Here is a 551,275-nt window from a genome sequence, read left to right on the forward strand (position 1 = left end):
TAACCAATGTGTTTGGCCTCTCTTTTTACAGTCATTTTCTAATTTAAATGCCTGCACACTTGTCATGATCTAATTGGGTTGCTTTCCCTTTGGGTTTCTCCCTGGGCTGGAGGCCTGCTGTTCTTGCCTTCCAGGAGGTCAGAGGTGAGCCTGGGACTTACAGAGCTCTCTTCCAGCTGTGAGTTCTACGGTTTTCCTTCTGAATCAACATCCTCTGCCCCAGAGGTGCCAGTGGAAAAGTCCAAGGGTTTCTGGGACTCTCTCCCAAGCGCATCAGGGACTCCCAGGTGGCTCAGTGGTAAAGAACCCACCTGCCAATGCAGGAGACACAAGAGATGTGGGTTCGATCCCTGGGTTGGGAAGATCCCCTGGTGTAGGAAATGGCAACCTGCTCCAGTATTCTTGCCTGGAATATTCCATGGACGGAGGAGCCTGGTGCACATGGGGTCGCAAAGAGTCAGACATGATTGAGTGACTGAGCATGCACACACACACCCAAGCGCACAGGGACCCATTCCTTCTACTGCCCATTCACTTGCATGGACCCCAGCCTTGCTGCCTTGAACAGCCCACGCCCTGGGTCTGCTGTGATGTTTCACCTCCTCTCCCCACCATCCCCCCAACACACCCACTGTCTGTGATGGACCCCGTGCCCACTTCCACTGTTGAACCAGCCCGTCATGCTGTGGATGCCGGTGTAACAGTGAGACCCAGATGGTAGGTGAGGGCTGTATTCGTTTGCTGACACACAGGTACCACAGGCAGCGGCAGAGGGGTGGAGGGGGGTGATTAAACAACAACATACACTTATTTCCTCACATTTCTAGAGGCTGAAGGTCCAAGTTCAAGGTGCCAGTGGGGTTGTTTCTTCTGAGGTCTCTCTCCACGTCTTGCAGATGGCCATCTTCTCCCTGTTTCTCCACATGGTCTTCCTTCTATATACATCTGGGTCCAAACTTCCTCTTCTTATAAGAAGTCCAGCCACACTGGATTCAGGCCCACCCCGCTGACCCTGTTCTACCTTAATTACCTCCCCAAAGAACAGGCACACTACATTTGAGGTTAGGAGTTCAGCAAAGGAATTTGGGGGAATACAATTCAGCCCATAGAGGGCCAAGGGGATATTTTAGAGGGGTCTCCAAAGTCAGAATCCTGTACCAGTGAGGGCGGGGGTAGCAGGGAGGAAGGGGGACAGGAAGGGTCCCTGACATCCTGCCACGTCTGTCGTGCCTCACTCTGGTGGTCACTGGTGCTTCAGCTCTTTCTCTCCTCATAGAAAGGTGGGCCTGGAACACTCCCAAGGGCCCCAGAGGAGCTGGACTCTGCTTTTGGTAAGAATGTGTTTGGGGAGAGCAAAGATCCTAGGAGTCACTCAGCTGCCTGCTGTCACAATCTAATGCTGTGTCTCTCTTCTGTGTCCCTTCTGTCCCCACCGTGGTCTCCCTGGCTGGTCATTTGTCCCCATCTCTGTGGCAGGATTAAGAACCATCCCCCGCTTCATGCCTGCAAAGTCCCCTCAACTTGAGTCAGGGGAGTTTCTCCGCTTACCATCTCTGGGCTTCCGTTTCCTTGGCTGTGGAATGGGGAGGCTGGGAGGGACTCCAGGGAGAGAGCCCTGTGGGGCCCCAGGCCCATACGAGTCCTCAAAACAGGACTGTCCATCCTGTCCTGATCTGTCAGACTCCAAGAGGGAAAGAGAGGTGCTTGGTTACCACTAACCCCTTGGGTTAGTGGGTGCAAACCCGTCGTCAGTCCCTGTAGCTGCTCCACTTTCCTCCAACATTGGAGTTTGGTGTGCCATGATCTTGGTCCCAGGGACCATCTGTTAGCGTATATGGCTTGCTGATCACCACATCTGTATACCAGACCATCTCCTCACTGTCATTCGTATATTAATGTGCCTGGTAAGTTTTAGTTGAATTGTGCTTTTCTATACTCAGTCTACCAGGTTTGTAGTTTACAGAGTATCTTTTTCTATTCAACTTTTAAAATTTTGTAAAAAATTACTGGTTCAGTTGCAGCACAGAAAGGAACCAGGGGTAGACTGATGGTGGGCAGAGCCTGGTGGTGCTCACATGGGAGGGCAAGCAAGGGGTGAAGGCGTCACCCCTCAGCTAGGCCACGCCTCTTCCTTCAGATTGTAAGCAGCCTGGCTTTAGATGTAGATTGTGAACAGATGGGTGCATGTAAGGCTCCTTAGAGAATTTGAAAGTCCAGGGTGGTCCTGGGAAGCCAGCCCCCTCTCCCCCACGATACCTCCATCCCACCTTCTCCCCCAGGAGCCCTAAGAGTGACTGACAATGGCCTGGGGTCAACAGGCTCCCCTGGGAGAGGAAGAGGTGCTCTGAGAGGGGCTTTGTCTGGAAATTCTCTTTCCTCCATGATTTACTAGCAAGACCAAATTTAAATAGCCTCCAAGCCAAGGAGCTGGAGTCTGATCTAATTGTCATGACGGTCAGTCCAGTGGTGACTTTGAACTGTCACAAGACTGCCGTCTTGCAGGAAAGCCTGTCACACTAGGGAGGAGTGAGGTACGACCTATATGGGCCCCAGGAGGGGGACTGGGAAATAGTAGGAGGAAATTACTGACTTTTCTGGAGTCAGAGGTATCAGGGTGTGGAATAAGCTGCCTAGGGAATTGATGAGCTCCTCGTCAGTAGAGAAGTCCAAAGAGACAACAGGGAGGTGAGGGGAGGTGGCTGTTGGAGAGGAGATTCAGGCATGGATATGTGTGTGTAAGTTCAGTTCAGTTCAGTCACTCAGTTGTGTCCAACTCTGAGACCCCATGGACTACAGCATGCCAGGCCTCCCTGTCCATCACCAACTCCCGGAGTCCACCCAAACTCATGTCCATCCAGTCGGTGATGCCATCCAACCATCTCATCCTCTGTCATCCCCTTCTCCTGCCTTCAATCTTTCCCAGCGTCAGGGCTTTTCCAGTGAGTCAGTTCTTCGCATCAGGTGGCCAAAGTATTGGAGTTTCAGCTTCAGCATCAGTCCTTCCAATGAATATTCAGGACTGATTTCCTTTAGAATGGACTGGTTGGATCTCCTTGCAGTCCAAGGGACTCTCAAGAGTCTTCTCCAACACCGCAGTTCAAAAGCATCAATTCTTCAGTGCTCAGCTTTCTTTATAGTCAAACTCTCACATCCATACATGACTACTGGGAAAAACCATAGCTTTGACTAGATGGACCTTTGTTGGCAAAGTAATGTCTCTGCTTTTCAATATGCTGTCTAGGTTGGTCATAACTTTTCTTCCAAGGAGCAAGTGTCTTTTAATTTCATGGCTGCAGTCACTTTTGATTTTGGAGCCCCCTAAAAATAAAGTCTGTGATTTTGGAGCCCCCAAAAACAAAGTCTGCCACTGTTTCTACTGTTTGCCCATCTATTTGCCATGAAGTGATGGGACCAGATGCCATGATCTTAGTTTTCTGAATGTTGAGTTTTAAGGCAACTTTTTCACTCTCCTCTTTCACTTTCAAAACTGGCTGGTTATTGCCATTACTCCCAAACCTGTAAGTCTTGATTCCATGAAAGGGCTTGAAAAAAACTCATTTTATCTCAAGTGTGCTAACTATGCTGTCTCTTAAGCCTTGGGGTGGCGTCTGGGTCCAATCTGATGGCTGTCTCCTGTTCTTTGCTGCTGTTTCTATCAAAAAGTTGCAGGTAAGTCATGCTATTATTAATAGCAGAGTTGGGGTTTCAATTCTCTAGGTGTATGAGTGAGATCTGATGAAAGGGAGGAGAGTGAGTTCTGACTCTGTGTGTGAACTGTAAACCGGGGAAACGTCAAAGTAACAAGGCTTGGAGAGACATGTGTTAGGCAAAGGGGTTTAGTATTATTTGGACTGAATGTCAATCCTTTCTCTCTACAGTCTTCATTGGCATCTGGTATCTGACCCTCTGCCTTCTACCCTGAGGACCCTGCTTCCATTGAAGTTGATAGACCAGAGAGGGTATCCAGAATGACTCACATGGCTGGGGTGGAGTGGGGACCGATCAGAACTTAGCAAATGCCCAGGGAGAGACACTCTGCCAATTCTCTACAGGTCACTCAGAGACTCTGAAATTCACATCTGTTTCTGTCCTGGATCAAGCTACATTTAATTTTCTCTGGGAGCCATTTCCTGGAATCTTCTACAGGTTGGGGATTTGGAACTGACTCTATATATTCATCAAACAGTTTAGCCAATAATGAAAAGAGCTATTATCAGCTGGGATATAAACATTGAGGATGAAGTCCAATTTTTTCCCCCACTGGGAAAACATATTACAAAATTTGAGAAAATATTTTATTGAGTATTTAGAATTACAAAACTAACATTCTTGTTGGAACATATTCCTCTATTCAAGTCCTTTTCTCATTTGTGAATCAAGTTTTTGTTGTTTAGTTCTCTATATATTCTGGTATTAATCTCTTTATCAGATATGATCTACAAATATTTTTCTCAATCTGTGTTGTCTCATTATCTCATTATATATATATATATATATATATATATATATATATATATACCCAGTCCAGTATTCTTTCCTGGAGAATCTCATGGATAGGAGCCTGGTGAGCTATAGTCCATAGTCAAGGAGAGTCGGACACAACTGAAGAGACTTAGCATATATGTAACAAATACTTGCTCCTTCTGCCTTTTCACTATTGATTGCACAAAAATCCTTAATTTTCATAATCAAATATGTTCATTTTTTTCTTTTGCCTGTACCTTTGGTGTCATATCCAAGAAATTATTGCCAAATCCAATGTTGTGAAGTATTTGCCCTATTTTTTTTTCTTTCTTAATGTTTTTTGTCTTAAAAAAAACCTTTTTTCCCCTGTTTTCTTCTGAGAGTTTTGTAATTGACATTCTTATATTTAAGCTTTTGGCCCATTTTGAGTCAACTTTTCTGTATGGTGGTGGGTAAGGTTTCAACTTCATTCTTTGCATGGGGATATCCAGTTTTTCCAGAAACATTTGTTGGAAAACCTCTTTTCCCCATTTAATGGCTTTGGCACCCTTGTCAAAAATCATTTGACCATATATTCAAGGGTTTACTTATAGGCCCCCCATCCTATTCCGTTGGTCTATCTGGTCTTTATGCCAGTAGTCATTTTGGACCACTCTCCTACTGAAGACAAAGAAAAAGTTGGACAAATATATTTTTGCTCTTAAAAGCATTAAACTGCTAACAAGGTAGATTATTAGAAACTATTGATCCAAGATCGAAGAGAGGATGGAAATCTAGAGATGCGTTTAATAGCAGATTAGGCCTAACATTTTCCCGTGGGGATGTAGCTGAGGAATCAGCTATGCTTTTGGTAACCTTGTGGAGCTAGGGAGACAAGGCTGAAGTACAGGCCTGCTAAGGTAAGAGTGATAAATTGACTTTGGAGGGCTGCCTGTACCTTGGGAATAAAGTGAATGAGAAGCAATTTTTTTAAAATTAATTTCACTTGGCAGATAAATACTTTAATAGAGTATTGTAATGTTTTTTCATACATCAACATGAATCAGTCACAGGTATACATGTGTCCCCCCCATCCTGAATCCCACCTGCTACCACCCGAGAAGCGATTTCTACACAGCTCCTTGGCTTTGAATCATCTGGGTGGTTCAGAAAATCTTGGGCTCTAAATCTGAACTGAAGGTGGTTCTGAATGTTTACTGCCTCTAGGCACCTGTAGAAAAAAAAAATATCCAATCCTCTCTAGAGGAAGATACCATTCTAGGCCTCAAATTATTTCCCCATATAGATGTGTCAGGCATACAATCGTGTGTAATCAACACCAAAGAGAAAAAAAAATGAGCAAGAATCAACAGAAGCCATAAATAGAAACAGATTCATAGGGAGTCTATGAGAGTTACAGACATAGTCTGCAAAGCAACTTACTTTCTGTGTTAAAGGATATAAAAGCCAAGCTTGACATTTTCGACAAGGAGCTAGAAATTATAAAAAGGGACATAACAATTTTGAGAAGAATCAAAAATTCTAGAACTAGGATTTCCCTGGTGGTACAGTGGATAAGAATTCGCCTGCCAATGCAGGCGACATGGGTTCAGTCTCTCCTCTGGGGAGATCCCATCCCACATGCCACAGAGCAACTAAGCCTGTGCGTCACAATTACTGAAGCCCGTGGGCCTAAAGCCTGTGCTCTGCAACAAGAGAAGCCACCGAAATAAGCCTGAGCACGGCAATGAAGAGAGTTCTTGGATATTAAAAAATGTGAAAGCATAAATAAAAACCTCACTGGAAAGGTTAGAAAATGATGTTGGTGAAATCACCCAGAAAGTAGGGAAAACAAAAACAAAACTCCAACATCAGCTATGTAAGAGCTCAAAGTTGGTAGTAAATTGTAACATCAGATTCTCAGGTTATTGTATGGTTACTATACATGTTACTCTGTGGTGCTGAGCACATCCTGCCTGGCATTTGAATGCGACATGTGACCATGTGTTGCAGTGGGGTCCTGGTTAGTACAATTTTAGGAGAGCAGAGAAGTGTTAATTTTAAGAAAATTAGAGGAAGAGTATAATCCTGATGGAGAAGGAAATGGCAACCCACTCCAGTATTCTTGCCTAGAGAATCCTGTGGACAGCAGAGCCTGGTGGGCTGCTGTCTATGGGGTCGCACAGAGTTGGACATGACTGAAGTGACTTTGCATGCATGCATGCATAATCTTCTGATTAATAACACCCTGACAAGAACTTTAAATGTATTCATAGATAAGCTTTATTCCAATGTTTACATAAAAATGAGTTGATGTCGAACAGGAAAAGGTTTTTACAAAGGGTTAAAATTTATCAAACAACAGAACTTGGTCCTTCCCTTTAGTTTGAATTCAGTTGGCTGATGCATTGTTATTAGTATGCACCCTCACTAATCATTTTCATCACACACAGTATCTAAATGTCTTTGTCTTCGGATGGCACTTCCTATTTCCCTGGAAGTCTCTTAAACTGCTTTCAGTTACAAGAGAAGGGCAAGGATTTTATCAGCTCATACTCTACTCCACTGGAGGCAAAGATACATCCCTCAGTTCTCTTGTTTAAATTGTGGTTGTTGGCAAAGTGTCCAAATGAAGAATTTAATGCTAACACACAAAGAACCTAGTATAATCTATGTATAACAGTAACTTTGCTTCAAATTTTTTTCATTAAGAATTATTTTTATTCTCTTTCCACAAAGAAGTTATAAAAATACCTGTAAAAACATTGAAAAGGCTCTTTAAAATCCTGGAATGAAAAATTCTGAAGTATAAATTATGATACATTGTCTATGATTTGCAAATAAAGAATAAAATAAATTCTACAAGTTGGAGTTTCTGAATGATTTTGGCAGGAATTTACCAGAAGGAGCCAGAACATCAAACCTTAACAATTTTCTATTTTCATCCCAATTGAGTTTTTGAAAAGCTATATAATCTGTTGACAGGTACAGTCCACATACAAACTTGCTTCCACCATTAATGATGAAGTCAATCTGAAGACAGAGATTTGTACGCTGGATGTACCAGGCTCTTCCATGCAACTGACTGGTTTTCTCTTATTTTTTTCCATCATGTTTTAAATAAAAGTAAATATATATATATATGGTAAAAAAAATTTAAATGGTACAAGAAGATTTAAAATAATCAGTAAATATCCTTTTTGCCCATAACCTAGAAAATCTGATGTCTTCCAAATCATCAGTCACATGAATAATTTGCAAAGTGAAGTCAACCTTAGAGTCTCTTCATCTGAAAATTATTCTCAGGATTTCTGGAATGTGTTGATTCTCTCATATATTGCCTCTGTTACAGAGGAAAGCCATGCAGTCTTCTTCTAAAAAACAACTAACGACGAAAGCAACTCGCACGCTCTGCTTCAAGAGAGCAAGTCCAGGCAACACCTTGTACTCCGTGGATCTGGTCCTGGCTACAGGCAGAAGCTCTGGTAACAACCCTGAAATTTAGGAATCATATTAACTAACAAGGCATTTTCAAAAATAAGAACTTTCTTTCAATCAAAACAAGGTCATCATATATACACTATCATGTGTGAATGATAACTAGCTAGGGAGAAGCTGCTATATAACATTCGGAGTCCAGCCTGGCGCTCTCTGATGACCTAGAGGAGAGGAAGGCTCAAGAGGGAGGGGATACATATATATATATATATATATATATATATATATATATATATATATAATTATGGCTGATTCGTGTTGTTATACCAGAGAAACCAACACAACACTGTAAAGCCATTACTTTCCAATTAAAAAAATCAAACCCAAAAGAATCCCACAAGGTCATCTGGTCCTTGAAAAACAGAGAGGATGAACTCTGTCAGATTCAGTTTATCTGGTCATTATTTAATTCAAAAATAAGTGTGTGTTAGTTGCTCAGTCGTGTCTGACTCCTTGTGACCCCATGAATTGTAGACCTCCAGGCTTCTCTGTCTATGGAGTTCTCCAAGCAAGAATACTGGAGTGGATTGCCATTCCTTTCTCCAGAGGATCTTCCTGACCCAGGGATTGAACTCAGAACTCCTGTATGGCTGGCAGAGTCTTTGCCATTTGAGCTACAGGGAAGTCAAACTTAAAACTGAAAAATAAATTTGTACAAAAGGACACGAGCCGCATAATCCCAAACATTCAAGTTAAAACTAGGTCAAAGCTTTCCTAGAGAACAAAAGGGAGGCGAGGCAGCAAAGGAGTCAGGATGGAGAAGGAAGCTTCTTTCAGAGAAATTCCCGCCCCGGCGGTGGGAAGTTGAGTGCTCTCCCCACAAGGTCTGCTCACTCTCTGGTGAACAGGACACGCTTACAGAGACTTGGGCGGGTGGCCAGAGCTCAGCCAAGCCCTTCCTGAATGCCTCGGATCCTCCGGGCCAGCTGCACATCCTTCGGGAAGAGCGTGACGCGGCCGGCGTGTAAGGAGAGGAGATAGGCATCCTCGAAGAGATGAACTAGAAATGCTTCTGCCGCCTGCGGACACAAAGAGAAGCAGAAAGACTGACAATGACCAGGGGATGTGGGCTGCTTTTTGTTGAGAGACCTGCTAAAAACTCAGCCTCTAAGGGCTCAAAGGACTACAGGAAAGATTGTTTACAGCACAAGACTGAACTTTGCCAGGGAATTCCACTACTACCAGACCAGAATCCAGCCTCCAGACTTGGGGTGTTCCATCGCTCTTTTCAAGGAGGTGATATTCAGCCTCATCCTTCTCCCATTCTTACCCCTCACCCAACTGGCCCCCGCCCCTTTCTTACCTCTTGTAGGGCCAACAGGGCCTGGGCTTGCCAATTGAAGTCCACACCACGAGTGAACTGAACACATATTTCTCTTGCCTGTGAAAGAGCGGGGATGGGGAGCAAGGGGAAGAGTAGAGAGGAAAAGGAGACTCAAAGAAGACAGACTCTCTCTGTGAGCCTCCATGAATCTTCACTTCTGTTCTTCCTTCCTGGTGCTTAACCTTGGGACCTAACTAGTAGCTAACACCTAACTAGGTGTCAACTCCAGGGAGGTTAGAGATGGGCACATCTCTCCTGGTCATGGTTGGGGGGAGAGGAGGAGACAATCTATTAGGGCAGGAGAAGGGATGAGAGGGTGGTTGGATGAGAGAGTTCCTTTTACAAAATCAAAGAGCACAGTTTCAAAGGTGGTGGAGGTTAGAAACGAACTCTATAAAGAATGAGAAGTTGCCCTCGGCAGGCTCAAGTTTTCAGGAGCTGAAGTGTCCCTGATCAGATTATAGAAGAGGTCCCTTGCCATTTGGGCAAGAGATGACAGGGCCCCAACACCCGGGAAATTTAAAGAAAGGAGGCTGCACAGGGGTTGGCGGGAGGCTCCCTGGAGCTCACCAGGCGGCAGAAGGGGTTCTTCCTTAACAGCAGGTGTGTGGTCTTCTGAAGAGTTCGGATCTCCTTCAGGATTCCAGGTCTCCGGCGAGCAGGTGGACGGGAGGATGTGCCTGAGAAAAAGAGTAGAGTCATAGAGTAAAAGGCAGTGGAAAATAGGTGGTGTGCTGCAATCTGGCCATCAAACTGCCAAACGTGCATGCTCGGTCGTGTCTGACAGTGCAACCCCCTGGACTGTAGCCCATCAGGCTCCTCTGTCCATGGGATTCTCCAGGCAAGAATACAGCAGTGGGTTGCCACGCCCTCCTCCAGGGGGATTTTCCCAACCCAGGGATCGAACCCCTGTCTCTGGCGTCTCCTGCATTAGCAGGCAGATTCTTTACCACTAGCGCTACCCAGGAAGCCAAATAGTAGACTGTAGATAACAGGCTCTCCAAAGCAGGGATTTTTGTCTATTGTAGTCATTGCGGTAATCTTCAGCAACTGGAGAACAGTGGATCAGTGCTACATAAATACTTGTTAAATGAATGAATAAACGATCCTTTCAGGGTCCTACTGACCCTCAGTGATGATCCTTTGAGGGTCTTAATTTAAATGCTAACTCTTTCACGCATTACCTTAATCCTAACGTAATGGGAAGCCATGGAAGAGCTTTAAGCAGGACAGAGAGACGATACTTGTATTTAAAGATCACTCCTGCTCCTATGTAAGGAAAGTACTGAAAAGGGACAAGAGTGGAAGTGATGTCATAGCCGGCTTAGGGTGGGGGCTTCGATGAGGCTTGTGGGAGTAGAAAAGGCAACAAGTGGTATAATTAGGACACGATGTGGTGGTAGAAGTACCTGAACTTACATTTGGATTGGATGGACATGGGGCACAGGATGAAAAATCTCTTCCAGGTTTTTGGCTGTGGGAGGTTGTGCCATTTACTGAAGTGGGGGAAACTGAGGATGAAGAGGCAGGAGGAGAGTAACCAAAAGTTTGCTTTAAGATGTGTTTGGGGAAGAACTGACTCGTTGGAAAAAACCCTGATGCTGGGGAAGATTGAAGGCCAGAGGAGAAGGGGATGACAGAGGATGAGATGGTTGGATGGCATCACCAACTCTATAGACATGAGTTTAAGCAAGCTCCAGGAGTTGGTGATGGACAGGGAAGCCTGGTGTGCTGCAGTCCATGGGGTTGCAAAGCGTCGGACACAACTGAGCTACTGAACTGAACTAGTGTGACATACCCCAAAGTCACACTAGTTGGACATAGGTATGTGGAGTCAGAGGTGAGACCCAGGCTGGAGATAAACATGTGAGAGCTGTCAGAGTGGAGTCCTACTGGAGTCAAAAGGAGGGATGAGCCCCCTGGGGAAGGGAAAGAAAGAAAAAGGAGACCACGGAAGTCCAACATCAACTTGCTCAAGAGATGGCATAGGCACTAACCACTGAGCAGAAATTACAGAGTGTATGTACCACGGAGTCAGGGGGATGGAGGGTTTGAGGAAGAAATGGCCCACTGTGTCGAATGCTTCTGAAAGACAGGGTAAGAGAAGGACACAGGCATGTCTAATAAAGTTGGCAACACAAAAGTAGTTGGTGACCTTGACAGGAGTAGTTCAAAGGCACTAGACACAGGGGTAATGGTTTTGAGGAGTCGGATTGGAATGAGTTGAAGGGTCACTGGGAAGAGGGGAAAACACCCATGGCAACACTAGTCTCAGGGCCTCCGTAACAATAAAATAAGAAAGAAAATGTATAAAAATGAAAAAACGATTCAAAAGTCATTATTTGCACATAATATAATAGCTCACTTGAAAATTTCAATTAAAGCAACTGAAAGACTATTAGGATTCACAAGAGAATTCAGCAAGTTCACTAGCTGCAAAGGTTATTTATGTTTGCTGCTGCTAAGTCGCTTCAGTCGTGTCCGACTCTGTGCGACCCCATAGACGGCAGCCCACCAGGCTCCCCCATCCCTGGGATTCTCCAGGCAAGAATACTGGAGTGGGTTGCCATTTCCTTCTCCAATGTATGAAAGTGAAAAGGGAAAGGGAAGTCGCTCAGTTGTGTCCGACTCTTAGCGACCCCATGGACTGCAGCCTACCAGGCTCCTCCATCCATGGGATTTTCCAGGCAAGAGTACTGGAGTGGGGTGCCATTCATTGCCTTCTTAGGAAAGAAAAAAATTCTATGCACTATAGCAACATCTACAAAAAACCGATAATACTTTCTTCTCCCTGCTCTTAGCTATGGAGCAGGAGACAAGTAAAGAGGTTGCTGATGGTTAGGTCTCCCATCCACCAGACCACAGCACAGAAACTGAGGACCACAGACCAGTCTTCTTTCCAGACACATACCTCTGGAAGAGGACAAGGTGAGAGAACAGGTTGAGTTACAGCACTCTGGTTAAGGCCCAACACAGCCACTCACTGAAGGAAAAAAAAAAATCAAATCCCCCCCTCCCCCCCGGAATACCTAAACAGGCACCTTCTAAAAGTAGAACTCTTGTTGTCACAAAACTTTTGTGAAGTTGTCACCAAAAGTAGCCAATAATTTTTGCGACTGAAAAAAGCACAAACACCGATTTAAAAAAATCCCTGTGGGATTTTTCACCCAGTCCGTCCCGCAGACTGGGTGAACAGACTGGGTGACCTTGCTCAAGTTTGTAGGTCTGTCTGAGCCTCAGTTGTCCCATTTGTAAAATGGGCACAATATAAAGTTGAGTAACTTCGTATAAAGAGTTTAACATAATGCCTAGTTAATGGTAAGCAGTCAATTCACGCTGTTAGTATCATCAAGAATGTCTAAGCCAGTCCTTTCTCCTCCTCGAAACTGCTTTCCTCAGTTCCCTCCGGGTTTTGGACCTTGCTTCCGTACAGATGCTGGACAGAACTGCTTTGCCCCCTGTAGAGGAAGGCCAATGGACCGGGATTGGGAGAATGGGCTCGATCCCAGATCAGCAAGAAGCCTCAGGTTTTCGTCTGTGAAATGAGCACGCGGACTGGGTCCGTACCCACCTCACAGACAGGCTGCAGGCAGACCGGCTCGGAGGAAAAGGGATCGTGGCGGGTTACCTAAGGACGGGGCCGGCCGGCGGGCGGCGGGAACCGGGCTCGCGGGGCGCCTCCTTGGTGTTTCGGGCTTGCGTTTCCGGCGGCGGGGGCCCATGGCGGGCGCGCAGGGCTGGAGCCCTGCGGCTCCTTCTAGATCTTCTGGGTCCGGGGGCAGAGGCTGGGAGAGCCGGGCGGCTGGGTGCTATTGGAAATGCCCGCACCGCCGCCAATTCAGAGGCGGCGTTTTTTAAAAACCGAATCCAGCGACTCCCAGTGGCTGTCTCGGAACGCTCCTGGCATAGAGCGACTGCGGGGAGGACCAATGAGAGCACAGGCCCGAGGGGCTAACAGCGGCGGTGATAGGAGGAGACTGCAGGGACGAGGCAGATTGACGGTAGGAACCAGCCAATAGAGACTTGAAGAAGAAAAAGGAGGCGGGAACTACTCCGGCCCTCCACTCGCTTGGAGAGGCCCGCATGCTTGATGGATTAGACCCAGGTAGTCCCGTGGCTTTTGGTCGGAAAAAGAAAGCTCCATTCTGACCATGTAGACGGTTACCTGTGTGGAACGCGTTTCTCTAGACGAGTCACTTTGCGCAAATATTTTACGTTTTGCTCTATTAATCCTAAATTGGCTTTTAAAGATTCGGAGACAGGCCCAAGGAGAATGTGACTATTCTGTGCCTCGCCTGAGACTAGGATCACCCTGAACACCCCACGAACGCGACTCAGAAATGAGCGTTAAAAAAAAAAAAGAAGAAAGAAAGAAATGAGCGTTAACTCAGTTCAGTTGCTCAGTCATGTCCGACTCTCTGCGACCCCATGGACTGCAGCACGCCAGTCTTCCCTGTCCATCACCAACTCCCGAACCTTGCTCAAACTCATGTCCATTAAGTCGGTGATGCCATCCAACTATCTCATCCTGAACGCTATTAATGATTAGGGTCGTGGGATAGCCAGGATGGGGACTCTGACAATGAGATCAAGCAGGGCAGGCCTCAGCTCTTTTCTTGGATCACATGCTCCAGCATTTCAATAGAATCATCCCAAGGGAAACGATCCGATCCCTTCCCTTTCTGTTGGGAGATAATATGCTTGAGGGCAAATGTAGAAGTAGATCTTTAGAATAAAGGGGGTTTTATGCTTTTTTTGTTTATTTTACATTTTCTAGATGTTCTATAGTAACCTGTACTGTAATCAGGAAGAATGTTACAAAATCAGTGATTTTAGAGAACCCTTATTCACTGCTGGTTGGTGGGGATGCACATTGGTGCCGTCACAGTTGAAAACAGTATGGCGGTGGATCAAAAAATTAAACATAGAATGACCATATGACCTGGCAATTCCACTTCTGCATATATATTCCAAAAAAGAGCAGAGGCTTGAACAGGTATTTGTACAATAAGGCTCATAGCAGTGTTATTCACAATAGCCAAAAATGTCTAAGTGAATGAATAAATAAAATGTGGTATACACATACAATGGAATATTATTCAGCCTTACCAAAGCAAGGAAATTTGTATACATATTACAACATGGATGAATCTTGAAGGCACTATGTTAAACGAAATAAACCAAACACAAAAGGACCAATATTGTATGATGCCACATATATGAGAAGCCTAGAATAGTCAAATTCATAGAGACAGAAAGGTAGGATGGTGGTTGCTAGGGGCTGGGGGAAGGGAGGAAAGGAGAATTATTGTTTAATGGGCACAGAGTTGTCGTTTGGTAAAATGAAAAAGTTCTGCAGATGAATGATGGGTGAGGGCTGCACAGCAAATGTAAGTGTACTTAATGCCACTGAACTCCACTCTTAACTAATGGCCAATGTGGTAAGTTTTATGTTGTGTATATTTTACCACAATAAGAAAGAAAGGAAGGAGAGAAAGAAAGGAAGGATATGGGAGGAGGGGAAGGAAAGGGTAGGGGAGGTGGGGAAGGAAAGAAATGTTTGGTTGAACCCACTGAGATATAGTCAAATGACAGAAGGCTGGTTGTTATTCAGTGACACAGAGGCAAGAAGTCCTACTATACTAGTCCTCAAGACCTGTTAGTCAGACAAAGCAAATCTTCACTCATTTTGCTTTAGACCTCGAGTGCCTTCTTTGCCTTATTAGAAGTAGAAAATAAGGTGGGTTTCCAGGTGGCTCAGTGGTAAAGAAACTGCCTGCCAATGCAGAAGATGCAGGAGACACGGATTTGATCTCTGGGTCTGGAAGATCTCCTGGAGTAGGAAATGTCAACCCCCTCCAGTATTCTTACCTGGAAAATACCATGGACTGAGGAGCTGAGCGGGCTGCTGTCCATAGGGTTGCAAAGAGTTGAATACAGTTGAGCGACTGAGCACAAATGTTAGCACAACATTGCATCCCTAGTAGTTACTGAGCGACTGAGTAACAACAGAAAATAAGGTAGAAAATAGGTAAGTAAGTAGTTAATCACACTAGGGGATTTTAAGTAGAATATGGGAGACCCCTGTAAGTTAATGATTACTCAAGAGAGCAGGTTAACTTAACCACAAGACCAAGCAGTGCTTTCTTAGCAACAAACCCCCAAACAATTAAGCAGGGGTGGCAGGAGACCCACATACTGGTCAGTGAGCTCAGCAAGTTAATGACCCCTAGGATATGCTCTCTGCACACATGAAAAACAATAATTTGTAAACTGCACTTGACCATAGAGAGACATGAAAAGTATGAAAGACAAACAAGTTACCTAATTGTGAAGGGACCCATCTAGCATCAAAGTCAGGATCAGAATGGACACCAGGACCATCATCCTCAGAGTAGGATTTGGCACTTCTGGGAGAATGGGAGGCTGGCCCAAGGACAAGAATTCTGATTTCTGGAGAGGTCAGGGCCAGTCCTTGTATATATGTGGGTCTGGGGCTGGCATCTGGCCAGGCATCACCCTTTTTGAATGGCAGTGGGTGACTGAATTATGAGTGAACTCCATGCCCAAATGGGCTCCTTTTCTTTGGGTATTAAGATAGACCATGAGCCCCAGGTAGTGGGTAAAGCCCCAAGTGGGTAAGGAACCCACCTGCCACTGTGGGTTAGACTCAAGAGACATGGGTTTGATCCCAGGGTCGGCAAGATCCCCTGAAGGAGGGCATGGCAATCTACTAAAGTATTCTTGCCTGGCAAAACCCATGGACAGAGGAGCTTGGTGGGCTACAGTCCATGGGGTCAGAGAGTCAGACATGACTGAAGCAACTTAGCATGTATGCATGAGCCCCAACCACAGGCCCTGGTGCCTCTTGCTGGTCAGCACGGAAGAATCTCTGGATCATCAGTAGGAACAAAGACCATAGATTCCTAGAGACGCCTGTGAATATATCTGGTTCACTTCCTTTATCTGTGGGACAAGGAGGCTGATGCCTGGAGAGGAAGGGGCTTCTCAGGCCACTAATTAGAGCCAGATCTGCAACTCTGGATTCACAGTCAAGAACTCTACTCACTGCATCAAGAGGCAATGGAACCCAAGTCTTTACCTTAGAATGAGGAACAGAACCTGAGAATAATATTCTGCATCGAATTTTGGTGGCCCTTTCCTCCTCTGACATTTATTTTGTAAATAAAAGCAGACCAACACTATTTTGTACTGATGACTTCTGATTTTGTGATGCCCATGGTGATGTCTCCCTTGGCTGTTCCAGAATTTGGGTGAGAGTTCCTGCCTACCTTGAAACAGTAACAACTAACTCTCAACAATAGGCAGACTAGGTTGATGTGGGTCTATGGACCTTTAAGGCAGTATCTCCTTGAGTTGGCTGGCTGGAGCTGTGCTTGGGGATGCTCAGTGGGTCCACTGGTGATGGGGGGTGGGCTGAAGCCTGGTCCAGGAGACCCAGTCTTTGGTGACAGCTTACACAATAGACCATCCAACAGCCAAGGGCTCGAAAATGTAAGTCTACTCTTTGAATGTCTCCGATCTTCATCCTCTCCACCATTCCTCTAGTTTGAAAGTGTTGCCACTCACTTGTGTCCTACTCTTTGAGATCCCATGGACTGTAGCCCGCCAGGCTCCTCTGTCTGTGGGATTCTCCAGGCAAGAATACTGGAGTGGGTCGCCATGCCCTCCTCCAGAGGATCTTCCTGATCCAGGTATCAAACTCAGGTCTCCTGCATTGCAGGCCGATTTTTCACTGAGTTACCAGGGAAGCCCTTCTATAGTTTAGACCCTAATTAACCAGTGTTTTTTGTTGTCATTGTTTAATTTTTTGGCTGAACCACATGGCATGTGGGACACTTGTTCCCTGGTTAGGGATTGGATTCGATATCCCCTGCATTGGAAGCATGGCATCTGGACCACCAGGGAAGTCCCCAATGGGCGTTTTACCAGTCTCTGCCTTTAGTACCTCCTGATGCTAGTCAAACCTGTCTCCATATAACAACCAGGTGATCTTTCCAAACCCTTTCCAAAGGGTTTCATCACTCCTTTGGCACCCTGCTATCCTAGGATGGAGTTCTAGTGGCTCAGCAAAGCCTAAAGGTACAGCACTACCCAGGGGCCTGTGCCCCTCTCTGGCCTTGTCTCTTACCACTCTCTGTGTTGTACTCATGGCCGGCAAACCAATCTACTCACCTGCAGCTCTTGAATTCATCATCTGGTTATACACTTAACACATTTCTGTGCTTTCACCAGCTGTTCCTTGCTCCTAGAATGACTTTCCTCTTCCTTTCCTCCCAGCCTGGGAGACACCTGCTCATTCTGCGACACGGGTTCCAAAGGAGCTGACAGCTCTGAGCGCTGAGCCGCTCTCCCTGGCCCCACCGCCCCCGCCCTCAAAGGCTTTTCACTAGGAAACATTGTGCTGGGCTCCAGCTCCTTCCTTACACACCTGACTCTCTGGTTTTCTCTGATGGATCCTGTTCTTGGAGCACATCAGTTCTCAATGAAAGTTTGAATCACGGGATAGAAATCCTATATATATATATATATATATAGAGAGAGAGAGAGAGAGAGAGAGAGAGACAAGACAGATGTAGAAAACAAACTTATGGTTACTAGGGGGAATAGGGAAGGGAGGGATAAATTGGGAGGCTGGGATTGACATATACACACTACCATATATAAAACAGATAACTAATAAGGACCTACTGTACGGCACAGTGAACTCTACTCAATACTCTGTAGTGACCTATAAGAAAAGGCCATTACAGAGGCCTTTAACCTGTCTATCTAAACAGGAGTGGATATATGTATAGCTGATTCCCTTTGCTATACAGCAAAAACAAAACACTTTTTTATTTTTATTTTTTGTTGCACAATGTGCCATGCAGGATCTTAGTGTCCTGACCAGGGATTGAACCCATGCCTCCTGCAGTGCTGCAGTGGAAACATGAAGTCTTAACCACGGGACCACCAGAGAAGTCCCTAATACAACACTTTACATCAACTATACTCCAATAAAAATTCTTTAAAACATGAAAAAAAAATTTTTTTTTTGGACAGAGTTCTTACTGAAGAAGGGCAATCTATAAACTTTTATGGCTATAGGAGAAACCCCCTGATGACCTCAGATTTTCAAAGGATGTAGTCAACATAAGGCCAGGTGGGCTCTTAACCAAGGGAAACATGAAAGAACAAAATCAATCTGCAAGCACATAAGGGAGGTGAACACACTTAGGAAGCAAAGAACCTCCCTCTTGTAGGCAGCCAGAGTCTGGAGAGGTAACATCACTTGTCTAAAGCCACAGTCAAGGAGGGGTGGGCTGAGGGCACAGGTCTCTGACTCCCTTTCTGCTTCTTCCCTCCAACACCATGTGCCCATTCGGTCCAATCCTCCTACCATCCTCATCAGGGGACTCTGACCGCCTTGAGTGCCGTTCGCTTGTTAAGAGACCTTTGGACGAGTGAAGGCAAATGCAACCGCCTGGCACGGTCCTAAGTCTCTCTTGTGGGCAGTGAGCCCAAGGGCTCCTCAAGGGCCTGGATGGCAGCCCTGGAGGATGCTCCAGCCCCAGGGTTTTCCAGGACCACTATGAATCGGGCAGGGACTGGTAAGTTCACAACAATGCAGATGGCCTGAATAACACTGTATCTTAACTGATTAGTCTGTTATCAGTCAATTCTAATTTTGGGGTCCAGGGCCCCCTTACCTTGCTCAGAGCAGTAGGCCACAGCTGCAGACATCCCCCACAACCCTCGAGGCTCAGTGGGAGAGTAGGGATGCTATCCTCTCCACCCCCATGACCAGAACCACACAGCACAGCCTCCCACACTCATCCTTTGAAGCCCCCCAGACACCAGGACAGAGAGGACACGCCTCCACGGTCCGGAGGGGTACTTAGGTTCAACATAAAAATTTCATGAGGCATCCTGTTTTATCTTATAATCGACATGAGGTTTACACTCTACTCCACAATAGTGTAACAAAAGATCTCCCCAACCCCAAGCAAAACCGATGCTCTGCGCCAGGGCTCTGCTGGGACCTAAGCACCTGACAGCCACCCTGGTGGGCAGAGCAGCCTAACAGGACACTGCACTGTAAGCATTTACAGGTACCTCCCATTTATTATCTTAGGTTAATGCCCACAGCCATCCTGTGAGACATGGCCTCCCCATTTTAGAGATGTGAAGACCTAAAGCAAGGTGCCTGCGTGGGTGGCAGGCCTGACTATGATTCCCCCTCCCCATGCTCTGCTGCCCCTCACTCCAAAACCCTTTGATGCTAAAATCCACATGGTCCATGATTTGTTTACTTTAGCCAGTCCTGGACTCCCAGCCCTGCTCCGATGGGAGAACGGGACGGGAAAGGACTGAGAACCAGCAAATCTGGCTTTGCCAGTCCCTGGCTCTGTGCATTCTTGAGAAGCGTCTTCCTCTCTGGGCTTCAACTTCTTCACGTGAACAATGGGGGTTGGGCCTGGATGATTCCTCTGGTGCATTAGAGTTTTTCCACTCTGACATTCTAGACATCACCTCCAGGAATGTCCTAACCCTTGTGTTTCTTCCTTCTCACTGAAGAGAAAAGTCCGTATTGCCAATTTCCCTTTGTTTTTTAAAAATAAAACCCCTGAAACACTGTAAGCCCCCCAAGCAGCTGTAGTCGCCACCTCCTCACTCTCCATCTCCTTCCTCCTGTGATACACACCATGGCCCAGAGGAGCTCAGGGCCCCCTGAAACTCAGAGCTGGGGGTACAGGATGGTAAGAACCTGCTGGATCCCCACAGCCTGAGGGCTTTGCTGGTCAGAGATTCCTTCCCCATGACCTATTTTAAGGAAGGCATTTGGTGTTTTGTTTTCATGACAGAGCTGCCCAGGGAGTGAACTGAGGCTCCAGAAACTACCACAGAGTGAGGACCACTGGAAAGAAGGGTTGCTCAGCTTCCTGGGGTCCCTGCTACCAGTTCCCTCTCTTCAGGGGTGGGTTACCTGGAGGACAAGAGCACAGGATGTACTCCCGCCCAAAGATCCCAGAGACACTCGTATCGTAGGTGGGGCCACAGGTTTGGAATCAGGCAATCCGCACTTGGAATGCTGGCTCCATGAGGACATCACCTGACCTTCTCTGAGCCACAGTTTTCTCATCCACATCTGCCTGTGCAGGCTGTTATGCACTATCATGTTAGTTATCTAACTAACTAGAGAGCAGTGATAGCAGCATCACTCTGAATGGTAGACTCCTGGGAGACCCATCACCCTGGAGGGCTCTCCATGGAGTGGAGGTGCTGGGGGTGGAGCTGAGGCCCAAATGCCCTCGACACCCCAGCCTGCCACCCGATCATGTAGCTGCATGGCCAGAGCCCTGGGCAGGAGAGCCCTTTGGGCCAAACAGCTTAAAACTCTGGTACTCAGCTTCCTCAGCTTTAAAATGGAAGTTGAATCAGAGTTCATAAAAACTGTTATCAAGGGCTGCCTGGAAACTCCCTGTAATCTCTCCCAGGTGGGCAGGCCTGGGGGTGTGAGCGAGGAGGAGCACCGTGGGCAGGAGGCATTTCCAATAAACGGGCTGTTCCTCCTTCCCCAGGTTGGTCCTACACCGTGGACACCTTGTACAGAGCAGGAGCCAAGGCCCAGAAGAACCTGGCACAGGGCTGGGGAGCACACAGCGTCTGCATCAAGACCCCAGCTGAAACTTCAGTCTCCAGTTAGGCAATATCTTACAAGTTGTAGAAAATGGGGTACTTAGTTCTGTTAGAATTTGCTCACTGACCTCTCTTCCTGGGAGAACCACATTTAGCTTATGACTTAAGAGAAAGCCCTAGGGCTGCTTCAATTCTACCCCATGATTTAGCTCTAGTATTCCAGGGGGTCTGGGGGGCTGGGGAAGCCTGGCAGGGGTTGGGCTCGGCACTCAGGCCTCAGAGGGGGCTGGGTAACACCTCTCTGCATGGGATGGTGACAAAGGAAGACCTGGATGTTGTGGCAGTGGCTGCCCTGGGTGGGGGTCAGTGGGGAGGGGGGCGGGGTGAGGCCTGGGGGACAGAGCACTTGAGGTTCACCAGCCCACGTGGCCTCAGCCTCAGGGAGAACAAGGAGCGTCCAGGTGGTGGCAGAGGCCCCACAGGAGGCTCAGCTGGCACTGTTGATGGCAGTCCGGGAGCCCCCTAGCAGCCTCTCATGCTCGCCTTCCTCGGCCGGCGGCCGGCCCCTGGACAGGCGGGCCAGCAGTGGGCGGTGCAGCCCATTGTAGAGGGCGGTGCCCGCCAGGAGGATGAGGAAGCCGAGGATCTGCAGCGGGTGGAAGGCCTCCCAGCCCAGCGCCAGGCTCAGTGCCCAGATAACAACGGTGCGCAGGCTGTCCAGCACCATGCGGGTGGTGGCACTCAGCTCCTTGGTGACGCTGATGCCCGCGAAGTTGAAGAAGGCGATGCTGCTGATATTGCCCAGCAGTGCCAGCGCAATGAGTGGCTGTTGGCCCACCTGGCAGAAGGCGTCCAGCGCGTCCTCCAGGGTACCGCGAGGGTTTCCACTAAAGGAGCCGGCGGGGATGTAGTACATGGGTACCAGCAGCAAGGAGAGGATCACGAAGCCAAAGAGGCCTGCGGGAGTGGAGGGAACACGTCAGGTTCTCTGCTGGAGCCCTGGTCCCGCCATGCCAGGGCTCCGCTGACCTCTGGTGACCCCTGCCAAGCCGCCCTCAAACCAGCTTCTTCCTTTCAGGTCCTGGAGGTGTCCTGCTCGTTAGAAACTCAAAACTGCCTACTGAATGGGCTCTGGCTGCCCCTTCTCCACTTTTAACCTGTGTTTTCTGACTGGACCAAGAACAGGAAATACACTTTATATTGTGACCAGTGCACAGTCAGATACACACTGCCACAAAACAGCTATCCTTACAACATACAATGCCGTCTGACGTTTCTTAAAATTCGGTTCTATTCACTGACAGAAGGATTGGCTGGCTCCAAGCACTACATTGCTCTCCCAAGTGTGGAGAAACACAGCTCTCTAATTCAGTGCCGTTGGTCTGTGACAAGAAGCTGGACTGGAATGTAAATCAAGGCACTGCTTCACTCAGAAGTAGCTTCCCTGGTGACTCAGATGGTAAAGAATCCACTTGCAATGCAGGAGACCTGGGTTCAACACCGGGGTGGGGCAGATCCCCTGGAGGAGGAAATGGCTACCCACTCCAGTACTCTTGCCTGGAGAATCCTCATGGACAGAGGAGCCTGGCGGGCTACAGTCTGTGGGGTCGCAAAGAGTCTGACACGACTGAGTGACTGACGCTTTCAATTTCACTCTGAAAGTCATGCTAGAAAAAAAATAAGTGGAAGCGATCAGTGTGCTTCATGACATAGTCGATTTAGGTGGTTCATGTTCTATCATAAGCCCTCGGCTCAACCAAGTGCGCCAGGCACAGCCAGCTCCCTGAGGAGACCAAGGGTCACACCTTGATTGCATTGCTCTAATTCACCCTGTTAGTTTTGTATTTTTAAAGCACTGATTTTGATTTACTTTCCTGCTCAAAAACCTTTGGTAGTTTTTCCCTGCCTGTCATTTAAGATCTAAATCCGCTTGCCTGATGTACAAGGTTCTCTACAATGTGGCCCTGACATATTCAATTCCTGGTTATTTCCCCAACATCAAACGTGTACCCCTGCCCAAACTATTCCTCACTGGTTTCCAAACACATGTCCAGCTCCCCACATCTCCTCTGCGTCTGCAGTTCCCTCCTTCCCACTCTTGCCTGCTGAAACCTGCAGCTCGAATGCCACCTTCCCTGGGCCATGACACTCAGATATGCTTGGCAAGTAAACTCTCACTTGAGTAAAGGTGGACTGCCTGCTCCTTTCTTGAAGCAGCCCCACTGCTCTAGGAAGTGGTCGGCTTCCCTAAAGTGCGGCTTGCATCTTATTCATCTTCGCCTCTGTCCTCCTTTAGCTCCTGGCTGAGTGCACGGCACGTGTCAGAGTATTTGTCAACATGTACGTGGTAAAGGGAAGGATGGGAGGCGGCAGGCTCAGCCCTCCCAGAGGTCCCCAGCACCCACCGGGCCCTCACCACGTTCTCTCCACGTGCCACCCTGCAGGGCTCACCCCACCCAGTGCCCTCCCGCCAGCCCGTGTTCACACGCACCCTCTGTGCCGACCGCCCGCAGTGGGTGCACGTTGTGCTTGTACACGAACTTCTCCTCCAGCACCATCTGGATGGAGACGATGATCTGGGCCATGATGATCAACAGGTCCCCTGTGGGAAAAAGGAGGGGCCCAGGGTGAGGCCAGGGATCAGGGAGACAGCTCCCTCAGGGACGGAACAGCCCCCCACGGCCCCTGACTCTGCAGGGCATCCCTGAGCCTGATCTCCTGGCCCCCGAGGGGTGGGGCAGGCACTGTCACCCCTCCCCTCTTGGGTGAGGCTCCAGAAGGCCCGGGGGTCTGAGGGCTGCACAACTGGGGTAAGTGGGTCTTTTGAGAAGCAATGGGGTTTGAGATGGACATTTCTGGCTTAATTCTGCCTCTGAGGGACCAGGGTGGCACTTCACAGTGAAACTGCTGCAGGCCTTCCTTTCCGGGACCGTAAGACTACAGTGATGACGAGCACAGTGCAGAGTGCCGGATGATCACTGGGTAAGTACTCAGTAAACGTTCATGCGTTTCCTCTCCTGGATCCTGTAGGTTGTGTGGCTGTAAGTAAATGTAGCCCTCTCCCTCTCCCTCTCCGACCTTCCCATTCCTTACCCACTCTTCTCTCATGCTGCTTGGCCCTGCTTGCTCCCATCACCTCGAGAGCAGGTGCAGGCCGACAGCTGGTACCCCACACACCCTCCCCCGAGGCTTGGCAGGCAGTAGAGCCTATCAGATGCTTTCTCCCCTGACTCTGTGTGGGGCAACCCCTGGATGCCTGTCCCCAGCCACACCTGTGATCACTTCGCTGAGCTTGTGCTGGCTGTCGTGCTTGCTCAGGAGGTCGGCCAGGCCCACCACCACCAGCCCGGCAATGGTCGCAAGGATGCCCAGCCACTGGCTCAGTGCCAGCCTCCGTCCCAGGAAGGCCACCGAGAACAGGCCTGTGAAGATGATCACGGCTCCCCGCAGCATCTGGAAGCTGGAGGCACTGGTCATGTTCAGGGCTGGGAGAGGACAGATGTGTGATGTGAGCTCCTGAGGGCCCGGTTGCTCTGTTCACTGAGGTGTCTTCAAAGCTGAAGGCAGGCCTGACACGTGCTAAGTACTCAGTGAATTCTGGTGGTATGTGTGTGTGTGTAAAGGGGGAACTGAAGATGAGCTCTCTGTGTGTGTGTGTGTGTGTGTGTGTGTGTGTGTGTAAAGGGGGTGCTGAAGATGAGTTGATGAGGATGAGACAGAGGATGAGATGGTTGGATGGCATCACTGACTCAATGGACATGAGTTTGAGAAAACTCCAGGAGTTGGTGATGGACAGGGAGGTCTGGCATGCTGCAGTCCATGCAAAGAGTCAGACACGACTGAGCTACTGAACTGAACTGAAGATGAGCTGGGGGTGGGGGAAGCTCTTTCACCAGCATCCCCCTGGGGCCACAGTTTGAGACCTTGGCAGCCTGGCCTGGCGACTCACCCACATACATGATGCTGGTCCCTGTCATGTCGCAGAGGGCTGGGGGCAGGAAAAGGAGAGGGTTGAAGGGCTGTTGGGGATCTGCGCTGGTGTCTGGGTGTCGTGCAGCTCTGCACCGGAGTAGGTAGAAGGCGGCCAGGCAGGAGAACTCTCCCAGGAACATGCCCACTGCCTGCAGGGATGGAACCAGGCCAGTTCACAGCTGGAAAGAGGTTCACCTGCAACTATTTTTTTTTTCTTTTGGCCATGCCACATGGTTTTGGGTTTCCCTGGTGGCTCAGATGGTAAAGAATCTGTCTGCAATGTGGGAGACCCAGGTTTGATCCCTGAGTTGGGAAGATCCCTTGAAGAATGGAATGGCTACCCACTCCAGTATTCTTGCCTGGAGAATCCCATGGACAGAGGAGCCTGGCGGGCTACGGTCCACAGGGTGGCAAAAAGTCAGACATGACTAAGCAACTAACAGTTTACATGGTTTTGGGATCTTAGTTCCCTGACCAGAGATAAAACCCATGCCTTCGGCAGTGAAAACACAGAGTCCTAACAACTGGACCATCAGGGAAGTCCCATAACAAAAATTAAAAAAAATCATCTTTCTTCAAGTAAGAGTTTACCTGTAAACCCAACATGTAAAACAGATAAATGCAGAGCTCCTGTGTGGGAGCTGCCTACGTCTACTCCTTAGCACCTCAGACACCTCGATGGAAACCCTAAGGCTATAGAGCCTGGCCGGAAAACCCACCAGGCTAGGCCACTTCCTGGTCAAGTTCCGGATGGAGAAACTGAGACCCTGAGAGGCTCAAGAACTTATTTCAGGTCACAGAGCAAGTTGCTGGCAGAACTGAGGCTGAAATTTGTCCCATGCACTTCCTAGTCCAGCAATAGGTACCTTGCATTGAAGGTGCCTGCCCTGTCCTAGTGGGTCTGGGCTCCGTATGGTTGGAGAGCAGGTTTTACTAGGGGCTGATTTTTCCAAATGGGTCCTGACTTTGTCGTGGTGAGGGCTGGCCTCACAGTGTCCAGGACAGGACCACGCACCAGGACTTGCGCAGGCCTCCTACGGGAACAGGGCCTTTGGCCCCTTCCAGGGGCACCCCACACCTTGGCCTGTGTTCTGGGGAGGGAGACAGAGAAGTAGGGAGCAAGAGGGGACTCCACTCCTAGGACAGGAGACAGCAAGGCCTCACGGGGGGACCTGCCCTGAGCGCTGGGAGACAGAGCTGGGAGAGGAGAGGCACAGATACCTGGAGGAAGGGATGCTGAAAGCTGTGTTCCTGGCTCCCTCCACAGCCCGGGGCCACGAAGTTGTCCGCCCACCTGCAGCAGACAGAGAGAAAGTCAAACCCTGCGGTGCACGGGTTCTCCCACCTGGTCCCAGGCCTGCAGAGAGCTCACGCCTCCTGATGCCAAGAGGCCAGACTTAGGGGACTCGGCCCAGAGTGGGGTTCCCCCTTGAAGGGGCTAGTTTTCACAGTAAGCGGTCTTCATCTGGGAGTTGGGACAGAAAGTGGGGGCCTGGGCACCTTTAGCTGAAATCTCATGAACCGCTAGCAGAAAGTTAGCATTTCTTCAAATTATAAATATACTATTGCAGGACCTACAACTCTGTCACACATGGAAATCACAGCTATTCTCATTTTCACATTCGAGTCACTGTAGATACTGTGAAGTATCACTTACACTCATCACTAGTCAAAAATTACAGTAATCAGACCCACTGCTTATAATTTTATGTGTTAAGAAGTGCATGCACACACCTGTTACTATATTACAAACTGGCATTTTTAATGTCTGGATAATCTTATTTCAATGCAATTAGGTTTTTCTGTAATCCTTGGTGTTTTATTTGCACACTTCAAAACACTACTCTAGGCTTCATCAGACTATCAAAGGACCCATGCTCAAAAAATATAGAGTCCCTGGTCTGCAGGTCACATGGGCCCTGGGAAACGGCCACCTGACACGGACCGCCCGGTCACCTTCACATAATCTGAAGGGTCTGGCAGGGTTTTCTAGCAGAGGCTTACAAGCAGGTGGCAAGGACATGGCGCTGTGGAGTGGCCCGCCAGCCAGCGCCCAGCAGATGGGCTGACTCTGGCATGTGGCCCCACTGAGTCCAGAACCTGTCACGCACAGTGCTCTGGGCAGCTGCTACCAACCATTCTGCACTGACCAACGTCTGTCACTAAAGCTTTTGCCCCTGAATTTCATTTTCACTGGGCTGTGTTATGTCCCTGGGATTGAATCTCTCCTTCATCTGAAAGCCCTTCATGTATTTGGAGATGTTTCTACATTCTGAATCTTCTGGTTAAGCAGCCCCAGCCCTTGCTAACCTTTCCTTCCCTGGCTGCTGACTTCTGGAAGTGCTCCGGTGGGGCCAAGCCCAGACCCAAGGCATGTGATCTGGCCTGGATGGAGTTGGGCAACAGGGAGGCCCCTCTCACGTGTTGGACATCCTGGCTAGTTGACCTGGCTTGGACTGTATCTGCCATATCACACTGCTGACTCAGGTCAACACAGGCCTAGGGCTACTTTCTATGGGTCACTGACCTGCCTATGCTTCCCCTACTCCTGACCATAGCACCCCACGCATAGGCAGTGGCTATCTTTAAAGTATAAGGCTTAGGTGTGTGTGTGTGTGTTAAGTCACTTTCATCGTGTCTGACTCTGCAACTCTATCAGCCATAGGGTCACCAGGCTCCTCTGTCCACGGGATTCTCCAGGCAAGAATACTGGAGTGGATTGCCATTTCCTATATGAGGGGATCTTCCTGACCTAGGGATCGAACCCACGTCTCTTGCATCTCCTGTGCTGGCAGGCAGGTTCTTTACCACTAGCGCCACCTGGGACTTCTGAAATGTCTTTCCTAACAATATCTGTCAAGAGCAGCTACACTGTGATCCCCACCTATCTTCCAGCTCTGTACAAGCCTCAGCTCCCAGAGGGCAGGGAAGCCTTCTGCCTCCTGTGCCCCGAGCAGGGGCCACTCCGCTCGCAGGTCTGGGTTTGACAAAGATCCTGAACCAGGGAGACCTGGGTTTGGTCCCTGGGTTGTGAAGATGCCCTAGAGAAGGAAATGGCAACCCACTCTAGTATTCTTGTCTGGAGAATCTCCATGGACAGAGGAGCCTGGCGGGCTATAGTCCATGGGGTCGTAAAGAGTCAGACATGGCTCAGCTAGGAACACACACAAGGCAGGGCTTCTCTGGGAGCTCTTTCCCACAGCTTGGGGCAAGGGCATGATGCCCAGATGCAGGCAGCAGGCAGGGCGGGCTGAGCGGTGATGGCAGCACGAAGCGGGAGGGAGAGACCACATCTACAAAGAAACCTGAACACATCCTAGGGCGAGTGAACAAAACAGGGCTATGGCAGACTTATCTCAAGGTGAGAGACCCCATCCACTCCCAAAGATGTGAGGAGGGACGTTAGGAACAGTGCTTGCTTGGAAACAGTGGAGGTCAAAGGGGAGTTGATGGGCCCTTAAGGAGAAGTGCTGATGTTCCTGGTTGGGAACGTAGAGGAAATCTGGGTTGGGGGATCAGGATGTAACCAGACCCAGTACCAAAGGGGCGAAGAAAGCCCCCACTAAGGACAGAAACTGCCTGTTCTCCAAGGGGTCTCATTTCTGCCTGATCTGCAGTAGATTCTGGCTCGGGGATCCTTCCCCGTGCAGGACAGGACCCAGAACGCGGGCCAGCCGCCACCTGCATGGCCTACCCAGGTAGCCCACTCTCCAGCCAGACTCATTGTCACAGACAGAGCCCTGGCGGAGGGCCTGGGTGAGGCAGCTGAGCGAAACAGAGAGAAGCAGGGCGAGTGAAGAGGTCAAGCTTTACCAAGGGCACAGAGACAATGGCCCTGGAGCAAGTGAGCAGGTCAGAGACAGAGTTCCCAGGGCTCCTCCAGGAGGAACAGGGGAGGTCTTGCCAAGTTCATGGTCAACCAGAAGCCTAGGACAAGGGCTGGTATGAAAGCCCCTTCTCCTGGGGCCACACCCAGAACACAGACTGGCAGGCTCAAGAAGACCCCGATCTGGCAGTGGGGGCCCCTCCTGGAACTCCCGCTGGGCTACTGCCTGCACACCTGACAGTCACAACTCACATCTGTGTGACTCTCTGGTCCCATAGTCACTGTCACTAGACAGGATATGAGCTCAGCATCCAGTATCTTCCACAGCTTTCTTTGCTCCTAGAACCTTATTATACACAAGTTTAAACTGTTTGGGTTGCATGAATGGACTTCTAGACCCCACTAGACAAATGGGTAGGTGGTGACTACAGTCCACATGCACAGTGCTAATCTGCCACCTGGTTTGAGTTGCCCCCTGCTGGTGGGACCAGCCAGGCCTGCCCTTCCCTAGGGATGGGCACCTCGAGGAGCGCTGGAGGGCTGGTGCAAAGCCTCCTCCCCTCCCCTGGTGCTGTCTCCTTTCTCCAAGGGTTGGGTCTGCCTGAACAGGCTGGACTGGGCAGATTCCCAGCAGGGGAAATGGAATCTTTTTGTATCTGAGGGACTGGGGCAGGCTTACAGCCCCAGGGATTAGGTGTCAGGACAGGCTGCCCCGCCCAGCCTCTTGGGGCCAGGGAGGAGTTTAGGCCTGCAGTCACTTTGGGAAGGAGTCAGGCTTCCCAACTTGGCCCTGGGAAAGGTTTGGCTCACTGCGCAGTTACAGAAGCCCTCAGGTAGCACAGAACAACGGCCAAAAGCCAGCCCTGGCTCATCTGGGGGTGACATCAGTGACTCCCCAATGGGATAGCATTTGTCTCCTTGAAAAACGCTTCCCTAACGTGTATTTATAAATTCACAGTTCATTGTGTACTAACTTTGTACCAGACCTGTATTTCTCCTTGAACTGGCTGACCACTTCACGTGGGCTGTGTGGTTTAAGTCTCATAACAAGGACCCTTGTTTTAGAGACGGGGACTTGGGCAAGAGAGAGCTGTTTCAGCCTCAGTTAATGGGTGGATCTAGGCCCAAACCCACCTGCTTGAACTTATTTTCAGAAAAGGTAGCAGGATATATGGAAAGGTCAGACTTCAGACTTTTGAATGTCACAGGTTGGATGAGTTATAGATTTCTCACCTATAAAATGGGGATAATGATGCCAACACTGATGAACTCACAAAAGTAATAAATGAGCCATAAAAGACCTGGCAGATGGCAGGGAGTCAATAAAAGTTCTTATCTGTCTCTTCTCCCTTTCTCCTCTGCTGTTGTAATGCCAAAGAAGATGAAGCTTAACAGTTCTATGAAGACCTACAAGACCTTTTAGAACTAACACCAAAAAAAAAAAAAAAAAGATGTCTTTTTCATCACAAGGGACTGGAATACAAAAGGAGGAAGTCAGGAGATATCTGGAGTAACAGGCAAGTTTGGCCTTGGAATACAAAATGAAGCAGGACAAAAGGCTAAGAGTTTTGCCAAGAAAATGCACTGGTCATAGCAAATACTCTCTTCCAACAACACAACAGACAACTCTACACGTAGATATCACTATATGATCAATACTGAAATCAGATTGATTATATTCATTGTAGCCAAAGATGGAGAAGCTCTATACCGTCAGCAAAAACAAGACAGGGAGCTGACGGTGGCTCAGATCATGAACTCCTAATTGCAAAATTTTCCTCTGGGCTGGGTGGGTGTGGCCCCAGCTCCGCTCCACCTGAAGGCTTCCAGGGAGTGTCCCTCCTCTGCGACCCATCCTGCAGGACAGATGGAGGGCCAGAGTGCCAAAAAGAGGAGGACAAACTCGGCCATCATCTCGGGAAGCTCCCAGTTTCACAGACGAGAAACCCAGGGGCCAGAGAGGGCTTGGGCACACAGGGAAGTTCTAGTGCCCGTGAGCCTCCACCCCCTGCTCTGTGCTCCTTCCTCAACACCGAGCACCTTCTTCCTCCTGATCCTTCCCACTTCCCTGGCTGAGGTGGGGCAAAGGTCAGCCCTGCAGGTGGGCCCTCCACTCTCTGGACACTCTTTTCTGGGGATAGCCATGGTCCCTAGGGCAGGAGGCCTGTGGGGACCCAGGAGGCTTAGGCTGAGGCCACATGAGGAAGTGCCTCCCACTGGCAGAAGCGGGTTTCCTTGAGTTCCCTGGGCCTCAGAGGGCTGCGGAGTGGGCTCGCCTTCCTGGGGGATGAGTCATTCTGGCGTGGCCTGGCCCAGTCAAAACTCCAAGCTCAGCATTCCCAGAGGGGTGTGTGTGTGTGTCTGCGTGGGGCTGGGGGTTGCGGTCAGAGGCTGAGGAAGCGGCTGGTGTGGCTGCCTCGGATCCATCAGTTGTGTATCCCCTTCCTGCAGAATCCGGGCCATTTCTGCTCACATGCTGGTGAGTCAGCCTCTTTCTCCTGCTCCGGACCTTAAGAAGGGCCCCAGGGCTTCTCCACCCTCTGGGGTGTCATAGCAGGTGGCTCACGTGGTAAGAAATGATGATAGCCCTTCCATCTCTTAAGGATAAGAAGACTCTCCTCAGGAGCTCTTACAGCACGTTTAAGAGGTAGGGCAGGGATTTTGTACCCATTTTATAGATGAAACTGAAGCTTGGAGAGGCCCAGTGACTCATCTAATCCCACAGCTGCCAAACCACATGCTCTCTCCTCTCCTATACTGCCCTCCCCATTGCAGGCTTTCTCCAGATTTCAGGCTTTCTCCAGATTTCAGGCTTTCTCCAGTCGGCATTAACCCCTTGGAAGCAATTATCCTGTGCTGCTCACAGGGTGCGGGGGAGGAGCAGTTGCCAAGGTGAGAAAGTCAGAGCACCAACAGAAAGGAGATTGACAGCCCTTCCCCAACTGAGGCCCATGATCCCAGGCCCCCTGCCCCCTTCCTGCAGGGTCCCAGGACCCAGCGGGTCTGGCGGCTGGAGAACATGGCCCCGTGGCCCTTCATGGGGGGGGCGGTGGTGGGCTTCACAGCCTGCAGAAGTTTAGGAGAGGAGCTGAGCCTTCCTGAGTGAGCATCTACTTGACCCTGGCTCTTTACGTGCAGAACCCCAGCTGGATTCAGGAGGATGCAGTTCCAGAAGGCACACTGGTTCAGGCAGACAGCCCCACGCAGTGCCAGGGGAGGCCGAAGTGTCTGTTGTCTAGGAGGCGAGCCAGCAGAAGGCCTGGTAGTGGGGGAGAAGCAGCCACAGAAAGGAGACGGGAGGGGACCTCTGCCTACACCCAGGGGCCTACCTGATCCATCACTTTCCCTTCTGCACGCAGGTGACCCCCAGCCCAGCCCAGCCCAGGCAGGCTGGCTCCTTGCAGGGCACCCAACCCTCCTTAGTGGGCAGTGACCTCCTCCAGCAGACAGCTGACCTATGGTTGCAGCACAGCAGCAGCACGTGCTCACGCCCACTTCCTCACCCGCTATCTTCAGTTCCCAAGAAGCCGGGGAGGGAAACATGCTCACTCGACAGCCCAGACACTGCAGAAGGCTACTAGAGGCCCTAAACCTGAACCCTGAGTAAGCGTTGGGACAGAGGCTTCAGATGCTTGCCACCCGAGCCCAGAGCGAAGGCACTCCGATGGCAGGGAGGGGAGATACCACTGATAGGGTTACAGCGTCCACAGGCACATGCTTGTCTGTTTTTGTCCAGGGAGGTGTAAGAGGAAGCCCCAAGGAAGAGGAAGTTTGAGGGACTGGACCAAAATGCTGAGACCTAGGTTCTAGACACCAACCAGCTGAATCACATACACAAAAACTTTCCTTGGGACCTCGACTGTAAATTGTGGGGATTAGAATGGATACTTTCTATGTGCCTAACAACTCTAAATGCCCCTGAGAATGATTAGAGAAGTCCCCAGCTTCATTCATACTGGAGGTTAAGAGCATGGATTCTAGAACCAGACTACTTAGGCTCAAATACAAACTCTGCCACTTTATAGCTCAGTTGAACTTGGGCAAGCAAGTTACTCTTTCCAGAATCTCACTTTCCTTATCCAGGGACAAGAAATGTATCTACCTCATAGGGTGATTATGAGAATTCATTAACTCACGAAAGGCAGCCGGGGCAGGACCTGGTACATGCTATTCTGTCTGGGTACTAGCTGGTTAGCACTTACTTGCCGTGGTCACATTCCCGTCTGTCTGTCCCTGCTGGAAACTGGAGGTCAGAGTGTGATTTCAAATCGATAATCCCCATCAGGATGTACACCGCTGCTTTCCCATGTTCTTTCTCTGAGAGCATTCTTCTCACAGTCTGGCCTCAGAACACTGCTGAGGGTCCAATACTAGGGCCTGTCACAGGTAGGGAGGCTCCTGAAAAGCCCCACATCAGGTCACAGGCAAAGGCTGGGTCCCCACCTGAAAGTCTCTTTCTGGCCTCTCAGGTAGCCTCCAGGGGCAAAGCCTCCTGGGGCTGAGGATCCTCTGGTTTCTCACCAGACTGGTTTGGACCTCTTTAAGGAAGGAGCTGAGTCAACACAGGTAACCTCAGTAGTAACTCAGCTCTCCTTCGGGACAGTGGCCATGGCAGATCACAGCCACCCTATAAGCACCAGACTGAGGCCTGGACTTGTGGGACTGATGGACAGTGACTTGTTCTGCGGCCTTCAGATCCTAACAGAGATGGAAGACCTCCGGTGGAGTTTCCTTTACAGCTAAGCGCTCAGCAAGAGGAGCACCCTTCAGGAGGCCTCAGGGCCCAGGAGCCCAGCACAAGACACAGACATGGCTGGCCAGAGCCCAACGGGAGAGAAAGCTGGGCCCCACCCAGAGGTCCACTTTCCTGGGGAGAAGGGAGGACACTGTGCTTGTCAAGCATGTACGCATCTGTCTCATCCACTGCAGATTCTAAGCATCTCAAAGGCCAGGACCTTCTCTTGGTCACTTCTGTCTTCTTCCTTGAGTCTAGGCAGTGGCTCCCATACTGTAAGTACCTTATACATGTCTGAAGAATTGAACAGAAGACCTCTCTCCCAGACCCCTCTTCTGGGGCATTTCTCACATCACTGATGGGGTGCGCTGGGGAAAAACACTCTAGAAAATGAGTAAGATATAACCATCCCCACCACCCCCACGGGCCTGGGGCACAGCCCTCAGGGTGACTGGGGTGACTCCCCTTTGCTTCGAGCCTGGCAAGACCCAGGTGGAAGTGAAGTCTGACTAGGAGAGGGTCACTGTCTACTGTCCTCCACATGCACCTTGGACCTGGCTCAGAGAAAGGCTGGGCTCTGGGTATTGGGGTTCTTGGTGGGCAGAGGGGCAGGAAGGCCCAGTGCCGAGCTAGGGACAGAGAAAGAGCCAAAGGGCCATCAAGAGAAGGGGCTGTCTCTCGGGGCCTCCTGTTTGTTACAAAGAGGAGACTGTGCTTGGTCCCTCAGCCTCATGACAGCCCCAGGTCATCAACCCCCAACCTTCTGAGAACTGTCCTTATGGGCCCATGAGCACCACACCCTCTGACATCAGAGCAGAACCCTCCCCCCCCCACCCCAAGCCCTGTCTGGATTAACACTCCTGTTCTCCCAGGCAGAAGCCCAGGAGTGACTATTTGATCCTGTGGGTCAGGCCTTGTGGGTTCACTCTGCACCTGGTCTCTCCCACCTGGCCCTTCCCTTCCCACCTCACCTCTACCTCCAAGGTCCCCTCATCTGCTCTGCAGCAGCCCTGGAGTGGTTTTCCCTCCAGCAAATTACTTTTCACCTTGACCACCAGGTTCACTGAATCACTTTCTCAAAAGCCCCTCTTTGATTGTGGGATAAAATCTAGCCTGGCCACTTGAAGTGAGTTACAATCCCCTTAGATCTTGCTGTTCCTGCTTCGAGGTTCCCACCACAGCAGAAATTCCACCCAAGCTTCAAGGCCTAGCTGAAACCAGTTCTCCAGGAGGGGCCTATGGAGCACACCCTACTCTGTCATCGCAGCCCTCCATGCTCACGGGTCATTCGGCTAACGTGGCATCTATCGTAGCCCTCCCCGGCCTACAGCTCCTGGAGGGCCGCTCCCCTGATGCCACCTTGGAATGGGCAGCAGAGAGGAACGCCCTCCCATTAAAGATGTTGAGTTGGAAAGTGACTGGCTGGGATTAAAGCAGGGGCTCGGATCTCCAGCCAGGACACTGCTTGCTCCTCCTCGCATTCCCCAGTGCCTTGCACCTCTTGGGTGGTCTATGAACCGCGTGAATCGATCAGAGAAACTGAGCTGTCTGGTGAGGCCAGGAAATGACAGCCGCGAAGGGGGAGGACGCAGGAGGAGGGCGGGGGTCGTCAGCGCCCCTGCGGGCGGCTGCAGACCCTACCGAGCCCCAACCCCTCCCGGCCAGGCCCGGACTCACTTTGCCGAGAGCGTGTTGATGGAGCCGGTGACGAGCATGAGCCCGGCCAGGAACAGCTGGTACTTGGTCCAGGCCATGGCGGCGGATGCGGGGAGCGCGATACTAGAGGGTCCCCCCGCAATCTCCGTGCCCGCTCGAGATGGTAGCTCGCTACCCGGTCACCCGGGGGTCTCGGGCGCGAGCGCTTCCGGGCCGGGAGTCACGTGACCCGAAAAGGCCCCGCCCCGCGCCGGCTCGCTCCGCCCCAGGGAGGGCTCCGGGCCTGGGCATCTACGCCCCGGGTCTCGGGGCGGGTGCTCTGCCGGGCGGGATTTGCGAGCGCTGGTCCCCACAGAGGGACTGGCAAGTCACGGCCCCAGGTGCAAAAGAGGCCCTTCTGCAAAAGAGGCTGATGGGACGATGCAGTGACATTGCATCCGTGGATGTTAGAGCGCTCGGTAAACCCTTTAGAGAAATTGAGCTGAACAATGTCAGAGGCAAACCACAAAGTAGAAACGCCCCGCGTGGGAATCTCGTCTCTGCAGGGTACCCAGGGAACTCCCAGGTGGCCTGAGACTAGTGCCTAGAGATCCCAACTCGTGGTGTGGCTCACATCTTCCAGAAAAGTGGTGTAAGAGTAGTTCCTGCTCCCTGGGAGACCATTTTATAGCAAAGGAAGCTAAATTGAGAGGAGCCAAGTGGTTTGCTTTTGATCACACTACTGAGTACTGGAGGAGGGTTTGCACGCAGATTCTTCAGTGTCCCCCAGATCTGTGCCTTCTAAGCTCCTCCACCAGTCTCAATCCACTGCTTCTCCCTGGATTCCTGGGATCCTGCTCAGGGGTTTATGTGCAAAGGCATCTCAGCTTTTGAAGTCCTACTCCTGGTTCTCAGCTCCCAGCCACCCTCTGTCCTCACCTCTGGGCCTCTGTCTGCAGCCCATGCTCGTGTCATACCACAGGCTGGAGCTCAAGGCCTTGGAGGACCTGCTTCAGACCCAGTGAGCACATTGCTTCATCACTGCAGATCTTGTTGCTAGAGCTGCGGAGATGGGGCCTGCCTGCCCACTCCTCCTGCCTGCCCTAAGACTGCCTTGACCTTGTGAAGATGACCAGTGTTGAATCAGGAAAAACTCTCAAGGGGCTGGACCAGGAAGACCTGATAGAGAAGGTGTATAAGTGGGGTTTGGGACAATAGTAGGAGGTCACAGGATAGAGGGGAAGGGCTGTCCCACAGGGGGGAATGGCAGTGCCTTTGCCCAGAGGTATATGTGGGCATGGAGTGTGTCTGGGACCCACAGATGATCCAGGAACTTTCCTACAATGTGGGCTGTTCTTTTCAGTCAGTGGGGAAGTCGAGAGATGCAGAAAGAGGTTTCTTCTGCGCTTATCTTCAACACCACCACCAGTTTCAGGTAAAGGGATTACTTCAGTTTTCCAGAAATACTGAGTGAGATGCTGAGGTGTGTAGAGATGAATGAATTTCTGTCCCAAGGAGTAGATCAGCTCGGTCCACACCAGCTGCATAGCCCATCCCTGTGAGCTATGACACACTACAGAGCTGTGACACACTTGGGGGCTCTGGACTGTTCTCCTCATGTATATCAAGCCAAGGACACCGTCTTGAAACAAAAATTGTTAATGATTAGTGGCGTCATCAGCCCGACATGATGTCACTAGTAGCCCAGTCTTTGTCTCCACAGTCACATCATAAAATGAATTTTAATTTATCACGATGTTCTGATCAGTCATCAAATTACTGTTTCTCGAGTCAGGAGACAAAAGGATTTATGGGCAAATACACTTGGAATCCTCTAAGTGCCAGGCCCAAAGCTAGGGAAGGGACCCCAAAGACGAGCAGGAGACAAGCAGGAAATCCCAAGGAGTTGGGATTTCATAGGGGAGAGCAGTGGGTTTACCAGTCCCTATGCAGCAACGTGAGGATGTGTAAGAGGCAGTGTCAGTCACTCAGTCGGGTCCAGCTCTTTGCAACCCTGTGGACTGTGGCCCCCCAGGTTCCTCTGTCCATGGAATTCTCCAGGCAAGAATACTGGAGTGGGTAGCCATTCTCTTCTCCACAGGATCTTCCCGACCTAGGAATCGAATCTGGGTCTTCCACATTGCAGGCAGATTCTTTACCATCTGAGCTATCAGGGAAGCCTGTAAAAGGCAGACAGGATTGTGGAAGGGAGGGATCCCCCCGAGAGGGGTGGGAGTAAGGGCATGACAGTGACAATCAGAGCTGTCCTGGAACAGCCACCCAGTCTGTGCCAAGAGTTTGACCTCTGTGACCTCAGTTTTCACAGTAACCCCATGTGCTAGAATTCAGGGGAGCTTTGAGCAGGGGCTTGAAGAATGAGCAGAATTGCTCCAGGTGCAGAAAAGGGTCGTTCCAGACAGAGGCAACCACGTGGACACCCGAGGGGTTGGCAGCCAGTGACCTACAATGAGGTTCTGAGTGTCTGCAGGTCTGGCTAGACTACACTTTCCACAGTAGAAAGTAAGGTTGACATTAGTGACCCCAGGTAGCAGCAAGGCTTGGGGCCTCAGAAGATTGGAATTCTGAGAAAAGTAGAGAGGAATCAGGGTGGATATTGTGGACAAAGGATATAACCTGCCATTTCAGGAAATGGTGGCCATAAAGGCACCCCATCCCCCCACCCCTGCACCCTGAGGGGATTCAGTTTGGAGAAAAACAGGATGCTGGCCCTCCGTGGTTAAGGTGCATATCAAAGGAATAATTTCAATAAGCCCACACGCCTGCATTGCCCCTTACAAAGTAAAGCACTAAAATCATTAACTTGAGGTGTCTGTTTTTTTGTGTGTGTATGTGTGATTAGGAGGATTAATGTTAACTTTAGGATTAATGTTCAACCACAGGTTTTTTGTTTTCCCCAGCAAAAACTACATATTCTGGCTCCTCCCTTACCTTTAAGGAACAGTTCCTCAGAGCTATCCAAGAATCTGATTCCCAGGCTACAGTCATCAGTAAGTTCATCAAATAAAAGTTCTCAGTTTTTAGGTTTTGTATGTGTGTGCGCGCATGCATTCTTTTTTCAATTGACAATATGTTCATACACTGGCTTTGCAAAATCCTTCAGATTGTTATTTGATGAAATTCAGGGGTAGAGCTTCAGGTGTATTTTTGTTGCAGTGAAAAGGTAAAAGAGGTAAAATGGTAAAATGAATTTTTCTTTCTTTCCCTTTCCTGAGAACAAAGAAGATAAAGAGAATAGTGAGCGGGCCTGATCATTCCTAGATTTTACTTTAATAACTGTTCCTAATCTGTAGTCTAGAACTAAGCTTGCTTTTCTCAAAACTAACTTGACACTACGTAACTTACATCCTGCACCTAACTCCCCCAGACTGCAGGAGCTGCATTCTGCACCTGTTATCTTTTAACTCCATGCTAATTACATCCTGTACCTGGCGCTTACCTTTACCCCAGACCACCCTTTGTGGTCAGAAAGAAGGCTGAAGTACAATAAACCAGAGACAAAGGGACCCAGTTACCGGGGTTACCTGACACCAGCTCTGACTGTTTTGAGACAAAGCTAGAAGAAGAATGCAAGACCTTCACAACTTCAGGCCTCTTCATTTACCCTAAAACCACAAGACCCAGGCTGTACAAAGTCTCTCCATTCCCCTAGGAGGTGGGACACAGTTCCTGAGGTACTGGTCTGCTGTGTTCCCCCCTCAGCTGGCTGAGAACTAAAGCCATCTTTCTGTTTCCTCCATACTCTGCCTCCGTACTTTTCGTTCGACTTCAGTGGGCAGAGAAAGCCAAGATTATGGCAGTAACCTTTTGGATGCAAATTTGCCTCATGATTTTGTAAGTCCTGATTTCCTGGGTTTAGTAACGTTCTCAAACGAGCCACAGGTGTTATTAATACTGGGTACTTGGCCTGGATCTCTGCCCTCCTAAATTTCTGGGGAGATCTGGTGCCTTGAGGATGCTGCTTAGGGAAGCCAGTGAGGACTTTGGTGGCTGGGGACAGTGGCGATGGATGGCTAAGGTGAGGTGGGCCAGGGAGATTAGGGGCCCTCCGGGGCCTCCTCTCTTCCATTCTGAACCTTTACAAAGTCAAAGGTGGGTCAACCTTCTTTGGGTGATGATCTTGCCCATCAGAGGAGCAGTTGTCTTCTACTTGTCCAGTTTTTATTGTCTTGATTAAATTTAGTTTGCCTTTAGGTGATCTTTAGGTTGCCCAAAGATCACCTAGAGTTACCTGAAAGGGGGCAAATGTAGCAAATTTCAGCAAAGGGAGGAAATTTACTGAGCATTAGGGCTTCCAAGGTGGTGCTAGTGGTAAAGAACCCTCCTGTCAGTGCAGGAGACCTAAAAGACTTGGGTTCAGTCCCTGGGTTGGGAAAATCCCCTGGAGGAGGACATAGCAACCCACTCCAGTATTCTTCCCTGGATAATCCTATGGACAGAAGAGCCTGGTGGGCTGCAGTCCATGGGGTTGCAAGGAGTCAGACATGACTGAAGTGACTTAGCATGCATAGCATTCACGCATAGGGGTGCCAGAGCCCCAGAATTCTCCTGTATAGATGCGGTGGTGGGTGGAGATAGGAATTTTTTCATGTATGCCTAAGAATGCAGAATCTTCAGGAGTGCAATGACATCTGTGCAGGTTGTCTTAGGTTGGGGAAGAGAGAGAGGCTAGGTCAGCCACTTAGAGCAAAGTGACCGGGTTCAGTCACTTAATCATACAGAGCCCTTCTTTGCTATCTGTAAAATGGGAACACAGCATCCTCAGCTTGTTGTACCGAGAGAGAGAGAGACAGAGAGAGAGACAGAGAGAGACAGAGAGACAGAGAGAAAGAGACAGAGAGAGAAAGAGAGAGAGAGAAGGCAGGCAGATGCGGAAGTGCAGGGGGAGGTGTGGGGAGAGTTAGTGTACCTCCTGTGAGGTCAGGGCTGGTCTAGCCCAGTGGTGCCAAGGCAGATCTCAGGCTGCACATTAGGAAGCACTTCTCCTGATTTGCATAAGAGTGTGATCCAGGCTTTGGGCCTTTTCTCTCAAAGTCTAGGACATTTTGAACAAATTTGCATGCTACCTTCAAAGAGCCTATAATTTCCAGAGTAAAGTGAAACACATCACTGCAAACTCCTGCATTTGTATTCAAAGCTTGTGAACGCCTGCCTGTGGCTTGTCTGAAAGATTGACCATTTCCCCAATCAATTTAATCACATTTTGGATTAAGGAAGTATAGCAACGCGTGGGCAGACAGGCCAGGTCAGACCTGTTTTGACTTGAACAAGTTTTTGCTGTACGTCCTTGGAGCATTTTCCTGCTGTGCAGACTGTTCCCCGGCTAGAAGGTGCCCTCCTGATGGGCAGGCGACCAGACCTGAGTCAGGCTCCTTAACCTTCTAGGACCATCTGTGCACTTTCTTATAAAATACAGTTTTATCTAGAGCCCTGCTAAGTTAGTTTAATTGGCACCTCCCCCACCCTCCATATCCGAGGGGACCATCTTTGTTATCTGATCAACCTACCCCCCAGGGGATGTCTGATTACCCCAGCCTGTCTTCAGCAAGAATCCGGTTAAGTTGGTTCAGCCAAAATTCCCCTCACTCCTGATATTTCCTCTTGGCAATTTTCCATCCATTGACCCCTTCCCCAGCCCCGACCCTATATAGATCCTGACTAAGCTATAAATTCCCCATGTTATGTTTGGAACTGAGCCTTGTTCTATACTGAGGTCTCCTTCCCTCTCTTGGAATCGTCCTGAATAATATTCTGTTTCTGTTTAACTAGTGTCCAGCTCTGTTTTGTCTTAGATGCTGGACTGTGTATCCAGTTGCCCATCTCTTCCAACAAGGTGGGCATTGCAGGGCAGCCATCTGAGGCTGTGGCTGGAAGGAGGAGAGAGAGGTCTGGGAAGAGTGGAGCCAGGATCAAGTCTTAGCTCTCTTCTAGGGGAGAGCCAGGAGACAATGGAACCAGGCCTGCCAGGACCTCGAACGAAGGGAATGTAGATGCTCTGAACTGGTGCAGATGGGGTAGCTGTTGTTCACAAGCTCTTCCGGACTGACTTTGGTTTCTATGGAGACCAGAGATGATTAGATTAGGTGGCACCTGCTGCCTCCAGTTTCAGGATCTCATAAGGTCATTTTCAAATCTTTCCTTTTTGCCTTTCTTCTGTAACATCTTCTTTGACCTTAAGTATTTAAGCTCTCATTATATTGAGTTTGCTGGTATATGAGACCAAAATGAATCACAACTGATAATTCCAGCAATTCCACTTCCAGGAATTTATTCTAAAGGGTTTTCCATATGTGTTTGTTAAAGCAGCAGAGGATTGGAAACCACGTAAATGTCCATCAACAGTAAAGTAGTTAAGTGGCACCTCCATGTACCCCTGACAGGCTACATGGATCCTGTATCCATGTATGGCTTTACAAAGGGTGGTTTTACAAAGTAGGGCTTTACAAAGGGACAAGCAGTGTGACTTTATAAATGGACAAAAAGACTCTTTATTTGCTGATGTTCAGTGACTTCAAAGATACCTTACTAAGTGCCCTGTGTAGGAAATGCTACCATTTGTTTAAGAAAAAAATTGTAAATTACAAAGTTTGCTCTGGACAGACATGTAGAAATTGATAACCCAGGACTTGGATGGTGGAGGGCTAAAAGACTCACTTTTCACCACATACCCTATTGCTACCTTTTGGATTTTACATCATATGTATCTTTATCTATTCAAATATAGGTAATAAACAGAATAAAGGATTCAGTACCAGGACAATGGGGCACTGTGAACAGGACGGTTTGATTTTACAGCTACTAGAATTGAGATCTGCTTCCAGACACATAGCTTCCCTGAAACTGTGTGTGAAGTCCACAGTCTTGCTACCATGAACTGGGTTATGGTCCTGGAGACTGAATACTAACTTGCTGTGTGCCTGTAGGCTGGTCACTTCACCTCTCTGAGCTTCAGCTGGATCACCTGACAACCTAAGGGCCTCCCAGATCCTGCCGGTAGCCCAATACGAGGTTCACCACACAGCCACTAGATGGCGTGCTGCACCTGCAGCTAAAGGAGAGACGCTATGGCTGGGGCCCATCCAGCTTAGAAAAAGGTCTGTGAGTCACCTGAGAAAGCTTAACATCAAAAAGCAACCCCCAGGAGTATCTTGGGCACCGTAAGGTGAGTGATTCAGAGAGACGCGGAATAACAAAAAGAAGCTGAGGGCTCAGCTTCTCTTGGTGCCAAGGGTAGAGGATGCAGTTAAGTGGGGGTGGCAGGGTGACCTACTTTAGAGGTTGCCAGGACCCCAGGTTTGGCACTCAAGGTTTCAGACTCCCTGTCAGTTTAGCGATTCCTTGGCCTGGGAACAGATCCTTGAAGGATATGACCTATGGAATCAATGATGGGCATGTCTGTTGACTTCTCTGAGCCTCTGTTTCCCATTTGCAAAAAAGACATAATAGTCATATTATACCCTATAGGCTTGATCTGGCAAATAAACTTAAAAAAATTTTTTTTTTGGAGTACAGTCGATTTACAATGTTGTGATAGTTTCAGGTGTACAGAAAAAGTAAATCAGTTATACATATGTGCTCGTGTGTGCTCAATCACTTCAGTCGTGTCTGACTCTTTGTGACCCCCATGGACTGTAGCCCGCCAGGCTCCTCCATCCATGGGAGTTTTCCAGGCAAGAGTACTGGAGTGGGGTGCCATTGCCTTCTCCAGTCTAACTCTTTGTGACCCCCATGGACTGTAGCCCACCAGGTCCCTCTGTCCATGAGATTCTCCAGGCAGGAATACTGGAGTGGGTTGCCATGCCCTCCTCCAGGGGATCTTCCTGACTCAGGGATCGAACCCATGTCTCCTGTGTCTGCTGCATCTCCTGCATTGCAGGCGGATTCTTTACTGCTGAGCTACCGGGGAGGCTCCACATATACATATACTCACCCTTTTTTAGATTATTTTCCCATGTAAGCCCTTCCAGAGCACTGATGACAAATAAGCTATTATATGTAGTTCCCTTAGTAGTGTCTACCCCTGACAGAGAAGAGCTCCGTAAATGTAGCTGGTATGCATGTAAAGAGTGGAGACTCAGCTGCCTCCACAGAGAACTCCTTTTCCTGGGAACTGATATCCAGGACTGAGCCCAGATGGGAGGCAGAAGGTCTTCTCCAAGAAGGAGATTCCCCAATTGAGACAGCAGTTTTCTGAACTATTGTGCAGATGGAGCTAATCATCGCAGGGCTCACAAGGCATTCCCTAACCACTAGTGTAGACGTTTCTCAGATTTTACTTTTTATGGGGACATTCGAGGAAAGTACTGCCTATCTTTGCTTGAAAGCAGTTCTGTTTAAATGTTATAAAATGTAAACGCTATGGAATCAGAAGGGAGCCTGGCCTTTTAAAGAAGTTTTTGGCCAAAGCTAGCATTTGAAACTGCTGGAAATCAGTAAGGCTGTTAACATGTAATTTTTAGTGACTCCAGGCAAATGGCCTTTTCTCCACAGTGGAGATGGGTTTTAGCCAGGAGGGAGCAGGCAGGGCAAGCGTGTCAGAGGAGGACGTCTGTCTCCTCCTGAGTGAGACGTGACCATGTGGGCAGGGCATTGGCACCTTGGAGCTCTCTTTCCCGCTGAGTGGCTCCCTCAGCTGTGGAGGTGCCTTGAGGAAGGGGCGTCCTTCCCGACCACCCCGCTCAGCCCCGGCACAATGGGGATGTTTTTCACTACAGGAGGTTGTGCCTTCTGGGAAGGGGCTCCTTTTCCATTCCAAGGGGAATCAAAACCAGCTTGCTTCAGGCCTAAGAGTCAAGTAGAAATAAGTTTTCCTTTCTCTAGCATAGACAGACCTGTGGGAGACCTTTACTGAACGCATAGATCCCATTCTTCTTCACTTTCTTTCTCCAAAGCAGTGGTTCCAGCAGGTTCCTGTAAAAGGGAAAAAATGCAGATTCCCAAGTCAATTACCTGGAGATTATCCAAGGTCTTGTGAGCTGGTCTTTGCTGGCAGGGCTGACTCTGTACTATCTGATGGAGGGACTCCTGCGTAAGGGGTCTTGGGTTAGCACTGAATGATCCCAGAAGCAGGGGCTGCAGAAGGGCAGCAGAAGGACCACAGAGACCCCATCTCAGGGCTGTTGGCTGAGCCGATAAGCTGGGGCAATTCCCCCCGGGGGGGAAAGAGCAGCAGCGGGGCCCAGACTGAGCGCAGTGAGCTGCTGGTGGGAAGGACATTGCATTTTCAGGCCAGGCTCTGCTCCTTCCCGCTCGTGTGACCTGGGCAGGTCATTCAACCTCCCTGAGTCTTGGCTAATCAGTAAAAAGGGGAGAGTAATTCCTGGCTCATATGGCTCCGGCATCTGGTAGGTGTTCAGCATTGGTGGCTGTTCTCTTCCCTGTGGTAGAGAAATTTAACTTGGCCCCGGGACCCTGGGGGACAGGCTTCAGGGTGTCTGCCTGTGCTGTGGGAACAGGGGAGAGGGTGAGCCTGTGCCCATCATAACTCTGCCCATACATACCCTGCCCCCTGCCAGGGACCCCGCGGCCAGCCTATCCAGGCATCTCCCTGATTCTTACTCTCCCAGTTCAGAGTGTGACTGCCTCCTCGGTCCTTCTCAGACTTCAGGTTTTTGTTGGGTGATATGAGGCAGATCGAGATGCCTTTGGGGGGTTCCTTCTAACTCTTTAAATCCTGCACAACGATGAGTTCTGTCCTGTGCAGACTGAGGCAGGGAAAGGTGAGCCCCACTTGAGGCTTCACGGCCCTGCTGAAGACGGGATCTGGGCCCACACTGACTCCCTGGCAGCTCCCGGTGTCCCCATATGAGGGTCAGATTTTTCCCTGTGAATCAACAGGAAGGAAGAGAGACGTGCTCTCCACAAGTGTTAAATCCAGAGAGGCCTTTCAGCCCAATCCTGGCTCTGCCACTTTCCTTGTATGACTATGGACACATTATTTTAGCACTGAGTCTCATTTACAAAAGAGGGACAGGATAAAGTGGTCCCTTGGGGGCCTTTCAGTAACAGCAGATCTACGAGGCTGGGATAGCTTGGTCCTACCCTGAGCTATCTCTAAATTTCCTTGTGAAGATCCATCCTGTCCTCATGTTTTCTGGGCCTTTCTTGAGGTTGGCTTGGAAGCTAAAGCTCCCTCCTCTTAAGCGTTTTAGCTGTGGGACTTTAGATGAGTCCACAGGCTGAGCTGAAGCATGCAACCCTTACTTGTAGGGTTTGACTGCTTCACAGGTTCAGAGAGGAGACAAAGGGATCAACTGTGAAGTGCTGCGCTGGGTATGGCAGATTACAAGGTTCATCTTAACACCCCAGGCAGCTGCTGTTCAGTTTTCATGCCTGAATTGAAAACAGGATGACAGCAGTCTGGTCTCAGGCAGACAGCTGGCTCAACATCCGGGAGCCCATTCAATTTGCACAGGGCTGGTCCTGGGGGAGGTGGTGTCCTGGGGGACCCACTTGGGTCTTCTGAGTTTCCTTAGCTGTTGGCTGGTAGAGGAGCTTAGTGGACATGTGGTACCTGCCCCTCCTGGCCTCAGCACACCCCTGCAGACCTGTGTTCCTCCTTCCTGCCCTGGAGTCTGGGCTTCTGGGGCTGCTGCCGCTGCTAGAAGAGCTGAGCTGTGGGTTAGCAGCACATGTGACACATCAGGCTAAGGAGAGCCAGGGAGATCCCAGCACAGAGTTTTGAAAATCTTTTCCCTTTCCGGCTATGCCGCAGGCCCTCCTTGGCCTCCCTGGCAGGCAAGGGGTGGAGCTTATTCTCAGGTCTGGAAGAGCAGCTGGGGATTTGGGGCCCTTCCAGCTCTTGGAGAAGGGCCTGCTGTGTGCCCCAACCACCCCCATCAGGCTGGTACAGAGATGGAGCAGTCCTTCCGAGAGCAGGTGTATCTGTTAGGGTGGAGTGGGGGAAGGTCCCTGCACTTTGCTTCCAGGTATATTTTTGGAAACTCTAAATTATGTGCATTGTTCCTTTGCTCTGAAACTCCCCCTGGCTCCCTGCTGCCTATGGGATAATACAGCCACACGCTGCAGCTTGGTGAACTTGTCCAGGGTCTCTCTTTCACTCACCTCCTCTTTTCTCTCTTTTCTCCTCCCGGTCACAAGTCCACAACTGTCTTTTGATGCCTGCTAACTGTAAGTACTTGTGAGGCTCCAGAGATCTAACCATGAAGGAGACAGACCCAGAGTTCCCCTCCTCAACCCCATACCCTCCCCTTCCTAAGGCAGCTCTGAGCTCTTTCCGGTGTTCTGGAATTTTCTGAGAGCGTTGCCTTGTCTGAGCCTTCATTCAAGCTCCTGCCCCTGCAGTGCTTTTGCCATTGGCTACATCCCAGCCTTCCTTCCAGGCTCAGTCAGGGTCAGCTCTGCTTTGTGTCCATCCCCTCCCTGGCCAGCTCTCCCCGCGTCTGCCCTTTCCTCCCCCTGGAAGGTGCATGTACCTGGAAAACCATTGGCATAAAACAATCAAGACAGTGAATATCCATCACCCCGGATCTTTGCTGGGCTCCCTTTTAGTGCCCCTTCTGGCACTGTAAACCGTCAATCTGCTGACCGTCGATCAGCTTACACTTGCCAGAGCTTTATATGGATGGAATTCTACAGTATGTCCTTTCTACCTGACTTTTGTCACTCAGCATGATTGTGATGCATCCATGTTGCAGGTAACATGGGCTCATCCCTTCATGTTGCTGAGTGGTCACTAGTTCTTGGCAGGGAAATACCCGGTTGGTTTATCCATTCACCTGCTGATGAACCTTTGGCTTGTTCCCGTGTTTTGCTATTAGAAATAAAGCTCAGCAGCTTGTGTTGATATGGAGGCAGCACTACTCAGGGAGCTGGCAGCCCCCTGGCTCTGTCACCCACTCCCTGCGTGCAGGTCCCCCCCTCCCCGCTGAGCCTCAGTGTTCCCTTCTGAAACATAATGAGGACCTGTGGGTCTTAGGGTGCCTCCGGCTCCCACAGCTGTTGTGTTTCTGTGTCTGCACTGTCCTGGTCCCCCAGGGCCTGTCCCACCCTGCTGTGCTCACGGTGATGGGAACTCTGGGCACCTCGCAGCGCTCGCCTTGTTCTAGAGCTCTGAGGAGGAAACTCCCATTCCTCATCAGCTCCTGTGGGCTCAGGCTAAGGAGCTTGCAAAGGCCCGCCTGACTTGTGCACGAATCCCCTGCAGTGCTCATCCCTGTTCTCCAACTGGGACTGGCGTCTATGACTTGTGTGAAGCACCCCCCACCACTGGCAGCAGAGAGCTGGCCCTCAGAGAGCTGGGTCTTCCTGCCTTGGAAGGTGGGGGGCTCGGGCTGGGGAGGTGCAGCTGGGTCTGCCCCTGCTCTCCCTCCCGGCCTCCCAGCAGCCTCTGCAGTGCCCTACTTAGACCCAGGGAGGGGTCTGTCCATCTGTTCACAGCAGTGGGCTGGAGGGGGTGGGGCGGCCACAGACTCAGGATGCATCTGCGGCGCCAGATCTGGAGGATTAATCCCCAATCATTTGGGTCTTGGGAACACTGAGCTCGCTCACGTCCCTGCAGCCTGATGTCACCCCTCCCCCTCCTCTCTCCCCCTCTCCCCTCAACCTGCTGCTCCCTCCTGGGGGCTCCGGAAGGGCGGTGCTCAGGCCCTGTCTTCCAGAGATTGCTGGAGCAGCCACCGGTGCCTAACTGCCTGGGAGGGGAGCTGGGAAGGTGAGAAAACAGAGTGGGCACAGCTACCCAGAGGGTGTGGTAGCTGGTGTGGAAGGTGGGAGCCCTAACCCAGGGTCAGAACCCAGTTCTACCACTTGCTGGTTGGCTAGGTGACTTTAGGCAAATTATGTGACCTCCCTCACCTCCTCTCCTCACCTAGGAGGTGGAGACAATTGATGTGATTAGGGATGTGATAAGGATCCGGTAACACATCTAGGCCAGCTCCTGGCATTTGCTTAATAAATATTCTGTGTTCCACCTGCCCCAGCCCCAGCTGACCTAAGGGACCTGGATATCAGTGGCTTCCTGTAGCAGATCCCAGCTCCTAGGTCATCTAAATACTCCAGTGATTGCCCCCTGCCTCTCCCCTCAAGGGTAGACCAGTTGCCTGAGAGAGGAGCTGATTTGAGCCAAGAAGTGAGAAGTGGATGAGATGAGTGTGCTCAGGCCTGGAGCTGGGGCTGAGATGTGGCTGGGCAGAGCTGAGCTAAATGAACATGCCCAGATGAAGTAGTGGGGGAAGGGGGTGAAGGCTGAGCTAGCAAAGAGGCACCTGCTATTTTCAGCAAGTCCAAATCCTCAGCTCAGGTCACTGACATCCCAGGAGACTAGAGAGCTATGGACTAGAGAGCCCAATCACCTGTGAGCAATGATCAAACAGACAATTTTAGGGCACAGATAAAAGGAAGCATTAAGTAGCCGGAGTCAGTAACAGTTCATGAAGAACATGCTGGAATAAATGTCACCCCCAATGAGGGGTCTTCGATTTGGTTTTGTTCTCTTCTGATATTTTCATCAAAGTCTTGAATAATAGCACAGGAAGCTGGATTATTGAATCTGGGCAATATGGAGCTGGGAGAGAGCGGGAGTAGATTTAATAGTGGAACCAGGCTTCAACATCCAGAACATCATCAAAAGCCTGACACCAACCAGATGAGATTCTAGTAGTGCTAAGTCAGCGAGATCTTACACCAACGTTAAGCAAAGCAACTGCTTCGCTACAGTGCAGGAGAGACCCGGCTTGAAAGGGACATAGCAGGCATTAACTGTTTCTTTTACCCTGGCATTTGCTATCTGGAATATGCATGGTCAAGGACAAAGAGATGTTCTCAGTCCTCCCCAGCCTGGATAAGTAAGCAGGAGATCAGAGTCAGGAGGGAGGCTCACTTTAGTTATGAGTTGTCAGCCTGGGGGAGAATGCTGTGGTTCCCTCTTCCCCAGCCTGGCCAGGTTGGAGCCGCAGAAACTACCAGAAGGAGAGATGGCATCTTCTTCCCAGGTTAAATGTCTACTTAGCCAGGAACTTGCTCTTCCATCTTCCGCTTATTTGAACAAGTCTGATAAACACTGAGGACAGGTGGCAGGAGTTCCTCAGGGCCATTCGCACTCCCTCTGTCTGGCATGGTGGGTGTTCAGTGAGCCAAGGGGACACTGGAAGATGGTTGGGCCACCTTTGGATTTTTACAGATTCCCCCAAGAAGGCAGGCTGCAGGGCCAGAGGAGGCTGGCCTTTCTGTGCAGGGGGACCCCCTCAGGCTGGAGCCTGAGGGCACACTGGGTTGGCCTTCTGTGGGAGGGGGCACTGAAGAGGCTCCTGTGTGGGTTCTGGAAGCCCCCAAAGGGTCCCTCAAGAGCCAGCACTGGGAGCCAGGCCACACGCTGGGCTTCCCTTGTCTTTCTAAGTCTTCACTCCAGCCAGAGGCTGTGGAAGGGCCAGAAATAGAAGGAGGGTGTGGGGAAAAGGAGCATGCCTCCATCCCTTTCTAAGTCCTTTCAATTGAAGGATGGTCTATTCTGGGAACAGGGAGAATACAAGCATTAGAATGGATTTGAGATTAAAGTTTTAAACTAGACTAGACTGGGACTTCCTTAAACCCAAGAGTGACCACAAAGCTCTGCGATTGGCCCCAGCTGTTATTTAAGAGGCAGGAATGGGAGAAGCAGGCTACCGTTGCTAAAGGCTATGAAGGCAGGAAAAACAAGTCCACCAGGTTCAGACAGTGCAATAACCCTGCAGGCTGTGGGGCTTTCAGCTGCCAGGAATGGAAATCCATCTGGGACTTATACTTTCTGTCTCCTGTGACAAGATGGCCTGAGGTCAGGGGTTCCAGAGGCTGCTCACTGTCACAGTGATGGATGAGTTCTGCATCTGCTCCTTCTGCCAGCCTCTCTGTGCCCACAAGGTCTTCTCTCATGGCTGCCAGGACTCCAGGCATCACACGCAGACCTGGCAGGGTCCAGTCAAAGTAGAGCAGCAGTTCCTCTTCTGGGATTTCCTTTAGGAAAGCCTCTCCCAGTAGCCCCCAGCAGACTCCTCTGAAGAACCCATTAATCAGAATGGAACACACACATACTAACCCAATCTTTGGAAAGATGCTTGAGGTCACTGAGACTGGCTTGTTTCCTGGAACTGGGGTTGGGGAAGGGTGAGCACCCGAGGAATGTCTCCCTCTGCCTTCAAGGCAGAAGGGCGCAGGGATGGCTCGATTAGGTAATAAGTACTGTCTGCCACTGGGCTTCCCCAGCGGCTCAGCGGTAAAGAATCCGCCAGCAATGCAGGCAAAGTGGATTTGATCCCTGGGTCAGGAAGATTCCCCTGGAGAAAGAAATGGTAACCCACTCCAGTATTCTTGCCTGGAGAATCTCATGGACAGAGGAGCCTGGCAGGGGGTTAAACCCCATGGACAGAGGAGCCTGGCGGGGCTTACAGTCCATGGGGTTTCAAAAGAGTTGGACATGACTGGGGGACTAAACAGCAACAATAGTGTCTGCCACAGTGGTTCACACGACAAGCTCCAGGAGAGTTTTGGCGGGCTGCAAGCTCGGCGTGAAGTGGCGCCCATGTGTTAGATGTGCTGTTAAGTTGCATTAATAGGAGCATCCAGAGCAAGGGAGGGGAGGGTCATCACCTCTGTGTGGCTGGACCACCCAAGGCAGATCAAGCTCCTGGGGAAGAAGTAACCCAAAGCTCTTCCAGAGAAGGGCTGATGAGAGGTCTAGATGCACTCTTTATGGAGGTGTGGATGAAAGAATAGGATGTTTAACCTGGAGAAGATTGGGAGGTACCTGTCCATGTGGGGAGCTGTTCTTGAATAGGAAGAATTCAATAGAAAGAATATGGCCAATGTCTCCATATGGTCATAAGAGATGCTTTTCAGTGAATGAAGGGGCTGCCTCAGAGGGCAAGGGTCCTGTAAATGAGGCTGGATGGCCTGGTAGGTAAGATGCTGAGGGGATTTTTGTTTTGTGGGGGAGGCTGGACTAGAGGCTTTCCAGGCAGGGATGTGCACTGAGTATTTGTCAGAGATTCCTGGGTGGGGCTTTGCCACTTAACTAGCCGTGTGACCTTAGGCAAGTCACTTAACATCTCTGAGTCTTACCTTTCCTATCTACCAGAAAGAGGGTAACAGCATTTGCCTGCCAGAGTGGTTGTGAGATCTGTCAATTCGGGGGTACACAGTAGACATTCAATAATGAATAAACCCTTGATTCTTGAGCATGTCCTTTACCTTTGGAGAAGAGTTGGCACAGTACCTTCTGGAAGCCAAAATTCTCCTTGGAACTTCTTGTAGCCTGGAATGAGGGAAGAATGAGAGTTTTTACGACAAAGGTGAGAACAGAGCACAGCACAGCCCAGGCCAGGCTCCCTGCCCCAGCGGCAGCCTCGGTCTCTCTCCCTGGTTAAACCTGTGCAGTCGGAAGGACAGGACCACTCAGACCCCGACACTGGGTCCAGAACAAGCCCAGGGACCTAGGCCTTCTTCCTACCACTCCAATCTGGTAGTCAGACCAGAATATTCTGTGGTCAGGGATGACCTGTTCACATGCTCCCTCTTCAGTAAATGAGAACTGTGGAAGCATGTTGACTTGGGGACATGGCTTGGGTCAAAGGTATGACCATTTCCCAGGGAACCCCTGGCCCTTCCAGGTGAAGGGCAGGGGCTGTTTTTAAGGGTGTTCTGCTGGCCTTAATCCAAAGTCCAGGGCTCTGGGTAGAGTTTGCTCAAGTGAGGTGGGTAAAATGTTTAGGACTCCTTGTCTCCTTCTGTTAACGAGTTCTGTGAGCCACCTCCATCTGGGGCTCTCCAGCCCAGGGGAACCAGCCTGGCATGCTGTGGGGGACAACTGGGGCCCAGAAGTACCGGGGCCGAGCAGGAGCCCTCACCCAGCACATCCATCATCAATATGGAAGTGAATATGGAACGGTCTGGGCTCTCAGGACCTTGTATCTTTCTTTAGTTTTATCATCTGTGAGATGGAAGTGTTAATACTCACAGAAATCATAGAGTTGTCCAATGAGCCAATAAGACAAGGAAGTGAGAGGGCTTTGTAAATGGAAAATGCCCCTTGTGTGGATTTTGGGGAGTTCATGGCCAGAGGAAATTATGGAGAAGATCAGGTCAATTCCATCATAGCCCCCATCCTTGTTGGGGCGGGGGGGCACCACCTACAAGGCCCTCCCCTGCAGCTGGGCGACGAGGGGCAGGAGTGTGAGTCTCCTGGTGTTTGTCCAGATGTAGATGTGGGAAACTGCCAGCATTGAAGTGACTCAATCTCGGAGATTAGCAGCTTTCATCTGAAATCAGAGTCAGGGAAGGCTGGGCGCTTACTCTGTATGGGTGTGTGGGAGGGGGCGTGGAAAATGAGACTATATCTGGATACCAGTCCTGGCTATCTTGCCTCATGACCTTGAGTGTCTCACTTCCTCTCTCTGAACCAAAATCACTTCCTCCCTTCCTCTGAAAAAGAGGAGCTGGACCAAAAATCTAGAGGGAATGTTCATGTATGTACGTGATTCTTTGCAATCTTTGATCAAGGCGATGGCAGTGCCTGAGGCTGTTGTTCTAGTATCACTGGGCGAGAGCCGGGGACCGAGCTCACTATACACTGGGCAGTTCAAGGGCCCCTCAGGAAACAGAGTCTCAGTCTTCTAGCCTGAACTGAACTTCGGGACTGAGAGGGGGCTTCAGCTTCCTGCTACTCAGTGCAGATGGCGAGGTGTGCCCTGGGGTGGGGCTGTTGCCTTTTGCTCTGACAATATATCTGTTCTGAAGTCCTTCCTTGGCCCTAGACACCCCTTCCCTGCCCCTGGCTTCCTGAGATAAGTTGTGGTAAAGCTGTCGGCCTTGTGGGGGCAGTGCTGAGCCTGAAAAAAGAGCTAAATGGTTCTGCCTGTGGGCGTGTGAGGACCTGAGGTGGAACAGAACTTCTTGGCTCCATCAGGATCTGTCATCTTTGAAGGGAGACATTTTTAAGTTATGGCCTCCCCTCACCAAGGTTCCAAATAAGAAACCACATGTCCTAAACAGCTCAATGGGCTTCTCAGGTGGCACTAGTGGTAAAGAACATGCCTGCCAATGCAGGCCACGAAAGAGATGCGGATTCGATCCCTGGGTGGGGAACATGCCCTGGAGGAGGGCATGGCAACCCACTCCAGTATTCTTGCCTGGAAAATTCCATGGACAGAGCAGCCTGGCGAGCTACAGTCTATGAGGTCGCAAAGAGTCCGACATGACTGAAGCGCTTTGGACACATGCAAACAGCTCTACAACTTCTGCCAAACCTTTGCTGAAGACGTGGCCCACCCTGGGGACAGGATGCAGTGAGCTGGCTGAGACCGTGACCTTCCTAGCCAAGAGGCCAGGGCTCAAATCCCGACTCTGCCACCAACCCACTGCCTGATCTTGGCAAATGAGTTGCTCCAAGCCTTGGTTCGAGCTGATGCATAATCAGGAATAAAATATGTATTTCACAATGCCATGGCCTTCAGTTAGAGAAGGAGTTATAAGCTAAGCTCCTTTTAGAATTTATTGAGGGGGAGAGGTCAACCTTCTCCCTTCATCAGACAGAGATTTCAGTAGGTCAGCTTTCCCAAAGTGCGCTCTGTGGGACTCAGGGTATGAGGAGATGCCGTGCAAACAGAAGAGCTGGTGCTGGGAGTACATTTGGGCAGCACTGGGTGGAGCCCAGGTGAACAGCTGTGTCTGGGGCCAGGCTTCTCAGAACCTTCACTGAGCTAAGATGTCTTGGGATGCTTCACGTGTGAGCAATGTTTTTCCCCGCCCCACCCCTAGGGTTCATCTGACCAAGAAACTCTTTCCACAAGGCACACCACGGGACACATTTTGGGAAGTTTCCGTTGCAGGCCCTTTTCTCTCTTAGCTCCCAGGAAGCTTCAGTTTCCGTCTGAGGCCAGCGCTGAGGCACCATATCAGGCGAAATCGTGGTATTTTTATACCCCTCCCTGCGCTATGGTGCTGGTTTGCTATTTTTGTTTTGCTGTACATATACTTTTTAGTGCAGGATGCCTCAGAGGCTGGGTGGAAGTGAGGAGGGTGAGGGAGGCATCATCTGGAGATAAAAGAGCCCGCGCAAGGACCACAGGCTGTTCCAAGCCCTTAGGAGCTATGGGCAGGGGCTGGGATGCTGTTTCAGCACTGCCGCCTTTCAGATCACCCCTCGGAAGACTAGGACGAATGCAGCTCCTGGGGCATTGCTTCCAACTCTGATGATTTTGCTCTAGGCAATGAAGAAAGGAAGGCAAGGGTCAGCAAGTTTATGTTCTGTAGGAACTGCTTAGGAAAGTCGAAGCAATCTTGGACCGGTCACTGCTGACCTCAAGAATGACACTCTTTCTTAACTTAGCTGTTCTAAGAAAGATAGAGGCAGACAGGCTGTGGGCAGGAAGCCCTGGCTTTTGATGAGGTGTCTTAGGTACAGGTGAGCCAACAGGAGCTCGAGTTCTGCAGTGGCCAATCCAAGGGCTGAGGCCAAGCAGTGTGGTCCAGGGGCCTTCCCTCAGCTACAGGGAGCAGCCAGGAGTGCCTCAAAGGCTGGCTGTATCCTGCTTCCTATAGGTGCCACCACTTCTTTCTCTGATTCCTGAATCCCCAGTAAATAGGTCTTTCTCTGTATCTTTCAAGTGACCTATGTGGGTAGGTGGGAGGACTGGGATAAGGTGCTCCTGCCCCTACCCCTTTTATTTCTCCAGTGTTTCGATCTGCAGGGAGCAAACCATTAGTAGCGAGAGAAATCAATTTAGTGGGCTGTGACCAGCACTTTATAACATGAACTAGAACAGAAAGCATTAGAGTGCACTGGCTGTAGTACAGGTTTCATGAAAGATAGACAGACAGGTACATAGATAGGCATGGGTTGTGGTGTCAAAAGCCACTGTGGCTCGCACTCAGTGACATATGGAAGCCAGTGGCTAGCTGACTCCAGGCACTGGCACTAGCTGGGCAGGGCCCGTCTGCTCCCGGGTCTGTCCTGGGCTCTGGGGCCCACTTCCAGGCTGAGCTGTCCCTCCACACCCAGAGAAAAATGAACCCCGAAGAGAACCTCTATGTATCTCCCCCTGAGCTGCGTTTGCTGTGTGTGTCCGCAAACCCCAGCGGGGGAGTGGTTGCTCCCCAGTAGCGACAAGGGTACATGATAACAGAGGCAGCTGAGCCTGAGCCTGGTCTCCATGGACAGTATTTATTAGGCGCCATTCTCAGTGTGAAGACAGATACACAGGAGGGGCTGAGGGCAGGCCGTGGCAGCTGCGGCCTTTGGGGTCCAGGGGCTGCCCGGGGTGAGGGTGTGGGCGCAGGGGCGTGTCACCCACACGTATTGCATATTCTGTGGCAGTGTGCCCAGGCATAAGGCATTGGGGAAGCAGAGAGGCTGCCTGCAGTGGGAGGGGTGAGGGAAGCAATGCTGGCCTTCCAGTTCGCTAAGAAAGACCCGGCTGGAGACGGAGCAGCCCACTCTGTGAGCGCCATTCGGCCTCCTTCCCCACCATCTCCCTGCAACTTTGGTTGTGGCTCCCTCGGGACTGACGGGACGGGACCCCTCGAGGGCAGGGTCACACACAGGACAGAAGCAGCCGGCACCGCCCCGCTCCCCAACGAAGACACAGAGGGCACCCCTGGGTCCTGGGCCCTGCTCTCTATGGCACCTGGGCAGCCAGGTCCTCCCCACTGAGACAGGGCTCACACACAGACTTGCTCCCTCCCAGAGGAGCCCAGAGGCTGAGCATATGGTAGGGGTGGGTCTGGGGCTGAGCACCCTGGGGGCCCCCACTCTAGCTTCCCTGAATGCCAGGGCCGGCCCTGCTCAGCAGTGTTAAGGAGCTGACACGGGAGCAGCGAGAGAGGGTAGTCTGGAGGGGGAGAGTCCCCTCACCCACCCCTCGATGCTGTCCTGAGTCACGGTGCCAGTTCCCGTTCTGGGTGCCAATGGTGAAGAGCCTAGGGTCTCACCTCCATCTGCTGCCCTCCACCTGGGCTTCCGGGTCGCAGGTGAGGCAGGCAGTGGGTACAACAGGGAGGGCCGTTCCTTGCTGCAGCTGTGGTTTCTCTCTAGCTCCTTGGGACACAGGTACCATCGCTGTCTGTGGGGCCAGAGATCATGTCCCAGGAGGACACGCCTGTGGCTCTCTAGGCCACTCTGCCGGATTCCCAGACTCCTAGAGCCCAGCTCCTGGCCTTTCTTTTGTGAGTCTCAGCTTTGCTTACCTGGCCCTGAGGATTCCCCTCTTTATGAGGAGGAAGTTCAGAGACTGCGTGGGGGTGGAGGTGGGGGTGAGCATCCTGGCCTGTGTCAGCAGCCCACTCAGAGCCCTGCCTCGTGGCCAAGTGGAGGATTGGCTGAGCCCAGCACGGGCTCAGTCCTGAGCTCTGGTCCTGGTCTAAGGCCCAGCTGCCCACCCAATGCCGGGGTGTGCAGGCCAGGAACTTTGCTTGCAAAGAGCAGGCAGAGGAGTCAAAAGGCAAGAGCACTGGGGACAAACAGCCTGTGTTCTTGCTCCCCTTTGCCTTTTGTTACCCGTGTCACCTTGGGCAAGTCATGTCACACGTCTGGGTTTCAGTGCCATCTGTAAAATCGGGGTGAGAACTCCTGCCCTGGTGACCTAACTGGGGGGCGGGGCAGGGGGGAGGTTGAGAATCAAAGGAATCGGTAGAGAGGACAGGGTTTTCCAACTCACTCCACAGATCTAAGAGTCAGTGATTAGTAGCAGCAGCCAGGGACCACAAGGAGGAAGTTTTCTGTCTGATTCCAAGGGTGGTGTCTGATCTGGAAGGCTGGGTCTGCCTGCGAGGATGTGCCTGCAGGCCAGTTAGCTCTCATCTACCAGGGGACCATCCAGCAGACTGTTGGGCCCCTACCTGCCCCTTCCCTTTTCCACCCCTCCTGCAGCCTGCCTGCCCCTGCTTCCATCTGCCTGCCCTCTGGGGACTAGCTTTAGGGACTGCTGGGTTTCCATTTCCTCCAAAACTGCAAAGCCATGCAAAACAACACCAAAGGGAGTGGGAGACTGGGAGACACAGCTGGGGATGAGCAAGGGGAGTGGGACTGAGTGGGGGTGACCTCGACAAAGACACCCTGACTTCTGGAGCCAAGGGAAGGTAGGAGACCTGGAAGGACAGAGGTATAAATAGAGATGCACACTTACACGGAACACTAATTTCCCTCCGGAAGGAGGAGGGGGAGGGGTTGGGGGGTTCTGGATACCAGCAGGGGCCTCTGCGAACTGGCGAGCTCCTTATTTTTCCAAAGCGATGGGAGGCTCCCAGCTTCTGCCTTCCCTCCTCCACTCCCCTCCCCCCAAGTTTCACATTTCTCGGAATTTGCAGGGCGCAGATGGGGACTCCGGGGTTCCTCAGAGCCCCAGCTCCTGCCGGCTGGTGCAAGCAGGCACAGTCGGAGATGGGGGGCAGGGGGAGGGTGGTGAGGGGTGTAGGGGCGCCCCCACGGGGCCGAAGGCGGCTGGGGCGGTCCCTTCGCAGACCCCTGCTGCTCCTGGGGCAGAAGCCCCCTTCTCCCGCACCCCGCCCCACCCCGCCCGTGCTCCTAGGTGCTCCAGGCCCCGGAGGGGGGCGTTCACACGGAGCTCCTGCGCTTCATGAGGCTGCGGAAAGTGGACAGGCTGTGTAGGCCCGTGGACACGGAGCTAATGGCGGAGCGCTGCGCCCCGCTGCAGAGACAGCGGTGCGAGGGCGTGTCGCTGTAGCGGCCGCCCCCTCCCGGCGATGAGTGGCTCTGCTCGACGCACGTGTCCGACGTGGAGAGGTCCCGCGGGATGATCATGGGGATGGAGTACTGCAGCTTCTCGCGGCTCTTGTACCAGAGGCACGAGCACATGGACTGGAAGTGCAGCACTTCGGCGTAGACATTCCGGAAGCCGCCGCCGCCGCCGCCCGCCGCGGTGGACGAGGCGGTGTCGGTGGTGTGAGCGCTGCCGCCCCCGCCGCCCGCGCCGCCCGCGCCGCCCCCGCCTCCCGCCTGCCCGTTGCGCGTGAGCAGCGCGCGGTGCTCGGCGTCGCGCTTCTCGTCCTCCGCGTTCATGGTCATGAAGCGCAGCACCACGAGGTTGAGGAAGGCGCCGATGACCGTGAGGCCCGTGAGGATGTAGACGAAGCTGAAGGCCACGTACTGAGGCTGCGTCTGCAGCGCCTGGTCCTTCTGCAACGCCACGTAGTCGCCGAAGCCAATGGTGGTGAGCGTGATGAAGCAGTAGTAGTAGGCCTGGAAGAAGGTCCAGTGCTCGTAGTAGGAGAAGGCAGCGGCGCCGATGCACAGCGTGCTGATGCACGAGAAGAAACCGATGAGCACCATGTTGGCCATGGACACGTCTGCACGCCGCATGCCCAGCCCCCGCTTGGCTCGGTGCAGCAGGTACTTCACGAAGGTGTTGATGCGCTCGCCCAGGCTCTGGAACATGACCAGCGTGAGCGGGATGCCCAGAAGCGCGTAGAACATGCAGAACACCTTGCCGCCATCGGTGCTGGGTGCCGCGTGGCCGTAGCCTAGGGGAAAACGGGGCAAGAGGAGAGAAAGCACATGCTGATGGGGCTGCCCTTCCAGAAACCTGCCTCCCTTCCCCCTGCTCTCTCCTCATCTTCTGCCACGGTGGTGTGGACTCTGGCCTCTTTTACCCGACAGGGAAGCCTGGCCTACTGCAGCCCACGAGGTCGCAAAGAGTCGGACACGACTGAGCGACTGAACTGAGGAAAAGACAACACACAGTTATGGGCGCATCCTTGTCCCCAGGCACGGTGCTAGTTCCTCACTGATGAATTTTCGTTTATTCTTCTGATCACTCCCTGGGGGTCGGTAGAGAGGAAGAGGAAGCAGGGAGGGTTAAGTGCCTTTCCAAAGTCACGCTGTTTGGAAGCAGAGCAACCTGCCTTCAAATTAGAGTCTGTTTGATCAAAGACCCGACCTTTTTCTATACCCAGAAGAGGAGCTGACTGATGCTGCTGTTGGGAACTTAGTCATGGATAGCATGAAGAGCACTGGCGAATCAGTTGGGAGACCTGGCTTCTAGTTCACTGCCTGTGGGCATTGGACCTGTTCCTAGTCCTCTCCAGGCCTCGGTTTCCTTGACTATAAGGGAGGAGGTTGGACTTACTGAGTTCTGACATCCTGGGATTCGATGTGAAGGGAGGGAAACTGGGTTCCTTCATGAGTTCCTTGCTGCCAGCTAAAGCTTGGGGGGTAGTTCCCCACTGGGGCTCCCAGAGGCAGCCGGCCCACTCGTGTCACAGAAGGAGAAAGGAGACAGTCCCCTCCCGCCATGAATTAGTGCTCCACAGTCCTTATCAGACTCTGTCTGGGGCCCTGTGGTCATCCTCTGTGCCTGCCCCCGAAGTACCGTCTGTCCTTATGGGGAGGTGGTGTTGCCTTTGTCAAAGCAAGAGCCTTCCAGGTGTTACTATCACCAGGCAGGCAATCTCAACCCATACCATGCCCACCCTGCCCTTCAGTCCTTACCCAGCCAGGAGCCAGGCAGAGGCAAAGCCTCCCTGTGAGCCAGTTATCACATGGCCTCAGTCGAGAGTTCTGCCTGGAGGACTTCCCTGATGGTCCAGTGGACAAGAATCTGCCTGTCAATGCAGGGGGCACAGTTTCGATCCTTGGTCCGGGAGGATTCTACATGTGTTGGAGCAACTAAGCCTGTGTGCCACAACTACCGAGCTGGTGTTCTAGAGCCTGCAGGCTGCAACTCCTGAGCCTATGTGTTGCAACTACTGAAGCCCGTGCACCTAGAGCCTGTGCTCTGCAACAAGAAGAAGCCCCTGCAGTGAGAAACTTGATCAACACAGCAAAGCGTAGCCCCTGCTCACCACGACTAGAGAAGTCCCGTGCACAGTAGCAAAGAACCAGTGCAGTCAAAAAAAAAAAAAGTTCTGCCTGGAGACACGGAGCGGAAAGGACCCTGGATGGAAACTCTGAAGCCATTGGCACAAGTTCTGGCCCTGTCATTAGTGGCTGTGTGACCTTGGGCAAATTACTCCCACTCTCTGAGCTTGTTTGCTCATTTGTAAAATGATGCCTACTGGTCCTGGCCCTGCTTCCTTCACTGGGTTATTAAGATACTTATTACTTTTATCAATAGATTATTATAATAAAGTAATGCTTTCTATTTTCCCCTCCCTTCTCAGCCTTACCAAACTTAACCAAATGCCTCTTATTCCCTGCAGCCATCCTGGATTGCTCACAGCTGGAAGTGATTCCTGCCTTGAGTGGCACTGAGAATGTTCAGCTTTGAAGTCCAGGCCCTGCTCTGTTACTCAGGTCCCCCAACTACATATGAACAGCTAATATTGGCTTGGGGTCTGTGGGAGTGGACATTGCTGGACCTTGTCATATTCCTCCCTGCCTGCTCCCCCACCCCCACACACATTGCCAGCCATGCCTGTGGGGTATGCCCCAAATTCATTTGGTGAGTTGATGGCAAAGCGGGATGCCATCTCCCCTGGTGTCGGATCTGCATTCAAATCCCTACTCTGCTATGGACTGTGTGTGTGTTTCGTTTGTTTGTTTGTTTTAAAACTGTCTGAGGAGGACCTCCCTGGTGGTCCATTGGTTAGGACTCCTTCCACTGCAAGGGGCATGGGTTCAATCCCTGATTGGGGAACTAGGATCCTGCATGCCACTTGAGGTGGCCCAAAAATAAAAATAAAAAAACCTCCCTAGCCTTAGTTTCCAACATCTGTTAAATGGGGCTAATAACTAGCACCTGCATCACAGGGCTTTAGGGGAAAAATAAGTGAGAGAATGTGTATAAGGCACTTAACATAGAGTCTGGTACATATCAAGTGCTCGATAAGAGCTCACTGTGATTAATAATGAATGAAGCGCCAGGTTTCCTCCACATTTCCAAGAGATCACCTGGGCTGGTGGACAGCTCAGTTCCAGTAAAGTCGGCATCGCTGTGAATCTTAAAGCTTAGGGAGGTCTGGGGTGTGTGAGGTTGCGGGCTGCTCTTAGATTGGGTTCCCCTGCTCCCCAACTATGGTAGCTGGTGACAGTGTCATCCCTTGCCAGGAGCCTAGATAGCTGAGCTCTGGAGTCGCTGGGCCTGGCCCATCTGGGCCCCAGCAGGGTGAGAACAGATTGTGCCCGCCAGCTTGGCCACGGCAGCCAGACCACAACTCACCTAGACAGCTGGGTGGGCCCCGAGCCAGAGCAGCTCCTCATCCTGTCCTTCCCTGTCCCCCAGCGGAGGGTGTGGGGGAGAGCCTGGCACTGTGGCTGGGGCTGAACACAGTTTGGGAGGCATGGACCAGCCTTGGCTTGACCACATGCTGGCTGTGTAACCCTGGGCAAATCCATTCCCCTCTCTGGACCCCTCTGGTCTGCTCTGCACTGTGGGGGTTTGAGCTTCAGCTGTTAATTCCTACCCTGGCCATCACCACTACAGCTGCCGTCAGGAGTAAAAGAGAGAATTCCCTAGTGCTCCAGGGATTAAGACTCCATGCGTCTGTGGCCAGGGGCCCGGGTTTGATCCCTGGCCAAGGAACTAAGACCCCAAAAGCTGTGTGGAGCTGCCAAAAAAAAAGTATAGCAGAGACTGGACATGAAAGTACTTTGGAATTTGTGGAGTTCTTGAAGGAAGGAGCAGTGAGCGGATCTCACAGGGGAAAGCCAGCCTGAGAGTGTAGTCCTGAGGATCAGGAAGTTCCCGTGGGCTCAGGCAACTGTATCCCACCATTTGAAACATATGCCACCGTCACCACCACTGCCACATCGTCTTGTGTTTGTTCATAAGCTGGGACTGCTCCTGATCCTCCGTCCTTTAGGAAAACCCAGTGCCTGCTGCCTGGCAGCCTCAACGCCCACTGTGGCTGCCCGCAGAGCCCCCCACCCCCACCGCAGAGCCTCTTGCCCCTGCTACAGCCACTGTCCTGTCCAGGGTGGCCCCTGCCTAGACATGCCTCACATTCTCAGTCAGATGCCCTCCAGGGCCCACTCTCCCTTCCTACCACACGCTGAGGCTTCAGATCTTATCCTTCAGATACATTTTAAACTTTAAAGCTCAAAAACTTCCTACAAGGTCGTTATTATGACTATCTCCATTTTTTATGGTTGGAATAATGAAGGCTGGAGAAGCCTCGTGAGTTGGCCAAGGCCTCTAGACACTCTGACTCATCGCTCATTCCAATGCCTCAGAGCCAATTTATCACCCAGAAAGGCAACCAGGATGGGAAACTGAGGCCGCAGAGAATAGCATCCCACTAGGAGCCCCGTCCCTGGACACTGCCCTGAGCTGGACGTGGCAGAAATGGCAACAGGGGTGCGATGCCAAGGCATTCGGACGCTTCTCCGAGCATCGGGCCTAGGCTCAGTGTGCCCCCGCCCCTTCGCCCGTTCTATTGTCACTGGGGGAAAGAGCGAGGGAGCTGGGAGGACCTGCTGACGTGGGCACCCAGCTTGTAGGGGTGCCAGCTGGGGTGGAGCCTCTCCCTGGGGGCCCTGGAACTTCTGGGAAGTAACTGGGCGTTTGGCAAGGCCTGTCTGCCTGCCAGCAGGCCAGCTGCCTGCCGCAGTGCTTGCCCCCATCAGGCTTGGGTTTATGAGGGAGAGAGGGATGAAGGGAGTCCCCATTTTCTCCTTCCTGTCCAGCCCCGCGCATCTCAGGGTGAGGGGCTCCCTCTGTCCTTGTGTGACCCTGACACACACAGAGGCTGTGCTCTGGGGCTGATTCTCTGAGGGTCCTCCCTCACAGTACCTGATGACCCGCCAGCCAAAACTCTCATCCTGACCAGGAAGCTCAAGCCCCTGCCTCTCAGAGTGCTGACTGGGGCTGCGCCAGTCCCCTCTTCTCCCAGCCACCTTTTCTGAATCCACCATAGACTTAACGATCCTCAGAGCCAGAAAGGTCCTTACTGATCATATGGCCTAGTCTTTATATTGTACAGATGAGGTAATGGAGGCCCAGAGAGGGAGAGTGACCTGCTCAAGGTCACACAGCTAGCGAATGGCAGAGCCAGGACTATAACCTGGGATATTCCATCCCAAACTCAATGCTCTGGCCTCTGGCCTCTGTCTCAGTATAACCAACGTTGACCTGTTCATTCAACCAGAACCCAGCAGCCCCTGCTTGGGAGCAACCCAGCTAAGAGATGCCTAGAAACCTGGCTGGAGCATAGAATTTACCTGAGGAAGTCAGGTGGCTGGGTGTAAATAGTCATTATGAATATTTTGAGACAACAGGAAAAATTAGGTGGGATGGGAACCTCGGGGCCTCAGTTCTTCTCTTTTCTTCCCAACATCACCAAGGGGCTCAGAAATTTGCTGAAGCTCTGTCTTCCAGGGAGACGCAGAGGGTTGGGGTCCAGCCCTCCCTCTTACTGAACTTTTTCTCCCTGTGGCCTGTTTCCTTCTAGTCAAAACACAAATAACCAGCGTGAGCCCTTGGTAATGGCCTTGGCTGGGTTGGACTCAGCAGTGTGGTCCCATTGACCTCACATGCCCGCAAGCTTGAGTGCCTGACCTCTCACTCTTGGCCTAGCTGGCAACACGGTTAGAATGCCGGCCACAGCCTTGGGTGGAAGTACAGTATGGGACTCGGAGACTGGAGATCAGGGGCTCTGACCCGGCTCTGACCATAACCAGCTTGTGCCTTGGGCAAGTCCTTTTTCTTCTCAGGGGTTCAGTCTTCCTCATTTGTGACATGGAGAAATAGGATAAGATAAAAGGTCCTCACCTTTCCACCGTGGCTATGGATGCCTTTCTTTTTCGGTTTACCCACTCATTCATATAGTCTAAATTTTGAAGGATTTTACATACGAAATATAATATGTTGATCAGTACAGTGTAGCTACTTCCTAGAATAGGCACTGAATAGATAATTGTGAAAAAATGAATTATTTTCCCATCAAAATTAATTAGAAACACATTTGCCAATCAGAATTTCTGATTAACATGGGATAACTAATTTTAAGAGACTGAATTAGGTTATTGTTATGCTTTTTAAATAATGAAAATGGATATTTCTGTTTTCTACAGGAATCTCTGCAGTTTCGTGGTATAGGTAAGAGTAGCCTCTGGAGTCAACGAGATTTCAACTGTGACCAGGTTATTTAATCTTCTAGGTGCCTCAGTTTCCTCATCTGTAAAAATGGAATAATGATGCACTGAATTCATAGAGTGGCTATGGGGATAAGTTAAGTGACTTAAAATGCTCAGGATGTTGTCTGTTTAGTCACTCAGTCATGTCCAACTCTTTGCGACCCCATGGACTATAGCCTGCCAGGCTTCTCTGTTCATGGGAATTCTCCAGGTAAGAGTATTGGAGTGAGTTGCCATGCTCTCCTATAGGGGATCTTCCCAACCCAGGGATCAAATCCAGGTCTTCTGCATTGCAGGCCAATTCTTTATTGTCTGAGCCATCAAAGAAGCCCAAGGATGTTGGAATCAATAAATATTAATCATTATTATGAATATGTGGGGAAACATCAAGATTAGGTGGTCGTTAAAGTTCCTTTCAGCATCCACATTCTGAGATCAGTGTTGCCCAAAGGTAGATTTCCTAGAATACTAATTTCATGGACTATTAATAACTGTTGGGTAAGAAAAGGGTTGCTTAGTTAAATTAAATTGCAGGGAATGCTGAATTCAACTGGATTCTTTGTCATTTAAGCGGAGGCTATATCAGAGCCCTACACGTGTTTGTGAGCAAGGTCATACAAAGTTGGGAGAATGTGCTTACGTTTTCCTGCTTATGTAACCTTGGAATGCTTCTCTTACAGTGCTTATTGCTGGACAAATGTTCCTTGGAGCAAAAGTTTGGGAAACATTCTTCTGTAGCATCAAGAACTCTATGGTTCCTTATTCCAGGTCCCTGACTTTGAGATTCTCTGGTGTCCCGCCTCTGGTTGGGCCAGCCCCTCTGTAGATTAGAAACACACAGCCCTTGGCAATGCCTACTGCAACCTGTTTCTGGGTTCCCTGCAGACTTAGTTATCTAATGTAAATACGGCCCTGGCCAGGCTGATGTTTGCCCTAAGAGAAGGTGGATGAGGTGACCTGTGGCCAGAGATGCCCACAGGCTGTGCGCTCTGGGCCAAGCTGGGCTGATGCAAAGCTGCACGTGGGGAGGAGGTGTGACCTCAGGGTGGTGTCTGGGCCTGGTAGGACACCCAGAGAGGACTGGGGGCTCGAGAGAGACAGGGCAGTTCCCAGGGACTGGCTGTGAGACCCTAGGTGCCCCCAGAGTGGGTGGGGCTCTCCTGCTGGGCCTGTGGAGGGCACCTCAGAAAGGCCCACGGAGGACTCGCAGGCACAGACAGGGAGCTGCCCCTTGGTACAGAGGTGGCAGCAGTGTGAAGCCAGGAAGTAGGAATGGAGGCGCTGCTGGTGCCTTTGGTGTGTTAAAGGAGATGTGGCAGAAGGAAGCTGCCAAGATTGCCCAGGCCTTCGGGAGGGAGGCAGGAGAGAGGCTGCCCAGCTTGGTGGAGGTGGGGCAAGGAGGCAGGCCTCCTCCTTCCATCCTCCAGAATCCGGCTCAGACCTCGCCTTTTCCAAGAACCTTCATAGCACCTTCCCAGGGCTGGAGGCGCCTCTCCCTCTGCCTGGCTCCCAGGCCTAGATTTGTGCGGAGGAGCTCTGCAGGACTCTGAGCTTCTGGAGGGCCTGCAAGTCCCCTCGGTGTCTGGCACAAGGCCTGGTGGGTGCAGCTGCTCAGATAACGCTGTTCAGCCCAGACAGCTGAGAAGTATGAGATGTGGATGAGAGAAACCTTCTTTAGACACCCAGGGTTGGGGGAGGGTGGGGAGGAGAGGCCATTGTGACTCACAGCTCCTGCTCTCCCGGTGGCCCTCAGGACCCTGCGAAGTGAAATCAGCTTCAGGGCCCAGAAGGAATCCCCTCTGTCCCAGGCCTGGCTAAGGCCTGAGGTAGGCCTGGGAAACCACTCACTCCTCAAGGATCTTGCCTGGGAGGAGGGACCAGTGCGCAGAACCGGGTCTGGAGTTTGTCCCCCTCCAGGCCAGAGCGCCAGGAAAGGACAGTTCTCAGGCACAGCCCCCCTCCCTCGGCCCTGCCCCTCTCGAGGGCCTCTCTTCCCATCTTCCTGGCTCCTCTTCCAGCTTTTGTCTCTACTGCCCACCATGGTCCTCCCCCTTCTCCACCTTCCTCCCCAACTTTCCCCTGTGGGGGCCTTCTGCCCTCTCCTCTTTCTCTTTTTAAGCTTGCTCCCATCCACAGGTGCCCCATGACTCTGGCTCAGGGTCTTCTGATGTAGGACAGTCCCCCTCTTCCCCCCTCCCCAGGCCCACATGGGATTAGGGGGAGTTGAGGAGGGGGGGCGGTGCTGGTGTCATGGAAAATCGCCGCGGCAGCCAAGGTCAGTGTTTGCAGACACAGCCTGGCCTGAAGCCAGGCCTGCCTCCCTGGCCAACTCCCTCTGGCCTATCCCAGAGGCCAGCTTTGCACAGGGGCCCTCGGAGGCACCCCAGGGCTGTTCTGGGTCCCAGGGGCCAGGGAGCCATCCATCCTGGAGTATGGGAGACTATGTATTTCAACTTGTTCATTTTACAGATGGGTAAACTGAGGCCCAGAGAGGGGCAAGGACAGAGCCAGGACTGAAATCCAGGGCACTCTGATCTTGCTCAGTCCTCACTGCAGAGGGGAGCCCTCAAAAATCTGTTCTGGTAGGACAACAAAGAGTGAAGTTTGTTGTAAGTGTCCATTAAGTCAAAGGCTAGCTTGAAGTGGGTGATGGGGCCAAGAGAAGCAGACCCAGATGATGAAACCACGGTCTTTGATCTCAAAACACCTTCTGTTTGAAAGCAAATCAGATGCAACATCTCAGGAGAAGCACTTTGAAACCTTCAATGTCCCATCCAAAGAGAAGGTTGTTTTTACACAAATTATTAAGATGCAAGGCAAAAGTGGGAAATGGTTCAGGAAGAGTTTAAGATGGGACCTCAGGGAGAGCTAATGGTGGAGAACTCCAGTTCAGGTATCAGGAAGGGCTTCACGGAGGTCATAGTATTTGTCCCGAGCCCTGAAGGATGGGTGGGAAATACAGGGCTCTGATGGAAGGGAGCTGCTAAAACAGACACAATGCTGGGAAGACACGTGGCATGTTAGGGGCAGAGAAAATTAACCCAAGGCTGAGTGGCATTCTCACTAATGGAGGGTGAAGGGGACATGACCAGACTCTCTCAAGAAGGCAGCTACATTATACATCTCAAGAACCCTGGAAATGTATCTGCCTGTGACCCTGCAATGCCACTTCTAGGAATCTCTCCTGGCAAAAGAACCAGAGATCGGAACTAAGATTTATGAACAAGGATGTTTATAGCAGCATTTTCATTGTGAAAAATTGCAAACAGTCTGAATGTTCACCAATAGGGTCTGGCTAGACATATTAAGGTATATCTATGTGGTGGAATATTGTGCTGCCATTAAAGTGCTGTTCTTAGGAGTCTCTTAATTACATAGAAAGACTACTATTGAATATGACATACAGAGGGTAGGATACAACTCTTTCTGTAATGGGTTCCCACAGTAAACATACAAATATGAAAAAAGTAACTACACACACACACATACACACACAGAAATAGAAGCTAAAAAGCTCCTGAGAGTTTATCTTTGTATCATGAAGTGAAGTGACAATCCCTCAGTCGTGTCTGACTCTGCAATCCCATGGACTGTAACCCTCCAGGCTCCTCTGTTCATGGAATTCTCCAGGCAAGAATACTGGAGTGGGTTGCTAGTCCCTTCTCCAGGCGATCTTCCTGACCCAGGGATTGAACCTGGGTCTCCCTCACTACAGGCAGATTATTTATATCTGAGCCACAGGGGAAGAAGCCCCTTTGTATCATAGGCTCATGATTAATTTTAATTTTCTTATATATATATTTTCTACAGAAATCTATTACTAAGTAGAAAGCAATGAATATTATAACAACAGCAAAAACTGGGGGTTATTTGGAGCAGAAAGTTCACTTGAATAGAGAAAGTTGGTATGGGAGCAAAGCTAAAATGTGAAGAACTTTGAAGGGGAGGGGCAGGAATTTAATCTTAACTTGAAGGCATTGAGGAGCAATTGACAGCTCCTGAGTATGGGAGGCACGTGCCAAGGAGGTAAGGAGATGGATTTTCCTGGCACCCCTGTGCATATTGGTGGGGATGGCAGTGAGAAATGGCAGGAAGGATGCAACAGGAGACTTCTGCATGGTTCCATTGTCAAGGGCTCAGGCTTAAACTAGGCTCAGGAGGGGAGAGGGGAGGGGAAGAAGGGAGGAGAGAGGAGGAAAGGAAAGGAGAGGGGAGAAGGGAAAAAAGTAGGTACACCATGTGTGAGATGCTCTCATATTTACTTGTGGATTTAAACTATAAGGCCCATGTGTTAGTCGCTCAGTCATGTCTGAGTCTTTGCGACCCCATGAACTATAGCCTACCAGGCTCCTCTGTCCATGGGATTCTCCAGGCAAGAGTACCAGAATAGGTTGCCATTCTTTTCTCTGGGGATCTTCCCTACCCAGAGATCGAACCTGGGCCTCCTGAATTGCAGGCAGTTTCTTTACCATCTGAACCACCAGGGAAGCCATTTAAGGCCCATGAGGGCAGAGATTTTTGTCTCTTTTGTTACTACCAGTTTCCCCATACTTAGAAGAGTGCTCAGCACATAACTGGCACTTAATAAATCTCTGTAGAATGAGTGAATCAAGGAAAGGAGACCTCAAAGATGAGCCTAAAGGTTGAATGTGGTGGAACCAGGGAGGATGGACAGAGCATGAGGCCCAGAGTGGGCCGTGTTTCGAGCAGCAACCCTGGATGTCCCAGGAATGGTACTGACCTGGGGACTGTCAGGGCTGTTCTATGCCAGCCACTGCATCAGGCAGCCATGGCCCAGGCCTGTGGCCTCTCTGTATCCTATGACCATCTGGACAGAACATGTGTGAACTTATAACTTCTAACAGATTGGATCTGGTGGAGTTTTAATTAAATGAATCCACCAGGGACAGTCTGGCATTGAGAAAGGAATTCTACAGCACAATTTAAAGTGGACTTGGCCACCTCAGCAGATGGCTGGAGATGCCAGTCCCCCCCACACCCCCCGCCCTTGTGCTTCTTGAAAGGCTGTGTCTGTAAGTCTGGCATCTGGCTGGCCTGAGTCCTACACTTACACACTCTCCGTCTCTTCCTGCTTTGCCCATGGAAGACAAGCAGGCTCGTGTTGGCATCTCTTTGTCAGACTCCCCCAAAAGGGGCTGAACTTTTCCCAACAGGAAGTCTTGCTGGGTCATGGGGGCAACAGTGGCCAGCCTGGGTGTTCCCAGTTGACTGCACCACATGTTCTGGAGCTGAACCTGCTGGGAGCCTGGCCACCTGAAATTGCATCCTGCAGGCAGTGTTGTGTGGGGTGCAGCAGGGCCCAGAGGGTACAGTAAGCAGGCATGGAGTTAAAGAACACCCAACCAGGAGTCAGAAGTCTGGCTCTCACCCTAGTTCTGTCACTACCTTGCTGTAGGAGAGGAGATGGTGAACTTTTTCCTATAAATGGCCAGATAGTAATATCTTTGGCTTCACAGGCCTTTTGATCTCTTGCAACCACTCACCTGTGCCATCATACCAAGAAAGCAGCCATAGACAATATCTAAATGAATCGGCATGGCTGTGTTCCAATAAAATTTATTTACAGAAACTGGAAGTGGACCCTATTCAGTCCATAGGCCCTAGATGGCTGAGCCTGCTATAGGGTCTTTGTTAAGGCATGTCAGCTCCCAAGCCTCAGTTTTCTTACCTATTACATGGGATGTTCAATTAGAAGATTATTTCTTCTCTGACAAGCTATATTTTAGGATTTAATAAATTTCTAGCTCCCTCTGTTCCACATACCATACATAGGCCCTGAAGAGAGGAATGGGTTTTGAGCAGGGTCTGGAGCCCAAGCCTGCATATGAAACTGGTATTCACAGCTCTTTGGAGGCAATGGCTGCATTTCCCGATTTCTGAACACTGTTCATGCTCTTTTTTCCTCCCTAATAGGCTTCTACTCCTCCATCAAAGCCCATCCCGCAAGTCACTCCCTTTGTGAAGCCTTCCTTGATCCCACCCACCTAAACAAATCAGCACTCCTGGAGCCTTTTGTTCATCATTTTCCATTCCACAAACATTCCTCCATTCAGCCAGCAGACACGTTTTGAGCCCTTAATCTAGGCAGTGCTCTAAGTTCTAGAATAATAGCTATGTCTGTGTTGTACTTAAGCAGCACTCTGTCATTTACAAAGTAATTTCTCTACATTCTATTGTTTAAGCTGGCACAGCAATCCTATAGAGGAGGTGTTTACATTATTACTATTATTTTCTATTTTACAGATGTGGAAATTGAGGCTCAGAGAGATAAAATGTTGTATCTTAGGCCATATATGCCAGAATCAAACTTGAAATTCAAAGGCCGTTCTCTCACCATTGTACTTGGCCACCTGGGGACCCTCCAGGGTGGGATGAAGTCAGAAGACCTGGGTCTGCTTCCAGCTGTACCGCTGTGATCACAGGATCACAGGCAAGACCCCGCCCTTCTCTGGGCATGGGGTTCCTCCTCTGGGAAACCAAGAGCTGGAGGAGATGCTCTTGAGACCTGTGACATTCTAGGATCCTGGGCTTACAGAGGGGCCATGTTCCCTCCCCTACGAACAGTGGAGAAAGAGGTGTTCTCAGGGGGACTATTGAGTCTTCAAAGCCATAGCCCTGAGCCTCCATGTTATGCGTGTTAGACCCATAGTTGCTGGGGCACTTTGCAGAGCTGTCCCCGCCAGCGCTGAGCAGAGGCTGGGCACAGGGTGAGAACCCTTGGACTGTCCTGGGGAATGGAAGGCTGGAGCCGGGCTGGCCCCGCTGAAGCAGAGGGGCAGCCAGAACTGACTCCAGAGACAAAATTGAGTCTTCACACAGCCTCCCAGCGCAGGAGGCTGCAGAGAATCAGGGAGGATACTGAAGCACGTCCCTGCCCGTCTCCCTCGGGAAGTCCTGCTGGTCCCCAGATTCTCCCTTCTAAATGCTGAGCCCTCAGGGGCTCCTAGCCCCACCCACAACTAGCTGGAGGGACCAGTCTAGGGCCTAGAGCGTCTCATTTTCACTTCTTTTTAAAAAATATTTATTTGTTCCCTGGTGGCTCAGACTGTAAAGAATCTGCAGTGCAAAGGACCCAGGTTTGATCCCTGGGTCAGAGAGATCCCTTGGAGAAGGGAATGACTGACTCCAGTATTCTTGCCTGGAGAATTCCATGGACAGAAGAGCCTAATGGGGTTGAAAAGAGTTGGAAATGACTGAGCCCCTAGCACTTTCACTTTCATATTTTTATTTGGCTGCGCTAGGTTGTAGTTGCCGCATGCACGCTTAGTTGCCGCATGGCATATGGGATCTTAGTTCTCTGACCAGGGATTGAAACCACGTCCCCTGCATTGGAAGGCAGATTCTTAACTACTGGACCACCAGGGAAGTCCTCTTTTTACTTCTTTAGTTGCTTCCTTCTTCCTTCTTCTTCTTTCCCTCTTCCTTCCTCCTCTTCCTGTTCCTTTTCCTCCTCCTCTTTTTTGTCTCATTTTCTCCTCTCAGTCTCTTTCTGGATGCGGAGGATGGGGATGGGGTCTTGAACTTCTAAGGAACTCTGTGCCTGGCGCCCAGTAGAGCTAATGGTAAAGGTTATGGTAGCAGTGATGTAGAAGCAGACATAGTAATGGTAGTAAAAAGAGTAGCAGCAATAGTAATAGTAGTAAGTCATAAAGCTTACATCTATGGAGCATCTGTGTGCCCAGCACCGTACTAGGTGCTTTACATACATCATTTCATGTAATCGTCACAAAAACTTTATGGGATAGATATTATCTCCACTTTCTCTATAAGAAAACAGAGGCACCTAAAGTTTCTGCAACTCATTCAAGACCACACAGCCCGTGAGTGACTGAGTCAGGGTTTACAAATTCAGGCCTATCGCCTCATGCAGCCTAACCAGTGTTAGTTCATTAAATGCTCCATCTGGAAAGCAGGTTCCCTGGTTTTGAGCAGAGGAGACTAAGCTGAGCAGCTGGGTGACCAGGTGTGTGGTGTGTGGCAGAGCCAGGCTGAGTCCGGTTGTCTTTCTCGCACATCCCAGTGGCCTCTGCAGTCTCTGGACTGGGTTCAGGGATCTGGGTCCATGGCCCATCTGAATTCTGAGATAGTCATGGCAGCTTGTTCCCTGTCTGTCAAAGCAGGTGCCTTCCCCGGTTCTTTCCAGGCCCTTCTCCCAAGAAGCCAGGTCCAAGCGTTTGCTGGGTCTCCACAGAAGACACTCTCCACTGGCCCAGGCCAGGCCAGGGGTGGAGGAGCTCAGAGCCAGCCCTGGAAACAGGACTGAGTGGGCATCAATGGGGGCCACAGGGAGGCCGCAGCACTTTGCTGGTCTCAAAAAATCAGCTGGAAAATCAACAAGGCAAAAGGGCTTTATTCCCTCTTTGCTGGTCTTAATTAATTGAACAAATATTTTTTAAGCACCTACTGCTTCATGCCAGGACCAGGCTGAGTGTGGGGAAGGGTCACGGGGCCAAGGATGGCTCGGTCTTGCCCTCCAGTGGGCAGGTGGGAGAAGACTGTCCTTTAAGTGAAGAGTTACGCTGGATATGGTGAGTCTATGCAGAGGGGCCCTTCTGTGATGGTGGAACTGCGGACACCCAGGAACTAGAAGGGAGTCAGAAGGCATGCAATGTTGCCAGTGATCCTGTGGCTGGGAACATGGTCTCTGAAGATGTCCCTGGACACCTGGAAGCATTGTTCAGGGTGGATGTGAACACCTGGCTGGTGCACCAAGCTGCTTGGTCCTGCTTGTCACTAGAGATTGGATCAAGGTTTGTCTGAGGCCGTACTCTCTCTCTCTCTCTCTCCTTCTCCTCTTTCATCTTTTCCTTCTTCTTCCTCCTCCTCCTTCTTCATCCTCTACCATTTACTCTATTTTAAAGTACACTTTTAATTTCAGACCAATGTTAGGTTTGCAGCATTATTGTTAAGAACTGCCTTCCTTTTTTAAACACTCAGAACCTCCGGTGAGGCGTTGCTGGCTGCTATGTTTCCATCCCATCCCCATTGCCTTCTCCCAAAAAGGCTTCCTCCTGTTCTGGGCTGCAAGCGTCCCCTTCTCTCAGCTCTGCACACAGCATCCATCTCTACCACTCCTTGGCCTCTTGGCAGACGCTGCCTACGTATTTAGCCATCTCCTTAATGCACAGCAATGCCTCTGGGAGCAAAGCTCCTTTCAGACAAGTCTGCCTGTGCAGAGTGGAAGTTTGGCAGGGCAGCTGGCCTGGGGTGGTGCTGGACACTGGACAAGGCTTTTGAGAGGCAGTCAGGGCCTAGGTCTGGTCCCCCAGGTGGGGACTTGTCTCCTGACCTCCCCACCCTTGTGGCTGGGTCTGGAGTGGCAGGAGGGAACCAGGAGTGGGTGGAGTGTAAGAAGGAAGGGGAGAGAGTGGGGGGCAGCCATAGGCCAGAACAGAGCCTGTGTTCTCTCTGCTCTTAGTGCCTCTACTAACAACGGCAACAGTATCAGGAACCCAGGCACCCTTGCAGCAACCTTCTCTAATTTTCCCCAGGACCTTCAACGTGGGCATTATTAACTCCATTTTGGTGAGGAAACCAAGGCTCAAGTTAAATGCTACTATTCCCAAGGCCATGCAGGTAAAAGTTGGAGAAGCTAGGATTCAACCAATATCTTTGGCTTTCAAAGTCCAGGCACTTTCAGATGTCCCTGGGACCATACACTTTGTGAATAGAGCATGCAAAATATGTCCCACAGGTCATCATTCTAAGGCCATCGGAAGCCCCTCAGGGTAGGATCTGGGTCTTAGTCTTAGCTCTCTGCATTGATCCTGGTGGCATCCTGCCAAAGACCATCTGTTCTCCCCTTGCCTGCCTTCTGCCAGTCTGATGAATCCAGAAGTTGAATGGCCAGTCCTTTCTGTCCCAGGAAACAGCCCCCTAGAGGTTCTCTTTGGAGAGTCCTGGGATGTTCCAGTAAAGGCCTGGGGTCAGACAGAGCAGGAGGTGAGGAGAGGGGAGCTGGAGGGCAGGGGGCTGGGGCCTCCAGGGAAGCTCTGGGGAAGAAATGTCTGGGGTGGCCGCCCTCTTCCCACGTCTTTGGAGTTGTCCTTCCTGCCACACCCTAGTTAAGGATGGACCCAGGTAGCACTTTTGCACCAAGTGGCCCTGGCCCAGGCCACAGCAGATTGGGCCAGGGCTGCACACCTGGTCTAAGAGGACCCACATTACTGGCTGGATAGACTAATCAGGTTGTCTCTCCCAGGGATTGGGCTGAGGGTTGAAAGCTTGCACAGCTTTGGGGAGCTAAGCTGCCAGGCTACCAACAGCTGGGTCCTAACTGAGACCAGAGGGAGCCAAAGCCACATGTAAGTCAGAGTTACAGGGGAAGAGAAGCCAGAGTGAGCAGAAACAGCAGAGACAGGGATGATGTGGCCCGATAGAAATGGAGAGAGAGGCCTGGGCTTCTGACTGGTGACCTTTGACACTGGCTAGGTGGTGCTGTTTCCTTTCAGAAGTCCCCTTTAACTCATCCTGGTCCAAGGAGACACTATGCCCTGGCTAAGCTCCAGTCGCTACAGATGGAGAAGCCATGCTCCCGAGCACCGGGTCCCAGGTGTGTCTGGCAAAACGAGCAGCACAGCAGAAGGGCCCTGGCTGGGTTCAGGGAGATCCACATGGGCACAGTGCTCTATAGTGTTTAGTAAAGTGAAAAGTGAAGTGAAAGTTTTCGTTACTCAGTAGTGTCTGACTCTGCAACCCCATGAACTGTCCATGGAATTCTCCAGGAAAGAATACTGGAGTGGGTTGCCATTCCCTCCTCCAGGGGATCTTTCCAAGCCAGGATCGATCCCAGGTGTCCTGCATTACACACAGATTCTTTACCGTCTGAGTCACCTGGGAAGCCCATAGTGTTTAGTAACATTCCTGTGAAATCCTACAGCAGCCCTGTGTCATCCAATGGGCAGGAGTGGTTTCCATTAGATGTCTGGGGACATGCAAACCTGATAAGATTGGCATCTCACCCAGAGCTGAACATGGGACCCAGGCCTTCTGATTCAGGCCTGCTGTTCTTCCATAACCCACAATGCCTTTCTGAGCCCTTCTTATTAGGTAGCTGGGTCACTTTGGGGTTAATGTGTGTGCGTGTGCTAAGTCACTTCGGTCATGTCCAATTCTTTGTGACCCCATGGACTGTAACCCTCCAGGCTCCTCTGTCCATGGGATTCTCCAGCCAAGAATGCTGGAGTGGGTTGCCATGCCCTCCTCCAGGGGATCTTTCCAACCCAGGGATTGAACCCGTGTCTCCTACATCTCCTGCATTGGCAGGCGGGTTCTTTACCTCTAGTGCCACCTGTGGTACAAGGCCAGGCATGTGGAGGGTCTCAGAAAGTAGAAACTGTTGTCAGTATTATTTTTTAAAGTCGGAAGCTTTCCTTAGTTCCCCAGATGCACACAGCACAGTCTAGGGATTTCTGGGCCCAGCATGTAGGCTGTGCACAACCCGATGCATTCCCTACCTGGTCTACTCAGTCCCGAGTCCCCCAACACTTCCGGTCCCCTCTGCACTTCCTCATGTTGTCAGGCTGTCCTGAGTTGCTTCCCTCATCTCTTCTGTCCTCCAAGGAAGGACAGCTCCAGGGCAGCCCCCTCTGGCACACCTTCCAAAACCCCCTGTTGGAAGAACGGCCCCTTTTTCTGCCCCTGCCACTCTCTACCAGGTGTTGGGTTTTGCCTGGAGGTGGGTGCTTCTCCCACCTTTTTCAGTGTCCATGGTGGATCCCCAGCAGATGCATGAAGTCAACCTGGATGGATGGGTTGGGTTCGGCAGGGAGGCCTTGGAGCGAGCATGGCCCCCGTGGTCTCTGTCTCTGTCACCTGCTTCCCACTCTCCTTTCTGGTCATGGCTAGTGGCCCAGACAGCTCTGGGCTGGCAGGGAATTGGGGAGCAGATGCCAGGAGATGTGAAGGAGGTTTTTCTTAGGCTCAGCACCCTCCCCAGGGCTCAGGAGCTCAGATGGTATAGGTTGGCACAGGGCCTGGAGGAGAGGGACTCCCGGCAACAGGGACTTCAGTCTGGAGGCAGCTGCCAGGACCTTTTCTCCCTCTGAGCCAGCCTGCAGACGTGGTGTCCCTACCTCCACCACCTACACACGCTTGTGTGTGCACATACACGCTCACTCACTCAAACACTCCACACGTCCCCCAACGTGGCATCTTGGCTCGACCTTGTCCACCATCCAGGGCAGAGAGCACAAGAACCAGGGGGACAATGGGGACAGACAGGCCCAGCAGCAGGTACATCTGCACTTCAATAAAAGGAGAGGCGCCCCCACGGGATCTGGCCTCTGAACCCCTGCTTGTCCCTTCACATCCTCAGGGATCTAAAGAAGCCGCCAATCACAGCTCCTCCCCCACACAGGCCCAGACCTGACCCCGAGTCTAAGATTCCACGACTCTCCATGGAAACACAGCTTACTCCACTCTGGTCCTATCGGAAATGTTCCTGAGGTGGAATGAAGTGAGACTCAGGCCATGGCTTCTCAGCCATCTTCAGGGGTGACAGCAAACAGCTGTCCCCATCCTTGGGGACACTGCCATTTACACAGAAACAAGGAAGCAGACACTCAGCCCCAGCTTGCCTCCTGCCGCCTGACTCACGGGGCTTGTCACCTCTTCTCTGACTTCTGAGTTCCCAGCCTTTTCGATCATCTCCGCCATTCCACCTGCCTTACAATCTTTCCATCTACACGGCTGCCCAGAAGCAGATGAGAGCCCCGCCCAGCCAGGGTATAATTGGAGAATGACTTCCTGGCTCCTACAGCCTATAGACGATGCCTGTTTACACAGGGAGGTCCTGAGCTTGCTTTCTGCGGTGCCTAGTGCTGCAGGTGGGCAGACCAGGCATTCTCCCCAGTGCCCAGTTCTCCCCAGCTACTGCTCACAGTGCTGCATTGCCTTCTCCTCCGTCCCCCCACCACCCCCACATGGAATCTGGGCGAGCTGGCTTTCTCTGCCCTTGACTTTATTTAAATGATTAAACGCCTCTGTCACTGCTCCCTCCTCCCCAATTCAAAATAGTCTTAGCTGAGCTTTATATAGTGCTTACTATGTGCCGCTGCTCTAACGAGCTAATATATGTTACCTCTTTTAATCCTCTAACATCCCTATTCTGCAGGTACTCTTATTATTCCTATTTAAAGATGCAGGAACTGAGCCACAGAGAAAGAAGTTAAGGGACTTGCTCAAGGTCACACAGCAAGTTCTTGGCAGAGCAAGGCTCTCCTCATACTGCTTTTCCATTTGCTTGGCTCTTTTCTTCCAACTCCCATTCCAGAGGTGGTGAGGCCTCCCCTCTCAAGGTGGAACCCCTAACAGCACGCTGCCTCTGGCCTTGGACTTTTCTTACTGACTCTGACTTACCCTCCATTTGAGGGCATTTTTAAATTGTCTCTGCTATCTTCTCACTATTAGCCTTGGGTCTTCAAGAAAGGGAAGGGACAGAAATAGGGAGGGAAGAAGGGAGGCCTACCATGCCCCTCTTGCTTTCTCCTCTCACCCATCAGGATGCCCCTGTTTCACCCACTAAGACTACTATCCCCAAGAACATCAGGAATTTTCTGAGTACCAGACCTAGTACTCTGTGGGCCGGGCTGCCCTAACTACATGGCACGTTGGGACCAATTAGAAAAGAAACGGGCCCCTCGGGGTGGATGCAGTCCCTGGCAGAGTGCATGGCTTGGTAAGCAGGCTAGACTTCAGCAACCCACACCCTTCAACAGGATTTTTTTTTTTTTTTTTGTACAGTGCACAACCTGGACAATCATACATGGCAGTCTTTACTGTTGGCCTCCTCATTTTCCTTCATATTCTGGCCATGCTTAACCCTGATGGCCAGTCCTCTTCCTCTCTAGAAACCCCACTCTCCTGCTCCCCACTGGTGCTTTGCAGTCTCCCCTGCTGCAAAGGGAAGTCTTTGCAAAGACTTTGAAGTCTTCCTCTGCTTCCTTCTCATGTACCCTGATTTTAAGAGGGGACCAAGACTCTGCCTGGGATGTTCTGACTCTGGTTCCAGAGAGGACACCAAGCTCTGCTCTATGCTGTGTCTCCACTGGCCACCTGGCTGAAGTACAAGCACCCAAGCCTGGCTTGGCCACTGGCACCCATCATTCCCCCCATGTTGGCCTCCCTGTACTGTCCACATTCCTCAGTTAACCAGGCTGAACACCTTGCCTTCCCCTCCTATTCTCCCCCCCTAATCCTGGTCATTCTTCTTTTCCTAGTCCCACCCTTTCTTTCTGTTCCAACAGCCACCCCAAGGGCCCTCACCCCTTCTAGTCTGGACCTGGGCAGCTGTTCCTCGCAGTCATCCCCCGGCAGCTTTCTAATCTTCCTCACACCTCCTTCCAGATTACACTCCACTCTGCACTTGTCACTCCTCTGCTCAGAACCTTCCACGACTCCCCGTTGCCTACAGGGAAAGAAGCCCACACTTTCAACCTGCCTTCAGCGTCCTCCACCATATGTCCCTGACATTCTTCTCCAGCCTCGCTGCTGCACCAAACCCAAGGAGAGGGTTTCGGAGCTAACTTTTGGCAGTGCTTTTCTGTAGCTGAGCTCTTGGGAAGGCTTCTAGGGAGGAGGTGCAGGGGGTGGGTGCTGGGGTGGTGGGAGTTCTGCACTTGTCACAGTCCCCGCTGCCAATGCCCCAGCCCAAGCCTTTTAATGGCCACCAGCAGTCTGACAGCTGCCTTTCACCCTGGGCAGCCTGGATTACAGTTCAACCAGACTGAAATGTGGACAGCAGGTCTTGGGGGGGGGGGGTGGTGGTGGTTGAAGGATGAAGAGAACAGAGGAGCCTTTCACAGCCTGGGAGTCACTCAGGTGAGGAGGCAGGCTTGGCTTTTAGGGAATTTAGCAGGACTCTGGGGGTCAGCCTGTTTGCAGGCAGACTTAATTGCAGTACTCCCTTAGGTCTGTGCAATATTTTAGTGGATCACTTACTTTCTGAGGGAGATGCAAGACTCACTGTCATTCACCCCACTGAGAAAGTAGGAACTCCTGAGGCTTGTGCAGGTGAGACGACTTGGTCAAGGTCATGAATACAAAATGTGTACATCAAAGGCAGGATGGGAGTTTTGGGTGTCAGGCGGCGGGCCTTCCACACCAACCCACCTGCTGGCCCCAAGTTGGACCCAGGCTTTCTGCACAGCAGAAATCTCCCTTGGCATCCAGTGAGGGGTTGGTTAACCAGGGCCTTCAGCAGGGAGCCCTGGGGCAGGGGTGCAACTTGCCCTGCTTCACTCCTGGCCCAAACTGGCACCACCACCTGGGAAGGGCAGCCAGCCAGCCACGTGTCAGCATTACTTTAAAAATAAACCAGGGAAGAACGTGACTTAAAAATAACCTGGGGGACATGTGAGGAGCTAATTACTATTGCAGCCCCCTGGCAGAACTTTGGGGAGCACACTTGAGCCCCGTGGTTCCATGTGTTTGGTCCCCTCTGCTCATCTCTTCCAGGTGAGGGCCGGGTACCAGGACCTCCCAGAGCAGCTGGGGGGCAGACAGGGCCTCAGAATCCCGAGGGTAGGAGCTGGAGGTGGCTCTGGGCTTCCTGGGAAGCCTCCCTCATCTTGACCTGGATGGGGACGCAATAGAGGGAGGGGAGCACCCAGGCTGGGCAGAGAGCTCCAACAAGAGTCCTGGGCCCCACCCATGTCTTCCCACTGGAACCAGACTGGCTCCAAAAGGGACTCTGAGGTTCCTGACGGCCCTGCTTCATCTCTGCAAGTGATGGTGGCAGCCATGGGGCTGTTTTTGCCAATTACATCTCCCGATTGAGGACTCCTGAACCCCACTAACCACTGAACCAGTCCCCAGAGAATTTAGAGACTCATCTCTGTGCACTGGGGTAAGACTGCATGGCCCTCCTGGCTGGCCCCTCCTGGCTACTCCCATAGGCATTCTGGCCTGTGAACTCACATCTCTGGATCTTCAGTGCCAAGAAGACTTGGTCTGCAGCCCAGTCAGGCCCAAAGAACCCCCAGGCTCTTTCCCCAATGGCGGTCAGAAAAGCAGGAGCCACGCTCCCATCCCGCAGGCCCCATTCCCGCAAGGCTACCGGTAACTCTTGCAGATCCCCCCCACTGTCGGCACATCCTGAAGCCACAGGGAGGATGGGACACCGGGCCCAGCAGAGACGGAAGCCGAGGACAGTCGTGTGGGATCAAAGAGAAAAAGCAGAGCTTTCCCGGCGGAGGGAGGCAGAAGCCAAGATTGCTGGAAGCTGACAGAAATGATCAAAGTACAAGGATGGATGGGAGGGGAGGAGGGAAGGAGCAACAGGGGAGAGGCAGGCAGAGAGGCAGTTGGGGGAGGGGGCTACTGCACGATGGGCTGGGGCTTTGAGGTCAGACAGGCCTGGACTCAGGTCCCTGGCCGGGTGCCCTGAGCCAATAATCTGGCTGGACCTTGGGCCTCATTTGCATAATGGACATAATGATGACTACCTCATGGGCCTCTGCAGGAGCTTTGTAAAGCATTTATGAAAAGGTCTAAAAATGGGGAGCTGGGATATTGTTTGTTCTCTCCCTGCTTCTCCTGAAATCAGGCCCCTCTGTTCCAATTCAGGCTGGTCAGATACAATGGATGCCCCTACTGCTCTTTCCTTCCCACGTTCCAGGAACAAGCTGTTGAATGTTACACCATGTTTTCATGGTCAGTGTCCCCAGTGGTCACCACATGGTCAAACACACTGGTTGTCTCTGTGGTCTTTTGACTTGATCACCCAGCAGTAGTGGGCTCAGCCGACAATTCTCTCTCTTCTGAAACAAGGCCTCCTGGCCCTGGGACCCTACACTCCCCAGGATCCCTCCAGTGTCCTGGCAGGTCCCTTTCCTTGCTTTACCCACCACTGCTGGAGGAAGGGTCTGTGCTGGGCTCTTCTCTCTCATTCTTCCTTCTCCCCAGTTGATTTCATCAAGCTGCCCGACTCTAAATATTATTTCCATCTGATAAGACCTAAATTTATATCTCAGCTTTGACCTCTCCCTTGAGCTGGTAGACTTGTCTGTCTAACTGCTGTCATGGATTTGTAATAAGCATCTCAAAATTAACCTCTGTGTCTAAAACGAGAAGTCTGGAATTTCATCTCATTAACAAACATTTGCTCTCTGGATTTTATTTTCTATCTCAGTAAATGCTCAGTAAAAGGTAACTTCACTCAGTTGCTCAGGTCAAAGACTACCATTGATTATTCCCTTCCCCCTACTCCCGTAGCCCTCTGGCTCCCTCCTTCCCCGCAGTGCGTACATCCTATCCAACAACAGGTCAGGCCAACTCTGTCTTGAAAACACACCCTCCATCCACCTCTCTCTGCAGTCTCCTCAATCTCCACCTGAGTCCTACCCACCACTATTCTCTCTTTTTTAAGTTACTCAGCTGCAGCCTGGCTGGTCTCCCAGCTTCCCTCTTATACTACAGCCAGCTGACCTCCAGCAGCCAGAGGGAACTGGTGAAAAATTTAAGTCATATCCCACCACAACCCCGCTTACAGCTTTCCAGTGACACTTAAAAGTAAAATCCAATTCTTGACCATGGCTTCCAGGGCCCTGCGGGATCCAGCCCTTCTCATGCCTCCATCTCTTTGTTCAGTGTGCTGCAGCCACACAGCCGTTAATGCTCCTGTTCCTCAAACATACAGAACTCTGGAAGGCTTCCCCAGATGGTCCATCCCTCCTTTCCATCGCTCTCTACCCCATTCTCCTGTTTTACGGATTCCTGGCACTTGTCACCATTGAGATGACGTTTTTTGTAATCACATAATTTATTTTATCGACTATCTGCTTCCTCTGAAATGTAGGCACCATGAGGACCAGGGCTGAGTCCCTGGGGCCTGGAGTGGTGCCCTACACATGGAGGATGCTCAGAAAAAGAAAGAGAATGGAGGAATGACTGTGAGGGTGCCAAGGGAGTGGAAAGAGTCAAGAGGGCTGGGTTTGAGGACTGTCTCTGATATTGAACTGCTGGTGGCTGGGGCAGGACTCTCCCCCTGCACCCTGCTCTGGTCTCAGTATTCTCATCTGGAGGAGAGAAGGGCTGTGCCGAATTGATGATTTTCAAAGAACTCAAAGGACCCCAGGAATTGTGGTAATGCCATCCATTGCCAAGCTGAGTCCTTATGGGGCATGAGCTTGCTGGCATCAGCACCCAGACCTGACGCCATTCCAGTCAAAGGCTGGGGAAGGTGCACGTTGGCTTGTGTATGCTCTATAACAGGTCATTGTGTAATGTTCTGTGGATATTTTGAGGTAGCAAACCATTGTGAGGACCCACGGGGCTCACCCCAGCCGCTCAGAGGTCTAACAGGTCTAGGTGGGGTGTGGAAGGTTGGTCTGTGAGCAGGACCTTAGCTCCTAAGGCCCTGGGAGCCTCTGAGTTAGCTGAGGGTCTGGACTGTAGGACTAGCTCAGGTCCAGAGGCAACCTGACAGGAAAGACTGTCTCAGCCTCTCTCCTGGCCACCCTCCTGCCCGAGAGTTCTGGCTGAGGTCAGCCTGCTCTCAGCATCATTGCTCCCTCCTGAATCCCATCCCTGACTACTATGGGAGCTGCCAGCTGTTAGCAGGCCCCCCCACTTTCTGGATGGGAGGCTCCCGCATTCCAGCTGTCCCAGGGGCTGGGGCAGTGGACTTGCTCTACTGATAAGCAAGGCTGCAGCCACAGTCAGAAATGCTCTTTCCAGAAAGGGGTGACTTGGAGGTCCTGTGCAAAGCTCTATTCTTGGGAATGGACCCGGAGGAAGTCCCTCCAGGGCTCAGCCATCACGGGGTGAAGTGGGGACAAGAGCATAATCCTAGGTAGTGAGCATCTCAGGAAGAGTTGGAAGTACAGGGGTTGGAGTAGGTCCTAGCTGAGCTGGAGCAGAGACAGTCCAAGCATAAGGGCTCCGACATTACCAGCCCAGTCCCTTGCAAACAAGGCCAGGGTGGGATGTGACTTGCTGTGTTTCTCACAGCCAGGTAGGAACAGAGCAACAGTGGAGGGGTCTGTGTCCCCCACTTTCCTTAGCTTAGCTCTGCAATGTCATCAGTCACAGCTCCAAGAAACGACATGTAGCCCACCTCCATGAATTCGGTGGATGATCCTAAGGGGCAGAGAGGGGACATCAAGTCCTCTTTGGTGCCTGGGGAAGATGAGTGCTTGGGACTCTGGGGCACAGAGCTGGGCACAGCACCCTAGGGAAGGGGGCTGCCACTAAGTTTGGGTCCAGGTTTCTCTTTCTCTGGCCCCACCAGGTGGTAGACCCCGGAGGGGTCTTTCTCTGTCTGACCCTCCTGGTAGAAAATCGATGATGTAGGGTCATGCTGAAGATGGGCTCACTCTGGCTCAGTTGGGCCAAATGGTATCTGTTCTTGGGTGAAAGATGCTCACAGAGCTGAGGGGGCTCTTCTGGGCTGACCCTCTTCCCTAGGGTCATTTGAGAGCTAAGCCACGGAGGAGCCACCTCCTGTCCCAGGACTCCCGCTGAGGCCCTCTCAGTCCCCTTCTCCCCTGGGGGGAGTGGGACACATCCTTCTCCTGGAGCCATCCACTGACGCATAGTGTCACTGCCACCTGGCTCACCCCAGGAACCCCAAAGATTCTTCCTCAGCTGCCCCTTGACTGTTTCTCAAGTACCAAAGAAATCCAGAAAGAAAATGCTAGCTGTGGCTGGCAAGTGGCCCAGTCTTCCAAGTACAGAATGCTGATTCAAATAAGCTCTCTTCTCTCCTGTGCTTTCCAAACCTGGCTTCAGATTCCCCTCACCAGGGGAGTTTTTAAAACTACCAGCCTCCTGGGCTTAGCTTAGGCCTAATGATTTCTCTCCTGGGGGCAGGGCCTGGACGCCCATTGCTCTGACTCTAAACGACTACTTTTCCAGGGACAGGCTTTCTACTCAGCTCACAGGGTCCATCTTTCCTGTCTTCCTTCTGCAAACAGGGGGTGGGAGAGTAGGTGGATTGCCCGAGTTACCCCCAACCAGGCGTCTGGCTCACTCACTGGCTATTCTTAAGAACCACCACTCTATGTTCATCTCTAATCTCAGGTTTCCATCCTGTTCAGTGCATGGAACTAAGAGCATTCCGTGAGGCCTGGGGTCGCTCTCTCCGGGCTTTTTCACCAAGGCCTGACAGTTTGGGTCTCCGGAGAGAGCCCCTAGACAGTCCTGTGGCCAGCAGGCTGGAATGCGCTTCTCCGGATGTTTCTCGGATGGTTATTTCTGCACTGGAGCTGTGGTCAGGAGAGGCCCTGCACATTCCTGAAGAGGGACACTGAGTCCATGCCAAGCCATGGAGCCTCGAGCAGAGATGAAGGGGTCTGGGAACAGGGCCCCGGGGTGGTCTCTGCAGAAAATGTCCACATAGCAGTGGGTGACAATATTATCTCCTTCAGCTCAGTGCTGTCCCCTGAACACCATCCATAAGCCTGGGTTTGTCCTGGGCTTCAGAGTGGACTTTTGCCCCAGAAAAGGAAGCGTGGAGAGGGGAGGAAGTAAAAGCACTTCATGGGGGCTGGCTGAGGTCTGCTGGGTGACCAGGGTGGGGCTGAAGTCAGACAATCAGGATTCAGGTAATGAATCCCAGGATTCATTACCCTCTGGTTCAACTCGTTCAGTTGAGGTGACCCACTGGTTCAACTGGCATGATGGAGGTACCTGGTGGTTCAATTAGGATCAAAGGGGCATCCCATCCTGATTCCTGGTCAGGATCCAGGGGGAGAACACAGGTTGGGTCTGTCACTTCTCTCCTCCAGTGCCCGTCAAATCAAGTCCGCCTGCAAGAGTCCAGAACTCGGCCCCCTCTAAGACTGCTTCCCTACACCTTCCCCAGGGCACACTTATGATCCCAGCCTGTCGCATGCTTCTTCCTTACCGTGGAACTCTCTCACTGACAGTCTTCACCTGCTAGAGTTCTCATTCTTCATTCAAGCCTTCTTCAAGTACTACCTGCTCCAGGAAGGCTTCTCAGGTTCTTGTTCTGAGTCTCTCTCCACTAGCATTTGAGCTTCTATGGTGGCTCAGTGATTAAAAAAAAAAAAAGTCTGCCTGACAATGCAGGAGATATGGGTTTGATCCCTGGACCAAGAAGATCCCCATATATAACCATTCATCTCGTGGTTTCAGAATTCCACTGGACCAGGGGCTCCTTGGGGAAGGACCTGGATCTAGTTTTCTGTTCTCTTGTGCTGTGTACTTAGTAGCTCAGTCATGTCCGACTCTTTGTGATCCCGTGGACTGTAGCCTGCCAGAATTCCTACCGGAATTCAGTCCATGGAATTCTCCAGACAAGAATATTGAAGTGGGTAGCTATTCCCTTCTCCAGGGGATCTTTCTGATCCAGGGATCAAACCCAGGTCTCCTGCATTGCAGGTGGATTATTTACTGTCTGAACCACCAGGGAAGCCCTTCTATTCTCTTAGTGCCTGGTATAGTGTCTGATAGAAGATCTCAGGAGATCTCAACAATTTTTAGTAAACTAAAAATGAAGTTTGGTAAACCTAAAATGAAGGCTAAAGTCAGTGTCGTTTGGAAGGTGATCCAGAGGGTCTGGGAATCCCTAGGACATGATGAGTCCCATTTTGGGTTCTCTAAGTCTCCAGGCTGCCCCTTTGAAGATCAAGAATCGAAGCATCTCGGAGTTGGCAAGAACCTTAAAAGTCACTAATTGCAGCTCCCAGAGTGATAAATGGGAGGTATATGATGATCTTTCTGATGAGTCAACTTGGCTAAGATTCTGAGCTTTTCAATCAAGTACTGATCCAGAGGTTGCTCTGAAGGCATTTTGTAGATGTGATTAAAGTCCATAATCAGTTGACTTAAGGGAGATTATCCTAGATTACTGGGTGGACCTGAATCAATCAGTTGAAATTCCATAAAAGGTGACGAAGACTCTCCTGAAGAAGAAACTCTGCCTGTGAACGGTAGCTTCAGCCCAAGCTGGATGGAGTTCCAGCCTGTCCTCCCAATGTCCTGCTCTATGGATTTCATTTGCCTAGCCCAACACAACCACTGTGCAATCCAATTCCTTGCAATCCTTCTCTTAATATATAACCCCTGTTGCTTGTGTTTCTCTTACTGATCCCTGACTGCTATAGGTGACCCTGAAGCTGCTTCTGGGGTGAATCATAGCCCTGCCCCAGCCTCAGAGGAGAGACTACCAGCTCTGAGACCATTGACTCTGACATTCCAGGATCAGATTCCTAAGGATTTTTCCAGTCCTACACAACCTTGTTCTTAAAACCACAGTCCCTAACTCATGCCTAACCTCAGAAGTCAGGTCTCCAGGTTATTTAGATCCTTGCTACTCAAATCATAGACTGTGGGTCAAGAGCATCAGCAGTCCTTTGGGGGCCTTGTGAGAATTGTAGACTCTCAGCCCCACTCCAGACCTATTGGTTCAGAATCTGCATTTAAACAAGGTCAACCCAGCTATTAAAGAAGACCATTGGGGAAGTATTAACCTAGATAATTCTGAATTGCTGAGCGAGCCTTCTCCAGTTTCCCCTGGGGAACAGTTGTTCTGTACAGATGGGGAGACCAAGGCCCACCAGGGTCATGCCTATGTCTCCCATGAGTAGGAGGGTAGCAGGGAGAGAGAGAGAGGGAGAGAAGAATTTGTCTAAAGAGAGAGAAAGAACTTAGTTTCTAGCTCCCAGGCCAGGCTCCTGCCTTGTATTCCCTGCATCCACATGATTCCCTCATGAAGGCATCCTTGTGTGTCACTGGAGGACGTGGGAGTGGGAAGCAGGGGTGGTAAGGAGCCACTCTGGTGAAGGGGAAGCTTGGGCTGTTGGCCCCGCTTGGTAGGAATCCCAGGGGCCACAGGCCAGCTCTGGAAATGGGACAGTGAAGGCGTGCCTGCAGAAGCAGCAGCGTGGGGTGGCTCCAGGTGAGGGGCAGGTCTCCTGAGCCACCTGGGAGCTGCCTGAGTATGGGCAGTTTCTGGACAACGGGGAAGTGTGGACAGACTGGGAGCCAGCCACATCAGCTGGGCCAGTGACTACTCTTTCGACAGCCACAAAAAGCCGTTTGTCATGCACTCTCTGAGGACCAGAGGCTAACAGGGGAGTCAGCAAGGGACTCCAGGCAAGCAGGACAGGCCAGTTGGCAGCCTGCTTTGTTCTCTGTGAGCCTGGGAAGTGAAGAGGGGGTGAACGACAGGGAAAGAGGTGTCAGGAAACAGGGTTCCCTTCTCCTCCAATCAGAAGTTTAGTTTCCACACTGTTAAATGAGGAACCTAACATTCTGATTTCTCTCTGGGCTAAATGCTCAGTCAGTCCTGAGGTCGTGATATCCTGAAGCTGAGGTCACAGCTGAATGCCCTGTGTGACCCTGGTACCCACCCTCCACCATTTGTGAGGTTCCTACAGAGAGGAGGGCAGAGGCTCCGTGGGGAGCAGGCGGCTGCACAATTCCATGAAAAGATAGAGCCCTGGGTGTGTAAGCCCTGTTACTGTCATTTTATATTTGTATAATCCTGGGCCAATTTTTGAACCTCTCCAAGCTTTCCTTGATCATAATAGAAGGATAAGGCTTGCCCTAACAGGGTAGTTGTGGGGATATAGGTGGTAAGAAGCACCTTGGAGAGTGCCTGACATGTTACAGACACAGGTCAGTTCTTTGCATCCAGGTGGGGATGGAGCGGGAGGGACGGAGTGCCCATCCTGGGTCTCTGCTAAGGTTTGCCTAAACCCATCACCATCTCAATCAGAGCTGGGTCTCTTCCCTGGCTGCTGGCTGTCGGCAGGGAAATCGTTTTTACTTTTTTTTTTTTTATTACAAAATCAACTCACAGATTTACCGTTTGTGCTGCCAGCTGAAAGCTGTTTATGGCAGTGATTTGCACTACATTCATCTGTGCTTGTTTATGTTTTCTTTGAAAATGCTTATTGTGTGTGTCCTGTCCACACTATGGCCAGGCATGTGTCTTCTATTTCTGTCCCATTCTTGCCCACACACCCTCCATGTCTCCAGCCTCCAACCACGATGTGTGGGAATTGGGCTGCAGGAGGAGGCATGATGGCCAGAAGGACCTCTGATCAAATATACCCACTTGGTGAATGAAGAAACTGATGGCCAGAGGGGACCAGCAACTGAGCTTAGTGGAACTGGAACTTTTGTCTCCTTGTTCCAGTCTAGGATGGGGTCTCCTCACTCTCCCTGACTGGTTTGCTGCAGAGTCTGTCTGCTCATAGAAAGGAGCATGGCCTCTGAGCCTGGATATCAGGCAGACTCCAGGCATGAGCAAGGACCTGGGAAGCTGGGATAGGGGAATGGAATTAGGAGGATGAAGGGAAGGATGTGGCAGGTTCTGGTCCCCAGTCCCACTGTCCCCACTTGTTAGGAAGGAGTAGGGGTAGCTGCGGTCATAGTAATCCTTGGGAAACAGAGCAGTTCCCTTCTGTAGGAAAAGGGATAATACACGAGCAATAATATTAATAACACTTGCAACTGTAGATACTGTTTATTAAGTATATACTCGGTACCAGGCACTTCCTTTACATGAGCCCATTTAATCCTAGGAGGCTGATATTATTCTCCTGTTTTGTAAATGACAAAACAAGTTCAGAGAGACCAAGTAACTTGTCCAAAGTCACGTAGCTAGTAGCAGGGGGTGGAGGTGGTAAGTGGAGATGGGGGTTGACAGATGAACCCAGGCACCCATGTTCCTACACCACCCCCAGGAAAGGCTGTGCAGTCGAAGCAGTGGGGTGGTCCATGGGCAGGAAGGATGGAAGTACTGACTGAGAGTGGACAGCAGAACTGTTTCCGGGTGAGCTAGCCCTCCATCCCCATGGTAAGTCAAGAGAGGTTGGGAATAACCAAGTGAGAGGCAGACAGAATGATGCAGGGGCTTATGAGGAAAACAGGCTGGGGTGATACAGAGATCTTTACTCTGGGCATCCAGAGGGTTGTATCTGCAACTTGCTATGTGAATTTGGGCAAGTCACTCACCTCTATGGGTGTTTGGATGACTGCTAATGTCTCCTTTCACACGTTTATTGAGGACTCTGGGATTTTGGAGGGTGGTAGGTCACTTCTGTATTTTCTTCCTTCTTGGAAAGGTGTAAGAAGTTCAGGTTCCCTCATGAGCCCCCTGCTTGAATTCACAATCTAAGGATTCCCAGGCCATGTGGTGAGCCTTAGGAACCTGTGTCCTGCTGAGAACAGGCTGGAAGCTGGGGAGAAAGGAGAACAGGTTTTCCATCCTACCTTCACTAGCTAATCAATCACCTGGTCTCTTGTTGTCTTAGAGCCACAAGGATTCCAGGGACCTGCAGTGGGAGAACGGGCACCTGTGAGCCCATAACACCTCCAGGAGGGCCTGTGCACACAACTGTGACACGTGGTCTGGGTTGGTCAGGGATCCCGGCACAGGGAGCAGAGGCTGGCAGTAGCATACTGGAGCAAGAGGCCCTCTCCTTCTGGGGAGATTTTGCCAGGGGGAAGAGACAAATCTTGGCTGCTTAGCATCCCCAAGATACAAGGCCTGGGCTGGGTTCTTGAAACAGAGAAAAAATTGGCAAAAAATCCAAGGGCATGGGAATCAGAGAGGCTCCACTAAATTCATACATTCAAGTCACAAGGCCATGGTGAGTCGCTGACACTCAGAGCCTTAGGCTCCTTTGCTGAGAAATGGGGATAATAATGCTCATCCTGAAGGGCTGGTGAAAGAATTGAATGAGGGACTGCAAATGAAATATATGTGTGTTAGTCGCTCAGTCGTGTCTGACTCTTTGCGACCCCATGGACTGCAGCCCACCAGGCTCCTCTGTCCATGGGATTTTCCAGGCAAGAATACTGGAGTGGGTTGCCATTTCCTTCTCCAATGAAATGTATACAGCTTGCCAAAGAGGAGTTATTAAGAGATGGCTGCCATTGTTAATGTTGCTGTTGCTGCTGTTAATAATGATAAATAGATAAATAAATAAAGAGGCAGAGTGAGGCTTCCCAGATGGTGCTTGTGGTAAAAGAACCCATCTGCCAATCCAGGAGACACAAGGGACATGGGTTTGATACACGGGTGGGGAAGATCCCCTGGAGGAGGGCATGGCAACCCACTCTGGTATTCTTGTTTGGAGAATCCCATGGACAGGGGAGCCTGGTGGGCTAGAGTCCATAGGGTCACAAAGAGTTGGACATGACTGAAGCTTGCCAAAGAGTAGTTAATAATTGGTGGCTGGCATTATTATTGTTGCTGTTGGTGCTGTAAATAATAATAATATTAACAAAGAGCAGTCTGCGCAAGTGGGAGGAGTAGGGGCCTTGGAGTCAGTTTTGGCTACCCCACTCCCATCACCTCTTTGGTTTCTTCTCACTAGAAAAAGGGGGTGGCACCAGCTGATCTCAAGGTCCCTTCCTGCTCTGACAGCCTCTGGGCTATGAATAGATGAGGCTGGGGCCCCGGAGGAGTCTAATGACTCAACAGCTAGAGAGGTTAAGCTTTCCCAGAAAAGTGTTTCCGTTTGCATTTGATGAACTTAGGGCCCAACAAAGGAAGGGTTTCCTGTCTGGGAGACTAGGGATGAAGGAGCTGGAGGAATCCTTGCAGTCCCTGGAGGCTGTGACTAACCAGGTGAATGACTAACTCAGACCCTGCTGACCTTCAACCAATCAGGGCTGCTCATGACCACCCTACGAGCTGGCATCACTAAACATGTCTTGGCCATGCCAGTCCCAGCTGGCTCTGGGTTTCACGGCATATGGAGGCAGAGGAAGCAGCCAAGAAACTGGCTGGGGAAGGAACACTGGGCTTCGAATCAGAAGTTCCAGCTTCTTGCTCTAACTCCACTGCTCACCAGCTGTGTGACTTTGGGGGAGTCCTTTCCCCTTCCTGAGCCTCTATGCCTTCATCTACACTAAGGGATCTAACAGTACCTGCCCTGGAAACTTCCCTGAGCTATGAAGGCTGAGACTTAAGAGATGAGATGAGAGCACATTGTGAACACTAACACAATGAATGAATGAATGGGAAATTTTGTCATCATTCTATTCCAGTAGGATTCCTGGTCCCCCAGGAGACCTATTTGGGTCCCCAATATGGTCAAGTGGACACAGACTGCTGCCTTTGGGTTTTGAGTCAAGATCAGTCTGATGTAGGGCCCTTTCCAACCATCTGATCACAGCCCACAGAGAATTTTATTAGACCTGAGCCCATATGGATAGCTTCCAGCCAGGTGGCATAGCCAGAGTGAGAGGTGACAAAAAGCCAGGAATCATTGGGTGGGGCAGAGTGGGCAGTTCCAGTCTGGGGCCCCCACAGAATTAGGGTGGTGCTTTGATGCTCTCTCCTCTTGCCAAGAACCTTATAAATAAATAATCACCACAACCACACTGTCTGCCTCTGCCCCCAGCTTTTAGCATCTTTCTTGGTGAGGACTACAAGCACTTTGGAGAATGCCAGGAATGGGAGAGGAGGAAGGATGATGCCCTCTCATGTCTGCACACCTTAAACCCATCAATAGCGTTCTGTGAGTGTTCCTGTGTATTACTGGGTACTGTGCTGGCACTAAGAGCAAAAAGATGGGAACCACAGGGCCCTACCAACATGGAGGTTAATTACACCTCCTGTGGTTAAAGAGACGAAATACTCCTCCTGAAATGTAAATAGCCATGCAAAGCAGCCTACACTGTGTCACTCAGGTCTTCCTGACAGCAAGTCCTGCAGTCGTCCAGAGCAGTGGCCTGGGATTGTCTGGAAGACTTCAAGGAGGAGGTGGGGTTTGAACTGGACCTGGAAGGTTAGCTTAGACAAGATAAATAGAAGACAGAGGAAAAGGCAAACCATACAGGCACACTTCAGGTATTCTTAGGGGACAGGTGGGCTGCAGTGAAGAGATCATGTCAGTAAGAAGTGAGAAATTAAGTTGGATATAGAAATTGGAGCCAAGCATGAGGTCCTTAAAATTTGGGATAAGGAGCATGGAATTATAGATTGCAGGGAAAGCAGGGGGCCATTGAGGGCTTCTGAGAAGGGAATCAGTATGGTCACAGCTGTGCTTTGGGGAAATTCTTTCTGGTAGCATTGTCTTTGTGAGCTTGTCCTGAGGGAGAATGAGGCTGGAGGTAAGGAGGTCAGTGGGAAGTTACTGTGGGGCTGGGGACCAGGGTACTGAGAAAGATGGAGGCATACACCAAGGGTGAGATATATGGAGAGAGAAGGGGGTGATTTAAGGATGTTCAATGCTCCTGAAACCCTGGCAGGTGACTGGAAGGTGGGAGAGGGGAAGAAACCCCAAACCAAACCCAGTCTGGTCCTTCCCAGGAAAGCAGGCTCCTCTTTGGGCAGACCAGAGTCTGACCAACCTGCCCCAAATTCCCAGCATCAGCAGGAAGCAGAAGTGCCCCCACTTGGGCCACATTCATTCCTGGGGTCCTTTCCTTCATCTTCCAGAAACCATGTAGCATAGCTCCCTGTGGTCTCCAGACAGCAGCAGAATCTCAGGGCAATCCTGCAGCGGACAAACTGCAGGCACAGCGTCCAGTACTGCTTTTTACCCCTCTCCACTCCTGTTGACTCCCAGGAAAACACTGCCATCTTGTTATGGGCCATGCCAAATGGCAATGAGCCCCTGGGAGCTCAGCCAAGGTTAGGAGGGGGACCAGGGAGAGAAGCAGGAATGAGAAAGACGGAGGAAACAGCTCCTGGAAGCATCCCAATGAGCTCTGGGGGAAGGTGGACTGGGAGGAGCCCTTGAGATCATTTCAGCCAACCCCTCGTTGTCTGGAGGTGAACTTGAGACTCAGGCAGGGGAAGGGACCTGCCCAAGGTCATATAGTGGGAAAAGTGATAGAGCCGAGCTGGAATTGTAGTCTTGGGGGTAGACACGGTGTTCATTCCTGTTTGAACACTTGAACAGCACATCAAGGGCCTCACTGGAGATTCTTTCCTGGATATCCGCTTGTGTGTGTACCTGTGTGTGCACCTGTGCCTATATTGTGAGAGAGCCTGAGTGTGTGTGGCCTCTTACACCATGGTCCGCCCTGGCTGGAAGAAGGGAACTGGGGCCATTCCTATGAGATGACTGTTTTCCTGGGACAGCAGTAAAGAAGGCAGACAGGGTTGGATCTGGCTTCCAGCACCAGTTCTGCTGCCCTAAGAAAATTAAAGGCACTGGCTGGCAAAGCCTAAACTCCTGGAGCTGGGCACATACACCCGTGGACACACACACACACACACACCCCAAGCAGTACTCATAGCCACAGTTATGGAGTATTTCAGACACCCGAGTGGCCCGCTGTGCCTCGGAGTGCCAAGTACCTGCACCCAAACGTCTCCCTATAGCCCCAGCCGGTGTGGACACACTGGGGTCCGAGATCCCATCTGCAGAAACACGGTGGAGCCCAGCGCTCCCCACCACTCACACTCGGCGCCCTGCTCCAGGGCCCGACCCGGCCACACCCCTCCTCCTCAGTCTCCGCTGGCCGTTCCTGCCCCTCTCACACACTTCAGAGTCCCCTGGGGCCCTCTCGCAGCCTGGCAGGGACAAGTTAGGGCTGGCCCTGCCGGAGAGTCAAGTCCGGAGCCAGGATTCGACGCCTCCCCCGAGCCTTGTCCCCGCGGAGCAGACACGCCAGGCTGAACTCGGGTTTCTGAGACCGCGGGGTTCTGCGCCTAGACCCTCTCCGGGGGGAATTCCCCAGCCCCAGTCGGCTCCGGACTCCCCCAGAACCTGGCGCCCAGCCCCTTGGTCCCCGCCCCCCGCCCGGCGAGTAGTTACCGATGGTGGTGATGACGGTGATGGCGAAGTAGAAGGAGCCGGCGAAGCGCCACTGCACGCCGGCCTTGTGCGGCTTGAGGCGCAGCACGACGCGCTCGAGCTCCTCGTAGCCGCCCTGGCTGAGGTTGTAGCGCGCTCGCAGCTCCTGCTGCCGCAGCTCCAGCCGCTGCCGCTCGATCATCTCAGGCTCCGACTCGAGCGCGTCGAAGACCGCGGCGCCCACCAGCAGGTAGGTGAAGGTGCACACGATGAGCGCCAGCGTGCGCACGTTCTGCCGCTTCATCGTCCCGCCCGGGCCGCCGCCGGCCCCCCGGCGCCCCCGGCCCGCGCCCCGGCCCCGGCCGCCGCTGCTGCTGCCCCGGAGGCGGCCTGGGGCATGGCTGCGCTCGCCGCTCCGCGCGCCGGGCACCCACTCCGCGCGCCCCGGGGCCGCCGCCGCCAACGCCGCCGCTGCCGCCGCGGAGCTGTCCCTTCAGCACCACCCACCGCCCTCCTCCGCCCGGCCCCGCTCCCGCCCCCCGCCCCCCGCCCGCAGGCCGCCTCCTCCCGCCAGCCCTCCCGCCCAGCCAAATAAGGACTGGGGAGACGCGCCGAGGGAGGGAGGAGGGGGGCTGGCGGAGGGGGAGAGGAGGGGGAGCGAGCGGGAGAGCCACGGAGAGACCGGGCAGGACAGAGAGAGAGAGAGCGTGCGGGCGAGAGGGAAGAGACCCAGAGAAAGATAAGTAGACAGGCAAACGCATATAACTACAGAGGAAGAGAGAGAGGAAAAAGAGGCAGAGGGGGGTGTGACGGACAAGGAGATGAAACCAGAGGGAGGCTCAGAGACACAGAAAAAGAGGAGGTAGGCAGAAAAATACAGAGTGAGAGAGGTAGAGAGGGAGAGAAGAGAGGTACAGAGGGAAAGACGGAAACGGAAAGAGCGGCAAATGGGAGAGAGACCTGGACAGCTGGAGATGAACTGATGCCACAGAAAAGGAAAAGCAAGGGAAGGGGAAAGGAACCGGGTAGATCAAGCCCCTACCCCACCCCAGTCCCATCCCTCCACCAAAGTCACAACAGGGATTAGCTGGACTGGACCCCGGGCCTTGCGGTGCTGCCCTCCACTATGTGGATGAGGAAACGGAGACCAGAGAGGTCCAGTGACGTGTGAGGGCACACGGCGAGTTGGCGTCAGCACTTGGACTCAGCCAAGCTTTCCCGCCTCCCAGGCCAGAGGCCCTCCCCTGTGCCAAGCTGCTGGCTGTCTTAGAAACAGAAGGGCACAGCTGTAGACCAGGGCACGCATGGGCCAACACCCAAGGGAAAGCCCTGTTCTCGTGAAATGTGTCCGTTCCTGGGTTAGCACAGCGCCTGGAACTGGATGAGGAAGCACATGCTGGTAGCCTGGAATAGTGGCACCCAGTCCCAGGTGCCCTGTTCCGCTCCCCAGGGGCCTTCAGGGACAGGCTTGACATCTAAGGCCTCTGTCCTGCACCAGCTGACCAGGCTGGGCTCGGGCTGGGCTGCCAGGGATGGCACTGGACACCACCATGGGGCATCCCCACAGAACTGGGATCTAGCTGGAATAGGACATGTAAGGGGCCCAGAGCAGAAGGTTCCCTGACCACCTGGAGGAGGAACCAAGAGACCTCCTCCTATGCCTTAGATTTTTCATTTGTCAACATGGTGCAGTGGCGGTGAGGAGCGCAGGATCTGGGACCCAGGCGAGGCGTCACTGCCCCTCTCAGAGTCTCGCTTCCTTATCTCCTCGATGAGGTGTCACAGCAGATGATCCCAAGCCTGCTTAGCTCCAGACAACTCCAGACTTGGATGGGCTGAGTGAGCAGAATGATTGGAATGCGAATTCCGCTGCCAAGGAGGGTCAAAAAGTCTTTCACAGGACCCTGGCATGGGCCACGAGGAGAGACATGGGAGAGGCCCCAGGGCCCCTGACTCAGGGTGGGTTCAGGAGGCAGCCAGCCAGAAGCGGAAGTACCATCAACCCACACCCTGGGCTGACTGTCACTGTGGGTCACTCACTACACTGCTTCTCCCAGGAGGGCCACATCCCTTCCTTCCTCCATTCATTCAACAAGTATGTATCAAGCATCTGCTGTGTATCAGATGAAGCTTGTTACATTCACTATCTCTAGTCTTTACCACAATCCTGAAAGGAAGAAATAGTTCTGTCCATTTTATAGATGAGGAAACTGAGGCCAAAGGCAGTGCAGAGAATCCCCCAAGGGCATGCAGCTGGGAAGAGCCTTCCTTCTGCCTCCCAAGCCCATGTTCTTCTCCATAACTCTTCAAGCCTCATTTTTTCCCCCACTGTAAATGGGATAGCTACTTATACTACCTCTTGAACAGATTGTTGTAAGGGATCAAAGAGGCTGACATGCATGCAAATCAGACAGTATGAGGCTGTATAACTTCTCCCCTAAGACTTGGGTCTCTGACCAGAACCTGGTAGGAGGGCCCTATTGACTGGACTTTGTCCCCTGCACCTCCCCTCAAAGTTCTTTGGGTTGTATCAGGTTCTTTGATCTGCCACAAACTTTGTGGTCCTGCCCCTTTAGCCCTGAACTCAGCCTATTGCAGAATTTCCCTCTTGGCATCTTCTGGCTCTTTGGAAGAAAAGCACTGCCTTTCCTGGCTTCCCAGGGGTGGAGGCACAAGTTAGGTTCTACCTAACTAACCACCCCAGAAGCCAGTTCCCCCTAAGCCAGTCTAGAGGAGCAAGTGGTTCACCAGGTCTGGTTTTCATTGTGAAAGTCTAGGTGTCCAGGGTCTGTTCACCTCTGGCTGCCAGGCCAGACTGCTGTGCAGATGAAAGGTGATATTATAGGGACAGAGCTTTGGAAAAGGGAAAAAGCTCTCTTTAGGGGCAAGGCATTTATTATTAATTATGATGAAGCTGGTTCTCACAGTACTTCAGAACCGGAAAGACCTTTAGAGATCATCTAGCCCAACCTTCTCATGTTACAGATGAGGAAACTGAGGTCACGTAGTGAGTATGGGATCCAGGATATCTGTGCCATGGCTGGGGTTTTTCCTGCTACCTCCCATTATGCTTGAGACAGGACTCCTGCCAACAGAGGAACCCAGTGCCCTTGGAGCCCAGGAGGGCAGCCTAGGTCTCCTCCTCCTGACCTTCCTCCCTTCCCTCTTTTAAGGAGTGGGGACCAGCTGAAGTTTCTGAGTAACCCTCCAGGACCTACAGGCAGGAGTCCCATCGGCCAGCCCTCGACCTGGGTGCGATTGGGCCTAAGGCCTCAATGCCTATCCTGTTCCCTTCTGTCCAGGACTCCCAAGACTGATCTGCCTGTACCTCTAACCCCCTGACGAATTTGTGCCACCCTCTGCCGAAGGTCAGGTGTCAGAAAGCACCTCTGTCAATCCAGTCTGTTGTAAAGGATAAAAACCGCTCAGCTATGGCTTCTCCACTTTCTTGCAATTTTTTTTTTTTTCAATCCGTTGGTGACTCTGGTGGAGGAATCTTTGGGCCAGCAAGAGAGATTTTTTAATATCCTTTAAATTTATACTGGTCAGTCTTCTGTACAAGGATTTTCTGAAACCCTGTCCAGTACAGAGAACACAGGGTGGAGAGCTGAGAGACCTGGGCTGGGGTCCTGGCTCTGCCACCTGCTTGCTTGTGGGCCCGTCACTCATCCCAGGGCGTCTGTTTGCACAGCCATAAATGGAGGGGTTTGGATCAGGGCATGTCTGTTCCCTTCATTTATAACGTCCCATGACCTTCCTGGCCTGCTTCTGCTTCCCTAGTTCTTCCCAGAATCAGATGAAAAGAGGGTATAGCCACTGCTTTTAAGACTTGACTTTGTGAGGAAAAGGACAAAGTTAGGATGAATGGTACAAAATTTAGTTATCATTAGTTGCTGCATATTATTATATACTAAATATCACACACATGCTATTTTCCTTTTTTTTAAAATTGGGGTATAGTTGATTTATAATGTGACAGTTTGCAAGTTTTCACAGCAAAGTGAATCAGTAATACATATATATATATATATAACCACCTCTTTTAGATTCTTTTCTGTTATAGGCTCTTACAGAGTATTGAGTAGAGTTTCCTGTGCTTATTTTCCAGATTTATATTCTACCCCATTCCTAAGCTCTAGGCACATCCAAAGATGCTTTTCTTTTTTAAAAAGGGGGCGTCACCTTATTACTTTTAAAGTGTAGCATTTATTTATATTTTGGCTGCACTGTGTCTTAGTTGTGGCACGCGGGCTCTTCGTTGTGGTGTGCAGGTCTCTCTCTAGTGGAGGTGTTCAAGCTCAATAGCTGCAGTGTGTGGGTTTAGTTGCCCCACGGCATGTGGGACTTTAGGTGCCTGACCAGGGATCAAACCTGCGTCCCCTGCGTCGGAAGGCGGATTCTTAACCACTGGACCACCAGGGAGGTCCTCCATTTCCAAGTACTTATATGCTTCACTCTTGGTTCACGTGGCTCCGATCAGCTGGGATGCTGGTACCTCCTTGTCCCCTCTATTTTCTATCTGTTGAACTCCTATTCAGGCTTCAAGACCCAACTCAAAGGCCATACTCTCAACGAACCATTCCCCAGTTGCCTCCAGTCAGAACCACTGGCTCCTTTGTGCTTTCGCAGGATCCTATGTAAGCTTCAACTCAGTAGACATTGTCTTCATCTCTGTCTCATTATCTTCCTTGGGGCGGGGGGCAGGGAGTTGTACTCACACTACAAGTCCCAGAATGGGAGCACTGTACTTTACACATCAGAGTCTCCCCACATGTGGACTCAGTATGAAGTGAAGGGCTTAAAGCATCCTTGCCTGCTGGGATAGAAACTGGCAGTGAGGCCAGGGACATAGACTGCAGAGTCTATGGGCAGAAAAGCCCGGTAATCTGCTTCTGTGACTCTTTCCACACTGATATTTCAAAGACTGGAGCGAGCCCTGCCTGGCTTAGAGGAAGAGGATAAAGATAAATTTGAGAGTCTGAAAGCCCCAGGAAGCATGTAGGGAGGGGGCTGAACTGGGAACCCAGGTCCAGGAACTTAGTCCCAGTGATGCCACCTACTACCAACTAGCTGGCAGACTCGAGAGAGTCACTTTGTCTTTCTGTGCTTCAGTTTCCTTTTCTATAGGATTAAAGTATTGACTATCTTGAGAAGGCTCTTCCTACTCTGACCTTCTATGATGCTAATGAGAGGTCTAGCCCTATGATTAGCAATGCTCATTCTAAAAGGTAGAGAAGGAAATGACAACCCCCTCTAGTATTCTTGCCTGGAGAGTTCCATGGACAGAGGAGCCTGGTAGGCTACAGTCCATGGGGTCGTAAAGATCTGGACATGACTTAGCGACTAACACTTTCACTTTCAAAGGGTTGGGAATGTGGTCTGAAGGATGAGGGGCCCAGAGCCCTCTCTTTAACTTTCTAGACCCTCTTCATTGACCAGTTTGGCTGGAGGACTGTGCAGTGGGTGCTGAGGAAGAGGGAGAAGGGGCAGACCCCTAGTCAGACAAACTGGGGTTCAAATCCTGGTGCTATCAATTACTACCTGGACCAGAGCCTGCCATGAAGTTCTGGCTGGACCAGGCCTAAGCTCTGCAGGGCAGGGATTGATTGGCCTTAGTCCTCTGCATGCTCCACAGTGCTTGGTACAGCTCCTGGCACAGATGGTGCTCTGGAAACACTCCTCCAGCCATCCAAATGGCCCTGGTGAGGCTAGGTGGGTTGGCAGGGCCTGGAGTCCATGGTCCACTGTAGGAAGGGGTGTCCGGAGCCATCTCAACATCAAGCTGGGGCAGGAGGGTGGGGGAGTGGTGCTGAGAAGGGGGAGGAGGGGACCTGGGGACCCAGGAGCAGCGGGAGGTGGCTGACACGGAGAGTTGCCCCAGGGATCCTGGCCCCTGAGGGCGGGTTGATGGGATTCAGGGCACCCAGGGTAGGACCGAGGTGTTTCTTGGTGTGCCTCTGTAGGGAGAGACATGAAGGATTAGTCTGGATTTACAGAGCATTACCAGTCCCAGTGCAGCCGGCTTGCGTTTGTCAAGAAACACTATTTGTTTAACATCTCAAGCCCAAACCAAACACAAAAGGCAGCTGCTCACAGAGGAGAGGCTCTGGGAGCTGTTAGGGGGAGAGTGCTACCCCTGGAGGTGGACACCTGGCTCTGTTCTCAGTCCTCTCCCAGTGGGCTTGGTGGCCAGCTCAGACATAGAGCCGGGTGTCCGGCTTATAGAGTGAGAACCAGCCAGTTTTCATCCAGATGCTGTGGGGACGGGCTTGCTCCCTCAGTTAGCAGAAAGTCTCAGTCCAAAGTCGACACCCACGCACTGGACAGATCCCAGTCTCTGGAGACTACCTTCTTGGTGGTCTCCCTCTTTCACTCAGAATATCGCGCAGAGATGAATATCCTCCTGTGTGTCCTTAGGGAATTTCCACTGGGACACATACTCAGAAGTGTCACGGTGCTTGTGCCCACTGCATGGCCCGAAACACCACCAAGCTGTCCTCTGTGTGGCTGTCTTGGTTTTCACCCTCCCCGGCAGTGCATGAGTTGGCCTGCTTAGTCCTCACCAATGCCAGTATGATTCACTTTTCTGTTTTTGCCGCTTGTATGTTTCACTGTTTTGATTTTTTTTTTAAACTAATTTCCCCCTTTCTCTCCCTTTCCCTTCTCCTTTTAACATCTCACCTCCCCTACATTACTAGGGTCTTAGGCAGGCCAGCAGGTGATGAGAGAGTGTGATCTGGGAGAAAACCAGCTTCTGTTCTCCAGCCTGGTGTGTGTGTGTGTGTGTGTGTGTGTGTGTCTAAAGGAGGCTGTGAGCCTGAGACTTTCAATTTCAGGCCTGGTCTTCTTTTCCCTCCTTCTATTTGCCAGCCCTTGTCCTTTTCCCCTCCACTCTCATTCTCCTCTCTGTTTGGCCAAGTCTTATAGAACAATTAAAACTAGAGGAAACCTTAGCCTGGACAGTGCTGATAAGGAAACTGAGGCCTGGCAAGGGGAGCCATACCTCCAGACCTCACAGCTTGCCGGGCCAGGGCCAGGACTCGAGCCCAACTATCCTGACCCACAAGCCTTTAGCGGCAAGGTAAGCGCCCTAGACTCTCTTCCTTCCCATCGTTAGAATTAAGTCCCCTAAGCCTGTCCTCAGTAGAGATTCTGGAGTGGCCATGACCTGTATCCTCTGACAAACCTGAATTCTCTGTTGCTGCTAAGGAAAAAAGTAAGCCTGGAGATCTAGTCAACAGCCTCACAAATCTTAAAATCCTCTTTTGCAGGTTTATGGCTTATGAGAAGCAAGCAGAGGCAGCCTGTTCTCAGCACCAAACACAATAATTATAACAGCACTTGCAATGATTAATCAGCCAGTGACTATTGAGTGGAGTCCGTGAGCATGCATGGCAATGTGTGTGTGTGTGTGTGTGTGTGTGTGTGTGTGTTCATCCAGGTGGGGGAGAGGGCAATGGAGGTGACTGTTACCAGTGAGCAGGTTTTAGATGTCTTGCCCTCAGTGGAGGGGCTGGGTCGCCAACTTGATGTTCCTTGGGTAGAGAGTCATGATCTGCCTGGGGCTGCAGCTGTTTCTCCTGGGAGAGGAGTCCCATTTCCTGTGGTCCTGACTCAGCTGGGCTGAGCTGGGCCCCTCACCGTACTGGGAGAAAGGAACTGATGACCAGAAGCAGGTTCCAGGCTGGTCAGCCAGATTAATGAGAGGCTTTACCTGCATGATGTATACAGTAAAACCAAGGAACTTGGGATGTTCGGCCTGGAAAAAAGATGCAGAGGACATGTGAGCTGTCACATGGAGGAGGAATTAGCTTTGTTCTGGATGGCCTAGGAGGGGCCAGTGATCTGTGTGGAAATGCTCCAGTGAAAGAGCTTTCGGCTCAAAATAGATGGAACATTCTCTGTATCTCTGCAGAAGCAATGGACTGCACAGATGTAATGAGCTCCTGGTCAATGAAGGTATGCAGGGATGGTCTGATTTATCCTTTGGGTTCAGGGTTGTTTTTTTTTTTAATCTTTTTTTCCTTCCAATTTTTTGAGATATAATTGACATATACCACTATGTAAGTGTGAGTTGTACACCATAATGATTTGACTTACATATATCATGAAATGATTACCACATTAAGTGTAGTGAACATTCATCATCTCATATAGATACAAAATAAAAGAAAAAAAAATTTTTCCTTGTGATGAGAACTCTTAGGATTTACTCTCTTAACAACTTTCGTATATAACATATAGCAGTGTCCATTGTTTATCATGTTGCATACTGTATCCTGGTACTTATTTATCTTGTAACTGAGAGTTTGTACCATTTGACTGCCTTCATCTGATACCTCCTCCCTCCACCCCCTGCCTCTGGTAGCCACAAATCTGATCTCTTTTTCTATGACTTTGTTTGTAAAGTATAATTGTCCGGTGACACTATGTTAGTTACTGGTGTACAACGGTGATTTTTCTATACATTACAAAATGATCACCACAATAAGTCTAGTTACCATCTGTCACCAGACAAAGATATTACATTATTATGACTATGTTCCACACACTGTACATTTCATACCCATGACTCACTTATTTTGTAACTGGAAGGATGTACCTTTTAATCTTCCTCACCTATTTGGGTTTGAGGCTATTTCAGAAGACTCCAAGGAGCTAGTACAGGGCTGGCTCATGGTAGGCCTGCAAGAGATGCTTTGTCACCTGATTGCTGACAGTACTGAGTTTGGGGGCTGGACTAGATGCACTTCGTAGTTCATTCATGGAACATTTCCTCTGTGCCAGGCCCTTTGACACTGCTGGAAAGGCTACAATTCCCTGGCCCCAGGAAGAGTTGGACCTGGGGTTCTTGTTGAGTCTTCACAGCACTGCTTTCTCTCAGCTCCCCTGCCCATCCCCCCGCCCAAGTCCCCTCCACATATACCTGCATCACGCAGAGGCCCAACACTTACAGGTAGGAGTAAGGGCCTAGAGGCCCTAGGGCTCCAGCAAGGGAAATGAGCCTCTGGCAGGCTAATTACTGGGAGCTGATTCTATTAAGCAGATAGCTCGCTCTAGGCAAAGCAATTACATCTAATCAGCCCCTTGCAGCAGTCCAAAGGGACAGCCGTTTGAGCCAGACACACGCGTGAGTAGGAACATCAAAGCAGCCTGAGGCTCAGGCCTGGGCTTTGTCTCAGGCCAAGGGCTGCTCAGAAAGTGGTCCCCTGGCCCCTTGCAGGGGCTGCCCAGATCTCAGTCTGCTATGTTGCTACAGCTCCACGAAGCAGCCCTGAATGGAGACTCAATGACCCATACTGATACTTGGCTCTGCCACCAAGGAGCTGAGTATCACTGGGGAGTTTGCTTCTCTGTCCCAAGACTCAGTTTCCTTATCTGTCAAATGAGAAGGATGGACAAGGAAGGATCTAGTCCAAGTCTGAAACTGGAGTCCATCTCGATATTGATCTGTATATTTAGAAATGTCCTAAGAGGGAAGATCTAACACTGTGTTCCTTTGAAAAAAAATAATAACAATAATAAATGAATAAAGAGGCAGGAGGAAACTTTTGGAGGTGTTGGATATGTTTATAACATAGATTGTCCTGATGGTTTCATAGATGTATGTATACTTATCTCCAAATGCAACAAGTTGTATACATTAAATATGAACAGCTTTTGTGTATGTCAGTAATATCTCAATGAAATGGTTTTAACTAAAAAACAACCCAAAGATGTTAGTCTATCTAGTCTACCTGGTTTGGATTCTAGTTCAGGCTAAAATGAGTTGACCACTACAAGAGAATTTTTAAAATCCTCAAACATGGAAATACATGCTGCAGGGTCTAATTATTCAGGCTTTCTTTTTTAAAAGCTGAAATAATGTATTTTTTAAATACATTACAAATGCCCTCCTGGAACTTTTTGCCTCTAGAAATTCAATGAAATATGTGTACCCTAAAAACCAGACACGATTTTTTTGACAGTGAATCTGGCTTCCAGATTCTTTGAGGAAGCTGGGTCATGTCAGTGGGGTAAGGAAAGGGAGAAGGGGTCCCTGGAAGTGAGGGGGTGATAAACAAGATGGAGACAGGAGGGTCCCTGGGCTGACAGCGTCTATTCTACCTGCGCTGGTTCCTTTCCCGGAGGAAGAACTCCCTGCAAGATACCTGGATGCTGTCAGGATGCTGAGGGGGAATTTTTTTTTTTATGTATTTTAAAAAAATTTTTAATTTTATATTGGCATATAGTTGATGATGCCAGGCTTCCCTGGTGGATCAGATGGTAAAGAATCCACCTGCAATGTGGGAAACCTGGGTTCAGTCCCTGGGTTGGGAAGATGCCCTGGAGGAGGGCATGGAAACCCATTCCAGTATTCTTGCTTGGAGAATCCCCAGGGACAGAGGAGCCTGGTGGGCTACAGTCCATGGGGTCGCACAGAGTTGGACCGACTGACAACTAAGTGCAGCACAGCACATAGTTGATGGACGATGTGTTAGTTACAGGTGCACAGCAAAGCGATTCAGTTATGCACACACATGGATCTAGTCTTTTTCAAATTATTTTCCCATTTAGGTGATTTCAGAATATTGAGCTGAATTCCCTGTGCTATACAGTAGGTCCTTGTTGGTTATTGCATGTGCCAATCCCAAACTCCCAATTTATCCCTCGATCCTTCCCCTTTGGTAACCAGAAGTCCATAACGGTTTCTGTTTTGTAAATAAGTTCATTTGTATAACTTTTTTTTTTTAGATTCCACATATAAGTGATATCATATGATATTTGTATTTCTCTGTCTGACTTATTTCACTTAGTATGATAATCTCCAGGTCCATCCATATCACTGCAAATGGCATTATTTCATTCTTTTTAATGGCTGAGTAATATTCCATTGTGTATATAAATCACATCTTCTTGTCCATTCATCTGTCAATAGACATTTAAGTTGTTTCCATGACTTGGCTATTGTGAATAGTGCTGCTATGAACAGAGGGGTGCTTATATCTTTTTGAACCATGTTTTTATCTGGATATATGCCCAGGAGTGGAATTGCTGTATCATATGGTTCCTATATTTTTAGTTTTTAAAGGAATCGCCATACTGTTCTCCATACTGGCTGTACCAATTTACATTCCCACCAACAGTGTAGAAGGGTTCCCTTTTTTCCCACACTCTCTCCAAGAATGTTGAGGAAGAATTTAAACATCAGTCCCTCCCAGCACTAACATTCTAGGATCCTGGGTTGGTACTAAGCAACTGATGTGACCCAAACTCAACATGTGGGCAGCCTAGTGGGGAGGACCAGGATGCAGCAGAGCTTTGCAGTGACCAGCTGTGAGACCTGGGCAAGCCATGGCCCTTCTTTGAGCCTCAGCTTCCTCCTCTACAGCACAGGAAAATGAGGGCCATCTCCATGTAGGCCCTTTCACGTAGTGGTTGGGGGACTCCAAGTGAGATGATGAATGTGAAACTGAGAGTAATTAATTAATTCTATTAAAAGGTGAGAATGTAAACCAAGAAGCTTCTGTATACCAAAGGAAACTATCAGTAAAATGAAAAGGCAACCTATGAAATAAGAGAAGATATTTGCAAATATTTGCAGAGATATTTGCATATATCTGATAAGGGGTTAATGTCCAAAATATATAAAAAACCACACAACTCAATAGAAAAAACTAAAGCATTCAGTTAAAATATGGGCAGAGGATCTGAATAGACATTTTTCCAAAGGAGGCATACAAAGAACCAGCAAGTACATGAGAAGATGTTTAACATCACTAATCACCAGGGAAACTCAAATCAAACCCTTAATGAGCTACCACCTCACACCTGCTAGAATGACTATTATCGACAAGAGATGACAAGTGATGATAAGAATGTAGAGAAAAGGGAACTCTCTTGCACCGCTGGTGGAAATGTAAATTGGTGCAGCCATTATGGAAAAAACAGTATGGAGGTGCCTCAAAAACATTAAAATAGAACTTCCATGTGATGCAGCAATTCTACTTCTGCATATTAATCTGGAGGAAATAGAATCGTTATCTCAAACAGTATCTGCATCCCCACTTTCATTGTAGCATTATTTACAACAGCCAAGATTTGGAAACAACCTAAGCATCCATCAGTGGATAAATGGATAAAGAAAATGTGGTATATATACAATATAAAAAAGATATAAAATAGAAGAAAATTCTGCCATTTACAGTAATGTAGATAGACCACGAGGGCATTATGCTAAGTGCAATAAGCCAGAGAGTGAAATGCAAATACCGTATGACCTCACTTTTATGTAGAATCGTACAAAAACTGAACTCATATAAGTACAGAGAGCAGATTGGTGTTTGTCCAAGGCAGAGGGTGGCATGTAGGCGCAATGGGTGAAGTGGTCAGAGGGTAGAAACTTCCAGTTGTAACATGAGTCCTGGGGGTATAATATACATCATGGTGACTATAGTTAACAACCCTCTAATGTAGATTTGGAAGTTGTTAAGCGAGGAGATCTTAAAAGTTCTCATAACAAGGAAAAAAATGATAAGTATGTGTGGTGGATGGATGTCAACTAAACCTACTGTGGCAATCATTTAATAATATATACATACATCAAATCATTAGAGGTAATACATATATGTCAATTATATCTCAATTTAAAAAAAGAAAAAAGATAAGAATGTTATTATTAACAACAGCTGGAATCCAGGTCTCCCTCTCTAATCCAGCCCTTCTCTCTGTTTTGATTTTCATGACTGTAGCTTGAGAGCAGGATGGCCTTGCTGGAGCAGACCGTGGGGACCACCTGACTTCCAGCTTTCCCTAGCCTTGGTGATCTCGGATGGCCAGCGCCCATGTAATCAGACCAAAGCCTTGGTCTGTCATTGAAAAGAAGTCCTGGCACTGATTGGCAACCAGTGGCCTTGCTGGGCCATGCATAGCCTTTGGGTGTTTGTTGCGGGGAGGAGAAACAGCCTTGATTCAGACGTGTCTTGAGGACAGCTGGTTTCCCTGGATCAGACTGGCAAGAAAGAGGAGGGAGGTGAGATATAGGGGGTGGGGGCACCAAGCTGTCCTGGACTGACCTGCTCATCAGCACCCCCATTAGTCACTTGTCAGGAGGGAGGCTACAAGGAAGAACCATGTTATTCCCCATATTATTCTGAGAATGGTGGGAAGGAAGGCTGGACTGGAAGGCTGTCGGAAAGCCTGGAATGGCAGCCTAAGAAATCTGCATGGCTGGATGGAGGCAGAGGGGGAATGTGACACGTGCTGGGGCAGGCTATTCCCTGAAGAGATCACAGCCCTCAGAGCCAAGCCTGCATCCCTTGGTGTGGGCTCCTGTCTTGTGTGATCTTCCCAGTCTGCCTCTCTGGTCTCATCCCCCCTGCTCTGCTTAGGGCTCTTTGCATCAGCCATTCTGTAATCTTCACAGTCCCTCCAAATGTTCCAGGCTCTTTCTTCCCTTTCTGCTGGAAATGCACATTGTGCCAGCTATAGATATGACCATACTTAGTGTTGCCCTTGGAATGGCAGCATTCCCACTTTACAGATGAGAAAACTGAGGCTCACAACAAAGCAAATGGGCTAAGCTCTTACAGGTAAATACACAACAGATTCAGTATTCAACCCAGATCAGTTTGACTCCAAATTCTGTGCTTTCCCTCTTTTGCCACACTCCCTCGCCAGAAAACGATTGAGGAAAGAGCTAGGCAGCAACAGGGCAATAGAACAAAAGGTGCTATCTACACAAAGACTGGCCCATGGCTGGAGCTTACAAATACTGGTTGAGTGAATGAATGAGCAGCTCAGAGAGGAAGGCTGTAGGTGGGGCCAGGACTCAGCACCTGGGCTTGTCTCTGGTGGGACAGATGCTTGACTTTGAGTAGGAAACAGGGCAGAGCTGTGGATGAAGCCAAGTGGCACCAGCTTGCCAAGGAGCTGGGAGAAAAAAACGGCCATGAACGAGCTGGACTTGGTGACCGATCCCAGGTGGAGAGGAAAGAGGAGGCAAAGTTGTCCATGGCCCAACCTTAGCATGGTGCCCCAGCACCCAGTCCAGGCAGGGGCTCAGAAGGGTCTCTACAGCTATGCACATATTGAAGGATGCCTTTGAGGCTTTGATCTAGGTGTCCAGGAGAACAGCCATGTCTCCAGCGCATGGAACAATCTGAAGGGGAAGGGACCATCCCACCCCCTGGGTGGAGGTTGGTCCTGGTACAGGGTCACCGTGCACAGGCACAGGTGGGTTCCTGGGCTCTGTGCTGTGTGGATGTCAGGTGACACAGAGATGGCATCGTCCGGTGATCCATGGAAACCACAGCATGTCAGGGAGCTGCAGATCAGCGAGGAGGCAGCGCTTAGGCGGAAGGGCACCAAGACGTCGGGGAGATGGAAAAAGTGATGTCGTTAAGGAACAATGTGGCCAAAGGAATGAGCTGTAATTTGCTGGATCCAAAAGGACAAATGAGAAAACGGCTGCCAGAGGCCCAGGAGTGTCTGATGATGGCCTGACACAGTCTTGGGGGAGGGACTGAGCCCCAGCCCAAGGCCAGAAGGGAGTCACCCCGTAGGCTATGTGGACCCTAATACCTTGCCAAGCAAACCCTCCAGTCTATTAATAAAGGCTTGATGAATTGAGTCAGGACAAACCTCCTGGCCAGAGAACTCTACCCTCTTTGAATGGAGTGGATCTAAGGAGGCAGCTATGAGGAAGAGGAGAGACCATAGGTTCTTTTGGTTGTTGTCGTTAAATAATTTTTATTTAGTTTTGGCTGTGCTGGGTCTTCGTTGCTGCATGCAGGCTTTCTCTAGTTGCGGCCAGTGGGGCTGCTCTCTAGTTGTGAGGGCTTCTTGTTGCAGTGGCTTCTCTTGTTGTGGAGCAGGGGCTCGAGAGCACAGGTTCAGTAGTTGTGGTGCATGGGCTCAGTTGCCATGAAGCATGTGGGATCCTCCCAGACTAGGGATCGAACAAGTGTCTCCTGCAGTACCAGGCAGATTCTTAACTACTGGGCCACCAGGGAAGTCCAAGAGCATAGGTTCTGAGGTCAGCATGCCTGAGTGGGTTTCTACTTTTTCACTCTAGTCTAGTTGAGAACCTAATTCGCCTTGGGTGGGGCTCCAGCTCACCTGCTACCCTGTGGGGCCCAGTCTTCCACAGAAGGGTGTTCTCTCCTGCAAGTCTGGGGCCAGGGAACTTCAGGGTCTGATGGACTGGGATTCCAAGAGGTGACTGACCTCCAGGGACTTCACTGGGCCGTACGAATGGCCACACCAAGGCCTCTGTCCACCCATCAATGGTGAACCCAGACATATGCTCTCCTGTTTGCCCCCAAACTCAGTTTGAAGAGCATATCCAGAGCATGTGTGGTCCCATTGTCATCTCCATTTTTTCAAGGAGGCAGGAGAGCTCCAAGATCCACCTAGATGGTAAGTGGGGGAAGTGGGACTCCTGGGTGGCCCCCCACAACACAGTAGTATCTGTACATCTTCCTTCTCTCTCTGCACACACCTGTAAAGTCTCCCCCAGGGCCTGTGATTGTCCTCAGCTGCCAGGTCAGTTCTCCTGAACTCCTTCAACAGTAAGTCCCACTTCTTATCTCCTGTGTCTGAGCCCTTTCACTCCCAGGCTGGACCAATCTCCAAAAGATTGGGAGAGGGCTGCAGAAAGGGAAGCCTGACACCCCTGTATGGAGAAGGAAACACGGCACAGGGCTGGCCTGAGCCAAGGTCAGGCTCCGAGCTTTCTTGTCCTCAGGTCTGGCGAGAGCTGCAGAGAAAGGCAACAGGCAGAGAAACACTGTTCTGTTTTCTTAAGCTCCCAGCTGGGTCTGAGAACACCAAATCCTCTTTGAGAAAACAGAAAGGGGATTAAAAAAAATCAAGATATTAACCTTTTGAAATTGGACACCCCCCTCCATATAGAGATTAATTTCTCTCCTAAGCGGTTTTTTCATTTCTGTAAACATGTTGATTCATGCCGGCATCATGGCCAGCCTGGATTATGGATGGATGGAGAGACAGATGACCTCATCTCAGCCCCGTGCGCACCCAGGTGTCTGTGTGTGCACATGCACACACGCACACACACACCTGGAATAGCAGAGAGCCCTGGACAAGGAGTCGCAGATATTGGGCTTTATTTCCAGCTCTGCTGCTGAACCTCAGATTCTCATCTGTAAAAGGGATGCTTGGACCAGCCAGGTTTCTCAGATTCCTTACCAGCTCACTCTCTGGCTCCGCCTGGCAGTGTAGGTTGCCCCCTCCACCCTCACCCCTCCCTGCCCTCGGCTTCTCAAGGGCCCTGCATGTTTCTCCCAGGATTTCTCTGATAGCTTTCAGGCCTGAACAGCAAGCACAGGCAGAGCGGGGGAGGGGAAGCATGCACTTTGTTTCTGTGTGGGGCCAGAGCAGCTTTTATGGTTACTTCAGCTCTGCTATAAATGCAAAGTCACCTGTAAAACACCCAGCACGTGATCGGAGAACATGGTTGGTGCTTCTCCAAGTCGATTCTTTCCCCTTCCACTTCCTTTTTTTAGTTTACCTGGGTGCTCACACCCATCTGAGGCCTGGTTCCTTTCATCAGCCTCATCCGCTGGAGAAGCCACATTTTTTTCTAATTTCAGGTTCCCCTCGGCATGTGTCACGTGGCTCCAGGATGAACTAGTGAATGGCTCCCATTGCTTTTATGATGAAGAACTGGCTCCTCGGCGTGGCCTGCAGGGGGCTCTTGTGGATCCGCACTCCTAACTTCTCCAGGCTGGCCTGGCAGTCCTGCCGCTCTGGGCTTTGGGAGCCTCTTTCATATCCCATCCTGTCATGCTGCTTCCTCCTTGGCTCCACGTGAACTCTGTCTCCGCCCAGGTTGACCCCTGTGTCCACCTGATGCACATACCCGCTCTTCTGATGGTCCTGTCTCCAGGAAGTCCTCCTTGACCCCAGGGAGGTTACATCCCTTCTGCTGTGGTCCTCTGTTCCCCTTTCCTTCCAATGACAAAACATCATCATAATGAAAAGACCAGTTGTACCTAAAGCATCAGATGTCTACCTTCCTCACTGGACCATAAATGCCAGGAGGGCAGGGACAGGCCAATGTGTCTGTTTGATTCAACACTGTCTCCCCAGCACCTGCTCAATGTCTGGGCTCCACAGTTAATGAATGAGTTCTAACTGAGTCTAAAATCACTCTCTTTAAACTCGGCTTAGAACCTTCCATGAGGTCCAGGCAGAACATTTCCTAAAATAGTTTCACTCTTCTCTTCTCTAACTCTGACCTCCACTAAAGGTTTTCTCTTTTCCCTACTGATGCCACAGATTCTCAAAACCTCAATTTCTTTTTAAACATACTTCCGACCTGCCTACACCAACAGCCCAACCAAGCAAGTTTTCGTATCCACATTTCAGTTCCTTCCACCTTCCGGCAAGCCCAATCATTTCCAAACCTTGGTTGTGTTCTGATTCTTGAGGCTGCAGCCAGCTGTGGTTATTCTCAACTCTTGCTGTCACGGGGGAGGACGATAGATGTGGGCTAGCCCTGACTCAGCGAGGACCGGGAGAGAGGCGCTGAGTGTCCTCAAGGGCCTTGGGTAGGGCTGGGCCACTGAAGTGGTCTGGTTCTGGCTGGAGCAGAGGTTATGTGAATCCCTATTAGACAGTCCTTTTGGCCAGTGTTCCTCAAAGGATGCTCATGAACAATGGTGCCTTGAGATGTTTTGCAAAAGAAAAATCCTGTGCTCCAACACATTTAGGAAATTCTGAGCATCATTCAGAGTTAGTTCTTGTTTGCAAGCTTCAGATGCTAACTCTGCTCATTTAAGCTTAAATGGGATTTCTTCTAAGAATCTTGGGTAGCTCACAGAATCTCCTGTGGGGTCAGAAAACCAAGGTCGGAGGCAGAGCGGCCAGGAACAATGCCCAAAGTCATATCGTAGCACTGGCCCCAGGAAGACCCCATGGTTGCTGATGCCAAGCTTGTGCTTTATACGGCAGCTTGTGCCACCGGCTCTGCCAACACCGGAAGCTGCTTCTAGAACTGCCACCAGCGTAGCCTCTGGGAACAGATTGTAACTGCTGCCACCACCCCCATCAGAGTGGCATCTGCACAGTCCCTGCTTCCTGGCATCACTGTCTAGGGCTGGAGTGAGGTCACGTGCCTGCGCCGTAGCTCAAGGGGCTGGGACGCTGTGAGTTCCATATTTCACTTTCTGCTTCTGTACTGGGAGGCAGCCTCTGCTTGAGCACACAGGGGGAATCCTCGAACATAGGAAGGGAGGGCAGATGCTGATTGGTCCAAAATGACCACTGTTCTCTACACTGTGGGCCCTGGCCACCTACCTCAGGAGTGTGCTGTGCTCTGCAGGGTCTGCCATTCTTAATACCATTGACATTTGGACTGGGCACTTCCTTGTGGTGGGCTTTCCTGGGCATCGCAGGATGTTGCGCAGCATCCAGGCCTCTACCCACTAGATGCCAGTAGCATCCCTCCAGTGGTGACAGCTAAAAGCATCTAAACACATTGTCATAGGTCCCCTGGGGAATGAATTTGCCCCCGGCTGAGAGCAACTGCTCTAGATGTGCAGGAAACTTGTAATATGTTTGAAGAAGCAGGATTGATTTAACCTGATTTCCCAAACTTATTTGACTATGGAAACTTTTTTTTTCTAACTCCCTTTGATTCTGTCTCATAGAACTTACTTCTTTGGGAAATGCTGAGTTGATAACTGGGGGCCTCATTCTACGTGTTTCATGGAGGTTGGAGGATTGCTTGTGGCCACTCCTGGTTGAGGTCCAGCTTCGTGAGGACCCACTTTCTGGGGAGTTAGTTGTGACTCTCGGACACATCCCAGGGTCCAGCGAGGAGCCTGCAGAATGCCATTCACCACAGAGTCAGTCTTTTCCTCTTGGATGTGAACATGCCCTGCAGACACAATACTGCTCTGACCCCCAGGCACACTGCCCTAGGGACACACCTCCACCTGTGGCAGCCCCCTGGAACCCCTGCACTGTTCAACAAAGGGCTCTCCAGATTCAGGCTCAAACATGGCTGGTCTCCAACATGCTGGCCCAGCCTCCCTGCACGTCCACTGTATCCCCACATGTCCGCTAGGTCAAGGCCCACAGAATGCCCTGGATACACGGCCAAGTCTGCCCCAACCCAGGAAATACCCCACCACCATGTTGCAGGATGGGCTTCATAGGCCCTTGCAGAGAGAGGCCACCACTCACTGGCCTTACCTTTGGGGAAGAGATTTTGGAGCTGCTGCTGCCAGGCTGGGAAAGGACTGAAGGGAAGCATGTGTCCTTGGCAATTCAGGTGTCCGTTCTGGAGACTTCTGTGATCCACAGTTTCTGCATGTGGATGGCTCCGCTCCTGTGTGCAGCTTCACATTTGGAGCTCATTCACGTGGCTTAGAGTATCTCTCACTGACCTCGGTTCTTAACCTTGGAAACCTGGGGCTTTGGAAGTATAAGAGTGTCAGCGTTAGACAAATCTGTGTTTGATCTTGGTTACGGCTTAATGGTAGAATGATCTTGGCCAGGTCACCCTTCTTTTGGAGCCTTAATTTCATCATCCATGTAGATTTTTAAATAGCACTTTATCTGCTCCTACATTTGATCATTCTGGATTCTAGGCCCTAACAGGTGGCTCCTGGGTGAGTCTCACTGAAGCCTTCCTGAGGGTTTAGGGGCTCAGGTTCTGGACCCCAGGATGCATCTTCGTGGGGCAGGGGAGACAACGGGAATGAAAAACAAAGACTTGAAAATGCCTTGGATCCCAACCAGCCAGAGGATGCGCGAATGGAAAATTCCTGCTGTGTGTCAGAGGCCCACCTGGCCCGGGTGACAGCCAGCGAGCCAGACGCACAGGCCCCAGGGCGGCATGTTTAGACAGCAGTTTTCCTGCCCTGGTCGGAGTTCACCCTGCCCCCCACCAACGCTCATCCTGGGGAGTGGGGAGGGGTGGGGGTCCTCACCCAGGCCCAGGAAAGCTTCTTGTGTCTTCATATCTGAGCAGGGGCTGGGGAGCGGCCGTGGGAGCTGTAATAGGAAGAACGAGCAGCGGGAGGCCTGGGTTTGGCCACAGTCTGCTGTGAGCCCGTCTCTGTGACCCAGTCTAAGCCTCAGAGCCCTTGTCTGCGTGTGTGGGGCTGGACAGGGCAGTCTGCAGGGTCTCCAACAGCCCTGGCAGAGGCCTACCTTCTCTCGGAGATCCCACATCTGCTTTGGGAGAGGCCAAGTCCCCTATCAAGGGCAGGACCCGGGGGCAGCTCTCGGAAGCTGCCTCCACCCTTAAGATCACCATCCAAGGAAGTTGGCCAGGCCATGGTCTGGGGCTATGGGACCTCTCACTTTGCCAGCACTCTGAGCGCCCACCGAGGCTTAAGGGTGATCCCTGGGAGGCAGGCTCGGGCGAGTGTCATGAAATGGACCCACCCTACTCACAAACTGGGGGCAGAGGGGTGGGGATGGTAGACCAAGGAGAGGCTAAGAGGAGCCCCGAGGCATGGGGATGATGTTGGTCCAACACCATTTGGGGGAGAGTCCCTGAATCTGGAGACACTCCAGGGACAAGGCCTCATGCTCTAGTGTGGCCTGGGAAGTTCTCTGGGCAGCATCATGGCCAGGATGGAGTGGCCCTCTGACCTCACACACACACCACATACCCAGCCTCACGTGTCTAGGGGTCCAGGCCAGCTGAACACATTGGCCAAGGCTGACCTGCAGGTCCTGACTCTTGGGAGTTTGATTGGCAAGTTGGGCCCATGGTTTGGATCAGTTCTAAGAGCCTGACAAGTCCTGGACTGGAATAATGGTCAATTCAGTAGGGTCATGCCATTGGGAGGTCCCTTGATCAGTGCTGCTTGGCCTACTGGATCCCACCGTCCCATCCCCTTGAATTACCTCTTCTTAACTCAGATTCCTACAGAGAGAATCCCTCTCAGTGCCTTTTACCTCTCCCCTGGATGCCAAGAAAATGTGACAAATTTCCACCCAAAGACACCACTGCTTCTGAACTCTGCACATGCCCAACCTGTCTCGGCCCAGACCATCCCTTAGGCACTTAAAGGAAAGTGCTGGAATGACACTGCAGACAAGCTGGGGCAAGGACAACCCTGGCCCAGACGACAGCTCCCTCTGCCTGGCTGATTGTACCAGCTCACTGGAGAGGGCTTCCGGTCCTCGTCCTGGGCCATCCCTCCCTTCCTTTCCTCCATCCTTCTGTCTAAGGCCAGAGTTCTTTCTCTGAGCCCCCTGGTCACTCAGAAGGAGTGGTCTCTTTATCAGATCCCAAGTCAGCCCCTCAGCTCCAGGTCATACCTGCCTTCCCTGAGGTCCCAGCTGAAGGGGCTGCCAGGGACTCACTCCAGGGAAGCTGTCTGCACATACCACCCCCACCTCCCAACCCTAGGTCAGTTTCAGGACCCCTTCCACTCAGGAAATCCCTTCTCTTGTGTTTTGTTTCCTCACAGTTTCCAGCTTGTGTTTTTTCCTTCTGATTCTTTATAGGGGCTCCCAGGGATTTGGAAGAAAATCCTTGCTTGCTCCTTGAAAGAAAAGCTATGACCAACCTAGACAGCATATTGAAAAGCAGAGACATTACTCTGCCAGCAAATGTCCATCTAGTCAAAGCTATGATTTTCCCAGTAGTCATGTATGGATATGAGAATTGGACTATAAAGAAAGCTGAGCACCGAAGAATTGATGCTTTTGAACCGTGGTGTTGGAGAAGATTCTTGAGAGTCTCTTGGACTGCAAGGAGATCCAACCAGTCCATCCTAAAGGAAATCAGTCCTGAATATTCACTGGAAGGACTGATGCTGAAGCTGAAGTTCTAATACTTTGCCCGCCTGATGCAAAGAGCTGACTCATTGGAAAAGACCTTGATACTGGGAAAGATTGAAGGCAGGAGGAAAAGGGGACGACAGAGGATGAGATGGTTGGATGGCATCACCGACTTAATGGACACGAGTTTGAGTAAACTCCGGGAGTTGGTGATGGACAGGGAAGCCTGGCATGCTGCAGTCCACAGGGTCGCAAAGAGTTGAACATGACTGAGCAACTGAACTAACTGAGGGATTTGGATCAGCCTTCCCAGGTGTCTCAGTGTGTGAAGAATCCACCTGCAATGCAGAAGATGCAGGAGACCTAGGTTTGATCTCTGGGTTGGGAAGATCTCCTAGAGAAGGGCATGGCAACCCACTCCAGTATTCTTGCCTGGAGAATCCCATGGACAGAGGAGCCTGGTGAGCTACAGTGTATAGGGTCGCAGAATCGGACATGACTGAAGTGACTTAGCAGGTATGCACCCAGGGATTTAGGTCACCTGGAAATCTCTTTCTTGCCTCTTGGGAGACCAGAGTCAATGTCACAATGTGCATCTCTGAAGTCCAAGGATGCTCCACGATGGAGATAGTCGGGAGTGCGTGCACATATATGTGTGTGTATGCGTGTGTGTGTGTGTAAATGCACATGATTTGGGCACAGACTGGGTCTGCACAGAGAGACAACGTCTGCCTCTTACAAAGGTGATCACAGACCTTCTGCTCCCTCTTTCCAGGTCAGCCAGGCCAGGTGAGGGCAGGTTCTGAGAGCTCAGCTGACTTCCCTTCTGAGTCACGCCACAGAGCAGGGCATGGTTTCCAGGAGTCTGAACCCTGCCTCAGGGCTCTTTCCATCCTGTGCTGCTTGGATATTAAGAGAGGGAGGTGTGAGCCCAAATATCTGTAGTGGGGGTGGTTTGGAAGGCAGCTTAACCCTGGGGAGGGGTCAGTCCTCAGTGGGGTGTGGGATGGTGTTTGGAAATGATCACCAGAGGATTCACTCACTTTTCCAGAGCACTCCTTTGGTCCCACAGCTCAGGGTGCATCCTGATTTATGAGGCGTGGGATTCCAGCAGCTCCGAACAGGGTTCTGGTTTCTGCTCGGCTTGAGCTCCCAGGAGTGGCAGGAGGGAGGGGCTGGCGCTGGAATGTTAGGAGTTAGGAGGTTGAGGGAGCCGAGCCTGTTAGAAGTTAAGCGGGCATCCGCCTAGGGTGGAGGGTGATTCCACCTGCCTTTGGCTATAGACCCTCTGGCTACAAAAGGAGGATGAGTGCCCCAAAGTCTTCAGGAAGCAGTGTCCTCAGAGCAGGTAGGCCCCCTGGACCAGCAGCAACTCCCCATCAGCCCCCCTGCGGGGGGCTGGTCACTTTTGCTTTGAGACTGAGTTATTTGTCACAAAGCATAAAAGTGTTGATTTGAGCCACCAAGAAAACTTGTGCACTGTGGGTTTTCTTCCATTTAACAGATGAGGAACTGAGGCCTTAGGTTAAAAGAAGCTGAGGGCTGCCAGGTCTCACAGCTAGAAAGTGGTCAAGCCAGTTTCCAAACGGACATCTTCTAAGTCCAGTCTCTCCATGAGCACAGATGCTGCCCCCTAGCCCACAGAAGGCGGGTGTTGCGTGGGGGAAGGGACCTGAGTGTTGAACAATCAGGTCTAGGTTCCCATCCCGCCCCCACTAGTACTGACTGTGTGAACGGGGCCATGCTGCCAAAGCTCAGTTTTCTCATAAATAAAGCAGAAGTAATCAGAGATGCACTGGAGCTGGCTCATTCTCCCTCTCAAAAGCCAACTGTGTGTATTTTTCAATTTCTCATTCAGTCATATGAAGCTGGTTAGCTTGAAATAGGCCACAGCAGAATATTTACACCAAAAAATCAGTTGCTCAGTCGTGTCTAACTCCTTGCAATCCCATGGACTGTAGCCCACCAGGCTCCTCTCTCCAGGGAATCCTCCAGGCAAGAATACTGGAGTGGGTAGCCATTCCCTTCTCCAGGGTATCTTTCCGACCCAGGGATCAAACCCACGTCCCCTGTATTACCAGCAGCTTCTTCACCATCTGAGTCATCAGGGAAGCCCAATTTACACCAAAGAAATGAGCAAACCTGCAAGTCAGGGCTTTGCTCCCCAGAGGGCTGGTGGTTAGCATGTCCCAGATTATCCCTGGGGACAATTCTTACCCTATAGGACTGAAGAGTGAATCAGATAAAGTCTGTCAAGTTCTTACCATGTCTGGATTGGAGCCAATACAAATGATCAGCAACAGTAAATGTCTTATCTTTTCTTCATCCTTATCATGTTTGATCCCTTTATTCACTCAGGAGAGTAATTTGGGCAAGAGGAATTTTCTTTCATCATATTGCTGAAGACACTGAGGCCCTTAGGGACTGAGCACAGAGATCCTAAGAGGTGAGTCTGGTTCTGAACCCAGATGTCTATGCTCCTCATCCTGGGCCCTGGCCACTACCCTTGGCTGCCTTACTGCATTGGGCAATTTAGAGTCTTAGAAATACTGGGATTCTAGAGCCAGAAGGAAAGTTAGAGATCATCTGTGGACAGTTCAGGTCCCTCATGTTACAGACAAGGAAACAGAGGCCCAGAGAAGGGAAGGACCCTCCCAGGGTCACTTTGCCAATTTTGGCCCAGATGGAATGGGGCTCCCAGATCTCTGGATTCCCCATCTACATCTCTCTCCACTGGACCCAACTGCCTGTAGACCCCTGAGCCTGGGTGGAATTGTCCTAGCCAGACAGCACGGCTGATGCCCAGTATGAAGGGGATGGGATGGCTGTTAGGGAGACGACCATGTATCCATTCTGGGGAGAGGGCATGTACAAATAATGTGATTTGTTCTGCCTTTAACATCAAGTTATGTGAAACTGTCCCATGCATGCTGAAGGACTGTCACTGACATTTTGCCAATCAGCAAACAGTGAAGAACCAGAGACTCCCAGAGGCAGGCAGACCTCTGGCCTCTGTGTGCAGCACAGTGCTGGCATTTAATGGACCAGGGCTGGACCTGGCTCTGTAATCCTCACTGCCCTGGTCATATCCTCCTTCCTCTTTCCATCTCTCCCTTCCTCCCTCCCTCTTGCTTCCTCCTTCCCTCCCTCCCTTACCTTCTTTTCATTTAACAAATATTCACTGATTGCTAGCCTTCTGTAAGGACCCCACTTGGTGCTAGGGAAGCAGAGATGAATGTGGCAAGGTCTTACCCTAAAGAACTGCACAGAAGAAAAAGCAGAAACAAACATGAGAACGAGCCACCTGATGGAAGCTGTCCAGAGGCCAAAGCGGCTCAAGGGGCACTGCGTAGATCAATTGTGTTTGTGGAGGAGGGGTGTGGAGGGGTGAGAAAGGACATTTCTTTGCAAAAAAAAAAAAAAAAAAAGCAGCTTCAGTAGCACTGAAGAGGTAGGAAATAGCCTGGAATGTCCTGGAGATTGTAAACACGAGCTTGGATTTACAGTGTAAGCTTTGGTCTGGAGTCGCACAGGCAGAGTTCAGAATCCTTGGCTATGTTGTGAACTGTGTCACTTAGGCAAGTCTCCTCATTTGTAAAACAGGATGATAATTTTTACCTCACAGGGTAATTGTGAGAATTCACTGAGATCATTTATTCAGCAAGGGATATTCTGGGTACCTACTATGTGCCAGGCACCCTTCCAGGCATGAGAAACCACAGGGAATCAGATGGGTCAGGTCCCTGCCCTCGTGGAGCCTATATTCTAGTGGAAGGGGATGGACTGTGAAAAATACATAGCATGGTGTCAGGTTCTTATAAGTGATTGAAAATAATAAAACAGGTGTTTGGGGTGGCTCCCTAGGTGCAATCCCCAGGAAAAGAGAATTTGTCAAAAGTGTGGTCTCAGAGTGCGTGGGGGTGGGGAAGGGAGGACACAAACAAAGTCCGACAGGGGTAGCCTCAGCCTGATCCCACGGGGCTCAGAGTGTGAACTCTGCCGGGAGGGGTCGCATTCTAGACCAGGGGACGATGCCGTGGGTTAGTATGTGCTTTGCTGGGGTAGTGTCTGGTGCACACGTTAGCCATGGAATGAATGCCCTGTCTCTAGACCCGCTCCACCGCCCCTTGCTGCCGTGTGATTCTGTGATCCACAGCAACCTGCGCTTTCCCTGTGCCTTCCCCGTCCTCTCATGCTGGGCATCTCTGCCCCTGCTGTTCCTTCCTAAAACACAACCTCTCCACTGTTCTCCCTGGAAAATTCTTAGTCATTCTTCAAGTCTCAGCTCAAATGCTGCCTCTATGTCTGTGAAGACTCTCGCAGGACTTCTTGGGGGCTTGCTTCTGTGTAACCTCTGTAATGGTCATGACCACCAGTGAGGCAATTGTTCAGTCGCTAAGTAGTGCCAGACTCTTTGTGACCCCATGGACTGCAGCACGCCAGGCCTCCCTGTCCTTCACTATCTCCTGGAGTTTGCTCAAACTCATAGCCACTGAGTCAGTGATGCCACCCAACCGTCTCAACCTCTGTCGCCCCCTTCTACTCTTACCCTCAATCTTTCCCAGCATCAGGGAAATTTGCCTGTTCACAAGCCTGTCTGCCCACTAGGCTGGGACCTCCCTGACAACTCGGAAAGGTTTTTTTCAGTTCTGGGTCTCCAGAATGTTGGACATACAGTAGGGCCTCAGAAAATATTTGCTGAATAAGTAAATGGCTCTGTCACTTAGTAGTTTTGTGCCCTCTGGTGAGTCAAATAATCTCTCTAAGGCTGAGTTTGCCAATCAGTAGTTATAACTACATCTAAATTATCGTATCTTTAGGAGGCCAAATGAGATAATGAATATAAACTCTGAAGGATTATCCAGATGTGATTTTTTTTTTTAATAAAACGGTAGAAGAGGAAAGGTCCGTTTTGGAGCTCAGCATCAGCTGCAGAGACCCAAATTGCTCCAGAAGCCTGTGGCTCAGTCTGGAAGACTTCTGGAGAACATTCCAGTAGAAGAGCTCTGAGCAGGTGTCAGATTAACACTTTGCCTTCTCTGACACTTTCTCTCCCATCAGCCAGGGCTTGAAACTCTGGTTCTGAGAAGGAGATATAACACCCATGAATCCTCTTTCTCTGCTTTCAGTAACTCAGCAATAATAATACACATGCAAGCCATTGAAATCAAGAAGAATAGGAGTTTCTACTCTTGCCAATTGGACACAGGACTCATCTGTGGTCACCACTGCAGATGAATCTTGCACAGGGATGTCTCAACTCTATAAACCTTGATCCAGCCCATATCCAGTCTCTTCCAAGGCTGTTCTTCTTTTCCTGACTCTCCGAGAAGACTGTCTTCCCTTACCAGGCCCACCTTGTTCTTCCATGTTATCTGCCTGATATGGAAGAACTATCCATTATCCTGGTCTCCAAGAAACCAGAAACAGGACCTTTCCTCCATTGTCCCCTGGCTTCAAGTTCTCCGGAATCCTCAGTGTTGTTTCCCCTGTGGTCCCATCTTGATGCCATCCAGGATTTGAAGGCCTTTATATCAGCACATGGAAGAATTTAATGTCTCCAGAGTCCCTCCCTCAGTCAAGTATATGGCCTAAAGTACTTCCCTTTACATATGAGATAGTTATTTATCCTTTAATATATCATCGTCAAACCACTCCTTAACTCCAGGTGGCCTGTCTTGCTTTCCCACCATTCTAAAATACTTTTCTTGCTCTTTCTAAGATACCTATGAGCTACACAGTTAATTATCTGGTACAGCCTGAGCCTTCAAGTTTTAGGCCCACTCCCAAGCCATTTAGCTAGTCCCCAATACAAATGAATCCTGGTGAAGATCCAATATTGTAGAGACATAAATTCTTTCCAAATTAATCTATAAATTCAGGGAAATCCCAATAAAAACTTAAGGTTTTAAAAATGGAAATTTACAAGCAAGTTCTAAAAGTCAACTAGAAGGAAAAATGAATAAGAATAGCCTGGTGAATTTTGACACAGTAAGAACAAGAAGGAAAAAGCTCTTCCACATATAAACATTTGTTATAAAGTGAGGCCCGGATTTGATCCCTGGGTCAGGAAGACCCCTGGAGAAGGAAATGGCAACCGACTCCAGTATTCTTGCCTGGGAAATTCCATGGACAGAAGAGCTTGGTGGACTACAGTCCATGGGGTTACAAAGAGTCAGACACGACTGAGTGACTGACGTTGATAAAATGGTCAATTCAGAGTGATACTGATATATGAACAGATAATCCAATCAATGGAAGAGAGTAAAGAAATAGATGCATGGAAATCTAGTGTATGAGAAAAGAGCATTTTAAATCATTAGGAAAAGACTGAGTATTCAAGAATGGTTTTGAGACGATAGATCACCCACTTTGGAAGAAATTAAATTAGATAGTATATTGGGTTTTGGTTTTACTTTCTGAAAAGAGAATTCATTTTACTATTTTAAGTCAGAAAGATATTTATGGAATCTATGTATAGCTGCCAGAAATGTAAGGAGTGTTGGAGAAAAAGACTTTAGGATGAGCTTACCAGAATAACTTCCAAAGTCACAGTGCAGAAGTGAGCCACTGAAGAGATGTCATTGCTGCAGTCTGGAAGCTGTCAGATAGTAGTAAGTTTTTGCCATGGATGCTATTCTAAAACTACACCATCTCTGCCAGGATCTGTGCTAGTAAAACGGAGGCTGTGCTGCCTTTTTCTCTAGGTGTCTCAAAGTTTCATGTGAGCTGTATCTGCTTAGATCTTTTAGGAAGTAGACATCAAGATGGAGTTAGAAGGCCAGGGAATTTGTTGGGACAATGCATGTAAAAGATAAAGCGGAAAAGGAGCAGGAATGTAGGGAAAACCTTCAGAGTATAATTTAGATGTGACATCTGTGAAAGGAAAGGAAGAAGGAAAGAAGGTTGGGTAGAAAAAGCTTCAGACTTCTTCTAAAACTAAAATCCAAAACACTGACAACATCAAATGCTAGCGAGAATGTGGAGACATGGGAACTCCCATTCATTGCTGGTGGGAATGCAAGGTGGGGCAGTCATTTTGGAAGACAGTTTGGCGGTCTCTTGCAAAGCTAAACATAGGTTATTGTACAATTCATCCATCCCAATCCTAGGTATTTACCCAAATGAGTTCAAAACCACAAAAACCTGCACATAAATCTTTAGAGCAGCTTTGTTCATTAACTCAGTAACTGGAAACAAACCCTGATATTAATATCTTTCAATAAATGAGTGGATAAACAAACTATGGTACATCCTTACAATAGAATATTATCCAGTAATAGAAAGAAGCTATCAAGTCATGAAAAGACGTGGAAGAATCTTAAATGCATATCATTAACTGAAAGAAGCTACATACTATACGATTCCAACTGTATGATATTCTGAAAAGGGCAAAATTATAGAGACAGTAAAAAAAATCGGTGATTGTCAGAAGTTCTGAGGGAGGAAGGGAAGGATTAATAGATGGAGTGCAGAGCATTTTTAGGGCAGTGAAACTCTTCTGTATGATACTGTAATGTTGGATGCATGACTTATGTATTTGTCAAAACCCACAGAACTATGCAACACAGAGAGCCAACCCTAATGTAAACTATTCATTTTAGTTATTAAATGTATTGATATTGGTTCATAAAGTGTCACAAATTACCATACAAATGCAAGATGTTAATAAATAGGGAGCCTTTCTGCTCAAATTTTCTGCAAACCTAAAACTGCTCTAAAAATAAAGTCTATTAAAAATTTAAAAGTAATGAATATACTTGGAGAAATATACTTGGCAGTAAATATAACAGATCATATTATGGTGGCCAAACACTCTAGTTTTCTCAGGATGGCTTTTACAGTTAAAAACTTTGGCTCTGTTTATACCTGCTGTCATGGTGTCCCATCTGCTTTAGCATTTGTCAGTCTCAAGGTGTCTTCTTGGCTTGAGTGATACATTATGTGGTCACTCTAGACAAAAGGCTATTTTACATATATGTGTGTATGTATATATTTATATACATAATAAAATAAATATATAATGAACTCTTATAAAGCAATAAGAAGATACATTGCTCAAGAGAATAATGGGCAAGGTATATGAATATGTGTATATTCACATGTATTCATAGTCACACGATTATGTGTATATTGCTAGCTCTACCATAAGAAATGATCACATATGGGGTGGCTCAAACAGCAGAAATTTATTTTCTTGCAGTTCAAGAGGCTAGAAATCCAAGATCAAGATGTTGGCAAGTTTGATTTCTTCTGAAACCTCTTCCTTTTGCTTGCAGATGGCTGCCTTCTTTATGTGTCCTCACATGATCCTTCTGAGCACACACAAGTCTGTGTCCTAATCTCTTCCTATAATGACCTCATCTTACCTTATTTCTTTGAAGGCCCTGTCTCCAAATATAGTCACATCTGAGATGCTAGCGGTTTGGATTTCAACATATGAATTTGCAGGAGCAGGGGGTGGGGGGCAAGGGAACACAACTCTGCTGATAACAATACACAATTCACAGAAGAAGTATATATGTCCAATAAATAGATGTCAATATGTTTAATATTATAAAAAAACAGAGACATGGAAATTTAAAATAATAATAACTGACAACATCCTCCAATAGAATGACTAAAAATAATAAAATAAAATTCTGTCTAGGGTTGCCAAGGAGGTAAGGAATTAGTCTTTGTTGGTGGAACAAATTGATACAGATTTTTTGGAGGGCAAATTGGCAGACTCCATCAAAATGAAAAAATACATATCCTTTGACGTATAAATTATACTTCTGAACTTGATTATACAGAGATACTCAAAGCACAAAGAGACATACATAAAAATGTTAATTAACAGAACTTTTTGTAGTATTTAAAAATTGAAAAAATATTTAAATTCCTATTAATAGTTAAATAAGCTATGATATATCCACATTATGGAATATTACACCGGAGTTAAAAAGAAGGAGGTAGACCTATGGTAAAATGAATAGCACATAATATCCTATGAATAACGTAGATCTATGATAAAATGGAATCATAAAACACAGTAAGTAGCTCAAAAAAGTGGAAATTGAGAACAAAGAACAGACAGGACACATAGAACTCAAGTAGCAAAATAGTAGATTTAAACTCAACAATATCAACAACATTTACATTAAGTGTAAATGGTCTAAATGTTCCAATTTAAAAATATAGATTATGAGATTTTGTTTAAAAAAAAGTATGACCCAATGGATATTGTTTAAGAAACTCACTTTAATTATATCCATAATAGGTTCAAAGTGTAAAGTTAGGGATTCCCTGGGGGTAGTGGTAAAGAATATGTCTGCCAATGCAGGAGACACCGGTTCAGTCTCTGGTCTGGGAAGATCCCACATGCGGCAGAGCAACTAAGCCCATGCATCACAACTACTGAGCCTGTGCTCTAGAGCCTGGGAGCCTCAGCTACTGAGCTTATGTGCTGTAACCACTGAAGCTTGCATGCCCTAGAGCCCGTGTGCTCTGCAGTAAGAGAAGCTACCACAATGAGAAATCTGTGCACCACAACTGGAGAGTGGCCCACTCGCCACAACTAGAGAAAAAGCCTGTGCAGCAACAAAGTCCCAGAACAACCCCTTAAAATAAATAAATGAATAAAAAGATTTTTTGGAAAAGTGAAAGGTTAGATAGATCAGATCAGATCAGATCAGTCGCTCAGTCGTGTCCTACTCTTTGCGACCCCATGAATCGCAGCACGCCAGGCCTCCCTGTCCATCACCAACTCCCGGAGTTCACTCAGACTCACGACCATCGAGTCAGTGATGCCATCCAGCCATCTCATCCTCTGTCGTCCCCTTCTCCTCCTGCCCCCAATCCCTCCCAGCATCAGAGTCTTTTCCAATGAGTCAGCTCTTCGCATGAGGTGGCCAAAGGTTAGATAAAGATATACCTAAATCTGTTAATACTAGTCAAAAGAAAGCTGGAGTGACTATATTAATATCATACAAAGTAGATTTCAGAGCAAAGACTATTTCCAAGGATAAAAGGAGTTATTTCATAGTGATAAAGGGATTAATTCACCTAGAGAACATAGTAATTCTAAGTGTATATGCACTTCATAAAACTTCAAAATGCATGAAATGAAATGCAACTGCAAAGAGAAACATACAACTCACAGTTATAACCAAAATTGCAAATCCTCTTGACATTATTTCATAATTTCCTACTCTTATAATTTGGCCTTTCTTTATCACTCTAAACTCTTAAGTCACCATTCAGATCATTTTTTTTAGTCTGTAGTTCCTCTGGTGTTAATTAACCCATTTGTTGGGTCAGTGGAATATCCATCTTGGCACTGGATTTCCTCACATATAATTTTGTAGTTTTTGTCTGTGAGCTCATCTTTAACAGGGGTTATTTTCCACAAGAGTCCTGTAAGTGCTCCCTGCATTATTAAGGCTTCTCTTGGGGTGATTTCACTATTGCTTCCATCTACTCTTTTTGGGGTTTGTCCCTTCTGACGCTCTATGGCTTTAGGTTTGTGTTTCATTTCTAGTGTCTAGAAATTTTCTTTTTTTGCTTTTGAGTTTAGCTGTGCTTTAAAATAAAATTTAAAATAACTATGCAATGTTTCACTGTTTGGAGCAGGTCTGGGAAATTCCCACATCTGTTCATTTGTATGTTTTTATTGGATGTCTTGATATGGCTCCCTTGACAAAACTTTGAAATCAGTCTTCACCCAATCTCTTTCCTTGTTGTCCTTTGTCCTGGAATTATAAAATTACATTTTGTCCTGGAATTATAAAATTACATTTTATAATTTATAATGAGTTTATAATAAGTTGGATTTGCTTTTAAACTGGAAAAAAATGAAATTTTAGGATTGCAAACTACCTGTCTTTTAGGATGGAGATTAAAATTTGATTTATGGAAGATGTTCCTTTGTTTTCAAATGCCTAGTTGAGTAGGCCCTTTTAGCTATGCTAATACAAAGCAAAAACCTATCATTCTTGGTGAGAATGGGAACACACTTATGGGGCCCTAAAGGAGATTTCTTAATCTAAAATGTTAATACTCTTTAGTAATATACATTGAATGATTTGTAGAAGTCTGCCTCTGAGCATTGTTTTATTTAGAGCACCACCATCTCCTAATTTGGAATCAGACTACACTATGCTTGAAGCTGGTGTGTTCTTGCAAAGTGGTGTGTGTTACTCTGGGATCAGTTGTTTGTACAAGATAAGGAGCTGAGATGGAGAAGAATGTGGGAGAAAAGTGCTCACTTCTTCAACTTGGGCTGGAGAAAGCAACTGTGCAAAGAAACGCGACCGGGCGGGCCTGGCGCAGCCCAACCTAGACCCGGGACTTGGCGTCCCTCTCAAAGCGCTGCATTAACCTGACCATTCTGACTTTTGGAAAGTGTTCTGGCAGATATTTTGTTTTGATATTCCTATTGCCAGTAATGTATAGAAGAGGCAAATTCTGGGGCAGGACAAGAGGTCTTGGGAGGCAGATCTTAGCTGGGAGTGAGAGGGAAAAACTACTTTCAAGAGCTGGGATGAGGATGGGGTCATTGCTTAGACCTGAACTCCAAGGAAGAGTGATACTTAGAAGGTGCCTGAGGGTGGGAGGAGAGTCAATTCTGAGGGCAGTGATAGGATGCTTTCTGGTATGTACTTCTCTTCCTCCCTAAGATTTCAGGCAATGCTGTTGACTTGTGTTTTGCTGTGATGTAGAGAATTAGGAACGGAGAAGGCAATGGCACCCCACTCCAGTACTCTTGCCTGGAAAATCCCATGGATGGAGGAGCCTGGTGGGCTGCAGTCCATGGGGTCGCTAAGAGTCGGACATGACTGAGCAACTTCACTTTCACTTTTCACTTTCCTGCATTGGAGAAGGAAATGGCAACCCACTCCAGTGTTCTTGCCTGGAGAATCCCAGGGACGGGGGAGCCTGGTAGGCTGTCGTCTATGGGGTCGCACAGAGTCGGACATGACTGGAGCAACTTAGCAGCAGCAGCAGCAGCAACAGAGAATTAGAAAAGAGCTTAGCCCATGCATTAGGCAGAGGGACCAATATCTGCCTGGCTCTGGGTGTAATGGTAACTTGGGGAGAGATCTGGGCAGAGTGGTAGGAGGTGCAGCTGAGCAGGGAACCAGGGGCAGAGCATGAAGGGCTTTGTAAGTCATTTGAAGAAATTAGACCTTATCTTGTAGATGCTGGTGAGCCACTGAAGGATATTGAGCAAGATGGTGATGTGATCAAAGTTGCATTATATAGAAAAAAACCCAGATGCATATCTCATAAATTTGTAGTCAGCTGGGGTGGACTTGTGCTATTTTTTCTGGCCAGTACCTCTCCTATCCTCCTGTGGTAACAGACCCCTTCTTTCCTGTGGGGGAACCTATTCTGTTTGAGTAGGACAGAGCTGATTGCCATCTTCTAGAAAACAGAGAGTGTTCCACTCCTGAAGCCTACACAATCCTCTCTTTTACATGAACCAATATTTTTTTTTTCTTATTTAACCAAATATGCCACATTTCTCTTGCTCATAAGGGAGAATTCTCACTGATAGTTGTGTGTTTTCCCTGACTTTCTCTTCCTTAGACTCAATATCTTCATTTGACATTTGAGATGGTTTCTAGACCCCTCCCTGCAGGGTCTTCCTCCTCCAGAAGGAGGAAGTGTCCTCCCCACCAATGTCCCTGGGAATTCCCCCTCTCAGGGTTGTATTACAGTCTAGGACATGATGGAGTCTCCTCTGTAGAAATCAAGATAAAAGGTTGATACCCAAGGATCAGGTTCTGGGGGGAACTTTTAGGGGAGCCTGATCATGGCAATTCATGACTTGAGGCATCTACTTCTATAAAGAATGAAGCATCTTCCTGTCACTCCCCTGAATTCCCTGTCAAGCACAGGGAATTCTCAGAAGCCAGCACCTTGAATGACTTCAGTTTCTAAGTGGAAGGGAAAATAGAAAGGAGGGTGTCCTCCTGATTGCCAAAAGGATCCCAAGGCTTGCCTGAAATATAGATGGAACCACTCAGTCATCTTAACTGGCCATTAATGAGCCGATTCATAATTTAAAAGAGACTTCAAGAAACATCAAGGGGAAGAGTGCAGGGAGACACTCAGGCTAAATGTGTCCATTTCATTATCTGAAGGGGTGTGCGTGTGTGTGTGTGTGTGTGTAAAAGGAATAGTGAGCCCACTTCCTTCCAGATCTCACAAGGGTTTCCATAACCCTCTTGGTTACAGTGAGCCAAGGACCTTCCTTCAACAGAACAGGCTTGGATTCTAAACTCCTAGTTGACGGATCTTCTCAAGAGCCCTTTAGAGACTGCTTGAGCCCTCACCAGGCCCTGCTCAGTTTCTTCTTCCCCATCACTTAGTAAGTTACACACAAGATTAAAACTCTCTGTCTACCATGGTGGGTGTGCCCAAGTCCTATGGCCATATGGGGTCACCTGGCCTTCTTTTAAAAAAGTATTTACTCATTTATTTGGCAGCACTGGGTCTTAGTTGCAGGACATTCAATATTTGTTGTATCCTGCAGAAGCTTTTCGGAGAAGGCAATGGCACCCCACTCCAGTACTCTTGCCTGGAAAATCCCATGGACGGAGAAGGCTGGTAGGCTGCAGTCCATGGGGTCGCTAGAGTCAGACACGACTGAGCGACTTCACTTTCACTTTTCACTTTCATGTACTGGAGGGGGAAATGGCAACCCACTCCAGTGTTCTTGCCTGGAGAATCCCAGGGATGGGGGAGCCTGGTGGGCTGCCGTCTATGGGGTCGCACAGAGTTGGACACGACTGAAGTGACTTAGCAGCAGCAGCAGCAGCAGCAGCAGCAGCAGCAGGAGCTTTTAGTTGCAGTCTGAGAACACTGTTGTGGTATGTGGTATCTAGCTCCCTGACCAGGGATCCAATATAGGCCCCCTGCATTGAGAGTGTGGAGTCCCAGCCACTGGACCACCAGGAAGTCCTCACCTTGCCCTTTACTCTCCAAAGGAAAATGGATCAAACCCTCAACCCACAGTAGAGGGAAATTCAGGGTTTTCTGCAAGACTTTCAGGGGATTTGTTCCCAATCCCCTCTTATCAGTTTCTATTGAATTATTTATAATTCCCGTCCTTCCTTGCTTCTTCCCTCCTTTCCTTTCTCTCCCCCTCTTTCTCTTTTTTTTTCTATTTTTGCCCCGTGAAGCTGTTTTCTTCTCTCTGCCCTGTGTCAAGACAAACCTGAAGCACAGGTACTTTCCCTTGATTTTCCTAAAGTAGCCCTAGTATAGGGTCTTTGCGACACATTTTCCTACAAGTGGTAAAGATCCAGCTGGCAAAGCAGGAGACTCGGGAGACGTGGGTTCGATCCCTGGGTCGGAAGATCTCCTGGAGGAGGAAATGGCAACCCACTCCAGTATTCTTGCCTGAAAAACCCCGTGGACTGAGGAGCCTGTGGGGCTACCATCCAAAGGGTTGTAAAGAGTTCGATACGACTGAGCGACTGAGCACGCGCGTGCGCGCGCGCGCACACACACACACACACACACACACACACACACACACACACACAATTGGGAGAGCTGTGTTGCATCTTCTCACAGAAACCCCTTCAAGGTGAATATCAGATATTCCCTTGCTCTTCCCCACCCCCACAGCATCCATATGTTTCCAGCCTCACTCCCCCTCCGCCCCTCTGCCCTCCCACCCCGAGCCAGTCTCCCACAGCATCATTTCTCCTGGGAGCAGCTCACCCCCACCCTCTGCCCAGACCACCTCAGGGCCAATCTCTGCCTGCCCAGAAGACATTAAGGGCCAGTTTGGAAATTATTTTTTCCCTCAACACAATCAAATTATTAGTCTTAACTCCTTCCTCCGCTAGTCTCTGCAGGCAGGTAAAGATTCACCATCCCTTTGATATGAATTATGCCACCCCCTTGGAAGGCAGAAGGGCTGGAATAATTTCGTTGGTTGTTTAAATCACAGCTTTTGCCTTCCTGCTGCTCAAGTTTAAGTATAGCCCAGAGATGTTTTCATTGGCTCCACCTGCCTAGTTTGAAATATCTTCCCCCCTCTGGCTCCACCCCTCCCTCCTCAGCACCTCCTGAGCCCTATCCTATGACCCCGATACACGTGCTTTCTCAAAACAGCTCAGGCCTGTTTCCTTATTTCCCAGTGCTTGCTGTTTCCAAGTTGGAGAACCAGCCATGGGGACCATAGGAAGGCCCTATTCTCACTCCTCCTTAGAAGTCCTAGGATCCTTGCTGTATACTTGGGTCACTCTGTCTCTATGAGGCTGAGGGTTTCACAGTGTGCGATTCCAACCCAGGGCCCCTGCAACCTTACATGGCCAAAGAATCGTGAGCCCCAGCAAGTCTCACCACAGGGGCACCCAGCTGATGCGAAGTCTCAAGAAATGTTCACAGGTCTACATTAGAGCTCCAGAGCCTTCTGGATCCTGGAGGGAAGCAGTCTGAATGGAATTTGGTCCCCCAAATGTTACAGCCACATCCTGAGTGACTCTCCCTCCGTCACGGTGGCCCAGCCACACCGGCCTTCCTCCAGCCCCTCAGAACCCCAGCATCCTAGACCACCAAGGCCAGGAGCCGGGACAGCCTCTGCCTCCACAGGTAGAGAAACGTGCATGGATTCAGAGTATGTTTGGAGGCAGAAATGGTCAGTTGTTGCAATAAATATGGCATTGGTGAGGGTGCTAAGCCGGCGGGAACCCTCTAGTCTAGTCTAGGGCCGTCCTCACCAGCACTCAGGCACTTCTTTCTGGCCCTATACATGTCATTGAGGCTCAGCCAGCCTCGGGGGAAGGATGGTCAGGGAGAATGAAGACTCACCGAACTTTGCTACCAGTTTCAAAGACTCCCTCACAGTGATGTCAGAAGGGTAAGAACTGGCGGGAGCAGAGGGTGGGGGAGACCGTGGCAAGGGAGTGGCACTGGGCTTCCCCACTGGATCACTGTGGGGGTAGGACACCCCAAATAGCAGTGATCTCCAGGCCCTGAGCCATCCTCATCAGCTGCCCCTTCTCTGCATCAGTGAGGAACAGCTCCCAGCTGGGCCCACTGATCTAATTTCAGGAACCCCCTCTTCTAAGAGACCATTCATACTCAGCTTGTTCTCCAACTCCCAGAGGCCTTCTGGCTGTTTTCCTGCTTCAGATCTCCACTGACCAGCCCCGGCAGGTGGGTGATTCAATTGACTGGGTCTTCCTGGCAGGAGATTGAGGGCACACTTTGGGACTGGAGAAGGAGGCAGGGTCAGGTGGGACAGTGGATGAGACAGAACAGCGAGTGGGGGCTTGGTGTTAGAGGGATGGGCTATTTGCTAAATAAAATTTAAACCCTTGCCAGCTTTTCTGCCAAGAAGAGAGAGGTGGCTGATGAAAACCATATGTCTCTAAGTAAGTGGAAGTGAGGAGCCCTGCTTTGTTGTGCGAGTATGTTGATATGGCTCCTGGTCTCCCGTGCAATGGAAAATCTCTATTTTAAAGAATACAATGTTTAAGAGGCACTCTGAGACAAGCCACATTTCGCAATTAAGTAGTTTACAAGGTCAGCAAAGGAAGGACAAAATAAACCAGCTGAAAAAGGTCTTGCTCAATACCAAAATTTGTTTAAAAGTTCAATGCTACAGTCCGAAACTGTAATATAGGCTTGTTATGGAGTGTTACAAAAATAGCCCAAAAGATGAGGCTCTTTGTGGATGGAGAAACAATTAAAAATGTTTTAAGTATTGGTTCAGATACTGATTTCTTAATGTTTAAAAAAAGTAACTTAAAAATGCAAACTACATCATTTCTTTCTTTTTTTTTTTTTTTACTTTTTCTAAACTGACCCTGGAGGCAAAGTAAACCCAGAGACACAAACAGAACGAACTACTGTTCATTCTTTGCGGAACAAAATTCAAATTTCTTCATCCAGCATTCAAATTCCAGCATACTGTGGTTCCAACTGGCCTTCTCTGAATTTTTTGCACAGAATGCTGCCGCTGGCCCTGCCAGCCCCACACCCCGCCCTCCATCCTGTTTGCAGGCTGCCAACTGTGAGGTTTCACAGGGCACTTACCTGCCCCTGAGGTGCCCTTCCTTCTGGCTGAATGAAAAAATGTTAGCCATTCTTCGAGGGTATTAGTTGCTGAATTCTATCCATGCCACTTTAATTTCCATTTGATTCTGGTGTATAGATTGCAGTTCTCTGGTGAAATTCTCCCTCTTGTAATCGATTTTCTTGACCATTTAAATCACAGTTATTTAAAAGTCTGTCAGATAACTCCACTATCTGGATCACCTGTGGGTCTGTTTCTATTATAGAGATACTCTTTTTTTGGACTGTGCTGGGTCTTTGTAGCTGCATGCAGGCTTTCTCTTAGTTGTGGCAAGTAGGGGCTGCTCTCTCGCTGTGCTGCACAGGCTTCTCACTGCAGTGGCTTCTCTTGTTGCCGAGCATAGGCTCTAGGAGCACAGGCTTCAGCAGTTGTGTTGCCCAGGTTTAGTTACCCCACAGCGTGTGGCATCTTCCCGGACCAAGGATCAAACCCCTGTTCCCTGCATTGGCAGGCAGATTCTTAACCACTGGACCACCAGGGAAGTCCAGAGATATGTTTTTGGCTCTGACCGATGTTGTTTCATCAGAAAGGATTTACTTCGGCTTTCTGGAAGGCAGTTCAAGCATTGGAAGGCCATCTTTATCCAGCCTGGGGATGAGCTGGCTTGAAGCTGGTGATCAGACTTTGAAGGCTGTCTGTTTCTGACTCACGTAGGCTCTTAGCGCTTCACTCTTCTGGGGTTCTCCCTGAGAATCTGGTTGTGTTTTAGAGTCCCTCCTCTTGGGTGGGCCTTTGAGTTCCAGTTTACTTCCCCAGCCCCATCTTACTGCCCCAACTCCATTCAGCTTTCTGGTCTCTCAGTCATGCCTCCTACTCAGCCTTCCCTGCTCCAGCTGATGCTGCTTCTGAATCGGCACATGCCTTCGGGGAAGAGGGACTGGGAACTGGGAACTAACCAACTGTACTTCTGTTCTCTTTCTCAGACATCTTGCTCCTCAAGTCCCACTTGCCTGGGTATTTTGAACTCCAAAATTTTCTCCTTACCCTATGAGATCTCCAAAACCTCTAATTCAAGTTCTCTAACTCAGTTCACCATCACTTACTGCTTGTTTTTAGTCTCTTGGCCCCATGCTGCTCATGAGCCAGGGAGACCTTAAGGGTAAATGTAGCACCGAATGTCACCTCCATATGCTCCCAAGTCTCTAGGATCCTGACCTTTCAAATCCCAACTGCCTGTAAGCAGATAGCTTTTGGATTTTGTCCAGCTTACTCTTGGTGAGAGAACCAGTCTCTAAAGAGCCACCCTGATGTTACAAGAAGTGCATCCTCTAATCGCTTCTTTATAATATAAGCTCCCTGAGGGCAGAGAATGTGTCTCCATCACAATTGTGGTCGCAGGAGGATCTCACTCACAAGATCTGAGTATCACCTACGCTGGAACATTTCCAAATGTCTGTCTCCAGCTCAGAGATCTGTTTTAAGCTCTTAGCCCCATGGACCAAACTGCCACTTGTCATCTCCAGGAAGCTGCTTCACAGAAACTCAAGACATCCAAAGTCACGTTCTTCCCCGACATCTGTTCTTCGCTGGGGCTCCCAGGCTCGGGAAGGGGTGTGTCCTCCATCTACCCTGCTGCTTATGTCAGAATCCCAAAGGTCCCCACTGGCAATCCGCACCCACCTCCCGCCCACATCCAACCCCCCCAGTGCTGCTGATTCCACCTGAAAATGTCACACAAACTCATCCAGCTCTTTCTCGCCACTGCTGCCCTGTCCCAGCACTGTTCCCCCCTCCCTCGTTACTCAGGAGTCTCCTCACATTCCTCCACAGAGCCAGGCTGGCCTCCGTCCAGCATGTTCGCCAGCCACCCTAGGAGCAGAATGACCCCTTGAACACAAAAATCTGATTATGTCATTCCTCGGCATAACACCCTTCAATGACGTCCATTGCTCTGAGGAAAGCTTTGAAGATAAACCCTCATGGAGTCACCCACCCCGTGTGTTCAAACCCCAACCCCTCTCCCAGTCTTGCTTTGCCTGACTCTTGCCCTTGACACACATTCCACTCTTAAGCCCTTCTCAACTCTGCCAGCACCTTCTTGAGATCCTTTCTGCCTGGTGGCTCCCCTGCCAGAAGACACCCTTCTCGTCCCCTGTCTGATTCTCTTCTGTGCATCCTTCAGGTCTCTGCTAAATGTCCCCTTCTCAAAGGAGCCTCCCTGACCCCTAGAATTGGTTAGGCGTTGTCACTGTGTCCTGCACTCTTCGCAGCACCAGCACGGAAACAACTGCAGAGTTAACCAAGCGATTACCAATTACGCTCCTCCCCATCAGATGCCAATCTCCTTAAGGCCAGGGCTATATTTGTCTTGATCACCACCACATGCTCAGCACCAGCAAAGTGCCTGAGATATCTTAGAAGATTTGTAAATAATTTTTTGAATCAGGGAATAAAAGATAGAAGTCCGCCGGCACCCCGCCACCCCTACTCTGCCAGCCACCGAGCAGAACGCGGTGCAGGGAGAGAGAGGGAGGCTGGAATGGGGTTTCTAGTTAGCAAGTGTCTCTGAGAGCGTGACTCTAAAAATAAAGAATGCTAAATTGCTGTCTAATGCCTCTTCTTTTGCTGGGCTTAACGCACTGGCCTGGGAGCCAGTAGATTCGGGTTCCAATCCCAGGTCTGGCACAAATCATGACAAATAGCATTTTTATAATGCTTCACAGTTTACAAGACATTTCCACAGATAGGATCTCATTAAACCAGCTCGATGACCTCGGGCAAGCAGCTTTTAGAGGCCTGTTGGGAGGGAGGAGACCTGGGAAGGCGCTGGGTTCCAGAACCCACTCTGCCTCAACTCCCCAAGGGATCTCTCGAGAGTTCCCTGCCCAGCCCCAAGTCTACTGTAAAATGAAGGGGACCAGCGAGGTGATCTTTGAGGTTTGTCTATAGGAATTTAGAACTAAAATTTCAAGACGGCTCCCCAGTCAGAATGCAGAATCTTTGGAGTGTCCTTTTTTCTCATGTAGCAGGGCAGCGTCCCAAGAGGTTCCCAACAATGCCTTGAGTGTCCTGGCAAGGTGTCCTTAAAAGTGGGACTGAAACCAGCATTTTTGTGCAGTTGGTTTACTTGAGAGCTGATCCCAGGACACACGAGTGAGAGGCTGAGGAGATGGACAAAGAGGAAGAGCCCAGTTGGGAGTGTTTGTCCAGGTCACTCTGTTTCAAGGGCTGTGACCTTGACCTCATCAGGCCCTGCTGAGAAGCCACAGAACGCTTCCACAGCTGTCACCCAGCCATGCTGGCAGGGGACCTTTCTTTATCAGTTCCCACCTTGACTGGTGGATGGTCGTCCCCCGCCCCTTGGAGTGTCACCCTAAGCTTCTGGGCTATGCTTACCCCAAGGCAGAGGAAGCTTCTCGTTAGAGCAATTCTTGGACAGAAAACAGAGAGTCCTTGAGGCAAGACTCTGAGATGGATCAAGCTCTTTTAGACCTGACCCCAGAGCAGCCCTGGAAGTCAGAGTGAGACCCAGATCACTAGGGCATCTGATACAAGTTGCAAAGGGGCAGGGGTGCCACTGTCCAGCCCCATGAAGGAACAGGAGCTGGGGCTTTCCTTACATAATCTTTCTCCCCAGTCCTCCACCCTCTTTTCTGCGAAGTTTTGTGGTGTCCTGGGACATTGAAAATAGGATTGGGAGTGTCTGTCTACCTGAGCAATTCAGAGGGGCTCAGCAGACCCTTGGGAAACAAAGTGTTGTTCTATTGGGCCCTCCTTGAGTGACAGCTAGGCTGGACCCATGGGTCTCTCGTGTGCCTCCTCCTTCTGGGCAGTGAGTGGTGCTCCCTCAATGGTGAGCAAACGCTTTGTCTGCAGGCTCGAGCTCCCCAGCCGTGGCAGTGGCAGTGGTCCCAGCCCTGCCAGATATTTGCCCCACCTCCCTGGTGGCATAATACTTCTTCTCTGTCCTTTTATAAACTCTGGACTCTGCTTCCCTCAGCCTTCTTTTGGGATTCTCAAAAGCCTGATTTGTTAATAAGAAAAAGGGATATTAGCTGTTTCTAGCTCTTTTCCTCTACTGTAACAATTTTACTTTTCCCCCAGGCAATGTGAACGGGAGACTTAAAAAAAAAAGTCTCTCATGATAAGGTGGTAAAAGAACACAAAGATTTAAATTTCAAGATATTCTCTGTCCACATTCTTCCTCTGGATAAATCTGTTTAACCCCCAAATAAATGTCACTCTTTCTTTGGGGAGGAAGCAGTCTCTTTCTTTTCCAAAGACTGGGTCTAGTTCTTCATTTCTCTAACTGTACTCCAACCCACCCCAGATTTCCTAGTGTTGTGTAGTAAAGAATTCAGATGGCTTATGTCCGTGGCTCAAGGGAGGGAACTACTATACTCTTCGGATTTCCCAAGTGATAGGAGTGTGTATCTTCGCTCTTCCTGAACAGGTGGGCTGTTCAGACCATGTCTGAGCTCATGCTAATGAGATGACTCAGGATGGGGGCTGGCTGTGCCAGAAAGACCAACCATGCAATTAGAGGGTTGGGTTTTGAGCCAGCTGATGTCAGCCCGACCTCTGCGGAGGAGTGGAGGGCTGGAGAGTAAGTTCAGTCACGTGCCTGATGATTCAATCAACCATGCCTACATGATGAAACCCCAATAAACATGCTGAACTCGGGCTCGTTGAGCACTTCCTGGTCAGTGTTACATATCAATGGTCCAGGAGGCGGGTGATGCGTCCTGAGGACACACAAGCTTCTTATTCGAGACTCTCTGAGACTTGACACTCATTCTGTGTCTCTTCCTTTGGCTGGTCCTGATTGGTATTCTTTATAATACTAGACATCAGTATACTGCTTTCCTGAGTTCGGTGAATTGTTGTAGCAAATCACCAAGCCTGAGGGGATAGTGGCCCCATAGTAGAAGTGCAGATGGCCTGGGAACCCCCAGAATTTGCACCTCATATCTGAAGTGAGGGGAGTCTTGGGGAGGACTGTGCCTTTCACCTGTGAAGTCGGCATGAACCCCAGGTAGTTAGAGTCTACCTGGGGCTTGTGCAGGCTTGCACTGTGCCCACACGTGCATACCTGCTTCCTCCCTCACCTGGGAAGCCTTGCTCATCTGTCATGGGGCTGCATCTTCTCCAAGCATAGGCCCATGTCCCAACATCATCCCAGAAGCCGGACCCAGAGGCAGGAGAACTGCCCTTGAGTTGAAGGTGACATGTGGTGTGGCGAACAGCCATCTTGCTTGAAGGCAGTGGGCAGTGTTGGGGAGTGCCTGTCCAGAATTCTACACTCTTCTCTCCTTTCTCCACTGTCAGTGTCCAGGCTCCTTCACTGGGCTGGTGAAGGTCACCAGGGCCCAAGGACCCCCCTCAAGGCTGGAGCTCTCCCTGGCTTCCTAGGTCCCCTCCAGGCACTGTTACTTCAGTGTTCTTCTCCTGGCCTGGCCATAGAGCCTTTCCTGGGTGTGTGCAAGGTTGAGTTTATTCTCTGAAAAATCCCAGATCTTCCTCTTGGACTTCCGTTCCCTAGACTTGCCATTAATCATATTTCAGTATCTTCCAAGTTGAATGATTTCTTTCCCATATAAATGTTCCATCTATTTGAAGACCTACTCTGTTTCAGTTCCCCCACTCTTCCATCCCTACATCAGCCCTACTGCCCCGCAGATGATGTAAATGGGAAACAAAGAACAGGTTTAAACAGTCTCTTTGGATGAGCCGGTCCCTCTGTGTAAATATTCAGTGTTTCAGTTGTGGTCACCCCTTTCCCTGGGTCCAGAAGATCTTCTAGAAGAGGGCAATAGCAACCCACTCAAGTATTCTTGCCTGGAGGAGCCTATGGACAGAAGAGACTGGTGAGCTACAGTCTATAGGGTAGAGAAGAGTCAGACACGACTGAGTGACTAGCACTTTCATTTTCTTATTTCTTTACCCCGAGCTGTATCAGGGTGCTTGAGGCAGGCTCACTGGCCATGGGGAAGAGTCCCTGTTTGTTCTGTGCATTTTTGCTGGGGCCCAATAAGGCACGACAGTCACCTCTAGCCTTCGGGGTAATGTGCTGACCCGCACTGTGGAGGTCCATGGTTTCCCATTGCTCCTGGGGAAAGTGCTTTCCTGGGCTCTGCATCCTGGCTAGGCCTTTGCCTGAACTCTCAGCCCTTCTGGTGGTCTCCTTAGGGCATGAGGGAGCTTCTGGGTCCCCTGCATGGCCAGGGACACCAAGAGCCCTGCTGTGGTCCCACCTCCCCTGCCACTGGGGCACCTGTACTCTGCACTGTTCTGGGAATGGCCGAGACCATAGGCAGAACTCTAGAGACATGCAGCCCCACCACCCTCCCCTTCAGTGAGCTGGAGGAAGGGCGACTCGAACACCAAGATTATCAGCACCCAGGAGTCCTCACTACTTTCCTCATCCCTTCTGTCCCCAAGACGACAAGGGCAGGCCTTCCACCCTTTTTCTTCCTGCCTCTCAGGATGCCCCAAGGTCTGCACCCCCAGACCCACCTCTTGCCACACCAAAAGAATTGAGAAAGTCCTTTCTCCATGCAGAGGGTGACTGCAGTCTGCTCAGCTGTGGGGAATTCAAACAAAAACCTAGCTGATGTTCAGAACTCGGCAGCTTGCTCCAGCAAGATTTCCCCTCCTTGCTTCCAGTGCTGAATAACTACAGTGGGTGGAGCCCCCTGGGCCACAAAACTCTCAGCCTGAGGAAATGGATCTGAAACTATTCCAAAATCTTATGTCTCATGTATACATTCCTTTAATAACATTTATGGTGGGCCTACTATGTGCCAGGCACTGACACACTCCTTGAAATAGTTTTTAGTTAAAAACCTTATTAAGATCTAATTGACCTTCTATACAGGGAAGCCTGGCATGCTGCAGTCTATGGGATTGCAGAGTCAGACATGACTGAGTGACTGAACAACAGCTATACAATTCGGTCTACATGTACAACTCGATATTTTCCAATGTATTTACAGAGTTGTACAACCATCAGCACCATCTAATTTTATTTTTAGGTATTTATTTTTAAGAGGAAACAAATGTAAACAATTTGTTTTCTCCTATAAAAGATGACTCTGATCTCTGGTCCTGCTTCACTTTGTCAACTTGGTGGTGCCAACTGGTTGTAAAATGAACTGTTCCAAACAGAAACAGAAAACAAGCGCAGACTGCATGATGTGCACACCTGTGGGGCCTGCATCCAGGCAGGTTCCAAGAGGAGGATGCTGGTGAGCCCCTGACATCTCATATCCTGGCATGGGTGAGCAGAGAGGGCGTCCCTGACCCTGGGGACTCACACAACTGTGTCCCTTTCCTTTATTGACTTATCTCTGTTTCTAACACTACATTTCTTAGCACCATCTAATTTTAGAATATTTTTATCATCCCCCAAAGAAATCCTATATCATTAGCAGTAAACCCTCTCTGCCATACTCCCCTCCCCCAAACTCCTGGCAACCACTAATCTACTTTCTGTCTCTATGGATTTGTCTATTCTGGACATTTTATATAAATGAAATCATACAATCTTTGGCCTTTTGCAAATAGCTTCCTTCATTTAATATAATATTTTCAAGCTTCATCCACATTGTACCATGTATCAATACGTCATTTACTTTTATTGTCGAATAACACTCCATAGTATGGATATGTCACATTTTATTTATATATTCATCAGTTGATGAACACTTGGGCTGTCTCTGCCTTTTGGCTGTTATGAATAATGCTACTATGAACACTCATGTGTAAGTTTTTTATGTGAACAAATGTTTTCGTTTCTTTTAGGTATATACCCAGGAATGGAATTGGTGGGTTGTATGTGTTAAAAAACAAAATTCATCTGAGTAAGTTTTAAAGTTCTTATTGGCTTTACTTAAGGATTCATGTGGAAAAGGAAATGGCAACCTACTCCAGTATTCTTACCTGGAGAATCTCCATGGACCCTGGAGCCTGGGGTCGTAGGATCGGACATAACTGAAGCGACTTAGCAGCAGCAAAGATTCATGAGTCAAGTGGCATTCAATCTAGCAGGGAGAAAGGAGATCTGAGGAGCTCTACAAAAGGGAACATTTTTAAAAATATTTATTTTATTTATCTGGCTGCCCTGGTCTTAGTTGCAGCACACCAGATCTTTGGCTGTGGCATGTGGGATCTAGTTCCCCAACCAAGGATTGAACCTGTGAACCCTGTATTGGGAGTGCAGATTCCTAGCCACTGGACTACCAGGGAATTCCCAAAAGGAAAGACCTTTATAGGCAGAAGGGAAGGGGAATAAGACAGGTATAGTAGCAAAGTGTGGATTGCTGTGCTGCTGCTAAGTCACTTCAATCGTGTCCGACTCTGTGCGACCCATAGACCGCAGCCCACCAGGCTCCCCCGTCCCTGGGACTCTCCAGGCAAGAACACTGGAGTGGGTTGCCATTTCCTTCTCCAATGCATGAAAGTGAAAAGTGAAAGTGAAGACGCTCAGTTGTGTCCGACTCTTAGCGACCCCATGGACTGCAGCCTACCAGGCTCCTCCATCCATGAGATTTTCCAGGCAAGAGTACTGGAGTGGGGATTGCTGTGACAAGGTCACTTTTCTTTCAGGGATGCAGGGGTCTGTCAGCCTTCACTGGTGCTGATTCCTGATTGACAGGTTTAAGATTCCATTTCCGGGAGAGCTGAAACTGTAATTAAGTTTCAGTTTGGTGATGTGGGGCTTAGTATGAGCAACTCCATTTTGGGCATGTTGTCTTGCTTTTAACATATGGTAATTCTGCTTAATATTTTGAAGAACGGCCAAACTCTCTTCTAAAGTGGCTGCGTCATTTCACAGTCCCACTAGCAGTGTAGAGGACTCCAATTTCTCTACATCCTCACCATCCTAGTGGGTGTACAGGGGTACCTCACTGTGGTTTTGATTTGCATTTCCCTCGTGGCTGATGATGGTGAGCATCTTTTCATGAGCTCCTTGGCCATTCACATATTGCTTCTTTGGAGAAACATCTATACAAATCCTTTGTGCATTTTTTTAGTTGGGCTTTTTATATTTTATCATTGAGCTGTTAGCTTTCTTTGTGTATTCTGGATGCAAGTCCCTTCTCAGTCCTTTTTGAATTTGAAGAGACATCTAAATCAAGGTTGGAGTAGGGGTGACCATTTTAACAGTTGGTGGAGTTCATTGGCAGGTGACAGAAACCTTGCGAAGAATTCAAGAATTCTTTTTATCCCACGCAGAGGATTCCTGCAGGGAGGGACCCTGGAGGGGAAGCATGCAGAACTGTCCGGGCAGGCCTGGGCCTGCTTTCTGTTCAGTTCAGTTGCTCAGTCATGTCTGACTCTTTGTGACCCAATGGACTGCAGCACGCCAGCCCTCCCTGTCCATCACCAACTCCCAGAGTTGACTCAAACTCATGTCCAGTGAGTCGGTGATGCTATCCAACCATCTCATCTTCTGTTGTCCCCTTCTCCTCCTGCCTTCAATCTTTCCCAGCATCAGCATCTTTTCCAATGAGTCAGTTCTTTCCATCAGGTGACCAGACTATTGGAGTTTCAGCTTTAGCATCAGTCCTTCCAATGAATATTCAGGTCTGATTTCCTTTAGGATGGACTGGTTGGGTCTCTTTGCTGTCCAAGGGACTCTCAAGAGTCTTCTCCAACACCATAGTTCAAAAGCATCAATTCTTCGGTGCTCAGCTTTCTTTATAGTCCAACTCTCACACCCATACATGACTACTGGAAAAACCATAGCTTTGACTAGATGGACCTTTGCTGGCAAAGTAATGTGTCTGCTTTTTAATATGCCGTCTAAGTTGGTCATGACTTTTCTTCCAAGGAGCAAGTGTCTTTTAATTTCATGGCTGCAGTCACCATCTGCAGTGGTTTTGGAGCCCCCAAAAATAAAGTCAGCCACTGTTTCCACTGTTTCCCCATCTATTTGCCATGAAGTGATGGGACTGGATGCCATAATCTTAGTTTTCTGAATGTTGAGCTTTAAGCCAACTTTTTCACTCTCCTCTTTCACTTTCATCAAGAGGCTCTTTGGTTCTTCTTCCCTTTCTGCCATAAGGGTGGTGTCATCTGCATATCTGAAGTTATTGATATTTCTCCTGGCAATCTTGATTCCAGCTTGTGCTTCATCCAGCCCAGAGTTTTTCATGAGGTACTCTGCATATAAGTTAAATAAGCAGGGTGACAAATATACAGCCTTGACATACTCCTTTCCCAATTTGGAACCAGTCTGTTGTTCCATGTCCAGTTCTAACTGTTGCTTCCTGACCTGCATACAGATTTCTCAAGAGGCAGGTCAGGTGGTCTGGTTTTCCCATCTCTTTCAGAATTTTCCAGAGTTTGTTGTGGTCCACACAAAGGCTTTGGCATAGTCAATAAAGCAGAAGTAGATGTTTTTCTGGAACTCTCTTGCTTTTTCGATGATCCAGTGGATATTGGCAATTTGATCTCTGGTTCCTCTGTCTTTTCTAAATCCAGTTTGAACATCTGGAAGTTCATGGTTCACATACTGTTGAAGCCTGGCTTGGAGAATTTTGAGCATTACTTTACTAGGGTGTGAGATGAGTGCAATTGTAGGGTAGTTTGAGCATTCTTTGGCATTACCTTTCTTTGGGATTGGAATGAAAACTGACCTTTTCCAGTCCTGGGTCCACTGCTGAGTCTTCCAAATTTGCTGGCATATTGAGTTCAACACTTTCACAGCACCATTTGTTCATTTGCACCCTTTTCAGAATCCCTGCCAAAGAGCAGTTTGAGAGATTTAACTGGCTGGAGGAAGGTAAGGATGCTGGTTGGTTAGTGTACTGAGACAGAATTGCACGGGGATTTTTCTTTCTTTTTTAAGGAGCATGGGCTTTTATCTCTTGAGCAGATGAGATGGCATGTAGAAAAGCATTTTGGAATTACAAGCGATGCAATGCAAATGTGAGGTGACATTCTTATGGTTTCTATTGTTAATTGTAGGAACCAGTGAAAGCCCTTTCTAGGTTGAGAGCCTGTGTGTAGGGAGGGGCAGAGTGGGCAGGAGTTGGGAAAAGGGTCATGTGAGGGCGTGAAAACTAAAGGAGAGAGGAAGGTAGCAGAGTTTGCAAACCTTGGTTACCTGTGTGTGAAGTGAGGCAGAGACATTTTTGTGATTTCTGGCATATTTCTTCACCACCTGTCTAATTATTTACTTAATATTTTTCTTTAGATTGTCTCCTATTTCTTTTCACCAGGTAATATTTGTAAAGGGAACATATCAGAGTTATATATGGCAAGTGAAAGTGTTAGTCGCTCAGTCGTGTCCGACTCTCTGGGACCCAATGGACTGTAGCCCACCAGGCTCCTCTGTCTATGGAATTCGCCAGGCAAGAACACTGGAGGGTTGCCATTCCCTTCTCCAAGGGATCTTCCGAACCCAGGGATTGAACCCAGGTCTCCTGCATTGCAGGCAGATTCTTTACTGTCTGAGTCACTAGTGAAGCTTGCATCTTTTTCAAAGTGGAGGAAACAGTATAAATAAACGTAAGGAAAGCCAAACAGTGTCATTAAATTCTAGCTGGATGTCGTTGCTTTCTGGGTATGGAAAACTCCCCAGACTTAGCCTGGTTCCCTCTCCTTGTAGCTCAGGTCTCCACTCAGATGGCCCCTCCTCAGGAAACCTCTCCTGCCCACCCTTCATTCTTGCTTTATTTCTCTCATAGCCCTATCACAATCAAAGGGATTGTTAGTTTCCCTATGGGCCTCTGGTTCCACCAAGGTAGGGCCTTGTCTTCCTGGGTTAATCATTCTGTTTCATTGCCTGGCTCAACAAAGAGTTGAGTAAGTAAGCCACACCATGCAGCTTGTGGGATCTTAGTTTCCCAATCAGGGATGGAACCTGTACCCCCTGCAGTGAAAGTGCAGAGTCCTAACCACTGGACCACCAGGGAATTCCCTCCAGTGTGTTTTTGCTGTGCTTGTAGTGTGTACCAACCAGGTGTTAAGGGCATGTGCCAGTGCCTGCTGCCACTTGCACCTCCTAGGACAGGAGGGCTGAGAGAGACTTGAGAAGGAAGCAGCCTTCTGAGGCGCAGCCCGGCAGCTCCCCTGGCTCCCAGGCAGCACTGGGGAGACCCCCAGGCCTGCAACCTCAATCCAGGCTTCAGATCCTCCTTTGGCCCCTGGCCAGCCAAGTGACCCTACAGCATCACAGAACCTCACCAACTTTCATCTTCCCCAGGGCCTCTGTGAGGACGACAAGGGACAGTCACTATGGACACAGACTAATGAAAAAAGCTGCTCAATAAATGAGAACAGAAGCTCAGAAGGTTTACCAGAAGATGAGATGTAATTACTGACTGTGTCTGCTCACGTCCTACCCTTTCTTTCAGGCCCAACTTTAAAAAGTAATAATATTGTTTCCCCTTTAATAAGAATTTATTGTGCCAGGCACCTTTCTAAATTAGAGGTTTGTATATCTATCATTTAATTTTAGCCTTGCAATAATACTGTAAAGTAGAGATTTAGTATTCCCATTTTACAGAGGAGGGAACTGAGGCTCAGAGTAGCTTTATGACTTGCCCAAGGGGATGCAGCAAGAAGTGATGCAACCTGCCCACATTCTTAACTATGACATTGTAACAACCACCTAAATGCCACCACCTACATGAAGATTTCCTGCCTAGGGTTCTCCTCTTCTAAATACTCGTAATTCATATTACCTCTCTGATCACATCTACCCAATCTCCCATGGTGTGTGTGTGTGTCTGTGTATGTGGCAAATATTCATTTCTTGAAGGCTGAGACCACATTCACCCGTCTCTTCCAGAGTCAAGCTGAGCACCTGGCATCCTGTAGGTACTTCACTTGTGTCTGTCTAGTAAATAAGGATTGAAGGCTCCTGGGTTTCTTCTGCCAGTATCCATCTCCATGGAGGGCAGATGATGAAGAATGAGCAGCCACATTTCCAGAGATATAAACTAGCTCTATGAGAAAGTTTCTGAGCTGTTTACCTGGGAAAGTGTGTGGAATGAGGTGGGTACAAGGACCAGGAAGCTAACACTGGCACTGAGATCAGGAGGAGATGGCTTCGGAAAGATACTCCTGGATAGCAATACTGAGGTCTGTGCTAGACTTCATCTTTCTAGATTCACTTTCCACTCTGCTCTCCACCCCCATGGGAGATTGGAAGAAGTGGAGGGGATGGTGTAGGGGTACTGATTCCATGTGTGTTGGGCCAGGACTGGTAGCGGCTCTGTGGTTACTAGCCTGGATTCTGTGCTATCCTGAGTGGTTTCCATACACCCTGACCTTGTCTTTGGAGAGTCCCTTTAATAGACACTCTTTGTATCATCCTGATTTGATTGTGTCCTTGGCTTCTGCAGGGAGAGGATGGATGGGGTGGAATGCCCTTTACCGTGCTCTTTGGGCCACTTCTTGATGTCAGAGTATATGCTTACTCATCTCTGTGTTCCTGCACCTGGCATAGTCCTTGGGCCGTGGTTCTAACAGCTAACACTTATTGAAAGCTTATTATGTACAAGGCATTGTTATCTGTATTGACTCAAATAATCCTCATCACAATCCCATGACCATCATCCTCAGTTTACAGATGAAGAAACTGAGACACAGAGAGGCTGAGTGGCTTGTCCAGGGACACATGTCTTGTCAGCCTTTGGCAGATCTGGAAGGTTGGCTCATGACTCTTGAACCTGCTACTGGGCTGCCTTTCTGTTTGCTGTTTTGGGGATGATGTCCATTAGCCTCTGGAACCAAAAGAATCTATTTCTTTGCCCACTCAGGGACTCAGGTAGAATGGGCAGAAGGTGGAATGCAGGTTACCATGGCAACCAATTACTTGGTGCACAACTGGTGAGCTCTTGGGGCTGAGGTTCTGCTGCTGGCAGGAGAAGGGTGGGGTTGGCATGGGGCAATGTCTGAGGTACCAGATGCACTGGGAGGATTTGGAAGAATACCAGGTGGGTAGATCAGGCAGGAGATTCTGGGCAGTGGTGGGAGCTTCCTGAGGCAGGTGGGAGGGGTGGGAAAACTCTCACTGTGGTCCCTGCCTTCGCTAAATCTACATCCATGTGACCCAGACTGGCCCTCAGAGGGCCCCTCCCCATTTGTTTCCTGCTCCAGATCCCAGGGCTTTCTCCTTGTCTCCAGTCCTTTCTGCAGGCCTGTACCACTGTGCTCCCTCCCAAGGCCATCAGAGACGGGGCACTGTTTCCTCCTCTGCCACCACCTTGGGCATCTGCTGCTGAGGGCTGGGAGCCTCCATTCCCTGGTTGTTCAATGAGAGCATCAGCTTTTCCTCCCAACCCCTGAAGTTGCCCACTCCCCAGAGGGCCAGGGCAGGGCTGGATGGAGTGGGCAAGTCACCTGTCTGTGGTTTGTTTCAGGCCTTGACCTTCTTGACCAGGCATGAAATCCTGTGGTGAGTAGAGGGGGCCCCCTTTTCCTCCCCTTGGAACTGAAATCTTACCCTGGTACAGCCTCACTCTGGTCCCTGAATGTGGTCCCTGCTCAGAGCTACAAAGTCCTGGAGACGAGGCTGGCAGCAGACAGGCAGAGACAGACCGCAGTCCCGGAGGGTCCAAGGTCACGATTCCCAGGGCCCTACTACAGTGAAATGTCAGATTGTAGGTTGCTATGGGATCCACGGCAAGGTTTATTCATAGAACCGCAGAGGTGGACAGGGCCTTCCTGGGATGATGAGGACAAGGAGGAGAGGACTTAGGAAACAGGTCTGCAGCACATACAGCGAGGTGGTCCTCTATCTGGGTAAAGCTAATGCCCCACTGAATCTCTCTTAGTCCTCCCTTCCCTCCCAAGCTTCGCTTCACTGCCTCCAAGCATGGTGGGTGTAACAGTGCGCAGTCCACCCCCTGTTCTTATGCTGGTGATGGCCATAGAGGAAGGCTCCAGGCCAAGACAGCCAACACGAGGATCCCTCATGGGACCGCAGAGAGGGTAGACAGCATGAGAGATGTGAGAGCACTCAGCCTGGGCCAGGTGCTCATCAGAAACTCGTTAGAGGAGGAAAGGGGGTCTCTAGGGCATTGTTGGTGGGGTGAAGGGAGGTTGGAGTGAGGAGACTGCCCTGAGACCCACAGAACCCTCTCGCCTCTTTGTCTCTGCTGGACTCACCCTCCCCAGACAACACCCAGCCTGGAAGCTGCACTTCCCACTCAGGGTCCCAGGCAGGGCAATGATTCTGCCCCAAGCATGAGACTCTCCCGGTATGGGGGTGGGGGGCTGATGGATGTTCAGGGCACAGGAAGTGATGGAGATCATGGACAGTCACCGGGTTACATCTCTTTCCTTTTAAAATGAGTGTTTGCTCATTTTATTTTATTTTTTTTTATTTTTTTAAAATTTTATTTTATTTTTAAACTTTACATAACTGTATTAGTTTTGCCAAATATCTAAATGAATCCGCCACAGGTATACATGTGTTCCCCATCCTGAACCCTCCTCCCTCCTCCCTCCCCATTCCATCCCTCTGGGTCGTCCCAGTGCACCAGCCCCAAGCATCCAGTATCATGCATCGATTTTAGAAATAAAGAAAAATATGACAAAACTCTACATCCTACTACTTACACATCTCATTGATATTTTCTAAAAAAGGAACACTTGCATAAAAATGAAATAAAAATTGAAAAGTAATATGTGAGCATGGCCAGAAAATTCAAATAGCATAAATATCCTAAAAGAAAAGTAAGTGTCCCTCTCCTTCCCAGGCCTTCTCCCTGATGATAACCCTGTTCACAGTTGGTTTCTCATCAAGGCTTCCAGAAAAAATTTTCATAGATAGATCTAAATAAATATCCTTCAAAAATTTTATCTCATTCACACTGCAGCATTTACCAATTTATAGTGTAGCATTATACTGTTCTGGACCTTTTTTCTTTTTAAGTTTTCATGTTGGCTATCTTTATATAAAGCACATAGAGATCTGTCTCATTCTATGATTATGGGACATTCTTTCCTATAGAGGAAATATCATTCATTTTACAACCTCCCCGCATAACATACACTTAAGTTGTTTATGACTTTTAGTTCTATCAATAACGTTATAGTAAACATTTATGTAAAAATAGCTTATTTAATTGATAAGCTTTTGAATTGTGGTGCTGCAGAAGACTCTTGAGTGTCCCTTGGACTGCAAGGAGATCAAACCAGTCAATCCTAAAGGAAATCAACCCTGAATATTCATTGGAAGGACTGATGCAGAAGCGCCAATATTTTGGCCACCTGAGGCAAAGAGCCAACTCATTGGAAAAGGCCCTGATGCTGGGAAAGATAGAAGGCAAAAGGAGAAGAGGGTGACAGAGGATAAGATGGTTAGATAGCATCACCAACTCGATGGACATGAACTTGAGCAAACTCTGGGAGATAGTAGAGGACTGGGAAGCCTGGCATGCTGCAGTCCCTAGGGTTGCATAGAGTTGGACATGACTTAGCAACTGAACAAAAACAAACCTTATTCAACAAGTGAAAGTAAATCCATAAGAGAGATTTCTAGCTGTAGAAATGGTGGGCAAAGGGTGGACATGTCTAAAATGTCAACAGGAAGGACAGGATTGTTCTGCACTAATTTATTCTCTCTCCACTTCAGCATGACCATGCCTGCTCCTCTTTCCATCTAGAAAGTTCAAACATTCTCAGATGGCCTTCTCTGGATCCCTAGGGCCCCTCACATGTACCCCATTCCCACCACCAATGCGGTGGTGGGAGTTGAGGGGGGGAAATCAGTCGAAAGAGAGGAGGATGGGAGGGAAGTCCTTCCATCTCGTGTGTTCTCTATTGGTCTTTGAGAAAGATGTTCTAGTAGGGAGCTGTCCGTAGGGACTCCTCTTTTCTGAACTGCCCACACAAGCCATGAGACAGCCCCTGCCTACCTCCTGTTTCACACTTTTATCCACCCCTATTGAAAGTGAGCCTCTCATGGGAGGGGCCTCACCTCATCTGTTTATACTGGGGAGGCAGGTCCCAGTGAGTGAGGCCAGCAAAGGCTCCACTTCAGCCCAACTTCTCTAACCAACTTCTCTCAAAGCCACCTCCCGCCAACCCTTTCTTTTGTCAATGCCATGCCTACGCATGAGGGCCTGGTGCCTGGCCCTTGGGTAGCCTCTGTGCATGAGACTTCCACCCTCTGGGCTCTAGAACAGGATGGGTCAGTGCTGGAGGAGGGATGGGGATGCCAATGCTCCAGGAAGGCAGAGAGGAGGTGCAGTGGCTGAGTGTCTACTCTCTTTGTGTTTCACCATCATGGAGACTTTCAACTGAGGCAGAGCAGGACTAGCATGAAGTGGGGACAAAAATGCTAAGATGTGTGGGGTGATACCAGGGAGAGCTCTTTGCTGCTTCAAACCAAGGTGAGCCTCCAGATTAGGAAGACCACACTCTGGGGAGCAGCTGAGGGTGTAGAACAGCTGCCAAGAGCTATGAAGAATAGAAGAGAACAGGGGAAGGACTGGAAGCCTGCTTCAGGACGGGAAAGGCACTTTGACCTGGCCATTGCACTTGAATCAAGAGGGCAGGGATGAAATAAACGTGGATGGACCCATCCATCCGTGGCACTGTCCTTAGAAGGAGAAGTTTAATGTTGGGTGTGGATTAGTATCTCCAAGGCATATTGTAAACTTAAAAAAGCAATGTGCCATAGTTTCCAGTGAATGTGGAGAACTGAGCATTTTCTTTTATTTATTTTCCCTACTAAAGGACAGCTAGGATTAGAAAAAGAGAAAGAAACCCATAAGGGAGAACTCAAGAGATGAAAGCAGATGAGAGAGAGAAAAAATTTCCAAATTGGAAAACAAAGAAATCCATGATACAGACTTAGAGCTGAAAGTTGAAAGCAGATTGCTTGAAAACAGGGATTGGGATGATGGAATCAAGGACCCAGAAAGGCTCCTTTCTGAATGCCAGGATGAAGGCTCAGGTGAAAACAAAAAGATGGCTTTATATGATTTCTCCTCTTGCCCTGCAATCCACTCAGCACCCCTTCCCCAGCCCAGCAGAGGACAGGAGCTCGCCATGTGGAGAGAGCTAGCCACGCAGGCTTCCAACTCAGGACCACCAGGAACAGAGATGAGCACAGATGAGCTGCCAGTCAGCTCATTACAGACTTGGCAATTGCACATGAATTGAAAGCTGAGAGACACTACGTATTAGAAGGAAAAAAAAAAATTGAAAGCCTACATTAATTTATTTCAGGACACCAGAGGTATTGAGAAGATCTTAAGAACGTTCACAGAGGAAGAAAACAGAATACATACAGAGGATCGGGAAGTAGAATTTTAGACTTGTGCTGGAAGACGGTGGCTAAACAGCTTCAAAATTCAAAGGAAAAAATTCCAATGTAGGATTAAGTCATAGCTAAACTATTAATCAAGAGCGAAGGTGAAACAATACTTTTTGACATGTGACTTCTAAAAACAATTACCTCATGCAGGCAGCTTCTGCAGTGTCCATTAAAATTATCAAGTAAACTAAGTTCTTCATTAAAATTAGTGAGTAAACTAAGAAAAAGAATTCCCTGATAGCTCAGCTGGTAAACAATCTGCCTGCAAAGCAGGAGACCCTGGTTTGATTCCTGGGTAGGGAAGATCCTCTGAAGAAGGGATAGGCTGCCTATTCCAGTATTCTTGGTCTTCCCTGGTGGTTCAGATGGTAAAGAATCTGCCTGCAGTGCTGGATACCTGCATTCAATCCTTGGGTTGGGAAGATACCCTGGAGAAGGGAACGGCTACCCACTGCAGTATTCTGGCCTGGAGAATTCCATGGACTGTGTAGTCCATGGCATCATAGTCCATAGCATAGCAAAGAGTTGGACACAACTGAGCAACTTTTACTTTCAAACTAAGGAAAAAAGAAGACGTAAGAACCAGAAAACAGAGGGCCGCAACACAATGGAATTTCAAAATGAGAGTGAAGAGAAACCCAAGGATGACAATGCAGCAGGCATGAAAAGCAATGCATCCAGATTAGAATTAAGGAGTTAGGAATTCCAGGAGTGATACCTCCAAGAAAACAAAATGAACCTATGGATGATATAAGGTATACGAACACACGAAGAGGAACTTCACAGTTCTGCAGAAAGTTTGAGAAAGAAATAATAATAGAAACACTGAAACCTAAGCAAAAGAAAAACAGTCTTGCAAGAAAGAAAATGTAATCATGTTGTACCAGGGAACTCAGCTGTGAGCAATGTTTGAATCATACATATATAATATGTAATAATACATACATATAACAATAATATAAATACTGAATTTTGATTCAGGAAAATCATTTTATTTTGGGATGTTAGGGGAAGAACTAGTATATATGTGCTGTGCTGAGTCTCTCAGTCGGGTCTGACTCTTTGCAACTCTATGGACTGTAGCCTACCAGGCTCCTCTGTCCATGAGGATTCTCCAGGCAAGAATACTAGAGTGGGTTGCTACACCTTCCTCAAGGGGATCTTCTCAACCCAGGGATTGAACCAAGGTCTCCCAATTTGCAGGCAGATTCTTTACCACCTGAGCCACCAAGGAAGCCTGAAGTAGGTTATGCTGCTGCTGCTGCTGCTAAGTCGTTTCAGTCGTGTCTGACTCTGTGTGACCCCAGAGATGGCAGCCCACCAGGCTCACCCGTCCCTGGGATTTTCCAGGCAAGAACACTGGAGTGGGTTGCCATTTCCTTCTCCAATGCACAAAAGTGAAAAGTGAAAGTGAAGTCACTCAGTCGTGTCCGACTCTTAGCAACCCCATGGACTGCAGCCCACCAGGCTCCTCTGTCCATGGGATTTTCCAGGCAAGAGTACTGGAGTGGGTTGCCAGTGCCTTCTCCATAAGTAGGTTATAGATAGAGATAAATACTCTCTTTTTTAGCAGTAAGAGGTCACAAAATAAAGTCTGCAATGAAAAAATACCAAGTGGCAGTATCAGCACCATCTCTAGAAACACTATGCAAATATTAAGTAAAAACCAAGAGAAATAGAAAAACATTAAAAAAAAAATTCAGCCTCTAGAGAGCAGGGGTAAAGAAGTGGTATAGAATACTGTGTATTAATAATATTAATTATAGTGCTGTTGGCTTTTAAAAACCTATTTCACTCTTTGGTAAACTAGTCTGGTACATATAGGGTGCTACTTTTAGTAAAATAAAGGGCTATACGTGCATGCATATGTACACACACACAGAATATCTTAGGAAGGATACACACACACATATAAGCTGATCCTAGGTTAACTCCTTGGAGGGACAGGAGCACGGATTACATTAGGGTTAGTGTCCATGCCTTGTCTGTAAAGGGAAGGGGCAGCTTTGATATGGGTTCCAAGCAACGCCGGCCGTGGCTCAGGAGGCAGATGGCAGTGATGCTCAGGGGAGAGAGCAGACACCCTGGGCTGCCAGGGCTAAATCGGGCCAGACTAAGCCCTGATCACTTCTGAACAAGTTTCCAACATCACCTCTGACACTGTGTTGTGATTTTCCTAAGAACGTGACAAAGAAATGTGGCTTGGATGATAGTACATCTGGATAGATTTAGCCAGTTGAAAAAAAAGTATCCAAGAGACTGATAAGCAGGGGAGCAGGATGGCTCTGCCCTTGTCTAACGCTTTCCCACCTCCTTATCTGTGACTTGCATGGGACAAAAAGGCCTGGTCACTGGATCCGCAGATGACACCTAATGGGAGGGGCAGACCACATGTGACAGCTTCTTCCCCATCCAGGGCTGCCCTGACTCAGCTCTCTAAGAAGGGGTCTGTCCACACTAAATAAATGTCTAATCTGTGGGAGTCTTCTTTCACATCCCATTGGCCTCTGAAAGAGCAGGGTCCCCTTTGTCCTCAGCTTTCAGGTTAGTCCTCTCTGACTCTGGTTAAATTGCTGTTACATTGCCCCCGCCTTCCAGATGTCTCTATGGAATCAGTGCACAGGCCCTCTGGGGCCCTTATCTTCACCTGAGGCTCTGGACCCTGAGTCTGGGACTTGACTCAGGAAGGGCACATGTTGCTTCCTTTAGATCTCCATATCTGAGCCTGGGTCAGCCTGACTCAGTTTGAGAAATTTCAGGGTACATTATATTGCTCAGGGATGGCTCCTGACATGATCTTGGGCTGGATGTAGGTCTGGTAAATGGGATCCTGAAGCTTTGCCACAGTTCCTGCTCAGGCTAACTTGACCATGAGGCCCCTGGATCCTCTGAGCACCCTTGAGGTCCCCAAACCTGCCAGTCTCCATGCCCTGTCCTGGCTGTTAGCTCCTGGTCCACCTGGAGCGCCAGAAGGTCAGCAGACAGAGACTTGCTTCCTAGGAGTCAAAGGCCAGAGTCTGAGGCTCAACTTTTTCACTTACTTGCTGTGTGACCTTGAGTGAGTTTCTTACCCTCACTGAGCCCCAGTTTTCACACATACAAAAAGTATGTATTCAACCTAATTGTTATTAGGTCTGTTAGATGATCAGATCTGCACAGGAATTAAAGCAGTGCCTGGCACAGAGGTTGGTGCTGAGACTGTGGTAGCTGTCATTTTCATGGTATTTTCATCTCCTTTTTGTGAATGAGGAAACCAGCTCAAAGAAATGAAGCTATTTGCCCAAAGTCACACAGCTTGGAACCAGTAGATCATAGAACCAAAAGTTACCTTTCCAGGCTAGAGATGAGGCCATTCATAAAATACCTGCAGGCCACTCCGTGGTGAAAGGGACAATTGACCCCTTGGGATGGGGGTGAAGCCCAGGTCAGGGAGGCCAGACTGGGATAGAAGGGGTGTAACTGGATATTTTCACTGGAGCTGTGCTCTCAGTCTTACCTGTACAATTCAAACACAGAAGCATGTAGAACCTATAGGTGCCTGGGCCGACACTAGCCTTGAATGAGAATCTCTAGAGCTGATCCTTTCACAAGCTCCCTGTGTGCTTCTGATGTGGGACCCACCCAGTCAAAAAAGGCTAAACTGGAGTGTCTCAGAGGCAAGGGATGGACCGGATGCCAGAGAAGGGTACAGAATTCCTGAACTGGAGGATGGAGGGAGCTAACTGAGATTCACTGCACAGAGGGGACGCGGCAGACCCAAGGTCCTGCAGAGTCAGAGCAGTGGAGCTGGTCTCCCCCGCTGTCTCAACCTCCCCGCCCGCAGACAGCCTCTCCCCTCGTCTGGCTAGGTGTGGAAGGGAGACGCAGCTTGGGCTGCTTGCTTTCTGGCAGGCGAGATGTGTGAGCTTTTTAAATGGCTTTGACTTTTGAGTCCATTAGTGATTAATTCCGAGTTCCACTTAGAGCCAGCTGATCCATATTTGGAGGAGAACATTTTGTGGCAAGCCGAGAAGCAGCCACGATTCATCTGCGGGCAGCCCACCCACTCGGCGGCTTGGGAAGACACGAAGTCTGGGCAGGGCCCTCCCCACGGTACCCGCTCCCCGGAAGTCTCTCCAGGGCGGGGAGGAGGTGCTGAGAGTCTTTCACCTGGGACCCTTTAGAGGTGGGCAGCACAGCCTGAGGAGCGTGGCTTAGGGTTCAGACCCCCCTCGACTCCTTCCAAGCTGAATGACCTGGGGCAGACCCCTTCAACTCTTTGAGCCTTGGTCTCCACATCTATAGACATCATCACCCCTATATCTATCCCACAGGGTTGCTGGGAAGATTCATTGAGATAATATGGTTGAATGCACCAGGCACACAGAGCTTAAAAAACAAGAAGCAGGTGACCACGGCAGTGGGGGTTCCCTCTCTTCCCACCCCCCACCCCCCGCCCGCAGCCCTTCTGAGACCTTCCTCTCTGGGCTCTTGGGGAAAGAGCTTTGGCATCTGCAGCTCTGGCTTCACGCCCACCCCTGTGTGACCTTGGGCAAGGTGAGTATTTTACCTCCTCGAGTCTCAGTTTCCTTCCCTGTAAGGAAGAGATAATGGTCCCTTCCTTGCAAGATGGTTCTGTAGGTCCCACCAGAAATGTCCACACGAGTCGGCAGTGTGCAGCAGGCACTCCTAGTGAGGGGTCAGAGTGGGGGACACCCTGCGTGTCAACCATACAGGTGCCCAGCCTCAGAGAATTCTTTAAAATTAATAAAGATTACCCCACACTAGGAATTCTAACAATGACAGTGATCAAATGCTCCTTGGGGCTAGGGGCAGACCACTGCCAGCGCCCCCTCCCCTGGAGGGCACTAGACACACACCCCCCACCCCTGCCCTGGGTACGACGGCTTTCCTCTCTCCTTGCTGTCCTTCAGTGTCCCCACCCAATCTTTTCCTAGAGACTATCTCCCTTCGCCCATTCTACACCCCACTTTTCAGCTCCCTCCCCACTCCCTTACAAGGTTGATATGGTCCATGCTCCAGAATGTGGGCAGGGAGGGCTCCAGCATGAGGGCCCTGCTCTCCTGGCCTGGGGCAGAGCTCGCTCCTACCCTCTGCCTCGCAGCACCCGCACGGCCATTCATTCCCCCTCTGCCTGCCTGTCCCTCATAAGCTAAATCCCCTGGAGCAGGGAGGAGGCCCGCAGACAGACATTGATTACTGGATCGATGAGGACAGTTGCTCAGCCCCACCGTCTGGGTCCAGCTCACTGGCCTCGGATGGCTGTGTGGGTTGTTGGCTGCTTGGCCACACCTATGGAGTGACCTCTTTTTCCTGGGATGAGGGTGGGGCTGGACAGATGGCTTGGGGTGGCATCCTGGCTTCCCCAAGGCCCTGCTGGTTCCTCCATCCATAAAGGAGGGACTGAAGGAAGGGAGGGCAGAAGTCCTTTCCAGTGCACTTGTAGGTTATATTCAGGCTACAGAGCATATTGGCTTATCTTTGCATCCCCCACAGCGCATGCGCTGGGCACACTGGAGCCCCAGGCATGTTTCTGGAAGGGCAGGATGATTTATAACTACCAAATGTGTGTCAATCAATCCTCCAAAGGGAGCCCGCAGGAGGCAGGGGGCCTGCTGGTCCCCACCTTCAGCCCACCCCTGCCTCTCTTCTCAGCATCCACGACTCTTTCTTGAAGCTCTGTCCCCCCGGGAAGTACTACAAGGAGGCCACGCTCACCGTGGACCAAGTGAGCTCCCTGCCAGCCCTGAGGGTGAGTCCAGGGGGTGGGGTGGAAGGGATGGGGCAGTGTCACTGGGATCTGCTGAGTCTCGGAAAGTGCTGGTCTCAGTGTGCTCACCTGTGAAATGGGTGGAGTGGCGGGGTAGCTGGGGTCCCGTGTGCTCCCTGAGGCCCGTGTACCCCCACAGGCTGTGCTTTGCTCCAGCCGTCAGTGCACCCCACTGCCAATCTCCTAGGGACCGTCCTTGAGCACTGGCTTCTGTTGTAAAAAGACCCTGCCCTTCCCCCAAGGCGCCCGGGAGAGCCCAGAGGTGCACAATAAAGGGCTCCTGAAATTTTAATTAAACTTGTGCAAAGAGGCAGCGTCATATGAACAAATCACAGCGGTGTCAGACTTGCTGATTTTTCATTTGGGTCTCGGCAGAATAATGGTTTGAAAGTGTCATTGTACAATGAAAGTCCATCTTCATTTCTGTCTGAAACAAAACTGGCTCTGAGCGCCGTGGGCACCTCTTTAAAGAGGGCCCCGGGAGGTGGGTGCAGGGATGGGAGTGGGAGGTGGAGGGATCCTGAGGAAGAGACCACAGAGGGGTTGGAAGGGAGGGGAAGGGGCGGCCCCTCCCCAGTGACAGACCTGTTCTAGGGCAGAAACAGAAGGAACACAGAGCCTGGGGCTTGCAATAGAGGCTGGAGCCTAGAAGACAAGGAAACCAAAAGCGAGGGAGAGGCAGGGGGAGGGGATGAGGTGAGCTGAGAGCAGAATCCTCAACAAGGTGACATCCCTGGAAAATGTCCCGGCTACATAGTAGGGAGCCTGTCCTCTTGGGACCCCTGACTCACACAGACACAGCCCTGCACATCCCCACACCCCCAAACACTCCTATTTGAGGTGGGGAACATCTCTCTAAGACCTAGACTATCCAAACAGGGAGCTGGGGTGAGGGGGCACCCAAAGGCCAGGCTGAATGGGGAGCTTCTGCCCTGTCATCCAGGATGGGGGACAGTGTCACGGGTCAGTCTCAGAGTACCCAAATGCTAGGCTTGGGGTAAAAAAAAGACTTGTAAATTGCCAGTCTAATCACTGTCAAATGCTCTCCACTGATTTTATCCTTTGGATAACTGAATCCCCAACAGGGGAACAACTCACGCAGGGCCATGTGACACCGCAGAACCTGGAAAACAGACAGGACTTTGACCCCTGGGCCGGGCCTCCACTTTTAATCAGGGCTTGGCTCTGACATGTGCCTAGGACTGCCAGGTGCCCTAGGGAGCAGCTGGCAAAGACCCGCCCTGGAGGGCTGGCACAGAGGGTGTTGGTGTGACCTGTGGCCTGAGCACTCTGCATGGACCCAGCACACCAGTCACGCCTAGGGGCTGTGATCTGAGCCCCGGAGGAGCAAGCACTGGACTGGATCAGAGGGCTGGGTCCAGGCCCAGCTCCATCACACTCCACGGATGACACATCTCTCCTCTAAGTTTAATCTCCTGTCTGTACAACAATATGCACGCTCTGTGCGTGTAACAGACCTGGCAGGGATGAGCCATGGTCCTCTGCACCCTCCGTTTTGTTCCCCATCCTCTCCTTTCTTCCACCTGGGGGCTGGGCTGGGGCTCCAAGGCTGGAGAAAACGGACGAGAGGCAGATGGCAGGAGCACATTGGCCATGACCCCGGGTGGTCTGGGGTCTACTTGACCTCAGGCTCGTCATCTGTCAGTCAAGGGCTGGGCGCTGATGCAGCAAGAACGTGAGACTGCTGTAAAGTGCTGCAGTGTGTGAGGGTCTGGGGACGGACCACCGCCCAGGGCCCAAGAGCCCCAGGAGCTTGTTCACCGAACAGTGGCTGGGAACTGAGTGGGCGGAGGGGGTGTGTCTTGGGATGTGATTACTTTAATTTGACATTTCTTATTTCATCCTTCTAAATGGTCATTATTTTATCCTATCCTACAAATAAAAACCACATCATTGCAGAAAAATTGGAAAGCACAGAGAGAAAAGCAAAGGTGTGATAAAAATCATCAGGTAGCCTACCTTAAAGAATGACCATTGTGACCATCTTGCCTTGTTTCCTTCCATACTTTCACTTTTAATGTGGATCTCTACGTGTTTATTGGGATCACATTGACTTTTTTTGTATATTGGTTCCCCCCTCCCATTTTGGATTCTTTGTTGCCTTTCCAACTGTTTCTGAACAGCCAGTACCATCTCCTGAATTGAGAACACTGAGCCTTTGCCACATGGAGAGAGCTAGGGCGCAGGGCGCAGGGCCAGGAGCAGAGGAGCTGGCTTTGAACTCGTTTGCCAGGCAAGTGATCCCAAGCAAGTCACTTCACAAGAGGAGTGACTGGTGGTGAGGGGGAGCAAATAGAAGTCAAAGAAGACTGGAAGGCAAAGGGTGCAGAAGGGAGCTGTTTTCCTGCAGGTGAAAGGGCTGCTTCTAGGGGCTCCCAAGTGTAGGCCTGGGTCCAAGGACGAAGGTTTCTCCACAATACAAAGTAAGCACTTTGTAATAATCAGAGCTGTACACAGAGGAAGTGAGCTCCCTGTCACGAAAGGACACCAAGTGGGAGCAGGCCAAGCCTTAGCTGGTGGTGTTTCGGCACATGCTTAGGTGTCAGTGGCCACTGGACTGCATGCATTGGTGCCCTTCTCACCCTCTGCGGTTCTGTTTCTGACCCGGAGCTTGGTCTTACTCTTCTTTGGGTCATCTATTACAATATGTCTCAAACTCTGGATGTTCATAGTCCAGTGAAATCTGCTCCCCCTCCCAAAATTATTATTTTGTGGAAGGACTAGCTAGTGATGCTAACTTTCCAATTTTGTCAAGTAAGGACTTAAGAAAATATGTCATCCACAATCATTTCACTTTGTAAAGATATTAATTTTAGAACAAAAGTGTAAGAAGGATCTAATCCCAGAAGCAACAACTGTTGTTTCCATACACATCCCTTTTTCACTTTATTTCTCTCCCTCCATTCTTGGTTGTCAAGAACATTGTTGCTGATCATTTCTGGTTCTCAGACTAGCTTTGGGGGATTAAGATCCAGGACTCAAGTTTCTCTCTGTGCCTTTCTGATCTTGATTGAAGCAGAAAACTGAGTTTCCCAAAAGAAGCAAGGAGAGGTTTGATGGGAGGTAGGGACCTAAGTATCCCTGTGTCCTCTGTGGTCTGAAGGATGGGAGCTGGGTGACTCACCCTGTGCAGAACACTTCTCTGGAAAAGCTTGGAGAACAGGGCCCAAGGGAGCTCTGGGTACCGGTATTACTTGGCTCAGGGTCTTGAGTGATCTGGGAAGAAAGTTCTGTTTTCCTAACTTGGATACACTCGTGGAAAAAGGAGGTTGGCTAACATTGGGAAGGGTCTGCCCATCGTGGAGGGCAGGGCAGGAGCAGCCTGAGCAACAGAGTCCAGCAGGGACACAGGAAGGCCCTGCTAAGCCGGGGCTCACTGCCCCCTTTTATCCAGAAGTTTCTGGTTTTGTTTTTTGTTTTTTTTTGTCTGCTGCTCTGTTTGGTATATTTAAACATGAATTAGCTCAATGTTTCTGTTCTTGTAAATAACGATCTTCCTTTCTATAAACACTGATGAGTACTGGCATGGTGTGACCCACGCGGGTTTCTAGTTTCCAGGACTCGGACAGCCAGCAGCAGGACCTGGGGGAACATCTTGGGTTCTGGTAGAAGTACCAAGAGTCTGGTAGAAGCTCCCCTAATAACAGGGCTACCACATACCTCCGGCCTCTTTTCATCTCCCTTTCTGGGGTTCCTACAGGCAGGTGGTCTGGGCACAGCCTGATCCCTACTCGTTTTATCGCAGCATCAAATCTGAAAGAGCACCTTGAGGTTTGGGAACACGCCTGAGGTGTCAGGAGTTGCTCCAGGTGTGGCTTCTGAGGTTTCAGCCCCAGTGTTTCTGAGCCTTTCAGAGGCCTGCTATAGGCTGAGCCCATTTGCTTGAAATATGTGTGTGTGTTAGTCTCTCAGTTGTGTCTGACATTTTGTGACCCAATGGCAACCCACTCCAGTACTCTTGCTTGGAAAATCCCATGGACGGAGGAGCCTGGTGGGCTGCAGTCCATGGGGTCGCTAAGAGTCAGACACAACTGAGCGACTTCACTTTCACTTTTCACTTTCATGCATTGGAGAAGGAAATGGCAACCCACTCCAGTGTTCTTGCCTGGAGAATCCCAGGGATGGGAAAGTCTGGTGGGCTGCCATCTATGGGGTCGCACAGAGTCAGACACGACTGAAGCGACTTAGCAGCAGCAGCAGCAGGACTGCCACCAGGCTCCTCTGTTCGTGGGATTTCCCAGGCAAGAGTACCAAAGCGTGTTGCCATTCCCTTCTCCAGGGGATCCTCCCCACGCAGGGATTGAACCCAGGTCTCCTGCATTGCAGGCAGATTCTTTACCGTCTGAGCCACCAGGGAAGCTTAGAATAGCTTGGAATGAACTCACTCCCAAGGCTATGGACAATGAAAAGCCCTCATGGTTATTCAGCCTCTCCAGAAACCACCAGAGTGGGAGGGGCAAGGATGGGATTGTGTTTTATTAATTAAAAATTATGTATATACATACACGCACACATATTGAAGAAGGAAATGGCAACCATGCCAGTGTTCTTGCCTGGAGAATCCCATGGACAGAGGAGCCTGGCAGGCTACAGTCCATGGGGCTGCAAGAGTCGGACACAACTTAGCAACTAAACCACCACTATATAGTATTTAAATAAATTTTTTATGCAGGCTGAGAATCAAGTTGCCCTATGGGGACTGCCCTCCCCCGTTTCCCTTCTCTGGAGGCAACCATTTTCAGCCCCTTCTTGATAACTCAGCCTTTGATTTCTACCCCCGCACCCCCACCCCCAAGAGAAGAGGCTCTTTGTCACTCCCACACCCACCCTGCCTGTAACTCCCCCTTCCTCTGCCCTTCTAGTACAGTTACCTAATGATTTCAGTTCAGTCACTATACAGTGTTTCCATTATCATGGCTGAATGTGCTACTCAGAGCTGAATCATGAGACAGACTATGGTTAGTTTTCCCTTTTTGCACATTTTTTGTTGTCTTTCCTAGATTTAATCACTGCTTTTGCTTACTTTTCTATGTATTTATTAGTAAATATGACACCAACCCCCGGCCAATCATCTCAATCTCCTCTAAAGGCATTCAGAAGGGAGATCTTTTCTGAACATTCCCTTTTCTTGGCAAAATTTCTCTTGGAGTCCTCCAATCCACTCTAACAAGGGCTGGCCAGCCCTCTGGAGCCTGGTACTTGTTGTTGGTCTGGAATCTCCTTCCACAGTCGTCCGGCTTCTTTCACCTCTCGCTTGAATCTTCCATTTCCTATCTTTTCCTCTTTCTCTCTCTACTCCCTTGTTTTGGTGGAGCACATACTCTGGTAGCTTCCTTATGAAGGGTGCATGGGGGTAAGTGTTTTGACACCTTACATATCTGAAAATGTCTTTATTCTCTCTTTACACTTGATTGGGAGTTCAGATGGAGAATTATAGGTTCGATATCAACTTTGCTTCAGAGTTTAGAAAACATCAGTCTATTACATTTTCACTTTCACTGTTATTACTGAGAAGTCCAAAGCCCTTCTGTTTTCTAATCTCTTTTTTGTGATCTGTTTTTTTTTTTTTTTTTTCTTTCTGAAAACTTGGAGGCTTCTCTTTGACACCAGTATTCTGAAATTTCCAGCAATGAGAGTTAGTGTGGGTCCTTTTCTCCCAGTACTGGGCATGCAGAGGGCCCATTCAGTACAGAAACTGTTCTTCCATTCAGGGACACGTCCATGAATTATTTCTTTGGTAATTTCTCCCTTCTGTCTTGTTCTCTCTGCAACATTCTTATGCTGTATATCCTGGGTCGGTCCTTTATGTTTCATCTCTTCTCTCATATGTTTCATCTTCATCCCTTTGCTTTTTCTCTGGGGAACTTTACTCAACTGTATCTTCACCTCCAGTTTAGTTGTTCACTTCTGCCATCATGCTTTTCATTCCCAAGAGCTCATTTTTATTCTCTGTTTATTTCTTTAAAAAAAAGTATCCTCATTTTTCCTGAATGTAATGTCTTCTCCAACCTGTAATCCAAGGTGCTGTTTCCCATTAGCTTTGGGTCACCTCTTTCACATCAGAGGCCTTCCTTGAATGCTTAGTAACTGTTTTCTCATAATTAAGAGTTGGGAGGGTTGCTGCTAAAAACCTGTTTCAGAGCTTGAGTCCCTGAGTGTGGTTTATTAACTCGGAGCTTCCCTGAAGGGGCCTTTTTTTTTTTTTTTTTTGAATGTTCACAACCACTCTAATTGTAAGAACCAAAAACTAGAAACAACCCAAAGGGCCATTAGCTGGGTGGCTAGATAAACTGTGTACAAGGCAACAGTAGTCAGTAACATGTGATGAACTGCCGAAACGAGGGTCATGGCTGAATCTGACACGTGATGCAAAGTGGAAGGAGCCAACACAAAACACTAATCCCGCTTAATTCTGGGTACGTGGCCTTCTGGGAAAAAGAAGACTCTAGGGCTGAGAAAAGATCAGTGGCAACAAGGAGTTGGGGTTATGAGAACATTTACTGCAAAGGGAACTTCTGGCGGCGGCAGCAGTATTCTCTGTCTTGGTTGGAATGGTTGTGTCCAATGTCTAAACTCAGCGAACTGTAGTCTTTTTTTTTTTTTTTTAAATTTCAGCTATGCGGTCATAGTAGTTGCGGCACTCAGGCTTAGCTGTAGCCTATAGGATCTTAGTTGCCCATAGGGATCAAACCCAGGCCCCTGGCTTTGGGAGCCTGCAATCTCATCCACTAAACCACAAGGGAAGTCTCCAAATTGTACTCTTAAAAAAAACAGTGAGTTTTACTTTATGTAAATTCCCTTAATAGGGGAGTTTCCCTGGCAATCCAGTGGCTGAGACTCTGCATTCCATTGCAGGGGGGGTATGGGTTCAATCCCTGGTCAGGGAACAAAGATCCCACAGGCCACACCATGCATAAAGGGGCCATTTCTTGAGGACACGCTGGAGAACAGAAGTAAGTTCTGGCTGCCAGGATTCTGGTGCTCAGTCAGGAAGAGAACTGCTGGAGGTTCAGACTCCAGCACATGTATATTGATTTAATTTCCAGTTCTCAGCCGTGGCTGACATCCCCAGAGCAGAGAGCCTCTGTTACACTCTCCTGGGAGAACAACCCTCTGTGGGGGGCTGGGGAGGGACAATCACCCCTCAGCGTCAAAAGCAAGGGAGGTCTAGAACTCCAACTGCTTCACAACACTGTCATCAGTCTCTTTTTAGCTAACATCTATTTCCAGAGCAACCTGACATTTCGAGGTCCAGAGCCTCTAGAAACTTCTGGGATGTAGAACTGGTTGGTAATGAGTTCCCTGCTGCAGTCTCAGGGTCCTGCCCTCTGGCATCTGCTGGGTCAGTCACCTCTCGTCCACCTGCCTCCTGAGTGTGTTGCTGAGGAATGGCTGCTATTTCCTTGTGTTCTCTCTGTTTTTGTGGGTCATGCCTCTAAAGACTCGTTTACTATAATTGTAGTGGGTGTCAGAAGGGAATGAAAACAGATGCGAGTGTTCAACCTGTCATCTTTATAAAGGATTGACACCTGCATTCCTGATATTCAGTAACACGTTTTGAAAATGTTTCAAAAACACCCTGTCCTCATTGATGCTGCCTCGGAATCTTCACACAGACAGCAGCTGTCCCCACACTTTTTCTCCTGCGCTCTCCACAGCCAGCCTCCCAAATGCTCCGCTTGGCTGGTATCCTCTGAGCCTTACTCTCATGCTGTTCCCTCTCCCTTCCCACCCCCACACCACCCTCCATCCCAGGCAGGCTGCTCTAGGAGCCCCTTCCCTTTCCACAGACCCCTGGGAAATGTCATTCCTTGTCCTATCAATTACCAGAGAACAATTCCCATGGGTAAGGGACATTTTTTGGAGTCTGATGATAAGGGTTCTCACTCCTGGTCCTCAGTGATGCACCCTAGAAGTGCTTATGCATTTATCATATGTTGTACACTAAATGAGGTGTTGGGGGCTTAGAAGATCTTTTCTCAGCAAATTCAAGGTTAAGAACAAACAGGAGAATAACAAACCTTGGGGGGCTTTGCAGAGCTCTGATTCTCAACCCCAGTGCTAAATACTGGGACCGGGTGGTCCCAGCCTACCTGGTGGGCACAGTCCCTCTCAGAGATCCAGCCCCAGACCTCTTGGTCACGCTGATGGCATCCACTCCTAAATTCTGAGGATGCCAAGCGGCTTCTGGGGCAGCCAGGCAAGTCTGGGTGCAGCACCTCTCCCAAGGGTATGGTTGGGACCTCTCTAGTACCGTCCTGTGACTGGGCCAGGGTTAGTTAGTGTTCAGCCCTCAGGCACCTGCACTCAACTCTCCCGACAGCCTTCGGCTGGCTGAGTTATTATCTGCATTGACAGCTGGGGAAGCAGAGGGTCAAAGAGGGTAAGCAAGTCTTCCAGTGAAAACTCTATTATTATAAATGACCATCCTGCTTTGTCTGGCGGAGTCTCCAGCTGGAAGGGGTCCCAAAGGCCCTTAGGTTCTCTTTTTCCATGGGTGATGGCACACGGGGAGAATTTGAATCCACCTGTCCATCTGAGAAGAGATCAGGGTGCGAAGGACAGCAGTGACTAAGGGGTCTGGGAGTTTTCCTAGTGTACTTTTGGATCAACTTTGTCAAAGCCTGCCGGGAGCCGGCATATTGCATATTGAGTGCATATTGCATATTGAGTGCAGCACTTTCCACAGCATCATCTTTCAGGATCTGGAATAGCTCAACAGGAATTCTATCACTGCCGGAGCCAGCGTGAGGAACTCCGCCCATGACAAAGGTCATGAGGAAGGAGGCTCGGCATACGCAAAGGCGGGATCGAGCCTCAGGAGTCCCCCTGGAAATTCTCAAGCATCTACCCCCCAAAACCAGAGTCTGCCTACTTTCTGCTTTGTGCTTTCACCTACACCTCTGACTTTACGGGGGGCTGTCCCCCACTACCTCTCTCTGAAAAAAGAGTTAACTTACAGCTCCATGTTCTAAACTGTCTAAATACAGATTCCTTTGAGCAGTTAAAAGATTGATTAGAAATTGTATTGGTGAAGGGATTTTCACTTGTTGGGCCAATGTTTGCTGCTAAGTCTCCATATCCCTTACCTGCTGTATCCCTGGCAGTGTATTGATTAATATAATTGGTGTAAGTAGTAGCTTTAATGTTTGTAACCTGGACCCTTGAGTTAATTCTTTTTCTTGTTATAGCCCACCACACCTTTGCTCTGTAGGAATGCAACTTTATCTAATGCTTTTGGAGGTTGGCTCCTGAACAATCACCTTTAGAGAAAAATAAGTTTTCTGAAGAAAGGGTCTTAAAATGTTAACAGGCCTCTGGGCCGGAAGATGATGCAAATCACCTAAGCTTTTGCATATGATAAGTTTGCAGGAAGAAAGCCTGGCTTGCTGCATGACTCTACCCCTTCCCCCATTATCCTCTATGCATAACTTAAGGTATAAAAACTACTTTGGAAAATAAAGTGCGGGCCTTGTTCACCAAAACTTGGTCTCCCCGTGTCGTTCTTTCTCTCACCTTCTGGCTGAATTATTCAGCCTCTTTTCTCCACTGAATTTCCTCACTGAGCTATCCTTATTTCAGCCTCTTTTCTCCACTGAATTTCCTCACTGAGCTATCCTTATTCTATTACTCTTTATATCCTTACTTAAAGTTTAATTAAGCAGTTGTTTCCTGATCCTCGCCGACGCCGTCCCCGCTTCGAATTCCCTGGATCCACCGGGGCTGGACCCCGGCAAAAGCCTTCTCATGGCCACCACCTCCCTGCACCTCCCAAGGGCAGAGAGGCCTTGACAGATGAAAAAACTAAGGCCCACAGATGGGACATGACTGTCCAAGGTCAAGGGCCCATCGAAGCCCGAGCCAAGGTTGGAACGCTCACCTCTGGCTTCAACAAAGCTTTCTCCACACTCCATGTTCTGAATTCCCACCATGTCCTCTGATGGGCTCTGTCTGAGGTTTGTTCCTTGATGAGGAACTAGTCTGCCTGCTCCTAACATTCACCACCTCTCGGCTCCCGTGAGCTTGGGGCTGTCCTCTGAGAGCACCAAATTCAGCCAGGGGACAGAGAAGTGGGCATGGAGGGAAGGTGGCAGGCTAGTGGTGGGTGGGGGTGTCTTGATAACCCCCGGCCCAGGCCAGGACAGCTGTGCTCAGTGGTAATCTTCATGCCGTATTTAGGCCACTGCCCTGAACCCCTCCCTCACTCTCAAATAGTCTCCCTGGCTTGTTAAAAATAGCAGCAGATTGGATAGTTACAGCAATCCTACTTTCCAGCCCCAAATGTCCACTACCATTAGTCATGAACCTCACAGTTACAAGTCCTATTCACACTCTGCCTCATTGGCTCCTCACCAGGTCTGTGAAGCACAGACCTGCTCTACAGGTGAGGAAGAGGCATCTAGATTAAAAGCTCTACCCACAGTCCCACAATTGCAAAGATGCATTTGCACCCAAGACCTGTTTGTTCTTCATACTTCTCCATCTATTGGGGAGGACGAATTCAAGGCCTCCAAGCAGGCAACACATGTGGGTGTGTGCATGTATGTCTACCCGTGTGCACATGTGTGTAATAGGAGGAGAAAGGAGGATGGGAAGAAGCTGGTGGTCTGGACAGTCAGTGATTGAAGGGAGAATGACTTTCCCGTCTCTGGCTGGGATGCTCCCAGAACATGCCCTTAAGTGGCAGGTCACACACGTGGGTCTCATGTGCAGGGAAGGCCTGCCCTTCACTCCAGCTCATTTCAGAAGGGCCCTTCCCAGAGTCCAGTCTCTCAGGCTCCAGTGGCAGGCCTGAGAATTGTCAGATTCCCTGGTCCCCAAGCCAGGCCCCACCCCTAGTGCCCAGGGTTCCCGCGTGAACAAATGTTCCACTGAGAAAGGAGAGAGAACAAAGGGACGGGACTGGCCTGCCAAGCGCCCCAGCCCAGCCTCCCAGGCTCCCACCCAAGGGCTCCATCTCGCAGGTCCTAAGGTCACTCTGAGCCTTTCATCTGTCCCTCCCAAGATAAATACTGGGGGTTGACTCGGGGCCTCCCCAAACGGAGCTGGCAGCTTCAGCTCTCTCTCGCCCAGGGCTGCAGTCAGGCCCACCCCTGTCTGTTCAGCAGAGTTCAGATCACTGGCCACTCTGCCCCACCCTCCCACCATCCCAGCCAGCCCTGAAATCTGTGCCCGACTGGGCTCTGTGCTGGGGCATTGCACACATAGCATCTCATTTAATCCTCAGAGTTATCTGCATTTACAGCTGGTGAGCAGAGGATCCAAAAGGGTCATACAGTTGATGAAAGTCAGCAGAGTCTCAGCCTCCAGGGCTCACACCCCCTCCAACAGTGGGAGGGTCCTGACTCCCTGATGTGCAGGCAGGGCTGGGAAGGCAATCTGGCAGCTGGCTCACTCCCCGCATTTTCAAGCATCATTAGATCTTTTTCTGACAGCTTCATCAGTTAGCAAGGCTCAGAATTGGCAAAAATCCTTATTTAGACATTCTGCCAAAGAATTAAGAAGTGGTTCATTTCAGAAAAAAGCTCAGTGATGTAGGATGCAGTCTCTGCTCTGGCCCAGCAGCAGAGAGACAGGATCTGGCCTCCAGCCTTGGCCACAGCGCAGACACGGCAGGCCTGGGCATGCCACGGCTCTTCCCGAGGCCTCAGTTTCCTTGTCTTCCCGGTGGATGTATAATGCCTCCCGCATAGGTAGTTAGGAGAGCCTGGACAGTGGGGAGAACTCTGGGTTCTGGTTCCAGCTTTTTCCTCCTCTGGTTGCCTGGCCTTGGGCCAGTTCCTTCCTTCTTGGTCTCAACTTTCTATGTAGACTCCAGGGCAAGGCACAAGACCTGTGGGTTTTAACTTGGGGCAGCAGGGCTGGAGGGAGCCTGTAGGATGGCCAAGGGCAGCCCGTCCCCCAGTGCATGCCAGTGGACTATGCTATACCTATAGCAGCCTCTGGTTGCTGCCCCTGAGTTCAGTTCAGTCACTCAGTCATGTCCGACTCTTTGCGACCCCATGGACTGCGGCATGCCAGGCTTCCCTGTCCATCACCAACTCCCAGAGCTTGCTCCATCTCATATCCATCAAGTCGGTGATGCCATCCAACCACCTCATCCTCTGTTGTTCCCTTCTCTTCCTGCCTTCAATCTTTCCCAGGATCAGGGTCTTTTCCAATGAGTCCGTTCTGTGGTGCCCCTAGTAGGGGAAATGTGGAGCCCTTCCATTGCTTCCCTGGGTGCAATCTGCTTAACCCATATTTCACATGGTAATGAGGGTGAGGTGTCGGGAACAGGACTGGAGAGACATTTGGCTTTCATTTGCACAGAGCTTGACCATTTCCCCACCATCTCACATGTCACATCTTACTGGACCCAGCCAGTAAGTGGGAAGTGGCTGTGGTGGCTGTCTGCAGTTCAAAGCAAAATCAGAAACCGGGACCATTGACTGCAAGTCTTACTCACCTTGCTCCTTCTCCCATCGCTTACTTCTGAGAGGTGTTTCTCATCCAGCCACACCCACCCAGTCCTGTAATCACTTCTGTCAGTGACTTGTGTTTCTCTCAAATCTCCCAAGAGCACTTGTCAGGCAGTTGCCCCACCACCAGAGGGAAAGCAGACTTGGGAACCAGGTGGGCCTGAGTCTGAATGCTTCAGGGCGAGTCACTCAACTCCACGGAGCCTTGGCTTCCTACGCTTTGAGACGGGAAAGACAAGCCAGTCCGCTTTTCAGAGCATTGGGATCCAGTGAGACGCGAGTCCAGCCCTCCCCAGGGGCACACACTGTCTCATTGCTTCTCCCCAAGAGGGTTACCTGGGAATCAAGGTGAGAATGACCAGCCCATTGCTAGATGAGGAAATGGAGGCTCTGGCAGGTGGAGGGCCTGTCCAGTGTGGAGCTAGGGATGGCCGGGCAGGGAGCAGGTGCCCTGCAGCACCAGCTCCCCTGGGCTCTGTCCACCGGGAAAGACATTCACGTGGCAGAGGTGGGAAGTGAACCCGGGCTTCCTTCCAGAGGTGGTGCCTCTTCCCTCCCTGCTGCAGATGACATTGATGGGACCGTTTAGAGTAGAGCTCGCACCCGAATTCCCTGGGGGCCCAGAGGGAACAGGCTGCAGAAGGCTTTGGGACATCCTTGTCCAGCACCCTGGTCCCAGTCCTGTGCTCTCAGAGCACAAGATAAACAAACCCCATCTCAGCTTTTCAAGAGTCCTGGTCCCCAGGGGCCTTCTCAGCTTTGCTGGCTTGGGGCTTTATTCTACTCATGTCTTTTCTGATAACTTCATTTGTGCCCCCAGAGACCTCAGGCTTGTTTAAAAATAGAATAAATAATGTTGTTCCTAAAGTGCCCCCTCCCCGCTTTGGGCCTCCTAATGAGGTGCTGGCTGGGCTGACTGGGGCTCTGTTCCCAGGATTTTCAACTCTCTGCAGGCCTCGGGCCCCTGCTGCCTCTTCTTCCCAGCCGCGTGGGTGTGGGGGAGGCCTTGTGCTGCTCGCCTGGAGCTCCAGGCCAGCACAGCTCTGCAGAGCTGGGGTGTGGGGACCCATTCACCCAGGTGGAAGGCCAGGCCAGGCCCGGGGCAGCCTCGACCACAGAAGACCCCGCGAGGGAACTTCCACTTTTCTCAGCTCTGGCCTCAGTCCCTGACAGAAAACAGGCCCCTTCTGTGTGCTGGGGCTGGATGATGCCTCCAGGTTGCAGCCCCTCAAGTCTCCCAGGCGCATCAGGCTTGTTGTTCCAAGTCCTGGACCAGAATTTATATTTTGTATGTGGCCTCAGTTTTCCCTGCCTGAGAAATGGACCTACGGATAGCAGCCCCACCTACCACAGAGGGTCTGTGTGTAGCCTTCAGGAGAGGATGGCTATGAAAATGCTAAAATGCTCCAGGCAGCTGGATGTGATTTCAGGCAACATTCAGAGAAGAATAGCACCTGGAGGCAGGGAGTGGTTGTTGCCCTCTGAATGCTGGGACACTTCTGAGTTTGTTTTATTTTTTTAATTTTTATTTTAATTGATGTATAGCTAATTTACAATGTGGTGTTAGTTTCTGCTGTACAGCAAAGTAATTCAGTTATGCATATATATATTCTTTTTTATATTATTTTCCATTATGGTTTATTATAGGCTAGTCAATACAGTTCCCGCTGCTGTATAGGAGGATCTTCTTGTTTATGCATTCTATATATAACAGTTTGCATCTGCTAATCCCAAACTCTGACATTCCTCCCCTCCCTGCCTTGGCAACCACGTCTGTTCTCCACGTCTGTGAGTCTGTTTCACAGATATGTTCACTTGTGTTGTGTTTTAGATTCCATGTGCAAGTGATATCAACATGGTACTTGTCTTTCTTTTTCTGACTTACCTTCACTTATTAATAGTATGATAATCTCTAGGCCCATCCATGAAATGCTGCAAAAGGCACTATTCCATTCTTATTTTATAGCTGAGAAATAGTGCTCTTGGGGCTTCCCTGGTGGCTCAGCAGTAGAGAATCTGCCTGCAATGCAGGAGACTCAAGTTCAGTCCCTGGGTTGGGAAGATCCCCTGGAGAAGGAAATGGCAACTCATTCAATATTCTTGCCTGGGATATCGTGTGGGCAGAAAAGCCTGGTGGGCTACAGTCCATGGGGTCACAAGGGAGTTGGACACGACCTAGCAACTAAATAATAACAACAATATTGCTCTTAAAATCTAGTAGAATTATCAGGAAAAATTAAAGTTGCTCACCACTTGTTAGTTACCAACCCACAGCTGCAGATTCATATTTTGGAATATATCCAGAAAGGTACAGGGAGAGACCATGAAATGACCTGGGGCCTTCTTCTGCTGAACCTCCATTCTCATGGAGCGTTTCCTGCCAGACCTTGTAGGAGAAGAGCAGCCCACAGCCTTTGGTCTGAGGGCCAGGAGCCCAGATCTTCCTGGAGTCCAGCCTTGGCCCGCAGGGAGCAAAGCAGAAAAGAGAAGCAAAGTCTTATATCTAATCGCTTTGGAAGAAAAGTTTGTTTGCTTTCTAGCAAATTTTCCCGGAACTTTCTTTTTTTGTTCTGATTTTTAAATTTATTGTTAAAACAGTATGTCTGCATTAAAATGCATTTCTTAAAAAGTAATTCCTTAGCACCCAACCGTCCTAACAGAAGTTGTCATTTTCTGTTTTCTTTTGCCACCTTTTCCCCCAGGCACACTTCATTTTACATCGCTAGATAAACAGATACAATTTTATTTTGTGCTTTTTTCCATTAGGCATAAATGTTTTTTTCATGTTGCTACGTAGTCTGTGTTGGTATCATTTTAATGGCTGCATAATTGCATTGAGTTCTGATTTACTCAACCATCCTCTCATTGCAGGCCATTAACATTGTTTCCAGGTTTGGATATATATATTTTTGCTACTATAAATAATTTCTCAATAAACATCTTCATGTATTGCTTTCTTTGTTTTTAAAAATTATTTTCCTATTTAGATTCCCAGGTTCTCCTTGGAGGCATGAGCTAGGTAGGGCTGTCCACTCTGGAAATTTGAATTATGCAGCCATTAAAATGATAATTATATTGACTATGTAGCAACACACAAAAACATTTACCTCTTATGGGGGATGCATGCATGCATGCTAAGTCACTTCAGTCGTGTCCGACTCTGTGTGACCCCATAAACGGCAGCCCACCAGGCTCCGCCGTCCCTGGGATTCTCCAGGTAAGGATACTGGAGTGGGTTGCCATTTCCTTCTCCACTTATGGGAGAATAAAGGCACAAAATAAAAACTGGGCTCTTAAATATCCTTAAACCAAGTCAATGATAAAAGAGAGCCCTGGGACGTCTTTAGAGACCTCTCTCCAAGTTGACACAGACGCACAAAGATCACTTTCCTGTGCTTTTTCAGTAGGCACCTGTGCGTGTTGTCCAATCCAGTCTTCTGTCGTCCGTGAGGGTAGTGTGTGAGCGCTTCTCCAGGTGTGCCATGTGGCAGGGGCTGTAGAGCTCCCTGTGGCTCTTGTGACCCAGCATCAGCTCATCTTTTCCTACTCCCTCAACTGCCAGGATTCTCAGGACCCTTTTCAGCCCTCCTCTTGGTCCTTCTTGAGCTGCATCAGCACTAACTGTAAGCATGTTCTTCCCTCTCAGGCTCCACCCACATGCTGACCCAGGAACTTGACAACTCTGTGTGCATTTTTCCCCACATTGTGATGTAGCATCTTCCTGGAACACACTCCATGCCAGGAGCTCAGGTCTGAGGATCTTATTTGGTGAAGTTATTTAACCTTCCCACTCCTTGGTTTCCTTCATCTATACAATGAACTTGACAATATCTACTGTTTGGGTTGTAATGAGGCAACACACGTGCATGTGGTTGACATCACATCTGAGATACAGTTTAACAAGCACCAGTTTCTCTCCTTCCTGCCTGTCTCCTTGGGCCCAAGGGAAAGCGTGGATAACGTGTGATGCATAGAGGTCCAGCCAACAGTAGGTACTACTGGGAACCTACTAACAGTTTATATGGTTTTTCTGTGGAAAAAGTAAACAAAGTTCCAAATAGCCAATGTGAAAACACGCCAAAACACAATCTGTACCTGTACTTTAAAGGCAGTTTACACAAAGCAGGAAACAGTGACGGAGGCAATGAGGTCAGCCAAGGCAGACCAGGCAGTGGACAGTTTAGGAAAGAGCCCAGAACAGAAGCCACTCTGATGGCTAGGTGATGATGGATCATGGCTGGCTGGCTGGGTCCTTCAAAGTCAAGGGCAACTTGCTGGGGGATGGGGCAATATTCCCAGGATACGGGAGGAAGAGAAGAGTAGGACATTGGGGGTTTCAGTAAACCAAAATATCAGGAATTCAAATAATAAAGGACCTTTCAGTTGCTCCAGTTCAGACTAAGAGTCCCTGAGCATCACAGGAGAGAGAGAGTAGCAGCTGTGAGTGACACAGGGGCTGTGCTGTGAGCCCATTTCAGTTTCTATCAGTTGTTTCCAAGTGAGGGGTGAAATGGATCAACTGTTGTGGCTCAGAAGTATTAATAAAAGAAAAATTGTCATCTCAACGCAAAGACACACATCTTACAGAGTTCACAGGGGAACATGTTCCCAGGGCACCCAGGGTGAGTGTCCCCAAACAGCTGCAAAGCAGCCCCAACACCATCTGAGAAGCCCTCCTGCTTACAGACAGGAAGGCAGCTTATAAACTATGGGCCAGCACCAGGAGGGTGGGGGACAGGGCAGCACTGCAGCTCCGCTCCCGTGAGAAGCAGAGTGGCTTCTGTTCTGGGCTCTTTCCTAAACTGTCCACTGCCTGGTCTGCCTTGGCTGACCTCATTGCCTCCGTCACTGTTTCCTGCTTTGCGTAAACTGCCTTTAAAGTACAGGTACAGATTGTGTTTTGGCGTGTTTTCACATTGGCTATTTGGAACTTTGTTTACTTTTTCCACAGAAAAACCATATAAACTGTTAGTAGGTTCCCAGCCTGAGCCACAAGTGGACACTGCTCATGGTACAACAGCGTTGAAATTGAGAACACAATCCCACTGCAATACTCTCTGAGCCCTCATGCATCTGGGGGTCTCCCTGCCCCCTAAAATTGAGTTGAAGTAGTTGTGATCTACCCTTCCTCCAAGGAGTCTATGCCCTGTAATAGTACAGAGCTTCCTCCAGTCTTCTGTTCTTTTTCTGGGGGATGGAGCAGAGGGTACAGGGAAGAGGGACTCATGTCTTGCTTATGTCCCTTCTGCCTCCATCTCCTGCTCACCTGCTTCACTTCAAATTTACCCAGCCAAAGCCTCCAACCTCTTCACTGGTTTCCACAAAACAACTCAGGCCAAGTGCTATACAAATTTCAGTCTCACCACTGAAGGTTGGGGAGGAGAGGTCCTGGGGAGGGTCCCATCTTAGAGCATTTGCACCCCCCCACCTCCTCTCTCTCCTCCCATCCGTCCTCCTCACTCTCTGTCTCCTGAGGATCCCCAGCTCCCTCTACCCCACACTAATCCCTCCTCTATTGGGCAGAAAGCTGCTCTCTCCCTCCAGGCTTCCAGGACCCAGGGCTGGGGGGTGGGGTCTTCCTACCTGCAGGACCCACCTCCACAGATGCCAGCTGCTCTTGAGTGTCAAGAGCCATTTTTCCCTTGTTGTTCTAGTAATTCCACAAAATAGTAAAGCTGGGGGATTGAACCGGGGAGTCATTTATTCAACAATAGCACTTTACTTGGTGCTCTGGGAGAAGTGGCTTCCATTAGACTGGTGAAGGCAGTAAATGGAAACAGTCCCTAAATAAATCTGGCAGAAATTGAAAGAGAGAAGTTAGACGGGAAACAGTTAAAGGACATGCTCATAGGAGAGACAGTTTGTCACAGGTGGAATTGCCTGTGAGCGATGAGAGAGCCGGAGAGGCAGCCCCACGTGGGCCCCGGTGATGTAACTTGCCACTCTCAGCGGAGCTGGGCCACAGCCTGTGGAGGGGAGGGTGATGGAGAGAAGTTCTAAGGAGAAGGAAGCTTTGTGAGGTTTCTCTGCAAGACGCATGTTTTGGGGCTGGGTGTTTGCCCTGGGGTGAGACTACAGGCTGTCTGCGCTGTACACCCCCATCCCAGTCTTTGCTGATGGGAGGCTGTGTCCCAGAAGGGACAGTCCAGGGCAGGGGAGGGGGGTGGACAGTGCCTGATGTCATGTCTCTGCCATTTCTTAGCGCTGTGACTTTGACCAGGTCACTTAGTGTAGCACCTGGGCAGCTTACTAAGTCATAGATTCTTGGGTCCTGCCCCTAGAGGTAACTGACTCAAAGAGACTGGTGGGTTCAGGCAGGTAAATTTTGATTAAAGCTCCCTGTGGGACTCAGATGCACAGCTGGTGTGTTGCCTTCTCTGGGTTTCGCTATCGTCAACCACAAAATGAGGTTATGCCGAGGTTGGCACTCCACATGCTAGCCCTGTTCTTGCCTTTCTTCTCAGAGATCCTCTCTCCTTTGAGTTCTCTGAAGATTTCACACGGCAGTGATGCCTCTGGCTGCAGTTGACAGCTGTCCCTGCAGGCACCCATGGGGGCCCAGACCAACATTTCTGTGCCCATTGGCAGGCAGGGTCAGCTACTGGCAACATGTTGGCCCAAGTAGCAACTTTACTTGGGAGCTTTAAATAAACAGCCCTGCCAGTCCCTGGGGGTATTGGTGATGCACATGGAGGAGTACAATGAAGTTGGGTGCAGAGATTACTAATAGTAGTTAAAGTTTATTGGGGGACCTGCCAGTACTTGGTGTTTTGCAAATATGATCTCATTTGATCTCCATAAAACCCCATAAGCAAAGTTATGATTCTGCCCATTTTACAGATGGGGAAAAGGTGTGGGGGGGGTTAGTTTCAATGATCTGCTCAAGTTCACACAGCTTGTCTTGTTATTCTTGTTACCCAGGAACTTGAATATTGTTTAATGTGCTGTAAGACACTGCAGAGCTGCTCTCAGCTTATTAAAATGCTAACATCCAAATGTGCGTAGAACCTTCTCTGTAATATGGGCAAGTCACACTATTGAAAAATTGAGATCATATAAACCTCAAAAGCTACAAGGAATCTTGTAGATGTCAAATAAAAAGTTGCAACTCTGTAGTCAGTCTGACTCCAGAGCCTCTGCTCCTTCCACTTCCCACCTCAAGACTCACCCAGCACAATGCCAGGCCCCTGGGCCACCCCCACACCCAGGCCTGTAGTCCCCTGAGCATCTTGATGTTAGCAGGTGGCACTTCGAGGAGGATTTTTGGGGCAGTGGCAGGTACCCACGGGCCTAGAATCAGGGCAGAGACTGGTGGGTCTGAGCCAGGTCTGGGCCACGTGGTCTCATGGATGTTTAATAATATTTAACATTTTTACTGCCTTTCTCCCTGATTTGTTCCATTAGCGATGTGCCTCCCGCTGCCGGCGGGACGCATCCTCAGCCTGTCGCTGCCAACCCATCTGTCAGCAGGAGACAGCTCCCTCACGGGCCTCTCTGTTTTTAAACTTCAGGAAGGCTGAACATCTGAAACACAGAGACCGTGTCCCTTTCTTATAAACAACTCGTGGGAAGGACGCCTCCAGGGCTTGGCCAACAGAGGGAGTGCATTCACCTAAGCGAATTTCTCAGGTCCACACGCCCTGCCCCCAACTTCCCTGAAATGAAAATGCAAGGCTTCTCACCACTTGCTGATGATTACGCAGGCCAGTCTGGGCCTCGAGGGTTCAGGGTCCAGGTTAAGCCCCACTGTTGCCCTCTCCTCCTCAGGAGAGCCTGGAAGGGGAGGAGACAACTGGGGAGCCCGTGGAAAAGGAAGGAGCGGCCCTGTTTCCCCAGCTCACCCCCACCCACACTGTCTGCTCTGGCTCTGTCTCCTGGCTGGTTTCTCCTTCTCAGCCCTTGGTTGGTCTGTCTCCCAGCACTGTTCGCTTGTCCTCTCGCTTGTCCTTTCACTCAGCTTGTACTTGATTCAGACCTTCTTTTATCCTGCCTGAGAAAAAGCACTGTGGTGCTAGCAGTAAAGAATCCACCTGCCAATGCAGGAGACAGAAGAGACACAGGTTCAATCCCTGGATTGGGAAGATCCCCTGGAGAAGTAATTGGCAACCCACTCTAGTATTCTTGCCTGGAGAATCCCCAGGGACAGAGGAGCCTGGTGGGCTACAGTCCATGTGGTCACAAAGAGTTGGACACCCAACTGAGCATGCACCTACATGCCTGTGTCTGCAGATGCTTCTGAAGAGATCCGGCAAGTTCAGGGTAGTATGGCCGTAGACTCTGCAGGGACTTCTGTAAGCGCCTAGACTGAGTTCCGTAGAAGGCAGAAGTGATGACTCACTTGGGGGCCCCAGGACCCGGTTCAGGGCCTGTTACCATGGTAACTCACATATGCATTGCTCCTACGGCTTCAAGTTCAGGCCATGAGCCTGTGTCTCATCTCTAGCTGAGCAAGCCACATCCTTCAGTTTGGCTGGTTTGTTCTCTGCACAAACACCAACTGCCAGGGGCATGGGACTCAGGGTAATACCTCAAGCCCTGCCTGCTCTGTGTGTGCAGGAATGTGATTTTTGAGAACTTTTTTGGGGGAAAAAAATGCATACCCAGTGAAGTCAAGAGTAGAACTGTAGACAAAGCATTGACTTAGGAGTTTGAGTCCTCCTTCTCTAGGCTTTAGTTTTCACTCTTTGCAAAACATAATATGTATCATACCACCTGCCTGCAACATAGTCACAACCTTACCTAACCACTTGTACCCAGTAGGTGCTCATTCATGTTAGGATTGAAAACTGACTGAATGACTCGACTCAACACTGCCACCTTCTGGTAGAGTTACTCTGGTGCTTGGGGGTGACTGTTCAGACCTAGAACTAGGAATTCCTCCTGGGCAGATGGGGCCAGAAGCTCCATCCAAGCCACTGTTTCTGGTGACAAGCTCATCCATTTCCTAAGGGGCAGCACAGGTGCTCCCCAGGTAGCACAGGGTTAGAATAGGCTCCATCATCCACTAGTTGTTAGACCTGGAATTCCTGATCCACTCTTCTTGTAATGACCAACTCCCGCCAAAGGGTGAGGGACTTTTTTTTTTCCATTTAAATACACATATAAGTCCTTTCTTTTTAAATAGAAGTACTTAATGTTGTTCATTTTTCTGTACACACTGCTTTCACTGTATACCACAAATATACAGTGTTGTGCTTTCGTTTTTATTTAGTTCAAATTATTTTCTAATTTCCCTTGTAATCTCTTTGATATTTCCAAGATATCTTTATGTTTATTGATTTCTAATTTAATTTTGTTGTGGTCAGAACATATTTTGTGTGATTTAAATCCTCTTAATTTTATTGAGACTTCCTTTAAAACTCAGAATATGGTCTATCTTGGTCTATCTAAATGTTCCAAGTGCACTTGAAGAAGTGTGTATACCACTTTGATAGAAGTGCTCTATGTCAAGTAAGTCAAATTGGTTTATAATCTTTTCAAGTCTTTTATATCCTTAATTATTTTTTTGTTGATTGTTCTGTCAATTACCGACAGAGAGATGTTGAAAATTCCAGCTACACATGTGGATTTGTCTCTTTGGAAAGGGCTTAAAATGAGAAAAAAAAAAAAAGATATTTTATGTCTTTTCAGATATTTATCACTTCCAGTGCTTTTCATTCTTTTGTGTAGATCCAAGTTTTCCTTCTAATATTTTTCTTCTCCTCAAAGAAGTTTTTTTAAAAAATATTTTTTGTGGCTCTGATCTGCTCGTATGAATTCTCTCAGCTTTTGTTTGGCAGAAGAAGAAAGTCATTTGCTTTAAGTTTGAAAGATATTTTTGCTGGGTATAGAATAATTGGATTAGAGTCTTTTTCCATTCTCTCTGAGAGTAATATTCCATGTCTTTTGGCTTGCTTAGTTTCTGATGACAAATCCAGAGTCATTTTTGTCTTTGTTTCTTTATGTGTATGTGTCCCCCCACAACACCTCCCTCCTCAAATATATTTCTCTTTATTGCTGGTTTTTAGCAGTTTGATTGTGCTGTGTTGTGCTGTTTTTCTTCAAGTTTCTTCTGCTTGGATTCTGTTGAACTTCTTGAATCTATGGATTTATCATTTTTCCTCATCATGCTTTCCTCTACCTTCTGGAATATATATGCTGCTGCTGCTGCTGCTAAGTCGCTTCCGTCATGTCCGACTCTGTGCGACACCATAGACGGCAGCCCACCAGGCTTCCCCGTCCCTGGGATTCTCCAGGCAAGAACACTGGAGTGGGTTGCCATTTCCTCCTCCAATGCATGAAAGTGAAAACTGAAAGTGAAGTCGCTCAGTCGTGTCCCACTCTTCACGACCCCATGGACTGCAGCCTACCAAGCTCCTCCGTCCATGATAGCATATTTGTAATTCTTGTTTTAATGTTTGCACCTGCTTATTCTATCATTGGTGTCATTTCTGGGTCTGTTTGTATTAATTGATTTTTCTACAGGTTGTAGATCTTATTTTTCTACTTTTTTTCATGACTGGTGACTTTTTTTATTGGAGTATTAACATTGTTAGTTTTACATTGTTAGGTGCTTAATGTTGTTGTATACCAGACCACCTGACCTGCCTCTTGATAAATCTGTATGCAGGTTAGGAAGCAACAGTTAGAACTGGACATGGAACAACAGACTGGTTCCAAATAGGAAAAGGAGTACGTCAAGGCTGTATACTGTCACCCTGCTTATTTAACTTATATGCAGAGTACATCAGGAGAAACGCTGGGCTGGATGAAGCACAAGCTGGAATCAAGATTGCCGGGAGAAATATCAATAACCTCAGATATGCAGATGACACCACCCTTATGGCAGAGAGTGAAGAAGAACCAAAGAGCCTCTTGATGAAAGTGAAAGAGGAGAGTGAAAAAGTTGGCTTAAAGCTCAACATTCAGAAAACTAAGATCATGGCATCCAGTCCCATAACTTCATGGCAAATAGATGGGGAAACAGTGGAAACAGTGTCAGACTTTATTTTGGGGGGCTCCAAAATCACTGCAGATGATGACTGCAGCCACGAAATTAAAAGACTCTTGCTCCTTGGAAGGAAAGTTATGACCAACCTAGGCAGCATATTCAAAAGCAGAGACATTACTTTGCCAACAAAGGTCCGTCTAGTCAAGGCTATGGTTTTTCCAGTAGTCATGTATGGATGTGAGAGTTGGACCATAAAGAAAGCTGCGTGCCGAAGAATGGATGCTTTTGAACTGTGGTGTTGGAGAAGACTCTTGAGAGTCCCTTGGACTGCAAGGAGATCCAACCAGTCCATCCTAAAGGAGATCAGTCCTAGGTGTTCATTGGAAGGACTGATGTTGAAGCTGAAGCTCCAGTATTTTGGCCAGCTGATGAGAAGAGCTGACTCATTTGAAAAGACCGATTCTGGGAAAGATTGAGGGCAGGAGGAGAAGAGGATGACAGAGGATGTGATGGCTGGATGGCATCACCGACTCAATGGACATGGGTTTGGGTGGACTCCGAGAGTTGGTGATGGACAGGGAGGCCTGGCGAGCTGCAGTTCATGGGGTCGCAAAGTCGGACTGAGCAACTGAACTGAACTGAACTGAACTCCTGTGAGAAACAAATTTACCATCTAGAGTACAATGTTGGTTTATGGGGGTTTTGTCTTTAGACTTTCAGTACCCGATTGAAACATTATTTTCCAAAGTTGCTTGGTCAGTTCCTCTTTCCCAAATTCTTTCAGAGAGATTTTGTCACTTATTTGTACATAGTTACTTTTATTTGTCATGACCTACATTTCATCCTGAGTTCACTAACATCCTGCAGTTAAAACATTTTTAATTTGTAGCCAGTAAACTTCACTCATTGTGGTATACAGTTCCATGGGTTTAAACAAACGTACTAAGGTGTGAAGCTGCTGTCCCAGCTGCATACCGAGCAGTTTCACCGCCCTAAGCATTTCCGTGCGAGGCTTCTTTGTCGTTAACTCCGTCCCCTTCCCCCACATGTTGGCAACCACCCAGCAGTTTTCCATCCTTATATCATAGTTTTGCATTTTCCAGAATGTCTTACAAATGGGCTCATACATTATATATTATTACACCTGACTTCTTTTACTTAGCAAAATACATTTAAGAATTGTCCATAGTGTTGCACGAATCTACCTACTGCTGAGAAGTATTACGTTGTATGGACGTGCCAGTGCCTGTTTATCCACTCACCTGTTGAAGTATATATTGATTGTTGTGGCTTGCCTTTTCACTCTTGTAATGATGTCTTTTGAACTACACACATTCTCAAGTTTAATATATTCCAATTTATGAAGATTTTCTCTCATAATCAGAGCTTTGTGTGTATTATTAAAGAATCTTTGCCTCACAGTTATGAAGGTGTTGTGCTACGCTTTTTTTAATTATCGGTTTTCCACATTGGATCTATGATCAATCTTGGAATTGATTTTTGTGTACAGTGTGAGGTAGGAGTCAAGATTCCTTCCTTCTGTGTATGGATATCCACTAAACCCAACATCTCTTATTGGAAAACCTCTTCTTTCCCCTACTCCATTGCAATGTGATCTTTGTTATACATGAGGCACCCATATATGTATGGGTCTGTTTCTGGAATTTCTATCGGGCCATTGATTTGTCTATCCTTGCATCAGTACCACCCTGAATTGATTACAAAAGTCTTAGCAAGGTCCTGATATCTAGCAGTATAAGTACTTCAGCCTTGTTTCTCTGCCTTAGGATTGTCTTGGCTGTTCTTGACCCTTTGTATTTCCATATAAAGTTTAGAATCAGCTTGTCAATTTCTACAAACACATCAACTGGAAGACTTTAGAACCTTATTAATTCTGCAGGAAATTTGAGGAGAATCAACATCTTAATAATATTGAGCCTTCCAAGCAAAAAACATGGTACATCCAAGAGAAGTTTTTAAAGCCTCTAACATACAAAAGATTTTGCTACACACTTCTCCCAGGACACAGGGTCTGCTCACCTAGTCTTGCACAACAATGAGTCATCTTTCAGGCAGTGCTTCTCTCAGTGAGAGTCTGCTCCAGTAACCTAAGGGCTCCACTCAAGGTCTAGGAGGGGCTGGCTTCTTGTACAGACACCTCCATCCATGCTTCTCCTTGCCAGATGCTTTACATCTGTTTAAAATTTTAAAAATATGAACATTTGATTTACGAACATAGGAACATTTCAGATGAACATATCACTTGAAAATGATATGATTTATCATTTTTAAAAGAGTTGGCAGCAGACAAATGAGCAAAAAATAAAGCATTATTTAAAAAAAAAACCACAGTAAAAATTAAGAAAGATTAATTAGTAATGAAAATATCAAATGAAATAATGCTGTTTGATCTTTTTTAAAAAAAAAATGAGATCTTAAGAATCAAACTGTGTCAATGATGTCAATATTGAGTCACTAGTGTATTTTTGTGTGAATTTTTTTCCAGCAACTGCAAAAAGCTCTTCTTGACTATGTGCTAGCTAGAGGAATGGTGAGGAGATATTTTTAAGCTAAGTCCAAATATTTTCCCTCTGACTTTCATCTTCAAATCAAATCTCTTGTTCAATAGCTTTGAGAAGAGCTTTTATTAAAAAAAACAACAACAAAAAAAAAACCTTAGTTTTTTGGCAGGGACTGAAATCTTTTTATTTACAAACTGTAGTTTCTGTTTCCAAAAAAATCCTCAGCGTTTGGAGTTTATTTTCACCTTCTTTAGTTTTGTCATGCCTGGATAGAGACTGTACTACCATTACCTGTATAAATTTCTACATTGACATGTTTATATTCCCTTGTTCAGAACACCTTCACACTAGGGTATATGTTATTCTTGAAATGGAAGCATTACTTTGTCAATTGTCATCTTCTTCCCTTGGAGGATTGAAGACTGTTAAATGAGTGTGAAATTTTATGCAGACAATAACTCTCTGGATGGGTCCCAAATTTTATTAGTTCAGATTTCAGATTGTTAAAGTAAGAGCAACAAAAATCTAGAATACAGTAAACTGGAACTGAGCTCATTAATGAGCCATGCTCCCTCTCCTGTGTTTTTCCAGCTGTTCTTCTGTCTGCTACTGGCTGGGCTGGGCCAGACCTGAGGACTCTGGCTGAGTTGGCTCTTGGCTCAGGGTGGAGAGATGAGAGAGGCATGGAGGCAGCTTCCCCTGGGCCTTTAGAACTCTCCCTGCAGCACCATCAGCAACCCTCTGCAGGGAGCTGCATGTGTGCCAAGGACACTTTGTCATGGGCAGTCTGTGTCGTGGGAACTCCCTTTGGAGAGTGTTGTGGAAGGGAACCTGGGGGGAGGGAAGCTGCCCTTCTGGACCATAGACAGGCTTGGGACACTCTCCTGGAAGGTGGCCCTGGACCTCACAGAGAACTATACCAGTTTAGAGCTATACCAGTGCCTGGCTTCCAGGGCCCAGACACAGCTCTGGTGACCTAGGTCTAGCCCTGAGACTAGCACCTGCTCTGCTCCTTGCTCTGTTTCTTTCACCATTCCCCAGCCTGATGGCCCATTGCTGCCTCCTTCCAACCCCCAGGGGTTCTCTTTTCTGTAGCGTTTGCTCCTATTGCTTTAGAGCTCTCAGAGACTGGGGGCCACTTTTTTGACTCCAATCTCATCTCCATTTTTGCACTTCTTGTAAAAAAAAAAAACTTTTTCAGGTCATGCTTGGCCTCATTGCCACCATTCTGTTTGATAGTTATGTGGCACAGGCCACCGTGGCAGGAACAGTACCAGGCAGACTCAGAAGATCCTAGGCTGGGCTTGTTGGCTGAATGACCTTGGGAAAGTTGCTCTCCCCATTCCCCGCTTCCCCTTCAGGGCCTCATTTCCACATTTGTGATTATGAGGGGGTTAATCTAGATCAGAGATCTCCAGACATTTTTGATCATGCACCCTCAGCAATAAAATAAAATGGAGTACGTACCCATAATAGGCATATATTCACTTATAAACCTTATGCCTTTACTACAGTACTAAATATTATGAAATAAACGTGCAAAATTAAAAGTTAAATATGTGAAATATATATATATATATATTTTTTTTTTTTGTCTGTACCACACTGCTTGTGGGTGTTCCAACCAGGGACTGAACCCAAACCCTGGGCATTGGACGTAGAATCTTAACCTCTGGACCACCAGGGAATTCCCTACATAAAAATTTTTAAAATAAATTCTTTACTTTACATAACAAAATTTCCTCCTTTCACAATTTTATTGTTTGCTTCTAATTAATAACAGTGTCAGAGAAGCAATTGAATATGTTTCATTTCTCTTTGGAATCTTGCTTTAACACTTTGAGACAGAGAGCCATTTAGGAGTCTGGTTTAGCTGGGTTTGTTTTTAATGGCTAAAGTAGTTGATCCAAAGAAAAGGATGTATCACTAGCTACATTAAATTATGGTACTCATTTTCAACCCCAACCACCAATTAAAGACTTTTGATTGAAATTAAGCTGGTTGATGCCCATCTTCCGTTACATGAGTCAGCGTCTCTTATAAGCTAATTGGCAAGCATTGCATATTGTATATCCACTTGTTAGATTTTTAACAAATGGACTGAATATCCACTCTTTACCTGGACTACTTTCAAACAGATTAGAAAAATAAGTTTCTAATATTTTCAGATATGCAGATAGAAGCATCTTTATAGGTGATCACAGGAGATCACAGGTTGTCAACAACAAAAATCTCATTTTCAAAAATCTCAGGCATTCTCTTCAAAGCATGGGTTTGAAGTGTTTGGAAAATCAAACACTTTCTCACTCAATATTATAATAAGTCATCCTTTACCTTGAAGAGTGAGAAGAATTTGAGTTCATATTTTGGTGGATATCTCTGAGGCAGCAAACTGCAACAGCCACTTGTCCTCAGAAAAGGCTCACCGAATTTCCAACTCTTGTCTTTTTGTACAAGAATACATCCTCTTTAACTCTGATGACTCTTTTAAGTGCACTGCCAGAAGATAACCAACAAGCCTCTGGGTGGTTCAAAAGATTTTCATAGTCATTTTCCTTCTGATTATAAATCATTTTATAAGTTTTACTATATTAAAAAAAAAACTGATCACACCAATGCATCCCACAGCACTTGTATATATCTGGATTTGAGCTCTTGACTACAGTAGCCTGAAGGAAATTCTGCGGGGAGTAGTTTCACATGTATCAACATCCTTGCACCCCTACCCAGAATCCATTTTCATCAGGAAGCAGCCACTCTATCAGTGATTACACTCAGACAAATTTTCTCATAAATGATGTCTTTATTAAGGAAGTAATGTACTGTTCAGTACACATTGCCTCTTCCCTTTAGTGGCTCACAGAAATGTGGTTCCTCATGTGTTTCATTATTGAAACAGAATCTAGGAACACCATGTTAGAAACAGCCGCATTTTCTTCAACTATTTAATACATTTTGTGAAATTTGTTCTAATGCATATTTCTGTGCACCTTCAGCAAAATTTTCTCTGCATCTTCCAATAGAATCTGTGGTCATCATATTGTGTTCACGTACTATTCTTGCTACCAGCAGGTACCACACCAACAGCCAGCTTCCCAATCTCTACGAGACAAGGTGTGTGTGTGTCGGGGGTGGGTGTGTGTGTGTAGGTGGATAATAGTCATGTGATACGGGTCTAAGGGGGAATGAATTGACTTCCTGGCAATTATTCTTCCTCCCCCATCACGCCCAGTAATTCCAGAAAAAACATCTACTTCTGCTCCATTGACTATGCTAAACAAGCTGTGGAAAATTCTTAAAGAGATGGGAATACCAGACCACCTTACTTGCCTCCTGAGAAACCTGTAAGCAGGTCAAGAAGCAACAGAACCAGACATGGAACAATGAACTGGTTCACTGGTCACCCTGTTTATTTAACTTATATGCAGAGCACATAACGCGAAATGCTGGGCTGGATGAAGCACATGTGAAATCAGGATTGCCGGGAGAAATATCAATAATGTCAGATATGCAGATGACATCACCCTTAGAGCAGAAAGCAAAGAGAAACTAAAGAGCCTCTTGATGAAGGTGAAAGAGGAGGGTGAAAAAGCTGGCTTAAAACTCAACATTCAAAAAACTAAGATCATGGCATCCAGTCCCATCACTTCATGGCAAATAGATGGGGAAACAATGGAAACAGTAACAGACTTTATTTTCTTGGATTCCAAAATCACTGCAGATGGTGATTGCAACTATGAAATTAGAAGACGCTTGTTCCTTGGAAGAAAAGCTATGACAAACCTAGACAGCATATTGAAAAGCTAAAACATTACTTTGTCAACAAAGGTCCATCTAGTCAAAGCTATGCTTTTCCCAGAAGTCACATATGGGTGTGAGAGTTGGACCATAAAGAAGGCTGAGTGTCGAACAACTGATGCTTTTGAACTGTGGTGTTAGAGAAGACTCTTGAGAGTCCCTTGGACTGCAAGGAGATCCAACCAGTCCATCCTAAAGGAAATCAACCCTGAATATTCATTGGAAAGACTGATGCTGAAGCTGAAGCTCCAATACTTTGGCCACTTCATGTGAAGAGCTGACTCATTAGAAAAGATCCTGATGCTGGAAAAGATTGGGGGCAGGAGGAGAAGAGGACACCAGAGATGGTTGGATGGCATCACTGACTCATTGGACTTGTGTCTGAGCAAGCTCCAGGAGATGGTGAAGGACAGGGAAGCCTGGCGTACTGTAGCTCACGGGGTCTCAAAGAGTCGGACACAACTGAGTGACTGAACAACAACAATCCCCATCACTCCCAGTAAGGCCAAGTAGTAGGGGCAACCCCCAGGGAAGGGTTGGTATCTCATTCCACGTTGGATAGATGCTTAGGCAGTGAGCTTATTGATCTGAGTGCAGGAGAACAGAACGGGAGATGGGACTTCCCATTACATCTGATTGTATTCTCATTGTTTCTACCTCATAGAGAAGAACTCGCATTTTAAATATAAGAGGTATCTGCCCTGACATTTTCTTGTTCACTTGCATTTGCATTGTAAGCATTATCTTCAATTGTGGTTTCCTTGCAGGAATCTTGTTAAGCCACCTATCCATTTGTGAGAGTAAATTTAGTTACAATTTGGCAAAGTAATCTGTAAAGCCACTTAGCTACATGCATGCGACCTGGAATACATCACACTAGATAGCTCTTATCAGGATCCATTTGAGGCAGGCAAACCAAGCTTTCTAGGGAGCATGGAAGTGAATGGACAGAGCAAACAGGAGCTAGTTTGGAAGACCTAGCAGCACAGTCCAGATTCACCTGGACTCTGGCCACTCCTGAAACAAATTTATGTATATATATATATATGAGATTAATTCTGTCGATTGAAAATCTTATTTACAATGCAGATTTCTCAATGTATTGGTTTACTAAGGCTGCCATCACAAAGTATCACAGCTATGTAGATTAGACAGAAATGTGTTGTCTCACTTTCTGGAGGCTGGAAGCCTGAGGATCAAGGTGTCTGCAAGCTTGGTTGCTTTTGAGAGCTGGGAGGAAGAATCTTTTCCAACCCTCTCTCCTAGCTTGCAGAAGTTTTCTGGCAATATTTGGCATTCCTTGTCTTGTGCCTGTGTCACCCAGATCTCGGCCTTCATCTTTATGTGATGTTCTCCCTGACTAAGTGTCTCTGTGTCCAGATTTCCCATTTTATAAAAACACCATTCATGTTAGGTCTGGGGCCCACCCTAGACCTAATATGCCCTTAACTAACCACGTCTGCAATGGCCATATTTCCAAATGAGGTCACATTCTGAGCTATTCAGGGTCATATAAAATTTGGAGGAGATGCAATTCAATCCATTATGCTGGGCTGTGCCTCAGATCTTCTAAAACAGGATCTCTGAGGGCAGGAGTTACAATTCATGTATTCAAGAAAGACCTCAGATAACCAGTATGCTCATTAAGGCTAGAGATCTACACAGTCATGGGAAATGACTCAGAATGCCATCTCTCCCATCTCAAGTGTATACACCAAATAGAATTAAACCATAGACTTTCATATTGTAGCTGAGTTCAAAAGAAACAAAACAGAAATATTCATGATGAATGTCTCCAAAGTGGAGACATTAAAACTAGAGAGCAAAGCGCTGGCTGAAGCTAGGGCAGCTCTGAGGAGTGATAGACAAGGTCATGGGCCCAGAGAGGCTGGGGCTGGGGTCCAGTGAGGGAGCCGATAGGGTGTGTGTGCTGTGGAACTACTCCTTTTGCAAGAGGCCTAGAGCCTTGCAGAGATACCTTATCAGACAAAGGGGACTAGAAAAATCAACTAAAGGTTTGTTTCCACTAATCAGAACTTTGGAAGATGGAGAAACTGCTGTGTGAAATTGCAGAATCAAATAGCTTTCTTAGTTGAGATGCATCTAAGGAAATGGAATTTTGGTTGATGAGAAGGGAGTGATCAGGGGTCAGTCTGGGACACCAGAAGCAAAGCTGGGATCTGATAAGGTCTACCAGCAATAGGGTGAGATTAGAGTAGACAGAGGCTGGATTTCTGAGCAATTGTGGGCCAAGGAGTCCCACTAGGTGGGGATGGATAAGAGACACAGAGAGCAGGAGGAGGAGAGTGCCAAAGATGAATATGTTGCTTTTAAATATTCCCAAGATTGTTCTGTGCCTTTAACTCTCCTTAAATCTGCCCATTCCCAAAGCCCATCCCACCAGCCCATTCCTGGGGGCTGGAGAGAGAACAGCAAGGTGGCCTTCATGAGCTGCCACTGAGCTGGTTGAGAAATGGCTTAGAATCTTGTGGTGCTGGCTCAGAAGAACCCTCCATGAATGACCCTGGCCAGGCCCACTTTAGAGAAATCAGGGTTTCTAAAATCACATGACACTTCCTTATTTGGGACTCAAATTTGAGAATTAATTGGTTTAAAAATGAAAACTGCTGTACAAATTATAATATCTTGTAGCAGTTGTATACCAACTTGTAATAATATCTTGTAGTAGTTGTATACCAACTTATAATAATATCTTGTAGTAGTTGTATACCAACTTAGAGCTACCATCTGTTGAGTGTTATTTATTATGCAACTTTAGGGTTTTCCAGGTGGGGGTAGTGGTAGAGAACCTAATGCCAATGCAGGAATGTAAGAGACATGAGTTCAATCCATGGGTCAGGAAGATCTCCTGGAGGAGGGCCTGGCAACCCACTCCAGTATTCTTGCCTGAAGAATCCCATGGACAGAGGAGCCTGGAAGGCTACAGTCCATAAAGCTGCAAAGAACTGGCCATGACTGAAGCAACTGAGCACACACACACATAAACTTTAAACCTATCCTGTTTAATCCTCACAACAGACCTATTAAGTAGGTATAGTATTATCCCACCCCATCTTGTGGATGAGAAATCTTAGGCTCTGAAGATTATGTAAAATGATCACTAGTAAACGGTGAAGCCAGGTCTGAAACCTGGGTCGGTCTGACTTCTACATCAATATGTTAATAGTAGTTAAACATGGAGAGTGAATCAGGAACAACATTTATCCCATTTTTAATATTATGGGGGGGTGTTTCCCAAATTTTACATATAAATTAATAAACATAAAAAAAGAATAACAACCAAAAAATGAGCCTTTGGGAAGTACCTGCAGGAGAAGGCAACAGTGTGGAGAGTGATGTTAAGTGTGGTCCTTCATCCTGGGTACGCTCCATCATGTCCATGATCCTGGCTCATTGACCTAGCATCTACTCCAGTATTTAGGTTGTTGCTCTTGCTTTCTTCCCAAACCCAGGACACTGTGCTTCTAATAGATTAATGAGGCCCTGGGAGGCGTGAACCTGACACTGACAAGCCTCCTGCCTCTTTCTCCTCCTCCACCTACAGGTCAACCCTTTCAGAGACCGAATCTGCAAGGTGTTCTCCCACAACAATGTGTTCTCCTTTGAGGATGTGCTGGGCATGGCGTCTGTGTTCAGCGAGCAGGCCTGCCCCAGCCTGAAGATAGAGTACGCCTTCCGCATCTATGGTGGGTGCTGTGGGGACTGAGTGGTGGGACAAGGGCCATAGAGTAAATACCACATCTGGAATCCATCAGCATCAATGCATTGGTCTGATGCTGTTCGTTGGGGATTACTTGAGTATGAGGGGTATTATACTTCTCAAGTACTGTAGATCTTTGTTTTTTTAAATGGTTGAGAAGTCCAGCTCTAATGGATTGATGACTTCCCTCCCATGTCACCAGAGAGAGGCAAATGGAGTCACTGGTGCTGATATTCCATATAGCAGCATGGGCAGGCCAGAAAGAGAAAGAGAGGACTATATATGGGCATGCTTGTTCTGTAAAAGTTAAGAGATTTAAAACACTGAAACTAGCTCAGACACTAAATAGCTGAGAAATCTTGGGCAAATCGGTTTACTTTTTAGAGCCTCGGTTTCCTCATCTTTAAGGGACATCTTTAAGGGACATCTCTGAGGTCCCATGACACTTTATGCCTCTGATCTTGTCAGGGAGCCACAAAGCTCTGCTGAAGTTCTGCTCTTCAACGTCATGAACCCCTAGCACATCTGGGGCCCCGGAAATTCCCAAAAGGAACCAAAAGGAAAGAAACAAAGCCTTCAAACAGATCACGTGCAAGGCTTCAAGCTCATCTTGACAACCCCTTGGGCCAAAGGACTCGTACATTTAGGCTTGTGTAGTTTGTCATCTCGCCTGTCTTCCTTTTCTGCCGGCTCCTCCCACCCAGTCCCCACATGGTGGACACCATCTTATTCCTGCCTCAGCCAAGCGGACTTGGATAGAATGGAGTGAAGGGGATTTAAGCCAGAGGGACCTATGAAGTCTCAGTGTCTCATCTCTCATGTAAAAGGGGCTTAATGATATTTTTGTATTTGATATGTCTTCAGGCTTAGTATCCAGTAAACGCATAGGAAATCATAAGTTTCCCTACAGAGACAAGCTGAGTAAGCTCCTATCATACTGTCTCTTCTGCAGAAAGCAACTATAAACTCTAAACAAAATGTAAAAATCAACTACCTCAAGGCACTGCATAGCCACGGAAAGCATAGATTTAACACTTGAAAAAAGGAAATGGTACTGAACGGCTTTCCACCCCCCTCCCCCAACTTTTAGTTTTGTACTTTTCCAGCCTGAAGGTGAGCTTCAGTAAGTGGCCTCATACAGGACTAATAGAAACCCTGATCTCTTTCTGACTTGAAAAATCAGAGAGTTTGGGACACCTTTCCCCTCAAAAGTGAAAAGAAGGGAGAGTCCATGAAAGAAAGCCAGAAGGAGCCAAATCTCATTCTGACCTCTAAACCACAGATACCAGGGTGAACTCAAAGCAACTCAGGTAAGGATGAAAGAACCGAACGGAGAATTGAGCTGCCATTGCATTTTACAAGGTCCCTGAGTGAGAGGGATTGTCCACTAGAATAGAAAATTCATCACTGTTTGGAAGAATATAACAGAATCCACAGTTTCTACATAAAACATTAATAATGTCTAAGATACAATAAAATTATTCAGTATCTTATTATTTTTTAAACGAAAAATGATGCATTCCCAAGAATGAGGACTGACTCTGATATGACCCAGATGTTGGAATTAGCTAATAAGTATCTTCAAACAATTATTAGAATTATGCCCAATGATATAAAAGAAAATGGGCTCCTAATGAATGAAAAGATAGAAATTCTCAGTAGAAAAATAGAAACTATAAGGATCAAATGGAAAACACAGAACTCAAAAATAAAATATCTGAAATAAACATCTACCATTTGAGCTTAGCAGGAGAATCAAGCCCACTCCAATATTATTGCCTAGAGAATCCCAGGGATGGGGGAGCCTGTTGGGCTGCCGTCAATGGGGTCGCACAGAGTCAGACACAACTGAAGTGACTTAGCAGCAGCAGCAGCAGCAGGAGAATCAAGATGAGAGAGTCAGTAAACCTGAAGACTGATCAATAGAATATAATCTAATCTGAAGAACAGAGAGGAAAAATATGATGAGAATAAAGAGAAAGATCCTGAAGGACATGTAGGACAATAGGAAGGTCTAACAAATATCCAACTGACATCTCAGAAGGAGAGGAGAGAATAAACAGGGCAGAAAAGGTATCTGAAGAAATAATGGCCTCAAATGTTCTAAATTTGATATGAGACACAAATTTACAGTGAACTTTAAGCAGGGTAAGTACAAATGAAATCATAGACCCAAATTCAGTTGGCTTAATAGTCCATTCAGTATTATTCCTCCTTCCTCACCCCAAGTACTGCTGGGAGTCCCCAGGGATTTCCAGGCTATCCACAGCATTCTAGTTCATGAGCTGTGATAGTTTCGTCGGGCCTTCCACCACAGAGCACTTGCTGTGCTATCTCTAGCCTCTTCCATCTCCTGTTAGTACTCTTCTGGATGGGCTAGCTCTTCCGGGTGGAAAATGCTGACCCAGACTAGGTGCTCTCATCTTACCTGTTCAAGTAACATGAAGTTACCTGTGTAAAAGGCAACCGAGGAAGAGCAGCAGTGTATCAGTTTTCCACTGCTGTGTAATAAGTTACCACAAACTTAATGGCTTTAGATGAAACATACTTATAATCTCACAAGTCTGGGCACAGCTTGGTTGGGTCCTCAACTTAGGGTTTCACAAGATTGCAATCAAGGTTTTGGCTGGGTTGCAATCTCACCTGAAGAATGAGAGGGGAGGAACCCACTTACAAGTTCACTCCAGTTGTTGGCAGAATTCATGGGCATGACTGAGCGACTGAACAACAACAACAATAGAATTTAGAGCCCTGGCCTTTTGTTGGCTACCGCCTGCATACTACCTTCAGTTTCCAGAGGGTGATCTATGCTCCTAGTCACATGGGCCTCCCAACATGGCCAGCTGCTTCTTCCAGGACAGCTAGGGAGTCTCTTGGGCCAGACTGCTGGCAATACAACATATTATATTATCGACATCTCATCTGTTGCCAAATCCTGCTGCTTAGATGTAAGTCCCCACACACACTAGATGGGTGTGTCGATTAGACAAAAGCATGAACACCAAGAAGAGCAGATCATGAGGGAAGGAAGGCACTAGAGTTTGTCCACCTTAAGCAGTGTGGAATCCATGGCAGAAGTGAAGCAGGCTTCCCGAGGGCCTCAAATGCAGCTGGACAGTGCTCAGGAAGCCAGGCAGCTCCTTCCTCCTTTTTTCTCTCTGCCTGCCTAGTCTCTTATCTCTGCTTCTCTCTGTGCACCTTCTCCTTCTGCAGATCCAATTTTTATGCCTCTGTGCCTATGGACCAAAGATGATTACCCCAGCCTTCACGTGACCTATGGGCTTCACTCTGACTGATGGGCCACAAGCATCTCTGTCTCTCATTTCCATTTTCTCAGGAGATGCTTATTGGCTCCTCAAAACCAGAGATCCAGCTGCCCTTGGGTTAGGTGACCAAGCTTGTCCAGTCATCCACAACCAAGAAGAAGCAGAGTCACATAAACAAAGGCGGCTTCTGAGGCCAATCACTGGGAGTTGAGATGCTGCTCAGAGATGGTAGGGTAGGCTGGGCAGATGTTCCAAAAGATATCTGTCTCAGCTGTCTTTCCATTGTTTCTAGAGCTAAACAAACAAAACCACCAAACCTTCAGGGAACTAGATGAGTAACCTCTAGACATGGGAGCTCAAACATCTTCAGCTCAAGAATGGGGGGAAGGTCCTCCTTCCTGAGAGGTCAGGCAGTGTCCTCAGGTCACATCGAGAAGCAGACACTCCAGGCCCCTACACTGTCCTTGTATCTTCTCCCCTCTACCCCCCTTGAACAGTTTCCTTCCTTTTTGAGCTCCAGTGCGAAAGCAAAAAGCACAGAGCCTTCATGCAAATCAGTGGTGCAAATGGATGCCTCGGGACTCGTAAACTCCAAGGCTTCATCAGCTAGACTCAGGCAAATCTGAATTCTCTTCGGGCTCAGAAGATTTGCTACCTTACAGAGCTGTCAGCAGGATTGAAGATAGGACGTGTGAATCTCTGAGCCTAGTGCCTGGCCCGTGATGGCTGCTCTATAAATTGAGGTGGTAGTGGTAGGAATGAAGGAAGAAGAGGAGGACTAAAAAGAAGGGAAAGAAAAGAGAAGAGAGGATGATGATGTGATGGCCTCAGCAATCATCCTTAGCCAGTCTGAAGACCTAACTCAATGTTCTAACCCCTCATTATACCAGTTGTGGCCTAGATACCAGCAGCAGCATCACTGCCAGAGAACTTGCTCGAAATGTAGAATCTCAAGCCTCAGTCTCCACTTACTGAATCAGAATCTACCTTTGAACAAGACTCCCAGATGATTCCACTGCGCCTGAAAGTTTCAGAAGCATGGCTCTAACCCACTGATTTTCCATCGCTGCCAATACTGGAATTGCTGTTGTTCAGTCACTGAGTCATGTCCAACTTTGTGATCTCATGACTATAGCATGGACGACATTGGAATTACCCAAGGAGTTTTCAAGACCTACCCTTGGGCCCCAGGTGCAGAGACTTGATGTGATGGTGTTGGGTATGCCCTGGTTGGCACGCTTTTTGAAAGCGCCCTGCAGGATTCTAAAGTGCAGCAGGAAAAAAAAAAAAGTGCTGAAGAGTTACTACTGCTCTGACCTACTATATTAGTTAGGACTGCATTCAGTTACTTGTAAGAGCATCCTTGTTTGGAAAAAAAAGAAATCCTGGATTCAGGCAGTCCAGAGCTGAGGTAATGGCTCCAGGAGGCAATCAAGGGCCCGGGCTCCTTCAAGCCTCCTAATCTCCCATCTTTAATGGGACTGCCGTCCTCAGAGTCAATGTATTCTGTGCCTACAGGTATCTCGTCATCCCAGTCAGGGAGAAAAAGAGATGGGAGAGGGGATAAGGACAAAAGGGACATTGAAACACACCGACGACATCTACTCTTCTTTAACAAACTTTCTTGGAAGCTCCACCCAGCAAACTTTGGCTATAACTTCATTGGCCAGAACTGTTACATGGTCACACATAGCCCCAAGGAGGACTAGAAGGCTGTGTATTTTAAGCTGGACATAAACATGAATTGAATTCTGTTAGGAAGAAGGAAAGGGCAAATGGCTGTCAGTCAAGTCCAGCCGGCCAGCCACACTTACCCAGGACATACCTCCTGGCCTCCAGTCTCTGCTCTGAGGGACTGTCCTGGCCTCCACCTGATCCATCCTCTTCTCTCAGCGTCTCTGGGGAGACTTTCTACCTGTCAGAGACCAGCATCCCAGCACTGCTTTTCTGCTCGGGTCAGCACAGCTCCCACCAGCTGTGAATTATCCTTAGACAGGTGCCATAGCACCAGTGTCTGATCTTCCCAGCATCTGACATGGGGATGCTAGTGGCTGGGAGCGGTGAGGGAGGCAACCTCAGTTCCCGTGGGAATGGTGGTGAAGGCCTGCCTTACCTCACTCACTCAAATGAGCTAATCTTGTGAAAGTACTTTGTAAATTGCGAGGAGTAACATGACAGATCAGGATGATGACGGTCAGAGAGTTTGGGGGACACCTGAAGGCTGAGCCCATCAACTCGCTCATCTCCCTCATTGCTGGGAAACAGCAAGAAGAGCCCTCCTCTCTCCCCAAAGTGGCCAAGAACATGGGTCATGAGGCTTCTGAGGCCACATGGGCTGCCAGGTAGCCCAGAGCTACCAGCCCTCAACCCTTACCCAGGCTGTTCTGCCCTGGCACCCCCAAAGGAGGAGAACTGTCCAGGACTACACTTTACTCCAGCAAATTATTCTCTTTTCAGATGGCTTGGGATCAAAGCCATGTTGCTTTGCCGCAGTCTCTGCATATGGGAACTAGGCCAGCAGGACCCCTGGAAACACTGCGGGGGGTGGGAGGAAGGCTCTCAGGAGAGGCTGCAGGGCTTCTCGCCCGCAGCGCAAGGTCACTGCGGGGCCCCACTCCCTCCAGTCCTGACGCTGGCCCCTCCCAAGCCCCTCTGCCTCTCCCCCACTGGCTCTGATCCATCGCCCATGGTGTGTCACAGCGGAGCCATGTAGGGAGCGCTTAGATGAACATCATGGGTTTTAGTGTCCAGTCCCCGTGGCTGATTACCATTCAGCAGGGGAGAGCCACCTGCCTAAAGAGTGAGGTGCTCAACTGGACCTTTATGTCCACACCCTTCTTTGGAGAACAGAGACCAAGGTCTTGGCTCTACCCCCGAAGGGTCCCCGTGGCACCAGCAAACTCATTCCTCCACTCTGGGCCCAAGTTAGCTCTAGCTGTCATTCTTCAATGTGGGATATTACACAGTTCCTAAGGTTGGTGTGTTTCATATTCAACGGTCATCATGTTGAATTGAACCTGCCTTCTGCTGCTGCAACTCCCCACACTTAGGCCTACTCCAGGTCCCCCTGAGTCTCAGGTTCTAGGCCCACCTGACAGAGTTGGGCTCCTCGGGGCCTCCCAGAGGCTGGTGGGAGCCTGCAGGTTCCAGTCAGTGCCCAGGCCCCAGGACTCCCTTCCTCTGAGGCCCCGCCTCCTCTTGACAGATTTTAATGAGAATGGCTTCATTGATGAGGAGGACTTGCAGAGGATCATCCTCCGGCTGCTCAACAGTGACGACATGTCAGAAGACCTGCTGACCGACCTCACCAGCCATGTGTGTGCCCAGGGCTGCGGGGCGGGGCGGTGGGTCTGGCCATCACCGGAAGCCTCTTGATGGCAGACGAATGAGGGGCTCTGGTGGATGCACACTTGCTAGAAAAAACTACCCCCAGTTTCTGTCCTTTCTCCAGGATCATGCCTCCCTTCCTGGGTCCCCAGAGCAGTAGCCCAAGCCCCCCATCCAAGGGGCCCTCCGACCAACATTGTAGCCACTGCAGGCAGGTGGGCCAACAGCAGCACAGCCTCAGATGGACACGTCACAATGTCCCCTTCCCCACACTATAAGAGCACCACACAATGCCCAGATGGCCTCAAGTGACCGTCCAAAGGACACGAAGACAGCCCTGGGCCCATCTGTCCTAAGAGCACAAGAACTCTGGTCTGGATGGGAACTAGGAGCAAAAATAAAACCACGAGGGCTCCTGGCTGCGTCCCACCCTGGCTGTGCACCTCGCAGGGCAGTGCCCCTGCCTGTGACTGGGTGACAGGAGCGGGTGGGGGATGTCACCCTGTCCATCACCCCCACATCCGTTCTCACTGCCAAGTTTGTGCTGGAGACACCAAGAGGACTCTTGCCCAAGATGAGCTCAGCCCACAAGGTCCCAGACAGCACTGCACATAACCTCATCTCTCTGCACCTCTGTGTCCTTGTCTGGGGAAGGACTGGGGGTGGGAGTGGGGGCAGGGAGCGGAGAACCTGCCCCCAGGGGACTCTAGGGATGCTAAGCACCGGGCAGAGAGCCTGGCTTGTGGTAACACTCAGCATGTGGTCCCTGCGCCCCAGCCCTGCACCCCCATCTCACTTTCTGATACTCTGCATTCTGGCTCCTTTTGCGCCCCTGTCCAGGTCCTGAATGAGTCCGATCTGGATAACGACAATATGCTGTCTTTCTCAGAGTTTGAACACGCGATGGCCAAATCTCCAGATTTCATGAAGTAAGGTGTTCTGGAGTGGGGGGGGTGCCCAGCCTAGTCGGGGGGACAGGAAGCTCCCTGCCCCCAGTCTCCCTGAGACAGCAGAGCACCTCAGTCTTCCCAATGAGGTCATGAGTTTCCAGGGCACTTTGCAGATTCTTTCAGAATCAGCAATACTGGAACTTCTGAGAAATGAGGTAACCTGGAAAGAGACAGGGCATGGGGTTTCAAAAGGCAAAGCGGAGATTGCAGTTCAGGCATTGCAAGCGACGCGGGTGGTCCAGACTTCAGGTGCTGTCCATCTCCAGCCAACGCAAAGCCCACTGGGCTGCAGGACTGACCTGGGAGTCCCCTTTGCCACTGTTAGTCCTGCTCCCCTCCCACTACAATCTCCAGTGGCCACTAGGAGCTGGGGACTGGCACCAAACCTGGGTGGGGGTGGGGCAGACAGTGACTATGCCAGTGATGGAGGTCAGAAGAACTCAGGTGGAAAGGGCCCATAAGGGTCATATCTGCTCCAGACACTTCTGGACAATTGGCCATCTCCATATTGGCTGTGTTTAACAGTTTCATTTGGGTCCCTCCAGCTGTGGGAAGTACACCACCACTGAAGGCAGCCCATGTCGGGAGGACCAGCCTGGTTAGGGCAGTCTTCTCGCACTGAACTACATGTTTGCCTGTGTCTGCTGTTCCTGCACCCTGTTCCGCCCTTGGTCATCAGCCGAGGTGACAGCAAGGACAAATGCCCCTTCAAAATGGTTTAACCAATCAAAAATGAACAAAACCAGCTAGGCCTCATGGAGCACCCGGTTAGGAGCCCGGAGTCTCTGCCTCTGTCCTCAGAAGCTCTGGTCTTTGCTTTACATGCAACCAGAAATCTCTGCTTTGCCAGGCATGAGACCAAATGTGGCCTCCCCACAGCGGTCAAGTTTATAGCTCTTTGGTTCCCAATGACTCTCAGTGAATGTCCCTCGGCTCTGACTGAATTCCCAGACAATCTGATTGGCCAGTCCAGGCAGGTGTCTGGCCCTCTTCCAATCACCTGGCTGGAGGAGATGGCCCTTCCTTCCAACATGGCTGCTCAGGGGCTCTTTTAGAGAAAGACGGTCCACACTTGGACCACCCTACTTGATCCTCTTCTTCTATAACAGCCCAGCACGCAACTGAGGCTGGAATCCTGTCTGCCTTGAGTGTTTTCTTTGAATCACTCCCTTTTCTTTCCACTGGCTCCAGCATCACAAGGTTGTGACAGCCTTAGCATTCTGGAGCTGCTCAAAGGAGCTTTAAAGAAGGCTTTGGGGTGGCTTGGATTGCTGCAAGCTGACCATCGCTCAGACAAAGGGACACAGAGGTGTGAACCCAGGAAGTAGAGGGGATTTTCAACTTCAGGCTTGAGGTGGCTAATGGAATTCCTTCTTTCAGCTCCTTTCGGATTCATTTCTGGGGATGTTGACGTGAACACCAATACCTGCTCTGGTGGCCTTGAAGGGGACCCCTGGAACTTGGAATTCAACCCTCTGCAGGCACTAAAGGAAATCTGACTAGAAGAATGACTTTGTCCCCATCCCTCCCTCACTTCTAGAATTTTGTTTATTCAATAAAGCAAAATTAAAGCTTTTCCCTTTTCCCATCAGTTCATCATATTTTGAATTGAGCTGAACATTATATTTTGAGTGCAAGGTCATATAGAAGTAACTTTTTATTAAGAACTGCTCATTCCAGGGCTTAAGTTTGCCAGTGTCTGAGATGTGCCAAGACTGAGATTGGCCAGTCTTTTTGAGGCCAACCCATGTCACAGCGGGGACCAAGCCAAACCAGATGAAATTCACCAGCAGAATATACATCTTTCCCTTACTTCCACTGGCCTCCCTTCAGCCTCTCTCCTTGCATCTCGGGTGCAGGCTGTACAGAGCTATGCGCTGAGCAGTCTTTCCAATTGGTGCCTGGCTTCCCAAGACATCTTGGCCCCACTTGACACCCCTGCACCCTTGGGACGTGACAGTATGTGACCAGCAATCAGGATTTATTTGCTTTGCCACTCAGCCAAACCCTTGAATTAATGTGGCCACCACAGGGACTCTCTGGAGCCCAGTTGGTTTGGGACACAGGAGAAGCCCCTTAGGGGGTCCATAAAAGCTGTCAGATGCCTACCTGATGGGCTTTTTTCTTGTTTTTTTTCTTGTTTACACTCTCTTCAGGGAGGAGGTGTCTAAAGACTGGCTTACAGGGGAAGGGCTGTGCTCACCTTCCCATGAACCTGAACCTGCTGTGGTCGCATTGTCTTTTGGGGAAATAAGAACCCATTTCACTCATGCAGGGGAACTAAGAGCCCTTTCTTAATGGAGTCCCTTGATCAGATCCAGGGGGTGCTGGGATGTTGGCATGCACCTGAGGCATGGGTACACACCTGGCCCGAGGTTGCTATCCTAGATCCTGTCTCTAAAGGAGTTCTTGTGACCTCTCCTGCAGACAGGAGGCCACCTAGGAGGTGGAGGTGGGGAGCAGCACCCTCCACAACCTGAGCCTCCGCAGCCATCTCAGAATGTGAACCAGGAGCCCAGTGTCCACTCTGGGCTAGGGGCTCCTGACACACAGCGATACCTTAAAGATTGACTTGGCCTCAGGTCCTTCCCCTCCGTCACTTCTAGAAACAGTCCCGGGGCGATGCCAAAGCAGCCTGTTCCTGCCAGTCAGGGCAGGATGGAGAAAGTGGTTTCTTCTTTCAGACACCACAGGGCCCTCCGGGATCTGTGTCATCCCTGCCCCTCAACCCCCACTTGGACCACAAGTGAAGAGTGTAGGGGGAATACCAGCAATTGGGAGTCCGAAAGGTCTGGGTTCACATCCTGGCTGTGCCACTTCCCAGCTGCGTGAATTTGGACAGCTCTCTCCACCTCTGAGCCCCAGGGTCTTTATCAGTGAAGTAGGGACAACACCCCCTCTCTCCCAGGCTGTCATGTGAGTGAAAGGATGCTGAGCCAGGGCTCAAGTGGGATTTCCTTAGCATGTGACACCGGTGTGAGTGGTCCAGGACCACTACACCCTCATTCTCAGTCATGGCCTAACGGCCCTTGATTATCCCAGTGGAAGCAGACAGGAGGGCTCACTCTGCCTGAGTGCCTCAGGACCCCTGCAGTCCTCCAGGGAGAGGTGGGTGGGCCCAGCAGGGGGCTGACATTGCTTTTTGTTGGTGCTGACACCTGGGGGGAGCATCCCACAGGTCCCTCAGACCCCAAGCTGTGTGACCCTCAGGCACTGTCCAGCTGAGGCCAAGTGCTCCTGGGGCTCAGAAGAGAAGAACATGGGATGGTCATGGCTAAAGATTTTATTCCAGAAAGCCAACCTTGTCAGGGCCTTGGCTCTCAGGTGTCACGCTCTGAATTCAAAGTAGCAGTCCCGCCTCTGCCGCTCCTGTGGGGAGACCCTCTTCCCCGATGGGAATGTCTGGTAGGTCCTTGGGTTCTCAGGGGCCACTCTTAATAGATGCCACTTCTCCTTCGGGCTCAGAGGAGGCCTGGGGGGTGAGGGTGGAGCCAGTGTCATGCAGTGAGCCAGGCCACCAGGGTGGAAAAGGCCCATTTTCCAGCCCATGATGCTGGCTCTGCCGGCTGCTGGTCAGCTTAGCATCTGGTAAGTCACTCTGCACTCAAGATCAGAAGGACTTGTGTTTGCACAGAAGCTCAGTGGTTAAGAGCAAGGGCATCGGTGTCAGGAAGCTGGGATGGATTCCAACCCAGTTTCTGCTAGAAGTGTACACATGTAAGATGGACTGATGTTGGTACCTCCCTTCTAACTTTGCTTTGAGGAGTAAATGAAATAATGCATGCAAAGCACTAATAGAATGCTGAACAAGGAGCAAACACTCAACACATGTTCTAAGAATGTGCTGCAGCTACTGATGATGATGGTGATGGTTACGATGGCGATGGTAGTGGTGATGGTAATGGTGGAGAAGATGATGCAGATGGTGATGGTGGTGGCGATGGTGGTCATGGTGATGGTGATAACGGTGATGAAGATGATAGTGATAAACAGAGATGATGATGGTGGTGATAGTGATGAAAAGGACAATAGCAATGAACCTCAGGGAAGGACAGGGACGTTCCCCAGGCCACAGAGATGATCGGAGTAAAGGCTGAGTGCAAGCAATGACCCTCTTACTCCCAAACACCTCTTTGGTGCTCTGTGTTAGACATGAAGCCGTCAGCAGCAGCACGGGCTGTCAGGCAGTTGGAGAAGGGACAGAGCTAGGGCATCCTGGGGTGCCTCAGCTGTAGGAGATATAGATACTGTTCGGTGAGGTCTCAAGAGGAGACTTGTCCCCAGGCGAGGCCCCACAATGTCTCCAGGGATGGACTGACTCAGAGCCACCCCAAGGTGGTGAGATGGCCAATCTAGAATCTTAGCATTGGTGTTGGGAGATCTGGGTTCCCTCCAGTTCTACCTCCTACTAGACTTGCCATCTGTACAAGTCCCCGAAGCCATTACTAAGTCAGTTTCCCTCTTTAGAAAATGGGTCCATCTGTCCCACAGAGAAGAATCTGTGCATGCTAAGCTGCTTCACTCATGTCTGACTCTGTGCGACCTCAAGGACTGTAGCCCAGCAGGCCCCTCTGTCCATGAGATTCTCCAGGCAAGATTATGGAAGTGGGTTGTCATTTCCTCCTCCAAGGGATCTTCCCAATCCAAGGGTCAAACTGGTGTCTCACGTCTCCTACACTGGCAGGTGGGTTCTTTACCACTAGCGCCATCTGGGAAAAATCTATAGGTGATGTTAAATTGTATCTTCAAAAACCATTAAGCTCTATGGAAAGGGTTGCTGCTTTATCAGTAAACAACAATGGCAAGACTCGGGGCTCCTGAGGCAAGCAAAGGTCAGCATGGAGTTGGAAACCCAAAATCTGTCCACTAACCTTCCGATGCCCCCTACTCCACAGGACACCTCACATCACAGACTTCAGACCTCCCTGCCTGGGGGTCAGGAGGGAGATCAAGGAAACCACATGCCTGGGTTATCTCACAGGGCAGAGCTGGCCTTCCCTGGGAAAAGAAGCTCTCCCAATTAAAAACCGTGAGATACTTTCATATTTCTTAGATAGACTGTTGGGCTTTGAAAAAATAAGGTCGAGTCCCTAGGAGTACCTTTCCTCTGAGTCTACACCAGGGCTGGAGATACAGTCCCTGTTTTGTGTAGTACTCTATAAGTCCACCAGAGGGCAGCAGCTCCTTGCTGCACGGAGTGGCTGCGCCCGCGTTTGGACCAGTGTAGCTCCAAGGCTACCATGGCAGAGAAACGGTCCTGCAGATTCAGGCCAGCAAAGATGATGCGGTTTGCCGCCAAATTCCCAGTGCATCTGACCAGGCAGATGATCTTCCTGATTCCGCCCATTCAGGTTCCTGGCCTCCCCTCCTGAGGCTCACCCCCTAGCTCTGTTTAACTGTCACCCTGTGTGCTGCAGGAGTTAAAAAGTCTTAACTCGTTTCTCAGTCTGGGGGCCTGCAGTCCTGGCAAGAGCCGGTGCCCTGTGGACACGAGCTGGTGAATGCGCGGAGGAGGGGAGGGAAGGCACTCACAGGTCGGTGGGGATGGGGTACCGATCCCACTCCTTCACGGGCAGCACGAAGTAGGGGACCCGGTGCACCAAGCCTGTCTTGTCTTGATAGTGCTCCCGATGCCGCTGCGCCATCTACAGTCCAACCAAGGAAGAGAGGACCGGTTGTTAGTGAGCGGGAGTGACCGCGGGCGCCTGCTCCCTCCCCAGCTGTACCTGGGCAGGGGCTGGGGTCGTCTCCCCTCATGCCCCCAGAGAAGAGTCCCCAGCTGGGTGCCTTCCTGAGCCCCAGTTCCTTGTCTGGCTCCTGGCGATAATGATACACCCCACACCAGCTGTGCTGGTCGAGTCAATGAGGCAGGGGACAGCAGAGGTGAGGAATGTGAGGCCCCACTCAATAGGCGGCCCAGGTAAGCTACATGTGCGCGCGCGCGCGCGCGTGTGTGTGTGTGTGTGGGGGGGGGGGTCCGGCTCTTTGTGACCCCATGGACTGTAGCCTGCCAGGCTCCTCTGTCCATGGGCTTTTCCAGGTAAGTGTACTGGAGTGGGTTGCCAGAGTGGAGTGTCTCCCTTTCCCTCCCTCCTGGAGAGGCTGTGCTTTGTGAGCCAAGACAGTGGAAAAGGCCTTCCCTGGGCCCCACAGCACAGTTCCACAGCTCCTCAGAGTCTGACTCCATCAACCTGGCCATCTCTCCTGGGGAAGCAGCCTTCTCATGCCGTTCTCCACCCTGGGGACCAGGAGGCATCCGGGTCCCTGAAATCAGGCTAGGAGGGATGTTTGCAAAGATGCTGAGGGGCCATGAGGTTTCCAAGACCACAGCAGAGAGGGAGCCCTGGCCTCCCCGAGGTGAGCGAGCGCCTGTGAGCCTGTGGCCCTCTGAAACCAGGTCTGGGGGAGCAGGATAAGGACAAGATGGGGGCATGGGCAGACACCCCTCCATCTGCCTCTCTTTCCCCAAGGGCAGGGGGGTCTGAAGTCAACTTGATGCGTTCGTATGTCCTAAGTCGCTTCAGTCAGTGTCTGACTCTTTGCAACCCTATGGACAATAGCCCGCCAGGCTCCTCTGTCCATGGGATTCTTCAGGCAAGAATACTGGAGTGGGTTGTCATGCCCTTCTCCAGGGCATCTTCCCCACCCAGGGATCAAACCTGCATCTCTTCTGTCTCCTGCATTGGCAGGCGGCTTCTTTACCGCTAGCACTGCCTGGCTCGGGCTCATCCTTAAAGAGCCCGTGAAGCAGGAGTTGGTGTTGGGTGGGCACTGGGATCTGGTGTACTGTGAAGAGTAGACTTGGGGCTGGAGCCTGGCTGGGGCTCTGCAGTCCTCAGTCTACGAGATTCATACTGTGGTGAACCTTAGGGCTTTTGCTCAGAAAGGAGGTAAGTGAGGGCCCAGGAGGAGAGGTGACGACTGGGGGGAAGTGATGGTGGGAACACCCCAAAGGCTCCCAGCTCTCACAGCAGCAGGGGAGCAGGGGATGAGCCACTGGAGCCCCCAGAGTGGGGAGGTCAGATCTGAGGGGGCGGCGCAGTCAAAGAAACAGAGCACTGAGCCCCTCCACACTCTGGCTCTGCAAAAGCTAACAGAGGCATTCTGGAGGCTGAGAGTCTCCCCAGGCCACCAGCCATCACTCCCTCCCCATGGCAGGGGAGAGGGGATGTGGGGGGAGTGGGGAGGGGGTGGCCGGAGCCCAGCCAGGACCACCCACCTGGTAGAAGTGCGAGAGCTCGGCCCAGCGGCTGCTATCCAGGTTGAAGCGGGTGTAGCTGGGGGTGTGCATCCAGTGGTCCCGGGTGAGGGCACGGTCCCTCAGCACTTGGGTGGGGTTTGGGGAGTAGATGGTCAGGAAGTGGCCGCCTCTGCTGAAGGCAGTGGAGCTCCTCCCCAGGGCTGCGTTGCGCTGGTCCTGGAAGTACTTGAGGGTGGCGGTGCCGTAGGGGGAGCCGAAAGAGAAGGCCACGCCAGGAACGTGGCCTTTGTACCTGAGAGAGCAGGGCAGGGGGCGGTGGAGGGCTCCAGGCTAGTTCCTTAAAGACTGGGGGCAGTGGGCCCCGCTGGTCACCTCCTGGTCTCGAGAGGCTTCCTAAGGTGCCCACCCAGGTCAGGCCTCAGGGGAAGGACACATGAGAGAGATGCTGGGCCCCTACCTCCCCACAGAGATCTCTCCAGACCAGAGGCTCACAAGGGGTCCAGGACACCTGGGTCCAGTCCTGACCCCCTCAATGAGGCTGTAGACAAATCGCTTCTCCTTGACGGGCCTCCATTGATGGAGGGGTTGACTTGAAGGTGCGGAGGCCGCCTGCACCTCTGAAAAGATAGTGCTAAGCCATGTCTGACTCTTGCGATCCCATGAACTGTAGCCTGCCAGGCTCCTCTGTCCATGGGATTCTCCAGGCAAGAATACTGGAGTGGGTTGCCATTTCCTTCTCCGCGGTTCCGAGGTTATGGCTGAAGGGGCAGGAGTCAGTGTGGTGAGGGCTCCAGCCTTCCAGCTTGCCTCCCAGCACCTCGGTCTCACGCAGCACCATCCACTCGGCCTGGAGAGCTCACCCAGCTTCTGGAGCTCTGTCACCCTCTGTGACCAAGGGGGCCAGGGGAAGGGACAGGAAAGGGTGAACAGAGCCCCTTGGGGACACAGAGCAGAGCAGAACAGACCCAGCATGCTCAAGAGCCCTGGTTAAGGGAGACACACAGACAGAGAGCACAGAGACTCGTTGGGGAGAGGGTGAGGAGAGTCAGTGACATCAGAGCGTGGGAATCAGATTTGGGGCAACAATACTAAGAGGTCAAAGCCTCCTCCCCGTGAGCACAGCTCCCCCAAATGCCCCCCCACCCCGGGCCCTCACCCTCAGAAACCTGGCCCTGTCCCCCTCCCACCCGGTTCTGTTGTTGGAGTCACTCTTGCGGAGCCGCTGATGGCCTTTCTGCAGCGCTGGACGCTGTGGGCCACTCTCGTCTTGAAACATCACTTGTGGTTTTTATTACACTGCTCTCTTGTTTGCTGTTGGTTTTCATCAACCTCTCTGTCCTTCTCATCATGTCCCTCCTCTGTCCACTTCCTCTGGGGTCTTCCTGGCCACCTCCCCCCTACCCCGCCAAGTCCTCCTGGCGATGGCCCCCATGCCCTGGCCTTAACCCTCACTGGTGTGTGGAGGACCCCGGTCTACTCTCCAGCCCAGAAGCTCCCCCCAGGCTTCAGACTCCTGTGTATAGTTGCACACTCCACATCTCCCTGGGATGTCCCCCAGGCCTTACCTTCTTACCATCTTCACCTTCCCCAACACTCTAGTCCCACCTCAGTGAACAGCACCCTGCAGATGTCCAAGACCGAACAAGCATCCATCTCCCCCTGCTTCATCCCTCACATCCAATCAGCCGCTGAGCCCTGCAGCTCCAATACCTCCACCTGAGCTCAGGCTACCTTGCCTTTCACCTGGACTTCAGCAGGAACAGCCTCCCTGCTCTCCTGTCCGCTCTCATACCTCCAGCCCATTTCCCACACTTCAGCCAGACTTAGCTTCCTGAAGTCAAGTCCTTAGCGTGGCGTTCCAGGCTGTCAGTGACCTGACCCTTGCCTTCCTCTCCCTCTCATCAGCCACCCTACACCCTGGTTGTAGACAGCACTGCAGTTCTGAAGTGGAACTAGTCTCCCAGCTCCCTTTCCCCCTTTTCCTCTCACTCTCCCCACCGCCAGGGTCTTGCCCTGTGCCTCCTGCCATCAGGAATGACCAGCCTGCCCCTCATCCCCCTACCCCCCCCCGCTCTTTGCCTCCAGTACTGAAAGGTCCTTTAAGTCTTGTTGAAATGTCAGTTCTTTGAAGAAGCCTTTTCCTTGTCGCCTCTCCCAGGTGGGTCTGGGTGGCCGAGGTGGGTCCTGCTCCCTGTTCCCTCTGTGACCTAAACCCCCTCACCCTGTCCTGCTGCTGTCTGCTTACTTCCCATCCTCCTGCTAGACCGGGAGCTTCTCGAGGGTGGAGTCTGATCCCATCTTACTCATGTTTTATCCCCAGTTTTCAGAACCAGGTGATGCACATGGTCTGGGCAGGAGATGTCTATTGAACTAACAGGTGAGTGGCTGACACCCCGACAGAACCCATGACATTGGACCTACAGACACCGAAGGCCAGGGGCCACGTTCCAAGGCCCTCTGGCGTGTCTCCTGGGGTCATTTCACTGCGATGCACCAAGTCTTACTTCCTCTCAGTTGAGCTCACTCCCCACGACGAAAACATTCACAGGGACGCCCTGGAAGCATGGGGAGGCTGCCAGGCCACTGCTACATCGAGGGCTTCTCCATTTCAGAAGCTCATCCTGCACCGGAGGCCAAAGCACAGTGAGACCTTTGAAGTTGTGCTTCAGTATGACCTCTGAGAGCTGCCCTGGGCCTCAGTCTCCTCACCAGGAGGATAGGTGTTAGCCTAGAGTTAGGCAGAAATGCATGATTGCATCTTTGGGTGAAGGGAGAGAAAGTTAAGCACGGTGATTACTGACACACCTTCCGATTGGCTTTCCAATCGGAAAGGTTTCCAGGTTCCTGGTCCTATCCATCCTCCGTGGCTCTACCTTCTTAGGGTCCTGCAGCATCTGAGGATGTCCCTGCCAGAGCAGGGAGCAATGAAGCCGTTGAACCGGAAGCAGAGGGGAGACACCCCCACTGGACTTGGGCCTTTCTCCAGCCTCGTCTCTCTTGTCCCTTGGTTTCTCTCTGCCCTGGGGTCCTAACCCTCTCCCTCCTGCTGCAGCGCCCTTCCTGCTGGCCCCACCTGAGTTCCCTGCTGGCAGCCATGTCTCTGGCCCTGGGAAGATGGTGGGGTGGCTGAGTGCTTGTGAGCCTGTGGGGCCACCTTGGCCACTTCCAGAATGGAGTCCTCCTCTTGACCCATGGCCTTCCCACTCCTAGGTCTGGAGCACCCCCTCCTGCCTCACCAAGGCCTCCTTCTTCCAATCCATCCCTCCCTGTCTCTCTCGGCCTCTGTCCATCCTCCCAGTCACCTGAGATCTCTCCTTCCTGAGCGTCTTCCCTTCTGCCTACAAACATGCAAAGCTTTGCCTAGGTTGCAAAACCCTACACTTGGCCTTGGTCTCTCTAGAGCTCTTTCTCTTCCTTCATTTCCAAATTTCTCCTGGGAATGCTCTGTACTTTCTGCCTTCATTTCTTCTGCTTTCATGCTTTTGTTGACCTCCCTCAGTCTGACTTCTGACCCCATCACTCACATATGAGCTTATACTTCTTCATTAAGGTCATAGAAGATCATCTGCTGGGAAGATGCATAACCTGAGGTACACAGTCCCTGAGAGTTCTTTGTTTTGTGTATGAAATGTAATAAAAATATCAGTTCAATCATCAAGAAGCCAAAAACAAGCAGTGGGGAGATGCTTCTTCCTTCATCCCGAGGAGTCCTTTGTGTAGAGGGAGCTCTTCCATGTTAGAAATGGAGGGGCATCTCCCTGGTGGGTGAAGCCCACTCTCCTTCCCCACTTTGCTTGGAAGCAAGGAAGCCCACCCTGCTCCTCCATGCCCTGTTTTGGGGGATGCACTCTGCCCCAGCCCTGCCATCTCATTTGAGGGTTCAATGTCAGCCCCATTCCCTAATGCCAGCTTCCCTCTTTTATCTTCTTTCCCAGGTGGTTCAGAATGCAGCAGATGAGAGGTGCTGTCCCCCACCAGTTGTTGCCAAACCCCAACACAGAGAAAATAAAGCAACAGAATGAAAATGAACACCCGTCTACAGCGTTCTGCAGAGAAGAGAGCACGACCCGAGAATATGGAACTGGCCAGCCCTCCAGGTGGAAAGGCAGCTGCGTGAAAGAACTCCGGAAATAGAGCTCCCAGCGCTCTTCCCAAGACAGTGTTCAGTGATGAAATCCTGCCAATCAGCGATGATTCAAAAGGGAAAAAAAAAAACACTCAGGAATGTAGAACCTCTGTTAGAATGACTGGTGGTTACTTCGCATCTGTTTAAGTGCAGAACTAGGAATAGCTACTAGGTGAAGGCTGGTTGCATAAAAGAATGTAAATGTTATAAAACCTGTCAAAGGAAAAAATAATTTAAGTAAGAAAAATTGAGGGGTGGGTGGGAGCGAGATGGGAATGCACTTAGGATTTTTAAAGCACAGCCAACCCATGGCATCCAAAATTGAAACACGTTGGTAAAAATAACATAATTACTCTAACCCCGTAATGGGTTTTATTCTCTCTCCCTCTCCTGTTCTCTCTGTTAGAAGGAACTTTTAGAAACAAATATCTCTTGTGATGAATTAGCATTTATCTAAAGTCTGTTCTTCCGTTTTACTTCAGTGTCTTTCTCTTCAGTTGAGTTTGAGTTAGGTTGCATTTCATGCTTTTCATTTTAAAATATTAGATATGTATGATCATCTTTTTATAAAATTGTTGTCTATCTTTCTATCCATTGTCCACACACCCATGCATTTAGCCTTCTTTCTGAATATATACGTAAAAAGAAACCTAAAATGAAGGTCAGGTTAATCCTAGGTGTTTGGGTTTGGGGTGATTTGTTGAGTTCCTCTTTACTTGAACAAGTAATATTTTTTAAGTGAGTCAGATGGCATTAAGAGTTACTCATGCAGCTCAATATCGAAACAACAAGCAACTCAATCAAAAAATGAGAAGACCTAAATGGCCATTTCTCCAAAGAAGACAATCAGGTGGCCAACAAACACATGAAGAGATGTTTAACATCACTATCAGAGAAGTGCAAATCAAAAGTAAAACGAGGTACCACCTCACACCAGCCAGAATGGGCACCATTAAGAAATCTGCAGATAGCAAACACTTAGAGGGTGTGGAGAAAAGGGAACCCTCTCACCCTGTTGGTGGCCATGTAAATTGGTACAGCCACTGTGGAGAATGGCATGGAGGTTTCCTTTAAAAACTAAAAATGGAACTACAGTATGACCCAGCAATTCCACTACTGGGCATATGCCTTGAGAAAACCATAATGCAAAAAGACACATGCACCCCAATGTCCGTTGCAGTACTGTTGATAACAGCCAGGACATGGAAGCATGCTAGACGATGCATCGATGGTGAATGGATAAAGATATGGTACATATATACAATGGCATACTACGCAGTCATAGAAAGGAATGAAAGTGGGTCATTTTGTAGAGATGTGGATGGACTTAGAGTCTGTTGTACAGAATGAAGTCAGGAAGACAAAAACAAATATATATTCACACATATATGTGGAATCTAATAAAAAGTGGTACAGATGAACCTGTTTGCAGGGCAGGAATAGAGATGCAGATGTAGCGAATAGACTTATGAACACGGTGAGGGGAGAAGGGATGGGTGGGATGAATTGAGAGATTGGGACTGGCATATATACACGTGTGAAATAGACAGCTGGTGGGAAGGTGCTGTATAGCACAGGGAGCTCAGCTCAGCAATCTGTGATGACCTAGAGAGAAGGGATGGGGCGTGGGGTAGGAGGTTGGTTCAAGAGGGAGGGGATATATGTATACTTATAGCTGATTCACTTTGTTGTACAGCAGAAACTAACACAACGTTATAAAGTAATTATACTCCAATTTGGGCTTCCCTCATAGCTCAGTCGGTTAAGAAACTGCCTGTAATGCAGGAGACCTGGGGTCGATTCCTGGGTTGGGAAGATCCCCTGGAGAAGGGAATGGCAACCCACTCTAGTATTCTTGCCTGGAGAATCCCATGGACGGAGGAGCCTGGTGGGCTACAGTCCATGGGGTCACAAGAGTTGGACACGACTTAGCGATACTCCAATTTAAAAAAAAGAGTTACTTTATCAGGAAGCCACTGTGTGCTGGTGAGATGCTAGGTGTCGACAATGCGAAGGCTGCATCCCTCAGCCCACCTTCATCACTCCTACCCCTCACTCGGTGTTTATTGATTCCTGGAGTGGACGTGTGCGCATAGGGGTGGTCAAGGATCCAGCGCTATTAAACATGAGGAGGGAAGGCCCGTTCCCATGGGCAGGGGTGGGGGGTGGTGGGTGTTGTATGGGAGGAGAGCTGGTGGAGCTCCATGAAGGGGTCTCCATTGGCGGAAGCTTTGCAGGAAACCTCAGCGGAGGGGAGGACAGACCCAGATCTGTCGCTCTTCCCCTGCTCTTCTACTAGGCGCTGGTGTTGCCCCAGAGTCCTTCTCTCTTCGGGGACCCACTCCCTCTGGGAGAGCTCATTCTCATTAGACGTCCAACACCAAGGACACCCAGATCCATGTCTCCAGCTCCGATCTTTCTTCTGGCCACAGATCCACACATCCAGGTGTCCACCGAGGGCTTGCCCGGGGCATCAGACTCAGCACAACCAAAACTAGTCTGCTGTTCCTCCTGGCTCTCCTTGTCCTGGTTAACACCACCTCCATCTACAGAATCCCCCGGAAACCAGGCCTCACCCTACTAACTGCCACATTGGCCTCTCTGCCAGTCCTGCTTCTGCCCCGTCCTTAGGGATTTCCCACAGCCCTCCACCCTCCCAGGGCTACAAGCCCTCCTCTTTGCTTAACTGGGCAGCCTCGGATCTTGTAGTAAGTCCCCTTGACCAGCGGTCCCCAAACTTTCTAGGACCAGGTACTAGTTTCATGGAAGACAATTTTTCCACAGACAGTTGCGATGGTGGGAAGGGGGGGTTCGGACTGATTCCAGTGCATTTCATTTACTGTGCACTTTATTTCTATTATTATTGTATCACCTCCACCTCAGATCATCAAGCATTAGATCCCGGAGGTTGGAGACCCCTGCCCTAGACCCAGGCTCACCCCCTGCAGCCTGTCATCCACACTGATGACAGAGGGATCCTTCATCATGAGATCCCCGTGGTGCACCCCCTCTTCTCACTTTCCTAGAGGTGCCCTATGCCCTGGACACGTCACTTACATCCCTGGGCACCTGCATGCTCTTCAAGCTTTCACACACATTTCCCCACCTGGAAGGCTGAATCCCTGCCCAACCAGGTGGCTCTCACCCTCACTCTCAGAGCCAGGCTCCCTGTTGCCTTCCCTGACCACCTGCCTACCCAGCATCTCTGCCCCACAGAAGGATTATGACCCTTCATCCAGCTGGAGGTCCACATTAGCTCATCTCCTCTGCTAATGTGAGTTCTCCTTTACCCCAAAAACCTACAGTGCCCCTGACCCATGACAAGTGCTCAATAAATGTTCGCTGGGAGAAGCATAAGTCCAGAAGCTGGGGGGAACCATGTCCTGGAACATCGGGCTTCCATATGCCAAAGGCACACAGGCACAGAGCATCCCGCCGGAGGCGGGTGTGCATCTCAAAGAAAGGAGCTTTAGAAAGGTGACGTGTCTTCGTGATTCTTCTCTCTGCCACTCTCCTCCTCTGCTCCCTGCTCTCCCACCTTCTCTGAATGCCAAGATATTTGCATCCCAATAGAAGAGAAGCCCTCTCCTCTGCAGAACCTCCTAAGGTTCTGCCTGGATTCTGGATTTGATTCAGCTCCTGCTGCTCTGGATGGGGTGTATGAGGTGTGCCCGTGCGTGTGTGTGTGTGTGTGTGTGTGTGTGTATGCACACATGTGCAGGCATATGCACACGGTCATATTTATTTAGCTCTCAGGGGGTACACCTTGACCAGGTCTATGTGCCCATTCTCTTGCATTTGTGACCCATGAGCATGATCGCCCAGTTCCATGGTAGAGCTGCATTTTTGTGGAGTGTATGGTGGGCCAAGGTGGAAAGAACAGACAGGAATGGTATGTTTCACAACTGGGCATCAGATGGTTCCTACAGCACCGTTGCACCTCCTCCTCCTCCTCCATCCCTGCCCCTCACCTGCCTGCACACCACATAAGCTTGGAGACGGTGCTCAGCCTGGTCCACAGCACAGGCCCACTGTGGTTACTATGTGCACAGAGAGCCATCCCTCCCTCCCTCTTGAGACCACTGCTTGGCCCCACAGCTAACATTCAAATTAATTACCGTGCACCATCGGGGATCCCATGAGCAGTTTATTAACTAATTAACTTGTAACTGTTCAGCGTGTCCTCATTCCATGAGCACCCTCTTCCCCACATACTTCCTGCTGAGTATGGTTTTGATCAGATCCCTCCCCTGGGCAACAACCCTCACGGTTCCCCATCACCTGGGAAATGAAGTACAGACTGGGCCAGGTGCACAAGGCCCTGCTTGACATGGGCCCTGTGAGAGGTCTTTCCAGTCCAATCATCCACTTCCTTGTCCCAGTGTGACCAAGCAGGACCCTATGGGGCTTTCCTAGGACACAATCCCCCCACCTCGATCCCCCAATCAGGTCCTCTGCCTGCTATTGTCTGTAGAAAAACTGTAGCTTCCTAGGCTTTCCCCGAATTAAAAAGAAGAAATTTCATCAGAGATGTGAGAAAATGCAGAAAGAAAGGGAAACGGTCAGGCAAGACAAAAATAATACTAGTTCGGCCCTTAAACAAAGTCAAGCACCTCTAGTTCCTCCTCAAGGACTATAGATAATATTCTAAGCCATGTCCTGTGAGCCGTGGTACAGATACTGAAACACCCACCAGGCGGAAGAAGTTAGTTGCATGCTGCCCACAAGTGTGTAGACCCCAGACTGGTTGGAACCAGAAGGTTGATGATGCTGACTCCTGATTACCTCACTACCAACCAATCAGAAGGATGCCCACAAGCTAATCAGGCACCCCACAATCCTCCTCCCTCACCCTGTCCTTAAAAGCCTTTCCCTGAAAACCGTCAGTGAGTTGGGAGCTTTTGAGCACTAGCTACCTGGACTCCTTGCTTGGTGCCCTGAAATAAACTTGGCACTTGCCTTCACCACAACCCAGGTCAGTAGGTTACCTTTACTGGGCACAGGCGAGCAGACATAAGTTAGGTTCAGTAACAGCCTTGCCACTCCAGGCAAATAGGCCATTTTTTGCTTTCAAAGCATATCCTGCTGGTACCTCCAGTTCCTGCCTTTCCCCAGGGCATCCCCTCCATCCAGAAGATGCTTTCTCCTCTCCCCAGATTCTGATCTTATCCATCCTTCAAGGTACTTTCATGTATCCCCCTTCCCATCAAGCCTCTTCTGACCCACCCATAGCCCATGCCCATCCCCACTATTGAACTGTCTCTCTTCTTCATGCCTCTCTTATGTCTCAGCCCACATTCTGCTGTGTTGTAAACATCTGTGCCCTGGTAAATTCTTCCTTTCTGAATTGCAAACTCCACGGGGAGAGAGGGCTGCACTACTCATACTTGCGTCCCTATATTCCTGGTACTCAGTAGGTGCTCCGGAAATATTTGCTGAATTGATTACCAGCTACCAGAGGCTCAAAAAAAGACTTCGATAGGGTCACAACTTCTGCGGCTGAGGCAGTCCTTGTCCTCACACACTTGATGCCACCAGGGTCCCCACAACCCAAGCAGCTGTGCCACATTCACGCTCAACCCTCACTGGGGCTAAGCTGCCACAGGCAAAAAAAAGCCTTGTGTCTATGTGCGCAGGGTTGCTTCGGTTGTGTTCAACTCTTTGTGACCCTGTAGACTGTGGCCTGCCAAGCTTCTCCATCAGTGGGCTTCTCCAGGCAAGAATACTGGAGTAGGTTGGCATACCCTTCTAGAGCACTGTAGTTCCTGCTGCCCTAGCTGCGAACTCCCCTGTGTAAGCTGCCAGAGCCCCTGCGATCTAAGGGGCTGCACCATCTCCACACCTGGTCGTCACTGGGGCAGACCCAAGTCCTCCAGGGCAGCCTCAGGAGCAAACCCCAGTGGACGACCCACATGCAGAGGTGGAAATAAAACCATAATTGAAACCCAGGGGCAGTGTGGCTAAGGAAGAAGACCCAAAACCTTCCCACCAGCTCTACAAGCTGCAGATTAAATCCACATGATCAACTAGGCAGACTCCATGCCTATGGAATATATAAAAGGACATTGAGAGCTCCTACAAAAGAAAACACACTTGTTCTGATAGCTGTGGACATTAGAGGCAAGAACACACAGGAGCAGGACCAGATTCGAGTCTGAGCTTTCCCGACAGCAGGTCCAGAGACCAGCTCAGTGTTGGAGGGCATCCTAGGGAGATAAGGTGGACTGTGACTCCCAGGGAGGGAAAGGATGCTGACAGCAGAGACTCAAGAAAAACATTTATTATTCTTGTGTTTTGATTTGTTCTGTAGTTTATTTTGGATTTTTTTCTTTTTTTTTTTCCCTTTTTTTTCACTTTTATGTATTTATCAATTTATTAGCACTATGAAATCTAATTAAGCTTTTGAGCTTTTCTTTTAAATCACTTTTTATTGGTGTTATAAACTTCTGCCTCTACGTTGGCCTTTTGCAGTTCTGTGGAGTTTTCCTTTTCCTTCTTCTTTTTTTTTCTCTTTTTTTAATTTTTAATTTTTAAAATTTATTTATTCATGCTTGAAGCCTTATTTATGATTCACTTGTTATCACAATTTCTAGATCAATCACAGGACAGGGCACTCAAGGGAACTGCAGATAAGTGGTATGGATAGAGAAGCATCCTAGGATTGCTTCTGAAACATGCAGCTTTCCTGGGCACTCAAGGGAACTGCAGACGAGTGGTATGGATAGAGAAGCGTCCTAGGATTGCTTCTGAAACATGCAGCTTTCCTCCCTGCAATCCCAGACTAGGGGAGCTGTGGGGGAGGGTTAGGTTCCAATGAAGACCGTGGTGGGCTTAAGAAAAAAAACATATCAATGTATAAAATCAAATTTCATGCTAAACACCCAGAATATGTTGTAAATACCACTATCCAAGGCTGCAAAGACGGTTTTGAACTAAACCTGTATTCACACCAGACTGAAACCCATCCAGGGCAACCTCCCTCCCCTCATTTGTTTGTCTTAACCCAACATCTGGCCCATCCCAAGCACTCAACATGTCTTTATCAAGGGAATGCCTAAATGATTGTAAGGATTAATAGGAAAATTCTTATTCACCTTTTCTTAAGACACCAGGCTTGACTTCAGAAAACAACTGTGACCTCGTAAATCAGCTTTGCCAGATGGGAGCCAAAGCAGCTTTTGAGTTCCCCAAGAGCCAGGAAAGGCCCTGTCCACAAAGGGGCTGGCTTAAAGCTACAGCGCCTGCCCCTAGTCACTGTACCACCTCTGTGTGCAGAAATGACTTGAACATCACAGCTCCTCCATGTCCTGCTTATTCTGCTTCAAGACAATCCAAATGTCATCTAAAATAAACAGTAGGACCTCTTCTTGATTTTGTGGTTATTTAGTTTGCAGAAGAAAGCCTGTGTTTTTTCACCCACACGGAGTTGGTGACTGCAAAACTCTCAAGACATTAATTTCATTCATCCATTCGGTTGGGATGTGCAGACACAGTGCAGGTGGATTCTCAGAACCCAGCCCCCATCCTCAATGCTCATGTCGACTGGTAGGAGAGAGAAGACCGTCTCACACCTTGGAAAAGAAGGTCGGAAGTGGAAATCTCACTTTGGACCAGACAATGGAAGGGAACAGTCAGACTTGCACCTTAGAGGTTTGGAGTGTGAAAACATCGTGAGCAAGGAAAGGTAGGCTCGGCCCTGCATCCGACAATGCTAAAGGCCGGGAAGCTTTCAAAGGCAGCATTCTTCGAGGATTAAGTGAGATCAGTGGGAGAACCCACGATGTGTCCGGATTCTTTCATCTCTGCTTCCGGGTGCGCACCCGCAGGCATCCTGGATGCCCGCACGGTGCTGAGGGACAAAGAGCTCATTTCCTTCCCCAGGACACATCATCCTCTTGTTTCTGCCCAGCGTCTCCAAACACCAGCCCCACACGCTGTCTTCCCCTCCTCTCCCGGATCAGGACCCCATTCGCTGTTATCCCGGGCAGACGGCATGGAGCCCGCTAGGTACGGACTTCCCACTGAAGGGTAACTGGAGAGCCCCTGCCGCACCCAGACACTGCATGGTCTGAGAGTGCAAGGCCCTGGGGAGACCACCCCACCAAGTGAAAACTTGGCCCAACCTGGTTCCTTCAACTTCAAACTCCGCGGGGGTGGAGTTTCGAGGAGGGAGGAGAGTTTTGTGAAGGGAGGAGAGGAGGAATGCCCCCAGGGACTCAGACCCCCAGCCCCACCCCAGGTTCAGGCGGGGCTGACGCGCGGCGGTCTTACCCGGGCATGAGGCCGGGGGGCACGTAGGCGGCATTGAACTCTGTCAGTAGGGTGCCCGCGCTGCGAGAGGCCATGATGGGGGCGGCGAGCGCGCAGCGAGCCCGGGCGCTTCGGCCCCACGGTCAACAGCACGGGTCACCCGGCAACCGTGCGCCTAGCAACGCCAGAGTGGGGCATGCGTGTCCGGGGGCCCCGCACCCCTCTCGCTGTCCCCTTCTTGGAATAGCCACGCCCACAAGATGTCCCCCTATCTCCACGAGCTCTCTTGTGTGACCCCAGCAAATCGTCGCTCCCACCCAAGCCTCCGTTTTCTCATCCTTGAATGGGTGCATCTTGCGGCTTCACTGCCGGCCCAGATGCGTCATGCTACGATGCCAGTCCCAGACGCAGGTGGAAATGGCGCACAAAGCCGCAGCCGCAGCCGCATCGCTGCTCTGCCCAGCGCCCCAGTGGCCATGGGGACCCCAAGAGCCGTCGCATCCCAAGGTTGCAGGCTGCGCCTCAGTTCCATGGGGCCTCCAGAGGGGGCTTCAGTAGTGTGTTCTGCTTGACATGTTTGCCGAGGACTCTCTGTAGTGTAATGTGTGTGTGTGTGTGTACACGTGCGCGCGCACATACACACACAAACGTGCCTCAGAGTGAGGGACATTTTTCTCCTTAATCTCTTCTTTCTCCCTGGGAAGCTTCATCTCCTCTCTTTCCTCTCAAACTACCCCACAAGCGTGGTTTACAGGGGCAAAGCCAATAGTGAAAAGGTCTAGAGTGCGATTCATATTTGCCCCATCTCTACAGTTCAGTCCCTCCTGTGAATCCAGGGTTGGGCCTTGCCCCAGAGAGCAAAGCTTCAGAAGGCTGGGGTGAGGTTTCTCTGTTATAGTATCAGCCCCCACCACCCCGTGACTTTGGTGCCCCCACATCTGGATTTCTCCAGTGACCCTCACACAGCCCTGGGCCACATGTAGGGCAAGGCGGGGGGCCTTAGGTCTTTAGTTGGGGGTGGTGCTGCTGAGTGTGATGACAGACAGCCTTGAAGGCGCCAGGCTCTTTGCATCTCACCCCCAACCTGCTCCCCAGCTCCCCCTGCAGCAGGCCGGGAGTCAACAGAGAGTCTGTGGTTCTGCAGTTTAGCCTCGTCCAGCACAATCTCACTTCATCTGTCAGATGAGAGGTGTTCCCTTCATAGTTCTACTCTGTCCATGGCAGCTAATGAAAATGTCAGCTTCCAGAATCCTCAGAAGGCCCTCTGGGACCAATGACAATGGAACTGGGGGCCCCAGGCTTCCAAGAGGTCCAAGAGCAGGAAACCTGGGGCCAAGGGAGAAAAAGGAGCTGAAAGGAATGAATGGTTGCAAAGGAGGTGGAAGAGTCTCCACCCATCCTCCAAAATGCAATCACATCTGTTGATTTCTAAATTCTCCATGCAGAATGTGGGCTATGATAAGAACAACATTCGTGAACGTTGTAAAAGAACAGCAATTAGTGTAAGGTGTCACACTCCAGGAAGGTGGTCCTAATGACCCCCACCCCCAGACAAGGTCCAGTGCCCACTCCCCACCTCGATTCACAGCTTCTGAGCTGATTCCGCCCGTGGACCCTTTGCCTGGGTTTTATGTGCCTATGTTCTCTTCCATTTATCACTTTTGCTTGAGGGCCAGTACCATATCATATGCACGTCTGAAACCCCCGCACCTGGTATTAGGAGTTCAGAACATGTTCACTGAACAACTTTTTACTAGAAAGTGAAAGTGCAAGTCACTCAGTCATGTCCAACTCTTTGCCACCCCATGGACTATACAGTCCCTGGAATTCTCCAGGCCAGAATACTGGAGTGGGTAGCCTTTCCCTTCTCCAGGGGATCTTGCCAACCCAGGGATCGAACCCAGGTTTCCCACATTGCAGGTGGATTCTTTACCAGCTGAACCACAAGGGAAGCCCAGGAATACTGGAGTGGGTAGCCTATCCCTTCTCCAGCAGATCTTCCCAACCCAGGAATTGAACTGGGGTCTCCTGCATTGCAGGCAGATTCTTTATCAACTGAGCTATCAGGGAACTAACAGTCAGCCCAATGGGTAATAGTCAGGAGAGTAGAAATTAAAAAGTGGGCTCTGGCTTAGGTATCAGAAGGGTCAGTGGCTCAGCTGACAAGTACTCTGTTCTGACCAGGTGGAATTGCTACAGCTTTATAGATATGGAAACTGGAATTCAACAAGGCTCCAGGCCTTGCTTAGGGCAAGTTCAAGGACTTTTTCCTAAAGATGCACAGGTCTATAGGAGGCCTCATGAAACTCAGCCCCTTCTTGAGAACCTCCAGAGGGCCTAGGGAGGGGATGGACATTTTTCCCCTGTAATGCACCTGCAAACCTTACAAAGATCACCTGTTAGCCTTCGGGCTGGAACATGCTAATGAATTTACTTTTTTTTCAAAAAGAGACATTCAACATCTATTTAATTAGACATTCACTTTTATTGCATAAATACAATATTCTAAAATATTTTTTAACTCAATATGACTGGATAAAAGTGAGAAAGGAGAAGAATTTGAGGAAGGGAAGAGAGAGAAGGAATTAGAACACAAAGAAATAGAAAAAATAAGATAGAGCAGGAAGGAAACACCTAGAAGGAAGGAAGCTCTTGCGACATCCTACAGGTCACTTGGACTGTAGAATTCGAAGGGAGTAACCTCTTGTCACATGCTGTAAGAATTTAATATTTCTTTGTTTTTAACTTTTTGACTGTTCAGTTAGGTCACCACGCTCACTCTTTTATCCTGTCAACAGTCACTGAATAGCCTACCATCCTCAGAAGACAGTGCAAGCCTCTGAGGCTGCACAGGGGCAGCGGTCCAGGGTCTCCCAGCTGGGGGGTCGGGGGAGGTAAGTGGAGCAGCTCAATGAAGCAGTGGATGAGAGGGGGTAGGGGCATCACAGACAAGGACCGAGCCAGCTCAGGTGCCGTGCGGCTGCAGAGGCACTTCCAGCTGAGTCTAGCCGAGAAGCTAAGGGTACAGCAGGGCATTCCATGCACAGCAAATGTAAGAGCAAGGGTGCAGCTGGCCTTGCAAAGGCTCCAGGCTCAGGGATTCCAGCCTCCAGGGTCCCTGTCCCCCTGAGCCCCTCCTGGGTGTGCTGCTACAAGAAAGGAGGGCCAGTTCTCCTTTGGTCCTTAGAAATTCTGCTGCAGACACCCCTTCCCCCACCCCTGGGAGCTGACAGTTCTTTCCCAGCACATCTTGCCACCCCTGACGGTAGGACAGCGTGGGGTTAGTGCCTGGGACCTAAAGCACTGCCCTTAGTAAAACATAAGCCTCGGAGGCCTTCACAGTCAGGCATCTCCAATCACGCTGACCTAGCTCCTAGGCTCCCCAGAAGTACCACTTCCACCCTCCCGGATTCCAAGGGGTCAGGACTGGCCTCATGGGGTCATAACCTCCATGAAAGCAGAAGGAGGAGAGCATTCGTCTCTTAGGTCTTCCCTGATGGCTCAGATGGTAATGCAGGAGACCTGGGTTTGATCCCTGGGTCAGGACGATCCCCTGGAGAAGGAAATGACAACTCACTCAGTATTCTTGCCTGGAGAATTCCATGACAGAGGTGTCTGGTGGCATACCGACCATGGGGTCACAAAGAGTGAGACATGACTGAATGACTAACACTTCTCTGAGGGTCCGGCCAGCAGGCACAGCCTGGATGTTGCCTGGTAGATGCTGGTTTTCCAGAGGCAGGGCCCTGGGCTGGGATTTCTACCTAGCACAGTGTGACTGCCCCCTCCCCCTGCCCCGAACAACCAGGCCTGCCCCATCCAGGCCCCCTGAGCCTGGTGGGCAACAGCAGCCTTGCTGGCCAACTTGACTGGTGGAGGGACAGCAAGGATCACCCTGAAACTGTGCAACAGCCTAGCTTCCAGTGCACAAAGGTCATCAAGTTCCCTCTCCTCCACGGGAGGGGGTGTTGCCCCACCCCAGTCTACCCCCTCATGCCCACTCCCTTCTGCCCACTCCTGGTGGCAGGAGAGCTGGCCTGGCAGGCCCTGCGGAGGGGTGGGCTGACATCCCCACTCCAGGAGCTGTGAGAAGACACCTGAAGCTGAGCAGAGCTTTATCTGGAAGCAGGCAGCTGCTGAATAATGAATTCAGACTGTCTGCACTGCTAGGCTGTGCTCAGGCGCACACAAGACACACACACACACACACACACACACACTGATACACACACACTGGGCTGACAACTTGGAGGGGCGGGAGCTGGCAGGGCTATGAGTCTCTGTGAGTCGCTGGAGGGAGCCGCTGGGCTTGGTTGCCTTGGTCTCTGTGGGCAGCATCTGAGGGAGAGGAGGCGGCAGAGAGGAGGGAGGCGTGAGTGTGCTGAGTGCTCCATCCACAGAGCTCGCTCCTTCCCCGGCTGCTACCTCCTGGCGGTGCCGGGGCTCCCCGCACCAGCATGGCCCTGCTCGTCCACCTCAAGACAGTCTCCGAGCTGCGGGGCAAGGGTGACCGGATCGCCAAAGTGACTTTCCGAGGTAGGGAAGGCCCCATCTTATGGGGCCCCCCAGCTCTGGGCAGATGGGATAGAGCAGAGAGGGAAGGAGGGATTGGAAAACTTCTAGCATGCTTGGGGCAACAAAGCTTCTCACGGGCAGCCATCTGCCCCTTGCCAGGCTAGCCATTATGATTTCTCGAAAATCATGGTCCCCCTGTTTCAGTATCTGCGTGTATGTCTCTCCCTGCACTGGCCAGTGTGCCAGCCAGAGGATTTTAGAGTCCTTGGCCTACAGGAGGTCCTGGGGAGGCAAAAGCAAGAACCCCAACCCCAGGCTCAGGGGACCCTGGGCCCCTCCTCCTCTCTCTCTCCCTCCTGCAGACTGGTTTCCTTGGGCACAGAGTGGAGGTGGGGTCCCAGCCTGGAAGACCCAGGCTCCTAGAAACCAGCATGATGGAGATACTGTTGGCTTCTTTTAGGTCTGTCTGTGGTCAGGGATCCTTTGAGCCCCACGAGCCTCTCTCACTGTCAGTTCTCTTCCTAGCCCCCTAGCATCCAGTCACCATTTACTATGACCTCTGTGCCACAGCTGGGGGCTGGGCATGACCCAGGCCTGGCCCTCGACGAGCCCACATCCAGTGAGACAGGAGGACCAGGGGACAGATAATAGGAGAGGTGCGTGGTATGATGAGGATGGGGACAAAAGTAGCATGCAAGCTACAGAAGCAGCACCCTGATGCAGGCTGGGGGCAGGGTAGTCAGGGAAGGCTTCCAGGAGGAGGTGACACCACAGCTGAAACCCAAGGGAATAGCAGGAAGGAGTAAGGTGAAGAGGTAAGGACACAGCAGACAGAAGTGACAGGATGCCCAAGGTCAGGAGAGGAGCTGGAACATGGGAACAGACCGAGGCTCCGTGAGCCTGAATCCAGAGTAGGTATGAGCAGAGCAGATGCGGCAAAACGGCCTTCACTCGGGGGACAGTGGGCAGTCCCTGAAGACCAGGAGTCCCGGTCTTGGCCCTTGGGCCACAGCCCAGCCCCCTGGGCCAGGAGCATCTCTGGCAGCCTTTGACCGAAAGCCAGGTGCTCCTCCCTAGACATGGCCCTTCCTACCCTGGAGAGGGGCCTGAGGGTGGGGACAGGGTGGGTGAGCAGAGGAGGAGCTAAACAAAGCCACCAGACTAAAGAGCAGAATGAGCATCAGGGCCCAGGCTGGACACACGTCTGCACCTGTGTCAGGAGGGAGAGGGTAGACCATGGGGCAGCCTTCCCAGGAGGTCTCCAGCAGCCCCCGGGATATCCATATCACCCCCTTGGTTAGGCCAGCTCTGGGCACCAGGCCCTGGGTTGTCCTGAGGCCTGCTCTCGTAGGGACAGGCAGAGGTAGAGAGGCTGTGGTGTCCCTGCTGACAGGAGGGAGAGAAACGGGGCCTGGCTGCCTGTTGCTCCCCACACTCCCCCAGACTGCTTTCTCTGCAGCTCCCTAGATCTCCATGTGCCACCTGCCGCTGGTGCTGCCTTTAGAAAAAGCAAGCATGTCCTCTCAAGGGTCCCTGTGTTGGACAGAGCACAGTATTTCGGCCTTTAGCTACAGGTTGCAATGTTGCTGCTATGGCAGGATAGTCCAGGCTGCACACACCAGTCCCATTTGCAGGCAGAGAAACCAAGGCATAGAGAGATCCATGTATCCTTGGTGGAGGCACCGAGGCATGGTGGGCCCAATCCACAAGTCCTCACCCCCAGCCCTAGTTCTCTACCCTCAAGGCCTCTTTATCCCTTCTGGTGAGCTGGGGGCGAGCACCTTGTCTGTCTGATGTTCACCTTTTTCTTTGGGCGGTGGGGCCAGTCCTTGCCTCAGAAACTAGCCTATTTGCAACCTGTACCTTCTGGACTGAGTGGAGGGTCCACTTCTGAGCTCTGCCTCTGGAGTGGGCTGTGGTAGGTAGAGCTCCCGAGGACGGGGGTTAGGGCATCAGGAACAGACAGATGGCAGGTTTCCAGAATAAATCCACTGCAACAGAGATGCCCCAGTCATTCACCTGCTGCTGCCAGCAGTTGACTATAAATGCCCCCGTAGACCAACACTAACTATAATTCAGAGGAAACTGACTCACTCTAGAATGTTCCACAGCACCCCCTGCACACAACCACTGGTGTCCAGGCAAGTGCCCGACAGGGAGAAATGAGAAGACAGTGAACAGTCAGAGGGAGGTGCTGGCCCTGAGCTCCCCAGATCCCTTGAGTAAAGCTCAAGGCCAAGTGGTATAAGGGAGCACCAGGTGAGTTATATATGGCCCTGGTACACAAATTGGTTGAAATACAGCTTGACTTTCTGTGCTGTGCCCTCTAGGACACCAAGGAAAGAGCTCTATGGGACTCTGGTAGAGAAATCTCTAGATATAGGGTCAAAAGCCCCCTGGGTCCCACCTGGGTCCTGCTCCGGACTTAACCTCTCTGAACCTCAGTTTCCTCATCAGTAAAATGGGCATGATAATAAAACTCATCTCATCAGGTTGCTGGAGAAGACAGTGGCACCCCACTCCAGTACTCTTGCCTGGAAAATCCCATGGATGGAGGAGCCTGGTAGGCTTCAGTCCATGGGGTTGCTAAGAGTTGGACATGACTGAGCAACTTCAATTTCACTTTTCACTTTCATGCATTGGAGAAGGAAATGGCAACACACTCCAGTGTTCTTGCCTGGAGAATCCCAGGGACGGGGGAGCCTGGTGGGCTGCCATCTACGGGGTTACACAGAGTCGGACATGACTGAAGCAACTTAGCAGCAGCAGCAGAGCACAGCTGGCTGTGGACATGGCTCCATGCCTCTGCGGGTCCCCTGAGGGATGTGTGCCTGCCTCCTCCACTCTTCACAGCACTCACAGGTGGGGGGCAGGATCTTCTCTGCCAAAAGCCCTTGGTGATAAATGCCCCCCTATGCCAACCCAGCCAGACCAAACCAGTGCAGACCTCGGAGAACAGCAGAGCATACTGGATATTGCCCAGGCCTCTCCTGCTCTGATGAGGAGGAGATCATTTTATGATGTTGAAACGACCATAAAATTGGCCTCTACTATAAATGGCCCTCAGCAAAAATGCTGCTGGAAGGAAATGTGCTCAAGATCAGACTTGCAAATAATTTCCCTGAACTGCAAAGTCTTGGTTATCTTACCCACGTTTACTGATAACAAAAAAGCTATATCCCTTCCACCTACTCCCATCTGGGTCCAATCTTTTTTTTCATTATTAACTTTTTAGAATGGAAAATCTCAAATAAATACAACAGTAGGAAAATAGTACAATTGCCCTCAGGTTCTCCCCATGCAGTCTTAACAGCTATCAACTCATGGACAACCTTGTTTCATCTGTACCCCTTCCTGCTCTCACCCTCCAAATTATTTGAATGTAAATCCCAACACCACACTATTTCCTCTGTAAATAGTCAGTATATAGATATAAAAATTAAGGGCTAAAAACCCCACATATCATTCATAAAAATAACAATAATTCTTTAGTATTATCAAGTATTCTGTCAATGATCAAGTTTCTAATTGTCTCATTGATGTCATAAACTCTTTCCCAGTTCATTAAAAGCTATATTTTAATGTGTTTTGTAAGTCAAGTATTTAGTCATTAGTTCACTCCTTTCATTCATCCAGGTAATAATATTCATTGAGAACCAATTATGAGCTAAGTGCTATTCCAGGCAATGGGGTGACAGCAGTCAATGAGACAGACGTGGTCCTTGCCCTCAAGGGGAAGACAGCCATTGTACAGGTCACTGTGAGTGTGATGAGTGTTCTGGAAAGGGAGGGACAGGTGCCAGGCAGCATGGGGCGAGGGAAGCCCACTCAGACCAGGAGCTCCCGAAGCCTCCCTAAGAGGGTGGGTCAATGAGATGAAGCTGGAAAAGCACACAGGCCCAGGGAGGAGATTTGCTGAGCAGGGGGTGGGCTGATATCTAAACACCCTTGAGCAAGGATAGTATGTTGGCAGAAATAACACTCACAAAAGGCCCCAGTGCAGGCAGAGGGGCTACTGTCAGTACAGATATAATGGTGTGGAACTATGTCAAGGGCTTGGGGAACAAGGCGTGCTGGCAGGGCCTGGGCTGGGAGTGGGTGGAGGGGAGGCTGGGCTCAAACACAGAGGGTGTTCAGCGTTACACCCTGGAGTTTGAACTTAGCCTTGTGAGTGGGAGTCACCGAGGCTCTTGGCAGGAGAATGGGGTGGGGAGATCTGATTTAGGGAAGCACATTCTGGAGGTCAGAAGCCCAGGGAGGGGCAGTGGCACAGGCAGAGGGTTGCACCTCAACAGGGGGCTGTGGGTTTGGAGAGAAGGGATGGCATTGGTTCAGAGAGGGGGCAGCTCTGGGGCTGTCGGTAAGCAAGAAGGCAGGGCCAGTGTGCCTCTGGATTCCATACTGAGTACCTGGGTGGACAGTGAGGCCATCAATGGAGCATGCAAGGAAGAGCAGGTTTGGGACACACAAAGAGGATGGGCTTGCCTGCAAGTCATTCTAGTGAGTATGTCCCCTGGGAAGTCAGAAATTTCACTCGGTACCCTGTATACCCAGGAAAGGGGTTGGAATCCAGTGGTTGGGAATCCAGATGGTAAGGTCTAGGAGAAGGTGAGATATGCTTGGTTCTTACGGGACTGCTGTGGGATCAAATGAGAAAGTTGATATACATGAAAGGCTCTACAATCTGTAAATTGCTGTGCAACGTAAGGATTATGCTAATTATTCCAGGGCCCCTTATGCTACAACCTTCTACAGAGAGAGAAAGAGAGTAGACTGTGACCCTGGGGACCCCATGCACCCAAGGATTGGTGGGGCAGGAGTTGTCCTTTGGACTCCTGCCCATTGTTGACACCCCAAATTCTGCCAGACATGAAGATGATGGGGTGAAAACACCTGGAGCCATGACCATCCTGGTGGGCTCCTCCAGTGCAGGTACCTCACCAGGTTCCCTGGGGCCAGCACAATGCACAGAACAGACCCCAAACAGGAGAGACAGGGAAGCAGTACAACTTATAGGTGCAGCAGGAGAAGCCAGGCAGTTAGCAGCGGGGGATACTGAGGCCCCGAGCCAAGCAGCACCCGTCAGTGATCTGTTTCCTCCACTGACGGTTCCAGAAAGGGCTCCTGAGACAGAGAATACCACGTGATCATCTCTACCTTTGACCTCTTACCTCTTCCCTGCCTGGACTGATCTACCCCCAAGAGGTTGGCTCCACCGTCATTGCTTCTATTTTTTTTTCTTTCTTTTTTTTTTAATTTCTAATTTTTTAAATTTTATTTTATTTCTAAACTTTACAACATTGCTTCTATTTTATTTTATATTTCTAAGCAAACAGGCTCATCAACTTAACTGGAGGTCAGTTTTCACTCAATGGCTTTTTTAAAAAGCCAAGGTTTAAGAAAAAGTCAGGACTGCAGTTTTAACAGTTTTACCCCATTTAAGGATGTAAAAAGAGTCACCTTTCCATTATGCTTCATTATCTTCCCAGTGCCTGACACAGGGAAGGTACTCTGCACAGCTTGTGGGTCACTGAGACCTCAGCCTCTTCCATCTGTAACAGAATGGGAGAACCTAAGAGGCACCAGTTGCTAAGTGTGTAGCTGGTTCTGTCCTAGGCGCAAGGGGAAACACCACACTCTCTCTACCTTAGTGCCTGGGTCTGAAAAAAATGGGAACCAGAGCCATCAGTCACACAGAAGAATCAGTGTGAGGCAGCACCTGCAAGGAAGTACAGGTACATCCCTCTGAGCCAGAGGGATGGGGTTTACAATCCCTGCCCTGCCCCTGCCTCTCAGGTGGATCCCTGACCTAAGCCTGAGTTACCACTGAGTCCCTGGGTGTTAATAGGGTGAGGGAAGGGGAAATAAATAAGTGGAGGTAAGAAATTATATTTGAGTAAGATTTGCGGAAAACAAAGGGTAAGGGGTAGATTAGGCCTCCATCTAACTGAGAAATGGGGCAAAGGAAGGGACAACCTTCCCTGCAGGAACCCCAGGGACTCTACAGAACCCAAACCTGGCTCTCTGAGTTGCTGGCGATCTTTGGAGAGCACACACTATTTAAGGAACTGAAGGAATAGCTGCTTTCCTGGAAATTTTTTTTTCAATAGAATTTCTTCATTCTACTGTACCATCAGTTGTCATTATAAAGTTCAATAGAATGTGTTCCTCATAGGTGAAGAAGTGTTATTACAGGAGAGAATCAGAAATGACTGAACAATAAAGTCCTTAGAGACATGGAAGTTTTGACAGCATCATCAAGCACTTCTAGAAACTGGCATTTCTAGAACCTTTCACTCCCAAGCTGAAAAAATACACATTCTTCTCATATGTACACTGAGTACTTATCAAGACAGGCCATATACTAGGTAATTAAAGTCACAATACATTTCAAAAGACCAACATCTTACAGAGTATATTTTCTGACTCCACTGGCATTCAATTAGAAATAAAACACATAAGAGATCTTTAAAAGTTCCAAATATTCAGAAATTAAATAATACCCTTCTAAATAACCTGTGGCCAAAGAGAAAACAAAAGCAAAGTTATGACATCTCTAACTGGATGTTAATGAAAATACAACACATCAACATTTATAGCTTTAAATACTTACAGTAGAAAAGAAAAATATATACAATCAATGATTTAGGTTCCTGCCTTAAGAAACTACTAAAAGAAAAGCAAATTAAACCCAAGAATAAAAACATTATGCTAAGTGTAGTAAGCCAGGCTCAAAAGACCATATATCATAGGATTCCATTTGTATGAAAAGGTCAGAATAGAAAAAATATATAAAGACAGAAAATGGATTAGTTGTTGCCAGGGGCTGGAAAGAGGATGAAGGGAAGTGATTGCTAATGAGTATGGGGTTCCTTTTGGGGTGATGAAAATATTCTAGAATTAGTGATGAAGGTTGCCCAACTTTGGAAGTATACAAAACTCACTGATTTGTACACTTTCAGTGAGTGAACTCTATGGTTTGTGAATTATGTTTCAATAAATAAAAATGCAATCTAAATTATTAAATCCACGGATAATAAAAAGAAGAAATAGAAGACAAACAACACAGAAAAATAACAGAGTTTTTTTTAAAAAAATAATAAAATAGGACCGAGGAGCCTGGTAGGCTGCAGTCCATGGGGTCGCAAAGAGTCAGACACGACTGAGTGACTTCACTTTCACTTTCATGCATTGGAGAAGGAAATGGCAACCTACTCCAGTGTTCTTGCCTGGAGAATCCCAGGGACCGGGGAGCCTGGAGGGCTGCCGTCTCTGGGGTCGCACAGAGTCGGACACAACTGAAGTGACTTAGCAGCAGCAGCATAGCAAGATTGAGCAAGAAAAAAAAACAAGAAAACACAAACTACCAATATTAAAAAGGAAAGAGGGGATATAATTACATTAAAAGGAAAATGAGGGAATATTATGAATAATGTTATCTCAATAAATTTCTACAACTCTCAGATGAAAGAGACAAATCCCTTGGAAAATAACTGACGAACATTGACACAAAAAAGTCCAGTACCTATTAAAGACATCAACTTTGTATAACAAGGATAATAATGATGTTGATGGTGGTGGTGTAAACTGCTTTTCCATAAAGAAGACTTCAGGTCTGGATAGCTTCACTGGTAAATTCTAAAAAATACTTAAAGAAAAAATAATGCTAATCTTACACAAACTCTCAGAAAATAGAGAAGAACAAACACTTTGTAACTCATTTTTGATACCAAAATCTGATAAAGATTTTGTACAAATAGAAAATTAGAGCCTAATATCCCTCATGAACAAAGATGTAAAAATACTTAACAAAATATTAGTCAGTTGAGTAGCACTATACAAAAGAGATAGCACATCGTGACAAGTGAGCTTCATCCCAGGAATGCAAGGTTGGTTTAAAATTGTAAAAATAATGACTGGCTAGAACTCTAGTACCAATGTTGAATAAAAGTGGACAACCTTGCCTTGCTTATGATATGGATATAGAAATGGCCAATAAACACAGTAAAATGTGATCATCATTAGTCACTGGAAAAATTAAACTCAAAAACCAAAATCAATTACAACTTCACATGCACTAAAATGTAAAAGTCTGACAATAACCAAATGTTGGTGAGGATATAGAACAATTACATTTTTTTACATTGTGGATGGGATTATAAAATAGTATAATCACTTTGCAAATCTGTTTGGCAATTTCTTCCAAAGTTAAACATAAACATATGCTATAACCCAATGATTCTGCTATTAGATATTTCCCCAAGAGAAATGAAATGATAGTTGCACAAAAATACTTTTGCAAGAATGTTAAGCATCTTTACTCACAACATTTCATGACATTGAAAGCATTCCCAAAAGTATGAACAAGAAAATGGATAAACAAATTATAATCTATTCATACTACAGAAATTGCTCAACAATAAAATTGAATGAATTAAGATATATGCAACCACAAAACTGCATTTTGGGTGAATCACAAAAGTATTACATTGACTGCAAGAAGTCAGACACACAAAAGTACATTTTGTATGATACCATTTATAAAAGTTTAAAATCAAAAGTTAGAAATCAGAGCAGTGGTTTACCTATAAGGGGTAGAGATTGATGGAGTTGGGGCAGGGGGCGGTGCAGTGAGGGAATGTCTTGAGAATTGGAAATGTTCTTGATCAATGTGTCTTGATTATATGGTGAGCACAAAAGTATATGTATTTATCAAAACTTATTGAGTTGTGCACTTAAGATCTGTGAATGCAATACTGTAAAGCAATTATCCTTCAATTAAAAATAAATAATTTTTTTCAAAATCTGTGAATGTAAATTTTACCTTGTTTAAAAAAAGAGCTAATCATACCTAAAATACCTAGACTTTGAAAAATATTACATAAGATAAGGTAGAAAATTGCTCCTGATTATATACTACTAAAAATAAGCTACAAAATGTGATTCATAATAGAGGAAACCATTTTTATATTTAAGACACAACTTAAACGTCAAAAGAAAAAGCAGGACTCTTTAGCAGAAATAGCCATCTTTTAATTGGGTAATGAGCTATGTACTAGGCGTATAAGCACTGTCATGCTCTCCATTTTATGGATGAAGAAACTAAGACAAAGAGTGTTTAACTTATTCAAGAGCATACGGCCAGCAAGTGTTAGAGCTGGGCTTCGAACTCAGGGAGCCTGGCCCACGAGCCTACCATCCCATGGCCCCTTGTGCTTGTAAGGGACTTGATGCTTTACTCAGACTTTCACAGAAACAATCTCTTGCTGACCCTCACAGTGGTTCCAGGATGTAGGGTTGTCCAGGTTAATTGCCCCCAGTTTAGAGATGATGGGCTTCCCAGGTGGCACAGTGGTAAAGAATCCACCTGCCAATTCAGGAGGCACAAGAGAGGTGGGTTCAATCCCTGGGTCAGGAAGATCCCCTAGAGGAGGAAATGGCAACCTGTTCCAGTATTCTTGCCTGGGAAGTACTATGGACAGAGGAACGCAGCAGTCTACAGTCCATGGGGTCACAAAGAGTCAGGCACATTAGAGATGATGATTCTGAGACCCCAGGGGTTGAGTAGCCAGCTCCAGGCCTCCAGCCTGAGCCTCAGTACATGGCCCAAAACCTGGGCTAGACTTGGCTCTTTTTCTGCACACAGGGCCCTGCCTCCCCACAGTCATAGAAGTAGCTAGCCTTTGAAAAGGAGCAGGCTGACTGGAACTGGGGGGAATGAAAAGAGCAGTGCCACCCCTCCTGAGCTGCTGTGGGGGAACAGGGGGAGAGAAGATTCTGGGGCCATCACAGCACTGTGATAGGGAATGGGGCCAGGCCACCCTCCATACAGTCCATACCAGGCAGTGCAGACGGTGATCAGATCAGATCAGATCTGATCAGTCGTTCAGTCGTGTCCGACTCTTTGTGACCCCATGAATCGCAGCACGCCAGGCCTCCCTGTCTATCACCAACTCCCGGAGTTCACTGAGACTCACGTCCATCGAGTCAGCGATGCCATCCAGCCATCTCATCCTCTGTCGGCCCCTTCTCCTCCTGCCCCCAATCCCTCCCAGCATCAGAGTCTTTTCCAATGAGTCAACTCTTCGCATGAGGTGGCCAAAGTACTGGAGTTTCAGCTTTAGCATCATTCCTTCCAAAGAAACCCCAGGGCTGATCTCCTTCAGAATGGACTGGTTGGATCACCTTGCAGTCCAAGGGACTCTCAAGAGTCTTCTCCAACACCACAGTTCAAAAGCATCAATTCTTCGGTGCTCAGCCTTCTTCACAGTCCAACTCTCACATACATACATGACCACAGGAAAAACCATAACCTTGACTAGACGGACCTTTGTTGGAAAAGTAATGTCTCTGCTTTTGAACATGCTATCTAGGTTGGTCATAACTTTCCTTCCAAGGAGTAAGCGTCTTTTAATTTCATGGCTGCAGTCACCATCTGCAGTGATTTTGGAGCCCAGAAAAATAAAGTCTGACACTGTTTCCACTGTTTCCCCATCTATTTCCCATGAAGTGGTGGGACCGGATGCCATGATCTTAGTTTTCTGAATGTTGAGCTTTAAGCCAACTTTTTCACTCTCTTCTTTCACTTTCATCAAGAGGCTTTTGAGTTCCTCTTCACTTTCTGCCATAAGAGTGGTGTCATCTGCATATCTGAGGTTATTGATATTTCTCCCGGCAATCTTGATTCCAGCTTGTGTTTCTTCCAGTCCAGTGTTTCTCATGATGTACTCTGCATATAAGTTAAATAAACAGGGTGACAATATACAGCCTTGACGAACTCCTTTTCCTATTTGGAACCAGTCTGTTGTTCCATGTCCAGTTCTAACTGTTGCTTCCTGACCTGCATATAGGTTTCTCAAGAGGCAGATCAGGTGGTCTGGTATTCCCATCTCTTTCAGAATTTTACACAGTTGATTGTGATCCACACAGTTAAAGGCTTTGGCATAGTCAATAAAGCAGAAATAGATGTTTTTCTGGAACTCTCTTGCTTTTTCTATGATCCAGAGGATGTTGGCAATTTGATCTCTGGTTCCTCTGCCTTTTCTAAAACCAGCTTGAACATCAGGAAGTTCACGGTTCACATATTGCTGAAGCCTGGCTTGGAGAATTTTGAGCATGGTCTGGCTAATTTGAAACAATGCAAAGAAATAGGAATGGCAGGTCTCAGTCACAAGCAGAGTGCTTTGCCCTTCTTCTCAGCTCACACAGGGAAAAGAATAATGTCAGGTGCTGACACGGCCCAGAGGGCTAGGTCCTGGGCAAAACTGCCATGTCCCTGAAGCTTGTCCTCAGCACATTCTCTTTCCCCTTAACGGTCCACTCCTCCCAACCCCAGGCCCTCTCAGGATCCCAGGACACCCCCCTTCACTCCAGGTCTTCCTTTAGGGGGCTGCTCCCTGAGGGAAGAGCCTTTTCATTCTTCCCTTCACCATCACTATCTCTTGTCCTGCATCCCGCTCCTTCCAGCTCCGTTGTCTGCTTCAACCATTCAAACCTTTGCTCACTCTGTTCTCTGCCTGAGTCCATTCTCTCTCCCTTTCCCTCAATCTCTCTGAATTTCTACATTCCATCTGACCTTCCAGTGTTAACTGCCCATACTTCTACAATGTCTCCCTTGACCTGCTAAGTTGAAGTCATTTTTCTTTCTCCTGTGTTCTCAATTTATTTTCACTTTTTTGCATGCCAGCAACCAAATTTTGCCTTATATAGTAGCCTTTTACATGCCCGACCTATCCTCACCTTTGGATAGTAATAAGGTTCTTCAGATCACATCCTGATTCTAATTATCATTGTGAAACACCTGGCCCACCCTCCTCCATGGCCAAATGACTGTGCTTTCAGCAGAACTAGAAGACCCTTTTGCATGCGAGAATGAGTGAACATACACCAGCTCACAGCCCAGTTGCTACACGCCTGCCTATTCTCAAGGTCTGCTCTAGCAAGGTAAACTGGAAGAGAGGGCTGTTTGGTACAGATGGGATGTTTCGCACCCTTAAGTCACATTGCATGAAAGCTAGTGCTCCATCCCGCATGACGAGACAAGAATCTCATTTAGGATAGTAGTGGCAGCGTGGATATTTCCAAATGTCAAATGATATACAACTTACTTCGATTAAGCTTTGGACTCCTGGTCCGCTCTATTTGGATATATCTGATGTCATGACACTCATTACAGTGTGATCACAGAGTCTGCTATTCAAACTTCATTTATTGACTCAAGGAGGATTTTATTTCAAACCAAAGAGCTCAGCTCTATCCCATAAGCCTCCAAAGGAATGAAGGATGCTGTTCAATTTTCCTCATCTAATCTCCTGCTCATTCTGTCCACAAAAGCTCTCGCCTGTAGGGAACAGCCATATCCTTTCTCTCAAGCCTTATTCTTGATCTCGGTGGCAACAATGGTGATTGCATATTGGGATTTTCAATGGTTTTGTCTGAAAGTCATTTAAAATGGAGCTGAAATGTCAATAAGACTGGTATTGAATAGACGTGAAGTGGAAATGAACTTGAAATGAGTGAGTAATCCCCACTGATAACTTGGAAAGGGGCTCTGCTCTAGTGAATAGAAAAGGACCACTGGCATGATCGCTGCCCCTGTACAAATCCTCCTAAAAAGTGAGTTTCCAAAACTGCTTAATGACATTCTCTTTTCTTAATAAGTTGTCCTTTACACTGTTCTGTACCATTGATTTGATTTTTTTTCCGGAAACTTTTTTTTTTAATATCTAGAGGCAAAATTTAGCTCATCCTGTTTGACAATATTCAACCACATTTAAATCCCCGGAGCCTAAGGCAATGAGGTTTTACTGCTTTTCGAAACAGAGTCCTGATGTTTAAATTCTGCAGTGGCTGATTTCATGGTATTTTATGTCTTTTCCAATGAGGCTGTAGGAAATAGACAAGCAGAGGAAGGTTTGAACCCTGGTGGCTTCAGGCATGTTTGAACCCTGATGGCATCTTGCACTGTCCCTCCCACCCGCCCTCACCTCTGGCTGGGTTGCTCAGTTTCACTCCAGGAATCCCTTGAACACAGCCATATCCAGGCTTCATTACCATCTTCCAGGATGAAAAGGCCTTTGATTATTCCGAGCAGCAGGTCCTTGGGGGAGCCCCAATGCACAGATATGCTCGCCTGATTCTCAATTTGTGTTGCGTATTGCCTACGGGAAAAATTAAAAGAGGCTCAGGTATCATCCTTCATGCTTCCCTTTCCTCTCCCGGCTGCCTTGGGGTTTGTCGTTGAAATTTTTCTTTTCAGTTTTTTGTTTTGCTTTGTTTTTGTCCCTGGTTAGTGCTAAAGAGTCTTTCTCTCCCATCTGCCTACTCCATATCTCTTTTTTTGTCTCTAGCTTTTTCTTTATAGCTTTGTCCCCATTATGAGATGCCCCACATGCCTCCCCACATGCACCCATCCTCCAAGTGCACACACACACACACACATACGCACGCGTGCACACACACATACACACACATAAACACACACACACACACACACACACACACACACACACCCTTCCTCAGACCATCCACCTAGACACAAACACCCTGGCTGCCTCCTTGTCAGCTCCATTCTGAACTAAGACTTGCTTCTAAATTCTAAAAACCAGGCAAGCCCTGGAGATCTCTGTACCAAGCCTCATTACACAGATGAGGCCACCAAGGCCAGAGAAGAGAAGTGGGTCCCAGGGGACTAGGGCCCCCTCACTGTGGAGGATCAGAGGGCACTCACTCCAGCGCCTCTCTGGCTGGGTGCTGATCCTGCCAGGTCTCCAGGTATTTCCAGGGAGAGGAGCATGGCGTGCTCTCCCACCACCAAGTCTCATTTGAGTCCCCAGCCTGCCCACCAGAGACAACCCACACTAACCTTCAGAATGGGGCAGATTTCAACCTGGAAGTAGCGCTTCAGTGAAATGGTCCACTGGTTTAGGTTTGTTGTTGTTGTTCATTCGCTCAGTTGTGTCCAGCTCTTTGCGACCCCATGGACTGCAGCACGCCAGGCCTCCCTGTCCATCACCAACTCCCGGAGTTGACTCAAACTCATGTCCATTGAGTCGGTGATGCCATCCAACCATCTCATCTTCTGTCGTCCCCTTCTCCTCCTGCTTTCAATCTTTCCCAGCATCAGGGTCTTTTCCAGTGATTCAGCTTTTCGCATCAGGTGGCCAAAGGATTGGAGCTTCAGCTTCAGCATCAGTCCTTCCAATGAATATTCAGGGTTGATTTCCTTTAGGACGGACTGGTTTGATCACTTTGCAGTCCAAGGGAGTCTCAAGAGTCTTCTCCAGCACCACAGTTCAAAAGCACTGATTCTTCGGCACTCAGCCTTTTTTATGAGCCAACTCTCACATCTGTACATGACTGCTGGAAAACTGTGCCACCTGGGCAGCCCTGGTTTAGGTTGGTGGGGACTTGAAAGCATTCTTTAAGTTACAAAAGTGAAGCACAGTCACTGAAAATGTCAAACTCAAGTGGTAACAGTTAAAAAAAAAAAATCAAAGCATGATGCTTTCAGTATCTTCTCACTTCCCCTGCCCACTGATGACCACTTTTAATGGTTTGAGATCTTTGTCCATTCACAAATAAAAGAACAGTGTTTGGGGATTTTTAAATAAGCAATTTGCTGTCCAGGGAGGGCTGACTATAATTTCCTCTTTTCCCCACCAGGGCAGTCCTTCTACTCCCGGGTCCTGGAGAGCTGTGAGGATGTGGCTGACTTCGATGAGGTAGGAAGCCCTTGGGGCAGGACAAGTCCCTGCCCAGAGGGGAGCCAGCATCTCCCTGCTTCCTGGGTATGCACTGGGCCACACAATGGGGGTGGGGTGGGGGGGGTGCTTAGGTGGAGGGGCTCCTTGCTTCCTGGGAGGAGGCAATGATGGGAGTAGTGGAGGCATCTTCCTCTCTCCTCCACCCAGACCCCTCTCAGGGACCTCTGTACAGGAGAGCCCCATGTGGAGTGACTGGCTCAGACAAGGGCCAACGGGCCCATTCAACAGGCCTAGAGCAGCTTCCCTTCCCATGTTCCCTGGGCATAGGAAGCCCTCGATAACTGACCTGGCTTCCCACAAGTACAGTCTCACCCAGACCTCACCCCTTCCTCTCCAAGAATCAGTAGACTATTTCTCCCACTGTGTCTTCCCAGGAAGTTTTTTGTATTCTTTGGAACCTGGGTCGGGAAGATCCCTTGGAGAAGGGAAAGGCTACCCACTCCAGTATTCTTGAGCTTCCCTGGTGGCTCAGATAGTAGAGAATCCACCTATAATGCGGGAGACCTGGGTTTGATCCCTGGGGTGGGAAGATCCCCTGGAGGAGGGCATGGCAACCCACTCCAGTGTTCTTGCCTGGAGAATCCCTATGGACAGAGGAGCCTGGTGGGCTACAGTCCATTGGGTCATGAAGAGTCAGACACGACTGAGTGATTAAGCACAGCACACAGTTATTTCCCTCTTTTTATTCCATATTTCATATATTCTTGTCTTCTCTCTGTTTTTCTTGGTCAGAAAGAAAGAAAATCTTTTGCTAAAGATTTGTTTATCTCATTAATCTTTATAAGGAACCAGCTTTTGGCTTCATTAATCTTCCCTGTTGTTGTTCTCCATTTCATTGATTTCTGCCCTTTTCTTAATTATTTCCCTTCTGTCTATTTATTTTATTCTACTCTGTAGCTCTTTTCCTAACTTCTTGAGTGTTAAGCCTTTATTTTTCACTTTTCTTGTTCCTTAATAAATGTATTTAAATCCTGCTCTATGTACAGTTTTAACTGTATTCTATAAACATTTACATATAATATCTTCACTATTACTCAGTTTTAAATATTTCTTACATTCCCTTATGATTTTCTTTTTAAACCCAAGAGTTATACAATAATATGTTGTTAGTTTCCAAATATATTTATGAAATTATAGCTCCTTATTTTATTCACTTCTAATTTTATTGCATTATGATCAAAGAACAGAGTCTGTATGATATAGATCCTTTGGAATTTACTGAGACTTTTATTATGGCCTTAACTTGTGGTCATAAATGCTCCTTTTGTTTAAAAGGAATTTGTTCAGTGTGGGGTTCTATCTGTAACTCAGGATAAACTTGAGTGTATATTATATAAGGTCAAGCTTATTATTAATATTATTCAAATTTTCAGAGGTCCTGGTTATTTTTCTCTGCTTGATCTATCAATTTCAATAATGATGTAATAAAATCTACTGCTACAATTATTGATTTATGTATTTCTCCCTGCAGTTCTATCAGTTGTTGCTTGATGTGTTTTGAAACTTAACCAGTTGCATGTTACATTCATTATGGCTGTATCATCTTGCTTACTTTTCCTTCTACCAGTATTTAATGGCTTTCTATGTCTTTTATGTTGTTTTTGCATTAATTTCCATTTTATCAGATATTCAAGTTGTTATCTCAGCCATTTTGTTTCGTTTGCCTGGTATATCTTTTTCAATCATTTTAATTTCTTAGTATGTATTATTTCATGCTCTTATTTTCAATCATACTATGTTTTTAATGGAGAAGGCGATGGCACTCCACTCCAGTACTCTTGCCTGGAAAATCCCATGGACGAAGGAGCCTGGTAGGCTGTAGTTCATGGGGTCGTGAAGAGTCAGATATGACTGAGCGACTTCACTTTCACTTTTCACTTTCCTGCATTGGAGAAGGAAATGGCAACCCACTCCAGTGTTCTTGCCTGGAGAATCCCAGGGACGGGGGAGCCTGGTGGGCTGACGTCTATGGGATCGCACAGAGTCAGACATGACTGAAGTGACTTAGCAGTTAGCATGTTTTTAAAGTCAAATGTGTCTTCTTAAGGCATATATTATTAGATCTTATTTTTTTCCTCCAATATGAGAATCTCTATGATTTAATTGATTAGTTTAACCCATTTACCTCTGAAATTGCTATTACTATAAGGCTTATTTCTACCACCATCTTATTTTATATTTTCCATTAACTATACTTTCTGTTTCTTGTTTTCCCCTACTTTCTAGCTTTCAATTGGGTAAATGGAATTTTTCTTGTTAATTGAAAAGCTATGCATTCTATTTTTGTTTTCAAGGTAGTCACCCTTCCATACTCATATTTATGTAATCCTACTGAGTGCTCAAACAAATAACTAATTATAATTTTTCTTAATGTGACAAGTATCTTAATACTCCCTCATGCTTCTTTGATTTTCCCACTTCAGCCCACATCCTCATGCTGATATTGTCTAGGTTAGAATTTTAATTCTAGTTTCTTAGGATTGTGTGTTCTCTTTTTCCTTTATTTGTCCTAGCCATCTTTGTTCTTTTGGAAGACAATAGTCTTCACCACGATACTTGATCACCTTTACTTCTCATATCTCTTGAAGTATCTCTTGGAATTGTTTTTCTTCTTATTTGAGTACCTCCTCCAAAAGCACTTTTAATTTGAACCTTTATGTAGCAAACTTTCTAAAGCTGTATAAATCTGAGAACGTATTTCTTATTTTTTCAAATTGGAATGAGAATTTCACTAGATATGAAATTCTAAGCTTGAAGTTCTTTCCTTCACAACAAAATATCATTCCCTATTACTGGTGGGAAATCCAATGGTCACTGATTCTTGTCTGTTGGTGGGTGATCTTTTATTTCTCTCTGGAAAATAAAATACATTTATCTTTGAAGTTCTTACGTTTTATTATAATGTGTCCAGTTGTGGGTTTCCTGATATTTCCTGTTGTGCACTATTTTGTGAGCTCTTTCAAATCTAAGGCCTTTCAGCTTTCACTTACCATGGAAAATTCCATCTCCATTATTTTTTTTCAAATATTCAGTTTTTATATCCTTGCCTCTTCAGTTCCTATGATCAGATGTCAGTACTACTTCTAGCTCCATTTCTTAGCTTTTCTGTTTTGCTGTTGTTCGGTCATCCTTTCCTGTTGTCTTCTGAGGGAGTTCTTCAGATGGATCTTCCAGGTTACTAATGCTCTTTTTTCTTATGACTCCTTAAACTTGTTTCATATTGCTGATACCTATTTTTATGGACCATTCATTCTAATGATTCTGCTCCAGCTGTACAGTTCAATGTGTTGTCTTTCTTTTATAGACGAGGTACTCGCCCCATCTCTTTACTTTGCTCTGTTTGAGCTCCCTCGGTATCAGCTACCCTGGCTGGTAATGAGTACTGAGCAGCCATCAGAGGCTGCTGTGTCAGTCTCTAGGGGCTGAAGGGCAGGCGAGAGCACCAGGGGGCCCAGTTACCACAGAAAAAGTCAGGGTCTCGTCTCTAAGACTTAAAGGAGAGACATGGTTGACAGAAGGCAGGCAAGACTTTTTAGCAAACTAGCTCTGGGGGTTCAATGAAAGGAGGTATGAGGCAGCTGGTCTATCAACAGCTATTTGTTTTAAACCTCATCCTAGTAGGGTTTATGTCACAATTTTATCAGTCAAGGAGCTATCAGCCGTTGCCCCAGAGTAATGCCAAGGAGCGATAAGAACAGAACTTGGGAAGACTTCCTCCAACCTGCTCTCCCACAGCTATTTCCCCTCCCTCTCCCTTCCCCCCAACTCATGTGTCAGCTCCACAGCCTTTGATCTCCCTGGGCTTCCCCCATCTGCCTGTCTGTCTGTCACTTCCTAGAATCCATATTTCCCTCTTGGCTCTCCAGTTCCTACAGGGTTGACTTTGGGGTGAGAAGCAGCCATCCTAAGTCACCATCTAGGCTCAAAGCAGAAGCTCCACTTGACCCCAGAAGAACTTACCCCGTCTTTCCTGGTCTTGCCGCTCACATCTGGCTCTGTTTGGACTGGGCAAGGCCTTGTGGCAGCCTGTTCCGTTTGAGATTAGCGTTTAGCTAAGCAAACTCCAGGTGTGCTAGGAGAGCTGTTGTCTCAGCCTCACTCGGGGCCCATCCCACATGGCAAGCTGCTTCCGCAGTCCCACAGCTGTTGGCACAGGGAGCACGGACTCAACCTCCCCACCAGGCTCAGGCCACCAAGGACCATCACAGCCCCCAAGCTGTACCCTCCCCAGTGAGAGCTCTGTCCTTCCCTTCTCTGCCTCCTGGCTGCGTGACTTTCAGCCTCACTTTCTAAGCCTCAGTGACCATATTTGTCAAACGGAGCTGATAATGAGTATGAAGTCTCTCTGTAAAGCCATGATCAAAATGAGGCATTATTCCCTGGTGGCTCAGATGGTAAAGAATCTGCTTGTAGTATGGGAGACCCAGGTTCAATCCCTGGGTCAGGAAGATCTGGAGAAGGGAATAGCAACCCACTCCAGTATTCTTGCCTGGAAAATCCCATAGACAGAGGAGCCTGGCGGGCTACCGTCCAGGGGGGTCACAAAGAGTCAGACACAACTGAGCAACTAACACACACACACACAAGCCTGGTGTCTCGGCCTCAGACAAGCCCCACCGTACAACCCCCTGTTCCTTCCCCTCACCCCCTCCTCAGGCAGAGCCCCAAGGTGCAGGGCCTGGTTGGGTTAGGATGCAGGCAGCCTGGCTCCATCTCTCAGCTCTGCTTCCCTAGGCCTCTGCCCCCCCACCCCACCCCCGTCAGCTGGGCAGAGCCTGTGACTCCCTCCTCACCAAATCTCCCAAGGGACATGTCCACCCAGGTCTCTAGCCTGTGAGCAACCTGATGCCCCGTCTAAAGACACTGTCACTCTTTTCCATTAACTGTACCCTAGGACACCTGAGCCCTGGGTATACCTGACATTCCAAGTTAATCACCATATCCTTCCTCCTCCTAATGCTGCCCAGCACGGGGTGGGGGCGGGGGAGTCAGTCCTGCTGCCCTGAGCCCAGGACCACATTCTGGGCACCTGGTGTGTGTGGGTCCAAAGAGATGCCCCCAAAAGAGAGAAGCAGATGCAAGAGCACACACAGATCCCTGCAGAAACCTGGGCACTGGGAGCCTCCAGGCCAGTGTAGAAACACCAGGAAGGGGTGGAAGCCAGGGAGTTATGAGTGAAAGTATGTGCCTGGATCAGATAGCAGCCTCGAGGTGGGGAGAAGTGGTTCTCACCTGGGGAAATTTACACCCACCCATGGGTCAACAGGGAAGTTGCCAGTTACTACAGTGGGGGGCGCACTGGCACTTGGTGGAATGGGGCATGGATGCTAAGTGACCTGCAGGGCCCAGGCCCCCCCACACGAGAGGGACTTGCCCATCACTTCCCTGGTGGGCAGCCCCGTGGGAAGATCACAGCAGCAGTTTCCCACAGCAGCACCGCACTGCGTCCTTAGCAAAGCCTCATCCATCCAGTCTCCACAGCAACCCACAGGTGAGGAAACTTGGGCTCAGAGAATATGTCTCCTTCCCAAGGTGACAGCTGTAAGTGGCAAAGACAGGGCTCTAAATCCTGGCTTAGATGAGTTTCTAAGCCCCCTCTGAAGGCAGAGTAGAAAGCTGCTTGGCCAGCCCCCCATCGCCCCTGCAAGGCCTTGCTGGCATCTCTCCACAGCCCTGCCTCCGTTTCTCCTTCTAAGAAACAGTTCGCAGCTTGGCTACCACTGGTCAGCAGAGCACACACAGAGCAGGGGAGGCTACCCTCCCACCTCCTGCTCAGGCAGAGCCCAGCGATCTCTCCAAATAGCCTGGACTGCACCCACACTTGGACCTGTCTCCCCATCCTGGAGTAGACAAGTCCTAGACTCTCCTGGCTGATTCCTGAAAGAACCGGCCTGTCAGTGGTTCCAGAAAAAGCTTGAGAAAGGAAACCTCAGCTGCCCCTTGCAAAACCTCCAAAGGCCTCTTGGCTTCCCAGGAACTCCTTTTTCTCACTCTGATTGTGCCCAGGGCCTTTGGGAACTGGCTCGGTGAGGTATAAACACATTGGCCTGGGAGTCATGAGCCCTGGACTTGATTAACACTGAGATCTTGGGCTGGCCACTCAACCTCTCCAAGCCTCAGATTCCCCTTCAGAAAAATAGGAACAGACTCCTTGCTCTCTCTGCCTTACAGAAATGTGGCATGGCTGAAAATGAAATGAAAGATGTGAAAACAGATGTCCCTCCCTCCCCTACTCAGAAAAGGATGAGAGGGCCCGTAGCAGGCAGGGCTGACGAGCCTGAGTTGGGGGACTGGGGGTTGACAGAAAGACAATGCCCTGTTCAACAATGGTGGAAATAGAGCCTGGACTTGGTGTCTTCTTTCCCAAAGGCTGGAACCTGAGATCCTACATTTAACCTACAACCATGGAGAAGCTAGAGAGAGAGGGATTATTCCCTGGTGGACCAGACACACCTGTCTTGTCCATTACTGGCCTGGCACAGGGCTCAGGGAAATGTTGCTGAGTCAAAGAATGAACAAAAGAATGAACCCAACCTGAGACTTGGGTTTAACTTTCCAAGTTAAAGAGAGAGAGACAGCCTTTGTGCCAGGCCAGCAGCCAGCGGAGGCCCCTGGGAGGAGGGTGGGAGGGGAAGGGGCATGGCCACCCCTAGCCTATTTCTAGCCATCTTGTTTTGGCCTTAACCATGCTCTCTGAGGGCCAGACTCCCTAAGAGAGGCCAGAATAACAATAGTACTTGTAGGAATAAGAGCCCCTGTGATGTACTGAGCCAGGCTGAGAGCTCACCTGAGCCTTATATATCACTGCAATGCACTGAGTGGGCATTTCCCTAGGCAATGAGTAGCACATGAGGATTCGAACTGAAGTCTAATTCCAGAGCCGATGGCCACTTACAAAGTGGACAAGGCTCAGCCCTGCCCTCAAAGGGCTCAGTCCAGTGGGGAGATGGACCTAGAACAAAAGAGATACAGTATGAGCCTTCTGAGCCCAGAGAAGGAGAGGTCATCAGCCTGGGGGGCGTGGACGGTCAGATCTCATTTTCCCATTTTGCTTGTACCTGGAAGACATGGGCTGTGAGAAACATGGGTGAGGAACACACCTGTCTGTTCCATTACTGGCCTGGCACAGGGTTCAGGGAAATGTTGCTGAGTCAAAGAATGAACAAAAGAATGAACCCAACTTGAGACTTGGGTCTTTAACTTCCCAAGTTAGAGGTCTCTTTCCATTGCACCCTACAGCTTTGCAACGCATCCTAATATCCTCCCCCTAAAACTAGAGGACTGTCCCTTTAAGGACACTACCTTGCTGATTTAAGATGGTTTCAAACTTACTTGATGAAGCCCAGGATAACCCAGATCATTCTCCAGCCCACATCAGGAAAACCTTTCCGTGGAGTCCTAGATCGCTGGGGCTGATAGGATGCAGAACTCCGCCGCCCTGGCCATCACCTGCCAGGTCACGGCCAAGCCTAGAGCAGGTGAACTGGGTCACAGTTCCACACTCCAGACAGAGGTCCTCTTTCCTCGTGCGTGCATGCGTGCTAAGTCACTTCAGTCGTGTCCAACTCTTTGTGACCCTATGGACTGCAGCCCACCAGGCTCCTCGGTCCATGGAATTTCCAGGCAAGAATACTGGAGTGGGTTGCCTTCCTCTGGGGGATCTTCCCGACCCAGGGATCAAACCTATGTCTCTTTTGTCTCCTGCATTGTCAGGCAGGTTCTTCACCACTAGTGCTCTTCCCTCTTCCCCACCCATCCCTAATGCTTGCCACCTTACTTCTGTCGATGTTCCCATCACAGGCTGCAATTTCAGGTCTGTGTCTATCTTCAGAACTACTCAGGAGCTCCCAAGAGACACCCCTGCTTCCCCACACACAGCCCAGCACAGAGGAGGTGTTTAGCAAACATAGAAGGTACTCAGCAAACATTGCCCCTGCGTGGGGCTTGCTGGCTCATGACAACTGGAGTGGCAGTATTTGGCTCAGCAACTACCTGGAGAGTTTGGAGGCTGAAATGAGGTGGGACCTTAGATGATACATGGGCTCCCTTGGCTGAGTCGCTAGGCCACTGATGTCAAGGCATCTCCCGAGTTAGCAGGTACAACCCTCCACGGCTGTGGCTACAGGAAGAGAAGCATGTTGGTGCTACCTCAGGCTGGAGAGAGGCTCTGTCCCCAGCAGGCCCATGCAGTCCCTGCAGTGTCCATCCCCAGGATGCCAGGCCTTATCCCGGCTCCTGGAAGGAAGAGTAGCACAGTAAAAGTCACTATAATGAGGCACCATGTTGATTAGGGTTCTGTGCCAATGCCTCACCAGCCTCACGGGAACCCCCAGAAGCAGTCCTGGGACGTCACCCCCACTCTCCAGAGGAAGAGGAGGAGATGTGGAGAGGGGAACTAGCCCAGCCATACCCTCAGGCCAGCAAGGACAGCCCTGCAGTCAAGGCAGCCGTGTGAGGCCTGTTTGTTGAGCACCCTCCATGTGGCAGGCTGAGTGCAGAGAGACCCCCCAGGGAGCCCTGTGGCCTCTGCTCAGGCCCTGAACAGCTGAGCGGGACAGTCACGCTATCCTAGGAATTCTGGGGGCCGTGGGAAGGGAGGGGGCTGGCGTGTGGAGGAGAAGGCCCAGGCAGGAGCCACTGATGACAGACCTCCCCGACGTGAAGCCGCCTCCTAGAGAGAGCCACAGATAGCATGGGGGCTGTCACAGCGGGGGCTGTGCAACAAACCACCCCAACGCTCCGTGACTCGAATCACCCACATTTTCATGTTTCTCAGGCTTCTGTGGGTTGTCTGGGCTCAGTAGAGGCTCCTTGGAAATGCTAAATGTGTTCCCTCAGCTGAAGAATTCCTGAAAGGGCATCCTGGTGGGCCTCCTCTGGAGTCTCACCTCCCATCAGGGCTCCCCAAGGCACCCCTCTGACCCTCATTGACTGCCCTCCTCTTTGCTCAGCAAACGGGTCCATGACGGTGGCCTGCTTTTCTCTGTCAGCCCTGGTGACCCAGTAAACTGCACCCTGACCACGAGGCAAGCCAGTGCCTGGAATGGGCAAGTGGAAGCCACAAGCTGTGTCCCCCTCTGGCCCTGTTTTGTTTGAAATGACTTCCTGTTTCCCAGTTCCTCTGTGTGTGTGTTGTGTATGCTTAGTTGCTCAGTCGAGTCCAACTCTTTGGACCCAATGGACTGCAGCCCTCGAGGTTCCTCTGTTCATGGGATTCTTCAGGCAAAAATCCTGGAGCTGGTAGCCATTCCTGTCTCTTTGTATTCACCACGTCACTCTTCAACACCCCCTTTCACAGTTCCTTTTTCTCCCACCCCTTCCCTCCTTCAGGTGCCAAAATCCAACGCACAGACCCTCAGGTGGCTCAAACACCCATTCCCCTTTGTTCTAAGAAAACCAAAACCTTGGTGCCACCCCACAGGCCCTCTCCTCCCTGCACCGTGGCTAATGATTAGGGCTTTGCCATGCTGGGTTATTTCTCTGCAGCCCAATAACAGCAACTTCATTAAGAAAACCACACCCTTGACTGAGTTGGAAGCCTCCAGATGCAGGAGCAAAGCAGCATAATGGGCTTGCTGACAGCCAGGTTGCCTCCCAGCCTCCCCTCCCCACTCCTCTTCCTTCTGTGTCCAAGACCTCCAAAGTCCTCTCCATACCCCTCTCAGAGCCCTCTCCCAGCCCACCCCCTGTCCCTTCCCTTCTCTGCTTCTTCCTCCCTCATCTGCCCGCTCCAACTGACCATGGGGGTGTCAGGGGGTCTCCCTGGGCCTTGGCCAGCCCCGGAGAGAGGGGACATGAAAGCTGTGACAGGCCCTGCCCACACTGGGCGGTGACCGGCCAGGCTGGCCTGGTCCCCTCCACCAGCCCCTGAATCCCCAGTGGAGAATGAAGAGCAGCTCTGGAGCTGTAAGCTTATGGGGTGGGCCCTCAGGAGCCTCCCCCAGCACTTGCTGGGCCACTAACAACAGCGTCCTGTTACTTCTCTGAGACCTCATTCCTCTGGCTGTAGAATGGAGAACACGTGACCAGCCTCTTGGGTGGTTGTGATTACTCATGAATTAACACATGTAAAGCATTCAGACCCACATAATGAAAAGTTCTCTACAAATTATTATTACTATTGTTATTCTTTTTTACTAGCCTTTTGTGCATTCTGAATTTCGTGGGCTATAAAAATGAAACTTAAGTCACTGCTTTCCACCAGCTCTTGTCAAATTCCCCAAGATACCATCCGTCAGTGACACCTTGAGCAGACCTCAGAGCTTTCTGGTCGTTTTGTTATTCAAATCCAGTCCAGAAGCATTTACTGCTCCACCCCGGCTCCCTGTTTTCCTCTGGTCGTCTTTCTCTCAGGCTTACAGCTCAAGACGCAGAGTGAGCCAGGAAGGCCTGCTCTGGCCTCCACTTCCTCCTCCTCCCACTCCAGCAGGGGACGGGGAGTGTGGCCTGATCTGATTCTTGGTCTCTGCTGTGAATGTGGCCCCTCCTGGTGGTGTGTCAACTTCTCTGTGTTCCGTGTGCTCAGTCACTTCAGTCGTGTCCGACTCTGTGCAACCCCCTGGACTGTATGTAGCCTGCCAGGTTCCTCTGTCCATGGGATTCTCCAGGCAAGAATCCTAGAGTGGGTTGTCATGCCCTCCTCCAGGGGACCTTCCCGACCCAGGGATCAAACCAGCACCTCCAGTGTCTCCTGGATTGCAGGCGGATTCTTTACTGTTGAGCCACCGGGAAAGTCTGGCAGCTTCTCTAGTGAGCTCCAATCAGCTCTGGAAGCCTCTGGACACATGGTAGGCCTGCTGTCTTACAGAACACCGGGTGGACAGGTGCTAGGGCTGGATTTCCAACCTACGACACCTGGCTCCACCCCACCCCCAGCTCCTGGCCCAGCCTCGTGGGAGTTGAGGACCCCTCCCCAAAGCAGGCCGCCGTGGGTGGAGGGTCCACGGGCCAACTTGACCCTGACTTCTCTTCGCAGAACCCACTTGACCCAAAGAGCATAAGCCACATAGTCAACACACCCAGCAGTGGCATACCAGGCTCCTGCATGGCCACTGTCCTTGCCCCCAGGTGCTGCATGGGTCTCCTGAGAGGCTGAGGGGACAGGCCAGCCAGTCCACTGCTGGGGGCAGAGGTCACTGGGAACCCGCATGCCAGGCTCCCCTTCCCGCGCTACCTCCCTCTCTGAGTTGTTCTCCCAGGGATGTGCCACAAAACACTGTGCCTGGGATGAGACACTCCAGCTTTCCCTTCCCCTATCTTCTTTTACATGCCAAGAAGAGGAGAACTGGAATGATGGCTGGGGTAGCCCACCTTTGGGGCAGCCCTAGGGAGGTGCCTGGCTTTGCCTATTAGTAGGAGAAGGCAATGGCAACCCACTCCAGTACTCTTGCCTGGAAAATCCCATGGATGGAGGAGCCTGGTAGGCTGCAGTCCATGGGGTCACTAAGAGTCGTACATGACTGAGCAACTTCACTTTCACTTTTCATTTTCATGCATTGGAGAAGGAAATGGCAACCCACTCCAGTGTTCTTGCTTTGAGAATCCCAGGGATGGGGGAGCCTGGTGGGCTGCTGTCTATGGGGTCGCACAGGGTTGGACAGACTGAAGCGACTTAGCAGCAGCAGCAGCTCTCTTTAGTGAGTGGAGTACTTTGTAACTTTTGGCCTCTGTTTTGGGCTCTCCTTGCCATTTCTAGGGCATCAGGGAAAAAAATCTCACTGAACTTCTTGTTCATCATTGTGATTCAATAATTTAGTCAAGACACAAGTGGTGAAGGCAAATTTAGAAATGATGAATGGAGACCAGCTGTCCCCTCTTTGTAGGCCTGACCCTAATCACACCAACGTGCTAAAATCTGTCCCTGAAGTTAACATTGCCAGGGGGAGAGGGGGTGTGACCTGAATGGGGGAGCTTGGGACCTCCCATTCAAGGCAGGATCAGAACCATCTTGACAGGAGAGAGCCAAAGACTTACAACTTCCCTTGGCACACAGCAGAACCCAAACTCACAGCCCACCCTGGTTGCCTCATCCATGCACAAGTGCACCCAGGAGCTGGGAGGCAGCTGGGAGACAGTGGAAGGAGCTCTGGGCTGAGTCAGAAGCCCTGGTTGGCTCTGGGTTCTCTCACTAACCATAGGACCTTGGGAAGATTGTTGGACTTTACGAGCACCATCTTTGACAAAGGACTGGGCAGTACCCACGTGGCAAGGTGGTGCTGGAATTAAATAAGATTCCAGGTGTGAGCTTGGTCCCTGTGAAGCACGGGCTGATGCGAGGGGCTGTCTTAGCAGGGGCCCCCTCCCACTCCCCTCACCCTTCCCTGTCATTTCCACCCAAGGCCACAGCTGCCCCTCTCTCCCCAGACCTTCCGGTGGCCAGTGGCCAGCAGCATCGACAGCAATGAGATGCTCGAGATTCAGATCTTCAACTACAGCAAAGTCTTTAGCAACAAGTAAGTGTGGGCCGGGGTGAGAGAGGTGGGGCACTGGGGGGTGGGTCGGGGGAGAGGGCCCTTCCCTGCTCCTTGCACTGCCCTCTCCTTTGAGTTTAAAGGAGGACCCACATCCTGGCCTGGATTAACCTTCAAAGACCCCCCTCTCTGCTCCCTCATGTTGTCCTCAGAGTCCCCCAGCCCTCTCACAGCTTCCTGTCCCCTTTCTCAAGTCTTCCTCCTTCCACCATGCTGGGCAACAGTTACCTGCCTGAGAAAGTAAAGATATCCTCCAACAGACCATCTACCTGTAGCCCTGAGAGTGAACTTGTCACACCTGCAGAGAACTAGAAGCTCAACGACAGTTTGGTTCAATGGTTTAGTAGTCAGGCAAGCCTGCTCTCAGATCCCAGCTCAGTTACCTACTGTGTGACCCTGGGCTGGTTGCATAACCTCTCTGAGTTCGATGTATGCATGTGTAAAGAGGCTAAGTACTTACTTCAAAGGGAAGCTGTGAGAATCAAGTGAGATAGATGTTCATTCATTCATCCAATCCCTATGTTTACTAACTGCCTACTGTGTGTCAGGCACAGACTAAGTGCTGAGCATGGAAGGTTCTTGACCACTACCACCACTTGGGAAGCTTAAGAATACTGAAATACTGTAATGAGTTGCCATGCTCTCCTCCAGGGGATCTTCCTGACCCAGGGATCAAACCCACATCTCATGTCTCCTGCATTTGGCTAAATTTAGTACATGTTAGTACTCTTCCCTGGAAAATCCCATGGACGGAGGAGCCTGGTGGGCTGCAGTCCATGGGGTCGCGAAGAGTCAGACACGACTGAGCGACTTCACTTTCACTTTTCATTTTCATGCATTGGAGAAGAAAATGGTAACCCGCTCCAGTGTTCTTGCCTGGAGAATCCTAGGGACGGGGGAGCCTGGTGGGCTGCCGTCTATGGGGTTGCACAGAGTCGGACATGACTGAAGCGACTTAGCAGCAGCAGCAGTTCCTGTCTTGAATTCAAAAGCCAAATCCTCTTATACAAGCTAGAGAGAGTCATGATTGAACCACAAAACATGTCAAAAAATGCAAGGGAGGATTACTCACTGAGAGCTCACTATGACTCAACAGTGAGAGAAGACTACAAATGAAAGAAAAGCTGACTTAATCCTGCTGCTGCTGCTAAGTCACTTCAGTCGTGTCCGACTCTGTGCGACCCCATAGACGGCAGCCCACCAGGCTCCCCCGTCCCTGGGATTCTCCAGGCAGGAACACTGGAGCGGGTTGCCATTTCCTTCTCCAGACCTAATCCTAGGTCATATTAATAGAAGCAGAGCCATCAGAGCAGGAGAGATGAGGGGCGAGGGTTCCACTATTCCTCATGCCGATTGCAGAGAACATGAAGAGGCACTGCTTTGTGCCCGGGGGAAAGGACTTTAAATCTTGCCTCCTGACAAGAGGCTGAGAGCCTGGAGGAGAAAATTGCAAAAGACTTGTTCATCCATCCATCCTTTGTCCATGCTTTCAGTCACTCATCAAACATTCACTGAGAAACACTCTGTACCAGCCAGACACTGTGCTAGTCATTGGAGGTGCTAAGATGAGGGGTTAAGACATGCCTGCCCCTCAAAAAGGATTCCTGCCACGTGAAAGAGGAAAGATGTGTGCCAAGAAGCAGGACGAGGACCAGGCTGCACTGCCAGATGACAGCTGACTGCTGGGAGATCTGAGAGCTCTCCAACCAGTGAGCTCTCTGGGGAAGAGGGCTAGCAGAGAGTGGACCATGATGCTGTAGAGGGGTTTCTGAGTCAGGAAGGGTGGAACCACATGGATCCAAGGATTCTGTGGTTTTTATCTCAGGCCCTAGAGATCTCAGCTGAGTACTTGGAGTGGGCATTCCAGGATGGCTGGCTCAGGGCATCCCATCATTCAGGCAGCTGCCTCTGACACCCACAAGAAAGTTCGTAAGACACTCTACCGGGGCCCCTAAAGTAAAGCAGGATCTTCTTCCCTGGGATGAGCGACTGGGTGACCTGTGAGGACAAGAGAAACAGGAACACGCACAATAAGGTGGATGTGGGGCAGGAAGCAGAAGCTGAGGACTGGCAGGGGCGCTGGGCCCCCCAGCAGGACGCACAGTAGATGGTAGAGCACCGGGGAGCTTTAGAGCTCAGTCAGAGAAACCCTCACTGTGCAGATGGAGAAACTGAGCCTCGGAGAGGAGACCGAGGCCACAGGGATAGACAGCAGTGGAGGGGGTGCTAGGATGCTGGTCTTCCCCCTCCTCTCCTGATCCTCAGACTCCCAGAAACCGGGCTATGTGAGCAGTGATGGTGGAAACCAAGGACGTGGAAGAGACTGCTAAATCATCTAAACAAGGGCTGCTAGATCAACCACTGAAACGCTGGAAGCCCTTGAAAACATGAAAACTCCTGCTATAAACAAATCAGAAGTATTTGATAGATTGTTTAGGAAATTGACTACCCTCACAAAGAATATGCTGGAATACAAGGCCTCGATGAGTTGTTCTAAAAAGCCAGCAAGAGGGGAGACAGCAGGGGGAGTGCCTACTCTGATTCTCCTTCTTTCTTTCTCTCTGCCTTCCTTGCCCTCACCTAAGAAAAGGCAGGAAACCCCCACAAGGAGAGACATGGGCCTGGTAGAAGAGAGTCTTGCCATTCCTTAGAAAGCCTGGAGAAGGTCCAGGGAGCTGTCAGCGGCAGAGCTGGGGTGGGGAGGAGTGGCGGTCTTGTGGACAACATAGAACCCACCCTGAGACAGGCCAGCTCTGGGAGTCAGAGAGGTAGGGCGGGTACTTGGAGTCAGGTGGGACTCAGTCTCCCACCCTGGAGTCTGGGCTCTATTTCCTGAGCCAAAGAAACGGTCCCTCTGGTGTGTGCCTTCTGTCCCCACTGTGGTCCAGATCAGTCACCAGGCTCCCTCTGATGAGGGAGCCAAGCCTCTGGGGAGCCTCTGGGCAGAGCAACCAGCAAAGCCACACCCACAGCTTGGGACAGTGGCCCACACCCAGCAGACCCCCATTACTCTATGGAATGATTGAATGAATGAATGTCCCCTTTGGTCAGGAGGAGATAACGTACAGGGTGGGAGCATCTGGGAGCCCAAATCCAAGTGGCCCTTCTTCTCTGAAGAACTTAGGGTGCTCCAGGAACCCAGTCACCTGACTGGTGCATTTGGGAAAACTGAGGTAAAGGAGGCTGATGTGAGATTTAGAACGTTGGGTCTGATCCCATCACCCATCACAAAGAAGGGGACTTGCCCTAGAAGCAGAGGGCAGTTTAGGAGCTGGCCCCTCACCCAGCAGTTGTAGGGGCTGTGATTGAAGAAAGAAAGTGTCCTTGTCAGGGGCCGGGAGATCCTGGGTCTGCTCCATCCACCTAGAATGAGGTCCTGTTTTGAGAGTCTTGGGCTTCCCTATGAGGACTCAGTGAGTGTTGGATCCAGAAGATCTTGTACGACCCCCTCTGCCTGTCCAGGGCCCTGTGAGAGGAGGTTGGCCTGACCCAGGCACCAGTCTCCTGGGACTCCTGAATAATTCAGGAGCCAGGAGAGCAGTGGAGGCACTGCCAGGCCTCGGGCACTTGACACCAGCTCCCAGGGGAAAGCAATGAATTATTGACAGGTCCTGGAGCCTGGTTGCAGCTCTGTTGTGGTCAGTCTGCGGGCCCAGCTGTGTGAAGGCCTCCTCCCTGCTGGCTGAGTACCCGGGGATCCTGCCTCCACTCAGCCTGCCCAACTGTGGGCCCTGTTGGTAGGATGGGTGGGAGGGGTACTCTCTTTGTGGTGGGTAACCCAGATGAGCTGCATAAGGGAGGCTGTCCAAAGATGGATGATTCCAGCTCCTTCACCAACAGCTCAGGGATAACTGAGGCCCAGAGACTGTCCTTGCCCAGGGTTACACAGCAGAGTCAAGGCAGAACCTAGTCTTCAACTCAGACCTCCTGACCCAGGGTTGGCACTCCTTCCTGAAGAATGGATGGCCTCATGCCTGCACCTTCCAGGGAAAGGTCCCAGCTCTCCAGGGACATGGGAGCCCACCTGGGCCCCCTCCCAGGCAACTCCTCCATGCGGACCTACCCAGAGGAAGAGAAGCAATAGGCACACCCTGCTGAGCTTCCAGCCAGTCCAGACAGAGGGCAGCAGGGGTCGGGGTTGGATGTGGTCTCTGGGGTCACCAGACAGACCAGACCCAAGGCTTCTTTCCTACACCAGCTCCTTCCCCAGAGAACGTCTATGGAAGGGGTTGAGGGCAGTGTTCTGCTAGAAGCAGCATAAGGGCATGTGTTTTGAAAATGTGTTTTCATAGCAAGCACCCTGGTTTTGCTTAAACAGTATGTTCCAGACGTGTGAAAGGAGGAAAGTTTTATAAAAATGTTTTTCTTTATTCTTTACATAAGACTAAGATCACATCAACTATCCATTTAAAAGAATGCTATTGCAGGACAAACTCTCCTCTTATGTCCCTTGCAAGACTAAACTCCGAAACCTTGGTTAAGCTGGAAGGCCAGAGCCTTTTCTGGGCACTGGTGGGGCAGTAGCCCATCCTGCCCCCTGGGGGTGTCTTGTCACACTGCAGCAGCTCTACAGCTCTCTGGGCTTCTTCTAGGGAAAAGTTGTGCTCAACTGGCCCTGCTGCTGCTGCTGCTGCTAAGTCGCTTCAGTCATGTCCGATTCTGTGCGACCCCATAGACAGCAGCCCACCAGGCTCCTCGTTCCCTGGGATTCTCCAGGGAGTGGGTTACTGGAGTGGGTTGCCATTTCCTTCTCCAATGCATGAAAATGAAAAGTGAAAGTGAAGTCGCTCAGTCATGTCCAACTCTTAGCGACCCCATGGACTGCAGCCTACCAGGCTCCTCCATCCATGGGATTTTCCAGGCAAGAGTCCTGGAGTGGGGTGCCATCGCCTTCTCCGCAACTGGCCCTAGTAGGGCCAAAAGGGCCTGAAGTTCCAGTCGGCTGTGGTAGAACAGGGATTCTCAAAGTAAGCTCCCCAACCTCCATCATCAGCATCACCTGGACACAGGTCAGAAATAGTCATTCCGCTAAGTCAGAGCCCCTGGCGTGGGGCCCACTCCCAAGGGCTGATGGTACACATCTCTCCCGACTCTGTGTTCAGTGAACTTCACATGGGAAGATTGAAACTGACCTTGGTGGGGGTATTTACACCACGAAAATGGGCAAAAGCTGCAAGTCAGGACTGCCCTTCCCCTCCCTATTTGATATTTCTGTTGTTAAACAATGGCCAGCAAAACCACGGGTGGGTGGGTTCCAGTTGTCCGAATTTCAACAAGCCCTCCTGATGATTCTGTTCATGCTAAAGTTTTAGTTCAGTCACTCAGTCGTGTCCGACTCTTTGCAACCCCACTGTTTTAGAGCCTGAAGAGATGAGGCTGCAAAAGCCCAGTATATATGTTCATGCCTAGAGTCTACTCTTAGAAGGGCTTCACAGGACAGAAAGCTAAGAGCCCACCTAAAGTTGAGACTCAGGGGCAGCGACGCCTGGTCTCCTGAACCCGGCCTGGCACTTCGGTCTGCACTGCCCAAGCTGAGGAGAGGCCAGGGTGCCGTGGGGGAGGCAGCTGCCAAGGGGCTGGTCTGAGAAGAGTCTAGAAGCCTTGGTGGGCTCTAGAGTGGAGGAATAGTGTGAACATTTTCACCCTGAGGGAGGGTGGGACGAGCTGGCAGATGGAGCTCTGAACTTCAGAGGAAAGCATGCATTCTGACTGCTCCTGCCACTTCTTGCTCTCACACAGACAGGAGGCTTTTATAAACAGTGTCTGCCCTCCAGAGCCCATCAGGAGGATACAAACATCAAACACATTAAAGTCAGATTCCACCTGATACCTCATCTCACCCAGAGTGGCCATTAAATTAATTGCATCCCTTCCTGCTTTCTCAGCCTCACTTTCCTCCCCTATAAGCCAAGAGCAGCACCGGAGGGCCCCAAGAGCCCCTCCTGTCTCACACCCTGTGGATGCCCGCCCCCCCCCCGAGCTTTTGTCCCTTCAGTCAGAAGTGGTGTGTATGTTTTCATCTACCCAACATGAATCACCATGCGAGAACATCTCTCTGAGTACCCTCTTCTCCCAGAGCAATAACCTTCAAATTGTGGGGCAAAGTGTGGGACAACTCGACTCAGTCAGCATTTATGGGGCCCCCACTGTTGTTCATTAATTCTAGCCAGTAGATTTTGAGATTTCCTGTGAGCCAGAAATATCAACTAGAGGCTGAAATAGGAAACAGCCACTTCCTTGGAAAGGCTCACAGACTAATGTCAGCCCCTTGACAATGACCAGACAGCTTCCTGGAGTGCTGGCTTCGCACTAGGTGTGCTGACGAGAACTTGGTACAGAGCATTTCTGTTGGTCCTCTAAGCCGTAAAGTAGAGGTATTAGCTCATCTTAGGAGAAATCTGAGACTGAGTGAGCCCAAGTTCGATGCCCAGGTAGCAGATAACTCTCTAGTAAGTGTACAAGCTGGGCTTCCAATCCTCTCTCTCTGACTCCAGAACTGTGCCCTTTACATCACTGCCCTGCATCACCCCTCTAGGTACCTAGGGGGATGGGGAGCCCACAGTCAAATGGGTCCTTGCCCCAAGGAGCTTGCAGAATGCAGGTGTGTGGGGCATCACTAATGATTCAATAGAGGATGAATGAGCCAGTGGTGCCGGTGAGGAGCAGAGATCTTGGTCGTCATTAGGGAAGTGGAAGGGGGTGGAGCCTCCAGTCCTTCCCCACAGCCTCCATACTGGGCATCTGGAAGCCGCTCTGCAGGGGCTGAGCTGAACCCCGAGACAGCACAAACCTGAGGAACACAAGCCCCACCAGGGTATCACAATCCCAGTCTGTGACCATCCCCCCTGGTGCTCACTGTCCTCAAGCTCTCCCAGGAAAATGGCTCTCATACATACAAATACACACAGTTGTTGGGGGTCACAGACCCTCCTGGACATGCCGCTCTGGCCAGCCCCAGCTCCTGGGCCACCTTCTCCAACCCCAGCTTGGAGCCCAAGCCAGCCCTCTCCTTCTCCAGCCCACCGGTGTCTTTCACAGCCAGTCACAGCCTCTTGGGATGTCAGCCTTGCTCTCTGACCTCTCGATGTGAAACCATGAAGACCGTGCCCCTCTGCCGTTCACAGGCTGATCGGGACCTTCCGCATGGTGCTGCAGAAGGTGGTGGAGGAGAACCACGTGGAGGTGACCGACACGCTGATGGACGACAACAATGCGATCATCAAGGTTGGGGTGCCCAGAGAGTCCCTGGACATGCCCATTATTGGGTCACCTGGGGGCCTGTTCACCCCTGCCCCCACCTGCACATAGCGTGGTCTAGGCTGGGTCTCCTCGTGGGTAGAAAGGTGCTGTGGGAGGAGGAGACTCAGGTCAGACTGCTGGAGGCCGTGGGGGGCTGTGGGGAAGCCCTTGAGGGTGGCAGACACTGGAGCCCTTTCTGCAGTGAGAGTACAAGTGACGGTGACTAGGGGGCTCCCTCCCTTCTCCATCAGGGAGCCTTCCATCTGGACCCAGCTCAGGGGTCACTAAAGAGGCATCCTCGTCATCTGAAAGCCAGCCCGAGCCCCGCTGGCCTCTACAGGGCATGGCCTTCAGGCCTGCCTTGGCATCTAAGACTAGCCATTCTATGAGGGCAGGGACCTCTTTCTATCTGTCACAACCCATCCCTGGACTTCCAGCAAACACACATGCACCAGTGATGTACAGCCTGCAGGGACTTAATACACAAGCAAACAAAGGAAGGAAATAAACCAGTCGAGATGCCCAGTCCCCAGGCTCTGCTCTGATGCATCTGTCCCCTTGAGCTCATTCATGCCCACCCCTGGGCAGCTGAGCCTAGTGGTGAGGAACATGGCTCCTGGATACAGACCTTCGCTAGGCCACTCAGTAACCGTGTGACTTGGGCCGGTTACACATCATCTGCAAAGTGAGCAAAATTATAGTATCAACTTCACAGGACTCTTCTGAGGATTAAATGGAAATGCACAGAAGGGGCCTGGGACAGTTAAGTATATAGTAAGTGCTCAGTAAATATTAGGTTGGTCAAAAAGTTCATTCAGGTTTTTCCATAACATCTTACAAACTTTTTGGCCAACCCAATAAGATCAGTAGCTATTATTTCCTGACCTCAGTTTATCCAGATGTAAAATGGGGCTGCACCAACCCTGGTCCCACGTATGACCCTACATAGTGGTCAGCAGAGTAACCTCAGAAGTAAGACTGCAGCCACAGGGAGCCAGAATGGAAGGAACCCTCTCCGAGGAACCCCAAGGGTGAGGCAGAAATTCCCACAGTGCCATGGTGGCTCAAGACACTTCCCTGCTGAGAACAAGGGGCTTCTCCACTTGGCCCCAAAGAGGTCGTTCTTCCACATGTAGGCATGGGCAGGTGTGGGGGGACCTCTTGAAATCAGGTGAGTTGGGGTCTCAGCAACCACAGCAAAGGGAGAGAGGGTGAAAAACAAGCTCCAGACACTGGTGGTGTGGAGGACTTGGAGAGGAACATAGATGTCCAGAGGAAGAGCATAGAATGTGAGAAGTAAAACATGAGAGAGAACTGAGGGAATGGGCAGGAACAGACAGACAGCACAGCCCGGGCCTTGTATTTCTAGAATCAGATGTAGGAATTCAGTTGAGGAAAGGACTTACAAATTATCTAACTCACCCACCACCTACCTCTGCCACCCATTCTGTGGATGGGAACTCTGAAGTCCTAGATGAAGAATGGATTTAGCCAAGGTCAAACAGCTAGTCAACAGCAAAATCAACTCTAGGACCCCGGACCTCTGATTCCAAGGCCACCATTTTCCCACCATAACAGGCTTGGTCTCACCAAACGGACCACATTTGCTCAGTGGGAAGGATGTGGGGCTTGAAGTCAGCCAGGCTGGGCTCACATCCCAGCTCCGTCTCTTGTTAGCTGTGTGACTTGAGCAAGTAACTTAACCTCCCTGATGTGTTAGGTAGGGCAGGTTGACGTGTTGGGAAGATCAAATGAGTTTACATCAAGCATCTTACCATGATGACTAGCGCAGTGAGGTTTCAGAAAATGTGTGTATCTTTCCCTTCCCAGGGGAAATGGAAGGCTGGCATCCCGAGGCGCACTCACTGAGTGAAGGCTGCCTGTGGGGGTCCCCGGAGCAAGCCAACTCTGACTTGGAGAGGGGGCAAGCATGTCTAGATGTCCTAGCACCCATGTGGGTTGAGGAAGGGATTAGAATGAGTCCTCCCTGTATACCAGGGAGAAACCAGAGCTGAGAGGAGGGCAGTGGCCCAAGGATACAGAACAAGACGCCTAATCAGGGTTCTCAAGTGCACAGCATGGGTCCAGGTTTGGGGCTCCACGCTCCCCTAGAGAAAAGTCCAGGGTTACCTGATGGTACCTCCTTTCCAGAGTAGGAGGGTAGGTGTCAGATGGGCAGGAAGAATTGCTGAGACCACGCCTTTGGAGGGTGCCCAGGGTCTGGGCTCCTCTGCTGAAGGGTTCATGTCATCACATCCCAACGATCATCAGGAGTGAGGGGACATCAGCTGACTTCAGGCAGACCACCCCTTGTCCCTGCAGGCAACCCTCGTTCTGAGGACAAGGGGGTGACCTGTGCCCTGGGGACACTGGAGGATGCCCTTGATTCTGTGCACAGTGGACTCGGAGAGCCCACCCCCAGCCCGGGCCCAGCTGTCCAAGTGGGGCCCCCACCCCCTACCTTGGGCACCAGGGCGGGAAGAGAGCCATGCGCAACGGGATCTGGAGCCAGAGCCCGTTCTGTCAACTGAGTCTGCACTTGTCAGTCTTTCTGAGCCTCTGTTTGCTCATCTGCAAAATGGGAACATAATGGGAGGACTGTCCCCAGCTCGCCCTCCTTCCGTGAGTTAAGGGTGTGGAATGACCTTGTAAAATCATGGAGCAGCAGAGTCCACGGGATTACGATTGTTCCTGCCATCCCAGCCGCTCAGCACCCCTCTCTCCTCCAGACCAGCCTGTGCGTGGAGGTCCGGTATCAGGCCACAGATGGCACAGTGGGCTCCTGGGATGACGCGGACTTCCTGGGAGAGGAGTCCCTTCACGAGGAAGAGAAGGACAGCCAGGAGACGGATGGGCTGCTACCCGGCTCCCGCCCCAGCTCCCGGCCATCAGGCGAGAAGAGTTTCCGGAGGTAACAGGTTGGGCCCTCTCTCCCCAAAGACACAGGGAGTGTGCCTGGGCCCTGGTGCCCCTGGAAGGCCCCTCTAGGCCTGGCTGGGCTCGGAGCACAGAGCCGAGTTGCTGGAGAGTCAATACAAGAGGAGGGAAGGGGTTTCTGCAGCCCCCCCTCACCCACAACTCCAGAACTCACTGTGGAGGCAGCAGAGTATCTGCAATCAGGGCCAGAGGCCAGGCTTCCCCCTGTGCTGAGGGAAGCGACACTCTGGGAGGGCAGCGTCTAACATGAGTAGAAGAGGCTAGACCTCTGGCCTCCTCAAAGGAAGGGAAAAGTGGACAGAAGGAGGCCCTGATCTCTCTGGCCCAAGACCCAGCAGCGCCAGACTAGCCCCAGGCAGCCTGGCTCGGTGAAGACACAAGGGAAGGGCGGGGGTCCCTTCCAGCCGGGGTGAAGCCAGCAGTCCTGGTGGGGACCTAGCCTCTCTTCCATTGAGAGGATGGCATCCGGCACCCTCGGTGTCCAGGAGTCACATCTGCAAAGTCCAGCCACACACAGAGGACAGGATGCTGGGTCCAAATGCATTATGTTTCCAAAAAGGGAAGTGCAATTGTACCACTCTTAGGGCCCAGAGAGGCAGACGCTAGGCTGGTAAAACATTCTCCGCAGGTAACTGGAAATCATGTGTGAAACACAGGTAAGTCAGCGGTGCCTCAGAAGGATGGGGATGGGTTTGGAGAGAGGGGTTGTTCCCCTCCCACTGGAAACATCTCCCTCCCATTTCCTTCCACCCTGTCCTTTCCAAGTGAAATTTATTCAGTGCTTGTCCTGAAAAAGACACAGATTCTAAATTAGGGTAATGTGACTTTATATTTTAATTACATGAATACATTTTCCTTTTTTGCCCTTGGACCACTCACCCCCACCTGCACACAGACAGACAGACAGACACACTCACATATAAGCTTAAGACCCTGGGAGCCAAGTGAGGAGTAACAGTAATAAAGGAACATGCCTGCGGCAAATGTCACTGGACCTTCGCCTCCAGGCCAGCCATGGGGTGGGCGGTATCACCCAGGCCACTTTGCAGCCAGTCCTCCTTAGACTCCAGGCTGGGTGGCATGGAGAGGACATACAATCTGGCCTTAGGAGACACAGGCCCGAGTCCCAGCTCTGCCATTTTCCAGCCTGTGACCCTTGGCCCATCACTGCTACCTCTACAAGGGGGCCCAGGACAAGAGGAACCCCTACCCTAGTGCTGGGAGAGCCAAGGGGTTGACGGAGGGTCAGGCTATAACTGGGGTGCCAAGTGCTACCCCACATGAGGGCTGGTGACAAACAGGTTGTTGGCTGGACAGTGCAGAGGGTTAGGAATTGGTCTGAAAATGGTGAAAAGAGAAGGGACCCAGTGGGGAGCGAGCATGGGGACAAGGACACTAAGGGTGCCATCAGGTCCCCATCTTCTGTCCCCTTAGAGAAAAGAGCTTGTCTGAGACTACCAGTGGGCTTTAAGAAAACTCTTTAAGAAAGGGCTTTCTGGGGACAGACTGGATGCCTCTCGAGGGCCATCAACTTCAGGGAAAGGAACGCTGGCTCTGAATCAGGGGAGCTGAGCCCCAGTGAGTTGCGTCCTGCTGCCACTAACTGAGTGACTTCGGGAAAATCGCTAGCCTTCTGGGTCAATAACAACAGTGGGTTGAGCATCCTGGCCCCCCGCCCCCAGCTCCGACGTCCAGAGGGAGGCAGAGGTTCTCTGGGTCCTGTGGGGCGCACACATGGGGAGCCATTCTCCAGAGTTCTGGGCAGCCAAGATGGCAGCAGGGTTGCTGCAGCTCAGGCAGTGTTGAATGAGGCCCTCTCTCCGCCCACGAGTAGGCCAGGGTGCTGCTGGAAGGAGCAGTGAGACGATGCAGGCAAGTCTGCTGGGCTTTGGTCCTGGACCTGCAGATGGTCCCGGGCCCCAGGAATTCGGAGACAGAGGGTGTCCCATCCTTCCTCAGGCCATGGCCTGGCTTTCCCACTTCTCCTGACCCTCACACAGCCTCTCCCAGGGCAGTGGCAGGAAGCAGGAGTGAGAGGAGGGGTTTACCCTGGGGATTGGGAATGGGAAGAGGTTGATGACTGCAGACCTGGCCGGAGAACGCATGGCAGCGACACCACCCCGGGCGTTCTCAGGGTCTGTGCTGGCAGCCCCCACGCGGCCGGAAATCCATGCTCACACTCACCCAGCCCCTCCAGTGCAGGCCGGTGGCCCCGGGAAGACCAGGAGCTCTGTCTGCAGTCGTCAACCTCTTCCCTTTCCCAGTCCCCAGGGGTGGGTATAGAGAACCTGGGCTTTGCTGCAGTTTCCTGTAGCTGCCTACAGGGGCCACTGGGGCTTCAGTCAAGAAGTGTGGGGTTCTGAGGAGAACCTGATTTTGGTCTCGCAAGCCTCAATGTGTCTCATCCTCCTTATGTAGGTGCCGGCCAGCCAGGCCTGTCAGCTGTGGGGTCTGGGAGGAAGCCACTGGCCAGAGAGCCCTTCTGAGAGAATGTGGCCAACAAAGGGACAGGGAAAAGGAAAGGATGCATGTGTCTCAGCTCTGCCCCCAAGCCCGCCCTCGCCTGCATCTGCCTCCAGCCCTCAGCCCCTCCAGGGAAGGCCCATCCCCTTGTAGGTCAAGGTGCCCAAACTACAGGGCGCCCCTCTGTTGTTTTCCCAACAACTCATTGCCGGCACTCAGCAGTGTCTCGCCTGGTCGTCTGGACCCACAAGGGTCTGGTGTGGGAATCCACTCCTCCCTGTTGGTCGTGGCTGGGTGGGGTGCAGGCTGGAGAGGCCGGGGTGGGGGGCTGTGGAGTGAGTGGCAGGAAACAGCCTCAGGCTCAGAACTGGTGGCAAGAGATATCTATTCCTTGGAGGGCAGAGGCGATGATGTGGGGTCTTCTTCAAGGGCCTGGCTCCCCCTGCTGGGCTCCTGCCATCTCACCCTCCCTCCTGGAAGGGACCTCTGCAGTCACTCCTCTACACTGCCAAGGCCATAGGGATCTTCCTGGAAGTTCCTCCTATTGGACCTCAGGGAAGCAGCCGGCAGCTCTGCCCCCAGCCCCCAACCTATCACCACACGCACCCCTTGCCTCCTATCAACCCTCTCCTCCTACAGTCCATCAGTCCCAGGCCCTGGCCAGTCACACGCCCTCTGAGTCACTCCATCTGCTTGTCTAGTCCCTGTTGGCTGACAGTGCCGGCCCGTGGCCAGTGCTCAGCCAGGGTCCCCTTCCTTCCTCCTCCCTTCCCACAGTCTCCACGTCACCCCACCACAACTTGTTCTACCCCGAGCAGCATCTGACTTTTTGGCCCAAGATCCTTCTCAGATATTATCAACCCATCCCACTCCAAGGGCCCTACCAACAAAGCTGCCCACAGCCAGAGCTTCACCGCCGCCTGGGCCCCGGGCTGGGCCTCACCCACTCGCAGGGCTCCCTCGCCCCCTTCCCTCACCTCCCTTGCCATCAGTGCTGCAGAGAGAGGGAATGAATTACTAACTCCAGGGGCACTTTGTTCTCAGAAGCAAAAAGTCGGGGTTCTGGGCCCCGTATGTCAGTGTACACCTGCCCCGGTGTCTGAGGAGAGAGGAGATTTCAGCCCTGAACACACACATGTGCACACACACTCAAGTGCCTGAGTGTTTTCACACGCTTACCTGCATGTACGTTCTATCTCTGGGTGACACCGAGGTGCTGCATACACCACCGGGTTCTGGTAAGGATCCCCTGTTAGAAAGGACAAACAAGGGAACCCAGCTTTAATCTCGAAGCTGCACTGCAGAGGCATATTCCAAGACTCTCCTTATTTTGTCCGCCTGCCTGGCCCTACGGCCCTCCTCCTGCCTACCGCCCTTCCTGGTGTCCCTGGAGATGTAGGGGTGCCTCTGCTGGGTCTCATCCTAGGGGAGGGGAGGGAGGGGGTCACTTTTCTTGTTCTCCTTCTGGGTCATTCTTCTACTCCAGTGGAGACCCATGGAGACCTCCCTCCTATGTCTGGGGCCAGGGGGCAGCGGGCATGTGTGCATGGCTGGGGGCTCTGACAGAGATGCGCATGAGACATGTGCCCCAGCGTGTGCATAGACGTGTGTGTGTGTGGGGAGTCAGCACACTCAGCCTCACCCCCAGAGTGCAAGATTCCCACGGCCCCTCCCCCCACCTCCCTCCACCAGACTGAGCTCCAGAGCTGCAGCCACTCCCAAGCAGCCCAGAGGAGCTAGGGTCAAGGCCAAGGTGAGATCTGTGGTAAAGCGGTGCTCAAGGAGACTCCTCCCAAACTCAAGTCACTTCACCTGAGGTGGGGGTCCTCTTCAACCCAAAGGCCACCGTTTTGATTCCCTACCCCCATCCCATGGTTGCTTCTAACTGTGCAGACAGAGCGCTGGGGGTGGGAGCCTGAGGAAGAGGTGAGTGAAACTGAGACAGAAAGAGAAAGAGCTTGTGTGTGTGTGTGTGTGTGTGTGTGTGTGTGTTGACTAAAGAACAAAACTTACCTGGCCACTCTGGAACACTAAAAACACAGTGTGGACTCTAGGAGGAAAGTCAGGCCTGTCCAGGGATTCAGGGAGGGGTCCCCTAGCAACAAGGATGACCATCCCCACCCTTGTGGGCTGAGTGATTGAGGGCAGGCCACACAGGGCTGTACAGTTACTAATATTAATGCTAGCTGTAGTCCCTAAAGTGGTTGTAGTAAAATCAGGAGAGTATTATTTTTCACAAAAAGAGGGGCTTTTCCCTTCTCCATTTCTACACTGAGAGTGTGGACCTGTGCAGGCCCCTTTGCCAGCCCAGAGGCCTGGAGTGTGTGCAGAGGGGTAGGGCGGGAATGTGCCAGCATCAGGGAAGCAGTGAAAGAACGTTCCAGAAGGGCTTTCTGGAAGTCACCCTAAGGAGGAGGAGGAGCCCTGCTCTGAACCCTGGACCCACAGCTGGCTTATTGCTGCAGACCCAGAATGTCCTGGGCCCCCCTTTCTTCTCTGAGTTCCTCAGAGCCTAGGAGCCCCTTACTCCATTGGAGGGGATCAAGCCGGAGGAAGACAGCCTGGTGGCCCGGGCATGAGGCATGGCCTGGCTCATCTAACCTTGTGTTCCCTGTGGTACCTGTGACCCACATCCTGAATTCACCAGACCCTGACCTGGGGCGGGGGGAGATCCAAGGACCCTGAAGCCTCCTCTGTCACCAAGGCTCCAGGTTCTCCTGGGTTTGGAGGCCCACTCCTGGGAGCTCCTCTCTCAGAATTAGGATTACAGCCCCCCACCCCCAAGGTAGAGCCCAGGGACGTGGGACCCTTGCCCAGCAGGCTCAGGCTTGCTGACATGAGATGCTATGGGGTGCAGGGTCTCTGGGACAAGGAGGCCCCCCGGGATCATGGGGGTCAGCAGGGTCAGGGACTAAGCCTGCAAGTGACTCTGGTTCACAGCCTCTCACACACATCCCCTTGTCTCCTCGTTTCTTCCTTCTACTCAGCAAAGGCAGAGAGAAGACCAAGGGAGGCAGAGATGGCGAGCACAAGTAGGTGTCCCAGGCCAGGTGGAGCCCGTGGGGCTCGTCAGAGGGAAGGGTCCCCAGCACAGGGTGCAGGTGGCGGGGGGCCCAGATCCGAGTGGAGACAGCACTGGGCAAAGGCAAGGTGAGGGAGGTCTCTCCATCTGGCCACGGGGGCGAGGAACACAGAGGTGTCAGGGTGGGGGCGGGCCTTCTGGTTTCCACTCCCTCCTCCCTCCTTTCCGTGTCTCGATTCCTCCTCCACTTCCCTGCATCGTCCCCCGTCCCTGTGGGCAGGCTTTCCTGTGAGGGAGGGAGTAAGGACAGCCCATGAGGCCAAAAGCCGCCGCCTCCTGGTACCAAGGCAGGGGCAGATGGACATGTGGCACTGGGGCCCAAGGAGGACAAATTCTGGGTGCTGAGTGGCCACAGGGGGCAGCTGGAACATTAAGCCCAGAAAGCTAAGGAGGGACGACCCCTCTCCTGTGGTCTTCACTGTCTCCATTCCCCAGAGGGAAAGAAGGAGGTGCTTCCAGATGGGGAGGGGCCACCACAAGGTACTGGGAAGTCTCAAGGCCTGATGGCAGGGGGAGTGACAAGTGGGTCCCCCAGGCTCCCCCAGAGCTCGTGTCACCTCAAGGACCTTCTAGCATCACAGGGAATTCACAAGGGGAGTGGCAGTCAGGGTTGAGCACACTGGAGGGGGCCTCTGCTCCAACACCCATTCTTGCAGATGACAGATCTGAGCCCCAGAAGAGCAGCAGAGCTGAGACTAAATAAAACCCAGGGCATTTAACTCCTGACCCAGAGTTTACAGTAGGCCCAGGAAGTTTAGAGCCCTTGATTACACTCTCAGTTCTCCAAACACACCAACAAAAGCCAAAAAGCCAAGAGTGTGGTCTTTATTTTCCAGATAGGGAAACTGAGCCCCAGAGATGTTAAGAGATTTGCTCAGAACGGTGATCCAAAATAAGTTAAAAATCAATCGACCTGAGGTTAGCATGGCGACAGCAGAATTGTGTGTACAGGAGTCTGAAGTGATGAGCACTGATGGGGGCTTGTGTACTGCTTGCATTAAGATCCCAGGGACTCGCAGCCTCGTTTAATGAAAGCACGAACTCCAATTCCCACTTGTTATACATGAGCAAAAAAACATGATGACAAGGCAGCAGCACTGAGAGGGGAAACTCAGGCTCAGAGACCCGAAGGGTCAGAGAGTTTGCCAGGTTACAAACAAGGGAAGAAGCTGCAGGCTGAGCATGTATCAGGCTTGGAGAGGGAGCCAGGGAACCAGATCTTGGGGGCTGTGGGAGATGATGGCAGATGCTGAGCTCAGGGTCCCACCTAGGGAGAGGGCTCGGGCTCAGGTTTCTACATGGACAATTGGACATAAAAGGTTTGTATGAGACACACACAAGCTGCCAGCCCCCTAGCCTCTCTGTCTGAGATCAGCGATGCTCTAAGACCCTTCTTGATTTCTAGCTCTGCAGTCTGTCCTGGGCTGGACCCCAAGGGATTCAGACTGACCTGACCCCTTTGGCCACAACTGGACGAAGGGGTGCCTCAGTGAGAGCATGTAGTAGGCCCATAGTAAATGCTGGTTCCCTAGCACGACCCCATCCTAATGTTCTGCCATTTCCAATTCACATAACTGGCATTTATTATTCTTATCTTAATGTGTAGAGCCTTAGGGATTTCTAAAAAGAGATTAAATAAGTCAAAATTCTTTAGCTTGAAGAAGAAAAACTGTGGGAACTGTTTTAAATCTCTGAAAGGTTATTGTGTGGCAAGACTTGTTAGTTTCTGTCTCTACTGAGGAGAAATAAAAGGAAACCTCTATTTCCACAAATCCTGTGTCTCTTAGGTAAAGTTAGTCACTCAGTCATGTCCAACTCTTTGTGACCCTATGGACTTAGCCTGTCAGGCTCCTCTCTGTCCAGGGGATCCTCCAGGCAAGAATACTGGAGTGGGTTACCATTCCCTTCTCCGGGGGATCTTCCTGACCCAGGGATCAAACCTGGGTCTCCTGCATTGCAGACAGATTCTTTACTTTCTGAGCCACCAGGGAAGCCATCTCTTAGGTAGGAATTTGTTTCTCCCAATTTCCTGAGGCCTGAGCTAATGAGCTCAGCTCTGAGAGTTGGTGATGAACAGGGAGGCCTGGCATGCTGCAGTCCATGGGGTCACAAAGAGTCGGACACGACTGAGTAACTGAACTGAGCTGAACTGAGCTAATGAGCCCTGACAGTTCCCGCTGCAGGTGGTTGGAGGGCAGAAGCCCTGAAGAAGCCACGGCCTCAGTTGGTTCAATTCCAGTCCCACCCCTCTAAGTCACAACCTCCAGGATAACACAGACACCTGACTGAGTGGGACTCAGCTCACACAGTCTAGTTTGTCGAATGTCTCCAAGTCATCATTGAAGAGTTCCAGTCTCTCCCCAAGGAGCTTTACCCAACTACAAAGACATTCTTCTAGTTCTGAGCCATGGAACAAGCAAAGAGATCATTAGGTCCATAAATGAAAAAAAAAATTTAAAATGAGTGAACTAACTTTAAAGACTTCTCTCTAGAGAGAACTAGCAGTCTAAATTGCGGGTGCATATCATTATGACTGCCATGAATCCAGTGATGGGAAAGCTCAGCTGTGACCACAAACCCTCAGAGGGTCCTGAGAAGCCCACCTCCCTGGCCTCCTGCTTTTCCTGTTTTCATGCAGCTACGAATAAGGAGCCACTTGGTTGCAAAGTGGTTGTACACCAAGTTGATTATTGGCTTGTTGTATTCGTCTGTTTCTGACCATACTACATCTTTAGCAATTGGAGAACCTTCTAGACAAAATGCAGAATTTGGAACAAACAAACATCAGTAGGTCAGTAACCTAACCAACAATTTACCTTTTTTGAAATCCAAATCTTTAATACAAAGTGGGTAATCTTTAAAATTCCCTGATTAAGTTAACATTTATTTGAAAAATAACCTTTACCCTTTGCCAAGAGAAACATGCATGCTGATTTCTGGGAACTGATAAGCAGAAAAAGCTTTTTCTTTTTTCAAAGCTTTTTTTTTTTTTTTAATTACTTTTTTGGCCTTGCTGGGTCCTCATTGCTGTGAGGACTTTTCTCTGGCTGTGGCCGGTGGGGGCTACTCTCTGGTTGTGGCGCACGGCTTCTCATTGCAGGGGCTTCTCTCGTTGCAGAGCATGGGCCCTAGGGCACACGGGTTTCGGTAGTTTCAGCACATGGGCTCAGTAGTTTCAGCTCCTGGGCTCTAGAGCACAGGCTCAATAGTTGAGGCACACCAGCTTAGTTGCTCTGCAGCATGTGGGATCTTCCTGGAACCAGGGATCGAACCCATGTATCCTGCATCGGCAGATGGATTCTTTACCACTGAGCCACCAGGGAAGCCCAAAAGCTTTTTCTATAGTGAATTATGATGTGTCATCAATCAGAGGATTACAAAGGGCAGTGATAGCCAATGGCATCCTGCTCTACTTCTCACAGTTCACAGGAATGAAAAGCAGGTCTAAGAGAAACAAATAGGTCCAGAGCCTACAGTAAGAATCTGGGAATTACACTTATCCTACACATTATGCATTTTTTTAAAGGATGTCTCCATTCTGAGATACTCCCAGACACATAGGAGTCCCATCAATGAGCTTATCCACTTGAGATAGTTAAAATTATGCAAGGTCTAGGGAGAGGAGTTTCTTCTTTGAATTGCTTCAGGGTCTAGTAGACAATAGTCAGGCTTCCCTGGTGGCTCAGATGGTTAAGAATCTGCCTGCAATGCAGGAGACCCCGGTTCGATCCCTAGGTTAGGAAGATCCCCTGGAGAAAGAAATGGCAACCCACTCCAGTATTCTTGCCTGGAGAATCCCAGGAATAGAAGAGCCTGGAGGGCCCTAATCCACAGGGTCGCAAAGAGTCAGGCACTGAGCAACTAACACTTTCACTTTCTGGTAGACAATGGTTGAATAAGTATAGTGTGTTTTTTTTTTAAGTCTCAATGTTTGCTTCCAAATATGTTTGTTTTAAGAAATAAAATGACTTTCAAATTCAAGGGCCATAACTGCCTAAGGGAAGCCCAGGCCCTTTTCCACTTGGGTGGGTCCTTGGGATCAGCATCAGAAATCCACAATTCCCTGCCACCCAAACCTCCTCTGGGCCTCAGACAGCAGGGCTAGATCCCACCCATCCCAGGATGCAGAGTAGCTGGCTTCTCCAGGCAGGGTCTACTCTGACCTGACACCTGGCTTTGACCTACCATCTCAGAGCACTTTCCTGGGGGACATTAAGGCGGGAGTGGGGTGGGGGATGAGGACTGTGTGGCTAGAGCAGACTGCGTGTGATGGCAGCATGTAGGTCATACATGGACTGGGGCTGGGGACTCTGAGGATGACACAGCCCAGGAATGGCCAAGTAGTGATTGTACACGGTCAGCACAGGGCCCTCCAGGACACTCCTCAGTTATCCAGGAGAGCAGCAAGGCTGGGAGGAAAGGAAACCCAAACACTGAGACAGGAAGCAGAGACAGGGCCCCACTAGGCTCATTTCCTGTTGCAGTCAGAGTACAGCTGGCACCCCTGCCCTGTAGGCCACCAAGGCCACCAAGCAGGGAGAAATCTCACAGGATGATGCGTTGTAAGCCAGGCAAGATGGTTCCTTTCTCACCACTCTATGACTGTTTTTAACAGGCTCATTGATCTGTTCAGTGTTAGGTCACTGGTGATTTAATATTTATAGCCTTCTCTCCCCAAAATGTATTGATGCTTAGATTATTTTTCCATGAGTCCCCTCTTTGTAAACATGGTCCCTGGGACTCTTCAAGATGACATCTTTCCTCATCAGCAAGCTATGCTGGTTCTTGGAGACTTTCAACCACCATTCCCAATGGTCAAAATGTGGGATTTGCACCCCCAGAGAAGTGCGACCCTACAGCATCAAGGATGCAGTTGGAAGTACTGCCGCCCTGGGAGACGGGAGCTTCCATCCCAACTCTCTGAGCCTCAGGTTTTTCATGGGTTGAAAGAGGAGAAGCATATGGCCCTCCCCGGACACATGGGACTGTAGTCCCTCCCAGGACTGCCATGAAGATGAAATCAGCAAACATCTGGAAAAGTCTTTGGCCCAGATTAGTTGCTCAAGGAAAGTTATATTGTCTCTTACTGGGGAGAAACTTTTAAAGATAATTCCAAAGGCTTTGGGTTTCTTTTTTTAAAGTGACTTTTCTCCCTCTCCTCCTGTTGATATGCCCCAGATAACATGATGCTGTAGAGTGCAAAGAGATCAGTGTTTCCCCAACCTTCCTTCACCTGCCTCATGCCTTTTTAGGAAACCATCAAGATGCCAGTGTTTCCTAAACTGTGAACTGGTGCCACATGAAGAAGTGGTTCTTAGTTGCTCTCCTAACACACTTCTCCATGTCTGGCTGAGCATATAGAGTAAAGAAAAGGCCTGTAGCTAGATTAGGGCCAGGTTTGGAGGATGAGATTGGCTCCCCAACCCTAAGTAGAGGGGCTTGAAGTTTCTAGGCCATCTCTACAAGGACAGAAGGTTTTCCAGAATCTCACATGACCCAACATAAAGAACAGGAGTTCTTGGGGAACCATAGCTCCACTGGGAGATGCCTGAGCCAAAGATGGGTGGGCTCTGCTATACGTGAGCTCAGGGTTAGAGTCTGCACCCTGCCCCACCTAGGGATGGGGCCCAGGTTGACAGGGGCAGAGCCAGGAGGAGGGAGAATGGGAAGTGCAGGGAGTCAGGTGTCCAGCTCATGCAATATTGACAGGGTAATGGAATACTGCACTTTACCCCCTGCTGGTCCTACTCCTGGTCCCTCCTGGAGCTAGGATCGCAAGCTCGGCTGCAGGGACATCACTGGAGGGACAGTAAGGACCCCCTGCCCCCTTTCGTCAGCTCTCCTGACTGCAAGGCCCTTCACCCGGGGTCACAAGGCCAGACCAACAGAGGAAGAGGTAGGAACTATGGAGCCTGCCATACATTCCTGGAGGTTGGCAGAAGGCGGTGGGGGACGGTGGGGGAGGGGGGGTTGCCTGGAGTGAGAAGGGACAGGCAAAAAGGGTAAAACCAAAGATAGAGACAGGAAAGGGCCCATCTCCTTTTCACTGGGGATCAAGGAGAATCCAAGGACACAAAGGCAGGCTTTGAGTACCAGGGCTGTCTGAGAACTAAGCAGCTAGTTTCAACCACACCTCCTACCTGCTCATCAGCTCTGCCCCTCTGAGTCCTGTTTCTGCCATTCTGTTCTGATGCTTTGTCTCTCGTTGTCTGACTTTCTTTGCATCCAGCCGAAGTACGGCCACGGTGGGAAAGGATGAGCCTTGCCCACTGGTGGAGCTCAGAGCTCTAACACTGAACTGAGGGGTCTGGGATTAGGACCCTGACAGGCTTCAGTTGAAACGGTTTTTTCCACCTGAAACCCACCTTCTTGTGGTCGCTGTCCCCAACCTGCTCCTTAATGGTGTGAAGGCATGGGGAAGGAGGATATGACGGAGGTTCCTCTGCCCTAGTTCTTCTTCAGGGCTCCCAATTTGGGAAGTATGGCCCCCAGGATATCTCAGGACCAGTAGATAAGGGGCTGGGGCTTGGATCTTCCTTTCCCTTACGAGTTCTCTCGGGTTTTACTCTTCTATCGTCTGTGTGTCTTCCTCCTGACGTCCATCTCCCTCCACCTCATTCTGGCTGCCCCCTCACAGAGCCGGGAGGAGCGTGTTCTCCGCCATGAAGCTCGGCAAGAACCGGCCTCACAAAGAGGAACCCCAAAGACAAGGTACGGATGCGTGCCCCTGACCAAGGTCTAGTTCACCCCGCTCTCCGCGCCTACCAGGGACGAGACCCCTCCGCTCCGCGAGCGGCCTCCCAGTGGGCTCTCCTGCTATTGGCCAGAGGAGCCACCTGGGAGAGGCCTGGCCTCCCATTAGTTGTCAGAGAAACCCTGTCCTGAGAGTGGTCCTCCAGAAGGGGGCGCTCCGAGGGCTGGAGGTGGGTACCACATTTCCTCCGCTCTAAAACAGCAGCAGCAGAGACCTCTGTCTAGTGGGCTCCTCCTGCCCTCTTGGCTTCCATCCTTCACACAGAAGCCTAGGAATTTTTAATCAGAGGAGGGAATAACAAAAAAAAAAAAAAAGAAGAAGAAGAAGAAGAAAATTATTTGGCCAATTCCCTGTTTCTATGGGAAAATCAGACTCCTGAGAATGCCTGCTCCATGGCAGGACTCTCTGCCCAACATTAACCCAGTTCCCTCTGAGGGGGCTGCAGGGACCGCCTTGGGGGAGAGAAGCAGGGTGGGTATGGAAGACTGGAGTGGCCTGTGGCACAAGTGAGGGGACACGACAGCTGTTTAAGGGGAGAAATGGAAGTACAGCGGAGCTGTGTGTAGCTTTCTAAGCCAGGTCTGTGGATTACACGTCCACCATCCTCAGGGCTCCTGGCTTCTCTCCCAGCATCCCCCATGTGGCCCACTGGTCCCAGAATCTCTCTCCTTATATTTTGCTCCCACGTATATTCCAGCTGTGCCTTTCTCCTTCCTAGATTGGAGAGGGTAGACCTGCTGGCTGAGACTCAAACCCATCATCCTTGGGTAGCCTCTCAGAATCATCATTCCTTCATCTCATTGGATTAATACACATCAGTACAGGGTTAGGTTCTGAAGTCCATCAGCTATTTTACAAAGATAAGTTCCTTCCTGAGTCTCAATTTCTTTGTCTGTGATGTGAGAATAGTACCTATATTGGCAAGATATGACTATGAAGATTATGAGAGCTAGAGATACGTGTATAAAGTGCCTAGCATTATGCCTGACATGTAGTAGCCACTCAGTAAATGGTAGCCATTGATAGAAGATACATAAGTATGGATTCTTTATTCCTAACCTTCTTCCACAAAGGATATTCAGTAATTGCATAGTGAATTGTGGTGGTGGTTTAGTCACTAGTCATGTCTGACTCTTGCAACCCCGTGGACTGTAGCCTTACAGGCTCCTCGGTCTATGGGATTTCCCAGGCAAGAATACTGGAGTGGGTTGCCATTTCCTTCTCCAGGAATGAGTTATATTCAATTAAAATTAAAAGGCAAGGCCAGATACAATATCTGTTAAAGATCAAAATTAGGTCAGAAACACTGCAGATAAGCAGACTATAACATTCTAAGTAGATGCCACCAAGTAAACCTGGAAATTGACTATTAGCTTCCTGGATGCCGAAGCAAAAGAGGAAACACCATCACTAGCCCACTATCCGGTCCACCTAACTAGTCCTCCCTTTTCCCCAGATGAACCAGCTGTTCTGGAGATGGAGGACCTTGACCGCCTGGCCATTCGGCTGGGGGATGGGCTGGACCCTGACTCTGTGTCGCTAGCATCCGTCACAGCCCTCACCACCAATGTCTCCAACAAGCGGTAAGTGGGCAGGAGCCTCGCAGCCCTGGTTGGCTTCACCAGGTCAGGCAGGCCTAGCTTGCTATATTTGGAATTGGGGTGGAGAAGAATCAGAGCCCATGGACAGCTCCTTCCTAACTTTGCCCCTTTCTTCTTTTCCTGGATATCTCCCTCACCTCCCTCCCTGCAAAGGCAGGGGGCTGTTCCCAGGTCATTGAATACCTCCGGGCAAAGGGAAATCACAGGGCTGCCCAACACTTGAATCTGTTGACCTAATGACCTGCCTCCTTTTACTTCTGCCATTGGTTAGTCCTCTCTATTAGAGCCTCTGAGAACCACTAATCCCCTTCCTGTTTGGCAGTCCTGGAGTGTTTGACAATCATGACTCTGTCCTCTTCCCTTCTCCAAGGTCTAACCACTGCCAGTGCCCTCCTCCCCTGCAAGCAGTACCCTTACACCCAGCCTGACAGTACATTCTCCTTCTCAGGTCTAAGCCAGACATCAAGATGGAGCCAAGTGCCGGGCGGCCCATGGACTACCAGGTACGAGGCAAGAGTCCTCATGTCTTTCTGACTCTCTCGCAGGTGGTTCTTGCCAGATGAGTGTTTTAGACTCTGGAGGCATGGATATGGGGGGTGGGGGGTCATAAAGAACCACAAGCTGAATATAAATTACCAAGTTAAGCTTGTTCCTGGGAAGCACTGGTTGTTGTTGTTCAGTCTCTAAGTCGTGTCGGACTCTTTTCGACCTTATGAACTGCAGCACACCAGGCTTCCCTGTCCTCCACTGTCTCCTGGAGTTTGCTCAAACTCATGTCCACTGAGTCAATGATGCTATCTAACCATCTCATCCTCTGTCCTGCTCTTCTCCTTTTGCCTTCGATCTTCCCCAGCATCAGGGTCTTTTCCAATGAGTCCACTCTTCACATCAGGTGGCCAAAGTATTGGAGCTTCAGCTTCAGCATCAGCCCTTCCAATGAATATTCAAGGTTGATTTCCTTTAGGATTTACTGGTCTGATCTCCTTACTGTTCAAGCACTGTGGTCACAGTGTCATAAGTAGAGAGATAGAGACCCAAAAAGGACACAGTGTCATAAGTAGAAGGGTACAGACCCAAAAAGGAGGGTGTGGACTCTGCTTATGCTGGTCAAAGGTCTCTTAGGATTTTGTAATGGACTTTATAAAGTGAGAGGGACTTAGAAAAAACTTAAACAGACCAAATAACTTCACAAAAACATTTAAAATGAAGGCCTCTAAAGAAATATATAGATTATTTGGTGTGATTTTTTCCTAAATTATTGCTTTGTATTATTTTAATACCAGAAGTAATGTCAATCCTGGCTATCTATAGAAGCTGAGAATGAGGGGGGGGGGGGGTTCTTCTTTTTACGTCTCTGTATTTTCTGAAATTAACACTTAATTTTTTTATTTGTATGTTTCTAAAACTGGAGACCAAATGGCTGAGATCTGGAGAGATTTGCAGCTGTGAGATTGCTAATGTGGCCACCAGTGCAAGTGGGGTGGAGCATGGCTGGGAGCTACGGGGAGAGTGCCCCATGGGCAGAGGGCCCCCGTGCAGCCCTCCCAGCTCCAGGCCTCATCTGCAGCTTTGCAGGGCCAGACCCTCAATTTTGTCTCTTCTCCCAGAGTTGATTGGAACCTGAGAGACTGAGTTACACTAACATAACTCACAAAAGGCTAATGTAGAAAGCGAATCACCTAGTACTTATTTATAAACGGCAAACGAGAAGGGTCCAAGGACCATGCATTCCTCTGGACCCTCCCTTAGGGGCTAACAAGGCCCAGCTGCTGTGGAAGGCTGCTGGGCATTCCTAGAATTGAGTGAGAATGCTGGCTGGTCAGGGGAGTTAGAGCCTTCAGCAGACCCCACCTGAATGCCTTTGTCCATCCTGCCTAGGTCCAGTGCCAGGCCCCAGAATCAGAATACCTCTTCCTGTGTCAGGGTTTGATCTTTGACTTCCCAGGCCTTATGCACCTTCTTTAAGGGCAGCTGACCTCACCTCACTCAGGAGAGGATATTTAGGACTAGACACCACCTTTCTCTGTAGCAGGTACCTCTAGTCAAAGATCCTCAAGGACATACCTTGTCTCCCTGAATCCTTGCTTGGGTTTGTTTTCATCCAGTTGGCTTGAAAATTCCATCTTCCCAGGGGATTGAAAATTCACCCTGGGCCATGTCAAGCAGACCTGCCCCTGTGGTTTCAGACAGCATCACACCACTGAGCTCCTAGGACATTTGGGAATGTCACCTCCTCACCTCTGCCAAAACCCAGGCACAGAACATTCTAACACTTCTGAGGGCTTTTCCAGGACACTGGGCTCAGGGTTATGCTCCGAACTGAGAAGAGAAAAAATTCCAAAGAACAAAGACCCTCATAGTCAGATACCGTTCGCTCCACAGTGTCACCAGTCTGCCACATAAGGGCACATAGAAAATGGTGCCATTGTTATTGTTGTGACTAGTGTAACTGTTTAAGTTAATAAAATCTTAACAACCACCCAAACATCGGTATTGCTGCATTTCATTGGTGAGAACCTGAGGCGCAGGGTAGATAAGGAGCTTGCCCCAGGTTATGCAGTTATTCAAAGCTAGAAACAAGGGTCAGTCCTGCGGGTGTCCTATCCCATCGTCAGAACAAATAATTGAGGACCATCTCTGCCTCTGTTCTCTGTTCATCTTTACTGCTTACTGCATGCTTTCAAAAGCTCTCTCAAACTGCTTCTTGCCAGAGACTTTAAGTGGACCGGACAGTCTGCCTCCGAAGACTTTGTAAACATTCCAAACTGAACAAAGCAGTTGTATTCATGTTTAGCCTGGTAACACAGCATTCCCTGACAGATTGGTTCACATCTCAACTGTAAGTGTTAACATACTTGGAGAGAGAGCTGTGAGGGTGAAAATGTGGGATTATTCTTGTTTTCAATGAGTGCAATGCATAAAGCAAGAAAACCTATCGGAAAGACTTTACTCTCTCGGAGAGCTTGGCTTTGACGAGTTAAAAAGACCTCAGCCAGAGGAACTTAGCTGAACTCAGATCCAGAAAGGATCCTCAGGGCCGAGAACCATCCTAAAGATTGGGTAACTCTGAAACGAGGTCCCAAGGCCCTTTGTTTCTTCTGTTTCAGTTCAGTTCAGTTCATTCGCTCGGTCGTGTCCGACTCTTTGCAATCCCATGGACTGCAGCATGTCAGGCCTCCCTGTCCATCACCAACTCCCGGAGTTTACCCAAACTCATGTCCATTGAGTCAGTGATGCCATCCAACCATCTCATCCTCTATCATGCCCTTCTCCTCCCGCCTTCAATCTTTCCCAGCATCAAGGTCTTTTCCAATGAGTCAGCTCTTTGCATTAGGTGGCCAAAGTACTGAAGTTTCAGCTTCAACATCAGTTCTTCCAATGAACACCCAGGGCTGATCTCCTTCAGAATGGACTGGTTGGATCTCCTTGCAGTCCAAGGGACTCTCAAGAGTCTTCTCCAACACCACAGTTCAAAAGCATCAATTCTTCGGCGCTCAGCTTTCTTCACAGTCCAACTCTCACATCCATACGTGACTACTGGAAAAATCATAGCCTTGACTAGATGGACCTTTGTTGGCAAAGTAATGTCTCTGCTTTTTAGAATGCATGTTATATGTAAACCCTTTCCTGATTATCGATATCTCAAAAGCAAGAAGCCACAGCTTCCTCCCTGGGAATATGCAGTTTGCCCATCAGAATGGGCAAAGCGTGGCACTTGGCAGACATGTTCTTGGTGGGTCATGGAGTCTTGAGCTGTACCCTCTCTTCCTGGCACCAAGATCATATACAGTGTTACCTCCAAACATCTCTCCAGTTCTCATCCCCATGTCATCTCCCCAGCTCAAGCACAATGTGGCACCCACTTCCTATCTGGTCTCCCTGTCCTCATATTGCCTCCTCCACACCATCCTCTACACCACCACTGGAATGGTCTTCTCAAAATGCACAACTGAACATATCACATCCCTGTCACCTGGAGACAAGAGAAGGTAAAGGATGTTTCAGCAGAGCAGCACTAATCTCATCTCAAGCTCCCACCCATGTTCTTGCAGCCCTATCTGATCCCTCAGGGGCAGGTCAGAGAGCACCATGACTCATGGGTTCTCCCAAGACAGAGGTACAGGTTCACACTCAGCATTGTTCCTGGTGATGACTTTCATGAAGCCACCTGGGGATCGTGTTCTTTATCTTGGGATAAGAAGATGTAATAGCCAGCCACCAATAGTTTCCCTGGTTAGCTGGTCTGTTGGTCCCTTTGTGGCTGTAATTGCCTTCTCTTCCATCATGGAAAGACAGGAGTCCTCTGCTCCTGAAGAGGACAAGGGGGCAAAAAGGCCATCATTATGGCTGGGTCTCTGGATGAAAAACAGAGAAGCCAATCAACTTCTCACATTGCAGGGACGAATCTCCTGATGGCATCTCTTTAGTACCTTATTATGCCAACAATGTGTTTGTCTACTTCCTAGTCTTGAGTTACTAGTCTTGAAAATGTTTTCATTTTTTTATGGAGGAGAGGGGATTGGTTAGTTGTGGGGGGAAATGAAATTAAAAAAAAAAAACTCTTTGGTAAAAAAGAGTTTCACAGAGTTTAAAATTCTATAAACTACTATGCAAAGAATGTTCTGGAAGGACTTCTAGTGTCTGTTTACTTTCTTCTCTGAGAAGTAAACTTCTCAGGGGGCTCTCTATTTTGCTTTTAGCTCCCTGAAGAAATGGTAAACTCCTTCAGAGCTCCATATTCTCAGCTCCATTCCCTTTAGAACCTCAAGTTCACATGCTTGCTTTCATAGTTCAAGTGTTACTTCAATTAGTAAATATTCAGTTTCTAGTTCTGTATACTTGCTTGGCAACGTTCTCGTTGTCATCAGGGTTTCTATTTTTTTAACATCATTAGTTTTAATGTGTGGATTTTTCTTGGCCTTCAGATATTTATAAGACTTTGATGGACGCAGTGGAAGATAATTTTCAAGGCTATTCTTTTTCATGAAAAGGGAAAATAATTCTCTTGAGTAAAAATCGTATTTAGCAGTTGCATCAAAGCACAGCAATTAAAATACCAACTTTCCAAGATGAGAAGCATAAAAAGCAACTCATACGGTTTCATTAGAAGAGTGCTGAGGGAAATGCTAATACTAGGTCAGCATAGGCTATTTTGTTAAAGTGCAAGTTCCAGAGACTTAAGCGTCACACACGACCCTACCTGCCTGGGACTCAACCAATTAACTGAAGGTAAGTTCTATTGAGAAGCCATTTATAACAAGAGCTCACAGCTTCCAGACTTTCTACAATTTACAAAGCACTTCAATGCACATTATCTCATTCAAACCTCAGGCAAATTTATGGATAGGAGGTGTCTCCACTTAAAGCCGAGAAAACTGAGGCTCATCGTCATTTCAGGAACCCCCAAGTCTTCCTATTTATCATGGCTACCCTAGTGGGGCTTGACACCTCCAGATTCAGCAACAACTGATGGCTTAAAATGAGAGTTCATGAAAACTATGCACACATGCATACATACTCACACGTCTCTCTCTCTGTTCAGTTCAGTTCCGTCCAGTCGTTCAGTCGTGTCCGACTCTTTGCAACCCCATGAACCGCAGCACAACAGGCCTCCCTGTCCATCACCAACTCTCGGAGTCCACCCAAACCCATGTCCATTGTGTCAGTGATGCCATCCAACCATCTCATCCTCTGTCATGCCCTTCTCCTCCTGCCTTCAATCTTTCCCAGCATCAAGGTCTTTTCAAATGAATCAGCTCTTCACATCAGGTGGCCAAAGTATTGGAGTTTCAGCTTCAACATCAGTCCCTCCAATGAACACCCAGGACTGATCTCCTTTAGGATGGACTGGTTGGATCTCCTTGCAGTCCAAGGGACTCTCAAGAGTCTTCTCCAACACCACAGTATATGTAAATATATGTCAAATGGATGAACAACTGAAAAATGAGTTGCTAGTATAGAAAAGTATGATTCCAGAGAGGTGGACACCACTGAAAAAATACAGACTGCACACAACATACAAGTATCAAGACAAAAAAAAAAAAATGTGCTCCAGCTGGGCACCAAAGCCTTACTGGCACTCAAAGAAATTAAAAGAAGGGAAACCAGGAATATGGAAAGGGGCCAAATTCCAGAAATTAAAAAAAAAGAGATATCCGAGGCTTGCAGGACTCAAATGAAAAGTGCTGGAGTAGAAAACTAAATGTATGTTAATGGAGACTTAGAAAGCTTAATTCTTGAGTGCACAGAATCTTGGGGGATGGGAGTGGGTTTGCAGCCCTCTGTGCGGCAGGGCCACTGATGCCAGTGAAAACTCTTGGAATCATCTGGGAGCTTTAAAAATACAGATGCTGGACAGCACTCCTCCATCCCCTCCCAAGATTGGGTTGGGTTGGTCTGGAGTGTGGTGTGGGGGCCTCAGGGTCTTTAACCACCAACCCCCGCCTCCTTCCCCTCCCCCTCCCCCTGGTAATTCTGGTGCACACCTGCTTGGAGGTGATCCAGTTCACTCCCTTCCTTATAAATGAGGGCACTGAGGCTTGGTGGGGAACGACCCAGGATCACCAGCAGATTCAGCAATGCTCAGACTGGTACCAGCCAGGCTCTGACTCCTGCAAAACCCGAGTTCACAGGCTTTCCTTCTCATTTCCCCTTTTTCCTGCCCGCAGGTCAGCGTCACAGTCATCGAGGCTCGGCAGCTGGTGGGCTTGAACATGGACCCCGTGGTGTGTGTGGAGGTGGGCGATGACAAGAAGTACACCTCCATGAAGGAGTCCACTAACTGCCCCTACTATAATGAGGTCAGCCCTGGGGCCCGGGGTGGGGAAGAGTCCTCCAAACTGTGGCAGAGCCTGGGCCCCGGCCCCATAGGGCCAATAGGAGAAGCTGGGACTCAAGAGTCACAAAGGGCTACCAGCCGGGTGACCTTGGTCCACCTGTTACAACCCCCAGCATGCTGAGTGCCACGGCCTCTGAACCTCCAGTCCAGACCCAGCCTGACCCTGGTCTGGCCAGGGTCACCCTGTGAAAGGAACCCGGCCGCTGTCCTCCCTAGTGCTGCTCCCACCAGTGCCAGTGAGTGAACCTCACACCTGTGAGGCCTGGTCCCAGCTCTTTCCCCAGCCAGAGCCCTGGGGCAGGGCAACCTCCTTCCAGCCCTGGCCCATGGGGGGACTAGAACCATTAATGAGTGCTTGCTGTGTGCGGGGCCCTCTTCTAAATGCTTTAGGTGCATCATCTCTTCTGACTCTCACACTATCAGAAGTTGTCACCATCAATCCCGTTTTATACAAGGGACATTGAGGCTCCTGGAGAAAGACCTGGCCCAGGTGCCAAGTGCCAGAGTCAAGTTCTGTGTGTGCATGCTTTCTGCTCAGCTGCCATTCTGGGTGCCTGAATCTCTGCGAGGTCCTTCCAGACCACTGGCCATGACGCTTGGGGAGTGGGAGGGGAAAGGCCTGGTCCCCACTGCTGTTCATTGCAGCTGTCTGAGGCCACATTGAGGTTACAGAATCTCAGAGACCTTCTAGTTCAGTCTCTCCACCTTACAGAGGAGACTGAGGCCACACTATGAAAAGGGCTGAGATCACAGAGAGTATTATAGACAGAGCAGGGTCCAGACTGTTCTGCCTCCACGCACTGTGCTCTGTCATCTCGGATGGCCACCCCACCCCGCCGGACACAGCCTCAGAGCCTGGGCTCCAGGGAGGGGCCCATCTTAATCAGCTATGGTGAAGCATGGCCCTCAGATACATGAGCACACACCAGCCTAACCCAAAAGTCACTGACCTGGCCACTGTGGCCCTCCCTTTCCGAGAGGGGCCTCCAGGCTGCTTGTCAGTGGCTCCAGGCAGTGAGCTGTGCCAGGCTGGCCCTAGTGAGGCATGGGCATCCCGCATCTCAGTGTCCATCCTGGGTGTGGTGAGGGTCTGCTTCTCAGAGGTGGGGGCATCTCTCTGGAAACTGTGGGAGGCCCCAGCAGGGCACCTGCAGGAGTAAAACCCAGGCCTGTCTCTGCCCTTCACAGGGACCCAGCCTGAGGCCAGGCCTGACTGAAATCTCCTAAACAATCAGAGAGAGGCCCCACTCTCATAGCTGGTTTCCCGCAGGTCCCAGGCTGGGGACACTGCTGTTCAGGACCCCCTCGGCCCCATGTGACATCCTTCCCAGGAGTCAGGAAACTCAGGCTCGACATCTCTGACCTTAGGTCAGGACACATCCCTGACTGGAAAAGCCTCCGGCCTAGATAAGGTCTATTTTTCCCTAACAGATATGGAGACAGGGCCCCCACAGTCTTCCACGGTTATATGATAGTGGTGGAGGCCTGTCTGGCTGACTGGAGAGCTCACCTTGCACCAGGTCCGTGCACCTCATGTTTCATTCAAGTGGCTTCCCCCTTCCAAGGAAACAGAACTGATCTCCCCACTTGGTGGCTCCTCAGAAAACTCCTACTCACTCTGCAGAGCCCAGCTCAAATGTCCTTCCCTGTACTCTCTAGGTTAGAGGTCAGGGCATTCCCCTCTCTTTGACAATAACATCCCTGAATTCCATTCGGTCCTTCATATCCAACCCAGGAGGCTCCTGATCTCCTGCATCACTATAGCCCACTCCAGGGCCTGCCTTGTACTTGAAGGGCTTTGGTAACACTTTTCTGAATGGATATTTATCCAAAAGATGAAACAGAGATACACTGGGCCTCTGCTCTGCACCAGGCTCATGACTGGCAACATGGGAGCTGCAAACAGGACACCTCCTAGTTCCAGCCTAGAAACCATTTTCCAAGCTCTGTATTTATATCTGGGGCTTCCCAGGTGGCGCAGTGGTAAAGAATCCATCTGCCTATGCAGGAGATGCAGGAGACATGGGTTTGATACCTGGATCAGGAAGATTCCCTGGAGAAGGAAATGGCAACCCACTCCAGTATTCTTGCCTGGAGAATCCAGTGGACAGAGGAGCTTGGCGGACTACAGTCCATAGGGTCGCAAAAGAGTCGGACACCACTTAGCAACTAAACAGCAAGTCTTAGTTGCAGCACTCAGGATCTCTAGTTGTGGCATGTGGGATCTAGTTCCCTGACCAGTGATCAAACCCAGGCCCCTTGCATTGGGAGCATAGAGTCTTAGCCACTGGATCCCCAGGGAAGTTCCTTGACCCAGGTCATCATATTTAGATTCACAATCACGCCTCCCAGCAATGACAAGACCGCTGTCCCAGAGTGGTTCCACTTGGAGGCCCTGGTTTATTATCCCCCATCACAGAGGTGAAAACTGAGATTCTGAAAAGGAAGCGATTGGCCCAACAGTGAAAGCTCAGGCTTTGTGGCTCTAAAACTGCACTTTTACCCACAGTGATCTAGTGTGAGCCCCCAGCAACAAGAACAGATTCTCCTCATTTACTCCAAACACTTCAACATTTCTTCTGTCTCCCTGCCCATGAGTTCACCAAAGCAGCAGGCTTTCTGCTCACTGCCCACACTCTCATCCCCAGGGCCTGCACCCCGAGGCCAGGAGACGTGGGCAGGCACAGCACCATGAGTGGCAGCTCCCAGCTGGAGAGGACCGATCGTGCCCACAGCATTTGTGTTTATAGCAGATTAAGTTCATCAGCTCTCAGTTCTAAGTCTCAGCTTACTTTACATTTTAACACCTCCAAACTTGGGGGGCATTTTCTAGGCAGCCTTGTGGTTTAATGGTGATGTCTATGGGACCTACACAATTACAGTGTATCTTACAGTATCTTATATGTATCTCATCAAACCTCATAATAAGACTCTACGTGGGGGGTGTCATTACGTCCATTTGACAGCTCAGGATGCTAAGGTTCAGAACAATGAGTTGCTCAGGGCCACATGACTCCTCACTGCCCCTGAGAGCTGTGGTCAGGGGGACTAGTGGTTGCCCCTTCTACTTATCCAAACTTCGGGGCTCAGGGGGCATGGACCAGTGCAGACCAGCAATGCCAGGACAGAGGGGCCTGGCACTGAGCCTCAGCCTGCCGAGTGACAGCAGGCCTGGGTCTTTCCCCATCTAGTACTTCGTCTTTGACTTCCACGTCTCTCCTGATGTCATGTTCGACAAGATCATCAAGATCTCGGTGAGTGGGGAGCAGTGCCCAGCAGGTGGGGCTCTTAGCTCAAACTGTACTTTAGTGCAGCCTTGAAAAGGGCACCCTCTCTGGGCAGGCCAGCCATAGGACGGCACAGCCATAAAAAGATGCACAGCCAGCCAAGCAGGGCACAGGCTGGAGTTGGGCCCCTCTCACTCCCTTAGCCACATCATTCTGTGCAGTGTACAATCTGCTCACATGTACCTGGAAGCCAGCAAAACACTGGCGAGGCAGAAGGGGCTGATGCTAAGCCTCAGAGAGATACCCCTGCCCTGCCAGACACCCTCCTGCTTGACCTGAAACTCACTTCCCCACAAAGAGTTGGGGGGGGGTGCCCTCTATCAGTCAGCCCTTCCCTGCCCCATGGCCTCAGCCCCATCCCACCTGATCGACGGCTGGTGGTTCTGCCCGGAAGGTGATTCACTCCAAGAACCTGCTGCGCAGCGGCACTCTGGTGGGGTCCTTCAAAATGGACGTGGGAACCGTGTACTCCCAGCCAGGTGAGTAGCTGCGTGGCTGGGTCAGTATTGGTGCCCACGGCTCCAGGAGCACGGGTCATGCATGCAGCCCCTAACACATCTCACAGAAGCAAATGGGGACAGAGCCTTGCTGGGAACAGGTGTGAACTGTAGTTGAAATTGAAAGAGGAGTGGAGGGAAGAGGAAAGTTCTGAGTCCGGGAGATTCCAGGGCCCACACAAAATCAGAGGACAACATGCCCTTTGTATAGGCTGTGCTCGCAGTCAACCTGAAGGGGCAGACCCATCCTAGATTAGCCTCCTCCTCTGACATCTGGTCTTTCCTCCACCCTGTCCTGGGTCCTAGGAGCTTTGGGGGGACACTACTTGTCCCTGTCTCTAGGAGGCTTTCGGTCTGCAATTGGAGACAGACAGTAAGTAGATAGTCGCAGGAAACAGGAGATGTACATATGGAAAGGGGCCAGGATCAGCTCTTCTGAGGAAGTCAGGGAAGGCTGCATGGAAGAGGAGACACACCAACAAAAGGATTAGAAGTTTGAATAGGGAGCCAGAGGGTTGGGGCGTGGAACAGAAGGGATGGGTGCATCCAAGATAAAAGTACAGCAGCCACAGAGCCTTGGGGGTGTGAAACAGCAATCTGAACTATTCAGAGAGGGGTCAACAGCTATACCTGGCAGGAGCACAGGGGAAGGGTAGGATGAACACTGGGGGCTAAGGAGAGCTGCATCAGGAGGCCCCACAGGGGATGCTAAGGTCGGCAGTCTTTCCCCCAAGCGCTGGGGAGCCTCAGGTGGGTTTGAAATGGGGAGTGAGAGAGGGAGGGTCTCTTTAAGGGCTTTGTCTGGCAGCCGTGTGGAGATTGGCTGAAGGGATTGGGGACAGGAGGGCTGCAGGCCAAGAAACCAGTCAGGACATTCCTCCATCTGAAGCCATACCACACATCTGGGGGCATGGCCAGAGCTGGGACCTTGCCTCGGCCACCCTTACTCAGGGACCTCTGCCTCCCGGGTCCTGAGGCAGGCAGCACTGTGGCCCCAGGGCCCCAGGACCTGATGACCTGGCCTCCACGGCCTGTCCCAAGGGTGGCTGCAGCCCTGAGTAAGGCCAGCCGGACAGCCCCCGCTTCTTGCCACCACAGAGCACCAGTTCCACCACAAGTGGGCCGTCTTGTCCGACCCTGACGACATCTCCGCGGGGCTGAAGGGCTACGTGAAGTGCGATGTCGCTGTGGTGGGCAAGGGAGACAACATTAAGACTCCCCACAAGGCCAACGAGACGGATGAGGATGACATTGAGGGGTGAGCTCCCATCCCCGCCCCGCCCCTGGAGATCTGGCCCAACTCTTCCTGGGGTGCAAAGGGAGCCCCTCAGGGTGGACTTGGCCCAGAGACCTCACCTTCCATCTCCCTTATCCGCCCACCCAGATGGCCCTGCTCTCCCTGGAAGGACTGAGGCCAGGGCCAGCCTTGGTGTCTGGGGACTCTCCTCATGGGGCAGAAAGGACTGGGGGAGAGTCGAGAGTGACAGTCATTTGACATGCACGCTGCCGACTATGAGAAACTTGGGGGAAAAGTGTGGATTCCCAGAGCTGCGAGGCCTTGAGTCTACACCCAGGAGAGCAAAGGGATTTTGTTTTCTGAAGCAATTCCAGGGAGTTGCCAGGGGCTTTTCAGAAATATTCTGGAACCTTGTCTGGATTCAGTGGGAAAAATCCAGGATCCAGTGGATCACGCCTTGCTTGAGCCAGGGAGAGAGAGAGGGACCACTGGTGAGGTTTTTGCATAGAAGACAAAAGATGTGACACAAAGTACTCATATATTTTCATCTGTTTGAGCCTTATCGTATCCATGGGAGGTGCATGTTATTATTCCCATCTTAAAGCTGGGGAAACTGAGGCTTAGAGAGATGGGGAGATTTGCCCAGGATCCCACAAGAAGCAGGTGCCCTGCACTCCAGTGTCTTCAGTTCTGCTATGGACCTTCTCAGCCGTCCTTCACTTGTGGTCCTGGGCCCCAGAGGCATGGGGATGTCGGGGCAGGAGTCGGCCAGGTGTGGCCACCACAGCCCTAGCTGTTCATGCCGGCAGGAACTTGTTGCTCCCTGAAGGGGTGCCCCCTGAACGCCAGTGGGCCCGGTTCTACGTGAAGATCTACCGAGCAGAGGGGCTGCCCCGCATGAACACAAGCCTCATGGCCAATGTGAAGAAGGCTTTCACTGGTGAGAACAAGGATCTGGTTGACCCCTATGTGCAAGTCTTCTTCGCCGGCCAGAAGGTATTGGGGTGCAGGAGGCTGGGAGTGGGGTGAGGTGCAAGGGACTGGGCGTGGGGTCCTGGGGATGAACATGAGGCAAAATCAGAAGCCACGAGGCTGGCCTTTGATCACCTTGGCGCATCACCTCGAGAAGTAGGGAGAGAGAGATGAGGGAGTACAGCTCAGAGGGGCCGGGCTGGGGCCAGGCTGGGCCTTAGGGATTATCCCCCGCCCCCAGGTCACCAAGCACTGAGGGTGGGGGGCACTGGGAGGGAGAAGGGCTAGAGAGACTGGGGTGGAGAAGAGGATGGAGATAAGTACACACACGTACACACACACACCCCCCACATGCACACTCGTAACACATACACACACACAGACATAGATGCACATGTGCACACTCAGGCAGGTACACGAATCCTGACTCTCTCTCCCTCCCACCAGGGCAAGACTTCAGTGCAGAAAAGCAGCTACGAGCCACTGTGGAATGAACAGGTGGTCTTCACAGACCTGTTCCCCCCACTCTGCAAGCGCATGAAGGTGCAGATCCGGGACTCGGATAAGGTCAATGACGTGGCCATCGGCACCCACTTCATTGACCTGCGCAAGATTTCCAACGATGGAGACAAAGGTCAGCAGCTGGGGACTGGAGGTGGGACTTGGGGCTAAAGGAAGTGGGTACAGGAGACCCCTCCACACACATGCGCGTGCACACACACACACACACACCACCACCACCACACCACCAGCTCTGTCCCACACCTCGGACTTAAAGGTGCCACCGGCCTTCATCAGCAGCCCTTGCCTCCAGGGAAGGGTCAGGTCTGCACAGAGCTGCCTGGGCCCACTGAGCCAGGCTGCCTGGATTTGAACTCCAACTCTGACAGCTAGAAGTTTCATGAGCTTTATACCTGTTTTGTCATCTGTAAAATAAAAATAATAGTAATTATATACATATTATGCGGGGGGGGGGGTGCGGGAGGTGTGCACGTGCGCACACATTCAGTCACTCCAGTCGTGTCTGACTCTTTGCAACCCCATGGACTGTAGCCCATTTGTGCCTGTGGAATTTTCCAGGCACGAATACTGGAGTGGGTTGCCATTTCCTACTCCAGGGGATACTCCTGACCCAGGGATGGAACCCACATCCCTTGCGTCTCCTGTATTGGCAGGCAGATTCTTTACCACTGCACCACCTGGGGAGCCCATATATGTGTGTCCTACCGCCATAGCACCTATCTATTGACTTGTAGGACCAGAGCATTGAGCTGGGGACCAGGGATACAGAGCAAGGGAGGAATCCATCCTGTTCTCATGATGCTCCCTGGGGATGAGGCAGACGGGTGTGCTACCAAATGCTCGAAACCTGAGACAGAAGGCACAAAAGCCACAGATTGTATGGTTCCGTTTGTATGAAAAGTCTAGAGGAAGTAAATACATAGAGGCAGAAAGCAGATGAGCGGTTGCCAGGAGGTGGGAAGAGGAGGGAATTGGGACAGACTACTGAGAGGTACGGGGTTTCCTGAGGGGGTGAAATGTCCTGGGTGGTTGCACAATGCAGTGAATGCCCTGAAGACCACTGAAATGTGTCCTATAAAGTGGTGAATTTTATGTTATGTGAAGTATGTCTCAGTTTTTTAAATGCTATATTTTTTATAAACTGTGGGCTTTCCTGGTAGCTCAGACGGTAAACAATGAGCTCCTGCAATTCAGGAGACCCGGGTTCAATCCCAGGGTCAGAAAGATTCCCTGGAGAAGGGAATGCTACCCACTCCAGTATTCTCGCCTGGAGGATTCTATGGACAGAGGAGCCTGTCAGGCTACAGTCCATGGGGTCACAGAGTCAGATACAACTCTGACTAGTTTTTTTATAAACTAAGCAAAACAAAAACAAAACACATAAGGCAGAATTGGATCCATGCTACACATGAGACACAACAAATCCTAACGGGAGAAAAAACAGTTGGGACTAGGAATTGGGGCAGAAAGCAAAGAACTAAAGAGCCTCTTGATGAAAGTGAAAGAGGAGAGTGAAAAAGCTGGCTTAAAACTCAGCATTCAAAAAACCAAGATCATGGCATCTGGTCCCATCACCTCATGGCAAATAGATGGGGAAACAATGGAAACAGTGACAGACTTTATTTTGGGGGTTCCAAAATCACGTCAGATGGTGACTGCAGTCATGAAATTAAAAGATGCTTGCTCCTTGGAAGAAAAGCTAAGACAAACCTAGACAGCATGTTAAAAAGCAGAGAAATTACTTTGCCAACAAAGGTCCGTCTAGTCAAAGCTATGGTTTCTCCAGTAGTCATGTATGGATGTGAGAATTGGACTATAAAGAAAGCTGAGCACCGAAGAATTGATGCTTTTGAACTGTGATGTTGGAGAAGACTCTTTTTTTTTTTTTTTTTGAGGATGCAAAAAAAGATATATTCATACACTTGAACAATTGCTAAAAGTGGAAGTGGGGCTGTGGATTACATTATAATGTAGAAACCATATGATTTCCTGATGTTGGAGGCTATATGCTGGTTCTGCAGGAGAAGGCACCCCTTTTGGATAAAATACATAGACTATTTTAGATGATATGGCAAATGTGAGTACTTTTTCCCATTGCTAGGAGTTTTCCATACATTTTACATTACTGGAAAGTAAATTACATTTCAAAACAACCATGTCAATACCACAAAAGAAATTCAGAGTAGACAGGCATGAAACTTTCTTGGGTAAGGCCAAGACTTACCCAGACGAAGTTCAAGGGAAGCTGTGATGCTCACTGCCCTTGAAGGAGTCCACATGGAATGAAGAAGTACTGTGGGAAGTCCACTAGTAACCACCATGTCTTGGGTCCTCTGGATGACCCGGCTCTTCTTGTTCCATCCAAGCAAAGCTGCTTCCATCAGTGTACCAGATTTCCTCAGGATTGGTCGGGATCTTCTGACAATTCCTCTCGGGGTTTTGTCCAGTGGTCCAAGGTTTCTGCCACATCCAGTTGCACCCTTGGCTCCAGCCCCGTGGTGGTTATCTGTGACAGGCGGGCTGCCTGGAGTGGGCCATTTCAGTCCTCTTGAACAATCGTGAGGGTAGGCTTGGCGCTTGACCTTGAGGCTCTTGGGTCCTGAGGGCAGAGTGCCGCCCAGTGTCCCAGTTGACAGCATTTGCGGCAAGCCGTTCTAGGAGACTTGTCACGGTTTGGACACTTTTTGGCCCAATGCCCTGCCTGTCTACAGATCAGGCATGTCTCGTGCCTTGTCCTTCAAGGACTCGGGGTTTGCCATAGGGCTTCTCTGGAGGGCGGCCAGCATCTGGGCATGCCTTGTCTCTTTCTTTCTCTCCTTCTCCTGGGCCTTGGCCTCCTTCTCCTATTCTCTGTTATAAAAGGTATTGGTGGCTATCTGGACCATCTCATCTAAAGAGGCAGCAGGGTCCTGCTGTTGTAGATGTTGTAACTTAATTCTGATATCTGATGCACATTGGGACAGAAATTTGTCTTTTAAAATCACCTATCCTTCGTAAGAGTCTAAGTCCAGATTGGTAAACTTTTGGAGTGCCTCTTTTAGCCTTTCCAGAAAGGCAATGGGGTTTTCATTGGGCTACTGAGTTATTGCTGAGATTGGGCACAGTCCCACAAGTTATAGGCTTTTTTGTTTTCATGAGTGGACTTCCTTAGGGGTGAGTCTTTCTGGAGCTTATCCTACCCAGAACTGTTGCAACCTGAGAGCCAGGCGTGCCCGGTTCAGGGTGCAGATCCCCAGGCAGGCTGAGGAGTGACAGCCTCCTAGAGATCGAATCCCCGGGCAGGTGGAGGACTGATGGCCTCCCAAGAATTGGGTCCCTGGGCAGGTCGAGGCGTGACGACCTCCTGGGGCCCCTGGGACTAGTGGATCCCCAAGCAGGTTGAGGAGTGACAACCTTTCGAGGACCAGATCCCTAGGCAGGTCAAGGCGTGATGACCTCCTGGGACCCCCGGACTGGAGTTGGGAGTCCCCAAGATCTCCAGTGTGACCAGTACTGGGTAGGATTAGGGGGTCGGGTATTTATAGAGTATTTCCCTCCCAAGGCCAGCTATTTTCTGGTTGTCTCTCCAGAAGATTGTAGAGGCAACCTTGTGGGTCTGGATGGGGCTCAGGAAAAGAGCATGAAACAGGAGGGAAGGGGGCAGAGCACAACCTTAACTGGAGGTCTTCTGGAATCTGAGACTGGGCCACATGAGCTTTCTGCTGAGTTCGTTTATCGCTGTCCCGGTTTCCAGCATGATGGGCCTTCCCCTGCACTGGGTTTCGTCGCCTTCCGCTTCTAGCGTGGGAGCTTCCCTGAGTTGGGCTCCTGCTGTGCTTGGCCTCTTCCGCGCGGAGATTGTTTCAGCCAGGTTAAACCCGAGTCCGGCACCATAGATGTCACGCGAGTCTATGTTCCTCAGTTCTCTGTCTCGTGACAACAAAGATTTGGAGTGACGGACATTAAAGCCCTCGGCACATCACAGCTCTCAGGTCTTGGACAAATCGTGTTATAGCTCTTAGGCAAATCAGTGTTACAGCTCTATTTTATTTAGAAGATAGCAGGAGAATCCATCCTCGAAGCGTGAGGGCATGCCAACCCAAAGACTCGAAGAGAAGAGAGTGGGGGAGCATGCGGTGGGGGGCAGGGGAGAGAGAGAGAGAAAGAGCACCCACACGCAGGAGAGAGAGAGCTGGAGAAGACTCTTGAGAGTCCCTTGAACTGCAAGGAGATCCAACCAGTCCATCCTAAAGGAAATCAGTCCTGAATATTCATTGGAAGGACTGATGCTGAAGCTGAAACTCCAATACTTTGGCCACCTGATGTGAAGAACTGACTCGTTGGAAAAGACTCTGATGCTGGGAAAGATTGAAGGCAGGAGGAGAAGGGGATGACAGAGGATGAGATGGTTAGATGGCATCATCGACTCGATGGACATGAGTTTGAGCAAGCTCCAGCAGTTGGTGATGGACAGGGAAGCCTGGTGTGCTGCAGTCCATGGGGTTGCAAAGAGTAGGACATGACTGAGTGACAGAACTGAACTGAGGAATTGGGGGGAGGGGCACTTCATGGAGGAAGAGAGTTTAACAGGTAGAGACAGAGACACAGAGACAGAGAACCTCTCCTTTGGAGAGGAAAGGAGGGGTGTGCAAAAGCAAGTGACACCCCGGTGGAACGCAGGTCTGCACAGACAGCAAAGGGCTGGAAGGCCTTGCTGGGGAGCTAAGAAGGTGAGTTTGTCCTCTAGGAAGATCGTAGGCCACCCTGCAACAGGTACTAGAAAGCAGGGACCATGACTTTGCTCCACAGAAATGGATATGTGTGTATGTGGAGCCCCACCGCCAGCTCAAGCTCCTGCAGAGAATAAACAAACACAGGGAAGTGCCCCAGAAGTGAGACGGCCACCCCACAGCCGCCCACAAACAGCAGACACAGCTCGCCCCGCAGCCCCCTGTGAGCCCCGCAGCTGCAGGCCCTCTGCTGCCTCAGACACTTCCCTCAGCTCAGCAGCCAGGAGGTGTGGGCCGGGAGCCCCAAAACAGGTCTCTCCACCTGAGCGAGCCCTTGACCCCCTGCACCCCTGCCCACAGGCTTCCTGCCCACGCTGGGCCCCGCCTGGGTGAACATGTACGGCTCCACACGCAATTACACGCTGCTAGATGAGCATCAGGACCTGAACGAGGGCCTGGGGGAGGGCGTGTCCTTCCGCGCCCGCCTCATGCTGGGCCTGGCGGTGGAGATCCTGGACACCTCCAACCCTGAGATCACCAGCTCCACTGAGGTGCAGGTGGAGCAGGCCACGCCCATCTCCGAGGTGAGGCCCCGGGGGGCTGCACTCCCCTCCAGAGCCCCCCAACCCTGCTCAGCGCCCCTTAACTCAATGCAGCCTGGGCCTGGGCTCTGCCAGTGTCCACCCTGCCTGCCTCAGGGGCCCAGACCCCAGGGTGAGGCCTCCCTCCCCAGGAAGCAGCAAGACTTCCATCCCCTCCCACTGTCTGTGCCTGTGCTCTGCCCATCTCTGCTCCTTTCCTAGCCACGGTTGTCCTTGTGCTGGACAGAGCAGCCTTTCCTGAAGGGACAGGCTGGAGGGCCAAAGGAATTGGGCCTTCAGTATCTGGCTTCCTAGTTCCACAGTTGGATGGGATGTCCCCCACCACTAGCCCCAAGGGCCTGTCCAGAGACAGAAAGAGGCCTGGCCCCAGCCTCAACATGCTGGTAAGCTTTCAGGGTGGCTTGAACCACCTTCCCCACAGAGCTGCATGGGGAAAATAGAAGAATTCTTTCTATTTGGAGCCTTCCTGGAGGCCTCAATGATTGACCGGAAAAATGGAGACAAGCCCATCACCTTTGAGGTCACCATAGGTGAGAGCTGGGCTCACAGAGGGGTCTTTGGGCCCGGGGACTACAGAGTGGTAACTGCTGGGCCTGCTGCACAGCTCTGGGGGGAGGGGGACTTTGACCACTTCCCTCGAGTGTCCTCAGGCGCCCACACAGCACACAGTGACTGCACATCATGAGTGCACACACGCCCCACAGGGTGAACCTTAGGGCTCAGCGAATAGGGACGTGAGAAGGAAACACATCCTCTCTGCAGAAGGGAGCAAGGCCCCCATAGGACTAGAGAGAAGAGTCCTGCAGGGTCCATGTCTGGGGCTGGACCTTGAGGACATGGCCCCATCCTCTGGCTAGTGTCCTATGGTATCTGAGCTCACACAGAGCCCAGCAGAGACCCCATTCCCTGACTCTTGCTTTTCCCAGCCACAGACCCCCTGGATTGGAGGGCAGGGTGGGGCCAGGTGGGAAAAAGCCTCTAGGCCCTCAGGTGCCCCCTTCTGCCTCCAGGCAACTACGGGAACGAAGTCGATGGGCTGTCAAGACCCCAGCGGCCTCGGCCTCGGAAGGAGCCTGGGGATGAGGAGGAAGTCGATCTGATCCAGAACTTGAGTGATGAAGAGACTGACGAGGGTGGGGGCTTGGCCTCGGTCTCCTCCACCCCACCCATGCGGCCCCAGATCACCGACAGGTGAGCCAGGCGGGACAGGGGCCTTGAGAGGCCCTGCCCACTGCCTGCCATCCTCTGGTGGCCTGTCCCTTGCCCGCCTGCCTGGGCACCCAGTCCTCAGTCTCCCACCTGCTCCCACCCCAGGAACTACTTCCATCTGCCCTACCTGGAGCACAAACCCTGCATCTACATCAAGAGCTGGTGGCCTGACCAACGCCGTCGCCTGTACAATGCCAACATCATGGACCACATCGCAGACAAGCTGGTCAGGGCCAGGCCCGGGGTGGGAGGGGAACGGCAGAGGGGGCGTGCTTCTGAGGGCCTCGCCCAGCCTGGACACCGCCCCTGCCTCACACAAGGCCTGTCTGCCCAGCAGATTACCATGGGTATCGAGAAGGGACTGCAGAATGGCCCCAGCAGGTCCTGTGCTCCTGTCCCTGCCCCATTCCCAGGAGCAGTCCAGGGTCTGAGGGCTTCCCAGAGTGGAGTCTGGGAATTGTGGCCCGTCTAGTATTGGGTTTCCCTGGAGGCGTCTGGCCAATCCCTCTCTCTCTACCCCCTGCCCCCTTGCATCTGATCCTGGGCTCTGTCCGACCCCTGTGGGTCCACCAGGACCACAGACTCATGACCCAGAGATGGCTTCTTCCTCAGGAACCAAAGAGTCACGAGCATGACAGCTTCCGGGTTCTGAAAACAGAACCTGGAAATTGGTGTTTCTGGGCTTCCCTGGTGGCCCAGAAGGTAAAACATCTGTTTGCAATGCGGGAGACCAGAGTTCAACCCCTGGGTTGGGAAGATCCCCTGGAGAAGGAAATGGCAACCCACTCCACTACTCTTGCCTGGAAAATCCCATGGACAGAGGGGCCTGGTAGGCTACATTCCACGGAGTCGCAAAGAGTCAGACACGACCGAGCGACTTCACTTTCACTTTTCTTTATAATGGCGGAGCACTCCAGGGATGGTGCTCACAGGAGGTCTTAGGATACTAGCCCCTCATCCTCTTGATGAAGGAGGGAGATGTTTGGAGAGGCTGACGGGGGCTGTGGCTCACACTCCTGGTTCACAGGAAGAAGGCCTGAATGATGTGCAGGAGATGATCAAAACGGAGAAGTCATACCCTGAGCGTCGACTTCGGGGCGTCCTAGAGGAGCTGAGCTCTGGCTGCTAGTGAGCGGAGGGGCTGCCAGTGTGGGGTGGCAATGGGAGGCTGGCAGAGAAGGAGTCATCTCTGCTAAGCCCTGCTCCCACCCCCAACCCCAGCCGCTTCCTCTCCCTCACGGACAAGGACCAGGGCCACTCATCCCGCACCAGGCTGGACCGGGAGCGTCTCAAGTCCTGCATGCGGGAGCTGGTGAGGACACGGCTGGACCACTCAGGGACAGAGGGAGGGTCTGGAGGTGAAAAGGGAAGCCGAGGTGGGGGGACATCCGTTTCTGAGGTCACGGCCCCCAGGGCCAGCCCCTCCATCACATGTCACAACCTGAGCCCTGCTTACACCACCCCCTCTCCCCACCTCGCAGGAGAGCATGGGGCAGCAGGCCAAGACCCTGAGGGCACAAGTGAAGCGGCACACGGTGCGCGACAAGCTGAGGCTCTGTCAGAACTTCCTGCAGAAGCTGCGCTTCCTGGCAGACGAGGTGTGCCCTGTGCCGGAGCACGGTGCCAAATTGACGCAAGGCGGGAGAGGGCCCTCCTGCTCTGACAGGTGTTGAGGGACAGGGCTGACCAAGCCTTTCATCCTGTCCCGGGCTCTTCCCATTCCATTGGCGGGAGGAGAAGGAAGACCCAGTATCCGGTCCCCTCCCTTACGGGGCATACTGGCCTCCCCCACCCCACCCTGTCCCAGCCCCAGCACAGCATCCCTGATGTCTTCATCTGGATGATGAGCAACAACAAGCGCATCGCCTACACCCGGGTGCCCTCCAAGGACCTGCTCTTCTCCATCGTGGAGGAGGAACTGGGCAAGGACTGCGCCAAGGTCAAGACACTCTTCCTCAAGGTGCCGGAAGGGGAGTGGATTAGCGGCGGGTGGAGGGGCTGGGGGCTGGGCTACTCTCAAGAGGTCATCTTCCTCTTGGAGGGAGCAGCGTCCACACCCCTGGGTCTGCCAGGCCTGAGTGGACAAGATGCTCAGGGAAGAGCTAAAGAGAATAGGAAGGGGGATCCCGCCCTGCCCATCCCCTTCTGTGCTGTGTTTCCCACTGCACAGCCCAGTGGGATGGCTGTGGTGGGGATGGGCCCCCTCTGACCACAGCTTCTTCAGCTTCCTGCCCCTTCCTCATCGTGCGGGCTCTGGCAGCTGACCCTGCACCCACCCCCCAGCTGCCGGGGAAGCGGGGCTTCGGCTCGGCGGGCTGGACAGTGCAGGCCAAGCTGGAGCTCTACCTGTGGCTGGGTCTCAGCAAGCAGCGCAAGGACTTCCTGTGTGGCCTGCCCTGCGGCTTCGAGGAGGTCAAGGCAGCCCAGGGCCTGGGCCTACTCTCCTTCCCGCCCATCAGCCTGGTCTACACTAGTGAGTGAGGACTCCCAGGTCTGGGTGGCCCCGGCTCTGAACCCTGACCTGGAGAGGGCACGCTGGCTGGTGGCCTGTTCCCCGAGCCTCATCCTGCTCTTCCCACAGAGAAGCAGGCCTTCCAGCTCCGCGCCCACATGTACCAGGCTCGCAGCCTCTTTGCTGCCGACAGCACCGGCCTCTCGGACCCCTTTGCCCGTGTCTTCTTCATCAACCAGAGTCAGTGCACAGAGGTGAGGGTCCCAGGGAGGAGCGGATGGCTCTGACTTTGAGAGCACTGGGGGGCCTTTGAGTTTCTGGGACCTGGAGAAACAGAGCAGCCAGTACCCAGATCCTTAGAGGGAAGGCTTGCAGATAGCTGCAGGACCACACTGGTGAAGGCCTTAGTTGTAGTTACGTTCAACATAGAAGACAGGGAAGACGTTGGCGGGGGGTGAGGGGGGACGGTCATGAGCAGACCTCATAGCAGCCTTCATTTAAGATTCCCCGAAGAGTCAGAGAACATGGCACTCCTGCCCCCGAGCCCCCCGGAAACCACAGGAGTGACTGGGGGTGACTCCTGCTCCGGTATCTGCCCACCCACCATCACCCCTACCTGTTACCTGTCTACCCCACCCTGCTGCAGGTACTGAATGAGACCCTGTGCCCCACCTGGGACCAGATGCTGGTGTTTGACAACCTGGAGCTCTATGGTGAAGCTCATGAGCTGCGGGACGATCCCCCTATCATTGTTATCGAAATCTACGACCAGGACACTATGGTACGGGTGGGCTCTGGCACTTGCATTGCCACCTCCCCAGCCCACCCCCAGAGCCCCTTGGCCAGGGTTCTTGCCAGGAAGCCAGGGGTCTGGGCTGCTGACCAGCCCTTCTGCGAGACCCCAGGTGTCTTCTGCCCTCTCACTGCAGCCTGACCCTCCTGATGCTGTGGGCCTCTGGGGTCTCAGGAAGGAGACAGGCCAGGGCGTCCCTGCCTGCTGCACAAACAGACCAAGCCCAGGCCCAGCCGTGCCAAGAAGGCCTGCTGTCCCCAGCCTTCCCCCATCCTAGACCTCCCAACTCCCCCCATCCCTGTGTACACAGTCATCTGCAGCCTCATAGCTCTCCATAGGTGCTCTGGAGTGAGGGAGTAGAGGATTGGGGTGACCCCTCCAGAGCTGGGGAGCCACTTACTACAAGCCACCCCAGCTACTGGGAAGCCCTGAGTGAGTTCTGGACGAGCACTAGCACTATTTCTAGATCTGCATCTGCCATTCACTGCCAGCCTGGCCTGGAGCTAGCCTAAGACTTGGTTTCCCCATCTGTAAAATGGGGTGATCACACCTGCAACTACATGGAGCTATGGTGAAGACTGAAAGAGATCCTGGGTATGAAGGTGCCCGGTCAGTTCAGGCATCAAGAGGCCACCTTGGCTGTTTGTTGCGTCAGGGCAAAGCTGACTTCATGGGCCGGACCTTTGCCAAGCCGCTGGTGAAGATGGCCGACGAGGCGTACTGCCCACCCCGCTTCCCGCCCCAGCTGGAGTACTATCAGATCTACCGGGGCAACGCCATGGCAGGGGACCTGCTGGCCGCCTTCGAGCTGCTGCAGGTGGGGCTGCTGGAAAGAGGGGGCTGGGCCAGGGGCCTCTCTCCTCCCCATCCTGCTGTGAGGCTATTGGGACTGAACTGGGGGTGTGGTTCCTGTAGACCTGTGTTGTTTGGCCTTTTCTGTCTCCCTAGATCATGTGGCACCCAACTGGTGGGGGGAGAGAGCCCTCTCCCTGGGCTCACCAGGATATGACACTGTGTCCCCCATGCCCCAGATTGGACCAGCAGGGAAGGCCGACCTGCCGCCGATCAACGGCCCAGTGGACATGGACCGAGGTCCCATCATGCCTGTGCCTGTGGGCATCCGACCCGTGCTCAGCAAGTACCGGGTGGAGGTGCGTGACGGCTCCACCGGCCCTCCCGGCCCTGCCTTGAACAGGCCCTGCCATACTCCGCTTCCTGGTCCCCCTCACCCTTTCCCAGTCAAGGATTGTATGCACACCTCACACTGGTGGCATCAAACGCCAGGGTTCTTCAGCAACCTCAGGCCATGCCTCGTTTTTCAGAAAAAGACACTGAAGTCCCAGGAGGGGAGGTGACTGGCCCAAGGTCACACCCGGGAGCCAGCGGCAGACCCCAGCTCCCGCCCATCCCCTGCCCTTTCTGCACTGATTCACACTGTCCAGGACCTTTCCCAGCCTCCGTCCGCCCCCACACCCACCCTCACCCCCCACCCACAGCCCCTTCAGGACACCCTCCCTCATCAGCTCTCCCAGCCCTGCCCCTCCTGGTGAGTGGCCCCCCCACAGCCAGCGCCCCTGATGGAAGGGCTGTCCTCTCCCCCCATACCCCCACCCCACACACACAGGTGCTGTTCTGGGGCCTGCGAGACCTGAAGCGGGTAAACCTGGCCCAGGTGGACCGGCCACGGGTGGACATCGAGTGTGCAGGGAAGGGGGTGCAGTCATCCCTGATCCACAATTACAAGAAGAACCCCAACTTCAGCACCCTGGTCAAGTGGTTTGAAGTGGTGGGTGCGGGCCCAGGCGTGGTGGGGCAGGGCTGGGCGCAGTGGGTGCGGCCAGGGACGGCCAGTGCCTCTGCCCCTTCTCTGAGCTCAGGCTTCCTGGCCCCACCCCCAGGACCTCCCGGAGAATGAGCTCCTGCACCCGCCCTTGAACATCCGCGTGGTGGACTGCCGGGCCTTCGGGCGTTACACCCTGGTCGGCTCCCATGCTGTCAGCTCCCTGCGGCGCTTCATCTACCGACCCCCAGACCGCTCAGCTCCCAGCTGGAACACCTCGGGTATGGCCGCTGCCGAGGCCCAGGGCGGGGGCTCCAGCTCGCAGTCCAGACCACATGGTTCTCTCCTGGGGGCGTCCCCAGATGGGGTAGGGGAGGCCAGGAAGGAGGGTCCACCCTGGAGGGTCTCCAGGGTGGAGGGGCTGTCCAGGCAGCCCCAAACTAGTGCCAGAAAGGCCAGAGCCGAGGCATCCTTAGAGGGCCCAAGGGCAGATGGCCTTCTCTGACTGACCCCAGCGAAGACTCTGCCCCCCGCCACCCGCCACATGGCCTCCACTGTGTCACTGAGCACAGCTCACACTCCTCTCTGGCTCACCTCCTCCCTCTCCTTATGCCCATCTTTTCTCCTCAACTGTCGAATCCCTCTCCCCTCCCCTCGGAAAGCTCCAGAATCAGGCCTCTGGGCCTTCCAGCCACTCCCACTCTCACTCTTCCTCCTGCTCCTCCCTGTCTGTCTGTCTGTCGATCCGTCTCTCTGTCCAGGCAGGCTCCTCCAGGGCCGCCGTGGGCTGTACAGTGGGGGCCCCTCATCTCGCCTCACAGGGGAGGTCGTGGTGAGCATGGAGCCGGAGGTGCCCGTCAAGAAGCTGGAGACCATGGTGAAGCTGGACGCGGTAAGGTGCCTGGAGACGTGCAATTGCGGGTGACACTTTCCCAAAGCCGGACCACCCCCATCCCACCCACCAGACAACACGTTAAGTCACTCCTCCTTCAGTGTGGGGTGGGCCAGGGCTAGCTCTGACTGCGTGTGCACACAGCCCTATCCTAGAGTGTCCAGGAAGGCAAGAATCTCAATTCTGCATGTGTGTATGTGCCATGAACATGCGGTGCACATGTTTGAGAGACAGAGCAGTAACGTGTGAAGCGATAGCCTGCCATTATTTTTATTCCAACAAATGACACCACAGGCAAGGACTCCTTGTGTGAACATCAGTGTTCTCTCCAGAGGGTCCGAGTTTTCTTTCTCAGCCTTTTACAAATGACCCTCCCCAGGCCGGGGTTGGGGCAGGAGTTCCAGGTGGGAGTGCCTTTACTCCTCCTGGCTTAGGACTGGGACTGTTGGTCTGCCAAAAGGGGCCCTGTCACCTGGGTGTTCAGATACGGACTTGGAGCCATCAGGAGAGGGTGGGATGGAGGCCGGCCTGGAACAGGTCATCCTGAGTCCAGGCAGGACTGAGAGGGCAGGAGGCAGGCTTACCTCCCCACTGCCTTCTCCAAATCCCTTTCCTGACATTGTGTGCTTCTCGCAGCCTGTGGCGTCTCCTAGCTTCTGAGATCTGGGCCGGGGTCCGAGAGGATCCTTCCTCACCCCATGACTCTGGTCCCCAGAGTCTGGGGCAGTGGCTGAGTTAGCAGAGGGCATATGGCTCATGGAAGAGGCAAGCAGTCAAGGCCTGGTACCTGGCCTGCAGGGCTGGGATTGGCACCACCAGGGGCTGTGGGGCTAAATCTTGAGATGCCACGTCCCCCCCTCGGCTCCCAGCCTCTGAAGCTCCTCCTGGGGGCAGGCAGCTAGCTTCAGGCCATTAGTGAACAAAGAGGACAGCACAGACCTGAGCTTCACCATCATCCCCATGGGCTCTGGTGGGGCCTTTTTCATCGGGGTCCCCTTCAGCTGTGTAAATGTGTCCACTTACTCATTAAGGCACTTGCCTTTCACCCAGCCAACATTACCAACCTCCAGCCTCATGCCATGTCAGCCTCCCCTCTTGACTCTGACTCCCCACTGCAATCATCTGTGAAGTTGACAACTCTCCTGATGCCCAGTACCCCACCTTGGACTCAGGGGAGCCCTGCGACGAATCATTTTTAAAAGCCCCCAGTAATTCTCATGTGCAGTCAGGTTGGCAAACCACCACCCTGGAAGTTCTGAGGAAACATCTCTGAGGCAGACCTTCCAGGACCACAGTCCTGGAATTGGCCTTGTGAGCACAGCACTCATGACCCAGGGACCAACCCTGTGTGAGCCCCTCCCTGCCCCCTCCCTGGCTGGACCACTGCCGCCACTTTCGGCCTGGTGGCTAAGTCTGTCCTTGTCTCCTTGGTTCCCCTCTGCAGAGTTCTGATGCCGTCATCAAGGTGGATGTGGTGAGTGGGGATACCGTTGGGGAGCTCTGGGAAGAGAAGACCCTACACTACATAGGGTATCAGGCCAAGGGTAGCAGCATCAGGGACCAAGCCACCCCACAGCTCCTGATGCTCCAGCCAGCGTAACCCCTCCTAAGAGGCAGAGGGAGAGAGCTGCTTGGGCTGCAAGCCCCTGAGCACCAATCCCACCTTGGCCAGGCTCATGCTGGTGGGTCATGACACTCTCTGGGCCGTGGCATCCACTGACATAAAACAAGGTCCTGCCCCTTTCATACTGGTGGCTTCACAGAGCTCCCTGGAACCCAGGGCTTCCCGGGAGCAGATGGTCATAATGGATGGGGGACCCCCATATTGTCCAGGGTTCTGGGAATGGCCAGGGTGCAGGGATGTATGCAGGACTCTGGACCTGGCCAACCCTGTAGGCTGATGAAGAGAAGGAGAGGAAGAAGAAGAAGAAGAAGGGCAGCTCAGATGAGCCGGAGGAGGAGGAGCCAGATGAGAGTATGTTGGACTGGTGGTCCAAGTACTTTGCCTCCATTGACACCATGAAAGAGGTGAGGCCTCCGTCCTAGGCAGGGGGCCGAGGAGGGACTGGGCTGGGAGAGGTGATGCCAACTCCACATCAGACCCTCCTATTCAGCTTCTTTCCTATACCCACCAGAATGGTCTCCCCACTCCATCAATATGAGCTTGGAACATTCTATCTCACAGCCTTGAAGTTCTAGCTCATCCTTTTCCAGTCTGCCTTCCCAGGCTTGGTTTTCTCAAGTCCTCATTCATTTATTCCACAAATATTCCTTGAGTATATAGGATGATGTACCACCAATGTAGGTGCTACAGGGGTCGAAAAATAAGATGCCAAACCTGCCCTGAGTGTTTACTGGACATGCAAAATGCACATGTAAATAGATACAGTACAATGTGATAACAAAGGCAATTTAGTGCCTAGGAGGCAGGGAAAGCCTCACAGAGGAGGTGACCTTTGAGGAAGAGGAGAAACGTGCACTCAGAGGCCAAAAGGAAACAACAACTTCTCGGTAGTACTTGCACATCTATTATCATTTTACATATTATGTTATTTTATTTTACATGTCTTGGTCACTGTTGCTGTGTGAAATGTTCTTCCCTTGTTGTGCACACACAGGTCTACTGAGTCAGACTGCAAATTCCAGAAAGCTCATTTCTCCCCTTCCTCATTTGTCTCTTGTCCACACTGCCAACCTAGCTCAGGGCAAGCACCCAAGACTGACCAACTGACCAGAAGGGACACGTGCCTCTGGTTGTGTTTCCTTGACCAAGCTGATCCAGCCACATCCTCTCCCCAGGCCCTTTCTATGACCTGAGTTGTGTGTGATGCTTACCATTCAGATTACAGCCCAGGCTAAGCTGCTGTAGCAGGTCAGATTGCTATGAACAAGAACGCTGATATGGTGATTCACTGGGGTCGGAGACTGATACACTGCCATCTTGTTACTGGCATCTATATGGTTAGAGATGGCTTACCATCACGTCCTAATACCAGTGCACAGGAAGGGTAAAGAGAAGAGGAGGCAGCACACTCCTTTCCTCTTGAGGGCCCAGCCTAGAAGCAGCACATAAGCACATCTACTCACATTGGCTAGAATCTAATCCCATAGCCACACTTAGCTGCAAGGGAGGCTGGGAAATGTGATCTTTAGCTAGGTGACTCTGTGCTAAAAACTTTTAGAGAGCAGAAGTGCAGATACTTGAGGGACATCTAGTAGTATCTTCTACCACCTTCAGGAGGTTGCCCGTTGTCTCAAATCTGTTCCTATAATTTGCACAGGCTGCCACCAGGCGGCAGTGGCACCTTGGATGAATCCAGTGTGTACTGACTGAAGAAAATAAACCATGTTTTCTTATCCAGTTATACTTTTAAAACAATAAAACATTAAAACTAAGAACAATGTTAAAGAACACATATTTTTCAATCGTACATAACTGAAAGAATCATAAAACTCCTAAGTACACTTAAGTCATATTTTACACTATAAACTTTTTTAACCCACTTAAGCAGAGCACATGATAAGTTTGAAACCCAGTGGGAAAGAGTTTCTGCTTCTAAAAATTTAAGACTGGTCTGAGACCACAGGGTGGGGTCAACAAACCCCGCCCTAGGAAACCTACCTTCCCTTCTCACCTCATTTTTTGGCAGCAAATTCGACAACAAGAAATCTCAGGAATTGACTTGGAGGAGAAGGAGGAGGTGGACAGCACTGAAGGTGAGCCTGGAGCCCTGGAACTCTGCTTTCATCTCCCAGCCCATCATACGAGTGGCTCCTCCACTCATCACAGCAGATGCTTCTCTTTCCCCTTCCCGTGGGTCCTCACAGCTGCAGCAGCGCACGGCAGATCCTCAGGCATCCCTGAGGCCCTTACGTACAGTGGCTTTTACTCTGACCAGTTGAGCAACCACAGTGATGGACAGACATTTAGAGCCTTTGAACATCAGAGCTGGAAGGGACCTCAGAACTCATCCCATTCTGTGTCTTCCAGACCTTTTCCATGGAACACTACGAATGGATTTTCTAAAGGGAAAAGAAGGTTCTGAGGCCAAATTGGTTAAACAGGTCCCTTGGTGCAGGATTCTCAGTGCCTTTAATATACAAATGCTATTATAATAAATCTCTAAAAGAAAGACAGAATAAAATATTTCCCCAATTTATTATATATATATAATTATTATATCATGCATATACATTTTATATATACATATATATATCCTTTCTCTTAAAGCATTCCAAGAACACCTACACTTAGTGTTTCACTGAATGCTGTTTGGAAAATGCTAATATAGAACAGTCCTCTTATTAGAGACCAGCAAAGTTAAATTAGTGAAGAGATGAGGTAGGTCTCCAGCCCTGGCTTTCCTACTCAGATCATTTCTGCCTCCTTGTCTATTTCCGGCTAGGCCTGAAGGGGCCGATGAAGGGCAAGGAGAAGGCAAGGGCTGCAAAGGAGGAGAAGAAGAAAAGAACCCAGAGCCTAGGCCCTGGCCAGGGGTCGGAGGCCCCCGAGAAGAGGAAACCCAAGATTGATGAGCTCAAGGTGAAGGTCTGGGAGCAGACCCCACCAGGGTGTGGGGGCGTCATGCCCAGGTCAAGACAGAGGCCTGTAGGCCTGCCTTACCTCCCCTGATGGCCTGGCTTGGCTCAGGTGTACCCCAAGGAGCTGGAGTCAGAGTTCGACAACTTCGAGGACTGGCTGCACACGTTCAACCTGCTTCGGGGCAAGACAGGGGACGACGAGGATGGCGGGACCGAGGAGGAGCGCATCGTGGGCCGGTTCAAGGTCAGGCGGCGAGTGTGAGCGGGGCCCAGCCCCTAAGACCTAGGCCCTGAGTCCTGAGCTCCCCCACCAGCTCTCCTCCCCACCCCAAGCCTGGGGCTGACAGCCAAGGGAAACTGTCAGCTGCCCCAGTGGGAAAACTATCAGAATACTTGCACGCTGAGTGATAAGGGGGATCTGCCCTGAACCCACTCCCCTACTTCAACCCCCACAGAATTGCCCCCACTCTGGCCACTTCCTCAAAAACCCCTGACTCTCTGTGACCCAGCAACTAAAAGATTAAGGCCCCAAACCCCCGCAGCAGGGTGCAGACCCTCAGTGCTCTGGGCTATTTTAAATGCCACCCCTGCCTATGCCCATGGGAACCTGCACCCTGATCCACACTTGCTGCACCCCAGGGCTCCCTCTGCGTGTACAAAGTGCCACTCCCAGAGGACGTGTCCCGGGAAGCCGGCTACGACCCCACCTACGGCATGTTCCAGGGCATCCCCAGCAATGATCCCATCAACGTGCTGGTCCGGGTCTACGTGGTCCGGGTGAGAGCCCCCTTGCAGCCTCTCTCCCCAGGCTCCCAGTTCTCCTGCCCAAGAGGGGCTAAAGCAGCCTCAAACTGATAGCCCCCAACTGGGAGACACCAGGGAGGGCAGCTGGCCTTGTGCCGTCCTTTATACAGGCGGAAGCCAAGGCCCAGAGTTGGTCAGGAACTCAGCCGGGGTCACACAGCAACTCTCTGGTCCAGTGCTCCTGCCCTGCATTATCATGGGACCATCGTGGGGTGGGGGAAGATGAGGGTGCAGGCACTCTGCTCAGGAGCGCCCCTCCCATCCCAGGCCACGGACCTGCACCCCGCAGACATCAACGGCAAAGCTGACCCGTACATCGCCATCCGGCTAGGCAAGACTGACATCCGTGACAAGGAGAACTACATCTCCAAGCAGCTCAACCCCGTCTTTGGGAAGTAAGGCCTCCTGGTGCCCCACCTCCACCCTGCCCGGACTTCCCAGCCCAGACCCCCTCCTGCCCCACCCTCCCCCACCCCTACCCTCAACCCTTCTCCCAACCCCACCGCACCAGGTCCTTTGACATCGAAGCCTGCTTCCCCATGGAATCCATGCTGACGGTGGCCGTGTACGACTGGGATCTGGTAGGCACGGATGACCTCATTGGGGAAACCAAGATCGACCTGGAAAACCGCTTCTACAGCAAGCACCGCGCCACCTGCGGCATCGCCCAGACCTACTCCATGTGCGTGGGGCAGGGTGGGGCAGGGGGGCTGCCTACTGCACCTTGACTTCAAAATCAAGATGCAAACCATGGGATTTGGGAAGGTGGACATATGGTTTCTGTCCCAGCCAGGCCTCTACCCCCACAGGCTCTGGGCTCAGCCTTCAGGGGCCAGGACTGAAGGTTCCAAGACAAGGAGAGAGCCAGAGAATTCCAGGACAGAGGAAACAGAGGGAGAGAAAAGCGGGCTGGGAGGAGGCAGAAGTGTGCTAGTAAGAGTCCACTGGAGATCTGGCCAGCCGGTGCCACTTCCAGGCTGTGTGACCCTGGGCCAGCCCCTTAACCTCTCTGGTTGTCAGTTTCCTCAGGGAGTCTTTGAAGTTCCAGAGGAGTGGACATAGTAGGGGGGATGGTGCGGCTGCACTCGGGGAGACTGGATGCTCGTCCTTGAGGAGCATGGAGCATGTGGGGCCCGAGCCCAGGGCAGGAGGGATCAGCCTCCAGCAGCCCTCGTGTCTCAGCTGATCCTGGAGCATGGGGCAGAGCTCACTTGCTCACATGGGGCAACAGCCAACCTAAGGAATCTGGCCGGGGCCACTTACCACCTGGGGATGCCCCAGCCACACCCCAAGCCCCACCCAGGCCATGCGTCTCCTCTCACAGACACGGCTACAATATCTGGCGGGACCCTATGAAGCCCAGCCAGATCCTGACCCGCCTCTGCAAGGAGGGCAAAGTGGATGGCCCCCACTTCGGGCCCCCCGGGAGAGTGAAGGTGTCCAACCGCGTCTTCACAGGGCCCTCTGAGATTGAGGACGAGAATGGTAAGGGATGCTGCATGCAGCTATGGGGGTGTCAAGAGGCCATGGAAGGACCCACACATCCTTGTGGTAGGACCACCCCTCTGCTCATCACCGCAGCGTCCCCCTTCTGTCCGCTCAGCCTCTGCCCTTCCTCCCCATCCCACACCGCACTTGCCCACTTGTCCCCTTTCTCTTCCTCTCAGCCTCCCTGTGGGGTAGGAAGGTTCTTCCCCATTCTACAGATGAGGAAAACAAGACCCAAAGGGTTTCAGTGACTTGCCCAAGGTCACTCAGCTTTTACAAGGCAGAGTGAGGGCAGTGTATACCCAGCTTGTTCTGGCCCTCCCCACCCTTTTGCCCTTGTGGCCCTTCATGGAGAACCAGCAAATGTCTCTGCTGGAAGCTTGTGCCACCCACCTTCAAGGTGCTGGACAGGATGTAGGTTCTTCTCTTCCCTGACCTCGCAGCCCAGCGGGATTCTCGGGTCAGTTTCCCCCCAAGCAGGGAAAACCCAAGGACACAGACCCCTCCGGGGCCCATGAGGCACCTGAGAGCTTGGGCTGTTGTTGCATCTCCCTCTGAGCCTCAGTTTCCCCATCAGTAGACCGGACAAGGGGCCTCTGTATGCCCTTGAGCCCCTGGCCCAGCATAGGTCTCTTGTTCTGCTGAGCCCACATATGAGCTGACCTCTGGCACCCACAGGGCAGAGGAAGCCCACAGAAGAGCATGTGGCACTGCTGGCCCTGAGACACTGGGAGGACATCCCCCGCGTGGGCTGCCACCTGGTGCCCGAACACGTGGAGACGCGGCCGCTGCTCAACCCTGACAAGCCGGGCATCGAACAGGTGACTGGCCTGAGTCCGACATTTTTCGGTATTTGGGATCAGTCCCAACCTGAGTCCATAAAAAGAGATCTCCATGCTATTTGCTGCTTCCCCCAAAGTATTGGGCGCCCCATACACACACACACATCACGCCCTTCACTGTAACTACCAGGGCTCGTGTCTTGGCTTTGAGTGAGAATCACATCACCTCTGGTGGAAACCTAGGGTAATCTCCCTCAGAAGCTGCAATTGGCTGTTGGTGACATCATAGGGATTGCTGGCATCCAAGAATGAAAACTGATGAGTCCTGCCAGAACAAAGGTTGGGAGGGAGAGGAGAGCTGGCCTTGCTGGGTAGAGGAAGGAGTCACGAGACGTGCCACACCCCCTTCCTCAGGGCCGCCTGGAGCTGTGGGTGGACATGTTTCCCATGGACATGCCGTCCCCCGGGACGCCTCTGGACATCTCCCCTCGGAAGCCCAAGAAGTGAGCTGCTCGGGGCCAGCGCCCTTCCCTCCCTGCTCCCCAACGCATCCTTTCTGTAGGAGCCTCCAGGCCCAGGTCACCTTAGTCAGTCCCACATGGCCTTGTTGGGGGAACAGAGCACCCCATGAAGAGGGCTGTGGGGCCTGCCCTGGGGAGGTCCCCTTGCTGAAGCAAGGGGTCACACCCCCACTGTGTGGCCAGCAAGGACCATGAGTTCACACTGACACCCTCCCCGAAGCCTCTGTCCTCACAGACCCACTCCTCCACGGGCACGCGCTCGCAGGCAGCATCCTCCCTGGGTTCCCCCACACACATCCACAAGACGCAGAACCGCTGAGAGCTGCTCTGCCCCCCTGATAAAAGTGGTTCCCACTCGAGGCTGTCATTCAGCTCTGCCAAGTTTGATTAAAACTGATGAGATGTGCAGGGGTGAGTGCCCAGAACGGGCGGGAGGGTGGGAGAGTAGCCAGAACGCTGGATCATGAGCCAAGCCATCTGTCTCTGTTAGTTGACACTGGCCAGGTCACTTTTTCCTCCATGGTCCTCAGTTTTCCCATCTGTAAAGTGGCTGGACCAAGCCACTGCCAGCACTGGACTCGGTGCCTGCAATCAGGGCCCCACATTTCCATTTCACACTGGACCCCACCAATCATATAGCCCATTCTGCCTGGTGGGCTTTCTCAGGTGGCACAGTGATAAAGAATCTGCCTGCCAACGCAGAAGATGTGGGTTCGATCCCTGCGTCGGGAAGATCCCCTGGAGAAGGAAATAGCTACCCACCCCAGTATTCTTGCCTGGGAAATCCCATGGATAGAGGAGCCTGGCGGGCTACAGTCCACGAGGTTCCAAAAGAGTCTGATATGACTTAGCGACTAAACAAAACCAACTAATTCTGCCTGGCACAGGCTCCAGGTAGAACCCTGAGTGTGCTGTTCCATGGCTCTCCACCAGGGGACACCCCAACCCGCTGTGTTCCAGGACTTGCAGTCCAGGGGCGTTTAGTCCAGCACAAGCCTTTGCAGTCGATTTTTAGAGGTTGACTACCTCATTTATCATGACAATTACACTTCAAGAGGAAAATCCCCTTTGGGGGCAAGGATGTAAAGGAAATCAGATTCCAGGGTGATCCACTGCCAGCTGCTGGGCTTAAATGTACATTTCTATTAGAGCTGGAATGGAGCTTCAGGCCTCTGGGAAGGAGGGAATTCCTGACTCTGCAAGCCTCGATTCAGCCACGCCCTGAGCAGCCGGCCCCTGCCCCTCCCTGGGCAGCCTCCCTGAGACCTGAGTCAGCTCCCCACCCGCCTGCCTCATCCAGGAGGACTGTGCTCTGGGTCCTGGCCTTCTAGCCCAGCTGGCTCTCCCCGCCACCCCGCCCGGTCTGGCTTTTCTCTCAGTAGCCATGATGGCTGGGTGACCTCCTCTGACCCTGGGCCCACATCTCCCCAAGCCCTCAGCTTCTCCCCACATCGACTCTCAGCGCCAGCCTGGCCCAGGCCCCATGCCCATCCCAAGTCCCCAGAACTTGTCCCAGTCACCTCATCTCCAACCCCAGCCTGGCAACCCCCATCGCCACACCTCTAATCAGCCCCTAACCCACCCAGGTACGAGCTGAGGGTCATCGTGTGGAACACGGATGAGGTGGTCTTGGAAGATGATGACTTCTTCACTGGGGAGAAGTCCAGCGACATTTTCGTGCGGGGGTGGGTGAGAGGTCCCCTGGATGGGAAGGGGGCCAAGCTGGGTAAGCCCACCTTCCCGGAAGGCAGGAGCGGAGGGAGAGGACAGCGAGGGGGAGGGGGGTGCTGTGGGTGGAGAGAGGCCTCTGGGGAGGTGGCTGAAGGGCCACAGGTGATGACCCACAGGTGGCTGAAGGGCCAGCAGGAGGACAAGCAGGACACAGACGTCCACTACCACTCCCTCACCGGCGAGGGCAACTTCAACTGGCGCTACCTGTTCCCCTTCGACTACCTGGCTGCCGAGGAGAAGATTGTCATCTCCAAGAAGGAGTCCATGTTCTCCTGGGACGAGACCGAATACAAGATCCCCGCACGGCTCACCCTGCAGATCTGGGACGCCGACCACTTCTCTGCCGACGACTTCCTGGGTGTGGGGCTGGGACCAGAGCAGTGAGAGGTCCCCTGGTTGGGAGGGGGGCTGAGCTGGGTAAGCCCACCTTCCTGGAAGGCAGGAGAGGAGGGAGAGGATGGGGGGGCGGGGAGAAGGGGGAGCGGTGCTGTGGGTGGAAACAGTCCCCACCCTGGGTGTGGTCGCGGGTCTAGAGCAGGTGATGCTCCAGTGGGGGCGGGGGAGGGGGAGGCAGGGGCAGGGTGAGCCCAGCCCAGGGAACCCAGTGTCAACTGGACCCAGTGTAGGAGCTGACTCTCAGGTTGTCACAGGGGCCATCGAGCTGGACCTGAATCGCTTCCCTCGGGGCGCGAAAACAGCCAAGCAGTGCACCATGGAGATGGCCACGGGGGAGGTGGATGTGCCCCTGGTTTCCATCTTCAAGCAGAAGCGCGTCAAAGGCTGGTGGCCCCTCCTAGCCCGCAACGAGAATGACGAGTTTGAGCTCACGGTGGGCCTCACCACTGCTGGGCAGGGGACAGGGGAGGGCCTGGCCTCTTTTCCGGGCACCGGCACCATTCTGTTCCTCTCTGCAGGGCAAAGTGGAAGCAGAGTTGCATCTACTCACTGCCGAGGAGGCGGAAAAGAATCCTGTGGGCCTGGCCCGCAATGAACCTGATCCCCTAGAGAAACCCAAGTGAGTGTCCTGAATGCCAGTCCCCTGCCACATTGGTCCCTGGGGGCACAGGAACAGGAAGGAGGTGCCAGAACCTCTGGTCTTCTTGCCCCCACTCTGTGGGCACCTCTGCCCTCTCTGACCCTTCCTGGGCCACAGCCTCATTGCAGGAGAGCCTCCTCCCTCCTCCCCTTCCCCTCCAGGATCCACCTCCCCACTCTGAGGCCAGAACATGGGCTATAGTACAGGGAAGGCCCTGTTGAGCTGAGTTGAATGCTCTTCCTACTTTTTGACAGGGGCTTCCCAGGTAGCTCAACTGGTAAAGAATCCGCCTGCAATACAGAAGACTCTGGTTCAATTCCTGGGTTGGGAAGTTCCCCTAGACAAGGGATAGGCTACCCACTCCAGTATTCTTGGGCTTCCCTGGTGGCTCAGATGGTAAAGAATCTGCCCACAATGTGGGAGACCTAGGTTCAATCCCTGGGTTCGGAAGATCCCCCGAGGAGGGAGTGGCAATCCACTCTAGTATTCTTGCCTGGAGAATCCCCATGGACAAAGGGGCCTGGCAGGCTACAGTCCTTAGGGTCACAGAGTGGGACATGACTGAGTGATTAAGCACACAGTTTTTGACAAAGGCAAACAGCTGCAGTGGTGGGCTTTGGGGCCCCAGGCAGCCTTGATGGCTGGGGACGGGGGGCACCTGGAACTGTGTGCGCAGCTGAGAGCCACTTTCATTTTGGCCAGAGGCCCTCGCCACACCCCGGCCCTCATCCTCCATGTCCTTCCTCAGTGCTCCCTCTGCTCCTGTCGCTGCTCTAACCAGCCCGATACAAGCTTCATCTGGTTCTTGAACCCTCTCAAGTCTGCCCACCACTTTGTGTGATACATGCATCACTGGCTGCTTCTCCTCCTCGCCCTTTTCCTCTACTCCGTGCCTGGCTGCCTGGTCAAGAAGATCCCTGGGGTCTGAGCCCAACGCCTCCTGGGTCTCATACCCTCCCTTCCTCCTGGACCTAGGGCTATGAGCTGGCCAGCATGTGGCACACCCTCACACACACACACACGAGTGCACACATAAGGACAGCGCAGACAGCAACTTCGAAGCTTTCAAGTGGTATCCTAGACGCAGAACTGCAAATGACTGTCTTGCATGTTTACATATGAGGCCAGAGAGGAAAAGGAACTTATCCAAGGCCACCGCCTAGCAAATCAGGGTAGAGCTAGGACTCAGCCTTGGTTTTCAAATGGCCCATCCAATGTCCTTTGCACAATACCACCTCTTCTCCCAGCGACATCCTGGTCAGAATCGAACCCAGTTCCATTGGCAGAAAGCAGCTGAGTTATGGACAGGAAAGGGGAAAGGCTTTGACTGAGATCAGCCATCCAGCCCTGAAGAGATTCTACCAGCATCCTCCTCCCAACCCGAGCCCTTTCCTGCCCTGCATGGCAGTGAGTAGCTCCATAGCATTCAGTCATCTTGGTAACCAGCCTATGGGGAGCTCGGCTCGGTGCCAAAACTTCTCACGCATTTTCACATCACCCTTTCACCAACCCTGGAGGTGGGGTCTGCTATTAACCCCATGGTACAAGTGAGGAATCCGAGGCTCTAAGACATGCCTCACTTGCCTGTCACCACTGGGACTGGAAACCGGGTGCCCTTGCCCACAATCCCCGGCCTGCAGCCCTGCCTGCACTGATTGGCTCTGGAGGGTGAGGTCTACGTCCCCCAGGAGCAGGAAGAGTTTGAAGAAGCATGTTCAGTACTTTTGACTTTCTATCTGGACATTTTATAGAATCTATTGTTCTTGTCACACAGTCAACAGAATGTAAGCTCAACAAGCCCTTTTTTGGCTGGGTGGCCCTAAAGAAGGTAGAGTAGTGATCCAGCCCTGACGCTGGGCAGGTCAGGGGTGAGGGTGGCGTGTACCCCGCCCTGGGGATCCTCAGACCCCTGGCAGGGCTTGGTGGGGACAGAAGCCTAAAGGGGGAACAGGTTGGAAACACAAACCTCACTGTGAACACTCAGCAAGTGCTAGACCATCCACAATGAACAGCTCAGTAGGGGAGCTTCCTATTGTAATAACCAGAACTGCCTGCAGCCCTGCAACAGCCTCCTCCAGCACTGACCTGCCCTCACTGCAAGTGTTAGGTCGAGGGGTAGCTGCCCAGCTGCCAAAAATGCCATCTAGGCCTCAGGAGGAGCTGGGACAACTGCGGTTCTCTGCAAAGACAAGGGGAATGCAGGCAGCATTTGCTGGAGCTAAGTTCAGTTCAGTTCGGTCGCTCAGTGGTGTCTGACTCTTTGTTATCCCACGGACGGCAGCACGCCAGGCCTCCCTGTCCATCACCAACTCCCAGAGTTGACTCAAACTTATATCCATTGAGTCAGTGATGCCATCCAACCATCTCATCCTCTGTCGTCCCCTTCTCCTCCCTCCTTCAATCTTTCCCAGCATCAGGGTCTTTTCCAATGAGTCAGTTCTTCATATCAGGGGGCCAAAGTATGGAGTTTCAGCTTCAGCATCAGTCCTTCCAATGAATATGCAGGACTGATTTTCTTTAGGATGGACTGGTTGGATCTCCTAGCTGTTCAAGGGACTCTCAAGAGTCTTCTCCAAGAGCACAGCTGGAGCTGAGATGGGCTCAAACCCTGCCTCCAGCACTCAGTACTCTGGGGACTGGGACAGTGAAGGGGGACCTCTTGGGGTCTAGAAGGACTGTGGGGACGGGGTGTCTTGGAGGTGCCACCCTCCTGACCGAGGCTCTCCCTCCCTAGCCGGCCCGACACCGCCTTCGTCTGGTTCCTCAACCCCCTCAAGTCCATCAAGTACCTCATCTGCACGCGGTACAAGTGGCTCATCATCAAGATCGTGTTGGCGCTGCTGGGACTGCTCATGCTGGCGCTCTTCCTCTACAGCCTCCCCGGTTACATGGTCAAGAAGCTCTTGGGGGCGTGAAGGCCCCGGGGGCCCTCCCTACGGCTCTCCTCCTGGGCCTGCACATTTGCCCCACCTCTGGCACAGAGGCCTCCAGTCCCAGGGGCCTTCCTCCTGCTGGCTGGGCGGGTGATGCAACAGCCCCCCCAGCCTCCCTGCCTGTCCACCCCACCCCAAGCCTACTGCTGACTCGGTCCTGCCTGTCATGGCCCTACCTGCAGGGTGGGGAGTGTGGGAAATGGCGAGAGCCTGCCCCACCTGCCAGAGGAAGCCACCCGAAATCCTCCCCAGGCCTTCCAGCAGAGCACTAAAGCTTTAATGAAATTAACTGAGAATCGAATCATGTCGTGGGCTGTGCCCAGGGCTTTAAAAAGAATCAATGAGCAAGCAGCATCACCCTCCCCATCCCTAGACATAATCTTGTGAGGGCAGCTGCCATCTTGACCTTGCAGAAGTGATCCCAGATCCCTTCCACGAATCCTGCCAGGCGGCTGCTTCCCCGGGCCACTCCACTCTATCCAGGCAGCCGCAGTCTGGATGCACAAGCCCAGTCCCCGTCCAGCCTGCGGGTTCTGGTGGCCTCCCAGTGCTTCCTTTGCCCGGACTAGCCCTTGCAAGCCAGCACGCCTGCAGTGAACCCTGTACCCCACCCACCTGCCTGGCCCCTGATGGGCTCACCCTTTCAGTCCTCTGGGGGCTGCCTGGAGTTTGCACTTGAAGGGCTGCCCACCTCCCGCCCCCACCGCCTGTGTGAGCTGAGTTTCTCTTGGCTGTTTTTCCTCTCTTGAGTGGTGATTTTTCTCTTAATAAAAGAAATCAAACCCTGAGCTGACAAGTCTGCAGTGGGTCAGGTGAGGGGACTGTGGGGAGGGGTGCACAGGGTCGGCTGGCAAGCTCAGCACAGGCTGGGCCCCTTTGGAGTGGGAGGCCTTGTGACCCAGGGTTCAAGGCGGGCCTGAGGTACAGGGCTGCCTGCCCAGGCTGCCCCAGGAGGAATGTCACACCACACCCCAGGGTCACAGCCTGGTGGACCCAGGGGCCCCAAAAGCTCACTAAAGCACTCTTAGTGACAGTCTGAAGGCATAGACCCTGAAATGGCCCAAAGCTCCCAGGTACCGCCTGTTCCCGGAAGCAAGAAGGGAGCCCTGAGCCACAGTCTCGGCCTGCAGCTGCGCGCCTGTTCTCAAACCAGTCTGAAGCCAGGGACAAAGTCCCCTCATGACACAGAGATGTCAGGTGGGGATTGCTCTTTAAAGCGATTCAGACACAACTTTTTAAGACTTTAATCAGGACTGTGGAATCCAGGTAACTCCTCTCAGCGCCTTATTTCAACAGGCCTGACAACAACAGTTCTGGAAAATGCAGGGAGTGGGCCCGGGGAAGCCCCGGGGGGTGCTGCCTCCCACACCAACAGCGATACCAGTGTTGGCCCTGCCGAGACAGGCTTTTCGAGGTCTGGCTCTATTTTGTGGGGACCCGGAACACCTGAGTCGGAGGAACTTGCAGTTCAGAGTTTATCTGGAAAAGAAAGAGTAATGGTCATTACCCTTCCCCCAAGGTCCACCTCCCAAGAGGCCTCCAAATCTCTAGGGGTACTTCCTCCCCAAAGACTTCCTTCCATCTCCTGGGCCAGCCTGCATGCACCCTGCCTTCCTCAGAAGCTGAGTCCTGGGCTCCCTGCCTGACTTCTGCTCCAGCGCACCAGCCTCTGGTAATGCTCTTAACCTTCCCCTCTGATCCACTTTCTAAAACCCTAACTTCCCTGCTTCACCTGCCCATCTGGCCTCGTTCTTCCATGCTCTTCCCCAGCCTTTTGTCCACTGTAGCGTCAAAGGAAGGGTGGCCCCTTATGGTTCCCAAATGACTGAGTCCTGTCTTGGGCCAAGAGGCCATTGTGACCCCCGGGCTCATTGCATGCGCTGCTCAGGTGTGGCCGGGAGCCTGAGACCCCCACAGGCCACACATCCCCAGGGCCTGGCATGTGGCTGGCCTCAGTTGATGACTCAGGAGGTATGCCCAGCCCAGTGTTACACCCTTAAGTGCCACATGAAGGATCCCACAGGAGCAGAGCAGAGCCAGCAGCTGCGCTGCCAATGGGCTCTTCCCAGTGGAGCAGACTGTGAGATCCCGCCTCCTGCTAAGACACGGGGAAGTCACCCCCGCTGTCCCTGGAGCAGGTCTGGGTAGGGGGCCGGGGGAAACATCTGCCTCGGTTGGAGTCCCCTTTCCAGGTGTCACATCCCAGGCCAGACCCCAGGGGCTGGAAGAGCAGGAAGTACCCGAGCTCTGGGCAAGTGACAGAGGCTCTGTGGTTTGATCCTCCTTTTTGTGAAAGGGGGAGAATCACTCCCGCCCTGTCCACTTCACAGACCAGCTGTTAGGACCAAAGAAGGAAATTCCTGTGGAAGGGCTCTGTAAGCTGTGAGGCCAGCACCGGGTGGATCACTGCCTCACAGAGCCATCCAACAACATCTGGTGCCAAAAAGTATATGGGCGTCAAAGTGACACTATGATAGCCCGCATCTCAAAGTTGCCTAGCCTCTGGAGGTGGTGGGGGAGGGGACGTCCCTTCCCCACCACCTCCAGCGTCTCCGCCAGTCTCACTGCTGCCCCTCCCACCCCCGGCGCCCCAGTGTCCTGCCTCCCCTCCCGGGACCCACCTTGGTGTCAAGATACTGCTGCAGCAGCTGCTGCAGCTCTGTGTTCTGCCTCTCCAGAGAACTGTTTTCTATCAGCAGCTCAGCCCTCTGGGTCAGGACGAGGCTTTGGGCAGAAAAATTGGTTAGAGGCCCGTTGAATCCTCCTCCATTCTCAATCAAGTCGGAGCCAGGATCTCTGCCCTTCTACTCTAGTTGGAGGTGAATGAGGACCCCAGAAGCCTCACCCACCAGGGCAGCCCTCCAGCCCTGAAGGAGCCAGGCTACCCAGAACAAAACAGAGAGGGCGAAGCCGGAGGGATCGATCCCCCAACACTACACGGCCCCCCACCTCAGTTGCCAAAAGCAGCTTGACTCTCCAAGAGTTGCTGGGACGGGGAGGCAGCAAAGGTGGCCACTCCAAGCAGGGCGCTTCTCCTACCTGCCTGCCCTGGGCCTGCCCTACCTGCCCTCCTCCTCCTGAGCCATGGCATACACACTCACTGGTATTTCTCCAAGGCTGTATACAGAGCATCCCAGAGGTTCAGGGTGGTGGCAGGGATAACCGTGGTCAGGGCCTCCCAGTACTCAGAGTCCTTTGAGTCGTCTCGCACAGCCTTCAGCAACTTCACTGGCACCCAGAAGTCCCTGAAGGTCAAAAGCACTGGTATCATTCCCCTCAGCCTGGGTGTCCCCAGGGCCCCCAAGCAGTGCCCCTCACAGACTTACTGTCGCCTTCATCCAATCGCCTCAGAAACAACACCTGCTTATCCATCAAGGTTCCTGATTCTCTCTGCTGTTGTCACCGTTATGAAGGAGTGTCATCCACTCCCTTCCTCTCGGTCAGTTTACATCACTGGCTCTATAGCTCACTATTATGTCTATTTCTTCCATGGATGCTGCCAAGGCAGCTCTTAAAATCTGTTATCTCCTCTCCACATTGCCCACCCCCCTCCCAGGATAGTCTTCATCCAAGCTATCCCCTCCCACCTGGACAAACCTTCCCACTATGGTCCCTGAATCAGGCATCAGTCGGCCACCAAAGTCATCTTTCTAAAATGCAAATCTGCTCCTGGTTCCCTCATGGCTTAAGATCATTTTCTGGCTCCGATCCACCAAAGGGTAAAGACCAAGACCTTGGGGAATTTTGATAAGGCTCTCAAGATCCAGCCTGGCTCCTCTACCCAAGCTGGTCCCACTCCCCAGACCCTTGACACTCCAGTCATACCGCTCTGACATGATTCTTAAAGCAGGTCTTTCCCTGCACTGTGACATCCTGAAATGTCCTCCCCCCAACTCTGTCCACCAAGGAAAACCCAGTTCTGCTGCAATCTCCTCTTAAAACCCTCTCTGATGTCTCAGATGAAGGTGACCACTTCCCCTCTGAGCAGCCTGACACCTCCATGTGCTTTGACCACTGTTCTGATCACAAAGTATTCTCCCCACAAGGCCTATACACAGTAGCCCCCAACAGATGTTTGTTAAATAAACGAATGATGAATGAAAACATGCAAATCTCTTCTGTATCTATTTCTTTCATTGCAATGTCCATGGATTCCTCTCACCCCTCTTCTGGACATCCTTCTACTCACTTCCCCAAGTTCTGGCTCAGCAGCCTCTTGTCCCCTCCCTTGTATCTGCTGGGCCCCCATCCCATCCAGCTCCCCTCTCCACCCATTTCTCAGGTAAGCCCTCCAGCACCACAGCCCACCTGGGCTTCCTCAGACTCATGACAAAGGCCTCCAGAATCTTGAGAACGTCATTGGGATGGATGAGCTTGGGAGAAGGAGGGGGCTCCTTCTCCTGTGACTTCCCGTCCACAAGGCTCCCCTCCTTCTCTGCTCCGAGATCCAGTGGCTCCTGTAGTGGGTACACAGATGCCAGGAACTGGTGTGGACAAAGATGCAAGGGGAACTATGGTTGGAGGCATGCAAGCATGAATGTATGAAGACAGCTAGAAAGAGGAAAAATGGAGAAAATGTTTACAGAAAGTTACAGAAGTTTTGGAAAAGAAAGATGCAGACATTCACAAAAAGAAAGAGATAATGAAGGAAAAGAGTGGAGAAGAAGGAAGATGGGACCAGAAAGAGGCAAACAGGGAGTTTCATTACAGTGATAATGGGGGAATTCCCTAGTGGTCTAGTGGTTAGGACTCAGCACTCTCACTACAGGGGCCTGAGTTCAATCCCTAGTTGGGGAACTAAGATCATGCATGCTGGGCAGTGCAACCAAATGAAACACACACACATACACACACACACCAGTGATAATGTTCTAGTTTGGTATCCAGTTCACAGGTGTTCATTTTATTGATGTGTATAAAGCTTACATGATATAAATATCCTCTTGATTCATAGCACAAATTAAATTTCAATCTTTTAATTTTAAAAAGTCCTTCTACTCCTGCTGTACAGTTCATTCAGTTTACTTCCCACCAGTAAACCAACATTATCAGTTTCTTATATATCCTTCCAAAGAAATATATATCCATATAAGCACACACTTTGGAGAAGGCAATGGCAACCCACTCCAGTAGTCTTGCCTGGAAAATCCCATGGATGGAGGAGTCTGGTGGGCTGCAGTCCTTGGGATTGCTAAGAGTCGGACACGACTGAGCAACTTCACTTTCACTTTTCACTTTCATGCATTGGAGGAGGAAATGGAAACCCACTCCAGTGTTCTTGCCTGGAGAATCCCAGGGATGGGGGAGCCTGGTGGGCTGCCGTCTATGGGGTCGCACAGAGTCGGACACGACTGAAGTGACTTAGCAGCAGCAGCAGCAAGCACACACTTTCACTATTCCTTCCCATTTTTACATGAATGATATTCTACTATGTACATAGTAGAGTTTCACGTACCAACAAACCTTAGAGAGCTTTTCACATAAATACCTAAAGAACTTCATTGTTCTTTTTCACAGCTGCATAGTATTCCATTGTATAGATGCAGCATATATTAATCAATTCGTTAATGATGGAAATCTGGATCGTTTCCAATCTTCTGTCATTTCAAACGATGCTGTGATGAATAAGCTATGATAAACACATCATTTCAACTGTATTGAGTACATCAATAGGATAAAATCTTAGAAGAGGAGCACAGGCTAAAGTATACTATATGGTTTTACAGTTGATCCTGCCAAGCTGTCCGCCACAGAGGCTGCAATGGTTAACTATGAGCATGTGTGTTTCTCAAACCTCAGCCACCACTATCTGCTGTCCAACTTATGGATTTTTGCCAACCTGACAAGTGAAAATTGCATTTGAGCACATTTAATTTGCATTTCTCTAAATATAAGAAAGTCTGATTATATTTTCATATGCTTTAAAGTTATTTGTATGTCTCTTTTAAAAGGTGTTTGTTCATATCCCTTGTCTGTTCCACTGAGTGGATGTTTTTCTTATTGGTTTGAGAGTTCTTTATATATTGCAATTAGCCCTTATCTGTGATATGAATTAAAAATATTTCCCCCTCCTGTCATCTATATCTTACCTTTGCTTATATCGATTTTTGATCTACAGAACTTTCTTTTTGATGCAGCCAGTTTGCCCTTATTTTTTCTTATGGCTTCACAGTTTTGTCCCCTCAGCCAACTCTTTCTGGAAGCATATCAGGATACTCATACTCACTGTGACACTACAAATACTAAAAACCTTTTTTAATTCATGTTTTTAATTTTTATATTAATATTAAAATTTTACAAATTTGTAACATGATGACTTCCTCAAAATAGTCAATTATGATCAAGGTAGTTATTAAAAATGGGACTTGCTTTGCAAGAAAGTATTATGAATCAAAATATTTAGAACTTGGTAAGCTCAGGTCTCACATGGCTGAGGCCTGGCTTTGAAGGAAGGTCCTGGAAAAGACCCCTTGGGCCTCAGTGTAAGAACAGGATCTGATGGCTAGCTAGCCTTCCCTTTACAAATACAAAAAGTAACAACGCCAAGGGAAGTGCTAAAATCAGCTTTGATACAAAATCCCCACTACTTTTCCCTAGTGTGAAGGTGCTAGTCGCTCAGTCATGTTCAACTCTTCGCAACCCCATGCTCTGTAGCCCACTAGGCTCCTCCGTCCACAGGATTCTGGGTCAGGATGGGGAACACATGTATACCTGTGGCGGATTCATTTTGATATTTGGCAAAACTAATACAGTTATGTAAAGTTTAAAAAAAAAAAAAAAAGAATACTGGAGTAGGCTGCCATTTCCTTCTCCAGGGGATCTTTCCAAATCACAAGTATTATTCAAAGGTGGCAGTGCCCTCTGGGGGATTCCAGGAGAATTTTGAATGCTCTTTTTTTTTTTTTTTTTTTTTATTACACTTCACCTTACCTGGCTGGAAGGTGAATGATGAGTTTGGTATTTGAGGAAGAAGTTAACCAGTTTATACAAGTCATCCTCATTTTCAATTCCAAGGGCCTGAGGAAAAAATAGAATGACTGCGTCAAATACCATATTAAGAAGTCCCTCGGCTCCCAAGAGCAGGGGCTGGCTCCCCTCAGCCTCCCTGGCCCCTACCATGACCCAGAGAACAGGCCTTTCAACACCAGAAAGCACAGTGAGTGTGGACACGCACCTCAGAACAGAGAAACAACACTCAGAACAGCCCCATACAGGCCTGGTGGGCAGGAGCATGCTAAAGGGGGCTGAACGCACCTCTGAGTTTAGGGGTGAAGGGGAGAACCTGTGGCTGAGAGCTGGGCCATGAGAGAGGGGCTGGCAGAGGAAGGGGTGGGATGGGAGTCACCAACGCAACTCTGAGGCCAATTCTTGGCATGGAGAGTAGGTAAAGGGAAGGATATGACAGTGAGCTGGGGAAGCCCCAGGAGCCCAGCAGCTACTCCAGGGCTGAGGCAGTGCTGGAAAACCCAGAGGGCTGTGTTACACTGGAACCCCCAACCCACTCAGCCTGGGGGGCACTCACCGAGAAGACAGCGTCCAGTCTCAGCAGGTAACACTCGCTCTTCTCCAGGGGCAGGAGTAGGCTCAGCAACTTGCTCTCTATGAGGAAACCCTGAGAAGAAGGGAGACGACATCTCCAGTAGGAGACGGGGTTCAGGACGAGTCCTGCAGCCCGTCCCCCTCCGGGCCACGAGCCAGGGACGACTCCTCAGAGCAGAAAGAACCCCAGGGCCGAAACATCAGGCAGCTGCCAGGCACCCCAGAGGAAGGCCTTCCCGGGATGCCTACAAGTCCTTCTCAGGGACGAAGCTGGTCCTCATGATGGACTGAGGTGTCCTCAGAAGGCGCTGACTCACCTGGCCTACAGACCACAGGGGCAAACACCTGAGCTCCCCACCACAGTCCAGATCTGATCCAGTCCCATTCCCTCCTGCCCATGTCACTTCACCCAAATGCTAGTCCCCAGATTCAATGGACATGAGTTTGAGCAAGCTCCGGGTGATGGTGAAGGACAGGGAAGCCTGGCATGCTGTGGTCCGTGGGGTTGCAAAGAGTTGGACACAACTGAGAGACTGAACAAGAGTCCCCAGACATCTCCAGGACACAGCAGTGGGTGCTGATCTGGAGGGGAGGAAGGCTGGAGAGAGATGGAGACACCGGAACAGAACCCAGTATCCATCAATTGGGACAGAGAGGGGAGAAGACTGGGTGCACCCCTGGAGTGGGAGCAACGCCTAGGGGAGGGCTCCTTGGACAGGAGGCTGCAGGCAGCAAGCTGGCGGACGGAGCAGAGTGTTGGTCAACTTCCTCCTTCAGTGGGAGCTGCCCTCAGTGGCAGGAGATCCCCCTCGTGCCCAAGAACTGTCCCAAGTGGACTGGCGCCTGCCAATCTTCATACCACTTCTTTCCCATCTCAGAAACGAAGATCTAAGTAAACAGCAATTCTGTTTGGGTACCATCAGACTTCTCGCTGAACCAGCTCCAACAAGATCGTTACACCAATTCCAGTGGGTTTTTTAACGTGAGTGAAGACATCTAAGGCCTAATACCCTCAAAGTAATTGCAAACTCAGCTCCCAGAGAAAGGCCACCATAGGTTGTGGCCACCCTACTGTCAGATGGATGCAAGGGGGCAAGACTGGGACCCTTTCTCTTGCAGATGAGCATATTTTAGCATTTAAAAAAAAAACGAATTAGCAGGGGTCCCTTGCTGGCATGGACCCACCTTGCTGACCCACGAAGGGAGGACCCCTTGGCCAGCCAGGCCAGCTCTGGAGCATGACAGCTTCTCTACAACCCCGTGAAGCCCGGGGGCGGGGGGGGGTGGTCCCCCCACAACAGCACTATCTTGTGGGCAGGTCCACTGCTGCCTCCAGACCACCTCTGGCCCGTCCAGTGTCGTCCAAGGCGGCATTCGAGAAGCAAGGGCAGAAAGTCGCAAAGCCTCCCGCCAGGTGCCAAGCCTCACCGACTCGTCACACAGGAGCATCAAGATCTTGCGGGTCGTTCTTGCTGAAACTTGCTTAGGCAGGTCCAGGTAAGTCTCTGATTCCGAGCTGTCCTCATCTGCCCCCTCCTTTTCTGCGAAGGGACATAAAAGAGACAGAAAGAGAAGGTGATTCCTCTGCCTGGTTCACTGTGAGGGACAGTCAAACCGCTTTCCTTGTGAAAATGTATACCTTCAAAGGCCTCTTCAAGGCACTAAAGTCACTTTAGCTGATGAAAACATATTATGTTGGGGGGAAAAAAATGGGAGGGTTGGGGTTGAAATAAGAGACTATCTGGAGAATTCTGGTGCTCCTGGCCAGCCAGTAATGCCTCACTTTTCCCAATTGTATCTACCTGGAAATGTCACACTCAAAATCCAGCCTTGACCAGGAAGTGGGAGAGAAACCGTGAACCTGTTTATTCTTAGAGATCGATCTAACACATCCACCCTATGGTTTCCAACCCTGCGTCAGTTTAGAAACAGTCAATGAAAATGTAGGGAAAGCAGCTGCTTCACAGAAGAATAATGTCAGCAAGAGCAGCTGAGCCAAAATTTTTCTTCACTAAAATTTACAAATGTTAAGTTTAAAGCATACATTCCTTGTCTGAAAACAGTACTAAAAATCATGGTACTACCCAGATTTTACCACTTGCTCAAAAGGTAAAATGAGATATACACATTGAAAGATTTTGAAAAGTGCAAGACAGCAGATTGCTGGTGGGAATACATGTTCTCAGAGGCCCCTCCACTCCAGCCTGCAGATGCTCTGACTCTGTTCCGGTCACCTGCTTCCAACAGGACTTCCTCTAAGATCTGTGTGGCGGACTTCTGCTGCTGCTGAGAAATTGGCCCCACGTTCTTTAGGAACCAGAAGTTGGGTGCCATCCAGGGGAGTCCTAGATGATGAGTATTGATGATTCTGTCTACATCGAAGGCTCTGTTTATCAGGTCCTTCGCCTCTTCTTCATTCATCAGCCAAATCTCCCGAAACCGCTTGTCATCAATGAGAGCAAAATGCCTGGGAAGGAGAGTTACCAATGCTGGTCAGCTGACACCAGGGCTGGACCAGTCTCCCACATGCACCCCCAGCTAGCGGTAGGGCAAGAACTGAGGCAGAGCTGGGGGAAACTCTGGACCCAGCCCCATCTCTGAGCCCGTGATTCTCACCTACGAGAACAGGCAGGTGACATGCAAGTAAAGGGACAGGAGAGACAGCAGAAAAGATTCTCTAGTGCCCTGGCCCAGTTCCCCAAAGTGGGCGATGCCACACGCGAATGGAATCACCGTCACTACCAGCTCAGCTCCCGCAGTCCCCCTCCCAGGACACATGCCTTGGGACCCACGTCCCTGAAATACCTCATGGCTTTCTGAAGCTCCTTGAATTGCAACACCAGGCGTTTGTAGTCTGAGGTTAGGGACTGGTTCTCCTCCTGAAATTGCTTGACCTGCTTGTTATATTTTGATCTCAGATTGTTAAGTACATCATGCAGGCTGAGTTGAAGAAGGGGGAAAAAAAGTTAGTCTACCGCTGAACTAAGGCTGCAATGTATGTTCCGTCCACCTGCTATCTACTCCACTCAGTTCTATAAAACCTAGGCTCAGACTTGTGGAAGGTGCAGGAAACCCTCCCAAATATTTTCCCAAACACAGCTACAACTGTGGTTGAGGAAAGGAAAGCAATAGGCGGTGATAGAATCATCCAGAACTAAATGCATTTGAAACTATCCAGAACCTCAAACCCACCAAGAGGTAGCCTCTTATTCAAGAGTGTGACTGAATCGTCCTCAACACAGCACTTGTCGGGGGCCACATCTAGTGCTGACCCACAGATTGAAATAGCCTCCCTCAACTTCTGAAACAAGGAAAACAGAAAGGAAAAACGTATACTGCACCACAAGCCTGTGATATACAAGTGCCCCATCCTGAAAGAGCTGATACTATTAACTAGTCCACTAACTCATTCATTCATTCACTCATTCATTCATCAAACATGAAAGGTCTCTTTTGTGCCAAGGATATGTTGGAATACCAAGATGAATACAAGGATATGTCTGAGTACACAGCTCTACCAGTGCAGCCAGAGACAGACAAACGCTAATTACAGAACTGTGTGAAGAGTGCTATAGAAGAGCTTCACACAGGGCACCAGGGGAAGGAGAGGGGGTTGGTCAAAGGTTCCAGCACTAGGAGAGACATGGCCACAGCATGACGAACACAGGCAGGCCACCGATGCCCAGCTCACTGCTAACAGGAGTTCTGTAACTGGAAATCTGTCACATGAAATAACACAGGCATGGCTTTCAGAACCCAGACCAGACTTCAGACTTCATGCTACTGAACAGTAGCCCCAGTAACACAGGAACAGGAAGGTTTGAGGACTGACATAGTTTCAGTTTAAAAATTCTAAAAATAAAACTTTCCCTTTCAAGCATTATTCTGAAGTTGTCAGAAGATCCCTGGGGACTTCCCTGGCAGTCTAGTGGTTAAGACTTGACCTTCAGTGCAGGGAAGCTGGGTTCAATCCCTGGTCAGGAAGGGAAGATCCCACATGCCTCGAGGCCAAAAAAGAAACAAAAAACCTAAAATGCAAGCAATATTGTAACAAACTCAATAAAGACTTTAAAAATGGTTCACATTTAAAAAATCTTTAATAACAAATCAGAAGTCCCCCATACACAAACACTGATCATTCCTATTTTCACATTCAAAAAATTAGACATTCTATAAGATAACTGACCTAAACTTTTGGTTTCACCCCCACCACACTCTCACACACATATATCAAGAGAAGAGGATACAATAAGTATATAAGCATCATGTAAAAAGGAGGTTGGCAGGTGGAAGGGTGGGGGGAATCTCATAGATCAGAGAGACTTAAGGAACTTAATTTAACAACGTGATGCAAATGCCTGGATCTAGATGAGGTACTAGTTTAGATAAACTCCTCAGTGGTAAAGAATCTGCCTGCAATGCAGGAGAACTGAATTCAATCCATGGGTCAGGAAGATCCCCTAGAGAAGGGAACAGCAATGCTCTCTAGTAGTCTTGTCTCGGAAATCCCATGGACAAAGGAGCCTGGCAGGCTACAGCCTACGGGACCGCAAAGAGTCGGACACAACTGAGCGACTAACAGTTTTCACCGCAAAAGATGTTACGTGCTAAGTCGCTCAGTCCTGTCTGACCCTTTGCGATCCCATAGACTGTAGCCTGCCAGGCTTCTCTGTCCATGAAATTTTCCAGGCAAGAAAACTGGACTGGTTGCCATTTCCTTCTCCAGGGGATCTTCTGGATCCAAGGATCAAACCTACAGTCTCTTAGGGTCTCCTCCATTGGCAGGCGGGTTCTTTACCACTGTCTTTGGACAACTGGGGGAATACGAATGTGATCCAGATATTTAGATGAGATGGAATTTGCTGAAATTAAAAGGTGGAGGTTATTGACTTTTTAAGAAGAGATTACAAAAGAGTTGTAGTATAATATCAAATCTGTATATTAATAGAGAGAGGGAAAGAAATATACTTAATCTCTGATAGTAAGAATATGGTATTTTTCTGTCTTTATCTTGGCTTCCCTAGTGGCTCAGTGGTAAAGAATTTGCCTGCCAATGCAGGAGCCACAGTGGATGTGAGTTTGATCCCTGGGTTGGGAAGATACCCCGGAGAAGGAAACGGAAACCCACTCCAGCCTTCTTGCTGGGATAATTCCATGGACAGAGGAGCTTGGTGGGCTACAGGCGGTAAGGTTGAAAACAGTTAGACACAACTGAGCACATATGTTTTTATCTTACTTTCACTTGAGGTATTTTCCAATTTTGTATAATGCACATGTACTGCTTCTGTAATTACAAGTTGAGATTTATTCTCCAGATAGCCCTGCGCACACGCAAAGTCACACACTGACATAAGTACTGGGTTGGCAAAAAAAAATCCATTTGGGTTTTTCTGTAAGATATCACGGAAAAACCCAAAGGTCGGGGCGGAGGCCGGGAGGAGCTACCCCATGCCCCCACGCCCAAGGCCAGGGGTGGTGGCCGGGAGGAGCAACCCCATGCCTGAGGCCAGGGGCGGTGGCTGGGAGGACCAACCCCATGTCCAAGGAGCAGTGGCTGCGCGGGCGCAGGAGGGCCTAGAGGAGCTATCCCATGTTGAACATCAGGAAGGGCAGCGGTGAGGAGATACACCTCGTCCAAGGTAAGGAGCAGCGGCTGCGCTTTCCTGGAGCAGCCATGAAGAGATACCCCACGCCCAAGGTAAGAGAAACCCAAGTAAGATGGTAGGTGTTGCAAGAGGACATCAGAGGGCAGACACACTGAAACCATACTCACAGAAAACTAGTCAATCTAATCACACTAGGATCACAGCCTTGTCTAACTCAATGAAATTAAGCCATGCCCATGGGGCAACCCAAGACGGGCGGGTCATGGTGGAGAGATCTGACAGAATGTGGTCCACTGGAGAAGGGAGTGGCAAACCACTTCAGTATTCTTGCCTTGAGAACCCCATGAACTGTATGAAAAGGCAAAATGATAGGATACTGAAAGAGAAACTCCGCAGATCAGTAGGTGCCCAATATGCTGCTGGAGATCAGTGGAGAAGTAACTCCAGAAAGAATGAAGGGATGGAGCCAGAGCAAAAACAATACCCAGCTGTGGATGTGACTGGTGATAGAAGCAAGGTCCGATGCTGTAAAGAGCAATATTGCATAGGAACCTGGAATGTCAGGTCCATGAATCAAGGCAAATTGGAAGTGGTCAAACAAGAGATGGCAAGAGTGAATGTTGACATTCTAGGAATCGGCGAACTAAAATGGACTGGAATGGGTGAATTTAACTCAGATGACCATTATATCTACTACTGCGGGCAGGAATCCCTCACAAGAAATGGAGTAGCCATCATAGTCAATAAAAGAGTCCGAAATGCAGTACTTGGATGCAATCTCAAAAATGACAGAATGAGCTCTGTTTGTTTCCAAGGCAAACCATTCAATATCATAGTAATCCAAGTCTATGCCCCAACCAGTAATGCTGAAGAAGCTAAAGTTGAATGGTTCTATGAAGACCTACAAGACCTTTTAGAACTAACACCCAAAAAAGATGTCCTTTTCATTAGAGGGGACTGGAATGCAAAAGTAGGAAGTCAAGAAACACCTGGAGTAACAGGCAAATTTGGCCTTGGAATACGGAATGAAGCAGGGCAAAGGCTAATAGAGTTTTGCCAAGAAAATGCACTGGTCAGAGCAAACACCCTCTTCCAACAACACAAGAGAAGACTCTACACATGGACATCACCAGATGGTCAACACCGAAATCAGATTGATTATATTCTTTGCAGCCAAAGATGGAGAAGCTCTATACAGTCAGCAAAAATAAGACCAGGAGCTGACTGTGGCTCAGATCATGAACTCCTTATTACCAAATTCAGACTTAAATTGAAGAAAGTAGGGAAAACCACTTGACCATTCAGGTATGACCTAAATCAAATCCCTTATGATTATACAGTGGAAGTGAGAAATAGATTTAAGGGCCTAGATCTGATAGATAGAGTGTCTGATGAACTATGGACTGAGGTTCGTGACACTGTACAGGAGACAAGGATCAAGACCATCCCCAAGGAAAAGAAATACAAAAAAGCAAAATGGCTGTCTGGGGAGGCCTTACAAATAGCTGTGAAAAGAAGAGAAGCGAAAAGCAAAGGAGAAAAGGAAAGATATAAACATCTGAATACAGAGTTCCAAAGAATAGCAAGAAGAGATAAGAAAGCCTTCCTCAGCAATCAATGCAAAGAAATAGAGGAAAACAACAGAATGGGAAAGACTAGAGATCTCTTCAAGAAAATTAGAGATTTTCTACCAAGGGAACATTTCACGCAAAGATGGGCTCGATAAAGGACAGAAATGGTAGGGACCTAACAGAAGTAGAAGATATTAAGAAGAGGTGGCAAGAATACACAGAAGAACTGTACAAAAAAGATCTTCACAATCCAGATAATCATGATGGTGTGATCACTCACCTAGAGCCAGACATCCTGGAATGTGAAGTCAAGTGGGCCTTAGAAAGCATCACTACGAACAAAGCTAGTGGAGGTGATGGAATTCCAGTAGAGCTATTTCAAATCCTGAAAGATGATGCTGTGAAAGTGCTGCACTCAATATGCCAGCAAATTTGGAAAACTCAGCAGTGGCCACAGGACTGGAAAAGGTCAGTTTTCATTCCAATCCCAAAGAAAGGCAATGCCAAAGAATATTCAAACTACCGCACAATTGCACTCATCTCACATGCTAGTAAAGTAATGCTCAAAATTCTCCAAGCCAGTCTTCAGCAATATGTGAACCGTGAACTTCCAGATGTTCAAGCTGGTTTTAGAAAAGGCAGAGGAACCAGAGATCAAATTGCCAACATCCGCTGGATCATGGAAAAAGCAAGAGAGTTCCAGAAACATCTATTTCTGCTTTATTGACTATGCCAAAGCCTTTGACTGTGTGGATCACAATCAACTGTGGAAAATTCTGAAAGAGATGGGAATACCAGACCACCTGACCTGCCTCTTGAGAAATCTGTATGCAGGTCAGGAAGCAACAGTTAGAACTGGACATGGAACAACAGACTGGTTCCAAATAGGAAAAGGAGTCCGTCAAGGCTGTATATTGTCACCCTGCTTATTTAACTTATATGCAGAGTACATCATGAGAAACGCTGGACTGGAAGAAACACAAGCTGGAATCAAGACTGCCAGGAGAAATATCAATAACCTCAGATATGCAGATGATACCACCCTGATGGCAGAAAGTGAAGAGGAACTAAAAAGCCTCTTGATGAAAGTGAAAGTGGAGAGTGAAAAAGTTGGCTTCAAGCTCAACATTCAGAAAACAAAGATCATGGCATCCGGTCCCATCACTTCATGGTAAATAGTTGGGGAAACAGTGGAAACAGTGTCAGACTTTATTTTTTGGGGCTCCAAAATCACTGCAGATGGCGATTGCGGCCATGAAATTAAAAGACGCTTACTCCTTGGAAGGAAAGTTATGACCAACCTAGATAGCATATTCAAAAGCAGAGACATTACTTTGTCAACAAAGGTCCTTCTAGTCAAGGCTATGGTTTTTCCTGTGGTCATGTATGGATGAGAGAGTTGGACTGTGAAGGAGGCTGAGCGCCAAAGAATTGATGCTTTTGAACTGTGGTGTTGGAGAAGACTCTTGAGAGTCCCTTGGACTGCAAGGAGATCCAACCAGTCCGTTCTGAAGGAGATCAGCCCTGGGATTTCTTTGGAAGGAATGATGCTAAAGCTGAAACTCCAGTACTTTGGCCACTTCATGCGAAGAGTTGACTCATTGGAAAAGACTCTGATGGTGGGAGGGATTGGGGGCAGGAGGAGAAGGTGATGACCAGGGATGAGATGGCTGGATGGCATCACTTACTCGATGGACGTGAGTCTGAGTGAACTCTGGGAGTTGGTGATGGACAGGGAGGCCTGGTGTGCTGCGATTCATGGGGTTGTAAAGAGTCGGACACGACTGAGTGACTGAACTGAACTAAAGACTTATGTTGGCATTATTTGCAACAGCAAAGTCAACAAAATGCACAGCAGTGTGGGCCTGGTTGAGTAAATCCTAGCATATCTATGCAGTGTTATACAAGACAGCGTAAGAAATAATGTGAACATTCTCTATGAACTGGTATGGAAACATTGTGAAGATACAGAACAATGTGTACAGGATGCTATTGGTTGTGTAAAAGCAGATGGGCATAAGACTTTGTGTTTGCTTGTATGTGCATAAGGAAATTTTGGAAAAAGGAAAAGAAACGAATCCAGAGGTGGGACAGAGGACCCAGACAAAAGACGGATGGGAGACAGACTTTTTGCTGTAAATTCTTTTCTTTTTGCTGTAAACTGCCTGTGGGGTCAGGAGGACAGAACCGGTTGAATGTATCCTGTTTTCAAAAGAAAAAAAAAAAAAAAAACCACCTCTTTTAATAAGAATTAGTTATGCGTGCATGCTAAGTCGCTTCCGTCATACCTGACTCTTGTGACCCCATGGACTGTAGCCTACCAGGCTCCTCTGTCCATGGGGCTACTCCAGGCAAGAATACTGGAGTGGGTTGCCATGCCCTCTTCCAGGGGATCTTTCAGACCCCAGGATCGAACCCGTGTCTCTTATCTCCTGCTTTGACAGGCAGGTTCTTTACCACTAGCACCACCTGGGAAGCCCTAAGAATTAGTTGCACTTCTAACAATTTCTACTCCTACAAAAGAGTACATACCCATCCCTCTTTTCAGTAGAGAAAGGCCCAGAAGAAAGACACTCTGCATGTGAGCTTACCGGTTGATCTTCCTCTTCTGCTGGGACTTAATCACTGTGCTTTCTTCGTCTCTCTTCTTCAGCACCTGGAAGTTGTACTCCAGCTTCTCTTGGTTTAGCTGATAAGTTGCTTTCATTTGCTGAAGCTGTTGCTCAAGAATCTAAAGTTTAAAAAAAATAATAATTCTAATTGGTCCTGGTACAATTTATTACACCCGAGGGTCCCTAGTCATTTGTTCTGAAGTCATATCGGAGGAACCTTAGGAACAAGTGTCTCTACCTGAATTCTTAGAAAATTTATCATTAGAGGCAAATTAAAGGTCTGGACAATGGCTCAGATGGTAAAGAATCTGCCTGCAATGCAGGAGATCTGGGTTCGATCCCTGGGTTGAGAAGATTCCCTGGAGAGCATGGCAACCCACTCCAGTATTCTTACCTAGAGAATCCCCACGGACAGAGGAGCCTGGCAGGCTACAGTCCATAGGGTCATCAAAGGACAAAACTGATCAACTAAGCACACAATGGCACATAATATTTTTATATTATAATTTACCATATGTGAAATATTTATCATATACCATGATGTTTTATTTCCTTATAGTATAAACATTTATACATGTACAAATACATTTATGTTGCTTTGATAATCTTCAATATTATAAAATAATGGTGGGAAGTACTGCATGTAAAATATTGGGAGTATTTTACTTTCTTACAGTAGATTCTCAGAAGTCAGGTTCAAAGGTTCTCAGTAAATTGATTCCCACAATTTATGGTTCACATTCCACTGACTGTGGGCAAGTACCCACCTCCCCACCTGTCAGCGCTCAGCACCATGCAGGGCAGGCCTGGCCCTTGGGGCAGGGGGCCTGGGACGGAGCAGGGAGCTGCCTGGAGCTGCACCCCACTCTTGCTGAGTATGCTTAAAGTTTCATTTAGAAATTTCTGACTTGACAGTATCCCAACGAGCCTATAGAGGATGCTGAAGGCACAGCTTCCTCTCAAGTGCAATTACCCAGGGTGGTTCCAGCCTGAGCCACTGCTCTGGGCCCTGCAACCTTCTAGGGATGGCTGTGTGCTATGTCCACTGGGGGAAGAGATTCTCAGCAGTTCTTCCAGCAAAGTCATGATGATTTATGCCTCTGTGCTCCAATCATAACCATTTCTGCTGCTTCAAATGGGATCAGCCCTGAACATTGGGGAGGCCACTGTTCAGCATAGCTGGCACAGAAGTCCAATAGAAAAGTTTTTTGTTGGATGGTGACAATCTGAGAGAGTGTGAACACTCAGAGAAGGAGGGTCTCCAGAGCTGCTCTGGATTTCGGACGATCATGAGCAAGCTCCAGGCTTTGCTGGGATCGAGGCATTGGGGAGGCCCATGACCCTTAGCATCTGGGTGTCTGCTCTAACCGTGTCCATGGACCTCCTTTGCAATGAGCCCCTGTCACTAAGACAGCATTTGCCAAACTTAGTTGGCCATAGAACAATTTTCATATTTATAACACAGGAAGAGCACGTAAGTTATAAATGCGAGCCCTACCATATGAATTCTGTGAATTTCATTCTGAAAGGCAGATTATTACATAATAATCATTATGTAAATATTTTTCCTACATAATACATCTTCAAAGGAAAAAAATACCACTGGCACCATTTTTTTGTTGTTGGTTTTGTGAAACCATCATCAATATTTCACCTAGTTGAACACAGCTTACAAAACTCTGAACAAAAGTAATTAGGCCAAGTCTTTTTCTTTGTGACCTGAAAGAACTTAGCACCACACACTAACCAACTGAGCTAACCGGCCAGTGGATGTGACCTAAAAACAGACCTTAAATCTAAGTCAGTTTTATGGGCAAAAATATATATAATAATAATAGTCTGTCACTGGATCGTTTTAATTTACAGTCTTTTGCTTGTGCGTGCAGTTGAATATTTATTAGCCAATTTTATTTCCTCTTGTTGAAAATATCTACTCCTGCTTTTTGTTAATATTCTTAGGGAACTGGGGCTTTCCTAGTGGCTCAGATAGTAAAGAATCTGCCTGTAATATGGGAGACCCAGATTGGATCCCTAGGTCAGGGAAGATACCCTGGAGAAGGGAATGGCTACCCACTCCAATATTCTTGCCTGGAGAAATGTCTGTGCTTATTATTCAATTATCCAAAGACATTTTTGCAAAGCTGTATCCTGTGTTCCTATATAGACTAATGGCAAAACATCATGTTTAGTTTGGAAGAATCATTTATAAAGATTATAATTTAACCTGTCACCAAAATCCTTCAGTGTTCCAAGGACTGTGGGTGTGGATCACCCTCCTCTTCTCTTTCTCCTGGGGCAGGAGGAGGAGCAAGGGAGCTCCTTTCTGAAGCCAACTCCTGCCCCAGGCTGATACTGGTAGCCAACATCGCCCCAGCAGAACAGAAATTTAGTACAGCCTTTCCCTCTGGCCTTCTCAGCTGGGCACCTTTATCACTAATGAAGAGACACCACTGGGCCTCTTTATCACTGATCTCAACCTGTGGGGGTGGAGGGGGCCCCAGGGATTCCGTTAGGAATTACAGACTCCACATTCCAATCTCTTGCTTACCCTTTTCTTCCCTGTCACCCACTCTTAAAAAAAAAAAAATTGGCCTTTGTGGCCATTAACAACGAATATGAACTTATCGTTTTTTAGAATTTTTATTTATCTGTTTATTTTTGACCCGGCTGGGTCTTTGCTGCTGTGTGGGGTTTTCTCTAGTTCCGGAGAGTGGGGGCTGCTCTCTACTGGTGTGGGCTTCTCCTGTTGCTGAGCGAGGGCTCTAGGGCACTCGGGCTTCAGTAGTTGTGGCTCTCGGGCTCGAGAGCACAGGCTCAATAATTGTGGCACATGGGCTTAGTTGCTCCTTGGCACGTGGGATCTTCCCGGACCACGGACTGAACTCATGTCTCCTGCAGTGGCATTCTTATCCACTGAGCCACTGGGGAAGCCCTCATTCACTCTCTTAAACTACTTATACTATTCACGACCTTGCTTTCTAACTCAAAGGATTGTAAAGTCCTAGAGGACAGAAACTGTATCTTATTTGTTTTTATGCTTTGCACCAGGTAAGTTCACAATACTTGTTAAGTAAATAACTTGTATTTAATTTTTGTGATTAATATTCTGGCATTAAAGTTGTACTAAACCATTTTCCAATTTTAAATGAGCACGTAAGGCCTAAAAATAAAAGTTGCTTCCTACATCAAGGACTAAGTGTTCCTAGCACTTTTATTTTGGAGTGGTGGGTATCAGTGGTTAAATTGTTGAGTATATAATGTTTATAGGTTTCTCTTTGTTCATTGTTAATATGACCTTTCTAGTAGTAAGAACTGAAAAGTATACCTTCTTATTTTTACTTCTTGTACCTATCAAGCCAAACCTATAGGTACTGGATCTTCTATATTTTGGGGGTTTGCAAAAAAAATTGGTTCTATATTTTAGAAATGATACAGTGCAAAGAATTAGTGTTAGGAAGTGAGCTGCATGCCATATCTTTCTGACAAAAATTGATGCTATCTGACTTTATTATCATGACTACAGCTGAGAGGCACTATGATAAAATTCAATCTACTAAAATATTCCACATATTGCAATATGGGTAATCCATGATTCAACTACCTTTTCTCAGTTCAAGGGTAAAATGTGGTAAAGTATAGTCATTCTGACACAGGGAAGAACTGTTACACTGATGAACTGCACGCAGGTTCCCACTCTGAGAGTCTCCATCTGTCTCCCAAATACCCACACCTCACCACTAGTCCATCCAGACAGCGTGAGTCAGGACAGCCAGGTCTCCTGGGCTACCTGCCTCTCTGCCCCTCACCTCCCTAGTCTTATCTCTTAACCTCTATAATCTCCTCATGTCCCATGTCCTTCTTGGCTTCATTCATGTCCTTCAATAACTTCTTGACTTCATTCAAGCATTTGAACATTGAATTAAGAACATGAGGTTCCAAGCCTACAACTGAACAGCAGTAAGTTACTCAGTTAGGAAATGGGGAAAGAACCTGAATAGACATATCTCCAAAGAAGGCATGAGATGAATACTGGGCACATGAAAAGATGCTCAACATCACTAATCATCGGGGAACGGCAGATCAGAACCACAGAGAGATAGCACTTCACACCTATTAGGATGGTTGTTATCCAAAGACAGGACAGCAAGCATTGGCAAGGATCTGGAGAATAGAGAACCCTTCTACACTTAGCAGGAATGCAACCTGGTACAGCCACTATGGAAACAATATGGCAGTTTCTCAAAAAATTAAAAACAGGGTTACTATTTGATCAGGTAATATTAATATGTAACCTGAAAATTTGAAATCTGGAACTCGAAGAGGTATCTGCACTCCCACGTTCATTGCAGCATTATTCACTTCAGTCAAGATATAGAAACAATCTAAATATCTGATGATGGACTAATGGATTTTTAAAAGGTTCCCTGGTGGCTCAGGCAGTAAAGAATTCACCTGCAATGTAGGAGACTGACGTTCAAAGCTGAGCTGGGAAGATTTCCCCAGAGAAGGGAATGTCTACCCATTCCAGTATTCTTGCCTGGAAAATCTCCATGGAAAGAGGAGCCTGGCAGGCTACAGTCCATGGGGTCACAAAGCGTTGGACACAACTGAGCAACTAACACTATATACATACAATGGCATATTATTTAGCTTTTAAAAAAAGGAAATCCTGCCATTTGCAACAATAGAAATGGACATGCAGGACATTATGCTAAGTGAAATAAGCCAGATACAGAAAGACAAATACTGCATGATCTCACTTACATGTGAGATCTAAAATAATTAAAAAGAAGCAGAGAGGAGAATTTGCAATGAGGGGCGGTCAAGGGCTGGAGGCAGAGAAGGCAATGGCACCCTACTCCAGTACTCTTGCCTGGAAAATCCCATGGATGGAGGAGCCTGGTAGGCTGCAGTCCATGGGGTCGCGAAGAGTCAGACACGACTAAGCGACTTCACTTTCACTTTTCACTTTCATGCACTGGAGGAGGAAATGGCAACCCACTCCAGTGTTCTTGCCTGGAGAATCCCAGGGACAGGGGAGCCTGGTGGGCTGCCGTCTATGGGGTCGCACAGAGTTGGACACGACTGAAGTAACTTAGCAGTAGCAGTAGCAAGGGCTGGAGGAGGGGAAGGTGAGGAGGTACTAGTCAAAGTGTTACAAAGTTTCATCTGTGCAAGATGAATAAGTCCTGGAAATATAATGTACAACCAAGAGCTCATGATTAACAATACTGTATACTTAAAAATTTGCTAAGAGGGTAGATCTTTATTAAAGGTCTTTACTGCAAAAAGAAAAACAAAACAACAACAAAAAAGAATGTGAGGTTCCATTATTTCACTGTTAGAGACCAGTATGTACTTCTATCATGTAAATAGTCATAGAACCAAGATAACTTCAGAAAACTTAACTATAGCTATTTTCATCAACAGTGTAATGTGTACAGCCCACAGAAGCCACACTGCTTTTTCACAAAAGTCTACTGTTCCTTGTCAGTAACTCTCAGCTCCCTGACATTAATATTAAGAAAGGCTCAAGAAAATTGTCAAGACTGGAAAAATATTTTTAGTCTAATAGGATTTTTTTTTTTTTTAATGTTTAGGTCCACGGCAGTGAAAGTGCTGAGTCCTAACCACTAGACCGCCAGGGAGTTCCCTAATAGGGTTTTTTAAATTTAATCTCATTTTAGAAAGCTACAAGAGGAGTTAAGAACTGAAATCCTACCAAAGGCTATGTGGAAAAACTGTAACATGGTTTTCTAGATGAAGACTGAAATGAACAGAACATGCTTGAATGTTAAGATGCAACCATGTTACATCTAAATATAATTAGGGATAATTTTTTTTAACCGATGTTGAAACACAGAATCCTAGGTTTGTACAGAACTTTAGAAACCAGAAAATCTAACCCCCTTCCCACTGCAGGAATCCTTCTTCTACACTGAAGACAGACACAGTCATTCAGCCTCTGAATACTGTATGACATAAAAGGACTCTTTGTTCTGTGGGATGACCCTTTTCTGTGTTAGACAGTTCCAACTATGAGGCAGTTCTTTCTGATGGTGAGTCAGAATCTGCCTTACTGCTATGTTCAACCAATATCAGGAGGCTGTTTGGAATACTGGGAAAGACAGAGGTTACCAAGGCACACAGAACTGGGTTTGAATCCAGGGCTTACCATTTACCAGATAAATAAACAGCCTTGTCTCTGAGCCTCAATTTCATGGCATATAAAATGACACTAGTGATTTCTCCCCTTCGAGTTATTATAAGGATTACAGTTACTATAAGGAAACTGTGTGTTAAGTGCCTGGAGTATGGTAGGCACCCATCGCATGGTGGCCACCCTACCATTACCTGGCTCTAGAAATATTTTCCTTCCACCCAGCAAAAATGCACAATTCTCTCAATGATCCCTCACATGCCATGGTTTCTAGACCCCTTCAGCATCTTGGCAGTTTTCCACTGGTTTTTACCAGAAAGAATTCCTCCACATGTTTATTGTAAATAAGCTCCTTCAGATATGATCACTGAGAGCACATAATGAGTAAGTATTGGTTGGATGGACTAGCTCTAGAATATTATGGGCAGTTGCTAAGGTTGAGACATTCACAGGTGCTCCGTCTGCCAAGCCACCCAGACACCCTGGCAGAGAAACAAGTCACACCTGCACGTCCTGCTCCAGCTTGATCTTGATTGTGTTGTACTCTTCACAGTCCCAGATCCTCTGCTTGTTGAGCTGTTTCTCATAGTCCTCCACTTTCTTGATGCGGTTCATCAGATATTCCAGCTAAAGGCACAGGGAGAAAAGGGGAAGGACGGGCCCCATCCCTGTTCTAACTCTGAGGGGAGTCTCTCTGCTCTCAGAACCCCTGTGCCCCAAGGCTTTGAACTCAAAGGAAATGGCTTGCATTGCTTAACAGGGTCCTGACTCTATAGACTCTAAGAGGAGTGCAGACCCTGCCATCAAACATTTGTATTTCTAAGAAAAAAAAAAAAATCTAATGGATTTTGGTCATATTATTTCTTTATGTCTCTGAAATAAATTGATAATCTCACATCCTTTAGAATGTGTCTTAAAACAGTTTCTTGAGCCACAAATACCCATGGCTAGGGGAGATACCCAGGAAACAAAGGAGAGAGTGGCAGGACCAGTGAAACCAGAGGGCTACACACGTGGTACCAACCACCACCACCACAAGAAGGGGCCATCCACGGGCCCTGCTGCTGCCCCGGCAGTCGCAGTCAGGATGTGGGGCTACAGCAGTCTTCCCCAAGGGAAAAAAGCTGGCAAATTCAGCCTCAGCAGGAGTCACTCCAGACTCTACGAATCACCACTGACACCCTCTCCGCCTCCCCCACAGGCCACTCCCTGACCTCTTTGGCGTTGTGAGCCTGTAAGGCCCGCTCCCATTTCTTCTTATTGCTGGTCAGCAGCTCCTGTCTCTCCATCTCAAATGCTTTCTGAGACCAGAAAGAAAAAGGGCTCTTGTGTCTGCTTTAATCAGGCAGATCCCACAGCATCAAAGAGCGCTCAGACAGCAGCAGCAGCATCGCATCTCCACCCACACAAAGTTGAACCCAAATGCAGACTTGTCAGGTTTCATTCACCCAAAGCACCGTGGAAGGAGCTGCATGGGGATTATTACAAAGCCTACGCTTCACAAGGATTGTGAAAGGAAATATGCCAGCCGTCCTATGTCCAGTGGGGGACAGCCAGGGCCTAGAGGTCACAGGAGCAACCCTGGCTTGTATTCCAATGGGACTCAAGTGGGAGCATCGCAGTGGCTGGGGTTTCCATGAAGCAAAGGCAGCATGGAGCTTACAGAAAGGGGGTGGAGGGGGTGGATGGGAATGCAGAGAAAAGTCTGTGCTAATCCAAACAGACAGGCCCCCGCCTCTTGGCTCTTTTCCATATTTGGAAAGGCCTGTCTGGATGTCAGTCCTTAACATTTCAGGCCAGTCCAGAGTACAGGCTCCTGGATTCTGCTTGGCACGCCCCTTTCCCCTCCCCACGACTGTCATAAATACATCGGATAAGTGGCCTGATGTTCTGGAACACTGATCTCCCTCCTCTACTCCTCTTACTTTACCCTGTTTTATCTTCTTTCCAAGTGCTTATCACCGCCTGTCAAATTATGTACATAGTAATCTATCTGTCTATTGTGTAGCTGCCTCTGCTAGAATATAGGTCCCATCCAGGACTTTGTCCCTGGTTGTTGCCCCAGCCCCTGGCACAGTGCTTGCCATTTAGTAGACACTTGCATATTTGTTGGAGGAGGGAACGTATGAACAAGCAAATGAATGAAACCCTAGAGCAGAGACCTCAGTGAGAGCAGTGAGACAGAGCAATGACAGCAGCCTAGGGCCCTCCCTGGGTGGTTAGGACAAGCCAGCCTGCCCCCCAGGGGCCTCCTCCCAGGCCAGGGGGCAGTTGTCTCACACACCATTACCTCGATATTTTGGAGCTCCTGGCGAAAGGTTTTCATCACATTCTTCACCTGCTCTTCCATCCTCTCCAGAAGCAGGCAGATGTCATCTGACTGTTTCTTCAAATCCTTCACGTACTGGTCATCTTTCATTTTTAACTCCTAGAGAAGAGCACATCAAAGGTTGGTCACCAACTGAGACAGAAGCCAGAGGCTGCCAGCCCCCCACCCCCAGATCACCCTCGGACCCCTCCCATGAGCTCATGCACTAGAAAATACAGCTGCACAGAGGCAAGGTGCTGGATAGGCTTCTTCCTCGCCTATCCAGGGAGAAGCATGGGTCTTTGGAGCCCATGGGCTCAGCTCAGGGCAAAGCCTCAACGAGAAGCCCAGGATCAAACCCCGAGAGGACTACTTGCTGCAAATCTCCCTGCAGGCTCCCAGAAAACCCGGGTGGCTCCTGCCGAGCAACGAATGTCCATGTTCTAACACGGGCACACATTTACTGCAGACTGTTCCATTCCTTAACTAAGCACAGAAAGCCTGAAACGGCATTTACTACAACAGGACATCTTTCTCTTAGGCAGCCAATGATTCTAAAATGACTACAGAACTTTTTCTTCCATTCCTTAACTAAGCACAGAAAGCCTGAAATGGCATTTACTACAACAGGACATCTTTCTCTTAGGCAGCCAATGATTCTAAAATGACTACAGAACTTTTTCTTCCGGATATTGCCTGAGGGACTTCCCTGGTGGTCCAATGGCCAAGAATTCACCTTGCAAGGTAGGAGACACTGGTTCGATTCCACATGCTACCAAGCAACTAAGCTTGCACACCACAACTAAAGAGCCTGTGTGCCCCAACTGACACAGCCAAACAATAAATATATACTTTTTTTTTTAACACAATAATCTTTTAAAAAAAAAGTGTATAGCCTGAAACAACAAGGTCCTACTGTAGAGCACAGGAACTATATTTAATATATCCTGTGATAAACCATAATGGAAAAGAATATGAAAAAGAATGTATATCTATGTATAACTAAGTCACTTTGCTATATAGCCGTAATTAACACAACATAGTAATTCAACCATACTTTGATTAAAAATATTTTTACATACATACAATACATACATACATACAATACAGCTTGTATTGCCCAAGCTGTACCACATTCTTGGTAATGAAGTAAGGCCTCTGCCTTTCTCCATTCAGGAAAAGCATGCATTCCCCCAGCTCCATCCCCTGTGGCGGGACCCAGGGCCAGGCTCTTGCCTGCTGTAACTCGCTGATCAGCTTGTTCTTATCTTCGATCAGCCCTGCGCAGTGCACCTGCTGGGCATTGAGCATTTCCCACAGCTCCTGAGGGATTGTCCGCTGCTTGCCCTCCTCCCACTTGACGGTGATCTCATCAAATTTGTCCTGGCTGGTCTTGACCTCGTTCTCCAGCTTTTCAAGTCTGCAAATATATAAACAAACCAGTTCTGGAGGCTGCTTTCCAAGAGTATGGGCTGATTCTCTAGGATCTGGAAAACAGGCCAGGGAACCAAGCCCTTAGAACCACTGCAAACCAAACCAGACTCTAAGAAATCTTCTTTTAGTTTAAAGCTTGACTGTAAACAACAGGCCAAATAAACAAAGTGACCCAGGACAAAAATGGATCAGCATTAAAGCTGTACAAACACACACACAGTTCGAGAGTCAACTGGTCATATCCTCTGAGTAAGACGGTGACTCTTGATCACAAGCACTTGGTCACAAGTCCTATAGCTTGTGTTCAAATCCTGATTTTGCTACTGGCTCTCAACTTTAGGCAAATTGCTTAACCTCTGTAGGCCCCATTTTTCTCAGCTATAGAATAGAGAGGGCGGAAGTATCTACCTTCTTGTGACCGTTGTCAGGATTAAACATGATGATTCCCAGCACAGTAGTCACTTAACAAATGGCACTCCTATTACTATCTTTTAATAATAGAACATACAAAAAGGAAATACCACCATTAGCAATGAAAAATAGGAGTGGTCTCCCAGAATTTCAAAAATGCCAAAGAAACCATGTGATGGAGCACACCAAGGAAGGGACTGGATAGAAGAAGGCATTAGGGCTGAGATGTGAGGCCCCTTCTGACCAGGACATGTGCCTGCAACACTCTCCCAACTTCAGTAACTGGTTCTTCTATGAGATCGTCCCCAAACAAGAATGCAAACTCCCTTAATGAAAAGAATTACAACATAAATATCTCATGATCCCTTCTCTCCTTCCCACCTTCCAAGCTAGGGCATGGAGGACATCTTATCATTCCATTAACTTTTTTTTTTTTTCCCAAAACATGAGTAACAGCTGTCGGGTTACATTTCCAAAACCCACATTTATCTTACAGCCGCTACCCACGACCTTCCATTTCTTCTCAGGGGCTTCAGGAGAAGCCCGAGTACTCAATGGGGCCCTCAGGGCCTTTCCACAGTCACCCTGCTGGAGATCAGTCAGTTCAGTCCCCAGGCCTTGACAGGCAGTGGGAAATTTCAAGAATAAATTATATCAGGCTTCCCTGGTGGCTCAGGGAAGTGGTAAAGAATCTGCCTGCCAACACAGGGGACACACGTTTGACCTCTGGTCTGAGAAGATCCCACATGACGTGGGACAACTAAGCCCGTGAGTTGCAACTGCTGGAGCCTGCGTGCCTAGAGCCCATGCTCCACAACAAGAGAAACCACCGCAAGGAGAAGGCAGTGCACCGCAATAAAGAGCAGCTCCTGCTCCCCACAACTAGCAACAAAGACCCAACACAACCAAAAATAAATAAATGAATAAACAAATCCAGAAAAAAAAAAGAATAAATGATATCTTAGTGACAGTGGTAAAGCTGCTAATGGAGAGAACTACTCCAATACTTTGGCCACCTGATGCAAAGAGCTGACTCATTGGAAAAGACCCTGATGCTGGGAAAGATTGAGGGCAGGAGGAGAAGGGGACGACAGAGGATGAGATGGTTGGATGGCATCAACAACTCAATGGAGATGAGTTTGGGTAAACTCCGGGAGTTGGTGATGGACCGGGAGGCCTGGCGTGCTGCAGTCCATGGGGCTGCAAAGAGTCGGACACGACTGAGTGACTGAACTGAACTGAACTGAACTTATGTAGAACCAATGAAAATACTGTTGTGAAAATCGCACTGTGTATGTACCTGCTGAGAGAAGCAAGATGGCCCTGTGGGCTGCTTTTGTAATTGGACTATAGGTAAGGAATTCATTGAAGAACAAGCCAAAGAGGACCTCTGATCCTGATGTTATCAGTCCTCTGTGTGCAAACCAAGGAAGCGGAATCCTGCTAAGCAGCTTCTGTCTCCCTGTCAAGGAAGCTGAACCCTGGGAGGTAGGTGTGCCAACCACCCACCTGCTGAGGCCTGGAGCTGAGAGTTGGCCACTGAAGAGTTTCCATCATCCCCCGACCCTCTATACTTCCAGTCGTGGACTCCTTAACATGCTGCTTAACGTTCTTTAACATGCTGCTACATTTGTACACAGCCTTCATGGGTCTGGTTTTTATGATTAAATGTCCAACTCTTTGTGGCCCCATGGACTGTAGCCTACAGGCTCCTCTGTCCATGGGATTTTCCAGGCAAGAATACTGGAGTGGGTTGCCATTTCCTTTTCCAGGGAAATCTTCCTGACCCAGGGATCAAACCTGGGTCTCCTGCATTGCAGGCAGATGCTTTATCCTCTAAGCCACCAGGGAAGTCCTAGTTTAAACCCAGAACAACTTAATCTACCTTCTCAACCCCATCCTTTTCTTCCACCACCCCTATACATCCCTCACTTTTATGCCATTCCCAAGCATCATACAATCTCATGCCTCTGTACAAGTTGTTCCTGATATGCCCACTCCTTGGTTCCTCCAACTCCTATTCATCCCTTATGGCCCACCTCAAATATCACTTTGCCTGAAAAGTTTTCTCTAATCTCTCCAGGGAAAATTAAAGGTCACCTTATACATGTTTCCATAACTCTTATACACAACTTTGTTATGTAATGTACTGTGTGTGCTCAGTCGTGTCTGATTCTTTGTGACCCCAAAGATTGTAGCCTGCTAGGCTCCTCCATCCATGGGATTCTCCAGGCAAGAATACCAGAGTGGGGTGTCATATCCTACTCCAGGGGATCTTCCTGACCCAGGGATCAAACCCACGTCTCTCACGTCTCCTGTACTGGGAGGTGGATTCTTTGCCACTGCACCACACGGGAAGCCCATACATACCTTTGTAACGTGTGCTAGTCGCTCCGTCATGTCTGACTCTTTGTGATCTCATGAACTGTAGCCCACCAGGCTCCTCTGTCCATGGAATTCTCCAGGCAAGAATACTGGAGTGGGTAACCATTCCCTTTATTTTAACGCAAATCATGGTGGGGTGGAGGTTGCACATCTATCTCAACCAGACTATGAACATCAAGAGCAGAGGCCATGTCCACTCCTCTTTGTATCCACCGGGCTTGGAACACATTAGAAAGGTAACACTTGAGGAAGGAGGAGGGAAGCAATGAAGGAGGGGGAGAGGGAGGGAGGAGCGGAGGGAAGGGGGACTCAAAAAGGCCATGAAGTGGATCCTTCTAGACCAGGTTTGATAAAGAACTGGGAGAATTTGGGGACCCAGAGAAGAGACATTTCACATCCCCCAGGCTGCAAAGCCCAGGAGGTTCCTCACCTCTGACGCTTGATCTCCTCTTCCTCGACTCGCCTGTGGATCTCTCTGATATCTGCAGCTACCTGGATATTTGTCACCAACTCAGTGCCACAGAGCAGCAGTTTAGCCAGTTTCTGAAACCAAATAAGAATTTATAAAGCTAGAAACACTTGCACAACTGTCTGTAGCTGTGCGATCCAACCAAGCAGGAATTAAAAGCTGCCTGATGACTTATGACCAACCTAGATAGCATATTCAAAAGCAGAGACATTACTTTGCCAACAAAGGTTTGTCTAGTCAAGGCTATGGTTTTTCCTGTGGTCATGTATGGATGTGAGAGTTGGACTGTGAAGGAGGCTGAGCGCCAAAGAATTGATGCTTTTGAACTATGGTGTTGGAGAAGACTCTTGAGAGTCCCTTGGACTGCAAGGAGATCCAACCAGTCCATTCTGAAGGAGATCAGCCCTGGGATTTCTTTGGAAGGAATGATGCTAAAGCTGAAACTCCAGTACTTTGGCCACCTCACGCGAAGAGTTGACTCATTGGAAAAGACTCTGATGCTGGAAGGGATTGGGGGCAGGAGGAGAAGGGGACGACAGAGGATGAGATGGCTGGATGGCATCACTTACTCGATGGACGTGAGTCTGAGTGAACTTCGGGAGTTGGTGATGGACAGGGAGGCCTGGCGTGCTGCGATTCATGGGGTTGCGAAGAGTCGGACACGACTGAGCGACTGATCTGATCTGATCTGATGACTTTTAAGAGTAGAAGCTACTTAGCAACCCGTTTCCATCAGGACACTCATGAAGCGACGTTACAGCTTTTGATCTACAAGCATTCTGCACTTCTGGATGTACTTCAGTTTTAGTGTCACTAGAGAAGGGACCAGCCCACCAGGACGAGGGCATGTGCTCTGGGCACATCTCGGCACTTTCTCCAACAGGCCTCTGAGTGATTGACACTGCCAGGGTCCTTTCTAAGAATCTCAGTTGGGGAGGTGAGACATATAATAATAATAGTTGTCCTGCAATGTCCATTTCCCCCCTCTCCTTTTAATAACAGAACACCCATTTTAGCTGGGCATTTGACCTCTCCAAAAAGATACACCTCCCAATATCCCTTGCAGCTAGAATGCACATGAGCAGCAGTGCCTGTGCCACTTCTGAATGATGCCTTGAAGGGGAAGCTGTGCCCTCTCCTGCCCTCTTTTTCTCTATCTCCCAGGCTGGCACGTGATGCTAAGTATGTCATGGTCAGCAGACAGAGGCAACCTAAGGAAGGGCGGAAGGAGCTGAGGTTCCCAACCTCGAGGAACCCCCATATCAGCCCTGGACTATGTCCACTCTGAGCTATTAAATGAACCAGAGAAATAAGCTTCTATCTTGTTTAAGCTAATGTTATGTGGGACCTTTGGCTAGAGGTGTTCTAACACAGGCGACTCCTGTAATTGACTGCACGACCCCTCCCTCAAAGGCTACTGGAACCCCTCTTCTATATTCCTCTTTGTAAAGTTCACACTCAGCATCTTCACTCCTGACTTTTTGGTGATGTCTTGATTTCAAGATAATACATCCTCTCAACAAAAAGTTCAGGTATCCTCAGGTTATGTCTGAGTTTTTCCAAGTCTGTTCTAGAACTTAAAAATTTTCCAACTCTCAGATCATTTCTGAATGAGGAACCTATAAATTTCTCTCCTCTGAGAAGTCACTGAAATGGTCAGAGACTCTATTTCCTCTCTCTCTTCTATGGAAATTTTGAAATGTGGCTTTAATGAATACATAACTGAACTTTAACCCAGATCTCCAGGGTGCTTCAGACTTTTTTAAACAGCTCCAGCCTTATCACTTGTGCCAAATGGTTTTAAATGCATAAGGAAGTATCGACTTTCCTGTAGTTTTGAGCAATTTTATATTTTCTACTCAGATAATGTGAACATCAGAAATATCTGAATCAAGTATTTAAGATCCAAAGTAAAACTGCAAACGTTGCTGTCACCAACAGATTAATAGACACATCCTAACATTTTTGAGACCCCGGGTAAGAGTTTAAATGAAGGTCCACATATCACATACCTAGATATTTAAAAATTATAATTCAGTGTAATAAGCCATTAAACACATTGTGTCTTCCTACCTTGGTACCTTCATAACAGAAGTCCTGGTTTGAATTCATACTATGACTCGGAGCTCAACTCAGAACTTGATGGCTAAGGGGGAGACAGTATCAGCCCCCAGCCTAGAGCCCAGCCCCTGGCCACCAGCCTGGAGCCCAGGCCATTCTCTTCATACTCCTAGCTCCGCATCCTGCACCATGAAGGGCTTCAGATGCCGGCATGTGAACGTCTCAGACCACACATGGGAGCTCTATTAAACCCTTTGGCCATCCCTAAGCAGAACAAAACCTAGGAAGCGGCTGATGCAGGCCTTGAAAGTGGGCTCAGAACCATTTGGACAGGGAATTTGGAGTTCTGTTCTCTTATGGGAGCACTTGGGCTCTGAATAAACTTGAGGCAAGTCTACTTGAGGGGACGCATCTGGAGGAGGGCCAGAACAGGACACAGGACTCTCCTCATTACCACTTTTATTCAATGGGCTAGAAGCATATCTAGTGCAGCAAAGCAAGAAAAACAAGTTTTTAAGTATCAAAATTGAACAGGAAAAGATAAAACTGTCATTTTCAGATGATACGATTATATGTTAAAAAAAGAACCCACAGGTTAACTATGAAAATTAACAAGTGAATTTGACCACGCTGCTGGCTATCAGGTCAATATGTCAAAACCAATTATACTTTTACATATCAACAACAAACAATTAAACCTCGACAAAAAGTGTAAAACATTGCTAAGTGATATTAAAGAATACTTATATGCAAAATAAGGGATATTTTATACTCATGGGTTGCAAATCTATATTGGTAAGATATTAATTCTTTCCCAAATTGATCTGTACTTTCAACCTGATCTCAATTAAAATCCCAGCAGGTTTTCTGGTGGAAATTGAGAAAATAATTATAAAATTTATGTGGAAATACAAAGGGTCAAGAACAGCCAAGACAACTCTGAAGAATCACAAAGCTGGAGGACTTACTCTAGGGTATCAAGGGCTGCCATTTGGCTACAGTAATTAAAATAATGTGGAAGTGGCACAAAGATGGACAAATGACCAACAGAACAGAAAATCTAGAAAACAAACACACATGTATGATCATCTCGTTTGCAACAAAGGTGCATTGCAATGCAGAGGGGAAAGAATGATCTTCTCTTTAAATGGTGCTGGGTTAATTAAAGATCTATTTAGAAAACAATGAACCTGGGGCCCTACTTTTACACCACACACAAAAAATGGATTCCAGACAGATTATAGACCGAATGTAAATAAACAGTTGAACAATGAACTGTCTAAAAACAAAGCATGGAAGAATATCTTTATAAACTTGGAGTTGACCAAGGCAACGGCACCCCACTTCAGTACTCTTGCCTGGAGAATCCCATGGATGGAGGAGCCTGGTAGGCTGCAGTCCATGGGGTCACTAAGAGTCGGACACAACTGAGCGACTTTACTTTCACTTTTCACTTTCATGCATTGGAGAAGGAAATGGCAACTCACTCCAGTGTTCTTGCCTGGAGAATCCCAGGGACGGTGGAGCCTGATGGGCTGCCGTCTATGGGGTTGCACAGAGTTGGACACGACTGAAGCGACTTAGCAGCAGCAGCAGCAAACAGGAAACAAAAAGAATTACCATTTTTAAAAAAATTATTGATAAGGTACAGGGTCAAGGGCAGTGGCCCCTCCTGCCCAGGTCTTGGAGAAGAACTAGTTGTTAATGCCTTGATATTGAAAAAGGTAGTATTTTCTTTATAAACTGAAATGTATAAATGTTCTTTATACTCCTCAATGCCAACATGCATGTGTGCTCTGTCATACCCAACTCTTTTGCAATCCCATGGTCAGGGCCCTGCCAGGCTCCTCTCATCATGGAATTTTCCAGGCAAGAATACTGGAGTGGGTTACCATTTCCTACTCAATGCTAACACTCTTCACGATTTAAGTCCTAAGTGAAAGCAACATAGAAAAGCTGCTAATAAAAACAATATTCTCTCTCTGGTTTTACACTCAACTTTTGAGTGCTCAGGATGAAAAGTATTTTCAAGATTATATCAGTATCAACTAAAAGAGTATTTTCAAGATTATATACAATATTCCTTTTGTCCTACAGAGAAATGCTCAGAGATCATCCAGCTTTAGATAAAGTACCCTAAGTCCAAAGGGATGATGTGACATCTACTTCACAGTTATCAACAGATCTGGAACAAATACCCATTAACAGTTCAATATTCTTTCCACTACAACAAAACATCTTATCCTTGACCCAGGACGGTCCAGGTAATTCAGTTGTTTCTAGATATCTCTAGGCTCTATAATCAGACACAACTGAGTGACTGAACTGAAATGAGGCTCCATAATACTATTTCAGTAATTTGAATACTTTCTCTCAGTAACTGCATTTCAATTCCAGAAATGATCTCTTCTCCTCCCCACTTTTAGAAATCCCATCTATCTTTCTAAGACCCAGCTCCAATCCTACTTTCTCCTTAGAACCTTCCCTGACCAGGCCGGCTGGGTGAGCTCTTTTCCATGCAATTAATTAATTAAATGTGGCACTGTGCCAGTTGACGCTCCCTGCTTTGAACTACTGTTTATCCCTCCTGCACCTCTTGCTTCAAGTCCTTTATTACCTGTTTCAGGAGCCCTGTCATCACCATGGGACAGCGATTAAAGACTTTCTTTTAGTGTTCACTGGGTACAAGTTTGGCCCTACTCCACAGCCACAAAGAGGCCTTCGCTCATCTAGAACCTAACAGTTCCACTGGGGACCCCGCATGCACACACATTTGGAAAGTCCAGCAAGGCAGAAAATTGTCTATAGTGAAATAAATGAACGGTACAGACAAGAACGGTTCCATGTGTGACTTCAAAGAGTTTGACCTGTTTCGCGGAAGACATCGTGAAGAAGTTGGGCCGTGAGACAGTTTTAAAGTCTGGGAACCGAGATTGAGGAGAGGGGAAGAGGGAAGGGAGAGGACAGGAGGGAAGAAGAAGGGAGAGGCGGGGCATGGCATTGCCGCATCAAAGGCCCAGCACAGAAAGAGTGAAGCCTACTGGACTGGTGGGACCCATTTATACCCCATTTCCTACCAGTCTGCTTTCTTCTTTCTGTTTGTAGCTCTTGCTTTGATCTTCCTCACTCTCCTTCTTCCCATCTAAATATTCTCCAAGAGCTTCCCTGGGATGGAAAAAACATAGAGAAAATGAAGTTTAAATTCTAGGAAGTAAAATCTTTCACTCTTTTTTTCCTAACTTTGATTTTTGTTTTGTTTTGTTTTTTTAAAATCTTTCTGCCCAGCAGTGCATGGCCTGGGGGATTTAAATTTAAATTTAAAATTTTCATAGTATATTTCACCATATACAAAAATATATTCCATAGGGATAAAAATTCAAATACTAAAAAGAACACAATCCAGGATTTCCTTGGTGGTCCAGTGGTTAAGACTCTGAGTTTCCAATGCTGGGGGTGCCTGTAGGATCTTAGCTCGCTCCCCATGGAACCTGCCTCCCCTGCATTGGAAGGGCAGAGAATTTTTTACCCCTACCCCCACCACCCGAGGGGCATGTGGGATCTTTGTTCCTCCAAACCATTCCCTAAAGAGCAACAAGGGTGATCTTAACATGCTTAGAAAGTTGAGAAATTCTCACACTAGGTTGTTGGCCTGTGGGTAAGAGCTATAGCCATATGGAAGGTCAAATGGACACTCCAAAACTGCACCCAAGTGCATAAAAAACAATACTGTAGACCAGGGCTATGGCAGGGATTAGCATCACCCTTACGGATCTCAAGGACTTCTCAGGTGGCTCAGTGGTAAAGAACCTGCCTGCCAATGCAGGAGACGTGGATTCAATCCCTGGGTTGAGAAGATCCCCTGGAGAAGGAAATGGCAATCCATTTCAGTATTCTTGCCTGGAAAATTCCACGGACAGAGATGTCTGGTGGGCTACAGTCTACAGGGTCACAAAGAGTTGGACATGAGTGAGCGATTGAGCACACAATACAATTAGGGATCTCACAGATGTGGGAGTGGTGGTGCCTATCAAATCTCCATTTAATTCACTGGTCAGGTCCCTGCAAAAACTGGATGGATGGAGCCAAGAAAATGATTGTCAATTACTGCAAGTTCAAGCAAGCAGCAGTTCTAATCGCAGCTGCCTTGCAGGTCCTTGCTTGAGCATATGAGTGTGGCGTTAGGTACCTGGAATGTGGCCACTGATTGAGCCAGATACGCTATTTCTACCTCAGTCAGGAAAAAGGATTAGAAAGTTTATATCGAGGAGGAACAGATAATACACACTCATACAGCCCTCGTACTTGCAGGGCCATGTCAATGCTCCTGAGCTGACAAACTAGAGTCTGGATAGATCAGGACCACTTGGATATCCCACAGAGAATCACATTGATCTGTTATCTCAGGGCTGACAAACTTTGGCTGATGCACCAAATCTGATTCACTTGCTTTTGTACGGCTCAGGAGTGAAGAATGATTTTTTTACATTTTCAAATGGTTTTTTTTTTGAGATCAAGATGAATAGGCAGAGCACAGGGGATTTTTAGGGCAGTGAAACTCTTCAGTACAATACTGTGATGGTAGATACATGTCATTATATATTTATCAAGATCTAACTGTTGTAACCAATGTACCATTCTGGTGAAGAATATTGATAGTGGAGGAGGTTATACATGTGTAGAGTGTGTGTTAGTCACTCAGTCGGGTGTGACTCTTTGTGACCCCATGGACTGTAGCCCACCAGGTCCTCTGTCCATGGGATTCTCCAGGCAAGAATCCTGGAGTGGGTTGCCATTTCCTTCTCTAGGGGATCTTTCCAACCCAGGGATCAAATCCAGGTCTCCCACATTGCAGTCAGATTCTTTACCATTTGAGCCACCAGGGAAGCTTCATACATGTGTGGAAGTAGGGGGTAAATGGGAAACCTCTGTAGTTTCCACTCAATTCTTCTGTGAAACTAAAACTGCTATAAAATATGAAGTGTATCAATTTAGAAAAAAAGATCTAAAGATGAAGAATATTCTGTGACACATTAACATTATATGAAATGCAAATTTCAGTGTCCTTAAGTAAAGTTTTTGTTGGAACACAGCCACATCACTTTAGGGCCCTTGTGTCCAAAGGCTGGCAGACAACAAGAGAAGCACCGTCTTGGCAAGGCAGCTGACCCTGACCAGCAGGACGAGATATAAGTGCTGTTACACAGGGCGGGTGTTCAAGCGGTCACGGGTTCACGCAAATTCCCATCGGTCCCCCTTCTTAAGACAGGCCACAAAGTCTGTAAGTGGACGGGGGTGGCAACCCCAGCCTGAGAATGGTATGGTTATCAGCCTCAGACCCTGCAGGAAAAGGTATTTGTGTCACACAACCAGTTAAGCCACTGAGACCAACAGAAGTGATAGCCGAGGTCTGCTCTGTAACCCCTTGTGGAAGGAAGGCAGGCTGGGAGTCAAGGAGGAAAGACAGACCTCGGACGACAGGTCATGAAGCCCCAACATCTTCAGGTACGGCCCACAGTGCCTGGCGCAGCAGGCTCTCCGTGAACGTGCTGGAGGGATTCCTTTTCCATCTTTCACTTTACTAAGTGTATTCAGTGCTTTAATATCACATACTTTGTTTGAACCTTCTGGTAGAAAAGTTTTCTATCTCATCAAGAAGCAAGACCAGCTCACACGTAGGGCACGCGAGCCCCTCACTGCAGGGGCTCCGGCCTGGAGAAGCCACCACCTCATTTCAGCATCTGGGTCACCCGCACCCTGGGCGCTCCTCGGAAGAACGCGCCCAAACCCTGACTCACCGCCTCCGAGCTTCCAGGCGCGCCGCGATGCGCAGGCGCCGGGCCTGGATCCGCTCCTGAGGATTATCAGAATGTATGGAGGGTCCGAGAATTGGGGGGGCTAAATGTTCCTCCTCCTTCTCCTCCAGGACCCCCAAGGATCCCGGCGGATTCATGGCAGGTGCCTTCCGCCCCCCGGGCAGCCCTGCCTGGACCACCGTGGGACTGCAGCTTGGTTGCTAACAACAAAGCTGTTGCCAGGGAAATGCAGTCACCTGACCCGCACCTGGCGTGGTTGCGCGCGCAGCCCCTAAGGCCGGGCGCACTGGTGTTCATAGCGCTGTTGTCTCAGTTTGGGGCTTTATTCCTCTTTGCCGCAATTACGGTGAGGACTGTATTGAATCCCCCACTAAGGCTCAGGTGGTATTAACAGAGGCTGGAAGACTTAAGAGCTGAACCAAGTTGTGATTCATCACTTACCGACCTTCATCCATCAAATAAATAATCCTCAAAATCACCATATTCATCTAATGTAATTCAGTGTCTATTCTATGCCAATCAGTGTGCTAGCTCCGAGGATCCAAGGGTTGTCCTTTCCTCGATGGAGGGGGTAGAATAATAGGTTCACTCAGAAATTCTAAACTAAAGTACATTGCACCCACCTGCCTGTCATCCATTCTTTTTTAAAATTAATGCATATAACTTTATTTTTGGCTGTGCTGGGTCTTCTTTGCAGCAGGGGTTTTTCTCTAGTTGCCACGAGTGGGAGCTACTCCTTGTTGCAGCGCATGGGCTTCTCATTGCGGAGCAAGGGCTCTGAGGCACAAGGGCTTTGGTGGTTGCTGCTCCTGGGTGCAGTAGTTACAGTCTCCAGGCTCCAGAGCACAGGCTCAATAGTTGCAGCACACAGGCTTAGTTCTTCCGTGGCATGTGAGATCCTCCCAGATCAGAGATCCAACTTTTGTCTCCTGCACTGGCAGGCAGATTCTTTACCACTGAGCCACCGAGGAAGCCTCGTCATCCATTCCTGTTTGAGCTCCTACTCTTGTGTACTCAGCCTCTATCGACTCTAGAATGTGAAAAACCCCTGCCATCAATAAATTTATATCCAACAAGAAACTGTTATCTTCTGTAGCGGTTTTCAGTAGGGTTACACTCCATCACTACCCGCAATCACATACAGAAAAAGGAGGAGAGCAGAGAAAAAAAGGTAGGAAAGGGAATGAGGCGGGGAGGAATGAAAGTTAAGAGCACAGAAGCACATTTAAACTTTTGAGGGAGCACTGTCCCTTGAAAAGCACTATTTCCTGGGTGTTTTGTACATGTCAAATGTCACATTGCGACAAAAAACACACAGTGCTTATGTAGCATTAAGACCCATTCGAAAACAAGCAGGATAACATTTGATTGAACCTTGTCCCACTGGCCTGAGAGAAACTCGGAAAAGGGCACTAGGGTAGTAAGAAATTGCAGACAGGCCCTGCCACCTTGGGTATGGCGCAACTTACTGTTTTCTCACCTGTACTGCCTGCCTACTCAAATCACAAGCAACAGTGAAGCCAAAGAAAATAAGCCCCTTGTGAATAAGCCCTACCCAGCGGCAAATGGAGTTTTCTTTTTTAAATTATTTTTTCCAAGCGTGCAAGGGGTAGGCAGATTTAAGAGCACCAAAATCTTGGAGCAGCTAAGTCCAACAGCTGCCTGGATCCTTGTCCCATATGTAGCCAGGGTGAGGAGTCTGGAGGGTGCGGGAGGAGTAGGTATTTGCTTCTGGGCCTCAGCCCTCTGCCAGACCTCTCTCCCCTTTAGTTGTAACCTCAAGCATTACAATAAACTTCCTTGGGGCCAAGGAACCAGAGGGGCAATGCATAGTTCTGACCGCTAACTCCTCCAGGTCCTGGGCCAAGACTCCACCATCTGGGAGAAGAGAAACAAGTACCACTGCGTGTGCATGTCAACGGCTGGGAGTAGGATACCTAAGAAAGTCTGTGGGAATCGGCTGTCATACAAGAGATGGCAGAGAGCGCAAAGGTATCATAAAAAGTCATAAAGAGCAATCAATAGGATGCTTGGCTAAGAGCCAGCCATTTTTTGTGATAAGGATGCTGAATCTCTTTTTTGCTGTTTGAGCTTTTAATAAAAGGCTTGTGCCTTTTTTTCCCTTTGCTCCGTATCTGGGCAGCTGATTTAAACAAACAAACAAAAAACCATGGGAATTCCCTAGTAGTTTAGTGGCTCAGCGGTAAAGAATAAGCCGGCAGTGTGCAGGAGACACTGGAGATGTGGGTTCAATCCCTGGGTCAGGAAGATCCTCTGGAGAAGAAAATGGCAACCCACTCCAGTATTCTTGCCTGGAAAATCCCACAGAGGAGCCTGGCGGGCTCCAGTCCACGGGGTCGCAAAGAGTTAAACTGAGTGACTAAGCACTGACTGCCCTTAGTGGTTAAGACTCCACGCTGCTAAAGCAGGGGCACAGGTTTGATACCTGGTTGGGGAACTAAGATCCCACATGCCATGTGGCACAGCCAAAAGATAAACAAAAAACCCTGGGTGCTCCCTTCTCTGGTGGAAGGTTCCACCTGTGTGTGCTGGCTCTACCTTCTAACCATAGTTAACACCCCAAGCCAGTGTCTTCTGGCTCTTTTTGACCATTTTCCAACCAGCTGGAAGGTCTTCACTGCTGTTACAGTCTCAATTATACAAATAACAAACCTTTTTCATAGGTGTGGAGGAAAACAATACTCTCATTTATTACTGAAAAGACATTTTAGGACAGTTTGCCAGTATCAATAGTTTAGAAGAGCATATGTATTGAGTAGGCAATTCTACTTAAAAGAATTATCCTTGAGAGATAATAGATCTAGGATACAACCCCACAGGGTCAAAATTACATGAGTAACTTTTTGAAGTTTAGATAGACCCAAGCTGGTTAGCCCTGCTGCCAGGCCCATTCTAGGTGTTTGAGGTTTGCATTCAGAAGGAAAGGGGTAACTGCTAAGGCAACCAAGACGCTGGGAGGGCAGGGGATTAAGAAAACATAAGCCAGAGAATTAGCCTGGGTTAAAATATGGGCCTTTTCCTCCCTCACCTTCTTTAAACCTGCTACAGAAAATTTTGAATGCCCACTGTCAGAACTGGGAGATCCAATTCTGATGGTTTTAAAAAAGGAATATTTTCCTCAGAAGCAATGTTAGAAAATATGAGTTTTTATGAGATATATATATATATATAGAAGCAACAGTTAGAACTGGACATGGAACAAGAGACTGGTTCCAAATAGGAAAAGGAGTACGTCAAGGCTGTATATTGTCACCCTGCTTATTTAACTTATATGCAGAGTACATCATGAGAAACACTGGACTGGAAGAAGCACAAGCTGGAATCAAGATTGCCAGGAGAAATATCAATAACCTCAGATATGCAGATGACACCACCCTTATGGCAGAAAGTGAAGAGGAACTAAAAAGCCTCTTGATGAAAGTGAAAAGAGGAGAGTGAAAAAGTTGGCTTAAAGCTCAACATTCAGAAAACGAAGATCATGGCATCCGGTCCCATCACTTCATGGGAAATAGATGGGGAAACAGTGGGAACAGTGGCAAACTTTATTTTTTGGGGCTCCAAAATCACTGCAGATGGTGACTGCAGCCATGAAATTAAAAGACGCTTAGTCCTTGGAAGGAAAGTTATGACCAACCTAGATAGCATATTCAAAAGCAGAGATGTTACTTTGCCAACAAAGTTTCGTCTAGTCAAGGCTATGGTTTTTCCTGTGGTCATGTATGGATGTGAGAGTTGGACTGTGAAGAAGGCTGAGTGCCGAAGACTTGATGCTTTTGAACTGTGGTGTTGGAGAAGACTCTTGAGAGTCCCTTGGACTGCAAGGAGATCCCACCAGTCCATTCTGAAGGAGATGAGCCCTGGGATTTCTTTGGAAGGACTCATGCTAAAGCTGAAACTCCAGTACTTTGGCCACCTCATACGAAGAGTTGACTCATTGGAAAAGACTCTGATGCTGGGAGGGATTGGGGGCAGGAGGAGAAGGGGACGACAGAGGATGAGATGGCTGGATGGCATCACTGACTCAATGGATGTGAGTCTGAGTGAACTCCGGGAGTTGGTGATGGACAGGGAGGCCTGGCATGCTGTGATTCATGGGGTCACAAAGAGTCGGACACGACTGAGAGACTGAACTGAACTGAAAGTTTAGGTGCACTAAATGTGGGTTATTAAGTTCTTGAGCAATTAGCCTGGAAAATTAACACCATACATTAGTACTGTTTATATGGGAAGATGGTTTCTGTTTTTAAACTTTATTTTGTATTGGGGTACAGCTGATTAACTGTGTTGTGAAAGTTCAGGCAAACAGCAGGGGGACTCAGCCATACATATACATGTATCCATTCTCCCCCAAACTCCCTTCCCATCCAGGCTGCCACGTAACATTGAGCAGAATTCCCTGTGCTATACAGTAGGTCCTTATTGGTTATCCATTTTGAATGTAGCAGTGTATAAATGACCTTCCCAAACTCCCTGACTATCCCTTCCTCCAGGCAACCATAAGCTTGTTCTCTAAGTCTGTGAACCTCTGTATTTTAAGTTCATTTGTATAATTTCTTTTCAGATTCCACATAAAAGGGGTGTCATATGATATTTCCCTCTCCCTTTCTTACTTCACTCAGTATGACATTCTCTAGGTCCACATTATGTTGCTGCAAATGGCATTATTCCATTCTTTTTAATGGCTTAGTAATATTCCATTGTATGTATGTAACACATCTTCTTTATCCATTCCTCTGTTGAGGGACATTTAAGTTGCTTTCATGTCTTGGCTATTGTAAACACTGCTGCAATGAACATTGGGGTGCATGGATCCTTTCAGATGGTATTTTTCTCTTGATGTATGTCCAGGAGTGGGATTGCAAGGTCATATGGTAGCTTTATTTTTAGTTTAAGGAACCTCCACACTGTTCTCCACAGTGGCTGTACCAATTTACATTCCCACCAATAGTGTAGGAGGGTTATGTGAAGATGTTTTTCAGTATGAAACAATCACCTTACAAGCTAATATAAGTGTGATTCAGTTATTATGAGAACAATAAATACTGCCTAGTATCCAGTTCTGGGAGGATCATAGCAGTATATTATGAAAAGCTGTTCCTGCCACCTTCTTAGTACTTTGCTCTCTGAAACAAGTCACAGGATTATAGAACACCCAGGAGCAAGCAGGCTGATCAAACAAAACAAAACCTTTTAAAATTCTGCTCAAAATTAACCAGTGATTCTCTGAGACAAGTGACTGGACACTTTTTCTTCCCCAGAACTCCCCTCCCCTTTTGCACTACCAAGGAAAAACAAAGACAACAATGTGAAAATAATTAAAAGGATTTAAAAACCATTTACTCTTTACTTTTATTACAATAAATATTTATCCATAATAGAGTTAAAACAATTTTAAATTAAAACCTACTGCATTATTTTTGGGTTTCACAGCAGCAGAAATAAAACATAAATTCAGTTGAGAGCGCAAGGCTTCCAGAATCCAGTGGCAAGAAACACAGGTCTTGATTATGTGGGCGAGCAATGGGGACCAGGAATACCGATGACACAAAACGAATGGTGAAATGCACATCTGTACCCTGTTTGCACATCAAATTACCTAAGACCTCACAACATTCCAGCTAAGGAATTTAAGCAAGTTGTGACATCCCATTTCCCACAAAAGCTAGAGTTTTCCCCCATCAAGCCCAAGAGCACAACTGCTCCAAGCACTGCCTTCTGGCCAGGAATGGGCCCCACCATCATTCAAACCCTGGAAGCCTCAACTCTGGTGGAAGCAACCATCTTCTCACAAGATTTCTGACTCACACAATCCCCGGTGAAAGGGAAGCGGAAAGTGACATATGTCAAGGCCTTTCTTGGGGACTAAGATGAAAGGCAAGAAGGAAAGACTGGAGATGCAGATAAGGAACAGTCTTCTCAGAGTTACAGGGTACATGCAGATTAAGTCAACATGAAGAAACAGTCAGTCTGGTGAGGGCTTATCATCTTGCTGATAATCAAAAGTAGACTGCACATACATACGAATACATTATACATATATATGTACAAAGAATATATGTATACATATTAAAATATGTAGGCATCCACACACCACACATAACCAGATAAAATAAATGCTATGTTATCTGCTACAAACAAGGGCAAGTCCTAAGTAGACAAATTATAAACATGTTCAATTAAACTACTTGAAAGGGAAAATAACTTTATGTTCCTTTCAACTTCTCTCACATATTCCATTTGTAGCAGACACATTCCAGTTACTTAAGTGGTATTGTTTCTAGGTACCTGAGGGGATGGAAATCATCCTTCTGTTTCAGAATACTACAGAAAGCAAACTGCAATAGGACCAGGCTATACAAATCAATAATTGATTTGGCCGTGATTCCCGCCACCTATTCTTAGTCACAGGACATGAAACCTTACTCCGAAAAGCGTCAATTTCTTTTCCTACCATTGGCTACAAATTTAATCTATTCTTTTAGATGGGAGGGGAAAGGGAGAATGCAGGTCAAAAGGAGTTTACACCTCAGCAAGTGTTCACTGCCTTCCACTTTACCCAGAGGAAATACTACTTTAAAAAAAACAAACTCTGAAATTTAGAGTTTAATACTGAATTCTGCTTTCTTGGAACATTCCAGAAAAAGCAAACGATTACCTGTAGCTGGGTCTTTGTCTCCTGAATAGCTGCTCTAATGGGATAAGTTATTTAAACAAAATAACCCACCCAAAAATGTTCATACTGTGGGCAGTCTTAATTAGTACTTACTAAACTAAGTCTGATACAGAATGATACCAGTAATTCAAACAGATTCATAATGCAGCATTCATGGACCTCATAAAATTAAAACGGGCCCCTCCTATAATCTGATTAGTAACATGAAGTACTGAACATGGTTCTAGTCAAGAACTTACTCCGTGTATGTTTCAATAAAAACCAAAATCAATTCACCAAAATCAATTCCAATTCTGTTATCCATAGAAACTGCTTAAGAAAAGACTTTAGCCTAAGAGTCACAAGGCATCCACAGCATTTAGCCACTCTGTGGGTCTCCAAAAGTGTCTCTGGTTACAACGTAGCATTAGGTACTCCATGATGATGAACCAATTCATATGCTTTCAAAATAACACTACCCTGATTGAATCTGGTTTTCTAAGAATCATTCTATGAAAAGACAGACAATGTGAATGGCCTGTAGGAGACCAGACAATACTTCTGTGTCCAAACGGACTCTCCCTAAGACAAGCCCTTGTTAAAATATTCTAAAATCAGTCCATGTGCCATTTTGCAATTTTGGGAATCTGGTCTTTCTCTCCAAATGCAATATAACCCACTCACTCAGGCCACCTGTGAAAAAGGCCGCAAATGCCAAAACTTCTTATGCTACCCGAAATATTAGTTCATTTAAGATATGTCTGAAAAAAGAGCAAGTATCTGCTTAAAAACAATCGGCTAGTTTACTGTCTCTCGCATATTTATTAAAAAGGAAAGCATTACTAGCATGCAGTTTTAAAAGGTTGTTTATTGTGCACCACAGAAACAATGGAAATGAATTAGCCAATAAGTCCAATTCCCATGGCTCCACACAAAGGAAAAAGTAAACACACTGCCACTTTCTCTGGAAAAGCTAGACAACCATGATTTACCATATATCCTAAAGCAACTGTCTGCCAACATGTCAGGTATCTGTACCACTGTCAAACATGGAAAGTAAAATACACAAATCACATGGGTTACACAATAAAGGAAAATCTGAAAATTACTCAAGCTTCCTAAAATGTACAGGACATGATACTTTCAAGTTTCACAGTGATTAATTTAACACCATTTTACTGTTAAAACTGTCACTTAAAGGGTACATGTCACAGTGCTTCAAATGCAGCATGCTAAAAAATCTCCCTGGAAGTTTCTAGTGCTGGCAGCTCAATGAAGACTATCCACCCACAGGGTGTTCAAGAATGGACATGTGGCCTTACAAGCACACCGCATGGGGCAAAGAAAATTTCAATCTGATTTCACAAATTTCCTATAGCGTGCTCCAGCAAGTCCAGAACTGAAGTCAACATAAAGGCCACTCTAAACACAGGAATCAGCACCATCAAAGATTTCTGTATCTGTTTTTGACTTACTGGCGGACCCAAAGTCAAAAGATCTAGTCCTTCAGATTTACTTTGTTATCTCTGGCACATTCCCACTCCTTGCCTAGGTGAGAGATCTAAGGCCATCAAGGAAATCTGAATGTGGCAGGGTACAGGGGGCGACAAAGCAAGTGGAGTCTCTGTCCCAGGTGGTGGCTGGTTAAAGGGAAACCCAGGGGAAGAAGGAAGAGGAAGAGTTGCAAACAGGTTTCCTGTTAAAATATTAAGGGGAGAAGTAGTCTCTGATTCAAACACTTTCAGATTACTTTTTCATTCTCCACAGATTACAGAATCAAAGCCTGCTTTGGAAAGTAAGGTGAAAAGTGAAAGTGAAAAAGGCTCAGTTGTGTCCAACTTCGTAACCCCATGGACTATGTCCATGGAATTCTTCAGGCCAGAATATTGGAGTGGGTAGCCTTTCCCTTCTCCAGGGGATCTTCCCAACCCAGGGATCGAACCGGTGTCTCCTGCATTGTAGGCAGATTCTTTACCAATTGAGCTATCAGGGAAAGCAAGATGTGTTCCAAATGCCTTTGGACTGACTACAACATGAATTAACTCTTTGAAAACTGAACACTTAGGAAACTTTCAAATTCACATTTGAACTTGAAATTAATGGAGGAAGGACGACTTAAATTGTGAGTTTTGAACTGTGCACTGCAGTAGCATCACTGGGCACTGAAGTGATCTCTTCTTCCCCTTCAAGTGGACACCACCTATGCTTGCTTTCTCCTCTGCATGTTCCCCCAATGCCCAGGCTCCAGGTCATGATCAGTATTCTTTCAGAAACTATTCAGAACTGTGGCAACCCTAGACATGCACTCCTCTTCCCAAGAGCTCTATATTAAAATAGATAACATGTTGGTAATAGTACTGTAACATTCTAGGCCATAATCAGCATCAAATCTTCTTTTTAAAATTTAACCACGACATTATTAAAATGCCAGGGAAGACTATTTTACTTCTTGATTTGGAAGTTATTCACTCTATTAGCCTTAAGACCAAAACCCATGAATTACATCTGTTACACATTAAGGGAGGAATGTTGGTTAAATTGTGGCAATTTTAACCTGTATGTAGATTACACTAAGACCATGAATGTTATTAAAGGATCATAAAAGGCAACATGAATATACTCAGATATTTTTTAGATTTTTCTATCCTATGCCCCTCCTCAAACATAGGGGGATTTTCTGACAAGCATGAAAGGACATTTTTCATACCATAACCTGAAAAGAAACTTCCTACAGGTCTAGGTAACTTTGGTCAGAAGAAACACAAAGCAAACCTCTGGCCTGGCTAAGGCACTCTGTTCTGAAATGGACAGAAAACACGCATGCATGACCAATTATGCCACTTGCTCCCCAAAAGGCAGCTCAGCATATGCTAGGAGAAAGGCTGGGGTGTGAACGCACCCCAAAATATCATGCATAAGCCTGAAATACCTTTTATACTTTGGGAATGTTATGATCACTGGCGATTATGTCAGTTCACAGAGCTCTTTGTAACCAAGTCCTGCTTCAGTTGCTAAACCATACATGACAAATAGGGGCTTTCACAATACACTTCAAGACAGCAGACTAAACCAAAAAAAGGAGTCAACAGTACACTAAAGAGTCGCAAGTCCACGTATTCTGAAACAGTTACTCACTTTTCATCTTTTATCTTCCTAACATCCATCTTTCTTTCATCTCATGATGCCAATGAAACTGACTACAGCATAATTCTTAACTACCACGGGGAAATACGTTATCAAGTATAGGCACAAAACAATTTTCAAATAAACCTGACTGCAACAGAAAAAGAGCAGAAACACACTTTGAGGTAAAAGAGACCCAAAATTACAGGACATGACCCTATGCCAGAAATAAAGGGTATTTTTCTTTTTTTTTTTACTATACTGTACAAAGTGACAAAAGCCTGTGGTCCAAATTTGCCATTTTATAAATATTTTTCAGCTCTTACATAATACAGATGAATCTCATTTTTGTATACAAAGTCAACAAAACAATAAAATGATTAGCTTAAAATCTTAAAGCAAAGCTTTGTTCCCGGCCCAAATTAACACTTTATCCAGTTCGATTTTACAGATGACACAGAACAAGGTATACAAAAAATAAAAGAGTTACTTTTACTTAATTAGTTCATTCTCTGACCTCCATGATGGCAATTTAAATAAACATGGAATCACTATCCATATTCTCCTGTGTTAATTTCCCAACTATTTTCGGTGTTCATTTTTGTCTTAGAGAAAGTCACGGAATATACCTCAACCTTTACAATTTTTTAAAAATTGAGTACAGTCAGCTCCGTGATGCTTCATTTCTAATAACTTGATGACAGTGATTACAGTTCACAAATTTAAAAACTGAAATAATAATTACATGGTTATTTTTACAAAGTGGCAGATTAAAATCTAACAAAAGAATACACTATAATTAAATTTAATGATGGGCACATTATAGATAAATAATGATTATGGTTTTAATTACATTATCAACACAGTGGTGCCTATTTTATCCAAGTGCAATCCGTCCAAAAAAAAGGGTTTAAGATACACTCTTCATTCAAGCACAAACTTCATTCAGTGGAAAATAAAAGAAAATCAGCCGGTAAATTTCACCACCACCAAATTAAGGAGACAAAATCAGAAAGAAATAGAATATCCACATTCATGAAAAGCTGTGATCATAAAACAATCATATGAAAGTCAAAAGAGATTTTTAAGTTTGTCAGTAAACCTCAAAAATTATTCCAAGTCATATTAAAGGGTGTAAATACTCAGTAAGGCATATATATCAAAATTTTTCTTCAGGTGGAGAAGTGAACGAGTTGGGGAAGAGAGAAGTTCTCTCTATGTCTTTATCTTGTATGAAATTAAAAAACAGCACTATTTCCTCCACAGAAATCTAGTTTCAGAGCAACGTTCACAGTAGTAATTTCACAGTGAGGTTCATGAGATTCCTAACTCCTAAGAAACTTTTCTTATAAGGAAGTTAATCTATGTTCCTCACAAGTAATTATTCTAAGAATGGGGCTATCACATGCATTCATATGATCATAGTTCACAGGCACCAAATCTCAGCAACTTGTAGCTGAGGGGAAAAAATGCCACGTTTAAACACTGAACCATGCCAATGAGTGAGCCATAATTACAATCCATTCTCTCTTAAGTCTCAATAAAATATTTTTCTTTAAAAGAAAATCAAACCACTTATCAAGATCTGTTCCATAACAAAGAGAGCCAGAATACTAGAGAATTTATATATATGTATATATATAAGCTCTCTTAGCACATGAGGACAAAAGGCATTTCCATGGGAAAGTGAAACCAGTATTTGGCAACTGTATATTGTTCTCTAATCATTTGGCATTCTTGCTGAAAGTGACTTGCTCTTATCTTTTCCCTATATTAGATTTGGGGTACTGATAGTTTCCACAGCTAAAGACTTACTACTAAGTACCAAATATGAAAACACATTGGGTCCTCTGAATGTTATCAGTGTTCCTAAACAAATATGAGGGTTTGAAAAATAAAATCCAAGCATCTTTAACTCTCTATGAACCAAAACATTATGGACTCCTAAACTACAAGGAACATTTTGCTGGGCTATTACGTTTAACCAAAACAACACATGGTTTTATAAAAAAGTAAGCTGGGAGTTAATAGGTCCAATATTCCACAAGTTCAGATATGTATCATTCCTGCTGTCCAAGTACCACACACACACTGAGTTCCCATGTCTGTTAAGCAGATCAGTTTAGTTCAACGGTGATGGATGAATATTTACAAGCATCTTATTTACAGTACTTCTTTCTGTAGATTACAGGCCAATATTCTTTTCTTCTACTCCTAGTCAATCCGAGTTTGGTTTTCTCAATGAGAAGGGGTAAATGTGAAAATGGTTGCTCAGCTGCTTTACCTATAGAAAACCAGAACATGAGGCAATGACAAATACATACATAATTTCTTTAAAGTGCATACAGAATTCATCCTCTGGAAACAATTTACTGGCACGGCAAAAATTATTAGAAATGAAGAGGTCTCCCTAGACTAGGACAGCAGTAGAACTAGCTGGCTAAATGAGTACTAGAACTATCCTGGGAGAGTTAGGACTTACACCTGGGTCTGTCCAACTTCAAAATCTAGTCTTTACAGAGCCTCCCAGACCACAGAGCCTTACATTCAAATCTACTGCAAAACTATAGGGTTGGTTGATTTATACTATCTAGCAGATCAAATATTTACATATATGGTTAGAGTCAATGTTTACCTTCTTACAATGCTTCTAGGTAGTCAGATGTGTAAATTTTTGATGGTTTAAGCCATGTTAGTTAGGGTATCCCTACTAGAGGGTACGCAAGAGCAAGGTAATGTGCCAGCTAGCAAGTATTGTTTACTTAATACTTCTTAGTTTCATTTTTATTTTTAATATTTACATTTCAATAGAAGTAATGAATGTTTTTGTGTGGTTCATCAAGTTTTACCTTCTGGTCAAAAGTTGTAGAAGTGTTAAGAGAGTAGAAAGACAGTCAAAAAAAAAAAGATGTTCCTGGAATTTTTTTCAGTTAGCGTGTGATTTTACTTATTTTCCAGATTTTTAACAACAAAAATGTACTGCCTTTGTAATTTAAAGATAAACATGTTTTGGTTTGGTTTGGCGTGTGTATATGGAGTGTGTGTTTTCTGAAGATATACTTCTGAAGGATCATAGATAAAACAATTATGAAAGACACTGGCAACTGTATTCTACTTCATGCACATGACTGATTAATAACAGAATAAAAGCCTAAAAATGTTGATATAAAGCATGTAACACTAAATCTGCATGAGCAAAATCCTAAATGACTATGTCTTTGTGTCACAATTCATAGACTTATCATGGTTTTTTTTTTATCTACTTTGTTTCAACAAATATAGGCTACTTTGGGGAGAAACACTAAGGGAAGAAATATACACCAGGTATAAAAAATTATCAAACATGACAGGTGTCCTGTTTAAAACATATATAGAAATAAAGGCATTTTGTTTCTCAAATTGATCCACAGCAAGGTTCTTTTCAAAACAAACATATCCAATAGAAGTATTTTTAAAGCCATAAAAATATGAATATCCTCCACATGACCTAACTGCTATGAAATTATCCTCAAAAAACAAAGCAAATGAAGGAAAAAACATTATTACAGGTTGTTCACTCCAACTTTATTTGTAATAGTGAAAATCTGCAAAGAATCTAAATGATTAAAATAACTGGGTCATGGTTAAGCAAACTGACATTAAGTAATTTCCTTGACGGAACACTGTACAGCAATTAAAAATCATAAATACAAGACCATGCTAAGATATGTAAAATAATTACAAAAGAATGCTAAAGTGTAAGGAAAGAAGAAACAAACTGCATGGTTCTGACTTTCATTGTATTATATGGATCTTGGCCCATTTGTCCTGAAAGCAGTTTATTTTAGAAGAGAATATTAAGGTTTGCAGAAGATTTCTTAAATCTACTTTCTTCTATATTTCCTCTCATGAAAATGCGCCTAAAGCTAAAGAAGCGAGTTTAGAAATAGATAATCAACAAATGGGATTACTTTGTCCAATATAATTAAAAGTGCCAAAAAATAAATAAATAAAAGCACAGAAGATCTTATAATTCTATTACTAAGGAAATGGTTTACAATTCTTCTCATTTAGAAACAAGAACTAATCCCTCACAATAATTACCCAGCTTTTAAATTATTTGTAGTTTAAAACACTACAACAATATCTGGAATCATACACCTGGATATTATCCAAAATTTAGAGAATATCCCAAAATTCTTCCAGTTACTCTAATAAGCAAGCTTCTGAAATTTTCTCTCACCTGCATTCCACTATTTAAGAACCAAATGAACCAATCCTGCCCTAGCTTACTCACCACTCGTACTCCATAATGGACGTGGGCCAAAGTGAAAGCAGCCGTTAGCGTAAACAGGAGAATGCTCTCAATGTAAGGGGTTACTCCTACATTCACCACCATGACAATCACAAAAAGAGGAAGCAGCAACCAGTTCAAAGTCGGGCACCGGGTACTGCTCATTTGACAAACAATCAGCTGACACTGGAAGTTATTTAAAAGAAAGAATAATAATTTAATTAAAGCTCTAGTCACTCCAACACTTAAAAAGCATTCAAATAGTTGAGCCAAGATATGTATTAAAACATTACATTATTGTCAAGTTCCATAATTTTCAAACGCTCAGGAGTTCAACTGGACAGCTAGCTACCCCAGCCTCCAAACCTGCAGACCCTCAGACTGGAAGATAATTCAGTAAGGATGCCATAGAAGGCATTCTCCTACTCGATTAACAATTTGGATAAAATAAAGTGCTCCCAATTTTAAGATTCTATGATATATATGAAAATAATTTTTTCAGAGCAGCCTCCCCAGCACCACACAACTCAATTTCTTCTAGTGATGAGGAGATGCTACCTCCAATTTAGTCATACTATCACAGAAAACACCTCAAAACCTCTTTGGCTCTCTCTACTTCAACACCTTACTCAAATATAGTTTTATTCCTTCAGAGATACTTTTTGTACAATATGTTTATGTTTTTAGATCTTTAGATGAAATCAGTGTGACCTGAGATAGTAAACACACAGTACAGACATAGAAACATAAACTTGGGGGCTAAGTTAAAAAATAAAACCTTATTAAGGACCTAGCCTGAGCTAGAGCACAGGCTTCCTGGCAGTTAGGACTACCAGGGTCTTTTCTCAACCCCTCCTGATCATCCCTCCCTGTCTGCACTCTTGCTGGGCTATAGCAGAGAAAGGGATTTTTTTTTTTTAACATATGCAGTATTTATTGCAAAGTTTTTATTCTATTTTCTTAATTTAAAAACCAGTTGATTAAAAAATATGTGGGGTATACGTGTGTTTTTTTCTCTGTCAAAACCCCCTTCCAAGCTCCCTAAATTAATCATTAGATCTCTGCCATTTCAACCACACTATTAATAATATTTAGAGTCTGAAAGGAATTATTCCATTAATTCTTCAGCAGGCAACCAAATCAAAAAATTTAAATGATGCCATGGTTCCAAAATACTACCGCGGTTTCCAAATCCTATTGGTTTTAAACAAATAAAATAACTTTCTGCATGTTCTGTATACTAACATGTTCTGCATGTTAGTAATTATCCTTTCAAATTTCTGACTATAAGATCTTTAAACTCTGCTTATTCTAATACTATATAAGATTTCTCAAACTATCAAATTCTGTCTAATATTTCTTTTTATGTGTTATGATTTTTAAAAGAAAAATCTTACTGTGCTGTTGGCAAAGGCTGTTCCAACCATTAAGTAGAACACTCTAGGGTGTAACTCTAAAATATCTGAAGGTGACAGGAGGATCCACGCTGTAGACAAAATGAATAGCAAACATGGAGAAAAGAAGGGAACCACAGCTTCATAGACTGAATTGTGTTTCAACGTGTTATTTTTATAGCTTCTGGAAAAAAAAATCAAGTAATACAAGAACATTATTACATATAAAACTCAATACTATACTTGTATCTTTATAGTTTTCAAAGTACTTACACACTTACTCTCTTATATTTATTCACAGTAACCTCACAGGATAGGTAGAACCAACATTATTAATCCCATTTTAGAGGCAGGTTAAGTGAGGATGTAAGAAGTTAAATTTACATAAGTGAAAGTGTTAGTTGTTCAGTCGTTTCTGACTCTTGCAACCCCATGGACTATATAGCCTTCCAGGCTCCTCTGTCCATGGAATTCTCCAGACAAGAATACTGGAGTGGGTTGCCATTTCCTTCTCCAGAGGATCTTCCCGACCCAGGGACTGAACCAGGGTCTCCTGTATTGTGGGCGGAGTCTTTACCATCTAAGCCACCAAGTTAATCCCATTTTAGAGACAGGTTAATCCATTTTAGGGCTTCCCTCATAGCTCAGTTGGGAAATAACCCACCGGCAATGCAGGAGACCCCAGTTCGATTACTGGGTCAGGCAGATCCACCGGAAAAGCGATAGGCTACCCACTCCAGTACTCTTGGGCTTCCCTTGTGGCTAGCTGGTAAAGAATCTGCCTGCAATGTGGGAGACCTCTGGGTTAGGAAGATTTCCCTGGAGAAGGGAAAGGCTATCTACTTCAGTATTCTGGTCTGGAGAATTCGGTGGACTGTATAGTCCATGGGGTTGCAAAGAGTCAGACACGACTGAGCAACTTTCACTCAATCCCATTTTAGAGGCAGATTAAGTGAGGATGTGAGAATTTAAATTTACATAATTTGGTACCAAGTGGCAGGGCCAGGACTAGAATGGAAGTCTTCTGATTCCCTAGTCTCATTTATCCACCTAGAAAAGTTTTATTATCTGGTCTGGATCCTATGAGATTACATTCTAATAGGAAAAACTAAAACGAACACAAAACCATACTACAAGAGTACCTCACAGGGCTGCTATGATACACAACTTAACAGTGAAAGACTCTGAACCAAGAGGGGCCACTGCATGTCTTGATGGCTCTGGGCACACAGGTGGTAGCACGCTCATACATGTCTGCTCATCTGAACTGAGCCCTCAGTCCTCATCCCAGCTCAGCCAATAATTACATAACCTTGGGCAAAACACTGCCCAATCAGGACCTCAACTTTAGAAGAATTATCTCAAATTATCTCTTAGGCTTTTAGAGCGTTACATTTTATGACTTCTATGAATGACTGCCAGTGGTCATAAAAAGGGAAGATTCAGAGAGACAGGATCATGCAAGACAAATCTGAGCACTGAAAAATGAAGTGGAAAGTATAAGAAAATGTTCCAAGCAGAGGAAACAGGGAGTGGAGGAAAGAGTGGGAGCAAAAGTACTGAAGAAAGAAAGAACAAAATACATTCAGGTCACAGAAGGAAACTGAGTGTGCTGAGCCCAAGTGGAAATGTGCATAAATCAGAGAGATGGAACTCCACCAGGGCAAGTCCCCTCCCAACCCCCACCCGACTCCTCAGGCACGCCCCACTCTTCAGGAAGTTTGATATGGTGCTCTTTAAGAAGAGTCAGCATAGCTCCAGGGTTTGGTCTTCAACTATACAAGTTCAGAAATATCATTTTATGATCATGCTAACTAAACTTACCTATAATCAATTTATTAAAACTTATAATCAATTCATAAAAAGAATGTAAACCTATGAATATTCCAATAGGACCATACTCTCTTCCAATTCACTCACCCCAAAAAATGACAAATTAGACTGATGAGCCTAAAACTGTTACCAAAACACTAGTTCTGAGCTAGTTGTGTAGTTGAATTGACTACACAAGCCACTACAGGCAGATGATCCCAATCTCATTCTAGATTCAAAATACAGCTTCATAACCTTTTCAAAATGCCCAGATTTCAAAAGAAAGATCCTAAAATTCACCTAAATAACAATTTCTAAAGATTTTCATATTTCTTGTCCAATTAAAAAATAAAATACTTACCTGAAAAAATTTAACAAACTCATTGGAAGAGTCACGCACAGTGCACAACCTGAAGGAAAGAACAATTAAATTATTATGAATTAATATTCAAGAGAGATTTTTATAATAATTAAATACATACAAAATACGTAATATTTTTAGATGCAACAATTTTCAAGTTCAGATTTACTTCAGTAATGAAACTCAATACATTTTTGAACAATATTTGCAACTGGAAGAGTGGCAGTAGTTTGGTGATTCATAGCAGAGACTCACGGAGCCAGAGTGGGTTGAATCTCAGTTGTGCCACCAATTGGCTATGGGACTTCAGGCAAATTAATTTTTCAGTGCCTCAGTTTCCTCTTTTATAAAATATAGATAATAATAGTAACAATACCATAGGGTTTTGAGAATTAAATGAGTTATTACATGCAAAGACTCCTGGAACAGTACCTGATTTATAGTAAATTGCACCGTGTATGTTATTTATTGGAAGAGGGAACCATTAATATTAACCGATCCTGCTGCTTCCTTTACACTTCTTTTTACCTCCCTGGCGTTCTTAATTTCTCCCCCTACTCTATACATTAATTCTTTCTCCTCAAAGCTAAAAAGACAGCCTTCCCAAGAAACATTACCATTGTTCCTGCTGTTCTCACTATCTGCTATCTTACTCTGCTATCTCCTACAACCCAACAAACTTAACTTGTCTTCAACTCCTCAGCTGCTGCTGCTGCTGCTGCTTCTAAGTCGTTTCAGTCGTGTCCGACTCTGTGCGACCACAAAGACGGCAGCCCACCAGCTCCCCTGTCCCTGGGATTCTCCAGACAAGAACACTGGAGTGAGTTGCCATTTCCTTCTCCAGTGCATGTAAGTGAAAAGTGAAAGTGAAGTCGCTCAGTCATGTCTGACTCTTAGTAACCCCATGGAGTGCAGCCCACCAGGCTCCTCTGCCCATGGGACTTTCCAGGCAAGAGTACTGGAGTGGGGTGCCACTCCAGTACTTCTCTGAAACTCCGCAGCACTCAACATAATTCTGCCTCCCTTCTGCAGAAACTGTACTCTTAGAAATTTATCAAGCTCTCCTACTCAGTTCAGTAGCTCAGTCATGTCCAACTCTTTGCAACCCCATGCACTACAGCACTCCAGGTTTCCCTGTCCATCACCAATTCCTGGAGCCTGCTCAAACTCATGTCCATTGAGTCAGTGATGCCATCCAACCATCTCATCCTCTGTTGCCCCTCTTCTCCTCCTGCCCTCAATCTTTCCCACCATCAGGGTCTTTTCCAATGAGTCAGTTCTTCCCACTAGGTGGCCAAAGTATTGGAGCTTTTTCAGATTTAGCATCAGTCCTTCCAATGAATATTCAGGACTGATTTCCTTTAGGATTGACTGGTTTGATCTTGTAGTCCAAGAGACTCTCAGTATCCTTTCTTCATTCCTGACTTCTAAGTAAGAAGACTCTGCTGACCACCCACTAACTGCAATTCTTTCCTCTCGGTCTTGGTGATCCCATTTGTCCGGTGTTCTGTCAGCCATCCAACCATTCAATGATGTCCTTTAATGGCAATCTACCTCCTGCATATTCCTAACTGACTGACTGAAGGTACATCTACTCTCCCTCAGAGAATCTTCTCTTACAGCTTTAACCATAAGCTCCCTGCAGTTGACCCCCAAAATCTTAATACTTTTGGGCAAATTAGACAATCTCTCTGAGCTTCAGAGAAAACAACTATACCATGAGGATGGGCTAAATGATTTTCTAGGGACCCCTGAATCTTAAATTCTCTGATTCTGTGATCTGTAGTGATATAAAGTCCTAATCTTTCTCTGTTTCAAACTCCAAACCAATACATGTGGTAACTTTTGCATGTTTCATTTGGATATTTCCTTGTCACTCAATGTATTAGCCCATTCAGGATTTCCAGTGACTAAACTTCATTTAGGGGTGGGGAGGTGTGTTGTCAATGCAGCTATGACATTAAGGAGCAAAGAGAGAAGAACATTCCTTCAAATAATTCCTAACACAACTTGCTAAAAACACATGGAAAAAAACTGTAATTCACCAATCAGAAATCTCACGTCAAAAGAGGAATTACTCTGCTACTTCCAAGCCCAACTGGAACAATGTTCCCAGATTAGAAAATCTTAGAGGGAATGGAAGGAGAAGACAAGATGTCTTCAATGTCCTCAGAAACTTTCAGTAGCTTATTTCATGTTAAGCTGAGGAGCACTGCTAGGGAGCAAGGCTAAATGTATTAACCCAGAATCACTTGTAGCTTTCAAGCACTTAACTAAGATAAAATCTTAAGCACAGTAAGCATGTAGGAAGCCTGAGCTCTATATAGGTTGCCAAAGAAAAACACTGTATTTACTATTTCTTCTCTAAATAGTAAATAGCATTATGTGAACCAAGAACTTTCAGATGTCCAAGCTGGCTTTAGAAAAGGAAGAGGAACCAGAGATCATATTGCCAACATTTGCTGGAATCAAACGGAATCAAGCTGGAATAAAGACAGATGGGAGAAACATCAACAACCTCATATATGCAGATGATACCGCTCTAATGGCAGAAAGCGAAGAGGAACTAAAGAGCCTCTTGATGAGGGTGAAGGAGGAGAGTGAAATAGCTGGCTTAAAACTAAATATTAAAAAAACTAAGATCATGGCATCCAGCCCCATTCAGTTCAGTTCAGTTCAGTCACTCAGTCGTGTCCGACTCTTTGCGACCCCATGAATTGCCAACACGCCAGGCCTCCCTGTCCATCACCAACTCCCAGAGTTCACTCAAACTCACGTCCATCGAGTTGGTGATGCCATCCAACCATCTCATCCTCTGTCGTCCCCTTCTCCTCCTGCCCCCAATCCCTCCCAGCATCAGAGTCTTTTCCAATGAGTCAACTCTTCACATGAAGTGGCCAAAGTACTGGAGTTTCAGCTTTAGCATCATTCCTTCCAAAGAACACCCAGGGCTGATCTCCTTTAGAATGGACTGGTTGGATCTCCTTGCAGTCCAAGGGACTCTCAAGAGTCTTCTCCACCACCACAGTTCAAAAGCATCAATTCTTTGGCGCTCAGCTTTCTTCACAGTCCAACTCTCACATCCATACATGACCACTGGAAAAACCACCCATTACTGTGTGGCAAATAGAAGGGGAAAAAGTAGAAATAGTGAAAGATTTCCTTTTCTTGGGCTCTAAAATCACGGCTGATGGTGACTGCAGCCATGAAATCAGAAGACGACTTCTTCCTGGCAGGAAAGCAATGACAAACCCAGACCATGTGTTGAAAAGCAGAGTCATTACTCTGCCAACAAAGGTCCACACAGTCAAGGCTATAGTCTTCCCAGTGGTCATGTACAGTTGTGAGAGCTGGACTGTAATGAAGGCAGAATGCCAAAGAATCGATGCTTTCGAACTGTGGTGCTGGAGGAGCCTCCTGAAAGTCCCTTAGAGAGCAAGGAAATCAAACAAGTCAGTCTTAAGGGAAATCAACCCTGAATACTCATTGGAAGGACTGATGCTAAAGCTGAAGCTCCAGTATTTTGGTCATCTGATGAGAAGAGCCGACATATTGGACAAATCCCTGATGCTGGGAAAGATTAAGGGCAGAAGGAGAAGAGGGTATCAGAGGATGGAATGGCTGGATGGCATCACCAATGCAATGGACAAGAACTTCAGGAGATGGTGAGGGACAAAGAGGCCTGGTCTTCTCTGTGTGCTGCAGTCCATGTGGTTGCAAAGAAACACAACTGGGCAACTGAACAACAACTCTAAGTAGTACTTGATGTACTTTCTATAAAGAGTATTTAATTGTTAAATACTTATCTAGTAAACTCTATATATGAGAATGATAGAACCCACACATATGCAGACCTGCTTTTATTATTACCATAGGAAGGTCTAGACTTCATAATATAGGAAGCATGGGCTATCGAAAAGTTAGAATTCATAAAAAAGGATTGAGTAGAATGAGATGAACACCAAGGATAGCATGATCACAACAAATATTCTGGTTCCTCATCAATGGTTCCTCATTTCTAGGCTTATTTATTAAATAAAAATTTCAATAAAAAACACCAAGACAAAAAATGCTTTAAGTAAAAAAAGACATAACAACAAATAAGAGGGAAAAGGTCATTTATATCAAAACAAAAGATTACTATCCCTAATAAAGTGCTTCTAAAAATAAAGGAAGTCATTAACAATCCTATAGCAAAAATTGATTAGAAAAAGATATAAATGACTCTCAAACACTAGGAAAGTTCATCCATAAGAGAAATGCAAATTAAAACTAGACAGATATATCATTTCTTATCCCAAACTGGCATAAATCCAAAAGTGTGACAACATACTACATTGGGAAAACTAAGTAACAGGTACTTTTATTTATGGGTGGTGGGAATTCAGTATCAGACAACCCATATGGAAGGGAACAGAGCATTTAGTGAAACTGCACACCTCTGCCCTTTACTAACAAGTCTACTTCTAGTGATCCCTTCCAAAATACCCTGGCAAAAATATGAAAAAGACGTGTACATGGACAAGATGATTTACTTCAGCAATTTGTATATCAGCAAAAAACTAGAAATAACCCAAATATCCATCATTGTTTGAATAAACAATTGCACAATCACGCAACGAAGTACCAGGCATTTGTAAGAACAACTGAGGAAGATGGCTACACATCACTATGCAGTGATCTCTAAGATACACTATGATGTGGAGGGAAAACAAGAGCACAGGTAATAAAATATGTATAGTAGGCTACCATTTATCCACAAAAGAGGGTGATAAAACTACACACGCACACTTACTTATAGTAACAAAAAAACAATGAAAGATTAAGTAAAAAATTAAAAACTAAGAATATGACAGAGACTAGACTTCTTTGAATATACCTTGCTTTATATATAGTACTGACTTTGTAATTATGTGAAAGGAAAAAGTAATCCCTAAAAATCAAAAGTAAAATGAAACGAACTTAAATGTACATATCCACAGAATAGGAACTTTAGACTATAATAACCCAACTGGGCATCTCCAGTGGAATAAACCATGAGGACAAATGGAACTGCAAAAAAATCAAAATCTTAAATGATTTTCGGTAATGATATCGTTGCTGATTTGGGTACTACATTCTGAGACTGTTATTGTTTTACGAAATAAAGCAAATGAATTTTTTGTGTCACTGAAAGCAAAGACTTTTGTCAGAGTTTAAAAGAAAAGCAAATATAAAATCAACAAAGTAAGATATCTATATTATCAAATTTGATTTGTATTTATTAGTATGAATTTTATGAGGTAGTTTATCAAAAAAACAAACTTTATTCCCTCACCTATCCACTGAAAGAATGGATTCCTAAGCAATGATCATCAGTATCTGTTATACCATTAGCTGAAGAGTTGAGGCAGAACTTTGGAACACAAGTACAAAACCTCAACCCTCTGGTCACTGTTGATACCATAAAAAGAGAGACAATTAGATACTATGTGCCTTCTAATGATACAATAGGTAGTACCATTACCTAACAAGTACTGTTGCCAAAAATGTATATACAAAGAGAATTGTAGCCTATTAAAGTATCTACTTAACATTCCAGAACTTACATATCAAAGATACCATTTTATCTCTAAATTAACATTTAAATGTAAAATGCAGAAATCTGCCTTAGGACAAGCTGCATAAATCAAAGATTCACTCATGGTAGCAGATGAAAAATAGCTAGCCTTTTCAAGGTAAAGAAATCACAGTTATACAGCCACCCAAAAATGAACATTTGGTAGATTACAGCAGGGTTCCTAAAATATCTGCAGTCCAGAGCGACAGAAAATCCCTAAACTAAGCCTTTTCTGAAAGCCAGTGCCTAATGCACCATCTTCTCGGCTGTTTCTAAGCCTTCAATCCCCACTCTGCAACCAAGGTTCACTGAGAGAAGGGGAAGGATTATTTTTTAGATAAGAGAACAGAGGAACAGCCAGTAAGTGTTTTTGTTGTTTTAACCCTACAAAGTTCTCAGTGCCACTCCTGGTGTCCCAAATAACAACCCAGATTCCTCTTCCTCTTTGCCCCTTTCCATAAAAATTTTCTCCCTGACTCAATTATCCTGTAGATATCCACTCTGTCTAAAATCAAAAAAGAAGCATTACCATGATCAAAACCTTTACTATGCATTCAGAGGCTTAAGAAAGAGTGTACCTGAGAGGAAAGAGGCTAAATTTTTGGAGTGGATGCATTATAAACACTGTGCTTTGTCATTCTATTTCCTCAAACTAATTATCTTTGATTTCGAGATATGCAGTGGGAATCAATACTGAATGTCCACCTAAATGAAGATCCTCCAATATCTAAATTAATTTGCATAGTTATTTTACAAGGTTTGTGTGATGTATTTTGGTATTTCCTTCTGATTAAATGCAGCTTGGTGCTGAACAAAAGCAAAACAAAGAAACCTTATTTTCCTTAATGGTTTGGTTGAAACCCTATAGGTTATAGGGTTGTTCTACTTGCTGGAGGGGAAAGAGTATTGTTGCTTGTTACAACCAAACACTGGCTTTGAAAACAAAGTGATGTTAAAACAGGCTTCAACATGGAGCTTCTTACCAAAGATCATTGCAGTGAATAGGTCTCTATATAAGAAATTAAACAGGAAAGGTTCATACCAGGCCTCAACTCCCACAACCGCAGTCACTATGTAGACAAAAGAAATAGTCTGGAAGGAAAATGCAGACAAAAGAATACAAAGCATTAACAGCTGGAAAGATCAGGCAATCAACAACGCTTTATGCAGCATAAGTCTAGGAAACAGTTTTAGTAACAGCAAAACATATGCCTAAATTTGATACTGTGGCAAGTCTTCTTGCCTTTAAATTTGGTTGTTTTTTCTTTAATAACTAACTTCTAGACAATGCAAGTGACTAGCCTCCTAAGGCACCTCATAAATTGGTTTAGCCACAGGATGATCCAATCTGCCCACCCAATCACCCTCTTCAAACACACTCCAACTTCTGATTCTTTACTGGAGCTTCAGATCAGATGGGCAAAATGGCGACACAAAAAGCTGGGATTTTAAGGCAGGGAGAGTTAATAGCAAGCCTTGGTAGTAAGAGAAAACTCTTAACTCACTGAAAAGCCGGCCATGAAGACAAAAAGCCAACAATTATATGTGCATAACTTTCTTCATAAAATCAACAGTTTAAATGAAGGTTTGTTAAGAAACTGTTCATTTTTTAGTGTAATAATGGCACTGTGTTTATATTTTTTTAAAAGAAATCTTACTACTTAAGAGATATACAGTAGCCTATTTATCATATGTCAAGATTTTCCTTTAAAATAATTGGGAGGTGGTAAGGTAAGGAAGAATATATATGAAATGAGACTGGTCATGTGTTAACTGCTGAAGCTAAGTAACAGGTACACAAGGGTTTCATATACATAAACTTTTGTACATATTTGAAATTTTCCATAAATAAGTAAAAATATATATAAAATAAAAAGGGGAAAAAATTTAAAGCACTCAGCAGCTCTAACCAAAAAAGCATAAGGTCAATAAAGAAGCAATGACAAACTCTCCCAAAAATGTATGGCAATGTTGAAAATTTAAGAACACATACTTACCACCTGGCTAATGTCATATCCCCATGGCAGGAAAAGAATCCCTGTGTTATACTTTTCCCAGTGAGACAGGATGAAAGAAAACAAAACTACCCATAGCAGGAGATAAAGAACAAAAACACTGACACCAGATGATCCTCGTCCAAAAATGGAATACACAGTGACAACAAAGTAAACACATGACCAACTATCCAGGCCATGGTCAAAAAGCTCCCCCAGCGGGGTGCTGGAATTGGTTCTGCGGGCTTGCTTTCCGTCCACACCATCTGCAACCGAAACACATTACATGGGGAAAGGTCAACGTCTGCACCAGAATGGAGAAAGTCATCTTTAATAAAATGGAGAGAAATGCAACAAAACATATCAGCATACCATAGAAATGTTAATTAACTAAAGTATAAACATAAGACAATACTATAAAAATCCAACCTTTAATTCCTACAATGCAAAGATTTCAGAAATAAAATCTGTAATCTCTCAAAGTTTAATCCAAAAATCAAAATGTTAAGTCACACTGAATGGTGTTTCCATCCGAAGAAACATTCTACTCTGAACTCTGAGCACTGAACTCTGAATTCCTCCAAATCTGCCTAGTAACTGAGTTGTTCCACTAGCCACAAATTCTGAACCCTCCAGAGAATACTCAGTAGTTGTTTATTATAATTTATACTCCTTGCTCTAGGATCCAAAAACACTCAGTACTTCAGTCATAACATCTGTTTCATTCTGTTACATATCACAGTCACTTCTTTACAGATGGACCACTTCCATAATTTTAAGTGTTTTCAGAAAAGGCTTTGCACATGGTGTTGAGTAATTAGAAGAATTAAATTTACTAAAACTGTACAACACACTATGGGGGGGGGGGGCGCGGTGCTGCACTGTGCAACTTGTGGGGTTTTAGTTCCCCAACCAGGAATCGAACACCAACCCTCGGTAGTGAAAGTGAAGAGTCCTAAACACTAGACCGCCAGGGAATTTCCACAATGTAGTATTCTTGTAGTATGGTGGCTCAGCGGTAAAGAATCCACCTGCCAATGCAGAAGACACAGGTTTGGTCCCTGGGTCAGGAAGATCCCCTGGAGTAGGAAACAGCTACCCACTCCAGTATTCTTACCTGGAAAAATTCCATGGACAGAGAAGCCTGGTGAGATACAGTTCATGGAATTGCAAAAAAGGCGGACATGACTTAGTGACTAAACAACAACTATTCTTGATGCTGTGAAGATTATAAAAATCTTAGCATAAACTAAGTTTGTACCCTCAAAGAGTTTACAGTTGAGAAAGGAGACAAAACATGACAGATATGCTGATATGATGAATCACAAACCACAGAAGAGTATAGAAAAGAGACAAGTTCTCTTCAGGCTAAGATAAACTAAACTGGCTTTCCAGACAAGATGAAATCTGAGTGGGTACATAAAGAATGAGTTGGACTTCAGTAGATAAGAGATAAAGAAGTGTGTCATTTCAAGAGGAGGGAGTGTTCTCAGCAAAAACACTAAGATGGAAAAGCACATGTGTGTGCAGAGAATGCCAAGTAGTTTAATTCAACCAGAAATGATACATGAAGAGTGCAGTATCAAGAGGCTAGAAGGGAGATTTGAGCCCATTTAAAAGTATCAGGGAGTCTGAGGAGCTACTAAAATTATCTGAGTGGAGTAAGAAGAGTGAAAGCCATGCAGTGTTTCAGGAAGAGAGACCTGACATCAGCGTGAAGGACAGGATGGGTTGAGACGGAATGTGGTAGGAATGAAAACCTGGAGGCGAGCAAGATACTAAGAAAATAAAAATGACAATGCAGTAAAACAGAGTGAGACAGAAGGACAAGAAGATCTGGGTAACTAAGAAAGTGGTAGTGTTACCAGAAAAAAGAACATCTGAAAAAGAGCAAGACTGATAGAAAAGATGCCGAGTACAATTTTATATGCTGAAATTGAAGTGCTGACAGGCTATCTACAGTAATGTCAAGCAACTCAACCTAAGGGTAATTTACTAGCAACTTAGAAGATAAATAAAGGCTAGATACTAACATGTGAGTCAACTCAATAGTGTTAACAATCAGGATTACCAGGGAATAACGAAGGAGAAAGAGAAAGCATGTTGGAACACCTTCATTTAGAGGCAGAAACAGAGAAGCCTGGGGGTATGGGGGAACGAACAGTAGAGGAAGAGAAAGGGATAAAGGAAGAGGGGAAGAGAGAGAGAGAACATACAACCCAGCCAAAAAGGAAGGCAAGAGACTGAATTATAAAAATTCTTCCTCCAAAGAAACAGTTTTGTTAATTAAATGCATCAGAATTAGACTAATTGTGGGGACTTTCCGGGTGGTCCAGCGGCTAAGACCCCACACTCCCAACACAGGTGGCCCAGGTTCATTCCCAGGAACTAGATCCCACATGCCGCAACTAAGGTTCTGCACGCCTCAACAAAGATCAAAGATCCTGCATGCCGCAGCTAAGACCCAAATTTACATACTGCAGTCAAATAAATAAATAAATACTCAAAATTAAAAGAAGTAAAGAATTAGACTAATTGCAAAGATTCAGAGTAAAGGAATTTAAAATTCCTTATCATTACTGTGTTTATCTAGCTCATCACAGTATTATCCCCAGTGACTAGCTCAGATTGTGGCAAAGACAGCCTTTAAAAATATTGTTGAGGGCCTATATGAAAGGATGAATCTCAAACTCCTGCCTGCACACTGATCTCTCTGTTATATAGGTTTGGGAGCTTTTTTGCCCCCAAGTAGCTAAAATATTTCCTAAAAGTCTTTTCTCATTATTTGCTGCCTTAATTTCCTATTCTCAGTGCCATTTCTGTGCAGTTACAAGTACTGAATCCATGAACTATGTAATGATTAGGTTTTTCTATGTCTTCTCATTGAACCCATTCTGGTTCCATACATCTGGGGTCTCATAATGTGTCATTTGTCTCATAATGTGTTTCATAATGTGTTTTCATAAAAAAGGCAATTCAGCTCCCATCCCATGTATTATGAAAAACCCACGAGAAAAATCTGGAGCAGTGCCCTGTGACCCAACACATTAATATTTCTGCAGCAAAACATAAGAACAGCCACACTGGTGGAATAAATGAAGATTATAAACTGTTAGTTCAAGGTAAGCTTTGCAACCAACAGTTCATGTTAGGTCAGGATTTTTGCCAGAATTGTGGCAACCTAAAACAGGTAGAGAACACAGTACTTCAAAAGACTCTTGAGACATGCTATGAAAAGCCAGAGCCTTCAGGCCACCCTCTCCTTGTCCCTATTCCTCCCGTGCAGTCCTTAGTAACCAAATTCTATAGCAAGAAAAAAAAATTTTTTTTGACTGTGCCACGCAGCCTGTGGGACCTCAGTTCCCTGACTAGAGATCAAACCTGGGCCCTCAGCCATGAAAGCGTGGAGTCCTACCCACTGGACAGCCTGAGAATTCCCTAGAGCAAAATTCAAAAACCAGCTTATCTTTAATAATGAATGCACAAAGCCTCTGTCTATAGAGTTTTAAAAAGAAAAAAACTAGTCTTTTGTCTAATTCTTAATTTCATTTTCTTCCTTCCCCACTCTTAACAGCTCTGGCCACTCACCACGCCAGGATTTAATCCCTGTACCAAATTATCCTGGTGTTACGAATACAAGTCATCTTTATCTGAAGAGACCTAAGCAACTTTAAGTCAGGGTCTGCTACTTCACGTTCATTTAAAAACCATATACTAGTGAGGAAGACCCTAGCGGTTGTGGCGCCCGGCTAGCGGAGCCGCTTCTGGCGCTCCTTGCCGTCCCGGGGCGGGGGCGGGCGCGGGAGGGCGCCGCTCCGGGGATGTAGTTGGTTCCCGCGCCAGGCAGGACCGAGCTGCAGCCCGGGTTCCCGCTCTTGAGCGCGAATGGTCACTTCCCCCGGGGAGGGCGATCGGGTCAGCTTTTCTGAGGATCGGGGGCCCGGAGAAGGGGCTCACCTGTCGCACCCGCACTTAGCGGGTTGGACTCGCCGGCGTCACCGCCGCGGACCTCGCTCTGGGCCATGATCAGATATGATTGGTGATTACAAGATCCCTGTATAAGTTAATTCCTGTCAACTGCTTGGAATTTGAGGAGAAAATGCCTGGTGTTATACCTAGTGAAAGTAATGGGCTTTCAAGAGGTAGTCCATCAAAAAAAAACAGACTTTCCTTGAAGTTTTTTCAAAAAAAGGAAACCAAGACAGCCTTGGATTTCACAGATACTCAAGAAAATGAAGAAAAGACTTCTGAATATAAAGGGTCTGAAATTGATCAAGTTGTTCCTGCGGCACAGTCCTCGCCTATAAACTGTGAGAAGAGAGAAAACTTGCTACCATTTGTGGGACTGAATAATCTCGGCAATACTTGTTATCTTAATAGTATACTTCAGGTATTATATTTTTGTCCTGGTTTTAAATCTGGAGTGAAGCACTTATTTAATATTATTTCAAGGAAGAAAGAAGCCCTAAAAGATGAAGCCAATCAAAAAGATAAGGGAAACTGCAAAGAAGATTCTTTGGCAAGTTATGAACTAATATGCAGCTTACAGTCCTTGATCATTTCAGTTGAACAGCTTCAGGCTAGTTTTCTATTAAATCCAGAAAAGTACACTGATGAACTTGCTACTCAGCCAAGGCGACTACTTAACACACTCAGGGAACTCAACCCTATGTATGAAGGATATCTACAGCATGATGCACAGGAAGTATTACAGTGTATTTTGGGAAACATTCAAGAAACATGCCAACTCCTAAAAAAAGAAGAAGTAAAAAACGTGGAAGACTTATCTACTAAGGTAGAAGAATATCAGAAAGAGGAAATGAGTGATAATAACAGCATGGAGATGGACAATATGAGGCATTCTGAAGACTATAAAGAAAAACTCCCAAAAGGAAATGGGAAAAGAAAAAGTGATGCTGAATTTGGTAACATGAAAAAAAAAGTTAAAATCTCCAAGGAACACCAGTCTTCGGAAGAAAACCAGAGACAAACCAGATCAAAAAGAAAAGCTGCAGGAGATACATTAGAGATTTCTCCTAAAATAATCCCCAAGCACATTTCTGAAAATGAGAGTACAAGACCCTCCCAAAGGAAATCAAAAGTTAAAATAAATTGGTTAAAGTCTGCAGCTAAGCAACCCAGCATTCTTTCCAAGTTCTGTAGTATGGGTAAAATAGCAACAAACCAAGGATCCAAAGGACACTGTAAAGAAAATGAATATGATCTTGAAGAGGACTTGGGGAAGTATGAAAATGATAATACGACTAATGATTGTGAACTTGAGTCTCCAGGGAATAATGATATGCCCATTAATGTTAATGAAGTTAAGCCCATAAACAAAGGTGCAGAGCAAATTGGTTTTGAGCTAGTGGAGAAATTATTTCAAGGTCAGCTGGTATTATGGACTCGTTGCTTAGAATGTGAAAGTTTAACAGAAAGAAGAGAAGATTTTCAAGACATCAGTGTACCAGTGCAAGAAGATGAGCTTTCCAAAGTAGAGGAGAATTCTGAAATTTCTCCAGAGCCAAAAGCAGAAATGAAGACCCTGAGATGGGCAATTTCACAGTTTGCTTCAGTGGAAAGGATTGTAGGAGAAGATAAATATTTCTGTGAAAACTGCCATCATTATACTGAAGGAGAACGAAGTCTTTTGTTTGACAAAATGCCTGAAGTTATAACTATTCATTTGAAGTGCTTTGCTGCTAGTGGCTTGGAGTGAGTATTCTAAAGTTTTATTCAAAATACTATGATATTTACTATAAAGGAAAAAAAAGATCATTTTAACTCTTGCTAATATTTCTTAGACTATCAAAATCATTTTATTCAATAAATAACATAAAATATGTCTTAAAAAAAAAAAAAAAAAACCATATACTGAGTGCCTCCCATGTAGCAGGTACTGTTCTTAACACTGGGCACCCAATGAACTAAATAAAGCACTCACCCTCAAGGAACTTATATTATACACACACACACACACACACACACACACACACAAAAGGAGGAGGGGGTACACCACACAACTTGTAGAATCTTAGTTCCCCAACCAGGAGTGCAATTCCCACCCTGTAAAAAGCGCAGAGTCCTAACCACTGGACCACCAGGCAATTCCCAAGGAACTTACATTTTAGAGTAGACAGACAACATACAAGTGGGTCATATGGTTTTAGGCACAATGGAGAAAAATAAAGCAGGGAAGGAGACCTGAAGAATGCAGGACAAGCCACGCCGATGATCCCAACTAAACGTACTCTTGGCAGACTAGATGCTGTGGCCTGACCCAGTGGACTTCCCTGACCACTGCTTCCACCAAACAAAAACTAATCACTTCTGTGTTTGTTCCCCTGCTGTACTCTATTATAGCACCTTTCTCAGTATTCTGCAACTATTTGACATGTCAGTACTGCTTCCCAAACTCATGGCAAAAATGATGTCTTATTCCAGAGTTGGGAAATATTTTTTGTAAAGGGTCAAAGAGTACATAGTTTAGACACTGTGGGCCAAATGGTCTCTGTTGCAACTACTCAACTATGCCTCTGCCATAGGAAAGCAACCACAGACATGCAGAGGAATGAGCAGTAAACCACCACTTACAGAAACAGACAATGGGCCAGATTTGGCCCACAAGTGGCAGTCTACCAACGCCTATCCTATTCTCCAAATTCCTAGCAAATGACAATATTCTTCACAGAGAAACTCAAGAATATATTTATCAAGTTAAACAGGATATTAATAAACCCTAGTTAAAATGAATTAAACATAGGAGAAAACGTTAATTTACTGGGTAGCTAACCTTGTTGACAGTTTTGCCAGCCATTGACTAAAATGAATATTTGCCAATTTCTTACCTAGAGTGTAGGCCATGAAGTTGAGGATGCCCACTACAATCCAGACCCAGTCGGGTACATGCTTGTGACCCGGTGCTGAAAGGAAAGCAACACCAGTTTTAATGCAGTCTAAGTACAATTGTTGGAACCATAGCCTATACTGTCAAAAAAGAAATGTTTCTCTTTATTAAATAGAAGCTGAAATACTTTATAGTGTATCTTAAATGCATAACTAGGTAAATATTAGACTATATCAGCAAACTCTGACAAAACCCAAGAAGTAACTGCCCAACCCTCATAAACAATAAGCATTTATTTTGAGCTTTAATCGTAACTGAAGACTGAATGTTCTTCTTTACTTGAAAATTACTTATGTGCCTAGAATGAAAAATGTTTTTGGAATTTAAAAAATGCTTGTGTTTAATCCAATCCTTGTTGTTTATGATTATACTACAAACATGTAAAAAGCCTCAACCTATACTCTCTCACTAAATTATTAGCTGAACAAAAGACCTTCGGATTTGGGTATAGATAAATCACCTCAACTGGATGATTTAGTCATCAGGATCATTCTGAAATGTCTGGACCTCACTTTTTCCCCCTAAGATAGAACAAGTGAGCTTCAGGAGGTCTGGGTTCTAGTCCTGGCTCTATAATCAACCAACAGTGTAGCCTTGAATATATTATCTAACCTTTCCTGATTTCCACTTCCTAAAAATACTAGGACTAGATAGTTCATCTGGTCCTTCAAGTTGTATGACTTGGGGAAATATATATATATAGTTACATATTTTAGAGCTAAGTAAATAATTTTATTTAGTCAAAGGAAATACTATTTCTAGTCACAAAGATTTTGAGGCTGTTCTGAGGATTGAAATACAATTTTTTTTTTTAAAAACCCACTTAATATCAAAATCGTGCTTCATGAAATTTAATCTTTCACATGGTACTTTATGATATTCAATTACCATTTTATTGCACATAGAGGAGCAATGGTTAAAATTTTCAGTTTATCAAGTCAGGCATAGGTAGAGTTTCAATATTCAGAATTCTTATAATATCAAAAGTCATTAAATGTTTAAAACTCTAAATTCTCCTACAAACACAAAGTTTTGAGAGATTGTTAGTTTCTCTAGGTCAGTGCACAAAAGTCTGCTGAACCCATAACACAGATGAAATACAGTATTAAACTCCTAACTATATCATTTGTAAGTATTCTTATTGGAAAATATATCCTCTAACTTAGAATGCAAAAAACACTCATCTACCTCCATCTTTCTATTCTTCTCAACTTCATCCACCTGTTGAGCAATTAAAAAAAACACTGTCTCCCACATATGCCCTCCCCCCGCCCCAACCCCAAATACACTCCAGATTCTCTCTGGCCAGGGCAGAAGCTGGGTGTGGAAGGAAGAAAAGACCAACAGGTCTGAAAGAAGACACTGGGAAAAGGCTGAAACTGCCTCCAAAGGAACATTTTTCCTCTCCTCAGTAAGGGCGCAGACTTCTGTCAATAAATATTTAAGGTCTAACAACCATTTTCAGGGGGCTTCCCTGGTGGCTCAGTGGTAAAGAATCTGCCTGTAATGCAGGAGACCAGGGTTTGATCCCTGGGTTGGGAAGATTCCCTGGAGAAGGGAATGGCTACCCACTCCAGTATTCTTGCCTGGAAAATTCCATGGACAGAGGAACCCAGCAGGCTAAAGTCCATGGGGTCACAGTCAGACATGACTGAGAGATGAACATTTTCACTTCACTTTTCAACCATTTTCAGAGGAAACTGGGAGTTATTAAAGGCAAGTACAAATGCTGTGCAGAGGGCAAGAGAGATCATGTTCCCTCTATAAAAGGGGGACTTTTATTCGATAACTAGAAAGAGGGAAGGGATATTTCTGGTAGGTTTGTTGGGCCATGCTTATATTCTTTTGAGGCAAAACGTCACAGTCCTAATTTTCCATCTTTTTATAAATCCAATTACTCTTTATATACAAAAACCTCACTGCTTTTTAGATAGCATATCCAAATTCTAGAAGTCAAGTTGGTTTCTAGAACTTCTTAGAAGCATACATAACAGATTGTGAAAGCACAACTTAGCTTTTACACCCAATTCTAACATTTTATATACCCTCACTGACTTGATGAACAAATGAGTTTGAACAAGCTCTGGGAGTTGGTAATGGACAGGGAAGCATGGTGTGCTGCAGTCCATGGGGTTGCAAAGAGTTAGACATGACTGAGCAACTGAACTGAACCGGTAATATTCAAAACTTTTCAGAATTGCAAGCATCTTAACAGAATCAGAAAATAGCCATATCTTATTTTCTATTTAAGATTTTATATTAAAGCAATAATCATACCTGAAGCATAAAAGTCAGGATCAAAGTATGCCAAAAGTAGAAAATTGAACACAACCAGCAGAAAGCCAGAGAAGGTTATCAGATTTGGAGCCAGCCAAGTAGGAAATACCTATTTTTTTCAAGATAATTACAAAATAATTAAAGTAGTGAAATTTCTGTCCATTACATACCACAACATACAAATCTGTCATAATAAAAGCCATAAATTTGGATTATATGTAGGAGTTATATACATTAAATTGCAAATCATAATCTCCAGTTAATAGAAATAAGCATTTTTATTTTCTATGTTTTAAATAATTCTATAATCAACAAACTTTTATAATCATAACATTATATTTTAGAAGCATTTTATAAATATAATAGATCTAGAGTATAAACTTATACTTCAGTGATAAGATAAATCAAAAGGTATGTGACTAAGGGAAGGGAGGATGGGAGAGGCAGTTTCTCTAAGTGTCTTATTGTTACATCTGCAATACTCCATAAAACAGTTTAAAATATTTAAACTTTACTAAAACCCAAATGCTTATTAATCATCTTACCTTTACTACAGTGTTCCAAAATGGGTGCATGACATACAGAGAGAGTGGATTGGTATCCACAGCACTGTACTGTTAAGAAATGAAAGAAAATATTCAGTTAATCCTTGCATAACAGCACGCGGAGCAATATTTCTCAAATGAAAATAATAGTACAAAAATAACCTAAAGAATATATCTACTTATATGATGTCCTTATCTAAATAACAGAACTAGAAAAGCATGAATGGGGTAAAGATGGCCAAGTACAGCCAGATTTCTTTTTACTCAAATCAGCTTTTATAATATTACAATGTGGCAGCAGAAACTTTTATATTGCTTTCAAGTGCTCACCTACTATGCAGGATAATAAGCATCCTGTGCACTCACAAACAGGCCACTCAGGCAACCTCCTTCATCACTCTCAACTAATGACAATCTTGCTGCTTCACCCTTTACACCATTACTAATGCACTAACTAGTGGTACAATCTTGGGCAAGTTACTTAAATCCTCTTAGTTTTTTCACCTATAAAATTAGGATCAAAGTTTTACCTCAAATGATTGCCATAAGGATTAGATAAACTAATACCATACATGAAGCACTAAGAAGAGTACCTAGCCCACAGGAAGTGCTGTATGTATAAGCATTATGTGTCGTTAAGAGTGTTTTGAGCACCAAAAGAATGACAGATCCCTTCACAGCAGGAAAATGGATTCCTTAAATAAACAAAGGAAGAAAAGAACAGGTTACATTATATTCAAAGGTATGCCCCAACTGTTAAGCTATTTAGTAAAACTTTGAAAAATTCTAACAAAATATCTGTATCAGTTCAGTTCAGTCGCTCAGTTGTGTCCAACTCTTTGCGACCCCATGAATCGCAGCACGCCAGGCCTCCCTGTCCATCACCAACTCCCGGAGTTCACTCAGACTCACGTCCATTGAGTCAGTGATGCCATCCAGCCATCTCATCCTCTGTCGTCCCCTTCTCCTCCTGCCCCCAATCCCTCCCACCATCAGAGTCTTTTCCAATGAGTCAACTCTTCACATCAGGTGGCCAAAGTACTGGAGTTTCAGCTTTAGCATCATTCCTTCCAAAGAACACCCAGGGCTGATCTCCTTTGGAATAGACTGGTTGGATCTCCTTGCAGTCCAAGGGACTCAAGAGTCTTCTCCAACACCACAGTTCAAAAGCATCAAGTCTTCGGCACTCAGCCTTCTTCACAGTCCAACTCTCACATCCATACATGACCACGGGAAAAACCATAGCCTTGACTAGACGGACCTTTGTTGGCAAAGTAATGTCTCTGCTTTTCAATATGCTATCTAGGTTGGTCATAACTCCTTCCAAGGAGTAAGCGTCTTTTAATTTCATGGATGCAATCACCATCTGCAGTGATTTTGGAGCACCCCCCAAAAAAAGTCTGACACTGTTTCCACTGTTTCCCTATTTAATTACGTAATACTTAAAGAGTCATGTTTGAAAAAAAAAAAAAAAAAAGAGTCATGTTGATGACTTATTCATCAGAGATAGACATACTGGAGTGCCTGGCATGTAGGAAGCACTCACTACATTCAAAGAAGAAGGGATACAAAATTGGTAAGGAACAATTCTCATCCTCAGGAACTGGGAATATTACCTAATTTAACAAGCTGACATATAAAAGATGGCATACTAGTCAAATGCTTGAAAAAAGTTTCAACTGTGTTTTATACTTATGTTCAGTATGACTATAAAATAAGTAGTAAGCACTTCATCTGATTTAAAAAAAAAGATCATTAAAGATCAAAATTTCTTCCTGAATTTTTTTTTTGCCCCACTCCGGATCTTCCTTCCCGCCCTGCCCCTGCAACTTTAGCGCCCCCGAATCCCGCTCCCCTCCTGAACGTTTTATAGATATGCAGGAAATGTTTCCCATCAGTGTTTCAAGATTCAAAAGTGAGATGGAGCAAAAAGTAAATAAATAGAAATCATTTAAAATACTGCTCACAAAGAGTCAGCTAGGAAGTCAAATGTTTATTCAACAGAACCCATGTCTGAGTGCCTCCACTTCTCCAACTCATTTGGACAAAATGGGATAACTTAGAAGAAAATGATGAAGAAGAACTCTGTTCAGAGCGAGAAGCTCTGCAGCTGCACCCAGACTCTCAGAAGAAGCCCCCCTTACATGAATATTACGGTTTGTGCTAAAATCAACTTCTACTTGCACAGTTCTCTACAGTCTACAAAGCTTTTCCACATAACAGATACCATGACATCTGAACCTCTGCAAAATGAACATGACTGTAACTGAGAGGACCACCTGAATTTAAGTTTTCAGACTGAGGACATAAAACCAACATGAACACCGAAAGCTGCCGAAGACAAAGCGGGAGGGCCCTGGCCTCCTCCGTTTCACCAAGGTCCAAACCCAGACCCACATGATGTAGTCAGCAGGTCACATAAGCGGGAAAACCAGACATTTCAAGTCTACCACCTGCTGCAAAGTACAAAAGTTGAATAAAGTCCAAATTAGAAGAACACAGTTCAAGACATCACACAAATAGTTAATACAATGTACAGAGTACAATGCTTAATTCAAATGTTTGCTGAATGCATCTCATTCAGCAGCTTTCCATAATTCGAACTTGGATCTAAAAGGTCATTTACTCATGGTATTTTGATTAGAAAAGCTCCTCTATAAATTTGGAGTTTTACCTCTAAATCTCTATTTCAGGGGAACAGTAGAAGTATGAAAAGATTACAAAACTCAATACAAAACGGTGTCTGCCTAACTGGATTTTTTACATTTAATAACAGCTGGTAAGCTCAAGTATAGCGAGAAAATTTAATATGAGATTACAAAAGGTAGCCAACAATAAACCTAAAGAGTGCTCTGCGGTTTAGCCTTACACATTTGAGTATTTTTTCAAGGTCACATATCACCTGGTATAAACAAAGAAACTCAAAACTGTCTTGTGAATCAATAGGAGGAAAGAAGAATGAGTCAAACCTTTCATATGCCTGAAACAACACGCAAAATGTAAACTTTTAAAGGTGCCAAACTAGATTCAGTTAATGCCTGTCAAATATATTTTTATTTTCTATTGGAATGATGTTTTGGTAGACACCAGAATATCTGAATCAGGTAATAACCCCTGTTAAGGCCTGCAGAACTTGCTTGATCTATTGGGTTGGCCAAAAAGTTCGTTCGGGTTTTTCCTTGGTCCCAAAGTTTTTGGCCAACCCAGTACAATCTGTTGGGCTTCCCTGGTGGCTCAGACAGTGAATAATCCACCTGCAGTGTGGGAGACCTGGGTTTAATCCCTAGCTTGGAAGATCCCCTGGAAGAGGGCATGGCAACCCACTCCAATATTCTTACCTGGAGAATCCCCATGGACAGAGGAGCCTGGTGGACTACAGTCCATGGGGTCAAGAGTTGGACACAACTGATCAACTAAGCACAGCACAGCACAAAACAATGTTAGGCCAGACGAAGCCAGTGCCCTGGAGAAATGCTTGCAAACCACAGCCTGAGTTTGAGAATCATTCCAAGGCAAAATCTCAGAAATCCAACAGTTCAGGAGGCGTGTAGTTCTCATGTGCCTGACTCTCACCTACGTGAGAGGTGAAAGTCATCGGGCCTCTTTACATTTTTTAATTTCTGGCCATGCCTCATAGCATGTGTGATCTTAGTTCCCCCACCAGGGACAGAACTCATACCCCCTTGCTGCGGAGTGCCAACCACTGGACTACTAGGGAAGTTCCAGGCCTCTTTTTAAATGCTTCTGGTTACCAAAACACTCATTACTTCTAAAAAGACCCCAATCCAATGTTAAAACAATTTTTCTACACGATAACAAAATCCTCCCCTCGCTCCATACTTCCTATCATGTTTTCAATTTCCCTTACACAGCTAAACAGATAAGGTTCTGATTTTTCTTCCAAACAATAATGCTTTCCATATTTGAAGATGGTTCTCCTTGTCGCACTAAATCTTCTCTTCACCTGGTTAAAAAATCTCACATTCATTGTGCTGCTCCTCTCTGGTCACAGTTTCATTCCCCTTCATCATCATAGTCAAGCTCTCTAGACAGAAGTTGGAAAACTTATTCTGGAAAATGCCAGAAAGTCTAAATATTTTAGGCTTTGCAGGCCATATGGTCTCTGTAATAAATACCCAACACTGCCACTGAAGCAGAAGGAAATCACAGAAAATAAGAAAACAAATGGGCATGTTGTGCTAAAACTTTATCCCCAAAACAGGGTGTCTGGGGGCTTTAGTCTGACAACCAGTGCTCCATTCAATCCATTTTGTTGTTAAACCAACACAAAAGTGTGATTCAGAGCAAAAGGAACATTTCAAGTGGTGCATGAGTACAAAGAACAAGAACTATTAGCCCTTCTTCCTCAATAACTTATTTCTCAAACAGGTGCTCAACACTGTATTAATTTCCCATGGAAACAAAGTCATTCTAAAGACTTAGACACAATTTCAGTCACCTGAACTCCTCTGACCTTTCTTATACAGACTGCAAAGCCACCTTTCTCTATATTCATATGAAGCTAATTATTGGATTCTAAGTGTAAGACCCTACATTCACCATTTAAACACTTCATCCTGCTAGAGATCACTCATCTTTCTGATCTCCTTGGGGGTAAGACTCAGTAATCCACATACTAACTATGCACCCCCAAATTCTTAGCATGTAAAGCTGGGCTTCCCAGGTGGCTCAGTAGTAAAGAATCTGCCTACCAAGCAGGAGACACGGGTTCAATTCCTGGGTGGGTTCAACCCCTGGAGAAGGAAATGGCAACCCACTCCAGTGTTCTTGCCTAGAAAATCCCAGGGACAGAGGGCCAGGCTAGTCCATGGGGTGAGAAAAGAGTCAGATGTGACCTAGCAACCAAACAACAAACAAAACTGTCATATTAGCAATGACTTCATCTAAGTCTCTATAAAAATGTGGATCAAGGTTGAATTTCTAAACAGTCTCCTCAAGATTGCTATTCACACATTTAGTCATTTTTATTGGGTATAGAATTCTGTACCGTCACCAATGGCAATTAGTCAACCTTGCCCACAAAGAAGTCTTAATGAAATCCAGAATTACCTTAGATAATATTTTGTCAAATATTAGAAAGTTGCAAGGCTTTTTTTCTTTTTACTTCAGTACAAGTCTGGAAATAAAGCAGGGTTCATTCTTCATTCATTTATTAAGTCAACAAATATGTGTGACTGAGTACCTGTGACTGTGCCAGGCACTGTGCTAGGCCGCCAGAAAGAGTGTGGTGAACAAGCCCAAAATGTGTCCTGTGTTCACCAAGCCCACAGTCTTGGGTGAGAAAGACGCTAAGCAGGAAAACAAGTCATAATCACAGCTGTGATCAATACCATGAAAAGCAATAAATGGGGTGCTGTCCCAGAGGACCAGGAATGTGTCTAAGGTGCTCAGAAAAAGCTTCTCTGAGGAGGGGACACTAAAGCTGAGTCCTAGAAGATAAGACAGGTAAAGAATGTACAAGATAGGACAGTGAGTCAAACAAAAGTGAGACTACTAAAGAGAAGATAGTGTTGAAGATTCCATTTATATGAATTTCAAAATCAGACAAAATTAATTTATGGCAAAAAGAGATAATAACAGTCTGATGAGAGGGACTAAATGGGGGCCCTCTGAGGTGCTAGAAATAATTCTGTTTCATGACCTGGGTGACGGTTACATGGGTATGCATAAATGCAAAAATTCATTAAATTATATACTTAAGATCTGTGCATTTGTATACAATTTATACCTTAAAAATAAGAGAGAAAATAAAGAATATATGTGTCACAGTATGCACGTGTGTATGTGTGTATGTGCATGCAGTTTTTAGGTAAAAATTGGGAAAGAGGGAGGGTACATGCCAAGACACCTTCTAAAGCAGAGAACAAAATGTGGGAAGACCACAAAGTGGAGGAAAGCCACTCCACAGCTCAGTGAATGAACAAGGAAGAGTGGTATGAAATAACACTGGAGACGTGGGCAGACAACACCCAAAAGGTCCACAGTGAGATTTATTTTATCATAAACCCGATGCATGTCCTGATTATATTTTTAAAGGAACACAAAGGCAAAAGTGCAAAACAGTTACAAGAGTGCTACCGTATACCAGGCCAGTGGCAATTATTGGTTAGGCTAGAAGCAGGACAAGACTCTAAACTACTTCTAAAATATGCTATTAAGTGCCCATTTTTGAGAAGGACACTAGAAATGTGAGTCTCCTCTTAATTTCAAAAGGAAATTGGCTCCAGCAAAAGGAAAACTATGGAACCACTTCCTTGTACAGGTACTGTATTTTAAATCTCTTCTGTAAACTGATAAGAAAACTGATAAATTGACACATCTCTTTGCACTAAATGCAGAGCTCTGACCAACTTATTAACCAGACTGAGGCTAGCGTCCCATCTAGTATACTTGCTTTGTCTTCTGATCAATATAAGGAAGAAGTCTCTAACTATCAAATGATTGCCTGTCTTTACCCACTTGAAAAATAAACTTTACACTTATAAAACATATTTTAGTTAACCACGGAACTCCATGAAGTATGGACTGAGTACAAGCTAATAATAGTTCATAAACCGCACTGATTGTTAATCATTTCAGATGTAAGCAAGCTCAAACTGATGTTTCTGACTTTTTAAAATTACTCTCCAAATTCCTGACTTCTACATCATCCATGATTTTAGGAATAAAAAGCAGGACAGTCACAAAGAACCAATTTTGATTCCCAACTGGGTTCACTATATTAAACTGTTTACTGCTCATACCAACTTTCCAGATATCTCTTAAATGAAAGAAACACATTATCATCCTTTCTTAAGAACTCAGGGGAGAGAAAAGAAATGTCAAGTTTCTTCTCTCAAGTGTCTGTGTGGTATTAATATGGTATGGAGGTCAGTCCCCTGCTGAGGGGTCTCAGGACTCAACCATGTTTAGCTGTAAGTCTCTATGAGGACAGGATCCGTTGTGGTCAACATGTGCTCTACCAATCCCGCAGCAGATTTCTTTAGCAATGGCATTCCAAGCCTCTGGGCAGTCACTTAAGCACAAAACATAAAACAAAAGATCCCAATTATTAAAAACTGTTAGTCACTCAACAAATATGAAGGCAATCAAAAGAACTACCTTCACATACAAATGTGGGACTCACCAGACAGTTGGCATTTTACAGTAACAGTTAAGAGAAGGGAGACGGCTTTCCAGCCTGATCCTGTCTGCATCTGTCACACAGTAGGAGCTCAATAAACAAGGCGAAGGAGAAAAGGAAAGATATATACATTTGAATGCAGAGTTCGAAGAATAGCGAGGAGAGACAAGAAAGCTTTCCTCAGTGATCAACGCAAAGAAATAGAGGAAAACAATAGAATGGGAAAGACTAGAGACCTCTTCAAGAAAATTAGATGCCAAGGGAACATTTCATGCAAAGATGGGCACAATAAAGGACAGAAATGGTATGGACCTAACAGAAGCAGAAGATACTAAGAAGAGGTGGCAACAATACACAGAAGAACTACATAAAAAAGATCTTCATGACCCAGATAACCACGATGGTGTGATCACTCACCTAGGACCAGACATCCTGGAGTGCGAAGTCAAGTGGAACAAAGCTAGTGGAGGTGATGGAATTCCAGCTGAGCTATTGCAAATCCTGAAAGATGATGCTGTGAAAGTGCTGCACTCAATTTGCTAGCAAATTTGGAAAACTCAGCAGTGGCCACAGGACTGGAAAAGGTCAGTTTTCATTCCAATCCAAAAGAAAGGCAATGCCAAAGAATGCTCAAACTATCGCACCACTGCACTCATCCCACACGGTATTAAAGTAATGCTGAAAATTCTCCAAGCCAGGCTTCAGCAATACGTGATCTGTGAACTTCCAGATGTTCAAGCTGGTTTTAGAAAAGGCAGAGGAACCAGAGATCAAATTGCCAACAACCGCTGCATCATCGAAAAAGCAAGAGAGTTCCAGAAAAACATCTACTTCTGCTTTATTGACTATGCCAAAGCCTTTGACTGTGTGGATCACAACAAACTGTGGAAAATTCTCAAAGAGATGGGAATACCAGACCGCCTGATCTGCCTCCAGAGAAATCTGTGTGCAGGTCAAGAAGCAACAGTTAGAACTGGACATGGAACAGACTGGTTCCAAATCGGGAAAGGAATACGTCAAGGCTGTATATTGTCACCCTGCTTATTTAACTCATATGCAGAGTACATCATGAGAAATGCTGGGCTGAATGAAGCACAAGCTGGAATCAAGATTGCCGGGAGAAATATCAATAACCTCAGATATGCAGATAATACCATCCTTAATGGCAGAAAGCAAAGGAGAACTAAAGAGCCTTTTGATGAAAGTGAAAGAGTTTAAGTTGGCTTAAAATTCAACATTTAGAAAACTAAGATCATGGCATCTGGTCCCATCACTTCATGGCAAATAGATAGGAAAACAATGGAAACAGTGAGAGACTTTATTTTGGCGGTGCTCCAAAATCACTGCTGATGGTGACTGCAGCCACGAAATTAAGACGCTTGCTCCATGGAAGAAAAGCTATGATCAACTCAGATAGTACATTAAAAAGCAGAGCTATTACTTCGCCAACAAAGGTCTGTCTATTCAAAGCTATGGTTTTTCCAGTAGTAATGTATGGATGTGAAAGTTGGAATGTAAAGAAAGCTGAGCACCAAAGAATTGATGCTTTTGAACTGCAGTGTTGGAGAAGACTCTTGAGAGTCCCTTGGACTGCAAGGAGATCCAACCAGTCAATTCTAAAGGAAATCAGTCCTGAATAGTCATTGGAAGGACTGATGTTGAAGCTGAAACTCCAGTACTTTGGCCACCTGATGCAAAGAACTGACTCACTGGAAAAGACCCTGGTGCTGGGAAAGATTGAAGGCGGGAGAAGGGGATGACAGAGGATGAGATGGTTGGATGGCATCACCAACTTGATGGACATGAATTTGAGTAAGCTCCAGGAGTTGGTGATGGACAGGGAAGCCTGGTGTGCTGCAATCTATGGCGTTTCAAAGAGTTGGACACATCTGAACGACTGAACTGAACTGAAACATCTTTGAATGTTTGCACATATGGATGAATAAATACAAACTACTCTGCATGTTTACTTAAGTGGCAATATACAATGACTCCATCAGTGATGAGAGAAACAATTTACCTCTGGAAACTAGTTCACAGCAACTTGTCACTTCACAAGGGAAGTTGCTCTTACTCTCCCCCTATTAATAATACCATGTCTCCATTTGTATGTATACAGTCTCCAAAGTACAATTATACCTGTTCTCTTATTTGATATTATAAGATAAATAAGGTAGATTATTCCACCCTATTTTACAGATGAAGAAACTATAAAATTCAGGGATTAACAGCTAATAAGCAGGAAGGCCTAAACTATAAATCCTTTATGAGTCATCTTGGAACATTTTTGTGAAATGGATCACTTTGTTTTAAACCAGACTATCATCTCCTGGCCCAAACACAATCATGGGCTACTTATTGATAGATCCAATATACTGAAATTGTTATTAACATAATGTCCACCCTCCAATACACCTTTTTCTGTCTTCCAGTTGGTGGCAGACATATTCTAAGGTAATTAATCCCCAATGAGTCAAACTCTTTATACAAATTAATACAAAAAATCAATCCCTTCCCCTTCATTGTTAATTCACTCTCTTGATGGTGGAACCTGTGACCTGCTTCTCATTGACAGAATACAGTGAAGGTGACTGATGTCACTGCTTTGATTGTGAGAATATTATAATTTCTTTTTTTTTTGGCCACGCTGAGAGGCATTTGGGATCTTAGTTCCCTGACCAGGGATGGAATCCAGACCCTCTGCGTTGGGAGTGCAGTGTCTTAACCACTGGACCACCAAGGAAGTCCCAAGAAAACATTATACGCGATGGTGATGAGATGCCATTTTCATAATATAATTCATTACCTAGGACTCCATTTTAACAGTTTGAAGAAGAGTTTCCTGTTGACCTTACAGAAGCAAACAGCAATGACATGAAGTGCCTATGGTGACGGCCATGTGGCCAGAAAAGTGGGAACTTCTAGGAGCCAAGAGCCTTGGCCCAACAATTAGAAAGAACTAAATTCAGCCAACAACCACATGAGCCTGGACGAGGATCCCGAACTCCAGATGAGAACACAGCGCCAATGATGCTTGCATGGCAGGCTGGTGACACATAAGCAAAGAAGCCAAGTCACTGGTGCCCTGACTCACAGAAAAGCGGGAGCCAATAAATGTGTGTTGTTTTATACCACCCAATCGGTGATAATTTGTTACCCAGCAATAGAAAACTCATACCCAATACTGAAAGCACTACACCATCCTCTTTTCTAGTATAAGAGATACCCTGAGGCCCCTATCCACAAAATCAAGACTACCTGATGCTTGAGAGCTAACTTATGAACATTACAGTAATACAGCTTCTTACTTCTTTACATTCATTTCTTGGTTTATTAACTGCTCTTCAATACAATGGAATATTCCTTTGATGAGGTGCTTCTCAAAATGTAGCTGCCAAACTGAGTGCAAAATCTTGCACCCTTCCCTTAATACACAGAATCTGACAGCCTGGAGGTGGAGCCAGCAATCTGTCTTTTAACAAACACTCCAGGTGATTCTGAAACACTCTCAAGTCTGAGGACCACTGCTCTGGTGAAAACAAACATGAATGCCACTTCTGCCAATTCCTCAGCTGAAGGACAAGCCACATCATCAGCTTAGTGCTCAGAATACTGGAGTGGGTAGCCGTTCCCTTCTCCAGTGGATCTTTCCAACCCAGGGATAGAACCCAAGTCTCCCACATTGCAGGCAAATTCTTTATCAGCTGAGCCATCAGAGAAGCCCCAGAATACTGGAGTGGGGTAGCCTATGCCTTCTCCAGGGGATCTTCCCAACCCAGGAATTGAACCCGGATCTTCTGCACTGCAGGCAGATTCTTTACCAGCTGAGCTACCAGGGAAGCCCTAACCTCCTGATAGCGACTTCAAATACTGCACTGTAAGCAAAGACAAGGTATAATGAAATTCAGCAGGTATTCACTAAATGCAAGGCACTGTCCTAGTAATAATCTACTAAGAAAGAAAAACACCAAATCTAACTGAAAATGAAAAAAGGGGAGGCATTATATTAACCCTAGGACAGAAATTTAAAGTTTCTAAAAGTACTTTTCATGGATCACAACCTTGTTGTGGCGAAGGGGCTTGTGTACCTCAATGAAGGTATGAGCCACGCCGTCCAAGGCCACCCAAGACAGACAGGCCATAGAGGAGGCTCTGACAAAATGTGTCATGCAAGGATGGTCACAATGACAGATAGAAATGGCAAGGACCTAACAGAAGCAGAAGAGACTAGGAAGATGTGAAAAGATCACACAGAAAAACTGTACAAAAAAGGTATTAATGACTCGGATAACCACAATGGTATGGTCACTCACCTAGCACCAGACATCCTAGACTGTGAAGTCAAGTGGCTCTTAGGAAGAATTACAAAGCTAGTGGAGGTGACAGAATTCCAGCCAAGCTATTTCAAATCCTAAAAGATAAAGATGTTAAAGTGCTGCACTCAATATCTCAGCAAATTTAGAAAACTCAGCAGTGGCCACAGACTGGAAAAGGTCAGTTTTCACTCCAATTCCAAAGAAGTGTAATACCAAAAAATGTTCAAACTACTGAACAACTGTACTCATTTCACATGCTAGCAAAGTAATGCTCAAAATCCTTCAAGCTAGGCTTCAGCAGTACGTGAACCGAGAACTTCCAGATGTATGAGCTATATTTAGAAAAGGCAGAGGAACCAGAGGTCAAACTACCAATAATTGCTGGATCATAGAGAAAGCAAGAAAATTCCAGATAAAACATCTAGTTCTGCTTCACTGACTACATTAAAGCCTTTGACTGGGTAGATTACAACAAACTGTGGAAAATTCTTAAAGAGCTGGGAATACCAGACCGCCTTACCTGCCTCCAGAGAAACCTGTATGCAGGTCAAGAGGCAACAGTTAGAACCGGACATGGAACAACGGACTGGTTCCAAATTGGGAAAGGAATATGTCAGGGCTGTATATTGTCACTCTGCTTATTTAACTTCTATGCAGAGTACACCATCTCTGCATCCTGTCCGAAATCACAAGCTGGAATCAAGATTGCTGGAAGAAATATCAACAACCTCAGATACGCAGATGACACCACCGTAATGGCAGAAAGTGAAGAAGAACTAAAGAGCCTCTTGCTGAAGGTGAAACAGGAAAGTGAAAAAGCTGGCTTAAAATTCAACATTCCAAAAACTAAGATCATGGCATCCAGTCCCTTCATTTCATGGCAAACAGCTGGGGAAAAAGTGAAAACAGTGATAGACTTCTTGGGCTCCAAAATCACTGCAGACGGTGACTGTAGCCAGGAATTTAAAAGACGCTTGCTCCTCAGAAGGAAAGCTGTGACAAATCTAGACAATGTATTAAAAAGCAGAGACATTACTTTGTTGACAAAGGACCATACAGTCAAAGCTATGGTTTTTCAAGTAGTCGTGTACAGATGTGAGAATTGGACCATAAAAAAGGCTGATCATCGAAGAACTGATGCTTTCCAATTGTGCTGGAGAAGACTGTTGAGAGTTCCTTGGACTGCAAGATCAAACCAGTCGATCCTAAAAGAAATCAACCCTGAATATTCATTGGAAAGACTGATGCTGAAGCTGAAGCTCCAGTACTTTGGTCATCTGATGTGAAGATCCGACTCAATAGAAAAGATCCTGTTGCTGGGAAATATTGAAGGCAAAAGAAGAGGGCGACAGAGGCTGAGATGGTTGGATGGCATCACTGACTCAATGGACATGCTGCTGCTGCAGCTTCAGTCATGTCCAACTCTGTGCGACCCCAGAGACAGCAGCCCACCAGGCTCCCCCACAATGGACGAGTTTGAGCAAACTTGGGGAGATAGTGGAGGACAGGGAAGTCTGGAGTGCTGCAGTCCATGGGGTTACAAGAGTCGCAAGACAATTAAGACAATTAAAACGACTTAATAACTGAACAACAAAAGTACTTTTTATCAATACAAGACTTTAAGAACTGCACCCACAAAGAACATGACTCATTGGGCAAAGAGATGCCATTTCCATGAATATTGTCATTTACATCTGCTGACGAGTCAGACAGGTGGTGAGAGAAGACTGGAGAAGAATTAGAGCAGTGAGACAAGAACAAGCAGGTCGCAATGACCTTGCTTGATGACCACGTTTCCTTGCTAGACTTTATCCATAATAAACAAGAGATGAGGAGATAAGACAGAAGGAGGGACTGTCTAGTGAAGGAAGCTGAAATCCTTGCTGAGGACTCTGGATATCAAACACATGAAAAACATGTGGGAGGCACTACGGATGCTCAAGGAGGAGACTGGTGTTTGAAAAAATTTACTTACTCTTCCTTAGCTAAAACATCTTTCCTCTTGGTATAATCTTCTGGCACGGGAGTACATGTATATATGCTATATGCCAATTAGTGTTTACAAGCAGAGAAGTACAAATGCCAAGGGCAAGGAAGTAAACTTACCTAACTGCATTTATTAACTGTATCTGTTTGCTTCTTTGCCCATATGCCACCTAACTGAGTTCCCTGAAGGCAGGAATTCTAGCCTAGCTTAATTTTCCAGTTGCAATGCCGTGTCTGAGCCAGAGCAGGCCCTCAATAAATGTTTACTGGACAAACAAAACTAAACTGCATGCACCAGTAAGGGTGCAGGCCAGATTCCAGTTCTTTAGCACAACCATCAAGATGTAGGAAGCCTTTCTTTTCCACCTGAATTCACAATTATCAAAGTTCCTTCAAATGGGCTATTGTTTACAGCCAAGTTAATTAATTACAATGATAGCAGAAACCAATTCATAAAATTATAGTCTTGATACCAAACAAGATATTTCACAGAACACTTTTTCTCTGAAGCAAAATGATACAATTTGAAACTAGCTGCTACACTATCAATTAAAACTAAGCTTCCTTAGGTCAGATTAGGTAAACCACAATAGAAGTTTCACCCTTAGATAAGTGGAAACATTCTTCAACTCAAGATAGGGTAGGAAGAGAGCAGGAAAGATAAGCCTGCCTCTGCTGCTGCTGCTAAGTCGCTTCAGTCGTGTCCGACTCTGTGCGACCCCATAGACGGCAGCCCACAAGGCTCCCCCGTCCCTGGGATTCTCCAGGCAAGGACACTGGAGTGGGTTGCCATTTCCTCCAATTCATGAAAGTGAAAAGTAAAAGTGAAGTCGCTCAGTCGTATCCGACTCTTAGCGACCCCATGGACTGCAGCCCACCAGGCTCCTCCGTCCATGCAATTTTCCAGGCAAGAGTACTGGAGTGGGGTGCCATTGCCTTCTCCAAGATAAGCCTGGTGACAGTGAAATCCCTCAACATAACTGTTTAAAGGTACATTAATAAGCAACCGAGAACAATGGGGATTTATTTTCACATTCAAAATATGAAAGTATCCTTCCAGTTTCCTGGAAATGCACAGCTCCATTTTACCATACTTCCAAATGGTTTTTATTCTTGTACATTTTCATTCCTTCAATAAATATCTGTCAAATGCCTACACTGTTCATGTGCTAGACCTTGGTCATGTGCAACAAGAGAGCTGTAGGATTTGCCCTCCCAGAGCTCATATCCCAACAAAGAGGGTGGACACTCAACAAATTATGCAACTGTTTAATAAGGCTGGGGAGACATAACAAGGAACACAAGTGTTAAAAGAGCATGTAACACTGAATTCATCCCATGCTTCCTTCTGCCCTCAAAATCAACTGCCTTAACACTTTCTTACTACTGAAACCTAATTACTACTCTACGTGTGCACCCCTTTCAGGAATTATTCTGAATAACTGCCAGGTTTTCAACTGTAGCTCTCAGATGTACCTCTGGGGAAGATAAATTAAACTGGTTCAAAAGTAATTCTTCCACCAGCTGCTTTGATAATATAAATTTTTCTCTACATCTCTTTGCTTTAATATACAGAGTCACGTCAAGGAATAAAAATCTCTCTTTTGAGTGTTTTGAGTCTTCACCCATTTATGGGATGATCTTCTTCAAAAGCTGTTTTAATTCAATAAGCATTTACAAAAAGCCCACATAATGGAATATGTGATCTTCAGGAAGAAAAGGTCTCCAGGTATAATTTACATTCCAGGAAAACAGACCACACAGATTTTTTTGCCCTCTGGAGTCGTATTTTTTAATATGAACACAGTACTGAGTAAAGAACCTTCTGCTAGAAGAAGTTTATAAATTTGTGCCATGCACTCCTCACACCCACTTTTTTAAAGTAAGTCTCATTATAACTAAAAGAAGATCAACAAACTATGTTTTAGTGAACATTAGATGTTTGCTAAATTGACCTTTGCTTTCCAGAATGATAGGAAATCTGCTATCGGGGACAGGAAGTGAGTCAGATAACGGAAGGGGGAAAAATAGGAACGGAAAAATCACACTAAAATTTCCTATAAACTAGGAAATATAAATCTAGGAAAGACTGCTTATTTAAAAGAAAAAAAAATTAGATTCCCTATCACAGACACTGTTGCAAATAAAACAGTTATTCGGTTGGCGCTTACCAGAAAGCCAGATCCTAGAATGGAAGAAAAAAATTTTTATGTCAATATTTACAGTGCAAAAGAGATAACAGAAAGGGGAAAACAAGAGGTATCTGGGCTAATAACCTTCTTCAGTGAAAGCCTTGCACTGGGTTAAATTTCGACTTAAAATTTTCAGACTAGTCAGCATCTCAGTTCAAAACAGTATGGCATAATATTGCTCAAAAGCAGAGGAATGCACTATGTCCCTTACAGTTATTCCAGTTTGACAAGATCCACTGTGATTTTTCTGTTACTCATTCCACAAATGTTTACTGGATGCCTATGCACAGAAGTAATGGGGAGACACCTAAAGAACTAATCTCATAGAGGAGCAGAGGGTGCTATAAGAGCATACTTGAGAGGTATGAGATATTTAAGGAATGCTTCTCTGAGGAAGTAACATTCAAATTAAGTAGTGAAGATGAGAGACCTCCCTGGTGGTCCAGTGGTTAGGACTGCAATGCAGTGGTTAGGCTGCAATGCAGGGGATGAGGGATCAGGGACCTCAGTTCCCACATGCTGAGGAGCAACTAAGCCCTGAAACTGGAGATCCTACATACCACAACTAAGACCCAATGCAGCCAAATAAATGAATAAATAAATGTTTTTTAAAAAGATGTGAAGATAAACATAAATGGCGAACTACATTCCTGGCAGACATAACATTACTTGGAAGATCTGAAAAAAAGGAAATGGGAGAGATGGCAACTGATGCTGGCAAGAATAGAGAGACAGAGCCATGACATGAAGCTGATGACACAGACAAGGGCCAGGTCATAGAGCCATGCAGATCATGTTCTAGATTTGAGGACTTCATTCCAAGAGCAAAGGGAAGACAGTGTAGGATTATAAGCAAAGGAGTGATGTGACCAGATACACACTTTTAAAAAAAGATCATTATGAAGCAGAGAAAAAGGACTGAAAGGGCAAAAGTGGATGTTAGTAAGCAATCAAATCAAGCAGTATTTAACTGTAAACCAAAGTATTAAATAAATATTCATGAACTCATATGCATGTAAGTAAATCACTGAATAAATATACATTGGGGAGAAACGTAACTCTTCCATGCAGAAGTCCAAATAAAATTACGTCAATATTCTGCCCTCAAGGAGGTGAAGTATAACTCTCCACCCCTTAAATTAGGTCTGGATAGCGACTTTCTTCCAAAGAGATTAACTTTACAAGGAGAAACCTGACAAACACTACCTCAGCAAGGGAATCAAAGTCATCAACAGTGATTAAGTCGCGATGATGACATGTACTCTTAGGACAATGAGAAAGGCACTTCAACCCCATAATCCTGTCTAATCATGAGAAAAACATCAGACAAATCCCAGTTGAGGGGCATTCTACAAAATGCCTGACTGGAACACCTCAAAACTATCAAGGTTATCAAAAACAAGACTGAGAAACCATCATAGCCAAGAGGAGGCAACTAAATGACAACTAAATGTTATTATGGATGAGAGCCCAGAACAGAAAAAGAACATTGGGTGAAAACTAAGTATGAACTTCAGTTAATAACACTGTGTAAGTATCAGTTCATTTTAATTGTGACAAATGTACCATAAGATGTTAATAACTGGGAAAATCGGATGTGGGGTATATGGGAACTCTGTACTACCGTCACAATTTTTCTGCAAATCTGTTCTAAAAACCATTCTAAAATTAAAAGATTAAAGTATATGTGGGGAGAGTGGTAGTGGAGCCATCTTTCTCGTTTAGGCTAAAATGATGGAACTACAGGACCTGGTGATTCACCGGGCTCGTGGGTGGGGTAAAGTAATCAGTAGTGAAAGCGGCACAGGTAGCAAGGATGAAAGGTTACTGCCCAGATTTCGGGCTTGGACGACTGACTGAAGTCATTCGCTCATTAAGGGAGCAGTGGAGAAGAACGTTACCTGAAGTAAAGATAACGACCAGAAGGTCCTGGAGGCCCATAATGTACCAGGCGCTTTCCAATGCTCATTTTGCAAGGTAAAAACTAGTATTTAGCCCAACGCCAAATAAATTAGATTTGGGTATCAGATCTGCTATCAGGTTTACATGAGCTCCAAAGCCCGCGCGCTCTTTTCACTACACAGTTCCAGGTTCTGCCCGTGCACATGTACCGGCACTGGCCGCCCAGGCGCCTCTTTTCTGGGCGTGGAAGCGGGTGCATCTGCAGTACGGCCCCAGTAAGTCACTCCCCTTCCCCGGGCCTCATCTGCCAAGAGATTCTCTCCATCGCCGAAATTGAATGCAAGAGAGGCGGGTAAAACCTTCATTAAAATAAAGACAAGACACCACAGAAGAGAACTGCATCACCTCTCTCAAGGAACTAAAAATAATAATAACGAAGTAAAGAAGCCAAGGGAATTCTCCGGCTCCACTCTCGTGGAGCGGTCCCCTAAGGAAAAAGCAATCCCCCGGGAGGGGGCCCAGTCGGAGCGGCGGGCCTAGGATGCTCCCACGCTCCCCGACCCCAAATCCCACTCGGCAGGACCCCTGGAGAAAGTGCCGCCAGTCTGCCCGGAGCCACGCGGCACAAGGTGACACAAACCACGCCGGCCTCTCAGGCGCCTAGGAGAGGCCGGGACCAGCAGGGCAAGGGGCGTCCGCGGGGCCCGCGCTACCTTGTACTTATCAAAGCCAGCCAGCTGCTCCGGGCTCACGTATTCGTAACTTGCCATGACGACCCGAACACGAGCGCCCAGTCGGCAGCGACTCTCCACGACGAGATAGGAAACCAGGAGCACTACACCGGCTGGGCAGGACTGGGAGGACCCGGGAGGGCAAAGAAGATACAAGAGCCACGCTCCGCCCACCGCGCACGCGTACCCGCCCCCGCCACTTCCACCGCCTCTCAGCGCGCAAGCGCAATCCTCACTTCTCCCCGCCCACCGAGGGAGGGGTGCTAGCAGGCTCACGCGGGGGGCCCCCCCGTCACCGTCTCAACCAATCAACATGGACCTGGGACCACTAAGTCCCACCTTCTATGCCTCCTCGTCGCTTTATTCGCTAACGTCAAAATTGGTGAGTTGAGGTAAGGCAAGAGGGGAGGTGAAAGGTAATTTCCCAGGAGGCCTTGCTCTTCGTCCCTGGGGAATGCCGGTGGTACGGTGGCGTCTGTGCGTGGGTTGAGATTTGCGGGTACAGTTTTAGTCTCGGGGGACAAGGTAGAATGGTTGTGTGCTAATCAGTTCAGGAGTTCCTCAGAAAAGAGGACTTAGTCCTCCTAAGTCGTAAAGTAAAAGCAGAAAAAGCATCTGTGCCCAGCCCGCTTCCAGCTCGTAGCGCGGTATGCTGCACGCAGTGACTTAATGACTGTGACTTGCTGTAGAGAAGCCGGTGAGAGGCTGTTTGCAGTAGGTAAAGGGGCGTGAAAGGGCGTTGGAGACAAGCCCCTTGGGTCAGCGTTGTTTGTGAATTTTGAGCACAAACTCCGCTCTATTCCAAATGATGGTTGCTAGCGTCTTCCAAGCAGAGGCGTTGGCTTCTGAGTCTCTTGTTGTTTAGCCGCTAAGTCGCGTCCCACAATTTTTGCAACCCCGTGGACTGTAGCTCGCCAGGACCCTCTGTGCATGGGATTTCCCAGGCAAGGATACCGGAGCAGGTTACTATTTCCTTCTCCAGGGGATCTTCCAGACCAGGGACTGACCCCGAGTCTCCTGCATTGCGGGCTTCCCAGGTGGCGCTAGTGGTAAAGAACTAGCCTGCCAATGCTGATGGACATAAGAGACGATTTCAATCCCTGGGTCGGAAAGATTCCCTGAAGGAGGGTACGTCAACCCACTCCAGTATTCTTGCCTGGAGAATCCCAGGGACAGAGTAGCCAAGAGTCGGACACGACTGAAGCGACTTGGCAGGCATGCCCGCATTGCAGCCAGATTCTTTACCACTGAGCCACTTGGGGATCCTTAAATGCGTTTGCAAGAAGTTAGTTTATGTAACTGAAACCAATTGTAGAAAAAAATGAGATCAATAGCTAGTGTGTATCAGTCTAGTAAATAATAGTAGTAGTTGATTGTGCTATTACTAATATTAATTATTAATTATCCTTCCATGTGGGGAATTTTACATAGCTTATCACCAACCTCTGTCACAACACTGAGACGGAAGACACTTTCCCCACTTTGCAGGCTAGGAAACCAAAATTCAGATGACCTAACCTGCGCAGGATCACTTAATTACACAGCTTGGAAATGGTCGACTCAACAAGGAATGTGGTCTTTGGTATGGAAAACCTTCACCTAAGGGAATCTCTCAATCTCTCTGGGACTCTGAAGCAAGGACAATTATTTTGAGATCTCATGTTCTTTACATTCATTCATTCAACAAATACTCATTGAGGACTCATATATATCAAGCATTTTATTGTTTCTGCATATGTCTTACCTTCTAGACTTTAAGATTCTTATGAAGTAATAGGTGTAAAACTATCATCATACTTGGTGCATGGTACATGATCAATAAAATTGGTTGTTCTTCTTCCTCACTTGCCCTAAGGGGAGGAATTATATCTTAATAAAACCTAGTTTTCCACATGTTCCATAGACTGTTGTCATTGAGTCACTAAGTCGTGTCTGACTGCGACCTGGTGGGCTCTAACTCACCAGGCTCCGCTGTCCATGGCATTTTCCAGGCAAGAATGCTGGAATGGGTTGCCGTTTCCTTCTCTAGGGGATCTTTCGAGACCAGAGATCGAACCCATGTCTCCTGGCATTGGCAGGCAGATCCTTTATCACTGAGCTACCAGGGAAGTCCCATAGCCTAGCAGCCTGCAAATAATACATGATCAATACATTTTGTTCCATGAATGAGCAAAGATCTCTGATATGCTGTGAAGTGCCCAGCTTTGAAAAGTACATTGGAAATGTGAATCTTCCTTTAAGAAGGAAATCGGCATAATTTTCATAATGAAAATTATGAAACCACCTCCTTGGATGTAAAAGTATTTTCCTTCTGCCAGTAGGGTATTTAAATTCCCTCTGTGTACTGATAAGAAAACTGAATCAGGGTTTTAGACAATCAGACTGAAGCTATTCTCCCAAGTAATACACTACAGATTTTTCCTGTTCTGTGTTTCTTTTAATCCATATGAAGAGGAAAAAAACCTTATTTAAACTTCATACTTTGAAAGATATTTAATTGTGAAAAACCATAAAATGTGACTTGAGTACATGAACCTAATAGTTAATAAACTGTACTTATTGTGAACCACTTCAGATGTAAGCAAACTCAAAGTAACATTTCTAATTTTGTAAAATTTTTCCTAACTCTGATATTTTTTTCAAAAGCGATGTTTTAAAAAGAGCAGATTTTAATTTTGGAAAGCAGCTTCAATTTGCGGCCTCTCTTCTGCAGAAGGAGGGGCTTCCCTGGTAGTTAAGTGGTAAAGAATCCACCTGCAGTGCAGGAGTCTCGGGTTTGATCCCTTGGTCCAGAAGATCCCTGGAGAAGGAAACAGGAACTCATTCCAGTATTCTTGCCTGGGAAATCCCATGGACAGAGGAGCCTGGCATAGCCTACAGTCCATGGTGTCGCAAAGAGTCAGACATGACTTAGCAAATAAACAACAACAACAAACAACTTCTGCAGAATGCTATAACAAATTTGAATCCGTTATGAATCAGTCTGAGAATTTCTAAACTGAAACACAACACAGAACTTTGTTTATACTTTGACATCTGTTGCATACTGGCTTTGTGATCCTAGACAACTTATTTACCTAACCATGTTCTCTTTTTTTAAAGAGTGGGCATTAGATGAAATCTTTAAGATACTGTTCATCTCTGAAATCTGATTAAATTATCTCATTTAACTTCTCTAAGATGAAATCAACTGATCTGTAAAGTGATCATCATTCTTGTCCTATCTTTTACACTTATTACATAAAAGCATGTCATAAGCCTGTTAAATTAAGCCCATACACATTTAGAAAGAAAGTAACAATGACCCTATATGCAAGACAGCAAAAGAATCATAGATGTAAAGAACAGACTTTTGGACTATGTAGGAGAAGGTGAGGGTGAGACAATATGAGAGAATAGCACTGAAACGTACATTCAGTTCAGTTCAGTTCAGTCACTCAGTCGTGTCCGACTCTTTGAGACCCCATGAATCATCACGCCAGGCCTCCCTGTCCATCACCAACTCCCGGAGTTCACCCAGACTCACGTCCATCGAGTCAGTGATGCCATCCAGCCATCTCATCCTCTGTCGTCCCCTTCTCCTCCTGCCCCCAATCCTTCCCAGCATCAGAGTCTTTTCCAATTGAGTCAACTCTTCGCATGAGGTGGCCAAAGTACTGGAGTTTCAGCTTTAGCAAAACGTACATTACCATATGTAAAATAGATGACCGGTGCAAGTTCAATGCGTGAAGCAGGGCACTCAAAGCTGGTGCTCTGGGACAACCCGGAGGGACTGGGTGGGGAGGTAGGTGGGAGGGGGGTTTGGGATGGGGGGGACACCTGTACACCCGTGGCTGATTCATGTTGATGTATGACGAAAACCACCACAATATTGTAATTAGCCTACAATTAAAAATATATATGTTGAGTTATATCTGAGTGGGAAAAGAAATTAAACCCATACAAATGTAAGGTATATATGGTAAGTATAAGCCTATATAAATATAAGGTCTTATTTTGAAAACCCCATGAATCCTAGGCCTGGGTGAGTTTTACCAGGCACTCTCACCTGAGAAGAAAACATCGTCAGGTAAACAAATTTGCCTTTGCAAGTAAATCACCTTCCTGTCTCCTCTTTTTTGAATTCCAGATCAGGGTGCATTTATCCCTAAGCCTGCCCAGGGCTGGCAGGGACCACTTCACATTGGCCTGGCTATTTACTCCTTTGTATACCCCCATGCTGTCTCTTCCTTCTGCATCATAGTATGGAGCATAATTTGGCACTGCCTGCTTCTCTTGTCTGCTTCCTCATCTGTTGAAGTTTAACTGTGCTATATCTCAAGAGCAGGCTTTTTGCCTTTCAGTATGATAATCATAAAAGAGACCTGTGCTAGAAACAGCGTCATCACCTTTGTAATATAACCTCGGGATAAAAAGTAGTATACTTCCTACAATTCCTGTTTTACTTAGTTTGAAGTAAGATGGTGTCAAATATATGGAGATATCTAGAAAACTGGAATAAGTTAAGGACTAATATAGGGCTTCTCGTGGCTCAGCTGGTAAAGAGTTCGCCTGCAGTGCGGGAGACCTGGATTCAGTCCCTGGTTTGGGAAGATCCTCTGGAGAAGAAAAAAGCTACCCACTCCAGTATTCTGGCCTGGATAATTCCATGGACTGTATAGTCCATGGGGTCGCAAAGAGTCAAGACGCGGCTTAGTAACTTTCACTTTCAAGGACCAATATAGTTAATAACTCTGATATAAGTTATTCAAGCCATAAAAATGGGGACGTTTTCCCAAGGAAGCTTATATAAAGATACTGATTCGGTTTTAATTTTTAAAACAATAATAAAGCCTTATACTAAAGCAGTTTGACCTCTCACTCGATCATCCTAACAACCCTGCCCCATAGCCAGATAGCTGATCTAATTGTACAAAATGGAACAACAGAAGAATTACATATCTAGTCCAAAAGTTTATGGTAAAGCTGACACAAGAACACAGGTCATCAAATTTCTAGTTGAATAACTTTCTACTACACCCTGCTTCTACAAGTTACCATGGTAAGATGTTAAAAAAAATCATAAGGTGACTTTTAATCAAGTCTAGAGGGGGAAAAAACTAGGACAAAACTGAACAGAGTCATTAAGTTGCTTGTTGTTTGTTCAAGATTAAATTCCCTACCTAGGGTAAACCTTCTCAGGTTAGGTTTTGGCTGCTGGGTTTTGGCTGTTTTTTATATTTTTAAAGCATAATCTAGGTAAGAATATATTGAGAACTCTATTTGAGTGAGTCATCAAATAACTTTATTACAGAAAAGGGCAGTGTGATATACTGAGTTTCAGCAGAAACAAATGCTGCCTTGTACCTTCTACTGCCCATGTCACTGGAGGAGGGTGGTTTCTCCATGATTCTGTGACTTGTCCCACTGGTTTTCTGGCCATTTTTCATGCTCTTAACCTTTGAACGCCAACTCAGTGGTGTCAATAGTCATTCAAAACCAAAAGAAGCAGTGTAAAGATTCAGAGGAACTTAGAGGCCCAAGTTTTGAAGATGAACAAATGAACACGACTGTTAAATAAAAAGAATAATTTTTAAAAACTGACCTCAGCTAAGTTTTACACTGGGCAAAGTCTTATTGTCAGCATTCTTTGAAGTGTTGGTAGTGACCCAACATCTGTATTTTCTGAGCAGAGAGAGAATTGATACCTGTCCTACACACCCATCCTCCTCCCCGTTGTTATTATACCAAAATGGAAGCAGAACTCTAGGTGTATCAAGTACACGTCATTCAGATGGCTAGCCTAGTGGCATCACCCCGTCATGCCTCTCTCCTTATTCCTTTTCGTCTCATCTAATGTCAGGTCAGCAAATATAATCAAACATAACCACTATTCTTCTTTTTTTTCTTTCTCAAATTTGAACATACAGCCATGCAAGGGCCTTCATTGGCTGTATGTTCGGTAGGGATCAATTTTGTCTTCATGAAACTTTGAAATCTTCGGAGTTCAGGTGGATAGTTATTTAGTTTGCATGGAAGAGAAAGGTGCTAGGGCGAAGAAAAAGACACTAATTGGAGAAAGTGAGTAGGCAAGTTTGCTATAATCCATTTTCCTGTAAGAATTCTCAAAAACCTGGGGCAGGGGTTGAGGTAATAGTTGCCAACATAGATACCTACTACAGTAAGGCTTTGAGGTTGTTGCTGAAATACCCATGGCGTGTAGCCTGCTTGACCAGAAGTCTAGCAAAAGTTAGGAAGCAAGACATACAGATATGAGACAATGTATAAAAGTAGCAACTTCATTATCTCTTCATGTATCCTAGTTGAACATTCAGTTCAGTTCAGTCGCTCAGTCGTGTCCAACTCTGCAACCCCATGAACCGCAGCACACCAGGCCTTCCCATCCATTACCAACTCCTGGAGTCCACCCAAACCCATGTCCACTGAGTTGGTGATGCCATTCAACCATCTCATCCTCTGTCATCCCCTTCTCCTCCTGCCCTCAATCTTTCCTAGCATCAGGGTCTTTTCAAATGAGTCAGTTCTTCACATCAGGTGGCCAAAGTATTGGAGTTTCAGCTTCAACATCAGTCCTTCCAATGAACACCCAGGACTCATCTCCTTTAGGATGGACTGGTTGGATCTCCTTGCAGTCCAAGGGACTCTCAAGAGTCTTCTCCAACACCACAGTTCAAAAGCATCAATTCTTCTGCACTCAGCCTTCTTCACAGTCCAACTCTCACATCCATACATGACCAATGGAAAAATCACAGCCTTGACTAGACGGACCTTTATTGGCAAAGTAATGTCTCTGCTTTTCAATATGCTGTCTAGGTTGGTCATAACTTTCCTTCCAAGGAGTAAGTGTCTTTTAATTTCATGGCTGCAATCACCATCTGCAGTGATTTTGGAGCCCAAAAAAGTAAAGTCAGCCACTGTTTCCCCACCTATTTGCCATGAAGTAATGGGACCGGATGCCATGATCTTAGTTTTCTGAATGTTGAGCTTTAAGCCAACTTTTTGACTCTCCTCTTTCACTTTCATCAAGAGGCTATTTAGTTCTTCTTCTCTTTCTGCCATAAGGGTGGTGTCATCTGCATATCTGAGGTTATTGATATTTCTCCTGGCAATCTTGATTCCAGCTTGTGCTTCCTCCAGCCCAGCATTTCTCATGATGTACTCTGCATATAAGTTAAATAAGCAGGGTGACAATGTACAGTCTTGATGTACTCCTTTTCCTATTTGGAACCAGTCTGTAGTTCCATGTCCAGTTCTAACTGTTGCTTCCTGACCTACATACAGGTTTCTCAAGAGGCTGGTCAGGTGGTCTGGTATGCCCATCTCTTTCAGAATTTTCCGCTGTTTCTTGTGATCCGTACAGTCAAAGGCTTTGACATAGTCAATAAAGCAGAAATAGATGTTTTTCTGGAACTCTCTTCCTTTTTCCATATCCAGTGGATGTTGGCAATTTGATCCCTGGTTCCTCTGCCTTTTCTAAAACCAGATTGAACATCTGGAAGTTCACGGTTCACGTATTGCTAAAGACTGGCTTGGAGAACTTTAAGCATTACTTTACTAGCGTGTGAGATTAGTGCAATTGTGCGGTAGTTTGAGCATTCTTTGGCATTGCCTTTCTTTTGGATTGGAATGAAAACTGACCTTTTCTAGTCCTGTGGCCACTGCTGAGTTTTCCAAATTTGCTGGCATATTGAGTGCAGCACTTTCATAGCATCATCTTTCAAGATTTGAAATAGCTCAACTGGAATTCCATCACCTCCACTAGCTTTGTTCATAGTGATGCTTTCTAAGGCCCATTTGACTTCACATTCCAGGATGTCTGGCTCTAGATGAGTGATCACACCGTTGTGATTATCTGGGTTGTGAAGATCTTTTTTGTACAGTTCTTCTGTGTATTCTTGCCACCTCTGCTTAATATCTTCTGCTTCTGTTAGGTCCCTACCATTTCTGTCCTTTACTGAGCCCATCTTTGCATGAAATGTTCCCTTGGTATCTCTGATTTTCTTGAATAGATCTCTAGTCTTTCCTGTACACCAAATCTAGATACCATGTCATACCTTGGAGATACAAAATTGGATAAAACATGGACCCCAGTCAAGGAGTATGTTATTTCTACATTCTGTGAATGGCTGGTTTTATCATATGTCCTGACTCTTCACAGATGCTGTCTTTTTTCCTTTCTCCTTATTCTTCTCTTTCTGACCCAGCCCCCTCCTCCCAACACACACACATGCATAGACACACACGCAACACAAACTCTCAGTCTCCCAGGAATACAGGATTTTTCATAAATGCTCAACCACTTCAGACTGTACTTTTTCAATTTTCTATTCCTTTTCTCATGCCTGGCAAAATCCATCTTGGTCCTCAAGATTCACCTGAAATTTCATTTCTTCCTTCCAGCCTACTTCCACTGCCCCTAATTGAAAACAGTTCTGTTCCTCTTGTACAGCTACAGTGTCCTGTGCATACATCTCCCTTCATACTTACATGTTATGAAATTATCTATTTTCTCCTTATCTGTCTTAACTGGACTATAATGCCTGGCAGGTAAGGACCACATCTGTAAACACCTGAACCTAGCATAAATGCCAAGTACTGAATAAGCCCTCAGCAAGCTTTGTTTGGGGCTTACTAGGTGGCTCTAGTAATACAGAACCCACCTGCCCATGTAGGAGACATAAGAGACAGGATCCCTGGGTCGGGAAGAGCCTCTGGAGGAGGGCATGGCAATCCATTCCATATTCTTGCCTGGAGAATCCCATGGACAGAGGAGCCTGGTGGGCTAGGGTGGCAAAGAGTCAGACACTGAAGTGACTTAGCATGCATGTGTCAACTACTGAAGCCCACTCACCCTAGAGTCTGTGCTCTGTAACAGGAGAAGCCTCCACAATAAGAAGCCTGCAACCACAACTAGCGAGCAGCCCCCATTTGCTGCGACTAGGAAAGCCCAAAGGCAACAATGAAGACCCAGCACAGCCAAAAAGAAATTTTTAAAGGCAAAGTAGATTATTGGTGTTATACTAAAAAGAAAAGCACAAAGTAACACAGATAATTCTTACAACCATAGGAAAGACAAAGGAATATCCTGAACTGGTGCTTTTAATTAATGGGCTTTTTATCATCTTAGGTAAAGTTGTTTCAAATTTTGTACTGATAAAGGCATAGCTGCCAGGACATTATAGCAAATTGTACAAAGATAAACCTGTATAACTATAAAGTTCTAAAATATAACATAAAACTATAAAGTCCTTCTATTTTATAAAGTAGCAGGCAACAGATCATTGTGTTAATAGGGTGGTTATTAAGGATAACCTGTGTTTTGTTGGGGGACTTCCCTGTAGCTCAAGTGGTAAAGAATCTGCCTGCAATGCAGAAGACCCGGGTTTGATCCCTGGGTCAAGAAGATCCTCTGAAGAAGGGACTGGCAATCCACTCCAGTGTTCTTGCCTGGAGAACCCCATGGACTGAGGAGCCTGGTGAGCTACACGCCTTGGGGTCCCAAAGAGTCAGACAAGACTGTGTTTCATTGGTTGGGGGATGATCATAAGGATTTGATGTCAGTTCAGTTTAGTTCAGTCACTCAGTCATGTCCAACTCTTTGAGACCCCATGAACCGCAACACACCAGGCCTCCCTGTCCATCACCAACTCCCGGAGTCTACCCAAACCCATCCATGTCCATTGAGTTGGTGATGCCATCCAACCTTCTCATCCTCTGTTGTCCCCTTCTCCTCCTGCCCTCAGTCATTCCCAGCATCAGGGTCTTTTCCAATGAGTCAGCTCTTTGCATCAGGTGGCCAAAGTATTGGAGTTTCAGCTTCAACATCGGTCCTTCCAATGAACACCCAGGACTCATCTCCTTTGGGATGGACTGGTTGGATCTCCTTGAAGTCCAAGGGACTCTCAAGAGTCTTCTCCAACACCACAGTTCAAAAGCATCAATTCTTCAGTGCTCAGCTTTCTTTATAGTCGAATTCTCACATCCATACATGACCACGGGAAAACCATAGCCTTCACAAAGTACTGTCTCTGCTTTACAATATGCTGTCTAGGTTGGTCATAACTTTCCTTCCAAGGAGTAAGCGTCTTTTAATTTCATGGCTGCAATCACCATCTGCAGGGATTTTGGAGCCCCCAAAAATAAAGTCTGACACTGTTTCCACTGTTTCCCCAACTATTTCCCATGAAGTGATGGGACCGGATGCCATGATCTTAGTTTTCTGAATGTTGAGCTTTAAGCCAACTTTTTCACTCTCCTCTTTCACTTTCATCAAGAGGCTGTTTAGTTCCTCTTCACTTTCTGCCATAAGGGTGGTATCATCTGTGTATCTGAGGTTATTGATATTTCTCCTGGAAATCTTGATTCCAGCTTGTGCTTCCTCCAGCCCAGCGTTTCTCATGATGTACTCAGCATATGAGTTAAATAAGCAGGGTGACGATGTACAGCCTTGATGTACTCCTTTTCCTATTTGGAACCAGTCTGTTGTTCCATGTCCAGTTCTAACTGTTGCTTTCTGACCTGATATAGGTTTCCTAAGAGGCAGGTCTGAATTTGGCAATAAGGAGTTCATGATCTGAGCCACAGTCAGCTCCTAGTCTTGTTTTTGTTGACTCTATAGAGCTTCTCCATCTTTGGCTGCAAAGAATATAATCAATCTGATTTAGGTGTTGACCATCTGGTGATGTCCATGTGTAGAGTCTTCTCTTGTGTTGTTGGAAGAGGGTGTTTGCTATGACCAGTGCATTTTCTTGGCAAAACTCTATTAGTCTTTGCCCTGCTTCATTCTGTACTCCAAGGCCAAATTTGCCTGTTACTCCAGGTGTTTCTTGACTTCGTACTTTTGAATTCCAGTCCCCTATAATGAAAAGGACATCTTTTTTGGGTGTTAGTTCTAAAAGGTCTTGTAGGTCTTCATAGAACCGTTCAACTTTAGCTTCTTCAGCATTACTGGTTGGGGCATAGACTTGGATTACTATGATATTGAATGGCTTGCCTTGGAAACGAACAGAGATCATTCTGTCGTTTTTGAGATTGCATCCAAGTACTCCATTTCAGACTCTTTTGTTGACCATGATGGCTACTCCATTTCTTCTGAGGGATTCCCGCCCACAGTAGTAGATGTAATGGTCATCTGAGTTAAATTCACCCATTCCAGTCCATTTTAGTTTGCTGATTCCTAGAATGCCGACATTCACTCTTGCCATCTCTTGTTTGACCACTTCCAATTTGCCTTGATTCATGGACCTGACATTCCAGGTTCCTATGCAATATTGCTCTTTACAGCATCGGACCTTGCTTCTATCACCAGTCACATCCACAGCTGGGTATTGGTTTTGCTCTGGCTCCATCCCTTCATTCTTTCTGGAGTTATTTCTCCACCGATCTCCAGTAGCATATTGGGCACCTACTGACCTGGGGAGTTCCTCTTTCAGTATCCTATCATTTTGCCTTTTCATACAGTTCATGGGGTTCTCAAGGCAAGAATACTGAAGTGGTTTGCCATTCCCTTCTCCAGTGGACCACATTCTGTCAGATCTCTCCACCATGACCCGCCTGTCTTGGGTTGCCCCACGAGCATGGCTTAGTTTCATTGAGTTAGACAAGGCTGTGGTCCTAGTGTGATTAGATTGACTAGTTTTCTGTGAGTATGGTTTCAGTGTGTCTGCCCTCTGATGCCCTCTTGCAACACCTATCGTCTTACTTGGGTTTCTCTTGGGGTATCTCTTCATGGCTGCTCCAGCAAAGCCCAGCTGCTGCTCCTTACCTTGGACGAGGGGTATCTCCTCACCACCGCCCTTCCTGACCTTCAACGTGGCATAGCTCCTCCAGGCCCTCCTGCACCCGCGCAGTCACCGCTCCTTGGACGTGGGGTTGGTCCTCCCGGCCGCTGCCCTGACCTCGGACTTGGGCAGCTCCTCTCCGCCACACTTAGTGCGCCGGTCACAGCAGCCCACGCTTATTGCCAAATTCAGACTTAAATTGAAGAAAGTAGGGAAAACCACTAGACCATTCAGGTATGACCTAAATCAAATCCCTTATGATTATACAGTGGAAGTGAGAAATAGATTTAAGGGCCTAGATCTGATAGAGTGCCTGATGAACTATGGACTGAGATTCATGACATTGTACAGGAGACAGGGATCAAGACCATCCCCAAGGAAAAGAAATGCAAAAAAGCAAATGGCTGTCTGGGGAGGCCTTACAAATAGCTGTGAAAAGAAGAGAAGCAAAAAGCAAAGGAGAAAAGGTAAGATATAAATATCTGAATGCAGAGTTCCAAAGAATAGCAAGAAGAGATAAGAAAGCCTTCCTCAGCGATCAGTGCAAAAAAATAGAAGAAAACAACAGAATGGAAAAGACTAGAGATCTCTTTAAGAAAATTAGAGATACCAAGGGAACATTTCACGCAAAGATGGGCTCAATAAAGGATAGAAATGGTAGAGACCTAACAGAAGCAGAAGATATTAAGAAGAGGTGGCAAGAATACCCAGAAGACCTGTACAGAAAACATCTTCACGACCCAGATAATCACGATGGTGTGATCACTCATCTAGAGCCAGACATCCTGGAATGTGAAGTCAAGTGGGCCTTAGAAAGCATCACTATGAACAAAGCTAGTGGAGGTGATGGAATTCCAGTTGAGCTATTTCAAATCCTGAAAGATGATGCTATGAAAGTGCTGCACTCAATATGCCAGCAAATTTGGAAAACCCAGCAGTGGCCACAGGACTGGAAAAGGTCAGTTTTCATTCCAATCCCAAAGAAAGGCAATGCCAAAGAATATGTTCAAACTACCACACAATTGCACTCATCTCACACACTAGTAAAGTAATGCTCAACATTCTCCAAGCCAGTCTTCAGCAATACGTGAACCGTGAACTTCCTGATGTTCAAGCTGGTTTTAGAAAAGGCAGAGGAGCCAGAGATCAAATTGCCAACATCCGCTGGATCATGGAAAAAGCAAGAGAGTTCCAGAAAAACATCTATTTCTGCTTTATTGACTATGCCAAAGCCTTTGACTGTGTGGATCACAAGAAACTGTGGGAAATTCTCAAAGAAATGGGCATACCAGACCACCTGACCTGCCTCTTGAGAAATCTGTATGCAGGTCAGGAAGCAAGTTAGAACTGGACATGGAACTACAGACTGGTTCCAAATAGGAAAAGGAGTATGTCAAGGCAGTATATTGTCACCCTGCTTATTTAACTTATATGCAGAGTACATCATGAGAAACACTGGGCTGGAAGAAGCACAAGCTGGAATCAAGATTGCCGGGAGAAATATCAATAACCTCAGATATGCAGATGACACCACCCTTATGGCAGAAAGTGAAGAGGAACTAAAAAGCCTCTTGATGAAAGTGAAAAAGGAGAATGAAAGAGTTGGCTTAAAGCTCAACATTCAGAAAACGAAGATCATGGCATCCGGTCCCATCACTTCATGGGAAATAGATGGGGAAACAGTGGAAACAGTGTCAGACTTTATTTTTCTGGGCTCCAAAATCACTGCAGATGGTGACTGCAGCCATGAAATTAAAAGACGCTTACTCCTTGGAAGGAAAGTTATGACCAACCTAGATAGCATATTCAAAAGCAGAGACATTGCTTTGCCAACAAAGATCCATCTAGTCAAGGCTATGGTTTTTCCTGTGGTCATGTATGGATGTGAGAGTTGGACTGTGAAGAAGGCTGAGTGCAGAAGAATTGATGCTTTTGAACTGTGGTGTTGGAGAAGACTCTTGAGAGTCCCTTGGACTGCAAGGAGATCCAATCAGTCCGTTCTGAAAGAGATCAGCCCTGGGATTTCTTTGGACGGACTCATGCTAAAGCTGAAACTCCAATACTTTGGCCACCTCATGTGAAGAGTTGACTCATTGGAAAAGACTCTGATGGTGGGAGGGATTGGGGGCAGGAGGAGAAGGGGACGACAGAGGATGAGATGGCTGGATGGCGTCACTGACTCGATGGACATGAGTCTGAGTGAACTCCGGGAGTTGGTGATGGACAAGGAAGCCTGGCGAGCTGCGATTCATGGGGTCGCAAAGAGTCAGACACGACTGAGCAACTGAACTGAACTGAACTGAACTGAAGAGGCAGGTCAGGTGGTCTGGTATTCCCAACTCTTTGAGAATTTTCCACAGTTTCTTGTGATCCACACAGTCAAAGGCTTTGGCATAGTCAATAAAGCAGAAGTAGATGTTTTTCTGGAACTCTCTTGCTTTTTCCATGATCCAGCGGATGTTGGCAATTTGATCTCTGGCTCCTCTGCCTTTTCTAAAACCAGCTTGAACATCAGGAAGTTCACGGTTCACGTATTGCTGAAGACTGGCTTGGAGAATGTTGAGCATTACTTTACTAGTGTGTGAGATGAGTGCAATTGTGTGGTAGTTTGAACATATTCTTTGGCATTGCCTTTCTTTGGGATTGGAATGAAAACTGACCTTTTCCAGTCCTGTGGCCACTGCTGGGTTTTCCAAATTTGCTGGCATATTGAGTGCAGCACTTTCACAGCATCATCTTTCAGGATTTGAAATAGCTCAACTGGAATTCCATCACCTCCACTAGCTTTGTTCATAGTGATGCTTTCTAAGGCCCACTTGACTTCACATTCCAGGATGTCTGGCTCTAGGTGAGTGATCACACCATCGTGATTATCTGGGTCATGAAGATCTTTTCTGTACAGGTCTTCTGGGTATTCTTGCCACCTCTTCTTAATATCTTCTGCTTCTGTTAGGTCTCTACCATTTCTGTCCTTTATTGAGCCCATCTTTTCGTGAAATGTTCCCTTGGTATCTCTAATTTTCTTGAAGAGATCTCTAGTCTTTCTCATTCTGTTGTTTTCCTCTATTTCTTTGCATTAATTGCTGTGGAAGGCTTTCTTATCTCTCCTTACTATTCTTTGGAACTCTGCATTCAGATATTTATATCTTTCCTTTTCTCCTTTGCTTTTTGCTTCTCTTCTTTTCACAGCTATTTGTAAGACCTCCTCAGACAGCCATTTTGCTTTTTTGCATTTCTTTCCTTGGGGATGTTCTTGATCCCTGTCTCCTGTACAATGTCACAAACCTTAGTCCATAGTTCATCAGGCACTCTATCAGATCTAGGCCCTTAAATCTATTTCTCACTTCCACTGTATAATCATAAGGGATTTGATTTAGGTCATACCTGAATGGTCTACTGGTTTTCCCTACTTTCTTCAATTTAAATCTGAATTTGGCAATAAGGAGTTCATGATCTGAGCCACAGTCAGCTCCCAGTCTTGTTTTTGCTGACTATATAGAGCTTCTCCGTCTTTGGCTGCAAAATATATAATTAATCTGATTTCAGTGTTGACCATCTGGTGATGTCCATGTGTAGAGTCTTCTCTTGCATTGATATAAGCATCAGCAAAATACTCATATTGGATTTCTCTTCCTAGTTTGGCATGAGACTAGGAACAGGAAAGATTAAAGGAATAATTTGAGAAGCTAGTGCTTGAGGTAACTGCCAGCAAGTTCCCTCTTGAAAGCAGAAAGTAGGTAATCAGGAAAAAGTGATTTAACAGCTTCTCTAGAGAAACTGATATAAAGAATGGAAGCATTAACATGGACCTTAGAGCTAAGATTTCTACAAAGAAATAAGCCCGCAAGTAGGAAAATAGATAAAAACCAAAGAGAGAACTAAGGAGGATAAAATGCTTTTCCTAGGTAATTTTTTTTTAAACCCCATCTTTGTACAGGAATAGCCCTTCAAATTTTATAAAGTGCTAGAAGTAAAGGCTTTTCTTTCAGAAATGAAAACCTAGGTGTGTATTAGAAGAAACACTTTTCTCATAAAAAAATGCATCTATGGCTAGGGTCCCTGAGGCGGCCATCGCCACTGTCCCCTCTTTGAGGAGGAAATGCTCTGGAAAGATGTGTGAAAAGATGAGGAGGAGCTGGATGGGGATGAGCCAGGAGCCAGGTAATGCCATGTCAGGGAGACCATGGAGTCTGACAGAGATGATCCCCCAAGAGGCTCCAGCCCAAGGCAGGAGCCAATTTTCATCACTCTCTCTCTCTCTCTCTCTCTGTGGCTCCAATAAAGTACAGGTTCTGCAGAACAGCCTTGTGAGTTGAGGCCACCTCCTTCCTGATCTGGGCTCTTCCTGTTGTTTTCCACACTGAAGAGATGCTTCTAACCTCATCATAGGGCTGTCAGGAGGAATGCCTGTAGCTCTACCTTCACTTCCTGGAAAGGTCTAGATGGTTCCTGCGATAGCTGAGGTGTCTTGGTGGGAAAATATTTGAAATTCAGTACTGTTTGGATTGCTGATTCCTGAGATAAAATAAAATACTTTCATTTTAAATGATGACACCTTGATCTCTCTAAACCTGGTGAGGAGAATTCTCTCAGCTTTATCTCACGCAGGGACTCCCAAGCTCATCTGTGCACATCATGTTGTTTTGACTTATACCTCCTGTCCTCACTCCGATGACAGAGTGCAGAGTGCAGACCCGTCCTCCCGCTCTGGCCATCCACTCCTTCCCCAGCATTGTTTCAAGCCAGAAGATGTAGGGTAGGAGCCGGTACCAGTGGGAGAGATGTCCCCTGCCCCGATGACTCTTTGGTTTTTATTTTAGAATGGAGATGCTGGGGAGAGACATGCACACATTAAGAAAGAGACCAGATACATTACAGTTGTAGCATAAATCAGCCGCTGTGAATGGAGAGGGCGAGGGCCCACAGCAGTCAAACACCAGCTGGGATTATGGGTGACAGAGCAGGTGCTCATTTCCTGTGTGCAAGTTGGCAGTTAGACCTTTGTGCCTGTGTTAAAAAAAAAAAAAAAAAAGCACTCACTTTTTGTCTTTAAATATTAAAATGATTCAAACTGGAAGAAAAAAAAGAATATATCTGTATGTTTAACAGTCAAGGTCAAGACCAGGAAAGGTTCCCCATCCCTCTGTCCAGCATCACCAGCATCATTACCCAGCTTAACTATCACACATAGAAAGGAATATAATTGATATCCAAGTAGCCACCACCAGGAATTAACAGGGGTTAGTATTTTGCCATGTGTTCTTCGGAGCTCTTTTTTTCTTAATAATTTTATTTGTTTATTTTGGCTCATTGAGCCTTCGTTGCTTCATGCAGACTTTCTGTAGTTGTGGCGGGCTTCTCATTGTGCTGGCTTCTCTTGTTGCGGAGCACAGACTCTAGTCACCCAGGCCTCAGTATTTGCTGCACAGGCTCAGTCACGGCTCATTGGCTCTAGAGCATGGACTCAGGAGTTGTGGGGCACAGGGTTAGTTGCTCTGTGGCACGTGGAATCTTCCTGAACCCAGGGATCGAACCCATGTCTCCAGTCTCAGCAGACGGATTCTTTATCACTGCACCACCAGGGAAGTCTGAGTTGTTCTTTTTTTATGTTTCAGCTAAAGCTCCAGCTCTATACCATCTCTTTCCCACTTGGTCCCAGAATTAGCCACTATCTTGCAGCTGTTGTTTATTATTCCTATTCCTATTTTATACTTTTATTACATAGGTTTCTGTCTAGATTCAGTACAGTATTATTTGGGGCTTGTGTGTGTGTACTTAAATAGGATCCCACTTTTTGGACTTCCCTGGTGACTCAGATGGTAAAGAATCCACCTGCAATGCAGGAGACCTGGGTTTGATCCCTGGGTTAGGAAGATCCCCTGAAGGAGGGCATGGCAACCCACTCCAGTATTCTTGCCTGGAGAATCCCCATGGACAGAGGAGCCTGGCGGGTCGCAGAGTCAGACACGACTGAGAGACTCGCCATAGCACAGTATACAGTTCCTAATCTCTTACAATATTTTTTACACTCAATATTGTTTTGAGGTTGATCTGTGTCTATATATATATAAGTCTAGTTCACTCATTTTAATTTCTGTGTGGTTTTGAAGAATGGAAGTAAAGCTGTCTGCAGTTTGTTTATCCGTTCTACTGGTGATGGATGTTAGGTTGTTTTCACATCTTAGACCACTCTTTAATAAACTTCCTGTCTAAAATTTTGTTTGAATTCACAGACTCTCAAGAAAAAAAATACAATCACATTCAAGTAAAAAACAACTTCTTTGCATATTTTTTTGTGTATGTGTGTGAAACAGCAATATGAAAAGTTGAGGTCTTTTCATTTAAAAAAATTACTGGAATTTTTTTTTCCAGTAAAACTAACACTTTTCCAGTAAACAAATCAAAAGCAAGATATATATTGTGGTTTATTTTATGACCAGAAAGAGAGTCATAAGTACTTTCAGTTTCTAAATTACACATTTCTCAATTGTTTTAGGTTTTTTTCAACAAGCTGACATTGCTCTGATAATCCAAAGTCAAAACCACTTTAATTTTCTTATGTTCATTTGTTTACTTTCATATATATACAGGTGGAAGTGCAGAGCCCTAACCATTCTACTGCCGGGGAATTCTCTATCATATTTTTAATGTAGATATTGTGTTGTTCAAACACAGTAGGCTCTTAATTGAACACCATCTCCTATTTGGTAGGATTTATTCTTGAGCTTTGAGATAAAGGCCCAAACTAATTCTACCCAAGATATGAGGAGAGGGAGTGGTACCCAGCCTCACTTTTATTAGACTTGTGTATTGTATGGTCATTACACTTCCTGTTGGCGATTGTGACCCATGAAATGGCCTCCACCTATCTCATTAAACCAATTAGACTTGAGGAAGTGGGATTTTATCGTGTTAACTTCACAGTGTAAAGAATATTTTCTTAATAAAAGGGAATAACTTGAGTGTTCTAAGAAAACTTGAATGTTCTAAGAAGTTTTTCTTAGAATACTTGAATATTTTAAAGAATACTTGAGAATATTCTTAAACTTTTCTGTAATGCACTTAAAGTGCTTTTTAAAACTAATAATAATGTTTATATGTGCTAAGCTCAGGCTATAAAGAGAACAGTGTTTTGAAGGAATGGATGTGGTTGCCATTCTCTAATTCATTTAAAGAAGTATTTAAAAACGCATGTAATAACGGTAGATATAAGTGTGCTATGTTCATGCTACTTTGACAAGAGTATTATTTCAAGGGAACTGGAGTAACTTGAGAGAAAAGAAACTCAGGAAGATGACTCCTAGAGTTTTATGAAGTCCTGGGAGTTTCTCCCAGCTGTACATCCATATACTTGACCCTAAAGAGCATACCACAGACTTTGAGAATTGCGCTAAGACATAGACCTTCACCCAGGTCCCAGACGGGTTGCTGGGTGGCACATATATGCAGTGGATCTGAATAGTATCACAAAGACTGAAAAGGGAACCGATGTTGAAAATGCAATTCATAGTAGATGGGTCAGAACTTGTGACCTGAACTGAACTAGGTCAGTTGCTTGCTAAAATCAAAATATCAGTATTTTCCATAGGATTTAAATAAGATCCAGAGTCTTATAATATTCAAATGTCGAGGCTACAATCCAAACTTACATGGCATATGAAGAGTAAGGAAATCTCAGTTCGCATGGGAAGAGGCAATCAATAGACATCAGTGATGACACAGATGTTGGAATTATTTTTAAAAAGCCACTATTATAAAAATGTCTTGAGGGGACCTTCCCTGGTAGTCCAGTGGTTAAGACTCCCACTTCCAATGCAGGTTGGAACCTCAGGCTCCCCCTAAGGTCCCACATCCAGTTACACTGGAAAAGAGAAGTTGTTGGCATTAGATGTGTAACAAGGACTCTACTGTTGGCAGGGGGGCAGCATGACCTTGTATAAAATGACCGCTTCTGTAGCAAACCTGTGAATAAGGGTGGAGGACACTTTCTACAAATTGGTTCAGAAAACATGTAGAATAAAGCAGAAATAAGGGTTTTCACTCAAAGTACCTGCTAATTTTTGTTCTTGGCACACATTTCTCTAGGGCTTCTAACAAAGTATTCAAAAATATTCTCTAGGTTTGTTGACTTTACAAAATCCTCTTATGTGTATATTTTGACATGAGTTAAATGAAGTTTTTCAGTTTTCTCTGACTAAAATATTGAAATCAATCCTGTTATAATCAGTACTGCATGGTATTGGTGCAGAATACTATTCCTTTCTTCTCCCATTTCCACAGAACGGAGGGAACTTCCATTCCCCATAAAGATATAGTCTCTCTTTCCTCTCACATTTCCCCAAGCGAACAGTGACCTGTCTGATGGCTAAGAAGTGGAGAATAAGCTCTGAGACCTCCCTCTTCTGAAGTGGCCAGTCCTCCAGACCCACTCTCAGCTCCCCCATCTCCACAAGGGAGACCTGTAGATGCCCAGCTATGCCAGTGACAGGGTAAGTAGATTCAGTTCAAGGAGGATGTCTGGGAAGTGCTTCTGGCTCACATCCAAACCACCATCTTTCTCTCATTCAGCTTTTCCAGTAATGAAGCTAATTTTGATCTCCAGCTATCTGACTCCTATGTCTGCTTTTCCATTCATTACCTCTTTGCAAACCTTAGCATGTAGTTGTTCCCTCAGAGAAAATTGTTCTTCTTCATGGAGTAATATTACCATCTTGTAGCCTTCTGTGATTTGTATAAACCATCTCATATTTTTCATATTCAAATTGGTCATCCTGTCCTATGTGATTTTAGGATTTCATTTCATGCTTAGGGAGGTCATCTATATCTCCATGTTATAAAATGATTTTCATAGATGAATCTAAATAGATAGGGTGTGTGCTTAATAGATACTTAAACTTATTAACATTTTGATAGCCTGAATTGTACATTAAAATCAACAGGCTCCAGTATTTCCCTGGTGGTCCAGTGGTTAAGAATCCACCTGCCAATGCAGGGGCAGGTTCGACCCCTGGTCTGGGAACTAAGATCCCACATGTTGCCAGGCAACTAAGCCTGTGAGCCACAACTGCTGAGTCCACATGCTCTAGATAGAGCCCGTGCTCTGCAACAAGAGAAGCCACCTCAATAAGAAGCCTGCTCACTGCAACTAGAGAAAGCCCACGTGCAGCGACAAGAGCCCGTGCACCACAACAAAGACCCAGAGAAGCCAAAAATAATAAATAAATTAAATATTTTTTTTAAATCCATAGGCTCCTGCCTTAGAGGATTTGAAATTTTTTTGCCTTTAAAAGAAAAAATTTTGCTTCATTCCAATGTCCTAGTCCTCCCCGTATGTTTATTCACACACACACACACACCCCTTAAATTTTTTTGATGTCAGAAATATCCTTGGTTTTTATGAAGACATATACAGCACCTGCCTTTTTGTTAAAATACTTTTTATTGTCATATATTTCATAGATCATACAAATATGGTGTCAAGCAATTTTAAACATGTTCTTTCTGTATTGGACCTTCCTGTCTCAGTCAAGAATTAGCTAATTAGCTATTACTAAAACTGTACTGCATCAAGGTTTCCAACTGGGTAAACAGCTGTGCATTTTCCCCTCCTCTCTGCACACCGTCCTCTGACATGCCCTGATACTGGCCAAGCCTTGGTAGCAACCAAAAAAAAAAAAAAATACTGTATTCCATAATAACTGTCACAGTCTTTGTGCCCAACCTTATTTTGGTAAATGCACCAAGATGCATTTAGTCCACAATACCACTGAATGTCTAGGACCTAGCATAGCATCGGACACCAGTGCTTAATAAGTATTCATTTAATGGATATATGAATGAATGAATTCACAACAGAGTTCTTTTAAATTTTATGTACTCCTATGACACTGAAAATATAGCTTATTTCATTAAATGGGAGTTATACCATTTGTACGAAACACATTCATAGACCCATAATTATGGCAATATTCTCACTTCTTTAGTTCTATTCGTAGTTTTATACACTTTGGACACCTCAACTTTTATGGACCCAGGAATATGTTATTCCCCTTGTTATACTCATTTCTCATCATGAACTCAAAGGGATTAAGATGAATTGAGTACCAATTAGGAAAAATTCTGTTTTGGGGGTTGAATCCTTAGGGGTCTCTCCAGCTCCACCTCTACTGACTTTCTTTTAAAAAAATCATTACTAATGTTATCATTTACTTTGGCAAGTGCTGGGTCTTTTTGCTGCACACAGGCTTCTTTAGTTACAGTTCTCGGGCTTAGCTGTAGTTTGTGGGATCGTAATTCCCTGACCAGCAATGGAACCCAGGCCCCCTGCATTGGGTGCCTGGAGTCTTAGCCACTAGACCATCAGGAAAGTCCCCTCTATTGACTTCCTAATGTTCTCTGAGTCACTTGTTCCTTTGGTGTTTCTGCTTCTAGATAGAGCATCTTCTCTCCAAGTGGTCTGTCCTTGCCTCTCCTAACTGGAAACTTCTGCTGCTCAGTGCCCACCCAGCATGGAAGCAGCTCACCTCCACGTGTCTCAAGTCCACCTCTCTCTTCTGTCATTCCTGTCCTCCAGAGCCCCTGGTGAGCACTGTGCAGGTGCACTTAGTTCTCTGACTGACCCCCACCCGCCAGCAGTAGTTGGTGCTGTTGGTGCCCGTCTGAGACCACCTGCAGCTGCACACTTGCCAACGTGCTAACAGTGTCCCACCCCAGGTACCTGTGTCTTGTCTCTGGGAAGTCTCAGCTCTTTCTTTTTCTGTAATTAAAAAAGAACATGCCTAAAGTTAGAAAATATGTATATCAAACAGCACAGAGAACAATTCAGACTCCTAATCTCATTTTCAAGAGGCAACAATTATTGCTAACTTTCTAATGTATTCTTCCAGAAATATTCCAAGTATAAAATGCACAAGTATCTAATATGGATTCCTTTTTTTTACCTAAAGGAAAGCATAACATACAGTTTAAATTTCACCATATATATCATGGTTCACTCCAAATAGAGCTACTTTACTTTTTTCCCCATAACAATGTTCTATTTGGAAATGCCATAACTTACCTAACCTATCCTTTTGGGGCATTTGGGTTGTTTAACTCATTTGCTATCACAAGCTCTGCCTTGAACATCCCTGTTGTTCAGTTGCTAAGTCGTGTTGGACTCTTTCCAACCCCATGGACTGCAGCACGCCAGGCCTCCCTGTCCATCACCAACTCCTGGAGCTTGCTCAAACTCATGTCCATTGAGTTGGTGATGCCATCCAACCATCTCATCCTCTGTCGTCCCCTTCTCCTCCTGCCCTCAATCTTTCCCATCATCAGGGTCTTTTCTAATGAGTCAGCTCTTTGTATCAGGTGTCCAAAATATTGGAGCTTCAGCTTCAGCATCAGTCCTTCCAATGAATATTCAGGATTAATTTCCTTTAGGGTTGACTAGTTTGATTACCATCCTTATACACATATTTTTGTACAAGTACACTTTTGTTAACACTTAAGATAACCAATATCTCACCTTTTGATAATTAGTGGGTGAAAAAGAATATTCTATTTCAATTTGCATGTCTTATATCTTAAGTTGGGTGTTTTTATATGTTCATCAAACTATTGATATTTCTTTGATTTTTTTTTTGCCCATTTTCTTACTGATGTGTAAGATAAAAAATTTTTATGTTAAGATTAGCTCTTGATCTTCGCTAGTGGTCCAGTGGTTAAGAATCCTCCTGCCAACACAGGGGACATGGGTTTGATCCCTGGTCTGAAAAGATTCCGCGTGCTGTGGGGGAGGGGGCAACTAAGCCAGTGCACACAATGAAGAGTAGTCCCTACTTGCTGCAGCTACTCGAAAGCCTGCTCGCAACAGTGAAGACCTAGTACAGCCGAAAATAAATAAGTAAATAGATAACATTTTTAAAAGATTAGCCTTACAATCATAGTCTTATAAATATGTTGTCTTTTGCCTTTTTATCCCAACAGTCTTTTCACCCTAAATTTAAAACTTTGTATACTTTCTAATTCATTATTTCCTCTCTGGCTTCTGGGTTTTGTGTCATACTTAGAAAAGCCTTCCTCACTATGAAATTATTTTATGAAACTCCTTGATAATTTCTCCAGGTTTTTTCCCAGATTCTTTGTTACATTTAAGAGTCCAGTCTATCTAGAAATTATTTCAGCCTAGCCATCAGCTCTGATGTTTGTCTTTTCTAATCTTGCCTTTTTGATCAATGACCCAGCTTCCTGGGAGCTTCAGAAAAATCCATATTTTCCAGACCCTTGGAGATGTGATGGAACCTGGCTAATGGACACATGGCTGGTGTTGTGACCTAGAGCCCCCAGCTCCTCTCCTGCTCACTGAGTCCTGGGCCCAGACTCCAGCAGGGAACCTGGGCAGACCACTCTCACTGGAGCCTATGAGCTCCAGGGGGCCCCACAGTGACCTGGCTGCCCATTTGACTGTAGCATGGGCTGTAACACTTCCTCTGTAAACTCAGCCTGGCTCCCTTCCTCTCTTCTCTCCCATTCCATCTGTGCACAGCCCTGCCAGCTCTCCTCTGAGGACATTTGCATCATGCGGCAGCAGGTGGGCTCTTGAGGGCAGCTTCAGTGAGCCATGGTCTGCTCAGCTGCCCCTGTGCTGCTCCTGGCCATGACTCTCCCTCTGGTGGAGCCACCAGCTGTCCGAGCATTCCAGCCTGTGAGTAAGCCTGGGTGAGGACCATGAGAAGGTCTGCAGAGATGACAGTAGGGGCCTCTGGGTGTGAGAGGCAGCACGGTGTAGGATGAATGGATGGGTGGATGGGAGAGGGCTTCAGGGTGAGGAAGTCATGCTTTTTTTTAAAATATGTATTTATTTGCCTGAGCCAGGTCTTAGTTGCGGCATGTGGGATCCAGTTCCCTGACCAAGGATAGAACCCAGGTTCCCAGAACTGGGAGCACAGAGTCTTAACTACTGGACCACCAGGGAAGCCCTGGTAACATATTTTTTTAAAGAGGATGGTTTTTTATGAGAGTTCAGCCTAATTTTTCAGAGTGTGAGGATAGCTTTTGTTTCTTTATTTGAATTCCTGTGAACACCAGTGATGCCTGCTGCACTTTAGGTAAAGGCTCTTCCAGTCAAGCTTGTCCCTTAAAAATGAAAATAAAAACTTGCCAAATTTGGGAACCATTGGCATAGAGGAGGAGAGAATCTGAGGAAAGTCAGCAGTGTCTAGTTTGGCACTTTATGATTTGTGTGTTCTCCCAGGTGGATATCTATCTATCTCTAGCCACATACTCATCTAATGCATATCTGTTTTTAGACTGACCTCCTCACACACATGCAATTTTGAGAGAGGGAGGTGTGGGTGAGGAAATATTTACACACACCAGAGACCTAGGTATTGTTTCTGCTCACCCTCATGGCAATTGCTATGGAGGGAATAATCCCCAAGCTTCCCTGATAGCTCAGTTGGTAAAGAATCCGCCTGCAATGCAGGAGACCCTGGTTCGATTCCTGGGTACGGAAGATCCTCTGGAGAAGGAATAGGCTACCCACTCCACTCCAATATTCTTGGGCTTCCCTGGTGGCTCAGCTGATAAAGAATCTGCCTGCAATGTGGGAGACCTGGGTTCAATCCCTGGATTGGAAAGATCCCCTGGAGAAGGGAAAGGCTACCCACTTTCTGGCCTGAAGAATTCCATGGACTGTATAGTCCTTGGGGCTGCAAAGTCAGACACGACTGAGCGACTTTCATTTTCTTTCTGGGTGCCAGGCAGCTCCACCCAGCCCTCCTCACTGGAGCTCCAGACCCAGTCATTTCAATCAGCCTAGAGGCCCAGGGATGGGCTTCCCAGGTGGCACTAGTGGTAAAGAACTCTCTTGCCAAAGCAGGAGACATAAGAGACATGGGTTCAATCCCTGAGTTAGGAAGATCCTCTGGAGGAAGGCACAGCAACCCACTCCAGTATTCTTGCCTGGAGAATCCCCATGGACAGAGGAGCCTGTAGAGATACAGTCCATGGGGTCGCAAAAAATCGTGGAGGGACTTAGCGCACACTCACACACTCACAGACCCAGGGATGGGTGCATTCGCGAAGGAATTAAGCAAAGCTTGTTGACTCTCAAGGGTGTGCCTGGTTCCTGGGTTCGGGTGGGCCTTGCCGGCCTGGGAGGGATCCCTGGGGCTGCAGTCAGGCACCTCCTACCAGAAGCTGGCTTTCCCCTCCTGCTCTGCCCTCTTGATTCCAGTCAATAAGAGGAGCTTCCAAGAGAGACCACGTCACAGCCAGGCTGCCCCCGCAGCGGCTTAGAGAAGAAGGTGTCCCTGGAGAAAGGCAGGGTTCAGCTCTCCCCAGAGTCTCCCTGTGCTCTGTTCCAGGGACAGAAGCAGGCTCGAGGGGTATCGGGGCCACAGCTGGACCCCGAAAGTGGAACAGGTGGTGAGTGGACAAATGGGAGGGTGGGGAGCAGGGAACGAGGCAGAAAGAAAGGTCTGAAAGAGGCACCGCTGAGGGGGAGGGCAGTGCGGGTCAGAGAGAGACCGGGTCTGGCACTGGTCACAGGCATCAAGGCAGCTCTCTAGCTGTGAGGTCTTGACAAAACCTTTTCCTCCCGGATAGTCTCACCTGTGTAAGGGGGTTGTTGGGAGGGCAACATGAAGCGGCATGTGTGATGGGTGAGTGGAGACCACCTTCCTGGGTCCTGTCTGTGTGGACCTGTCTGCATGGGCTGTGGGAGGAGGAGGGTGGGACGTCTTCAGGTTCCTGGAGGGGACAGCTAGTGTCGGGTCCACAGCAGCTGCTCCTTTCCCTCCAGCTCTCCCCTCTCCTGCAGAACTGGTCCTGGTCTCCATCTACATACAGCTGGACTTCTCCGATGAGCCCTGGCCGGAGGCACTCTCCCAGCCCCTGACTGTCCCGGCTGCCTCGGCTTCCTCGGCCCCAGTGACTCTCACTGGCCTCAACCTCACAACAGGTGGGGAAGAACCTCTCCTGACCCCCGGCCTTTCAATGGCTCTTAGCTGCTCAGGTGGGAGGGGGAGCTCAGGGTGCGAGAGCTGCCCAGCCCTCCCACAGTGTCCTGGTCTGAGATACTGCGGGGAGCCCCTCCCTATTTCTTGGATGGTCTTGGGATGATTCTTCCCTACCTCCCATCGGACAGACCTTCCCTTCCTGCTCCATGTCCCCATCTTCTAAACTTTGGCAGAGGCCCAAGGGGCAGATGATGCTGAGCCAGGGCTTCTCTGCTCCCACCTCGCATGCCTTTGCCCAGCATGCTCTGCTGCTTTGAACCCTGGCTGGGAAGGCAGTGAGTTTGGGATTGTTTCAGAAAGCTAGCCCTAGGGCCTCGCAGACAGTAGGCATCGGGCTTTCCTGGACACCCTGCTCACTTCTCATTTCCCTTCCTTCTGTAACGGAGTGCAATGTCACCCACGACGGGCGCAGCCACTGTGCTTGCCTCTCTGGGTACCAGTGGAACGCCAGCGTCTGCAGCCATCGCCAGCCCTGTCAAACCCCCATCAAGCACCGGCCGTGCAGCTGTCTTGTCCTGAGCCCTACTGAAGCAGGGTACTGCCAGCTGCTGCCACCTGGTAAGGAGGGCTGGGAACTTGGAAACCAATAGCCCCGAGTGAACAAAACCCTCTCTGTTTTTTCCTCTCTGATGGCTGTATCTCTGCCAGCTGGTCCAAGCCCAGCGGCTCCTCTGGGTGAGAGAAAATGCCAGGTATCACAGCAGATCACAGGCCCCGCGCTTGGGACAGGAATAGTGAGACTAACCAACAACAGGGCTCTGGAGACAGGTGGACAAGGAAAGTTTCCTTTCTGGTGGAAGGGGAAGTCTTAGATCAAAAAGCTTCCCTGTGTGGTTCCTACTGACAGATAGGGTCTTCCGGGCTGGACTGCAGCAGACACACTCCTCCAGGGACAAAACAGGACAATTAGTGTTGGGTGGGGAAGGAGTGAGGAGAGATGGGCTTCGGAAAATGGGGGAGGAGGGCAAGGCTCCAGGGCCACAAGTTTCTGTTCTGGGGGTCCTGTCTCCTGCCTCCTGCAGTCCCCGCGACCCTGAGCCTTGACTCCTGGCTGCAAATGCCTGGCAACATGCTGAACCTGACCCTCCTCATGAACCAGGAGACCACCAACCTGAACTGGTTCCCATGGCCCACAGGAAGCCCCAGCCCCGTCCTCCTGCAGGCAGGGACCTGTGTGTCCTTGACCTCCAGCCGGGGCCGGACTGTCCTCAGCATCATCAACATCTCCCATAGATGGGCAGGTAGCCCACCTGTCACTCCCTCCTCCTCTCCTGCCTTCTCGCTCCTCCCCTTCTTACTTCCCTCCTCTTCCTCTGCTCCCCTCCATCTCCTCCTCCTCCTCCCTCTCTTCTCCTTCCTTCTTATCTTTCCTCCTCTTCGTTTTCCTTCTGTCCATTTATTCATTCTGGGGAAATGAAGGCTAAGAGGCCCATGGATGTGAAGAATTTTGATGAGAAAATGCCAAAAGCGTGGTCTCAATTTCAACTGAGGACAGATGCGGGCTTTTCTTCATGATGCCAAGATGGCAGTGGGTGGTGCGGGAAGAGCATCTCCTGGAGACAGGGAGGTTCATCTTAGGATGCACGGCAACAGGCTCGTGACAAAGCGTCAGGATCTCCTCTTCCTCCTAGCAGTCCTTGAGGGCACAGGGATCTTTCCTGCTGGGGTTTAGCTCAGACTGGATGGAGAGGGCAGACCTAGGGAGTGGCTGGGGAGGCAGGAGGGACCCTGCAGTACAGGTGGGGGCTGAGCAGCTGGGAGGTGCAGCAGGCGTGTGTCTGCAGGTGAGTACATATGCCGCTTCGAGGCCCAGGGATTCAGGTGGGAGCTGCACCAGGTGGTGAGGGTGCCTCTGCAGGCAACAGATGTGACTGGGCTCCCAGACCAGCTCTCCGTCTCCTATGCCACCTCCCCTGGCTTCCAGCTAAGCTGCTGCATCCCCAGTGCACATCTGGGCTACACGGCTTCCTGGAGCCCCAGAGAGGGCGGCCAAGGTATGGAAAGGGGCTCACTGTCTCAAGGGTCCAGGGGGAAAGGGCAGCTAGTCCCCTCCAGGCAGCTGGGGCTCCAGCTCCCAGGAAGCAGGCTGCAGTTCAACCTGGGAGTTCCAGGTCCAAGTCCAATACTGTTTTGACCCCAGTTCTATTCAACAATAACCACATGTGTGTAGACAACTTTCACATCATGCTGTCATCCACACAATCTCCTGGAACCCACCCAATGCTACTGTGCAAGCTTCCTCTGATGATGGTCCCATTTTACAAATAAGTCCACTGCGGCTTCAGGGCCTGGAGCTTGTAAGACACCCCCGACACACCACCAGGGTCTCCCGGCCCCACATCTCAGCTCAGCCTGCAGTAGTCTGCTGCCCACATACCACTCAGCTTTTCTCCACTGTTTCTTCTGCTTCTGAAATTGCTAGAAAGACCCCGAGGGGTCTAGGCATGTCCCTGGTCCGGAGACCATTCCCTTCTCGTGTCCCCCTCAGCCTCTGTATTCAACAAGCCGGACTCCCAGTGCTTCATGCTGGCTGTTCAGCACTGCCCTACAGCCAACACCACATATATTTGTGAGCTGCAGAGCCCGGGTCTGAGCCCTCTCAGGGTCACCGTCTCTGTCACCATCATCCAGGGTATGTGGGACCTGGGATCCGGCCGGCCGTCCTCTCACTGCCACCCTGGGAGCTCCTCCTGGGTGTCTCCCTGAGCTGGGCAACACAACCAGACTCCAAAGCCTGCAGGGGTTTCTGCGCAAGGAAAAGCTCGGGCTTGAATGCGCTGCTAAGCCCTCCCTGATGTCATTTTTAGATGGAGACACCACCTGTCCTGAGGACTCTTCAACTGTTGCCTGGAACGTCACCAAGGCTGGCCATGTGGCACAGGCCTCATGTTCTGGGGACAGGACGGGCATGGTAAAGAGGCCCTGTGGGCCTGATGGGGTCTGGGGACCCATCCACAGCAACTGCACAGATGCGGGGCTCCTGGCTCTGCTCCTCAGAGCCCAGGTAAAGCTTCTGACCCTGCTGCCCACATGCCCCATCCTCCATGATCTATCCCTTCCTCACTCAGGACCCAGCTTTAGAGTCCTTTCCCCCCGAGGCCCAGCAGGAAAGTTATTCAGCTTCTCTGAACTGGAGCCCTAGCAGAGCCAGGAAGTAGGTGTTGAGACCCTACTACCCAGTGTTGGTGTAATCCCAAACCTTCATGCCCTCAGGTATCTGCTCCACAAACCTTGGTGTGAATTCCTCCCATGTGGCTTGTTCCCCTCTCTGCTTCCTGCTCCCCTGGGATGGGATGTGGGGAGAAAGAAAGGAGGTGCTGGGCCGGGAAGGAGGTGGCCCTTCCTTCTTGACGGCTCACCCACTCCCCTCCTGCTGTCTGATCTGTCTCAAGCTGCTACAGGCAGGCCAGGGCTGGCCTGAGGAAGAGGTGTCACAGATCCTGGCTCAGCTGCAGGAGCAGGTAGAGGCAGTGACCTCCCCCTCCGACTTACTGGCCCTGGTGGCCACCATGACAGTCCTGGCCAAGGTGGTGGCAGACACCGGAACACTGCTCAACTGCAGCGCCCTGGAGGTGAGATCTCTGAATCACAGCAGGGGCCAGCTGGGTAGTATGGGCAGGAAGCTCTTCCCCCAGGCATTTCTGTCCCTCTGACATCACCATGGGCTGTCAGATGGCAGACCTTTCTAGAGTCCAAGTGTCTGCTCTCCTGGTCCCTTTCTCCTCCTGCCTACACCAAGGCCATGGAGCATGAAGGCCTGATGCTGGGAACACATGGGAGGCTGGGGAAAACAGGAAGGGGTGTGGAGACAGGAGTTCAGAGGCGTTCATGTGTGTGCAGACATATATGTGGACTTGATCTGAATCCCCCCAGGCCCACACACAAGGTACCTGCACGAGGATACTCAAACGCACTTGGCTTTGTGGGACTCACCTAAACCAGCTCTCAGTATAGGCACCAGGTGGTGACCCCTAAGCTGCAGCCAAAGGAATAATCAGGGACAATGACCCGGCACATCCTTCATGTCTGGAACACACATCACTTGTGGCTACAGACATGCAGGTGGTCCTCTACTTCAGAGCGTGTACCCTCTACCACTGGGCACCACTACTAGCTTTACAGATCTGGAGGGGCCCCCCTAGGACATTAGAGGCCCCAAGGGATGGAAGGGGGAGGAGGGTTGTCATACAGAGGGGTGGGGTGTTCCTCAGGAGCCACATATTGAAGGCACCCCAGCAGTTGGCTGAACAACCCCCCACCCTTCCCGTTTAGAAAGGCTCTCTTCACAGGCCTGTCTTCCTCTCCCTCTTTCTCCCCATCCTTGGGTCCTGAGCTAGACTTGGAAGGATGGGTTTGGGGTCTGTGGTTCCCAGCGCCCCAGCTCAATGCTGTGGGCTCTGGCAGCCAGGCCTCATCTCTCTATTGGGTGCTGCAGGCTGTCCTGAAAACCACAGACAAGGTCCTTGGCATGAACTCCAGCTCTCTGTGGACCCTAGCCCAGAGGCAGATGCCCTCGGTGGGCTCCAGTCTCCTGCTGGCGGTGGAGACCCTGGCACACAGCCTGTGCCCACAGGACCAGCCTTTCTCCTTCGTCTTGCCCAACGTGCAGCTGCAGAGCCAGCTCCTCGAGCCCACATTTCCAGCTAACTACAGAGTCTCCTTCCCTACTCAGCCCCCGCTGCAGGCATGGATTCCCAGGCACTCATTGGCGCCCCTGCACCATAATGGAACCAATGTCAGTATTACTAGCCTGGTGCTGCAGGAACTGGACCACCTTCTGCCCTCAAACTATGGGCAAGGGCTGGGGGACTCCCTCTATGCCACTCCTGGTCTGGTCCTCGCCATCTCCATCATGGCAGGTGGCCAGGTCTTCAAGCAGGGAGAGGTCATCATGGACTTTGGGGACACAGATGGCAGTCCCCACTGTGTCTTCTGGGACCACAATCTCTTCCAGGGCAAGGGAGGCTGGTCTGATGCAGGGTGCCAGGTGCAGGCAGCCAGTGCCAGCCCCACCACTCAGTGTATCTGCCGGCACCTCACTGCCTTCTCCATCCTCATGTCTGGACACACGGTTCCAAACAACCCCACCCTGGAGCTGCTGAGTCAGATGGGCTTGGGAGCCTCCATTCTAGCACTGCTCCTGTGCCTGGGCGTGTATAGGCTGGTGTGGAGGTTTGTGGTGCGGAACAAGGTCGCCTGCCTACGCCACTCGGCCCTGCTCAACATGGTCCTCTGCCTGTTGGCCGCAAATGCCTGCTTCCTAGGAGCTCCGCTCCTCCCTGCGGGTCCCCGCAGCCCACTCTGCCTGGCTGCCGCCTTCCTCTGTCACTTCCTCTACCTGGCCACCTTCTTCTGGATGTTGGCTCAGGCCCTGATGTTGGCCCACCAGCTTCTCTTTGTCTTCCATAAGCTGTCCAAGCTCCGAGTACTCGCCCTGATGGTGCTCCTTGGCTACCTGTGCCCCATGGGTTTAGCAGGTATCACCCTAGGCCTCTACTTACCCCGAGGGCAATACCTGAGTGAGGGGGCATGCTGGCTGGACAAGAAGGGAGGAGCGCTCTACACCTTCGTGGGTCCAGTGCTGGCCATCGTGGGCGTGAATGGGCTGGTACTCACCATGGCTGTGCTGAAGCTGCTGAGACCCTCGCTGTCAGAGGGACCCCAGGTGGAGAAGCGCCAAGCCCTCCTGGGGGTGATCAAAGCTCTGCTCATTCTTACACCTATCTTCGGCCTCACCTGGGGGCTGGGGCTGGCCACTCTGCTAGAGGAAGTCTCCATAGTCCCTCACTACCTCTTCACAGTTCTCAACGCCTCCCAGGTGGGTGACACGGTGGCAGGCATGCTCTTTACCCTGTTAGACAGCCTAGGTCACTGCCAGTCCCTTCTCAAGGAGGTATCACGGTGGAGCAGGAAAACACAGGCACAGGAATTTTAAAAGGCTTAATTAAGTCTGTATCCCAGTTCCTCCACGGACTGCTAGGTAACTTTGGACAGACTTCTTTGAGCTTTGGTTCTCTTATCTGTAAAATATCTGAAATTGCTATTGAAGTCAGGGAATTGCCAGTACCCTATCTTTTGATAATTCATCTTCCTCGTAATAGTAAGAAAAGCATCTGAAATGGATCCTATGCATCAAGTGATGTTAATGCTCAGAACTGAGATGGGAAGCCTCAGGATGGGAATTAGGCGAAAGGACAGAGGTTGAAGGAAGAAGAAAGGCAATGAGTTGATTTCAGTTGATTCCTTCCTCCTTGACTAACGGATCCCCATCTCTCTCTTTTCAGGGTGTCTTCATCTTACTGTTTGGTTGCCTCATGGACAAGAAGGTGAGTCTGCTCGTCTCCCCATGCCTGACTTGCACTGGAAGGCCGTGCATAACAGCATTCACCTCTCTTGCAGGTCCAAGAGGCTTTACGCAAACGCTTCTGCTGCAGCCAACCCCCCAGATCCACCATCTCCTTGGTGAGTTGCTGGCTTCAAGTTTTACTTTGACCCCTGAGAGCAGGTCAGAAGTAGATGTTCCACAGCCTGTGAAGGAGACAGGCACAGCTAGAATCCAAGAGAAGGCTGGGGATTTAGGGCCAGCTCTCCAACAGCAGAGAAAGCAGCCCAGGCAGAGGACAGATTCAGGTTCCCGGGCTCCTGATTGTATCCTGGACTCTTGGTAACTCTGGATTGTCCCTTGTTCCCCCTCTCTGAAAATCTGCCTCCAGTTGGCATTTGAAAAGTAGGATAGGTATGCATGGGAGTCACTGCAGCTGGGAGCAAAGTTTCTAGGATTTCTGCTGCCCAGGCAGGAAGGCAAGTGAAAATATAGAAATGGATACAATCCATCAAAGGAGAGATGGCAATAATAATCGCTCTGCAATTGGGCCTTTCCACCCCCTTCAGGCTTCCCTGGTGGCTCATATGGTAAAGCATCTGCCTGCAATGTGGGAGACCTGGGTTTGACCCCTGGGTTGGGAAGATCCCCTGGAGAAGGAAATGGCAACCCACTCCAGTACATTTGCCTGGAAAATCCCATGGACAGAGGAGGCTAGTAGGCTATAGTCCATGGGGCTGCAAAGAGTTGGACATGACTGAGTGACTTCACTTCACCCCTTCCTAGGCCACAAATGAAACCTACATCTCAGAACACAGCAAAGGAAGAAGTAAAGATGCCAGGTGAAAATGAAGTGTTCTTAAGGGCAGCATGCATAGCATGTGGTGAGGCTGAGTGCACAAAGGGCTTTCCAGCAAAGCTCTAAAAGGAAAACTCCTCTTCGTATACCTGTCCCAACCCAATGGCGGAAAACAGGTTTCTTCAAGTGGACGTTTCTAGATGGGCTGAAGAAGGTGGAGGCCTCAGATGTGGACAGCATCTCCTATTGCTTTCCCAGAAAGGTGGGGGAGGTGTCACCACCACCGACCCTTGACTCAGTTCACTCTGAAAATTCCTTTTCACACTATCAAAATTTTAATCATCCTGAAAAACCATTGTTTTGAAGGAACTGCTGTTGGTGGGCCTGGAGTGCAGAGGGGAGAGGGGCCTGCAGAGGCTTCAGGGAGAGCTCCTTGGTGGGGAAGACAGAAACTCTGAGTGACCCACAGGCAGAGCTGGTGTTCCTTCAAGGAGGCCAAGGGTATGTCCTTGAATCCAGGGATGGGTCCTGGCCAACGATCTGAACACTTTCCCCCTCCCAGAGCTCAGCCTGTGGGAAAGGTAGCCCTCTGTTTCCCATGAGTCACACTCATTTCTTTTGTAGTCATCTGTCTCCACCCCTAAACTATCCAAGCAAGAAAAGCATGAAAAACTAGCTGAAGCTACCTAATGAATAAGCCTGCCTTTGCTGTAAAAATGATCACCAAAGTTCAAAGTAATTACAAGCAAAACTATCTCAACCACATTTTTAACTAATCAACAGTTTATGTTACAGAGATATTTGATAAAAATGGTTTTATTTGAACTATTCAGTGATTTCTTGTCTAATGATTTCTTCCCTATAGTTACAAAGAAAGGATGGCTTTAAAAAAAAAAAAGAAAGGATGGCTTAATTGAAAGGATCGCTGATCTTCCAAACACTGGAGGCAAAGGACAGAATTTGGTTTGTTTCTTTTCAAAATATAGGAAAAAGTGAAGTTAATAGGTCTCTCTTTAAGCTTTATAAAACATATTACTATATGTAAGTTTCATACATATGTATGTATATAAAAAGTCGTTGATAGAAGACATTCATAAGCAGGAGGCAGCAGTACTGGAATCAGAATCAGCAGGGGCTTTGCCTTGCCGGTTTCCCTGACAACAGAATCATGTCTCAATTCCACTTTTACATGATTAACATTTACAGTCTTAATTTTTTTAATTATAATTTTTTTAAATTCAAGTAATATAGAAGCAGCAGATTCCTTTTCTGAGCATGCTTCTGAAGATACATGTGTGTTCTCATCTTCCTTCTCAAATGATTACACATACTCAAGACACGCTCTGCTGCTAACAGCACACTTTAGAATGGATAAATGAAATGACATTAAGCCTTTGTTTACTTGGCTTTCATCATTTAAAAAAAAAAAAGTGGAATAAAAAGAATGCTCTGGAGGTAAATCCAAGAAGGCGAGATTTAGCAGCAATTGTATTTCTAATAAGAAGGCTTAAAGAAATAAGTAAACAAGTGGACAGATAAATGTGCAAAGGATGTGTACTCTATGTGTGCACCCTTAAAAAAGAGGCACTTGGTGAAACCAATTAGGATATATCCATCCCAAGGAATGCTATGTGGTCACTAAAAATGATGACACTCAGCTACACCTACCAAAATGAAACAATATTTAGGCTACATATCTAAGCAATAAATAAGGGTTCCAGAACACTGTACTAGGCAATTACGTTCCATATGTCCATATAAATATGTATGCATTAAAAAGAGATACCAAAATATAAAGAGTGGGTATCTATACTTGATTCTTCATTTTCTTCTTCACCTCTATATTGTTTGAATTATTTTTTTATAATGAGCATGTATTTTTATGTTAGAAAAAAAGATTTTCAATAAGTTTTCCTGACCATTTTGCATATTTAAAAATAGAATCTTCACAAGCAAAGAAACACAAAAAAATACATCCTGGAATTTAAGTTTGTGCAGAAGGATAGACTACATTAGGTGTTCCTAGGAAAGCTCTCAACTTTCTCTCTGGAGTTCTGCTTTGGGAATCAACTGATCACTGATATTCCTTTAAGGGGGAAAGGGGAAAGGGCTTCTAGTTGAGTATGACATTGAGTACAAACGCTGCCAACATGTCTGAATGTTTCCTCTCTTTCACAATAATCTATTTTCAGAATAGTACTGTCTACTATTTTTGTCCTCCAGTCCCCCCATTCTCCCATTTCCTCTCAATGATCGCTGTTCTCTGAAGCACAATATACCGGTTCAGAGTCCCCAGAAAACCACAGTGATACAGGCAGAGAGCCTCTGAGTCACCCATTAAAATCTGAGAAAGCCCAGGAGACCCTGATACCACCTTTTACTCCTCAAGAGAGACCAAAACTTGAGAGGCCTGAAGAAATATACAAAACTGAGAAAGGACACGGGGAGGAGCCAGGCAGAAAATTAAAATTCTTCTCTCAGGAAAGATGGAAGCAGAGACTGTTGGAAGCAAACAGCTGAGGGCAGGGGAGAGCCGTGGGGAAAGGGTAGGGGAGCCAAACTTCCAAAGTCTGAATGAAAGAAAATAAGGGCAAATAAAGACTCCACTCACACTTGGTTATCAGGTAGAACAGAGAGTGTAAAGTTTTACATGAAAAGACACTTTAAGTTGGGATCTTTACTAAGATTATAACCAGTTTCAGCTATTTAAGAACAAACTTCAAGGAGACAACTGTAATCACCACAGCCAAGGATGGGCTTTTGTAGCAGTCATGCAAATGAAAATAACGCGGGTGTCTCTTGTATGTATAAAATGTTTTGAAATGGTACATAGCTTTAACCTATGTGCTCCTTTCCAATCCAGTTCCACTGCCCCCCACCTAGAGGTAACCTCTGTTCTGAATGTTTTCCCTTACCTTAAAAAAAATTGTTTTTAACTGTGATAAAATACACATAAAATTTATCACTTTAACCATTTTAAAATATACAGTTCAGTAATATTAAGTACATTCACATTGCTGTGCAACCAACCTTAAGAATTCTTTTCATTTTTCAAAACAGAAACTCTGTACCCACTAAACAACTCCTCATCATCCATCCAAGCCCTGGCAACCACCATTCTACTGTCTTTAAGAATTTGTTCTGCATATCTAAATACCTGGTACAAGTGGAATCATACAGTATTTGTCTTTTGTAACTGGCTTGTTTCACTTAGCATATCCTCAAGATTTATCCATGTTGTAACATGTGACAGGATTGCCTTCCTTTTACTCATCCATTGGTCCTTCAACGAACACAAGTTGTTTCCGAGTTTTAGTAATTGTGCATAATGCTGTTATGAACATGGGTGTATAAATATTTCTGAGACCCTGCTTTCAATTCTTTTGGATATATACTAGAAACTGCTAGGTCATATGGTAATTCTATCTTTAACTTTTTGAGGAATTGCTATACTATTTTCCATTCCATCTGCACAATTTAAAATTCCCATCAGTAGTACACAAAGGTTTCAATTTCTCCATATCCTCATCAACACTTGTTATTTTCAGGGTTGGTTTGTTTTTAAGCAGCCTTTCTATTGGCTGTGAAGTCGTTTGATTTTCATTCTCCAATGACTAGTAATGCAAAGTATCTTCTCATGCGCTCACTGTTCATTGTAAATCTTCTCTAGAGAAACGTCTATTCAATCATTTGCCAATTTTTAAATTGTGTTGTTTTTCTAGATGTTGAGTTGTAGTTCTTTATATACTCTGAATTAATAACCCTTATCAGATATGATTTATATTTTCCCCCATTTCATGGGTTGTTTTCAACATGTCCTCTGATGTACCGACGTTTTTTTATGAACTCCAATTTTTTTTTTCTTTCCTGTGCTTTTGGTGTCATATCCAAGAATCACTGTCAGACCCAGTATCATGTAGCTTTCCCTCTGTTTCTTTCTAAGAGTTTTATCATTTTAGCTCTTATGTTTGTGTCTTTGATCAGTTTTGAGTTCATTTGGTATAGTGTAAGGCAGGGGTCCAACTTCATTATTTTGCATGTGTATTTACAATTTTCCCAACACCATTTGTTGAAAATACTGTCCCTACCCCACTAAACAGTCTTGGCACTCTTCTCAAAAATAATATTTTACCATGTATGTATTACCATTTTACCATATATGTGTTCCTTTATCTGGGCTCCTTTTTAAACTACTAACTCCAGATTTCATTCAAATTTCATCAGTTTATTAGTGTTCACCCAGGATACTAGCATTACCTTTAGTTGTCAGATCTCCTTAGCCTCCTCTGGTCTGTGACAGTTATTCACGACCTTGATAGTTTTAAGTATTGGCAAGAATTTTGTAGAATGTCCCTCAATTTAGTCTGATGTTGTCTAAAGATTCAACTAGGTTATGGGTACTCGGAAAGAATACCACTAAGGAGAAGGGCCCTTTTGATTACATGACACCATCAAGTCTGTGATATCCACATGCCAGCACTATGATGATAACCCTGGGCTCTTAGTTAAGCTAGCGTCTGCCAGGTTTCTCCACTGTAAGATTGCCTGGTTTTCTATCTTCATACTTTTATTTTTTGGAGTTGAGTCACTAAGTCCAGCCCACACTCACCAGGGGAAGGGCATGCTCCACCTGCTGGAGTATGGGGTCTACACATATTATTTGGAATTCTTCAATAAGACTTTTTTTTGTTTTGGAAAATATTTTCATCTCATATGTAGGCATCCTAGGAGTATACTTAGTTTTGCTTGTTTTTGAAATTTTGCTGTGGATGAACATTTTTTATTTATAATATTTTGCTATTAAAGAGCAATGCTGCTATCAACACTCTTGTACATGTCTCCTAATAACTCGTGTGCAAGTTTCTTCAGGAAATATACCTAAGAGCAGACATGCTGGACTATAAGCCATGTGTCATGTTCAAATGTACAAGATAATGCCAGACTGTTTTCCACAATGGTTGTAGCAATTTGCATTCTTACCAGCAGGTATAAAAAGTCCCTATTGTCCACATTCTCACTAACGCTTAGTGTTCTCAGTCCTGTGGTTTTTCTTGACGACTAATGAACATATGAGCATCTTTTTATGTTTATTCTCCATTTGTGTATAATTTTCTAAAAAAAAAATCTGTTAATATCTTTTGCCAGTTTTTACCATGCTATCTCTCTTCTTACTCATTTACAGGAATTCTGTATACATCCCAGATCCTTTGGAAAATATATCTATATCATACATATTTTGTAAGATATCTATCCTATGTATATGACAAAGATATAAAAGAGATATCTCTATCACATGTATAATATACCTTTGTAAAATATATATATATAGATATATATATGCACATTCTTTGTTAAGTTGTATCTGTATCTTCACCACATTTGTGGCTTGTCTTGCTACTCTATCATATAAAAGAACAAACGTTCTTATTTCAACTTAAGCCAACTTATACATCTTCTCTTTTATGGTAACACTTTTACTGTCTTGTTTAAAAAAAAGTACCCATCCCAATAGCAGTATTTTCCCTAAATTGAAAAAAGTTTTTTACCTTTTATATTTCACTTATCTAGAGTAAATACTTGTGATTTGTAAATACACTGATTTACAGCATTAAAAATTCAAGTTATGTAGAATTTACCAATGAAATCATGGGGAAATAATGCTGGGATCCTCAAATAACCTTTTAAGAGGTTAGCACTTGCTCCCTTGCCTAAACTGTCCCTGAACTAGAGAATGATTCTGATTGCCAGTAGCTTTCATACATCTAAACAACATTCACATAAATGGTTGCAGCTGAGACTTTGCTTCAAAGCACAAGTACACATGTTATTCAATGCAGTTTGGTTGTCAAAAAACTGAGGATTTTTAGTATGTGGACCAAATCTTTAAAATTTCTTTACACCTGGCAAACAGAAACATCTCCAAACAGTAATAAAATAAATTTACTTCAAATGGACAATGGGGAAAAAATGGTGTTATTCTAAAGCAGGACTTTATGTTCCTAGCGGCCTCATGGCGGACCAAAATGGTTAGAAGTTACAAATGAGCAGTCCAAGGCAAAATCTGTCTCTAAAACAAGAGAACCACCTCTTACCTCTAATAAAACAAGGCAAATGATTCTCAAACTTTTCTACTTTATTAAGGTTAACCAACATGGGCTTCCCTGTTGGCTCGGATGGTAAAGAATCTGCATGCAATGTAGGAGATGTGGGTTAGATCCCTGCATCAGGAAGATCCTCTGGAGAAGGGAATGGCAACCTACTCCAGTATTCTTGCCTGGAGAATTCCATGGACAGAGGAGCCTGGCAGGCTACAGTCCATGGGGACACAGAGTTGGACATGACTGAGCAACTAACACTTTTAACAAGGTATTTATACATCTAAACATTTACTGTAAATTTTCAGTGATGCTTAGATTCTGAATTATTTTCCCATAATTAAGTTAATTTAGGCACACCGGTTTTGTGTTTTATAGAAAACGTTTATCATTAGGTCACAAATAGGAATGAGTTATAATTTGCAAATGTTACAAAGGTGATCCCAAATCTCACCTAGTTTATTTCCAAAACTGCAGCCACTCATTCAGTCCTTAATGAAAATAGAGACCAAAAACAATTGCTTGAACTTATCACTGTGAGAAGATTCTGGTAACTAAGGAATCCCTGAAAGAGGAGTAAGCTGTGATTCTTGGAAAGCTCAGAACACCGGAAAGGCTTAATTGCAAAGTATTGAACAAAAGGCTACAAATTTTGCTTTCCTAAGAGGAGCTGGGAACTAGAGATGTCATTGAATAGTGCATTGAAATGGCATTGCCTAGGCCGAGTGCTGCACAGAAACTCCAGGTCACCTCTTCTGGATCTATTATTTTGGATAAGCTTCCACTATCATAGCATGGCCCTGTAAAAGAAAAAAGAAGTCCAATTAGAGCAATGAAAGGCAATGAATCCAGCCAGTATGCAGGCAGCAGAGAACCATGGGAAAAGTACAGGCTTTGGAACTCAATCCTGACTCTGCCATTCAAACACTGTGTGATCTTGGGAAAGTTATTAGCCACTCTGAACCTCAACTTCCTCTATAAAATGGGGCTCATGGTGCCCACATCAAAGTATTTTTGTGAGCATTAAATTAAGTGATAGCATACAATGTGTGTGTGTACATACACCACACACACACATACATGCATACACATGTGTATCAAAGTCTGCCTAGTAGAATCTGACTTCTAGTAGATGCTCCATAAGCGGTTGCTATTAAAATAAGCCACAGTGGCTTTTTTTAGCTATATAAAAATAAACACAACACAGTGAATTTGACAACAGTTTTCTTTCTTGTGAGAAAGATAAGAAAAATGGGGGCCTTTTATTTAAAAATGTAAAAAGATTACATTACTCACCAAATCCAGAAAGCTATCAAATAACAGGGTCAGGACTTGAAACCAGATGATTCCAAAGCCTGGTCTCTTCTTTACTACTCTATGCATGTGGAGATGATGAGCTGCAGTCCCACAACAGTCAAAAAGTAGAAAACCCCTTCCCACGTACTAGACACAGTACAATTACCTCCCTAGTTTAACCCTAGTATAGGAATGTATGATGTCACGAGTCTAAATCCTATCTGATAATCATAATCATTCTTTCTTCTGGACTGTTATCAATCCAGTTAACAGTTTAACTAATCTCCCTACTTCTAGATTCAATTCAATCCCCACAATATTTATTCAGTTCAGTTGCTCAGTCGTGTCTGACTCTTTGTGACCCCATGAATCACAGCACGCCAGGCCTCCCTGTCCATCACCAACTCCCGGAGTTCACTCAGACTCACATCCATCGAGTCAGTGATGCCATCCAGCCATCTCATCCTCTGTCGTCCCCTTCTCCTCCTGCCCCCAATCCCTCCCAGCATCAGAGTCTTTTCCAATGAGTCAACTCTTCACATGAGGTGGCCAAAGTACTGGAGTATTTATTAAGGAACTATTATTTATAAGGCACTGAGTTAAACACTGTGTGGGTACAAAGTTTTGCTACATGGTTTCTATCCTCAATCTAGTATACACTGTAGTTCAAAACAAACTGTTAAATACCCTTGATACAGGCACAAGCAAACAAAAGAACAGGGGTGGGAAGGTCTGACTGACTTGGGGCTGTCCTAGAAGGATACATAATAAGTTAGAATATTCCTTCTCCTGTTTTATTTAAGCTGTGTTATTTTCATGTTCCAAATCTATTATACTGTTCTACATCAGTGATTCCCAACTGCAGTGATTTTGCTCCCCACCCTCCCCAGAGGACATTTAGCAATGTCTGGAGATATTTTTGGTTGTCCCAACTGTGTGTATATGGTGAGACAGGGAGAGGGGATAATGAGGGGGGTTGTTTGCTACTGTTATCTAGTGGACAGAGACCATGCTAAACACACTACAACACACAGCACAATCCTGCCAGCCAAACAAAAAATTACCTAGCCCAAAGTGTTACTAGTGCCAAAGCTGAGAAATCCTGCTCTAGATCCAATGACGGATTCCTCCTCTGATCTAATCATGTCTATACAGCACTCACTTGGCTCTTGATGAAACAATGCCAAGTTGAATCTAGTGTCTAGAATGCATCATCTCCTTCCTCACTATACTTAAACTTCTAGAGGAAAGTAATAACATTGGATATTATTCTTTGTGCATTTGCAAACCATCTAGTATTAGGTTACTTGCCGGGAGCCGGTATATTGCATATTGAGTGCATACTGCATATTGCATATTGAGTGCAGCACTTTCCACAGCATCATCTTTCAGGATCTGGAATAGTTCAACTAGAATTCTGTCACTGCCGGGAGTCAGCGTGAGGCACTCCGCCCGTGGCAAAGGTCATGAGGAAGGAGGCTCGGCATACGCAAAGGCGGGATCGAGCCTCAGGAGTCCCCCTGGAAATTCTTGAGCGTCTACCCCCAAAACCAGAGTCTGCCTACTTTCTGCTTTGTGCTTTCACCTACACCTCTGACTTTACGGGGGGCTGTCCCCCACTACCTCTCTCTGAAAAAAGAGTTAGCTTACAGCTCCAGTTAATAATTCCTGGATGTGACAGTGTTTCAACCTACAAACTCCTTTGGAAATCCTCTAGCCTGCCTGAATAGGTTTTTCCGGCCACATGTGATTGTTCAGAGCCTCCCAACTGTGAGAGGCAGGAGATGTTCTAAACTGCCTAAACACAGATTCCTTTGAGTAGTTAAAAGATTGATTAGAAATTGTATTGGTGAAGGGTTTTTCACTTGTTGGGCCAATGTTTGCTGCTAAGTCTCCATACTCCTTACCTACTGTGTCCTTGGCAGTGTATTGATTGATATAATGGGTGTATAGAAATGTAAAATGCAGCTTTGTCCAATGCTTTTTTGGAGGCTGGTGCCTGACTTTGGAATAATCACCTTTAGAGAAAAATAAGTTTCTTAAAATGTTAACAGGCCTCTGGGCCAGAAGATGATGTCAATCACCTGAACTTTTGCATATGATAAGTTTGAAAGCCTGGCTTAGATTAGAACCAGGAACTGCTGTCCTTGCATGACTCCACCCCTTCCCCCATTATCCTCTACGCATAACTTAAGGTATAAAAACTACTTTGGAAAATAAAGTGCGGGCCTTGTTCACTGAAACTTGGTCTCCCCATGTCACTCTCTCTCCCAAATTCTGGCTGAGTCTCCATCTGGAGCGTGGAACCCGCCATGCTTGCTAATTATGCCTGGGCTTCTAAGATCCGACCGGGGAGGCCTCAGTGTCTCCTCTCCTTCGGGAGAACGGAAGGACGCCTGCGGCCTACATAAGTGGTGCAAACTTCTTGTCTTGAAGTTTTATTGGTTCCCGCGTAAACCAAGCTACTCAGCCCCTTTTCTCCACTGAATTTTCCTACTGAGCTATCCTCATTCTATTACTCTTTGTATCCTTAATTAAAGTGTAATTAAGCAGTTGTTTCCTGACCCTCGCCTACGCCGTCTCTCCTTCGAATACCCTGGATCAGCTGGGGCTAGTCCCCGGCAGTTACTAATCCTCTATGTGCTAGATTAAAAAATTAGGAAACAAACACTCAAAACCAAAGGACACTGACGTGTGGACTACGCACTATGCACAGCGTTGTGCACCAGGGATCTCCCCCGGTGAATCTTGGCATAGAAAGATAAGAAGGAGGGCTCCAGTCCTGACCAACCGTGGTTTTCCGTAAACGAAGGTACCCAGATTAGAAAATACTTCCAATCATGAAGTCTAGAAGATTCTAACCTAAAAATAACGGACCCCTTGCTTTTTCAAAGTCTCTGAGGAAAAGCTATAAATAAAGGCTTTTAAATGCAAGATGTTTATACTTTTACATATCTTATTCATCTTGGTCAGCAACAGACAGATTCTATTATCTGGTGAAAAATCAAATCTGTTTCCAGCAGGGTTAAAAAAAAAAAACCCAGATTACAGCCAGCCTTCCTTTGGATTGTAGTCCCACAGTGAAACGCTACAGGTAGGAAGTTTTGTGGGTGACACAAGTAAAACAGATAGAAAAAATCTGTAGAAAACAAAATTTTCCCTAGCAATAAGTTATCCAGAGGTAAATTAATTCTCCATTGTATAGTTTACTTCTCAAGAAAGACAGTTTTCCTCTTGGAGAGATTTTATAGATAAGGTCTCAAGGTGACTAAATAAATGAATAAAATTTTATTATTAAAGAAGAAAATATATGAAAGTGTGATTAATGATAGTGTCTAATGAGGAGATTATAAGTGATTCTAGTCTTATTTTCTACATACTTCTTGTATTTTCCATAATTTCCATAATGAGCACCTGTAACTTTTATAAACAAAACCTGTAAACATTATTTTAGGGGGAAAAAAATTTGGATTTAAATAGCTTTTTTCGTTCAAAGTACTCTCAGGATTGAAGTTGTACTCCCCGGCCCTCAAAAATGGGCTTTTTTTTCCAGTTGTGTGTCATCAGAAAAATCACTCTAAGACTGTTTCGAATTAAGATAAATCAAACATTCTTGAATGAGTTTGTTTCTAAGAAAATAACTTTCTGGAAGCTCCTATTAAGCTTCTGTGACCTACCTGCCCTCCAGCTGCACAGGCAGCTACTAGACCATACTGGCCTCCTTCCTTCCGTAACCTGTTGGCAGCTGCCATGACCAACCGACAGCCAGTGGCTCCAAACGGGTGCCCCAGAGACAGTGATCCACCCCAGTTGTTAAACTTCTCCAAAGGAGGCAATCCAACCTGGCTCCCACAAAAATAAACACAAATAAGAAGGTGAATTTACTTAAAAATCAGGCCAGGCTCTGAGTAACAGGAAGTAATAGCAATAGAAGGAAATAACTTTCTTAAAGACCCACCATATGCTATTTGACTACAAAAGAAATTCCAAATCAATTCTGAGAGCCAAGAGCCCTGTTTATTTTTCATCTGACATCAGAGTGGATAAACAAAAGACAATTTGAATTTTTGCTTTTATTTTTTCCAAAGACTTTCCAGGAGCTATTTTCCAACTAAGAAATAAATACATGAAATAACACACAAAAATTTTCCTAAGAAGCAGCAGCCTTCCTCTTCATATTTTTATTAGCAGGTATTAAAGCTCCAAATATTATAGTGCTTTGGAAATTCAAAGGTTTTTTTTGGTGGGGGGGGCCACACTGTGTGGCATACAGGATCTTAATTCCCTCACCAGGGATAGAACCCACATCCCATGCAGTGGAAGCATGGAGCCTTAACCACTGGACTACCAGGAAAATCCCTCAAGCATATCTTTTTTTTCCTCAAGCATATTTTTAACCAGAAACTTACCTTGGCTTTTCTACCCATGTAGTTTTGTGCAAACCAATCAGAATCCATGGCCTTCAAATTAGCCAAAATCTGACCCTAGAAAGGAAAATAACTCAATAAGGACCTTCTTGTAGTAAAATCCCTCAAGGCTTTCTTTTATGCATGAGTTTGTCTAACTTTAGAGCTAAGGAGATCTTTATATCAGTTTTCCGTGAATATTTTCTAAAGAAACAACCTGATACTTCTGAAGGGCCTTGAAGAAATAGCTTCAAAAGATATGTTTTTCAACACTGTGGGTGTAGCCCTGGATTTCCACCCAGTAGTGTTAAGTCAGTACTTCAAACATAAAGCTCTACTTGTTTCACACATGTTAAATGATTATAGTCCTTTGATATGTGTCTTTAAAGTGACTTACTGAGAAAGCTTCATGAAATTCAAAAACATCAATATCATTCATTGTTAATCCTGCCTTTTCCAGAACTTTTGGAGTAGCATACGTTGGTCTGAGAAGAAAAAATTTAGTGATACAATATTAAAACTTTCATTTTTAACTAAAGAACTCTTTCATATTCCCCAAACTGCATTTTACAGTTATTAGAAGGTCCTCTACTCATTCACTGATTCTACTGTACAAAGTGTTGTTGATACAACAGTAAACTGAACAGACATGGCCTCTGCCCTCTGCAGTTGATATTCTAGACTCAGAGAAAGAGATAATAAGCAAGTAGACAATAAAAGAGAAGGGCAAGTTAATAATGTGAAGAGCCAGAAGAACACAGAGGTCAAACGGCAGAGCATAAGGGGCATGGCTAGTTAAACGACATGATGGAGGCTAGTGAGGGTACAGCCTTGTGAGGAAGGGAGAGGAGTCTATCTAAACATTAGGAGGGTTTTATAAAAAGTTATTCTGATTGTGTTGCAGAGTAAGTAGCAGTATAAAAAAATGCTTATGACATCTTAATGTAAAAAAGGATATAAAGTTGTATATATATGATAACTGTAGTAGAAAAGCATAGGAAAAAGTAGAAAAGTAGTAAAACTATAAAACGATCACACAACATAAAGGATTATTATTTTAAAAACCCAACTTACAAAATAATTATGAACTCAGTGCTTTATATACTTTTAAAATCTATGTAATAAACATGGGTAACCAATATTTTCTAGACTAATCCAAGAATATACATTGCTACCTACCCAAGTAAAAGCTGATCTTTTGGATCCTGGGACACGTACATGAAATCCCTAGGTAAAAAACAGAAGGGTGAGCTCTGTACTAAAGTAAAGAAACCAGAGGAAACTTACTTGAATACTTACTTTACCTCAGATATGCCTTCGGCTTATAACCCATGGCCAGAGCTTTTTCCTCTGCCATAATCAGCACTGCAGACGCACCATCGGTCTGAAATGTTAATTGGAACAAAAATGTTAAATAACTGCAGCCTACCTGGTGCTCTTTCTTCAGCCATCTTCTATGCTCTGTGCCTAAATTTACCAACACATCACACTTACAGAGTGACTCTCTATAACAAAATCTTTCCATTTTATCCATCATTAAGTCACAATTTGACACACACACACTGACCCATTTCGGGCAGATGAGGGTAGAAAAGTCTATTCAAAAAGTATCATAATTATCAAAATGAATGATGAGAATTGGTAACTCAATATGTATTCATAATAAACTAGAAGTTTTTTGCTTTTGGCACAGAATACGAGGGATTTTGTGAATTAATCCTCCCCCAAATCTCTTCTTTACTGATTTATTTTTATATTTTCTGGATTGCTTCTCAGCTGTTTCTTGCCTGTGTCTTGTACATGATTTTCTTCAATTTAAAGACTCTATAACAAGCAAACCAAGAAGAAGAAGTGGAGGACAAATTAGTACTACTCACAAAAGGCCTTTACTACTGTTTCAAAAGAAAAAGCTCAAAAAAAAAAAAAAAAAAAAAAAAAACACAAAAACCCACAAAAATTCCAAAGAAAAAGAAACTACTCTCTAGAATTGACAAAATTAAAATAATCTCTACCGTAATTTCAGACCATATTTTTTTAACTCAGTAACTCTGAAGAGGCTATGCAGCCACTACTAATAAGGTGGCCATAAAGTCTGGAAACACAGGTGACTATACATAATAACATCATATTACTATATTCAACGTGCAATTGTGAAAAACTGCAATGAATACGGTGCATTAACAGCATCTCTGAAAACCCATGTATCTGTGATGTATTACCTCTAATGACTTGTGTTTCTGATTTTGATGAATAAACCTGAACCTTTTGCACACCTCACAAGTATTCAAGGGGGTTCAGATCTGCCAAGAGTGTAACCGATGCCATATGAACCTATCATCCAATTTGGTTTTAGAAATAACCACCTAACCAGTCCTTCACTGCTCAGGCTTTACCAGGTGGTACAACATCCTGTTAAAATCACCTCAGGTATCCTTTCCTAAGCTCAAGAGCAGGCATTAAATTGTCATTTATCAAGGTCAAATATGTCAAACATTTGCCTGTGTTTCTTTCTAGACTGTATGTCTGGGTAGGAGAATGATACTGTAAAAAGAAACACTGACCAGATGAACTATATCCTGAAGACTGCACCCAAGGTAGTAGGAGGGAAATCACATCTCACAAGCAGAAGCAGAATCAAGAGGGACATTTAATAGAGGAGGAAAGAAAAAAAAACCCAAGCAAGGACATGAAGCTACCTGCATACAAGTAAAATAACAACCAAAAATGAGAGTAGATTTACTCCATGATGCTTATAGGAAAGTAATTTGGGGGTCAACATAAAACATAATTTTCTAACAATCAGAACTAGAAAAAGTATCTTGTCATTCTCTCTGCCTACTTTTCAAGTCTTATGTTGCTCAGTTGCTAAGTTGTATCTGACTCTCTGTGACCCCATGGACTGCAGCATGCCAGGTTTCCCTGTCCTCCAAGTCGTAGAAGACTCCCTAAATTCATATCCTGTGTTCCAACCAGGCTTTTCTCCAAAGAGGCCCTTTGCTCTCCTACCTCCCAAAGTTGCATTTGCCATTCCCTTTGCCTAGAAAGCCTTTTATATACTTCTTGAATTGGCTTGTACCCTTCCTTCAAGATTCACTGATCAAGTATTACCTCCTCTAAGAAGACTCTCTTACTCACCCAACTGTGTATCTTCTCCAAGAGTCAATGCTTACAGTCATCACAGAACTTTCTCACTACAATTAACTATTCTTTTTACCTCCAGTGCCCAGCACAGGCAGGCAAAATTTTTTGACTGCTGAAGTGACTGAAGAGAACAGCTTTTTTTTTTTTTTGAAAACAGTGTTTTTGTATTAGAATGGTGACTGGATCAGGTGACTTTTATGGTTTTAAAAACGGATTCTGTTTTAATAGTGTTTGTAATAGGTAAGTATACTCTATTCATTTTTGGCTGTGTTGGGTCTTTGTTGCTGCGTGAGGGCTTTCTCTAGTTGTGGCAAGTGGGGGCTACTCCCTAGCTGTGGTGGGCAGGCTTCTCATTGTGGTGGCTCTCTTTGTTGTGGAGCACAGGCTCTAGGCATGTGGGCTGTGGCCAACAGTAGCTGTGGCAGGTGGGCTCATGAAAAGTTGTTGCTGAACCACAAAAAGATGCCGGGATTCTTGGCCTCCAGAGGAGAAGAATTCAATCCGGGGCCAGAGACGAGGCTTGATCGCTCAGAGCTTTTGTGTACTAAAGTTTTATTAAAATATAAAGGAGATAGAGAAAGCTAGAAGGGGGCAGAAAGTGTTAGTGTTAGCAATGTAGTTATATACTCTCCAATTAGTCGTTACAAGGAATCAAAAGAATGTCTGGAGGTTGTAAAGACCTCAGCAGACCTACTCCCATAATTTACATTTTAAGATAACAGGATTAGCTAGAAGGTTTAATCCAGAGACTGTCCTCAGGCAGGATACATTATTGTTATATAATCCTAAGGAATGTAGAGGAAAAAAAAGAAAGTTTGTCTTTTCTTCCTCCTTGAGAATTCCAGACCCCTCTCTCCTTGGGGACCCCTAGACTTATCAACCTGCCTAGGAAATGACTCTCTCACTCAGTAGTTGCGGCTGGTGGGCTCTAGAGCTCTGGCTCAATAGTTGTGGTGCATAAGTTTAGTTACTCCACAGCCTATGGAATCTTCCCAGACCACAGATTGAACCTGTGTCCCCTGCATTGGCAGGTGGATTCTTATCCACATCGCCACCAGGGAAGTCTGAGTAAGTATGTTTTTAAGTCTCTATTCGTAATACACACAAGTACATATATTTTAGGCTTTCCTATTGAGAATACACAAATATAAAAGATCAAGTAAACACATATAGCACACATAGTTACCAGGAAAGAAGAATTTGCAGCTGTCACTGTGCCATAGGGCTTGATGAATGCAGGTTTTAGTTTGGCCATCTGATCCAGAGAGGAAGGACGAATCCCATTATCTTGTATAACTGTATCTCTTCCTATAAAAATATGGAATTTTTAACTCTAAGCTCAATAAGCATTATATATCTTCTACAGAGAAATATGCTTTAAAATTACAAGAACAAATAAAATGTAAACCATAACTATTCACTAAAAAGAAGGCTCTTTATAGTTATCAAGATGTTACCAAATATGAAAGCAAACTCTTAAGACATTTGGGAAATAATCTAAATGATTTAACATTAAAAAGGATAACTTATTTTCTTAAGATATTCATTTACTTTTGGCTCTTCTTTACAGAAGACTTATAAATACAGAACTTTAAAAACAGGCATGCACATAAGAACTAAAATATATCTGCCAGACCTAAAGGAGACTTATAAAACATCTCTTTAAAATGCTTACGTATGTTACAACAAAAATTGAAACCTGAGTCAATATTTAAGAATAAAAGCTGAGTATTTTGGAAATATTCATTGAAAATCACTTAGGGTTTTTGGAGTTTTAGAAGAAATTCAGAACTCTCTAACAATATCAAGAGGCATTTCCCTTTACAAAGCTGAGCGAGCTGTTTTACCTGGTACTTTGAAGGGCACAACATCAGAAAGGAGTCCTTCATCCTGTGCCTTTTTGGCCAGGCTGTGAGAGCGCAGTGCGTATTCATCCTGCTCCTCCCGAGAAATAGCAAAGGCAGCAGCCAGTCGGTCTGCAGAGTGGCCCATGGTCTCACTGGTGGAGAACTCAGTCACTGCAGGAAGCTGGGAAAGGAGATGTTCGGGACCAGGTACACTGTTAACAGGTGCTATACCACACCTAGGGCTATCTGGGAAAGTTAAAGTCTACGATCAATCAGGATTAGGACAAGGGAAGTTCTTTGTCCGCAAGGCATCTCTAAAAAAGGGGCTTCCAAATTCAAATCTTCTGCTATTTTTTTCTCTGTCTTGACCTAATAATTAACCTTTCCTTGTAACTAACAGAATTCACAGCTATAGAACATAACTGAACCCATGCCATCTTATCTAACTAAATCTCTGCAGTGGGATGCTTTGGCAACATAAGTCTTTATGTTAGCATTCACAAGTCTTACCTCTGGCGATAGGAAATTCAATCTGAATTTAGAGATTACAGAGAGTCGCTGAGCCAGAGTCTTGGCCTTATTGAGATCCAGCATCATTTTCCTCATTTTCCTTGAATGGCGAATAGGGATGTCAGACATCAACTCTACACCACCTGCCACGACCACATCACATTGGCTGGAAGCGATCAGGCCGACAGCTACAGGGCACAGGCACAGGTCATATGCACATGAGCATCTTTTGCATAAACTAACAGACCTCTGGTAATTTAAGCTTCTTTTTTTTTCTTAAATTTAGGCTTGACTTAAAAATTGTACAATAGTTATTAGCACTGTACAACATGTGTAATTCAGGTTTTTATCTTTTCAGAGGGATTAGGATAATTTTTTTGACTGACTCAAAATATATTCAGTGCACTAGAGAAAAACAAGTTTCATTCAGGCTACAGGGACATCAACTTTTGGAAGTATCCACTGGACCAATTCTCAAACAAATCATATTCTAAAGCAGAACATGTGGCATATTTCACATGTTTCCAGCTTCAGTTTTGGTAACAACTCTTCTTCCTATAATTTCAGTTTCTACTACAAGCTAGATAAAGTATGGCTTTTAGATGTAAGGCAGCCCCCTGCCCTCTGCCCTTTGGCCACTGGCAAGTACTATGTTGCTCTAACTGGAAGCAGTCACATGCTGTGCAGAGTGGAGAATGCCCCCATTTCTGCCTCCAGCTTATTCCCTGCCACCTTTATGGTGGACTGGCCAGTTGGCCTTGATGTCACTAAGAGAGCACATGATCACTGTATCTTTCAGGTTTCCTGTCTTTTCACAGTAAGGGCTGGTGTTACAAAATGTTCCACAGATTTGCTAAGTTTGTTGTGAGAATTTGTAAATAATTATAAAAAGGCCAAGATGTGGGGGAAAAGTAGAGCAAAGAGCTGTACCATCCAAGCCAGTGATTTATCGCTATGATGATGGTGGAGGGAGGGCCACCATCTTCATGGGGGAGTATCATGCTAGAATCACCTAATCTTAAAACCTAGCAGGTGATAAACTCCTCCTGCCTCGAATCCAGAAGCACCCCCTGCAGTTAATAATACCTGTGACAGCCAGCCACACTACTGATGGAGACACGACACAAATGGTTGTGGTCCTCAGGTATGGAGGGCAAGAAAAAGGTGGAGAACTACTGTCAAAAATAAAAAATGTAAATGCTACCCTATTTTCTGAAACACACAAATTCAGAGATCATTTATTTCTGTTAAGAATAACGTTTAATGATCATAGAAAACACAAAGGAGAACCAACATGTACCTTCTGCTGTCAAAAACAAACATACCTGTGGTCATGGCTTGGTTGGAAGAGATGCAAGCCATGGTGACAGTGTGAGCAGGAGTCTTGTCAGAGAAGCCGGCTCCGAGGGCAGCCTTCAGGAAATACAGTGAATGCAATGATCACTTATAAAGGAAGTGCAATATGTGAGTGAGTACTTCACTGTGAGCAATGCTGTGAGCAGTACTTCACTGTATGGTAAATCAGGAAAGGAGCTAACATCTCACAGAGGAATATTTAAAATACAACTAAGCCCATCATAGAAATGGTTTACAAATTTTTTATCTATCCATTAATCAATAAGCACTGCCAAATTCCTTGCAGTGATTTTCTAGTGTGGTATACAAACCTACAGTCCTCTGGCAGTTCACCTCCTCTCTTAGCAATGCTTTCCCCAGCACTTCTAAGAACATTAATATATAATTTGATTTTAACTCGTTTAAATTTTCAAATAGACCTAAAGTAAACCTGCTACATATGGTTGGTGGAATGATGAAATATATCATGGGGTGAGATTCTCATGACCTGTGTTCCTGCAGTTATAAGGCTTAGAAGTAAAGCAAAGTTTTCAGACATGAAAATAATTTCTAAAGAACTGACCATTCATCAACAGATTCCCACACAGGTCCCTGGCTTGCTCTACGTTCGTCTCTGCTTTCACTGACTGCCTGATATTTCAGACAGTGCACTGTCAATCCAAAGCAAAGCCGAGTTGGAAAACATGCCAAGTATCCAAGAGTTCAAGTGAATGAAAAAATTTTGGAAAACTGCTTTGGCTACAAGTGAGTCTCTGAAAAATAAGGACTGGACAAGTTAACAACTGGAAAAAAGGAAACTGGTCAGGAAGATGACATAAGAGGTGTTTCAAAAGAGAATTAATTTGAAGGACCTTGAGAAAAACTGAGGCCCTCCATTAATCTTGCAAAAATGGAAAAAGGATGTCTATTATTTTATTATGCTATTTATTGAGTTAATTACACTGCCAAAAAAAACAATGAACACCTGATTCTATTTTTGTTCATGTAAAGAACTGATGCATAGATACAAAAATAAAATATTCAATATTTATTTTTATAATATTAAAGTTTCACTTTAAAAACAAAGCTCTCAACACCTCGTGTCCCCGACCACCACCACTTACTATGAAATTCTGGTTCCTATTGAGGGAATTAATTTTTTCTGAAACTATTTAACAATCCTCAGAATACAAGATTTCCCATCATTTGGTAAAATTAACATGCTTCCAAAGCCGAAATTAGAGGGTTCAGTTTCTTAACTGATTTTCAGCTTTATACTTCACTTTGCTGAAAAGTACCTATTGGCAACTGCACATCAGCCTCTTGATGTAAACCAACCCAAAAGGAAGAGAAAGGCAAGTCTCCACTGGGAAGGGGAGAAGAGTTCCCCAGTGAGGCAAGGGTAAAGGGCACTCAGGTCATAATGGCCTGATCCTCATGCAATCCGTTCTAGCAAGTGTCACACCCTTGGCCCCAAGTGACTCTCAGGACTGAAGGAACTTTAAATAGAAGTGGTTGCTGGTGAACCTTGTCTCCGTGCTTCTATTTAAAGTCTGAATAGATCTCAAGGCAAGCTTAGGCTCTAGATGGTACAATGAAGGGAAAGGAGGAACATGTCTCTTAGGTAAATTGGAGAACAGGGAAATAAGCTGAGGCTTTCATTAAAGTCAGGTTCATGGGAACTCAGCATCAGAAGCCTTTCAGGATTTTATTATTACACTTGCTGGAAGTCACAGCAGCCTTCAGGTTGCAAAACAACTTTAAAAAGACATTCTTATATTCCCTGAATTCAGCCTTCAGTATTATTAGTACAGGGCCAGGAGAGGGATCTACCACATGTCAATCAATAGCTGAGATTTGCACATGGATATAAAATTTCCAGAAAAAAAATTTAGAAAAAAATAAGGCTAGATATATATGTCTAGATATATCAAGAATAGATATATAGAGAAAATTGAAACAGATTCAACATTTACTTTTAAGTGCTCTTTTAAGAGTCACTTTGGTTTTTTTCCTAGTATATAAGAATTGAAAATGTATTATGAATAATTTGATATATTCATGAAATTGTCATGTTTGATACATTCAGAAGTGTGAAGATCAAGAAAACTCCAAAAAATTAGGAGCTGGGGGAAAAAACCTCTTCCTATTCTTAATTCTTTCCTGCCTCCCTTACAATATACAACAGTTGATTATTGTAGACTTGAGTAACACCAGGCCTTCAACAGTTTGAACATTTACTTTTGCACATTTACTGATGAGTAAAAAGGTGGGACAAAACACATATTTCCAGTCCTACTCCTTTTCCTTTCTCTTGGCTGACAGTGGTGAAAGTTACGGCCCTTCCAACTATACTGAACACAATAGTATGGCAAGCACAAACTAGAAATACAGAAAATGCTCAGCACACTGAAATATGCTTTGGAGCCAACTTTATCCAAATAGCCACTTGCGAATGGAAACAAAGCTCAGAAAACATTTTTGGAGTCTTCATTACAAAATGACTGTGGGACATGCCGCAGAAGTGCCAAGGCCTCTCATTATTTCAGTTGCTCAATAAACAGTACATGGAGCTCTGCCAACTGGGGTAAAGGTAAACAAACTTCTATGAACTAGTTAAGAAAAAAAAAATGCCCTATGTGTCCACTAGTCAAAGGGAACAAATGAATAAGCACAACTCCCTCCAACAAAAACCATGGGTATGAAATAAGTTCTCTGTAAAATGGAAATTTTAAGTTGATTGGAGGTCACTATATCTCACATTACAAAAAGTCACATCAGCCATGCTTTGCCCAAATCTCTGTTTTCCTAAAAGAAACACAAACATATCCAAAACCAGCTCAAATAATTGATTTGATTTATAATATAGCATAAATATATACTAGTAAAGTGTACATCATCTGATTTATAATTTTTTAAAATATAAAATAATTCAAATAGTAAAATCACATTTTAAATTAAATATAACTTTAGTGAATTTTAATAGCTTTTAAAGAGTAAATTCCATTAACTAAAATTCAAATTGATTCTCCTATCAATCTCTTCAAACAACATAAAGTTTGACTCACCTCTCTAGCCACGTTGCTTGTTTTCACTTCCTGTATAACTGTGCCAAAGATGATATAATCAACAACATCCTTTGGGACACTGGTCCGATGCAACAAACCCCTGCAAGCAGAAGTTAAAAGCAAAGAAACATTTCATACATTCAAGACAGTGCAACAGATCATCACATAAAACATTACACTTAACTCTGGTTAAAAGGTTAACTTTGAATTAAAAAAAGTAGAGACTATCTTTTCCTTAATTTGACAAGCATGTGGCACAGTATCAAATAAAGACTTATTTAAAAAGTCAACTTTTGCTGTGGCGGATTCGTTTTGATGTTTGGCAAAACTAATACAGTGTTTCAGGTTTAAAAATAAAATAAAATTTAAAAAAAAATTAAAAAAAAACATTAGAATACATAATAAAAGTAGAAATGACAAAAATCCTAAGTATCACCAAGAATAACACAAATATCTATTAACTTCATTAAACAATGTTATGTTTAAACTAACTTGTAAAAAAAAATAAAAAATAAAAAAAAATAATAAAAAGTCAACTTTTGATGCTCAATTGGCAGTAAGAAGTTAAATAGAAAGAATCATCAATAATTTAGAATATAATCTATAAAAATTTTGAATCACTCTGTTGTACCTGAAACTAATACTGTAAATCAACAATATTCCAATAAAAAGTGAAAGAAAAAAATAATTTGGAATAGGATAAAACAGATACATAAACCAAAATTTTCAGTCAAAAAGAAAAGAGAAACTAGAAAATTAAAGAGATGAAGTAAAATCCCAAATATGTTAAATTTAAATTTGAAATATCAATATAAACACATCATTTTTTTGAAAAGGAAAGCTGCTCTTTATATAAAAATACCAACCAATAAATATAGGAGGAATAAAAGAATAAGTAAAGTCGAAATTGTATAATCTCTAACGTAATAACTAATCCAGGCAAAAATTATCAATGAATGCTAAAGTCACTTGGTCAAAGGTTGCTGGGGAATATGGTGTTAAGATATCACCTTACAGATGACTTACTAATTGCAAAAGAAAAAAAATGCAAGTTTATCACCAAAAGATCTGGTGGTTTGACCACTCTGACCGAAGGGTTCGATTTAACATTACACATCATGTGCCTCTTGACATGATGCAATAGCCATGTGCTTTACCTATGAAGCATTCTTACCAAAAAATGTTTAACCTGAATCTAATCAAGCTTAGAGATTAACTTTCAGTTTACAGGAAATTCACCGAGGAAAGTTAAATATTACTACAAAGATACATCCAGAATGTGGGACATTCTACAAACAGCTGGCCTGGACCTTTCAAAAAGCCACTATCATGGGGGGTGGAGTGGGGGGATGTCCTAAATTAAAAGAGACTAAAGATATACATTCATTTGCATAATAATACGAATTCTGACCAGATCCTGGTCTGGGAAAAAAAAAATTAGAGCAGGAGACCTGGATTCAATCCCTGGGTCGAGAAGATCCCCTGGAGGAGGGCATGGCAACCCACTCGAGTATTCTTGCCTGGAGAACCCCCATGGACAGAGGGTCCTGATGGGCTACAGTCCATGGGGTCTCAAAGAGTTGGACATGACTGAGCAACTAAGCACAGCACCATTGGCAAAATGATAACAATTACTAAAGCTAAAATGAGGAATCTTCAAGTCTCATTCTAGGCTTCTTTCTAGATAAATACACACCTCCACCCCCACCCCACCAGGGATACAAAATTCTGAGGATGCTCATGTCCATTAGGTAAAAATGGCATAGTACAGTTGGTCTTCTGTATACACAGGTTCTGCATCTGTATTTGCATAATCTGTTCAGTTATCCTCATATAGTAATGAAGTTTCTGAGGTAACCATCAAATATACGTATTGGTTTTTAGCCTGATCAATCTAGTCCTACACTATAATCTGCAGCTAGCTACAGTACATTAAGGAATACTATCATGCCAAGAGATCGTCAAGCCTGCAAAATAAAGATCAATGACATTCACCACCTGCTTGAATTTGTGCAGCACACATGGCTAAAATGAAGACTATGTGAATCTTATTAAATCTACTAAGTGTTTTTTCTCACCACATAAAGTTAACATATCTTAGCTATAGGAATTCTATTAGACATGCTATTTCAAATGTAAATAAGATCTAAAATGCAACTGCATTTACTTACGAAAGTGCTGCTCTAGCCAAATCATGTGGCATCAGGTCTTTATATCTGGAGGAAGAAAATAAATAATTTAACCAAAAGCCTAGAGCTTTAATAAAAAATGTTTTTCATTCTATTTGAAATATCTAAAGAAATAAGCTAACCATAAGCTGCTATTAATATAAAAGCACTTAACATCATTCCAAAGTAACAGTGTGACTTTGCTATTTGTCATCCTTAAAACTCTGACAAGTCTTGACTCCTTTTAAGCTAAAAACTGAACAAAAATCCTGCCCACTGTCTTACTGTTCAGCATGACATTGGCAAATATTCTTTAAAACTAAACCCCACTGTTTTAAGTTCCCTTTTATTTTTAAAAAATTCTTTAGTTATTTTGTGATGTCTAAAGGGACATGAGGGATATATTAGGACTTTTAAAGAAAACTTTGTTTTGAAGTTATCTGAGGTTTTACAAAGAATTGGAAAGACAGAACAGAGTTCCTCCATACCCTTCACCCGGCTTCCTCTAATGCTAATCTTATGTAAACATGATGCACTTGTCAAAACTAAGAAATTAACACCAGCACAATAACACCAGCACAATACTACTTGCTAAGCTTGATCTGACCGCATCAGTTTTACCACTAATTCCCTATTACTGGTCTGTTCCAGGTTCCAATCCATGCATTTACTTGTCATGCTTCCTTAATCTCCTCCAGTGTGTGACAGTTTCTCAGTCTTTCCTTATCCTCCTTGACCCTGACACTCGGAAGACTGGGGTTATGGACACCAGGGAAGAGTATCACAGAGGTAAAATACCCTCAGCTTCTTATCAGAGTGAACTTGATAGCAACATGACTTCTTTCTAGTGATATTAACTTGATCACTTAGTTGAAGCAGTGTCTGCCAGTTTTCTTCATTATTTTTCCCTTTCTGAACTCAATTTATTAGAAGAAAGTCACTTCTGGCCCTTACTCAAGGGAAGAATTAAGTTCCACTTCCTAGTGGAAAAAGTAACAAAGAATTTGTGGACACATGTTAAAATCCTCACAGTAGTTAATAAATATTTCGAGGGAGAGAATTGAGGCTATGCCAATATCTTGTTCCTTCTTAACCTTTCTCACCCACAAATTTTAGCATTCATTCCTAGATCCTGGTTGCAGCAGCTATTCCTGTAATGATTTATCTATTTTCCTCATTCCTTCTTTATTTATTAATTGAAACTCAAGAAAGACTTGTCTTTTCTCTTTTATTTCTTTATTCAATCATTTATTTATATCAGATTGGATTCATAGATATCTCATGTTTTGAGTTATAGTATAATATTATACTATTATAATTTATTTTATTAATCAAATTTTCCTAATTTTTGTCATTGGAAGTTATTTTAGGTTGGCCCTGTGTTTTTTTGGCATGCCCCTTTTTCTAAGCATTTCTTTACTTCCTGGAACTATGAAATGTTCCAGATGCATCTGGATTAAATAAGAATATTTATTCTTTAAATTCCTGAAAATTAAAACCTGAAAATTCAGAAATGTTTTTGTTTTTACTGTGAACAACTAGAAGAACCATCAGTGATTTTAAAAATCTTTTATAAGGAAAACCAGTTCCCTACAATTTAGAGCAGAGTAACTTGGGCAAAAGTGTATCAATTTTAAAATGCCTAAACCACAATTATCTATCATTTTACACTTTTTCTTCTCATGCTCCTATAACTCCCTCTCGGCCAGGATGCTGAAAGATTCCCACATGCCATGGCTGGAGTATATTCCTAACAGTGCTTCCAAAATACTTCCAAAAGACCTATAGGTCTTTCAAGTGACACAAGTTGAAAGCAAAGCTTCTTCAAATTAAACAGAAAAAGATCTTTTTCCATCTAGAAAATTATTTTCTATTTTAGAAGACTTATTTGTTACCTCGATCATAAGATTAATAATATGATTTAACTATTTGTCTTCTTTATAAATTCTCTTTGTATTATTTTTAGTCATTTTTGTTTTGCACATGAATAGTACCTTAAAATTTTTATTCCTTCTTCTCTATTAACTATATTTGCCTACCATTACTCAACATTCTTCTCTGTTCTACTCATGAACTTTATCTTCTTCCTCAATTAGGATTCTAAATTAAACTAAAACATACTAATAAAAAATAACAAAAGGAATACAGCCTATACCAATGTGCTGAATATCTCAAATTTCACCTTTGGTAGTTTGATACCAACTATCAAAGGAAATGTGTAAATGATATCTTTGAGCATGTTCATGTTTTTTTTTAACAGCTAGTGAAACAGTTGGAATCAAACTTCTACACAGTATACAAACAGCCTTTACCAAAAATGGCCTTTCTAGTCAAGAATTTTCTTCTCTTGATGGAAGTTTCTTTTCCTACCCTGCTGCTGCTAAGTACAACAAGGATCCACTCTGCTGCTAAAGCTTTAGGTTCTTATTCTTACTACTGTTGTGTCCATACAAGAAAGTTATTATATTGAGAAAAGAGGGTGAAGAATCTTCACCATTTACTTACCTAAGAAGATATTCTCTAGGTCCTAAACCACTATTTAAAAATGAATGTTTCTTGTTTCTGTATGTACATGCATGCATGCGTGCACATACATATACATACACACACATGCACACACACATCTGTATCTTCCATAAATGGTGGCATTATACACAATGCTCTGAACTTTGCTTTTTATACCTAACATATCTTCAAGATTTTTTCATATTAGTATAGAAAGGTCTCATTAATTTTAACAGATACTCAACTTTCCTTAGCTTATTTTTAAGTTAGTGACTGCTAGTTCAAAACATGAACATCAAAACAATCTTAACAGAATACAACTAAATGTTTCATTTAATTTTCACTTAGTTCCCAAAGTTCATCATCAATTTATAGAAAGACTGGGCCTCAGTGGGGAACAGAAAAGGAGAAAGGAAGTCTAGGGGGAACAGTAGTTAGGTTCTGGGGGCCTTGAAGGTTGGTCTAGGACCATTGTTATTCCATATATTTGGGGTTGTGCTATACCAGGATTTGGACCAGTCCATCAACTCCAATTCTGATAACTTCCAGAAAGCCAAAGCAGCAGATTAAAGTCCCTTCAAGATGCCCATGGGCCCACGGCCTCAGTATTTAAACTTCTGAAGAGGCACAGAAAAAACGTACTTCTCTCCAGATGAGGAAAGGGCACCTGTTGGAAGCAAGCTACTTAGTTCCACACTAGGTTTTCAAAATACAGCTAGTTCAGTCTAACACTACACTAGACTAGCTCATGAGAAAAGAAGAAAAATAGATTCTGCCACTCTATTTCACTACTGACTTGCCTTATTCTGTATTAATTTCATGAAAATATTGTTTATATATTAGTTGACCAGCAATATTATTAGGGGCTTCCTTGGTGGTTCAGATGGTAAAGTATCTGCCTACAATCCAGGAGACCTGGGTTCAATGCCTGGGTTGGGAAAATCCCAGGAGAAGGGAATAGCAACCCACTCCAGTATTCTTGCCTGGAGAATTCCATGGACAGAGGAGCCTGGCGGGCTACAGTCCACATGGTCACAAAGCATGGGACACAACTAAGTGACTAACACTTTCAGCAATAGTATTACCTACTGGGTTAATTCACAAAGGTTCCTTTTGAAAACACCTTAAAAGAAGGAATAAATAAACTATATGGGGTGATGGATGTGTTAATTAACTTGATTGTGGTAATCATTTCATAATGTAGATACACATTAAATGTAGGTCAAGAAGCAACAGAACCAGACGTGGAACAACAGATTGGTTCAAAATTGCAAAAGGAGTACATCAAGGCTGTATATTGTCACTCTCTTTATTTAACTTACATGCAGAGTACATCATGTGAAGTACTGGGCTGGATGAATCACAGGCTGGCATCAAGATTGCCTTGAGAAACATTAACAACCTCAGATGTGCAGAGGACACCACCCTAATGGCAGAAAGCAAAGAGGAACTAAATAGCCTCTTGATGAAGGTGCAAGAGTGAAAAAGCTGGCTTAAACGTAAGCATTCAAAAAGTTAAGATCATGGCATTCAGTCCCATTACTTCATGCAAATAGATGGGGAAAAAAGGGAAACAGTGACAGACTTTACTTTCTTGAGCTCCAAAACCAGTCGGATGGTGACTGCAGCCATGAAATTAAAAGAAGCTTGCTCTTTGGAAGAAAAGCTATGACAAACCTCGACAGTGTATTAAAAAGCAGAGACATCATTTTGCCCACAAAGGTCCATATAGTCAAAGGTATGGTTTTTCAAGTAGTCATGTACGGGTATGAGAGTTGAATCATAAAGAAGGCTGAGCGCCAAAGAATTGATGTTTTCAAACTGTGGTGCTGGAGAAGACTCTCTGACAGTTCCTTGGACAGCAAGATCAAACCAGTCAATCCTAAATGAAATCAACCTCGACAATTCATTGGAATAACTGAGTTGAAGCTGAACCTCCAAAACTTTGGCCACCTGATGCGAAGAGCCAACTCACTGGAAAAGACCCTGATGCTGAGAAAGACTGAGGGCAGGAGAAGGGGGCAACAGAAAAATAAGATGGTTGGATGGTATCACTGACTCAAGGACGTGAGCATGAGCAAACTCCAGGAGATAGTGAAGGACAGGGAAGCCCAGCGTGCTGCAGTCCATGGTGTTGCAGAGAGTCGGACACAACTTAGTGACTGAACAACAATATACATTGAATCATCACATTGTATTCCTTAAAAAACAATCACATTGTATAACCTAAATATATGCAGTTTTTATTTGTTAATCATACCTCAATACAGCTGGAGAGAAAAAAGAAAAAAAGGAATAACAAGTAACAGAATCATTTCATACTTACGAAGTGCCTGATAGCAAAAATGGAGTGCGAACACCATCCACCACCACAATATTCCTTATGTTGGGTTTGGCTAGGGTTTTTTTCGATTTCGTCTGGGAAGCTTTAAAATAAAATTCAGAGAAAAAATTAATTAAAATACAAGAAGTCAGGTAAGTTTTTACATTTTTAAAGATAGACATTTTAAGAGGAATTTTATCACTCCATGCCAAATTGCATTAGTCATTTACCAAACCACTACAACTGAAAAAAAAAGGATTAAGAAATTAGTGAGCATTTTCAAGTTTCCAAATAAAATTTAAGGCAAATATAGAGATTATACCTAGTGATAATATCGCTTATGCCATTAACAAATTGTTTTTATCAAGTGCTTGACAATCCATTTCACTGAAAGCAACCAATTAAGTCTGCCCTTAATACCTTAATACTCTTGCTTTTCTATGTAGAAATAAAGGCATCTGGTTGGTGACTACTGCAATTTGACAAAAACCTAGCATGCTTCCTGACTCTGTCTGACTCAATTTGTGTAGCTGTTTTGTAACATCTAAAAAGCAACTTTTCTCTAATGTTTTAATTAAAAAAAACAAAACATGAGTGGTGGTTAAAAAAGAAAAAAATAAATAATACTAAAATATGGAAAGTAAAACCCAGGTTCCCTCTTTATGCCCTCTGCTGCCCTATTGCAAACTAAAGCCTGTTCAGCACGAGTACATTCCCTTTTCCTCCCATCAAATCAGCTGATCACATTCCTTTGTCTTAACATGTGCCCTCTTGTACCACTATCAACATCAATGTTAAAACAAACCACTTGTAGGACAGTGTTAAACACCAGTAACATGACAAGGCTTAAGTCTCACAAAGGTTTACAATGTAGTTGGGGAGAGAGAAACACAAAAACTGTTTAAGAGCAATATAAAGAAGAATATTCTCAATGCCAGAAAAATGGTATTTAACGTGGTATTCAATGTGACTTTCTCCCAGCTGGCAAGAAACAGATCTATCTGTGTTACTGCAGTAAGAATTTCTGAGTGAACATTAGAATTAGGTGAAAGGTAAAATGAGATGGAAAGGAATTATTATTATTCTTTGTGAGGTTAATACATATCTATATTCTAGTTAGAGTTTAGAAGCCAAAGAAAATATATTTTTTATATGACAACATGAAACTTTTCTGGGTGGGATTAAATAACAGACCCCTGGGAATATACTATATATAAAACAATATAAAATATCATCTTGTACTTCCACTGAATTTACAGATTTCAAAGTGTTTGAGATATCTTAATAACTACTTGAGGTTAACATGGCTAAAATTATTATTCTTTGTTAGATAAAAAACTATAAAGCAGGGAAATGACATGATCAGTTGAAGGTCAAACTGCCCAGAAAGAAGTAGAACTGAATCAAAGCAGAGTTCTTCTGAATCTTGGTAAGGTATTTTTTTTATTAAGTGATTATCCAGGTAGAAATACCACAACAAGACCAAAATCTGAAGTCATAGATCAATATAGGACCCAGGCAAGTGAATATACAAAACTACAGTAGGTTCTACAAAAGTATGTATTCAACAGTGAAGAAGCCTAATCCGCTGGGTTTACCAAGGGTCTAAAAGACCATATAGTATCAACAAATTTCTTTCTTTTTTCATTTCATATTGACTAAACAACCTTCTTTTATTAACTAGTCACAGCTATTTCAGGTATGCATCCTCTTGCACATGGACTAAAAGATACTCAGTAACAGAAGCCTGTCACTGAAAGTGTAAAAAGTTAACTTTTGGCTCCACAATCATCTTTAGGACTGGGGCTTCCCTGGTGGCTTAGCGGGAAAGAATCCACCTGCCAATGCAGGAGACAGGGGTTAGATCCCTGGGTCAGGAAGAGCCCCTGTAGGAGGAAATGGCAACCCACTCCAGTATTCTTGCCTGGGACAATCCCATGAACAAAGGAGCCTCGTGAGCTACAACCTGTGAGGTCACAAAGAGTTGGACATGAGTGACTCAGCACACATGCATCTTTAGGACTGACAGCCAGTAGCTGAGTAAACTAACCAGAACCTGAGTAAACTAACACAGAACAAATTAACAAACACAGAACCTCAGTGACTCCATAGGCTCCAGATCCCAGAAAGAAGCCTCCAGCCAACATCCTCAAGCCACCTTACACCATGTACTATCATTACTGATTGGTCCTGTATTGTTTTAATTTGAAGGCAACAGTGATGTTCTTATCGATCATAAAAAGGGGAGAGTTAGAAAATTAGTTTTTGTTTTTATTAAAAATTCACAAATCTAGATCCTATTATCTAACTTTTAAATCAGAAATATTTTTATTTTTTACAAATTACTGTACCTGCGGCAGCTTGTAGCTGGGAGGAACTGCTCAGAGGTCTCATACCTGGAAGACACAATCAAGTGTTTACAAAAAGCAGTACAATTCCATGTTTGCACAAGATACTTACACATTCAAATCTAATCTTAAAAAGAAAGAACAAATGAAACTTACAAAATCTGAGGGCCCATTTTGATGTATTGGGAAGATTTTTAAAAGTGTAAGTCAAGAGGGAAGTCATTCTGAAATCTGAAAAAGAAAACAAAAAGACTTTCTGGGTTATTTGAACAACCTGCAGTTTAAACTGTAGGCTATGATCTCTGATATCTCACCCATGGGTTACTATAAAATATTTAAAAATTTACTCTATTACCAACTACCTTTCCCCTAATATTATAGCTATGTTGACATAGCTTTCATAGTATGCAAACCACTAATCTAATCATTAATTCTCACAAGGACCTGTGAAGTAAGCAGGATTATTGTACTTTTTGTGAGATGAGAAACTGAAGTATACAGGAATTGAGTAACTAGTAAGAGGCAGAGCTATGATTTGAAGCCAGACAGTCTAGCTCCAGCAGTATTCTTGGCTGGAGAATCCCATGACAGAGGAATCTGGTGGGCTATAGTCCACAGGATCACGAAGACTTGGACATGACTGAAGCGACTGAGCACACACGCATGCTAGCTCCAGAGGTTATGTTCTTCTCTAGGGTCAAAGGGGTACAGACTGTTGGATAGGATCAGGAAGCCACCAGTGTGACTTTCCTGATTTTGATGCTTGTATTGTGATGATGTAGAATGCCTTGTGTAATATTTGTATTTGAAGGGGATACACACTAAAGAATTCAAAGTATCACTTCTTACCTGATATAAGAAAAAAAGTTCATATACTACACTTGCTACTTTTTTATAAGCTTGATATTATTTCAAAATAATAAAAATACAAAACTCCTACATATTAAAACATATTTAAAATATATTAAAACATTTTCCTAAATTCCCCATAATGAGTTCCTATGAAACAGTAAGAAAAAAATGGGCAAAGGATATGAACAAAGTGTTCATGGAAATGGAAACACAAATGGCTCTTAGATACATGTTCAATCTCACTCATAAAAGAAATACAAATTACAGCCACAGAGAGGTATACCATTTGACTTAGAGGTCTGACATTCACTGTGTGGTAGAGGCTGCACAAACAGGCTCTCTCATATATTGCTGCTGAGAGTATAAACTGCTGCACCTCCACAGGTACATTCCTATGGAGGCCAATTTGGCAATTAACTGTCAAAAAATTACAACTACACCTAACTTCTGACCAGTAACTCCACTTCTCTGAATTTTTATTTACATGGTTGGTCGGTGTAAACAAAGAATACATCAGAAGTGATGCTGCTGCTAAGTCACTTTAGTCGTGTCCGACTCTGCGTGACCCCATAGACGGGAGCCCACCAGGCTGCCCCATCCCTGGGATTCTCCTGGCAAGAACACTGGAGTGGGTTGCCATTTCCTTCTCCAATGCAGGAAAGTGAAAAGTGAAAGTGAAGTCGCTCAGTCGTGTCCGACTCTTAGCGACCCCATGGACTGCAGCCTACCAGGCTTCTCCGTCCATGGGATTTTCCATGCAAGAGTACTGGAGTGGGTTGCCATTGCCTTCTCTGAGATGTCACTTTTTAGATTTGGCTGTAAGAGATCCTGCAGTTCCCATCTTGGTCTGTCTCTCAGATAACTCGCTCCAGGAGAAGGCAGCTGGCACGTCAGGAACAGCCCCACAAAGAGGCTCTCATGATAAGGTAGGAGGATGACACCTCCTGTCAACAGTCATGTGAGTGAGCTTGGAAGTGGATCCTCTAGCACAGACAAGTTTCCAGATGACTACAAGCCTGGACAACATTCTGACTGCAACCTCATGAGAAACTCTAAGCCAGAACAACCCAGCCAGGTCACTCCAGATTCCTGGCCCTCAGAAACTGTATGAGATAACAAATTTTTATTGTTTTAAGCTACTAAATTTTGGAGTAATTTGTTACACAACAATTGTTTGTTGTTCAGTCACTAAGTCATGTCTGACTCTTTGAGATCCCATGAACTGCAGCATGCCATTCTTCCCCATCCTTCACAACGTCTCAGAGTTTGCTCAAATTCATGTCTGTTGAGTCGAGGATGTTATCTAATCTCATCTCATCCTCTGCCACCCTCTTCTTCTTTTGCCTTCAATCTTTCCCAGCATCAGGCTCTTTTTCAATGAATGGGCTCTTCCCACTACATGGCCAAAGTATTAGAGCTTCAGCATCCAATGAAAATTCCTTCCGATGAATATTCAGGGTTGATTTCCTTTAGGATTGACTGGTTTGATCTCCCCGCAGTCCAAGGAACTCTCAGGAGTCTTCTCTAGCACTGCAATTCGAAAGCATTAATTCTTTGGTGCTCAGCCTTCTTTGTGGTCCAACTCTATACAGCAATAGCTAATATAAAAGCCTTATTTAATTTCTCTTAGGTCTTCATAGGCTAAAAAGAGATGTCCTGTGGCTTCCAAAAAGAAAAAAAAAATCACATTTATCAAATATATGGATTGAAAAGAGGAGTCCAACCTCTCACCAGCTCACCAGCTTATGTATGTTCAACGACTCTGGCCAGGAAGACACAAACTGGCCCATGAGATAAGGACCACTTTATCCAGAAGCAACAGTTGATGCCACTTGAGTCTGGAATACAAGTCTCCTTCAGTTCAGTTCAGTTCAGTCACTCAGTCGTGTCCGACTCTTTGCGACCCCCTGAATCGCAGCTCGCCAGGCCTCCCTGTACATCACCAACTCCTGGAGTTCACTCAGACTCATGTCCATCGAGTCAGTGATACCATCCAGCCATCTCATCCTCTGTCGTCCCCTTCTCCTCCTGCCCCCAATCCCTCCCTGCATCAGAGTCTTTTCCAATGAGTCAACTATTCACATCAGGTGGCCAAAGTATTGGAGTTTCAGCTTTAGCATCATTCCTTCCAAAGAAATCCCAGGGCTCATCTCCTTCAGAATGGACTGGTTGGATCTCCTTGCAGTCCAAGGGACTCTCAAGAGTCTTCTCCAACACCACAGTTCAAAAGCATCAATTCTTTGGCGCTCAGCCTTCTTCACAGTCCAACTCTCACATCCGTACATGACCACAGGAAAAACCACAGCCTTGACTAGACGGACCTTTGTTGGCAAAGTAATGTCTCTGCTTTTGAATATGCTATCTAGGTTGGTCATAACTTTCCTTCCAAGGAGTAAGCATCTTTTAATTTCATGGCTGCAGTCACCATCTGCAGTGATTTTGGAAACTAGTCAATCTAATCACACTAGGACCACAGCCTTGTCTAACTCAATGAAACTAAGCCATGCTCGTGGGGCAACCCAAGACAGGCGGGTCATGGTGGAGAGATCTGACAGAATGTGGTCCACTGGAGAAGGGAATGGCAAACCACTTCAGTATTCTTGCCTTGAGAACCCCATGAACTGTATGAAAAGGCAAAATGATAGGATACTGAAAGAGGAACTCCCCAGGTCAGTAGGTGCCCAATATGCTACTGGAGATCGGTGGAGAAATAACTCCAGAAAGAATGAAGGGATGGAGCCAGAGCAAAAACAAGACCCAGCTGTGGATGTGACTGGTGATAGAAGCAAGGTCCGATGCTGTAAAGAGCAATATTGCATAGGAACCTGGAATGTCAGGTCCATGAATTAAGGCAAATTGGAAGTGGTCAAACAAGAGATGGCAAGAGTGAATGTCGACAATCTAGGAATCAGCGAACTAAAATGGACTGGAATGGGTGAATTTAATTCAGATGACCATTATATCTACTACTGCGGGCAGGAATCCCTCAGAAGAAATGGAGTAGCCATCATGGTCAACAAAAGAGTCCAAAATGCAGTACTTATATGCAATCTCAAAAATGACAGAATGATCTATGTTCGTTTCCAAGGCAAACCATTCAATATCACAGTAATCCAAGTCTATGCCCCAACCAGTAACACTGAAGAAGCTGAACGGTTCTATGAAGACCTACAAGACCTTTTAGAACTAACACCCAAAAAAGATGTCCTTTTCATTATAGGGGACTGGAATGCAAAAGTAGGAAGTCAAGAAACACCTGGAGTAACAGGCAAATTTGGCCTTGGAATACGGAATGAAGCAGGGCAAAGACTGATAGAGTTTTGCCAAGAAAATGCACTGGTCATAGCAAACAAGTCTCCTTAAGTAAAGCTTATTTTGAAATAAAATTCATGAAAACAGTCAAGAAAATAAAAAAAGGGACACCTTGCTCTAACAGATATCAAAACTTTCTACAAAGCACCAGGAATTAAACAGTGCTGAACCTAAAGGAAATCAGTCCTGAATACTCATTTGAAGGACTGATCCTGAAACTCCAATACTTTGGCCACCTGATGCCAAGAACTGATTCACTGGAAAAGACCCTGATGCTGGGAAAGATTGAAGGCAGGAGGAGAAGGGGATGACAGAGGATGAGATTGTTGGATGGCATCACCAATTCAATGGACATGAGTTTGAGTAAGCTCCAGGAATTGGTGATGGACAGGGAAGCGTGCTGCAGTCCAGGTTGCAAAGAGTCAGACACGACTCAGTGACTGAACTGAACTGAATCAACAGAACAGGATGTAGTAAGTTCAGAAGCATACTCATATGTATGAGAACTTAGTATATAATAAAGAAAACATTTCAAATAAGTGGGAGAAAGATGACTTACTCAATAGATTTTCTGGGGAAATGTCTAACCACTTGGAAAAAAATTAGATCCATAGCTCACACTGTATGTACAAATTACAGATGGATTAATCTAAATATATACTTTTTAACCTGCTATAAGAAAATATCAGAGAATATTTTTATAATCTTAGATGGGGAAAGGTTTCCAACATATGGGATAACACCCAGAGGCCATAATGGAAAGTAACTAAAAAATCTGATTAAATAAGCATTTAAAATATCTACACAGTAAAAGATACTAAAATAAAGTTAAAAGGCTAACAATAGATTCAGAGAAAACATTTGTAACATGGAAAACAAAGGGTTAAAACTCATATTCCATAAAGAGTTATACCTGTGCTTGCTATTAGTATCAGTAGGTGATGGTATAAAGGTCTTTAGTTCCCCTTTATGAAAGCCACAGTGAGAAAAATAACATTTCTGTCCTTGATGGAGCTTATGATTTTGCTCAGAGTACAAGAAACAAAGAAGTCAGAGAGTCAAACAGTAACCTAAATCAGGGGCTGACAAACTACAACCCATGGGCCTCTAGCTAATATAGATTTCACATTTTTAAAGAGTTGTAGAGCAAAATAAAACAAAGAATATACGGCAGAGATCAATGTGGGTTATAAAGCCTAAACTATTTACTACCTGGCCCTTTACAGAAAAAGTTTGCCATTCCTGATCTAAACAATAAGTACTACACTGAATTAAATGAAAAAGCATTGCATGGGCAGGACAAGCTTTGAACTGTAAAAACCTTATAAGTTGGAGGGCCTTTGGTGATCATCAAGAATCCTTTCTTGTAAATTAAGAGGTCACTGCTCATCCAGATTCTGCTTAACGTGCTCAGTGATGGAAGACTCACCATTTGACTTGAGCTTTAAACAGAAACCTCTCTTCTTCCCATACTCCTCAATTCAGTCTCAACTTCCCTGCCATTTCCCCCTGCCTCTTCCTTCTCCCTCTCCTGAGGAACAATCTGGTGAAAAGTGGCACAAATGTATGCCCGAATCTGGCTCTGCCACCTAGCAAGTAATTTATATAAATCACCATGCCCCCCAAGCTTTACCTACAAAACGTTAAGTAACAATTTGGGGATCGTGAGGATTAAATGAGATGGCGGTGAAACGACCTAGAGGGTCCTCAACATCACTTTTTGGAATCAATTAATTTATTCCAGGGCTCAAGCGTCTCTCTCCAGCACAAAAACAGCTATCATGTAGTGCAGAGCTCTTGCCTAGAAGTTAGTAGACACAGGCTACCACCTGTGGCCATGGGTAAACTGACTCACTCTGATTCATGGGCTTCACCGATGCAGTGAAGGAGATGAAAGACCAGATGATCTTCGGTTCCCTTCTGAATGAGAAAATGATCTTGAGCCTTGGCTGTCGGAGCCGGACACAGGAATGCCTCAGTTCCTCCGACAATCGAGTTCCAAAAAAGCCACACAACCGAGATTCACCCTCGAAAGCTTTATAAAAGGGGTAATACTCCTGACCCTGTTCCGATTCTCAATAGCCGCCGACCTGCCTACAGGCAAAATAAGGGTTACAACACCACTGGAACACAGACCAGCGCTTTAAACCGACACACACACAAGTTAGTTAACTTGCGGTGATAAATTAAAAGGCATAGGCGACATCGTTGCTCGGAGCTACAGACAGAACGCTAGGCCAAATTACTGCCCAAACTGCGCTAGTACTGGAGACCCGGATTGAGAAACTTCTTTCCGCTCCCTCGAAATCCAGGGAGAGGAGGCCAGGCGGCCGCGGGCACAGGCGTAGCAGGCGGGAAACTGCGGACCCAGCCGGAGAAAGGGCTCGCGGTAGCCCAGCGCACGCCCCTTCTCACCTTAGGTTGTCGTAGGCTGAGTCTCCAGCCGCAGGCAAGGCTCCCGCCGGTACGACAGGACCCGACGGGTACCAAGAGGCGGGGCCTCCCTGGAAAGGACCCTTCGCGGGCCTCACAGGCCTCCCTGCCTGCCCGCCGGCTGCCTGACTGGAAAATCCGGAAAGCTGTCCTCTCTGAGCTTTTTTCCTTCCCTGCGGAGAAAGTGTCCTTTTTTTTCGGCTAACAGAGCGTTAGCCGGAAGCGAAGGGCAAGGTTAAGGAGCCGGCGGCAACTCGCCATCGGGGTTTCAGTCGCGGGTTTTCAGTCAGGCAGTACGTCGGGCGCCTGGAGAGTGCCAGGCTGAGGGAAGAAAAGTCCTCTACTCGGCTGCCCGCACTTGAAGGGCTTTCCACTTTCGTCAGTTCCCGCTCAAGATGGTGGCCTCTCGAGCAATTGGCAGCCTCAGACGCTTTACTGCCTGCCGGACGCTCCGCTGCTCAGGTGAGGCCTGGTTGAAGGCACCCCACGGCCCCGGGGCAGAACTCCTGCGGAGACCCGGGAGCCGCGTCTCCCCATGGCTGCCACCTCCCTGCCGCGGTCCTGGATGAGGGGGAGTGATGCTGCTCTGAGACCCGGTCTCATTCCCTGGCGCAGCGACTGACATTTTCTCTCTCGTTTTGAGTCCTGCAGTGGTTTCAGGCTTCGTAGCCCCTAACGTCTCTGAGTCTTGTCCACCCGGTCTGGCATTTTCCGCAGGTCTCCTCTTACTTTCTTTAATGATGGCCTTGAACTTGTCCCTACTGGATTGGGAGGACTAAGAGGACAAGGACAGTCCAATCTGTCACATCTTTGTGCTTCACTGCACCTTGCCTGTAACGGGGAGCATCTTATTTACTTCTTGTATGAAATAAACCAGTCTTGCAAATGACTGCCATTCCCTGCGCCTTTCCCTCACAACCTTTTACCTATTACCACACTGGGTGGAGGAGCCTGGTAGGCTGCAGTCCATTGGGTTGCTAAGAGTCGGACACGACTGAGCGACTTCACTTTCACGCATTGGAGAAGAAAATGGCAACCCACTCCAGTATTCTTGCCTGGAGAATCCCAGGGATGGGGGAGCCTGGTGGGCTGCCGTCTATGGGGTCGCACAGAGTCGGACACGACTGAAGTGACTTAGCAGTAGCACACTTCAACAGGAAGCTGAACTCTTGCAGCTCCAGTAATTCCCGTGTGAATGTATAATATGTAGAATTTCAAGAGGCAGATTCTGCAACTTTCCAGAAGAAGCACTTAAAAAAAAAAATGCAGATACCTTGTATCTTAAAGAACAAGATATTAGATAATTTTACCAACTATTTCTACCCTTGTTTCTGACTATATCCAGTTAGCTTGCATTAGCTGTATTGTCTTTTTCTCTTCAAACTGGCAGTGAAAGAGTTAAAGTGGGTGCTTGTGGAAAATTAAGCATTTTCCTTCTGTCTCAAATCTGTAAGGTGAAATGTGACTTTTTATTGCATGTTGTACTTAATATCGGTTACTTAATTAGAAATATAATTTATAAAATGCCTTCCTGCTTCTGAATCACTGTATGCTGTTTTTAGAGGAGTGCCTTTACTGTAAGGGACTAATTTTGAATGTTTGAACCTTTTCTGCTTTGTTATTTTGACCAATGTTTTTAGTCTCCACGGGACTGCTCTGTATGTGTGTGCATACCTGTCATAACACTACAGAAAATTGAAATGTTGCAAAGATTGGGGGAAAGGGTTAAGCAAAAAATAATCACCCTTTCTCTTACTACTCACATACCTACTGTTAGTATTTGGTCATGTTACCTAACAGTTTGATTGTGTTCCATATTTTTGTGGAATTACAAAAATGTAAACCACATTTTTGGTTTAACACTTTAAAATTATCAGATGTATATTTTTGAACTTCCCTTTCATTGATTTTAAGGTAATGCAATTAAAAACATTAGATTTGGAGTGTGACTTCTCAGTTTCAATCTGGCTCTGCCTTTTACCCACTGGTGACCTTACCCTTTGGTGACCTTGGGCAAGTCATTTCTATGTCTGTTTTCTCATTTGTGAAATGGGGAATAATACCACCTTGTGAGCTTTAAAGGGCGTATTTTAGGTGTAAAGCAATTTTTCATGGAGTATAGTGCTATTATTATTAATAAATATTAGCTATTATTAACTCTTCCCTGCCCTGAAGAATTATGATTTTATATATCTGAGACTTTTTTAAAGTAATTTTTACATTGTACATGTGTGATAAAGTTACAAGCTTACTTTTTCTATGTTTTTTGTATAGAAGTATAGATACATACATGTGTATCTATATTTTGCATTCTGTTTTAACCTATAAGAAAATATGGCTGAGGGGAAAGATAAATTGGGGGATTGGTACTGACATACACACGCTACTATATGTAAAACAGATAACTAATAAGAACCTGCTATAAAGCTCAGGGAACTCAGTACTCTGTAGTGACCTATATGGGAATAGAATCTAAAAAAGAGTGGATACATGTATGTGTATAACTGATTTACTTTGTTGTACAGCAGAAACTAAGACAATATTGTGTTGATAAATCAACTGTACTCTAATAAAAATTAATTTAAAATTTCTTAAAGAAAATATGACTTATTAGTTATTGCCCCTTTTAGTAACAATGTATAAATTTTGAAAAAAAAAGGCCTAGAAAGTGAATTTAAAATTACTTGCATACCTGGATTGCCATTTAGACTGAAAAGACTAACACTAATTAAAAGTCTGTGCCTAGGTAGTGCCAGACTTTTAATGAGACTATGATATTTAATGATGGATGATTAAAATTCTTCACACTGATTTGTACTTCTTGAAGTTTTAACCCATTCCTGCATGAGTGCTATAATTCTGAGTATGACTATCAAATGAAGATCACATCTTGATCAAAATATCTTAATTCCCACTCTTATTCTCTACCCCCCACTCCTATTCTAATCCAAATTCCTAATTACATAAGTAGTAGAACAATTTCTCAGGTAATGAATTGAAGGCAGATATCTTAGCATATGGTGTATATTTAAATTTGACTCTTACTTACATAATCCTGTCCCTTCACCAGGACTAGATATTGAGAAAAACTGTTGATTGTTAACAACAATAGTAACACGTTCATATTTGAAATATGTATCAGCATAATCCAGCTCTCTCCACTGCTATAGTCTTAGGTCTTGTAGGTATCTTCTTGAGTTAAAATGATTAAAAAGTAGAGTAAAGGGTTCTCTCTCTTTTGCTGGTGTGGGAAATATGGGTGAGAGTTCACCCAGCTGCTCTGAAGTAAGCTTTCCTAGTTAGGTTAGTGAGTAAGGCTGTATTCTAAAAGCAAAGCTACCCTTTATTTCAACTTAATTTAGTTTATTGTGATTTGAAATTATTTTCCAGTTCAGATATGGTTGTATATTTGGTGATTTTTCTCTTTTTTTTATCTCTTGATTTAGTGTATGTCTCTATGGGTGTGGGGCAGGGGGGGTGGCGCAAAGGCAAGTTGTCTCCGATATTTAGTCTTCAGAATTACAACCCGTGTCCCTCCACCTGCTCTATTTTGTTTTTTTTCTTAGGTGCGTATCTTCTAACATATTTACGTTTCTTGTCTTTTGTCTATCTTTCCACCTCACCTCTCCCACCCTGCATCCCTAATCAATTCACACTCACTAATTCAGTTTACCCTGTTCTAGTCATAATTGCTTATTACCTGGTTTCCCTCCCACAGAATGTTTAGTTTATTGGCAAACTCTCTTTTCATGCCAAACCTATTTTCACCTCCTCCACAGAGACAGGGATTTTTATCTTGCTGCTCACTCTGGGTGCCTGGAGCAGTTCTGTTAGACTGCACTAGACTTTAGTTGTACAATGAATGACTCCAAGATGATGTTGGAGGAGACTGCAGTTTACTTGGGGGAAACAGCTGCTACAGATGCAGTGATTAGAGAACCAAACAGTGAGTAATAAAGATAAAAATTGGGGCAGGGAAGGGAAAGATTGTTGTAGACAGAATCTCAAAATAAGGCTTTGTGAAACTGCAATACTGTGGTGCTGGAGAAGACTCTTGACAGTCCCTTGACTGCAAGGAGATCCAACCAGTCCATCCTAAAGGAGACTGGTCCTGGGTGTTCATTGGAAGGACTGATGTTGAAGCTGAAACTCCAATCCTTTGGCCACCTGATGAGAAGAGCTGACTCATTTGAAAAGACCCTGATGCTGGGAAAGATTGAGGGCAGGAGGAGAAGGGGACGACAGAAGATGAGATGGTTGGATGTCATTACCGACTCAATGGACATGGGTTTGGGTGAACTCCGGGAGTTGGTGATGGACAGGGAGGCCTGGTGTGCTGCGGTTCATGGGGTTGCAAAGAGTCAGACACGACTGAGCGACTGAACTGAACTGATACAGATATAAAAAAGGAAGAGTGATAAATACAGATGATACAGCTTGCAAATAATGGAAAAGCAAAAGGAAGTTTATCATTAGTGAAATAGAGGCACTGGAGATTGAGGAGATGGCTGGCTTCTCCTATCTTAATTTACTTTAGTGTAGCACTTTGATTTACAGGTACTGTTATAATCATTACATCACTTATACTTCTATCTTTGTAAGAACACTGAAATGTTCTAAGAGACTTATACATGGCCATACAGCTAGTGAATGGTAAACTTGATGGTTGAACCCAAGGCTTGGGACTCTCAGGCCCTTTGTCTTTGCCCTGTGAGTACTGATTTAGATTGCTTAAAGAAAAAAATGCAGACAGAACCGGTGATCACCCCGCTGTGGTTCTGGCACCATCTACAGTTTTCTTTCTTTAATAGCACGTCGTTTGGCCTTTAAGGCAGTACAAAGCTGCTGCTTTTCTGTGCCTTCTCTTCCCCTCCTTTAAAGAACTGCAGGATGGAGAGACTCACGGAGTCTCTGATGCACCTTGATTTTACTTTTCATGACACTGGGAAGTCCATCTCTCCATAAAAATGCAAGAGGACCCGGCTGGAGAATGTGCTTGAGATACCTTTGGAATGCATTTGGAACTGACGTTACAGATTGCTTTGTATCAGTAGATTACTTATTGCTTTAGTGTGTTTGTTTCCTATTGTGGCCCTAAATTTCCACAAACAGCATCTGAAACAATACAAATTTATGATCTTACAGTTATGGACATCAGAAATGAGTCTTACTGGGCTGAAATCAAGAGGTATTGGCAGGACTGAGTTCATTCTGGACACTCTAAGGGAGAATCTGTTTCCTTGCTTTTTCTAGCTTCCAGAGGCTGCCTGCATTTTTTGACTTCTTCATAGCCAGCAGAGTGGGTTCTCATGCTGCCATCTTCTGGTTCTTTTGCCTTTTTCTGCTCCTTTATAATTACACTGTATAGCTGAATACTCCAGGCTAATCTCCCTGTATTAAGGTCAGCAAATTAGCCACCTTCATTCCATTTGCATCCTTTATCTCCGTTTGCCATATAACCTAACATACTCAATTTCTGGGGACATGGACATCCTTGAGAGGCCATTCCAACCACCACATTTAGTATCCAGATAATCATATGTCCTGATAATTGAAACAAAAAAGATACAGTAATAGTCACAATAATGATCTGGAACACTTTGTTCTAATTTTGGTTTTCTTGTTGTTGTAAACTCCAGCGTTGTTATATGTAGCAGGTATTATAGAAATTCATGAATTTCATGAATTTGAACAAACTCCAGGGGATAGTGGAGGACATAGGAGCCTGGCATGCTGTAGTCCATGGGTGTCGCAAAGAGTTGGACACGACTTAGCACCTGAACAACAAGCAACAAATAGAAATTCTGTTTTGAAAATAATTAATTGTGAAATATGTTTCCTTACAGGTTATATTTGCCGCAGTTTTACAAGGTCCTCTGCTTTGCTGAGTAAGTTTGATTTCTCACTGACATGCTTTCATTGCTTTTTATACTTATTTAGCCATAAACATGTTTACAAATAAGTTTTCCTTCTCTTTTTAGCCAGAACCCATATTAACTATGGAGTCAAAGGGGATGTGGCAGTTATTCGAATTAACTCACCCAATTCAAAGGTAACTAATTTAATTTACTGCAGTTTATTTCTACTCACTGCATTCATTAATGCATTCCTGAATGGCAGAGAAATAAATCCACTAATTTGATGCTAATCTTGTCACATGAGTTTACAGTTTTGATAGAGCTTGAGAACTTGCCCACAGGATGCAGTTTTCTGCAGCAGACATCCTTGTTTAAGAATTCTTTCTAGTTCACTGTGAAGGTATCAGATTAACATCAAGGATTAATACATGCCTTCTGTTACACTGTAGAATTATAAGATAGTTTATTAGATAAGAAGCCAAGTGCAAGCTTTGTTTATAAGAATTAAAATTGACCTACTTGTCTTAACTATGAGGTTCTTATGTCAGCTTTCTTAACCTGCCTGACATGAGTCATTACTCATAGTAAGTTGACTGAGTTAAATGTCATTAAGGTTCCTGAGGGCCTTGAATGACTTGGTGCAATTCATGTTATCAGAAATCAAATTCCACTCAAAATGGGGCTTCATTTGTTTTTGGCAACTTCAACAAAATGTGCAGCATTAATCCAATCTTTTGCCAAGAAAAGCTATATTTGAGGAGCTCATGCTTTCCCCCCACCTAAAGTTGCTGTAAAGATTTCCTGTTTCAGAAATCTTGTTACCAGAGACCTAAATGAAGTAGGAGGACCTAGATGCAAGCAATTAACATCTAACACAAATTAAGGAAAGTAAGAGCCAGTCCCCTTCCCTAGAGTGAGGTTGGCATTTACTGAGCAGTGATTCAGACTTATGGTATTTTTTCAGTATTTTCTAAGTTAAGCATTTTTCCTGAACACAAATATAACAAATGCCTATGGTTGGACGTTTGAAAGCAATTAAGAGGAAAATAACAATCATTCATACTCCAAACCCCAAGATAACCACTTTTAACATTTAATCTAGTTTCAGCAAACAGTATTCTAAAAATTAAGATCATACTATTTGTCTAATTTTTATTCTTTTTCTCCCTTAACATTATACAAATTTTTTTCCATGCTGGTAAATGTAGACTTACTTTATAGCCTGCATATGATTCAAACTCTTAGGACTATGAGTTCCTCCTTTAAGGAGAACTATTTTTTAGAGGGAGGCATTGGCCAAAGCACCTGAATAAATAGCTGCTGGCATGTTGGTTTGTTTATTTCCCTATTTCTTTTAACAGTATATTTCTCCTGGGTAAATATATTTCCTGTAATCAAAATAGCCTTGGGTGGTGATTTGTATGTCTACTATGTAAAATTTAAACCATTAGATATATGTGTATTTCCCTTTGACAGGTGAATACTCTAAGTCAAGAACTGCATTCAGAGTTCATGGAAGTAATGAATGAAGTCTGGTCTAGCAGTCAGATCAGAAGTGCCGTCCTTATCTCAACAAAGCCAGGCTGCTTCATTGCAGGTGCTGATCTGAAGTAAGTTTCAGAAAATTTGAAATCACATTTTATCTTGGCTAAAGGTATGTTTTTTAGGCCTTATCATTTCTCATTTGAAAAGAAAGTAGAAGTAAATTTTCTCTGAAAGTTACTTTTTGTGTTATTTTCATGAATATAAATAAAGTTGATAAAGAGAGACTTGTTGCTTAAACCTTATAAGACTGAATCCAGCCTCTCTTTAAAGAAGTTGAAAGTAGTTCAAGGAGCAGTATTTGAGTAGAATAATTACTATAAAACCAAACTAACAATGAGATGCCCTTTTTTTCCTATCTGTCAGACCAGCAAACATTTAAAAGTTTGAAAATATTATGTTAGCAAAGACTTGGAAAAATGAGAAAGTTGAGTGTTACTAGTAGGACTGAAAATTGGTATAGCCACCTTGGAGAACAATTTGATAAAATTTAGTAAAACTGAAAATACACGTATCATATAATCTCTTCTAGGTATGTATGCTGGAGAAATCCCATCCTTTGTTTTTTAGGACCCATACATGCATAAGGATGTTCAGTTCTGTGTAATTTACAATAGTGAAGAATTTGAAACAAACTAAATATCAGTCATGAGGGTAATAGATAAGTAAATGTGGAATATTCTTAAGATAAAATGCTATAAAAACAATTCAAAGGATCTAACTAGATCTACAGCATAATGTTAGAACTCAAAAATATGTTAAATTAAAAAAACAAAGCAACTTGCAGAATATTTGGTACAGTATATAGTTTATGTAAACATTTTAAAACAACACATAAAATACTTCTCTGTATTATTTATGGATACAAATACATAGTTGGTCTGAAGATTGTACTGCAAGTATATGATAATGGATGTTTCAGGGTAAATGAAGTAGCTGATAGAACTTGAGGAGGTCAGAGAGTACTTTACCAATACAGCTAATATTTTCTTTCTTTTTTTTCATGATATAATATATGTATATATAACTATTTTACACTTTAAAGCAAAAATAAGGAGAGATGGTAACTTCGTGTTCGTTTAACGGGTTAAAATGTTGACAGTTGTTAATTCTGTAAAAAATAGGTATTTGTTTTATGATTCTTTGAAGTTTAGGCAATGATAGCCAGCATTAGTGGCTTAATAATTTGTATTTAAGGTGCTTGTATATTTTTAAACATTGTTCAGTATGGCTGTGAGGAGATATCCCACATCCAAGATAAGGAGCGGCAGCTGCACTTTGCTGGAGCAGCTGTGAAGATACCCCACGTCCAAGGTAAGAGAAACCCAAGGAAGACAGTAGGCACTAAGGGAGGGCATCAGAGGGCAGACAGACTGAAACTACAATCACAGACAACAAGCCAATCTGATCGCATGGACCACAGCCTTGTCTAACTCAGTGAAACTAAGCCATGCTGTGTGGGGCCACCTAAGATGAACGGGTCATGGCGGAGAGGTCTGACAGAATGTGATCTGCTAGAGAAGGGAATGGCAAACCACTTCAGTATTCTTGCCTTGAGAACCCCATGAACAGTATGAAAAGGCAAAAAGATAGGACAGAGAAAGATGAACTCCCCAGGTTGGTAGGTGCCCAATATGATAGTGGAGATCAGTGGAGAAATAACCCCAGAAAGAATGAAGGGATGGAGCCAAAGCAAAAACAGCATGCAGCTGTGGATGGGACTGCTGATAGAAGCAAGGTCCGATGCTGTAAAGAGCAGTATTGCATAGGAACCTGGAGTGTTAGGTCCATGAATCACGAAAATTGGAAGTGGTCAAACAGGAGATGGCAAGAGTGAACGTCGACATTCTAGGAATCAGTGAACTAAAATGGACAGGAATGGGTGAATTTAACTCAGATGACCATTGTATCTACTACTGTGGGCAGGAATCCCTTAGAAGAAATGGAGTAGCCATTATTGTCAACAAAAGAATCTGAAATGCAGTACTTGGATCCAATCTCAAAAACAACAGAATGATCTCTGTTCGTTTCCAAGGCAAACCATTCAATATCACGGTAATCCAAGTCTGTGCCCCGACCAGTAACGCTGAAGAAGCTGAAGTTGAACGGTTCTATGAAGACCTGCAAGACCTTTTAGAACTAACACCCAAAAAAGATGTCCTTTTCATTATAGGGGACTGGAATGCAAAAGTAGGAAGTCAGGAAACACCTGGACTAACAGGCAAATTTGGCCTTGAAGTACAGAATGAAGCAGGGCAAAGGCTAATAGAGTTTTGCCAAGAGAACGCACTGGTCATAGCAAACACCCTCTTTCAACAACACAAGACTCTACACATGGACATCACCAGATGGCCAACACCGAAATCAAATTGAGTATATTTGCAGCCAAAGATGGATAAGCTCTATACAGTCAGCAAAAACAAGACCGGGAGCTGACTGTGGCTCAGATCATGAACTCCTTATTGCCAAATTCAGACTTAAATTAAAGAAAGTAGGGAAAACCACTAGACCATTCAGGTATGACCTAAATCAAATCCCTTATGATTATACAGTGGAAGTGAGAAATAGATTTAAGGGACTAGATCTGATAGACAGAGTGCCTGATGAACTATGGACAGAGGTTTGTGACATTGTACAGGAGACAGGGATCAAGACCATCCCCAAGAAAAAGAAATGCAAAAAAAGCAAAATGGCTGTCTGGGGAGGCCTTACAAATAGCTGTGAAAACAAGAGAAGCGAAAGCAAAGGAGAAAAGGAAAGATATACCCATTTGAATGCACAGTTCCAAAGAATAGCAAGGAGAGATAAGAAAGCCCTACTCAGTGATCAGTGCAAAGAAATAGAGGAAAACAATAGAATGGGAAAGACTAGAGATCTCTTCAAGAAAATTAGAAATACCAAGGGAACATTTCATGCAAAGATGGGCTCAGTAAAGGACAGAAATGGTATGGACCTAACAGAAGCAGAAGATATTAAGAAGAGGTGTCAAGAATACACAGAAGAACTGTGCAAAAAAGATCTTCACGACCCAGATAATCACGATAGTGTGATCACTCACCTAGAGCCAGACATCCTGGAATGTGAAGTCAAGTGGGCCTTAGGAAGCATCACTACAAACAAAGCTAGTGGAGGTGATGGAATTCCAGTTGAGCTATTCCAAATCCTGAAAGATGATGCTGTGAAAGTGCTGCACTCAATATGCCAGCAAATTTGGAAAACTCAGCAGTGGCCACAGGACTGGAAAAGGTCAGTTTTCATTCCAATCCCAAAGAAAGGCAATGCCAAAGAATGCTCAAACTACCACACAATTGCACTCATCTCACATGCTAGTAAAGTAATGCTCAAAATTCCCCAAGCCAGGCTTCAGCAATACGTGAACCATGAACTTCCAGATGTTCAATCTGGTTTTAGAAAAGGCAGAGGAACCAGAGATCAAATTATTGACATCCGCTGGATCATTGAAAAAGCAAGAGGGTTCCAGAAAAACATCTATTGCTTTATTGACTATGCCAAAGCCTTTGACTGTGTGAATCACAATAATCTGTGGAAAATTCTGAAGGAGATGGGAATACCAGACCACCTGACCTGCCTCTTGAGAAACCTGTATGTTGATCAGGAAGCAACAGTTAGAACTGGACATGGAACAACAGACTGGTTCCAAATAGGAAAAGGAGTATGTCAAGGCTGTATATTGTCACCCTGCTTATTTAACTGATATGAAGAGTACATCATGAGAAATGCTGGGCTGGAGGAAGCACAAGCTGGAATCAAGATTGCCGGAAGAAAGATCGATAACCTCAGATATGCAGATGACACCACCCTTATGGCAGAAAGTGAAGAAGATCTAAAGAGCCTCTTGGTGAAAGTGAAAGAGGGGAGTGAAAAAGTTGGCTTAACGCTCAACATTCAGAAAACTAAGATCATGGCAAATAGATGGGGAAACAGTGGCTGACTACTTTTTTGGGCTCCAAAATCACTGCAGATGGTGATTGCAGCCATGAAATTAAGACGCTTACTCCTTGGAAGGAAAGTTATGACCAACCTAGACAGCATATTAAAAAGCAGAGACATTACTTTGCCAACAAAGGTCCATCTAGTCAAGGCTGTGGTTTTTCCAGTGGTCATGTATGGATGTGAGAATTCGACTATAAAGAAAGCTGAGCACTGAAGAATTGATGCTTTTGAACTGTGGTGTTGGAGAACTCTTGAGAGTCCCTTGGACTGCAAGGAGATCCAACCAATCCATCCTAAAGGAGATTGGTCCTGTGTGATCATTGGAAGGACTGATTCTGAAGCTGAAACTCCAGTACTTTGGCCACCTGATGCGAAGAGCTGACTCATTGGAAAAGACCCTGATGCTGGGAAAGATTGAGGGCAGGAGGAGAAGGGGACGACAGGAAGGGAATGGCAGAGACAGTTGGATGGCATCCCCAACTCAGTGGACATGAGTTTGGGTAGACTCCGGGAGTTGGTGATGGACAGGGAAGGGAGGCCTGGTGTGCTGCAGTTTATGGGGTTGCAAAGAGTCGGACACAACTGAACTGAATATTGTGTACTCTTCTTTGTTTATGTACAGTAATTAGAAATTTATAAATATTTTGTTTATTTTTTGAAAAAAGCAGAGTTATCTACATCAAGGACTTTTTCTTTTGGCTTGGTTATTCCAGCCTAGCAAGACATTGATGTACCTAATAGTAGCCACCTAAATCCTTAGGAAAGTACTTGCAGCTTCTGTGAGGCTAGCTGAGCCACTCCCAGCACACAGGAAATGTGACAGGAAATCAGTTATCTTTGATCAAAAATGAAAAACCCACAGCTTAAATGTGTTCAGAAACAGTTAAGTAGCAAATGAAGGAAACTTAATTAAAGGATGTTGAGGAAACATTGTTGTAAGAGAAGCTTTTTTCTCTATCATTTCCACTGATGTTCAATCTGAAAGCTACTGATAATTAAAATGTTTAATCTGATCATGAAAAATATTTACCAGAAGATGATTTGTAATCTAATGATTTGCTATCAAAGCAGATATAAATTATTCACCATGTTTTGTTCATGTTCCCTGAATTTTATAGAGAGATGATGTCACTGATATTAGTGCTGAGACAAAATCATTCTTCTTAAACTTCTGAGTATTTGAAGACTCACTACCAAATATTGATACATGGTACAATAAGGTTATTGTGGATGAAGTACTGAACAAAGTGAGTTATAGTTTTATCTTTGTTTTTTTTTTCTGTTCTCTGTTTTCATGTTTACTGCAGCATGTTAAATTCTTGTACGACCTCTCAAGAAGTAACGCAAATATCACAAGAAGCACAGAAAATGTTTGAGAAACTTGAGAAGTCCACAAAGCCTGTTGTGGCTGCCATCAATGGATCCTGCTTAGGAGGAGGACTTGAGGTACAGATTTCTTCCAGAGTCATCGAAACGCAGGCCAGCTCATTGTTGGGATCCACCAGCTGCAAACCTTTAGGCCACTGTTTTGCCTTAAGAAAAGCTCTTGAGGGCGAGTCAGCTTTTTCTGAGTCATTAAACTTCTGGATAGGTTTTTAGTCTTAGTCTCATGGCACTGAGCAAGCAAATCAGAGTGGCACGTTTTCATTTATAAATTGAGAAGAGTTGAACTGGATCCCTAAGTTCCCTCTCAGTTCTAAAAATCCTTGTTCAAGTTTGCAAGGCAAAAATTCATAAGTGCAGTTCGTGCTCTTGAGCTACTTTAGTTAAGACAGCATATAGTGTATGTCGTGTGTTCTGTGTGTAGTAAAGATGATAAATAACACAAGGTCTGAGAGAAGAGATATTTACCAGACTGGAACACATAGAAAAGAAGGAGGGGGGGATAAAAGAACATTTTTTGGACATTTATCATGTGCTGGGTTCTATACTAGCCACTTTCACACATTAATGAAGGAAAGCTGTATCTGGTTCTAAAAGATAAGCAGAATTTGATTAACGAGAACACAGTGGCAAAACATTCCACATGTGGCGTGATGTGAACAAAGACAAGGATAACAAAGCCTAATTAGGATACCATAAGTAGGCCTGCTTGACTGAAGAGTCTTTATAGGGTATAGGGCTTCTAAACCTGAGATAATTGTATGTGCATTTCTCTATTGAAAATTTCCATAGTTTTTAGATAATCAAGGGAATCTGTAGCCCTAAAAGAGTTTAATAACTTAGGAAAGATAAATGAAGGAAAGCCAGAAAGGTAAATTTTAGAAAGCATCAAATGCCAGCCTAAGAAATTCTGTGGGCACATTCCTGCCTTATAAGTAATTTTTAGACCCTCACATATCCTAAGATGCTATAAAACTAAGTTTTTTAACATTCTAATTTTCCTTCATTTGTTTGAAGCTTGCCATTTCATGCCAATACAGAATAGCAACAAAAGATAAGAAAACAGTATTGGGTTCCCCTGAGGTCTTGCTGGGAATCTTACCAGGAGCAGGAGCCACACAAAGGCTGCCCAAGATGGTGAGTTTAAGATCTCAATGTGAACTTGAGATCTTCAGTCCTATATATCCATTTGATCTATTTCCTCTTGTACAGAAGGTATTGTATGTGTACTCATGGTAAAATTTAGAAACCAAATAAAATATGAATATATGAGATTAATGTCTGTTTATTTTTCTAATTCCTTAATCAAGATGATTGATCACGGGCCTTTGTTAGTCCCTAAAGAAGGGAAGAGATAAATAACATACATGTCTTGCTTTCTGAAACCTAACAGTTTAATTTGTTCCTTCTCTGCACGGTACAATCTTATCAGCTTTTCAGATCCTTGGATCTTATCTCATGATAACTATAAGACACAGACCTTTTTTTTTTGGCTGCACAGCATGTGGAATCTTAGTTCAGTGACCAGGGATCAAACCCTCGACAGTGGAAATGCAGAGTCTTAACACTGGACCACCAGGGAAGTCCCTGGACGATCTCATTGTATTCTATAAAACCCAAAGGGGCCCATCTGGCTTTTGAATTACTAAGAAGGGGAAGGACAGTGAGACCTGGAGGCTGCAGAGCAATCTTAACATCAAACATGAGGACCACCTGAACCTCATAGCCTCTGGCACTATAGATTCTTCAGGAAAACAGCAATCACTCCACAGAAATGCTCTTTGGAGAGAAGTTGATATGAGTTGGACACAGAAAAATGGGAAAGCTTATGGTATTCATTCTGATATTAAATAGTGTGTATTTCTTCATAGAAATTGTCAAGAGGATTTATTGAAAGAATGAATATGCCTATATGTGTGTAAAAAATATAGCTGAGTTTCTTTGTTATTGTTGAAAGCGGGGGGCATTCCATCCCCTACCAGGGATCGAACCTGGGTCCCCTGCACAGGTTGAGAGTACAGAGTCTTAACCACTGGACCACCAGGGAAATCCCAAGTCCGAGATCCTTTCTAAAGACATTTTCAAAACAATGAAGTTTCTCAAAGTCTCTATTAATTCCAGTGTAGGAATTTTAAATATTATACAAATGATAGAGAAGGAACTCAAAATGATGTAATTGTACAATTTTAGAAAACATGAAATTTTTTTCTCCACTTTATCAATCCATAAGACAAAAATCCTACATACTGAATTAAAACAAAATATATAAAGACGTTTTCACTTCAAGTGGAGGTTTCTAAAACTATAAGTTACCTGAATGTGTATCTGTATAAAATTTCATTATTTGATATATAGCATGAAAATCTGGTTTGACTTTTCTTATTTTAATAATTATTTTGCTCAGTTTTATGATTTTTAAATTGTAATTGTCACTTTGATGTTTTTCCCCTTCTACTCAAATCCTTGCTTGCCTGTTAGGTGGGTATACCTGCTGCTTTTGACATGATGCTGACTGGTAGAGGCATTCGTGCAGACAGAGCAAAGAAAATGGGACTGGTTGACCAACTGCTGGAACCACTGGGTAAGTGTTAACATGACTCAGAATTGAGCCTTATGAAGTTATATATTTTCTTAAAAGTGTTAATATCTTGAATATTGGTTAAAGTGAAATTCATATACTTAAGAAATGAGTCATTGCATTTCTCTACTGATGAACAATATTGAGCATCTTTTCCTGTGTTTATTGGCCATCTGCTATATGTCTTCTTTGGAGAAATGCTCGTTTAGATCGTCCACCCACTTTTTGACTGGGTTGTTTGCTTTCCTGATATTGAGTTGCATGAAGGTGAAAGTGAAAGCCGCTCAGTCGTGTCCAACTCTTTGCAACCTCATGGAATTCTCCAGGTCAGAATACTGGAGTGGGTAGCTATTCCCTTCCCCAGAGGATCCTCCCAACCCAGGGATCGAACCCAGGTCTCCCACATTGTGGGTGGATTCTTTACCAGTTGAGCCACCAGGGAAGCCCAAGAATACTGAAGTGGGTAGCCTATCCCTTCTCCAGTGGATCTTCCTGACCTAGGAATCAAACCAGGGTCTCCTTTTTTGCAGGCAGATTCTTCACTGAGCTATCAGGGAAGCCCCTACATGAGCTGCTTGTACGTTTTAGAGATTAATTCTTTGTCAGTTGCTTTGTATTCAGTTATTTTCTCCCATTCTGAAGGTTGTCATTTCATCTTGTTTATATTAATCATTTCCTTCACTGTGCAAAAGCTTTTAAGTTTTATTAGCTCCCATTCATTTACTTTTGTTTTTTATTTCCATTACCCGAGGAGGTGAGTCAAAGAGGATCTTCCTGCAGTTTATGTCAGAGAGTTCTGTTTTTCTCTAAGAGTTTTATAGTTCCTGGCCTTACATTTAGGTCTTTAATCCATTTTGAGTTTATTTTTGTGTGTGGTATTAGAAAGTGTTCTAATTTCATACTTTTACATGCAGCTCTCCAGTTTTTCTAGCACCACTTATTGAAGAGGCTCTCTATCTCTTTCCTCCATTGTAGTTTTGCCTTCTTTGTCATAGATTTCTTGACCATAAGTGTGCAGATTTACTTGTGGGCCCTCTGTCCTGTTCCATTGATCTATATTTCTGTTTCTGTGCCACTACCATACTGTTTTGATGACTGTAGTTTGTAGTATAGTCTGAAGTCAGGGGCCTGATTCCTCCAGCTCTGTTTTTCTTTCTCAAGATTGCTTTGACTATTGGGGTCTTTTGTGTCTCCATGAAAATTTTAAGATTTCTTTCTTCTAGTTCTCTGGAAAAAGCCATTGGTAATTTGATAGGGATTGCATTGAATCTGTAGATTGCCTTGGGTAATATAGTCTTTTTGACAATACTGATTCATCCAATCCAAGAAAATGGTATATCTTCCCATCAGTTTGTGTCATCTTCAGTTTCTTTCATTAGCATCTTATAGTTTTTAGAGTACAGATCTTTTGTCTCCTCAGTTCCCTACCTTTTTTCTGAGACCTCAACCTCACATATGTTAGAAGCTCTGTTTTTCTTTTTCAGTCTGTTTATATTTCTTTGCCATATATTCAAGTTTCCTGATTTTTTCTTCTTCACTGTATAATTTGCTACTAATCCAATCACCTGTATTTTATGTTTCAGCATTGTTGTTTTCTCATATTTAGAAGTAACATTTGATTCAATGTTAAATCTTCCATTTTTCCTTATAATGTTTCTGTTTTCCTCTATCTTCTTGAACATACAGCATGAATTTACAGTAACCTTTCTAACCTTTGTATCTGCTTATTCTATCTTTCCATTTCTGCATCTGTTTCTATCAGTCAGTTTGTCTCCTAGCTATAGGTCATTTTTTCTTACTTTTTTTCATGCCTTTATGATGGCTCTCTCCCTGACCTCAGATAGTTTCCTCTCATGCATGTGCAGAATGATAACTTGGCCAGAGTTTCAAGGGGCCCCTCTGTAGATCTCTGAAGTGCTTCTTTTCTATAGCAACTGATCTCCCATATTCTTCCATAATTCCAGCATTATGACTTCCATGGACCCTGTGCACTTTTGTTATTCGGAAGTTAGTGAGTTAGTTCATTTTTTGTCTCCTCCACAGAGGCTGAAAATAGGGCAGAGTTTTTAAGTGTGGCTCTTACAAGCTTTTGATTGAGAGCCTGATGAGTGTGTGTTTTCAAAGGCTGTACAAACAGCCTTTGGGGTTTTTGAGCCTATCTTTTTATTTTCCTCCATTCAGTAAGTTTGGTGTCAGGCAAAGGCCTCAAGTGAAAAATCAGTTGATGTTTTTGGCAAGTTCCTCTCTCTCTAGAAGTACTGCTATGCTAAACATTATGACAGTATGAGAGATTACACTCTAGCTTCCAGTCTCTTGCACCACCTTAGAACTTCACAGATGTTCCATGCAGGAAAACTAGCTTTGTGTTTGATTTTTTCTAGTTCTCACCTATTGTATGTGACCACCAAAAGCTCTGATCATTTCATGTTCTCTCAGTAGCATCCTTCTGCCTGAGCCACATCCAGTCCTCAGCCCATGCCCAAAAGCAGCACATGCCTGCAGAAAAGAGAATGTCTGCAGTTCACCTCTGACAGGCTCTTCCCTCTCTGGAATTCTATTTATATAACCTTTGTTGCATCCACAGCTCTCCAGTATCTTTACAGATGTGATTTTGCAATTAACTTTTTTCCAGTTTTGCAGCAAGAATACAGGTCTCATGAAACATAATACATCCTACTCAGAAGTGGAAGCCAGATTTATGGGGCTTAAGATTTGTTTTCTCCCTGGAGTAGGTTGTTGCACCTTTGCTCAGTGTGACTTCTCTTTTTGAGTCCATGGTTCATGACACTGCAACCCACCAGTTCCTAGTTTGACTTAGAAAACTGTGCTGAAAATGGGTACGAGTCTTTGGCTTTGGTTTTCCTGGGGTTTTGCCCACCTGGGACTGAGCCAAGCCTGACTGACATTCCAGTCTGTTGTGTTCATCTTTACAGGACCAGGAGTAAAACCTCCAGAGGAACGGACAATTGAATACTTAGAAGAAGTTGCAGTTACTTTTGCCAAAGGACTAGCTGATAAAAAGATCACTCCAAAGAGAGACAAGGGATTGGTAGAAAGTGAGTGTCATTATTAAAGAACAAAGTCACAGCTTCTTTCCAGGGAATTTAATTTGATTTGCTATGAATTTGAATAAGGAAAAGATAAGTGCATTGTTTACTCTTAAGTGTAAACTCAGCCTTAGAGGGTGCGATAACTCTGCTCAAAGCTCTAGTCCTGGACCTTACATTGGTTAAAGACATTTTCAGAAAAAACTTTTTATTTTGAAAAATTTAAAGTAATACCAAAATGGAATAATTGTGTAATAAATACTACCATGTACCCAACACTCAGCATTAATACTTATCAACTTAAGTTTAAAGAAGTGCTTAGGTTGCAATTTAGATTGTGTATGTCAGAGTAAAGATCAGTTCTTTCAGAGAGCTAGAATCACTGCATTTTTGTGGAGTTTACAGAACAAACTAATAAGGGAGGCTGGGCTCTTACCAGTAAGAAGCTAATAAATAGCATTTTACCTTACAGAATTGACGTCATACGCCTTGAGTATTCCATTTGTCAGGCAACAGGTTTACAAAAAGGTGGAAGAAAAAGTACGAAAGCAGACCAAAGGCCTTTATCCTGCACCCCTGAAAATAATTGATGTGAGTCTTTACCCCATCCTCCAACGTGTCTCATGTTTCTTCCCTCTGTCGAGAGCAGTACTCTTTATTGCCATTCTGCACCATGCATGCCAGCACTAAAGTTCTTCATGCTGCTGTCAAAATACTTAACTAAAAATAACACATGAGCATAGCAAGCTATGAGGATTTACAGAAATGGGTATTTGGGGGAAATTAGTGCCAGGCATGCTTTTTAGTTGATGAGCTTAAAACTACCAGTTATAAACCAGGAAAGGAACCTATGTCTTATCAGTATAAGGCGGCCAGTAAAATATCAGGCATTAATTAAGAGATAGTCGAAACAAAATTAATGGCTATATTTTGTCCTTAGTCAAAACCATGGTCATTACCTAAAATATCTCATCGACTCTCCAATGCCACAATTATGAAAAAGATGTAATGATATAGAGAAGCTCTGGAAAAGATAAGGGAGGATACTTAAAATCATCACAGAGTTGAAGAAACTTCTGTCTAAAGGTAGACTTTAAAACTTATAAAATCTTCAATCTGGAAAGTCTAAGCTTTAAAGAGCATAGGATCAAAGACTTCAGAATTAGAGACTGAATTGGTCAGCAAATATATTTGAGCCAAAGACACCAAAATACATTACTTATGAAACATGGTCCCCTACCCTCATTCACCTGATAGTCTGGGTTGGGGAGATTGAACACATGTATGTAATAAGGCAGATGTCAGGATAAAGGTTGGTATGCAGCTACAGGGGGTTAATGCAGGTCATCAGGATAAAGGAAAATTGCTAAATTCACTGAGAAGGGAACAATCCCTATGAGCCAGAGAAATTAGGTAGAGTTTCATGGAATTTGACTTGAGCCCTGAAAAACAGGCAGAGAATAGATGAAAAGAAAATAGTGCCAGGTAGGGATGGGCATTTTGAATAAAGTTACAGAAGTTGGAAAGCATGAGGCTCTTCAAGAAACATTAAACGAGATCAGTTTTTGTGGAAGGATTATGAAATGTCTTCAGGCAGGCAGACTGAGGCTATATTTTAGAAGATAATGATTAAGTAAGAAATTTGACCTTTGTCCTATATAGGGCATAGAGAACCATCTTCATGGTGGTGAGTAAAAATGAATTAGAAATAGACAAAGTAGAACGATGAACTAGGAAACTATGCTGGTAATTCAGACTTGAAGTTTGAATAAGATCCTGAGATAGAATAGTAAAAACGAAAATACGGGGGTAGTAAGAGACTTGCCAAAGAGAAGAGTTCAGTTTTAGAAGTGTTGAGATTAAATATTTCAGGAAGTTCAAGCAACAGTAGTTTGGACAGAGAAGTCAGTTCAGGATATAGATTTATTTATTATTTTTTTAATCATCAATAAATTATGGTGCTTGAGTACACAGTTATTTCTTTTATACTTGCCTTTGTACTTAGGATAGTACTTAACCCCAAATGTTAAATTGGATTTTACAGAGATCATGATTAACATGGTAAACTAAATGATGGTACTGAGGATGGATGAATAGAGAGGGAGAAAGGGCTGAAAGTGGAACTTAGGGGACCTGCTCATATTTGAAAAACAGGAGAGGAGCTGGATGAATAATTTGAGGAGGAGGGAAAGGATTGAAGAGGAAACGGTAAACTTACTATTGAACTCAGAAAGGGATGACAACAACTCTCTCTCTGACAAAATAACAGGATTCAAAGGATAAGGAGGTAGGATTTGAGCTGTGGAACCTCTGTATGCTTTTCATGTTCTGACTTTAATTCTCTTTCCTTCTATTTTATTTCCTCCCATTTTATGCTAGGTTTAGCAGTAGCCTTAGAGATGGAGAATTAACTGTCTTAAGTAATAAGGCACTCAATCCTCTTCTCTTTCTCACTTCAGTTTAGACTTCTGACTTACTTTTTGAAGACTAACAACACTAGCCATCTTTTTTCAGCATTACTGTACATCTCAACAGTCCATTCCAACAAGGAACAAGTGCTCTCTGTGTTTTTTAGGTAGTGAAGACTGGAATCGAGCAAGGGAGTAATGCTGGCTATCTCTCTGAATCTCAGGTAAAATTATTTCCTTTCAGTGTTTTATTATTAGAGACAGGAAAACCAAGATCTAAAATGCTGTGTGTAAAATGAAAAAAGAAAAACTATTCAAAGTCTAGTAAAAAATATATATATATTTTCTTCTGGTGGTTGTCATTTCTTCTGATTAATCTCACTGAGCCAGTAGATGCTGAGAAAACCATAGTAGTCCCCAGATGTTGGGTTGGACAAAAAATTCATTTCAGTTTTTCCGTTAAGATGTTATGGAAGGACTTCCCTGGTGGTCCAGTGGTTAGGAGTCCACCTGCCAATGCAGAGGACACAAGTTCAGTCCCTGGTCAGAAGGATTCCACAAGCCGTGGGGCAGCTGAGCCCATGCATTATAGAACCCATGCACTGTAGAACCCATGAGCCGCAACTGCTGAAACCCACATACCCTAGAGTCTGTGCTCCACAACAAGAGAAGCCCCACAGTGAGGGGCCCAAGCACTCCCAACAAGAGAGTACCCCCACTCACCGCAACTAGAGAGCGCCCATGCGCTGCAACAAAGACCTAGAACAGCCAAAAATAAATTTTATATATATATATAAATTAAAGCCATTTAAAAAAGATGAGAAAACCCCAACAAACTTTTTGGCCAATCCAATATTTGAACTTGCTCTCAGTAACGGCTTCCCTTAATTCCCTTGTGGCTTAGCTGGTAAAGAATCTGCCTGCAGTGCGGGAGACCTGAGTTCAATCTCTGGGTTGGGCAGATCCCCTGGATAAGAGAAAGGCTACCCACTCCAGTATTCTGGCCTGGAGAATTCCATGGACTATACAGTCCATGGCGTTGCCAAGAGTTGAACATGACTGAGCGACTTTCACTTTTCACTTTTGCTCAGTAACGAGGGTATAACTAGGAAAAGCAGAGACAGAGTTATAATCCTTTCAAAAGGAATCGTTTGGACTTTTTGTTCTGTAGATGGGCTGGTTTCATTGTGACATAATGAATACACTGGTAGGGAAATATGATTCTTACTTGTTAGGCCTAGAGATAAAACTGAATCCCAGCCTCCCTTTGGTAAACTAGAAGGGAAATTTTTTGCACCCACTAAAACAAGAAAACAGAGTGACTCAGAAACCAACCTCACCCCTTCACTTCCTAACAAATTGGTGGATCATAAATTTTAGTGGATTCGATTGTTTTGAAGTTTTAAGCAATCACTGAAGGATGATTCAGTTCAGTTCAGTTCAGTCGCTCAGTCATGTCCGACTCTTTGTAACCCCATGAACCATAGCACACCAGGCCTCTCTGTCCATCACCAACTGCCAGAGTCTACCCAAACCCATGTCCATTGAGTCGGTGATGCCATTCAACCATCTCATGCTGTGTCCTCCCCTTCTCCTCCTGCCCTCAATCTTTCCTAGCATCAGGGTCTTTTCAAATGAGTCAGCTCTTCGCATCAGGTGGACAAAGTATTGGGGTTTCAGCTTCAACATCAGTCCTTCCAATGAACACCCAGGACTCATCTCCTTTAGGGTGGACTGGTTGGATCTCCTTGCAGTCCAAGGGACTCTCAAGAGTCTTCTCCAAAAAAAAAAAACTCTTCTCCAACACCACAGTTCAGAAGCATCAATTCTTCGGTACTCAGCTTTCTTTATAGTCCAAGTCTCACATCCATACATGACTACTGGAAAAACCATAGCATTGACTAGACGGACCTTTGTTGACAAAGGAATGTCTCTGCTTTTCAATATGCTGTCTAGGTTGGTCATAACTTTCCTTCCAAGGAGTAATCATCTTTTAATTTCATGGCTGCAGTCACCATCTGCAGTGATTTTGGAGCCCAGAAAAGTAAAGTCAGCCACTGTTTCCACTGTTTCCCCATCTATTTGCCATGAAGTGATGGGACCGGATGCCATGATCTTAGTTTTCTGAATGTTGAGCTTTAAGCCAACTTTTTCACTCTCCTCTTTCACTTTCATCAAGAGGCTCTTTAGATCTTCTTCACTTTCTGCCATAAGGGTGGTGTCATCTGCATATCTGAGGTTATTGCTATTTCCCCCGGCAATCTTGATTCCAGCTTGTGCTTCCTCCAGCCCAGCGTTTGTCATGATATACTCTGCATATAAGTTAAGTAAGCAGGGTGACAATATACAGCGTTGACGTCCTCCTTTTCCTATTTGGAACCAGTCTGTTGTTCCATGTCCAGTTCTAACTGTTGCTTCCTGACCTGCATACAGGTTTCTCAAGAGGCAGGTCAGGTTCTCTGGTATTCCCATCTCCTTCAGAATTTTCCAGACGGTAACGCGTCTGCCTGCAATGTGGGATGTCTGGGTTTGATCCCTGGGTTGGGAAGATCCCATGGAGAAGGAGATGGCAACCCACTCCAGTACTCTTGCCTGGAAAATTCCATGGACTGAGGAGCCTGATAGTTTACAGTCCTCTGGGTCGCAGAGAGTCAGACACAATTGAGCGACTTCACGTTCACTTTCAGAATTTTTCACAGTTTATTGTGATCCACACAGTCAAAGGCTTTGGCATAGTTGATAAAGAAGAAATAGATGTTTTTCTGGAACCCTCTTGCCTTTGTGATGATCCAGCAGATGTTGGCAATTTGATCTCTGGTTCCTCTGCCTTTTCTAAAGCCAGCTTGAACATCTGGAGGTTCACGGTTCATGTACTGCTGAAGCCTGGCTTGGTGAATTTTGAGCATTACTTTACTAGTGTGTGAGATGAGTGCAATTGTGCAGTAGTTTGAATATTCTTTGGCATTGCCTTTCTTTGGGATTGGAATGAAAACTGACCTTTTCCAGTCCTGTGGCCACTGCTGAGTTTTCCAAATTTGCTGGCATATTGAGTGCAGCACTTTCACAGCATCATCTTTCAGGATTTGAAATAGCTCAACTGGAATTCCATCACCTCCACTAGCTTTGTTCATAGTGATGCTTCTAAGGCCCACTTGACTTCACATTCCAGGATGTCTGGCTCTAGGTGAATGTGTAATCACACCATCGTGATTATCTGGGTCATGAAGATCTTTTTTGTACAGTTCTTCTGTGTATTCTTGCCACCTGTTCTTAATATCTTCTGCTGCTGTTAGGTCCATACCATTTCTGTCCTTTATTTAGCCCATCTTTGCGTGAAATGTTCCTTTGGTGTTTCTAATTTTTTTGAAGAGGTCTCTAGTCTTTCCCATTCTATTGTTTTCCTCTATTTCTTTGCATTGATTGCTGAGTAGGGCTTTCTTATCTCTCCTTGCTATTCTTTGGATGATTGCTCTTCAGTAACACAAAAGGTATCTGAGGAACTCAGGACAAATTCCAGAGAAAACTTTCTTTATCCTGGGTTGCTTACCACAGTGCACTCTGATGAATTCCTTTACATTATCACCAAGTGCAACAACACATACACATATGTACACTAAGATTGAAGCATGTTTCACAAAATAATTAGCCTGTACACTGTGCTCAGTATTTTCTGTCGGTTTTACTTACTACAACGCACTAAATTGGTGTCCATTGATGGATTTCTGCCTGTAGTTTGAAAAATTACTGACTTACTGAATAGAACCTACTTTACCAAGATTAGCAGAACATTGTTTCATGTTCTATTCAGACATGAAGGTAGCATTATTAGCAGGGGTTCCTTCTTTGAAATGCTATTTGTAACCATGTAATTGAACCAGTAAATTCTAGTAATGTTGATGATGGTAATAGCTAAAACCCAGTCATTTTACGAGTGCTCTTATTGACTCCCTACAACAATACTGTAAAATAGGTATTGTTTTTCCCATTTTAATGATGAAGAAAGCTTCACAACTGGGAAATGGCAGGGCCAGGCTTTAAACCCAGTTCTTTCAAATACAGATTCTAAATCTCATGGTCTTATCCGCTAACTTGAGACTTGTTCTCTGTAAATGTTAAGATACATTTAAAGTGGTAGATATCACATGGAGCAGCCTACTACCTTGGAAAGAGAACTGAAGTTGGGAGTCATACTGCCCGGGTTCAAGTTCGCTTTATGCCCCTTTGAGGCAAGGTAGTTTTGAGCAAGGTCACTTAATTTCTCTGAGCCTCCTCTTCCCAATCTTTAAAATGAGAGTGGTGGTTGAGATAATTGGTCCACTCTAGTTCTGTGAAAAAAGTTGCCACAACCTCTGATGTAGAGAATCTTGAGAGCTCGTTATATCCAAAACCTTGCAAAGCAGTCATCAGAAGTACAGATGAGGAGAGTGAGAGAAAGACCCTCAGCAGGAGATGACCGACTTCTGCAGCTCAGGACCTGAGGCTTTGCACATGTTGCCCCTGCTCTGCAGAGGAACTGACCCGAAGGAATCCATATCTCCAAGACTGGGAAGCTCTACCTTTTCTTCTTCCCCTTTACTTTCCAGACATTTGGAGAGCTCACAATGACCAAAGAATCAAAAGCCTTGATGGGACTTTACCGTGGTCAAACCCAATGCAAGAAGAATAAATTTGGAGCTCCGCAGAAGGAGGTTAAGTAAGTTCAGCTCTGCCTAGGAAGTCCCTGTGGATTTCAGCACATGCTAAGCTCACTGATGCCTCAGTCTTGCCCTAAACCGCTTTTGCCCTCATCGGTATATACCCCTATCCTAGCATGGACTTTGTGGCTTTCAGAGCTGTGCTTGTGCTGAGTTTTCTGCAGACCTCTCTGTTGTTGTTTAGTCCCTCAGTCTTGCCTGACCCTTTTGTGACCCCATGAACTGTAGCCCGCCACGCTCTTCTGTCCATGGGATTCCCTAGGCAAGAATACTGGAGTGGGTTGCCATTGCCTTCTCCAGGGGATCTTCCCAACCCAGGGATCGAACCCATGTCTTCTGCATTAGCAGGTGGATTCTTTACCACAGAGCCACCTGGGAGGCTCTCCAGACTTCTCTAATGGCTCCTATAGAGGCATTCTTGTGTCACCATTGATGTCCCCTAGAAATCTGGTTTAGGTTCCCCCTTCCTAAACCAAATACACACATTATGTCCTGATTGATGACCTCGTCTATCCCTGTGACTTGAGATACCATCTCTGGGAATTCATACATTTCCCTCATTAAAAAACAGAAAGCCTTAGAAATTCCCTGGTGGTCCAGTGGTTAGGACTCCAAGCTTCCACTGCCAGGTGCCTGGGTTCAGTCCTTGGTTGGGGAACTAAGATTCCGCAGGCCTCAGCACAGCAAAAAACAAAACAAAACCATAAAGCCTTATTCTAGCCACTAAAGACTTGTCCTTTGTTTTGCTTGTAGCCTAAATATTTGAATCCCCTTACCTGTTTCCTATCTATTCTCTTTAGCGAGGCTTTCAATGTTATGCTGCCTAAATAGCTCTTCAGCATCTGAAGTTTAATAATGTCCCTAAACTCACCCTCTTGCTCAGTGGTTCTTAACCTGGGCACTGTTGCCACCAGGGGACACTTGACAATGTCAGGAGACATTTTTAGGTGTCACAACTGGGGAGGGAGGGATGAGACAGGCGTCTGGTGGGCAGTGGCCAGGAATGTTGCTCAACATCCTGCAGTACATAGGAGAGCCACAGAACAAAGTAACCAGTCCAAAATGCTGGTAGTGCCAAGGTTGAGAAACACTGTCTAGCTGAATTACACAGAGGGGCTTGTGAAAGCAGCTAATGTTACTTCCTTCTCCTTTACAACCTCTCTCACCTTTAATGAGATTCAAATCTAAAGCAGAAGAGGAAATCAGTAAGAAGTCCAGGTGAGACAGATAAGATTCTTGCCAAGAGGACTGATTTCCAAATTAGAATATGAAATACAATCTTCACTGCTTGTCCAGCACACATGGTGATCAGTATCAATCTGTTATCAGTCTGTATCAATTGGTTTCAATCTGCCTGTGAACCACCAGCGTTGGCAAGTATCTCACATTCAGTGGCTGAGCGCATTTACTTCCATGTTGCAGTGGCATGATGATAGCACTTTAATCTGTACTTCTTCACACATCCTATAAAAATTTACCATTAAATTTTAAATTATAAGTATTTACTTTTAAGAAACCTAGTTAGACACTCCAACTCTTATTCTAGTCTGTGTGTAACTCTTACTGTTATAATATATATGATACCCACCCGGAGAAGCTGTTACTGTGTACCAGTACACAGAAAAGACAGGCAGCATGGGTATGAAACCCATGGAAGAAGAAACAAATGAGAATCAAAATACTTAAGCTTATGAAAACTCTGCCCCCACAACCTCCACAGTGCAAAAGAAAACTGTAACAGAATGCTCCCAGACTTGAATTCTGTGACCTTAAGTAAATATTTGCAGATAAGAAAAAGAATTACTTTGAATCAAAAATTCAAAAACTCAGAACTAAACAGACAGAAAAACAGGATGATGTAAGAGTTGACCTAACTTGGGGAAATAAATTGAAGGAAAAGATAACATCATGTTAGAAATGAAGAATAAATTATAAGGTATGCAGGACAGACTAGGTTGAACTGAAAATTTAATAAATTGAAGAAAGGGCATCCCCCTTCCTGCTTCCCTAGTTATCAGTAATAGTTCCACTTCTGTTTCTCTAGGCCTCTTCCCTTTCACTTTGGGGGGTAATTTGAATTCCTTACCTATTTTCTCTTTTCATAAAATAATTTTTTATATGAAGAATGCATTCTTATTATCCTTTTTTTAAAAACTTTTTAAATACTAGATGAATCTGTTTTGTATTTATGATTTAAATGTTTTATTAATATAAAAGGGGTCTATCAGTATGGATCCTATAACTTGCTCTTTTTAGTTGGTGGTACAACTTGGGAGAGAGACTGTGTATGATGGTTACATACCAGTTAACTTGTTCCTTTTCATCGCCTACTGATGGACTGGTGGTTGTTCCCAATTTTTTCATTATTGTAAACATTACATGACTCTTCATCCTAGCATATCATCTTATGCATAAGTCCATTTCCTTGGAGTAGATAGTAGAATTACTGGGTCATAGAGAATACAATTTTTGGTTTTAATACATTTGACCTCCTAGAATGGGAAAAACTAGAGATCTCTTCAAGAAAATTAGAGATACCAAGGGAACATTTCATGCAAAGATGGGCACAATAAAGGACAGAAATGGTATGGACCTAACAGAAGCAGAAGATATCAAGCAGAGGTGGCAAGAATACACAGAAGAACTGTACAAAAATCTTCACAACCAAGATAATCACAAAGGTGTGATCACTCACCTAGAGCCAGACATCCTGGACTGTGAAGTCAAGTGGGCCTTAGAAAGCATCACTACAAACAAAGCTAGTGGAGGTGATGGAATTCCAGTTGAGCTATTTCAAATCCTGAAAGATGATGCTGTGAAAGTGCTGCACTCAATATGCCAGCAAATTTGGAAAACTCGGCAGTGGCCACAGGTCTGGAAAAAGCTAGTTTTCATTCCAATCCCAAAGAAAGGCAACGCCAAAGAATATTCAAACTACTGCACAATTGCACTCATCTCACACACTAGTAAAATAATGCTCAAAATTCTCCAAGCCAGGCTTCATTAATACGTGAATGGTGAACTTCCAGATGTTCAAGCTGGCTTTAGAAAAGGCAGAGGAACCAAAGATCAAATTGCTGACATCCGCTGGATCATCGAAAAAGCAAGAGAGTTCCAGAAAAACATCTATTTCTGCTTTATCAACTATGCCAAAGCCTTTGACTGTATGGATCACAATAAACTGGAAAATTCTGAGAGGGGAATACCAGACCACCTGACTTGCCTCTTGAGAAACCTATATGCAGGTCAGGAAGCAACAGTTAGAACTGGACATGGAACAACAGACTGGTTCCAAATAGGAAAAGGAGGACGTCAATGCTGTATATTGTCACCCTGCTTATTTAACTCATATGCAGAATACATCATGAGAAATGCTAGGCTGGAAGAAGCACAAGCTGGAATCAAGATTGCCAAGAGAAATATCAATAACCTCAGATATGCAGATGACACCACCCTTATGGCAGAAAGTGAAGAAGAACTAAACAGCCTCTTGATGAAAGTGAAAGAGGAGAGTGAAAAAGTTGGCTTAAAGCTCAACATTCAGAAAACGAAGATCATGGCATTCAGTCCCATCACTTCATGGCAAATAGATGGGGAAACAGTGGAAACAGTGTCAGACTTTACTTTTTTGGGCTCCAAAATACCTGCAGATGGTGATTGCAGCCATGAAATTAAAAGACGCTCACTCCTTGGAAAGAAAGTTATGACCGACCTAGATAGCATATTCAAAAGCAGAGACATTCCTTTGTCAACAAAGGTCCGTCTAGTCAAGGCTATGGTTTTTCCTGTGGTCATGTATGGATGTGAGAGTTGGACTGTGAAGAAAGCTGAGCACTGAAGAATTGATGCTTTTGAAGTGTGGTGTTGGAGAAGACTCTTGAGAGTCCCTTGGACTGCAAGGAGATCCAACCAGTCCATTCTGAAGGAGATCAGCCCTGGGATTTCTTTGGAAGGAATGATGCTAAAGCTGAAACTCCAGTACTTTGGCCACCTCATGCAAAAAGTTGACTCATTGGAAAAGACCCTGATGCTGGGAGGGATTGGGGGCAGGAGGAGAAGGGGACGACAGAGGATGAGATGGCTGGATGGTATCACCGACTCGATGGACGTGAGTTTGAGTGAACTCCGGGAGATGGTAATGGACAGGGAGGCCTGGCATGCTGCAATTCATGGGGTCTCAAAGAGTCGGACACGACTGAGCGACTGAACTGAACTGATAGGGCAAAGTATACTTAGTGTCTAAACCACCACCACCACCACCACCACCATACTTCTATCAGCCACACATGAAAGAACCAATTTTTTTACATCCTCACCTTCATATTTACTTTTTAAACTTTTGCCAACCTAATGGGGAGAGTGTCTTATTTTAGTTTGTATTTCCCAGATTATTAGGGAGATTGGGCATTTTATTGGCAATCTGTCTTTTGTGAGTTGCTTTGTATAAACCCCAGCCCATTTTATTGGGTTGTTGTTGATCTTGATATGTGTGTTCTTTATAATTCCCTCATAGCAATCTTTTGTCTGCTATGCATGTTGCAAATTTCTTCCTCTTCTGTGGTTGTCTTAATTTTTGTGGGGTCGTTTCTCAAGAAAATTTTATAATTTCAATGCAGTAAATATATGAACAAGTTTTTCAGCTCCTATTCTTTATATTTTTCTACCCTATTTTTCTCATGTTCTCCAGTTACTTAACACTCAACATGTAAAATATGTGTATTATCACAAAACTGCATTTGAAAGATGCTCCCTGGAGTTGAAATTAGGTTTTTTTTTTCAGGTCTTGAATAAGATTTTTGAATATCAGAATTGTTAGGAATGAAGCAGCTCTAATTTAGATCTGCAGTGCTGTAAACTTGGGCTTCTTTTATGAAGGAAGTTGTTCTGAAAAATTTTTTTAGTTACTAATGGGAAAATGGCATATTGTTCCAGAACTATGGAAAACTAAAGAGTCATCAGACATGAACTCTGTCCTTCAGAAAGGTTAGAATTTAGTTGAGGAGACAAAAATAATGTACATGAAAGCCATTCCAGAATACTGCGGTATAAGCCAAATGGTTCTGATAAGTTCAAGAGGAATTCAGGGCTGGAAAAGGCAGTCAGACGCATGTATGGAGGTGTTTGAGGGAAGGCTTTTGAACCAATCCAAGTAAAGCGTGATAAAGGCGCAGATTTCAGGAGAAATGAAAGATGACTGGAAAATGGCAAAATCACTAACAAGTAAGTAGTTGAAAAGAGAATTAGTCTTTGTGCCCATCACTGCAAGTTGGCCTTTGTTTGAAGAAAAGTACTCGTGAATTTAAGCATAATCTGGGTTGTTTTGTTTTGTTTTCAGTCATCTCGGGAATGATTGAAAATCAGTATAATTCTTTTTAGGTAAACCAATTCTTTAGACCTAATGGATTTTTGCATGTAACTTTAAAAATCTGTCATTTATGAAAGGTGTCTTTGTAGATAAAAATGATTTTAAATACTTTATTGTTGTCCCTGCTTTAGTTGGTTTATTGGATGATAACCTGGGCAATCCCACTTTTTACTGAATTAAGAGCTTTTATCAAAAGTCGTTTCATCCTTTGCTTTTCAGGCAGCTTGCTGTTCTTGGTGCAGGGCTGATGGGAGCCGGCATTGCTCAAGTCTCCGTGGATAAGGGCCTACAGACCATACTTAAGGACACTACACTGCCCGCGCTGGGTCGAGGACAGCAGCAGGTGTTCAAAGGGTGAGCCTGCTCTCTCTGCCTTTGCTGGGAGAGTAGAATGTGTTTTGATTTTCACCATCACAGTTTCCTTTTTCCTGAACATGATCTGTACTGGATACTCCATATTTAAGTCTTATTTCTTTGATTTTGAGAAACACTAATTCCTTCTTTCACTTTTTTTTTTTTTTTTTTTTTTGCTGTTGTTGTAGACAATGTTATTATAAATCATTAACATCATTGGGGTCTATAGTCTTTGAGTGCAGAAGAGAAAACCTTACGTATTAGATGTTTTTAGATATCATGTACGTTATGCTTTGGTATCAGAATTTTAATTGCTGTATTGTTTTAGAATATTGAAACAGCATGACTGGGTGTGTCTATGGAGAGAACTGAGATTTGGGATATGAGGAAACGTGTAATTGCATCCAGAAGATAGGGCTAGGATCTGTACTCGTGAGCCTCGTATTTCTTGACTGGCATGACCATGGAGAAGCAGTTAACTGATTTGGCTCCATAGTGTCTGGATCTTATAGACTGTGTCTCCATCTTCCCTCTGAATTAATAAAAGGGGAATATTATTCTCCCTCTTGCCCATCCCCCTTCTCATACCCCACCCCCAGCCCATAATGCAGAAGGGAAAAGTGGAACAACAAACTTGGCAAAACTGGGAATCGGTTTCAGCTTATTTCTCTGCTCCATTGTAATGGACTGTCTGAGGCTGGCTGCACTTTGATTGTCTTACATGTGACTTTTAGCTGAGTGAGCTTTTTGTTTCTTAAATGAATTATGTAGCTTACACATGTTTTTACCCCTTTTCTGCAGAGAGGCTCATATATTGCTGCCATAATACCACGCACCACCTCGAAGGTTTAATCATGTTGGCAGATAGCCACTATCTTAATGTCAAGATAGTAAGGTGCTATAGTAAAAGAGATTCAGAGCCCAAAAATGGCACATGCTTGGTAACCATTGCCCTGAGGCCAGCATGCGAGTGTTCCCAAACAGCATTTCATTCTGTCACCCAAATGAGAAATTGCTGCTCTAGAGTAACCTTTTCTCCTCGATCTCTTTTGGATCCAGCTGTCCTGGGTTTCCCTTTTGGCCTTAGAAACATCAGGCTCTGGCAAGTGCCCCTCACCACACTGTTGACTCGGGACATACACATCTCTAGTCCTCCCTTAGGAATAGTTCCATTAGGCATCAGAATTAGAGCAACTAATAATACTTTGAACATTCAGAGGCATCTTATTTGCTGACTGCCAACATAGCTGCCAGAAACCAGGATATTTGAATCCATACTTTAAGACTTTGACTACTAGTTTGAACTCACCACGTGGCTTCTTCTTTTGGTTAAGGAAACTAATGAATGGATTGCAGCTCATTCTTAATTCAGAGGAAAACTCTAGGTCATTTATTCTGCAAGTGTGGTCAGAGTGAAACCTAAGAGAGCCTGTTTTCCTTGGCAATAAAAACAATCAGTTCAGTGTCTGAGTAGCAGGAATCTTGTTTAGCTCTCTGGGGAAGAAGAAATGTTGAGTTAATGTTTTATGTAATCAATATATTGTGCTACTAGGTACTGACCAGGAAATGGATTAAGAATATAAGACATAATGCAGGGTCTCTGTCCTCCAGTAGATCACAGTTACAGAATAACACAATGATATGGAAGCGAGTATAAACTCATGTGGTCTCAGACCCATGTTGGCTGTCTCCCCTGTCATAGGTAGAGAATGACTCAAGCTGCTTTTTTGTTTGCCATTCTGGTGTTCATGTTTACTCCTCTTGGCAGATTTAGCTGTTGTATGCAGGTTGGGCATTAGAGGCATCTTGTAGTAGGAGGACTGTGGATGTGAGGGTCAACCTGTCTGAATCCTAGTACCCTCCCTTAACAAGTCCGTCTGAGCTTCTTTGAGCAGCTCAGTTCCCTCAAAATGGGGGGGCATAGCTAACCTCGCTGAATTGGTAGAAAATACACGGTACATTTTCTGGCCCACGGACACTCAGTAAATATTAGTTTCCTGTTCTCCCACTCCGACTAGAGATGTGTTTTGTTTTGTTTCCAGATTGAATGATAAAGTGAAGAAGAAAACACTAACATCATTTGAAAGGGATGCCATGTTCAGCAACTTGATTGGGCAGCTTGATTACCGGGGTTTTGAAAAGGCCGACATGGTGATTGAAGCCGTTTTTGAGGACCTCAACCTTAAGCACAGAGTGCTGAAGGAGGCAGAAGCGGTAAGCACGGGGCCTGCAGTGCTGACTCCTCGTGCAGTGAGTGGCGAACACGGACATGGGGTTCTTTAAAAGAACGACAAGAAACTCGTGGTTCTGTTCTTAGGGCCCAAATGTAAGGGGTTTTGTTTGTTTCTTTGTGGGGGGTGGATGGGAGAAGGTAAAGTAGCTTTATTTTCTTTGCCAGGTAAAAGGGAGTACAGCAGGCTCCACAGCAGTTTTGAGGTACCCCTCAAAGCTGTGTCCCCCCAGACATAAGTTTTTACATGAACCTGTACACTGTGTGTAAAGATCAAATCAAAGTCCTCAGGGAAGACACACAAGTACCTTATTAACTGAAGCAGAGAGTTCATTAGCCTGACATGGGAGTTTAGTCACCCAGACATACACAGATAACCTCATGGACTATAGCCCGACATCTTGGCATTTCAGGTTGGCTGCAAGCTACAGCTCAATTCAGGTCTAGGCAGTAGAGGAAATAGGAAGAAACACTCTCCAGGCAGAATTCAGATGCTCATTTTGTGGAAAATGCTACTTTGGTCTTGAGTCCACATGCTGTGCACAGTCACCTCTTGAGATGGGATGACATGAACAAAACAAGTACTTAAACCAGGTGGTATGAAGGAGGAGGAAAGAAGATGTGGCAATACTCCAGGTGAGAGGTGGAACCAGGGCCTGGACTAGCCTGCAGTGAAGTAAGCAGAGTGGAGGTCCGTGAGCGGTGTACATAAAGTGGCACTGACTTGGCAACATTCCAGGCGTCTCAAGTAGTGGGCTGTGTTCCTAGGACTCCTGCCACTTGAGGACAGTCTCTGCTCTACTCAAGACCGCGGGTTTAGAAACTAAAGAGCAGCAGCTCGGGTTGGGGACAGATTCCACTTGTGAAACACACATTCCAAAGTCTTCTCTTTAGACAGAGTGCAATGGAGAGTCAGCTGCAGGAGAATATTCAGAAGAGCAGGGTAGGTGTGTGACCCTCTGTCCTGAGGTGGCCCTGCCCCAGAGATGTATGCCCAGTGTTTCTGGGGCTTCAGGGGGCACTCCAGCAGGCACCAGAGGGAAGGCTGAGGGGCGGCAAAAGTAGACACAGCCATTCACCACTGAAAGAGCATTTGTCACCTGACGGGATGATGGTGTTTGCTTCCGGAAAATCAGGCTTTGGGAGGATCTGTGTGTAGAGAAGTTTGTTAGGGTTAGCAGTTGGAAAGCCAGTGATCACGGAAAAGAAGAAAGAGGGATAAGATCAGGAGATGTACAGGCTGTAAACAAATCAATACAGTACTTCAAGCCAAAGGGAGAAGAGAAAGGAAAGAGAAAGAAAAGCGAAGAGGTTTCCTGTGTCCATGCAGGCCACAGAGGGAAGGCACCAGGGAAGAGGCAGCAGACGGAGATAAGAAGGGGAGGGTGTTCAGGGAGTCATGAACTTTTAGCTGATAGTAAGAAAAGAGTAGGAAGATGATTGCCAAACGTAAAGTCCAAGATATCATGTATGTTGTGGATATTTATGTAATAAATCACTGGCCTTTACCTCTTCAGTGAAGCTAGTGAAATCATCTAAGGTAGGAGATACTCAAAGAAGTTCTTCAGAAAGAGTAGAAAAGAGCGAGGTCCAGAACAGAGCTGTCTTTAGAGCATCAAAAAATTTCAGGTGCAAGACCTTTAGTAGAGCCTCAGATCCTGGGCTCTGCTTTCTTTAAAGGCAAATGGTAAAGCTGAGTCCACCGAGTGTTCCTCAGGGATTCAAAATTTCACTTCTTTCCTCTCCACAAAGCTAAAGAAACTCCCTCCTTTGATATCTTCATAATCCGTATCTCCAGACTCCTCACTGTCTCGGTCATTTCTTCTGTTGTCTTCACCATGTCTCAGAGTTCTCTTGACGTATGAGAAACCACCACAGACCACCACAAATCACCGTGACCTTTTCACAGTTCTGCAGTTAGGGCAGGGCTCCAAGAGGCAGCTTGCCCTTAACTCCAGGTGGCTTCCCAGTAGGGGCGCTCGCGAGACTGCATTCAGCAGAAAGCTTATTGGGGCCCCTCCCTCTCCCCGTGGCCTGTCCTCACTTAGTGGCTGAACCAGAACTTCTCTGCAGCATGGCTGCCGGCGTCCAAGAGAACAGAGCAGAAGCCATCGGGCTTCACTAGGCGAGGCCTGCAACTGGCAGAGTCACTTCTGCTGCTTTCCATTGGTAAAAGCACATCACAGGCCAGGCCAGGTTTAAGGGGAGGGGAAGGAGACTCCCCCTCTGGATGCACAGAGACACACATGTACCAGGAGGGACATTCTGTTGCCAGCCATCTTTGGAGACATTGGTTTGCTCTTCATAGAGAATTTTACCACCAACATTAGACACTATACCACTAATGACACAGCTTGAGACTGTTAGCTTTCTGCCCATCGGGCTCTACTTTTGACTTACATTATACTTTTGATTAAGTTAGATCATGGGGAACTTCCCTGGTGGTCCAGTGGCTAAGACTCCACACTCCTAATGCAAGCGGCCCAGGTTCAGTCCCTGGTCAGGGAACTAGATCCCACATTCCGCAACTAAGACCCAGTGCAACCAAATAAAAATAATAAAAAATAAGATCATGGGCTCTGTACACAAGTTTACTGCCAAGCCAGGTTTTGCCCATTAGATGCCTACTTTTTTCCTCTTTCTTCTTTTTCATAAAATCTTAATACAGTCCTTTATTTTTATCCTCATTATAATTGGTCTTGTTTTATACCCATTGTTTCAGTGAATCAAATGTATCTTAAACCTTGATTCTCAGCTCTGATGTTAGGATTCTGCTTGCCCAGATTTGCACAAGCTTGACAGGTGTGCATTCCATGTTTTTCATCTAATCATCTGAATAAAAGTGTGAATAAGTCAAGATTGTGGGCAGAATGCTGAGACAGTCTACATTAGAGACTATTCTCCAGTTCAATAAAGCTAAGTTAATAGTATTCTTGTACTGTAGATATAATTATAGTGGTGTGCCATTTCTGAGTATCACATGTGTAACATGAAATAGGCATGCACGTTATGGTTTATTCTTACAAAGATGAGGATGGCAGAGACCCAGTTGTCGCTCATTGACTGCTTTGGGCTGTCGTCACCTCCCGGGCCTACCTGACACATTCTTAAATGCTTTTCTCCTGCAGGTGATTCCAGATCACTGTGTCTTTGCCAGCAACACGTCTGCTCTTCCGATCGGTGAGATTGCTACTGTCAGTAAAAGACCTGAGAAGGTAAATTCTGAGCAGAGGAAAATTCTGAAATGTTTTGCTGCTTCAGGCTCACTGATGAAGGCTTAGAACTTGAGAAGGGAGAGGTATGGATTATAAAGTGGGTGAGGGTGATGATGTAGTCCCAGAAACTGGTCACAGAAAAGCTAGTAACATGACCAGTGTGAGATGAAGAAACAAGTGAAGTACAACTAAAATATACCTTATAGATGATTTGCATTCTTAATGGGAATTATTATTCAGGCTCAGACTATAAAAGCTACCTTTTTTTTACAGTTGGGTATTGAAAGCCAGGCTCTAAAACAAGAGATGCTCCAAAAATAACACTTGAGCTACAGAGCATTCTCTGGTGACTGTCTGGAATGGGTTTGGTTCCCACTGCAGACCCAGAGATGGAAGATCTTGGGGTGCAGTGGGATGTGTCCACACATGGGTTTGCTTAGAGCTTCTCCCCAGGACAGGAGAGGGGTAAGTGTAGAAGCACTTCACTGTGAATGTTTGAAACAGTACCTGAAAATTTATCTTTGAGCTTCTGCTGTCTACCAGAGAAATCAAGTGCAATCATTCAAGGAGAAAAAAAACAGTTCACCTCTCTGGAGGATAGCAGTTAGCCTCAGCTAACCAGAACCAGCCAGAAGTCAGCAGGAAATATAAAAGACCTTTAAACAGCCATAACTGTTAATACAAAGTCCATGTGCTCAAAACCTAAAAGTCTATTGATTGCTGTTCTAATAGCTTGCTGACACAGGGTCATCTTGTTTCCCAGCATGCAGCAGATTAGAGGTCACGTGGGCCTGATAGAGGCAGGCTCAGTAATGGCAGGAGGAGGTTGCAGGGAGAAGTAGCAGCTGTGAGTGTGGCCCTGCGGGAAGACACCAGACACAGGGTCAAGGCAGATCTGGCCACGTCATAACCACTCGCAGCAGCTCCTCAGCACTGAGGCAGCAGAAGAGACCCTGCTGTTGTGTCTGTGATGCTAACCTCTCTTTCTCCCCCGTGGAGTGGAACAAGCAGCACACTTTGCGTTCCTCACCCCCCAGAGACCTTGAGCTTTTGTCTTTTGCTTGCCTATGTCATTCATGTAAGAGTAAGGCCACGGCAGCCCAAGCAGGGCGACCAGCCATCTCGATGTGCCCAGGACACAGGCCCTCCAGTACTCCACCTGAGAAGTATTCCACCTGGGCATGTCCCAGAAATCTAGGACAGAGGTGGTCACCTTTTGGCACAACTTTTTTGAGCAATGTAAACAGGTTTTGCCTAGGGTCGTGATTACATGGGTAGATACACAGTTATCAGAACTTAGCAAACTGAGCGCTGTTAAGCTCTGTGCATTTTATTGTATATAAATTACACATAGTGCAAACTCCTTTTGCTCAGGAGTATATTCTGAATCAGGTCCTATCTTTTAAGTATTTTAGACATAAGTAGAAGAATAATTTAGAGGTTAAAAGCAACTTTGGGATTGATAAGTTGGTGTAACATTTCAGTGACCTGTGTGTCACACAATGGGACGTGGGCAAGCTGTGGAGACAGGCCCACCTTGATGGAGTCCCACCCTGCTGTTTACTAAATGACCCTGAGCTACTAATACTAACCTCCTGATTAAGCTTTCTTCCTCATCTAGATAATTAGACTGACTAGTTCACAGAGTTGTAATGGATTACATGTAAAGAGTAAATGATAAATGTGCTAATGAACAGTGGATAGTAAGCAGTCAGTCAATGGTAGATATTAGTTATAGGTGAAGTAGGGGACAGGGGGCAAAACTATGAATTAATGGATAGACTTCTGTCACAATTTAGTTGTGAAGACTCCCTAATTGTTAGCTTATTGAGCCTGTTGTCAAATTTTAGCATGCACCAGAATCACCTGGAGGGATTCTTAAACACAGATCTGGGCCCTGCCCCTAGAGTACCTCATTCAGTAGGTCTGGGGAGGGCCTGAGAATTCGCAGTTCTAACATTGCCAGGCGATGCTAGTGCTGCTGGTCCGGGTACTTGACTTTGAGAATCACTGGTTTAATGACACTTGAGGGAATTTGAGTGTTGAGAAATGTTATTTAAACCCAGTGCAGTCATCCCTCTGTGTCCTTAGGGGATTAGTTCTGGAATCCCAAGTCCCTTATAGAAATAGTGTAGCACAGGGAATTCAGTTGGCCCTCTGTATCCTCAGGTTTCACATCCAAGGATTCAGACCAATTGGTTGAATCAAATTCAGCCAGTTGGATCCTGTTTTAGCTGAACCTGTATGTGCAAAATCTGTGAATGGGAAAGGCAGACAGTATCCTGGTGGTGAGACCCATCTGTGTAAAATCTAGATGCATCTCTGACAGTCCAGCATATTAAGTAATTCTTCTGCCTGTCTCCCCCCACCCATTAAAAAGTGGACCCTCTCACCCAAACCATCGTCATCATTAATATAATTGGAACCCTCACTCATTCTTTCCCAATAAATCTAATTTGGCCTTTAGCTGTGGGTTTGGCATTAATTGTGGATAAGATCCATTGCCCTCAGTGAAAAGCCGTAGAAGCAAATGGAAGAGAATTTTGGGTAGCTCTCCCATGAACATACTGGACTCTTAATCAAAGAACCATGAAACCAAACCATTTGACCATATCAAGCCAGTATTCCCTTACTACAACAGCCTTTCTCTGCAGTGCTTTCCTAGCAAAAAAAAAAGAACCCTATCAAGTTTCCCCTCTCAAGAGTTCTTAAGTCTGGCAGTGTTTTGTCCCCCTTGCCAGGTGATCGGCATGCACTACTTCTCTCCCGTGGACAAGATGCAGCTGCTGGAGATTATCACAACTGAGAAGACTTCGAAGGACACAACTGCCTCTGCTGTAGATGTTGGCCTCAGACAAGGGAAGGTCATCATTGTGGTTAAGGTGAGGAGCTGTGGATCAGAGCAGCAGATTCAGAAAAGTGCCATGAAAACTCCTTATATGTCCAGGCTTCTTGGTGACTCTTCAGGTCAAATAGATCAGGCTTTGATATGATTGGGCTTCCCTGGTGGCCCAGATGGTAAAGCTGCTGCTGCTGCTGCTAAGTCGCTTCAGTCGTGTCCAACTCTGCGCGACCCCATAGACGGCAGCCCACCAGGCTCCCCCGTCCCTGGGATTCTCCAGGCAAGAACACTGGAGTGGGTTGCCATATCCTTCTCCAGTGCATGAAAGTGAAAAGTGAAAGTGAAGTCGCTCAGTCATGTCCAACTCCTAGCGACCCCATGGACTGCAGCCCACCAGGCCCCTCCATCCATGGGATTTTTCCAGGCAAGAGTACTGCATCTGCCTGCAATGCAGAAGACCCAGGTTCTGATCCCCGGGTCAGGAAGATTCCCTGGAAAAGGAAATGGCAACCCACTCCAGTACTCTTGCCTGGAAAATTCCATGGACAGAGGAGCCTGGTAGGCTACAGTCCTTGGTGTTGCAGAGTCAGAAACGACTGAGCGACTTCACTTTCTTTCTTTCTTTGATATGATTTCCCCTTAGTCATCTACAGTATGGACAGTGGTGTGACTACTGCTGAGTCAGGGTCTGGGACACAGCAGGTTCTCCCAACTATTCCAGACCTTGCAGGTGATGTGAGACTATCTCCTGTCCTCTTGGAATTGAACTAGGCTGCCCCCGGCTCTGGCTTCTGCAGTTCAATATTAAGGATTCTGACTGAGATTATAAATCACCTTAAATTTTGAAATGGCTCCTGGGGAAGGGAGACCGCTTTCAGACTCAGGCAGTGCCCTCAACCGAGGGGCCCATGAGCTTGTGTTCTCTCCCTTTGCAGGATGGACCTGGCTTCTATACCACCAGGTGCCTCGCACCCATGATGTCTGAAGTCATCAGAATTCTCCAGGTTGGTATCACTCTCAGAATGTTAGAGGCATCTTCCACTCCTGAAACTAGTTTTCCAGACTGGTAATGTCAAGATGAAGAGCAGACTTCCTTCTAATACACTGACTCCTGGCTCTTCTCCCGGAAGGCCTTTTGCTGCCCTTCCATTCCACCCACTGTTGGGACGTCATGGGAGAAAATGGGCAGAATTTTAGCTCTGCTCCCCAAGCGTCCTCCCTGCTCCAGTCACCCCGAGGCCTCCCGACATGCTCTATGTGCTATTTCTGCATCCTCATCCAGAACAGGACCCGTTTGGTCTGATTGGTGCTGTACCTGCTTCTGCCACACACAGACCCCTCTGGTAGCCATCCAGGTTGGTCAGTGGCAGAAAGAGCTGGACACACTCGCCGGGCTTCCATTAGACTCAGGGATCACGGGCTGCTGCAGCCCTGGTCCCTGGTGATGTCTCCTCTCTCAGGGTAGGGAACCTTACCACATCTGGCATGGAATCTCAGTATTTTTGCAATTCAGGATTGCAAACAAGAAAGATATGAATAACTTGTTCATGTCTAGACCTCCTTTGAATGCCATAGGTTAGGAAAGGTTCACACTTTCTCCTGGGGCTCTCCAGCCTCTTTGTGCTTCCCTGTGTGTATCAGTCCCAGTCCTGGGTCTGACCTGGCGGCGCTCAGAAGAGAAGTGGGCGCTACACCAGGCTGATTCTGAGAGCAGCACGGGGTGCCCTTAGGGGAGTCTGGGACAGCCTTCCCCTGAGGTCCTGGGTTTGCTGCCCATCCAGGAAGGAGTCGGCCCTAAGAAGCTGGACTCCCTGACCACCAGCTTCGGCTTCCCTGTGGGCGCCGCTACGCTGGTGGATGAAGTTGGTGTGGATGTCGCAAAACACGTGGCAGAAAATCTCGGCAAAGAGTTTGGGGAGCGGTTTGCAGGCGGAAGCCTGGAAATGCTGCAGCAGATGATATCCAAGGGCTTCCTGGGTGAGTAGCCTCAGAGAAATGGAACTAGCACCATGAGTAACGGTCCCTGCGACCCAAGAGCTACAGAGGCCCAGGTGAAAGAGTGTATTTTCTCAACAGAGCCCCTGTCATAGGGAATTTAAAAATGATTTCATGACAGCCTCTTCTTAGGTTGGGCCTGTAGATTATGGACAAAAGGCGGAACTCTGGCCTCCTGAGGCTCTGCCATTGCCCACGCAATGCAAGATTGACAGGCATTTCATCCCACCCACAGCCTCTACTACACCCATGGTACTGCAGGAGCCCTGCACCCAGGCTTTCCATGTTCTCTGACCACCTGTGTGGAGAAAGTAAACCTCTGAGTATGTAATTGAGGCCCACCAGAGAGGTGGCTTTCTCTCTCGGTAAAGTAGCAACAAAATCAACACTAGGACCTGACGTCCAAGGGCCTGGTACTGCGGGCGTGGACATTAACACTCGCCACACAGCCTTTCCCACCCAGGTACCTGGATTTCCAAGCTCCAAGAAACATAAGCTCTTTTTTCCTTCTCTGCGAACTCTTCTGACAAATACTAATTTCTGGGGTAAGCTAGATCTACAAATTCAGGAGTATGGAAGAGAGGCTAGGGCTTTCTAGTAGACTAGCAGAGAAGAGAATTCTCGGTGCTGAGCTCTGAGAAATCATAACTCTCCCTTTTCTTGCTTCTTTTAGGTCGCAAGTCTGGGAAGGGCTTTTACATCTACCAGGAGGGTGTGAAGAACAAGAATTTGAATTCTGATATGGACAGTATTTTGGCAAGTCTGAAGATGCCTTCTCAGCCTGACGTGTAAGTTCAGTTGAGGGGCTATCAATGTGGAAGTGTGTTCCTCACCAGCCCAAAGCTTCTTGGACCCTCCACAGTCCTTTTTTTTTTTTTTATGATCACCATATGTGATCAGAGAAAACATTTCCTGATTCTTTACACTTTCTGCCTTTCCACATTCCACCTCATTCTCTACTAGACATCAGGGTAAGGACTGCAGCCAAGCCTTGGGAAGGCCTCTGGATAAGCCGTCCCTCTGAGGGTACCAGAAAGCAACTAGGAAGTTCTCCTGGGCTTGCTGAACCTGCACACTGTTCACTGTCATCTGTAGTCAGTACCTGCTGATATCAGGACATACTGTCTACCCTGCAGGGCCTGTGCTCTCTGCTCGTTTCCAGTTAATCAGGGCAGGCAGCTCTCTACTGTCCTTTTCCAAGGGCAGCTCCTTCTCTAGAGGCAGAAGTTCATTAGGGCTGGCCCCAAGCACCAGCGGAGAAGGAAATGGCAACCTGCTCCAGTATTCTTGCCTGGAGAATCCCATGGACAGAGGAGCCCGGCAGTCCAAGGGGTCGCAAAGAATTAGACATGACTGAGCAACTAACACCCGAGCTCCAGCAGCACCAGCCCTCACTCCCCTTCTGTGCTGGGGCCCCTACATCCTCCCCTTTGACTCTTCCTCTCCCTGAATGTCTCTCCCTGTTGGCAGCTCCTCAGACGAAGACATCCAGTACCGCCTAGTGACCAGGTTTGTGAACGAAGCCATCCTGTGCCTGCAGGAAGGGGTTTTGGCCACGCCCACAGAGGGAGACATCGGTGCAGTCTTTGGGCTTGGCTTCCCCCCGTATCTTGGAGGTCAGTCTTGCAAGTCAAAAAGGTAGCTTACTTCACCCCAGAGCTTGTTTCGCTTCTCCTTCAACAAAATCCTCTTTCTGCATTCAGGGCCCTTCCACTTTGTGGATCTGTACGGGGCACAGAAAATAGTGGACCGGCTCCGGAAGTACGAGGCTGCCTATGGAAAACAGTTCACCCCGTGTCAGCTGCTTGTGGACCATGCCAACAACCCTAACAAGAAGTTCTACTAATGAGCAGGCCCTGTCCCCTGCCCACTCGCCCACTAACGCCAACCATGGCAGCACTGTTTCTCAACAGAGTGGCGTCTAGATTTATCAGAGTGACCAGAAGGAAGACAAACTCTGGCATTGGTTATGTGCCTTGATTAAAGTGCCTTTAGCTAGGACATCTCTCCCTCCCAGCTAAGTCTGGCTGCGATGTAGTTTGTACTTCCTGTTGGAAGGTGGAACCCTCTGTGTGCACCAATTTATAAGCCTCGAGGCCTAGGGTGGCAGTGTTTCTGGAGCCATCCTTGTTGCCTGCTCCTCCCGAGATGCCAGTGGTGGTCACTGGTGGCCAGTGGTGGTGAGGACAAGTTTGCACTCAGCCAGATACTTAACAATAAAAATCAAACTGTTCATTAGTCTGACTGCCCATTGCCTTCTTTTCTGTCATTGCCCTTTTGGTGTAACCCCCTTTCCTTCAAAAGAGTAAGCTGAAATAAAGCCCTGTGCTCTGGGGTAGGAATGTGTTGGGAGCTTGGAGCAGCACCTTAAGAGAGAAGTTGCAGTGATGGAGAATGGCCTTTGATCCCTGGGTCTGGAAGATCTCCTGGAGGGAGGGCACAGCAACCCACTCCAGTATTCTTGCCTGGAGAATCCTCAGGAACAGAGGAGCCTGGTGGGCTACAATCCATGGACACAACTGAAGTGACTTAGCATGCATGCACGCACATGTAAGGGCTTTGGCTGGGCTTCTGCTTACAGCGGGGAAGAGTCCCGGCTAAACCAAACAGTAGGAGAGGTATGGAGGGCCAGCGTGTGAGAGAGACTCCTTTTCCCAAACTGCATATCCTAGGTGGACAGTTTTACCCAGTTCCTTTCTTGGTATAACTCATTCATGTGCGTGCTCGGAATGTTTATGGAACGTTGGTATTAGGCAGTTGTTCAGTTGCTAAGTCGTGTTCAACTCTTTGTAACCCCACCAACTGCAGCATGCCAGGCCTCCCTGTCCCTGTCTCCCGGAGTTTGCCCAAGTTCACGTCCTTTGAATCGGTGATGCTATCCAATCCTCTCATCCTCTGCACTAGGCAGAGGAGGTAACACGTTCCTGGTCAGTGCATCCTGCACATCTCAGCTGCCGCAGAGCACAGAAGGTAGACAATGCCCAAATACCTACCACTGCCTGCACTCGACTGACACCTCCACTCTGCCCCGCCCCCTGCCCTCAGGTGGAGTAAGTTCCTGCACTTGTATTCTGGCAGAAACAGAGCCCAGTCCAGGTAAACAGCTCTGGGGCTCCTCTCGGGTCTGGCAGAAGGATCCACTGAATGTATAGAATTGTAATTCAGGTCCTGTCACGCTGCACCATCCTGACTTGGAGATGTCACCGATCCCTCCTACCTCTGGTCCAGCTGTGAGCACTTCAGTATCCCCCCCGGTCCCAGTTCTGCTGTGGGGACCAGCAAGTGGGGAGCTCAGCCCCAGCTCAACACTCAACAGTTGGCTGCTAGGAAGCCAGACTCTGAACACCAAGGCATCTCTGAGTTGGAGTTTTCAGGTGACCCACAGAAGGTAGAGAACTGATCCTCTACACCAAGGCCAGTAACAGGCTTCCGGGGGTGGGGGCGGCACTGTCAGAGCAGGGGTCTGAGCAGCCTCAAGGCAGGCGTTTGGACAAGACAGGAAATTAAACCTGGGTAGGAGCATGGGGCTCTGAAGTATGATCTTTCCACCCAGCAGCCCTAACTGCTATGCTTAGTCGCTCAGTCGTGTCCGACTCTGTGACCCCATGGACTAGCCCGCCAGGCTCCTCTGTTGATGCGATTTCCTAGGCAAGAATACTGGAGTGGACCCATTTCCTGCTCCAGGGGATCTTTCAAACCCAGGTCTCCTGCATCGTAGGCAGATTCTTTACCATCTGAGCCACCAGGGAAGCCCAAGACCGGAGTATGGGTAGCCTATCCTTTCTCCAGGGGATCTTCCAGACCCAGGAATTGAACCAGGGTCTCCTGCATTGCGGGCAGATTTTTTACCAGCTGGCTACCAGGGAAGCCCCAGCAGCCCTAGGGAGGTGTGTTACATTATGCTGAAACATTAATGGGAATTGAAGGTTCTTACAGTTTTGGGACAGGTGAGGGGTTTTCAAAAAGGAACAAGGGCCGCTCTATCAGCTGCCTCTGAGGAACAAGTGGGCCATGTGCATAACCATTTCCAAGCTCCTCCCCTGCCCCAAGGGCACAGGCATCATGCCAGTTGGTCCCCACGGCCCTCTGAAAGAACACAGTTCCACGCACACTACTCTTCAGTGGTCTAGCATTTATTTCACTAGCCCTCGAGGCCTCACTAAGTGGTCGGCAAGGAAACCCAACGTCTCAGCATCCCAGTCTCTGTGCTCTACTTTGACTCCCCTCCGTGCTGAGACAGCCTGCTCAGGGCATGAGCGCTGGCACAGCTTCTCTACTCTTAAGATAGAAAAACAGAGGAAATAAATATCTAGATAAGGCAGACGAGAAGGCTGACACCCCTGGGCCTGACACTAGGAGAATTAGTGTGCTTCTGGTAAGTGAGACAGAGAAGAGCTCAGGGGATGGGTGGTTGGACATGACAGCCAACCTGCTCTGAGTGCCGGCAGATGGCCATGCTCGGGATTCAGGGCACAAAGACCTGCTCAGATGCAGGTGAACAAGCACAGGAGGCCTCAGCTCCAGGAGGATAAAAGTAGGTTCTCCCAAGCCACCTGCACCAGCGACAGAAAGCCAGGGAAGGACACCAGGTGTTTGCAGGAGTCATGGGATGGGGCGGGAGACCAGTGGGAGTGCTTGAAGGCCACCCACCTTGGAATGAGGGTGCAGCTGCCCTTAGAATCACTGCCCTTCCACAGAAACAGAGTCGTCACATACTGGACCCAACAGGCAGGACAGAGGGCTAGATGCAATGAGATTGGGGCAGAGGCCAGAGCGCTGGAAACATGGGGAGCAAATGCCTCCCTCACCAGGTAAGTGGGTCAAGGGCAGGGCTGTGGCCTTCCAAAGGCATCACCCAAGAACCAGAGCCCACAGGTGGAGCTCTGCACGTGTCGGCTCAGGCTTGTACGCGATACACCTGTGTTTGGGGCCAGGGACCCAGCACATGGTAAAGCGGGGGGACAGGGGGTAAAGAGGGCATCCCAGAGATACAGAAATTCGCCCTCCAACTCTGAGGCAGCTTGGAGCAGAGTCCACAGAGGACAACGGGCACTTGGGGAATCTGTGCTTCAGTGGTGGGCCGTCGTCTTCCCTCGTCTCCGGCCTGCACCTACAAGCTGTGGACTGAGTGCAAGCTGTCAGGGGAGCTCCACAGCAGGACGGAGGGAGCTGTTAGGTCACCACAAAAGCCAGCTTCTGGCTGCCCCGTGGGAATCACAGCCCTGGGCACCCTGTTCACTGGTGCCTTCAGCCCCTCCCCCACGTACTCTGCACACTCAGAGGCAAGAGGCATGCAGGCGTCTGGCCGAGAGGACGCCGTTTCCCAGCACGCCTCTCCTGGATTCACTCTCTCTGACTGCTGAGCAGCTGCAGTCCTGGCAGAGATTCTCCCGGCGGCAGGCCCCGCCTCGGGGAGGGCTGTCCCCCTGCAGAGCCAGGGCTGGCCCCCCGGGGGGCTTCCGGGCCAAAATTCCAGTCAGGTGGCCCCAAGCCGGAAAGTCAGATCTTGGGCCGCCAGCCTTTGATGAACTGCATGATCTTCTTGACCTGCAGCTTGGTCAGGCGGAAGTCATCTGCCAGGATGTCCTCACTGAGCTGCACGAAGATGCTGCCGTCTATGCGCTCTCGGGCAAAGAAGCTGACCACGTCCTCTGAGAGCCCGATAAAACGCAGACTTCGGGAGACCTCCTCCAGGGAGAGTGCAGAGAGGTCAGCAGGGGGCTGCCAGGAGGTGGCTTCTCGGCCTCCCCAGGCCGTGGCCCCATCCCGGGGACTGGCAGGAGGCCCTTCAAGGCGCCCCTGGGTGAGGAGTCGCGCTCCACCAGCCTCGGGGCCCTGTGGGGCCACCGGTGACAGTGGGGTGGGGCCCTGCCGCAACACCAAGCCTTCGGGCTCAAAGGCCTTGGGGGGTCCAAGTGGCGAGAGGCCAGGCCCAGGGGCCCCCACGGCTCTGGGCTCCTGACAGCGCAGCAGCTCAGGCTCTGGAGAACTGCCCCGGCCCAGCTCAAAGGGGTCAAAGGGCTCCAGGGAGGGTTCCTGCCACTCAGAGGAGGAGGAGGAGGAGGTGGGACAGGAGGAGGCGGAAGCTGCCAAGTAGGCCTGGCCTGGAGAGCCCAGGCCTGGGGAGTAAGCGGGGCTGGAGGTAGCCAGGGGACCTGAGGGAGCTGCTGGCCCGGAAGAGGAGGCCGCCGAAGGGCCCGTGGGGTAGGCAGGCCCGGAAAAGGGGTTAAGAGCTCCAAATGGAGCAAAGCGTTTCTGGGGGTGGGAGGGCTTGAATGGAGGTGGGCAGCCGTGGTAGGTCTTGGTGGGGGTGTCGGCCCCCAGGAGAGAGGCAGCTCGACTACTCAGGGGCTCCACAAGGGCCCGGGAGGCCTGGCTGGGCTGCGTGGTCGAGGGCAGGGGGCCCGGGGGTGGACGGCTGGAGGACTCGCCCACCTTGCAGTCTCCCCAGGTGCAGGGGTAGCAATAGAGGGAGTAGGCATCGGGTGACGGCGAGCCACTGCCACTTCGGGACCCCCCCCTGCAGACAGAAAGACAGACACAGACAGACGGGTAAGCAGAGCAAGAGGGAAACGTGACAGGCACACACATGTGCCACCACAAACCACCATCCCGCTAGGTCACAGAGATCCCAGCCATGCTGGCCCGTCCATCTCCCAGCCCCCAAGGCCTGAGGCCCTCTGAGATTGCTCTATTCTTCCCTCCGGCAACCTGCACTCCAGGAAAAACTAAACTGAACTACACAGAAAATTTTCAATGGCATGGAGTACTCCATCCTGCAGCAGATCTCAGTCTGGAAGGAAAGAGAGCCACACTCCCATGCAGTCATCATCATTTAGGTAAGCAGCCAACTGAGGCAGGAAGCCCCAGACCCCAAGGGCCCCTCCTTCAGGTTCGGCTCAGCAATATGCACCCTCCAAACCCCAGGGTCTGCAGTCTTCCTCTTCCTCACACTGGCTCCCTTCCCCGCCCTCTCCCTGGCCCCCTCGCCTGCTTCCATCCACCTGAGGTGGCCCAGGACCCAGAGAAGGAAGGGAGGGGCTCACCCATCCTGGAGGCCAGAGGAGTAGTAGGAGAGGCTGGAGCTGGGGGAGTGGATGGGCTGCAGCTTAGGGAAGCGTGGGGGTACTGGGGGGCTACCCAAGAGCCGGCCACTGCCACCCCGCGGGGGCACAGGAGGGGCGTTGAGCAGGCGGCACTCCTCCTTCACCTGCAAGCACAGGGCCATGATGCCACCCCCGTCTCCAGGCAGCTGGGCAAGGGGGGGTGCCTGCGACTGACCCACTTTGCCAAAAGCTGGCCTTGCTACTCAGCCACCCACCCCACCCCTTCTCGTCATCTCCAGCCTGTCAGACTCATTGAGAGTCCACAACACGCGCAACTGTCTCGTGCGGCCTTCAAAATCCATCGTGAATGTAAGAAGAAACAGAGAAGTAGACAAAACAAACATCAACAAGTAGACATATTCCTTCCTCAAGGAAAAGGAGAGAAAGAAGACAAAGGTGTAATGAGAAGAAGGGAAGGAAAAGTATCTGCCATCTGGATCCCTTTCTTATCGGTCAAACACTCAAAGTGGACTCCATGGGATATTAATAGGTGCTGTATATAGTCTGTGGACAAGTTCTGTTGGAAACTTCTGTGTTAAACCCAGATGAATGGGTTTCTGACCTGCAGGGCTTCTCGAAGCCTTTATTATAATGGATACTCTGTGGCTCCAAAGTGAGGATGGGGAGAGCTGGGAATCAGACTGTATTTTCTAAACTTTCTTCACCCTAGACCCTTCTTTTCACCAGACAACTTAAAGGAGCCTTTGTTCTGTGAAACCTTCTGGGTAACGCTGTTCTAGGCTCATCCCATACTTTATGCGGCTAGGGACCTGCTGGTATCTTTGTCCCACAACTCCCAAGGCCACCGTCCATGGTACCCCTTCCTACAAAAGCGTCTGCGTCTCTTTCCTCTTTTTTTTCTCCCCCCTCCCCACCTCTGGCCACCCTCTGTCGCACACCTCGGGGGCTGGAGACCGAGATGCCAAGGCAGGGGCCCAGGAGAACGAGCTTTCCAAATTCAAACCCTGCCCCGTGGCTGGCCACCTCCCCGGAAGGCCGGGCCCACAGAGCTCAGCGACCGGCCTCCCACCCTCTTCGCCTCCACCGCATCCACTCACCGCCTCGGATTTGGGAGGCACGGGAGGCGGCGCCGCCTCGGGCTCCAGGCGGGGCGGCCCGGCGGCTCCGAAGGAGATGAGGTCGGGCCCCGGGAGCGGCCGGGTCCTGCCCTCGACTAGGCTCTCGGCTGCCTGGTGCGTCCACAGCTCCTCGTAGGGGATCTCGGCGGGCGGCGCGGCGGGCTCCGGCCCGCCGGCCCAGTCGGGGATCACGTACTCCTGGTCGCCGTCGCCTGGTGGGCCGGGGCCGGGAGCGCGGGCGGGCACGAGGGCGCGCGGGGGCGCGGGCAAGCAGAGGCGCGCGCGGCGCGGGCTGGCGCACTCGTCGGCCAGCTCGGCGGGCGCCTCGCGCACTGCGGTTGAGTACTCGTCGGGGTCGAAGCGCTCGCGACAGTAGGAGGCGCTGTCGCGCACCAGGCGCTCGACGCGCGGGTCCCCGGCCAGGAGGCCCTGCGGCAACGCGAAGCGCGGCGTGTTGGTGAGCAGCAGGAAGTGCAGCGGCGCCGGTCCCTCGCGGCGCAGCGCCAGCCCCAGCACCACTGTCTTGGAGATGATGCTGACCAGCTTGTAGCAGTGGCCCTCCCGCACCGGGTGCAGGTCGTAGGGGTTGCGGGGTGGGCGGCTGGGCACCAGCACGTTCACCGGAAGCCGCACGCGCTCGATAATGGCGCGCACCGTGTGCTCGCCCTCCTGCATCTGCAGCTCCAGCGGGCTGCGCGTGCTGAAGCGGCCCTGGCACTGGAAGGGAAGGCTCAGGCTCTCGTTGGTGCGGTGGTTCATGCAGATGAGGCAGGGCATCTTGCCTTTGATGGGCCTGGGGCCTCCGCCGCCACCCGCGGCCCCCGCGCCCCCCGGGCCGCCGCCGCCACCGCCGCCGCCCACCCCGGCCAGCGCTCCGGCCCGGCCCAACTTGCGCAGCAGGGTCGTGAAGCGCGAGCGCTCCTTGGTGGTCTTGGCGCACAGGATCTCCGCCTGCCCCATGAGAGTGAGCTCGTCACCCGCGTGCAGTGTGAAGTTGTACACCTCGCTATCCTCGCTGAACTCCCCTGACACCACCTGGGGAACCCAGAAACAGAGGGAGGCCTTAGCCCCAGGCGGGGGAAAGCCAGTCCGGGGACCCAGGAGGGCAACCCTTCTTTTGGGGCTTTCCCAAGATCAAGAGCACTGGACTGAGGGCCTGCATTCTGTAGAGGCCACGTGGTCACGGTGGTGCAGCCTCAGAGTTACCTCTTGGAAAGGTAATTATTTTATTTGCTGTAAGAATTGCTGTAAGGATTAAATAGACTATAAAGTAAGTGTTAATCGCTCAGCCATGTCTGACTCTGTGACTCTATGGACTGTAGCCTGCCAGGCTCCTCTGTCCATGGGATTTCCCAGGCAAGAATACTGGAGTGGGTTGTCATTTCCTTCTCCAGGGATAGGACTGGGTCTCCCACATTGCAGACAGATTCATTACCATCTGAGCCACCAGGTAGACTTTACGTATACTGAAATACTTTGAAAATATTCAATATACAGCAATGCTTGTATCATTTTTTTACAATTGGGCAATAATAATCCTCCACCTATTCAACAAGACTACTCTGAAGAGGAATGAATTGATGGATAAGAAAGGGGTTTGTAAATAGTAAAGAGCTATCTGTACATTAAGTGGGGGACTGTTTGCACTCTATGTCTTCACAGCCACCACCTCCACCAGTAGATGCTAGGATGGCTGCCCTGAAAGATCTCCAAGTCAAGGCATGAACCTCCACACACATACCTCCACACACACTTCCTGCTTCCCCACCTTTTGCAGGAAGTTCTTGGGCCCAGTTCCAGAAAGTTCATACACCTAGCCAAAGACTTTCAGGGGGCTGCCGGAAGCCACACTGTGACACTTCTACCTCTCAGAACCTAGCGGGAGCCCTCCATCCAGGGTCAGGCTTGCCCCTGAGGATAATGAAACCTGGGGGCACCATGCCCGGTGCAGAAAGGACTGACCTTGACACTGAAAGTGATGGCTTCCATCACAAAGATGCGATCAGGAAAGACGCTGGCCACCTCCTCCACGCTGCTGAAGTACCTCACTGGCTCCCGAACATCCCGGGCTTGCTCCAGGAGCTTGAACTTCCCTGCAAAGGACAGAACGCAGGCTGTTAGGGTGGGCCTGCTTGCTGGGAAGCCTAGCCTGCATCCTGAGAGGCCTCATGGTCCCCACATCTTTCGCCCCTCATCTCAGCCAGTCCCTCTGGAACTCAGGTGGGCAGAAGGGCAGGTTTGCACTAGTGGAAGCTGGTCAGCTGGTTCAAGACTCAGCAGGGAGGTGAGCACATATTCCTAGCAAATAGAGCACAGCTCTTACCCAGTGGAGAGTTTGTGGGTGTGTGACAGGGCCAGCAGCTGTCTGCCTAGAGAAACTCAAGGGCAAACTGGTACCCAAACACTTGAACACCAACATTAGTGTGGCAATGGGGATGCTGATGCCTAGCTTGGTCCCAGCCCAACTCTGATTTGCTATGACCCAGACAAATCCCTTCCCCTCTCAGGGATTTTGAATCCTCATCTAAAGAAGCTGGAGCAGAGGTTTGCAGGCCCTGTCTGAATCTGGCCTCCTGTGTTAGCTTTAGATTGCTAACCCACACTGATGCAATGGGCAAACCAGGGCCCAGCCCCAGGCTTTGGAGACCCAAGGAGAGCCACTCTGACTCCTGATCTGTTCCCAAACCCTGCTGTGGTCCAACATCCAGCGCCACTGTCCCAGAGGCCTCAGATCTGAGCCCAGCAAGCTGCCTCCCTCAGATGAGGTCTTCCCGATCTGCAGTCCAAGGCTGTGTTTCCACTGGCTCAGCAGAAGCCCCCAGAAGACACGGGCTTTAAAGAATGATGCTAATCTGTAATGCTGACACCCCTCTGTGTTAACTGACCTCACTGGCCACATACCTTTTATGTGCCCACCTTGTTGTTGTTTAGTTGCTAAGTCGTCCCCGTCTCTTTTGCAACCCCAGGGACTGTAGCCCACCAGGTGCCTCTGTCCATGGGATTTCCCAGGCAAGAACGCTGGAGCGGGTGGCCACGCCCTCCTCCAGGGGATCTGCCTGACCCAGGGATGGAATCCGTGTCTCCGTATTAGCAAGCAGATTTTTTACTACTGAGTCACCTGGGAAGCCCCATGTGCCCACTTACATGAGCACAAAGACAGGCTGTGAACCAGGCTGGCATCTGGCCTCTTTTTAGGCCTTACACAGGAGGAAGAGAGTCTTGTATAGGCTGAGAGAAGACAAGGTGACTCTAACTTCTGCAGTGTTTCTGGTGGTTGCTGCCTATTACATTCATTTATTCATTCCACAAGCATTTATAGAGCACCTACTGTGTGCCAGACACTAGCCTAGGCTCAATGAGGGGGGCAGATCTGGGTAAGATATGATCTGCCATCAAGATATCAAATCCAGATCTAGTATGTGACAGCAGGGTGTGACGGGATGGCAGGATGACCACAACAGACTCGACAAAAGACGAGGAGACCACCAAGTTGAGGGAAATCTGCCTGTCCGTGTTGGGGGATCATAAGAATGAATTTTACAGAGTGAACATTCCACACAAAAGAAACGGCATGAGTCAAGACACATGGTCACAGAAGCAAACTGCCTGCCAACATGGTGAGTGCCTGGAGAGTAGGATTTGACGGGGGTGATGACGGGTGGAGCAGACAGCGACTGGGCTATGAAAAGCTCTGAATGCCATATGGTAGGACTTTATTCCATAAGAATGAAACCCACTGGAGTGTTCTGAGCAAAGAAAGACCAAGATCAAAGGTGAACTCTATAAAGATAACAGGGACACTTAGGTAAATAACCCAGTAACAAGTTCTGGAAAAGAGCAGGGGCATCAGCTGAGGGGAAAGCAAAAAACAAACAGAACAAGGGGTACAGGTTCCAGCAGGGAGCCTCATCAGACTGTGGTGACTGCCAAGTGTCGAGGGAGGAAGGGGTTGCAGCTACCAGCCTGGTCAGAAATGGAGACAGCAGAGCTGTTAACCAAAACTGGGACCCTGGAAGGAACCAGTGGGGAGTGAGAGAGTCAATTCCTACGCAGGTTGATAAGAAATCTGGGGGTCCCCAAGGAGAGAGGGGTCTGGGGATCTCAAGGAGGAGAAAAGGACAAACTTTTTTTTTTTCCTCTACGTTCCTTAGTCTTAGTCACATAAAACGTTCTTTCCTTTAAGAACTGATGATTACACAACAAACAACTCAGTTTAAACTCTGTGCTACTGCTAAGTCACTTCAGTCGTGTCTGACTCTTAGCGACCCCATGGACTGGAGCCTACCAGGCTCCTCCATCCATGGGATTTTCCAGGCAAGAGTACTGGAGTGGGGTGCCAGCGCCTTACTACGGAGCAAATTTGGAAAACTCAGCAGTGGCCACAGGACTGGAAAAGGTCAGTTTTCATTCCAATCCCAAAGAAAGACAATGCCAAAGAATGCTCGAACTACCGCACAATTGCACTCATCTCACATGCTAGTAAAGTAATGCTCAAAATTCTCCAAGCCAGGCTTCAGCAATACGTGAACCATGAACTTCCTGATGTTCAAGCTCGTTTTAGAAAAGGCAGAGGAACCAGAGATCAAAGTGCCAACATCCGCTGGATCATCGAAAAAGCAAGAGGGTTCCAGAAAAACATCTATTTCTGCTTGACTATGCCAAAGCCTTTGACTGTGTGGATCACAATAATCTGTGGAAAATTCTGAAAGAGAGACCACCTAACCTGCCTCTTGAGAAACCTATATACAGGTCAGGAAGCAACAGTTAGAACTGGACATGGAACAACAGACTGGTTCCAAATAGGAAAAGGAGGACGTCCAGGCTGTATATTGTCACCCTGCTTATTTAACTTATATGCAGAATACATCATGAGAAATGCTGGGCTGGAAGAAGCACAAGCTTCTTCCCGGAATCAAGATTGCCGGGAGAAATATCAACAACCTCAGATATGCAGATGACACCACCCTTATGGCAGAAAGTGAAGAGGAACTCAAAAGCCTCTTGCTGAAGGTGAAAGAGAGAGTGAAAAAGTTGGCTTAAAGCTCAACATTCAGAAAATGAAGATCATGGCATCTGGTCCCATCACTTCATGGGAAATAGATGGGGAAACAGTGGAAACAGTGTCAGACTTTATTTTGGGGGGCTCCAAAATTCCTGCAGATGGTGACTGCAGCCATGAAATTAAAAGACTCCTTGAAAGAAAAGTTATGACCAACCTAGATAGCATATTGAAAAGCAGAGACATTACTTTGCCAACAAAGGTTTGTCTAGTCAAGGCTATGGTTTTTCCTGTGGTCATGTATGGATGTGAGAGTTGGACTGTGAAGAAGGCTGAGTGCCGAAGAATTGATGCTTTTGAAGTGTGGTGTTGGAGAAGACTCTTGCGAGTCCCTTGGACTGCAAGGAGATCCAACCAGTCCATTCTGAAGGAGATCAGCCCTGGGATTTCTTTGGAAGGAATGATGCTAAAGCTGAAACTCCAGTACTTTGGCCACCTCACGCGAAGAGTTGACTCATTGGAAATGACTCTGATGCTGGGAGGGATTGGGGGCAGGAGGAGAAGGGGACGACAGAGGATGAGATGGCTGGATGGCATCACTGACTCGATGGACGTGAGTCTGAGTGAACTCCGGGAGATGGTGATGGACAGGGAGGCCTGGCGTGCTGCAATTCATGGGGTCGCAAAGAGTCGGACATGACTGAGCGACTGAACTGACTGAACTGAAGGATTATATGACAACAATGTATCCTGCTTGAGGACAGTTTCTCCTTCCTGAAAACCTTCTGGCTAATCCTGTTATCTTAAAATGTAAATTCTGGGAGTGGGTCTAGTAAGAGCTTTACAACCTTGAGACATGCTTTTGATTTATTATAATAACTACATAACTCCTGATGTCTATGTCAGAAGCTTTCTCTGTCCCTTGTCATACTTTAATAAAATTCTGCTACACAAAAGCTCTTGAGTGATCAAGCCTGGTCCCTAGTCCCAAAGCTAAATCTTCTTCAGAGATCATGAATCCAACACCGTGCACCGTAAGCTATCAGAAACATGGGCCAAACTGGGGAGGCCAAATGAGGCCCTGCAGGTGGTGCTCCTAGGGCAGGCAGGTGAGCGTGTGGGTGCAGGGCTTGGGGAAGTGTAGTCAGAAGTAATAGAAGATCACCGGCCCACAGGAGGCAGTGTCAGCTGTGGGGCAGGCCAGATAGCTCAGGGAAAAGGAAGAAAAAAGGATCCCAACCCATCGGGGACCCCCTTCCCAGAGAAATCCCACAGTGTACTCCTAGCAAGAACACACAGCGTTGTATATACAGCATGGGGGTTGTGGTGGGTTCAAAGCCCAACCAGAACCCAGACAGAGACACTTGTCCTAATGCAGAGAGCCCAGGGCAGCGCCTGCAGCGTCAACATCTAAAAGCAGGAAAAGGGAGAATCAAGAGAGGGGGATATGCCCAGAGAAAGCCAGAGGGAATGCACCCCATCCCTACCCCGCACCCTGCTCCAACTAATCTGAGACCCTGGTGGAAAGAGGCCTCAGATGAGCCACAGCCCTAGAGGGCAGAGGGATACCCTGGGGAGGGGACAGAGCAGGTCAGGAATCACAGGTCTGCCACCATCCAAGAGTGGCCCCCTTCTCTCATCCAGTCGCCGCCCCCATATCCACACACAACCACCCCCACCCCCACCCCCACCACCAATTCCAAGCAGCTAGGCAGGGAGAAATGCCCACTGCCCGCTGTGGGGAGAGCTGGAGCCAAGTCAGGGCTAGAGCCGGGGGAGGATGTGGCAGGGAAGATCGATGTAACCATGGTAGCCAGCACCACCCCCTCCGCCGCAGCCTGAGCCCAGCACCGGTCATCACTGCCGGGAGGAAGGAAAGAAGACCTCTGGGGAGTGATGCTTTGGCCCCTGGAAGCCTTCTCCTCCCTCTGCGGCCCCACTGGAGGCAGCTTCCTCTCCTGCCTTCCCCTTACAAGAGACAAGAGGTCTTCCCCCTCGACCCCCGCGGCTCTAGGGACCTGCCCCACCCTAGCCTGCCCCTCCTCCCTGCCCGAGACTCCCAAACCACATAATCGCGGTCCTGACCGTTCCTTCCAGCCTGAAGCTGGGTCTTGTTTGTCACCGCTCCCTGCCAGCACCTGACCCAGAGCAGATGCTCCTTAAAGAATGGTGGGTAAATGCACAGACTTGACAGTCGGACAGACCTGGTGCCACCTGCCACCTGTATGGTCTTGAGCAAATTCTTTAATCGCTATAGGCTTCAGTTTTCCTATCGGTAAAATGGAAGCATACAACTTGGCTCACGCGGTGCTCCGCGGAGTCCCGGAGAAGGCCGGTCTCCCTGCCTCCCCCGGGGGTGAACCTTGGCCTGGAGACCCGGGTCCCCAGCAGCGCCCCCTACCCGACTCGGGACCAGGCACCGCCCTGAGCTCTCCTCCCCTCTCCTTACCGCCCCCCACCCGGCCCACCGCGGCGTCTCTCTCCGAGGTCCGCAGCCTCCGCCCCAGCCCGCCCGCCCGCCAGCCCGCGCTATTACTAATTCACTAGGAGGAACCAGCGTCGGGCTGTGCACTCAGAGCTTCCTCGTTAACCTGCCGGCGGCCCCTCCCCCTCCTAGGGGGGCTTCGGCCTCCCTACCCCCGCCCCCCAACCAGGCGGGGCGCGAGCAGCCCACTGGAAAGATGGGTCAGGGATGCGAAACCTCGGCTAGCCAGCTTTCACCCCATGATCACCACCATACACAGTCAAGAGGCCACCCAAAGCGATGGAGGGAAAGAGCCAGAAGACCCGTGGACCCACAGTTCCCTAGGAGACTCTGGATCTCGGTTTCCCCGATTTGTTTTGGTTTTTATTGGCAGCGGGATCTTATTCCCCGACCAGGGATGGAACCCGCGCCCACTGCAGTGGAAGGGCAGAGTCTTAACCAATGGAGCACCAGGGAAGTCCCCCAGTCTTTGCTTTTTTGTCCCAATGAGATGACCTGGGACTTTTCCCTGGACCAATGCCAAATACCCAGGCTGGGAAGTTTCTAGTTTGGGCAGGCCTTCCCAGGGGCCCCAGGACAGAACCCTAGGTCAGAAAGATACTTGAGTTTCCTCATCTTCAAAATGGGGTGTAGGGACTACAGGGGTGTGGGAACTACAACAAGTTCACGGGGTGTTGTAAAAAGCGGAAGCCCTCTAAAGGGTTTGGTCCTGTCCCACTGACTCAGGGGAGAACCAGGCAGGGCCAGAGGGGGAACAGCAGACCTGTGAGGAAGCGGCTGGGAGCCTTCCCAGCTCCAAGGATTCCAACCTTTGTTGCAGGGTGAAAGTAAAAATCGCTCTGTCATGTTTGACTCTTTGCGACCCCATGGACTGTAGCCGCCAGGCTCTTCTGTCCATGGAATTCTCCAGGCAACGATACTGGAGTAGGTTGCCATTCCCTTCTCCAGGGGATCTTCCCAACCCAGGGATCGAAACGAGGTCTCCCACATTGCAGGCGGATTCTCCACTATCTGAGCCACCAAGGAAGCCCTGTTTCGGGGTGGGTAGCAGTTAAACACAGAACTGATTTAACTCCTGACTCCTGGAGCTCTGTAAGACTTCCTCACAGGTGCTGTGAGGCTGGGATGGTGGCAAAGCTCTGCCCAGTGTCTGGAAAGCAGCTCATGTTGATACACAGGAGCTGTGGGCTCCTGGGCTTGCATAGGGGCATCTCTGGGCTGACGGCGACCAGTCTTGCACCCTTCTCATTCAGGGAACAACAACCCTGCATCCCTGATGTGGCAGCCAGCACCAGCCCAAAGATCAAGATGCCTGGGTGCTAGCCCTTGCTCTTCTGTGCGACCCTGGGCAAGTCATTTCCCTTCCTAGGCCTCTGTTCCATCCTGTGTAAAATGAAAGGGCTTCTTTTTTTAGAAGCAGAATCCTTTCTTCAAACAAAATCTTTAGGACATCAGCATCACATATAAAATAGATAAAAGTAAATATTCATTGTTGTTGTTTAATTGCTAAGTTGTGTCCAACTCTTTGCACCCCCAAGCTCCTCTGTCCATGGGGTTTTCCCAGGCAAGAGTACTGGAGTGGGTTGCCATTTCCTTCTCCAGGGGATCTTCCTGACCCAGGGACCGAACTCAAGTCTCCTAGGTCTCCTACACTGGCAGTTGGGTTCTTTACCACTGAGCCACCAGGGAAGCCCTGGTCTCAAGCATAATTTTATTAAAAGTTTTTAAATTTTAGCATTCACTTAAGAGTCAATCAATGGGGACCTCCCTGGTGGCACAGTGGTTAAGACTTCGCCTTCCAATGCAGGGGGTGTGGGTTTGATCCCTGATGGGGAACTTAGATCTCACATGCCTTGGTGCCAAAAAATCAAAACATGAAACATAAGCAATATTGTAACAAATTCAATGAAGACTTTAAAGAAAAAAGTCAATCAACGAAAACAATAAATTTAACACAAGCATCGGAAAAACAGGATTAACGCTAGCAGATGCAGCCATATAATCAGCCTGGGCATCCCTTTATTTCTATGTCTTTGGGTTGTGCAATACTGAGAGAATCCTGGCAGGAGATATTTTCTTTGAGGGGCTGTACAAAAAGGGTTAATGAGGCAGACTGTGGTACACACCAAATGTCTCTAGTCGGGGTTTAAGGTTTGACTTGTAGTGGTATGAAGGTGTGGATTTTTTTAATCATTAGTTTCAAATCTACTTTAAAATGGGAATCAAAGGTTTGCAACCAGAAACCCAGGGCTTCACAGTCCAGTACAAAAACCACTGGACCCTAACTCTAATCCTGACTTTAGTCAGCACCACCCCCGCCCCCGCTCATCAGTCATGACCTCGCTCATCCCTGCAGCTCTAAAGAAAAGCCAGTCACCAACATCCAGTGCCCAAGACTTCCTGCACCCATCCCCCTGCCTACAGCCCCCACTGGCTCTGTGCCATCTGTCCCTGGGCACACCTGGGTACTGCAGGGGGATGTCAATCTTGGGCCCGATGACGTAGTGGCCCTCCTCCAGGGTGTGGGCTGTCACCGTGGTCCACTGGCGGCAGGAATGAATGAGCAGGATGTCTCGCTCACTGACGCCCTCAGCATACTCCCCTGGGAGGGGGCAGGCGGACAGAGGAGGGAGGAGAGAAAAGAGAACATTAGGAGGGGCAGAGAGGCAGGGTGACCTCCTCACCGAGACACCGCCCGAGGACAGCTCTCCACGATCCCCGTCCGGGCCAGCAATGCTCCAGGGACGGGGGCTGCCAGCTGTGAGCTTGGGGCTGAATCAGGCCCCGTCTCTCAGGGCTCAGGCTTCCGATGGGGCCCCCGCAACCAACCCTGCCTCCATCCTGCATTTATCCTTCGACTGGACTGCCTGCTGTCCCAGTCCATGTGCTGGAGCCAGGGGCTCCTCCCTCCAGGAGCCCTCAGGCCCAGGGGGCGGGAGGTGGGGAGAGATGTGAACAGAGGATGCGGGCCCAGTTTGAGGCACTGAATGGAGGCAGTCTGAGCTCTCACAGAAGGGGCAGCAAACTAGTTGGGGTGGGGGGGCAGGGGCAGCAGGGAGGATGGGAGACAGTGCTGAGCAGCAGACACTTGGGCTGGACCTCAGAACCACAACTCACACCAGCAGAATTCTCAGCCCCGAATCAGCTCCTGGGCCAGTCAGCTCCTGGCCCCCGCCTTGTTGGGGCCCCAGAGAGGGCTGAGAAGGGGTCGTCCATTGTGGAGTCCAGAGCTGTGGGTCACTCGGGCCAGGAGAATAGCAGGGCTTAGAGGAGCTGATTCACTGCTCCCTTGGGCAGCCCCTTCCTTCTCTCCCACTGCCACAGACAGGCTCCTTCATCCAAGGGACCCCAAAGGAGAGGGAACCTTTGGGGTCTCAGATACCCCCTGGCCCCACCTCAGAGAAGCTGCTTCTTGGCATTCCCTCCCAGAGCCCTTCACCTCCCAGTTTGTGGGACACAGTGATGAAGGCCAGAGCAGGGCGGGGGTGGGGGTGGATTTAGAAGCGGAGGAGGATAGTCCTGGGGGAAGCTGCACTGGGGCAAAGGTGTTAGGAGGGGCCCGGGCCCCAGAGGCTCCAACCCCAGCAACAGTTTCCAGGAGAGCAGGAGGCCGGCCCAGCTTCCAGGAGGCCTTGGAGCCGTTTCCTGGATGCAGCTGGTGGGGAGGGTGGGGGTGGGGGATACTCCCTCCAACACAACTTAATAAATTTCTGCCACCCAACCAAATGGGAAATGGTTTACTCTGATGGCTGGGGACTCCCTGAAGTGTGTGCATTTGATGGCGGGAGGGGAGTGGGGGGGCGGAGATGTGTTCAGGACCTTCAGGGAGGGCCTGGCTCTCACCGCATATATGTGTATATCTGGTTGGGAGTGTGGGGCTTTCTCCTCAACTCCTCTCCTGGAGCAGAGAAAGCTCTCCTACTCCGTAACCTCCTCTTAGAGCTCTCTAAAGCCCCCGCCTGCCCTTCCAAGGGATGCAGGCCACAGCCACACAGGACACACTCCAACCATGGATCAAGGTCACCAACAGTGGAGTCAGCCCAGCCACCTGGATCACAGCAATAGGGGCTTGTCACCCCTATGACGCAACTCAGTCTCACAGTCACACTAATGCACGGGCCAAGACATACTTTTGATCACATATTCACAACTCACAATTTTGATAACAAAAGGTGACCACAGCCGTAGCCACCACTGTCACAGACAGATGGCTGGGCCATTACACCAGTTGCTCATGCTCTCATTCATTCATTCAGTCCTTCCATAATCTTCATTAGGCAGGATGCCCTACCCCAAGGAGCCCGTAGCCCAGTAGGAGGACAATAAACTGACCATTGTAACGGGTGCACAGCAGGAGACAAGACAACAGGCCAGAGGTCAGGGGAGCCCAAAGGAGGCTTGCCTGTCCTCAAAAAAGACCCCCAGGAGGGGAAGATGCCAACTAGGATGCATGGGAAAGTGGCCAGGCACGACCTAGGACCAGCATATTCCATTTACACGCAGACACACACACAGCTTTGCTATTGACATCGGCATCACACGCTGATGATGGGCGAGAACAAGACACTGGACCACCAGGCACCCCTGCCCGACGGCCCAGGCACAGAGGCTTCACGGAGCCCGCTCCTGGACACGCTGACACTCGCTGTACCCACTCCGGGCCGCCGCGGGTCGGCGGAGAGGCTGCTGGCCCCAGCGGAGAGGAGACGAGCCTGAAGCCGCGGGCCGCATTAGCATTCAGGGAAGCGAGTGTGCCAACGCGGGCCAAACCCCTATTCTTCTCACACACAAAACCCCCGGCCTGGCTGCCAGCCCCGGCTCCCGCCCCTCCCCCAGCCAAGCGGCCCCCTTTTCCTGAAACGGTCCTCTTGCTCTGGGCAGCCTCCGGGCACCCCTCTCGGCCCCCCAAGCATCAGCAGAGCAACCTGGGCCCCCGGGGCCCCAAGGAGAAGTGGAGCAAGACGTGGGAAGGGCCAGGGGTGGGGGGCTTGGGGGCGCGCCCGGAGGGATGACTCGCTCCTTCAGGCCCAGAGGTGGCCTGCCAGTCCGCGGGGGCGGAGGCTGCCCACCACCCCCGGGCCGCGAAAGGAGGGTGCGAGAAGAGTCCCAAGAGGGCTGGGGTGGGGGTGGGGGGCGGCGGCAGTGTGAAGACAAGAGTCCGAGGCCCAGGGATGCGGGAGGATCGAGGTGAGAGGCCAGAGACAAAGAGATGGAGGGGGGCGCGGCCTGGACGGGGGTCCGAGGGCGGCGAGAGAAGGGGGTGCACCGACGGGGCGGGCTGGGTGGCTCCGCCAGGCTCCGGGGTCCAGCGGGGCCGGAGAGCTCTCTCCGGGGCCCGGCTCCAGTCCCTGTCCCAGGTTTCTGTCCCTGTGCCCGTCCGCGGGGCCCGGGAGGAGGCATACCCTCGGTTTCTGGACCCCGGGTCTCCGGAGAGGCGCGCCGGGAACAGAGCGAGGTCCGCGCGGAGGAGCGGGAGGGCAGGGGCCGCATCCTCACGGCCCCGCTGGCACCTGCCGGGAGAGCCCCCCGCGGCCCCTCTCCCCAGCACCCCCGGTACCTGGCCCGAGGCAGGCGAGCGTGGGCAAGCGGCAGCGGCTGACGATGAGATCCAGCGGGAAGGCGCCCATGCTCCAGCGCAGGCCGGCCAGCCCGGCCGCCAGCTTCTCCATGGCATGGGAGCCCCGGGGTCGCCGTCCCGGGACCCCGACGACAGGTCCCGTGCGGCCCGGGCTCCCGCTCCCGCCGCTACCTCCTGGGGCCGCCGCGGCGCTCCCCGCCTAGCCGCCCGGCCCGGGGCTGCGGGCGTCACGTGGCCGGCCTCCCCGCGGGGCGCGGGCCCCCGCCACCCGCCCCTCGCCCCACCCCCCGGCCTCCAAGTCCCGCCTCCCCGCCCGCCGGGTTCCCTCGCCCCCTCCCCGAGCGTCCAGGTGACAGCCGGGGACCGGCGACCCCAGGCGGGCGCCCGGAGGGTAATCGAGGACACGAAGCGGCATCTGCGGGGTCCGGCTCTCCTTCCTCGGCCAGCGTGTTGGGATCCCCGCTTTCCTGCCACGAGCAGAGCCAGTCCGAGCCCGCTGGTGACCCCCGGCCTCCGGGAATCGCCTCCCGTCTTGCTCCGGGTCCTGGCTTCGCTTCCTAAAGCTTCTGCCCATAGTTCAGCCGCTGCGATCCCAGACTCGTATCACCTCCAAGGTGGTTGCTGCCTCCAACACTCGTATCACCTCCAGATTCACACATCCTGGTAAGACCGCCTTATTAACCCCATTTTACTGATAAGCAAACTGAGACTCAGAGAGGTCAAGTGGCAGCTCGATTTGAAGCCAGATTTGACTACAAGTGGCTTCCCTGATAACTCAGTTGGTAAAGAATCCACCTGCAATGCAGGGGACCCCGGTTCGATTCCTGGGTGGGAAAGATCCACTGGAGAAGGGATAGGATACCCACTCCAGTATTCTTGGGCTTCCCTTATGACTCAGTTGGTAAAGAATCCACCTGCAATGGGGGAGACCTGGGTTCAATCCCTGGGTTGGGAAGATCCTTTGGAGAAGGGAAAGGCTACCCACTCCAGTATTCTGGCTTGGAGAATTCCATGGACTGTATAGTCTATGGGGTCACAAAGAGTCATACAAGACTGAGCAACTTTCACTTGCACTTGACTACAAGTCCCACTGCCTTCCCAGGTAGTCACCTAAGCCTAATACCACCCCTCTGCCCTCACCAAAGAGCACTTTCCAAGTTCCCAGCCCTTTCTCACCGATTGTCACCAGTCCTGTGAGCCAGATGACTCCAGCATAGACACAGGCTGGTGCTGAAAGGGCTCCATGGACGCTAGTCCTCAGCCTGGGTACCCCGCCCCCCAACACATACACACAAACCTTCTCTTTAGAGATGACTGACATCCCACATATGGTGACCTGAACCCCAAGAGAGATGGCACCAGATAAAATGGACACAACTTCTCAGCCGGAAGGGACATTTCCCATCACTGTTCAATCTCCATCTTTTGCAGAGGAAAGAAACGGGAGATGCCAAGAGCAGAAATGCTTTGTTTCTAAGGTCACAGAGCTGGAAAGAAACAGCTCTGACTGGAAGATAGTTTTCATCCAGACTGGGACACTTCTGAGAGTGAAGGAAGTGCTAACAGGGACAATAGGCATAAACCAGGATTGCAAGTGTAAAGCAGGGTCGGACCATAGGGCCACCCTATCCCTGAGAGAGGCCTCTGAGCCCTGATGTAGATGCCACATCACACCATTGCTGGTTCACTTCAGCTCTAGACCTCGGTCTCCAGCTAAGCCCTGCTACCTGCCAGAGTGATTCACAGGCATTCCATTTCAACAATCACACTTGAATTTGGTCCTTTTTTATTTTCTGTCCTAACTAAGGCCATCATCACCTTTCACCTGGTTCCCCTCACCTGGAACTCTTCTTAATCCTTATAACCAACTGGTCATCAAGTCCTGGCGATTCTGCTTCTGCCACTCGTCGTCTGGCCCTTCCTCCTCTCTGACTCTGCTGTTGCAGCCCGTCTTCAGTTCCTCCTCTGATGTCTTTCCTCCCTTTGTATTTCATACCGAAGTCAGTCTGGATTTGGGCTGAATCAGAGACTGCACAGGTGTGAGACATCAAGCAGAGCTACCTAACTGGTTGCTACCTAGTTGCCCACCCTCTAATTGTTGTAGAATGTTCCAGAACCTTTCTAGTGCTTTTTAACCATTGGCAGATCTCCAGGGACCTGAATGTGCCCAAACATATACATCCCTTCATTTGTTTAGGGCTCAGGAGTCATGTGGGAAGGAACTCAGCTTCTTGCAGATCTGTCCCTGGGCTGAGATTGCTGGAAGGCAGCTGGCAGCACGGAGTGCAGGGAAGCACCTGGAGGGAGGAGGATACTCACAGAGAGGCCAAAGTGGGCAGTGGGGTCTGGAAGCGAGAGCCAGGGGCCTGGATGGTGTGTTAGGCTGCGCCTGAGTTTCACCCTCTGGGAGAGTCTGTGGGAGACAGAGAGGTCTGAGGGGAGAAGGCAAGAGCTGGTTCACTGGGGTCCCAGCTGCTCTGCTATGGGTTCCCCCTCTGACAAGGTGAGTGGTGACAAGTAGAAAGGACATACCAGAGGTCAGGGATTTGGAGGAGGAGGCTGGGAAGGGGGGCTGGCCCTGGCAGAGGCCCACTGTTGGCCCAGAGGCCAGGCTGTGGCAGAGGCTGGCCAAGCTGCCCGTGAGTGGGCAGAGTGGTCAGTGGAGTAGAAAGATGGTGAAAGTGGGCAGCAGCAGCTTGGGTTATGTATAAAACAACTCTACTCCACCCCATCTAAAAGGACTGATGAACTTCTCTGAGCTCATGAACTCCGAAAGGACAGAGAACGTCTGGCTAAGCACCTCTGAGAAGTCTAGGAAATGGTGTATCCAATTTTGCTTTCAGAAAACTTTATTTTTTTTAAAGATTTTTTTGATGGGCACCATTTTTAAATCCTTTATTGAATTTGTTACAATAGTGCTTCTGTTTTAGGTTTTGGTTTTTTGGTTGCACAGCATGTAGAATCTCAGTTCCCCCGGCCAGGGATCAAAATTGCACCCCCTGCGTTGGAAGGCGACGTCTTAACCGCCAGGAAAGTCCCCAGAAAATTTTAACTGTAAACTAGAGATAAGAGTATTATGAATCCCCCTGTACTACTCTGCCAGACGCCCGGCGGGGCCCAGCGGGACCCTCCCCCAACTCGGAGGGAGGAGGATCAGTCCATGGCTGATCATATTTATTTCTCCTCCTTATCAAATTTCTAAAAAATAGCTTTATTGAGACATAATTCACATACTATACAATTCATCCATTTAAAGTGTACAATTCCAGTGTTTTTAGTATAGTCGCCATACTGTGCCACCAGCACCATGATCTAATTTTCAAACAAACCACCCTTCCCTAAAAGACATTGCTAACCATTAGCAGTCTGTCCCTTTCCCCAGCCCTCCCCCATCTGTAAACAATTGCCAGTCTACTTCCTGGCTCTATAAATTTGTTGTTTCTCTACATTTTCATACAAATGGAATAATAAAATGTGTGGTCTAATATGACTGGCTTCTTTCACTTGGCATTAAGTTTCAAGGTTCCCCCACGTTGCAGGATGTTTCAGTACTTCATTACTTTTATTGCTGAATAATATTCCAATGTATGGATAACTACATTTTGTTTATTCATGGATAAGTTGATGGATATTTGGGTTGTTTCCACTTTTTTGGCATCACGAATAACACCACTATGAACATTTGTGTACACGTTTCTGTGTGGATATATGTGTTCACTTCTCTACCTTGCGGTGGAATTACTGAGTCGTATGGCATCCTGGGTGTTCATTGGAAGGACTGATGCTGAAGCTGAAGCTCCAATACTTTGGCCACCTCATGTGAAGAGTTGACTCATTGGAAAAGACCCTGATGCTGGGAGGGATTGGGGGCAGGAGGAGAAGGGATGACAGAGGATGAAATGGCTGGATGGCATCACCGACTCAATGGACATGAGTTTGAGTGAACTCCAGGAGCTGGTGATGGACAGGGAGGGCTGGTGTGCTGCATTTCATGGGGTTGCAAAGAGTTGGACACGACTGAGCGACTGAACTGAACTGAACTGATGGCAACTGTATGTTTATTTTTATTTTTTTGGCCATGTCGAGTAAAACGTGGGATCTTAGTTCCGTGACCAGGAATCAAACTTGTGCCTCCTGCATGGGAGCACAGGGTCTTGACCACTGGATTGCCAGGGAAGTCCACTCTGTGTTTAACATTTTGAGGAATTGCCAAGCTGTTTTCCAGAGTGACTACTGTTTAACATTCCCACCAGCAATATATGACAGTTTCAATTTCTCTGCATTCTTGCCGATGTGTATTGTTTTTTTAATAGCCATTCTAGTGGATTTGAAGTGGTATTTCATTGTGGTTTTGATTTATTAATATATTTTCCTTAATGACTAATAGTACTGGGTATTTTTCCATGTGCTTATTGGATATTTGTATATTTTCTTTGGAGAAATGAAGATTCAAATTCTTTGCCTATATTTAAATGTCTTTTTATTGTTGAGTTGCAAACATTCTTTATATGTTCTAGATATAAGTCCTTTATCAGAGATATGATTTGTAAATCTTTTCTCCCATTTGGTGGGTTGTCTTTTCACCTGATAGTTTTTGGCAGCACAGAAATTTTTGCTTTTGATGGAGTCCAGTTTATCCATTTTGTTCTTTTGTTGCTTGTGCTTTTGGCATCATATCTAAGAAAACATTGTCTAACTTAAGGCTACAGAGATTTACTCCATGTATTCTTTTACAGATTTTATAGTTTTAGCTCTTACATTTAGGTATTAGGTTCGTGGTCTCTTTTGGGTAAATTCTTGTGTATGGTATGAGGTAGGAGTCCAGCTTCATTCTTTTGCATGTGGATATCCAGTTGTCCCCACACTGTTGAAAAGGCTATTCTTTCTCCCATTTAATTGCGTTGGTGATCAAGGATCAGTTGAACATAAATATCCTGATAGAAGTTTGAAAAGATCTTGGATATCTTATCACTTCATCTATGTAAATATTTCAATATGTATCTCTAAAGAAAGGACATGGACAACAGACTGGTTCCAAATAGGAAAAGGAGGACATCAAGGCTGTGTATTGTCACCCTGCTTATTTAACTTATATGCAGAATACATCATGAGGACCGCTGGACTGGAAGAAACACAAGCTGGAATCAAGATTGCTGGGAGAAATATCAGTAACCTCAGATATGCAGATGACACCACCCTTATGGCAGAAAGTGAAGAGGAACTCAAAAGCCTCTTGATGAAAGTGAAAAGAGGAGAGTGAAAAAGTTGGCTTAAAGCTCAACATTCAGAAAACTAAGATCATGGCATCTGGTCCCATCACTTCATGGGAAATAGATGGGGAAAAGGTGGAAACAGTGTCAGACTTTATTTTTGGGGGCTTCAAAATCCCTGCAGATGGTGATTGCAGCCATGAAATTAAAAGACGCTTACTCCTTGGAAGGAAAGTTATAGCATATTGAAAAGCAGAGACACTACTTTGCCAACAAAGGTCCATCTAGTCAAGGCTATGGTTTTTCCTGTGGTCATGTATGGATGTGAGAGTTGGACTGTGAATAAAGCTGAGCGCCCAAGAATTGATGCTTTTGAACTGTGGTGTTGGAGAAGACTCTAAACTAACAGTTTACTAATAAACTAACAAAATTTAACTGCAACTAGTAAACTAACAATATTTTCCTAGTATCATAAAATATTTAGTTGGTGTTCATATTTTTCCAACTGTCTAGTTGGAGAATTTATTTACAATTTATTTAAATCAAGTTCCCAATAAGATCTATGCATATTTTTCTTGCAATTTATTTATGGGAGAAACAGGACTATTTGTCCTGTGGTTTTCTTATAGTCTAGATTTTGTTGATTCAGTCCCATAGGATAGTTTTATATGTTGCTTTATCGTCTAATTTTCTCTAAATTGGTAGTAGATTGTTGGTAGTAAATCAAATACAGATTATTTGAGTTTTGCTTTTTTGGCATAACTATAAGAGAGTGGTCCTTCCATCAGGAAACACACAATGTCACATTGTCTATATTTCATGTCAGCAGCCATTGCTGATCCTTGCTTAAGTGTTACCTTCCCTTTAAAACACCTAATTTCCCAAGATAGAACTGACTCATCTTTTCTCAGTGTGCACACCACACCACTGCCATAGAATGTATTGTGTTGTATTATTAAACACACCGCCCCCATTTAATCTCTTGCTATGTGATTCTCCACATGGACTAATAATTATGTGACTTACAACGGGCATCAACAGATAAGGCAAAATGGTCCTTGAACTGAGAGGATGACATTTGAAGTCCAGTGGCTGTGCAAGTGACTTAATCTCATTCCAGTGGTGACAGCCAATTGTCAAAATTACAGAAATTTCACAAGTGGGTTATTAAACACAGCTATTATCAAAATTTAAATTATAAAAAGTTACAAATAAACAACTTACATTAGACAACCATAGTAAAAAATGAAAGTGTTAGTCGAGTCTGACTCGTTGCAACCACATGAACTGTAGCCCACCAGGCTCCTCTGTCCATTGACTTCTCTAGGCAAGAATACTAGAGTGGGTAGCCATTCAGTTCTCCAGGGGATATTCCTAACCCAGAGATAGAACCTGGTCTCCTGCATTGCAGGCAGATTGCTCAGATTACCATCTGAGCCACCAGGGAAGCCCTGCTGCTGCTGCTAAGTAACTTCAGTCGTGTCTGACTTTGTGCGACCCCATAGATGGCAGCCCACCAGGCTCCTCTGTCCCTGGGATTCTCCAGGCAAGAACACTGGAATGGGTTGCCATTTCCTTCTCCAATGCATGAAAGTGAAAAGTGAAAGTGAAGTCGCTCAGTCATGTCCGACTCTTCGCGACCCCATGGACTGCAGCCTACCAGGCTCCTCTATCCATGGGATTTTCCAGGCAAGAATGCTGGGTTGGGGTGCCATTGCCTTCTCCTGGGGAAGCTCTAGACAACCATAATAAATACTTAAACTCATGACTTCATTATTTTATTACATTTTACTATTTTCTATTCTGTTACAGTTATTTTTGTCTATTGTTTCTGTACAGTGGAAAAACTATATAATGGTGTGCCACTATTCATCTCTTCCCAACTCTGTGCTCAGTGATACCTTGCTGATAGCTTGAAACTGGCCATCGTGGGAATATTTATACCACGGAAGTTGGAAAATGCCATTAATCAGGACCTTTTTCTTAGAGAGTGGTTATAAAACATTTACCAGTACACTGTTGACTCTCATTGTTAAATGAGGATAAAAATAGTACCACTTCATGTAGGATGTACATAAAGCACTTGGCATGGTTTCAGATACACATTTTAATAAGTGGTAGTCATAAATTTTGTTACTTGTATCTCATCTCATCTCTGAACTGTGGCTGAGGGCAGCTGTGCTTTCATTAGGCATTTCTAAGGCAAATGTACCATGGAGAACTACACATCCATTAGAAATCATGCTGTGAAAGTTAATAAACAGAACCCTCATTTAAAATGGAGTTGGGAGGCCAGAGGGGTAAACTCTCACGTCCTACCATTCCACTGTCAACTGCAGACCCAACAGAAAGACACTGTACCTTTGCATCTCCAATATAGGAATAAGGTTACTACCTCACTACCTGGCAAAAGGCAGGCAGAATTTCTCCCTGCCAGGCAATAGCCTAGTCAATCAGAGATTGTCACAACTCAGCCAATGAAAAGTCATTATATTTTGAATTCCCAGTTTCCTCCAATGGATTCTGTTTAAAATAGCTTCTCCCAACTCCCCCTTCTCTATAGAAGAGTTTTCTCTCCTTTTTCCTCCATACTTGCCTGTGGTTCTACAGACTGCCTAGCCCAAATTGTTAATTCTTCTTTTTTTAAAAATTAACCAATCTATTTATTGTTTTGGCCGCACTGGGTCTTCATTGCTGCACGTGGGCTTTCTCTGGTTGCGGCGCATGGGCTTCTCGTTGCAGTGGCTTTGCTTGTTGTAGAGCACGGGCTCCAGGGCACAGGCTCAGTAGTTGTGGTGTATGGGCTTAGTTGCCCCGTGGCATGTGGAATCTTTGCAGACCAGGGATCAAACCCATGTCCCCTGCACTGGCAAGCAGATTCTTAACCACTGGACCACCAGGGAAGTCCCCCAAATTGTAATTCTCGCCAATTCCTGAATAAACCCATCTTGAAATGAAATAGATGAATTTAAGAAGGTTGAAGGTCAATATATAAGAATCAACTGCATACTCTATTCTGCTTTTAAATTCATCTGTTAGCAGGCTATATAGACCAAAGAACAGACTGGAAGTCTTCCTACTGATATTTGGAACATCATATGGATATTGTCATCATGTGTTCTTATAAAGGGCTGGGACATTCCTAAGGCCATTTTTTTAATGAGCTCAATGTGTTGACTTTCAGCACTCAGTCAAGGTATAACACTGTGTTTATTTCCTTTTCTTAAGCTCTCTATAATTAAGAAGAATTCATTGAAGATTTTCTTTTTTATTTCTGTGATGTAAATTATAAAATGTCTTAGAAACCTGTGAAGTAGGAAAGAACCACAATTTGGTTGGCTTTTGTAATTTACCTACTGTAGTTCATTAGGCAAGGAAACCAAGAAAGGAGCTTATTCAAGGGGATTTTCATTGCATATTTATATTTTATCATAAAAGAAGAGAACATTATAGGGATAAAGAGAAATTGAAACCCAGTCCTTATCTATAGGTTGTTCCTGAAGTGCTCCTTCCTAAGAATAAATAACTCATGAAATATTTATTTCAGGAAGCTAGAATTTTAAATTTTGGTCAATAGTAAACACAGTAAACCAAGCTACACCTCTTATAATTTGGACTTTTAATTTTTTTAGTGGATACACTTAGTTTTCAAGTGAATAATGATGCATGTTTATCCAAAACAAAACATTTTGACTCGCAAATAGTATTTTTTTCATAATTTTATTTATTTTATTTTTGGCTGTGCTGGGTCTTTGTTGCTGTGCAGGCTTTCTCTAGTTGCAGTGGGCAGGAGCTGCTCTTCGTTGCAATGTTCGGGCTTCTCATTGCAGTGGCTTATCTTGTTCCTGTGTATGGGCTCTAGAGTGCACGGGCTTAGTGGCTCACTCTACTGTGGAGAGTACTGAGTGAATAGTTGAACACTACTGCTTCAGTGGTTGCAGCACTCGGGCTCAGTATTTGTGGTACCCAGGCTTAACTGCTCCGCGCATGTGCCATCTTCCCAGATCAGGGATCGAACTGGTATCTCCTGCATTGGCAGACAGATTCTTTATCACTGAGTCACCAAGAAAGCCCTATAAATGGTATTTTAAATAGTATTTTAAGCTTAAGAAAAAAGTAACAAATAATATGTTTCGTTATTTTCAATATTCCATATTTTTTAAAGATTTTTTAAATGTGGACCATTTTTAAAGTCTTTATTGAATTTTCTACAACATTGCCTCTGTTTTTTGATTTCTTGGCTGAGAGGCTTGTGAGATAGTCATTTCCTGAACAGGGATTGAACCCACACCCCCTGTATTGGAAGCTCAAATCTTAACCATTGGACCTCTAGGGAAGTCCCATCATTCCATAATTTAAATTTTGTTAATTTCTTTTAATTAAGCTTCACAGTCACGAAGATGTTTTTAAACTGAAGTTTCATTAGCCTTTTCATTTCTTGCTTTTAAATGGTGATGTTTATGTTTGCAACATGAAAAGCTTCAGAATCCTTTAAAAATTACTTTATTAAATAGAGAGATTTTGTATTACTTGTCTTTCATACCATTCAGAACCACACTAGCCTGAATAAACATTTCAGATGGCCTTGGTATCATCTGGGCCCAAGCGACAGCAAATAATGAAGCAAAACTGTAGAAACTGTCCAACCTCTTTTGTGTGAATCAAGTCAACGAATTAGCTGAGGCTCCAACAGCTTTGCCTTTGTCTGCTGAGACGGATTGTCCAATAACTCCACTGAAATTGCAGTCCCAGCAATAAGACACATAGATCAGTGAAAGAGAATAGAAAGCCCAGAAATAGACATAGGCAAATATGGTCAGCTGATATTTGACAAATGAGCAAAGGCAATTACATGGCAAAAGAAAGAACAGTCTTTTCAACAAAGAACAACAGGACATCCACATGCAAGAGGAGAGAACCTAGACCCAGACCTCACACCCTTCACAAAAACTAACTCAAAATAGCCTCATAGACCTAAATGTAAAACACACAACTATAGAACTTGTAGAAGAGGAAAGCCAGTAGAGCTTGGCAGAGCAGTAGAGCCTGGACAATGTTTATGGTTCTGAAAGACCTGAGTTTCCTCCTCCAGACTTAAGATCTGACATTTTGAAGAAGGCAGCACAACATGGTTGATATTTTATAGTCAGGCAAGTTATCCTATCATGAACTACAAATTTACCCTTACCACCTGCTTTGCTGGCATTTTCGCCAGTTTTCTCACCACCAACTGGGCAGCAGGGATGGAAGACAGCAACTGAGAGCCCTGGGCTTATGGTCAAGCCAAGAAGTTTCCAGAACTTGTGGGAGAGCTCCCGCCCAGTTACTCACATTGTGAATGAACAGCTGATAGCAATGCCTTCTTGGTAAGTTGAACTCTTGATCACGTATGTGAGAGTTTATTTCTGGGCTCTCTGTTCCATTAGTCTATACATCTATCTTTATGCTAAGACCATATTGTTTTATGTTTGTTTTTTTTTTTTTAATTTTCTATTGAGGTATAATTGGCACGTAAGGCTTCACTGGTAGCTCAGTTGGTAAAGAATCCGCCTGCAATGCGGGAGACCTGGATTTGATACCTGGCTGGGAAGATCCCCTGGAGAAGCACATGGCAACCCACTCCAGTATCCCTGCCTGGAGAATACCCATGGACAGAGGAGCCTGGGGGGCTACAGTCCATGGGGTCACAAAGAGTACAGCCCATGAGGTCGAAAAGTTGAATTCTTGGTCACGTATGTGAGAGTTTATTTCTGGACTCTCTACTCTGTTCCATTAGTCTATACATCTATCTTTATGCTAAGACCATATTGTTTTATGGTTTTGTTTTTGTTTTTTATTGAGGTATAATTGACACATAACACTATTAGTTTCAGGTATATAACATGATGATTCAATATTTGTATACATTATGTGATCACCACAATAAATCTAGTTAACATCCATCACCATACATAGTTATGGATATTTTTTTTCTTGTGATGAAGACTTTAAAGGTCTAGTCTCTTAGCAACTTTCAAATATATAATACAGTATTATTAACCATAGTCACTATGCTGTACATCAACAAAAATGAAGATTCAACCTACCAAATGGGAAAAAACATTGGCAAATCACATATCTGATAAAGGGTTACCATCCAAAATATACAAAGAACTCATGTAACTCAATAGCAAAAAACCCCAAATAACCCAATTTAAAAATTGGCAGAGGATCTCAAAATACATTTTTCTAAAGAACACATATCAGTGGCCAATGGGTACATGAAAAAGTGTTCAACATCACTAATTAGAGAAATACAAATAAAAATCACAGTGAGATATCACCTCACACTTATTAGAATTACTGTTATCAAAAAGAAAAAATAACAAATGTTAGCAGGGTATGGAGAAAAGAGAAGCCCCAAGCAGTGTTGGTGCAAATATGAATTGGTGTAGCCACTGTGGAAAACAGTATGAAGTTTCCTCAAAATATTTTAAATAGAACTATCAAATGATCTGGCAATTCCACCATGAGTATTTATCTGAAAGAAACAATAACACTAACTGGAAAGGGTATCTACACCCCTGTCTTCCTTACAATATTATTTACAATAGCCAAGACGTGGAAATAACCCCAATGTCTGTCAGTGGACAAAGAGAATGATAGACATATACACACATGCAATACAATGGAATATTCAGTTCAGTTCAGTCACTCAGTCGTGTCCGACTCTTTGCGACCCCATGAATCACAGCACGCCAGGCCTCCCTGTCCTTCACCAACTCCCGGAGTTCACTCAAACTCACGTCCATCGAGTCAGTGATGTCATCCAGCCATCTCATCCTCTATCGTCTCTTTCTCCTCCTGCCCCCAATCCCTCCCAGCATCAGGGTCTTTCCAATGAGTCAATTCTTCGCATGAGGTGGCCAAAGTACTGGAGTTTCAGCTTCAGCATCAGTCCTTCCAATGAACACCCAGGACTGATCTCCTTTAGGATGGACTGGTTGGACCTCCTTGCAGTCCAAGGGACTCTCAAGAGTCTTCTCCAACACCACAGTTCAAAAGCATCAATTCTTTGGCACTCAGCTTTCTTCACAGTCTGACTCTCACACCCATACATGACCACAGGAAAAACCATAGCCTTGACTAGACGGACCTTTGTTGGCAAAGTAATGTCTCTGCTTTTCAATATACTATCTAGGTTGGTCATAACTTTCCTTCCAAGGAGTAAGCGTCTTTTAATTTCATGGCTGCAGTCACCATCTGCAGGGATTTTGGAGCCCCAAAAAATAAAGTCTGACACTGTTTCCACCTTTTCCCCATCTATTTCCCATGAAGTGATGGGACCAGATGCCATGATCTTAGTTTTCTGAATGTTGAGCTTGAAGCCAACTTTTTCACTCTCCTCTCTCACCCTCATCAAGAGGCTCTTCAGTTCTTCTTCACTTTCTGCCATAAGGGTGGTGTCATCTGCATATCTGAGGTTATTGATATTTCTCCCGGCAATCTTGATTCCAGCTTGTGCTTCTTCCAGCCCAATGTTTCTCATGATGTACTCTGCATATA

The 551,275-nt window shown here is 47.3% G+C and overlaps 13 protein-coding genes and 1 long non-coding RNA gene across 22 annotated transcripts; 6 read left to right on the forward strand and 8 right to left on the reverse strand.

The window, feature by feature from the left end:
• Window positions 1-6,702: 6,702 nt before the first annotated feature.
• On the reverse strand, window positions 6,703-13,130 carry CENPA (centromere protein A). Of its 2 annotated transcripts, none has more exons than XM_006046213.4 (5): window positions 12,894-13,125; window positions 9,836-9,945; window positions 9,245-9,322; window positions 8,801-8,960; window positions 6,703-7,937 (listed from the first exon to the last, which is right to left on the reverse strand). In XM_006046213.4, the coding sequence occupies exons 1-4, from the start codon at window positions 12,985-12,987 to the stop codon at window positions 8,826-8,828; spliced, it is 417 nt and encodes a 138-aa protein (XP_006046275.1). In that variant the 5' UTR covers window positions 12,988-13,125; the 3' UTR covers window positions 6,703-7,937; window positions 8,801-8,825. The 2 variants fall into 2 exon arrangements, 1 of the variants encoding a protein (XP_006046275.1); XR_326444.4 differs by having other exon boundaries at window positions 8,776-8,960; window positions 12,894-13,130.
• Window positions 13,131-19,196: 6,066 nt separating this feature from the next.
• Window positions 19,197-35,338, reverse strand: SLC35F6 (solute carrier family 35 member F6). Of its 3 annotated transcripts, XM_025261404.3 has the most exons (7): window positions 35,119-35,304; window positions 32,909-33,809; window positions 26,102-26,174; window positions 24,858-25,029; window positions 24,181-24,393; window positions 23,400-23,510; window positions 19,197-21,865 (listed from the first exon to the last, which is right to left on the reverse strand). In XM_025261404.3, the coding sequence occupies exons 2-7, from the start codon at window positions 33,031-33,033 to the stop codon at window positions 21,396-21,398; spliced, it is 1,164 nt and encodes a 387-aa protein (XP_025117189.1). In that variant the 5' UTR covers window positions 33,034-33,809; window positions 35,119-35,304; the 3' UTR covers window positions 19,197-21,395. The 3 variants fall into 3 exon arrangements, with proteins under 3 accessions (XP_025117189.1, XP_006046274.1, XP_025117190.1); XM_006046212.4 differs by lacking the exon at window positions 32,909-33,809 and having other exon boundaries at window positions 35,119-35,338; XM_025261405.3 differs by lacking the exon at window positions 24,181-24,393 and having other exon boundaries at window positions 35,119-35,311.
• A 19,888-nt stretch (window positions 35,339-55,226) lies between these two features.
• KCNK3 (potassium two pore domain channel subfamily K member 3) lies at window positions 55,227-94,251 on the reverse strand. Its single transcript, XM_025261406.3, has 2 exons — window positions 93,829-94,251; window positions 55,227-58,560 (listed from the first exon to the last, which is right to left on the reverse strand). The coding sequence occupies exons 1-2, from the start codon at window positions 94,109-94,111 to the stop codon at window positions 57,635-57,637; spliced, it is 1,209 nt and encodes a 402-aa protein (XP_025117191.3). The 5' UTR covers window positions 94,112-94,251; the 3' UTR covers window positions 55,227-57,634.
• A 35,816-nt stretch (window positions 94,252-130,067) lies between these two features.
• Window positions 130,068-135,949, forward strand: LOC123328588. The gene is made up of 3 exons (XR_006543515.2): window positions 130,068-131,422; window positions 131,576-131,721; window positions 131,890-135,949. It is a non-coding gene; the product is annotated as an uncharacterized LOC123328588 (long non-coding RNA).
• An 8,001-nt stretch (window positions 135,950-143,950) lies between these two features.
• On the forward strand, window positions 143,951-199,208 carry CIB4 (calcium and integrin binding family member 4). 2 transcript variants are annotated; one of them, XM_006046217.4, is made up of 7 exons: window positions 143,951-146,535; window positions 146,962-146,996; window positions 156,525-156,621; window positions 189,937-190,078; window positions 196,564-196,673; window positions 197,526-197,614; window positions 199,016-199,208. In XM_006046217.4, exons 1-7 carry the CDS (start codon window positions 146,482-146,484, stop codon window positions 199,044-199,046), a joined length of 558 nt encoding a protein of 185 aa, XP_006046279.3. In that variant the 5' UTR covers window positions 143,951-146,481; the 3' UTR covers window positions 199,047-199,208. The 2 variants fall into 2 exon arrangements, with proteins under 2 accessions (XP_006046279.3, XP_044782082.2); XM_044926147.2 differs by lacking the exons at window positions 196,564-196,673; window positions 197,526-197,614.
• Window positions 199,209-200,908: 1,700 nt separating this feature from the next.
• Window positions 200,909-217,600, reverse strand: FAM166C (family with sequence similarity 166 member C). The gene is made up of 4 exons (XM_025261407.2): window positions 217,234-217,600; window positions 204,855-205,128; window positions 203,168-203,280; window positions 200,909-201,107 (listed from the first exon to the last, which is right to left on the reverse strand). Exons 1-4 carry the CDS (start codon window positions 217,305-217,307, stop codon window positions 200,963-200,965), a joined length of 606 nt encoding a protein of 201 aa, XP_025117192.1. The 5' UTR covers window positions 217,308-217,600; the 3' UTR covers window positions 200,909-200,962.
• Window positions 217,601-221,538: 3,938 nt separating this feature from the next.
• On the forward strand, window positions 221,539-313,453 carry OTOF (otoferlin). 2 transcript variants are annotated; one of them, XM_006046218.4, is made up of 46 exons: window positions 221,539-221,748; window positions 236,392-236,450; window positions 248,856-248,944; window positions 256,087-256,186; window positions 258,931-259,112; window positions 271,321-271,394; window positions 272,894-273,020; window positions 273,487-273,541; window positions 279,707-279,838; window positions 283,068-283,130; window positions 283,558-283,642; window positions 284,759-284,918; window positions 285,707-285,893; window positions 286,317-286,503; window positions 291,461-291,684; window positions 292,124-292,232; window positions 292,713-292,893; window positions 293,017-293,137; window positions 293,939-294,039; window positions 294,133-294,223; window positions 294,393-294,509; window positions 294,719-294,871; window positions 295,195-295,384; window positions 295,493-295,617; window positions 296,010-296,144; window positions 296,812-296,973; window positions 297,188-297,307; window positions 297,781-297,942; window positions 298,055-298,217; window positions 298,698-298,828; window positions 300,273-300,302; window positions 300,725-300,856; window positions 302,479-302,545; window positions 303,235-303,371; window positions 303,480-303,614; window positions 304,010-304,147; window positions 304,442-304,569; window positions 304,686-304,856; window positions 305,499-305,659; window positions 306,341-306,483; window positions 306,859-306,947; window positions 308,552-308,650; window positions 308,813-309,054; window positions 309,347-309,525; window positions 309,611-309,711; window positions 312,467-313,453. In XM_006046218.4, the coding sequence occupies exons 1-46, from the start codon at window positions 221,670-221,672 to the stop codon at window positions 312,645-312,647; spliced, it is 5,997 nt and encodes a 1,998-aa protein (XP_006046280.2). In that variant the 5' UTR covers window positions 221,539-221,669; the 3' UTR covers window positions 312,648-313,453. The 2 variants fall into 2 exon arrangements, with proteins under 2 accessions (XP_006046280.2, XP_044782083.2); XM_044926148.2 differs by lacking the exons at window positions 221,539-221,748; window positions 309,347-309,525 and having other exon boundaries at window positions 236,386-236,450; window positions 312,467-312,605.
• Window positions 313,454-313,893: 440 nt separating this feature from the next.
• On the reverse strand, window positions 313,894-351,255 carry DRC1 (dynein regulatory complex subunit 1). Of its 3 annotated transcripts, none has more exons than XM_025261409.3 (17): window positions 351,017-351,255; window positions 348,299-348,386; window positions 343,122-343,234; window positions 339,698-339,881; window positions 338,444-338,581; window positions 337,368-337,454; window positions 336,658-336,780; window positions 329,973-330,112; window positions 323,010-323,144; window positions 322,439-322,671; window positions 321,633-321,745; window positions 320,188-320,277; window positions 319,596-319,682; window positions 316,974-317,149; window positions 315,767-315,910; window positions 315,287-315,389; window positions 313,894-314,144 (listed from the first exon to the last, which is right to left on the reverse strand). In XM_025261409.3, the coding sequence occupies exons 1-17, from the start codon at window positions 351,169-351,171 to the stop codon at window positions 314,088-314,090; spliced, it is 2,166 nt and encodes a 721-aa protein (XP_025117194.2). In that variant the 5' UTR covers window positions 351,172-351,255; the 3' UTR covers window positions 313,894-314,087. The 3 variants fall into 3 exon arrangements, with proteins under 3 accessions (XP_025117194.2, XP_006046283.3, XP_044782084.1); XM_006046221.4 differs by having other exon boundaries at window positions 316,974-317,122; window positions 351,017-351,254; XM_044926149.2 differs by lacking the exon at window positions 315,287-315,389.
• A 5,115-nt stretch (window positions 351,256-356,370) lies between these two features.
• SELENOI (selenoprotein I) lies at window positions 356,371-404,439 on the reverse strand. Its single transcript, XM_006080850.4, has 10 exons — window positions 404,246-404,439; window positions 385,993-386,061; window positions 385,448-385,556; window positions 383,112-383,186; window positions 376,267-376,529; window positions 375,253-375,361; window positions 368,671-368,719; window positions 366,501-366,681; window positions 365,107-365,289; window positions 356,371-363,114 (listed from the first exon to the last, which is right to left on the reverse strand). The coding sequence occupies exons 1-10, from the start codon at window positions 404,300-404,302 to the stop codon at window positions 363,016-363,018; spliced, it is 1,194 nt and encodes a 397-aa protein (XP_006080912.2). The 5' UTR covers window positions 404,303-404,439; the 3' UTR covers window positions 356,371-363,015.
• On the forward strand, window positions 380,012-382,020 carry LOC112578105 (ubiquitin carboxyl-terminal hydrolase 1-like). Its single transcript, XM_044926150.2, has one exon. It carries the CDS (start codon window positions 380,363-380,365, stop codon window positions 381,980-381,982), a length of 1,620 nt encoding a protein of 539 aa, XP_044782085.2. The 5' UTR covers window positions 380,012-380,362; the 3' UTR covers window positions 381,983-382,020.
• A 24,138-nt stretch (window positions 404,440-428,577) lies between the features above and the next one.
• ADGRF3 (adhesion G protein-coupled receptor F3) lies at window positions 428,578-438,430 on the forward strand. The gene is made up of 13 exons (XM_044926151.2): window positions 428,578-428,731; window positions 430,395-430,455; window positions 430,850-430,990; window positions 431,433-431,606; window positions 432,071-432,289; window positions 432,833-433,042; window positions 433,537-433,680; window positions 433,856-434,052; window positions 434,441-434,620; window positions 435,484-436,866; window positions 437,333-437,374; window positions 437,448-437,510; window positions 438,157-438,430. The coding sequence occupies exons 1-13, from the start codon at window positions 428,648-428,650 to the stop codon at window positions 438,214-438,216; spliced, it is 2,958 nt and encodes a 985-aa protein (XP_044782086.2). The 5' UTR covers window positions 428,578-428,647; the 3' UTR covers window positions 438,217-438,430.
• A 6,197-nt stretch (window positions 438,431-444,627) lies between these two features.
• On the reverse strand, window positions 444,628-475,927 carry HADHB (hydroxyacyl-CoA dehydrogenase trifunctional multienzyme complex subunit beta). 2 transcript variants are annotated; one of them, XM_006046224.4, is made up of 16 exons: window positions 475,791-475,927; window positions 469,368-469,442; window positions 469,215-469,259; window positions 466,867-466,966; window positions 462,039-462,083; window positions 459,868-459,967; window positions 456,790-456,877; window positions 455,465-455,652; window positions 454,955-455,135; window positions 454,294-454,415; window positions 451,271-451,350; window positions 451,146-451,193; window positions 450,364-450,451; window positions 449,970-450,044; window positions 449,238-449,402; window positions 444,628-445,064 (listed from the first exon to the last, which is right to left on the reverse strand). In XM_006046224.4, exons 2-16 carry the CDS (start codon window positions 469,432-469,434, stop codon window positions 445,029-445,031), a joined length of 1,428 nt encoding a protein of 475 aa, XP_006046286.2. In that variant the 5' UTR covers window positions 469,435-469,442; window positions 475,791-475,927; the 3' UTR covers window positions 444,628-445,028. The 2 variants fall into 2 exon arrangements, with proteins under 2 accessions (XP_006046286.2, XP_006046285.2); XM_006046223.4 differs by lacking the exon at window positions 475,791-475,927 and adding an exon at window positions 475,231-475,707.
• Window positions 475,928-476,069: 142 nt separating this feature from the next.
• On the forward strand, window positions 476,070-519,511 carry HADHA (hydroxyacyl-CoA dehydrogenase trifunctional multienzyme complex subunit alpha). The gene is made up of 20 exons (XM_006046225.4): window positions 476,070-476,270; window positions 481,655-481,696; window positions 481,790-481,860; window positions 483,143-483,276; window positions 488,470-488,608; window positions 489,563-489,682; window positions 491,024-491,126; window positions 494,057-494,179; window positions 494,643-494,761; window positions 496,746-496,802; window positions 501,162-501,271; window positions 506,857-506,991; window positions 509,034-509,205; window positions 512,350-512,436; window positions 515,178-515,318; window positions 516,214-516,282; window positions 517,060-517,255; window positions 517,947-518,061; window positions 518,744-518,889; window positions 518,977-519,511. Exons 1-20 carry the CDS (start codon window positions 476,204-476,206, stop codon window positions 519,117-519,119), a joined length of 2,289 nt encoding a protein of 762 aa, XP_006046287.3. The 5' UTR covers window positions 476,070-476,203; the 3' UTR covers window positions 519,120-519,511.
• Window positions 519,512-521,390: 1,879 nt separating this feature from the next.
• On the reverse strand, window positions 521,391-538,772 carry GAREM2 (GRB2 associated regulator of MAPK1 subtype 2). The gene is made up of 6 exons (XM_025261411.3): window positions 538,500-538,772; window positions 535,404-535,544; window positions 527,421-527,551; window positions 525,438-526,493; window positions 524,320-524,483; window positions 521,391-523,793 (listed from the first exon to the last, which is right to left on the reverse strand). Exons 1-6 carry the CDS (start codon window positions 538,609-538,611, stop codon window positions 522,773-522,775), a joined length of 2,625 nt encoding a protein of 874 aa, XP_025117196.2. The 5' UTR covers window positions 538,612-538,772; the 3' UTR covers window positions 521,391-522,772.
• Between the last annotated feature and the right edge of the window lie 12,503 nt (window positions 538,773-551,275).

This window comes from Bubalus bubalis, chromosome 12, assembly GCF_019923935.1.
Source record: "Bubalus bubalis isolate 160015118507 breed Murrah chromosome 12, NDDB_SH_1, whole genome shotgun sequence".
In the NCBI taxonomy this organism is placed as follows: Eukaryota; Metazoa; Chordata; class Mammalia; order Artiodactyla; family Bovidae; genus Bubalus; species Bubalus bubalis.

Bases quoted from the DNA above. Each gene is read 5' to 3' on its own strand.
- CENPA (XM_006046213.4), bottom strand. From the start codon at position 12,987: ATGGGCCCCCGCCGCCGGAAACGCAAGCCCGAAACACCAAGGAGGCGC. The intron at 9,946-12,893 runs GTAACCCGCCAC...TCTTTTTCTCAG, and splicing joins CCGGCCGGCCCCGTCCTTAG to GCACATCCTCCCGTCCACCT. The intron at 8,961-9,244 runs GTAAGAAAGGGG...TTGTGTCCGCAG, and splicing joins CCCTGTTGGCCCTACAAGAG to GCGGCAGAAGCATTTCTAGT.
- SLC35F6 (XM_025261404.3), bottom strand. From the start codon at position 33,033: ATGCTCTCAGAGAAAGAACATGGGAAAGCAGCGGTGTACATCCTGATG. The intron at 24,394-24,857 runs GTGAGTCGCCAG...GTCCTCTCCCAG, and splicing joins GACCAGCATCATGTATGTGG to CCCTGAACATGACCAGTGCC. The intron at 21,866-23,399 runs GTGCGTGTGAAC...CCACTCCCGCAG, and splicing joins GCGGGCGGTCGGCACAGAGG to GCCTCTTTGGCTTCGTGATC.
- KCNK3 (XM_025261406.3), bottom strand. From the start codon at position 94,111: ATGAAGCGGCAGAACGTGCGCACGCTGGCGCTCATCGTGTGCACCTTC. The intron at 58,561-93,828 runs GTAACTACTCGC...GTTTTCCCCTAG, and splicing joins CACCGTCATCACCACCATCG to GCTACGGCCACGCGGCACCC.
- CIB4 (XM_006046217.4), top strand. From the start codon at position 146,482: ATGGGGCAATGTCTGAGGTACCAGATGCACTGGGAGGATTTGGAAGAA. The intron at 156,622-189,936 runs GTGAGTCCAGGG...CTCCACCTACAG, and splicing joins GCTCCCTGCCAGCCCTGAGG to GTCAACCCTTTCAGAGACCG. The intron at 196,674-197,525 runs GTGTGTGCCCAG...GCCCCTGTCCAG, and splicing joins TGACCGACCTCACCAGCCAT to GTCCTGAATGAGTCCGATCT.
- FAM166C (XM_025261407.2), bottom strand. From the start codon at position 217,307: ATGGCCTCTCGCAGCGCGGGCACCCTACTGACAGAGTTCAATGCCGCC. The intron at 205,129-217,233 runs GTAAGACCGCCG...CTGCTCTCTCAG, and splicing joins CCCCCCGGCCTCATGCCCGG to GTACAAAGGCCACGTTCCTG. The intron at 203,281-204,854 runs GTGGGTGGTCCT...GTTGGACTGTAG, and splicing joins AGCTCTCGCACTTCTACCAG to ATGGCGCAGCGGCATCGGGA.
- OTOF (XM_006046218.4), top strand. From the start codon at position 221,670: ATGGCCCTGCTCGTCCACCTCAAGACAGTCTCCGAGCTGCGGGGCAAG. The intron at 291,685-292,123 runs GTGAGGCCCCGG...CCTTCCCCACAG, and splicing joins AGGCCACGCCCATCTCCGAG to AGCTGCATGGGGAAAATAGA. The intron at 309,712-312,466 runs GTGAGTGTCCTG...CTCCCTCCCTAG, and splicing joins GATCCCCTAGAGAAACCCAA to CCGGCCCGACACCGCCTTCG.
- DRC1 (XM_025261409.3), bottom strand. From the start codon at position 351,171: ATGAATCCGCCGGGATCCTTGGGGGTCCTGGAGGAGAAGGAGGAGGAA. The intron at 336,781-337,367 runs GTCAGGGAGTGG...CTGTGCCTTTAG, and splicing joins AGGCTCACAACGCCAAAGAG to CTGGAATATCTGATGAACCG. The intron at 321,746-322,438 runs GTGACCGGAACA...GTCCCTTCGCAG, and splicing joins GGAAGTCCTGTTGGAAGCAG to AAAAGGAGGGGGCAGATGAG.
- LOC112578105 (XM_044926150.2), top strand. From the start codon at position 380,363: ATGCCTGGTGTTATACCTAGTGAAAGTAATGGGCTTTCAAGAGGTAGT.
- ADGRF3 (XM_044926151.2), top strand. From the start codon at position 428,648: ATGGTCTGCTCAGCTGCCCCTGTGCTGCTCCTGGCCATGACTCTCCCT. The intron at 434,621-435,483 runs GTGAGATCTCTG...TGGGTGCTGCAG, and splicing joins TCAACTGCAGCGCCCTGGAG to GCTGTCCTGAAAACCACAGA. The intron at 437,511-438,156 runs GTGAGTTGCTGG...ACCCCTTCCTAG, and splicing joins CCAGATCCACCATCTCCTTG to GCCACAAATGAAACCTACAT.
- HADHB (XM_006046223.4), bottom strand. The intron at 456,878-459,867 runs GTGAGTCAAACT...TATTTCCTGAAG, and splicing joins CAAGCAACGTGGCTAGAGAG to GCTGCCCTCGGAGCCGGCTT. The intron at 450,452-451,145 runs GTAGGTAGCAAT...TTTTCTTCTCAG, and splicing joins AAAGATCAGCTTTTACTTGG to ACCAACGTATGCTACTCCAA.
- HADHA (XM_006046225.4), top strand. From the start codon at position 476,204: ATGGTGGCCTCTCGAGCAATTGGCAGCCTCAGACGCTTTACTGCCTGC. The intron at 494,762-496,745 runs GTGAGTCTTTAC...TGTGTTTTTTAG, and splicing joins CACCCCTGAAAATAATTGAT to GTAGTGAAGACTGGAATCGA. The intron at 501,272-506,856 runs GTAAGTTCAGCT...TTTGCTTTTCAG, and splicing joins GCTCCGCAGAAGGAGGTTAA to GCAGCTTGCTGTTCTTGGTG.
- GAREM2 (XM_025261411.3), bottom strand. From the start codon at position 538,611: ATGGAGAAGCTGGCGGCCGGGCTGGCCGGCCTGCGCTGGAGCATGGGC. The intron at 526,494-527,420 runs GTCAGTCCTTTC...TGGGTTCCCCAG, and splicing joins CCATCACTTTCAGTGTCAAG to GTGGTGTCAGGGGAGTTCAG. The intron at 524,484-525,437 runs GTGAGTGGATGC...CTGTGCTTGCAG, and splicing joins TGCCTCCCAAATCCGAGGCG to GTGAAGGAGGAGTGCCGCCT.